This window comes from Acromyrmex echinatior, chromosome 4 (genome assembly GCF_024713525.1).
Source record: "Acromyrmex echinatior isolate Ae372 chromosome 4, ASM2471352v2, whole genome shotgun sequence".
NCBI lineage: Eukaryota > Metazoa > Arthropoda > Insecta > Hymenoptera > Formicidae > Acromyrmex > Acromyrmex echinatior.
This window is the reverse complement of record NC_141855.1, coordinates 461,681-946,278: the sequence shown is the minus strand read 5'-3', so window position 1 is coordinate 946,278 and position 484,598 is coordinate 461,681. Positions and strand designations below refer to the sequence as shown.

Here is a 484,598-nt window from a genome sequence, read left to right as displayed (position 1 = left end):
ATTACGATAAATTAAAAAATTACATAACACGAAACGAAATAATTTACTAAATTTAATTGTGTCACGAAGTCGCGTCCGCAAGAAAGAGGAAGGGAAAGAAAGAGAGAGCGAATGGCAGGTAAAAATACACTGCTGTGTGTGAGTTTTGTAAATGTCTAACGTTTAATTTCCGTTTCTTATCTCCGTGCTACGTACTCGCTTCGAAAGAGCTTTGATTAAAGCCGCAGCGGAAGGGGAATCAGCGGGATCACAAGGAGAGCAAAGAGGTCACCGTGGTGGCGGTCCTCGAGGAAAAAGGATCACGCAAAATGGCGCGCCGGGTTTACGAACCGTGTAATAGACGAGGACGGGGGCGGGTAACGGAAGTAGAGGTGGCGAAGACGGAAGTAGAGGAGGTGGTGGCGGTGAAAGTGGCGACGAAGGTGGAGCTCGACGTCGCGCTCCGTATGGATCCGCACGGGCGGATTTACAGAGAGGAAGGGAAAGAGTCTGCAGTCTGCTGGGCGCAGGCGGGATGCACTTTGAGGTGCAAGAGCGGAATGGGGTCGCATGGCAAGATGGTGGCTCGGTATACGAACTCTTACGCAGCAAAAAGAGTGCCTATGGAGTCCTCACTTACTTCGTACGAGATGGTTACATATTAAATAAATGGCAGTGTTGTAATCGAAGGAGAAAGTGGACGAAGGAGTTACATTGTATTATTTACAGACTCGACTGTAGAACTCAATCAATGATCACGATGGACGTTACAGCTATTAGAAGTTCATCAAATCTTATCTCGTCAAAATATAAAAAATTTTGCTATCAATCTTTCAACAATATTAGATTAAAATTAGATTAAATTAGATTTAAAAAATTTCGTATAATAGAATGATATAATCTTCCAGCTGCTGTGACAAATTTTTTTTCAGAGTAACAATTCTTTTATTATCATGGGAGCCCTTTACTTTTAATTTATTGCACGAACAACAGCGATTGCATGTTTCGCAAGTTGAATCACGCGTGAATAATCTCTACAACATTATTTGTTACATACTAATAATCCTGCCAGATACATTGCGTTTTTATCGCTGTTCCAAAATATGATCTTAACGTTCTCCAACCTCATTCCAATTCTTTTTCCAATTTCAGTATTATTTCAAAATTAATCTAATCACATTCGTTTAATTTACTATTTCAATTTAACGACTACATTTTCTATTTAATTTTTACCAGCCATTCCCAGCTTATACCTCCATATAGCTATAAGCACGTTCTAAAGAAGGTAGACTGCAGAAACCCGGCTGGCTGGAGCGGATTCACCATCCCTGGTAAGAGGCAGTCGATGAAGGAAAATGTCAGGGCCGTTCCCCGAGGTGGAGGTGGACCATGGTGGTGGGAATGAAAAAAAAGACAGAGAGAGAGAGAGAGAGAGAGAGAGAGAGAGAGAGAGAGAGGAGCAGGAGGTTGTGGAAAAGGTCCGGGAAACCCAGCTGGGCGACATACCTCCCGCGAAAGGTGGGCTCGTAGGTGGAGGCGGTGAAAGCTCCGCCTCTATCTCCATCGTGCTTTCCATCGCGTTCGCGACGCATTTTCCTACTTACGCGCGAGTTCACGCACGAGAAGCTCGCCCCGAGCTCGTCTGTCCGTAGTCAATCCCGCGGAACACCGCGAAAGACGCCTCTCTCTCCCTCCCCTTTCCTGTCTCTCTTCCTCACTCTTTCCGAATCATTGAACTCTATAACATCGTGCTGCATAGAAAATGGAAACGCTCGGCATTACCGTCGAACTGTCGGTGATACTTTGTTGCGGACGGAAGAGGGTAATATCATAGATATAGACCTATGGGAGAATGCGAGGATAAACGTAGGCGATCTTAATAACAACGGCTAAGAGACGCATGCATGATGCAGACATAGCTCCAAAAGATGTTTAGAAGATTGCACGTGGAATGGTGAAAGATCGAGATTTTAGATTTTTCAACGATATCCGTTATAGAGAATTATGTTCCTTGATACGCCTATGAATTTATAAATTTATTTGTATCTTTATATATATATTGTAATTGTAGCGAGTTTTTCATTTTTTTAAAAGATGCAAAAGTCGAGGTCAATATCAAGCAGAAATAAAATCTACAGGTTTATTTTAAGTCTTAATCTTAATCTTTTCTTAAATGATACTTTGATAGTCTTCTACCATCGCACCCCTCAATAATTAACATTTTATAGAGACTAATTCTTGAATGAAGAATTTAAGAGACAATAGAGAATTTCAAATCTTGTCGTTTTATTTTAAAGTTAAGTCTTTGAAATGATTCATATTCGCATAGCAGAATTTTGTCGACTGACAAACAAATCTCACACGACATTATTTGCCTGTAACGCTTTTTAATTTTAAAGGTATATAATATTTACACATTTTATTATAATTTTAAAAGTCTATCTCTTGATATAATCGCAATTTGATAGCAAAAATTCACAGTTACACAATTGGATTTTTTACGATAATTGGGCAATAATTGTACATTTGCTCGATGTGTCATCAGACTTTGAATGCAGCCAACTGATGCTACAAATATTTCGACGCATTTAATTGATCAGAAAAAAGAATTTTACTAATTAACCAATTAAAAGAATGCTTCAAAGCATCAAGTAAACCATAATTTTTACATTTTAAAAGCTTCGAATCATTGAAATGCTTCGAGTCTTTGAAATTAATGGCAAAAATTGGTTATAAAAATTGTAACTAACATTTACAAAAATAATCATCAATATGAAAAATTGATTTCTTAATATTTCAAAATATTTGAACGAGATTAACAGAAACAATTTAATCCTCGATAATGGACTCAGTTTTTTGCAATTTATGATCTGAAAAGTGGATGGCGCAATTTAAACCGATCGTCGAATTGTGATCACAATTGTAACGTAGACTAGTAGTTAGTAGTATAGTCTCAATAAGAGACTAGAGTTCTTCAAGTAAAAAATTGGACAACTTCTAATTAGTTTGTGGCGGACTGTAAATTTCAACGTTTACACAACTTCTGATTAGTCCACCACATTTTCACGATTTAAGATAGAACGAGATGCGTGGATATCTTAACCGAGGAACATATAGTACACTCTTGCATAACGCATAGGACATGAAAAGAACTCCGATCAGAGTTCTTTATTTCGTGGAAAGAAAAGAAATGAAGAATTTTAATTAGTTCATTTTCTTACGTTTTACGCACATGTGTTGTGCAAAAGTATGTGCTCCCAGTTTTATGCATAATCTATCTCCCATCCTATCTTAAGCAGATCCTGAAAAATATGATAGAGCAAACGTATGGTGTCCAATCTGTTTATACTTGAAGATCTCTAACGTGGTGAAAAACACACCAGCGAGAAACTCGAAGGCCACACGACCACACGTGGCAGCCGCTCGCGAGCATCTGGGACGATCCGCGATTTCGTCGGCCCCGGAGGAGGCTGTACGCCGTCGCGGCGGGGCGTGTTTCTCGCTCGACGAACCCCGCGAGCGGAAGGGATGACGGGTGCTCGCACACGGCGCAAGTCGGCCACACGTTCCCGACGCCTGCGAACTCGATTCGCATCGCGTGTTGCCGCCCCCTTTCACCAAAGGGGGGACAGGCCGCGTCTGAGAGGTCCTTCCGTTCCCACTCGGGTCCCTTGTCCTGCGACACCTTCGCGGGCGTCGCCGCGAAGGCTGAGTGAGAGAGATCCAGGTGCGCAATCCTCACAACGTCTTCCACGCGTCGTTCTTCCTCGTCGCTCTCATACCTTTCATCCCCTCCGATCCCCCTAACGTCTCTCTCCCTTCCAATCGCTCTGCTTTTTTTGAGCCGCTCTCTATCTCTCTCCCGAGAGAGTAAGAACACGCGCACACAAATTGAGAGCCAGAAATGTGCAGCGGACCGAATATTTTCACACACGAGTCGCGAAGGTTTGCCAAATTCGATTTCTGCTTGTGTAAGATTAATTGGAGGCGATAAAAGATAGATTGTGAGACGACAGCTGCCTGAGTTAACAGATATAGATGAGTAACAGATATATTATACATGAATAAAAAAATATACTAATTAATATTATATAGTTAATAATAAAAGAAGAGAGAGATCTAATGTTGAAGATTAAATTGTTTATGTTTTAATTTGTTTTCAATCTTTTCAAATCTTGAAAAATCAATATCTTTCATATTGATTATTTTTATAAATGATATTTATAATTTTTATAATAAAATTTTGCTATTAGTTTCAAAACTACGACAATAATTTAAAGAAAATTTTATGCCAGAATTATATAGGAAAGAAAAAAATGTGCATATTTAAAATTAAATGTTTTTATAAATGAAAGAATATGCAGATGTATTTAATGAACAATTATTAATGTATTATGACAAATTTTGAATCTTTATATATGTATATTCATGTAAAATATATGTTTAATAATAAAATGAATAGAAATAAATAAATATTGCAAAAAGATATAAATTATATCTAAATTATATCAAATTATATCTAAATTGCTAAATATTAGAAAAACTGTTTTTGCTCCACACTTACAGATAAATGAAAAAATTTCATGATTTGTATAATAATTTGTTAAATATGATTACGTCAAAATTTCGCATTTACTTCGAAAAGTATAATTGCATTATTTAATATCGTTTCTTATGCAACGATAATAGCAGTTTAATTATATTTTGATCAAGATTTGAGCAAACTTTATTAAGATTACACGACAGACTCGAGGGAACTTTTCAAAGATAGATAAGAAAGTGTATACAATTACTTACCGATACAAACAGCAGGTAAATGATAAATTAATGTTGTTACGAATACGACATAGCATTATTCAGCTACAGGTGTGACGCAAAACGAGACAACTAGTTATCTACGGTGCGTTTCCTGTTGTATGCAAATGCATTCAATAAAAATTGCCGTGAAACCTTCAGCAATTAATTTTCAAAATAATCGCTGACTATTGCATATCCGCTGTCATAGTACAAATGGAAAGGGCGCTTCTTTTATTTATTTTTTTGTAAACGTGCGATATAAATCACTCGCTGAAAACGTGACGATTAAATTGGCAATTATTCTTATCTGGTTACATTCATTTCATCTTGTTATCTTGACACGCAATCAATTCAATAAGTAACGAAGACAAAAGACAGAAAGTGCAAAGTAGCTTAAATGCGTGAGAAAGACTTGGAGTAATGCAATATTAATGAGAGGAACTGTACAATATAATAAAGAGCAGTCTGCTGATTTTATAAAACAATCCTTATAAAAAATTGAACTTGAAATTATATAAAATGTATTGTTTGTAGAATAAATATGTACCAAATATAAAATTAAAAAATTTTGACAACAATAACTTAAATAATAAATATTATCATACTTCTTCCAATTAATTTGTTATTAAAATTATTTTTTATTTGTATTAATTTTTAAAAATAATATTAAACTGAACTGACGTATATCACAAAGTTGAATTAATGTAATTAGCATTACGCTTTTTAATTTTTTTATATTAACTACTTCGCAATTAATGTAGTGAAACAGGATTGTCTTTTTTGAAATAAACTTTAAAAATTAATTTGTGTTACAAATTTTTGCTTCCTCTAAAATGTACTTTTTTTTTATCTATACTCCTCGAGCTATAATATATGATACCCTTTTTCTCAATGCTTTACTTATTAGAAAAATATTACATATCGCACACTTGTTATTTCGTAGAGAGAGTTGCAAAAGGATACGATGGTATAAACAAAAAGTCCATATAATAAATATATTATTTATTTAACTTCTATATTATTATAATAATAATCAGTTGCAGTATATTTAATCTATACTTACAAAGAAACGGTCCAAACTGTCCTTCATTGATTTTTATTTTGAAGAATTGCAGAACAGCAAAAAATAAGACATGTATCTTTTTATCTGTAGATGCTTTCTTATACATTTACAAGATTAAGATAATCAAACCCTATATATTTTAATTTTAATCAAATATCGATTAAAATTGTATAATATATGAAAAAAAAATCTTTTAGGAGAAAAATGTTACGATATTTTACGCTTTCGCAATTATGTATTTGTTGAAAAAAAAAATTTTTTGAGTATATTCCCTCTTCTCTCCCATTATTATAAATTAAGGTTGACTCGTGAACGGTTTTAACTTTTAAACACACACACACACACACACACACACACACACACACACACACACACACACACACACATACATGCAAAAAGAACATATAAAAATATATGTGTCTTATTTTTAGCTGTTATATAATAAAACTCATTAAAATCGATGAGAGATCGTTCCATTGTTTCCTCAATAATGAATAATATATAACATAATCAAGATTTGACTTGGGTGCGACATGAAGCGTCTTTGCATATGTCTTTGTATATGGTACTGCATGTGTGTGATTCTGTCGAATAATATATCTCTGTATGTATTATATCGAATCAAAGGCACAATTGGTGTTTTTGAACAAACAGTAATTGACCTACATGTTCCTCCGTCATTTTAACTTCTAATTGCGATTCTACTCTGTTTCGAATTCAGCAAAAATCGTCAATTCTAAGATGTCAAAATTATCCCCAAGACTTTGAAAGAATGAACGAATGAATTATGTTGGCGAGAAGTCATATCGCAATTTTATCATCAGAGCGTCATAATTGTCTTGTGTGTACGATTGGTATTCTAGAAATCGAGATAACGTGCGTCGTTTCAACGTAGGCCGGATCGTTTTAGATGTATCTTTTAACAATAGTTAATGTTAAATTACAAATTTACGTTCGAGAATCTAAATTGGCACTTAATTCGTTTCTGTACTCGGCGAAGATGAATATGAACTCGAAGACCCATGCAATTTACAACGAAATGACGCATGACTCTATTTTATTGACCGTCGTTGCGGTTGCAGATGCGTTATGTCTGGATGCTGGTTCGGCTTAAACCTCGACCTTATAAGGTGAACCGGGGATGTGATCGTCGCCCCACTTGACGATCACGATGTACTCGCCTCGCTCGCGCACCAGATAACTCACGTTGTAATTGTTCCGACCTGTGTGCTTTACGAAGACTTCCTCACATGGTCCTTTGGGCCCGTACACGCCCACGTAGAGAATATTATTACCTGCAATTACGACACTGATTAGCAATTTCAAGTAATTACTCGAAAAGTTAATTAATTCTCATGCTAGTTGTACATTGCTTAAAATATCATCTGGATTTACTCATTAAAATATATAAACGATACACTCTCTAAAACTTTTAGACTAAATGTCATTCTAAAGAGTGAAATCTTACTTTTGAAGATTGAAAACTGAACCACTCTTTTCCAAGACTAGCTCAATTTTCATTCTTTAAAATATAAGATTTCACTCTAAAGAATTTAGAGTGAAATGTAATCAATAAGTTAACGAAGCTTAATTGTGAGAAATATATTTTTATATATTTTTATGAATCGATAACAAACAAGATTACATACCAGCGTCTCCCGCATGCACAGTGAATTGATTTTGTTTTCCTAAGTAAGCTTTCTTGAGGCCCATGCCTTTACTCGTCACCTTGCCCGCATCAGACTTAAACAATGGCAATATCGGTCCAGTTTGCTTGCTTTTCGATATCTTTTGCACGGTCTCTACAACGATCGAGCTTGTCTCTTGCGCGCCTCTCTCCGCCAAATCCGCGCCTGGAAGAGACAGTATTTATTTTTTCCAATGCCGCTCTTTCTATTAAGTTTTGTTGCATAATTTATAAATTATTCTAACATTTTAAAAATACAATAATTTATAAATTGTGTCCATAGGCTTGGAATGTTAGAATAAGTTATAAATTATGCATACGTTATTGCAAGTACATAAGAATACGCACCTGTGCAAGGAACCTTGTATGGTGAACCGACGATGTGATAGCCGTTGTACTTGATGCTGATATAATAATCGCCTGGTACCAAAGGCGTGTACCTGACCTTGTAACCCTCCTCGACTTCGGTACAGTCCATAGCGACCTTGCTGGGTCCATCCACAGTAACTCCCAGCGCTCCGCTGCCCGCATTGCAGGTGTCGATGATGAAATCGGTTTTCTGACCGGTCTTGATCTCCTTTAGACCGTTGCCATAGGCGTGCAACGCCGCTGGATCAGCGTCCACTTTACCAACTTTGACACGATAGGGACTACCCGATATATGCACTCCGTTGAACTTGAGGTGGATTTGATGGATGCCGTTCTCCGTCGGCATGAATCTTACCGAGTATGTGTCCGCATCAATACTCTGGATGAAGCAGTCGTCCTGGGTGCCGCTTGGTGATACAAGCTGGAAGGATAACGAATAATTAATGCGACTCAGAAGATCAACTTTTAACCCTTAACTATAGTTATAAAAATTACACCTAAGTTCTAAACTTTATTTAAAGTAATCTAAAGCGTTCTGTTTAAAGTACAAAATACGAGTAAATATCCGTCTTATAGTCACTAATGGAAAAAGGTTTAAGTTTTTCAAAAATTTATCTTCATATGAAATTTATTAAAATATATTAAAGTTTGTTTTTGAGAATCTTTAGTAAACTTTCTTACGAATAACGTACGAAAAAAATTAAATGATTAGCGAAGTCACAATGGCACAATTCTAGTATTGAATTGTGCGTTGTTTATAAATACAAAATCTTTTCTCGATATTTCATATTATAAATACAAAATCTTTTCTCATTTATTGCATACTTCAAAGCATTTAATTTCTTTCTATATAATCTAAAAATTTTATGATACTTCGTGTCCAAAGATTAAGTATTAGGTGTTGGAATTAATTCGTAGCGTTTTACAAGTGATGGGAAGTACTTTCATTAATGTATTTTTTAATGCTCATGTGAAATAAATAACATTCTTTCATTAAAAACGCTACGAATTAATTCCAACACCTAATATATTATATGACATCATATGACTCAGTGTTTTTCTAGTGAATCGTTGAGTCGCAAAAAGCCGAGTTGAAGAAAATGAAACACGACTTTCAAGCGAGCGACCACCAAGAGGTACTCTTACGAGGATGACGGAAACACTATCACTTTGTGTCGAAATCCTCCATGTGACTCATTCAGCTATGTGCATATGGCGACCAGTAAAAATACGTTCGCGATCCCACCTACGCGGTCTGATGTAGTGACGACTATTTCACAAGCGCACGAGTTATTTACGGCGTTTCTCCTCTCTTTCGCAAGGATGTGTATCGCGGTGAGTTAAACTCGCGAATGTCACAGCCCCTCGAAGGACTGTCCTCGTTACCAGCGAGGAAAGGGATTTTACCTTCCCGTCCAGTTCACCCTTGGCGCCGTTCTTGCGCACCAGGAAGGTGCATGGCTTGTCGGGCTGCACTCCACTTTCGGGAAACTGCGCGACCTCGAGTTTGTGTGCGTCGCCCATCGCTGGTGAAATGTAAACCTTGTGCGGCGAGTCAGGGATGTGCTGATCGTTGAACTTGATTCCCACCCTATATTCGCCTGAAAAGAAGCAATGCACATTTTAATAAATTAGTAGATTAATATAAAATTGCTAGTATGAGACTTTTTAAACAGTAAGCACATAGTCCCCAACGTTTTTCAAGAAAGTATAACGCATAATTCTGATTTATATTTTTTGTTTGTTTATTTAATGCTCAATTAATATAAATTTTAATCTTAATTAACTTTTCATTTTTTTTTCTAGTTCTAAGAATTAAAAAATGATGAAGAGCAAGTTGAACCGAGATTAAAGTTAATCTTCATCACTGGTAGAAACGGGCATTATTTAAATAAAAATTAACTTTTAAAGGAATAATAGTTTTTGTTTTGGAATATTTTATATAATATAATATAGTAAAGAAAAAATAATTAAAATATATAGAGACTGTTACTTATAGTAGACTGTTACTTCAATAATTATTAATACGTGGAAATTGAGGATATCTACAAAGTAGTCATGTTCATTATTTCCAAATAAAACGCGGTGGCTAAATAAATCACGGAACGTTCAAAGCGAACTGTGTTTTATATCCATCAAATCAGGAAAAGTTCAGGGAAATATCCGCCCAAGAATCGAACTAACCATCGCCTTGCTGAGACTCCTGCGACTCGTTTCCGGTCAGGACGATCTGCGTGGTGGCTGTGAAGGTAGCCATCGACCCCGGACTACGTCACGGATTTCGAAAATGAAAGTCCAACGTGAAGGAAACACGTGGAGGTTCTTGGCGGGTGAAACAAACGAAGAGGAAATCAGGAGTAGTTGGAAGGATTCGATCGAGAAGGGAGAATGGAAAGCGCAAGAGAAAAAAGAAAAGGAACGAAGAGGAAGTAAAAGAGTGGAAAAGAAAAAAAAAGAGACGAACGATCGCAGCTGTAACCGAAGGTTGGTCGCGTACCACTACTTTTCCTCAGGTCGATCGTGATCTCGATTCGTCGGCGAGCTTTCTCCCCCCTCGTTCCCCACACCCCCGTGTTTCTGTTTTGCTCGCGCCCCCGTACCCCCGTCGGTCTCCCCACCGCGTCAAAATCTGCTCCCACGGGGTCCAAATATAACCATCGCGTGTTAATCCGCGTCCAGCCACGTAGTGGCCAACTGCGGGGCCAAAATATGGATTCACCTTAACAAATATAGACGGTGATATTTCGGGAATCGAGAAAGAGAGAGAAGGGGAGAGGGTGGGAGGGGAAGGGAGGGAGAGGGAGAGAGAGAGAGAGAGAGAGAGATGGACAATCAACAGAACAGAAGAGAGGGGTAGAGAGACATTATGGACGATGATGGATCAACGAGCAGTCGAGTCAGATTCATTAACACTTTGGATGACCAACGTTGATCTACGTTCGTAGTTATGGTGCACATGTAAACCCGACCGCGTGTGAATACATGGTATTTCAATATTAACAGAAAATTTACAATAATAACTATACTTAGATGAATTAAAATTTGTTAAAAATTTGTAAAAATCAGTGACTACAATGCAGATATTTAAGACTAAAGACGGAAGCTACATTGTCTACTTTATCAAATCATTTATGGCCTTGGTATAAAATAAATACTTTGACAAAATGTTTTATATATCAAATTATTTAAAAATATTTAAAAAATATTATTAATTGTTTAAGATTAAAAATACTATGCAATCATGAAACAATCGTAGAATAATTGTCAGAAAAAAGATAGCTAAAAAAAGATATCGAATCCCAAAAAAGTTTGGAAATCGGTAGCATTATATTTTTTTTAGTTATAGAATTTTCGTAAGTAGAGTAATATTTCGTTTTATATTTTAGGAAATCTTTAAGTATAATTTAATTACCGCGTGATTAAATTTACATGATTAAATCCAACACCAGTCATGAGTGGTTTAGTTCGTGTGGATATCGTCGGCGATCCATAAAATTCGTGTGGATAATTTTGGAACGCTCGTGAGTCATTCGGCTGACAGTACGCAATCGATTAGGTGCGACGAATAATCTATCAAAGTGCAAAGTATACATAAATGTCGTTTAAAAGAATTTATTTAATGAATAAATTTATAAATACTTAGTAATCGATATTACCATCTTTTCAAGGCGCAAATTGTCTTCTAGACTCATACTATTAGTTAGGAATAGATTGGCAAAAGTCCATCTTTATCACTATATTGTAACATTTTATGAATACTTCAAATGATGGATTGGTAATTCGTAAATGTTACAGTTACGAATTAAGTTGAAAACGTATAACTCGCGCGTGCAACGACTTTAAACACAAATATTGCTTCACTTTTCATAGAATTTTGCAATGACCATTAGCGGATCTACGGAGGAGAGGCACAAGGACCATGGCCTTCTTTAGATCCAGAAGTATTTTTTAATTTAAGAAACTTCTAAATATAGAAATCATAGATCCTATTATATTATTCTTTTTTTGTATTAATGTAATTCTAAATGAAATGTTTTATTAATTATACATTTAAATAATATTTTTTTCAATGTAATAATTTGAGGCATTGAATGGCCTGCTCGGTGCGAATGACTCGCGATCTGTAAATTTGGGTTCAATCCCACATGCGCGATTTTTCACCGCGATTTTTAAGGAGCCGAAAATGGCCCCACTTGATGATTAAGACACCTTTGATCACCAATGCCGTTCGAATTCAGTGTTAAACTGCATCCCATATATCAAATATAGCTCCCATATTGAACTTTTTATATTTGACCTTAAAAAATTTTCGCTTGCAGCGAATCAATGATCACTTCCTCGACAAATTTCTGAATCCGCCAATGACGATGACCACCGCGTATAAACAAAAGGATAACACACTCATAACTTACCGGGTTCACTAACGACGTAGCTAACATAACAACTGCCGTCCTTGCGATCCTTGAAATCTATTTGTGCCTTGCTAGGCCCCTCGACGGAGACGGCAAGAGTACCCGCGCCCGCTTCCCTGGTCCAGATGTTGAATTCGCATGGCTCGCCTTGCTCTCCCCTTTCTAGACCGGGTCCACCCGCGTGAACTCTGTGCGCACCACCGTCCCTAAGCGGACCTACAGTGAACTGGAAAGGCGAGCCAGGGATGTGCATGGACTTGTAACGCACGGATACCGTGTGCACGCCCAACTCCTTAGGCACGAATGCTACCGCGTAGATGCCATCCTCGGCCTCCTTGATTTCGGCATCTTCAGTGACACCGCCAGGTGACGTGACAGTGGCGGCGAGATCAAAGGACGTGATACCAGGCATCTTGAAGGTCAATTTACATTGATTGCCGACCTCGGTAATTGGCACAGCCTCTCGCTGTCTTTGAATCTTCTCTCTCTGTCGGTTGCTACCCTCTCCGCTAACTTTGACGGTGAATGGCGAGCCCTCGACGTGGTGGTCCGCAAACTTCAAATTCATGATGTAATAACCGGGCTCGGTGGGCTTGTAAGAGATGTTAAGAGTGCCGTCCTCGTTGTCCTTGCATTGGATCTCGGCTTTGCTCGGGCCTTCCATCGAAAGGGAGAGACCACCAAAACCAGCATTCCTCGTATCAATTGAAAATTTGTTCTCCACATGGGTCTTACCCTCCTTCAGACCGGGACCGGAAACTTTAACTTTCTTTGCGTCACCGACCTCGCGATCTTTCACGTCGATCTTGAAGGGGGAATTCGGTATGTGCTTGCCCATTCTCTTCACGCTCACGGTATGCTCGCCTGCTTCACGCGGCGTAAACGACACACACATGTTACCGCTTCCCGGCATCTTCTTTAGGAAACACGGCTCCTCCAGACCACTGGGTGCCGTGATGGACGCATTTAGAGATTTGATATCAGCGTCAGACACCTTACCCGGCAGCTGCACTTCGCTAGAAGAACCTACAGAGATCTGATTCCTCTTACGGCCCTCGCCTAAAAACGACAAATTTTTAATTGTTTTAATTTGTTTTAATTATAAAATCATTATAAAAAAATGAAAATCAAAATTTTAGAAACAAAGAGTTATAGGGATACATAATATATTAACATATAATATATTATTAGGTGTTGGAATTAATTCGTAGCGTTTTACAAGTGATGGGAAGTACTTTCATTAATGTATTTTTTAATGCTCATGTGAAATAAATAACATTCTTTCATTAAAAAACGCTACGAATTAATTCCAACACCTAATAACAAAAAAATTTAAAATATTATTAGAATAGTAATAATAAATTCTTATTTAATAGTCCTTCAGTTTTATAAGAAATAAAAATTAGAACCCTTGTGTGTACGAGACGAGATTCAAGACCGAGATCACTTGTAACATTCGAGACCGAGATCTATAATAGCATAACGAGATCGAGATTGTTTAAAATTCTCGTCGAGATCTCATCAATTTTTACAAATGTTTAAAGCTATCTCATCATTTCGTTTTATTCACATTGACTTTATTTACAAAAATAAATTCATTTATGATATCACGATTTAATATGGTCACTATCATGGTGACTATCTCAGAATCATTGATATAAATTATTAAAATCTTATTCTTCAAATTATTTTAGGAGTAAGATAGAAATACCAGTTATGTAATATACAATACTTTTGTGTAAAAAAAATTTTAATAAATACATTCATTTATACTCACAAATAAAACTATTTCTTTTGCATTTGTTAAACTATTTTTTGCTAATCGCGTTGAGATCTCGTCAAGATGCTTGTTCCAAGATTTTTCGAGCTCGAAATTGCAGAAATCTCGTCTCATCTCATCTCGTGCCAATCTCTAATCCACTTACCCGTGATTTTGGCGACAAAAGGACTGCCTCTGATATGCTTATCGCCAAACTTAACAGTAATTTTGTATTCTCCGGGTGCGGTAGGTAGATAAGATACCGATACCGTGCCATCCTTGTTGTCGTGACAGCTTATTTCGGCTTTACTAGGCCCTTCGACAGCTAACGAAAGACCACCTGCACCGGCACCTTTCGTCGAGATGGTGAAGTTTCCAGGTTCACCGCAAACGCCGTAAACCAAACCTGGTCCATACGCTGTTACATATCCACTCGCCAAAGAATCGACATGGAATTTGTAGGGAGAACCTAGCAATAAAATCATATATTAATATAAAACACATAGACGGACATTTGTTTTATATAAATAATTTTTTATATAAATTATTTATTATCTCTCTGCTTTTACTTTCTTTTTTAACAAAACTATATAAATTACCTGAAAAATGTTATATTTATATAATTACTCGTGAAATTATAATTTTGATCTAAATATCGATTTAATGAGATATTACAATAAATAATATATAAAAAATGTTTTTTTATTTGAGAGAAGGTAATTATCTACATTATGTTTAATGATGGTCGCGCGTGAAGTGAATTAATTTGTCAGACGGGGAGATTTATTATTAGCGTAAATTGGCGCTCGTGAGATCCATTACACGGAGAATGAAATTTCATATAGCTTCTGTGTTTCAGGATCGTATGGATCGCACACGCATCGTACATTAGCGCGTTATTCTTGGAATGCTCTGTGAACCTCCTGTGATCGATCGCACTTCATGATTGCGTAATCGCCGTTAATTTGCGAAATGAATGGATTAACTTACCCTGGACGTGTTCACCGTTAAATTTCACATAAATCTCATGAAGGCCCTCTTCCCTCGGCTCGTACTTGATAGATACCGTACCATCATGATTGTCCTCGATAACTGGCTTGTCCACGTTTCCGCTAGGCATCTTCACTTCAGCTGAAAACGAGTAAAGTGGCGTTCATCAGGCACATCTCAAGGACATCCGCGCGACATAGTTTCCTCGAGCGCGCCACGATTGGTTGGCACTGATGTACAAAATTGCTTTCGCACCCAAATAAGATTTCATATCAAAAATAACTACTTAATGTTTGTGTTTGTCATCTCTCGGTTTCATATTCAAAGATATACAGTAATTCGCACATAAATAATATTCCTCGAAAATAGAAAGATATATTTATTATCCTAACAGGTTTTAATAATTAAGTTAAACTTTGGTAATCGCATTTTAAAATGTATAGAAACGATTATTAATTTGAGTATATATCTTAAAAATTTGCAAAATTTTTGAAAAAAAAGAAAAGAAGGAAATGATAAGCCGATATTTTTTTCGATCAAAGATGCATATCAGAAAAAGTTGTGTTACACACGAAACTCACACATACTGTGATTATTAAGTATTTAATTTTTAAGTATTCACAAATTTGTGGTGGATAATGTAAAATAATTTTTCGGTTTACTGATAATACAATACGATTCCGAAATACGATGAATTACAAGTCATTTTAGATATTATGTGCTGAATTAGTCGAAGACAAATTGAGAGAGCTTTTGAAGACAAAACCTTTTTTCGTGTCGACGTAGAAAATGCTCTGGAAGATGAGCGGGGCGAAATCAAGCCCAGGTCCCGGAACTTCCTTCTTTTCTTGAACGCTCTTAGCGTAGCAGATCGGTCCGCGCGCAGGGCAGTTGAATTCGCTGAAGAATACGCTCTTCAACCAAGCTTTATAGAAGGTCGATACCTCCTGCCACGTGGCTGGTATTTCCGGTTCTCTATCTCCCCAAAACATATCTCCAACGAGTACACTTCAGAATCACGAGAATTTCCGTTGAAGCACTTGATGAACTATCGTTATTCTGATCGTGCGATTGCACGATCTTTTTATTCTAAATCGTCGCAAAAATTAATCGCGTTTTTTTTTAAACGAGAGAAAAATTATGTTGAGAAAATTTATCTATATTGTCAGAAGAGTAACAACGTATTTTATTTCTATGATTATATATATATATATATATATATATATAACGAGATACTGCAAACAATTTTCTTTTATATTTAATTTTCTCTGCGTAAAATAAAGATAGGATCTGTCTACAAGTCTAAAATAAAAAAAAATAATAAAACCATTTTTATTAAAATAAATTCCGATAAAAAATTGATTTGTATACTGCAATCCAAGTGCACAATCAGTGTCTTCATATATGTGTGTAATTTTTTCTGTATAAAAATAACACTATGTATATTATATCTTTATAAGTGTAAATCCATTTTTGTGTATGTGCACAATATGTTATTTTTATACGGAAAATTAAATCACACACACATATGAAGGCATTTATCATACACTTGGATTTGTAGTAGATATGCAAATCAATTTCGCTTAGAATAGCTTATTTTAATTAAAAATCAATTTTATCTTTTTTTATTTTGTAGACAGACTTTATTTTATTTTACACAGAAAAAATCAAATGTAAAAAAAATCTTACAGCACTTCCAAATATCGGTTGAGATGATTAAGTGAAAGGATCCAGTTACGAGCGCGCCGTCATGTGCGATAAACACCTCTTGGATGAGATCCCCTGAATAGACCGGCGTTGATAAATCTTCTCCGGTACCGAAACGACTGCACTAAAAAAAAAAATCAAGAATTCCCGAGGGGTTCCGCGGGGTAACCGACTTAAGGAGACCGACCGACTGACCGACCCACCGACCGACTAACCAAACGGATGTCTTCCGGCGTTCTCCAGCGATCTCGTTCGCGAGGTCTCCAGCCTGATGGCGCCTATCAGTCGACTTCACGAGGGCGCATCTCCGGCACGACTGACGGTCGCACGAGCGACCAAAGTCGGTCGGCGGCGAGGACGATGAGAGCTGGCCTGGGTGATCTTTTTTTCCAGCGTTAGCTACCAGAGGCCAGTTTCGTATCGTCTACTACAATTGCCAGTCTACCTTGTCCATCAAACATCATCGTCTTTCCCTCTTTCCCTCTCTCCCTGTTCAATCCTGATTTCTCTCTCTCTCTCTCTCTCTCTCTCCTCTTCTCTCCCTCTCTTTCATTTCGTCTTTCTTTACAAGCGACCTGTCTCTCTCTATTGGCTGTGCCACATGAGGATCACACGTACGCAGGAATATGACCAACGCATATATCTGTACACGCATACACGATCAGGGTGAACCTATGGAGGTTTACGCACGCGCTAATCCGAGGATTCCGCGGCTGGTGGGAGGAAGCGGATGGTCGACGTCGCGGCGCCTGCACCTGGTGCGCGAAAATTTATGACACAGGTATATCGGTGTATGAAAGTATATTTTATATACGTACATTACACGCGTTCGTTGTGTGCATGTACGTGTGCGCGCACGCGTGTGTATGTGTAGTAACCGCGGTTCGTCGAGTTGAGGATGGATCGGTTGCATAGCTGGTTACGTGACGGGATCAACGCTGGACGGGTCCGCTCGATCGGAGTAAATTGGGAACACGACGACGCGACCATCATTAGGCGTGCATGCGATGACGTTATTGCCAGGCGCTCGGGATATTGCTTTTGATTGCTAAAGAAGAGGGCTCGAGGTCGTCTTTGGAACGTGATACTTCTCGTGACGAGGTCCAATTAAACAAATTATTATTATAAATTGAAAAGAAACATTGTTATTCTTATTCTTACAATTAGAAATACTATCTCTGTTTTCTTCACATCAAAAATTTTTTGTGGAAACTTGATAAGTACATCTTCCAATGCTATATAAGAATGAGAAAGTTCTTTTATTTAAAAAATTAATATGTATATAGTTACACTTTGTATTTCCCTCTAATTTTTTTGTTTAATTTTAATCTTTCGTAGCCACACTGGATCTTTTTTTGCTCAAATGAAATTTTACTATGAAATTTCTTGACACAAGTTTTAATTTTTCTTAAATAAAAGTTTTAACATTTAAATAACTATTTGGCAACATAGTTGAAAAGTAATTCTGATTTTTTTCTAGATTTTCTGAAAACTTAGGAAACAATAGGTAAAAAAATTTGAGCTGATCGAAAAAGATCCAGGCTACAAAGTAAATAAAAATATGTGTACTTAAGGGTTAATTTATTGTATATTTAAAGAATTACGTTTGAGATACGTAGAAAAGAATAAATATACATTACACATTAATAATATAATAAATGATATAGTGATTTGGTTTCGAATTTAAGCGAACTCGGAACATAAAAGTCGCAGAGAAATATTTTTTTGAAATATTTTTTAAATATCTTGCATCTCCGATTCTTTTCCATTTCTTCCTTTTCATTCCTTCTTTACAGGAGGTTACGTAAATTATCACGTGGAAGGAATCCCGGAATTCTCAAGATAGACAAGACAGAAATTTTGACGCGTAATATCCTGTCTACGCTTCCGTGATTATCGTTTCATTTACCAAAAGGAAGTCGTCAAGCAAGCGAACCGATTCGCACGAATCTCTCATTTAACACGCCCCACAGCCGTTATGATGAAGAGGAACGGGTGTCGGCTGGACCTGAGTAATTACGGACAAGCGTGATGCGCTTACTCGCACCGTGCAATATTATTCGTGTATGTATTGGTGCGCGTCAAAAGTTCTCGAAGGTATTAGCCAGAAAATCAACGACCTGATTCAAAGTGATCTTTCATCCTAATCCAACTTCCGTCCCTAGTTTCTGTATTCCTAGACGTGATATAAACATCATGAAATAAAACTATTATTATTTTGCGAATTGAAGACAGAAACACATTTACGTACAAGATTGCAGCGGGATTCCAGCAACAAGATAATGATCTCTTGGCAAGATGTAAACCACCGTCCGGAATCAAATCGCGCGGGTTCGTCGACCGGAAAATCGCTCCAGTTGATCTTCGCATACCGAGAGAAATCCGGACTAGGGGATGAAGAAGCAAATTAGTGGACGTGGAAGGGATCGATCTTTTTCTGGACCTGCCATCGTCCTCGGTCGCTCGGAATCTCGAGGCTCGGCTTTGGACCAGCCACGAGTACGTGCATCCGGAGCCACTTAATCACCCAATATTAATATCGCGGACAGTGCGTCGCGCTTATCCGACATACATACCATCCTTCCACGCGCCGGGCTGTCCAGCCATATTTTTGGCAAGGTGGTGGATAAAGCGCGAATACGAATCCGTCGTGTCTGTCATTTGAATACGCGTTGGTCAATCGTGAAGCATTACATATAATTGAATCACATTACTCGTCATCGTTGATCTATTTATTAAGCTCCACGTCCATGAAGAGAGGACTGTTTCACTTATAACGTTGCTCAGTAACAGGGGCTTACCGTTGATCTCTCAATTCCCTTGACGCTCAGCTTATTTAGCCAAGAAACATTTATTTCATTAAATACTATTAGCTTTTAGGAAAAATGAGAGCTGATTGTCAAAAAGCTTATGACTTACTCAGTATATAACAGGGCATTCTCTTTTTTTATTACAGATTGCTAATATAATATTATAAATTGTTGTGTAAAATGATTTATGTCAAAAGCATTGTATATATTATGACTTTTAAGCAAATTAAATTGATAAGTAAATTTTTTCTTTTAATTCATTAGTGATTAAATTTGAAGTCTAATTAATAATTAATTAATCTTATTGTTTCATTTATTTAGCAGCAATAATTATCTTATTATCTATTATGGTAAAGTTTCTTAATTCAATTTCAAAATATTATATGAAACTGCATCGTTGATCATTAATCAATTAAACATTCATCAAGTCATCAAATACATGTGGATACGAGTAGTCAAATGCGGCATCAGTGCGCACGCGTGATTAATGATGATATTTTTCGTCATGTTAAGTAAACATTTAAGAATGACATATGTATTCATTGTTGCAGAAAAGAAAGAGGAAGTTGTATTCAAACAAAAATTTAAGAGCACATAAAACGTGCCAAATCCGTCTTACGTGAAACGGAAGAATCCGTATCGTAAAATCTCAGCAGAGCAGCACACATTGCGCAGTAAAATCCAAGATTTATTTCCGCGTAGCAAATAGATTCCAGTCGACGTGCGCTCGACTATTGCTAGTTAAACTAATAATAGAAAATAGACTAAATAAACTAACTGCTGCGAAAATATTATGTCGATATTCTTTACAGTTCGATCAATATTCGAGACTATTTCTAAAAGATAATGAATAACAAATTTGTTTTACTATATGCAGTCATACATTTAAAAAGGTATATTTAAAATAAGTGATAATTTCAAAAGCGCATTTTTAAAAGATTAATAACAATTTTTTTAAAATATCCATTTTTGAAAGATTAATAAAAACATTTGTTATAATAAGATCCTTATTGTATAATTATTAATTAAAAATTAAAAACAGAAAAGTTAATCCAAAAAAAAAAACGCGATCTATGCCAGTAAATAAGAGAATACTGCGTCATTCGAAGTGCGAGGAAGTAGTATGAGCTAATAATAAGTCAGACAATCCTACAAATTCTGTCCGCCATCGATAGCAGTTAACGAGATTTAATTAATTAAAAGTTTTATTATTATTATCTCTTAGTAGTGTTTTTAATAGTATTGTTGGTAATGGTTATAAATATTATAGTATTCATAATCTTCATGTGCAGTAGTATGAGACAACATTAAGTCATGCTCACAGCTATGCTCACTTGCTATGCATTGAAATTAAAATTATAAAATCTCTGCTTTTTCATAAATAAAAAGCACTTTGTATCTTCCTATAGAAAAGCATTAAATTATTGATAAATGCTGTCGTAATTTTTATATTTTATTTATAATTTGCATTTTTATATTTAATATTTTAATTTTTAATTTTTATATGTGTCCAACCAATCGAAGGATGCACTCATAACTTATATCATTATGTAGCAATAACTACGAAAAAGACTGAGTAAATTTTGAAAAAAATAGTAAAGCAAGGTTAGAATGGATGAAAATTAAAAAAATTTTTTCTAGAAATATGGAATATATCACTTACAAGTAACTGTGCCTCCGCTCGGGAGAGGTAGTGGGATGGAGTTCAATCGGATAACGTTGAAATTCTTTTTTGATAGCTCCTGCTGGCTGCTACGTTTTGTAGTGACAGTAGAGCTTTCCTGTAGGGTTGTGCTACGCTGCTCGACAACGTGTTGATTTTGTTTCTGCCGTGTTTTACGAGCTCGTTGAGTTTTGTGCGTGCTATGTTCCCGATACTCCTCGGATGCCTGGAATGTCGTTGAAATTGAAAAACTAGTTAACGACATTGATATCTACAATATCTTTTCGCCAATCGTAGTCACTTTAGACTACAAATAATTATAAATTTTTGATGGAACAATTTACTATAGAATAATTTACATTAAATGTTATTTAAGTACGTGAATGAACTGCATTTCAAGTAAAGTACATTAGATAGAATTTTTTTTTTTTATAAAAATGCAGACTCAAAATTATTAATAAAAAAGTGAGTGGATTACGACGTGAAGATGTGTTTCTGGCGACAATGGATCGCGATATCGCACGATCGATATTTTGGTGCTGGAGAAATGCCAAGTATTAGAAGCTTTTGTTTTTTTTACAGAGTGCTAATAAAATTCTTGCGAAATCTTTGTAGGAAAAAGGAGTGCAGGAATTTTCGAAATCGGAGGAGATGGTGTATGTTACATCTCATTACGATAGAATCTACGTATTTCGATGCTGGTCACAAGCCAAAGTGCGATGCGTGTAAAGAATTTATTATGTAACCACATTCTAATTATTGCAAAATTCGTATCATCACAGGAAGCCCTCATCTATAATGAATTCGCATTAAAGCAATCGCGATTCCGTTGCAGTTAGTTCTCTGCTGTAAATCACAAGTTACATTTAAGTTCAGTGGATTATGTTGTTGCAATAACATTTAAATGGATTTAATTATAAAATAAAGCAATGTTTAAATACATCAATATAGCTTTAATGAATAGAAAACAGTTCTGGAAATTATATATTTTCTCATGGCCTGCAAACGTATGCTGTCAAAAAACAATATTATATTAGGTAATGAGTTTAAAACTGTATCAATTATTTAATTTATCAAATTAGAAAAGAGAAAATTTGAGAGAAAAAATTATTCTTGAAGGTACGTAATAATAATGTAACATTGTTTATAATATCAAAACTGTTTAATATCTCGTATATTATATATATTAATTGTAAATTTTATTATATATTACTTTACAAATTTTATTCTTTTCAGTTATAAATATGTATGCAAGAACCTGTTCAAAACAATCGAATTCCGTAAACTGCCGCTGTCAATTAAGAGGTACGAAATATTATATATACGAAGCCTGTTGATCATTGAGACGCAATATTGCAGCTGAAACCAAAATTAGCTTTCGGGGAGATACTGAACGTGATACATAAATAGTCGCTTTCATGGTGCAAAATGCGACACGATGATATAAAAATAATATTATTATAAAATATTCTTTCCCTAATTCTTACAAGAGAAAGTACAAATAATGAAATAGAAGAAATAGAGAAATTGAATAATCTATTTTTGAAATTTGTTTAAAAATATAATTTATACATGATTCTATATAAATTATATATATATATATATATATATATAAAAATAGGAGATTACAATTTCATATAATAAGATAGTATTATAATAAAGATTCTAGTATTCTAGTATATATCAAAAACTATTTAATCATCTTGGATTAGATATTATATACCGACATATAACGTTCCGCTATTTCCCTCTTTTGATTTTTTTTAAATTCTACAAAAGTAGATATGTTAAAGCATTTTTTAAATTTATTCAATATTGTAAATTAACGATAAGCAACCCTTTTTTAAAAGATTATTTTCAAAGAGCATTTTTTTCAGAAATAAGTAAAATATTTTTACGGGCCACATAACGTTTATTATATTTGCATAAAATAAAAAATGATTTTGTATTTTCGGCTATGAGTCGGTGGGCCACAAGAAATTCTACACAAGTAAGCCATATGCGATCCGCGGGCCGCAGGTTGCGCATCACTGCTGTATATTACTATTATTAATCTGGATAAATTGCAAAAAAATTAAAGTAATTTATAAAAAATGAGACGTTATTATTCGGTTAACTATTTCGCTCAAATCAATGTCATTTCTTATTCAATTGATAGTTTGTCGCGATAACTCGTATCACTCACTCAGTCCGCAAACGATTGCGATCGACACAAAACCAGCGCCATACTCTAAGCCTTCCGGAGGACCGCGGGCTTTTCCTCTCCCTTTATAAGGAATTGCTTGATTGATTGGTTGCGAATTCGCGTACCTAACTACTAACTATCAGACATCGGCTTCACCGATTTACGAGGAAACGCCCAGCTGCGTCGGTGGCCGACACGAAACTCGCGCCTCTCTGCTATCCAAGTAGTAATTCCGGGCACAATGCTGAATTTCATGTACTATAATAGATGCCCAGCCCCCACTCGTACACATTACAAAAGAATTAAAGAGTACAAAGCACAATGTGGGTGCCATTGCGCTGTCTATAAATCTATAAATCAATTCGTGGATCATTGAAGACATTATTATAGGAAATTGATTTTTCAATAATCTATATGATATATTTCTAGATTTCTCCAAAATGAAAAATTTACGACTGAATGCCAAATAGAGTAATAAATAGTATAATTGAATCATACAATTCCATATAATCGAAATATATAGCAAATAAAATGTCAACTTTAAATATACTTAATTAAATGTTTACTATTAAATAATAATATATAAAATCATCAAAATTGATAACACAGTCTGCAATATTTTACATACATCATAATAAGTTGCGAAATATCAGATCCGTTATCGTAATATGTATCCAGAACAACAGTAAATTTGGATAAATCCCAAATATAATGTCATGTTTTTGTTTACAACTAGTTCAGCTATATTAAACTGACATAAAAGTCAGAGATTCATGGTTTTCTTAATGCCCTATAAAGCGTCTGCAATTTGCAACTTTCGCTTGGATGTGCATTTTTTAAATCGTGACATATTATATATAAGAGAGAGAAGGAGTTTTTTATTACTGTATTTTTTGACAAAATAAAATTAATTATACAAAAAGATATGAAAAATAAAGCACCGATTTTCATTTGTAAATAATTAAAAAAAATGCTAAAATTTTTACGAGACAATTATTTCAGAACTCGGCTTATACCGATCCTGCAAAACGAGAAATAATAGCAAACGTCGGCGCCAGCCGTCAACAGGAATGTGTCGCACAAAGTCACCGTTGTAAATCGTGGCACGGGGTTTAATTTAACTCACGGTATTAATTCACTCCCCCGTCTCCCTTGGCCACCCACTCTGTTTCTGCTTATAAATTTGGGGAAGCTTGACTCGCACTCGAAATAGTCTAGGAGCTCTCAGTGGAGGATAGACGGCATCGAGATACGTATTGGATTTCAAAATGGATCGTAGTTTTAATATGGAGAAGATGGTTAATGTTCCAAGAATATAGACATCTTACCAGATGTCATCTTATTAGACAATAGATCGATCGTTAAACACACAGTTGTATATTTCTGAATATTATTTATGCGCGACAGTCACGAAGAGTTATGACGCGTGACGCGACCCGTCACTTTACTGTGCAATTCAAATTTCTCTTGATGTAAAATAATAATTTTGTCTTAAATGCGTTGTCTTAAACTATTTCCATCAATCGTGAATTGTAAAGTAAAAAATTTATTTTACGTTTTCCTAATTTTATTTATCAAAATATTTTTTGTTTCCAGATGCGTCAAAGATAGTAAAAGATGCGAAAAAATAAATAAATGATTTAGAAAACGTAAACTTATTATTGAAACTGTATATCAAATAATAAAATGTAATGATTAGTAAAATTTTTAAGAAATAATTTGTGATTTCTCAAACTTGTTCTATTGACTGTTGGAAATAGAATGTGGTTGACTATATATATATATCTACAACAAAGATGTAAAATTGAAAGTAGCACTTTAATCCACACGAACTAAGAAATGGAAATCACGTATATCTTGAAACAATTGACACTTCTCAAGCATTGAAGTTTAGTGAGTTAATTGGGCAGGTGTCACAAAACGACACAGCGGTCGCATGAATATGCAAGCATTTATATCACCGACATAGATCGTGTTCCAACTCATCGCGTTTCTCTTCGCGTCAAGATAATTAGATTTCAAAGCAAAGCAAACCAACGACAAGTCAAATTTGATAAAGATGAAGATGGAAAGTATAAATTTTCTAAAATATAAGAGAAAGTAGGAAAAAAAATAAATTTTTCAACAATCTTTACTTAGAAAGAAAGATATCTGATGTCATATATTTTATATATATATAAGATTTTTCCTACTGATAATCAGTAAAAAAAGTCATCCGATTTGAATAAACGGGCGAATAATGTTCGACCGATATATATCTCTTTGTATTAATACATGATAAAATATGTAATAAGTGAAAAGATTTAAAAAATAATATTTAATTACGTTTATTTATTATAAAATATAAGTAGAAAAAAATGAATTGGTCAAAAAATGTGAAATACGATTCTGATCGTACATGTAACACAGATCTTCAAGAAACGTTCTGAAAGATATCCTGAAATCATTCCAACGTCTTGAGAACGTTCACACGAAGATCTCTGGGATAAAGTGTGCTCGTTGTATGGGATTATTATTTAACTCATTTTAAATTACGAAATGTTCATATTTCGAAAGGAAAAGTTTTCGATGTTTACAGAATTAGATTAGATAGTTTTTGGTTAAACATCATGTGGATTAATAAAAGTTCTTCGTGACTCTCCACTTTTAGCAGGTTAATGGCGTTCCAGCATTTGCGATCGGAGGCACTCTGGACCACTTGATGACGGCAGCACTCACACGCGTGCGCACAGATGCACATGCATACACATACACACAGTTGATCTGTAAGATGGGAAGGGATGTGCAAAGATAGAGAAGATATAGCGAGAGATAAAGATGTATGCATGTGTGTGTTACTTGGAACGGAATTCGTGTTACAGCGCGACGTGTGATGATGGGCGGTCCATGTGATGATGGGCGAGGATTTGTAAGATAACGAGCCGGCGGATGCGGTCCCGATGAGTCTTCGCAGTGGACTGTTTCACTGGAGACTACGCGACAATATCCTGCAGTACGTGTTGCCTCTATAGTTAGATACACCTCGCGCCCCACTCACCCGGGGCTCGTCGACGAGAGCACCGGGCATCCGGATCGACATCGGGAAGACGATTACGAGGAAGCTTCACGTACTATTACCCTTTGTCTTACGACTTTTCAGAGGAAACCGATTCACAAAAGAAAATATTTAAAAACGAACGCTACAAGACGCATCCGTCGTTCCGTTCTTAGATCTCGTGTTAAAAACTGTTAATTGATTATAAAAATATTAGTATATTTTTGAACATTAAATTTAAAAATTGATTTCCGTATTCATCATACATTGTTTCATAGAAAGAATTTTGGAAACACTAAATAATATTAAAATGTGATAATTTTATTAGCGTTTTACAGTCTAACTCCTTGTAATTATTTTGTATTTTACTGAATGGACCTGGCATATTTGCGAAATACTTTACATTATAAATATACATGGAAGAAATTCAAAAATTTCTTTAATATGGTACATACAATTTAAAATAGCAATTAATTTAATTTAAAAAGTAACAAAAATATATAAAAATTATAAATCTTTTTAAAAACTTTCAAACAATTTTCAAGAAAGTTTCAAAAAATTATTTTAGTTATAGAAATTTTAATTTTTAATTAATTTTTTATTATTAATCATAAAATGTACATTGCTGAATAAAGAATTTCACGTAAACTTAAAAAAAAATTAGTTTTTTATATTAATTTTGTACAAACAAATGTAAAAGGATAATGATTTCGTGAAATAGATTATAAAATATTGTAATTGCTCACTGTGAAGGTATAGAATCCATCAGGCACCGGTTGACCGCCAAATTTAATGCTAAGGGTGTAGTCTCCCGCATCAGCAACAGTATAGTAAATGTTGACTGTGCCATCGCCGTTGTCTTCTATGTCAATGTCAACGACTTCGCTAAAATCACAAACCGAGACGTATTATTCACAGATTGAAATATAGAACGGAGATCCATTCAAGAAATATTCGTGTATGCCGCATATTTTCACGCCACTGCAACTTCATTCAGCAATAAGTAATGTAAATACTAAATGTTTTCACGCGATTCCATTCTCAATTGTCTAGATTTTTTAATCTAAAGTCAGAAATTTAAGAAAAGCCCTTTTCTTTAAAAACTCTTTTTCATCATGAAAATTAAATTTAAATTCTACATTCATGTATCTATAGCAATGAAAAATGTGGATTAATGACGGTGTAATATAATGATGGAATAAGATAAAAAAATTTTAAAGTTCTACTGAGAAATGTTTTTGTGACATCTAGATCGCGTAATTCATCTGAATATTTTTCCTCTTCATAAAAAAAATTTTATTTTTCATAAAAACCAACATTCGTAGAATGTACAAAATAAAATCGGATAATAAATTACATTTATATGATATTTTTACGTACTGCTTTAAATTGTAAATTATTATTAAGTGTTATGACACAGTCGTATAAAATATAATTGTAAAATTGTGTTTATTATAGAAAATACAGACACAGATAATATGACATCTTGTCATTTTGTACATTTGGGATAAAGAATTTGGCCCGTTTTAAAGTGTCTTTTCGACAGAAGACACTGCCAACTCGAACAACACGGAATCACAGATGAATTATGAGGTAACAGCTGTATACACCACTGTCAGCATTCAGAATGCATTTATAGTCGAATTGATTAGAATTGTGACAATCTCTTGGAGGGCACGCGCCTGATTACGCATAAAAGCACGCGATATGTAGGATAGAAAATGCACATGTTCTTTAGAAAATATCCCGAAATATTCACGAAGGACATAATCATGAAGATGCATTATAACGTCCATCTCTACATTGTAATAAGCAAACTCTCTTGATATTACAAAAAATTTAAAAAGTAATCTTAAGTAGTAATATAATTTTTTTTCTGATATATAGGATTTATCACTTAATTGTGTGTCATAGTAATGTAATCAAAATCATATCTTAAACTTTGTTAATTTCTTAGATATTTTTTCTGATATTTATATAAATTCATATAAATGTGATACAAAGAGTGTAATATATTTGAGTAATAGCTTGCAATTCTTTTCAATATGTTAAAAAAATTTTTTTTTTAACAGCTATGTGTCAAATAACACTGTGAAATTAAATTTAATTCAAATCCAACTCAAGTGTCACCATAAAACAAATGGATGAACAAATGTCTGAAACAAAGTAGTTTTACTACGAAATTTGCCAATGTGATTAAAGAGAGCATGTAAAGTGATCTACAGTCTGGCATCAGTTGTGACAATTAGAAAAGTATGTGCAACGTTATATAATTTATTAATCTGGCGCTAATCTAATTACAAATGCATGATATAACTACAGTGAAAAAAAATTCAAAAATTAAATCAATCTTAATACATATTTCTTTAAATAGTTACATATTAAATAAATATTTATTTACAGTTAAATAAACATTTACTCAATAAAACAAATGATAATTGAATCAAATTAATGATTTTGTATTAATAAATATATATTTAGTAAATATATTTACTTATTCAAACAAATATTTATTAAAATATAATATTTTTAGTATAATTTCGAAAGACGCGGATGTCGCATAAAAATAATTTTCTCATTTCTGTTAGCAATGGAGCATCGTTGCTGAAAAATATATATCTATATATATTGTTGTGAAATCAATCCTGTTTCCTAAATAATCATTCCTCTTGACTCGTCTGCTGTCGACATCAAGTTTTATTAAAAGTATATTTCGCTTTCAAATTAAATCAAACAGACATTTAATTTCAATGTTAAGATATGGTAGTCGGTAATGTCGGCATAGTCGCTGTGCAACTGGCCGAAGATTCACGACGATCCACTTATTATCACCTCGTACATGACGTTCATGGCAACGTGCCACGATCCTGAATCCTACCGGATTTGTTACACGATTTACGATCGATTAGTCATGCCGTTCATACTCCAGATCTAATCCCAATATACAATTGTAAGTCAGCAAAATGTAACATGTCTTTATTGTTTATGTTTCTTATTTGTTTTTTTAATTTGTTTAGTTGATCTATTCGTTAATTTATATTTATAGCAATCCTTATCATTTAATTGCAAACAATACATGTATCAAGAATATGCATAAGCATTATTTATTCAGAAAAATAATTTATTATGATAATTAAAATTTATAAAATATAAATTAAATAATTATAAAAGAAATATAAAATGTAATAATATAATTTTGTGTATAAGAAACATATATTAGGTGTTGGAATTAATTCGTAGCGTTTTACAAGTGATGGGAAGTACTTTCATTAATGTATTTTTTAATGCTCATGTGAAATAAATAACATTCTTTCATTAAAAAACGCTACGAATTAATTCCAACACCTAATAATATAATATTACAGAAGAATGAAATAATAATTTATTATAATTAATTCTTCAATATTTATACATTGAGAAATCGAGAAAGATGTAACAGTAAGAGATCTTTCTCAAGTTCGTCTATAAATTCAAAATAAGTAAGTCGCGACGGCGCGACGTATTTAAATTTAAAATAAGATGGAATTTTTATCTGGAAGCTTGGTGAAGATCGAAAGATATAAATGCGAAGAAAATGTAAAAATATAATCCGCCTTCGTATATTCCAAGATTATTCGTAGTTAGGTATAAAAGTTATAACGTGCAAAGAATATTATTATTGAGAAATACAATAAAAAGATTTTGCGAGGAATTTAATAAATAGAAAGCATGGAAGGAGAATTTGTCTATCAGTTAGTATTTCTTATAGAAATAAATGAATAAAAGTATAATTACATAATAAAAAAAATATTAAAGTTGCATAGACGAAATAAAGTTAAGTTAAAAATAAAATATTTCTGATTAATTAACACATATAATACTCATAATTTCTTTCTTATATATTTTTTCCAGTGTTTAATATTTTTCTTAAAAGCGATATTTCTTAAACATATTCTAATTATAAACGACAAAAAAATTAAAAAATATTTGTGATTTATATATACATGATGACAAATTAAATCTCAGATTTTAAAAGAAGAACGAATATGAGAACATTTTGGTAACTGCGAGAATAAATTTTAAAGGTTCCCGCAATGTCTCTCCTCTCTGATTCATCTTCTCCGAAATAGTCAAATTTAAATCGGAACGAATCAAGCAGATGCTTACCTTCCAGTAGTGGAGCGGATGCGGCAGGTCACTGCACCGCGGCCTGCATTTTCAGTGTCCACGGTAATGCAGTATTCCTCGCCCTGAGCCAAAGTGTGCTGAATGCCCTCTTTGATTTTACAATTGTTCGCTGAACCGATAGATGTGCTCTGCACGGTCACTGGGCTGTTCGGCACTTCTTTACCGCCGTATTTCACGTTGACCTTATAGCGACCGCAGTCGTCTGGCAGATAGGTTGCCTTATACTTTCCGTCGCCTAGATCTTGCACTACTACCTTACGCGGCACTTGATCTGGTCCCTGAAAGAAGAATTCAGGAAGACATTAATTGCGAAAATATGGATAAGAACGATTGTTCATACAACTTCTTTAATTATTCGCGAGTCACTTAGTACGTAGATCAATATAAATCTTTCTTATAAGAGTAATCAAATTAAGTTGTAATTTTTAGAACTACCTATATTGCTCGTTACGATCGTTATAACCACGATACTGATTATATTTGCGTTCAAATTGAATATAATAATAAATACGATTGACTGCTATGATGGTTGGTAAAAACGAAAGTTTTGATTGTACATACATATATGTAGTATAAGAATAATTTGGACAATTTATCAAGGTACGAAAATATAACAAGTCAACTTATTAGCGATATTAAAAACTTTCTACACAGTACATTTAAACCAGACAAAGCAACTAAACTGTTTGCCGAGCAGTTGAATCTATAAAAAAGACCCAATTATGTTCAATCGCTCGATAAGCAGATTAGATATTTTAGTTCTTGAACATCTAATATCTTATATATCTTAATTTATATGTTTTTTCATCACACATTTTATTACAATTTGAAAGGAATAGCTTAGTCTTATATAATCTCTATATTTTTTTCTTATTTTGTACATATATTAATGCAAATTAATGAACATCTAATTTTTGTGTTAGATTAATGTAATTACATAACTTTAAATATTAATAATTATAAAGCTCAAATATGTCCAGATATAAAGATTAAATCAATTTTAATTGTCAATTTAATACATACAATATATTTTCATAAGTGTACAATAATATAAATATTTTATAAAATAAATTTGTCAAATATTTTTGTTGTATCACCGATATTGTACGCGAATAAAAAAATATATAAAATTATTATATTATGAAGACTTTGTTATAATTAAAAATAATTGAAAATTTCTGTAAAAGTAATTGAATTCTAAAAGGATGATTATTACTTCATTTAAAATATTATTCAACGTCCATTTAATAACAAATTCAAGATGTCGGATAACTGCTTTCTTATAATAGTTTCACCAGCCATGATCTATTGTAGGCTTCCAAAATTATTAAAAAAAATTCATTTAGAAAAAGTTTTATAATCTGTAATTTAATTGTGTTTTATTCTTGATAGTTTTGATATGAAGCAATATTTGCGAGAATCTTTTATATATTTATCTGAAAAAATGAATTATTTTTAATAATATTAATAAGTTTAACGCTATTTAAAAAAAACATATAAATTTTTGTTTCGTTATTCGAAATCAAATATATAAATATAGAATATTAAACACTCGATACAAAGTAGGAACAGAAAGAAATAAATTGGCAATGAGTGTCAAGCGCGATAATTGATACAAAACACTTTGCGAGACCCTATACACTTACCACAACTTGCACTTCAAGATCGCCGTAACCAGCATTAGAAGTGTCCACGATGAAATCAATCGGGAAGGAGGCAGTGCAAAAGGGCGCCACCCCGGGACCCGACAAAGTTACCTTGTTTGGCTCTACGAAGGGCAGAACTTTCACATCGAACGGACTGCCGTTGATATTGTCGTCATCGAAAGTAACATCAAGTCGCACGTTACTTCCAGCAGGCGGTGGCTGATATGTCACCTCGTACAGGCCGTCACCTTTGCTCTTGATCTGAGGCTCCTGTCCCAAGCTAGGCGACATACGTACTTTCACCGGTGCCTGTTTGTCGCATTTTGATGCGTCTACCGTGAACTTGGCGGGCACACCCTCGCGTACCATGTGCAGACCGGGTCCGTAAGCAATCACGTTCTTTTTCGGCGATATAACTTTGATCTTAAATGGCGAACCGGGTATGCTCTGTTCGGCAAATTTAATGTCGATTTCGTAGTCACCAGGTTCCCTGGCAACGTATTCGACATCGCAGGAACCATCCCATTTTTCCCTGGCTTCCGCTCTGACCTCTCCGTCACCCGTAATCGACACACCCAAACCACCATTACCAGCCCCTGAAAGAAAATCGCATACATGCTATTTCTTCCCACCTTCGCTACATAAAAATATTTTTCCTCTTCTATATAATAATTACTATGTTCTAAAAAATAAATTACTATGTTCTAAATTATACATAAATTGTAGGTAGTATAAAATTACAGCATTTTGAGAATTTGATCGAATTATTGGCTTACCTTTAGTCTCCACCGTAAAATAGTTTGTTTTATCTGTGATGCCTTGCTCCAAACCAGGACCATATGCACGGCACTTGCTGGGATCGGAGGCACGTTGTACGTTGACGGAGAATGGTGAACCCGGGATGGGCACGTTGTCGTAGAGGATGTCGATGGTGTAGCAACCCTCCTCGAAAGGCGTGTAACTGACGCAGTAGGTGCCATCACCCTGGGGGATGATGAGCTTCTCGGTTTTACCGCCACTGGGATTATTTATGATACAGGACACCTTACCGTCATCAGTCTTCGACTTGGTGATGTCTCTCGTGTCTATCGTGAATGACGTTTGCTTGTTCACGAATAATCCTGCAAAACGCGATAACACGACATGATTAAGTGAAAACGCTCGAATGCTTTTTTTTTTTTTTTTTTTAATAAAATCTGCATCTAATATATCACAAAATATCTAATATACACATACATATATGAAATAGTAATATTTTTTTAAATTAAACTTTGTCATTCTAAAAAATTATATATCTTAAATTATATATTTATTTCATGCGTTAAAAATTCGAGATTGATACTTGATGATGTAGTGAAGTGTTTTTATAACAAACAGAAAGATTAAAGTATTTAAAAATTTAGCTAGATATAAATCTGAAAATAACTTTGTTGGATATCGAAATAATGGTATAGGGTGCTTAAGAATGATGAGCAATGCTGCAAAAAATTTTGACATTCCAGCAATAAACTTGAATGTTTTACATAATTATTTTGATGATCCAATATATTAGGTGTTGGAATTAATTCGTAGCGTTTTACAAGAGATGGGAAGTACTTTCATTAATGTATTTTTTAATGCTCATGTGAAATAAATAACATTCTTTCATTAAAAAACGCTACGAATTAATTCCAACACCTAATATATAAAATTATTTTTAGACCTGTATCTGATTAAATTTTTAGATACTTCAGAAAAACTGTTCTTTTAATATAGAAACTGTAGATTTCTTCAAAATCAAATTTTATAATAGCGAAGATATTTGTAATCTTGTATTTTAAATTTAGCATAATTTCTTAACAGATTGAAATTTGACATAAAATAGTAATATAAAATTGTACATATCTTTAATAAATTTTAATATTAAATTTATCAAATATACTTTTATATTACTAATACCTCGTAATAAATTTATAATAGATGTATAATTTTTAAATATATTTCTACAATATTATGTTCCTGACTATTTTTCTGATTAAACATCTACTTGTTTTAAACAATATGTAGTACCTAATTTAATAAATTATTTATTAAAATGACAATGCATAAGCGCATATTGCAAAACGTAGTTGCAGTCTCTAAATGATTAACACAGACACAAATCACAATAATATATAAGATTATTATTTGTGGCATATTGGATTTTAAACTAAAAATGAGGCCATGCTCGTAGAAAGAAATAAACTTAAATTATTGTTTCGTACATACTTTTTACAAACATGCCCTCTAATATTCTTCAAGCTCATTCAAGTGTTTTACAACAAGTGTGTATGTTAATAAATGATTACGATCGGAAAATCCAAAGCAGAGAATGTCATGATAACCAACGATAAAAGTGCAATCATGACACACATGCATCACAACATCAACGCGTCTCAGAATAATTATCGGGATTTTCTAATCTTTTTCTATCGATAAAAATATTTTCCTCGTCGTAGTCTCAACGAGTTTTTCTCAAGATCAAATCACAACATTCGTGCAACTTGAAAAATTCATTTCATACATGCACGAATATCTAATGTGTGCATGTTCCTTGAAAGTCAATACGAAATCCCGACGATCGAGAAACAATCCTTTAAAGCCATTCCTACAAAATCCCGAGACGCGTTTCAAAACTCATCACGCAAATTAGAGACGAGCAGGTCACAGCACTCTCTCAATTTCCAATCGCAAAACGATCTCCGTGCTGACGTCCTTAACGGTACCGTGTGGCTGGATGCCGTTCCCGCTGACTCTGATTTTGGATAGGTCCGCATCCGGTACGACAATGGCCTGGAAAGGCGAACCCGGCACATGTTGTTCGTTGAAGGTGATGTTGATACCGTAGTCACCGGTCTCGGTGGGCAGATAAGCGACGGAGCAGGTACCATCGCCGTTGTCCCTGCAATTTATCGCGGCTTCGCAAGGACCCTCGACGGTCACGCCGAGACCACCTTGGCCAGCTCCACGAGTGTCAATCACGAACTCGGCCGGTTTGTTCACCACACCGTGGGAGAGACCAGGTCCCGAAGCGCGCACCTTGCCCGGATCGGAGCCATGAACGCAGGTCAGCCGGTACGGCTGATTCGAGATTGGCTCGCCGCCGAAGCTGATTCCCAGCAGATACTCGCCTAGCTCGGTAGGGGTAAAGTTAACCAGGTAGCCCTCGTGAGTCGGCACCACGTGCGCCTTGACCCGATTGCCGGACGGAGTCGTGATCGCCACCTGGAAGTCCGCCGCCCTGCCCGCCTCCTGCGTTATCACGCGGAATTGCTGCAGGCTGTTCACCGGGGCCGCTGCGAGGACGTTTGCGGGTTCTCGTGGTGAGCCGCGATGCATTTTTCGCTTGTGCTTGCGCGACGGGACGACTGCCCGTGAGCAACGAACGGACGTCGCGCCGACTTGCTGGTGAAATTATCGTTGATTCTCATCGAAGAGATGATTGAAGAAAAATTGAAATATGCTCTCTAAAACTTGTTGAGTGATTCACTCTTCAAAGTGTATTCTACTTCAAAAAATTTAGAGGATGAACTAAACGTGCAAGCATGATCGAAAGATTTGAACGATTAATTGTAACATGTAGTTTACGATCAACATTCACCAGCAAGTGACAGCCGGACATTCGTTGCGCAAAGCCTACCATAACGTTAGATTTCAAATACTGGATATGCATCAAGTTGTGAGAGAAAGCCACTTGTTACATACATAAGCCCACAATGCGCGTGTAAATTAGGCAGAGTGTATTCCAAATAAAAGAATCTCTCGCGATTATGAAACTGATAACGTGTCTTAGTTAAAAGTGCATTCAGTTATAATAAATATATTATCCAGCGTGCAGAAATAATTATTTGTTCTTTATATTATTTGTTCTTTACATTATTTATTCTTTATTATTATATCAATCTGATTATGTTGCAAATCCGAAAAATAATCGACACTCATGTCATAAAATTTATTTAAAAACATATGTATTATTCCAACATCCGACTTTGACTGTAAGTGGCACTTTTCTCTCTCTCTCTCTCTCTCTCTCTCTCTCTCTCTCTCTCTCTCTCTCTCTCTCTCTTACTTCGTTGATTTATTTACTTTCTAAAACTTTTAGAATGAACTGTCATTCTAGAAAGTAAAATCTCATCCTTAAAGATTGAAAATTGAGCCATTCTTTTTCATGACTGGATCAATTCATTCTTTAGAGTAAAATTCCACTCCAGAGAATTTAGAGAGCATATGGTAGCTTTGTGATTCTAACTAATTATTAATTATTTATTATTATAGAAATGTATATTGATTTTTCTTGGACGCATTGCTATTCGCTTTGAATTTTATCGTGACAATGTTAGGAGCTGCCTTCCTTCCAGGTAAAGTCACATCGAAGGAGCAACGCGTGGAGCATCGAAGTGCAATATTTTTAGACAAAACGCGAAATTGTGTGCGTGTCAACTGTGGGGAATTCGCGAGCGCCGTTATAAATAAAACATCGGTTCGCGCTGGTTCGCACTCCAGTAAAACATCTATCCGAGGGGAGACCTTGGTAAAGTATATTTCGAAAATCTAGGCTAGATAACGCCCCGGGAAATGTTCCCAAAAAGAATATTAGCTATATGCCATGAGACGAGAATTATCTTCTCAATGACCGCTGGAAGGAGTGCGATTTTGGCACGATTCATTTTCGAACTAATGCTGATACACCTACCTAAGTGCAAGATCTTATTTTAATCATAAAATTTTAATTGCACTCTTATTATTCCTTCTCTAACCGCGCTTAACAAATTACTAAATTAAACTATATAATAAACATAAAATTTTTACTATGAGAGAATTATTTCACTCAAACCAGATATATACAACGTAATATATAATGATAAATAACGATAAATATCTTTGATTATTTCTTGTTAATAGTCAATTTAATCTCCAAATTCCTTAGGGTGAATTCTCACTCCAAAAGAGTGAAAATTCTACCATTCTCGAAAAAGAAGTTGAATTTTCTTCTTTGGAGGGAGATTTCATTCTTTTGGAATGACATTCACTTCAAAGAATTTAGATAGTACACTATGCATGTACTCGTATTACGTTATTAATTAAGTTAATTTATAAATCCAATATATTGTAGTAATTAAAAAAATAAAACAATATTATATTTTACTTAATATGTATTATAAAAATCAGAATAATAATAATAAAAGGCTATAAAACACGCTATCAAGTTTATTATCATTTTAAACGATGCGATATTACGTTTAAGAGTATTCAACTATTGTCCCAATTTCGTGGGACAAAATGTTGCATATAATATCTTGGTTTGAGCATATATATGTGATTAGTAACACATCTAATTAAATCTGATTTTAAATAAACCGATAGCGTATAGTAATCGAAATATTAGGCAACACTTAAAAAATTTTCAGTAATTGTACTCACTTGGTGCCAGACCATCCACTTTAATCTTGGACACGTCCACATGAGGCTGAACGTTGATCTTAATGGGGCATTGAGGTACCTTCAATCCGCCATAGTTGAGATTCACCGTATAGTTTCCTGGCTGTGGGGGCATGTAGTCTACGACGTACGTGCCATCCTCATTATCCGTTAACGAAATTGGAAGTTCTCGGCCTTCAGGATTCAGCATTTTAACGTCCAATTTACCGGGGCCAGCCTCGCGACAGTCGACGTTGAAATGTGTGGGAACATTAGATTTCACACCTTTCTCAATACCAGGACCAAAGGCAGAGACCATAGCAGGATTCAAGGGCGAAGCTATCTTAACTCTGTATGGAGATTTCTTCGTGGCCACTCCGCCATAATTCACCTAAAGAAAAAAATATCTTTAAAAACAATGTTATGCAGTAGAGATACTTATTTTTTCTAGTATCTATACCTATAAATAGATACAATTCTTGTATACCGGTACCTATATTTACGCATAATTTAATTACTTTTTAGATAATACTTTTTCTTGTACTAAATGCATGTTCAACGCGCGGATATGTTAAACTTACTTGCATAGAATATTTACGTATATACATATAAAATGCATATATAATAAATATTTTGTACGGATACATGAAATCATAAATGCCTATTTATTCTGAAGTTTTATATTAATAAATAAAAATACTTATATCTAAGTATTTTTGAGATACTTCTTGAGATACCACATTTGAGATACTAGATAAAATATTTATACTTAGGCATTTTATTTTTCTAATACCTGTATCTTAGTATATTTCTTTCAAAGTATCTATATTTATATCTTATATGTAGTAATTTGCTAAATACAAAGCACCTTGCATAACACTGTTTAAGAAATCAAATTACACTGAAATTTCATAAGTCACGCTTTTATTGAGTATTTTAGCACAATATTTTTTGAGATTTCTACGGATATTTTTTTTAAGTTACAAGGCGAAAACTTCGTAAGCTCGTAGTTGATCTTAACAACAAATAATATTTTGTGTATATATTTTAAAAACTGAGATTTTATTCTGCTTAAAAAATTTACCTTGACTACTTTAGTCTTTTCTGGTTATTCAAAAACAGCATGTTTCAAGGACACATTACAAACAATAAGCAAAAGTTCGATTCAAGATTTTAGAAATCAATATTCTAAAATTGTACCATCACAACATGCGGTGAGCTAGATGTAGGTGTGTAATACGCTTGAACAGTGCCGTTCCGGTTGTCGCCTAATCTAAGAGGAACTTCTTTTCCAAGAGCATCTTGAATGGCAACTTCCAGAGCCGCCTGACCGGCTTCTCTCGCATCAATCGTAAAATTCGTCGGTTCGTCTTTGGCAACACCTTCTGGCTGAATTCCTGGCCCATAAACTTCAACCTATATACAAAGCATATATATTCGATATCTTCCTTGTCCAAGTCAATAAAAGCAATTTTCGTTTATTTAGTTAGTACTAAAATTATTGCATGTGAAAACCTGTAAAATCTTATGTTTTTTATTATATATATATAATATTATATACAATATTAGATATATATATATATATATATATATATATACACATTAAAATTTATAAAAACGGTTTATATAAAACAAAGTTATATACAAAGAAATGTTAATAGTGAAATGAAGACTCGAATTTACCTTCTCTGGATCAAAATCAGTCTTCGGCGAAATAGTCGCGATATAAGGCGATTTAGGGATGTCCTCGTTATCGCAGAGGATATGGACCGCGTATTGGCCCGGCGCGGTGGGCAGGTAAGAAACATCGGCGGTTCCATCGCCATTATCGTTGCATTCTATCTTCGCTTTAGATGGGCCTTCGATGGAGAAACCAAGGGCGCCAGTCTCACCGTTTGTGTTTACTGTAAATTTCGCTGGATGACCGACGACGCCGGTGTGCAGACCAGGTCCAAAAGCCTTGATGTTGGACTCCTTATAAGGACCTACATTGACCTCAAAGGGCGACTTGGGAATTTCTTTACCGCCATATGTGATCATTACTACGTGACGGCCTTCCTTAACCGGTGTATAGTGGCATTTGTAAGTCGTAGCGTCGGTTTTGGATATTCTAAAGTAATTCAATGTCGTTGATTAAATCGATAAATTTAAAGCAAAACATCTCGCATAAGATATTCTAACATATTTACTCTATTTTATATTTTTTTTGTTTTACAAATTTGAATAAATAAAATTTTTATAATTTCATTTACAATTCTTACAATTCTTGACAATTGAGTTTTATCTCATTAACGTTTTAACGAAATATAGCGTTTTCCATTCATTTATGATTTTTTTCATTAACATATAAAAAAATTATATAAAAATAATAAAATATAAAAACAAGAAATGTGACATAAATAAAATTTTAAAAGTAACAAAGTGTTTTTACAAACTAAAATAATAAGAACTTACTGCACTGGTTGACTGACGCCTCCTGGGCCGATTACGCGAATGTCCGGTACACCCTCACCAGCATCCTTAGTGAGGACAACGAAGTCGGCGATGTCCTGGACGCGGACGCCAGTAGGCAACAATCCTCGTCCGTACGCTCTGCATTTCTTCGCATCGGAAACCGGTGCAATGTTTACACCAATGGGACTTCTAGGTATGGGTTTGCCGGCGAAGAATATGTTGACAGAATGTAGACCCGTCACTGGCGATACGTACTCGCATCTCCAGACGTCTGGCGAGGTCTGACGCAGCTTTACCGATGTAGTCTTGCTACCCTGTAATAAAATCACATATAAAAATATTTTAATAAAATAGTAAGATTCATTGTAATGATATAATTTAATTATGTATAATAAGAATAATAAAACAAGCTCTACAGAATATAAATCTGGCGTTCTAAAGACGTTTAACTGGTAGAATGTTCACAGGACGTTTCGATGTTAAGAGACATCATTTTTTTACCTGAGGATCTAAGATGATGACTTCAGGCACACCGCGACCGGCGTCCTTTGTAAAGATATCGAAGAAAGTTGGTCTATTCACGACGACTCCTTCCGGTTGCAGACCCGGCCCGCTTGCCGTGACTTTGCTCGGATCACCAGCGTGTCCTTCGACATTAACGGTGTATGGACTCTTCGGGATCTCTCTGCCAGCGAAGAGTACCTTCACTTTGTGCGGACCTTCCATTTTTGGAGTATATGACACGGAGTATGTCAGGTTCCTGTCTTTATTGAATCTGATATCGACCTTGAAAACGAAATTGAGTCGGCATCATTAAAATGTAATGCGAGGAATAAAAAGGAGGCGTACGTTCAACTTGTATAGTATATCGTGAAGTTGAAGATTATCTAAATGTATGAATTATACTTGTAATATAATTTACATTCAGATAATGCGTAATCGTCAAAGTCACACGGCACATAAATAGTCATTACATCATACGTATCCACATCCTGTGATGTAATTATCATGATTGCGATAACATTTTTCGACTTCCGACAATATGCTTAATAGATTCTGTTGGGACTATGTATATCTATTTGTATTAATATGTATTAATATTAAAAAAAAAAAATTTCGCAAGTCTGATCCATTTCTAATAAAATAAAAAATTGTCTTAACAACAATTTCTTGTCATCTTCGATCTTCGTCTTGATAATCAAATAAATTAAAAAAATATTATTAATATTTCTAACTGAAATAAATCAAACTAGTAATTTTTCAAAATATACTACAAATATAATTTTTATAATCCTTTTATAATCTCACAATAAGCTTAATTACTTCTTGGTAAACATGAATAGTACATTATATGAATATTATAATTTCCAATTTACTAATATAATTATAATATGTAATAGATGTTAGATAAATGTTGTACGTAACAGTTAAATAATAAATTATATATCGATAATATATTATTGTCAATTGATATTTACTAACAATGAGTTATAAAAAAAATTCTCGTTTCGGACTCATGAAAGGATTGTAAAAAAAATTATTCTCAATCTTTGGAAATATTTAGAATGTAAAAAGTTATTCTAAATCTTTCTTTGAAAACAATTTACATAATTCAGACCAATCTTTTAAGATATCAAAATATTTTATATATTTGAATACATGATTAAACGCTATTTTAGGGCCTTACCGGTAATTTATTCCCTTTGGGATCATCGACGATAACATCAACGTTACCCTTGCCAGCGGAGAAGGTTTCCACGGTGAAATTGGCAGGAGCACCAACGATTGAACCAGTTGGTTCTATACCGGGACCATAAGCGCGTACTCTGCACAAGAAAACATCGTGAGAAAAGTCACTTTGCGAGCTGCCAGTCAGTGGCCGCGAACATTGTTACATCAATACGTTAAATAAATCCATTTGCCAGACGGTTACAAGCGTTGCTTTGTGCTATGATGTTGCGCGATTTGCGTCGTTCTTTTTCAAAACAAATTTGCAAGCGCGCGACATTTTGCAGACTTGCGGACACTCATTATCCGGTTAGTTCAATTCGTGAAACTTTCACGTATACACATATGTACAGAGAGATTAATTAATAGTATTAATTAATAGTATTGCTCTCTAAATTCTTTAAAATGAAATCTCACTCTAAAGAGTGACAATTGAGTCAGTCTTGAAAAAGAATTTAAGAGTGGGAGTTCACTCTATGGAATGATAATTCATTATAAAAATTTTAGATAGTAAGTTTTTTGAAAAAAGAAATCTATCTAATTTGCAAAACTCGATAAGCTATAAAATTATTGTCAATATCGTATTAATCAAACTCTCGTTCGTTTTCTCTTCATGAGGTTTCCAAATCATGTATTTTTTTGCTAATCGCGCACTACGCAGTTTAATTACTCTATCAAGCGTTTACGTACATATATGAACAAAGGAAAAATTAGGAGTGTTGGGTTAAGAGGTAGATCTCATCAAGGCGGTGGACATTAATTGCGCAAAAACCGTTATACGTCACAATACATGATCATTGCGCGACTTACCGCGGCGGTGGGATGCTGCGACCGAGAAATGAAATAAATTGATTAATTAATCACAATCACTGTAACAGAGATCTACGCGCGCACTTCATCTCTTTTATATTTCTACTAAATGCCATACCATCAAAATGTAAAAAAAAAAAACATTATTTTTACGAAAAAATTTTTGTAAAAAAAAAAGAACATTTGTAATCGTATCAGATCATCCTTGAACGATCAAAATTATAATAAACAGCACAGATTGTAACATTTTTTGTGAACAATGTAATTTTAGGAAACGAAAAAAATCATATAAGGTATTTAAAATAAAGGAAATTGTTTACAATAAATAAATAAAAAAGTAAATACATAATATAAAACCATGATAACACTTTAAAAAATATAAAGTTTTTATCCCTACCTGTTTGGGTTCGTGCGGGCGCGCAGAGGTGCACCTGGTTTTAATTTTGCGCTGGGATATTGTGATAGGTATGTCATCATCGACATCTCGTCGATGTTTGGATTTACCATCTCTTCGGGTTTAATGAGCTGCAACGAATGACATAATTTATGGAACGCTTCTCAGCCGTAAGATTAAAAATTCATTTATCAATATTGATATCTTCTAATTTTTATGCTATTATATTAACTCTTAATTAGCTCTTTTCGCAGATAATCTTCAATTAAAATATAATCAAATTAAATTTACTTTAATAATATCTTAAGAAATTAGTATATAATTGAGGGGATGAGCGGAATAAAGATCTAATTAGAAAACCTTGATATTAATACAAATTAAAATAACTTGTTACTTTTTATTATACACTTTATTAAATCATACAATATCAAATGAATTTATGTAATATCTTAAGAAGTTACATGTTACTTTTCTATTATAAAAAAGCTAATTGCCGGAAAAAGACCCTAAGTAGAATCGTGCTTTTATCCCGCCCATCCCCTCAATTAATAAAGTCTAGTGTAATATTAATTAATCAAGCCTAGCCTTCTTTATTCCGTCATTCTTTATTTTCGTTTTTCTTTTCGTTATTCTTTTAATTCGTTTAAAATCGAATGAATTGTAATATATATAATAATATTGCGGCAAACCTGAGGAATATTGAGCCAGTCATCAGCGAGGCCCATCGCTTCGGACGCGTTCTGGACCGCATCTTTTGGGTTCCAATCCCGCCAATCCGGGCAAAGGCCAGGTGCAACCGCGTCAACAAGCGCACCCACCGCGCGACCGTCGTTCCAATCGGAGGTAAAGTTCGAGATCGGCAGATCCGGCACTTTCGATTGGATCCAATGCATCAGCCTTTGCTTCGGGGTAGCGCCCTTGTCCTCGCCGTCGTCGCCTTCCCACATGGGCATAGAGATCGAATAATGCAGGATCAGGGTCCATATTAAACCGAGGATCAACTTTAATTTACAGTCTACAATGTCCGAAGAATCTGCGAAATAAAAGAGAGAAAAAAGATAAATGTTCTGCGTAAGCAAGCTCCATATAAAGTTCTTTTACAAAAAAATTCAATTTAATATTAGCCAATTCAATATTGAAAATTATTTAAAAGCACTAAAGAACAATGTTTTTAATACAAAAGAAGTAATTAATCATTCTCTTCCAATATTAAATTTCTGTAAGAATAAATTATTATTATTCTGTTGTTGGATAGGTAATGCTGAAACATTGGCCGTAATTCAAATGTATTATGTTTATGAATTCTTCTTCTTAATTTTTAGCAGTATCGATTAACAAAAGATTGTTATTAGCGAAAGATTAAATTTTACTATCATATTTAATGTAAAGATTTCTTCTTATTTTATATTGATACTGCGAAACAAATTCACAAGTTTAGAGACAAGAAATCTTATTTTAAAATTGCTATCACATTCCTAAATACGCATGGTATGAGTCATACTTAATTCAAAAATATAATTGTCAGCTCGAAATTTATTATTCATGAGTGAGTAATTTCCTTTCTTTCGCGAAGAGATTTCACTGACTGTGAGTTTTCCCTTTGTTGCGTAAAGTCTTATTATTCATCCGCAGATCGATCACCGCTCAATTATCCAATATGAGTAAGATCGAGTGGGCGTTATTAAAGAAATATTTTGCCAATGCATTTATGGAATCAAGATGTCGCGTTCTTTCACAATGCGTGTCTGGAAACAATGCTAATGAAAAAGCATTGCGTGTTTACGCAACGAAAGTGCTAACAGATCTTCATCGAGCAATGATTCACATGTTGAGCGATTGCCAACCGATCATGAATACCTGCAGGATCTGAATGTTATATGGAATAGTATTACTTATAGTTAAACTTTTGACAAAACTTCGTCTATCAGAAAAATAAAATTTAAAACAGAACATATGTATGTTATTAGAACATGTATTATTAAACATGTACGATATTATTAAAATGCGGAAATGTGCGTGAAAGTAATGAATTAAAGTGAATAATTTAATTTCTTCGGTATAAAAAACGCTCTTACTAATTATTTTAAGAGAGAACTAATACTTGGTTTCAGTTGAAATAATCAACTTGTAAATAAATCAGCAGCAATATTCAACTACGCCCAAGAGAAACATGACAAATGTCTGTCTTTCTTCTACAGCAAGATCATTTTGCCAAAGCAAGAAATTTTAGACGGTTACTTGTCTATATGATTAGTACTATAACGTTATAAATTGTAAAAAAAAACAAAATGTTGAACCTTCGTCTATCAATCATCTTAAATTGAAGATTCATTTGCGTTCTTACTTCAAACAGAACACTTTAAAACTTGAATGTTTTCATAGCTGTAGTTAACGATTAATAAAATATATAAACAGTGCAATCTAATAATGAAGATTTGTCTGTGACAAAATTCTGTAAAATTAATCAGCAATTTTAAATTAATTTAAAGACAGCCAATAATATTTTTTATTACACAATTTTTTATTACAATTTTTTTATGTAATACGTTGGTAATTCAAACATGCGATATGCATGCGTGTCATTTCACGAGTATAAACAGCTGCAACGCGTCACCCTTTTGACATGTTTTGCGTTTGTGAGAGTAAAAGCAACTCTCGCGATTGTCGTAGATCTCTTAAGAATAATGCTGAAGATGCACTCGGTTGCAAATTTAGTCGAATCCGAGCGGTCGCGGCTATTTTTGTCATCCTCCGGCATTCGACATTGTCCCCTCGATGAAGTTCGTGTTGTTCACGCGTCGAGGAATCGCCATCGGTGACGATTCATCTGGACTATTTTCAGCAATTACCGAGAGCTAACCAAGTGATGTCAGCAAAAACGTAGTTATCGCGATCGTGACACGCAAACCGGCTAAGCGCCAGCTAATTCACCCCGTGACGCCAAACCTCCGAGCTTATCGTTCGGCCTTCCACCCACTTCACAGCTTTCTATCTTACAAACAATGAACCAAGTAGAGACTAGTATCCTTATCGTAATCAAAAAATAATCTTCTAAAATGTCTAAAAATAAAAGAGATATTATTTTTTATATTATATATACATTATCTTATATTATATAAATAATACCTAATAAAAAAATAATAATATTCAGGTATAATTCTCAAAATATAATAATGGTGCACGACTTTCAAAACTTGATTGCTGACATTTTGATAATGTTAGGTCTATTCTATTTCTACAATGCACAATGAAAGAACAATGCGTGCTTTCGTATCTTACAACCTTACCTGGTGATGTGAATAATGTGCATGAAAAAAAAAAGAGTAAAATGCAAAATGCTTTTGTTTGAATACACGAAATGGATACCCATTGTCGAAGTCTCTCCTTCGAGTCGCACTTTACTCGACCGCAATGCAAAAGTGCATTCATATGCTTACAGCTCGTCTGCAGTTACAGAGAAAATTTTCAGTACACATATAGTACAAAATTTTACTGTGAAAAAAATGAGCGAATTATTCGATAATTTCAATGATATATTATTATTTTATTTAAACGAACAATTAATTTTATATAAATTGAATTTTTTCTTTATTTAAGAAATTATTTAATATAACTTAAAAATTGGATTTTAAATAACTGCGAATGCAACTCTTATATCAATTATAACTAATTAGTTGAGTCTTTATTATACAGAACGTAAAGTTTTGAAAATTTTGTAATAAAATGCCAATAAAACTAGTATTGAGAATTACTTCTCCTATACATTTTCCATTCATTCTTTTTCAGCTTGCAATAATTTACTTGTCATCGCATCTTAATGAACAATAAAGTCGAAGAAGCATTCCTGTCGGTACTAGGTAATGGACGTGTTTGCTTCTAATGCTGTAGATGCTATATGTCTTCATAAGGAATGATTGTTGCAGTGAGATAAAATCTTTCGTACCAATTATTTTTAAACGTAATGCAAGAAACGTAGAAAAGAAGCAGAGTTCTTTGCATTATTTCACATCAATATGTTATCAGTTTATTATAAAATTGTTCAAAATTTATCACAAAATTTTTTGATTTTTTTGATTTTTTGATTTTTTTTTAACAGTATCTTAATGTCTTAACTAATGATAACTAACTTGATAGTCGTTAATATTTTATTGTTAGCAATTGTAAAAAGGTCAAAAAACAAGAATATTTGGATAAAGCCACAAAAATTTATCACAAACAGAAATTTTGTTTAATCTCATTAAAATTTTTGTTGAGTTTTTTATTGATTTAATCAAAATATTTTAATCAATGCATTATGTAATTAATAGCACAATGTATCTTTATATTTAGCTGCAAAAAGTCATATTACAGAAAAATTATATCGCTATTTATTATCTTCTAATGTTTCACAATTCATATAAATCAGTAAAAAATATTTTAGGTTTTACAATTCATAGGAATCGTAAAAAAAATAATTCAAAAATCAAACAAATATATGGGCAGTTACCAAATTTAACAGTTTAAATTTTATCGTTCGCAGAACGGTAGTAAAAATTTATTTCTTCGTCGTATTAACGAAACGACCATTCGAGCACTTGCACATGAATAGCGAGTTTCACAGTTGATTCGGTGACGTAATAAATAGACAGTCTAGTTCCCATCATAGATATATGATAAAATCTTCTAACAGAAACCGAAAGTAGAATTAATTATAAGTTCCAAGAACTCGAAAATCATTCTTAAAAAAAAAAAGAAAGGATCAGAATTCACGGATCCAGAAACGGACCATCTTTATTACTCTTTCATCTGGTCTCGACAGTAGTCGGAGTGATCTATTCTCGGATCGAGAATCTTTGTTGTGTAAAACGAGACTCCCAAACGGATTCTTCGAGAACGCCGTTTCCGGCGGTGTTTGAATTCAAGAAGAGAAACGAGCAAAATAGAACCGAATTAGGATAAAACGTATAAACTTTGCCATTTCCAAATTTTCACAAGAATAGTACTGAAGATATATAAACAAAAGCGAAAAATTGAATTGCAGCAGGTACATGTTTCAGATGAAAACTGCAATGACCAATTTAATTTGTCTAATATCTGTCGTATGTACACTCAATTATCTTGACTTGGAACAATTAAAACTTAAAAGTGATTTAATAATTAAAGAAGTTTTTGCGTTTGATGAAATATAAGACAAGTCTATAATATAAATGTAATACAAAAATTAATTATATCAACAATGTCTAAAAGAAGTTCATTGACTTTATCGTAACGTTGAAGTTTAATTTTAAATTTATGTTACAAGTAAACGTATAATCTTATCCTATGGATATTTTCTATCAAATTAAGACACATATAAAATAGAAAAATAAATATGTAATATAATTACAAGGTAAAATAAACACTTATTCGGATAAAATTTCACCTAAATTGATTGAAAGAAATTTATATTTTTTAATGAAGAAAAATCAAGAATAATTGTCAAACGAACGTATCCTTAAGACTCCTGATGAGTAGTCAGCATGCGATTCAAGATCAGTCGGCGGCCTGGCGAAATGTGGCGAAATCGGTCACATACACAAGCACGAGCCCATGTACATGTGCTTTCGGCGCACCAAAAGCGAGCACACGTGCATAAGCTCGTGCTTGTGTATGTATTACAGTGCCACAATAAATAGCTGAACTTATAGGCGTGAAAAAGTGATGTTTTGACGACGAAATTTGTGCTGCATGCCATTCGTTATTATTTGCTTAATTATGAAAATGTGACGTATTTCGTACTTATGAAAGTCCTAAAAATGGGCAGAAACTATAATTATCCTGGAATTTTATACGTAAAAGCGTATATTTCATTCATTTCAACAGCTGTTCAAACCGTGTGTTTCTGCCCGAAATAAAAGCTCACTTTACCTGCCCTTTTACGACCATTTACTAACTATTAAGGGAGAAAAAGACAATTTCTGCTCATTTTTACAGGTATTTTAAAACAATCTCTTCATTTAGATTTATCCAAATTGTCTTTATTTACAAATGGCATGCAGCATAAATTAACGTGTCATTCCTCGCTTCTGACGTCACGATTCCAATAGCTGCCGCGACTCAGGAGCCTTAAAATAAAAGTTATAAGATGCTGATTGGATATATATTATATACATCAAATGAGCATCTCATAACTTTTATTTTAAAAATAACATATAAAATTAACAATGATTATATATAATGGCATTATAACGAATTATATTAATAATGTTTTTATATTATTATTTTAATCACTTTATACAATGTTACGAATAAATTCTATTGAGGAAGGAATTAACGCGAGAACCTCCTTAACAAGTAAATAAAGACTCATGTGTCATCGATTTCCTTTTATTTTAAAGGTAACATGCAATATTATAAATAGTTCGATTACAAGACATTGAGTCATTTGTTAATTTAAAAAACTCAGTTGAATATCACATATTTATGTCCATGACGTTTTCAACGGATATGTCTTCCATGACGAGTTTAGACGATGACGTCATTGATCCTCAAGAGATTACCTCACTGAACAGAGAGAATGCTGATCTCCGCTAAAGAGATTTATTCTTTTTGATCATCAAGATATGCGATTGACATTCGTCAATCATATATGGCAGTATATTATTCCATATTTATATCAACGAAATTGCATTTTAAATGTAAGTTTAAAATTTTTCGACCAGATATAATTACAATATTTCCAGTCACTTTTGAATTATTTTTTATTATTATAACTTTTTATATTAACTAACAGTTTTATGACTATTTTTTTATGACATGAACTAAATAAATTATGTAATTAATATAAATTTATATTTATTCACACATTATATTAAGTAGTTATAAGCAATAATGAAACATTTTCGTTTAGTTTACAGTTAAAATATTTGCAATTTTGTTATATAGCTATTGAACAACTATATCTAAAATACTTTCTAATATTTTTAGAGCGAATTTCTTTCTAAAGAGTAAAATCTCTTAGAGATTAAAAATTGAGCCACTCTTTTTTCAGACTGAAATTTTCTGCAATCTTTAGAGTAAGATTTACTCCAAAGAATTTATATAGAGAGTAAATATTGAGTCTGAATTTGTGAAACAACTATGTATATAATAATAACTATGTATATAATAATATGTATGTAATAATAAAATTTTTAGTGTCTATAAAGTACTAAAAATGAAGGAGACAGATGAAGGAAACTGATACATAATTTAAAGCTCAGTGTTTACTCTCTTGCGAGATATTTCTCATAAGCACGTGAAAATATAGTGAGCAAACATATTTCGACAATCGTCGGAAATCCGAATTAATATACCTATACGAAGTTAGTTCCCACTTTTAGAATTAACGTATTCTGAGAATCGTGCTGAAATTATGCTAGGTTTGTTGAATTGACAAAAAAATTATTAGTTTTCCATTTTTTAATGTATTTTTCATATTACGATATTAATATTCGAGCATAATGCAGCACAAACCTAGCACAATTCACACAGCATAATTCTCAAAATACTTTAATCCTAAAATGGAAGGGCTAACTTCGTGTAGGCAGTTAATGCGGGGCTATACTCTCGCGCGATTGCGTATAAAAAATAGTCGTTTAATGTCAAGGTTGCATGTGAGAGTGAAAGTAATCGCTCCCAATACACAATTATGCGCGGAAATACTATAATTACATAAGCAGCATTGTCTTCATATTTATAATTTTTCTATCAAGTTATATCTGACTAGGAAAAAAATTTTCGACAAGAAATAATTAACGCTTTTAAAAACATTTTTAACTACTTATATCGAAATTTATAAATAACTAAATTTTAAATTTTCCTTTTTTACGATTTATTAAATAAATCTTGTATTGTGTTATAAATTATTCATGTAACACGTTTTTTTATAGCCACATAATTTTTCAAAATGTCTTCCGTATAGAAACATCTAATAAATACTTTATAAAACTCATCGAAATATTAATACCTTCATGAACTTCCTCACATTAATGTTCCAGAGAGGTAGCTTGTGAGAAAACAGAATGAAAAAAATGCCGAGAATCATTTCCGCTCAATGACAGAGATGCATATTTGATCAGCGAGAAAAAGAGACTGAGGATGAGAATTGATCACGTAATAAACATAAAGAAAGAGATCTGAGGTACCAAGGCGAGCTTGACCTTCACCCGACTACGTGGTCCCGCCTACTTTTCTTCTTTTGCTCCTCGATGGGCCCCACGAGACACGTCCCGAGCCTGTTTCACGGTGCCCCTCGCATATAATAGCACGAGCTTGGCTTCCGTTGATATTCGATAACCGGCCGGCTTTAATGCCGCAGTTCTGCGATTAGGTCTTGACCGAGATAGCGACGGTTGAAAATCAGACATACTAGTCTTCTGACTAATAATACAAACTTTTTGCAAAGGTCTTAAGTACTGTGAGCAAGAAAACTGTCACCATGCATGCTTGACGTTCAGGTTCCATAAGTAAGATGAGAATTCTGAATTGAAGAAATAGATGAAATAATGGACTATTTAAACGCTGATCAAGTCCATCTTTCTGCTTATCTATTGGAAGTTTTCATCGTAAATATATATATATATATATATATATATATATATATATATATATATGATGGTGAGAATTAAAAATCTCTAAACTTCAAGTTTTATTTTTAAACATTTTATCTTATCTTTTTATTTTAACATTTTATCAAAATTAATTTTTAACATTGTATTTTATCTTTTTATAGAAACTTAGTAAGTTTCTATATAATAAACTTAGTAAGAAACTTTTTTCTTTATATTTTAAAAACAATAGCATTTGTAAAAGATAGATAGATTTTAATTTAACAATAATATATGTAATAAATAATTTCAATAATTTAAAACAAATATATAAAAAGAACATTCATTTGGTAAATAAATGTTATTCTGTGAAATAGTTTGTATTTTCAAGACTTGTATGTGTATATTGAGAAGTGTATGTTCGTATGAAATTAACAATTTAATAAATTACGAATAAAAACGAAACAGTTTTTACACATTTTTAGAGATATAAATATAATGCCATACATCGCAAATTCATAAATGATATCTATCCTTTTACTTTCTACCTATAGATCTATCAAGGTCAATAAGTTGGAGTAACGAATAAATAATGATTTTTCAAATCTGTAGAAAAAGATTGTTTTTGAAAATCTTTATCACGAAACATGTATATGCATTTATACATTATATTCATCAGCACGTTTTACTCTTGCGATATACTAATTGCATATTAGACAACATAGTGACATCACCGATGATATATTCAATTGCGTCACTAACCAGTCGAATATCTTGTTCAAGGATGCGACAAACTACAATAATATCGTCGAGTAAGTCAATCGAATCGTTAATCTTCCAATACAAATATATAAGACCTCAAAATTATACGATGTTGACATTTTGCAAATGAGCAATTGCTTATTTCACAATGTTTGATGCTTTACTTCAAACTAAAAATGAAGGTTCTTTCACAATTAAAATGTCAGTCGATACTATTGGCTTTCTAAATTCTTCTCTTAAGCCTTATGTCCATGATCATGTGTAGCCAATCAACTTACAGTTTGTACAGAAAACCGGCAAGTTGATTGGCTACACATTCTCGATCCGAGAACTCGAACAAAGCTTATCGAGTGATTACAGATGTACACGTGATCGGACCCTGATACTGCAAACTCAATAAACCATTTGAATTTCATCGAAAATTTTGAAACCTAGTTTTCTCTCTCATATATTTTTGACATTCAATTTTAGATATTTTTTATTTCAATTTTACAAATTAAAATTTAAATAAAATTTATTAAAATAGAATCCATTGTCTTATATACATTTCTAAAACTTACAAAACTTGTAAATAATTAGACTTTAAAGAATATCAACGTTGTAATGTTTCTTGTTTAGAAAAAAAATTTGTTCTATATCCTTTAAAAGGAATGAATAAATATTGATATGACATGAGAAGATGCTTTATATTATATTATCTGCATTGATTTATTTAATTTGCGTTTTTTATTATAACGAAACTTTTAATCAGATTTAGACGAACAGAATTTAACGACCGATGATGTAACAGTTAGTTTGTTCAAAAAGTACGTGAACAGCATTATCCCATCACTACTCTCTGGTTTTCCGGGGTAGCCTGAGCGAGCGTCATCGATCCACAACCCTCTCGCTATATGCTCTACGATTGCTTTTATTTTGCTCGATGCAACCCACGTTCTAAAATGTTGATCCCGAATTCGAAAGTAAGAATGCAGAAATATTCTACATATTATTCAACTGCGCACGTTTCATTTAATTCATTTAGAAATATTTTACTACGAGATTTCACTACATATCAAAATTGTTTGTTCTCTGATTGTCATAGTATTAATAGAAATTCAAATCTGTCTTTAAAGCAACGAAATTAAATAATTATTTAATATACATAAAAGAATTAAAGTAACTGCGTCAACGTTTCTCGACTTTGTAATCGCGATCGAACGTTCAAATCTTGATTAAATCTTAACTGATATCACATTGCAAGCATTCTTTTTACGCGTTAACAGATCTATATCAATCTCCATGTGTAAGTAAAACCCACGATTAATTATTTGATGACACATGTTCTCAAATTTTGCCGACGAATCACTGTTTATAGCTTTCAACTACATTTTTTATCAAATATGTGCTAAACAAGCACATATTTGAAATTGATATTACAGATTTCGCGCTTAGCAATTGTGTTAATTTTAACTAAATTTAAAACTAAAATTGCATTCTATATTTATAATATAATTATAATAAACTTTGTAATAATCGAAAGATCGCAACTAAAAAACTTAAATCGTTTCACGAAAATAAATTAACTAAAGATTACTAAAGCTTTAAAATTTTTTTCAAGATTATGTATGGTTATGCACCGCGTGTAATTTTTCTTCCAGAGTCAATATTTCAATTTTAAATGCAATTTTTTTTCACTTCACATACGTAAGTACACATACAGTTTTCTACTCATTAAATTTATTTCTTTATATACAATTTTCCACAAATAATGAATAATTACATTTACTTTTACATTTAACCGTCATGATTTCTAATTATTTTTATAACATCATTTGTATTGTATCTACTAATTTAAATAATGTTTCTCATTAAACGAAAAGCGTGAAATATTATTGAATTAAAATCCAGGAGGAGATATCCAATTATTAATAAATTCGTCACTACTATAATATTAAAACATTATTTATACATAATTTAAATAAAAATTTAAAATAATATTTCTTATATAAGGTGACTGGACATATACCTATGTCAGGACATTAAATGTTGTTTTCTATCACAATATATTATAATTTAATTATACTTAAAAATTATTTTAAAAAGCATTTGAGATTAATAATCATATAAATATTAACAAAGTTAAATGTCCGGACATAGGTTTATGCCCGATTACTGGGAAGTTTACCTTATGTATGTAAGGAAAAGAAAGTATTTTTCCTACTGTTTCTTTCACACTGTTTACATCTACAACGTATTGCTTGTGTATGTAAATAAACTCAAAATAAAATCGCAGCGTTTAAATTTTAACTTTATTACAAGTATAATTTTACGTATTAATTCGATCAATTTTTATTGATAATTATTCCCATACAATTCCCTTGAATTCTTTAAAAAACTATAAATTCCTGACGTGCAAAAATCTACGGATCGATAAGTCCAATCTACGCAGAATCCGTGAAACGACGCAGACTCTGTTCACGTCACTCGCGGTAATCGTAACTACCACGTGGTGGTGTAACGTACCGAGAGACTCGTAATGTAAAAACCTGAACATTACAATTAAAAAGTCGGAAAATCGACTAAAAACTGGAAACTACTTGTTAAAATAAGTTTTTGGAATTTACTCATTAGAATAAATTTTTGTCAAATATTATATAAATAGATACATTATTCCCTAAACGTCTGTTTAAGGAATAATATATCTATTGTTTCTGTGTATTTTATGTATTAACATCGAAATTGAATATGGCATAATCATAGCAAATAAATATTTTAATAAATAATGATTGTTTTAATGATTATTAAAATTATTTTATCTGAAAAAAAATGGAAAATAACGTGACAATTATTATTATTTAAAATTACCGCCTTTCTGATCTTTAATAAAAAGAACAAAACTACATACGGCACTGCAATCACAATTTAATCATTTGTAGATATTTTTTAGAATAATTAAGAAAATAAAACGTTGTCATTTCTTAAATTGATTATTTGTCTCACTAATAAGTATACTGCATCGGCATTTTATTGCACTATTCACGATCAATCAATTGGATTCTTCCTACGAAGACAGGACGAATCTATTCTGCGACGTGTAGGATCCACCATGCACATGGGACTACTCACCGATATTAACAAGCCTGATGCCTTCGTCCTCCAAAAACTTAAGAGCGACGGACACGTTCTCCAGCTTCTGAGAACGAAAGGTGGGCCGCTGGTTGTGTTTCGGCAGCCGCTTTTGCGAGAGCACCTCAATGAGACTCACCAACTGGAGACCGTCAGACAGATCGCATTCCAGGTCGCCGATGTGCTTGTTCGCTACCTTCAATCGCTCGTTCGCCCATCTCGTGAAGGTGTTCTGTTGAATTCGCTTCCACTGCGCGTCCTCGGCCAGCTCGCGCTCGAACATCTCGTCCTCCTCCTCCTCGCCGGCGGAGTTCTCGCACTTAACTGACTTATCATTCTCATTCATTTTATCGGCTGGTCCGCTGCTACGCTCTCACGGATAAGGGTGGTGGGGTGTGCGCCCCTGTGTTAGTGCCTAAGGATCACAAGTGTTGGTAGTTACGAGTGCTATCGGTGACGTAGACAAAATGTAGCTGTGTTGGTGACTCGAGAAGTAGCGATGGGCACAAACTAGAAATCAAGACTTTGAACGTGTATTGGAAAGACTTGTGAATACATGTACAATGTACACACTGAAAAAAGAAGTATTTAATTTTTAAATAAAAGATTTTATTCTTGTTTTCATTTTTTAAACACTTAAAGACATTTTAGTTTTAAACTTTTTCAATAAACAAAACACTATATGTTCGAATTGAAAATTTTTTAATTCGAATACATAGTGTTTTATTTATTAAAAAAATTTAATACTCAACATTTAAGTGTTTAAAAAATAAAGATAAGAATGAAACATTTTAATATCTTAAAATTAGACACTTTTTTGAATGTATGTGTTAATTAATATTGTTTCAATCTATATGAAACAATACTGTGTTTCAATCTATATGATTTTTAATACACGAGTACACGAATACGCGAGTATACGCGTGCATCGAAATTTACGTCGTAAATGTTTTTAAATACGCAAATATCTTGTACACTAATAATTACATAAATAAAATTGTACATTAATAATTACACGAAATAAAATATGAATACATTACATGTGCACTCGTACATTTCAATATACGTGTAATCGTATATTGAAATATATGGATATACGTGCCTTTTAAACCTTCTTTGAGAATGTATTTCTTAGAAATGAAATATCTTATATCATATGGAAATTGATTTTCCGGAGCGGCATCTATACAGTGAAATTTTAGAGCGATTTAAACTTTAAGCTTACTACATACTGAACGCGATGAGCGACGAGCAACGAGCGTTATCCAATGAAAGCTCTGCTTTTTGTCACATAACAATGCAAAGCGGAGCTCTGATTGGATATCGCTCGTCGCTCATCGTCCAATGTGTAAGCATAAGCCTAATAAGTAAGAAATTGAGAATAAGTGAGAAATTGACCACAGTCAAATGCCATGTGAGAAGAATACTCGACTGTAATTGATCAATTTTTTACTCTCACTTTTTTCACAAAATTTATTCCGCTTATTGTAGACCAGACCTAAAGCTTAAAATTTAAGTTTTACACTTTAAAATTCCATTAGACGCTGCTTGAGATTATTCATTGTTATTTTGATATCAAAATCTTTGATTATGATAAATAAAATCAGTTTACAACCTAGCTTATTTGTTGATATACCAACTGATATTCGGATACACATTCAAATTTAATTTAAATTGAATTTTTATTTTGATTCTGTAATGAATATTCAAATAAAATTTTATAACTCATTAGTTTTTGATTTAATTTCATCATTGTTAATTAAATTAATTCAAAAACATGTTGATTCACTATTTTTGAAAAATAAAAATTAGCGAAAATATAAATAAAATTTATAACAGATGATATCTGCTAGTTAAGTACAACAATAGAAGTCTATTTAATTGTTACAGAACATTATTATACATCAGAGAAACATTGTTTTAATCGTTTACCGAACATTTTAGAGAAAACTTAATGATATTTCAAGTTATATTACAGGTGATCGATTTTATTAAACTATGAATAGCAGTCTTAATTGAGTTCTTCAATTCTTTTTTAGATAAATAGTCCACAAAAGTTTAAATATATTTCCATTTACTTCAAATTTATGTAAAAATAAAATATATATAAATATATTTTTATTATCCCTCATTTATTAATGGATTTTTATTATCTGTTATTTATTGATTTTTCCATTTATCTATTTGAAAATTGGTAACAGACATCGAAGTTGTTCGAAAGAATATTGTGACCATCACTAGCACGAGCACGCATACGTGCGCAGAAGAAGAGGTGGACGTTGGTGAACTTACCTGCACGGCCGTGTGCCGGCAAATCAAACGCAGTTCTCTTCCTTAGTATGGGTGCGTGCGTGCGCGCGCGTGTGTGAGATGCTGACAAGAGATCAGCTGGAGCAACTCCGTTTCTGCTGATGAATCGTCGGGTATACGTTCGCCAGCGGAGATCAACGCTTCAAATTACTCAGGATGCGTTGTCGAGAAGCTTTTCTTGATAGCGTCGTCTCCTTGAAGGGCCTTTTCAGTCGCTCGTCCTGATTCACAGCGACGATTCACCTGCATAATAAAATATCGCGATTAAAAAAGATTGTCGACGTTCAAAAGACGTTTGATCGAATATGATGTAACACGCTTCGGCGTAAAATAAAATCGAAATCGATAAAACCTCGCAATCGAGAATCGTGACTTATTCATAAAAAAGGAAAATAAAATTTGGAATTATTTTCAAGCTGGAGAAAACTGTTTAAAGAATAGATTATAGAGATATATAAATTTAAATGGAGGGGAGGGGGGGGGGGGAGGGAGTAGAAAACGATATATTATTTTTTTTTATTAATAAAATGTTTTTGTTTCCTTGGATGCAGTTAATTGACTCAATCCAATGAAGGTGAACGGAATCGATCAGTTTCACTTGAGTGAAGATTCATGCACGTGTTCGACCAAACTGTCCAGCCTCAACACGATTTACGCGTTTGGCCTATCCATAAATAAAGTACCTAATTATAAATAGCAACACATTCCGAGGAAATGGCCGGTGTATCTTTTTTTATTTACGCATGCTCTTCTATATTTATTATTAGTATATTTAAATGTATTTCTTACTGGAAAGCATTCAGATTTAGATCTCAATGAATAAGAGAAGAGAAAATTATTTCAGATTATTAAGACATCCATTTAAGAGAAGTAAATCTGCTTTAAAGTTATATCATCGTCTTCTACGATCCATCGGTCGGATTTTCCGCGCATAATAGAAAATTAATCGGACGCATGTTAAATTACAAATCTCGGCGCACGGCGAGATGCCAAGTTATTTTTAGTACACGCACGTATACGTGACTTTTTTCCAAGGTCTGATATTACATCCAAAAGATGAGCCTCATAAGCGCAAACGTTGTTGTCTGCGAACAATGACTGGATAACATGATTAAAGTTATCTTTTTACATAGAGACGGATTAGTTTACATCGCATCAAAATACATTTGCGTATATAACTTAATAATAAATTCGGTAATATATAGCGTAATACGTTTCGCACTTTAATATCACGACGTTGTAATGTAATAAACAATTTCCTGGACGAAATAAACATTTTTGTGAATAAGAATCGTGTTTTTATATAATTATCTAAAGTTCTCCGATGTTTTTTGTTCTTAAAATATCATTATATTATAAAATAAATAATATAATATCTATCATATTATTAATGTGGAATTCACAATGTTCACGCATATAATATATTAATACTATAAATATATTGCTACCTAAAATTATCTGTGAAAGTTATTACGAGATGATGTGATGATGCTAAAATACGATTTTTTTTTATCACGACACTCCAAAGTCAAGAAGGAAATTCGAGATATGCTTCACTTGAACATAAATTGCTCAAGTTGTCATCGAATTAAGAGATTTTTATATTTATTCTTTCACATTAAGTACGATTCCCATTAATTCTTATAGTAAATTATACAAATAATATGCAAATAAATGAAAATTGATCTTACATATCTCTAATAAAAATAAATAAAATTAATTTATATTAATATATAGTTATATAAAATTGTTGTAATATTAATTTTTCAACATATGAATTAATTTATTATTTAAAGAAATTATTTCAATAATAATTAAAATGATTACATTGCTTTAACGTATTATTTGTAATAAATTCCGTTTTTTTTTATTATTATATTTACAAACTTTTCTAAAATTTACTTTGCACAATCAGCAAAATATCAGTTACTGAAACATAAAACAAGCGTGTATAAATTCGTGAACAGAAAATTTACACAGAATAGAAGTACTATTTTTTCAACGAATTCGCAATAATTCGCGAATTTGTGAGATAATCGGAAAACAATCACATCACACACCAACAGCAGAAAGTATTCTTTATTTCGTACGAGATCGACTAACTCTCTATCAGTGCTCCACGAAAAACTGCCGACGAGGAATCACGCAGGTTTCCCTTATTTCATTTAAAACTCTCTCCGCGCTGATTCCCTCTAAAGGCATGTACCAGTGAATTGCGAAATGCGACGAATAAATTGTGAGCGAGTCGCGAATGAATCGTAATGAGATAATTATACGTAAACCTTCTTTAAAGGTAGACAATTAAAGGTAGACAATTAAAGGTACTGCAAAAACAATAAAGTATTAGAATTTAATTATCGACTTTCGCGATAAAAAAAAACACTCTTTTACATCTAACACTTATTTTGTCTAGAACAATTGAGAAATGAAAAGTAATCACTTATGTATGTTGTACTTATAATCAATGCACGTGCACTATACCTAATTTAAATCAATGTTTAGCCGGTGAGTTTTGAAAAAAAATACTTCGTGCCTAGCGAGGTGCTATTGCTATTAACAATGACGTCAAGTTAAACTTGATAAAAATTGATTTATGTGACTGCCCACCTCTCTTCAAATCGCAACACAATAATACCTATAAAATATAATAATGTAATGACAAATTTTGTAATAAAGAATTGAATTCTTTCTGATAAAAGTTTACTATGCGTTTTAATTATATATATAGACAATTATATAGAAAGAAATCTCATCAAGTTTAAGAAACGCATTACGTTTTACGAAGAGATAACGAGCTCTCTTTCTGTTGCAAAAATTTATCGAACATTTTATTTTACCAAGAGATTTATTTCGATGAAAACTCGCGATAAATAACAATCTCACAAATATTCACTCAAACAGAGCAAATTAATATATAATATTTAAAAACATTCTGTCTTAAAAATATGATGGATTTGCTTCGATATCTTGAAACGAGAATAGCTGACGATCGTTTTCAGATTAATCTAACTCCTTTTTTATATATACTGTAAAATCTCAGAAATAAACGCGCGAATTTATCGATAAAAATAAAGTATAAGTGTAAATTGTCCTGTCTTGTCCCGTCTTTCACTTTCGCAGTTGATCAATCGTTCAAAAATTAATCGTAATCGGAGGAACAATGAAGATCGAATGCCGGCGCGAATCTTACATGTACACAAGGCGATCTTTTTGGATCAGATCGATCGACGCGGCGCTCTCGATCGGCACGGCGCGGTTCGCAGACGATTACTGATGTTCACGCCGTCCGCGAACCGGGAGTCGAATACACGTCGAAAGAAGTTAGGCCGGCTACACACGATCAAGTAAACTTGCACAAGTGGCTTGCGCAAACATACTTGACAAGTTTACTTGAATTCCAGTGAACACAAAGTTACATGTCACGTACCTGTCAGTTGTAATTTTCCACCCAACAATATAACTGTAATATAACACGTGTGTTATATCTCGTTGAGTGGGAAATTACAATTAACAGGTACGTTACATGTGACTTGTGTTCACCGGGATGTGTGAAGCCGGCCTTACTCGGATCCGTAAAGTTATCCGAGAATAGTACGTGCTCCCTCGTTGCCCCCTTGGCCGAGGGGTAGGGGGTCGGTCTATATATATACGCACACGCATATATCCGGGGGAAGGCCTCCCCTCCCCTCCTCCCCTCCCCCCCGCGTCCCGACGCCGCCGACGCCCACTCTCCCTCTTGGAAAACACAGACGCGTGCGAGAAGGATCGGGTTTAAATTCGTATACGAGGGAAACAAAACGAAACGAGTTGGTTACCCGCTTACTGACACTGAAGGGAAAACTTAAGACGATCATTGTTACGCGCCACGCACCATGCGTGATATGAAGTTCTTTCGTCACTCGAAAGAACCTCTCCTCTATAATGCGATAGTGGTTTTAGCGGTTACCTCGGAGTTCCTTTCTGAAGAAACAAGAGATGCTTCAGCACGAAACTAAACGCGAACTATCACGACAAATTATTCATCTATATTATTTTAATTAATTCATTCAGAAACTTTTGCCACTTGTCAATCCTGAACCGAAAAATTTTTACGAAAAACTACATAGATTGAGACAGATTTTAGAAATTCTTTTTCATAGATATTTGTAATGGGGCGTAGAGTGGCGTTGTTTATTTGATTTGAAAAACCAAGAAATCCTTCGCCTTCAAATAACGTTACTCTACTTCTCGTCCTACTTCGAACATCTAAGTTCCCCTTTCGAAAAACTAAGAATTTCTAAGACAAACAACCCTCACTTTGCGTCCTACTATACGAATATCTACGAAAAATTAAGAATTTTTAAAATCTGTCTCAATCTATATAGTTTTAAAACAATAATAAACTCGAACTTTCAAAATTTTAACAAAAACGGATATATGGATATATTTTAAATAAACGAACAAATGAGCCTTATAATTTTTTTGTACTTTTTCATAAAAATTTTTTTCCACCAGGAAAACAATGCAATATCTTGAAAAACATTCGAATGATTGAAGAAAATTTAAATATCTGCTGGATAAATGTTATTTGAGATAAAAAACATGTGAAAATTGATACTAACCGAGAATATTTATCCTCTTTTTAGACGCCGACATGTTTAGGAAACGAGAAACGACGAGAAATAACTATTTAGAATAGAAATAAAAGCTTATTAAAAAAAAATTAAAATATTTCTTTGTACTCCAAGATGGTCACAAATTCCTCATTCAAAAATTCTATGATTTTTTTAATCTGATTTCCAGACAAAATTACAGAATGTTCCCTAATGCTTTCAATGATACTTTGAAATATAAATACATTTTGAATATTTTTACGTATTTTGTAACAAATTTGTTATCAAGAAAAATTTATTGATTAAAGATGATAAGTTTTCAGTTTAACAATTAACAACACTTAAATAGCGAATCAAGTAACTGACGTTGATGAATCTAGCCCTCTAACTTCTTCATAGCCAAGAATTTTAATTTTTCAGAAAATTTTGCAAAATTTTCTAACTTTTCCCTGATTTCTCTGATGTTGCTAACAGAGAGTATTTATCCAGTGTCTTCTTTTAAGACACCGAAATGTTTAGAAAACGAAAAGTGACGGAAAATGATTAATCAAAGTAGAAAAAGATTTATTTTTAAAGCAATCTCCTTCACACTCCCTTACCGATCTCCCTAACTTTTTTCTGATTTACATTTTATGTTTTACGATTCCACATGTCTAGCTATAAAAAGTACGACCTACTAACGAGCGCCGAAAGGTAGAAGAAGTCGATCAGGGCCTTATGCTAAAAATCACTGCCCATATATGGACCGCTCTCTCAGGCGAGCGTCGCGTGTTCAAAGCAAGTTATTGCTTCTGTCCACCGAAAGAGTTTCTACTTATAAAGACGTGGAGACCATACTTGGACGAAAAGTCGATTACGCAAGGCTCTTACTCTTCCTTTCGCGATAGCCACGCGCGATTGGCGGGCCTTGAATACGGAATACAATCTTCGATAATGTTCGACACACGAAGATTATTCGCTCCGTCGAAGAATTCGGAGATTTAATCAGCTGTTTGTATTTCTTGATAATGACAATTAGCACTGTGAGTAAAAATAAATTCACAACCTTGTCTACGGACTTTTTGAGTATCATCTTCGATCTAACGATATTTGATAACGATATTTGATAAACATGAAAAAATATTATGTAAATCGAGCATTCAAAGTAGAAAAAAAACGTATTAAAATCTACAATAAAGAAATATGCGAAACATAATAATATACTTCGAATAAATATAAATAGGAACATAAATGTAAACTTTCTTCTATAGTTAAAATGAAAATTGTTACAAATGTGCAGCAGACTTAAAACATAAATAGTAAAAATAAAAGAGAATAATAAAAAATCTCTCTCAGAATTTTACTAAAAAGATTTAAAAATATATTTATTTCTTTTTTCAGTACAAACTAATTCAAATAAAAGTATCCTAATAAAAGTTAATCTATTTATAATTACAAAACTAAAAAGGAATATAAATGTATATATCAGATGTATATATAAATGTGTGTGTATATATATATATATATATATATATATATATATATATATATATATATACACACACACATATAGGAGCAATTCAATAATGCCGCCAGATTTAATTACATGAAATAATGCAATTATTTGTTCATTACTTAACAGTGGCACGCAAAAACAAATCATATAATTGCATAAATTAACGCATGAATTATAATTAAATAACAATAAGCAAATAAGAATATCCTGCATAATTCATTGTTCGAATTAACTGTGAAATAAACTGTAAAGAGACAAATCAAGACCGAATCAAAACTTATACCTGCATTCAAGATTACTTCCGAATCTATATACCTACATTTGAAAATTAAATATCTCGGTTAGCAATTTAAATTACACAATAATGCAATGTAATAATACACATTCCGATCTCGTTTTAACAGGATTGAAATATTTCAAAATTCTAGTAATTATTTTACTTTATACCTTAGAGAATAGCAAATAGCTATGTATAATCTTCAAAATATTAATTCAATATTATATAATAAAAACGCAATCAGAATGTATGACACTGCAGATAATGAATCGAAAACGAAGTTCAACAACAATATGTAACAGTACGTAGCATTTTAACGTAAATATATGCAATACGTAAAAATCAAATACTATTAGGTGTTGGAATTAATTCGTAGCGTTTTTAATGAAAGAATGTTATTTATTTCACATGAGCATTAAAAAATACATTAATGAAAGTACTTCCCATCACTTGTAAAACGCTACGAATTAATTCCAACACCTAATATATAAAACAATCGGCGTAACATTCACATATGCTATTGTAAAAAAGTCATATAAACAATTCCTTATGCCAAGTTATTCATGTAAAGTTATTGTTTCTTTACATTAAAATCATAAGTTCCAGTCTTAAAAAAATATAAGTCGACAGTATATCGTCATACTGATATGATTATGGTTTTACAGAGATTACCGCTTTTTTTGCCGCCTCATCCAAGTTGCTCGCTGTAAGAATGGGGAATCCAGATTCAGATAAAACTTTTTTGGCTTCTGTCACATTAGTACCTGAAAAATAAATTACCAAAAAATACTTCAAATTTATTTATAAATTGGATTACAACAAACCAAATAAAAATAAATATATATAATAAAATTATAGAACTTATAAATAAAAATAATAAAAGAATTAAGCTAATAAAAAAGGAGATAAAATACTTACCTTCTAGCCTTACAACAAACGGTATTTTAAGTCCTAAATTTTGCGCTGCTGCGATAATTCCTTTCGCTATCGTTACACAATTTACAATACCTCCAAAAACATTAACGAGAATTACTTTGACTTTTGGATCTGACAAAAAAAAAAGAAATCAATTTACATTTTGTTTGTATTTAAATAATCTATGCATTATGTACCTTCACTGAGGATTCTAAATGCCTGAAAAACTTGATCCTCTTTCACATTACCGCCAATGTCTAAGAAATTAGCTGGTGATCCTCCATTCAATTTAATAATATCCATTGTAGCCATGGCTAGACCAGCTCCATTTACTACAAGTGCAAATATAAAAACATTCTTGTTTATACATAAACTGCTTATATATTAATTCTTACAGTGTGTACATAATAATACATTGTATAACAACCATATAACATTATTTTTTAATTCTCTATTTACTTATTTGTTTGAGTAATCAAAAGTAATTGTAAAAATCTGTATAAAAATGCTACTTTAATTACAAAACCTAATCAAATTCTGAGAAGTGCGGTAGATGAGTGCATTATCAAACTGTGGTACTTTTTGACACAAAATGTGAACAAAATGTAACGCTGCGTGGCAGTCAAAGATTAATGTATCAAAAATATTAATTGACAACGTACATTAATTAAGTATTTACCTAAACATCCTATATTACCATCCATGCCAATATAATTTAAATTAAATCGCGACGCGTCCACTTCTCTGGGATCTTTCTCACTGATGTCTTCTAGGGCAAATAGATCTTGTTGTCTAAATTGGGCATTATCGTCGAATGCGATTTTTGCATCAACTGCTACTACTTGCTTGTCTGTCGTTTCCACTAATGGATTTATTTCAACTTGCAGAGCATCGATATCCACAAATAATTTCCAGAGATTTTTCAATTCATATATGGCTTTTTTTAAAATATCCGTATCAGAAAATCCCAGAAAAACGCACACATCCTTTGCTATTTCGTCATCAATCCCATGATAAATGTCTAATGTAACGGTTTTGATTTGTTCAGGATATTTTTCTGCAACTGCCTCAATATCCATGCCACCTGCTGGAGATGCTATCAGCACAGGACCATTATGCTGACGATCCATGAGAATACAAACATAAGTCTCGCGCGCAATATCCACCGACTCAGCTATCATAATTTTCTGCACCAATATGCCATCTTTTGAAGTCTGTTTAGTGATGAGTCGATGACCTAACATATTCTTCACATAATTTGCAACAGCATTACGGCTATTAAAAGGGAAAGAAAAAGACTAAAATAAATCATAAAATAAAATACTATTAATGATCATAAAAAAAAGATATATAAATTACATATCATCTTTAATAAAAGAAATAGAAGAGAATAAAAATATTATCTCTTATTAATTATTTTAAATATATTTTCTAAAATCAAATAAATATTTTATTATTTGAAGAATTATAATAAATAAATTTAAAAATTTATCTATCAATAAATAAAATACTCCATCTAAGAAGTATTTTTTAAAAAATAATTAAATTATCAATACTTACTCTTTGGTAAGATGTACACCTCCCTTAAATCCATTATCGAACCAGCCTTTACCACGACCACCAGCCAAGACTTGAGCCTTGATAACAAACTCATCGGTGTCTGCAAGAAATAGAAAGCTGCAAAGTACACATAGTTATATCGGTATGTATTATGTCTTTTACGTAAATTATCAAGTTACAGATGACTCCTAACAGATAGTATTATTTTGTATGATTTAGAAAAAAAAGAAAAAGCGTAATATTGTACATTACGAGCTCTAATTCAAATGTACGTAAAGAAATGATGAGAAACATTCTGAGACACTCACGTAGCTTCTCCAAGGCGGAATTCATCTGAGTTAGGTCCTCGACTATAGTAAAATTTTGCACCGATATGCCAGAATCTCGCAGGAGTTCCTTGCTCTGGTACTCCAGTAAATTCAGGTTCCTCGCGTTCGACACGGAAATGATCCTCGTACTATTCCTGAACAGTTGCGCCGAGCGCATTGAGCGGCTGAACACTCGTAACATGGTTAACCTCCAATAACGAACGAGAAAAAAAAATTGATAATCTTGTTCTTACGAATCACAACCGAGGCGCCGACGATTTAGATAATTAATCTCTTCTTTGGAGTTGCAGTTCAACGTCACAATTAATATTGTTACCTCCTAATGTTTTGACGAGATAATAACCGGCTTTTATCAGCTGAACTTGTCTATCGCGCGTGACCACGCGTTCTAAAATCGATATCTCGAATGCAAAAAAAAAGAAAAAAGAGAAGCACACCACGTGATCTACGGCGGGCAATATGAATGGTACGAGACATCCTTTCCCTCCACGACACCAATATAAGGTATAACTTATCGTTACTAGATACAGGATACGGTCAAAGCGATGTTACAAATGCTCTGAAGCGTTTTTTGGTCAATTCATAAAATTCTTTCTTCTAATTGATCAATTTAAACGCTTCAAAGCATTTATAGTGAGACCGCAGCACTAAAATGTAGAATACATAAAAAAAGACAATATAATTGAAAATACAAATAATTACAAATAATTGAAAATATATAGGCATGTTATAAAATTGTTACAAAAAGTAAAGAACAAGTTACAATTGTAAAAAATGTATATTATATACGTGTGTGTATATATATATATATATATATATATATCTGCGATACAATACATGTACATAATAATGTATAAAACAAGAAAATACTAGATTGGAGAAATTGATATTACTACTGATGTCTATTACTTCTAATTGCTTCTAATTAAGCAACCGATATAGGTAACCAACAATTAGAGCAATTCTATCATTCTCTTATTCTTCATTATTTGCATTGCGTATGAACTAAATACTATTTACGTCAACGTGATGCTACAAATACTTTAAAGCGTTTTTTGATCGGTCAATTAATAAAATTCTTTCTTGTAATTAGTCAATCAAATGTTTCAAAGCATTTGTAGTAAGAGTTTGACTGTATACTTAAATATAATATAAATTAATAAACACATTTATGAATTTCGTTGTATACTAATATAAAAAGAAACATATCAAAACATATACGTTCTTTAAATTATTGTAGATAATACAATAATTAATGATATATAATATTTTATATCTTATAGAAGAACACTTGGTGAACACTATTGGTTTATATAAAAAAAAACTTTTCTTATATATCTTTGAATTATTCTAATACCATCACATTTTTTTATAAATTTTTTAATCAATAAATTATATATATATATATATAAAGAGAATGATATAAAATATACAAGGTTGGCAACGTTACTTCATAAAAATAACTTATTATCATTCTTTTTCCTAAAAAATAATTCATTATTGTTACTGATTTACAAAAGTAACTCGTTATCGTTATTGTCACTCAAAATGTAACGAATATTACTTTTTCATTACTTTTTTTCTTGACACTAATAGAATATTTCTAAAGCATTTTTCAATGGCAGAATTCAGTGCACATTAAACCCTTTGTACACTATTCTAATCTGAATGTAAAAATGGGATATCTCAATTGATAAAATGCTCGAAGTATATTTTATCAAATAGCATAATAAAATGTAGTGGGGATTTCGCGATTTAACTCGCTTTTATATTTTTATTAAACATATATCTTTACGTCGACTTGTGTACAACGGCTTTAAAGTGCATTATTGAGTGCACACTAGTTATGCCAATAAAAAATGCTATTATATGTATTTGGCGGTAAATATTCTGAAGAGAAGTCAGAATTCTATCTTTTAGTAGAGAAATAAAGCTCAAAAACTGATATATATATATATATATATATTTGTTTTTGAGCTTTTATCTAAAAGATAGAATTCTGATTTCTCTTCAGAATATTTACCGCCAAATACATATAATAGCATATATATATATATATATATATACATATATATATATTAGGTGTTGGAATTAATTCGTAGCGTTTTACAAGTGATGGGAAGTACTTTCATTAATGTATTTTTTAATGCTCATGTGAAATAAATAACATTCTTTCATTAAAAACGCTACGAATTAATTCCAACACCTAATATATAAAATATATTATATTATATATATATATTATATTATATTTTATATATATATATATATATATATATATATATATATACGATATAGTTAAAAAAACTTTTTCGTGACTAAAAATAAAGTAACGATGAAAGTAGTTAGTGAAATCGTTACCATTACTCCAAAAATGTTACATTACTCATTCGTTACCGAAAAAAAAACTTGTAACGACCTTACAAATAACATATTGCCAACTCTGAAAATATATATAAAGAGAATGATATAAAATGTAAAATATTAATAATATTAAATATATATAAACGCAATTAAAAAAATTGTATTATAGATATAATATTCAATTCAGTATTAATTAAAATTTTAATAATACAGTATTAGAATAATTCAATGATTAACAAATTCGCAGTATTGTCAAAATTAGCCAAGTGTTCAATCTTTATTTCTGTATATATTATATGGACGGAAAATTACGTTGCTTTCTACACTAGCACGTTACATCATTCTTATTTGTTATCAATTGTTATTAATTCTTAATCATTAGTAAATTGTGTATTAATATATATAGTATGATATTCATTAACATTAAATATATTTTTTACGAATTAATCCTTTTACGTCTTTCTGTCAAAAATTCATAATTATTTATCTCGCATTAGATCAAATGGCATCTATATATTCTGGACATGCATATTTTTGTTATCTTAGATAGATTATGTTTACAAAGCATAATAGCGTAGCATAAACATTTATTATTAATGTGCTGTTGTTTTTGTTACTAACAAGTAGAATGTCTTATAGTACAATTTGTACATTATAAAGTGAACATGTTCACCTATTTTTTATTGCTGATTTAATAATCTGAGTAGAAATTTAAATCTCAAATTTTGTATCTCTGAATTATTTTTAGATATTATTCAACGTATGTGTGATATATTCGAAATTACTTCACTTATTTCGAAAATATACCATGGAATGAGGTAGAATATTATTTTAAAATTATGAAATAAAGACTTGAAAAATTTTGAATAACGGGCATTTAACATTTGAAGTTTAGCATCTATAAAGTTTATAAGAATGACAATAAAAAGTATATATATGAATATATAAAAATATATTAGGTATAGTAAAAAGAAATCCATTATTTTTGCAATAGATGGCTTTCTCGTCTACGCGTGATACAGATTACTAAAGCCATCTAGTGGACAAATAATGGATTTCTTTTTACTACACCTAATATATAAATTTTGCATATGTATTTGCTACTTCGTGTATATATATATATATATATATACATAATTATATGTATGTGTATATATACATAATTATTGGATGTACAAATAATTTCCCATTGTTTTCTAATAGATATTACTAGTACTGCGTGCATGTAATTTTGTAAGATGATAACATACCAATTTCCTTGTTTTTGAACCATTCCCATCGCATGTAGACGTTGGGAAATACATTGTTGAATAACATTTAATGCTATTGCTAAATCTGTTTCTGTTTGGCACGGATCTTCATCCAGTAATATTTCCAATTCTGCATCTTCAAATTTTTTTTAGAACCTTCATCTTTCACGTCAAAATCATTACTTTTAAATTTTCTAAACCACTCTCTGCAAGTATTTTCAGCCAGACTATGTTCACTATAAGCTTTTACAAGCAAACAATAACTTTCAGCAGCAATTTTCTTTAAAATAAAATAATGCAGCAAAACTTTCCGCAAATGTCGTTTTGTTGGCACAAAATTTGACATTTTCAATAAATTGCAATAAAAAAATTTGTTGTTGAGTGCACTGCACTCTAATGTAATATACTAAATCTTAAACTTTACTTAGGTACCTAATACTTAGATATGTTACCATCTTAAATTACATGCATGCAGTACTGATAACAACTATTAGAAAACGATAAGAACTTATTTGTACACCCAATATATTAATTGCATGATAAAAAAAATACATGCGTTTGTGAGTTTTAAAGTTAAATATATATGCCGAAAAACATATATTATAGACACAGGATATGTTCCTTTCATCATATAGAATAAAAATTATGCTGAACTCACTGTGTATTATTTTTCGCAATATTTGAGTCAAATGCAGATCGGTTTCAGTCTCATAGTACCATAATTCTTCTTAAAAAATAAGTTACGGAAGTACTTGAGAGCCTATCGTTGTTAAAACGATAAGAACAAAAACGATTACATCATTAAATTACTAACGACATAGCAATATTAATTTTTAGCCCGTCAAAAATTAATCTAGCAGATCATAATATCAACTTCATTGGGTAAAAAGATCTAATTGTTAAATCTCATATAACATTTGTTTTCATTAAATACTTTAGCTTTTAAGAGAATTGTAGAAATTATGATTATTAATCATTATAGCCTTCAGTTATTAATGATGTTATATTATATGTAATCGTAGATTCGTAAAAGCAACAAGAAAATTATCCCCAGAGTGATGTCTAAGATATTACTTCCAGCGCTGCTCCTAAAAGCTTCAGTGTCACCCATTTGGAATGAATGGGTAGGACTCGACATTCGACCGTCACCACCGTTACTGAATCCGAGCACTCTTAGACGGTATCTCTTGCCTGGACTTAGATTATTGACATAAGCCTCTAGTTTAGAACCACCTGGTACTATCGTGTCATTAGCTGTGCTCATGTCTTGATCGTATTCCCATACACGTATTTTGTATCCAATCAATGGTTCTTCCTCCAGACTCGGTGTCACATAACGCCAGACGACCCTTATCGTTGATGGGTTTACACCATATATATTCACTGAGGACGGTGGTTTCTGCGGTGGTTTGCGATAAGTTCGCTCTAGGAATCGCTCACTCTCCGGACCTTCTCCGGCAGAATTATAGGCCATTACCTTTAAGAAATTTGATCCTCATTTAAATCTTCCTTACAATTTATAAGTTTGTCAATATATTTTAAATGTCTTTCTATTTATGTATTCTTTAAATAATTAATATAACATATAATAAATATTTCAAACTATTAACACTTTGTAGTTAAATTTGTTTAATATGTTATATTGTACGTGTTTTAAATTTATTAAGTATATTCTTAGTAGTTCATATAGAAATGCAAGAACTTTGTATCTTTTTCAGCTTTACCTTTACGTAATAATATGTATCTGGCTGCAATCCAACAACAAGAGACCAAGGACGAGTAGTGCGTGATAAGTAATAAGTAGCATCCTCTTCGGAAATAGTCTTCTGCCAATACTTGATTCTGTGACCGATCAGCTTGCCTCGCACTCGCTCGCGGGTCTGCTCAATAGGCTGCCAAGTAACGTTCAAGCTAGTGCTGTTGTAACTCATGGAGTACACTAATTGCGGCGCAGCTTGCGGCATGTCTTCCGCGCTGTAGACTGTCTCGATATTAGATACAGGTCCTTCGCCCATTGCATTGATCGCTTGTACTTTCACTTCGTATTCTGTGTAGTAATACTGCTGTGGAATCGGCACGACACTGCTACCGATATTACCGTATTCCTGCAGGGATAACGACTGAAATTCCTTTTCATATCCTTTGCGACGCCAGAATATCTTGTAATAGACTCCAGGACCGTTCTGATCGGACGGATTGAGAGGATCCCACGTGATCGTGAGATCACCAATTTTTCCTCCGCCACCACTAATATTCGACGGTGCTTTTGCAGGTTTATCGGACGGAGTGCTGTATCGAGGTGAGGGTAACGACGGCGGGCCGTAACCAAATTCATTAAAGGCAAGCACACGGAATTCATAAGTGGAGTAAGGATTCAGAACGTTCTCGAGATTCGCCTCTTTTCGGCCATTGTATCTATCCGCTTCAAAAGCTGTAATATCTAAAAGCAGTCATATACGTGTTCATGTTAGACTAAAAGAGAAAACAGATATAATGAAAAAGCGTTGGAATATTTAATTTAATGTTGGAAGCATCAATTAATAAATACTCATTATTGAAATCGTTTCTGTAAGAAATCATAATTATGAAATATACCGAACTTACTTTCTACGAGAGAAAACCATGTTTGATTCCAATCTGTTCGCGCACTGATTGTATACATAGTTATTGGTTTGCCATTCATGGCACCGTCGCTCCACCGTAATGTGGCTGAAGTTTTAAAGATATTCATAACTTGTACTCCACCAGGTGGTCCCGGTGGTCCCTGTACGATCAGATTAAGCTTGCTCGATATTGCGCCAACGGCGCTTTTCAAGATACATTCGTATTCACCAGCTTCAGTGAATGTAGCATTTATAATATTTAAATATTCGCCATCGATATTTAATCGCGGATTATTCTGCAAATCCTTATCACGTATACGCATACCATTATGCGTCCAGATATACGCTATATCTAACATTTCGTCAATATGACCCAAACAGTGTAATGTCAGATTATTATTATAATATAGAATTATCTGTGATGGCAATCTTTGGACAAATTGTGGTCCACCTGCATGTATAAACAATTTTATATAACAATGTGGTACAAAAGAAGGGCAAAGAGCCAGTATAATAATTTTATATAATTACATATATAAATTAAATTTATATATAAATTAATTGCTATATAGAAAACTAAAATTTTTACGATATAACGCAAATTTCAATATAAACAATATAAACAATAAATATCAAATTTACTTTTTGGTTACTGATATACAATTTAATACAATCTGTTAATATCTTTTTGCGTAAATATGTATCTTCTTATAAATTCAAGATTTCTTTGAGTATCAAATGATTGACTTACGTAGCACGATCAGTCGTCCACGGGTTTCATCATTGCCATACTGATTCGTTGCTGTGCACACGTATGTCCCTTCGTCGTCTCGTGATACCGGACTGATAATAAGATTTCCAGTTTCTAGAATTCTTCGCCTACCGCCCGATCCGATTATATTCCCATCTTTCTTCCAAATAAATTTCGGCCTAGGTGCGGCTTCGGGATTGCACATAATAGTAACGTTACCTCCTTCCGCCGCATATGTCTCAGATTCCATAGGCCGTTTCTTGAAGGAAGGTTTCAATGCTGAAACAGATATTAAAAAAAAGAGATATTATAGATAGAGATATTATATAGTGTCATATATTTACATTTAATAATACAAAGAATCTAATGATTCATTATTTTTCATTCACACTGCACAGTTGAATATTGAAAGAGAATATACAAGTACTCACACAAGACTCTAAGTTGAGCCGATGAATACGTTGTTCTCAGTTGATTCCTCGCGCAGCATTGATACATGCCCTGATCCTTTTCAGAATCCACATGATGTATATTTAGTACATTATCTTGTATAGTATAACGATCTCTCTCTTCAAGTGATAAAGAGTCCAAGAGTTTTCCGTTTTTAAACCAACTATAAGTGACATCCGGTATGCCGAATGCTTCACAGGTCCAAGTTAAATCCGCATGATCATCCATGTGCTTATCAACCAACGGGATGGTGAAATTAGGCGTCGCCTGTATGGTCAACTGCACAGAATTTTCGATGGATAGTCTGTCGTTATACACTCGGCAAACATATTCGCCTTGATCCTCTACGTGTACACGAGGTAATATCAATACCCGATTGAAATTTGCTGTATATGCTCCACGCGGCAAAATAGAACCTCTTTTTGTCCAATTGTATGATGGAACAGGACTAGGGAAATAAATTATTTATTATATTCACAAAATCCATACATAGAGAGGTGAAAACTGTAGTGATGTAAGTAACTTAATTGCAATTTCAAAAAATAAAAGATTTTTTCAATATATTTGCTTTAGTAGACTGCACCAATGATCTTAAATTGATAAGTTAAAAAAAATTCATTATCGCTTTCATCTCTTCATAGAGAAAAAACATTCGCATATATATGTAAAAGAAATATAAGACAAAGTATTGATAATAACTTACTATCCAAACGCAATGCATTCCAATCTAACAGTTTCTCCAGCTATTGGTGCTTCTGGAAACGCTTTTGGAAAATTATTAGGAAATTTCAACTGTTGGAAAGAAGCTGAAAAATTTAGAAAATTATTACTATGTCATTTTCTTTTTGTTAGATGCGTAAAATAAAATCCAAAATAATTACAGTGCATGTCCACTTTTAATGGAAAGAATGGACCATTACGTCCGATATCGAATGCAATATTCTGAACGTAGCAAGAATAATTTCCTCGATCAATTGTTTCCAAAGCAGAAAAGTAAAGCGCTCCATCATGTGAGACAAATACGCGTTTATCCTCCTCGACGAAATTGGGAAAATATTCACGCACCCAATAATATGATACATCTGGGAAATGCTGTGGTGGATCGCAGTACATTACTTTACCCCAATGATTATCTCCACGCTCTTCGGAACGTTTTAAATTAAACTCATTGATGAATCCGAATGACAGTTCAGCGCTTTCAGAAATAATTGTGCCAAATTTGTTAGTTGCCTTACAATGATACAAGCCAGAATCTATTTTCTATAAACAATGAATAATGAAATTATTGGTGTTCATTAATTTATATATTAACTTAATATATTAATTGATATATCTCAATATAAGTTTAAAAATAATATATGATATTTAAAAAAGAAACTAAAAGATCTCTTACCGAATTCGGATCATAGATGATAAGTGTTCCACCGCTCACAGTAAATTTTCTGTCTACAAGAGGATCTATTTTTATTGCAACAAGTAGATCATTTACATATGTCTCCCTGAACCATTCGTAAGTAGGTGTAGGATAACCACCTGCCAAACAGCTTAAAGAGACATCATTTCTTACATTTCTCTTTGACTGATCGAATACTTTGTTTATAGGCTGTTTTATAAAATATGGTCCCCTTGGTATTTGAAGTGGGTTGTCAATGTTGATTCCATACTGATAAGTACGATCCTCTTCCACCAAGTTGTGAAGAGTAGCAATAGGTGCTTCACAGATATACAACAATTCTTCTCTACCAGTAACCTTTTCTAGTCCCCAACGCTGGAGACTATTGGAATAGGAATACGCTAAATAATCTCTTCCTAATATATTGTCCTCAGGTAGAAAAGCATTATCCATGTTTATCAATGTCGTACTGTCTGCCTCGTTTATCCATAGGCCATTTTGGAGTTTGATTCCGGTATACCATCTGCGATGTTGTGGATCTTGCCACAATAATTGATAGAGCACGAACCCATGCTCCTCCATTGTATTAATGGTAAGCAGATCACTTTGGAATGCTTGACAATTTCTACGTGCATCTTCTCGTGGTCTCAACGGGCTTTTGACAAAACGATAACACGATTCTTGGAATTGTATCCAATGTTGGGGACACTTGTACTCTTCTCCATATAGGATATTTTGTGCAAACGCGGGAAGTGAGAGGATTAGCGAAAACACCGCAGTAATTAATAAACGAGACATCATTACGGACATTTTGTAATTATACAACAGACATTTTATAATTTCCAGATTCAAGATTCGAGTATTTTATTAATTTCTCGATTGAGAATGTCACAACATTGATACGTGACTTCGAGAAATTCAACAGAACTGACAAAGCGAAGCTCTTGAAGACACTCCCTGACGATGACACTTTGTTAATTCATGGTATTCTTGTTCGCATGTTTCAGCGGACGATAATTCGATCAAGGTATTCGCTGCAAATGTGGATATCGGATTCACTTAAATGTACTAGATCTTATGTAACGAATAAAGCTTTCGAAGAAAGATAAAATTAAAAAAATACGTTAAATAAAATCACAAGTTTTGAGTCAGCAACCTGCGACGCTACATCGCTAGCTAGACACTCCCTGTGACGAGTAACGAACAGTTACGGAATTCAACGAATATTGACGAATGTTTAATTTCCGTAATTGCATCTTACTTTACTTGTACTTTTTGCACACGAAGTGAAATAGGCATATACGTGAATTCTTTTCTCTTTCTTTTCTTTTTTTTTTCTTCAAATAAGTAAAGAAATGCCAAATATTATTGAGGTTAGATCTTGGTGTCTTAAAACATCTTAAAATATGCTCATATCAGAGTACCTAGAAATTAAGATTAAAATTGAATTGGAAGTTGGTCACCAATTAAAGTAAAGTTCATTAAACTTGAAATTATTAAATTAGTTTTCTTACTGACTAATCATTAATTTTTAATCATTATTTAATAATAGATCCCAATAATAGGTCTACTTTTTTCAGTTAAATTTTTTTGCAGTGTTAATTTTCTCTCTTTTTCTTTCCACGTTTGGAAAGAAAAGAAAAGACGAACTCTATGTAAGATAAATGGTACAAGAAATTCAGTTAAAAAGAACAGACCTTGTGAATTTTTTAATATATTTTCCAGTTTTTCAAACTTCTGTTCTTCTTTCTTATCTTTTTATTCTCTTTCCTCTTTATTTAATTTTCTTTATACATATGTATAAAGGCTCAATCGGCTGTCGTAACATGTTTGTGAATCCTGTGTTTTAAATTAGTATTAGTACAGTCGCCACTCTATATAGCGTGTCCATGATGGTGACTCGCAAAACCTCTTGAATACTCATCTTAGTAACCTCAAACTTCGAACTAGAGAATTGAAGAAGGAATCGTGTGTTTGTTTCATATATTTGTGTATAAAATAAGTGAATAAAATGCCGGAAAGCACCAAAACAGAAGCAAAACCAGTTAAAGAAGTGAAGAATGGCAAAGAAGACGATAAAAATGAACTGGTAAGAAATTAACCTGCATTGGATACTGTTGCGTTGTCATCGAACAGCGACATTTTAATATCGTTGATTAAATCTACATTTGCAATTTTTGCATCACTATATAAATAAAATTATTAATTCAACGTTTTTCCTATAATTTACATTAAATTGAAGTAGGCTATCTTTGCCTTGTAATAACTTGTTATTAGATAGTTCCTTGTAATTTCTTTTGTTTTTTTCTCTAATAGTGATCTTATTATTATGAATGTATGTATTTTTTTAAATATTAGGCAGTATATTTTGACATACAATCTAATATATTTAGAAGAGAAAGTTAGATATATATAAAACAAATAAAAATTGTATATAAAATATAAAATAAAAACTTGATTTTGTCCTTTAGTCAGAAGAAGATAAGCTTCTACAGGAAGAATTAACTTTACTTGTGGAGCGCATGCAAGATGCTAACACCAAACTGCACTATCCTGCCTTAGAATCCTTGCGTTCACATATTCGTGCATCAACAACATCAATGACAAGTGTTCCGAAGCCATTGAAATTTATGCGACCTCACTATGATACTATGAAAAATATACATGAAAAAATGACCAATGTAAAAAATAAGGAATTATGTTCAGACGTTATTTCCGTTTTGGCAATGACAATGGGCGAGGGCCGGGAGTGTTTAAAATATAGACTAATGGGTTCTGCACTGGCAATCGGTGAATGGGGACATGAATACGTTAGACATTTGTCAGGAGAACTAGCAGGAGAATGGGACGAGGTAACAGGTGACAACGTTGAAGCAACGAACAAGAAACTTATCGCTCTGGTGCACGAGATTGTACCCTACAACATGGCACATAATGCAGAAACAGAAGCATGTGACCTTCTAATGGAGATTGAGAGGTTGGACTTGCTGGAACAGTATGTTGATGAAAGTGCTTATCAGCGAGTATGTCTTTATCTTACGAGTTGCGTATCATATGTAGCTGATCCAGAGAACAGCACCCTTCTTCATGTCGCCTGCAAGTTATATCGTAAATTTGGTCAATATCCACAAGCAATTAGGCTGGCAATGCAACTGAATGATTTGCCACTTATTGAATCGATTTTCACAAACTGTCGAGATCTGTAAGTATAAAATTTACTTTTTCTGATCTTTTTGTTTAGATATTTTTTAATCCTGCGAACTGCTTCTTTTTTGAAACAAGCGAAATTTACTTTTCAATTTTACCCTGGTTTTTGTTCAAATTTCAATTTTTATTAAATAAAGGTTTTCACATTTGAGTTAAAAACTATTTGATAATGTAATAGAGATATTGAAAAGTAACCCTGAATTTTTTTGAATGTCTAGAACAGTAAAAAAATTTCAATGTCTAGACAAAAAAAGTCTAAATTACCATTGAGGTTAATAACTTAGTTTTTCTTATTATTATTATTATAATGATAATGATTGATATTTTCCAAGCACAAGGCTCAACTCTTTATGTTTGATTTTTTAGTTCTGTGCAAAAGCAACTGGCCTTTATGCTAGGTCGTCAGCAAATCTTCCTGGAACTACATGAAGCTACGATAGAAGACGATGACCTCTTTGAGATAATGTCTAACTCGCACTTGAACAATCACTTCCTGAATTTGGCACGAGAATTGGATATAATGGAGCCAAAGACACCTGAGGATGTCTATAAATCTCACTTGGAGAATTCGCGACCACCATTTGGTGGCGGTCAAGTTGATTCAGCACGGCAAAATCTTGCAGCAAGTTTCGTCAACGGTTTTGTAAACGCTGCGTTTGGCCACGATAAACTGCTGATTGAGGATGGTAACAAATGGCTATACAAAAACAAGGAGCATGGCATGCTGAGTGCGACTGCGTCCCTAGGTCTGATCTTACTATGGGACGTTGATGGTGGCTTGACGCCGATCGATAAATATTTATATTCATCGGAAGACTATATCAAATCTGGCGCTCTATTGGCTTGCGGAATTGTCAATTGCGGCGTCAGGAATGAATGTGATCCTGCCTTGGCTCTGCTTTCCGACTATGTGTTGCATAGTAGCAATACTATGCGCATTGGCGCCATTGTCGGTCTCGGTATTGCGTACGCCGGTTCAAACAGAGAAGGCGTGTTAGGTTTGCTGACACCGGTTCTCAGTGACACTAAGTCAAGCTGGGAAGTCTTGGGTATGACTGGTTTAGCATTAGGAATGGTTGCTGCCGGTTCTTGTAACGCTTATGTCACTACAGCGATTATGCACACGTTAATGGATAAGTCGGAATCTGATCTCAAAGATACATACGCGCGATTTTTGGCACTTGGTTTGGGATTGTGCTTCCTAGGTAAACAGGAAGCGGCAGAAGCTATCATAGCAGCTTTAGAGATAGTTCATGAGCCATTCAGGTCGATGTCGACAACACTGGTGGAGGTATGTGCATATGCTGGTACAGGAAATGTCCTCAAGATCCAACACTTGTTGCACATCTGCTCAGAGCACTATGAATCGAGTAACGAGAAGGAAGAAAAAAGCGAGCGTAAAGACAAAGATAAGAAAGAGGAAAAGAAGGAGGAGAAAGAGAAAGATCTCAGTTCCAGACAGGCTATCGCCGTTCTTGGCATTGCCCTGATCGCTATGGGAGAGGAGATTGGTGCCGAGATGGCTTACAGAACTTTTGGCCACTTGCTGCGTTATTGTGAACCCGTGATTCGTCGCTCGGTACCACTCGCCCTAGGTCTTATCTCTGTATCGAATCCAAAACTAAACATCTTGGATACGCTATCAAAGTTCTCGCACGATAGTGATCCCGAGGTAGCACACAACGCAATATTCGCCATGGGACTGGTCGGTGCTGGCACGAATAATGCGCGATTAGCCGCCATGCTGAGACAGCTGGCTCAATTCCACGCGAAGGATCCCAACAATCTCTTCATGGTGCGCATCGCACAAGGCTTGACGCATCTGGGTAAGGGCACGCTCACTCTGTCGCCTTATCATAGTGACAGACAGCTGCTCAGCCCTGTTGCTCTAGCCGGTCTTCTGTCGACGCTGATCGGTTTCTTGGATGTAAAAAACAGTGAGTATATATATTCTTGATGCAATAGATGCAAAGATATGTTCTTCGATAACTGTATTTCATTACTAGCAAGCAGATAAGCTATTCTTGTTACGATTTACGAAGATGTAACGAATTTGACAATCAATTTCCAGAGATCTTACAACAAAGAAGAATCTTCACTATTTTCTTATCTCTCTACAGTTGATCAATCAGTAATTCTTCAAATTCTCATAGATTTTCATATTAAAAATAATATCAGATATATTACAATATAAATAATATCAATTCTTCTCTTATAACTTACAACAAATTAATAAATAAAATTCAGGTTAATACATTAAACGAGCTATAGTTAGGTGTATTAAATAATATTTATTAATCACAAATTATAATTTTCTGACGATAAGTTTCAACAGTACATTTCAACTATATTTAGTCCTCATCAGCCGCAGAAATACATAAATATCCAAATATCTAATTATATTAACATATTATGAGGATCATCTCACATTCGAGTTACAATAGATAATATAACAGATTGCTAAGAATCATCTCAGCTTTGTGTTACAAAGGACGCAACTATATCATATGTAGTCAAATTTAATAAAAATAAACGATGTAATGAAGAGTCATGATTCCGAACCAATTCATCGGTTAAGAAACTGTGTATTCCACAATACATCTCTGATAAGTTGAAATTCTTATTCTCTGTTCTCTGTTCCTTTTATTGTGTGGAGCCGTTAAGTATTGCATAATCTTTATTCTTTATTCTTTGATAATTATTTAATTTTCTTAATTGGCATAAATTTAAAGCGTTTGTTATTTATGTTTCGCGTTGTGCTTTTGTTCTAATGAAATTTTTATACACGTACATAAAGTTATAACTTATTATCGGTTTACCATATATTTTTAAGTGTTAAAGATAATTTTAAGTTACATGTTAATGTCTTTATAGTTTCAATTTTGACGATATTCTATTTAGTTTATCTACCAATATTATTAAGGCCGTATATACAATCTTTTATATGATTTGACATCAAGCTACATTATTAATATGACTAGAATTCATTCATTTATTCATACCGATTGCCGTTTCTCGCTATTAACCGATGAATTAGTTCGGAATCATGACTCTTCACTATATCGTTTATTTTTATTAAGTTTGATTACGATATAGTTGCGATATCTTTGTAACACAAAGATGAGATGATTCTTAGCAATCTGTTATATTATCTATTGTAACTCGAATGTGACACGGTCCTCATATGTTAATATAATTAGATATTTGGGTATTTATGTATTTCTGCGGCTAATGAGGATTAAGTATAATCAAAACGTACCGTTGAAACTTGTCATCGGAAAATTATAATTTGTGATTAATAAATATTATTAATTAGTACTGCTAACTATAGCTCGTTTAATGTATTGACCTGGGTTTCACTATTTATTAATATCAGATATAACTTGTCATTATTAATGTTATAATATATAATATATATACTTTCAGTTATTCTCGGACGTTCACATTACCTCTTGTATACGCTGGCTGCTGCAATGCAACCCAGAATGCTAGTAACATTCGATGAGGACCTGAATCCATTAGCTGTACCAGTAAGAGTTGGGCTTGCCGTTGATGTTGTCGGTCAAGCGGGCAAACCGAAGACCATCACAGGCTTTCAAACGCACACCACTCCAGTGTTGTTGGCATATGGTGAGAGAGCGGAACTTGCAACCGAGGAATATGTACCACTGACACCAATTATGGAAGGCTTTGTAATCTTAAGAAAGAATCCAGACTTTATACCTTAGTCATCATAATAATTTTGTCGATCATCAATGTACCTCGTACTGAATTACTTATAAGACAGAATAATATAATAAAAGTATCTCATTTCATTTTACGTATACGAACAACGTAATATTCTCCACAAACTTCCCTTTTTGTAAAATCAAGACACGTTCCGCAATATTTTCGTTATGTTGTGCAAAAAGGGATACAAGGCAATGATATATTTTCTATTTAATAGTAAAATGCACAGATTTTAATAATAAAAAATACTGATATAATATATAAATTCTCGTTCGGCACGAATTTTGTACGCATTATACATACATCGTAAAAAAGATCAATATAAAACAACAGTATTTTATACTGCATCCTTAGTAATAACAACATCGGTAGATGTTCTTTTTTTATAAGTATCAGTCAGGATGGTATACGCAAATCTCATGTAAATCCTCGCCATTGTCGGCATAATTTAAGCCTGCACAACTTGCTGAATACAACGTTATCCGCGGGCAAATTTTCTTTAAAATAGAAGCGTTTGTATATGTCGACGATACATGTAGTAATAAGTGTGTTAGAGTATTAATTTGACCGAGTTGTCGAATTTGCTGTCCGAGAGCAGCCAGTTATGCAGACTTGATATAAATTACATCCTAATATTTTCTATATTTTGCTGCTATCTTTTTAACTGAAAAATGTAAAAATGGAATTACGATCATGTTAGTTTGTTAAAATGTACGCGCAAAATACGCATAAACAAAAGTGTATTGTATTATGTCAATAAAATACGTTAATCGTATAACTTTAAATAATATTTTTATAAAAAAAACTTGCACTGTAACTATTATAATAATGTAACTTTTATTCTTATCGCGATTGTATAATTTACTTTTAATATCTCTATATAAAAATACAATGAATATTTAAGACATTTAAACATTACGTTTATGTTTTGTATTGGCATCATAAAGTTCAACTATACATAAAAAGAACAGGCCTATTAATATGGACAACTGGAATTTATACTCTCTTATTGACATATTATTCCACATTTCTCTTACTTTTGTTATTTCAATATTTTCATTGAGATTTTTTTTGAATTAATAAAATTAAGATGTACTACTACAAGAAAAATGCTTAAATATACCCGCATAGAAATAAAGAAAAGAGATACAAAAGTAATAATAAAAATAGCATTATAGATTCTCTATGTACAGCATTTTAAAATTTTGTACAATTTGTAAAGTTTTGGCGTTGTCATTTATGTAAATCATGATAATAAGTACGCTGTATATATCTATCAAAAAAAAAAAAAGAAATAGGATGACGTTTCTAAGAGTAAGTCATGAAGCTTAGAGAACCTCTCTAATAAGAGTTTGGACACGAGCAGCAGTTTTGTATGCAGAGTAATACTTTTAACAAAATTGAGAGGGAAGAACATTTACTATTTCTTTCTCCTACTATCATTTGCTTATTTCTCTCTCTCTCTCTCTCTCTTTCTCTCTCTCTCTCTCTCACTCTCCGGAATTGTTAAAACCAACAGTGACTTTCTCATGTCCAGATTCTTATTAGATCTCTAAGAGGAATTAACGTACAACCGCCGACAGTCTTATACACTATAAAAAATTCGAAAAAAAAAAAAAATTTCATTGTCTTTGTATCTCTTAGATTATTAATCATCAATAAACTCTTCACTCATCTGACTCAATAATTGAAACGTGATAATGGCATGGTATTTCAAACATTAAGCTAAAATTCAATGTCTAAACAGGAAGTTGCCATTACTAGCATAAATATTTCATATTATCATTAATTTTCTATACTTAATAATAACAACTTTAAATCTCTTAATTTATATACAAGATGTAATATATGTCAATTGCTTTAAAGTACTGAATTCTTTTCAAGTGAATCTCGTCTCTCATGTTATATCCTATGTAGTTAAGAATATATAATACCTATTCGAATATACTAGTGTCTTACTCTGTCACAAAGATACTTGGCAAGTTGTAATCTTACATTTAAAAACATGTCTAAAATAATATACTTTAATATTTTACATTTCTAGATTGCTCCATTTATATAATTCTATTGTTTTATCTACTTATAATGTACTTAAGTTATTCGCTCAATATATATTAGGTGTAGTAGTATCTCGTCTACGCGTGATACAGATTACTAAAGCCATCTATTGGAAAAATAATGGATTTCTTTTTACTACACCTAATATATAGCAATCATTTGAATTATTTTCATATATAAAACTTGCACAATCGCTTTTAGTACTTCTTAAGAAGGCTAATACTTTATCAAATATTTTGTTAGCACTTATGTGGAAGGCCTTAGTATTGAGTACAGTTTATAAGTTACGTTTTTTTTTTCAAGCATAATAAAAGAAATATGCTTTTTGTCGTTTGATAATAAAAATATGAACAGTCTCGTAGTAAAATAATACAATATCTTCCGCATCAAAGATCGCAAATAAAATAAATCACTATTATTAAATGATATTCATCACTTAATTCTTATGTCCTGAGATTATATCTGCAAAGAACAAACAATTGATTATTTCTTAAAACAATGGCTATGTTGAAGCTGGACGAAGTTGCTAGCTTGAGTCGATGCAATTGATTGAATCTATAAGAACTAATCATATTCAATTGCTGGACAAGTAGGCTAGCTGTTTTGTTTGTTTAAACACGCTTAATGTTTCGAGGAAATAACGTCTTATTTTTTTAAATAAATGGCAGTAAATTCAGTTTCATCAGTCAACAGTAATTTGTTTCCATATCTCGATGGACAGTCACAGGTGCTAAAACATGATGTGGCGATCCTAAATATGTCGTAGGAGAAGGCACTCCGATACCGGATTGTTTAATCAAATCCGATTTGACATCATTTTCAACGGCTAATAGGGGTTCGGAAGCGAAAGTCTGTTGTTCAGAATCATCGTGAGGTGTCATTGTGCTATATCCATGATCACTGTCCCCACCGGGTGGTCTTCTGTAATTAGTAGAAACTCTGTACGGTGATATACGCGCTACATTGTCTCTCACGAGACAATCTAAATTATTTTTAATCTGATCTAATTCTGCTGGTTCCGGATCGCCATCAATATGCGTCATACGTAATGTATCAGGTGAGGTTTGAATATGTAAACATTGATGTTCCAAACCCAAATACATTGATCGGAGTCTGTAGCAAAACACAATGAAACCTAGAATCGAAAACAGTGCAAGAATTCCACCAGCTACCGGCCCAATTGATGGCCACTCTCGTATCGCGATCTCGTCAGTTGATTGCGAATCTGGAATAATTTTATTATCTAATGATTAATGCAAATAAACAAAATAAAAAAAAAAGACAAACTTACTATAAGTGCTATCGCCGTAAGGTATTAAAGAACCGAAGATTCCTTTAAAACATACGGACATATCAGAGCAAAACGGTTCTTGCAAAGGAGTCTCTCCATCGTTGTCAACATGACACCATTGACAATCCGCTACACCTAAACAGTCTCTCTCCGTCGTATATGATTTGCAATTGATAACTGGGCACGATTTCAAATTCATCGGCTCTATCCACAGAGTCTGTAAACTAGATCCTTGTTCATACATAGGTGGACAAGAATCTAAATTATCAATACTTTGTTGCATACAGCTAGAAGAATATAAAGAACATTCGCAAGGACATTCACAACCAGTTTGTTCCATACTTTTACAATTCAGGCACGAATGATCCATCTGTAATATTTAATAAACAGATACAATATATTATTTAAGAAATTAAAAAATGTTTTAGAATAAAAATTGTGAGATTGTACTTACCGTACTGCACGGACAAAAAGCTCTAAGCAAATTACACTGAGTAGTCATGTTCACAACACCAAGGAATATATTGGTTCCTGGTACAGCAGCTACCTGATATCTAACACAGTGTTCGCCATGTGCCATATTAGTGAGCACCTCGTCAAGCGACGTATTAAATTGATAGTATCTCTGCACAGTACCGTCTAAGTAGCTGGCGCATGATTTTTTTTTCACGAACATTCCATGATTCAATATGTCATTAGCCACTAAAAGTTCCTTATGTGTTAAATGTTGTTGTTCGATCTTGCCTGTTGCTTCTAACAGCTTCGGATGTGATACCAAATAGCCTTTATCATCCATCAAGAAACACTTTACAGTTGCATCATGACAGAATGGAAACATTTCCAATAACAATCTCATAATGTAACCCATTGTAACATCCATAGACAGAACAGCAATTACATAATCTGTACTTTCATTAATCCTCACAGAATATTTGACAGTTTGGCTCAGAGTGACTACATAGCCTGATCCACCTGCATCTAAGTAAGGTGGAGTTAAGATCATCTTATCAAGTTGTTCCAGTACCTTCCCATACCACATTCGCCTTTTGGGGTCAAAACCAGAATCCAATACCATCCCTGGAAATATTTCTAATACACCACTAACCGTACTAACAACATATCTAAAATCACAAAATAAAATAAAGGTATCAGCTTATTAGTTATTGATAATTATGTGTAAAATTATAATTACTTGTAATTACCTTCTTATAATAAACTTATTTAATGGACTCTCGACGTGCTGTTTTTTAAAATGTTCTAAAACTGGTGCTAGCGTCGCTACATCTGATTTTACAGATGGATGTAAACCGGGATTAGCCAAAAGACCCGTTACATCTTTTAGATATGCCATATAGCTTTGTACATTTACGGTTGAATCTGTTTCTAGTAATTTCAGTTGTTCCATTGGGGATTGAAAGCACCATGGTGATAAATAAATTACACCCGTTGCTAAAAAAAAAAAGAAAGAAAAAAAGATGAGTTTTTATAAAATTTACAAGTCTTACAAATAGTATAACTGGAGTAAAAGATTTGATTTCCTTACACAAAGTTACAATCTTGTTTCTATAAATGCAAAATATATCTTTATCAACGACAGTTTGAAGCATAAGATCGAGACGATGATGTAATATATTTGCTGGCAGTGGAGGCGCATTTCTCGCGACAGGTAAAATTCCCTCCTCAGTTGTCGATACCAAGCATATTATCAAATCATTATAATTTAAGTGTTTCCATCTATACCGCTTCTATATTATACATTAAAAAAATATATTCTGTATTTTAATTTTTTCGTATCTTATTCTCAAATATATTTACAGATGTATTATCTTACCTGTTCGCCTAATTTTGTCTTTACATTTATGATTCCTTTAAACTCATTTATCATCTTCAATACAGTTCGACTATCTATATTTTCAATATCTTGCAAATGCACTTTAAGCGGTTGCTCAATCATTGTCTCGAATCTAGGAAAATTTTTATGCATCCAAACCACTCCTTTGCTATCAAAGAATATAGCATATATGTTTAAACCAACGTTGAAATATGTTATGTCATCGAGGAAATCACGCAATTTTATATCCAAAGATAGTAACGCAGTCTTTCTAACTTGCCCAATAGATATCGTCATTGTCTTGCTATATGGCTCAATATATGGGTCTGATACATAAAAATCTTTTTTAACATGATTAGGACATTGCAAACAAGAAAATAGCTTTCCTATCTCATATCCAAGAACATTTTGCATTGGAAAAATAACGATACTGTCGTTTAATTTCTTAATAACAGTGGATGCTTGCTGATCTGAAAATACATTATGATATAAAAACATTTTTTGTATAATTAAAGTAAAGTAATAAAACTAGCTTACCTGTGACAATAATAGTTTTGAGATAAGCTTTAAACTGTTCCGAAATTATTTCAAAAATTCTTTGTGCATTTGATGTATTTTGTAATTTATTAGTTAAATGCAAAATAAGCACTTCACCCCTTAGATTTTGTGTTAATTTTATAAAATCAATCTTCATCACTTCATTTGAATCTGAAAGAAAATTAAAAGAATAAAATTAGCATACATTTTATAAACAACATGTATATTTCATTAATAGAAACGATAACAACAATAAAACAAAATAGACTGAAAGTAACTAGATAGAAACAAATCATATATTTCAAATAAAAAATCTAAAAATAAGAAAAAATAATATAATTACTCTTTGTCTATTTACCTATTCTAGTTAAACTATCGATATAACGAATTAATTGAAACTTATTAATATCTGTTGCCTTTAACAAGCTATCTTTACAAAGCAGAGGAGTAGTATGAGCAAGGCCCACAATGGTAACATTATCTGTTTCAGAAAGCATATCTATAATAGTTTTGGCTGTCAATTGAACCAAAGTTAGCTCAGATTCAGACATGAATGTGCCATGTTCCAAAAGTAAAATGACATTTTTTTCATGGCAGTACTGGGATAATAAAAGAGGTCCGACATTATAAGCCAATATAGGTGGTCCGCACATTGTATCTGGCTCTTTCATTGGCAGTATATGTATACTTTTCCACTCTTGACTTCTTAACTGCCTTGTAAGTTCTGTAATCAAACTTAATAGTATATCACATTATCTTGATAAGGAATAAAACTATATATTCAATAAAAAATACCTTTTATGATATCCGTACATATATTTGAAACTCTGTTCATCTCCATTATATCGTAATCGACTAATTGACTAGAATAAATATTAGGCAGTGGACTGCGTGCCAGTACGCGGTGTATAACTTCGTAGACTTGATTGAAGGCATCGATGTACACCGCTAATTTATTATTAAATTTGTCAACTAAGGCACTTAATTTTGTATCCAAATTGCTGGAAACATTCGTGAATTCTATTTTATTGATCATCTCTTGAAACGAGGAAGCGCCGAGTTCTTCGTCGACGACGGATCGCAGCATCTTCGACAGACGCATCACGACATCTCGCAAGCACGTGCCGTTTAGGGATTCCGCTGGCACCTGTTTACGCATCGACTTGCCGAATTGACACCTGGCGATATCGTCATTAGAGGCTACGCAAAGATTTATGAATATCAACACCAAACCCAAGTACAAAATCTTGTTTGCCATTCCAACGAAGCTTCGGCGGCAAGCGTCCCTCATCATAATCATAACCTTACGAATTACAACAACAGCTCATGCCGGCGATAAATCAACATTTCAAGTAGCGTCGTCGTGGATCGTGGACGTCGTGACTCGTGTATCGCGCGATTCTGGAAGCTTTCTGGATGCCTTTACGCATGATCATGCATGATGCGCACTTGACGCTTTAGCGTCGTTTTGTTTCAGCACTTCGTACAATATGGCGTCTAAAAAAAAATATTTTCATCATAATTAGTGATGTTCTTGACGAGTACATGACTTATCAACATCACAATTGAAAGCGAAGACGTTTTAAATAAAAATTTACAAATATTATTAATAACGGCAAATAATGATTAATAAAATATATGAAGAAGTTATAGCAAAAACAAAAAAAAATTTAAAAATTGTATAATTCATTCCTGATTTCTCGAAAAATGAATTTAAGGAATATTTTAGACAAGACAAAGAAAATACATGTACAGAAACAATAATTATTAATTTCAATCAAAGACGAAGATACAATAGCTTTTTCTGATAATCGCATCTAGATATCCGTACATCATGACCTTTTATTTCTGGACAAGTTCAATTTTTTAAATTAAAACTGCGTTAAAAAATTTTTTTTATCGAAACATTTTATATATTTTAAATATATATTTTTTTAATCTATATTAAATTAATATATACTCTATTTTTTAAATATTAATTCTTTTATATTATTAGTTTAATTTTAAGTGCTGCCGGCAGACGGCGAAAAAAAACATCACGCCGAAGTCCGAATGTCGGAGCGGTCGGAGCAGCGGCGACGCGATTTCTCATCTTCGGTTTTCGTAATCGTGGGATGTTTCGGCCCGTGCTAGGCGAGCTCAACAAACACCCAATGTGGCGTTTGAGTTTGGCAGGTTATGGATTGAGGTTTCGGGGTGTGGCATCGTTATTCGGCGGGTCCCTGGGACGTTGCGAAACAACGGCAGTAGCGGCGCGATTGGGCGCGATGTCGTGTTGTTGAGATACGCTCGAGGTGCGCGACGATCGCAAAGTGTCCGTGCACGCGAGATTTCTTCCGCTCGTGTATATCTTTTTTTTTTTCTCTTAACGCGGATGCTCGAGATCTCGGTACGTTACTACTGCAACTCCACGGTTTGACGTTTGTTGACGTTTTCGTGCGTTAACAGAGCGCAAGAGAGATCGTAACGAGGAACTAATCGCAAAAGCTATGTCCGGAATATCCTCACGTCGATCCCCGCGTTAATGCGCTCTTCTAACGTTTTTGACGCAGGATAAAACGAGTTGCTGAACCGCAACGACGAGGCAGGCCGTAGTCCATGAAATCACGTGTAACAAACACGACGTGGGATGTTGAGCGCAACCACCCCCACTCAGCCCCACGAATACACCGAGATGTCTCGGTTAGCCGACTACTTTGTCGTGGTCGGCTACGATCACGAGAAAGAAAGTAAGTCATTGTCGAGATGCACTTGACATTCGTCATTAGGTTCTACATTCAACATTTTTCTGTTCTTCAATATTTTCTAAAGTCTGATTTTGTTATATTTTTTCCATCAAAATTAATGATAATATCTAGACAGAGAATAGATCGAAGAAAGATTGATCACTTAAGAAAAGTTAAATAAAGTATTGAAAATAACAGATTTAGACTGCTTTCCTTTTAGGAGATATATGATTTTTTAGCAGGAGATACAAGGTGATACAGTGATCATTTCATCTTTGTTTAACGTTAATAAACAAGTAGTGTTATACTAGTATCATCCTTATCTCTTGCTGGAAAGCATCCACAAGTGCTTTCTATTAATCAAAACTTAGATAATTTTTATTTGTGATGTCATAACTTCAATTGAATACACATTCCTTTTGATTCTGACAAGTAAGGTTCAACTGAGATTTTATCTATAATCTGACCATGAGACCATGTGTTTTATTGAGTCTTAACTAATATTAAAAATGAGATTATAAATCTGTATTGTTATACAGTAACCTTGTCACCAAAGCAAATAATAATAATTATCTTTATCTATTATTATAATATATAAATTTAAAATCAGTATTGTGTGAAAATGTAAAACAACTATATAAATATGGTTCTATTCTTTGATATTTTTCAGAAAACAAATGATACAGTAATACAATAAGACATTTCATTTTTGTTTAACATTAACAAACAATAAGGATGTAATGATTCGATGTATTATACTGTGTCAACTATATCTCTTGCTGAAAAGCATTTCATAACATCCCATATAAGACAAAATAACACTTATATTGACTGTATCTCCTAAAAGGAAAGTAGCCATAGTTTAACTCTCTATATATACAGCAAATTCTTGGCTGATCTGTAATTATTGTTGCATTAGCTAGCATCAACAAATATATAATCCATGCATTTGTTTATATGCATGTGTTGTCATTATAGGAGGTGGTGTAAGTAGTGGAGTTATATTACAACGATTTCCAGAGAAAGATTGGCCAGATACACCTTTCATTGAAGGAATAGAATGGGTAAAACTATTTCTTTTTGAAGATTCGTTACATTATCATGTTATTTACTCATGTACTGTCTTATAGTTTTGTCAACCACAAGGATGGGCTTTATCAACGGAAAGGCAAGAGCCACGCTTTTTTGTTTCAATATTGACAGATATAGATGCAAATCGACATTATTGCGCTTGCATGTGCTTCAACGAAACCGTATCGATCGTGCCAAGTAAACCTGTGGACGAGGAAGAAGATCCCGTAGATGGAGATAGTCGCCCCTTGGTCAGGGCAATACCCGCCATTGCACATCATAGCATTATGTACGCACCTAAATGTCTGGTGCTGGTTTCCAGACTCGATTACATAGAAACATTTAGAGTATGTAAATATATTATACATTTTATAGTAGTTTTAGAGTATATTTGTACATTTTATGTAAGATCTGTTTCCTATAGCTGAACTAGTATACATTTTTAAAAACTTAAAGTAAAATAGGTATATGTTTAATATTTGGCGAAAACGAGAAAGTTTTAGTGCAGGAATAAAAAACAGACCCATAATTAATACCTCATCAGCTGTGCTTTTCATCACTTTAATAATGATTTCTTATTCTTGTAGAACTGTCTTGGCATTATATACACGGTGTACGTAGAAAATCTTGGTATACCATTAGAGACGTTAGTTGGAAACATATTAGGATGTATCCAAGTACCTCCTGCTGGTGGGCCACAGGTACGATTCAGCATTGGAGCAGGGGATCGGCAGGCGCTTCAACCACCAATTAGTCCTTCTCTTCCTATAACTCATACTAGTGTAAATTTATTATTTCAGCAATTAGGTAAGAATGTAACAAAGCACGCAATTTGCAATAATTAACTGTCGATATATATATATATATATATATATATATATATATATAATGTAATTATTTGATACATAATGTTATTTCTAGGTATTCGCAATGTGTTAGTATTATTTTGTGCAGTTATGACAGAGCATAAGATACTTTTCCATTCTGCCAGTTATTCTCGACTGACTGAAGGGTGTCGTGCCCTAACAGCGTTGATGTATCCGTTCAGATATTCACATGTTTACATTCCTCTTTTGCCAGCGGCTTTAGTTGAAATACTCAGCACTCCAACACCATTTATTATGGGTGTACACAGTTCGTTAAAACACGAAGTTGCTGAACTTGTAAGATTAATTTTTATGTATAATTTCGAAAAATCATTTTAATTCAAACGCTTATTATTACGATCTTTATGTTTACAGATGGATGTAATAGTCGCCGATCTGGACGGAGGTTCATTGACAGTTCCGGATGGTGTTTCGCTTGCTTTACTACCAGAACCATTGCTCTCGCAGACGCAAGATGCATTATCCCTAGTGTTGCAGCCAGAATTGGCATGCGCGGATTACGCATTTCCTCCACTTGCTACCAGGGCTCCACATTCTCCTATGCTCGATAAAGAACTCAGGGCAGTATTTATGAGAACCTTTGCTCAATTGTTGCAAGGATACCGTAGCTGTCTGACGTTGATACGAATACACCCGAAACCTGTTATCACTTTTCACAAAGCCGCGTTTCTAGGAGAGAGAGGTTTAACCGACTGCGACTTCACTACGAGAGTTCTGGATTGTATGTTTTTTACATCTTTTATCGCAGAAAGAGGTCCACCGTGGAGACCTTGCGATGTGTGGGATGAATTATACAGTAATTTGAGTGATCAGCTGAAGCAGGAAACGCAGGATCATCGAGTCATCTTGACACATATCCAAGAACTAGCTCAACAGTTATACTTGAACGAAAATCCGAATCCTCAACCGTACGTACAGAAAATCTTGAAGCCACCCGAAGGAGCGTTTGCGAGGATTCATCAGCCTCTCTTGCCACGTATCAATCCGGAGCAGGTTCAAGCGATCATCGATGAAGGTCTTGCGAAGAATAATCTTAAAGTCAGATTGTCATCCTTACGGCCGATTCAACCTCGCATCGTGCCTATAGGTCCACACATTTCATTTGTTCATGACACTAGACACCTAGTTAGCAATTCAGCTCGTAGATTAGAAGTATTACGCAATTGTATCAATTGTATATTCGAAAATAAGATTTCGGATGCTCGCAAAACGTTTCCAGCCGTCTTGCGAGCTTTAAAAAGTAAAGCTGCTCGATTGGCACTCTGCATGGAGTTGTCACAGCATGTGGTTGGAAATAAGGCTATGTTGGAGCATCAGCAATTCGATCTAGTAGTACGTCTGATGAATTGCGCGCTGCAAGACGATTCATCGATGGATGAGCACGGAGTTGCCGCTGCACTATTGCCGCTCGCCACCGCGTTTTGCAGGAAGTTATGCACCGGCGTAATTCAATTCGCATACACCTGCATCCAGGAGCATCCGGTATGGCAGAATCAACAGTTTTGGGAAGACGCTTTTTATTTAGACGTGCAGAAAGACATCAAACGTTTGTATCTGCCAGGTGATAATTCACCGCCTAGACTCATGAACGACGGTATTCTAAGTCCTATCAGTCCACGAGATGGTAAAGAGTTTCCATACCGCGACCGATATTCCATCTATCAAGCTCAGGAACCCTCGGCGTTAGAGATAGCTGCGGATCAGATGCGTATCTGGCAGTCCATCGATCTCGAGAAGCAGAAAGAACTCGTGAATAGTGAAGAGAGTACTATGTACAGCCAGGCTATTCATTATGCCAACAGAATGGTCTATTTACTAGTGCCGTTAGACATTGGTTCAAAAACGCATCGTCAGGATCATATTTACGACGAGGAACGCGCCAGTAATAGTATCACGAATAGCGTGGCGAGTGACAGCGGCGACGCCGAATCAGGATTCGAAGAGACTGATCCAGGTGAAACCGGCAGTGCCGTCATTCGGATGGTTTCGCGATTCGTCGATCGCGTGTGTACCGAGGGCGGCGTTAGTGCCGAGCACGTGCGTTGTCTACATCAAATGGTTCCAGGTGTTGTTCACATGCACATCGAGACGCTCGAGGCAGTCCACAGGGAAAGTAAGAGACTGCCACCGATACAAAAACCGAAGATCCTGACACCAAACATGTTGCCTGGTGAGGAAGTGATAATGGATGGCTTGCGGGTTTACCTGCTGCCGGACGGTAGGGAGGAGAGTTCCTCAGGATTACCCAAGATACCGCCTCTCTTGCCAGCCGAAGGTGCAATCTTCCTTACGAATTATAGAATAGTGTTCAAGGGTATACCTTGTGATCCGTTTGCCTGCGAACAATTAGTCGTCCGTGCTTTTCCTGTGACGTCTTTGACTAAAGAGAAGCGTGTCGCTGTGCAACATCTGGCGCACTTGGATCAATGTCTTCAAGAAGGCCTGCAATTACGTTCTTGTACGTTCCAGTTGATAAAATTGGCCTTTGACGAGGAGGTTACACCGGAGAATATCGACACTCTGAGGAAATTAGTTCACAAAGCTAGATATCCGCCACACATCTTCCATCATTTCGCGTTTAATGGTCAAGTCTTGGTTACACAAACAGCGCATCACAAGGGCAAGGAAAAAAATGCTACTCTAAAGGGGTTTGCGAAAAAAACGCTATTGAAAACTGCGCGAAAGGCAGGTTTTAAACCGAAACAATCGTCCAAGCGGCAAAAGTATGTTCTGCCGAATATGAATCTTATCAACAGCAACAACAAGTACATGACGTCGCCTGGACGAATGAGTTTACCGATGACCGACAGCAATGAGCTCAGTCACGATGACGATCTCAGTGTAGACGATTTCGAGATACCTGGCGTGGTGACACAACCACCGACTGACGCCAAGACCCTCGAACGTTTGTCTGAGCGTAGCTACGTCAGAGACTGGTACCGACTGGGTCTCTATTCAAACGGGCCACATAACAATCGTCGTAATGAACCCTTCCGATTGACTTCGGTGAATTGCGCCTACATGATTTGTCGAAGCTATCCTGCACTTCTGATTGTGCCAACTTCCGTGTCAGACGAAAGCATTCGGCGATTCTGCAGACTTCATCGTCACAGTAGAATGCCAGTCGTCACCTGGAGACATCCACGAACAAAAGCATTGCTAATTAGAGGCGCGGGTTATCATGGAAAAGGCGTAATGGGCATGCTGAAAGCCCATCCGACCTCCGGCAGTAATCTAAAGACTACATCCTCAGAGACCACTTCCTCTCTGGAACAGGAGAAATATATGATGGCCCTTGTTGCTGTGACACCGCTTTCCGTATTGCGGCAAGGTTCCGCTTGGGGAATGTCCGACAGCTCTCTAAGTATAGATTCTTTATTACTAGCAGCAGAAGATCGTAATGCCACGCCTGAACAATCGCGCCGCAATCCATTCAACAAGCCCCTAGGCACTCTCAGTTCGTCGGGCGGCAAAGGTCCCAAGAATTTCGGTCGATGGGGTTCTCTGAAGGACAAACGACACAATTCCCAAGCTTCCTTAACTTCAGTTCATCACCAGCGCGGAACTGTCAGACATTCAGCGGATTCTGACAGCGGTACGGAATGTGTCCATACATTTCAACGCGCCGCTCTCTACATTCTAGGTGAAAAGGCGCATATGAAAGGTGTGAAAGCAGAATCTACCCCCAAGACGGATTTCATTCCGGTAGAATATTATGATGTGAGGCATACGAAAGCTGCATTTAAGAAGCTGATGCGAGCGTGCGTGCCTAGTTCGCCTAATGTAGAACCAGATCAGAGTTTCTACAGACTCATCGAGAGTTCGGAGTGGTTGCAGCAATTGCAGAGCCTGATGCAACTAGCGGGAGCAGTCATAGACCTCATGGATATGCAGGGCTCGTCAGTAGCTGTTTGTCTGGAAGATGGTTGGGACACAACAACCACCGTTTGCTCCATAGCGCAGGTGTGTCTCGATCCACATTATCGAACAATCGACGGCTTTAGGACCTTAATCGAAAAGGAGTGGCTCGGATTCGGGCATAGATTCGGCCACAGGAGCAATCTTGCTGCGAATTCGCAAACGACAAACTTCACGCCTACGTTTCTACAGTTCCTGGATATAGTGCATCAGATACAGAAACAATTTCCTCTGGCCTTTGAATTCAACGAATACTATTTAAAGTTCTTAGCTTATCATTCGGTGTCCTGCCGCTTTCGTACATTTCTGTTGGATTGCGAATTTGACAGAGTAGAGTGCGGTATTACCGCCATCGAAGATAAAAGAGGTTCCTTAACGAGTCATCACAAGGGCGTGGACACCGGTAGCGATGACGACACGATTTATCCTGGCGGTAGACTAGCGGGAACAAACAAACAAACACTTGGCTGCAATCTCGGGCAGAGTATATTCGATTACATAGAGAAGCAACATGCGAGATGTCCGTTATTTTATAATTTTATGTACACACCGAACACGGAGAATCCTATTCTGCGACCAGTGTCCCATCTACCGAGTCTAGACATCTGGCAGTTTTACTTGGAAGAAGAACTGGCACATGGTCCGGCATACGATCTGGAAGTGCTGCAACAGGACTCCCAGCAGGAGGAAGAGGCCGAAGCTGCGGATGGCGTGGTTAAGAGCAATCGTAAAGTGGTCACTCAGGGGTAATTATTACTTCAAATGCCACATTTAACGCTCTCAAAGAAATTATCAAGTTATAAATCACAATCTTTTTCGTAGATACGACGGAGTCAGCACAATGGTGCCCGATCAGTTTTCGCATCTTTTAGAAGAAATTCACAAGTTGGAAACCGAATTGGGACATTTACCGCAAAAATGGAAAGTACTCTGGGATAAACTCGAATTACCCAACACCGATTCTCTTGCTGTAAGTCGCAACGGAATATTCGTACAAGAAATTCTTTATTCTTGCCAAGATAGTTTTGCGAGTATCATCGCAAGAAAATAAAATATATATGATTATATATACTATTGTATAATCTTTATTAGACTTTGTTGAAGCATTACGAATTAAATCATATGAGGATTCATTTATCAATTATCAATAAATCCTGTTAAATAATTGTTAAAAAGCAGATTGATAATGCATTTTACTATTAGATATTATTTTATATTACCTTTGCAATGAGAAAAAAGAATATATGAAATATTTATTGAATTTATAGTGATGTATTAATGATACCTCGAGACTTTGTGTTACAGTTTGAATATATTCGATATAACTTGTAAAGCCCCCATTCGTGATGATTTTCTTTGTTTCTAGCGGCACGCGTCATTCAGCACCGCACTTGTACGGTACCACGGTCGATTGATTCATAAACGTTCTACTTTAGAACTATTATTACGCGGCAAACTTGCCGGCGGAAGCACTACCGGAAACGAAGGCTCTGTGTATGCACATCCACATAGGTATCGTTAATGTCGATTTGCACAATTTGCTCAAATTGGTTAAACATATCGTTAATGTGAACGTTTGCCAAAGGTTCGAACGATTAGATTCTGCTACACCGACTCATTGCGATGCGTGTTCCGGCGTATTATGGGGTCCAGTGAAGGCTGGATTAAGATGCATCGATTGCGGTCACGTGTGTCATGACAAATGCGCGGATGCTGTGCCAAAGAATTGCACAAAATATAAGGCTGTGACGGATAATCTCCAAACTCACACACTTACGAGAAGCGGTGGCGATAACGGAAGTGTAAACTCTAGTATGAGCTGATTTCATTAATTTGAACGGATTAATTAAGCGTTTCTCACATATATCTTCATAGCAGCAACTTTATAATTTTCAAACTTTCGCTATTTTATATAATATAAGCTTTTCCTTGCAGGTGTAACAACTATACAAACTTCTTCCCAGCAATATTACGAACAATTTTCGAGTAATGTGGCGGAAAATAGAACGCACGAGGGCTATCTTTATAAACGGGGAGCTCTATTAAAGGGCTGGAAACAAAGATGGTTCGTACTAGATTCTATAAAGCATCAACTGAGATATTACGACGCAGTGGAAGACTCGCACTGTAAAGGATATATAGGTATGTAATTAAACTAAAAAATAAATAAATAAATAAAATACTACAAGAGAAAAGTTTGAAAGTAGGCAAGGTATGTGTTACAAAATCACATATTATTGGTATACAGATTTGGCTGAGGTGGTGTCTGTCACTCCAGCTGCGCCGATGCCCGGACCACCAAAGAAAACGGATGATAAATCCTTCTTTGATGTGAGCATATATTTTACTTTAATAGAAAAACATACACGATTTAAATACAATGTTTTATAAAAAATTGTATTAACTTTTCAACATTAATAATTTCAAGTAAATTGAGTTTAATTAAGACACAAATTTCCATGATCTTTAACTTTTTTCAATTTTGTAAATTAATTCATTTTTGTATGATACTATTGAAATATAATTTTTTTGTCATATATTACAAACATGATAGAATCATTTTCTTTACAGCTTCGTACAAACAGACGAACATACAACTTCTGTGCTGCTGATGCAACGACGGCGCAGGAATGGATCGAAAAAGTTCAAGCGTGTTTACAATAATGTGACACAGCGCTTGATTATAGTACTAATTTCAAATTCTGGATGTGACTGACATAGACAAGAAAACACAGATTTTAATTTTGTTACATAATCTTGTATAGTCTAATTGTATGCGTCATAGACTGCAGTAATCTTGCTTTAAGTATTTAAAATGCAAACTCGTTGGACTGAAAAATAGTATCATAAATTAAATGTGATACATTCATATCCTCAATATAGGATTAGTATGTGAATATACTGTACATTTTTATGATTATGTCGTTATATTAAATTTGTTTATTCATTCAGCTGGAAGATAAAAGATCGTTACATTATACGTCGCGCCTAAATTTTTTTTTATTTTGTTTAATATTTTCTAATATTAAATTATAATGGATTATGCAGAAACGAATATATCTCATATATAATAAATTGTGTATGTCCACTGAAATATATACAGCTTGTCTCAAGATAGTTTCTGTAAGTTCTTTAAACAAATTGAGATTAATTTTTCCTTAATAAAACGCTAATTATAAATTACTAAAAATAAACGATTATTAACCGCAAACCATATTTATTTTTTGACACAAATAAACATATACTAATCTTTAAATAAATCTTTTCACAGCAGAATTTAATTTTTGTTGCATTATCAAGATTACTAATATTTAAAATGTGAGAGCAGCAAAATAATACAGTTTAATTTTTACTAAAACTAATATTTTTTAAATTAAAAGATTTTTTTTCTCCTTTTTACAAAACAGATGAAAATTTGATTAACTTGGGACATTCTGTATGTGTATGTATACATACATAAACATACTTACACATATACATGTATATATGTGTATGTATAATTGTATCAAATGCTATTGTAATTAATATTATTACTTGATAGTTGCGATTTATCTTATTTGTTAAAAGTGTTAAGTTCAAAGCTTATATGAAAAAAAAACAAAATTTCTCTAAATATGTTAAAAATATTTGATTAATATTCCTGCCATGCTAACAGTAAAATTAAATTAAGAATACATTTGGAGTATTTTTTATTATAGCTTGAAAGTACTTTGTACTTGGGAAACAAAAGCGATACTATTTATATTTATATACATTTATCAATATATAATACCTTCGAGATTTAATATTATTTCATATAATATACGTATTATTCGCTAAAATCCTCTTCATCACTGAAATAATTATTCTTTTTATAACGTTTTTTTGGTACAGTCTCTTTTCTATCGTATCCATCTGTTTTTCTGCGTTCCATTTCTGTCCGTCTTTGCTGAAATATAAAATAAAAAATTTGAGTAAGAGTTAGAATTTTTAACGTATAAAAAGAAGAGCATAAAAAACCACCACACAAGTTATAATTTGTGCCATATAGTTTATACCATATTTAAGCAAAGTATCTGAAAAATTCAAAAAACTTTCACATATTCATGGCTTTAATATAGCTTATAAACCTATGAATAAAATGAATACATTTAAATAAAAACTGGAAAAGATCCTTTGCTTAAGGATGACCATCGTGGAGTAGTCTACAAAATTAATTGTTTAAATTGTGTCTTCTTATGTTGGCCAAACAAAAAAGAAATTAAAAACTCGTATAAAAGAACGTAAGGCTGACATAAGAAAATCCATTTCCGAGATGTCAGTGGTTTCACGTCACCAGTTGAATGAGATGCATGAATTGGATTGGGATAACCTAAGAATTTTAGACATAGAACAATCATTAATGAAAAGAAGAATTTCTGAAATGATATACATAAAAGGTCAAATAAGTGGTATCAATAAGCAAAGTGACACTGAAGGTTTGCCTGATGTTTATCTGTCTCTTCTTAAGAAAGATCTCTCTCACACTTAATAAATAATTCTAGAACTTTTTAAACTTTTGACTCATATATATAAATAGTGGTAAAATATATGATATGACAAATAATAACACACAATGTCACGACGAATTTCCATCTGTGCAAAAGATGTACTTGAGATTCATCATTATATTTTTTTGCTGTAAAACAGGTAATGATTCTATTCTTATTACACATTTCGATTAGAAAATATTAATGATACGCAAATTTGTTAAATTAGAATCTGGAAATTCTTTCCGTGATATGATAATTGGCGGTGTAACATTATTGTACGAGACATCTTCACATATGATCTTCACATATATTCACGGTTGAATTTAATGTCAGCTATATGTAACTCTGCGTTTTAAGAATATTGTGAATTTACTGAGGATGGCCAGATTGTGGCCGAAGCGTCTAATGTTTTAATTAATGTAATGATAATTAAATATCACAAACTATAACTTGTGCGGTGGTTTTTTATGCTCTTCTTTTTATACGTTTTGAATTATAACCACGTTCGTTTTTATGATGTATTATAATTTTTAATCTACAAAAATTTAATTTGTTCATTCTTCTCTTTTCAAATTTTAATTAAAAATTTAATTAAAAAATCATGATTATACCTCAAGTGCAATAACGGCACTTAGCGTTTCTGGTTCTTCTTCTGTAATATCATTAACATCGTCGAAATCATGTTTTTTTGTTGCTTCATCACTACCACTGTCACTATCAAAATAATTTTTATTACAAATTTTTTGGTATCCTAATTTTCTCTTTCGCATCCTAATTTTCTTTCTTGGTTCTACCCTAGGACCAAGTGTGTTGTTGTTGCAGCGATATGACAAATGTCCTTCCTGTCCACATTCATAGCACCGCGATTTGTCAGGATAATCCCTACGACGTAGGAATTCAGTGCTGCGACCATTGTCAATTGCTATTGAACTTTTTACAGTGCGACCATATACCTAACAATCAAAAAAAAAGGAAGAGGACGTTAATAATACATAAAAAATATGTATTAATTTTATTAAAAATTATGGTCTCATCATGTCTTCTCTTTCTGAAATTAAGAAAAGGCACAGATGAATGAACTTCAATTCCTCACTAGAACAATTCTATGTAAATTAAATGTTTCACATTGAAATTTTTTAACTTTCTATTTTAGGTTTATTTAAATAGAAAATAGAAAAATTATTTAATTTATTATAAAGTTGATTATATAATACATTTCTTTACAATGAGTTATGAAAATAGATTACCACAGAAAAAATGCATGAGCGATCAAATTATGAACTATGCAAAGTGATATGATAGTTTAAACATCATCGATGTGAAGTCAACCGATCAGAAAAATAAATTAATTAAAATTTATCTACCTTTGTGTTATTGAGACGTTTCGCACAAGATACGGCTTCGTCTATCCTAAGAAATTGGACAAAGGCAACGCCGCGACTACGACGCGTTACTTTATCTTTCATTATCGTTACTCTGTGAATAAACGACGTAATATTAATATGGTATATGTGTAGATTTGACGCGATAAATTTAAATAAAAATAATTATATCTTACTTAACAATTTTGCCGTAACTTTCCAGCAGCTGATGTATATCATTGTTGGTGAATGAATACGGCAGATTTGACACATAAACTGTCGATTTGCTCGGGGCGATACGACCATTCATATTTTCGCAAATTTATTTTACTTTATAAAGATTATGACAAAGCCACCACATTTGATTACGAATTTATTGACTCTTTTACGAATATTAAACTTTCAAATATTTCTTCGAGAAGTATTCCACGGATGTCTATATTAAAAAATAACTAGAAGCTTCGAATTCAGGTTAGGATGAGATAAAAGGTCTGCTTTTACAGCCTGAATTAGCGTTCCGACGACTGCGTTGCAAACTTACAATGGAACGCAACCGCAGCTCTTAGTATACACCGTATACATGTACTTAAAGCGAAATAAGTATATTTGAAATTTTACGAAAAAAATTTTAGTTCAGCAATAAAAAATAAACATTTCGTTTCACGTATGATACACATAATACATAACTTATGTTTGTAAACGATGCATCATGCGTATATATTATGCACGAAACAAAATGTACTAAAAAATGTTGCGAACGTGGAAAAAAAACGTCTATTTCGTACTTGCGATATGAATATTTAAGTATAATATATATTGCATTTATTTATTTATACTTTTCCATATAATTGTGCACAATCCAAAACACAAAACATTATGTGCTTATAATCTAAGAATTTTATTTTCATTATAGCTTTCGCCTCTTAATTGTAAAAATTACTATTTATTATCGATTGCAGTATAAAAGATTACAGGCGGTATTTGGAAGGAACATTCGTTCTCAAGATTTCTTTTAAACGTGATATATATTTTCATTCTGCAGAATAGTATTTAAAAAAACTACGTGATTGGTCACCAATATATATCTTTAACATATCTAATGCGCGTATTCTCATGAAATAAATTTATAAATTAAGACCATTTCGATCAACTCCGATTAACTTAATTAATTATTGTATTAGTACGAAAAAAATTATTAAATTAATTAATGGAACTATATCTTTTTAAGCCTATTCTATATGTGCTTTTTGTTTACTGTTTCTTATTTTTTATCTTTTGTTTTTTTCTCCTTTGTAACTGTTTCATCAATAATTGTATTTTTTGCTATTTCTTATTTCTTTCGAAGTTCGTTAACTTTTATCTCGAGCGATATAAAACAAAAAACTGGATAAGGAACAAAAAAACAAGATGTAAAAGATAACAAAAGGCAAGAAACAGGAATCAAAAAGCACATTGTAGAACAGGCTTTAATATACCGAAAAAACATTAAGAATGCTAAACTGTATATTAGAGATATGATTTTGTCAATCGAGTTAATTGTCGATTAAAATTAATCGCGGACTTGATCGAAATGGCTCCTAATTTAGATTATATTAATAAGCTACATATACATATATGAACATATTTATATTTGAAAAAAAATCGCAAGTTTAAAGGTTACAGATTCTTATCTCAGGCTCTTAGAAGTGCTATCGCTGTATAATAATCTCATAATCGAGATCTTACACTTTTTCGCGTTTTAAAATATATATATTTCAATATATATTAAAACAAAATAATCTAATCTGTGTCGATGCAACGATAGAATTCATGTATTACAAGCTCATACAATAATCTTCAATAATACCACTCCTGCCGGTAATTTTAAATGTAATTTGATTAATTTTGTGGGCTTACTGCTAAATATATGTGTGGTAAAATCGGTATGGCTGTATTGCGCCTATTGTATAACTGTTCATTATCAACAAACATTACATAGATAAATGATGCCTTTCAGCAAGAGATACTCTGTAAGCAGTTTCAGTTTTATTTAACGACAAACGACAAGGATATAATCATCATTCACTGTTACATTGTCATCCGTGTCTCTGCTGAAAAGCATCTAAAGTAAAATATAAAATGAAAATCTCCATTAAAGCGTCGCTTTAAAATTAAACAATTATGATTAAAGTTAATAACATATTACACAAGCAAATAAAAAAATTCAATATTACAGTATTCATGATTCTGTTAATCCCGCGCTGTCTTCATCCCATTCATTAGTAAAACTTTGTATTTTCTTATGTTGTTTATCAGTAGTTTCTTCCATATCTTCCTCGCCCTCGACATGTTCCTCCTCAATGATCATAACAGATTCTTGTTGCTCATCCATACTATTGCTCTGTTCGCTGCATTGTTCCTCATCGTACTCTACTATCTCTGTCTGTTCCTCAACATATTGTATTACTTCTTCCACTTGATTATCAGCACAATCCTCTAACATGTGTTGAGGCATCTCTTCTTCTTCCTGTACCTCCTCTTCCTCCATAACTACCTCTTCGACTTCCTCGACAACCTCCTCTACTATTTCTTCTGTCTCCTGTGTAACTTCGGCGGCCTGATAACTCTCGTAGGATCGAGAATCAGCCTCATCAGCACCATGAATGTACACAATCATACCATCATCTGTGCCTTGCATTACTATCTGCTCATTATCGGCAATATCCAACTGTTGCGGTTGCTGATGATGATTGTTTTCATCATGCTGATAGTTTTCGTCATTATTAACTAACATAATCATGTGCTGGCCATCTATTTCATGCGTACTGTAACTGATGTTATGTTCCATATCATCCAACACATCTGGTACAATGTACTGATTACCATTAGTTTTTACAATCTCTATGGTTTCTTCTTCTTCCTGCGTTTCCGCAGCAGTCTCCGTCTCCGTATCTCCGACACCAAGAGAAGCGGCTATACCACTGGCGACGTGGCTGAGAGCTTCCGCTTCAGATGATGGTTCTAATGGAGGTGCGGATGGAGGAGACTCGATGGCGTCCCTCTGTAATTCTTTATGCGCGCAATCCAGATGTACTTGCAAATTTGTCAAACGCACAAACACTTTGACACAGTATGGACAACGATGACCCTTCTCTTTACCATCTGTTATGCCTCCATGTCCACTGTTCAATTCGTGAGTAGTAAGTTCAGTAATATTCTTGAATGACTGATTGCATTGACTGCATTGAATATCCTCTGAAGGTAAAGCGTGATGTCGGGTCGCAGCAGGCCGATGATTATGATTTATCTGATGGCGCACCAGCAGAGTCTCTGACAAGGCAATGTATGAACAGGCATGACATTTCGGAAAACTCATGCTCTTCGGCGGTGGCACGTTGTGCTTGGTATAAAGATGATACATCAGAATGTTGCGCTTTGTTGCCTTATAACCGCAATGCTCGCAAACCCTCGGATCAAATTTCTCCTCGTGCACATCCTGCATGTGTCTTCTGTACATATAATAATTCGTATATTCCTCATCCAAATCGCATTTGTTACATTTCCAGGGACCTGTCTCGGCATCGATACTGCCGTTACACTTGGAATCATTATTTTCATCATTATTGGTGGCCAAGAGATGATCGGATTTTAAAACCACGTAAGATATTTTTGTTTTGCACGCAGTATTACTTTCAGAGGATTTTGTTTCTTTCTGCATGATTTTCAAGCGAATATTTTTATTGTTCTTTACTAAATGGGGATATTTTTTTAATACTTCTCTGATAATCTTTGCGTGATTATTGATAGAATCATCGGTATTCGGATGATTCGATTTAGGCTTTTCTACATTTTCCTTTTCTTCCAAATCAAAACGTACTCGTTTAGATGAGCCTTCTTCAGATTTCTCATAATTCTTCGATATATTCCAATCATCATCTGAATTTGTGTCTCTTAAGTTCTTTTCGCTTCCTTGATTATCTTCGTCCTCATCTTCAGTTGAATCGTTTTTACTATCTCTGTCAGGCGAACCTTTAAGAGAGTTGTCTTTTTTATATGCATCGCAAGCTTGAACAATAGGTTTTGTATTATATGTAATATCATCGAATGAAGAAAATACTCCCAAAGCAATATCATCTGCTTCTGGAAGATCAAATCTGGATGGGCCAGGAGTCGCCTCTTTATGTGTTGAAGATGTACTGTGGAATGTTCGTACTTCATAATTCGCTGGTGTAGGTGGAGATTCATCCAGTTTTCTTTTCCATATGGGAAGCCTTTAAAAATAAAGATTATTGATACATTTTATTATCACAAAATTAAGTATGTTTGCAACATTACTTATGGAATACATACTTTCTACCTGGCAATGTTTGCCCAGATATGTTTGATGCCGAACTGGTGGAGCTGGTAATTGTTTTTGCAATTGGAGTTGAAGGTTTTGTGACGGCTATAACTGGACGCGAAGATGTTTTTGCCACATCATCTTGCATTTTGCTTGTGTTAAATTGAGCGTCGAGCAACTTTGTTAGGACTGTCATATTCATCTTTTGCGCTGTACGATACAAAGCATGTTGCTCTGATGTCCAATATTCCAATTGTCCAGTATACATAAAACTATATATGAATATGTAATTAATTAATTCAATAAATGAAAAAAATGTTGTGGTGAATATTAAAACATAAATAAGGATATCTATGTGTGAAAGTAATTAATTTGTAGGCAATGGATTTGGAGTTTGAACTTGACTCTTGTTTCATGTATACCTCGATTTTATGAGAAATTGATTGGAATATTAAAGATTGTAAGTGAAAGGGGACGAAGTGAATTGTGATCTAGGAATTTTAATTTCAGAAATCGATATTTAATATATCAAAGCAATAAATATTAAAACATACCTTATAATAGATTTAACACACTCATAAGGCATATCTGAAGGCATAATAATTACACCATTAAAATTTTCATCTTGTTCTTTCTGCTGTTCTTCAAGTTGCATAAAATAGTCTGTACATGTTGTTACTACAAGTCGATGGGCCTGAAGAAATTTGTATTAATAATACTATTGATAATATTTTAAAAAATATATGTTCCAAATTATTTTTTTATATCATTATTTTATATCAATAAAAATATAAACGTTATTTATACCTGTACAGTAATATTACTTGTAGGAAATTTAATTTTAAGATCAAGAAATTGTTCCTCCAAGTAAAGAGTCTGAAGTCGTTGAAGAAAAAATGATCCCCAATTATCCACCTTTACTTGTTTTAAGCCTCGTGCAGGCAGTGGCTTCTCTTGAATTACTCCTGGCTCCATTTTTTAAAGTATATTTGATAAAAGTATAAATACCTAATTGAAAAATAATATAAATTATATTACAAGAAGTTAAATGTATTTAAAATGCTCAATGAACCATTCTACTTTCTTTTCCAGAAGATAAAACATCACTAAATTAAAAAAAATAGATTTTAATAAAAAATATTTAATTTTAAAGATTAATCAAAATTATTCGATCTTTAATGTACACACTGTTACTCATATAAATATAATCTCTAAAATAAAGTTTTGTTTATTACTCTTTTTATTTTATAATTTTTTTTTATATATTAGGTGTTGGAATTAATTCGTAGCGTTTTTTAATGAAAGAATGATATTTATTTCACATGAGCATTAAAAAATACATTAATGAAAGTACTTCCCATCACTTGTAAAACGCTACGAATTAATTCCAACACCTAATATATTTTATATAACCTTATATAAATACACAACGTATCGCTCATTTACCATACAGCAATACAATTTAAAAAAAAACAGAGTTTCAGAAAATAAGTTTAATATTTTAAATCATAAAAATTTTATAATTTTAATTTTGAAATTTTTATGTCACGATTAATCGTAGAGAAATAAAAGCGTGTACTTATAAAATGTTTTTCTATTTTTTCTTAATATTCTCATTCCTTTTTTTTGCAATTAACTAAAATAATGACAATCTTTGAATTCTGTTATTGTTGTACCAAATGAATGATATGTATTTCCTATAAAATACATATTAAAAGTAACATTATTGAGTTAAGATATCAAGATAAAACAAAGTTACATTATACAGGTACCTATGAAACTGTAATTATATAACTAAAAATAATCCTAATCTACTATTGTGTAAACAATATTACATAGCAATAAAAAAAAAAAATAAAATGATCTTAGGTACTTTCATAAATAAGAACTGTTACTAAAATTTTCATAAAGCATTTTCTATCTGCTATTAATTTCTCCAATTCCCGGAATGTCTATTTTTTTATTCAAACATAATGTTATAATCTATCAATCTCACATAAATCACGAAAAAGTCTTAAGCTTCATTAATGCAATGTGTTCGGCGAGACCAATCCTTTCCCCGAAAGTAGCAAGAGCCACATACATACGACTCGTAACGTATTTCACACTCGAAACAGTGCTTCGCACATCGCGCTTCTTATCGAAGGAATCGTAGAAAGTAAACTATGTATCTTGAGCGTGTCTTTTACCTTCGAAAAATGCAAATTCGAGTCACTTCTCATGAGCGGGAAGATGAGAGCAGGCGGACAAGTTAATGAGAGTGTGCTAGAAACGGAAGAAATTATAAATTTCGGGGACAACGGCGATGACATTATACGCGAGCCACATCTTCTAGTGGCCCAAAGTGACCAGGAGCGACAGATGCTGGCTGCGTACGCGTCCTCCGATCGCGACGAGGATACCTCGGCCAACCCGGTCCGCGTATCCGTGCGCGTCGAAAACGCTATTGCACTTATAATTCACATACCCTATTCTGCAGGATCTCAATATTTTCCATTCAGCACCATCTCTTACGAATCGTCTCAGTATGCAATCAACCGCAAGCATCCCACTATGTATCGTGACACACAGATGGAGCTATTCGCATTCGATCGGGAAAAGTCACTAGATTTCTAAAATATTGTACTGTACCGCAATTGATTTCAGACATGTCGCGTTAAAGTGGCTGAAGTGCATATAGTATACGATTTCAAACATTGTGATTGGTAATTTATCTTTTAAACTGTACTTACTTGTACTCTCTTCGTGCACTTTCACATATATTAAATTTCTACACAAATAAATCTGTATTAAACTAAATAATACATAAATTAAGCATTTTATATATATTTTTGATCATAAATAAATGAATTAAAAAACATTTATTTACGTACATGACAGCTTTTATCTATTTTTCAAAATAAGTACATAAATACAAATGCATAAATTTGAAATGGCCGCATTTCGTGTCAAAATGGATGATGCGAGTTTGCGGTACTTTAGAAATCTAGTGAGTTTATCGATCAGGGGATAGCTCAGTGATGGAAAAACCGCTTCGAGACAACGGATGCGCGATTATATTGTATATGTACGTCGAGTCGTCGACGTCACATCCAGTATAGCGTTCAGCGTTTTTCCATGTCCACTCATCTCATAATCTCATAATTTTATTCATATATATCTTAATAAATTTATAATAATTATTATTATACATAATACTTGAATTAAAAGAAAAAGTACTAAAGAAAAGATCAAATTCAAAATTTATTTGCGTTGCATTTTTGCACTCAGATTCTTCGCTTTTTTCTCATTGAGTGTAGTTGGTACAACAAACTGCATTTGATTGCTATATTTCGTTAGATCTATAAATATAGACCAAACAGGTACAAAAAGTTCATTGAACACTCAATGGATGATTATTGTAATACCGAATACCTATTATATCGAGTAAAATTTTCCTTGAAGAGAATGTAGGAATGTAACTTAAATAATATATAAAGGTAAAAGACGTTTAAAAACCTTCAAAAGTGAAAAAATATCTTTATGTTATTATTACTCCCTTTCACTTTTACTGTTGAGCCATTTTTCGGTAAATAAAATTCAAAATAATATCTGTTTTTACATTTCAGTTGAAAAAAAGAATGAAAATTTCTAGATCGTTTTTTGTTGCACTTTTTATCTCGATTTGTTTACCATTCGCCGTTTCTTTCTCAATAAGAATAGACATCTTTGTAATTGTTTAAAAGTATTACGTATTAAATTTTAGGGGTCCGCACAATAAAAGAAACAAGGAACAGAGAAGAATTCAACCTATCAGAAACTGTGTATTCCATAATGATGATTTCTGATAGGTTGAAATTCTTATTTTCTGTTCTCCATTTCCTATTCTTTTTATTGTGCGGAGCTCCTTAAACTGAAATCAGACTACGCATTGAAGAATGAGATTGAAGATTGAAAGATTAAAGTTTGACCAATCAGAACAAAAAAAGCCAAAATTTCTTTGTCTTCATTGGTGAAATTTCAATCTTTAATCTTTAATCTCAATCTTCAATGCATAATCTGATTCCGATCTTATGGCTCCTGCACACAGAACGCAGCAACCTTCGCCGCGTGACGAAGTTGGCGCGATAGCCAATCAACGTCTCGCTTGCTCGGAAGTAATAGATATATAATTTCCACCGTTCGACAAAAGTTGAACTTAATCCAACTTTTGCCACGCGGCAAAGTAATATTACATTATTTCTAGAAGTTTTGCATGGTGAGACTTAAAGGAGTTGATTATGTATCTCGAAATGAGATGAAAATTACAAAAATGAGCAAAATTTATTAGGAAATTCACAATTCAATTAGTCAACACTTAAGAGCGTTTATCGCGACAACCAATTAGAAGCATAAATAATATCATTAATGCTTCTAAGGCTTATTCTAGGATAGAGTCGTAAGAGGTAAGCTGTAAGAAATTAATCAATCATAATCGATCGTTCTTCTCACTTAACTGTGACTGGCCAATTTCTTACGGCTTACGACCTTATTGTAGAACAAGCATAATTGATTGTCGCGATAAATGTTTCAACTAGCAACAGATGTTTGCAACGCATTGTAAAATGCCCTTTAGTGAATTTGCTCATTTTTATAATTTTCATCTCATTTTAAAATACTCAATCGACTCTTAGAACAAAGAATTATTGGTTAGCGACAATTTCTGCTGCGCAATAAGTGTTGCAGCGTTCTGTGTGCAGAAGCCATTCAACTTTTGTCGCGTGGTATAAGGTCGGGTTCACACCTTGACGGAAAAGTGGAAAACGGAAAAGCGTAAGCCAATCGGAACTCGCAGTAGTAGTAGGGGATACATTTCGCTTGTCTGCTTGTTTTTCCGCGAGTTCTGATTAGCTTCCGCTTTTCCACTTTCTGTTTTTCCGTCAAGGTATGAACTCGGCTTAAGTTATATATCTATTACTTACCGAACAAGCAATACGTTGATTGGCTATACGTTGATCACGCCAACTTCTGCCGCGCGGCAAGTATTATCGCGTTGTGTGCGGGAGCCATTATATAGTGTCGCTTGTTGAGAAACTCCCATGAAAAATATATACAATAGAAACAGGGAATAATAACTAATTTTTTCATCTCTCTTGGGCTATGTTCCAAAACTTCCTCTCCGAGAAAGATTTTACTCTATATAGTATACGTTACATGTACTATATTTTTCCAGTAAAGTTTTCCTCAGAGAGGAAATTTTGAAACGTAGCTTCGTCGCGATAACCTTATCCATGGCCTAGTTTCCACCGAGGATGTAATCCGGATCAGAATGTAAGAACCAACCAACTACAATCGAGTATTCCCCTATTGTTCGACTGTAACAGTAGTTGGTCGAATTAAACCCTCGGTGGAAACTAGGGTCGGTATTCATAATCAGATCTTATATTCAAGTCTTAAATACGATCTTAAGAAGTCACAAACCAATCAGAAGGCTGCATTAGCGTCTTAAGACATTACTTAAGACGGTTTTGAAATCTCGACTATCAATACCGATCCTAGAATAAACGAGATATCTGGATTACCTCTAGAGGAAAGAAAAAAATTGGCCAGAGATTTCAATCTATCAGAAACCGGTTACATCGGAATATATAGTTTTTGATAGGTTGAAATCTTAATATTTAGTCCTATTCCTAATATTTCCCTCGTTGTACGCAGAGCCTTACATTTGTTACAGGACTGCTATTCGGTTAATTCGGTAGTCGGTACTCAGTAATTTGCGATAGTCAATTAGTTGGTAGTATTGATTGTCGATCTGCTCGGTATTGGCAGGTGTTGGCAGATAATATGTTGTAATCAGCATAATAAAGCAGATTATAGATGAACAAATGTTTTTGAAGCTCTTGGCACACATTGAATGATATTCTAGTTCAAACATCGTCGCTGAGAAGAAAACGAACAAGATGAATGCAACAGTAGACGGTAAAAGAGTACAGGATCTTCCACCGAAAGGAGGCTATGGTCCCATACAAACGGAAAGAATAAAATTACGCAGCATTATCGGCGGTAAAGATATTTCTGTAACTAATTTTATTAGTTGATTGAAAATTTTATTGGCTAGTTAATACAAAGATTGCCTTATTGGCAGGTTATGTAATATGTAATGAAATGTATAATGTAATGAAATTTTATAGCTAGAAGCACAATTGCGTTTTTCCTAGCCACTACGTTCGGCGGAATGTATGCCTACTATCTAACTTTCAAACAGATTAGACGTCAAGAGATTGAGATGAGAAGTGCACGTTTGGCTTTATTTGCAGCATTGGTGGCAGAACGAGATAGAGCGTAAGGATGTATATTTTTCATTTAAAATATAGTATTCGCTATATTTATATAAGCTAGTGCAATTGGAGCCTTAATTAATTGTGAATTCGATCATTTGCCAGATTAGTACATATTAAAAGCTACTAAAATTAGCAACATGAAATGTAAAGATATGTCAATCTATTAAACGATTAATTACTTAATAATGATATTATCATGTTATTTAATTGAATATATATATATATATATATATAAAATTTCATTGTCAAAGTTAAGTAAATGTTACTGCATTTAGATATTTTATGTAAGACAACCTTTAATGTAATACTAATCCAGTATACTTGAATGATCATTCACCACAATTATGAATTTGATTACTGAATTAGTATGTATTTGAAAAGCTGCTTTATTTAAAATATCTAAATGTATATCATAATGTAATAGAGTCAGTTATAATCATTTTCCTTTTTTTTCATGCAGTGTCTTGAAACAAATGAGACGTAATCGCGACATCGAAACAGAATTGATGAAAAATGTTGAAGGATGGGAAGTGGGAACATACTATGGAGAACCGATATTCTTTTTGGATGATCCAAACCAGTATAGAGATCCAATTCTCCTTGAACATTTTGCGCATTCTGATCCAAAAACGTATTGCGAACGAGTTGAGCGTCATTTGTGGCTGTAAAATATTGTTAGTTGGGCATTCAGATTCTGATCAATTGTGGATCTGATAATGTGACAAAATTGGAAAGTAGTGTGTTAATAATAAGTGTAATTATTGCGAGTCATAATTATGAATAATATTTTGAAATAGGTTACAATAAAGTCGTAATGTTTCTGTTTGACAGTATTCTTTCCCTCATTTTCACATTTTATTATGATAGACTTCACTTATTAAAAACAAAATAATATGTTTAATGATAATAATCTGGTATTTGAATCTATTTTTTTTTAAATATATAATAAACGCCAAATAGAACATTTTACTATATAAAATAACAAACGCCTACTTCACATATTTTTATTTTTAAAAGCAAGTTTTTTATTTATAAGAATATGTTTGTCTTTATCAAAAAAATATAAAGTTTAAGTTTCTGTTGAGCTTTCTGAAAATTGATTAAATCATTACTTGTTATTATTTGGTGAAGTTCATACTTCATTAACTTTATAGTAGAATATATTTTTTATTCTTGTCAAGATACCGTTTTACTATTAATAAATATATTTTATTATATAGATAAATTTATATATTATAATTATTTCACAATTTGTGTTTTATTTTATTTACTTCATTTTATGACTAGAATTTTTTTTTATATATAAAATAATAAATAATTAATTTCAATTAATAACTTATTTAAATAATTTCTAATATAAATTTATAATTTTATTACTTTACTTATATTTACATTATGTTTTAATTTAATATTGAATAACTGATTACATTTTAACTTTCATCGTTAATTAAATCTCTTACATAATTAGACACTTAATATATAAATCTAAAAGACGTAAAACAGTCTTCCAATTTATGACTCGATGGAAACGTAACCTAATAAACAACACGGCAAGGCGCGATAATAAAATAAACACTCCAATTCACGCTAAATCAATTGAGGGGCATTCGAATTCCTTTCTCTTTCTCTTTCTCTTTCTCTCTCTCTCTCTCTCTCTTTCTTTCGCGACCGAGTATCTTTCCGGCCAATAGACTAGCGGCGATCGGCTCGCGCTCACGGCAATCGCCAATCGGCGGCAGTTTGTCGTCCACGTGGAATAGTAGCCCACGTATAGAAGCGTGATGCCACGTGCGCGCGACAATCGTTTACGATCTTTTCTCCATGAGTGGGAAAATGCGATTTTCAAAAATGCAGCCACACGATCTTACACGCTTGGCCGGACACGCCGCGACGGCGTTGCACGCGCGCTGTCGACCGTTGTCGGAGTTCTGCGTTGGAGTATCATGTCACGTCACCGGTACGGCTGGCGAAACAAGTGTCTGTATACAAGATGGCGGCGCCCGGAGTTGAGACCATCGCGAGGCTCGCGAGGAAGCAGCAGCGTGTGTCGATGATGTCGCAACGACGAGGAGAGTGAAGTGAACGGGTGGCCGGTGCTACGTGCGCGGTAACTACGACAACGACGACCCGACTCGATCCGACCGACCGGTGCGGTGCGGCGCGGCGCGGCGCAGCGCGGCGCGGCACGGCGGAGTACGGTACGGTACGGTGCGGTGCGGAGCGGTGCAGTGCAGGGCAGTGCGTGTTGCCTAGCCTATCCCGGGTAGAGCGGTATCGCAGCGAGCCGAGCATCACGGCGGTGACAACGGCAACGGCTAAGCGGCAGTGGCAGCGACAGCGATAGCGATAGCGACTGCGGCGGCAGCGGCAGCGACGACGGTTACGGTGACGGAAGCGTCTCGAAAGATGCGGTCCGAGCAATGGAAGAAACGGCAGGGATTCGACGCGTAGCCTTGGCCAACGGTGGTTGGTAGGCAGGCAGGCAGGTAGTCGAGTTTGGGACGTAGGCGCGTCAGGCAGGTAAACGAAGAAGTCTGAGGCGTGGGATCTCAGTGGGAGAGGAAGTGCGACGAAGAATCGACTACGGTCAGTTTCATCCCAGGCAGCGTCACGACTTGACGACCGTGCGGAGCTACGTCCTCTACGTCGTTTATCGTCATTCCATTCCTGTACCGCGTACGTCCGGCTGGGAGATAGCAAGTGCGAAGCGACTACGTTGTCTAGCCTGTGCGTCGCTCCCTGTAGTCTCGCCATTGACGCCGACGGCGACGCTGTTACGGAGCAAGCGAGATAGGAAGTAAAAGAGAGAGATAGATAGATAGAGAAAGAGAGTGTGAGAGTGAGAAAGAGGCAAGCGAGGGACGCGGAGCTTTCTCAAGAGACTTGGCGACATAACGATGGCGACGATATCAACGATCACGACGACAACGTCGATGTCGACGTCAACGACGAGGATTGAGACAGCGATGGCGACAGAGCCGAGAAGGAATTATAACGAACTATGTCGCTTATGCGCTTCTTACGACGCCGTTAGGATGCACATATTTGGCCAGGAAGGCAAGAATCGTCAACTCGTCGACAAGATTGAAACGTGCTTGCCGTTCAAGGTAAGTCCTTCTCTTTGTTCGCGTTCTTCGCAACATTCTGAGATATCCTGTTTCTTGTGGGACTCGCAACAAATCATCTATTTCCTTCTCTCTCTCTCTCTCTCTCTTTCCTCCGTCTTATTTTGTCTTCCGCAGCGTCCCTTATTCTCTCTCTCTCCCCCCCCCTCTCTCTCTTTCTGTCTCAATTTCGTTTACTTTTCTGAGTGACCTCCCTTGGTACTTTGTGGCCCTGCACGATTCGTCCTCGATCTCATTCTCCCGATAAGAGACGGAGAGGCAAAAGGAGTGCGAGAGCGATAGAGAGAGGGAGAGGGAGAGAGAGAGGAGATTCACGGACGACTCGTTCGGTGTCGACGGGGCGTTACTGGGTGAAGGTTTTCTTCCCGCCGCCGCGTCGTCACCGTCGGCCATCTCGCTCGCTCATCCGCTTATTCACCGAGAGCGTCCTCGATGACGAATTCCACCCGGTTGGCCGTCGCTTATCGAGGACGTCACGACGACGAGGTCGGCCTGACGCAAGGAGGCATGCTTCGTCGCGCGACGCACTGGCGACATTTTGTTTGCCGCTACGGCACGCATTACGTGCTCCTCCACGGGATCTAACCGCCGCCGCGCCGTTATCGTCGTCGTCGAGTCGCCGAGTTGCCTCGTCGACGCGTAACTGCGGACCGCATTCCAGTTTATTTTCAATTTCCTGCTACAATTGAATATTCTATTGTCACGTGTATCATCCCCTCGCAGCACCGGTTTATCGTTCAGGCTCGTTGTTAATCTCGTCTTCGTGTACAACGGGATTTATCGGATCCCACGCGTCGTAGTTTCGTTGATTGTCTACACGAGCACGCGGCGTTTGAACTGGAAGATGGAAAAATTACATCGCACGATACGCGTGATCTTTCCTAAGATCTCATCGCATCTCTATTATTAGATTGTCTTTCTTTAGCAAAAAAAGTAACTTTACAAATGTTGTAAAATTCTTCAATATGATTGATTTATAGAATTAAAATACTTAGAGATGCGGAAATTTAAGGGAAAGATCAATCATGTCGAAAGATATTACAACTGTTGCAAAGCTACTCTTTCCCCGTTAAGCGTCTATTCTTTGATAAAAAGAGAGAATATGATGTAAAAGCATCAATTTAGATCTTATGAAACTTCTAACGAATCGGTCATTTTCATTACATATTAACTTTCTATAGCCCGGTGTGACTTCGAAGTCACATACTGATATATCTTGTTGACTATTTAATTTTTAGAAACAAAACTTTTTACATAAATTATATAATTGTTTTATAGTCACGAAAAAATTCGGGCTATAGAGGGTTAAAAGCTGCTATACATGAAATCAGCAGAGTTAAATTAAAAGCACATTTTAAACGATTAAATGCCCAATAATGACCGTCATATTATTTAAGAGTTTAGTTCCCTATCAAAGTTGATTATATTATGCTTACTGTATATTCAGGTACTTTATGTTAAAGCAGCTTTTAATGTGCACTAATTCAGTGTAATGACCGAATTTACTATTTAAAAACATACCTTGAGAATTGCTTGGTCGATAAGTAATCGCGTTCCAATTTATTTCGAATTTCCTCCTATACTTGGACTGTCACTTGCATCACTCTCTTCCATTTATCAATGTTATTTGTTATTATATTTCGTCTTCGTGCATGATGAAATTTTTACCGGATCGTGTGCACAATCGAAATCCACGTGTTACGAATTTTAGTTATACACACGAGCACGTGGTACTTAAACCGAAAGATGGAAGAAATACTGTATGAAACACGCGATCTTTTTTAAGTTGTATCTCTAGTCTTTGTGGAACAAAAAAGATAAATATGATGTAAAAGCATCAATTTATGTGTCCCGCAAAACTTAAATATATCTGAAATATATGTCAAGAGTTATATAACATAAAAAATAACATAAAAGCGTTTTTTGATAATTGAGATAATGATGTACAAAGTATAATGAAATTTTATATTCATGAAGCTAATTAGAAGATTAAAGCACGCTGTTTTATGATAGAAATATTTTTGAGTTAGATGTTTACTGTAATGACAATCAGGATATTGTAAAAATTAGCAATACGTGTGAATAATAATTAACAATAAAATGTTTAAAATTTTAATAAAACTTTTTTCATATTCGTTTTTTGTTTTATCATTCGCATTGTTATTTATCTTCTATTACAGTTTTCAATGTAATATGTCTGAAAAAAAAACAAGTTTTTAATGTTTTAAGAATAAATTTATTCAAAGAATATTCCTGGAATCATATTATGAAACTGTTTGGGTTCTGATTGATTTTTCCTAGAAAACATAACAGAAATCTAGGAAATAATTGAGTAATTCGATCGGAATTCATATCGAATAATTTCATATATGCCATAGAAAGATATTTCAATAGACGTGAAATATACCATCTATTAATTATAGTCATATTTTTGAGATAAATTCATTTTTACATATATATTTTATGTATTAACATCTAACTTTGACCGAAAATGGCGCTTTTCGTATTTAGATGATGTACTCACATAACAATCTCGTATTGTTTATATATTATTGTTTTATATATTATTATTATTTTACATATATATAAATTATTGCCAAAATCTTCAATAATTAATTTAATCATCTCTTTAATATTATTATTATCATAAGTCATAACGTTTCCAATGGGATATCTGTTAACAAAAGACAAATTAAGAATTAGATTTACATCAAGACATTAAGTCACTACACTAATGTAAAATTTGAACGCATTTTTGACGAAAATGTCGAAATTGCTGTTTCAGATAATGGAAGATGATTATTTGCCAAAAGTCCTGTGTTATCGATGTATGTACAACTTGGAGAATTTCTATGACTTTAGGACTGCGTGTGTTAACGCAGCTGTTTTGTTGGAAAGAAATAGGCCGAAGGAAGGCGTAAGTATCCGAATCTGCAAATGTTAGAACATTTGCTCCTTGAAAATTTAAACTTTATTATAAAAATAGGATATAAATAAATTAAAACGTAGTTAAGCAATATATTACTAATAATTCTTGAAATTATTAGTAATATTAAAAATTATTGGAAATAATATTCTAAAATTTTCTCTAATTTGAAAATTATATCAAATATATGACATTTTATATATATAAAAAAAAATCATTTCATAGTATATTGCATAATCTAACAGTTATTTCTTGTATGTCTTAACATACAGAAAAGAATTTTAATTATTACAAAAATATAATATTATAGTTTGCAGATTTGTAATTTTATAAAAAATTTGTTGCACAGGTGAGCGATGAAGATGCAAATGACACTGCGCAATCCTGCGAGATGCGCGCGGCATTTCTTAAGAAAGAAAATATGCCAGTACTTATTCCAGAAGCACCCGTAGTCAATCCCAATGCAGCATTGGGTACGCCACCGAGATTAAATTCGGATGGTGAAGCAGATCCCGAGATCGAAGAGATTCTTGACACAAGTGAAGGTACGGATGAAGGTATGATCGCACATTTTGAATTTGATTCTTATTTTGCTTGGTAAAGAAACAATTTATCGCTAACATGTGTTATTTTAATATGAAGCCACAGTGATCGACGATTCGGAAGATCGACGATCGGAATATGAGATGGCATACGAAATGGACATGGAGACGAATCCTAGCGACTTCTTGGAAATGACTCCGATGGTAACCGAAGAAAATGAAGAGGAATGTAGTACAAACAACACGAATGTCGCGACTGCTCAAGATACGGTTTTTCCACATACGTCACAACAACATGAGGTCTACGTCTGTTCTCTATGCAACAAAGCGTTCAGTTCCAAGGGTCACTTGTCCCTGCACGCGAGGATTCACGTGGGTGAGGGTGATGTGATTGGCGAAAGAGTAATTACCGACGACCATACTTCGTACCAACGACCGTATCAATGTGATCTTTGTCATAAATCGTATTCTACTGCGAAGCATCGCTGGGGACACGTTTCTACAACGCATCGGTAAGTGAGCTTCAATAACACATTACTATTTTCCATATAAATTGTCTACTGTGTACGATGTATAACGATGTCATTGTTACAGTTTTTTTTAGTAAAAACTTTCAATTAAGACAAGTCGGATGGATAAAAATTTATCTATAGTAGTTGAAATAATATCGTCAGAATTGATTAAAAAATTTAATTACATTATTTTATTAAAAACGATTCCTTAAGAGAGAAACTCAAGTAATTTAAAAAATTATGTAGTTCTAATAATTATGTAGTTCTAATAATTCGATTCATAATTATTGTAGCTCATTATCTTGTCAACATTTGAGAAGACATTAAAGATATCTTTAATTAATATTAAATATTTGTCTTCTTACCTCAGAGGACATCCTGCAGTAACGTGTGCGTACTGTTCTCGTATATACTCGACGCGATATAATCTCGATGAACATATAAAATCACGACATGCTGGGCTACCACCACCTCCAGAATTATCGGTTCCTCTAACGCGTACGGAAACACGTTACCAGTGCCAAACATGTCCGATGGTGTTTACGGATCTAGCAGATTTCAATGCGCATCGTCAGATATGCATCCAGGAACAACGTACAGATTTATTAGGTCAAACCGAAGCGCAGAATAATAAAATTTTCGCCGATACATCCGACATCTCAAGTATAGATTTGGATGACGAGAATAAAGACTTTAAGAATGCCGAGGCTAAATTGGCGAAAAATCCACAGTTAACCATATTGAAACAGGCGCTGACTAAAGGAGATAATTTAAAACGGAATTTCGATGATGATGGTTCGACGTCTAGCGGCAAGCCGAAAAAAATAGTTAAGTCAGGTAAAATTTAATTATTAATTATTTAATTTAATGATTATTAAAGCAACAATAAAATTGAAAGAATGTCACATGGAATTAATAAAAACCACCTAATTTTGAATGTGTTATTATTTAGAAGAAGGCGAGGCAAATCCTCAGAAGAGATGGTATTGTGAAGCTTGTCCACAAAGTTTTACATCAGTGGAGAGTTTAAAAGAACACGAGATTAGACACGATGCCGAAAAGCCATATATTTGCATACTATGCAACAAAGATTTTGTTTTGAAATCTTCATTAAATAGGCATATTACAATGTTACATGGTGTTGATCCTGCTCCTATCATCCACAGTGATAAGTGTCTAAAGGCAACAGTAATGTCTCAGAATTGGAACGATCGAGTGGACGTCAGCGTTTATGAGCAAAGTGAAATAAAAGACCCACCAGAGCTCTCGTCATCACCTGAGGTAAAGATAAATTTTTGATTTTATACTTTTTATTATGTCATAAAGACATTGTTACAATATATTATGTTATGTTAAATAGATAAATTTAGAGAATGATGACAAGGATTATAAAAACCATGAGAATGTAGAAATTGAAACAGTATTTGTGTGTGAGACTTGTAAGCGAGATTTTAACGATCGAGCATCATTATGGCTGCACATACGAGCAATGCACAAGGAATATGCAGCATTTACCTGTGGAGTGTGTTTAAAGATGTGCTTTAATAATACACAACTTCAAAATCATGTCTTCATGTATCATGGAAGGTCTAAGCTTTTAATCTCGGAACAAAGAAGGTATAATTACATTCTATCTCGTCTATTTTCTTTTTACATTAGTTCATGTGATGAAATCGCATGTATGCATTATATAAATCAGTATCATATAATAAATCAGTGCTTATAAATATGCGATTATGGATGCAGGTATAGTTGCACGATATGCGGTAGACAGCATGACTCGAGAAAAAAGCTAATCACTCATGTCTCGATACATAATGTCGATCCTGCCTATGATCCTGGAAGTTTTGTACAATTGAACAGTAATTATTACAACGAAAACTTGAATGGTAACGAAGGCAATGAACAAGTATTAGATTTTGACGGAGAAGATGGCGAGAAAGTTGATTGTTACATTTGTTATAAATCTTTTCCGACTGAGGATCATCTTATACGACATCAGAGAAATGCTCATAAGGTAATATTTTGAAACGCATGTTAATTTTTTAATAAGAGTTACAGTTATTTTTAGTAAACACAATAATATAAATAGTATAAATTTTTTAAATGATATACATTTTATTTTCTTTTGTTACAGTCTGACCAGATTTCGTTAGGAGATGCTGCGAGTGGAAATACTCTAAGTGTCAATGGCAATGGTAATAGAGCGCAGTATCATTTGTTTTTTGTTTGCGAGGTATGTGGTAGTTCACATTCGAGCAAATGGGAACGTTGGTTGCATATCAACAACACACATAATAATGAACCTTCTATTAAAGTAAGTTTGAGAAACAAAAGAAAATTTATTCTTATTGCGTTGTTTTATATATTATTCTAATTTCATCTGTATCATTGTTCTAGTGTGAATTGGAAAATTGCGGAAAAATATTTGCGACGAAATCGTTACGTAATGAACATCTTCAACATCATGCGATACAAGGACCCTCGCCAAACACCTGCGAGATATGTGGAAAATTATGGCCTACTCGCGTTGATTATTGGAAACACGTGATGGGCGTACACGCAGATACAGTGCCTCTAATTTGTGGCGTTTGTTTGAAAGTATTCTCCGACGTTATGCAATTGAGCGCACACGTTAAGGCGAAACATTGGCCACTAACCAGTGGTGATTTTTGTTGTGATATTTGCGGTAGACCATATTCCAATAAATCGAAAATGTCTCGGCATAGAAAGATCCATGGCTTGGAGGCGGCTATGGACGCTGCATGCGATAATAGCAGTTTTAATGAAACGACCAATGAATCGGTGAAACCTGATCACAGTAATGGCGCTTCAGAAATAGAATTAAATTGCGAGCAATGTCCTGAACTTAGTTTCACGACATTGGACAGTTTGTGTAATCATCGACGGATAACACATAATCTTTTCCCGTGCGATTTGTGTAACAAATGTTATGGCAGAACGTCACATTTATGGAAACATGTAAATAGGGTGCACAAAGGACACACAGACGTGACCTGTCCTTATTGCGCAAAGACAAGCGCATCAAGGGATCATCTAGCAGCACATATTGCAAAGATTCATAGGTTCATGCCCACAGTGGGTAAGGACAATCAAAACTGCGTCACTTCCAAGTCCTTGAGTGCAGACGATGGTGTCTTGCATTATTGTGAAAAATGTAACAAAGGATTCCATAAACGCTACTTGCTCCGTCGTCATATGAAAGGTTGTCAAAACTATCGTAAAGATCCTGGGGCATTGTTGACTCGTTGCCGGGCCTGCGAGAGGATATTTAAAGATCGCGCGAGTCTGCAGAAACATATTGAAAATCATCATACTACATATACTTGCCATTTGTGTAATGAGACGATCACTTCCAAGCTAGGTATCATGACACATAATCGTATCAATCATATGGATCATCCGGATCTGACGTGCGACCATCCGAGCTGTAAAAAACTTTTCCGCACCAAAGAAGATTTGGAATCTCATCGAAAAGATCACAAATATCATAGCAATCTGGATGTTTGTGATTTTTGCGGTGACACCGTGGAAAATAAACTGAAACTGAAGATGCATGTATTATCATTGCATCGAAACGAGATCGGCGTATCCTGTGGGGTCTGTCTCATTCCAATGAAGGATCCCAAAGATTTGAAGAAACATGTCGAAGCGGTGCATAGCAGCGTTCTCTCTAAACCAAACACGTGTCAGGTATGTGGCAAGCAATATGCATCCAAATGGAAGGCTTTCGATCACACGAAGAAGTGTCATGGCAAAGTTTTTCTTACATGCAAACAGTGTTTAGCCGTTTTTACAGACGAGAATGATATACGCGATCACTATGAACATGTGCATAACGTTCCAAAGGACCAATTAGCTATTTTCGAATATAGAATGGATATTGGTGCAAAGAGGGAGGGTTACGAGACTCCTGATATCATTGTGAAGGAGGAACCTGATGATTTAGAGTTTGACGAAGAAATGTGTGACGAAAGTTCGAATGATTCTCGCAAACGTAGAAGATCGCCAAATGATACGTATGATTGCGAGATGTGTCCCGAGATCTTCCTCAATTCAGACACTCTCGCTAAGCATTATCAGAACGTCCATAATACAGACCCCGTCCGTATGTTCAAGAAATTCAGGAAGGATAATAGCGATGGCAAGCGCAAGATGAGAAATAGAAACAATTTTGAATGCAAGAATTGCAAAAAGCAATTCTCTACTAAGACTCTGTTCTGGAATCACATCAATGTATGTACACGACGAAACTCGATAGGTAGATTTGATATGCCGAATAATGTTCCGACATCAATTCTGGAGTCTCATCTAAAAAACAATAATCAGATTCAACGAGAAGAACCGGTACCGCTTACAAACGAGTCCAACTTGAACATTCCCGACTTCAATCTATTCGAAGACATCAATTTGCAATTGTCAGCTCAGAAACCTGTGCCGAATCTTATGCCATTGTCGCAGATGAAAGCGACGGGTAACGGCAAATGCTCGAGAAAAGACTCACGCAAGGTGTATGATGAATCAACCAATACCGAGTGTACGTGCGAAGTTTGCGGTAAACAATGGCCCGCCAAGAAACATTTGTGGCAACATCTAATTCGTTTCCATCGCGCTGAAGCTGCTGTTACATGTGGTGTATGTTTGAAATTGTGTAAATCTTATCAAGACTTGGCCGATCACCTGAAGGCTGAACATGCTCCCGTTTTGTCACCGGAGGGCAATAATTTCACATGTAAGACGTGCGGTAGATATCACAACGCGAGAAGCAAATTGCTGTTGCACATGAGCATCCATATCGGAAACTTCCGGTGTCAAAAGTGCCAGCAAGGTTTTGCAAGTGAGGAGAAACTCACCGAGCATGCAACGAGCTGCAATGGCAAATCGGAGTTTGAGGATAATACAGTGGCAGATGAAGATAATGCAAAGAATGACAACGACGAGAAGGGCAGTTTAATCGCCGATGAGACATCAGTCATTGAGGAAGCAGAGGAAGCGGAGGAAGCAGATTTTGAATCAGAAGGTGAAGGAAGTAGGGATATTCATGATAGAGATAATTCGGAAAATAGTGAAGAAGACAATTCGGAAAATAGTGATGATTCAGATAGCGATAGTAATAGTAGTTCGAGCGAAGACGAAAACGAAAATGAAGGAGAGGAAGAGGAGGAGGAAGAGGAAGAAAATGAAAACGAAAATGAATCTGATACGAGAACTACTAGTAGAGCGAGCGGTGATAGTGTATCATGTAATTCCGACAGTGACGATGAATCAGATATGGATGAAACGCAAGTGGACGCAACGGAAAAGAAAGCTATACAATTGAACGATATTAATAGATTCAGGATATGTGGTGACGGTATTCAAGAGAATATGCCAGTGGAGACAAATATTGAAGATCAGAAAACTGATCTTACATCCATAGCAACAGTTGCAGAACAGACTACATCGAATAATTTAAATGATCTTTTGATTTCTAATGTACCTGGAAACATGGGCACTGACAAATTTGAAGCATTTCGTGTCGAAAAACTACAACAAGCTACGACGAGCGATGTAGACTCTGATAACGAAGACGATGATGATAACGAGGAAGATGATGAGGAAAATAATGAAAATGAAGAAGAAGAAGAAGATGGTGAAGAAGGTGATCAGGATGAAGGTGAAGATGAGGATGAAGGTGAGGCTGAGAGTGAGGCTGAAAGTGAGAATGAGAATGAGAATGAGAATGAGAATGAGAATGAGAATGAGGATGAGAATGAGAATGAGAATGAGAATGAGAATGAGAATGAGAATGAGAATGAGAATGAGAATGAGAATGAGAACGAGGATGAGGGTGAAGCTGCAGCCGAGGAAGAGGAAGAAGAAGAGGAAGAAGAGGAGGATGATGAAGATGACGATGATGGACCGCCTGTGTTAAGTCCAATAATGCCTTTGTTACCAGAAAATGAATCTGAGGAGTACAGCGGTACGACAGATCGCACGAGGCACAAGCTTAGTCCAATGGTTTCGTTGAGTATAGCTAAAGATCTAGAGGAGTGCGAAATAACCGAAATACCAAATGACACGGACAATATGTCAAACACAGTCAATTTCTTCGCGGCTAATAATAATGATTTATCCGTAACATGGGACGAGAATTTGGATGGTAACGTAATCAACAATGACGATTGCAACTCTGACGCTGGAAACAGGGAGAAAAATGAGGAATTTGATAAGGAATACGTAAAAATAGAAGTAAACGAAGGTGACTTTGAGGAAGATTCCGTGGATGAGAACGTAGTGGATAATAGAGAAGATGATGGAGATAATCAAGTGCATGAGGTGCATAATCTGGACGGAACAGTGTTAATGGTGACTAATGACGCGGAAGGTAATCAAATTTTGATAGAACAAAACGTGTTAGATATTGATAACGAGGACTCTAATATCGAAGCGGCCCAGTATATTTATCCAGAGAACACTTACGAGATCGAGGAAGAGGATTATCCAACGCGAAACGAAACCGACGTCATGCAGACGGACGAGATGCAAGGTAGTATGTCCTACGTTCAGGATACTTCGGAAAACGAAGATAGTATGCAGAATGATATCGAGGAAAACAGTGATGTGCAAAAACAGTAGGACATGAGTGCCAAAACGGAGGAAGGATCTAGGATAATAAATCTGTAATAAAGTGTAAGATAATTAATATGAAATTAAGATCCTTATAAAAAGAAATTACATACATATGTACCTTGAAAAACGAATATTGTATAGTAGAATAAGCTTATAGCTTATAGCTTTGGAGGATTTTTAATAGACTGCGTAAAAAAGGGGGGAGGGAGAAAGAGGGAGGAGAGGGGGAAAGAGAAAGAGTAAATTACGACAATTTCCAATGGAAAACGTTTTGTTTTCATTGATCTGCCAGGGGCTTTGCATTCATTCACTGGTGCGATGTTGCAAGCTTCCGATTAATCGTTTCGAAGAATAATACGATTTTGAATTATTAAGCATTGTATTATATATATATATATATATATATATATATATATATATATATATATATCACACATACATACATATACATAAGACGTTATTTAGATTATTATAAAAGCTATAATTTACAGTATCTTTTTTTAGTTTCCGATATTTAATAGATATCAATGGTTCGTTACGAAGTACCATTTATTTATATCGGTATAACACTTTTTTGACAATAATATGTTCCGACTATTCACGTGAAATGCCATCCATTAGACAATAGGCCACGAATTTATGAACTTAATGATCATGAAAATCCTGTCATTGATGTTAGGAGGATCAAAATCTACAAATCACATTACAATCATTTCTTTTCTCAAACTGCACAATATATATATTTTTTAAATAACGATTTTAATCATTTAAAAGATGCATACAGAAAGTAAGAGATTTTGTTAAAAAAAAAGCCTAAAATAAACATTAAAAGATGTTGAATAAAACGCGTTATTTCCAAAATTGTACGCGATATTTTCACGCAAATATCTAATTTCTCTAATTAAAATTTTCCAAATCTACTTTTTGTGTTTTTCTGTGCAAATTGATTCTATTAGCAAATGATGACAGAACTATACTAAAATTGAATTAGATGCATAAAAAAAAGTCGGATATATTATAACAAAGAAATACTATATACGTTTATGTTAAGATTTAGCATCCTATCTTTCAGGATTCTTTTTCTTAGTATAATGAAGAAGAAGTATATTGCACACTCGCTATATTTTTTATGGAAGTGAAAAAAGAAATAAAGGAATTAATGTGAATAATAGCTTTAAATGATCAATCTGTACAGTTACGTAATGTGAGCGTGTTTGTACATGAACGAATGCATGAGTGTATGTCAAACGATACAGATGTGACTGAAGACTTATATATTAAAGAAAAAAAGCGTACCTCGTACAAATATTTACAATTAGTTGAGATTAATGCGATGATAATTGCTTTGTATTATATTATAATTTAACCATCTTGCAGATTTTCTCAATTATTCAGTCGAATGTTTTCAATTAAGAATTGAACATCAATGAAAGAGAGAATCGTTTAGATTGAGATTTTTTTTAATCTCGCAATTTTTATAGGCGCGTACTGACAAAAAATTAGAAAAAAGTTGAAGTTTTTAGAGATAGCGTTATCAATTTCTAACATGTCAGCGATCTCTGTTTTTCCTTATTATTTATTATATTCATTCCAAAGTAATTTCTAAGATACATTAGGCTCTTTACGAAGGAAAACCACTGATTTGCCATCCGTATTATGCGATTGTATGTGAACGATCTACTTGATATTGCAGAGGAGGAGAAGGAGAAGTAAAAATTGGAGTGTTGACGCTCATTTAGAAAAATATTTAAATATCGTAAATGAAAATTCATACTATCTTTAAATATTATAATTTTAAAGAAGTGTATATTATACATACATGCCTATATACATATATAATGTATATAATGTATATGTATATGTATATGTACGTATTACATATATGTATATTCATTTCATAAAATTCATAATATTTATAGATATACGTATATCGTTCCAGTATTTCCATATCCCGTTTAAAATCCCTTTTTTTTATATAACAGTTGCTAATATTTACGGGTTAGTGCCACTAAATGCGACTATTATTGCTGCATTTTAAGTTTATAGAATGATTATATGAATAAAGTACACTCATAATTTATATGCTATGAATGTGTGTTACTTACATATTCAGCTGGACTGTACAATGAGTTTGTCTTATACAAGCGTGCATGAAAATTGTTTTCTCTAGAAGAACTTCTAATCGTGACGAAAAAAATTAATGAGACGGAAATGGAGTCAACATCAATGTGAATATCATGTCCGAAGCTTTTCTTTGCTCTGCACGAATGGAGCGTGAATCATATGTATTGTGTAATACAGACATGCGAAGGGGATATTACATGTATAATTTATCACAAATTATCATTCTCTATATTTGTTCACAATTCACAGATTACAATAATTATTCTCCATGTGTTTTTGCAAAATGAATTTGTTATTTTATCCTTTCCAAACATATTTCCTTTCCCGTAAAAGCATACGCAATTAGTGACTATGTACATAGAAAATTACATATATACATCGCATAATTTCTAATGCTGTTTTACCTATGAATGATAAAATTTAATATCGATTTTTTTTAAAGCGAAACAATGGATACAAATTACGTAAATATATGTAATATACAAACTTAAAAATTATTAAAGCAAGTCAGTTTTCTAAAATGTAAATGAACGATGAAATGTCGTTGTATCAGTTAACAATAAATAAGTTAAGATTGCCCATTTTCTCTGGAAAAATATTTCATTTATTTTAATGTACGTTGTAACAAGAAATTACGTCTAATTTCTTGCCTCTGATGTTATAATTCAATAGAGCTGCAGCAAACTAGTCCAGAGCCTTAAGGCCGGAAATGTGTGCCTAACTCGGTCATCTTAAATGCGATATCAAAAGCGAGGAAATTGCGAGGAAATATACATGTTAGATCTTAGAGCTTATATCTATATAAAAAAACAATAAAACTACTTTAATTTTACAAAGCAAGTTTATTGCTGAAGGACGTTGGTAATTTTTTCAATTGTGTGACATATTAAATACTCAATAAAATAGATTTCTATCTATAAAGCACTCAATTATATTTATTATTTGATATTCTAATTTTATCTTTACTATTATATTTTCCTCATGAAGAATGGTGATGTTCGAGAAAGTAATCATATATCAGGCTAGTTAGTTTATTTATTTATATCCTTCCGCGCAAAATATATTAAATTTGTTAAGTATTTTTCTTGAGATTCGTTCCACTTGCGAAGATGTGAATTTTTTGTAAGCATTAAGATATACACGCTGTATATATAATATTCACATTTTACTTTTTATAAGATTGTTTATAATCGACACATTACATAGAATTTTATGTGTGTGTGTGTATATATATATATATATATATATATATATACACAATACACGTAACAAAACGATTGATAGTATGATCATATATGAAAAAAATTAATACTTTAGCTATTGTCACTTCTACTAAAGGAAAAGTTTAAAATTCCGTGAAATAAAATATGTTAAACGTATTTCTGAATTTTGTTTAAAATATATTATTTAAATTTGGAGATTTTTAGGTGATTGATTCTTGATGATTCTTGAAAACAATCGAAATTCTTGAAATTCTTCCACAATTGCTTTGGTAAGATTCTCTTTCAAACTTGTGTGAAACACTTCTTAAAATCATAAAACTTATTCGCAAAAATTTACTTTACTTGTGATTTTTTACAGTTATGCGATCTTCTCCACATAATACAGTTAAGACTAGTCTGTATAATACCGTATCGACATTTTATTCTAGTTACAGAATTTCCTGTTTTTACGGTTGCGTCGTGAACAATGAATATCAATATACAGTCGTTCCATACTTTTATATAACATCACGTAGATATTAAAATATGTACAAACAGATTGTGTTACTCACATTTAATATTTAACGATTAGTAAGAAACTAAAGCTAATAAATCACTTTTAAATAATGCACGAACAAATAACAAATTCCTCGCTAATATAAAAACGACAATCGTATAATCATTGATATGACTTTTCCTCCTCATCAAATGAATATTGTAAACATAGACATTTATATTTATTTTCAAGAAACCAGATTCTCGTTATGTAATTAGTTTTTTTTAGCTGAACTTTTTGTATGGTTCATTTTCTCTTTTTCTCTCCAATGTGGAGAAAAAAAAAAGAAAAAAAATTAACCGTGCAAGAATTTTAGCTAAAAAGAAGAAATAAATCTAATAAAAACTATCTGTTAAAATCGCTCCATTCGTACCTACCTTTGATAAGTATATAAATTTGTCCTTTTAAAAAATACGTTTTCAAATTTTTAGAACTTTTCGATCCTTAGCAAATTTCTTGGGACCTCTATATTTCAGGAGTATTATAAAATATCTTTGATCTTTTTTTTCCAAGCTTCGTTTAATATTGAGCAGTGGAGCGGAGCAGCGATACGGTCGTGTCTTTTTCATTTAAAAAAAATAAAAAAATTCATGCGAATATTCTATGCGAATTCAAATTACTCTGTTACATTTTTTTCTGTAATGTTAAATAGAATCGTACGTATAATGACAGAGAAAATTTTCCAAATGGTTATATTACACGTAGAAAATAAAATCTGTATGTGACTAAGATAAATATACTAATTCGTGGACAGTTAATGAACATGACCAAATTATCGAACGAAACAAAAAATTTTAAATATTAAAAATATAATATATATAATATAATATAATATTATATTATATTTAATGATATGTACAACTCTAAATAAATTCGTTGTTTATAAAAATTTTAATAGAATCAATTTATTTAGCGTCGAACATATTATCAAAAGAGTAATATATAAAATTTTTGTTATTTCGTCCAATAATTATGTTATGTCCACTGAGACTAACAATAGGTAAGTGATACATTTACCTTGTATAAATTTTCTGATTTCGTTTATTGTTATCGTTATCTCTCTGTATAGTTTGTCGTTTTCAACAAATGACATATTTGTGAATCACGAATCGATAAGTTTCGCCAACTCCGGTTTATCGATTATCTTGCGAAGAGGCCAGTTTTGGGATGAAAGAGAGGGAGAGGGAGAGAAAAAGAGAAAGAAAAAGAGAAAGAGAAGAGGGAGAGGGAGAGAGAGAGAGGGAGGAAGAGAGAAAGTGATTTTCTACGTGGTCCCGCAGTACGATCATTCCCGGTGTTGATCATTCCGGTCGATTCGATCATCAACACTGCGTCTGATCGCACTCGTCGTGGGAGAAATCGTCGCCGTCGCCACCGCGTTTGATAAACACCCGTGTGTGGTTATTGTTGCCGTGATTGCCCTGCCGGCTCGCGGCGATCACCTGCACAGTCTGCTGCGGCTGCTGCAGTTGCTGGTCTTCGCTCGCCAATCGCTTATTGCAGTCGTCGTCCCTCGGCACCGCTGCTGCCGGCTGATAGTCACACCTTCTCCTCTCCCGCCATCGGACCTGCGGTCGAGCGGATAAACTGAAACAGTCAACGTTCCATAATGGACTCGACTCGGGCACGCTGCTGTCACTGGCACGATACGGACGGATCATATATTATATATATATATGTATGTTTCTTTTTCCCTTTTTTTTCCCTTCCTATTTCATTCTCTCTCTTTCTTCCCCTTTCGATGATATATGATTAGTGGCCTGTTGCGGCGTCACCTCATTAAAACGGCACTCCACATCACGTGAGTTAGTATGCGTATGGGTTAGTACGCGGGTGGATTAGTGGCAGGAGAGGGACCGATCATGTGTGTTAGTCCGCATCGCACCATTGACGAGTCGTGCATACGGGAATTTCCAATCGGGGAAATATTATTTTCTCTCTCGAGCGTCAAGCGCAGATTAAAATTGCATTAAAATGACATTAAAATTGCAAGAGCGTTCTCCATTACTTTCCCCCATTTATATTAGGTAACGTCAAATAGTTACGTTCTAAGATTTTCTGCATTACTATCATGGCATCTTCAAATAATCTACGAAGTTTACTCGCGACTGAAAAATCGGATGGATTGAGAGAAATTGATAGAAATTCGTTTTCCTTATATTTGCTTATAAATTCCAAAATCCGTCACGGATAGCTTTGAAGCAACTTAATCTTTTTCTATTTAAAATTCAGTTATTTAAATTTTAAATTTAGTTATTTAAATTTTTTATAAGAAAATTTTGTAATATATATTGTATAATAATGAATTTTTTTCTTCTATTCTATATTGGAATAATATGATAATTCTGTCACTTTAGAATCCTCTTAAACATCAAAAGAAATTATGACTGAGTAGCTACGTATATATTATTGTCAACGAATTGAATGAAGAAATTAATGTAATCACTTTCGCAAAGTACCTAATAGAAAGTATGCTGATAATAATAGGAAGGAACAAAAAGATTCCAAAGGCTCTGGAATTAATCCATAATTTCGTAGATAAGAAATTCAATTCCACGAAACGGGTTTTCTGTCACTCTCTCTTAATCCACCTGGTTCTTTCCTCGAGTTCCTCTTATTTCTCAAAGGGTATCGTGGCAAAGGAAGCGGGAAGCATAGGCGTCATTTCAAATCGCAAAAACTCCATACTCTCTGTTCGTCAATACTGCATACCGAGACTGTTGTGGCCGTGCAGGAATTGGCTCGTTTTCGTAAAAGGGCGCTGCCATCCCACTTTCTCTTGAATTGCGCTATTACCTGTACCGCACATAATGAAAATATCATTACATAGCACAAAAGTTACTTTGGAGGTTGAAACGGCCGTTTCCGTAGTCATAGGAACTTACCTCGCCGTTGCAAAAGCAAAAAAGCACAGCCACACAGAGACCCTGGAAAAGAGAAATTACATTTTATCTCGGTACATCGAGCTCGAAACGTTTCCGAAGAAAATTCCTGTCAACTTTATTACGATTTCTTTCGCATGAGATACGAGGTTTTCCGATTAACTTGCAAAAATCGTGTCACCAATGAGCTATAAAATTTTATTATCATCCTTTATTACATGCTACGTTATTATTATTATGTGAAAGGTTGTAATGTTTACATAGTTAGCAAGTTTGTATTAAATTTGACATATATCCTAAAATTTGTGTATTATTTAAAAGTCCATCACAATTTTGATATTAATTTAACTCGAGATGGATATGTCAGAAAGTTATATAAACACAAATATTATATAAAAAATTAACACGCAAAAGTAACATTTTGACAATTTGGGAAAAAAATTTGGGAGGCACGTATCTTTAATAAAATTAATATTCGTAATATATATAAATATTAAATTAACAAATATATTTTATTCATTTATTAATTAAAAATTTATGTTTTATTAATTATTTTTATATTATTTTTATATTATAACTTATTCAAGAAACTAAAAATAACAATAATACTAAGAAATGTTGAATATTAAGAAAATGTTGAATTTAATACAAAATATTTCTGTAACACAAAAAATTATATTATATTATATTAACTCTCAAATATGTGGAAAATTTAACACAAAAATTTCAACAAGGATCAATTTTAATTCAAATATTTTTTATTATGCACACAGATAAGATTAATTCCATCTTACTTTCTTCTTAACGGCAAGAATAATTTTTTCATAATTTAATAAATAAACATTAAATTGGGGAATGCTGTATTTAAACTAAATGTTTGTGAAACGCATAAATTTATAAAATTGTATTATAAAAATTTATATGCATCAATAATTTACATTTGAAAATTTTTTTATATTTTATTTTTCAAATCATTCCTACATATAGATAACGAATAAATATAATAAAAGAATTGTGAAATTAATCAATAAACCACTTTTTGCAATGTTTCTCGTTACATACGACGTTGTTAAGATGCGCATATATGCGTTCTAACAATCGTATTTTTCAGATATAAAATGATTACACTCGAAGGCTTTCAAATATCAAGATAACTGATTCACTCGACAGAATCGTTCAATTAAATAGCAATTCCATCGATTTTATACGATATAAAGCGATTATATAACAATGCAGTCATGTTGACAGTCGTGTGTGAAAGCGCAATTTCGCACAAAATTTGATTGCTCGATACTCATACTGCTTTGGATGAGAATCTAGAAGGATGTCTCTTTATGTTTCTATTTGCATCGGATCGAGGAAATAAATACAAATATTGATTTAGAAAATCAAAGTATTGGTTAAAAGTATTCGGTAATTGAATTTAAATTGCGATAGTATTTGAATATTCCGTATACAGCGTCTACCTGTATTTTTTCCATTGTACAAAAGTCTATATATTTCTGACTGAACGAAATCTGATAGTTAAAAAAAGTTGACTGCGTCATGTTTCACAAATATATATATACACATTTGTCTCTAACTATAACTTGCTATTTGATTTTCAAACTAGAAATTTTCAAGAAAGATTAAAACCCTTTTTTATCATGGAAAACACTGTATTCGTCAAATTTGATTATATTTTTAATTCTATATGTATTTTCGATATTCTAAATTAACGAGAGATAAAATTCACTTTGTTAATTTATTTATATGCGAGATAGAATTTTATATGTTATGTGAAGAATTTCTATAATATAATAAAAATTAATTTGACATTGACGAATGCGTTGAAACGTAGGAAAGAGTAGGCTGTGATAAAATGCATATTAAATTCATAAAGCTTTCCGATGCACGATAAGCTTTACAATCTGATTCGATGTCTGTTTGAAACATGTGTCACAATGCGCAATACATAATTTCCAGACGCATTCATTATATTATACGATGTATATATAATTTACTTGTTCATTTTGTTCTTAATTTTAAAGCAATATGCAAAAATACAGAAGTACCAACCTGGAAAGAAGCGGTGATTGCTGAAAGGACCTCGTAAAAATTTTCCCAAGGATGATTTTTTGGCGGCCGAAATGGAATTACTAAATAGTGAAGACCCAAGAGGGGCACTAAAAGTAACGTGGCCCTGGCAACAAGACATCAGATTGAATCATACAATATATTACGAATATTATGAATAATTATCGTCATTAGTTTGTATTCGAAAGAATAATTATTGTCATTTTAATCTCAGTGTTAGTTATTAGTATTTTACTTAAATTACTAAATTATATTACTTTTGTTAATGAAAAAAAAACTGTAATGTTGTTAATACTATTGGATCGTTAAATGAAAGTTGACAAGTTTATAAAAAGTAATGCAAATAATTTATCGTGATTAAAAAATTGTACCGTACATGCTCGTAAATTTCTGTAGAAAGGAATACGTTCGTTACGCTCTTTGTTTCGTTCTTTTTTCTGCGCCGTCATGTCAATGTACAATTTGACATGAAAGGTAGCATACAGAAAGTGAAAAATTCAACTACCTGAAAGCTTGCAGCATAGATCGTGAAGGGCGCGTTCCAATGGCGGGACCAGCACGTAACTTCATGAGAAGAACTCGTACGATATTAAATAGGAAAAGTAGATTCAACAAAGTGGAAACGCATACGGGATAAATCAGCGCGTTCATATAATTGCCCTCATTGATCCAGCACCTAATCGTAACAATAATTTAATTCGTTACAATTTGTTATTTATTTGCCATTTATAATTGATGCAATTAATTATATTATTAATCTTTAATTTATTTACCAGCTGATACGCGCTTTTGTTTACTGATTTATCTGCTTCTTTTAATTACAAAGTTGTATATAAAAAGTTGAATATAAAAAATCTGATAAAATGATACTTTGAATTCTAATGAAGTATATTGTAATAAATTGTGTACTTTTCTTTCTATAACAATGGACGCGCGTTCTATCATCAAGAGAATTATAGTATTAGAAATACTTATTAGCTTATTACACAATACATTCAACGTACGTATAATTTTTGCTTTCACTGAGGCTTTGTGCGGTCACGTCGTGTTTTGAAAGTTGTCTTCGACAGAATTTGAAATATTATGCATGTCATTCGTCAGATACAAATGTATATTTGATACTTTTATTAATAAGGAAACAGGGAGTGAGAAAGAGAGCGTTTGTGTGTTAAAGATCGATCGTATCTCAATTCTTGTGTATCTAAGTATATCCACATTCGTGTATAGAAGACGCTTAATATAAATCCTTATTCTAACAAACCTGATAGAGGAAGATGATGAAAAATGTGTCAAGGGGATAACTTCATGACGAGCTTTCTGTAATAAATACAGAAGGCTGAGAGGAAAGTACATATAACAGATTGGAGGATCGCTGCTAGATATTGCCTTAACGCCGGCCGATTATAAAACATTTACCTTACAAGATAGGGAGAGTATACTGCAGAAATATATCGACGAAAATAGATGGATAAACCAAAGAATAGCGGATGCTGACGCGAATCTTGTGTAAAACAATCACGAGAAGATTTTAAGACTGAAATTTAAGAATATAATCTTACATTCGCGACAACAATATGTCACTTATATACATGGAACGACAAATATATAAGTTAATAACAAATGGCCCTATTTTTATCAAAATTTGAATTATTTATCTGGATAAGGAACTTCTTAAATAATTAATTACAATTGATTTCAACAATTGTCGATTATTAAATTCAATGCCAATTATGCAAATTATTTCTTACTTAACATAATAAGTTGAAAGAAAATATGATTATCGTGACATGCGAACGTTTCATAAAATTTTCATAATAATGATTGATTCGATAACGTTTACTTTCAATATGAAAGTTGTTTTCATCAATTTGATACTTTATAACGTGGCGTGGGTATAGCTCGTTATCGAGCCGTTTATTTCATCAATGTTCCGATATGTTTCAATCTGCGTCGCTCGTAAAGCTATTTGTACACATATATACACGGAGAATGTTTCCGGCATCTGGTGCAAAGATTGAGTATCCTCATGTTATTTCATTATTAAAGCGTATGCTGCACATAATAATCTTCGAATGAAGTAATTTTAATATTTCTACGTAATAATATAATAATTTACATTAATAATTTTAATTAACCGATAACAGCTATCATATCGACAACGAGCATTATGAAAAGTCATTTAATACATAAATACAGAAATGTAGAATCAAGAGACATAAAATCGAAATAGACACAATGTTATTCAAATTCATCAGACACTTCAATTTCTGAGATCTAAGTAAAAAATAAAATTATAATACAAAAAAGTGTAAAACGAGAAAGTACATTTAAGATTTATATACATAAGACCATTAATTTTGGTAAATAATTATGATTGAAAAATAATGTCTACGTTGCGTCAATTATTTAACATAGTTATGTACTTAAAATTTTAGCGTAGGGTGTCGTATTCAATCATTGCACTCCGTGAAAGTTTTAAAGTCGAGCACATGTAGAGTAACTCCGGTATATATGTCGCACCTATCAAAAACTTAATTTATTAAGTATTATTTACTATATTTAAACAAACTATATCAGTAAAAACTTTGACTACTCTCTACTATTAGTGAAACAAAATTAGAAATCTGAAATATTTATATTTCGCGTATTAAAAAATGAACTTTTTTAAACCCTTGCATTTTTGCCTTATATCCCATAGGGGTGATATATACTACTCATAGGGGGAGAAAGGGTATGTACGACTCATGAAAAATTTACAAATAATGCATATAAATAAAACATAAAATGACACAATAACTTATAAAATGCGTTTATGAAGTTTTATTAAGGAATAAAAATAATATAATAAATACGTATATGAAGTAATAAATAATAATTACAATTTTCCCACATGTATTACAAGTGTAATACATATTACATATTTCATGTAATGCGTTTATTGCATTTAGTGCACTGAATTCAATCTGCGCACTTTGTATGCTTTGGGTATAAATCCTGTCTGCTAAAAATGCTGATATATTCCAAACAGGTGGGACATATAAGACAACAAACTAAACAAAAAATACAAGAGCAAAAAACTTGTATTTTGTTATACAACATGCTTTACTATTCCTCTACACTCATATATCACGAAATAACCATTTGCACATTCTACAGTAATCATTTTATGTAGATCATAATTTATGATGGCGCTACTTAATACAGTGACACAAATCGATTCTACTTACAATAATTTCATTAATATTAACAGTAAGAAACTGAAATCATAACACAGTACTAATACTAACATAAAGGCATGTAACAGACTATTTGCAGGAAAATTATCCCCATTCCTTCTATTTTTTCTGACTTCAACGGCATAATTCCAGCGCGGCGTATTTGCCGGAGTTATAGAGCATAATAGATATCTTATATTGAGCTATAGCGCAGTAAATTATGACATTTGATGATCGAAATTGCAATATGACATGTTTATTAAATTTTACACTTTTATTAATTTCAAAACGTTTGCAAGCTTTTATATTTCAGATTTTACATGTAAATTTCGTGTTGCAAAACCCCCCGCGGCAAAGTAAAGTACCTACGTGCGTTAGGAAGTTGCGCTATGAACCAAATAAAAAAAATCGATGTAACGCGTGCTATGTAACAGGATGAATTGTTCTTCAAAAAAAGGTAAACCAACAATGGTTTTTTTTTTGTGACCAAGACCTCGCTTTTAGTAAAGTAACAATGGTGCTCAAAAGCGCTGATTCATTCTCAGGGATTTTCTCGGGTATATGTATATAATGTAAAAAAACTTAACGCTATATTTTATTAGCCTTTCAATTTCTGATCGCATTAAACTTTGAAAACTTAAGAAGTTACGGAAGTAATATTAGATTAATTAAAGATTATTTAATCGTATTAAAAAAAATCTCGACGCCAAAAAAATAATGCTATGGTAAACCTTTTAAAAGACATCTTTCTGAAATTTTCTAAAAAATATAGAAAGAAATAAGGATATAAAATAACCATCATATGATTACGATCTTGATGGATATGAATTTTTTGTCTCATTTCATATCATATTTTCTTATACTTTTATAGTAATCTCCTCCATATATAAATTCATATTTTAGAAGATCAAGATATTTATACATAAGAGATATTAGATCACTACATAAAAGTCTTTTTTTCGAGGAAAAAAGGTTTCTGTAGTAAATTATATAAGATGATTCTCTTCTCACGGCTATAAAAAGGGATTTCGCTTAAAAAGATTAAATATATAATTTAGAAGGGTGATTTTAAAGGGAAAAAGGGGGGTTTCACATGTACTATTTTCTTATGTAATTTATGGTTTAAACATGAAATACGAAATGTAATACGAAATGTAATTTGCCTAACTTGTACAAATTATTTTTTTGGACTTTTCCTTTTAGGATTTTCCTGTTTAATAAAAAACTCTTGTCAAAATAAAATATAAAATAAAATATTAAAATTTATCATTATATTATTCTAATATATTTGTTTGTTAAACTGCTAAAACATTTTGCCAATTTCACCCAATATCGTTTCGAATGTAGGAGGAAATGACTACTTTGTTTATATAAACACATTTATTTCTCAGCAAGTTATATCGACAGTTTTCGTTCAGCTGTCGTATATAATGGAACGGTAATGTAATTGTCGCACCGTGGTTTCGATCTTCTACCATGGCACATTTAGCTACCGCAGCTTCATGGTGATGGACATACCTAATTTTACCATCACGTACGCAGCTGACCGCATGCTGTTCTTGCTGAGAAATTAGTGTAGACCCTAGTACCCTTTCCGTGGTCGATAGGTACCACAGGTCAATAGTCTCCTTCAACGAATATCAAACACTTCAATTAGTAGACACATTCATTCCCCGTAGTTTATCGGAAACGCAGAAAGCGAAATTGTGCTAAATTGAGGAAATGCTAATTTCCTCAATTTAGCACACAATTGTATTTTTACATGCTACGTTCTTATCAATTGAAAAAAACGTTCGGAGTACGGATGACACGCAAAATAAAACTCGTGGCCTAAATATGTAAAAAAAAAAAACAAATTAGTTTTACTTGCGGGGAAGCAAAATTCAGGAGAACAGAGCTATATTCATATTTTGAATATAGGAACAAAACCAAAATATATCAAAAATAATATACATATATTTTCTATGTGTATGTATTTTATTTCTTCAAATGTTTTCTATGTTATACGACATGCAAAATTATGAATAGAATTCTGTTTCGAATTTGATCGCGAATTATAAAACGTCTAAAGTGGGTTTAACGTATGGAATTTAAAATGGAACTGTAAAAATTACGGTTTAACAAAGAGAATTATAAAATTCGAAATTCATCGTAACATATTTAACATTTCTTTCTTCATGTACTATATCTAATATATTATATACATTTAATATTGGTCGTATATGAGAGATTCTTTTACAAATTCAACATCAAATCAAACTTCTAATATGGAGTAACATTTTTAATTTATTACAAAATTTTTTTATGCATTTTCTATATAAAATAAGCCGACACGTATTTTGGCAATTTTTTTTTATCAATATTTTTGAAAATACTGAACATTAAAGTTTTAAAAACTCACCCATTATGTGCACTTTTTAAAATAACTCCGCGATAACTTCACTTCTATTCGTCCTACGGAGTCCAAATTGGAAAAATTATCTATATGTATTTATTATTACTATAATTGTTGTTAAATTATGATTATTATAAATTAAGATATTTAAAATTTTACTGCTCAAGGCCATCAAAATAAAAATTAAAAAAAATATATATCATATTTCTCGTTAAATTTTCTATAAAAATCATATTTTTTAAAATGATCATTTGATATTATCTGCGTGGAAGAAAATTTCTGCGGCGCGGCGGTGAGCGGCTTTTCACTGTATTCTAATACCAGTAAGCAAAAGTAAAATATTTTTCATTGGATAAAATGTACAAATGTAAATATTATGAAACAATAAATATAAAGTGTAATACATAATAAAATAATGACATGGTTAATAAATAATTTTACATTATTCATTGATTTTGAATTTAGTTATTCACCTCTTTAAAGTAACATTAACACACATTTCTTTCCTTATTTTCGATTCATTAATCTGTGCTGTCTTATGACCGCATTTGTCTTCTTTATTTTAAATTATTCACATTGTTATCATTGTTATTAATGTTATTATTACATATTATCATCGAAATATCATCAATCATATTAATAATAATTTTATTATAATCATTATTTTACCGAACTATGATAAATAAAAGTTGATTATATTATATATTATCTTTTTTAAATTTCTTTTAGTCTCTCACACACTTATTGAGGATGCAATATGACGGCAACGAAGCTGACTCAGCCAACGTCTGGAAATTTTCTTCTACGCATATAATATCAAATGATTCTAAAAAAATATGACTTTTAGAGAAAATTTAATGAAGAATATGATGGTATTTAAAAAAAATTTTATTTATGGTGGCCTTGAGCAATAAAATGACTTTAAATACTTTAACTGTTTATAATAATCATAATTTAACAACAATTATAGTAATAATGAATAAATAGAAATAATTCTTTTATCTTTAAAATGAATCCAATTTGAACTCCGTAAGGTGAATAGAAGTGACGTTATCGCAATTTTAAAAAGTGCATATAATCGGTGCAAATAAAAAGCAAGTAAAATGCAAGTAAAAAGTGCAAATTTTTAAAACTTTAACCTTCTGTATTTTCGAAAATATTGACCAAAAAAATATTTCCAAAATACGTGTCGGCTTATTTTATATAGGAATATTAAAAATAATTTAAAACAAATAAAAAAATGTGATTCCATATTTTTTACGAAATCCGTTTGATTTATAATTGATTATTAAAGAATGTCTCATATACATTAAGATTTGATTATTGGAATCGGTATGCAATGCTTATGTTGTTTTAGTATTTCTTCAGGATATTTGTGAAAAATATTTACTATCCATAAAACGTGAAACTTAGATCAAACCAAGAAAATACGTTAATCAATTATCAGACAACATGTATTATTCATTTCTTCCCTGATGACACAATGTTTGATTAAATCTCAAAAGATACACTACAAATAAATCTTTTAATTTCAATTTTATGAATTAATAAATACGATATATTGCATTAATCATTTCCATTTTAATGTTATAAAAAGTAGGAAAAAGTAAATGCGATACTTTATTTTTTCTGGCTATTATATACGATAGAAGTTTTTTAATCTACTTTGAGATCGAATCTTTTATTCGATTTGGATTTCTCTTTATCCATTTTGTGAACAAAAGCTTCTCTTAACTACTAGCAAAGTAATTTATTTTACAAGTGCAATTGATCATTGACAAATTGTTACTTACTGCTCAGTGTCTGCAGGATCGTCACTGGATGCACGTAAAGCTGTATATAAGGTGACGATTACAGCTGGCACTGGCCATCCGAGTCCCATCAGCCAATTCACTAATTTGTGCTCGCTAGTGAATGCACTCACTAGCAACGTATGCAGGTAGAAGCCTTCGCAGAGCATCCAAGCGTAGTTTGTTAATAGAAAGTAATGAAGGACTACGTGCAGAACGCGACAAGGTATCTGTAAGCACGATAGTTCATGAACGCCTCTTCAAAGTCAGTCAAGTTGTATTCGCTTAATAATAGTCAGAGTAATTACCATTTAAGGTTTAAATATAATCCGACAATATTTTCTGATGATGCTAATAATCCTTATTTTTTAATAAATCTATATAATCAAATAAATTGTTATCATTTTTAATTATTTTTTAATCCCACCAACATATTTACCATCAAAAAATATTTTCCACATTTAATTTTATATCACAATTAGCTTAATAAATTCTATTCTGTATATTCAACTAATTTTTTAAAACATTTTTAATATATTTTTCACTAACATAAACAATTTTTAAAATTTTTATAAATTATGACGGTTTCATTTGTCCAACTTATAAACATATTTCTTCTTCTTTTTAATAAGAAGCTTGAATCCCCTTGAAAAAGAAAAATACTATGTTAAGTTTTAAAGTTTTAATGATGGCACAAATATCATTTCCACTGTTTTAATAAGCATCTTTACAATTACAAATAAAACATAGATCCTTATTTTCATATCTTTAAATATCTTTTTTTTTTCATGGACTTTTATTAAATTTTTATTCTTAATACATACGCCATTATTAAGTAGTAGATCCGTATTCGCTACTATGAACCTGTACCAGATCAGCCACAAAGCATTGTTGAACGCGAACGACGTGAATAGATTCATGTGCAGTGTAATCCGTGCGCATCTGAGAGATCTGTGTGTAAAGAAAGTTCTCTTTTCAATTGCATTTCTTTAAAGTCTTTCCAATAAATCCTAATTTTATGTTAAAAATAAAGAAAGATTTAGAAGTTCACCGAACAATTGTACGTGAATGACATTTGTCTAGATTGGACCGCTATTTAAGTTAATTTGATATTTCAAATAGAATGAATAGAGAGTCTACCTTCAATAATAAGATTTATAAGATATAAAACGTCTTTTATTCAAATTTAATAATTCTATAATATATATATAATAAATGTATAAAATAACATTTTAATATCTCTATAAAAAAAATCTAAATTAAAGCTTTTAATATTGTCAAATAATACGTACTTCTTTTTGAGTTTTATCTTTTAAGATTCTTAAAAAGTCTTTTTCCGGGGAAAAATCCGCGACTTTTATATTATTAAATTAAAAAGTTATACCTTTTCTCACAAGCGATCTAATTTAGATGTTTTTCAAACGCGAGATACCTGCAAAAGTAATTCTCAAAGTTTTTGAATTAATGTACTCTGGAACGCATACAAATTTTAATATCCTGTTGAAGTAATACAGATAATAACAACAGCAATAAATTTATAACTTACCGAAAATACGTGAGAATTCCTAAGGAAAGCAAGAGAGCTACCAAGGATATCGCGTATCCCACCTCGTAGATTCCATTTATACTTTGCTGCCACTATAATCAAATTATCAAAAATTTAAACTTCATCTTGCATTTCTAGACTGTTCCATTTTTAAAGTGGTGCCTTAATTTTTATTAATTCGTATTAGCGGATGATACAAGTTATAATCCTATTATATCGTAGAAAATTTCGCAATTTTAGATTAAGGGTCGAGTACGGTGTAGTCGAGAACGAGTAACGTGAATCTGACCCCAATCGTTTCTTTGATTAATTATCATGTCGTCGTTGCAATCTCCGTTGCTCATGTACCATAAAAAAGACTAACTACCACCTAAATTTGTTATATAACATTAATTCTTTTTTAGAAAGCATATGTCATAAGTTTGGTAGATAATATATCTTACAATTCATGTACAAAATGCTTACGAAAATTTGATTAAAATCGTAAAAATGTATATTTTTAGATTAATACATTAAAAAAAGTTACAAAATTTTAATAAATACTTGTTTAAATAATACTAATTAAATATTTATCAAATACAAACGTATATTTATATTTACAAATATATTAATTTTATTTAAATATCATTTCTTTAGTAAGTATTTACATTTACAAGTAAACATTTAGTTAGTACTATTCAAACAAATATTTATGAAAATTTAGTAAATTTTTTTCAGTGTATCTAAGCTTTTTACTAAGTACTATGTCAAATACTTTTCAGCGCGTATCAAACGAAAAAAGATTAAATAAATAAATTTTTTTTTAAGTAATGATTACGGAATAAAGAGATAGTGCAATTACATAAAACTTGAAAAAAATATTTTAAAAATTAATGATTCATTATTTATATTTTTTTTTTTTTCTTTTTAACATATTTCGGAGCGAAAATTTTTGGAATCTACAGGCGCAAAAATCTACATTTGTTACCCAGGCCTGTCATAACAACTTTTCACTGTCGTAAATGCATTCTCGTAACAATATTTATACTTGAAACTAGCTTTCAGAATCCTATAGATTTCGTGTATGCCAGAAAGTCGAGAAGCCTCGGAGCTTAGACCAAAATTATAAAAAAACTATACAAGTCTCTCACGCAAATCCGTTTGCCCATTTTTTCGTTCGAAATATGCGACGAGCAGCGCAGCTCGCCTAGCATAGGCGTTTTAAAATTCATCCGCTTACGAAATCCTCTGTGTCCCTCGAGCCCCCTCGCAACCAACATACTTCCTTTACACCGTCGCATGCAAATCTTGCCACATCTGCAAAGCAAAGTCCGCTAGTAATAGGGCTTCGTAACGTTGTCCTATGTATGACAAATGTCTGCCTAGCACGAAGTGTTTATGAGGCTCGCTGTCCGAAAACCTGCCTCATGACCTGTATCAAGGACGACGAAGGCTTGGAAAATTAATCGAGCTTGTCTCGACTACGGAAGGAAAATTTAGACTTTGACCGAGCACCTGAATGTGTAATTCAGCTTGTTAAATATATAAAGTAACCAGAGAACCTCTGTGGTTCGCGATCAAAAAGATCTATTCTTGTATCTATTAGAAATGAATGATGATAGAGAGAGTCAGGGAAGACATTAACCCGTTGTTCCTAACGGGGCTTGGAAGAGCAGCGTTATTCTTAACCGTCACCGTATGAACGTTACATTACATATTAACGCTACGGTTGCACGAAAGCCTACAAGTCTGCGCTTTCACAGCCTCAGCGCTACTCATGGATAAGGTGCTGCAGCTTAAATTGCATGCAAATGTAAATTAATATTTAACTCTGAGTGCATCTCTTTGCAGTACCGGCGATTATTTACAAGCGAATGCTCTCAAAACAATTAAGAAGAAATTAATAAAATAATAAAAATTACATATAGATATATGTAGCAAATAAATACTTTATAAAACTGTAATAATTTGTTTTAACAAATTACATACATAAGTTTTATGAAATATTAATTTGCTTCGGCAAAATTGTTCGAGAAAGTAATCTAATTTTTCGCAAATGCAGTGTTTATTACCATATATTATCAAAATAAGATTACATATAAAACAGCGAGAATATTTTTATTTTAGATGAGATGAAAATAACATTTCAATTTTAAGTTTCCTATTTGAGAAGTCAAGTTTAATCCATAAAGAGAGTTACAGTACATCAAAAGGAATTGCAATGCAGGAATTGAAAGCAAAATACAGCGAGTTCGCATCTTTAATTAATCCATACCTTTAATCGAACAGATGAATATAATTATGAAAATTAGTCCAAACCTTTAAACGGATTTCACGCCGTGCCACGATAATCACCACTAAATAATTCATGAAGTTAGAGTATGCATTCTGGATTCTCTAGGTTCTATCTTAAGATTACACGGCACTTGATACGATAATAGGTGGATACGAGCCTGGATCTCTCTTCTTCGGGCCGGTCCAATCGGATTAACACCGGGTTCCGGAAATTATACCACTGTTGCATGCGGGGACACGATAAATTTTATCAACGCGACCAAAATGATAATTGTATCCCGCCGCTTCACTTGGTTTATTATGTATCGATAACAGGGATTACACTATCTCCCGCACTACATTGCAGCTTATTGTCATTTGCATCCGCGATCCCGTTAATATTAGGAGATAGACGAATCCTCGATTTCGTACGTGTCGTATTGTCGAATTGAAATGGAGCTAACGCTGTTTACCGATCGTATTGGATTTGGTTCGAAGTTCGCGATGCAAACGCAATGAATTCTCTCAAAATGTAACAATATTATGTATTATAATATCATCAATTCGACAACGAGAGCTGCAAATCTATAAAATAATAAATCGAAATGATATAAATGTATTTACATTTCATATTGCGTATTGTCAATTATTATAATGTATTATAATTACAGATGTCTTTTACTTGTGTTTTGATATTATAAAATATTTCTGATATTATATACATATATTTCTTGCTTATGTATAAATGACACCAAAATTTTATACTTAACTATAATTGAAATCTACCAAAATTGCAGGTTTATATTTTATTGTTGCGAATATGATAAATTTGTATTTTTAATAAAGTAGAATAATAAAATTAATTATATTATTGGCGTATGCATGGAGGGGAGGTTTCAAACAAAATTCTCCGAAATTTTTTCCTATTTAATTATAAAAAACGCAACTTTATTTTTGACTCTGAATAAATTTTTTGTTGTCATAAAATATTTCTTTCTCCCCATTACGACTATGTAAATAATTTCTGGAGCCTCCGTTAGTTAGACTTTTGACAGAATGTATAAAGAAATTTTTTGCACGGTTTTTGAGCTAAAAAACTGATATATATGCGCTAAGATATTAATAAAAGAATCTCATTTCACCTCTTTTCAAGTAAAATATCATGATTTAAAAACTTATTACTCTTATTCAAAATCAGGAACGAGAAGGAGATATTTCAAGCTCTGAAATATTAAAAAAAAAAAATTTATTAACGCGCTATTTATATAATAACAAAATTAATAATAACCCTTTCAGGAAAAATTCTAAATATATAATATAATATATACTATAAATTATGTATAGGTATTATGTTAATTTCATGTATACAAAATGGAACATATTTGATTTTCTCTAAACGCAAACGCATCAGTTGCGTGAATGATGTCTATACAACACGAATAATAAGCATTGATCGTTGTTCGTCCATTGAAAGATTTTTTCTATTTCCAAAAGATTGATGATTTACAGAATTTTTTTTTAAGGAATAATAAATAATGATCCTTGCGGAGATTTATGTTTCGTGTTTTAACTGTATGTTATCAGAAACTGACCATTTTTAAGGTCAAACGTCACTATTCAATAACTTAAAACTTCATCAATTTTTCAATGAAATTTAAAATATTTTCCAAATATACTTTCTGAAAATATAAAAAAAAAAAGAAAATCGATATCTTCTAAAATATAGAGAGAGAAACTCTTTAATTATTATTATTTATTTCAAGTTCTCCGAATAAATAATGGTTCTATAATGTACTGTGCGAAGAGTCAAAGGAGTTCTCTGAACTAAATGTAATGAAAATACTTTTAATTTTCTCTTATACTTGCCTGTCATTAGTTAATTTCTGTAATTATCTCTGTAATAATTTCGAACTGGAAGTTTAAGAAAAAGTTTCGGACTACTTGTTTTCCATGCGCAGAATATAAAAGGAAGTTCAGAATTTTCAAGAATTAAATTTCAGAGCTACGAATAGATAGCGAAATCTTGTTTATCATTTAAACACAAGTTATTGCAAACGGCGTTTACTTAACAAGGCAACAGATTCTAGTACGATACAGTGCAATGTCATGCAATACGTAACAGTTTGTTGTAAATTTTATATAATCAAACAGCTCCTTTATTTTTAGTTCTCTCTTGTCTTTACTAGAAGTGCGACAAACATCTATCATATAAATATTAACTGCTACGTAAATTGCAAACTATAATAAAAACGTAATCTCTATCCAAGAAATAATCAATGTCACGCAAATATCACGTGACATAGCAAATTGCACATAGCACATTTTATAGCACTGTATAACTAAGTTGTGCAACTACTATTCATTTTCAGTTTCTTCTTGATAAAAGTACGTGTAATAAACGCCTGTCACATAAATTATTGTGGAACTTTATGTGAATTCTTTCGCAGAACCTATTTTTTCTTTTGGAACATAAAAGTCGCATATTGCTAAACGGTATAAAGAACGTAAGTAAATACATTCTTTGTTACACTGTATTTTCAATTACAGCGTGTTCTATGCAATTTCATAAACAATGCTTTTAATAAATGCTGCAAATAATTCCCTTTTAAAATGATTGTCAAATAAAAGCGAACGGATTGATACTAACAATGAGAATTTCAATCAATTTACATGCTTTCGGAGAACGAAATTACGAGTATACAATTACGTCCAATGCATTTTAAGTGTATTTATTTGCATAAGCCATTTTCTAGTTTCACGATAATATTTATCTTAAAGTCCAGATGTTGCAGATGTTAGAAACGCGAATCAATGATGATGCGTAAACGTTCATCGCGTATAGGGATGAATACAAAAGCTTTTGTCGCACCGTTGCAACACTACGAGCGCAAAGAATCGGTTTCATTTAAACATGTAACGCCACATACGCGAGGAGAATTCAGTTCACGTCAGACACGTGTGAATTAAAAACTCTGTAATAGACCGCCATTTCTGCGAGAGGCAAATATATCACTATGTAATTTGCAAAACATAAAAAAAAAAGGGAAAAAGGGAGAGAAAAGAGAGAGAAAGGGTGCGCACAAAGAGTAACTCGGTTACAACGGTGTATCATTAGCAGAGTCTAATGAATCCGTTTGCAATTTCGTGTTTCACAGAATAGCCGTCGAGACTAGAAGGATTAAGTAAACAAGAAGATTACTCAAATAGAAATTATTCAGGCAGATTACATAGCTGGACAAGAATGAGGTAGCTGCAAAAGTAGCTGGTACATGCAAAAATATATCCTCCTGAGCTTTCCGCTAAGCTATCTGGCCTCGTTCTCTGAACCCGAAAAATAAGTGCGCGTCTTATCACTGTTCATGAAATACTGCAGAGTATCTTCCACTATTGTGTTTCCTACAACAATTCTCTTACATTGTACGAATGAATATAACCGTGCGAATTGGTGTAATGAATAATCGCTTCTAAATTATATCTATAATTATACAAAGGAGATATCTATAAGTGTGAAATTAATTTTCATCTGACTATATACTAGAATAGAAAATTGAAGAATAAAAATCATTAAACTATTTTTCACTTTTTTCAAACTTTTCACAGCCATCGTTCCACAAAAATTATTACTCAAATTTGTTTTCGTTCTCATCTTACGATAACAAAAGGTGCTGTAAGAACTCAATTTAAAAACGAGTTTCGTGGCATTATGTTCGCAATTTTAGCAGCGTCGCGGCAAAAAAGACGCAGGTACCGACATTGACACGTCAATGCGTGTTAGAAGTGTGAAATACCTTCACGATGGATATTCGTGATGGATACACCGAGAGAGAAAGCGGCTTCGACGCTTCAAGCGCGGTTATGACGGGCCACATCTAAAGGATGATTACGTTATATGTATCGGTACCAAAATGAAGCTGGTCCTAATGAATAGAGCGCGGCTCATCAAGTACGTGAGAAGGGTTGACACGGATGGTGTTACATTAAAGCGACTTCTCGCAAATGGGAAACGGGAAACGCTTCATATTATCGTACTGTCTCGTATGCGTCAAAGGCAGAAGGCGTTGCCTTCCAACATTAATCTAATAAAAAAAAACGGTGTCAAAAAAATCTCTCTGAAGAGCGTAACCAGAGTGACACGCAGGTCGCGATTATAAAATTTATCTATCTCGACGGATAAATCGCTTTACCATTTAAAGGATTTCGGTACATCGGAAATACTTCGGCAGATAATGGACGTTAAAAGGATAACGTTTAAAAGGATTTACGTATTGATAGAAGTTGGAAAATTCAGAACAATTTCATTGCTTGTTTCATTTCTATGCTTCGCGTTCTCTTTTTACTGAAATTTCCGGTGCGCGCATCATAAATCTCGTTTCACCGAGTCATGACAGTTGCAGAGACGAGAAATCAATTCTTCAAAAATAAATCGCGAGAAACTTTTTTTTTTACTTCTCTCTCTCTCTCTCTCTCTCTCTCTCTTTCTTTCACTCTCGCCGTAATGTCATTATTCGAAATAACCAAAATATCAGTTGATACTCAAACGAATAATGTAACAGGCGCCATATCGCCCGTTGCAAGGTAGATTGCGAGGTCGCGTGATCGCTGAAATTGTTCCTCTGTGCAACATTGCGATGCAAAATAAGTAATACCCTCTCTGTCGGATGCAGCGTGCGTGTCTTTCAAATATTTCAACAAACGCGTCCTGTTCGTTCAAACGATATTAGCTCTTGGAGAATATACTGGCTGATCGTGAACCTTCAGGCAAAATAACGCGAAATCAAATCCGTGTCGGAACGGCGATGTCTCGCAACGAGACTGAGAGAATGTAACTGGGACTCGCGTGTGAGAACTTGTATGTTATTTCCCAAAGGGATAAGCCCCTCCTTCTCCCGTCAAATGATTTTAACCATCAAATTTTTCAAATATCTTCGAAGATCGCGATTTGCGATTTCTTTTACGCGATTGCTGTAATGTTCTCAAATGTTGCATCTCTTTGATGAGACAAGAGACAACTTTAATAACCAGTTTAATTTATATACGAACGGAGGTAAATACATTAAGAAATAGCTCACGCTCAGATCCTGTAGATTCACACAAGTTGTGTAGTTGCTCCATATTTGATTTGATTCAGGATGACGGAACCACGTGCCATTCAGCTCGCAGTATTTATGTGCCATCACTGCAACAGAAATTGTTGAAATATTAAATAAGATGCATAATGTTGCGATATTGAGAAATGAACATCGGAATTTATCGATTTTTAATTACCGAACTTTAACGGCACGTCTGCTAATAAGATTAATGGAATTTTATTGCACGGTTAGTCATTTTACTACGTCATTTTTCATATTAAGATTAATTAAAATTCCATAAATTTCTTTTTAGAACAGAGAATATTAACATAAATAATTAACAGTACGCTCTATAGTATTATAATGAAGTATACATGTTGTGATCTTATTGTTTCATATATACAGACAGATAAAAAGATAAATTCAAAACATGCACTGAGAAAAAATTACCATAATTTAATTATGACTTATAATCATTTTTTGAGACAATATAATTATATTATATATTTACAGTTTTTTAACAATGCAAATATAAATGCAATAATAAATAAGTCAATTGTGCTATTAATAATAGTCACACACACACTGCTTGAAAATCTTTAGGTTTTTCTTAACATATGTTGTTATTACAAAATAAATATAAATAAATAAATAATATAAATGAAAATAGATATATTCGCTATAATTGCGATTTTATTTATTGATGAATAAAAATGTTAATTTTATTCATTATTCTTGATATTTTACTATATTAGTATTTAAAATTATTATAATTTATACTAAAATGTTTTTCATGTTTAAGGATTATACATATAAGATTATTATTATTAGCATTTTAGCAGTAATAATAACAAAAAAGAACTCCTATAATAAAATAGAACTCCTAACCTTAATTATTTTATCGTACGATTATAATACACAAAAAAACCAAACGCTTTTTTATCAGTGCCTTAATAAAGAGAGAATTCATATGTGTTATATAATTGACGTAGCGCATTGTTGTTTAAAAGAAAGGTGAAGAGAGACGAAAGAAGAAACTATATATCTATATACATCTCTTGACGCTAACTGTGTAATCATCCACAAAGTTATGTTCGCTTCTTGTCAAAGCTCGTTCAAACTTCCCGGCGAAACAACAAGCTAATTTAAAATTTCTCGATGCAGAGTAGTTTGTAAAAATTGCGCCAACGGCGTCGCATCAAGAATCAAGAGTCGACAGTCCACCCATTAAGCGGATAGAGAGACGGGATTATTCCTCTCTGCGAATCCACGGTTTAATAGTTCGCAAATAAAACAAAATGCAAATTGAACTTCAGTTCACTTCTACGAAACGCCGCCTAGTTAAACTTATCTTTGGGAAAAATGTACTTTAATTCGCGTAAAGCCTTCTGGCATTTTAATGCTCTCTTCGCGCTCTTTTCCGACTTAATTAGCTAATAAGGTACTAGTAAATATCCGGAGTGTATGCAAGAAACGAACTAATCTGTGTAATTACATTTCTACTTATCCGAAGCACGCGATCTCTGATCTTTAGTTTCCACAAATAGAATGACGCGATTCTCAAATGGGCATATGTAATACAATTTGTAAAGATGTGCATAAAGATAGAAAAAATAGATAGAGATATCGAACTCATATTTTTTTGAATATTTAAACTAAAATACATTATTACATTTTCTAACATCTTATTTGATCAATTATTTGGTTATTCTAATTTTTATTGTTATTATTGTTGTGCAATTTAATGAGTGTTATTTTAAATTTATGTATCCATACATACTTTTTGTGCGCTTTAATTGTAAATATTAGAATTAAAAATGTATTCTCTTCAGCATATATGTGTGTGTATATATATATATATAAGAGGAATACTTTCCAAGAAGAGATACAGATAACAAAAATGTAACAGTAAATCATTACATCCTTATTGTTGTTTATCCATCAAACAAAAATAAAACTGTGATAACTGTGAAACTGTGTCACATTGTGTATCTCTTGTTTGAAAGCTCTACTAGTTTCTATAATATGATCTATCTATAATATGATCTTACCATTCATACCTTTATCGCAACTCTATTTAAATGTTTAATTAAATTAAAACACTGTACCCTATCTTTCTATCTATCTTTGTGAATATTGTAATACATTTCAGATTACGAGGAATAATATATTCCTCGGAAGGAAATAATGCTTATCAATGAGTTACTTTAGAAATACTATGTATACGTACGTAAAAGAGAAATTACACCAACAAATGATTGTGTCGGTAGGGCAGCGATTAAACTCCGGTCGTTGTAAAGAATTGCGGGGAAAAGTACATTATGAAGATGCGACCGCGAGAAATGGCATGGTCGCACGCAAGAGAGTCTGAGCGATGCAAGTGTTTTCTCGAGTATTACACCGTAATTCGTTGCAAATGGCGTAAAAGCGGAATAGCGTTTCTCGTACATACAAATGCATCGCGATGCAACGTGGGTGAATAATGAGGTGAGCAACTTGCTTGCGACAACAACGGAATATTAGAATACACGAATCGATGCAATTCCGCCGAGTATATCCAAACTCCAAAGCTCTTGTTCTGGTAACAACGCATATCGCCTTCGAGGGAAATCAATTTGCCCTCGAATATATCCAAATTACGTGACCACGCGTAGTGGAAGCAATTTGAACTAGTAAAGCTATTCTGGTTGTTGAAATTATTTTCATTCCGCAGCTTCGTTTAAGCTTGCGATAGCGTTGCGATTCTTCTTACTTTTTCTTCCTCTGTTCCGACATTCTGAAAACTATCAAAAATATCGCCACAGTGTTTCAACAAATCTAATTTGCAGAAAAAAAATCTGCGCAATCCGGTTTTATTTAAAAAAATTTAGATAATTATAGCTAGTAATGATTGAACGGTTATAGCACCTTTTAAATATTCTTTGAAATAGTAGTAATATTTATAATTGTATTTGAGTAATTCGACACGTATTAGACATTTCCCATTTCCTGGAAACAATTTATGTTCCATTTCTCAGTAATTGATCATTAGCAATGAAATTCACGTACGTTGAAATGAATTATTAAATTCATTCATCCCATTTCATTTATTTCCTTATTGGATTACAGTACTAGAAACACGATTTCATTTCAGTTAGATTGTTTGTCATTTTCACAGAAGTTACTGATAATGTCAATGCAATTTTACATAGGTATACAATTGTTTTTTATTATTTCGTTAAATTGCGGATTGATGATATTTCAAAATTGACCCAAATCAATAATCGAGTGGTGTGATAAAAATAGATAGGTAGAATATTTTGAAATTGTGATGATAAAACCGATATTATTATTTATCAGCAATATATGCATTGTTTTTATATGCTACTTACATTATTGTTGAACTTGAAATACTTCTTGTCAGCGACACGTAAAAAATATATATCTTATTTTTAAATATAGATCTATTCTAACTATTACCAGGAAAACATATTAAATTGAATAATTTAAATTCAATTAAACAAAAAAAACTATTATATGCAATGTTTATTCGAAGAGAGAGAGAGAGAGAGAGAGAGAGAGAGAGAGAGAGAGAAGAAAAAAGAGATACCGAAAGAAGAAATTACGCGCACAGCGATTATTTGCCGGCTTATGTGGTCGCTCATTATTTCGTGATGAGGGTATCGATCGACGGAAGACTCGCCTACAAACCCGCCGGATATTCGCAGAGTGAAAGGTATCGATGTCTGCCCTTATTCGCGCCCATCACCTTTTTCTTGCATCTTCCTTTCCGACGGGCGCCGTCATTACATCACATTTATCTTCCCCCAAGTTCTCCAAGCTTTAAAAAGATATATATGTGTGTGTGTGTGTGTGTGTGTGTGTGTGTGTGTGTGTGTGTGTGTGTGTGTGTACATATATATACACATAAAGAATATATATATCTTAGATGTGTAGGTACATACAATCAACGCGTACACCCACATACTCGGTAGCCTTTAACATAGCTTTCTGGCGCAATGAGATTTATACGTGAAATTAGAATAGCAAAGCGCTCGTTAAAAAAGGAACCCGACGTTTAATTCCCGAATAAAAGCGGAATGCGAGGCTTGTCCAACGCACCGCACCTGCGACCTGCGATCGCATAAACAAAAAAAGGGAAAGAAAAAAAAAGAAAGAAAAGAAATGAAAATCCAACGCAATTCTATATGAATACAATGCAAACGACGATCCGAGAGCACATTTTACGATAATAAGAAGATAACGAAACGCCATTAGCGGCTGTTGTTTTCTGAAATGCGATCTCGTTGGGAGATAACATTTTCGCTAGGGACTGTCTATGCACGGGTATATGCTATTTTGCGCCTCGAAATCAGCATACCTAGTTCTACCTTTGACCCATTAATCATTCCGGACGGTGCGGTCATTTTAATTAACAAGATTAACAATTAACGGAAGGGAGTATGTACATTAACGACAAATATGAGGATATGACTCTCCTTTCGGGAAAATATGATTTAATTCCGTAGGATTAATAAATGAAATGACATACGTTACAAATTCAATTTCACAATATTTCATTAAGTGTATTTCATAGATATTTTAAGATTCTCAAAAATTTCTAAAATATACTCTCTAAAAAGATATCCTTCAAAGTCGGGTTTTACTGTAAAAGTATCAAAATGATATATAATTTATAAAATAACTCCATTTGAAAAATATTATTTCTAGATTTTTTTCTCTAGTGTTTGATGCCTGACATTATTTTTAAAAAAATCATTGCCATCTATAAATAAAATTAATAAAATTTCTGTTTGCATAACATAAAAAAGGAGAAGAAAATAAAAAGATAATACATATAGAAGATATACATATATATTGTATATATACAAGGTGTCCCGAAAGTTTTTGTCAATCGCTCTTGTGTAGGTAAAGTGGAGTTGTGTAGATAGAATTACTAAAAATTGTCAAATATTGGTCTTGAATAATTTTTTAATTAATATCTTGTTAACTATTGCGAAAATTGCAAAATAGTAGAGGATTTTTCGATTCAGTTTAGTTCACTCTATCTATACAAAAGCGATTGACAAAAACTTTCGAGACACTTATCGAGACACTATATATCACAATCAATAAAATATTAATCAATATAAAAAAACATAAAAATAAGCGAAATTCAAGTGTGAAATTGTATATGATATTGTGTCAAGATATTAAAAATGTAAATAATTTTAAATTTGTGTAAATTGCTTTGTATATTTGTTATGAAGCATCAGTATTATTGATAATATGTGCAGATATTTGATTTATTTATTATAATATTATAACATTAATTATATTTAAATATGTAATGTAAATGCATATATAAATAATATAAATGCTTTGTAGTTTCAATGTACATACCGAGAAAATGTAATAATAATAAGATCAAGATAATTGCAAAAATCGCAAAATCTTTTGCGATACAATTCGTCATGTTAATACATAATACAATAAAAAAAACTTGCACGTGTTAAATATATACGCAAACCGATATATGATGTTGTCTCAATATATTTTTATTTTTCTCTTGAGAAATTAGTTATAAGCGCATTTATGACTTTCTGCTTTCCTCAGTGACAAGTTATCAGAAACTGAAGGTGATAAATGTTAGTAGATTCCCTACAGCTCCAAACTAATATTACGAGCTCCCTAAGGGTATGAAGATGACAAACCAAACGCAATTAAGTGCGTGTCCGTCATAAAATCCTTCCTGTTCATCAATCCTGTTGTAACATAATCTGTTATAAAGCGTCTATTATTAAATCACTAAAGATTTTGATTTCTCTTGTATTAAACTATATTAATTTTTTAATTTCATGCTAGAAATATTTTAAGATTTCAAGTAGATAGTTTTGTTTTTTATTCATTTATGAAGTATTTTATTTTGTTTATAGATTATGTAGAGAAGAATTAACAATATAAATATTCATTATACTGTAGTATTTTAGAATATTAGAGAATATTATTTATATTATGTATACTTCATCATAGTATATATATATATATATATATATATATATATATATATAGTATATTTATCAAGATCTTAAATAATTAAGTGTAATAAAAATAAAAATAAAATATGCTTTAAATATATGCATTAAATATATTAGAAATACACGTATAAGAATTAAAAGAATTTTTTTACAAGTACTGAAAGATGGTCGTGTATAAAAAAAATATAATAAAAATGTTAAGAAATTCCTTCTCTCTCTCTTATTTTGATAACTTATTGAATTATATCTCTCCCAATATTCTTGTTTCATTTATGTTCTATCTTATATTTTTACTTCAAAATTCTACTTCATTCTTCGTTTTCTTCTTCTTTCTTACTTTTTTCAATAAATCTCTCTTCATGGATTCAGTTAAGTTAACGCAACTAAACTCCTCTCTAGTTTCGTTGCATCAGCTGGTGATGTACTTCGCAAGTTTTGACGGAAACAAGTTTCTAGGAAACGCCGAAGGGAAAAGTTTGATATCGAAATATTTTTCCCCCAAAAAGAAGCGATCCCGGTTCGCGGGTCATGCAATCAGACAACCGTTTGTGCACAGAGAAAGAATAATTGTACACATTGTGCACGAAATGACTGATCCGGAGAAAGATAAAAAGGATTTGTCTAGGGGTAGCCAATTCGCGAGATTTGCGCTATGCAATCATATAGATATATTTAACAATTCGAGAGATGATGTAAGCCGCGGATCGACTTCAAATATCTTGGATTCTAAATACTTGGAGCTGAATCGAACAACTTCGCGAAACTTTATTAATATCTTCATAGTGCTCGCGTGAAAGTTCCAGTACCTGTTTCGCCGATATTGATACATCGCGCTACGTTGACGCTGCTGGCTATAAAGGATCGATAACGCTCTCGAAATAATCTTACGCGCGAGCGTATATCTATTCATCGCGTTCGTTCGAAGACAGCGAGTGCTAGCTTAGCTGTCTAAATTCAACGCTAATAAATCAGGAACCAAGGAAGAAGTTAATTAGTATTCGCGTTATAGTTCTCATGTCTGGAAAAGACGACACAGTGTACCTCAGACACTGTTAAATATATTCGCCGAGAATTTTATTTTATTTCACAAAAACACATAATTTTGTAAGACACTTCTAAGATATTTAAAAAAAGAATGGATATTAGCTAAATACTGTCCTCCGATCTATTTTCATGTGCGCAGCATTCAGACCGAATTTATATTTGCTTTCGAGTGATTATGGATTTTCGCTTTTTATTGAGAATTAAGTCGGATTTAGAACCGCGTCCGTTTTGGCGAATAACATTTTAACGCAGAGATCGATATTTGCTTCGATGTTGTCGGATTTTCACAACGTTTACCTACCCATATAGAAACCGTCGCAAAGTTTATATGGTTGCACTCGACATTATCCATCCATTGCAAAATTCCGAAATAAAAAATCTGTACATGGTTTGTGCATTGCGCCTTAATTAAATCCTGACATAAATATCTCAATACAACGGTCAATCAGATATCATGTGCTTTTCTCAATACATTCACAAAAATAATAACAAAATGTTATAACATTAAAACGGAATGGTTATCTTTATAGTATGATGCGTTTGTCAAACACATTAATGTACGTAAATATGCACTTTTCAACGGTCACGTTGCACGTTGTTCGTTTTTATTTCTTTTTTTCCTTAACACGCGGAAAGTTTTAACGGAGAGATACATATATTATTTGTAGTTGATTTATTTATATTTCGTTTACTTTTATTTAGTTTTCGCAAAATACTATAAATATTCCTTTCGCAAACACCACGTAGAATGACCTATTTTCTCGTCAATATTAGCCTTTTCACGATGAGACCAAACCTGTACATGGCGCGGCGAAATGTCACTCTAAAAGCACTATCCTTCTCCATGTGTACAGCTGAAATGCAATTCCACAAAGTATTGTAAATCGACTAAGAAACTGCGATATATTTGTAGTGTGACGATATGTTCTTGTCAGTTGATTCATATTCACACAAATTTACGATAAATTTTCAACAATCATGATGATTTTTGACAAGCTACTTGTATTGATCTTTCTTCTTTTTTTAATAAAAGTTAAATATTGCGACAATGAAAACATGCTAATGTTTAGATACAAAAACACAGAATTCATACAAAAATTCGAGCTTTTTATGCAATCAGATTTTTCGTCTTTGATACCCTAAAAACTTTTTGGCTCAACGTATATAACGTGATCCATTAAGTATCAAAGTAGAGAGAAGCGGGCTATATCTAAGATGTTCCATTTTACCAGACAATTTCTTCTTTCCCAGCACGTAAAGAGAAGAAAGAGATTGAATGAAAGATTACGAGTTCGTACCCATATCAATTTTACTCTTTTGCTACACACACACACACACACACACACACAACTAAAAAAAGATATAATATACAAAAGCTTATACTTTATTAATATATTCGATTTTTTTGAAATAGCGAAAAAATTATTTATACAACATTGTATATACAAATTCACATTAAATTATTTAAGCATTAAAGATTCAACTTTGACCGTTATGCATGTTTATTTTCAATTGGTTGTGTATAAAAATTTTTCTAATCCTTTATATCAACTTATAACTTTTTTATAACTTTTGAAAAGATATATACGTACACAAAAGGCAAAAAAATTAAAACAAAATATAGAAATGAGTCATAATATGTATATTTTTAAATTTCATGAGCGTTTCTGAATAAAAAAGAACAATTGTTCCTAAACTAATTAGAATAAGTTGCAAATAATAAATGCAGAAAAATTTGTTCACAAATCATTTTATCAATATGTTTCTTGAAATTTGTTTCACTAGTATAATTTTCTTTTGCATTTCTGTTTGATTAATCTTAACATAAATATTTTTGAAATAATGCGCTCGTCATGTTCACGCGTTTGTAAAAATGCTTTAAACATATTTTGTAAATAAAGAAAAAATATCCATCTAACTTTTTTTAAAATTAGTGATATATGACAATTGATTTACATCATTGATAAATAATCATTAAATAAGAAGCAATGCTTATACTGGTCGAAACTGAATCTTGAGTGTTTTAAATAATTTTATGTAAATTTATTATATATATCCCTTTTTTTAACACATAAAATTTAAAGCACTCAAGATCGTCGATTGGTATATAGACAATAGCTTTTTACTCAATGTGTATTCACATTATACAGTCCTAATAAATTATTTATTAATATTAATAATAATTATTAATAAATCAATAATATCAATCATTGATAATCATATCAATGTATATTCACATATGAATATTATTAAACATTAAGATCCGCTTTAAGCGAAAATGGCTTTCTTCTCCCTTATTAATATAAATCGTATATTGTAATAATAAATGCAATTAAAAAATTTGTTCATAAATAATTTTATCGAGTTTTTAGAATTTTTTCCGTTGTAATCATCGTATAAACTTTGTATTTTTACTACTCTGTGCGTGCGTGTGTGTGTGTGTGTGCGTGCGCGCGCGTGTGTGTGTATGTTGACCTTAAAAAATAGTTTTTATCACTTATTAGCTTATCCTTAATACTTTACCAATCGCATTCTGACCAAGTGCTGAACACAATTTTTGTAACTACATTGCTCTTGTAAATTTTATATTTTTTATAATTTCTTTAATACCATTTTTTTAAACAAATTAAAAATTATAGTGTAATGCAAAACAGATAGATCTATTCAGAATAAAATCTATTCAGATTTTAATAATGAATCGTGAAATTGCAGGTAGATCTATCTAAATGCTTGACAAACCTTTATAAAAATTTATTACAGTACTGGAAGGTAGTGAATAAATGCTTATTTTCATTAAAAGCTGTTTTTCATTTTTAATACTCAAAATAAGTAATTTTCACTATTAAATAAGTCAGAAATAAATTGAATTTTGTAAAGTAAATATTAAGTAAGTTCTAATAGTATATGTATTTAAGATCTACTTATTTTATTTGCTGTTTACACGTTTTGAATGTTTACTGTTATTTTTATTCTTATCAATTTCTTTTTATTACTGATATGTAAGTTTCATTTTATTAATTTTATAATGTCAAAAGAATTCACGTTAAAGAATATATTAATTTTTTTTCGAAAAAGATTAGATAAATTTTGTGAATATACACTGAAAAAAAATGCCTAAAAATATATATTTGTGAGAAATATATTTATTTATTTCACTCAAATAAATATTTATTCAAATAAAATAAAATAAAATTTTATTTCTAGTAAGTAAGCTATCTATTTTATTTTCTTGCAATTAATGAGATATATTGTATTTAGCAAAAATAAGATATATTTCACATTAGGAATATATATTTTGTCATCACAAATTTCATAAATAATTACTTACAAAATTTGTATTTTAATAGTTTTGTTTTTCAATATTGAGGTTAAAATGATAAGCACATATCGTAACGTAATGTTTAAACTTATTGACATAATTAGTTTTTCACTGAAAGAAAAATGAAGTATTGCGAAGCAAATTAACATTTTGCAAAATAACATTTCATATCATTAACATTTGCTTCGCAATACTTTGATATTTCAATGTATTAAAAAGCCAATTATTTTTAATACTGCTTTTTAATACATTGAAATCAACATTATAATATGCTTATCATTTTAATCTCAATATTTAAATATAAAACTATTAAAATTTCAAGACTCGACAAGATTTGCAGTTCTCAGTCGATTTTCGACTTGCTATTCCTTCTGCTATTCCTCTTAAAAATAAAACTGGCTTTTTAATACATTGAAATATCGAAGTATTGCGAAACAAATGTAAACAGTAATATTTTAATAGATTAGTAAATTTTATATATAATATAACATGATTCACTAAAGATAACAGAAATTACTCGCAAATTATTCATTGTACAGCAAATATTAATAAATAAACAAAAGTTACATAATATAAAAGTAAATATAATACAATAATTTCTTCTTTTACGTTTTTTACATTTTCAAGGTTACCTTTTAAATAAAACGCTTAATACTTTTTTATAAAAATTGCCTCAAATGTTGAATAAAAAGGTATTAAGTTATATATACATACAAAATTAATACTTAGATATTTACAATAGAAGCTCTATGTCAAATGTTACTCATTTATGTCAAAAGCACTTTGATTTATAATGCAAGACATTCTGTAAGCATAAATTGAAAAATTCAATACATGTTCTTATAATACGATCTTATGTTATGATATTATTAGTGGCTTATGATAAATTTTATGTTCTCTTGTCCCAATAAAATAATCTGACAGTATAAAAAATTTCAATCTGTCGAACGAGATAACGATGACATATTACTGACATATTCAATCCATCAATTAAGAAATTTTGAAACAAAATATGATTAAGTTTTCCTACAATTAAAAATCAATAAAAAAATACGGGCAAGAAGAACAAATACTCTGCGCTAATATTTCAAAATAAAGATCTTTTTATCTTAGATTAAAAATTTATTATGACACAAGCAATTTTGATCATATATTATTTCAATAATAAGACATACATTTTGATAAATTATTTAATTATCTTCAACGAGGAAAAAGATCGCAGTACATACTTCTATTATAAAACTTGTATTATCTTACTTGTATTATCAGTAAACAAAAAAAGAGTCAAACAGCAAATTGTTCGTAGCGAAATCTATATTTAAAATCTTTGTTAACAATTAAAATTCATAAACGTTTCGATCTTCTTCAGTGTGTTATAATTGTACAATATTAAACAATGTTTAGATTCAGAATCTTCATTTTATAAAAGAACAATTTCCAAGATGATACACATAAAAAAAAACAAAAATTAGGATTAAACAAACAAACTTAAAACTAATCTCACTTAAAACAATCATCCCACTCCATTAAAATTCTCCTCATCTTTTCTGCCAACCTAATATAAGTATAAAAGAATAAGAAACGGGACACAGATAATCATATAAGTTCGATTAAATAAGAAACTAATTAAAAAGATTCTTTAAGTAAAAATCTGAAAAATAAGTTCGCATATTGGAAATATCTGTAATTTTCATTGCATACTAGCACAGGTATGTAATAAAAGTTATATACTGTATGACTGTTTAAAATAATTACTAAATAATTACTTTTTATATAATAATGTAATTTTCGAAATCAAAATTAGAACCAGAAAATTTTGTGATTACACAAGGAGCAACAATGAAATGAGAGTAGACCTACATAATTAAGAATAATAAAATAATCACCTATTTACAATACAAATTAACATGTTGTTTCATACATATAACACATAGTATTTTAACTCAATATCTATTATGACGAAATCTATTATGACTACGTTATTAACGTTAAATTTAACTTCTCTTAATCTTTAATTTACCTGACATTATTTTTAATATTGTACAATTATAACATACTGAAGAAGGTCGAATATCGGCCGAAACGTTTATAAATTTTAATTGTTAACAAAGATTTTAAATGATTTCGCTATGAACAACTTGCGTTTGGCTGTATGTTCCTTTTTCGGTTATTGTTTATACGAATTAATTAAGCCATTATTTACTTTTATAGTTTGTATTATAGTCTCCAAGATAAACAATATCATCTCTTATAGAAGAGAAATATCCTATATCAAAAAAAGTTGGATAGTCTGAAACAAATTGAGTTCACAGTGTCGTAAGATAGAAATGTACATCGTCGTATCATAAGATATAAAACATTCAAAAAGGAAATGTTAGCACATTTAATTCACCTGCGAAAATAGTAATAGATGTGTACGTTGATACATAGGTTTACACATCCATTACTGTTTCCGTAGATAAATTAATTGTCTAACGTTATTTATCCCTTTTGAATGTTTTATGTCTTATGACATAATGAGTGGATATATTTAAGACACTCAATTTGTTTAAAACCATCTAGCTTTTTAACTGATATGAAATATTTCTTTTCTATGGAAGATGACGTTGTGTAACTTGGGAATTGTAACTGATAATACATTTTAATGGAAATATATTGCAACCTTTTTAATTTCCTCGTTAAAGATAATTAAAAAATTAATCAAAACGTACGTCTTGTTATTATAATAAATCAAATAATGGTCAAAATTGTTTGCTTCGTAATAAATTTTTAATAACAAACAATTCAAACAAAGATAACTTTAAGTAACTATTTAAAATTATACGCGCTCTCGAAAATGTGAAAATAAAACGTGAAAAAGGTGAAGAAATAAATGGACTAATGAGAGTGAAGTGCTGTGAGTGTTGTGCAATTTTTGTATGTGTAAATCTTCGATTTATTAGGACGTTTCGATTTATATGTTGAATCATCTTCAACTAATAATTAGGCTGGGCACATTTCAAATACTTGTAGTTATAATACAAATTGTACAATTGTTCAAATACAATTTCAATGTATTTTGTATTTAAAAAGATGCTACTGGCTGCATTCGGAAACGTTAGTGTTATAGCAGAAAACGAGATATAATTGCGTAGATGTCGTGACGTAGGGTAAGGCAGAGAAAAACGTTAATGCCGCAGTGATCGGAAAAGTGTCAGATACGCAAAAAAAAAAATTTGGAAGTATATTACACTAAAAAGTAATTTGTATTTATAATAAAAAGTTTGAAAATATTTTGTATTTTGTATTAAAAAAAACATTTTGTAATTGAAATACTCAAAAAAAGTATTTTGTATTTAAAACAAAAAGTTTTGAACTATTTTGTATTTTGTATTTTAAAAAAGTATTTTATATTTAAAATAAAAATTTTGAAAGTATTTTGTATTTTGTATTTCAAATACTTTGATGATGTATTTTGCCCAGCCGTGGCAATAATAAAATATATAAATAAAATTACATAAATTGAGTTGAATCCTTGGCGAGAGAACTCTACGTCATCTTGAAAATTTTTAACCTTTAAGACAAATAGATCTCTTTTAAATAATATAGAAATATTAGCGCATGGTTTATAGCGCCTATTCTCTCTTGCCCGGAATAGGAAATTACTCTTATAGTACTTTTTTGGTATAGCGAAGCATAATAACATGTTGTTACATAATTATCATAATGGTACATTAATTATTATTGTATATCAATCAATTGCTTTTATTAGCAAGCTAATTTAATAAGTAATTATGAAACAAGAAAACAATGATATAAATTTCAAGATGAAATATTACTCAAACAGAACAAATCGCGATAACGTCAAAATGACATTAAAATGAATTGGAAATGATTGAAAAATGACTTTTAGTGATCATTTTAGAGTCATTTTGATATCATAATGACTTGTTGTTCTGCTTGGGTAAAGTGGCAAGAGGAAAAAGTGAGGAAAAATTCTCTTCAACAAGTTATACTTAAAGTTTTACATTTTTAAAGAAAAAGACAGCAGTAATAAAGAGATAGCAGAGCATTCTATATCTCTTGATTCAGTTATGCTATACTTATGTTATACTGCCAGAAGTTAGGAGATGACTGTTTTAAATGTTTTCGTAAAATCAAAAGTTAAACGCAGTAAGGATTCAGAATCTTCATTGTAAATCAGATTCGTATTCTTTCCTAGTAAGTATTAAAATTAACATTGATATTCGAGAATAGAAATGTACGAATCAAGATTTTTTTTATTCCAAATTGAATCAAATCGTTGCCCTGTTATATTCAATCATTTTGTCAAATCATTGAATCATAATTTTGAATTAAGGACAATTTTTGTCAGTTGAATTTTAATCTATAGATAGTAAAAAGATTTTTATACGAGAAAAATAATATTAATTTTCTCTGTTAAACGCAGCCATTGTTTAGCTATAAAGAACAGGCTTAACACGGCTGCATTGTACTTATTAATGGGAAATTTGATTATATATTTATATACATATATACATATATATATATATATATATATTGTATGTATTTAAATACATTTTGTATTTTAAATTTGTAAATACTAAATACATTTAAATTATGTAAAAATTTTTTTGATTAAAGTTAAAATCGCACCATTGTTGACTCAATCTAAAAATATTTCGAATACATGTTCAGTTCTGCATATGCAGGGCAAATACTAAAAAAATTTTATTGAAATACAAAATACAAAATACTCAAAAAATTTAAATATTGTACAAAATACAAAATGCTCTCAATAAAATAAAAATGTATTTAAATACGTATTTCAAATACATATTGTATTTCAAATATTGCCCACTCCTGGCTGAGACATAACGTTAGAAGTTGTTATTCATCAAATGTAAACAAGGATAAATGATGCATTACGCACGTCACGCATGAAATGGAACGCGTGATGTGTGTAATGCATCACGTGTTTATCCTTGTTTACATTTGATGAATAACAACTTTTAACGTTATGTCTCAGTCAGGAGTGGGCAGAATTTGAAATACAATATGTATTTGAAATACAATATATATTTGAAATACGTATAATATTTAAATACATTTTTATTTTATTGAGAGCATTTTGTATTTTGTATTTAAATACAAATTTTTTGAGTATTTTATATTTTATATTTTGTATTTCAAATTTTTTTAGTATTTTGCCCACCCCTGCATATGCAGAACAAATATATTCAAAATATTTTTATTTAAAATACAATTTTTGCAATACAAGTATATTTTATATTTTGTATTCCAGCGAAGCACATGAAAGTATTATGTATTTTGTATTTGAAATCGAAAAATTGTAAGTTTTTTATATTTTGTAATTCAAATAATAACATTAATTGTCTTAGTGTTTGCTTAGTATTTGATAGGTTTGTATACAAAATACAAAATATTTTTATATGCATGAAACACAAAATATAAAATATTTGCATGTAGTCCGTTGAAATGCATAATATAATTGTGTTACAAATACTGTTTTTCAAATAAAAGTATTTCAAATATATGTTCTGTATATATGTATACATCACATATATAAATATATCTAATTCTTATTAAAATCTCTTAAATTCCAAATTTTCGAATAGTTTGTATTCAAACCATAGCGATTCAAATTTGAATAGTTGGTACATCTCTATTTGGGAATAACATTAATATTATTTAATGATCTCAAAATAAATATGTATCCGGGAAGAAACAAGTTTGTCCCCTCTATGCCAATAAACCATCAAATTATAATAGTTAAATGCGAACGAGGCTGTCTTTTTCTGCAGTATTATCGTGACTATTGATCACGTGATCGATATTGCAGTTAGAAAAAGAAAGACTTATCTGCAAGCAAATTGCACCTCATATAACTAAGAGTGAGCAGTAGCATTCATTTCAGTGCGTATTTGAATTCAATAACGTTATTGAAGAAAGTGTTAAATTGTTTGAAATATATATATTCAAGAAGATTGGAAGAAAAATACGTGAAAAGAAAGAAATAAAGAGATCAAAAAAAGAATCTTAAAAATTAAAAGAACAATGTTCTTTTCAATAAAAGTGCTTCTTTTATTGCAATTAGCATCTTAGTAAGTATTAACCCAATCTTTTTCATTCAGCGTTCGATTTCTATAAAAAAATATAAGATTGTATATTTAAAAAATTCATGATAACTTTCAATAAAAAATGTAAATAAAAATTTTTGTAATGCACCTTAAGATGAACAAAAAACCATGGAGGTTTATATATCAAAATAAAGTATGGAAAAATTGTATTTCACATCAGTCAATATTTTTACAAATCATCAGTAATGTTTCTACATCTTTCTAATGAGTATTTTCTCTTTTGACAAGAGTCTTGCAACGAAGAAAAAATAGAAGGAAATTGCTAGTCGTCGAGAGAGATTTATATGTTTATTTATAATAATTGCAAACATTAATATTAATTAATTTTAGAAAATTAATATTAATAAAATTTTATTTTATAAATCGATATTGAATTGAATAGATATTTATACTTTTAATAAAATAAAGACTGTAGTCATTTTTAAATAATTACTAATATCATTTAATCCTTTGTCAGATGTTTCTAGTGCTTATATTTATATTAATTCAGCTGAGAATCTACTATTCTAAAGTCATTCTTTAGCATTTATCTGATAATAAGCAATATAAACAAAATTCTTTATTTTTTTCTTGAATAAATAATGACGTATTTTATATAAAACATTCAATTCTTAAAAATTTTAAATATAAAACTTACGCACTTCACTATCAGATGATATAGACTTTTATTAATATTGTCATTGATGAATGCTGTCATTTCTGCTCTAACATTCAATACATACTATTGTATAGTCCATCATACTGCAATGTGCAACACGTATATATATATATATATATATATATATATATATATATATATATATATATATATATATAGATAGTCATGTATTATACTACTACACGTTAAATAGTGCCAAAAGCCACTATCTAAGCTACGTGAACAAAAACAGCATTAAAATCTGTTATCATGGTTTATTATATTATGGCCGTGCAGGATAGCAAATAAATTTTGTACGTGCTTCTTTTTAAGATTCAGCTGTCATAGCGATTTGCAATAATTAATATTATTTTTATTTCATCCAATATTGATCTTCTTTTTCTCAATATTATGTATTATTTGATAAATATTTTGCTATTAGTTCAAATATTTTAAAATATCTTTTATTTTTACATAATTTATTATTAATCTTCGTTATTACTTAAGGAGCTATTTTGACCAGCTAGAAAAATGGAGACTGCTTGAGTTTGGATCGTGAGAAAAATCGCTTCAAATCACTTCTGATTCGGCATTTTATTATATATCTTTGACTTGTTGTGTTGCACTTTTTTCTGAATTTTTTAAAAATTGATGTAAATATGTTTAAATTTTTGCCACACTTTTCAGCACTATAAATGTTATTATATATTGGAAACTATACAAATTTTACTAACAAAATCATGAATCCATCAAAAACTACTGTTTCCCTAAATGTATGTTTCACATTGCAAGTCAATTTGTCAATTGTAGCCTGAAAAATCATCGTCTTCGAAAATATGGTTTCAATAAATATGCAAGAAGTTATCAAACTGTAAACATGTTTATAGTTTGGTTATTTCATATCATGTAGGTTTTTGCATTTTATCGTTAATCAAGCTATGTTATAAAATGCATCTTTCTTTTTTATATGTAACTCTCAAGGTAAAAACTTGGAATAAAGCAGAAAAATATTCAAATATCCACTTTCAGAATCTTTTGCACATTAATTATAAAACTTCATTTATTTAAATAAAAAGAATTTTGAAAATTGTAAAGTAAGATAATCCCCTAACGCGCATAACAATACATGACTACATATTACACATTACAGTATAAAGATTATATAATATTACATGAAAAAAAAATGATGTTCTATTAACAACATTAGTCAACAACAATCTAATTGAAAATAACATTCTCTATTCAATGTTAATTAAATAAAAAATTTTATCAAAACAAGAGCACAGCGTATTTATTTTAATATTAATATTAATACTATCATTAAATTAACAAGATTATTATTTTATTAGATAGTTATCAATTAATGTTTATAAAATCATTTTTTCTGTATTTATTGAATGCTATAAGATAAGTAGAAATGAAAGCAGTTATCAACGATAATATCAGCACAAATCCATGATATGTATTTGTGTTAATATTACCATTGATAATTCAAATACTATCAACTTTACAGGAAAAACAGCAAGAGGCAAAAATTGTTTATTTTCTTTTCATAAAATTTTGAGAATTTTTTTAATATCGTATTTTCTCATGTTGGTAAAAATAATTGCTAATAAGAAAATGCAGTACTAAAAAGTTGATAAAAAATTCTGAAAAAATTCTTAGAGCTTTATGAGAAAAAAATAAACAATTTTTGTCTCTTGCTATTTTTCTGTAAAGTTGATAGTATTGGAATAAAAAATTATTGGAGATATTCGATAATTTTTAGTAATTAATATCTTGTTAATTATTGCAAAAATTGCAAAATGGCAGAGGATTTTTCGACTCAGTTTAGTCCATTCTGCCGCTATGCGAGAGTTTTATCGTTAATTATCAGATACCCTATTAAAATTGAATATTTTATACTTTATAGTAAACATCACTATATAAAAAATTCATTTTTTTGTAAATAAGATGGTTTCAATGTAATGTTTCTGCTTTATTCCAAGTTTTTACCTTGAGAGTTATATATAAAAAAGAAAGATGCATTTTATAACATAGCTTGATTAACGATAAAATGTAAAAAACTATATGATATGAAATAACCAAGCTATAAACATGTTTACAGTTTGATAACTTCTTGCATATTCATTGAAACCATCTTATTTACAAAAAACATTACATGTAATATTCGTTTTTTTGTACAGAGAAATAACTAAAATAAACGCGCAAATAAGTGTCTAGAAGGCTAAATAGTTAAATACTTTTGTTATTACTTTAAGTATTCTCTTTGTGATAAATTATCTTCAAAATTTTGTAAGAATTCTTATATTTTGCTATGAAAAGTAGGCTCGTAGATAAAATTGTCTTTTAATAAAATGGTCTTTTAATATACTATTAGCTATAAAAAGATGTTTCTTCTTCTTTAAATTAATTATTCCAAATTTCTATTTTCTTAGCTTATTCGCCCGATTAAAAATGTCTATCATTTTTTTTATCATCGTCATATTTATTATGTAAAAAATATTTGGTAAAACTTTTGGAAAGATTACACTTCAATAATCTTTAATTTTCACATATAATTATAGCCTATAGAATAGTGATTCACGCATATTTGTAGTCACATTGCAAATCCTTCTGACTTCTGAGCTATATCATTTCAAAGTTTTTGAAATTAAAACAAAACTTTCTAACTTAAAAATAACATGTCAAGTATAATAAATTGAATTAAAGAAAAGCTTTTACAAATTGATAAAAAGATCTTTTGCCATAAATATCTTCGTTAAAAATGATCAAAATTTAAATTTAAGAAAAGATTTTAAAGCTTGAAATCTCTACTTTCAAATGATTACTATATTCTTTTTAATTTATATGAGTTTTGTAATTTTTACATAACATATATATAATAGAAAACTACAAACTGAAAAAAAATGAAAAATTTTCTTTTCAGTTTGTAGATCTGTAGTGTACCCAAAAAAAATTTGAGCAAATTTTCAATTATCTATCATGAAAATTTGAATTAAATTTCTCTACAAAATCATTTTTTTTTTAATGTTCTTACGATTTTTTGATTCTTTTACTCGCGGATTAAATAAAACATTCTGACTTTATTGCTCATAACTCTATTAAAAATCATCATATCGCAATTAAAATTCAGATTCTTAAAGCTGAAACGTTGCTCTATCAAGTGATGTAATTGCCAATTTTTTTTAAATAGAATATATGGGTTGCTAAAAGTCTTTTTACTAACTTGTAAAGGAACTTTCCTTTTCTTAACTCATTATACGTAAATAGACTACTATGAAGGACAAGATCACTGCAAAATTATCGCACTGTAAGTCCAAGGAATAATGTAAGATGCACCTCGCTTCGCATTGCAAAGTACATACATGTGCAGGAGAGAGGTTTCATTTCTACCTCAAAAAATATAACCTAAATCAAATCTAATTTTAATTTTAAAACAAAAATATGTTTGAGTTAAATTATATTTTTTGGGGATGCATAGAGGCAGGAATGCAATATTTTGTAACGCAAAGGGAGGCCCACCTCATATTATCCTCTGATTACAGTGCAAAATAAGAATAATTTTTGAAGAACAATGCACTGCATCCTCACCTCTAAAAAATATAAATAATACCAAAAATGTAATTTAACCTATAAACTTATTTCTAACTTGAAATTAAAATTAAATTGCAATTTTTTTTTAGGAGGAAGTGAAGGGAAAAAGTTGATATTCTCTCACGTCCACAAATGTCAAGGTTAAAATGATTAAAATTGATAAGCGAACTATATTTATCTAGATTACACTTAAGATATGTTACTTTTAAATTTAAAGTAGGTTAAAGTCAACAAAATATTTATTTCATATTACACTTAAAATATTTTTTATAATAAGAAGAGAAGGTGATAATATTATGGGAAGTGTATATATTGTGGTCTCCCTTATACCTCTACCTAATATCTCCACTATTATATAGCAAATCCTAATGATCGCTTACGCTATGCAATTATTTGTTCAGCAGCTCGCCATTACATCATGACGCTAATATAACAATACTCAATAGCCAGCATTTATTATAACACATTTTTACTTTCAAGTATGTTGAAATGTTTCTGAGGTACATTTTAACATTTAATTATCTACTTTCTCATTTTTCTTAAACTTGAGTGTATTATCATCATCATATATATATATATATATATATATATATATATATATATATATATATATATATATACATTCATATGCATTTTAAAACGTTTTATTTTTTTGTTAATTTTGTAATTAACTGTTTTTTAAACAAAATGAATATTTAGTAGGCCATTTTATTATAAGGCCATTTTATGGAAAGCCACATCATCATTCATTTTTTCTTCGAATCATCATGCGATGTCGCCACATTTTTTTAAATAGTATTTTAAATAATAAATATTTCATAACTTTGAGTTCAGAATCAATTTAACAACATTTTAACGAATGTAATTGTCAAGTGTTAAATTTAAATATTGATTATTAACAAAGTTATTGTGTAAAATATAACTGGGGTGCCATAATATCACCTTCTCCTCTAATATAAAAAATGTTTATAATAATAGAAAGTAGAAACTAAAAAATTAGAAGAGTCTTCAACCTCATTTAAAAAGTATGTGATTCAGGATTCTATGAACTATAATTATATGTAAACAGTTAAAGTAATCGATAAGAAATTTTTGTAATATTTTTATTGCAGCAATACTTTACAGCATTTTACAAATTTCACGAAATAAAATACGTCCATAAATTTTAATAAAAGAATATCAATTTTAGTATAGATTTATATTTTTGTACGAATTAGTAACGATTTACTATGGTTTTTTTCGAATAAGTAACGATTTACAATTCAAAATAATTAAAATAAAACAAATTTAATTATCATATATCACATAAAAAAATTTCCATTCATATATTTATTATATAAAAAGTATAACATATTAATGATATCACGTGTTTCCCTCATATATTTTATAAAACTTTATATAATAATATTCTTGAACAAAAGCTATATCAGATTCGATTCAAAATTCATTATTTTACAACTTTTTTAATAAATAATTTCATTTAAATTAAGTAAATTCCATTATTAAGCTAACTTATTTCATTATGTTAATATTATATATAACAATAATATATTGTTGTGTGTGTTTTGTGATTAGCGTTTTAATTTTATATAATAAAAATATTAGGTGTTGGAATTAATTCGTAGCGTTTTTTAATGAAAGAATGTTATTTATTTCACATGAGCATTAAAAAATACATTAATGAAAGTACTTCCCATCACTTTCTACTACTTTTGACCATCTTTCGGGCAGTGAATGAATACCGCGTCGGAAGAACTGTTCATCTTTAGATGAAATCCAGGAATCGAACCATTTTGTACAATCTTCGTAAGATGTGAACTTCTGCTCGCACAAGCTATGAGCTAATGATCGAAACAAGTGGTAGTCGCTAGGTGCAATATCAGGAGAATACGGCGGGTGCGGTAGCACTTCCCATTTAAGTGTTTCCAGGTATGTTTTTACCGGTTTTGCAACGTGTGGGCGAGCATTGTCGTGCAGCAAGATGACTTTATCGTGTCTTTCGAAGTATTCCGACCGTTTTTGCTTCAATGCACGGCTCAAGCGCATCAGTTGCCGTCGGTAGAGATCTCCAGTAACGGTTTCATGCGGTTTTAGCAGTTCGTAGTATATGACACCCTTCTGATCCCACCAAATACAGAGCAGGAGCTTTGAGCCATGGATATTGGGCTTTGCCACTGATGTTGATGGTTCGCCGGGCTTAACCCATGACTTTCTGCGCTTTGGATTGTCATAATGGATCCACTTTTCGTCACCGGTAACAATCCGATGCAAAAAACCTTTTCTTTTCTGCCGTTGAAGCAGCAGTTCGCACGTGAGAAAACGTCTCTCAATATCCCTTGGTTTCAATTCATATGGGACCCAATGTCCTTCCTTCTGGATCATGCCCAAACTTTTAAGACGTTTTCCTATTGTTGAGAAGTCAACTTCCAATGACGTAGATAATTCTTTAAGTGTTTGACATGAGTTTTCATTGAGCAGTGCCTGCAAATCGTTATCTTCAAATTTTTTCGGCTGACCAGGTCGCTCCTTGTCATCCAAGTCGAAATCACCAGCTTTAAAACGTGCAAACCACTTCCTACACGTTTGCTCAGCCAGAGCATGTTCACTATACACATCCACTAAAATACGATGAGCTTCAGCTGCACTTTTGTTCATATTAAAGTAATGAAGCAAAACTCCCCGCAAAAACACTTTATCTGGCACAAATTTTGACATATTCAATGAATTATACAGTATTGTTATTTATGATTTCAAGAAAGGTTATGTACGGCAAATGACGTCCTATGATAGATGTTTACAATGTATACAGAACTATAGGTAACAACGAAATAGTGTACTGCTTGTGCCATCTCTTGTAAAACGCTACGAATTAATTCCAACACCTAATATTAATTCTAGAAATTGTTAATATTATAATATCTTCTTTTTTTTCTGACTAAAGACAAAAAATATAGACTGAAGACAAATAAAAAAGTTACATAATAAAATTACAAGTTGCAAGAATAGTAAAATAAAGATATACTATTCACATTTTATTTTTATCGATAAATGTATTTAGCGCATGTAATTTGTATTACATATACTACAGAAAGTTAAATAATACACGCATTTATTTATAAAAGTAAGATCGCACTGTCAAAAATAAATTTGGAATATGCAGAAAATCAATATTAAACTTAATTAATATTAATTTTTAATATTAATATTAATATTTTGTACAAAAATATTATTTTGAATATTTTTGCATGCTTAGAAAATTTTTAAGTTAAAAATGACATATTTTTTACAATATGAATATGGACTTTAATCGAATCTTAATTAATTTGTTTTGTTTTATACATTTACATATTAGGAAGGATATATAAAGACTTTATTCTTGAAAGTCCGAGTAGTTTCATTTGAAGAATGTTAAAATAATTTCTCAGTCTCTAGTAAGAAAAATCAATCAAATAAAAAAACAATATCACAAACTACTCGAGGTAAATTAGAGATAAATTACATCTTTTCAAAATTTGTTTTTTATAATTTCGTGGATAGATTTGGGTTGAATATAATGTGCATTGAATAGTACGATAGTCCTTCATATCAATAGTAAGACGTGCAACAAACAAAGCTGCTGTGATCGACGATCCCTTGAATACGCGCACACGCAATCCACGACACAAAGCCGATTAATTATATTTTGCTGAATTAACATACACGGTACGAAGATTGCATCGCTACCGCATCGAGGATGAAGCCCACATGTTCCGTCCAATACCTCCGTTTAATTCAGGGAACATGACTCGATTATCATCGTTTTCGTCGCAGATCGATCACGAATTAAAAGCAATCGCGAAGCAATAAGATATAATAAGATAAAATAGAATAGAAACATTCGTGATATTTCATTTTTTCAATACACGACATTCATAGTTGAATTTTTTTTTAAATGAAACTGCATACATATATGATACATCAACTTGAAAAATCTAAAATCAGGGATAAAACTCGTAGTGTCGCGACTAGTTCAAAGATAGTAATTGAAATAGTTGTTGTAAATAATACAATGATATAAAAATAGAAATATAATGATATATAAAAATAGACAATTAAAATATCAATATTTGGACTTCTCAAATTCAAAACAATAAATTAATAAATATAAAGACTATGTGAATCGACGCGGTTAACAGTGCGCAAATTAAATTAAAATTTTATATTTTATTACAAAAAAACCTTGATCACACATAAATAAATTTCAAAACGTATATTTCGGTTCAATTTTGAATCATCATCAGCGTGAACTTCTTGTAACGATATTAAGAAACTAAATTACACTGGCCAACAAAATTAATGCAACACCTGGTTCACTCTGCAAAGATAGGCAAATTTCAAGATAGAATAACTTCGTAAAAAATCGTCGTATCGAGATGTTTAAAAAAGCATTTTATAACTTGAAATCTCTACTTTTCAGATCGCTACTTTAAAAAACGATCTCATGGAGATTTTATGAAGTTACATAAACATAAATGAAGATATGTTAGATCTCAAAATTTTTTACGAAACTTGCGGAGTTCCACAGAATGCACTAAAAATTGTACACAAATGCGATTTACATCATTCGAAAGAGCGAATCTTTATTTTAATTTGCTTTTTTACAAAGCAAAAGGGTCAATTTTGCTTCAACGTTGAATAATTCGATGAAAAAAAATCGTACGGAGTTTTGTGTACAATTTTTAGTCCACTCTGTAGAACTCCGCAAATTTCGTAAAAAAATTTTGAGATCTGATATATCTTCATATTTGTGTAACTTCATAAAATCTCCATAAAACCTACTACTTTTTTAAAGTAGCGATCTGAAAAGTAGAGGTTTCAAGCTGTAAAATGCTTTTTTATACATCTCGATACGACGATTTTTGACGAAGTTATTCTATCTTGAAGTTTGCATGCAGCTACTAAACAGAATTAGAGTCATTTAAAATCAGTTACTCAAATTAGACTCACTTAAATTATCCACTCTCTCCTTGCAATATGACTCTGGTTCAATCCTTCTTCCAGAAGAGCAATAATTTGTGCACACTGAATTTCATTCAACCGAGGCATTGTTACGACTCTGTTTTTTTGAACGGTAACTTCAGTTAATTTAAACTAAAGTAAGTTTAAACTGAAGTAAGCAGTACCGCAAGTACTGTTTGAACGACACTTGTGATACAGTGCTTACTTCAGTTTAAACTTACTTTAATTTAAATTAACTGAAGTTACCATTCAAAAAAACAGAGTCGTAACAATGCCTCGGTCAAATGAAATTCAATATGCACAAATTATTGCTCTTCTGGAAAAAGGATTAAGCCAGAATCATATTAAGAGAGTGGGTGTTAGTCCTCCATCGGTTAAGTTTACGCTCGTTATCAATAGATAGGAAGATTTTGTCAAACAAGTGGACAAGGTCGAAGACGAATAACATCAGCTCGTGAAGATCGCAACATCGTCAATGTGACAACGAAATCTAACAATGATTGCACGACAAATTGTAAGCGAAATTCTTCCACACCAATGCGTTCAAACGATCAAAAGGCGTTTACACGAAAGAGACTTGAGATCGCGGGTTCGTGCTCGAGCGCCAATGTTATCTATGACTCATCAACATGCCCATTTAGAATATGCTCGCATTTGTCAAAATTGGACTGCGAGACAGTGGAACAACGTATTCATTGATAAATCACGGTTTTGTCTCTTTAGTTCTGATGCAAAAATTCGTGTTTGGCGTCGTCATAGGCATAGTTAAAACAAAATTGTATCCGAGCGTTTAATGATGGTTCCATTATGGTATGGGGTGGAATATCAATACATAGACGCACAAACCTCGTCACCTTATCACCTCCTGGAATGACAGCTATACGCTATGTTGAGGAAATTTTGCGTCTTCACGTTATTCGGATGTGTCGTCAAATGGGACGCAATTTCATTCTAATGCAGGACAATGCTCGACCACATTAGCCTACCACATTTACCTATCGTTAGGATAATCCTTAACTTTCTCGAAGAAAACAATATCGAAGTGCTACTACCGATGAGAATGGATTTAAATCCTATCGAACATGTATGGGACATGATGGGAAGAAGGATACAATTTGGAAAGATCGCCAACGAATCTCCAAAAACTAGAAGCAGCATTGCATCGAATGGTGGGAAATATCTCAAGCCACAATTAGATCTTGCATCAATGTGCGTGAGCGTTTGCAAGAAGTCATTCGAAGACGAGGCGGAAATACTAGATTTTGAAGTATAAATGTCACCCACACACTTTTCCCAAAATACACACACACACACACACACACACACACACACGAGGCGTAAGTCCGATTGTGTAACCTTCCCGTGGTACACCTCGGGTAATGCTAATACTGGCAAAATTTTTAGAAATTTTCAGAGAAAGACTACATAATACACTCACTTTAAATCACTCAATAAAAACAATTGTAGCATAATGATAAAAAATCATTTTAAAGAAAAAATGTTAAACTTTACTTAATTAAATTATGGTTTTAAAATGTTTTTTCGTACATCACTTTGCGACCATTCTTCGCGTAGATGTGAAATTTGAATTTGGTTCTTTTTGATTTTAAGTGACTCAAATTTTGTTTAGTATCTGCATGCAAACTTCAAGATAGAATAACTTCGTCAAAAATCGTCGTATCGAGATGTTTAAAAAAACATTTTACAGCTTAAAACTTCTGCTTTTCAAATCGCTACTTTAAAAAAAAGGGCAGTAAGTTATATCTATAATAAATCTAAACTGAACTTTACAATTAAAATTCACTACAATAAATCAAAAAGGAATACAAATACAAAAAATTTTTTTATTAGAATCTGGAAATCCCGTATTTATCATACAGCGACTTAGAAAAAGATCCACTTAATAAGAAATTTATATCGTGCAAAAGTTCTTTTCAAAATCCAATAAGCTTAATTGTAATATTATGTCACCGTCACATCTGGAATAGCGAATTTATATAAACGTTCAAACACAAATTTTTTATTATGTAATATCTTTTATAATCCAATCCAATTTGAGCATCAATTTGCTATAGGTACTACATATATTTAAAAAACTTTTAGAAGTGGCTTGATACAAATATAAATAATAAAGAGCATACAATCACAGCGCAAGATATATTTAACGAAAGTCGTATATTTAAATTTTTCAAGGTAGCAAATCTTGACCATCATCAGTACAATATAAATATTATAAAACAGTCCTATTCAATTTGAGCTCCGAAGCCAAAACGCAAAGCCATCGACGCAAAAAAGTTTAATATGAATAAGATTTCATGGATTATTAGAAAGTGTTGATAAGGGTTGCTCAGACGCGTATCAATAATTTATAGTCTCCAAAATCTTATCCTATTGGGTCATCTAAAAAGTATTCGCGGTTTTTTGTCACTAGATGTGTTGACCATCAACACCATCTAGTGACAAAAACCGCGGATACTTTTTAGATGACCCAATATATTGACTTTTTTACGTTAGTGGCTTTGCTTTTTGGTTCCGGAGCTCAAATTGAATAGGCCTGTTTTATAATATTTATATTGTACTGATGATGGTCAAGACTTGCTATCTTGAAAAATTTAAATATACGACTTTCGTTAAATATATCTTGCGCTGTGATTGTATGCTCTTTATTATTTATATTTGTATCAAGCAACCTCTAAAAGTTTTTTAAATATATGTAGTACCTATAACAAAAAACTAACATAAAAACTACCAAACCGATATGGCAATATGCATTTTACAAACAAATATAGTTGTAAATATTAAAAACAAATAAATTTTTTTAATGTTATTTTCGTTCTTATTCTTTCAGCGTATACATGATGAGTGAAACAAGAGTACAAGTGGCTGAAGGAAAATTGAAGGGCGTCGTTGTAGATGGTTGTAATAACGTTAGATACCTTGCTTTTCGCGGAATACCATATGCCAAACCTCCGGTCGGCGAACTTAGATTTAAGGTAATTATAGTACTTTGTTGTTATATCGCATAATATAATTAATTTTAACAACAATAAAAAGATAAATTTTAACCGATTTTACTAAGAATTAAAAAGAAATGAAAAGAAAAAGAATCTCAATTTTCTTCAAATGTTCACGAATTAATTAGATATGGTAGAATAAATTTTACAAAATTAAAAAAATATATATTTTAAAACTATTTCTTTCAAAAGTAAATATCGTGTTAAATATAATTTATATATTTATATATTTAGGATCCAGTACCAGTGGAACCATGGGATGGTGAAAGAGATGCCTCGAAATACGGAAACATAGCTGTTCAAATACACTCTATAACACAGGAAATTGTGGGCGATGAAGATTGCCTCTATTTAAATGTGTACACTAGAAAAATCAAATCCCCGGAAAAACGCACTGTAATGGTATGGATACACGGTGGTGGCTATTTTTTAGGTTCCGGTAATCCAAACTGGTATGGTCCCGATCATTTCATGCAGGAAGACGTAATATTGGTTACCATGAATTTTAGATTAAGCTCTTTAGGTACGTTATTGATTATTTTGATGTATATTTTTTATATATCATTTGTGTTTTTTCCGTATTTCTTCAGAGGATGTAAATATACATACATTTAGATTTAGATTTTTTTATTTTAAATAATCCATTGATATATAATTATATTATTAGTTTATGATCAAATACTAATACAGAAAGTAAAAATAGTTAACAAATAAATAAATGTATTTATTATCAAGAATTAAGAAGTAAGAATGAATATTACTTTTTATTTATTACTATTTTATTTATTACTATTTTATTATTAGTATATGCATATTTCTAAAATTGAAATGCTTCTAAAAACAAAAGATTATATTCATAGAAAATAGATAATTATTAATAATGGATGATTTGTTGCGTATTCACATTAAAAAATACTGTACATAATTATTTAATTATAAAATTTATTAACTCTAAAACAAATACTTTTCTATTGTTTATTTTATGACTTACTTTTAGCTTGAATATATCAACCTTATAAGAAAAAGAATTAATATGCTTTCAGGTTTTCTGACCCTTAACGACAATGTGATAACAGGTAACCAAGCTCTGAAGGATGTGACCTTGGCATTAAAATGGATTAAAAAAAATATAATAACTTTCGGTGGAGATCCAGAAAATATCACTATCTTTGGCGAAAGTGCTGGTGCATCCACAGTACATGCTCTAGCTCTATCTCCGCTAACTAAAGGTATTTTCTTTAGCCCAGATCTACAATAGATTTTTAAGCCTTAAGCCATAAGAAATGGATAAATCAATTATTCTCCTCATATTCGACTGTAGTTGGTCAATTTCTTACAATTTAAGATTTAAAACATCTATTGTAGATCCGGACTTAAAGAAAGCATTTAAATACTTGACGCAAACAAAAACATCAAAGAATCAATAATTCAAAAAAATCGATAAATTCTGAGATTATTATACAATAGAAAGAAAGGAAAGCAAGATTTTTTACTGTAACGAATCTATGAACTAATTCTATTACGATTATGCCTTGTAGGTTTATTCCACAAAATAATCGCACAAAGCGGTGTCATCTTAAATCCTTGGGCCTTTAATGAAGTAATGGACACAGGTTTTAAACTTGCTAAAAAACTCGGAAAGGAAACATCAGATCCGAAAGTCGCATATGAGTTTTTAAAAACAGTTGATGCAAAAACACTTATTAAAAATTCACTATGGGCAATTTCTACTGAATCAGTAAATCTCAATATTTTATTATAATATAGATTATGCCAGATTTTGTCCGTATGGATATGTATATATGTAGTCGCATCAAAATGCGATTACATACATATACATCCGGACGAGATAAGAGCATAATTGAAGTCGAACTTCATAAGTTCGTTCAACTATTCAATTATATATATTTTATATTCGTATTTTGTTAAGAAAGATGTAATTTTAGTATCTTTTTATGCACTTGGTATATATTTTTTCTTCTTTTAAAAGAGTTTTTTTTACGAATTTTTTTAACATATGAATAATATATTTTTCATTTATAACATTATCAGGAGAGATTGAGTTTTACTCTACCCTTCACGATCACTCTGGACACCAAGTCATCGAATCCAGTTTTTCCTGAACATCCACAGGAATATATAAGACGCGGAATTCAAATGCCCTTCCTTTTAGGATTTAATCGTAATGAAGGAATCTTTCTTATTTCTAGCAATTTTTTCGGAGGTAATAAAGAAGTATTACATTTTATCGTACGCATACTGTCACTAAATATATTCTTAAATATTTTGCTTTTATCTCTTTTACATGACTTTTTTCTACAATGTAGCTTGTTAAAAATAATACAATTTTGACATTTAACAAACCATCAACATTTATAAAAAGATTTCCATAATATTTTGACGTTTTTATAATATTAAAAATAAATTTGTTTACTGCAATTTTTAAATACACGTATAAGAATTATAATTATTAAATAATTCAGTACATCCTTAAACAAATATATTGTTTTAACATAATTTAAATAATTACATTGTTCTAAAATAGCTTTATCATAGGTTATGTACGTTCATCAACATTTAAATTTAAAATAATTTCAAATAAAATATACGAATATGCATATTATTAATTTTCATTTAATAATAATATATATATTTTGTACATATCTTAATTGGCACATTTTTATTAAAATAAAAATTTTATATTAATATAAAAATATATTATTTTTGAGATAGATATTTTTCATGAACTTATGAAGTCAATTATTTCTTATAAAAAATACTCATGAAATATTATTCGTTTGATAAGCAAAACTCCTAAACGTGATCAATATAATCATATCTTTAAAATATCATATTTTTAAAATTGTTTTAGATGTGAGCGATAAAGATTTGAAGAAAGTAAATGATGATTTTAAAAAGGCAATATTACCAAATGTATTATCTGAGTTACCTAAAATAGGAATTACTGTCGAAGAATTACGACACCACTATTTTGGAAACGAAGAAATAACAGAAAAAACTTTAACGAATTATTCAGATTTCTTAGGAGATGAATTTTTCGTACGCGGCATAAGAGATGTAGTTGAATCGCAAAGATGTTCTGGTCATTTCAAATCGACGTATTTCTATCACTTCGATTATGAGAGCAAAACTTCCCCTTTTAGAACGATATTAAACATCGGACTTCCAGGTATATTGCTAGTACTATTACCACATAATATATCTTACGTCAAAAAGCACAAATACATTTTACCAACTAACGCTATTACTTCTGAAATTGTGGGCCTAATTATTATATTCAATTGTATTATTATAATAATTGTGCATAAAAATAATGATAAAAATATCTTATGTAATAAAAAAATTAATGTTAAAAAAAATTAACATATAAAAATATTTAGAAAACTGAAAAATTTAGAGGAAATGTAAATTTGAAAATGATGAATCTGCATTTTCAAGAATAATTTACAAGAATAATTTAAAATATAATAATATTTTGCAGGAGTGAGTCATACAGAGGAATTAGGTTATCTATTTTGTCCAAAAGCTGTAAAATCAAATTCTAACTGTACGTGTCACAAACCTGGTTCAAATGATTACAAAATAGTAAATTACTTAGTGCAAATGTGGACGAATTTTGCTAAAACAGGGTACAGAAAAAAGAATTTTTTTCCTTATTTTACACACGTATATCAATTCTAACTGCAAACATATATTAATTTCTACATATATTAATTCAAACTGATTTTTAGAAATCCAACGCCTACTAAAAATTTATGGTTACCACTAACTAGTCCGCAAAAAAAAAACAAAGACTACAATGGTTTAAATATTGATTTAAATCTACAAATGAAAACCTTCCGTTACGGAAAGGAACGCTGGGATTGGGAAAGTATTCAAAAAATGTTCTAATGTTGTCTGATGTAATGTCATCTGTTAAAACTGAATTTTCTTTTAGCATTTCTTGTTCTTTGTTGAAAAATATGTATTTACAATAAATATTTCTTAACAGACTTTCAAAGATATTTTTTTTCATTCCAAAACTATTTTTCCATAAAGATGGTACATAATAAAATTATGAAAAAATTATTATATTCATATTTTAATATTTATCTCAGTATTATAAAGTGCATATACTAAACTTATTTCTTTTATAAATATATTTGTTTAAATAAATTAATATATTTGTTTAAATTATATATAAAATATAATATAATATAATTAATAGTAAAGACGTCCCAGTTAATCAAGCATCAATGCATACTTAAAAATATATTTACAAGTAAATCATTAGAAATTAATTAAAAATTTAGTACGCAAGTTTTTTATCATACTTATTATATAAGTTATTATACGATACAGAGTATGTGTATGTGTCTTATTCTTTAATGGGAACAGCAGTATATCTTATAAATTTAACATCATATAAAAATGTTTTAGATAAATTTGTATTATTTGAAGAGAGACAAATAATGGTAAAATCAATTTTCAAAAACATTGATTTTTTAGATTATATAAGGATCATTTGTATCATTTTTTTTTAGAATTATATAATTTTTTATATATGATTCTTTTAGTAATTCTATAAAAGTATTAAAGTAAAGTTATCAAAAAATCAAGTTACAAGATATTTTATTCTTTATTCTGGCATATTTTGACATGAAATATAAAATCTCATAAACTATACATTTTTTTACCTTAATCATTTTAGGTATAATAATTAAGAATAATAGGATAAATCAATTATTGGTGTAAAAAAATACATAGTTGCTTTGAAAAAAGGCATATATACATGGAGAAAATTTTCTATTAAATTTTAATACAATTTTAAATTATACTTTACTATGTCTTGCATTTTCAATGGACAACATGATTTCAACGTAACTTTTACTATGGTAATTTTTATCACATAAATAAAATAATTTTTGTTAAAATCCAGTGCTTAAACCATATTCTAACATGAAAACAGTTAATTTTTACTATGGTACGCAAACAAAATTTGCTAGGTATTTTTCACTTATCTTTACAATACTAACTTTTATTTAACAAGTTTGGATTTTGTAATAAAAAATTTTTACTATGAAAAAGTGTAAAAATTACGTTGCATTATTGTTTTTAAAAAAATAGCATTTAAATTTATAATTGTCGTGAATTCACAGCTTCTACAACATTATAGTAATTTCAAATATAAAATTTTCTCCGTGTAATAGTTGCATATTGCATAACTTTTTTAAAAAAGCAATTATGTATATGTTTTTTTTACATCAATTGATTTATCTCATTAGTCTGTGCATAAAAGTATTAATCATCCGTCGGTAACGTGGAATTTTAACTCTAATTCCATCAGCTATACAAATTTTCAAGCAACAAAGCAAAAAAATGTTGTTAAGTCCTAAAAATGTCCTTTACGTGAATGTAAAGGAAGCGAGCTTATTATTAAAATGCAAATGTTTTAATTATAGAAAATATGATATTGACAATTTAAAATAGATAACAATTTGATGTAAATTGAATTAAATTAGATAAAAATACTGATATGACTCGATAAAAATGATAGGATCGAAACGTCTAGTTTTAATTTTAATTGTTTTTATTTCGCAGATATGTTTAGCGTAAATAAGGGTAAATAAAAGTGTAAATAAAATGATATCATTATTACTCATTATCATTATTATTATATTAAAGCCTATCGTTTGTTTCACGTAACAAAGTAAATTTTTTTAGTGTTTCTGAATATACGTACAAAAATTTGAAAAAATTGATATATTTAAAAGCTTTAACAACAAATTTGTATCGTAGATGTTGGATTTTGTGTGTGTGTGTGTGTGTGTGTATTTTAATTATTTTACAGTTTAAAATCCATCTACCAGAATTTACAATCAAAATATCAATGATAGTCCTTTAAAAATCTCTCTGACCGGAGAATTAAGGTATAGTTGCCAAAAAATAAATATTTTACAACATATTTTGTACATCATGTTAAAATGTATCAGAATAAAGTATAAAGTTTCTCATAAAAACTATTAATTTTTCGATAACTCTACTTTAATATTATACTTTTATATATAGAATAATTAGAAATATATTTATATAAAAATATCATATAATTACATTTTTTTTTAAATGGTTATAATCTTCGTAGCGATAATCTTTATGTGATCCTAAAAAATCAATTTTTTCAAAAATTTTGATTTTAAATTTTATCCTCTTTCAGACCACATAATTTTTGTTTAAAAATTTTGTTTTTTTATACGACAACGTCAAATTTAAGAGATATATAATGCTATTTCCGTTAAAATGGAACATCCTGTATATATAATTATCATTTCATTATTAATTTTATACTTTATAATTCATAATTTTTTAACATGAGAAATACCATTTATCATGCAACTTTTTACTGCATTAAGAGAGAGTCTGGCGATAACAATATCATAAAAACAACGAATCAACAACTCTTATTCATTTAATCCCCACTCTCTCCTCGATGAGAACTGGTCATTACACAATATTCCGACGTTCAGTTCTCCGACGAGTATATATGCAGTTGCATAATCTCGACATACGTAGTCGTACAATGTAGACCAGCAGGTTCGTTAACAGAGTAACACGTTGCTATTTTTCCACGATATCATGGATAATAATCGAGTGAATGTACATATATATGAGGGAAGATTAATCGGTATCGTTGAGGAAGCTGTCCATGGTGGTCATTATGTCGCATTCCGAGGAATACCGTACGCGAAACCGCCGGTTGACGAACTAAGATTCAAGGTGAATAACATTCCGTTACTACAACCATCTTGAGTCTTAAGCCTCGTCTACAATAGTCGCACAGATTGTGTCGCATGTCGCGAGTAGTAACATCGCAGGAAAATTTGTCGCATGCCGCAAGAGTGTTGCTAATGCCTGTTCTACAATAGGATCGTAAGTTATAAGCCATAAGAAATTAATCAATCATGGTTAATTATTTTTGTCATATTCAACTGTGATTGGCCAATTTCTTACGAATTATGACTTGCGACTCTGTTGCAGAACAGACTTAAATAAGCGTCTACAATAGTCATAACGATTGTTTGCACGCAATTTGGCAACAAATTCTAAACGTCAACTTGCTGTGCTGTGAGCTCATGCGACACGCCTGTCGCAATCACAAGAAGTTGAAGTTGGTTCAATTCCGTATAACAAGAGCTCTTGCGATTACGACAATCATGCGACTATATGCGACATTAAAGAGGCTTTAATTGACAGAAAATTCACTTCTACTTATCTGTCTTATTTTTAATTTGCACGAAAAGAAACAATGTGTCAATTGAGAAAATTATAATTGAAATTATAATGTTAATGATGTAAAAAAAATAGTTATCAAAAATAGTTTTCTTTCACTATTGGATCTCAGATCATTATTTGACTATTTTTATTTTATTTAATTAAATTAGCAGATTATATGAGTTATTTATAGCACTTTGGATTTTTCGTACACAACATTCAGAGTATGATTTATGGATAAATATAAATATAAAATTAAGTATAAAATTTAAGTGCACTGCAAAAAGTCAAAAATTAATATTAATATAATCAGCATTGATTTTTTTCATAATTATTATTAGATAATTCACTTATAATCAGTAATATGTAAATTAAAAAACATTTTAAAGAATAAAAAGAAATATACCTATATCTACTCGAAAATAAAAAGAAATCTTCAAATTTTTCTCACGCTTTATTGTCTTTATTACTAAATGATTTTTTATGATTGCAAACAATTTTTATTGACACATTAATAATTAGTAATTTGCAAAAATTAAGAAAAATTAAAATTTTGTTTAAAAAAGAATTAATGCGAATCGACTCTTCACATATTAATATTTAATTATGACAAATTTTTAGTATGATTTGAATAGGTACAACGATTTATTCCTGATATAAATTAATCTTTCTGTTATAACATTCATATAATTAAAACATATAAAAACGTAAATAGTAGAATTGAAGCAATAAATAAATCAATTTATTAACCAGGATTTTGTTTAGGAAGAGGAGCCAAATTAAAGTTAAAACTTTTAAATCTGAAGGAAAGAGGAAGAAGTCGAATATGAACTATTGGACTTGTTATGTTCTATATTGTTATTATCTTTTTTTTAAATTTAAATTTATAAAAATAGTCTTGGATTCTCAGAAAACTTTTCTATAAAAACTTTTCTTTTTCCTCCAATTCTTTCTTCTTTTCTAAAATTAATTTCTTATAAATACTCATCAAGCATAGTCCGTAAATATGTAATTGTTTTGAATTATTTTTGTTTTTCATTTAAAGATTTAGGGGCAACATAGCTTCCTTCTCTTGACTACATCCATGGATCGATCAGTCACAGTCGAGTGTTCTTTTCAGGTTGACCTATTTTTGAGAATGCTCAATTGTAACTGGTTTTACTGTTATTTATTGCATAATATTCTACTGCTTAGATTTTTCGATGTGCTAAGATCTAAGGACACACACAATATATAAGAAAAAATTATATGAGTGTCGCTTGAAATTTTTCGAATAAATAATTCGAATTCAAGGAACGCGAAGATTTTATTACCGATTTTATTGTATAAGTTGTTATGAACAAAGAAAAAAATTACATAATTTACATAATTCAAGGACTTTAGTTACACATTTATGAACTTTACACTCTTTTTATTAATCATCAACTTCTTGAGTTTACTTTAGTGTATATATAGCACTACTATGTATACACTACAAATAGTATAAATAAATAGTATAAATATAAAAAGAGTAATATATTCCTAATAAAAAACCTCCGAAAAAATAACGCTCACTAATCATATAGTGTTATTCCTAATAAAAAACTGAGACGAAAAGTCCTCTACCATTTTGAAATTTTCCCCATATTTTTTTTAGTTATCCAATGAGCAAAATTGCAACGTATAAGACAGTTTTAAGATATCTTTAAAAGTTTTTTAAGAAAAGTCTTCAAAATATTTCATAAAGAACACAGAAAAATATCTTAAAATTGTCTTAAACATCGATTTTATTCGGCAATTTTTAGAAATTAATATCTCGTTAACTATTGCGAAAATTGCAAAATAGCAGAGGATTTTTCGACTTGGTTTTTTATTAGGAATATCACTGTCTGATTAATGGGCGTTATTTCAGTTATACTCTGTATATCAGATTAAGATTCTTATAAATAAAAGCTATATATTTATCTATACAGGATCCGTTACCACCAGAAAGATGGTTCGGCGACAGAGATGCCTCAAAATACGGAAATATCGCTGTTCAAGTTGATTTATTAACACGTGAAATAGTAGGTGATGAAGATTGTCTTTACTTGAATGTATATACTATAGATATCGTGAAGAAACGTCCAGTTATGGTGTGGATATATGGTGGCGGTTTTGCCTGGGGTTCTGGTAATGCAGACTGGTATGGTCCCGATTACATTGTTCGAAAGGACGTGGTAATCGTTACGCTAAATTACAGATTAGGAGTTCTTGGTACGTTGTATATTAGCTGGATACGAAATTATGCAAGACATATTTCTCAGTATCTCTGCTGTTTTTTTAAAATAATATTTTATGTATGTATCATACATATGCATTATTGTAATGTACGATATATACTATGCGTGCAAATGCTACTTCGTATTGTGTCGAAATTATCTTTACATTATTTAAAGCAAAAAATGTTAAAGAAAATATTACCATTAATGAATTTTACTTATATGAGATAATATAATATATAGACCATCTCTCTCTCTCTATTTATAATATATAAATCTACTTCTGATCTTAGTCATTCGAATTTGCAAATGAAAGATGCATTAATAATTTCAGGTTTTCTAAACCTCTACGACAAAGTAGTAACGGGTAATCAAGGTCTGAAAGATGTGGTTATGGCGTTAAAATGGATCCAAAAAAATATATCACAATTTGGTGGAGACCCGAATAATGTCACTATCTTTGGCGAAAGTGCTGGTGGAGCTATCGTGCATTATCTAAATCTATCTCCGTTAGGCAAAGGTATAATAATCTACAGACCTATTAATGTGTAATAATATATCCTCAAATTTTATCAAATATTTATTATTAAATTTCCTATTAAATATTCAAAAAGTCATTGATCATTTTAAACTAGATTTTTCTTCAACAAAAATCCAAGTTATGCGCTCTAATAATTGTAAAATTAAAGATGCTGCTTGTCCTAATCTCTTTTCCTTCTTTGTTCCTCAATAAAAAAATATAAATAATAAATTCATCGTTAAAAAATCCATCTTAAGCAAAATATACATTAGAAGAATTTCTGTGTGAAACATTGAAATTTTCATTTAAATATTAATGATAAAAACTTATGCATAATGTCAAAATTTGAAAAAGTTGTAGGGGAAGTAACTAATAATTTCTTTCGAAACATTTTCTCGAAAATAAAATTGATTCCAAAGTGACTAAAAAAACAATAATTGAAATAATGCTTAAATCTATAAAATAACCTGTATATTATTAAACTGAAGAAATAACAAGAAAGATATAATGATAATTAATTAATATAACTAAATTCAATTGCAATTTCCAGGTTTATTTCACAAAGCGATCTCGCAAAGCGGCGTCGCCTCGAATCCTTGGTGCTTGACTGAATGGACAAACAAAGCGATGAGCAGAGGTTTTCAACTTGCGGAGAAACTTGGAAAAGTTACATCAGATCCAAAAATCGCTTATGAGTTTCTTAAGACAATCGATGCAAAAAAACTCACAGAAGTTGGACAGAAGTTTCTTGCCACACGAGTAGTAAGTATCTCAATATTTGTTAATAATTTTGCAATATAAGCATGATTATACAACAAATTGCAAACAAATTACGAAATATTTTCATGTTGGTTTAGTACGTTTTTGCAGGACCGTCTACAACATGTTTTAATGTTTACACCTACTTTAGATTATGAATCACCGAATCCATTCTTTCCGGAACATCCAAATACGTTAATACAACGTGGAGTTAAAGTGCCTTGGCTTTTAGGAAATAATAGTTGTGAAGGGTCTTTTTTCATATGCAATACACTTTTCGGACGTAAGTGCATATGCTTGTGCGTTCATTCATTAAATATCTGTAGCCACTGTAGTGTATGAATTCTTATACGATGTGACCTATAAAGAACAACACAAATTTAATTGTGTGTGTACTTGCGCACGTACACGCGCGTATATATATATATATATATATATATATATATATATATATGTATACACACATACATCAGTATATTGCGTCTATGTATACCAATATTAAGCAAACATTTTCTGGATAAAACCATAGACATATTTATGTCTATTTCTGTTATCAATGTAATGTTATACACACGCTGTGTTTTTTTTAACAGGCCATTGTATGAAAAATAATATACTATAATATTTATATGCTAATAGATATTCAAAATAAATTATTTTTTAACAAATAATGTTCCTTAAATATTATCCACATGCCATCTAGCATTTGTAGTCGTTAGTAACAATAAAGTTTTTAAAATTGTTTTAGAAATAAGCAAAAAAGCTCTTAAAGAAGTCGATTCTGATTTCACGAAAACCATAATGCCTAGAGCTTTATCTGCAATGTCAAAAATACCGATCACAGTTGAAGAGTTACGATTTTTATATTTTGGAAATAAAGCAGTATCAGAAGAAACTTTAATGAATTACGCTGACTTTCTTAGCGATGTCGTATTTAATCGTGGTATCATGGAAGCAGTTGATATTCAAATGAGTTCTGACAGTTACACGCCAACATATCTGTATAAATTTTCATATGAAAGTGAAACTTACTTCAGAAAGGAAATTACGCTGCCAGGTAACGTCACTACTTAAAACCATATAAAAATTTTTAATCCTTTATTAAGGAATACGAGTGCACTTACATTATGTTAGACATTGTTAAAAAAACAAATCTAAATTTTTATAGATCATTATAAGAGATCAAATATGTATCAATATACATTTAAAAATATTTCACTTTAAAAAATTAAAGATTATATATACATATATGTGTGTACATAACACACACATACATACACATATATATATATATATATATATATAATTATATATATTTTAAAGATTATTGTTTTATATATTATAATAATTATTGTTTTATATATATATATATATATTATTTTGTAGTACTATTTACAAATATTAAATATTACTTCAAAATAGAAATCTATATTTTTAAAATTAATGTATTATATAACAATATATTTTTTGTAGGAGCGACTCATGCCGAAGATTTATTTTTTTTATTTTATCCTCATATAATGAAAGAGTTCAATTTGTCATCACCTATATCTAATTCGGATGATAAAATAATAGATTGCATAACCCAAATGTGGACAAATTTTGCTAAAACAGGGTGCGAAGAATTAATTTTTTAAATTAAAAATTAATTTTTTCGTTTAAAAAGTTTTATAATTGTGTATTAATAACTAATTTTTAATTTTCAACTAATAGAGATCCAACGCCTATTATTACGAATTTGACTCCCACTAAATGGACTCCACTGAAGCGTGGAGATATGTGCGATTATTTAAATATTGATCTTGTTCCTCGTATGGAAAGCATTCGTAAAGGAGAACGACGCAGTGATTGGAAGAATATGAAACACAAACTATGAAATTCTGTGTCTGTATATATATAGAATATTATTTATATTAAAATTATATTTCCAAAAGAGGGTACAAATTTTCGAGAGTTTCCCGACTACTCAGGGATCGTTTTATTTGTATGTTTTCTTATATATTTTTCTTCGTAGAAACCAAAAATAATTATTATAATAACGCCAGACTTAAGGAAAAATTGGTTCATTGAAATAAAATGAATAAAATCCTTATTCGCATCGTTATGAAATCACTGTCAGTTATGCTTCAATGATTTAGAAATTAATTGGATCAAATATGAGTAATATTTCATCATAAAACGTTAATTAAATTCTCATTGTACCATAATTATATTTCTTATTATACCGTATTTGTCATCTCGATTTCTCCAAGTGTCGCGTGTCTACCGTAAGCTGTATCCGTTAAGGATCGAATAGACAAGTGACTTTGGGGTGCGAAAAAAAACAAGCGATATATTCATGCTTGTGTGTGAATAGGTTGACATTTGTTTATTGCAGCACAAAGTCGTCTGTCCCAGCCCATAGTCATTTGGCAGCTTTTGAGTGTCTCGTTTTTAATTGCTTTTTATCTTATTTTGCGGAAAGATTATTAATTTGTTTGTAACAAATATCCTAATGAGAAATATAATCTAATTAACATTTTGTGATGCAGTATTATTCCAGTATTTGATCCAATTTGGAATTAATTTCTAAATCAAAGACATAACTGACAGTGATTTTATAACGATGCGAATAAGGATTTTATTCATTTTATTTCAATGTACCTTTTTTCTTTCCTCCTTTTTTTCAATACCAATTTTTCCTTAAGTTTGGCATTGTTATAATGATTATTTTCGGTTTCTACGAAGAAAAATACATAAGAAAGCATGCAAATAAAACATCCCCGAGTGGTCGAGAAAATTTGTATCCGCCTTTTCACGTTTAACAAAATGTTATTTTATCGCACACATTTTGTAAAAATATATCCTTTAAATTGGAATCATATCTACGTAAAAAATTTTTTTATAAAAAAGAACAATTAAAATTAATATAACAACTCCTATTTCTTTTTTTATCTTTAATTTATTAATTATCATTAATTTTTATCTTTAATTTATTAAATATTGAGGATTCTATACAATTTCTAATCATTTTTTAAATTAACATTGTTATATTTAATATTATTATAAAATTTATAATGTATGTGAAAATATTATTATTCTTTTCTGTGAAATTTGAACTCCAACAAACAAATCAACATAAACAAATAAATAATACAATAAAAAGGCTCCAAATTTAACAATAAAAACTTAAGGAAATTTGCCAATGGGAGCTTGTACCAAGTGTTCAGTGTGATAATAATGATTTATGTATTCACAAAAATATAATATAATTACAGACGTTTCGACATCAATATTATTTCTCTTCAAAGTGCAAAAAATGAATAAAGTCACTATAATAAAAATAAAAAACGAGGTTTTAACAAAGAACGTTGACTTAATATCAAATTTTCCATAAAAATGAAAATAAAAGAAACAATCTCCAGTGACCTTGATCTTAACAAATGTTATTCAGGGCATAATCCTGAACAATATTCAAGAGGTTTTAGCCGGTTGAACACCTTACGTAATGCTAATGTCGGCGGTACTGTAACTTTCAAGCCTTATAAATCGCAAAGTACTTAATAAAAATAAACTTAATTATAGTGTTTTGGAAAGCTCTCGAGATAAGCTACAAGAATTTGAAATGAAAAAGAGGGAGTTCCATTTAAAAAATTCATGTTGATCTTGACCTGATCTTGACAACGCTATTCTAGGTCAAATAATTACTATTGTTGAATGCGTCTTTTTAAGCCTTACAAGAGGCCTTTGTAAGAAACATTTTTTTCCTAAAATGCATCGTTTATGAGATATTTGAGTGTATTTAGACTTTTGGCCCTGTATATTAAAAAACAGAAACGTTTTAAATATATAGAGCGACATGAATCTACTGAGTTTATTATATCATGACATTTATTTGTGGACGAGTGCTACTTCCATACTTATTAATTTTATTTCTGATAAACAAATGAGATTGCTATTGACCTTTCATCAGTAAGTTGAAACTGAACATATTCAGATCGTTCTCTTATTATATTGCACAGAACTTCGTTAATCTGTTTCTCAAGTAAGTAGTAGCTAGTGCACAATTATTAATTTGATATTAAGTTAACGTTCTTTGTTAAAATCTCATTTTTTATTTTTATTATAGTGACTTTCTTAATAATCCGAGTATCCAATGAGATACGACAAACGAAGATTACAGTCTTGACAAAAATTACAGCTTAACGATATATTTTTTGATAATATATATCAAATGAATTCAATGTTTCTGGAGGATTATATATTTTTTGCACTTTGAAAAGGACATAATATTGATGTCGAAACGTCTATAATTATATTATATTTTTGTGAATACATGAATCATTATTTTCACGTATTCAATGTGATAATAATGATTTTTATGCATTCACAAAAATATAATATAATTACAGACGTTCCGACATCAATTGAACATCTAGTACAGGCTCTCATTGGTAAATTTCCTTAAGTTTTTAAACAAATAAAATTTGAACGAATAGAATAAATCAACATAAACAAGTAAAATGTCTTTGCGAGTTTCCTCATGAAAGAAGAGAGAGAGAGAAAGAGAGCGCATGGAAATAATTTATATTATAAACCTCTCAGATTAAATAATGATAAAACTTATTCCTCGAGTACATACGTTTCATCCCGGAGTTTCTTTAAGTGTTTCTTTAACAATTAGAACCAGAATTACAAAGAATCTATGATTATTTAGACATAATAATTTCATAAGAAGATAAAAAAGAGAAGAGTTGAATTTATATTATCGGATTTAAAAAATATATATAGTGAGTACAAAAAGTATTCGTACAGAGAAAATATTTTTTAAAACAACTTTATTTTAAAAAATTAAATATTATCCAATGAGAAATGAATCATCGAATTGATGTCGAATCGATATCAATACAATGATTTCAACACCAATTCGACGTCGATTCGATGTTTAATTGATGATTTTTTACTGGGTAATTAACAATTTATTCATAAAGTATAAAATAGACTGTTTCTTAAAATTATATATAAGATGTATATTAATTATAGAAAATATATCATCTGAAAAATAAGCGAAAATTAAAAATTCCATTGTTTGGATGCTCAAAAAGTATTCATACAGTCGAGAAATTTAGCTTATAATATCAGAAATATATGTGAAGCTCATTTGTATATGTTAGAATAAAATGTATTCATTGTATAAAATTACTAATTAATGTTTATTTTCTACAAATAAGACTTTTTTTATAAAAAATTTTCTTGTACGAATATTTTTTGATCTCACTGTAAATATGGCCTTCGAAACAACAGATCATTATCTCTTCTCATTTTCAATGCAATTAATGTAAGTCCAAAATTAATAATTTTGGACTTACATTAAAATCAAACGTGTTATATCAATTTCGCGCGTGTTATCTCTCTCCATTTTTTATAATTTTATCCAATTAATAATTGCTATATAATTTTAAATTATATAACAATTATCAATCTGATAAAATTGTAAATGTAAAAATATAGATAAAGATAACACTTGCGACATTTACATTTACAATGTTATCAGATTGATAATTGTTATATAATTTAAAATTATATAGCAATTATTAATTGGATAAAATTATAAAAAATGGAGAGAGATAACACGCACGAAATTGATATAACACGTTGACTTTCGATAAGGTATCATAATGCAGATATTACCTCTTCTCATGTCATATGATGCATTAGATAGATGCATTAGATTCAGTGAAGAAGATTCGTATTAAGATCGAAACGTGTATGTATTCGAAATAAATTTCATTACTACTTAATTTGAGAGGTTTAATTTAAATTATTTCTATACGCTCTTTCAAAGCGGAGACTCGCAAAGGTATTTTACTTATTTATATATTAAAAAACTGTGACGAAAAATCTCAATTTTTTTGAAAAAACATTTCATTTTAATTTATAAAAAATAATACCGTGTATTTATTTTTCGCTCATTCTAAAATATACATATATTTTCAAAATATGCTATTCTTCTTTTTCAAAATCTGTCACATTAAAAAATGATTTCAACTTTATTATAAACTTTTTATTATATAATGTTATGCAGATATCAATTCTGTATCAATAAAAAGAATTCATCTTTTCTTTAATTATATTTGTATAATTTCATCGGTTGATTTATATTTATAGTGTATCGAGGAGCACTTCCTCATATTTCTTGCAAATCACGAATAGATATAACAAGATTTAATAAGTTGTCCTAGTTATTCATTGAGAAATGTAACAAGAGAGATAAAGTCCAAGTTTGTTTTTCGCATGTTAAATGTATAAGATATGACATAATCATAAACGAAAAATAAAATTTTATTGCATCAATTCAATTTTAATCTGACTTATAAAAAAATAATTTATATCTTTCTTAAAATACACATACATATGTATGTAACATAAACTGATAAACTTTTCTCTCGTCAACCATATCTATAGCTTTTTATACTAATCCGTCAGATTTTATACTAATCTGTCCAGTTTTCAAGACTCCTCTAGAGTTAATTTTGTCTAACAGTAAGAGACTTTTATCCAGTTATCCTAAATACTATCTAACAAAATAATAAAAAACTAGCCAATTTCTAACGAGTGATCAATTTTTCTCAGATATCTTTCTACTTAAATAGCGTATCCATTATGGATAACAGAATCGAAATACACGTGCAGAAAGGAAAGTTAATTGGCATCATAGAAAAAAGTGTTTATGATGATTATTACATAGCCTTTCGAGGAATACCATATGCGAAACCACCGATTGGAGAACTTAGATTCAAAGTAAGTAAATACAATTCATGATAACAAATACATTTTTATAAAAGTTAACTCTTTGAAAAATTACGATTAATCAATCATAAAGCTATTTATTATTTATATTTCATAATTATTATATAATCAGCTTTTCGTTTATTAATATACATTATCAAAAAATCCAGAAACACTAAAATATCTCGAAAACGATCGATTATAGCAAAGAATATGTAAGAAGCAAAGTTGTAAGGCTAAATAAAATGTCGTTAACAGAGTTTGTAATCGTATATGAAAGTCAAATTGAATTTTTTTATGAAATCTCCCATTTTTATTGCACATTCTTGAAGATTATTTTGAGAGCTTTCTAAAACACTATAATAAAGCTTATATGAAAAAGAAATAGTAAAATGGACATCGTCAAATTTATGCGGAACTTAGAGCACTCGTTAGCTTTAAACGTTAGTAGTTCATTTAAGAATTACTTAAATACAATTTTGCAAAAGTTGTTTCTTAACACAGAGAATCACATCGTACGTATATGCGATTTTTAGGATCCGGTACCAGCAGAACCATGGTCCGGTAAAAGAGACGCTTCGAAATTTGGAAACAAATCCGTTCAAATAAATGAGATTACACATAAAATTGAGGGCAGTGAAGATTGCCTTTATTTAAACGTGTACACTACGAATATCACACCTTCGAAGAAACGTGCGGTAATGGTGTGGATACATGGTGGTGCTTTTTGTCAAGGTTCTGGTGATGCAGTTATGTACGGTCCCGATTACATAGTGCAGAAAGATGTAGTTTTGGTTACCTTGAATTATAGATTAGGCATTCTAGGTACGTCATTCGTTTCAATATGTATCATTGTTCACGTATCATTTATGTTTAATATTTTAATATAGTAATTGTTCAGATGTCTTCTGTTTGAAATAAGTCACTTAGACGTAGTCCAAATATGTTAATTAAAATATGTTAATATAAAATATGTTAATATAAAAAATTTATAATTCACATCTAGCTATTCATAGTATGTCATTACAAAAATCTATGTGTGTGTTTGTTACTTATTTTTACAAATAAGATTATTTAAATTTTGCTGATTAGTATTATATTATAGAAACAAATTTTAACATGATTTGCTTTAAACATAAAGTAATCATCTATTTTTAATTAAGATAAATTAACTTTAGAAAAATTCATTAATAACTTCAGGTTTCCTGAATCTCTACGATAAAGTGGCGACAGGTAATCAAGGTCTGAAGGATGTGATCATGGCGTTACGATGGGTGCAGGAAAATATATCTGAGTTCGGAGGAAATCCAGATAATGTCACTATTTTCGGCGAAAGCGCTGGCGGAGCCATCGTACATTATTTAACTCTGTCTCCGTTAGCTAAAGGTACAACGTATTTTGTCGATGAAGATTTATCGATATATTTAATAATTTAGAAACCCAAACTCCGTTCCATCATGAATTTATTCATAAGTCAACTGCGATGTTTTATCTCAAAATTCAACACTAATACATTTGTAAATAAAAAATAAAAAGCTCCGCGAATATATTAAACAGATAATACATTTATACTTTTCTCTCTCTTTCAATTAGTTTCTAATAAAACATACTCCTCAAAAATTTTTTTATAAGTTCTGAATGTTTAATTTAAATTATAAATTCTATAAATACCAATGAAATGTAAAAATTTATAAAACAACTAACTTTCCTACAAACTACATATATATAAAATAATGTGTTAATAATTACTATGGCCAAGGCACTTCTTCCATTGTGAAATTAGTCGACGGATGACTCTGTTTATAAAATTCTTTGGGCTAGAATTGAATCCACTCACAAACAGCTTCCTGCTATGCTGCGTCCGACGAAAATTTCCTGCCTTTCAGATTCTTCATCAGTATTTTGATTCTGTTACTTCTGACATCAATTCGATATCGTTATGTTGTCGTTATCATTGTCGTTGTATATCTTTTTGATTACGTATAATATCAATGTAACGATAATATAAGAATATCGACACTGTCGTTAAAAGTTACAACAGACCTGCTATATAGGTTTCCAAAGATGTGGAAATCGCGACACAGTTCCGATAAGAAATACTGGAACATCCGGCCTACAATCTGGACATGTCGCCATGCGACATATCTTTGGAGACCTGGACTAGAATCTGAAAAGCAGAAAATTTCTGAACGCAACAGTGCAAGAGACTGTTTGTGGGTAGGTACGATCTTAGTCCAAGAAGTTTTATGAACAGAGCATCCGTCGTCTGGTTTTACAATGGAAAAAATGCCTTATCAGTTATGGCGATTATTAACATATTAATTGATTTCATATCTGAATTTTTCATCTATTACGTTTTATTTGATTGCCCTAACATATGTATATGAGAGAGAGAGAGAGAGAGAGATATTTAATAATTATTTTAATATTATTATTTAATAATATAAGATCGATCACAAAATCATTATGGAATCAGTGATTACAAGAACTTAAACACTAATTTATACATTACAAAGAAAAGAAAATAAGAATGTTATGTAATAAATTGTATGAAACTAATTTGTTATTATTGTTTATTAGATCTATTTCATAAAGCGATATCGCAAAGTGGTGCCGCAACATGTCCTTGGGGTATAATTGAACGACAATCTCCTTCGATAAACAAAGGTTTTCGACTCGCGAAAATACTCGGAAAAATTACTGCAGATCCAAAAGTCGCTTATGAATTTCTCAAAACAATTGATGCTGAAAAGCTGATAGAAACTGAACAAAAGTCTCTCTTGACAGAAACTGTAATTATCTGAATATATTGTATTTATATAAGATTGTAATTATATAAGTTCTATAAATATGTTCTATAAATATAGTGTGTGCAGGCTATAAATTGTGCGAATAAAATATTATTTCAATAACATCTTCTTCGCAGGAGATTCTACAATATAGTTTACTGTGTTCACCGAGTTTGGATCACGAATCATCGAATCCAGTTTTTCCGGAAGATTCAAAAACGTTTAAGAGCCGCGGTGTTAAGGTACCATTCCTTTTGGGTTTTACCAGTTGCGAAGGATCTTTTATTTCATGTAGTAACTGGAAAGGACGTGAGTTTTATTTTTGATTTCGTTAAGTACATTTTTAATGCTTCGAATTTTTTTATAGAATAGCATATCTATCGTATGTCGCATTCTTTTTAATGGATATACCTCATTGTATAAAAAAGTTGAAATAATGTTTTAACAAAAGATTTTCTCTCTGTTTGGCAAACTCTGTTTGAAGAAATTAATCATTTTTTAATTTAAAAAGGAAAGCTGTGAAAACATCTATTATTTATCATATGATCTATAGTGAACAGAACTAAAATGTTTTTAAAATTTCAGATATAAGCAAAGAAAAGCTTAGGAAAATAGATTCTGATTTCAAAAATGCTATATTTCCTGAAACTTTATCTACGTTACCAATTACAGTCGAGGAATTACGATCTTTATATTTTGGTGACAAAGCAATTTCAGAAGAAACTTTAACAAATTATGTTGATTTTCTTGGCGATGAGTTCTTCTATCGTGGTATAATGGAAACAGTGGATATTCAGACAAAGCTGAATAAAAATGATAAGAAAGCGACGTATCTGTATAAATTTTCATACGATAGCGACTCTTCTTTTATAAAAAAAATATTCAAAATTCAATTCCCAGGTATTATTAATTAATTTAAGACTATCTAAAAATCTATCTTTATAAAAAATATCCATTTATATTGTAATTACAATAAAAATTGATTTTAAATGTTTCTAAATTTTTATGCGATTAAAACAACACAATATGTTTTATAGACAATTTAATTTAAACAATAAATCGTCTTTTAAAATATTTACAAAATTATGTAATTTAAAGATTTAATTAAAAGTGAATGAAAATAATTGACAGGTGCGACACATGCTGAGGATCTGCCCTACTTTTTTTATTTTAATATGTTAAAAGATTTCGACATGTCATCACCTGCAATTGATTCAGAAGACTACAAGATGATAAAATGCTTAACACAAATGTGGACGGATTTTGCTAAAACAGGGTATGAGAAATTTAATTTAATTTCTTTTAAATATATTCTTCTAAACATATGATATTTTTATTTCGTTAATTTCGTACTTATAATTAATTCTCAATTAAATGATTTAGAAATCCAACGCCTGTTACAAATATGTGGTTACCCGTGAGCGATTCACAAGATGGAAAATACAATTATCTAAATATTGATACAATCTTGCAAATGAAAGTTTTCCATAAAGGAGAAGAAAGATGGGATTGGGAAGAGAAAAAAAATAAGTTACAGTGTTAAAACTTTATCTATATTAATTTGGATTTCTCTGTATCTTTTAGGTTTGTAATAACTATACTTGTCACTTTTTAAATATATTTTTTAATGATGGGCATACTATTGTTATTCTCTTTAAGTTCAGGATTGGTTTTGGTTAATAGGAATAGAAAATTACATAATAATTTAGTCCCCAAACTATGACTTATTGGGAACAGAATGTTTTTTGCAAATTAAAATTAAGAAGTGTTAGTTACATTTAGTACTACTTGTCATTGAATTTCAAGTAATTTTAGTTAAACTCTGACTGAGAATTATTCGCGCACGCGTAAAATTAACTATGAAATTGTAATGCAGATAAAATTAAAATGAATAATAAAATATTACATTTATAATATTACTGTATTAAATTTGAATGTTTTACGTGTGTTTCATGTGGTATCACATTCAGTACATTTTCTACATCTCGTATTAAATTTTTCATGTGTTTTCATATGCTATCACTACTAATACATTTATTTTTTACATTCTAGATGGATTGCAGGTTATCCAGTTATTTTTATATTTTGTGATATATGCATATGAGCAACTTTTTAAATTTAAAAATAATTTCGACTAATTGTTACGCAGAATTATCTTTTTCTCTCAATTAAATTTTAAGAAATTCATGTTGTAATAACGCTTTTTACGTATTATCTTTAAAGATATCAGAAGTGGGTTATCGCCGTATTTAATATCTATTAGCAATGACATTAGCAATGGATAAAAACACGACGCCATGAATGGCCCACAAACTTTCTGGTATTCATGTTATAATTTTTCTTGGAATAACTCATTTTTATTCACTCTTACAGTTAATAATTTCTTTAAAGAAAAATGGAACTCTTAGGCTCTGGGTTGTTCCACCTTTTCGATAAACTTCAGCTCACTGTTTTACTTTCTTACTCTCTTATGCTCTTAATGTTTTATACTCTTTTATTTATCCAGTAGGTAAATTATCACATAGGTCGATATTCATAGTCAATTCTTATATTTAAGATCGTCTTAAGTACAGTCTTAAGATGTCACGAACCAATCAGAGAGCCGTGTTAGCATCTTAAGACATTATTTAAGACGATCTTAAAATAAGAACAGACTATGAATATCGACCATAGTTTCCAAAGATGGAATAATCTAAATTTGATAAAAATATTGGTTTTCTTTTTTATCTTATTGTCGTATGGTCAAAATCTCGCTGCAAATATTTTAAAGCATTTGGTTGACCAATTAGAACAAAGAATTTTACGAACTGATCAATCAAAAAATGCTTTAAAGCATTTGCATCGCGTTGACCGTATCTCATGTTATATTAGGTGTTGGAATTAATTCGTAGCGTTTTTAATGAAAGAATGTTATTTATTTCACATGAGCATTAAAAAATACATTAATGAAAGTACTTCCCATCACTTGTAAAACGCTACGAATTAATTCCAACACCTAATATAATATAATCATAGATAATGAACAAAAAATAAAAAAAATTCTGTGCATATCACAAGGCAATTAACTTCTAAAGTCATAACAATATATATCATTTTAACACGTGTCGAATATATCAACGTAAAACACGCAGGCATCTCTTATATGAAGCTCTTGATCTCTGGTCTTGAAGCTATCGCTCTTGACCTCAGGTTGTACTATCTTCGGAATTCAATCACACAATCAGATATGATCTTTGTTTAGATTTGCTTGCGAGTAAAGGTGTAATCTCGATAACATAAGATAAAAAACGAAAATTCGAATATGTTATTTAGATGTATAAAAAGTATTCGTACTAGGGACATATTTCCCCCAAAAAAACCTTATTTTTCGAAAGTAAACATTAATTAGCAATTTATTAACAAAGAGTAAAACAGATCTGAAATTATTTTATTTCTGAAAAATTATTTTACCTAAAAAGAAATATTGTAATAAAAAAATTAATTATTTTAAAAATAAGTGAAAATAAAAGATTTTATTAGTCAGACGCACAAGAAATATATTATATATATTCAAGAAATTTAGATTCTAAGTAGGGTTCTAATTTTATTTCGTTTTTCGAAGATACGTGTAACCATGAAACGTTTATTCGTTTATATTCAGAAAAACATTTACTTGTAAGTAAACGTTTACATGTATAATTAGCATCCGTTTATTAGAAACGTTGTTCCGAATATATGTGTTTTAAGTCAAGACCTGGTACTATATACAGGGTGGGCCATCTATTGGTACGTTTTTAAAAATGCGATCAAATGAGCATACATTGATATTTTTTATTAATTTTTTTTTTGTTGTGAAGCTAAAAGTATCCGCGTCAAGAATGAAAAACGATTTCGTTCATGTGGCTCCCTCTACTGGCCTTACAGTATGCCATTCGGTCACCCCAATTATTAATGACATTTTGGACTACCTCGGCGCCAATTTCACTCAAAACAGTCGTAATATAATGTCATCCACTAACATCCCTTTCTCACGAACTTTCCTCACCAATTTGCGTATAGCTCCTTCGGTGGGTGCTCTATCACGATCCATATTTCTTTTCAAAATTCGTACAGTTTCGGCGACACAGCACTGACTTTGAAAATAAGTTTTTAAAATTTCAAAACGCTCTTCAAGAGAAAACATGTTGTTTCGTGCCGCGGACGATATGACTAATAAACTGTCAAAATTTCGGGTCTGTAGCTCGTTCGGTGTTGCCATACGACGAAATTCAAAAACGTACCAATAGATGGCCCACCCTGTATATTTAAACGAAAATATATATAGAACATTTACACATATATTTAGCACTTCTATAAAAACCATCTTGAGGAATATTTTAATGTTTTTTTTTATTAAAAAAATCGATTTTATTTTTCTTTTTGCATTTTCTTATAATTTAACATTTTAAAATACACTTTAAAATCGACGTAAAGATTTACTCGTAGAAATAGCATATTAGTTTATTAGAAAACGTTTGTCCGAATATACTGTTTTAATGTGATTTTATGTACATATTTTTTCCGATTTTACTGTACTCAAATGTCTTTTTTACATCCAAAAAAAATTTTTGATTTTTACAATCCCTCACACTAAGATGACGCCATAATAAAAGGATAAACGTTTATTATAAAAACGTGAAAATGTTTGAAGACATTTTTCATAGATAAATAGGCTAAATATACATGTAAATATATTTTCATTTAAATGTAGCAAGCTCTACTTAAAACGCATATATTAGTAAAACGTTTCTAATAAATGGATAATAACGTTTCTAATAAATGCTAATTACATGTGTAAACGTACGTTTCGTTTAAATAATAATATACGTATAATAGCAAGCCCTAGTTCTAAGACCATTAGCACATTATTTTTTTGTATTTACTGTACATATATAGAAAAATACATTTCATTTCATTCATTCGTTTGTTTTTCAAGCATCATGATGTCTTCTTCTATGACGATACGACCAAAACCTTTTGTTAGTAACAAAAGCACCACGATGGACTGCAAAATACCTGTCGACTTGTCGATGTCTTATTTGCGAGCGATTCAAAAGATACCGGGAGATACTGCTGGTGAGAAGTTTAGTTGGATAGGAAGACTGGCTTTGCATCAAGCCAGCGAAGATATTGAACAATTTCCGCCAGAATTGCTATCTCTACTTCACGTGGAAACCGCCGTCAAGAAAAAGAGGCATAAGGACAACGTCAGCGCTGAAATGTGACGACTTGACAATAATAAACCGGGCTTTTAAGGCCACTTGGTTTTTCAATGGCAGCTACAAGGAGATCGTTAACGTCGCATACTTCTACGAACATCTCTTTCCTTACGTTTCCATAAAGATGAGAACGCGTAGTTCGCGAGTGTCGTGAAGACACTCGGATATAGATTGAAGGATTTTGCAGCAAATGTTCATAACAGTGGAGTATATTTATAACATTCAAACCGCTTATTCATTGTTCCTGGCTTGTGATACGACTTTTCTGCTTATGACATCGTAAAAAAAGAACTCGTGCTGCTTGCACATTTTATTAAACAGATATTCCACAAAAATCTGAATTTGGCAGTGCGTTTTCTCAAATTATTGAAATTTCAGCATTATATTAGGTGTTGGAATTAATTCGTAGCGTTTTACAAGTGATGGGAAGTACTTTCATTAATGTATTTTTTAATGCTCATGTGAAATAAATAACATTCTTTCATTAAAAACGCTACGAATTAATTCCAATACCTAATATGACTGAACGCACTCCATTGCGATTGGCATCAATAAATATCAGTTTTTATTACCCAAATTAATAAAGAAGTGACCGGAAGATTTTGTAGAGTTATATGAGGCTCATAAATTGGATATTATAGAATTTATTTTGAGCAACACACGTGCTGAAATATTCTTGAAAAAGGCTAAGCAACACTTCATAAAAAAGCCGCGTATATACATCCACATATTATCACTTGAATAGATCAACGAGCATTTAATAGAAAAAATATTTCCGGATTTATTACCCGAAGAAGAACTTTCCTTCAACAGATAACGCGCTCAAATACTAGTACATTATCCACATAATAAAAAATATGAATTACTCCGTGAATTGTACGAGTCCGAATATGATAAACATCTTCTCTTTACAACGAAAAATATAACGGAAAGCTTGTTAAAATTGTTACCTATTGAGGAGCGGATCAAACGAGCTAGAATTATATTCCAGGAAGCGAGTTCGTATTCTTACAAGACAAATTGGATTTGTTATTTACTTGTTAACGAAGCGATCATATCTCAAGGTACAAATAAATAAAACTGAAAATGAAGAGAAAAGATTTCAGTTAATTGAAAAAATGATGAAAGTTTGTACGAATAATAAGGATGATGATGCGTTATCCGATACCTTAATATACTTCTTGAAGAGACATAAGAACGAAAAGTGTATTTCAAAGTCTGTTCAATTTTCTTAACACATATTATCCATGTGATTTAAATGAAAAGTAGCTCTCCCTTATAATAGAAATTATCCAATTGTTTTATGTAAAAAATGAATTTGTACCGGAAAATATGTTTTAAATACAATATGCCAATAAAAGAATTGTTCGACATGTGTATAGAAAAAGATCATCTAAACTACTGCGAAAACTTCTACATAGATGACTTGGAGCCACAAGATGAAAGACAAAGCTTGTAATATTTTTAAATTCAAAAAAAGAATTTTAAAGATTTCAATGAAAAAAAAGCATATTTTTCAAAATTATCAAGGCGATAGTCATATTCAATAATACATGTAAATGCAATAAGAATAAAATCAATGTAGAAAAACTAACAATTAGAGATTATCCTTGGACGCCATTTTCAAAATATTACGTTTTGAAGAACGCTATAAAAAATGTTCTCAAGAATGTCGGAATTATTATTTGAATGGTCTTAAAAAAACGTTCTAAAAAATGTTTTAAAAAATGTTCTTTATATAAGAAGTCTCATTTTTTATATAATAATTATATGCACCATCTACTGATGTCGCATGAACCAGAATTATATCGCAGTTGGTTTCCATCTCGGTTTCCATCAGAAAAAAATATCACATTTGTAAGCTTGAAAACACGCTTTAAAATCAGATCCACAAAATATACAGAAGAATTGGGAAAAGTATTTAAAAGTCAGCATGAAAAATTACTATTGCAAACAGGTACATCACTTCATTAGGAGTGTGCGTTGGTTCAAAGACCTACTCATTAAATTTGCCAAATATTGTATGAGTTATATACACGACAAATGCGAAGATAAAATATCGTCTAGCATTACTAGCCATTTTACTTCACGATGAAGTAGTGACAAAGTTAATCGATTCTTTCACATCCACGGAAATGAAGGATATTAGTCATCCAAACGCTAAGGATAATTACAAGAAAAATTACAATGAAAAATTTACTATTGAGCATGAAACTTTCCAATCCGCCAATTCATCTTGACCTCCTAATTAGATTGTACATAGGAGATTACTTGACGATAGCTTTGATAATACTAATGAACATAAGTAGACGAATTCCTATGTCCAAAGTAATATCATGAATGAAAAACTTGACAGATATGCGCATGAGTGTGAAAAAGCATAGGATTAGGCTAATATTCTTAACATCTGTCGTGCAACAACTTGATCTCTATCAAAAAATGTTGTCTATCAAGAACCATTATTCAATATCACAAGTTTTGTTCAAAGCAATCCAACAATTGTTCTTTTCAATTCCAAAACCCAAAACTTGGTCCCTATATTATCAAACTATGTCATCGGTGAATCCCACTGACTCTTGAAAAAAAACACAAATACATTACTTGTCCTAGATATAATATTAGAAATGGTAAATGATGTATTTGAACATAATGCGTTACACATATAGAACCGTTAATCATTATATAAAAAAATCACTGCAAGTTTATATTCATTCCCAATGAATACATTAAAAAATATTTTGATCTGTGATGAAAATGGACAAGTTTTATAAAATGGAACCAAATAAGATAAAAAATTAATATTATTCGGTTGTTGACAATTCTTTCTGAAACAAATATTTTCAATGTTTTATCCGAATTGATCAAAAGCATAATTCGAAGATATTTATTTCATTGTGATTTTGATGTGTGTGAAACAGCGATGTCTTTTATAGTATCGTATCTTTGCAGAGTAAAGATGAATACATAATGTATTTTAAAATACTCACCGATGTCTTTCGTAAAACAAACACAGCGACCACTTATTGTACTTATAATGACAAGTATGAACCTCTTAAAAAATATGACTGTCGATTCAACGAAACCATGCGTTCATTCATAGATATTTTCGTTCATGTTGCAAGTATATTCAATCTGATACATCTATTAATCCACAAGTCATCGATAGTTTGCAAATTTTATTTTCATCTTGTCACCTGAACAAGATGCGACGTCTTATTTGCAATTAGTATATATGAAAAAATTTCAAGAAATTTGCAACGAATCTTTAAGGATGAAAACTTTTGGCTTGAAAATTGGTCAGCATTTCCCCAAATTAATCAATATTTTCTTGCTACTATTAATCTCGTTAATGGTCAAAATTCTCGAGCACTTTGTTTTCAATATATCTGATGAATATGCAAGTTGTATTATTAGCGTCTTGTTGAAATTGGTAATAGCAGATTCCTACTTTATGGCTGTGAAAATGTTACCAAACATATGACAAGATACTGTCAACTCATTGAAAAATTTCAAAAAATGCAGGAGCCTGCTATCAAGACTGTTTTATACCAACATTTTTTTTATTAATTTTTTCAACATTGATTAAACAAATCAAAGAAATTAAAGATCATAGCAAATGAGTTTATATATGTATTTCCAGGAATATTATCAATGTTTTGTTATTATTTATTGTTTAATTGATCATTGAATCGTAAGTATAGTTTTATATATTGTACGTTAAACTGTTAATGCGCAAGTCTTTTTTAATGAAATAATCGCCGAATTCTTATAAATATTTTATACTTTTTATTTTTTATTTTTACTTTTTATTTAGAGGGATAAAAGTTTTTCAATAAACGTTTAAAATATTTCTCGAAGAAAAATAAATGCATATTAAAATTTAAGAGGTAGATATTGTACAAGGTGCGTCCCAAAATTTTCCAAACTTTTTCAATAGGGATAGATCGGGTGGCGCCATCCGTGTGTTCGATTGCGCGTTTGAAAGGTACATCCCTAGCTGACTTCCAGTAAAAATTTCATGACATTTGGTTCAGTGGAAACGAAGTTATGGCGTCTCAAGTGTCAGTATGTTGTATACATCGGTACGAGAATGAACTTCGAACAAAGAGCCAATATTAAGTTTTGTTTTAAACTTGGTAAAACATTTACCGAAACCCATAATTTGATGAAACAAGTTTATGGTGATAATTGTGTAGCCCGTGCCAGTATTTATGAGTGGTATACGCGATTCAAGAACGGTCGTGAGGACATAAATGACGACGCACATACAGGTCGCCCAAAATCGACAATTAACGAAAATTCCATCGAAGTTTTTATGATTCCAAGGGTATTGTGCACAAAGAATTCGTTCCAGCAGGCCAAACAGTTAATGCTGTATTCTATGTAAGCGTTTTGAAGCGTTTGGTGCACCGCATTCGTCGTATTCGGCCAGAATATCGCGAAGGAGGAAGTTGGCGCTTGTTACACGATAATGCGCCATCTCACCGTTCGACACTTGTCACTGATTTTTTGACTAAAAATCACATTTTAACAATCAACCATTCCCCATATTCGCCTGATATGGCACCTTGTGACTTCTACCTATTCGGCAAAATGCATTTGTCCATGAAAGGAAAGCGGTATGTGGATGTAGAAGACATCCAAAGGGCTTGTACCACTATTCTGAAGGACGTGCCTTTGAACGACATAAAACACTCATTTGAAATGCTTTTAGATCGTGCCAAACGTTGTATTGAGTCCGACGGGGACTACTTTGAATAAACAATTTGAATTTGAAAAAAAAAGTAAACCGTTGTTGTTTTATTTCAAAAGTTGGGAAAATTTTGGGACGCACCTTGTATAATAAAGATTGGCATGTTTATAAATTTTTTTGTAGCGATTATATATATAAGTAAAAGCGCAATGTGAGTTATATAATAAAGATTTTTTTTAAGCAGTTTAAATACATATGGCATTGCATAGCATGTGTCCATTTATTTCAAATCTTATATATGATTATATTTTCTATTATTAGTACATTTTTTAAGCAAACAAGCAAATAATCGATACATTCTTCGAAATATACGATAACTTTTTTCACACAAATTCTCTAGTATCTTTCCTGTAATACTTTTTCCACGCGGTTTAAAGATTTCAAAAGAAATAAAGAAAAAGTAATAGAAGTTTTTTTTACTGTACAATAGGTGATTTTCGAAACTTTTAAACTAATTTCTATAATAAATCAGATGATATTTGTGTTCCTATACTAACATCGATAAAAATAATACACTATTAAATCAGAAGATTAAATATATCAATTGATTCATCAATTGATTTTCTTCGATCAATTGATGTATCAACGAACATGAGGGCAGAAAATTTTATTGTAAATTCTTTCACAAATTATAAACTGTACTGATTTTACGAAACAAAATGAAGAGAATTGATATTAAAGTAAACTGAATTGATATTTCATATTAAGTAAACTAAAATAAATATTTTATCTTTATTAAGATAAAATTATCAAATTATTATGAAACCATATAAAATATGTGTATGCAAGTCATTAATTATTATCGTTAATATAATAAAGAGGAGACGAGGAAAAAAATGAGATAAGAGAGATTTAAAATATTGGGATATGTGATTTTGAATGTTCTTGGAAGAATATGAAAAATAATTGCGGCGTACTAGAGTTACATAAACAAGACTCATTTTACTGACGCAAGTAGTTCGCAAGTTCCAATTACAAAATAGCACTAGTCACTATACCAATAATAATGACTAGTTATTCATCAAAAGAAAAAAAAACGATAGCTTAGATGATTAATTATCGCATTTCTACAGCTACTAACGTACTTACGCGATGCATCAAAGCCGGTGATAAAGTTAGGACATGGTATATAAGCTGTTGATCCTGCTGGAGTGTTCGGCCAACAGGACCATCCATCGAAAGTGAGTCGACAATATGGTTCTGAAATAAAAATTTAAACAGGAGATTGTAACAGGATGATAGACAGATGATCTCATAAAACGCGTAATTTGTTAGCCAGCCATTTAACAGTATGAGATTAAATCGTAATATATAAGAAATTGTGAAGCAATATAATGACATCGTAAAAAAAATATCATAAATAGCACCGCGTAAATTGACTACGGCAAATTGGATAAATTTTCTCACGCAATACGACGGTCATAAAAAAGTAAGCAATTCGCAAAATATTACTCATCACTGAAGAACTATAAGCATATATGTCGACAAAAGGCACATTTCCTACATATATGAGATTCACGGCATACTCATAAAATCTTCTCGTTTAGGAAGATAGAATAAATTCAAAGCTAATCCACAATTTTACAAATTGTTACAAGTGCACATAAAATTTGACAATTTACATTTTAAAAATATATATCGTATATTATAAAATAAAACACATTCTATTACATAATATTATAATTGAAACGGAATATCAAAACATGGAAATATCGTGTTTTAATACATATTCTTGTTCGTTTTCTTTATGTCATTTTCATATCCGTGCGTTTATATATATATAAACAATTCGTAAATGAAGAAGAGCATAGAAACTTATATATATATGTATAAAAGGGGAACTTTAAACTATATTAATGCGAAATCACGTTTAAGGGATTCTATCGTGGTTATAAGCTCCAGAAAGTTCGCATTTGCTCACAAGATCTAAGTTTCGAAGAAACGTTGATAGTGTGTATTTTATCCAAGATCTCTTGCGATTCCGTCAACTTTTATTGAAAATAAATCACTTTCTTCCTTCCCTTGTGACTATAGTCTGAGAAAATGGCACATCCGCGATGTTACAAAAAGAATGACTGAAAAAGCCGTATGAAATATTTTCCACAGTTCTACAAACGTAGATAATCGCGCATTCTGTTTTCCGGTTATCTCGAATGTTTGATTTACTATACTAACTATAAATATTTAATTTGTTATAAAAATAATAAGGCTCAATAAATCAAAATAAGTAAAAAGGAAAAAGGGCTACGAGCCTAAAACATAAAATGACAAACTGTATAAATAGTTAAAAAAATAAAATAAAACCATGTCATGAAATTAAAAACGTAAATTATAATTTGACAATCAGAAAGTGATTTTATTTTCTTTATTTTCTCTACAATTGAACGCAGATTAAAGTTTCACAAATATAAAAACAAAGATACTACGCACTATTCACGTAATAAAGACAAATATTTTACGATTTCTTATGTTAAATCTATTTCTGAAAGTTTCCTTCCCATCTCTACTATGTTTCATACATGTTTTGTAAATTTCTATTCCCTTTTCTATTCCCACGACTACTTTCTATTCCTACTAACACTTTAAAAAGCTTCATAAAGAGAGGAAAAGCTTGATTTCCTATCCAATCAGAATGTTGTCTACAAGATCTCATGTGATGATTGTGAGGCGAGTTATGTTGGTCAGACAAAAAGAAAATTGAGCACGGAACTACACGAACATATCTCTGACATCAAAAAGAATACAGGTTCTCCTACTGTCATAACTGATCATCGAATCAATTTTGATCATAATTTCAAATGGAATGATGTGAGAATTTTGGACTGCGAATCTTCTTATAATAAGAGATTGGTGTCTGAAATGATTCATATTAAAAGACAGAAACAAGGCCTTAATAGGCAAAATGATACCGAATCTTTACCTGATACTTACTCACAGATCATTCAATCTCTTTCTCCTTCTTAACTGCTTTCCCTTTCCTATCCTTCTCTTCTCTCACTACTTTCTCTCCCTTCCACTTTATTCTTTCCTTCTTATTTTCCCCTTCCTTTTTAGTTTTCTATTTCAACTTTCTTGTCTTTATATGTCATACTTTATCTCTTAGCTTCCTAGAGAGATGATCAATTTCGATTCCCATCGCATTGCCTAATCGATAATACATCATTTTGACACACATAGGATATTTATTATAAATTTATTTGTTCTAAATTCATTATACATATACAATGAATGTCGGCATTTTACTCTTTTTCTATCATCATTATTATTTCTTATGTGCTTGTCTTATAATATCAAAGATAATTTTTGCCTCTTTCTTTTAATTTTGACTTATTATTTGCGACTTGTTTTGTACCTTTCTTTTTATTGTTTGCGACTCGATTTGTACTTTTCTTATTATTTTTATTTATTTCCGTCGTTAATTTATTATTATAATTTATACTTGCTAACAGAAACATGTTCGTCCTTATACACACAAACGGTTTGGAGGAACACATTTGTGTCAACTATAATCGTTTGTTTGATTTCCTTTCAATTTGAAGCGAGTTTTACAGTTAATTTTGCGTCCGAATGCGAATTTTATTTAATTTCTTATGTTTTATTTATGTTACAACTCTATTATTAATTTATTTGTCACATTAATTTATTTGTCACATTGAAAATGATCCAACAAGGATCGAAACGTTTGTTTTGTTCACCTTCTGATTGTCAAATTATAATTTATGTTTTTAATTTCATGACATGGTTTTATTTTATTTTTTAACTATTTATACAGTTTGTCATTTTATGTTTTAGGCTCGTAGCTCTTTTTCCTTTTTACTTATTTAATTTGTATCTTCTGGTAAAATCTATCAAAAATTCCAATTAATATAATAAAATATTTTTTCAGTGTACGTATCATCAAATTCATAGAAATTGTCTCGATGTCTTGAAATACAATAAATATAAGTTTTTTAATCTGTTCTATATAGTAAAATAAAAACATAAAATTTATTTTTTAGTTGATTACAAGCAAAAAATTTTATTTTAATTTTAAGATTAAATTATTTTATTAAAAAATATATTAAATAATACTAAAAGATAAGAAAAATTTATGACTAATTATTTGCCTCTTATTAAATTTTTGTGTTAGAATCAGAATTCATTCTGAAATTAAACATTTTACTGCTCACGAAAAACGTTATTATAATTTTTTAAAATAAAATATATATATATAATATAATTGCAAATAAAAGAATACTTTAAAAACTATTTTTATATAAAAAATAAAAAAAATTATGAAAAATCCAGTCCAGCTAATTCTAAATTCGTTTCGCATTATCTACTCTCTAAATCTGAATCAGTGAATAATCACTGATATCAGTGCCAACTGATAATCAGTGAATTAAATATGAGATTCCTGACCCAGCTAATCTTTATTATATGATCTAACTAATCTTGTTTTAGTGCTTAAATTCAATGAATACGGTATTGGAAGATTGAAAGTAACGTGCAAATGTCAATATTTTAGTTATATAATGCTCATTCTTCCTTTTTAGTTGAACTTCATTGATTATTAGTGCTAAATGTGCCACTGGGTAATTAATGACTATCCACTGATTCAGATTTAGAGAGTATGTATTATCGTTCTAAGCATGGTATATGTATATGTCGATCATGTTCATCTGTAAGTGAAAATTTATAGTAAGTGGACATCGTATTCTGAGATACATATATATTAGATTTTAGAATATGATATCCATTTTGTTTCTTATATTTTTATATATAATTTTTGTCTATATATATTTATGCGCAGTTGCTGCTTTAAGTTCATTTTGCATCATATCTATACGTACATAAAAAAATTTGCATGAAAAACAGTAATTAAATTTTGAGCATTTTATAAAAATATTACAAAAAAATAAAAATGTTAAGTTCAAACATTTTACGGACTAAACGTTAGTACGTAAATTTCAAAAGTTATTACAAAAAAAATGTCAATATTAAAATAGCATAAAACTTATCATGTTTAATCTGTTGCATTTTGTTCAATTATATATGATCGTAAAGCATTTTAATCTAATGTAAATCTATCTTCTAATAGCATAAAAAATTAGTATGCGATGACAATTAACTGATAATGATAGCATAAATAAAAATACAGTAATTTAACCGGAAATAACACTCTTATGCGCGTGCAAATATTATTATGATGTTTGATATTATATGTATATATGTGTAATGATATAAATATGCAACGAAATTAATCAAAAAGCTTTTGACAAAATATAGATTATAATGATTTAATTATGTATAATAATTTGAATTAATGTTACATTTTAATTAATTAATATTACAATTTAATTAATTAACAATTTAATTAACTAAAATAATTGTAGCATTTTCTACATTTATTAGATTTTTATTCCTCTAATTATTTTTAAATTACTTTAATTTATAATGAATTTTAAATTAATCTAATCTTTTTAATTCTCAATATTAAAAAATATTAAATTAAAATATAAATAATACGTAATATGTACGAGTGTGTATATATGCGCATATATATATATATATATATATATATATATATATATATATATATATATATACGGACAAAAATGATAATAAAAGAAAAATAAAGTAGTAACTAAGATATATATATACACACATATTTTGTGTGTGTGTGTGTGTATGTGTGTGTGTGTGTGGCACACGCACGCACGCACACAAACACACACACACAAAAGAAATGTAATTCTTTCTTTCGAATAACAATGTTCAAATGATCATAACTCTGTGAAAAAAACTCGCGCATGCGTTCATCTTGGCTCATCTTTAATTGAATCGATTTTTCAGAAATAGTTGAACGAATAGTTTCAAACAAGCCTTCACTCAACCCCATTTAAAATTTTCAGGACTCTTTCTTCCCCTCCCCCCCTCAAGATAATGTTAAGGTAGATGTTTTTGAAGTTTAATGATAGATTTTACAATTCCGTTATATCCCTGTAAATTTCAATCCTATATCTCGAATTATTCAGATAGATTTATTCAGATAGCCCAGGACTTTTGGCGAACACCGCACATCCAAAGTTTTCACATAGATAGACTTTGACACGCTTAGTTTGTAATGATTGAAACGTCAATTACCACCACTACCACTCATGTTATCTATCTTTCCTTCAGTCTGTAGCAAGAGTCCGGTTAGTATTCGTAATCAACTGGCTGCCAACGAACTTGTGAAAGATCTTCTCTACAAGACTTCGAACAATAAGTGATATCATGGAGCATCAAATCATCTCTTTCGTCAATTGATATAATTTGATACAAAATTGTTGTGATATCAAAGAGTGAGTAGGGTTACATCAGAAACTTGACGCAAGTCAAGCTCAAATGTATAATTTATCCTTGTTTTGACATCTAATGAACGATAAAAATAGAATGACGCAGCACTCGGATAAAATTTTAAATACAACCTAATAACAATAATACAGTCTCTCTTCATTTCTGCATGTTCATTTCTTAATTGTATAAAGATATATTTCATGTTAAAATAAATAATAATGATATGAGATAATAATGGAAATTACAATATTAATAATATTTATACACATGAAAATTTTAACTAACACATTATTAATGTTCAATTAGATAGCAAAACATCCCCATTATAATCCGAATTAATCTTATCTTTATCGTTCTCACAAAAATGTCATCTTTATCTTCATTTCAGTTAACTGATATTCTTTCAGGTGAAGTGTAATCAGTTGGTATAACGATAGCACAGTTATAATGATAGCAATTGAATCACTGCGCACATCAAAGATTACGTAAAACGACAGATACTCGAATATAACGTATATTGACACAGAACCGGTTGAGTTCACGTAGATCAAAATGAAGATGTCGCTATCAGTTTTCTTTGTAATTTTGGCTTTTGACCAAATTGCTACCAGTTACCGAATTCTTGGTTTGTTCCCGTTAAATGGTAAGAGTCATTGGAACATGCAAGAAGTACTGATGAAAGAATTAGCGAGACGCGGTCATCAAGTAGATGTGGTCTCGCATTTCCCATTGAAGAAACCAGTACCTAATTACAAGGATATCAGTATAAAGGGCACTCTGCCAGAAGTTACGAATAATATGACCGCGACACAAGCACTAAGCTTCTCCACTCCATCTATGGCCACTTTGATTCAGCTAGTCGGAACCACATCTTGCAATCTGTTCAGTTATCCAAAGATACAAGAGCTGATCAAAAACCCGCCACAAGATCCTCCTTATGATCTCGTCATTCTAGAGGTATGTCTGATATTTTTGACTTATTTTCAGAAAACTATCAAAAGATTATCCTTTACAATTTTATAATTGTTTAAATATTCATATTTTGTAATTAATTGTTAAGTTAAATTTCTCTTTAAGTAAAATTCCCTTATTATTAAATGCGAAATAAGACTTTAGTAATTATTATTCTGTATCACTGAAACTTAATTCGCAAAAAAAGCTTTAGTCTCAATATTTTTAATAATAATATAACGATAAAAAGGAATAAATAAGAGTCATTCTTTAAAATGTAAAGTATAAAAAATTCTTAATAAGAACTAAATACATACATAATAGAAACAGAGATATCATATAGTATAATATCTTTGTTTCTATCATGTTTCTGTATGTATTTAATTCCCATTAAGAATTTTTTTTACTTTACATTTTAAAGAATCGACTCTTATTTGCCCATTTTTATCGTTACATTGTTATTGAAATTTAAGAGTCCTTGATTGTTTTATAATATATTATTCAATATTTTTATAATAAAAACTGTTAGTACAGCGACACATCTTTGCTGAAGAAAAAAATCTCCATTTAAAAAATCTAAGTCATCTATGATTATATAAATATATATATATATATAAAGTCTGGTAAAAACAATAGAATATTATGTATACTTCAGAAAAAATAATAAGGTGGTAAGATAAATTTGGGTAAGATGGTCATCTTACCTAAGTTCATCCTACAAAAGAATTAGCATAAGTAATCAACGCAAATGAGAAAATGGATATAACTTTATTTGTATTTTTAAAATCATTATCGTGATAAAAGATAATATTGGCAAAAATCGTTTTCGTAAAACTTTTATCGCAAAATTACATAAAACGAACAGTAATTAGAAAATTGTACAAAAGAAGACTTGAATTGTATAAAAGAAGACTTTTAATATATAATATGTGAAGATAATTAATAAAGTTAAATATAAAACGCGGTTAAAAAGTAAACATTACTTCATTAAACGAAAATTATTACCGCTTTTAACGAGATGTTAATTAACTGACTCATGCTTACAACCTCGCAAGTCGTTAATTATTCATTAATTATTAAATATTTATTACACACGACAGACAATGCTGTATCTGATTTTATTAAAGTGATTTACTACCAGAAAACAACTTTTGACACGGAAAATGTCGTCCTATTATCTCAATATAATGATAATGATAATTTCCCATCATAAAGCTAATTTGAATGCTCTCTTACAATATTTAAATATCGAAATATAAAAGTATCATATAAATTGTCGATTTTGTAAAGTAACTCGAACCGTTAAGATTATTACTTATGACTATGCATTTTTCATGAAAATTTTTCCGCTGCTACAATTCTTCAGCGCTTGTACGTCAAGTTTTCCGCACTAATTAATTCCTATAAGTTTTTAAGTTATACGATACATCTGCATAACATTCGATTATATATAATCTTACATTAAATTTTAGATATTATGACGGGAGAACGGAAGACATTAAAATATGATCCATATTACAAATATTCGTACATAAATTCGGAGTCATATTATATATAAAATAACAAATAACATATCACAAAAAGACTGCATAATTTATTAAAATGAATTAATTAAATTGAATTCCATTTTGGTTTAATGAATCAAATTAGAAATTTTAATTAATTAATTTGCATTTTCATTCGATTTAACTTTATTATATCTATATTTATTCACTAATTAATATAATAAATTAAGTTAACGAAAATGACATAGCTCTTTTAAGAAGCCTATTTTAATTATGTCTTCTTGCGCTTTCTGAGTTTAAAATGGAACAGTTATATATTCATGTTTTGTAGAGGGAGAATGAGGAACGAAACAAAGCAGAAAGAGCAACTATAACGAACAGATGTAATGACACGTGAAATTGCCACACTCAATATAATAAACCGGGAAGCGTTTGAATCTCGATATGAGTTGTATGATACTTGTTGCGTTATTCAATTCGCCTCATTCAATGAATATCACAGTGTTTAGAGAGTTCTAACGAGCTTTTACCTGTTTTCGAATGATTGAATGCGAAATAGTGGCTAAATGAATCAGGAATAGGAACTACGTGTTAACTATGTATTCGTAACACGAAGATAATACTTTCCAATTGTGAAAGATGTAACATGATCAACGTTAATGTGTAATTAAACAATCAGTTAGTAAACCTGTGTCAGATGTGTGTTAAAAAACACTACTTTTGTAAAAAAATTCATGAAAAATGCATTATAAGCCGAGTTCTAACGATTCAAATTGGCTCGCAAAATCAGCAATTCTGATGCATTACTCTGACATAATAGTACGTGTTTGTTTTTGTCACTTAGTTTGATCGTCATATCTATTTTTTCTCATCGTCATGTGTAGCCGCGTGACATAATGGTAATTCGTTTCTGCTATTTATGAGTAATATCTCGAGGCGACATCGCGTCAAGGTCTCTTCGTAACTTAACTGCATTGCTAAACGACCAGTGCGCTATCCAAGCGCTATCGCGTATCTTTACCCGGTCAAACAAGTGTTTGTACGTTTGAACTATATGCACTCAATATCACACGAATGATTACAAGATGTAATTTATCGAGCACGAATAATTAATTAATAATAATCAATTGACAATATACGCAGCTGTTCGCAGCGCCGTGCTACATGGCTTTCGGCCGTCATCTCAAAGTACCCATGGTCGCCACGGTAGCCAGCGTTTTTCATGATTGGCTCTCTGAGATGTCCGCCAACCCGATGAATCCTTCTTATATCCCGCATATGTTCTCGGGATACAGTCAACACATGAATTTCAAGGAACGTTTAACAAATTTCCTAGTGATACATTATCTCTCTTGGCAATTTCATTATTATACAAATGCAGAGCAATTGAAATTGATAAATGAGCACTTCGGCATGAACTTGCAACATATCACGGATTTATACAACGATGTATCTTTATACCTGGTCAATTCTCATAATTCGTTAAATGGAATCAGACCGATGACCACTAACGTGATCGAGGTCGGTGGTCTGCATCTCAGCGACGAGGGTGATCCGCTATCACCGGTATGTTTCAACATAAATCACTTTTTTCCTTATTATTCACAAAGCGTTCTTTCTGGATATAATGAAACCTGACTAGAATCAAAATCGTTTTTTTATTGCTAAATATATAGTTTTATTTTCTCCTTTCGTTCAAGATTAAATAAAAAATAAGAAAAAATAACTATAGTTAAATAAAATGATTATTTTGTGCAGAAAGTATAAAATTTATTGTTCAAATAAACAGAATGTGATATTAATAAAAAAAATAAAAAAATAATATTTTATATATAAAAGTAAAATATATAAAATATATTTTTATTAAATTTTATTAAACTTATTTATTCGTGCAATATGCGTAATGAAAATAAACTTGTTCAGATTCGTCATTAAATTTTTATTAAATATATAAAAATATTCGATATTTCATTAATAATTATATATGTGATTATGTGTATAACAATTATGATAAATATAGAAATATGAATACTTTTTCGTTGCATATTTAATAATTTTATTCAATACTTTTTTATTTAAATTTTTTTTTTCACATATAAAAAATAAGAGCATAAAAAACCACAGCACAAGTTATAGTTTGTGATATTTAATTATTATTACATTCATTAAAACATTAAACGTTTCGGCCACAATCTGGCCATCTTCAGTAATTCAATAATATTCTTAAAACGCAGAGTTACATCTAGTTGACATTAAATTCAACAGTCGAGAGTTGTAATTAAATAAACATGTTCTTTTGTATGTGAAGATGCTTCATGCAGTAATGTTACACGGTCAATTGTCATATCAAGAAAAGTGTAGAACAAGAATTTCCTGATTCTAAATAAAATTGTATATATTAAAATCTTCTAGTCAGAATATAAAGAAAAAGAATCATTACCTGTTTTACAGCAAAAAAACCAAACGATGAATCTCGAATATTTCTTTTACACAGTTAGAATTTTGTCGTGACATTATGTGTTGTTATTTGTCCTATCATATATTTTACCACTATTTATATATCTGAGTTAAAATTTTTAGAAAGTTCTAGAATTGTTTATTAACAGAAAGAGACATCCTTTTTTAGAAGAGGAAAATAAACCTTTAACTCATATCACGAAAGGCTTAAATTTACTGTGGACTTTTTCGATGATAACGGCATACATTTCCTAGATGTTAAATTAATGAGACAGGAAGGAAATATCATCTTCGATATTTATAAAAAACCTACCAATTCTGGGAGATATCTGAATTATTTTTCGAATCATCCGTTAGAACATAAAAGGGGAGTTATTATTGGGCAATTTGATAGAATTCTATTCTTATCCCATCCTATATTTCATGAAAAAAACATCTCTGAATTAATTCACACGTTTCTAAATAATGGTTATCCTTTAAAGTTTATATTTTCTACAATAAATAATAGAATTAAAACGTTGGAAAACAGAACTAATTTAGATAAAAATCTTAAAGAAATTAATAATGAATGTGACTCTAATGTTACTTCTAAAAAATTTTTCACGTTACCATATTTGGGCAAAGTTTCGGAAAAATTTAAAAAACTTTCACATATGTACGGTTTTAATATAGCTTATAAACCAATGAATAAATTGAATACATTTATTAAGACAGGAAAGGATGCTTTGCCTAAGGATGACCAATGCGGAGTAGTTTATAAAATTAATTGCTTAAACTGTGAATCTTCTTATGTTGGCCAAATCAAAAGGAAATTAAAAACTCGGATTAAAGAACATAAGGCTGATATAAGAAAACCTTCTTCCGAAATTTCTGTGGTCTCACGTCACCGTATGAATGAGATGCATGAATTAGATTGGGATAATATAAGAATTTTAGATAGAGAACAATCTTTAGCGAAAAGAAGAATTTCGGAAATGATACATATAAAAAGACAAACAAGTGGTATCAATAAGCAAAGTGACACGGAAGGTTTGCCTGAGGTTTATTTTCCTCTTCTAAAAAAGGATGTCTCTTTCTGTTAATAAACAATTCTAGAACTTTCTAAAAATTTTAACTCAGATATATAAATAGTGGTAAAATATATGATAGGACAAATAACAACACATAATGTCACGACAAAATTCTAACTGTGTAAAAGAAATATTCGAGATTCATCGTTTGGTTTTTTTGCTGTAAAACAGGTAATGATTCTTTTTCTTTATATTCTGACTAGAAGATTTTAATATATACAATTTTATTTAGAATCAGGAAATTCTTGTTCTACACTTTTCTTGATATGACAATTGACCGTGTAACATTACTGCATGAAGCATCTTCACATACAAAAGAACATGTTTATTTAATTACAACTCTCGACTGTTGAATTTAATGTCAACTAGATGTAACTCTGCGTTTTAAGAATATTATTGAATTACTGAAGATAGCCAGATTGTGGCCGAAACGTTTAATGTTTTAATGAATGTAATAATAATTAAATATCACAAACTATAACTTGTGCTGTGGTTTTTTATGCTCTTATTTTTTATATGTGTTAATATTAGAACCACGTTAGTTTCAAAACATTTTTTTTTTTCAACTACACCTCATATTTTCTTGCAAGAAATATTTTTTAAATATGCTTGTTTCAAAATTTCTTGCATTTAAAAACATGTCTCGTATATGCAGGAAGAATTATTAACATCATAAATTATATGCTCTAAAGAAATATACGTATATAGGAAGTGCAAAAATGGTTGGACGAAAGCAAGGATGGCTGCATCTACTTTTCATTCGGTTCTATGGTGAGGATTGAAACTTTTTCTAAGGAACTGTTGCAACAAATTTATGCATCTTTCGAGAAAATCGCACCGGTTCGTGTATTGATGAAAATCGTGAAAAAGGAAGAGCTATTACCAGGCTTACCGAAAAATGTCATGACACAATCATGGTTCCCGCAGATCGCCGTTCTCAGTACGTAATTATCAACTGGTCACACATCAGAGCATAAAATAACTTTCGTTTCGTCATATAATTATTTTTACAATTATTTTCAATATAAAAAGTTCATTCAAGGATTTGCATATTACAGCAATAAAATATTTATACATAAATTGAGTATCTCCAAAAATCGCTCTCCGTATTTTCTCATGATAGAAATTTTTCTAATTGGGTTGACTTTATAATATATTTGAAAAGTCGAGAAGAATGCATTTGTAAAATAAATAATTTTGAAATTTAATTAATTATATTAAACGGAAAATATTTTGTACAATTGGAAAAAAATGTACTACTTTCATTATATTCGGAAAAAAAATTTTGAACTAGTTCTAAAAATTGTTCAAGATAAAAATCACTAATTATAAAAATCACTAATAAATCCTAACAAGTTCCTAAAACTTGAAATAAATAAAAATCAAATAATTGGTTTTCTAGGAAGATATTCTACATCATCTTTTAAATCATTGTTATATCTATCACGGTGCAATTTTCAATCATTTTCAATCATATTTTCGCAATAAAGAAAAAATAGCATCACTATGAATTTCAGAGCATAAAAATACACGAGCTTTTATTACACATGGCGGGCTCCATTCGACTCAAGAAACAATCTATTGCGGAGTTCCTATGATTGGAATTCCTCTGTTTGGTGATCAGCGTGTCAACATTAAAAATTATGTCAATAAGAAGGTGGCTATTTCGTTGAATTCAATAAATAATGTTACTGAGGAGAACTTAACTTTGGCAATAAATAACATTCTGAAGGATTCCTCTTATCGGTAAGTGCTCAAAGACTATTAACATCGGAAAGCTTAAACATTGTACAGTTGTCTGTTAATTGTAATGTGTTCAACTGGGTTTAATGGAATCATAACATTGATCGCGAGAGAGATTGCAAATACAGGACGTACCTGTGCTGAATTCACAAGATATTACATTTAGTGATCGTGCAATAATAACGTTATAATTGTATCTTTTATACATATACTTACACACTAAACATAATCAATAGGAAATAGGAAATAAAGACCAATAAGGACCTGAATCTGTAATGCTTAAATAATTCAATGTGAATTTGTATATACTATATATGCACATGCATATATATACTATATTTGTAGTCATTTACTGTGCACCGAGTTAATTTTTCCGAACTTAAAAACGCAGGCTAAACTATTGAAATAATATCAACAATTAAATTTTTGATGCTTAATAGGCATCTGTTAAAAAGATTTTAATATGCTAGAAATCTGTATATATAAATAAATTTATTTATTGCGAAAATATTACCTCGAATCCGGATCTCTAGCATTCCGTGCGAGCGTCCTAAGCTTTTAGATCATTGAGGCTTTAATAATATTTTCGGAATAATCAGTATATGTATGGAAATAATTAGTTATATACGTTTTTTATTAAAGTTTTTTGCCTTTTTTATTTATTTTTGTATGTCTATTATATTTATAACTTCATTTATTACTTTCAGAAATAAAATTTTGTTTAAATAAAAATGTGATTTTACTATTGTTAGTGTTAATATGATAACATTGTGCAACAATCACAAGTTAAATGAACTTCAGAAGTCAAAATTCACTGCTTTAAATCTTATTAGCCATTTATTGATCCATAACCGGTTGCACCGTTCCATATCGCGGAATAAACAGAGCGTGTGCTCTCTATTGTAACCAAATCTTGCTTTACTCTCCAATGCATATCGTGAGTCAATTCTAATCAATTGGTATGTGCTTTAAATTCCACGTCCATTTTACCTGCACGAATCCATGAAATACGATTTATGCATAAAGGTTAAATAATAAGAGCAAACGCTTTAACCAGAACAGGATGGATGAAAAAAAAATAAGAAAAATGTAAAATCTATGTAAAAAATGTGCACTGTTACAGTTAAAAACAATTAAAATTTCACGATTCAGCGTCGAATGAAAACATGACGTGATTAAAAATATTGCTCATTACGAACTTTTGAGTTTTGTTATAATTAATTTCATCTGTAAATATCAACCCCGTTATATTGATCGTCAATAAATGCTTCTCTTCATTTCAGTGAAAATATCCAAAAACTGTCAAAACTGTTCCTCGATCGACCGATGAAGCCCTTGGATACAGCTATATTTTGGGTGGAATATGTAACGAAATTCAGAAACGTGCTTCAATCACCAGGAATTAAACTCAATTGGTGGCAACGGAATCTAGTAGACATTTACGTCTTTATATTCACCGTAATTAGTATAGTGTTTTATATCGCGCTATTTATTCTCCGAAAATTAATGAAACTCTTGTTTGGATCGCGGACTTGTGCAAAGAAGGACAATGCAGCAATGAAATTGAAGAAGAATAAGTGAACATGCGCGTCATACAAAATATTTTTCTCTATTTTGATAAATTCAACACCTTAGAGATCATTATCTCCTCGATATGTACAAAAAAATATTTCAAAACGATTATTAAAAACAATGTTCTTATTTCATGTTATACATAGTGTTTTAATAAAATATTTAGTTATATTTAGTAAATATATTGTATATATTTAAATTACAATTTGTATGTATATTTGTGGGCTTCAACACATGCACCAATATTCAAGCGTATAATGCCACAATTTCATTGTTACCATTTGTCAATGGACTTGTGTTAATAATAAACGAAACGTCTAATCTAGAAAAATCCGATATATTAATGTGCAATCACTATTAACCGATTAAGTACCGAGATAAAGCAAATAGACCTGATAAAGTACGCGACATGTCGCATTGCAAACAATAAAGAAGCATTGCATGTGTTTTCTGCACAATTTTACTCGCCATTTTTACTATTCGATATAGTCAATTTCACTTATTTTCAAACATGAAATACTTTACCCATCGGCGGCAGCGTCGTATTCGCGGCTTTCAGCTTCATGCATTCTTGCTCACGTTCCAACAGAATTCGACGAAGTTCCTCGTCGAGTAGCGTGCTACCCACCGTTGTGTTTCCCGGCATCTGTTCGGCAAACAACGCGTGGAATATTAATGAATTGCAGTCGCAAAAGTAAGATAAGTTATAAACGTCCGGTACACGTTACGGCATAATTTGACTCTGTAACGTACGGCTATTTAATATGCGTCACAATCTACAACTACGATAGAAACATGAATGTAGCTTTCGTTAATATTTTACGTTAAAACCTTTCCTAGAAAGAAAGTACTAAGAACATTATTATATCAAGATACTTTAATTTTATATATCATAATAAAAAAAAAATGAATTTGAACTTTGATAATAGATATTATCTCAAAACACCTCAATATAATATATTAGTTTCTAAAAATAGTTCCTTAAGCTTAAGATCGATTTTATACATCAAAAGCATTGGAATCTTCAGGAACATAAAATATGACAGAACTTTGCACAAAAAATATCTCTATATTGAAATTATAAAATTGACATTCCGCGCTTTATTGTCCCGAGCTACTTCTATATTTTCACTACATTCCAAATATTTTCTGCATTCGCGTTCGACTGTATTAGCTCCCGATATTTATCTCAACATCGACAATTTGTCGATTATTCGCTTCGAAAGTCATCGCTTCAATTTTATTGCGCAAAGCATGACTACAGTGAAACTTTGCAGAATGGATATAAATCGTCGCCGTTAGAGATTTCAACGCATTATTGAGGAAATCGTTTCATTGGACTACAATATGACCCGTAATAACTTTATTGCATAGAAATGAACGTTGTTGCATCCGGTCGAGGTGTCGCGACATGAAATAATGAAGCGGAACGTTTTATGACAAAGCCGCTTTACCGTGAACGCTAAGCGAAGAAGCTCTCGATTCTCTGCACAGTCTCGGGATATTCGCAAAATTTTGTCATACCAATGATCATTATACATTGTAGTTTAGATATTAATTATTCCTGAATATGCGTCAAAAGAAATCGTTTGTGACACAAACATTAATTTATGATAGAAAGTATATTTTTTAAATACGATTTTCTGTGAAACATACTTTTTATATATTGATATTAAAAAATTGAGATTATGTAAAATGCTCAAATTATAGTTACTTTAATTAACTTATATTAAAAAAAAATACTTATATAAAAAAATACAACGTCTGTGTGTGTGTGTGTGTGTGTGTGTGTGTGTGATATAAATTTTATGTATAATTCTTCTTTTATGTATAATCTATAAACTTTTGATTTTCATCTCATTTTCACAAGAATAAAATTCATATTGTACACGTAATTACTAGTATTGTTATAGCTTGAGGTGCACTCAACATAAAAACGAATTATTGGCACGCTTCAGGACGTCGTAAATAAGCGTGCAGTGCCCAGCTGACAGACGTTATCGGCTTTGCAATGCGTACATTTATTATCTAGTCAACAAAACTCCATTTATTCATTAATTAGTTAGTTGTACGGTAATGCCATGTATACCTGAATATCATATACGGATTACATTGCGAGCAGATCTCGATGAACAAAAACTCTTACTTATTTCCAACGAATAATTTATTTTATCAGAGTATAATCATTGACATATACAATTTCATACATTCTTCAATTTATATACATTCTTTATAAAATAAGATAAAAATAAAACATTTACATTGTTTAGATTATATATATGTATTATAATATAATTTTAATCTCATTAAATATTGTTCGCAAATAATGCATTATCTAAAATAAATTTATATTAGTAGAGAAACATTTAGTATTGCACGATTAAAATTATTTTAATGAAAAAATATAATGAAAAATTCAGTTCGCTATAAAAATATCAAATATTTTCTATGAAAACAGAACGTTAAATCTCTGCCGGGAACATGTATTTTTAATGTAATTTTTCTTCTATCACTGCGTTTGTGATTATAAACTGTCCGTAAACCATTTCCAAACCGCGTTCAATAAATACGAACGGCAAATATCGATAATTATTCGGGAAAAATCGACGATTCCCATATCTCATAAATGTGACATGGTTCTCCTAAATCAAACAGAGCGGTAAATAGCGAACCGTCAATTAACATTCAATTAAACACATTCATGTGCCAGAAGATTCGTATGCATTTACATTTCACTGAAATTTCACGCCACGCCAAAAAAGCACGTGTATATACCTAGATCACTGGTATTTTTATGGTAGTAATTCCATACCACCTGAATGAAACAAGATATTCATGCGATATAAAAACCCGGCTCACTTTAAAATTGATGCAAAGTAAAATAAGATATAAGTGCGCGTTAATGGTTTTAATGTAAGTGACTGAAAAACATTTGAATACAAAAGTATTTTCACACAGCAATTAAAAGCGTTTTATTGAATGTTTTCGACCAATTTATAAAGCATTATTGTTAACGAACTGAGTTCTAAAAGAGATCGAGCATGCACAATCCTCGTGTGCCATCACATTTTACATATCATATCTTTTGTTACAATAGAAAATTAAATTACAATAGAAAACATACATCATTGTCTGCATTTTTGGTAATTGAAATGCGTACGATGGGGGGAAGAGAATAGTAATTGAAAAACCAAAGTAAAACGAAAATAAAATTGAATGAGATCAAAACCGAAAGTAACAAGATTTCGATGTTCAATTATGGAACAGGCTTTTCTATTTTAACACTGGTACAGTCGTCTCGCTAACTCAATGCCGAGGCAATCACGTTTTTTTTTTTTAAAAAAAAACCTTAACCCATATTTCTTCACCACACACATGTCGCGTTAAATATAGTTGATCCATTCTGAGTTTTATTTGAATGAATATCAAATAACCGTGTCTAACAAGTGACTTTTGTCAGTCATTCGTATTTCTAATCGTATATTTAACACAAAATATTTTTGTTTAATTTTTATCTCCCGATAATATCGATATCAACATTACAAGCTAATCATCAATTTCAAAAAGTCGCGAGCTTCAAACTTAAATAATTAACACTAATTGGTAAAAAAATAAGTCTTTGTTTTGCTGTGCTTCGAAATAAATAGCGAGTATAAATTGCAAGGAATAAATTGCTCTTAAGAAGTCAGTAGTATAAGAGTTTTTATATGTGCAGTAAATAAGAATTATCGTTAGTTGCAGCATGTGGAGGAATGTGTGCTCTAAGAGATCACGCTCTTATCTTACGTCAACGCGCTATCTAGTTTATAGGTAATTCACAATATAATGCTATGTGCACGCTAACTAGCAAGCACTACTGCTAAAAATTGACCGTTGCTTTTAGCAGTGATGCTCGTAATAATAAAGACATATATGTATATGTATGCATATAGGACACGCCCGTAAAGTTGCCATCAAGCCGCAGTAATGTAGCTTTCATAAAATAGCTGCGTTTCTTTTAAATTTCACGCTAGAAAGCGCATAAATACTGCTGCATAAGCTCAGAAGAAATGAACAAATGATAAATTACAAAAATGGCATATTAATCAAGTAAACATAAAATCATATAATACAAAGGCAGTTTCTTCTGTGCATGAATGATATATAATATTAAATTTTAGATTTGCCATTTATGTAGGATAACGAAAACATACTACAATAAACGAGATAAATTTTCTATTAAGTGCTTTCGTAAAATCTCTTGTTTTAATGAGCAAAGTATACTATTGCTCCATCTACTGGTACATGTATAACCGTGATTTATCGTTTTCCGCTTGCGTTATTCAGTTTATAAATGAATAAAATTCCAATTTAAAGTCCGTCGGTATATGCTTTAAGCTAAACTCTTTTTATATAAATGAATAATAGACAGTATTGCACGATAAATTAATTAAAGTTCGGATTCAGATAGCATTGTAATTTAAAAATATTTAGAATAAATAATCAATCCAAACAGTTTTACTAAATTAATAATTTACTAAACTTCAATTTTTTAATAATCCGAGATGTTTTTCTATCATGAAAAATTTCAAATTGGTTAATCTCGAGATACATTTCAATCAAATTATTTCAGGAACAATTTTTGTTGGCAAACAAAAATGAAAAATATCTATTATTTTAAGCATGATAAGTAAGTAATTTTTATTAATATTATATAAAATTATACCAAAATATTTAAAAATAAATTTCATTTTCTAAATGTTAAAAATTGTTACTTAAAGTAGCATTGCTTTGATTGTCCAAGAAATAAAGATACGGAAATAAATTCTATTTTTCTAATTCAGATGCACATCAAATTTCATTTATTTTTATAAGCTAGATCCAGCTTCGTGAAATTGTCCATAAGTCTCATAATTTAGAAAAAAAAAATAAGAACGGATAAACGGTTGTTTTTATAATAAATGATCTAATGGATGTTTCCAACGCGGCAAAGTTCGTGCAATATTAAAGTGCAATTACTAATATTATAGTGTAGTGGCGATTCAAGGTCGTACTATTTTTTGCGAGCAATCCTTCAGTATAATACTTGCGTCATTATATAATTTGCATAACAAATGACAATTCGTGGTATAAATAAATATTTATGTAATAGAGTAGTAACACTTTCGTGAAAAAGAGATAATGTTAATGTACCGACAAGTTTAATGCAACCGAGCTCGACTTCCGTTGTCGTTCAAGGAAATGTCAGATCTATCTTCACATCCTCGTTCTTGTCGATCGTTTTCAAGATCTCACATTGTTGAGTTGCTGATTGATGACTACCTTCGATTCGAGGGTTCGCGAGAGGATTCCCTACTGAATGATAGAAGGAGGAGGAAAGGGGAATATCGGTTAATCGACCACGTCTGAAAGCCGATTTGATACGATGGAGTACATTGACATAATGGATTATTTCTAGCTTCATTATATTGACAAATGACGATGAAATATTAAAAAGAATCCGAAAAGAATTAGAACGAGTTCAACAGTATAATTTCTTAAAAACCAAAGAGATTTTTCAATCAATTTAGAATTTTCTTCTTTCAATTGTATTATGTTTAGCGATAATTCTAGAAATATTAACTTCAAAAAAGTATATTCACGTGCTAACCTGAGAGATTTTTCAGCCGATTTAGAATTTTCTTTCCTAGATTATATTAAATTTATCAACAATTTAATTCTAGAAATATCGAACTCAGAAAAGTATATCCACATGCATTTCATGATTATTACGTATTTTATTGTAAGATCGCATCAATAGATATAAAGATTTGAAAAATTTGTAAAAAAATATCTATCCTTACATATAGTTATTCTTCATATTCTTTAAATCATTCTATTTTAGAACATTTTATTCTGAATTTATATAATGTAGGTTATATAAACATTTTAGAAATTTAAAGTGAAATAACGGAAGATCATGAGTGACATCAAAGTTTCAGTGCTTTATTTACGATAGAACCGCGAGAACAAAGAAATGCTTTAAATAAACTGTTTAAAATGCTGAAACATAAAACTTGTCTTGTATATAAAAAGGTGTTGACTCTTAAGTGTATTAACTAAAATTTTCATTATCCTTTCATACATTATAAACTTTAAAATTTTTTAATTATTCTCCAAGTATTCTATATAAATATATCTCTTATATAAAGTTACTCTTATATAAAGTTAGAATAGAACGATAATTATTTTTCTTACACATAAAAAATTTGGAGGCTCGTTAAAACTTCTAGCAAACGTATATATTTGGATACGTTATTTTGTATAAATTTCAGCCATGCAATCACGATAGTAGAAAATCGTATTAAATTTTCCATAACAAGCTTTCATGTTCATTTTGAGAAAAATGCAGAAGGACTTTAGAAATACGATGAAAGTTGTTTGCATAAAATAAATGCACATCATTTCTGTCTTGCTTGATAAAATCTGATAATTTGTACATTTTCATGCAGGCAAAGAATAAAATAATTTAAGTATGCATCTTAAAATCAGAGTTTCAAAATTTTGAATTTAAATTTTACAAAGAGAATAAAGACTTACCTCAGTTTGCGTCTCCATGATTGATGTTTTTGACAAGTTACAAGAATGAAATTGTCAATGTCCGAACCACACTAGATCTGAAACAGAAACAAATACCGATGATAAATTTGAAGTCTTGACACACAAAGAAAACATATATACATATATTTTATAGATTATTTTTAAAACATTTTATCTTTTAAAAAATCTCCATACTCAGTATATTTTTAATATTTTAAAAAGTCATTTCTTATAACAATATTTTTTATTTCAATTTAAATATAGGATATACAATAAAAATGACTTTATGCTAAACGAAAGACCTAATGACGTCAGGCTGAAGTGATAAATGTAGCGCGATATATACGATCTGTAGAAAAAAGCGACCGCGTTACGTAATCGTCATGTATGTGTGTGTGTTTGTGATTTCATATATTTATTTTAAGAAAAATGCAAATTGACTTTGAGTCGAATATTTCTTTTCGAATTCGATATGCGGGACGAAAATGATTTCTGTCCTAATTTCTACCTCAGTTACCATCGAATCGATATTTTCGCGTCCAATTTTACACCTCCACAACTATTCACGTTTGTCCCAGTCCCTATATATCTACGTCAGAACAAATCGATTCAATTTCCATTCTATTGAGATCAGCAGGTGGTAGAGAGCTTTTCTGCAGAAAGAAACTAATCGTAAGTCTTCGATGAAACCATTTTACGCGATCTACTGCGAAGGTCAGAACGCGATTGATAGCTCTCGTCATCGTTGATTGGTAAGAGACTGATCGCTTTTCGCAACCCTGGCAACGAGCCAATTATTTGGAGCTTATTGAAGTCGTGGATGGCACGACATAAATTTTAATCGATAAAAAGCAAGGTTCTTTCAGAACCTAACAAAATGCTGAAAGAAAATTGTCAATGCGAAATATGATGTGCCATCTTTGTGAAATGAATCAACCATTATGAAAACAATCAAACGGCATCATGTTATATAACATATAATAACAATAACATAATATTAATAAAAATAAATATAAAACGCATAAAAAGTAATAAAAAAAAATCTATTCATTAAATTTATTCTGCAAGCTTTCAAACGTTTAAGAAATCGTCACAATGATTGTAAAAGAAATTCAAGTATATTATTTGTATTTTTGTAAAGAAGAAATTTTAAACATTTTGCAGTATCTAAAATACAGTGAATTTTTCGGAGTATATCTATCGTGTCGTACACGTTGTTATTACATATTCTATTCGTGTTTCCAAGCGTTCAGTAGTTTTGATTTCGTCGTGTACCAAAGCACGAGAAACTGTGGCTTTTCGCACGTTATCTGGAGTCCGGCCAACTCCTACGCATTAACGATCCACGACTTTCGACATGAATCTATCTCTAACTGACATCCTGTATCCGTACAACTACGCGTATCCGAATAAGATCATGCAAGAACCGACTAATAGACCGTAGCGCTCGTGGAGTTTGCTCAACGATGATGCAATCATCGTGAAGCCCTGAAATTCCCTTTATCTGATCATTATTAAATTACCAGTCATTGAACTTTTAATTAATTGCGGACAACAAAATAGCAAAACGTGGCACAATCCTGCGCAATACCTTTGATTGTTGAAGCGTTAAAAATTTAAATTATTCTGCCACATATTAATCATTATATTATAGAGGGAAGTTTAGGAATATAAATCCATTATGTTTTCGACATATTAAATTAAGTGACTTTGTATTCACTGCGCTTACGCTTTGAATTGTTATACATGTACGTTTCAAAAATATAAATCTGAATTACATGACTGTCATAAACACACATACACACACACACACACACACACACACACAAAAGTTTTCGTGTTATTTCGAAAAACATTGCTGTCTCGACTGTCTATCTTGTCTGATATTTCTAGCTTTTCTCCTGCAAGTTACGTCTCTTTGCGCAAAATTGCAGGTTGGAATCAAGTCAGCGGATACGCGGACCAAAAAAAATCTCTTTCAAAATAGAGAATTCCATAAGGAATTCTCAGGAAGTATTCTCGATTCTTTCCATTTGATAACCTAGTTTGCGAATCTTATGGTCGAAACGCCACGCATTTGGCTGCATATATCTGTGAAAATAGAATTTACGACGATGGCAGTTAGCCAACAAATCATTCCAGCCTAAGCGCGTGGTCCACCAGTATCGATCTCCCTTGCTCGGCTAAGTCCATGGACATGTAAACACACAAATTAAATTAGACGTGCCGTTAAATTGCTTGAAAGCTTGCGAACGGAGTCGGAAGGATCGCAAGACGAGCTATTTTTGTAATCGCCACGGTCGACATCGTTAATGCAGTTTGCCATTCATGGAGCATTTGGATACGAGTCGAATATATGGCGCTCGATTATCCCTATTAAATCTAGAACACACACCTTCCGGAAAATTTTGAAAACACACACCATGAATCTGGAAGACTTACTATAACTTTAATAGGCTGTAACTTTGGCTCAGATTAATATTTTTTAAATTCTCTTTTTTTTTATTTTGAAGATTTGGGGATTTAGGGATATAGGCTGTCAAAAAGTTTTATATTATTAAGTTATAAAATAAAACTGTCTGTTTTCTTTTTTTCGTGTACGGAGCAAGCGAAATTTCGATTGGGGAGATCCATTTTATATGTTCTAGAGTTAATCACAGTGTCACTGATAGTCACACCATTTTGCCAGGCTACCATCGTAACATGAACGCTACATGTTATCGTTTGCTAAAAGTATCAAGAAGTTTATTTACAAAGTGGCAACGGATTTCTAGAGGCAACGGATATGCTTTTCAACAAAGTGCAACAAAGTAAAAAAAAGAACGATCATTTACGTGCACTGATAGTAGCGAAGTTATTTGATCCTCAGAAAAGTTGGAAGGTTTTAGCGAATTGAGCTTCAAGAGCATCAATGGATAATGCATTATTCTGCCCATATTGGATTATCCAACCAAAGGTTTAGTTTAAACTGATCAATCTTGATTTAAATTTAATCCAATTCCTATAGTTGAATTGCCGTAATATTTATTTATTAAGAAAACTAGCTACAAATTGTCGGATCCTTGCAATCAAAGCAATCGTCAAGGAAGATCAGTCAAATTGGAGCGTCGCGACGACAACATTCGATGTGTATCTCTATTCAGAACACTCTATAACAATACACTGCGAAAGCTGATGTAGTTCGAACGTACATGGCTAACCGCGCTGCAACGAGATCCCTTGAATGACAATTACTAACGGAAGCCCTTCGGCACTTTGCCGTAAGAGTTATTCACTAACTCCCATTCTGCAATTCACACTACCAATGTTTCGAGGAAAGACGTCTCTCGTTTGTTGTACGAATATTCATCGAGGAAACAGCGATGCCATTAATACATCTCGCTAACATAAATACCTTATATCACGAACATTCAAATAGACACGATATGGTACATGATTGTTGCTTCAAAAGCTATGTTGATGGCTACGCCAAAATATTAATTTTAGCTTTTCTACGTCAGAAATTGTGCAAATTACACAAGCAGATTGCTTGTGTTAGAGAAATTGTTCACATTACGTAACACATACTTGCGGTAATTAAAATATTTCATCTAAAATATAAATTCCAGAGAGAAACAGTGTCTTTGTGTTTCTTATTTGTATAACAGAAACAGTCATTACAATAATGATTATCGTATTAATGTTTACAATAATAAAAAAATTTTGTCCTAAAAGATGCAATAGTGCATTCTTTACATACTAAATATTCCCGTTTGAATATTTCAAAATAGTAATAAGTAAAATAAAGAAAGCATATCCGTTTTTAAAATATACAGCACAAGAGCAAGTTCCTAATAGATGTGATATTACACATGTGGTTGTTGTTTCAAAAATAACATCGTTGATGGCTACATAGAAATTTTAATTTTTGCATTCCTACGTCAGAAGTTGTGCAAAATGTATGAGCAGATTGTTTAAGTTAGAGAAATTGTTCATTTTACGTAGCACACATTCATGGTAATTGAAATATTTCAGTCAAAATAAAATACCAAAGAGAAATAAAATATCTTTGTGTTTTTTTTTCACATGCCAGATTAAAAACAATCATTGCAATAATGACTATCGTATTATTGTAATGCTTACAATAATAAAAAATTTTGTCGCAAAATATACAATGCAATGGCGCTTTTTTTGTGTACAAAATATGTTTGTATATTTTAAAATATTAAAATTCGTGTAAAAAATAAAGGAAATATTCCACTTTTTAAAGCAGGAGAAAGAAACCGAGCTAATTCTACTTTGATAAATTCATAATAATAATTAAGTAATGACATATAATGCACTGTTCAATAAAAAAAGATTTTTTCGAATACTGGAACAAGATTAGTCATTTCTTATAATTTTTTAGATACTGAATACGAATCAAGTCGCAATTTTTAAAAATTATTAGGAATTTAGATCGGCAATTTAATTTATAGAAAAAGAGAAAAGGCTATTTTTATATATTTTGTCATATTATTAGGTGTTGGAATTAATTCGTAGCGTTTTTTAATGAAAGAATGTTATTTATTTCACATGAGCATTAAAAAATACATTAATGAAAGTACTTCCCATCACTTGTAAAACGCTACGAATTAATTCCAACACCTAATATAACTACGATATGTGACTAGGAAAGTTCTATTTCAATCAAAATTTATCAGAACTTTCAACCTTCAAAAGGATTTTTTTAGTATCTGCTATAGTTAATAAAATATTCATAGTTAAATATGGGATCTATTACGGAAGAGCTGTGAATTCAATCATTGATGATTTAACAAATAGCTTTCAACTATATTTATTTAATAACATTACAATCCGAAGCGCCACTACGGTCTAAGTATTAAGATGTTGAACTAATATATATATTTTATTCAAACGAATGAATTAATTTCAGAAATAATAATTACGTGTCGATATGGTTGTCGACATTAACGCAATTAATCTGAAATGTAATAATCCCCCCAAAATTCCCCAAATTAATCTTAAAAAACTGTAATAAACTTATTGCGAAAAAATATTGCCTCGGCCGGGAGTCGAACCCGGATCTCTTGCATTCCGTGCGAGCGTCCTGAGCCTTTAGACTACCGAGACCTTAGCAATAATTTTTCGCAATAACCGATATGTATCGAGAGTAACGCATTATTTCAGCGTTAATGTCGACAACCATATCGACACGTAATTATTATTTCTGAAATTAATTCATTCGTTTGAATAAAATATATATATTAGTTCAACATCTTAATACTTAGACCGTAGTGGCGCTTCGGATTGTAATGTTATTTAATATAAACGGTCTTGTTTCCTATCTTATTGGTTATATTTATTTAAAATCTCTTTTCTGCCGTTTAATATAAATCCAACGTCAAAATTGACAAATTCAAAATTATAGACTCAATATAACGAATGTCAAAACTTGAGAACCATCCAAATTGTTGCAAAATGTATAGATGTCATAATTTTGTTCAATTTGACATCAGCGGCCTAAAAATCTTTACGTTCAATTAAACATAATTGAAAGCTATTTGATAAATTGTCAATGATCTAATTAACCTTTCCACAATAAACTCCATATTAACCATAAATATTTTATTAATCATCAAGCCGATACTAAAAAATTTTTTGAGGATTGAAAGTCCTAACAATATAATACTTAATTGCAATAAAACTTCTCCAACATGTTCTTTTTTGTAAAATGAATTGCAAATTTCTCCAAATTCTGATGGAACAATTTGAAAATCAGATTCGTATTCAGCGTCTAAGAAACTACAGGGAATGAGTCACGTTCTGGTGTCTTTTTGTTGAATAGATAATAATAATTACGATAATAATAAAAAAAATAATAATAGATAAAATTATAAAATACGATATAATATAATGATAATCCGATTGATCAATAAAGATTAAAACGTGACACTGTTTAAAATAAGTATAACTGATGGGAAACGATAAATGTATTTCTCGCTCTTGCGCGATACATTTCGCGCCGTAAAGAAAATTTCACTAGAGCTGTTCGACTGGATTGATACGATTCGCGTGCAAATACATATTCAGAATACAAACGTATCATGTCTATGCACCGTTATATACAAGTATCATACGGCAATCGTATCAGAACTCAATTTGTGTGGTATGCTGTCTCCTACATATTTACTCTGACTCCATTTGGGTTAAATTCTAGACACATATCAGGGAATACACAAAAGCCATGCTGTGAGAAACATACTATTTGCTATAAACTGTAATAATATTGATCATAATACAAATGTATGGTATAATTCATATTATACGTAATATTAATTGTTGCCATATAAGTGTTGTCGTTTTCACGAAAAAGAAAAATGTGTTGAATTACGGATTAAAAGTAATTACAACAGTGATTCGACGACGCGGTCATTCAATTAATGTACTCTTCGATATATTTCATTGCATATACTGTCAAAATCATTTAACGTGATTTAAAAAAGCATTCATGCAATTCGATATCAATATGAAATTGCAGTAAATATTTTATGTAATGTATTAAATTGTCGAATTCGTTTCACGCAAATATTTAACAAGAGATAAATAGTCTTCGAAAATCTATTTCAAAAATCTTAGAAAATATATTTTTGAATAATTATTTCATTTACATGTAAATGTATTCTTATAAAAAAAAAAAACATTTTAATATATCGCAAAGAGCATATTGCGAAACTAAATATGAAAAGCAAAACTGCTAAATCTAACCAGGAATAAGTAAATATGCAAATATTATGTGTACAAGTCAAATATGCAAAAATATGTACTTATAAGTGAAGTATGAAAAACTATCATTCAATATACAGAGTTAAAAAACGTATACTTAAAACGCATTTGTATTTATTCATTACCTTTGTCACACACGAAAACGAAATACAAATAAATATTCATCAGTATATTCAATCCGTACTACATTGCAGCAGGGAGAAATACGATAGAAGATTGTTTTTTTATTCTATTTAAAAAAACGGTCTAAAAAAGAAACATAAAGCTTTCGAATAATTCATGGGAATAAAGTCAAAAATACTGTCGCGTACCAAGTTAATTATCTAGAAAAAAGAAATGAAACACGTGGAAATCATAGTTTTACCTTTCTCTATATATTGTATCAGAATTATGCGCGATAACTTATTTTCGATTGTCACTTCGATATTGTTCGACGTACGCAACTATCACGAGCTACCGAACAATATTAGGTTTTTCGCTTTTACGACTCGACAGGCTACAGGGTATAATGTTCATTTATATAGGTATACACGTGAGCGAACGTACGTTCGCGAAGAGCGAAGACCGAAGAGGAGGCCGAGAAGGAAGGTCACTCGATAATGCTCTCGACGACGTGGCCATTAACCGTGCAGAGCAGAAGAGGGATGAGAGACGAGGAACGAGGTATAGAGAAGCATGTATTCCCTTACGCTCGCTCGCTCCGCTCGGATGCACGCCCTGTAAGGCATCAGACGTCCTACATCTATCACATCATCGGTCGAAGGTCCTTCCGATACACGCGATAGGCCCATCGATATAAATGGATTTGAGCTAGTCGCGCGCACGACATTACGAGGAAAAAGTAGACTAGACGAGACGAGACGAGACGAGACGAGACGGCGACGACGGCGATGGCGATGACGGTGAAAATCTTCAGAAAATTTGATCTCGCTTTTTGCTTTTGTTCATTCTGTTTTTGTTCATTGTCGAGAGATAAATGACAGTTTCTCTGTCTTTCTCTATACGTCTCTTTTTCTTTCTCTCTCTCCCGCGAACATAAACTGTACGCGCGCACATGTAAGCATATGTCACAGCGCGCGTAAAGCGTCGATCGTAAAATATGAGCGACCATATTTTACCTATCTTGCGAAGGCATTACGAACGCAATTGCGCGGAACTATTCTAACACCTCTGGAATATTTTATATGCAAGTATATAATGCAGATACTTTTGGTCAAAAGTCATCGTTTAAAACATCGATCAATGTTCGCGGAAGCGAATGAAAGTATATCGACAAATATTTGGACACTATTTGCGTATAATATGAAATATAGCAATAAATTTATTGATTGTTAAAAATACATTTTTGCTAAATCAAAAAGTCATGGTTAAATCGTGCTTTTTTTTTATTAATATATGTAAATATATCCACGCGACGTATTATAAGAAACATTAAAAATAGCAAGAGTTAAAATAAGAAAGTGCTCGCATCTATTTTAGAACTTTTTCACAAATTGTTGAATCATGAAAAACAATATAAAGTCAGATTTCTGTTATTTCATTATATCATCAAAACAAATTATCAATTATAAAAATATCACTTTAAGCAATGTAATGTTATCTAATACGTTTAGAATTTCGATATTATCTAATTAGATTTGCTTGTTTAATTTACCGCGTGATGCGTTTTATTCAATTACCGGCAATAAATTGATTTCCCGTTAACTATTCATTGAATATTCATCGCAACAAGAAATACATCGTAGAAATATCAAAAAAATTGCTCGTCAATTATTCATGCCAAATAATACATACAATATTACAATTGAATTGAAGATGGATGCAATCCATCTTAACGCTGACATGTTTGTTACTGGTAAGATGAATTGTCACCTTACATCCCATTCAAACATAATATTATTCGTCTCCGAGTTTGTCGAATTAAAAATTATCCCGTATTAAGGCAACTGACACAAAAATGCATACCTATTATTATTGCCGTTCTGATAAAACCAAATTAAGAATGCGCGACGTTCTGTTAACGCTCCTGATAACTCATTCTCCCTATACCTTCTCTCTTTCTCTGTCTCTCTTTGTCTCTGTCCTGGTCTCTCTGAGCGATAGTTCATCGTTAGACAAATTTATCGAGTTAAGACGCGACATATAGTGCTCGAGCACCTAACTGCATCGTAAATTAGACGAAAATGCCGCTTTCGCGCACTCTCTCTCTCTCTCTCTCTCTCTCTCTCTCTCTCTCTCCCTCCCCCTCCCCCTCCCACTTCCTTCCTCTTTCCCTTTCTGCACAATGAACGTTCCTTCGCAAAACTGATAAATACGTGCATATGTATGACAGCTATATAGCTAATTGTAAGTTCAAACTGAGTTATTCACTTGGGAATCGTGCTTGTAACAAAGTTTCTTGAAATAGTATAAATCGACTTCTTTTAGTTCTAGGTACTTTCCAAATAGACTTTTTGCATTTCAAATAAGGTAAGTGTATATTCAAACTATAGGTGGCCAAAGGAAAGAAAAGAAAAACTAAGAAAGATGTAAAAAGTGTGAAAAGCTAAAATGCATAGCATAGAGAAAACAAAGCGTCTGTTTAATATCCACCATGTTGTTTGCATGCTTGAATATTTAAATTCTTAATACACTTTTTAATACAATTAGTACGAAGCCAAGTTATCTAATTTATATGCGTGAATCTTATTAGAATGCTACTTCTTTCTTTAAAGCGGACATATATATATATATATATATATAGCTAAGAAATGCAATTAATTGGAACAGGAAACTTGCGAACAAGAATTCATTTTACGAAATTGAATTTGTAATTGACATGAAGAATTAGATTGAAATTGTCTGAATTTTCTATCCTTTCCCGCTCTCGACACTATCTACTATCATCACAAAGAATTAGACAAATAATCACTTCAATTTTTTGTTATGCAAAATGCACAAGAATTAAATGTCCAATTTTATTATTAAATATCCAATTTGTAATAAATGTAATTTTATTCTAATTTATTTTAATTATTATTAAAAAGATAAATCAAACAATTCCGTTATATAAAAGAACTGAAATAAATAAAAAACAATTGGAGAAAAATAAAAAAAATTCAAAACTTTCAAGCTAATTTTTTGAAAATTAAGAAGTTCATCTTTTCCTTTATAAATCTAACAATTTATTAATTAATTAAATTAGTAAAATAAAGTTTTACTAATTTCTTCTAATTCAACTGAGAGAATGTCTTGATGATGTATAATGAGCATCTCACTCGTGATACATAATCGCTTTACACGTTCATCTATTAAATCTACATCTCCATCAAACGGCTACAACATTTTGAAACCATCTCTCATTCATATTTAACTAGAAGGATAAACGCGATCTTCATATTACTCAGAACTTTGAATTGCATGACCAGGTAAGCGTTAAATGCACTGCTAATCAGAGACAAGGCGACCTATATTCGTATTCCGCATTTAACGCTAAATGCGGCCATCACTGATGCTGAATTTTCTTTGTCCTATATAAAGATCATATCTGCCACCGCGTTATTACGACAGATCGAAAAGTAGATAGCCATATTTAGCGCTAAATATACGGTACGAATATAAACTAAAGTGTTAAATCATGATTTATGATGCGAGCTTATTCTATATTAGCACGCTAAATATATGCAAGCATTAGATTTGGCTGGCTGAATTATATAAAAATTGATAACGTAGAGTAAAATAAGTATACAAAAGCCATCACATACGCGAAAATATATCGTATTTTCTGCAGTGATATTAAATTTGGAAAAATCACTCGCGAACAACATTTTGATTGACGACATTTTAATGAAGATCCATTTAATCTTTGGCTTTCTGTATGAATTCAGTGATTATACAATTTTAATTTTATTTTAACGTTAAAGTGCAATCTTCATATTATTTGGACGTTTTATATTTCGGAAATTCCGAAATATATGATTGCGTAAAAGCTTACATATGACATGAAATATAATATAAATTCAAATATGTTAAACGTATTCCGAATCTTAGCGAGAATTATTGCTTTGCTACGATTATTCACGTCAGGATTATCAGAGTTATGATAACAAATCTGGCTATTATGATTTTAGAAATTAATGTCTTCTAAAACAGTATCGTCGTAAAAAAAGAACTAATAACGACTCATTACACATTAAAGTTACAGCAGAGGTAAATCGTTATTTCTGAGAACTGAAAAACTGATCAGTTAATCCTTAATGATCTTGACATTTCGAATTTTTGATTATTATTAAGCTCTCTCGGTTTCTTTGTTATATAATATTATCGAAGAGACACTTTAAATTACATTATTTTAAATTGAGAAAATTTAATTTAAATTCTCAGCACATCCACATGATAATTATCGAAAGCTGGAAGGGTACATTTACGAGCTAATTTGACATGCATTTCTACAGATGTATCGCGAACGTGCAGCTATTTAATTCTGAAGAGAGAATTTATCAAAGCTCTCGGCATGCACATTGAAGGTTCGACGGATCCCATTTGTAAGTTTCGCAAACATATTTCAAGTGTTCAGCTATCTGGTTTCGAATCGAACGAATTATTTATAAGACTCCTAGAGCGTGCAGGAGTCAAGCTCTAGATAGTCTTGCATTAATGTTACAGACACATCTCAAGAGTCTGACTGTTTGGCTTCGAATTTAAATCGGAATTAACATATGGGACCTCGCAGACCCTGATAAATTCGGTCGAGGGCTCGATTCGACATGAATCTCGAATCCTACGCGAATGACGACTCTCTCGCGCGTATCTCCGAGTTGCTGCCGCCCGTATTCGCACGGTAATTGCACACTGGCTACCATTTGAATAATTTCATCCACGCGGCAAGGACACGTACTCACCAGGGACGTACGTGGCTAAACAATCCTACGCGATCTACGCCTAGTTGCCGAATGAATGCTCGCTTCTGCGGTCACCGATGACCATGTCCGCTGATATCCGCCGCGCCAGGCCATTCTCTGTGGGGCATGTCTGTTCTTGCCATCGAATGCACAAGGATATAAATGCGATCGGATCGGCAAAGTCCTCAAACGTTGCGCTGAATAACGTTCGATCGTGATTACCGCGGACGTGGCGTTGTTTCCCGGTTCGATCGAACCCGCGATTTGCTGTACTTTGAATATTAGCGCATACAGCCGTTCACCTGTGATAATCCGGTTGTACTAGCTAAGAGGAATATGTACTCAAACTCGGCGAGGCACCCCGCGGGACTTTAATTATTACCCGGAAATACTCGAGGTGGTCTTCCTTGACTTCCTAACCTTTAATCGTTCGATTAATTCATTCGCTTAGCTCGGGAGATGCAAATTTAATTTCTCGACTTTCTCTTCAAATCTTCGAAGGAGAGAGAAGGTTGTAATGTCTCCTTTATAGATGGGAATACTTACTCGTTTGTGAGATTCGTTAGCGTAAGCTTAAATCTTAAACGTTAATCCACGGTGTTTATGCGATCTTTACTAAGAACAGTGAGAACTTGGCGCGCTTCGTAGCAAACGATAATACCAACTTCGCAAATTCGGTAGCATCAGAAATAAAAAAAAAGCACTGCTCAATATTCAAAGCGAATATTAATCTCTATTCGCTTATTCGAAATTCCCTAAAACTTTTGCACTTAAAATTATATACATATTATACTCAGCGAGCGTTGAAAAGAAAAGAAACGAAGATGTTGAGTGTAAAAATTACAAGAATAGACCTTGTCGCGTTACGTAAACGATGACACAAATAGAAGATAAAACTCGTTTAAGATGAATTAATACAATTATTTCGCGCCGAGATTTCGAAGCCTCTTAGGTCAGTTCTTATGTCCAAGATCATCTTAAGCTGTCATAAATCAATCATAGAATTATCATTATAAATCAATAACATTGTCATTTTAAAACATTAAGATGGTCTTGAAATAAGAACAAAGATTATGAATACCGGCCTTAGAAATTTTTTACAACGTCCAAGTTATGGTGTCGCAAAAATCACTATTGTTCGCAAGGACGTTATCTTTCTAAAAAAAAAAGTATCATCTCGACGAATGATTAAAGGACTTTCCGTCCCAATGGAGCGGCCAAGAGGAAAAGGGCAAGATCGTATGTAGTAGAATAACGTACCTTGAGTTTTTCCGCTCGGGCGAACTTCTCGTTGTCCCGCGTTTCACGATGCGCGATACAAGCGTAATTGTCGCGGACACGTAATGATCCGTCCTTTGCTCCGTTCCTTTTTTTTCCAGATCGACGCCGACAATCGGTCCGTATATTTACGAAGTGCGTTTTGACGATATCGTGCGCGTTTACGCGTTAAAACGACGTACCTGTCCTCGCGCTCGCGCGCGCGCGCGCGCGCAAACACTCCGCCCTCGCGGTATACTCACGGCCACGTTCGTGCGAGTCTCGCCGGTCTCGCGGTGACTCGCGGCAAAGTTCAGATCGTTCAGACGGCGCGTACTCGCCCGTCCGTCCTTCGTCGTTCCGCGCTACTCTTCATTATTACGTACAGAAATAAAGAACGGCTTTAACTCTTACCGGTGATTAACAGCCGACGATTGACAGACGTTGCAACCGAATGGTAAATATACTCACAGTTCGCGTGGCACGCGGACGCGCAGCTGCTACTAAACTCCTTCTCGAGCGGGCGCGAACCAAACGTGACTCGAAGTGCGCGCGCCGCCACCGCCGAGAAACTGGCGGCAACAAATATAGTCCCCGTCGACGCGACGGCGTCGTCAACGACGACGACGACGACGCCCTCGTTGATTAAAACAACCCTAAAAGGGTTGGCCTACAAACTTCTCTCGATCAACTCTGCAGAAGATTAATAGGGGGTTGTAGCAATGTTTATGATGAAGAAACACGGAAATTATACTCAGTTGGAAAATTTGTATTAAATTTAAAACAAATTTAATATAAAGTTCACGTGTCCCGATAGACCACTTAAATTTTTTTATTAATTTAACACAAGATGAATAAGTTGGAAAGTAATAGATATTACAAAATCAATAGAAAATATTGACGCAATTTGTCAGCAAACTATGGAAGTATGGCTTTTCAGTAAAATTAATATTTATGATAAACATTAAATTAACATGTATATTTTATTCATTCATCTTAGAATTTATATTTGGAACATATTATTCTTATGTTATTTATTCTCACAATTGTGTTATTTTGATACTAAGAAATTGAATATCAATTTAATAAATATTTAAACAACGTGATTACATTTTAATAAATCAATCAGAATATATTAAAAACTCAAAACACGAAATTTTAATACTTGAGTGGATTATTTTTAACATAAATAAAATTTTTTTTACTGTATATTTTTATTATTCTTTAGTTTCGTAAAAGATAGCACAAGAATAACACAAAGCGCTGATATATCTTCTTAAACACACTCTGGAAGTCATTTTTCAATCAATAACGATTTATTTTGATTTAATGACTTGTTATTCTGTAGAACATAAAATCATAATAGATTAAAATACTAAGTAAAGATCATTTTAGGAAGAATCATAATAATGTCGATACACTTTTGACGATAATTTTGTGATAAATTCTTGACATAATAATAATATTTAACTGATTTTTCAATTAAAATAAGATGCAAGTATTTTAATAGATGACTCATTATTTTTCATTTAAGCAAATCTTTATTATTAATAAAAGAAAGGTTCTACAGAAGAATTGTCTCCATATTGGATTACATAGGAACTAATATTCGAATATCGGGATCGTTGGATCGCAAATGGTAACGCAATTACGCATACACTTCATGTCAGTCACTTCGAATGTCTTCGGGCAATAATTAAAGTTCCATGAAGTGCCTCCGCTCGAATACTCCTCCGCAAGTTTAGCTGGTTTATAGAATCATCGGTGTTGCACGGTTGCATGGATTAATATTCAAAGTGCGGCAAATTGGCTCTTCTCGTTTCACAAGAAAATGGTGGAAGAGATTCACTCGGGTGAACTCAGCAACATCACGTGATGCTTTGTTACCTATTTAACGGCTTCTTTTTTTATGCTATAAATCTCATCGAATATAAAAGTTGAATTTTTTTCGAGATTATACATCACCGGAACTCATCCATTATTTTATCATCAGAACTATTTTCCTCGATGATACTGTCATTTTCAGAGCACTCGTGCTTTACAATAGCACAAGAGAAAAGAAAACAAACAGAATGTATCTGAAAGAACTGTGATAGAATAGTTAAAAGAAAGATACATTAAAGCTTTGTTTTTTCTAGCTACGTTTTCTCTGATTTTTTATACTCGGGCCATTAAAGCCGACGATATCCCAAGGCGTTTTTCAAATACATACACACGCACGCACGCACGCACGCACACTTACACCCTCCTAAATCGTTCCAAATCAATTTATGGTAACGTGAAACAATCGCTACGACATTGTCGACGATTCTTGTTGTGACTCAAGACGAAAATGTTTATAACAATTGTTGTCCTTGTGGAGCAAATTTATGTCATGAAAAATTGCAGAGCTAAAAATTTTACGTAAATAAGCGTAGGTTAAAGAAATACACAAATTTTCATCTGACTTAAATTTTGTACAAGAAAGATGACTATCGTTGAATTTAGTCAACTATCGTCGAATTTAATAATTTTATGTATACGCACACATACGCACACCGTTGAATTTAATAATTTAAATAAATAACAATTTCATGATCTTGTTAAAAATTCATTCAGTCAATCTGTTTTTTTTTGCATATCATATCGCTTGAACGAGTTTCTGAGTTAAAATAAAAATGAGTCCGAAAATTAATTGTACTTCGCCCAGCTAAAAATATACTCCATATGCCGGTCGCATCTGATCATACATCGCACTGGATGTATCAAAAAAGTAATAAAAACATATAATAATTCAATGATAATCTTTATTACATCAAAGAGAGAGAGAGAGAGAGAGAGAGAGAGAGAGAGAGAGAGAGAGCAAGGAGAAAATTTTTTTTTCTTTCTTCTCAAAATATTCGAAACCATATTTCTGATCCACAGACATGTGTTCAAAGATTCGATTGAGGTGCACGTGAACAAACATTCAGTCTGGTAAGAAACATTAATCAGCTAATTAAACAAATTGTAGAAATCAACTTTGTTATACATTTGGATAAAATTTTCTTTTAATCGGCCTATTTACACGATCAAGTGTACGATCGATTGCAAATGTGATCGCAACATGCACATGTATGCTTACTGACGATAATTTAGGTAACTTCCACAAGGTTTATAATTTAGAATATAACCAACTGTCGACATTTCTATTGGGTCAGAATTCGTTGATTTTAATCGTGCAATACATGCTTTTGCAACGAGAGGTCTCCGATATAGCCTTCGATATAAATTCGAAAAAAATTATCCGTTCAATTACTTGTGTGCGATTTATTTTTTACATTTTAAGAAATAATTATTTTAACATCTCTTTTACGTTTCGATGTTCCTAATTTACACTTCGATCTCCATTTTCATTATTTTAAAGAGAGGAAAACGCAATATTTCCATTTCACATTCGTACAGATAAAGATGAGATGTTCGTGCAAGGGTGCGTGCGGAATAACGTTGAATTTCAGTCGCTGTTTGAGAAATATGCGTAGGATATATTGTCTGACAAATTCGCTGCATACAGGTCAAGGAGTGCCGCGCTTTTTTTGTTAACTGCACCATAAAGCACGCAATCTTGTCATCTTGACATCGTCACAAATGAGCCAAGGCTTTCGTCGTGCAGTCGCTAATTAATCATCATTTTGTCTCTGTAAAAACTGATTCAATACAGTTCATTGTTGCAGCGAAAATAAATAATGATTTCATTGATTTTCTATCTTTTTTCAATTTCATCTGAAAAATAAAATAAATCAATTAAACTTCCACAAAACTATAAAAATTGTAACGGCAGTTCGTATTCATATTTTAGTACACTCTAATTTACGTTTTAGTTTTTTTAATTTAATCTAAAAGTTGTCATGTAAAATTCTAGTAAGATACGACTCATATTACTATAATCTTAAATATTTATTATTATACACGAAAAAAAATTTTGGGTTTAATTATTAAAAAAATCTTTGCTAGATCTAATAAAATTATTTTCAGATCTGTATCATATAATAACTAAATTTTTATATACTTCAGCAAAAACCTATTTTTTCCTTGTATATTCAGCAATAATGAAATGCAAATTGGAGGATATCAAAAGATAAAATGCAGTTTTGGATTTCACACGTCTGGATAACAGGTATTTAAAGTGTTGCGATACATAAGTCTGTTGTAGATTTTTATCAAACACTATGACGTTTTCATACCGATGTCTTATCAGCGGACGAACCAGCATCAACGGAAAGATTTATCATAGGTATAAAAGATCTTAGCTGCAGTCTAAAAATATTCTCGTGGAAGTGTGTGTGTGTGTGTGTGTGTGTGTGTGTGTGTGTGTGTGTGTGTGTGTGTGTGTGTGTGTGTGTGTGTGTGTGTGTAGCTTTAAATCTCTGAAACTCAAAATCGTATATTTATGTTCTATCATATTAATATTAAGAATTGAATGACTATTGCAATCGTTTAAACATTCACAGTTTCTATTGAATGTTTTTTTATTTTTTTTTAATCTCAGTTGACAAATAATTTTATTATTAAATATAAGTATAACGACATATAGGATTGTTTCTTTTATTTTTATTTTTAGTGTAAAAAAATACACTTTCATTTTTATATTAAAAAATGAAAATAAGGGGAACAATTTCTAAAGACCTTAATCATGATATATGATGTCAAGATCATGACCCTAAACAACGTTTAAAATGTTTTAAGCATCAATCAAACACCTAGATAATGCTAATTCCGGCGGTACTGTAACTTTCAAATCTTACAACTAAAAAAGTACTTAATGAAAAAATATTTTGTTATGATTTTTTGAAAAACTCTTGAGATAAACTATAAAAATATGTAACAAAAATGAGTTTCCATTTTTAAAAAATCAATGTGACGTTGACCTGATCTTAATGACGTTACTCAAAGTCAAACTAATAAGATTAGTAGTAAATCTTTTTAAATCCTAAAACTATTGTCTAAATATATTTTGAACTGGACCTTATCATGCGAAGATAAAAAGAATATACGAGTGAGGAGTATCTGAGACATCCTGTACAAGAAACAGATGATTTTAACATACATCATCTTAATTTTGTTATATCATTCTGAAAATGTCATGTGATGAAAGCTTTTATCGGAAGATATCTTGATGGAAATATGTTATGTTATATATATATATGCAACAGAATCGGTTGATAAATAAGTAAATATAATGCATCGTCGACATGTATACAACGAGTATATAAAGATGAACCGATTGTCTCGATACTTTCAATTACCCGAAAGTATCGTTTACGGAAAGAACGGTTGTCTGATACGGCGAATAAAAGAATATCTTAAAAATGGAAACCATCAATATCACCAAGAATAATAATATTAACAAATTGTTCTCTTTTGAAGAAGTGAAGGAGATAACAAAACGCGCACTGAGTAATGACACCAATCTAATAGAATACGCTATTCGACCGTACTCCAATGGCAGGCTCGGATATCTCAGCTCTCATTATCGGCTCGATATAATAGCTATGAGAAAAAAGGAAACCATTACTCTTTCATTCTTTATCAAGGCCGTACCTTATGACCTACCCGATTCAGCCGACTACATTATAAAAAAAGGTGTCTTCAAGCAAGAAACAACGTTTTATAGTGTCATAATGCCATTACTTCTTGAAGGATATTGCGGAGAACCATGGGCGGCGATGTGCTACAAAGTAAAGAGCGATTCGATAGTTTTTGAGGAATTAAGTGGTAAGGGCTACTCGATACGGGACAAGTTATTCGATAAGTCACTAATATGTGCGGGTTTAAGCGCTCTCGCGCGAATGCATGCCGCTTCTTTGCTGGCAGAAACTCGTCTTGGCACATCTCTCAACCGGTTGTATCCTGACGCCTTCGTGGAGAGAGGCTATGCTCGAGAAGGAATGACATGGGAGTGGATGCAATCAGGCATCGATGTAGCCGCAGTTGTAGCCGAACGTTTGGGATATGATCCCGATCTGATACGTTCGGTCTGCGAAGAGATATATCATAGTATAAAGCCATCACGCACAAAGACGAACGTGGTTAGTCATGGGGATCTTTGGGCTAACAATCTTCTTTTCAACAACGACGTGCCTCCTAAATGCTTGCTGGTAGACTTCCAATTATTGAGATATTCTCCCTTGGCGCACGATGTAGCACAATTATTGTATCTGTGCACAGACCGGAGCTTCCGAGAAACTTGGGAGAGCACGATGTTGCGTCATTATTATGACACGTTGCAAGAGACTCTGAACATGCATGAAATCCGTGTGCAAATACCTTCATGGTCAGAACTAATTGAAGGTATGGAGGAACAACGTCTAGGCGCCGTTATTGCCACGGTACTCTTCTTTCCTACGGTTTTAATGAACGATAATCTTGCCGCGCAATTAATGAACAATCCGGAATCTTACGTCAAGTTCTATTTTCGAGACAAGAAAGAGTTTGTCCTCTTAAACATGAAGGAAGATCCGATTTATAATAAAAGGATCAATGAAGCTGTCATCGAACTCGCCGAACTTGCCTCACGATTAGACCAATTACCGAAACCATCTTAATTAAATTAGGTATATACTTTATATAATTGATTCGCACGTATCTAAATCTTTTATTAACGTTTCATCACTATACTTTGTATGTCTTTTATATATTTTATTTTACAAGAGATGTATTGTTCAATCGATAATTTTATTATCTTACCATCATAGTTCACAATAATTTTGATACGAATCAAAGAATGTTAGCTTGATCGGGAAATATAGCAGATAGGAAAGACCAGTCGTGACTGGTAAGTTGTGCATTTGTATCTTCATCCATATCTTCTTTCTCATTCGTTGACGTGACCACAGGTTTCGGCGGTAATACTTCGATATCACTTACATCTGAAGCATTGTCCTGACCATCGTCATCGCTATCTCTGAAAATTATAAAAGAATAAATATATACAATGTTTATTCACGTAAAGCAAAGTAACAAAGTCTGACAACTTTAACAAATGTAACATGCACAAGTTTGTTCTGTACCTAGAATTTTCGGCATTTCTGGAATTCTGATTTTTTAACGGTTGTTGTCCTGCCAGCGACAAAATAAATGACGTGCACAGCAGTCTCATCGGTGGCAAAGTATGAGCTGGAACGCTAAGTAACTGAAAAACAAGAACGATGATAAATGTTAAGCGATTGTAAGCGAATATACTGTGGAACCATCGATCAAAAAAAAAAAAAGAAAAAAGAAAAAAAAACATAAATATTAATGGAATGCTTCAGTCACGAGATAGGTTCAAAAGTATATTTGCCACGTATGCGGCACTTGTGACAATCGGTCTGTCAGATGACTGGTTAATTAGTTTTAAAGCTGACACACAGCACACCTCCAAGTGAAATTTGTGCAATTCCTGCAATCTTCTACTTCAGATCTAGGTTGATTCGTCTGTTGCAACCCACACAAATATTCTCCGTAACGTGTACACTTTAGTGACAAATGCGCATATATATGTAATATAGTCGAAAAGTTAAAATACACTTAATTTTGTTAATAAATATCTGCTGCTTGAATAACAAATTTATATTGTTATATTATTAAGTACAATGGTTTTCTTTTTAAATAAATGACTACTTTAAATAATACATTAATTCGCAAAATTATGCAGATTTAGTACTCCTTTAAAAATATTTCAAGGAAAAATCTTTCATTTCATCCCTCACAAGTAGCAATAATTACTGATAATACGATGTATTTAGCTTATATTTGTATTTGGCAATTCTCATTTCAGGATGACGCGATTGTCGGTCAATTTCAAAGAATCATGACTAAATGACGATTAATTTTAAAAAATCATGACGACAATATTCGCAAAGCTGTTCATACGAAAAATGACCGAGATGGTCAGAATATAGCTTATTATCAAGGCAATTACATACGCGTAAAGTCATGTTTATGACATGTGACGCGGTTACTCATAAAGTACTTGCGCATAACAATATGTGAAACGTAAAAAAAGAAGATATTCTGGTCTTATTTTTAAGCGCAAAACCGCTATTTTTAGCGTAGAAAAACATGTCTAACCTTTCCATTTAGTGCGAATGTTTTAGACTATAATTAGTGGATGTCTTACGGTCCAAATTGCAAAAATGATATTAAAAGACTAACATTATTAATTGAAAAATTACACTTAAAGTAGGTATTCTAGATGATCAAATCTTAGGATTCTATAAATTTTGTACTCGACTTAGACTGAAACATATTTGGCCATTTTAATTTAGATAAATATCTAAAATATCTAAAATAAATATATAGAACAATCTCTCGATAATAAAATAACAATGTGGCAAATGAAAGTAACGGCACAGTAATTAGAGCGCCAATTATTAATATATTTAAACTATAAATTTGTTATATTGTATTTAATTTGTATTTGTAATATTGTAATTTTTTTATAATAAACAAAATATCTCGAGAACAATGTATTTTTGAAACAAATATTTCATATATAAGGTCGTAGAATTTAAAGAGAGCCATCAGATGAGTTACTTACATTTTGGATTTAAGGCTCACTTTGAATCCAATAAGGCCCAAATTTTTTTTTTCTAGGAACGCTTATATTTTATTGCAGATTCGTATTCTATGGAACAAAAATAAAGAAATTTGTTCTTGATAATTTTTCACTAAATTTCCTTTAATAGTCGTAAAATAACACTCAAAGTTCTTATTTTGAAATACATACCGGCCAACAAAGACAGGATTAGCGACAATTAGGCCAATAAAGGCAATTTATTTCAATATATAAAAAAAATTGTCTGCTGTTCTTGCCTTCGTTGAGCAATATGTATTTCAAGATAAGAACTTTGAGCACTACTTTGTGCCTATTAAAGGAGATGTAGTGAAAAGTTACAAGAAACAAAAATTCCTTATTTTTTTCTAAATACGAATCTATAATAGATGTTTCTATCGAAACAAAATCACCTTAGACTTTATTATGCCCAAAGTAAGTCTTGAATCCAAAATCTAAGTAGTTTATTTAATAGTCCTTTTCAAATAACTTTTATTTGAAATATTTTTTTTTTTAATGCATTTTCGAAATATTTTGTATCTAAATTAAAACCAAATGTTTCGGTCCAAGTATAAAATCCATAGGATTTTAAGATTTGATCATCTAGAATACATCTATTGCAAACGTGAACTTTCAACTGATAACGTTAATTTTTTCGTATTACTTTTGTAATTTAAGACGTTCCCTTGTTAAAAGTAAATAAATATTGAAGTCATCAATAGATATTAAGAATATAAATAAACTAAAGAAATAAAATAAGAAATTCGTAAATTAAATATAAAATGCTAATAAATTTAAAAAAATTAAAAATATAATGTAATTGTAAAATATCATTACAAAACGTTGGTAGTGGTGTGTCAATGAGACAGATTGATTTAAACTTTGCCCTCTGTACCGGTGTGGCATTTTATTAGTAGGTATCAATCGCAACAATCGAGACGGTCAGCGAAGAAGATAAGACTGTTTTCCTGCTGGCCTGGTTTTACATTTGCAAGCAATCTCAGACAATTCTGCAATAGCGTTTGCTATTTTCGCATCGCGCCAAGGTGTCCTATTGTAATCGATGTGGTGAAATACTTTAAAAATTAAGCGAAATACTTCACCATATTTTTACATATTCGGATAATCGTAAAGCGAATAATTTTTTGTGACGTTTATTTTGCTCGGATTTTGTTCGGATGAAGTCATTTCGACTGTTCCAATATCATGTTACAATATATGTTTCATTCTTTTCAATAATACATTTTTGATGTGATATAATTTGTATTGAGATCGTGCCATATCACTAGATTTATAAACTAGATAAAATTTGAAACTGACTTGACTAAATGATCAAGAAGATGTTCAGATGTCTACCTTTGAACATAAAAAATCATCAAACAATAGATTATTTAATTCAAATGCTATGAAATATTATAAACTTTTTCTCATTTTGACTAATTTTGTCACAAAATATTTCTCCAATGTTCCGAGTAAAATGTTTTAATTAAGATAAAACATCTTGTTACAACGCACATCGTAACAAGTTTGATCACGCAGGTCAATTTTCAAGGACATGCACTTCAAATCTCAAAATGATAATTAAAATCCTGGATGTTTTTAATAAGAATGAACAGCGACAGACGAAGCTACTTTTAACGCGTACATTTTTTATAGCAGTAGAATACGTTACGTCTCGCGCATAACTACTTTCAATAAATTTCTCGATGAGATATTTCTCGAATTTATTTTCGACACGTCAGATTAATTATTCGATACGAATGCGATGCATGTTACATTTGCCCTTATCTGCTTTTTCCAATACAACGCTACCTCACACTGTTCAATTTGCCAGGCCAACTTTCCGCCCACACGAAGAAAAGACGACTTTGTGATAACGCCGTCAAAATAAACTAAAATATATATATACACGTAAGAATATGAATAGGTGCCGAAGCAATAGAGCTCGCAATACAACGATTGTGACGTGAAGCACAGGATTTCCAAGCGAAGTTTTCCTGTTGTTCAGTCGTCCTAAAGGGACAACTAGAACGCCGTGAGAGGGTGGGAGTCTCTATATTAAATCATGGCGAGACTTCTGCTGAAAGCCAGTCGTTCGCGGAGCGTTGGAACACATGAAGGGTCCATCCTGTGTCCTCTGATTGTTATAAGGACTATTAAATATTTTTTCGGCTACTATCTTCTTCGCGTTGGATTGTGTTGGTTCATCGACTTCACGCATTGATAAAAAATTGTAATGGGTAAAACCACTTGACGTAGCTCTGTGGAACATTTTGATGCAGATAAATTTCGATTAATTTGAATTTTTCGCTGAAGGAAGAAATTGTTCGGGAAGAACTTGAAGAGGGATCCGATTGTAATCATTAATCGAGAAAACGGAATAGACTGGAGAGAATTGAGAAAAGAATCCCAAAAAAATCCAGAGTCGAGATCTTCTTAAGCATTCCTATTTCACCGAAACAAAAGCCGGTTTCAAGAATGAAGCTAACTGCGTTAAAATTGATGTCGTGCCTGTTTACAACACTACTACTCGCAGTGATCGCCTTCGGATATCCCGCCAGCAACAGCGAAGCAGTAAGTATCTTTGTATGCGATATCTCGTCAGAGTCGATACTAATATTAAGAATGATACAGTTGAAAATTATACGATTTACCAATTTTAAATCATGGAATTTTGCTGATGTACAAGACATAAATGACGCACAAGCAGAACGTTCCCTTTTCTCGCTGAGCGTCAATTATAAGAAATGCATCTCATATTTTTCTCCATTGTAAGCACGTGGGATGTCGAAAGTACAAGTGGACGTTGGTCATTGAACGGTCCTCGTTAAACTAATCTTTATTTGTCTGAGAATGCAATGATGTGTCCAACCATATTGAGTCGTAGGTGGTACATGATCTTGTAAACAGGAAGACTTTTCGCCAAGATGTCATTAACTTAAACCTTCTCATTGTCAGTCAACTTCGACCTGATTTCGATTAATGTGGTCGGTCATTATGTTAGATAATTTTTTTCCTTCTATTCGCACTTTTATTAATTTCTAACGCACTGGTAATTTTTCAGTCTTTTGTTCACAGTAATCCTAATAATTCTGTTTAAGCTATATAATTTGCAGGCGATCGAGAACATGAGGCAGATTCCACAATGGCATTGTCTCCGCTATAGAAAGTTTGATTTTGTCCGTCGCTGTCGGAATTATCGCTCAGGAAGAAGACACTGACAAATGGACATTCAATATGATCCACGATTGGCAATACATTATGGCAAATTTCGTCGTCCAATCGTGCAGAACATTCCGTTTCAATTCATTAAATTAAATAAATTTAAGTTTATTTAAATAAAATTTAAACATATTAAATTAAATTATATAGAATCCATAAAAGCATTTATGCTGGAAAAAGAATTTAGAATGTTTTTATATCGAAGAAATCTGCATTAAGTGCGACTGATAATCATGATAAGAGAAATATCATATTTTATAATTTTATTTTCATTGATAAATTCTTTATCTGCAGATACAAGGTGTTTGGAAAATAATGATAAATTTTTTGCATAGGAGTAGAATGGACTAAACTGAAAAGAAAGGTCCTCTACCATTTTGCAATTTTCGCAAAATATTGTTGAGTTAACAAAATATTAATTGCTAAAAATTGCCAAAAATCTTCAGTCATTTTTTACTCAAATACAATACTATCAACTTTACAGATAAATTGCAAGAAATAAAAATTGTTTATTTTCTTTTCATAGAATTTTAACTCTAAGAATTTTTTTAGAATTTTTTCAAAATTTTTTAATACTGTATTTTCTCATGTTGTTAAAAATGCAGTACTAAAAGATTGATAAAAAATTCTGAAAAAATTTGTAAAGTTCTATGAAAAGAAAATAAACAATTTTCGTCTCTTGCAGTTTTTCTGTAAAGATGATAAAAAAAATTATTGAAGACCAATTTTCGGCAACTTTTAGCAATTAATATCTTGTTAATTATTGCGAAAATTGAGAGCGAGTGTAGCAGAGTAAACAGCGCACTGATCTGCTAGCTGTGCTAGAGATCCCAGGTTCGATTCTCGGTAAAACCAAAATATTTTCATACACTCTCGGAAGGAAGCGGCAACCCACCGAGATTATCCTTGCCAAGAACATTTCTCTAAACAAAAACTTTGTCGTTCGAAATCGATATTACTGTAAATCCCGTATGAACTACGACCGGTGTGCATGACCAGCATGCGTACCACAGGCATATGAGAGAAGTCATCACGCTCAGACACGAGCAGCAGGACTAAAGAGATTGCAAAAATTGCAAATGGTAGAGGACTTTTCTTCTCAGTTTAGTCCATTCTACCCCTATAAAAGATTTATTATTATAATATTTTCCAAACACCCATATATATATATGTATGAAATTTTCAAAAGACTTCTGTTTTCATGCCTATTGATTTTAAATTTTACATGAGATATGCAAAAAAAATATTAAAATGAATTTTTATATTATCTTTTATAGAATATGTATAAATAATTCATTTGTTATGTCTTATTTTCCTTGTTTATATTTACTACTTTAGCTTAGTAAACTCTTATTTATTTTGTAAATTGTCTCAGTTTGTTTACTTAATAAATTTGATCTCAAATATAATAAAATTTTTTTATATTTTCCAAATAAATTTTTTTATTGGCATACTAATTGTAAAAATATTTGCTGACAGAAGAAATTTATCAAAAATCCTAAAAGTCGCAAATATTTCAATTTTATCATGCCATAACATCATAAAATATAAATTACAATATACTATTTCAAATTGATTTTAATTATAATATATTTATTTCATAAAAATGTTTTCTAATTTCTAAGTTTTAGAAAATTTATATATAAAGAATGCGACTTGAAGGAATCTTTGCATAAAAATTTTCGAAACGCAAAATTTTACTTACTTCTTGTATCATTCCTTTTGCTGGTATGCCAAGATGTTCATGAACTTGCGCGACAGTTGGCTCTTTGCTCGAAGACGTTTGAGTCGCGATAAAGTTGGAGAAGGCGGTCAATGGCATAGTTCCTTTGTCTGAAATAATCTCTAAAGAAACATTCGCTTCAGATTCTGGCTCCAATGTGAGCAATTCCTAAACAGAGAGTACAATAATAGATAATAAAATATAAATATATTTACATATTAAATTAATTCAAACATTATACAATTAGATATAAATTTATTTAATCTAAAAATGTACCTGATTTGAATCCAAAAAGAATAATTGTGATTTTCGTTGCCATTGGCCAAAAGAAGGATTACGTTTTTCCTGTAGATGAGGTACGAAAGTAGCCGCTAATATAGAACTGGTACTTTCAATAAGGCACGTTTTCTTATAAATGAGTGTTGCACTTTGTGGTGTAAACACATATACTAAAAACAAATGAATTATTTTCTTTCTATTAAAACATAATAAAATAAGATAAAAAATATAAGAAAATATACATAATGAGATGTGATTATAAGATTGTTGTATGACAAAAAAATAACATATATATATATATATATATATATATATATATATATATATAACTATATTAAATATATATAATAAAAAGGCATTTATATATTGTATAGCATACATGAATTGTCAGATGTAAATGCTGCCATGTATGTAGATTTTAAGTCGCATGTAAGACTCACGACGTTCAAGGGTACACTCCATGTTATAGCAAGAGTTAAAATATTCCAAACTGTTATGTGCTGCTGAGACACAACCACAACAAGATGACAGGCCTCGTGTTTGCCGAATTCTATTCGTCTATTGTAAACATTTTACAATTATGCCTTTATAAATGATCGTTTTCCATGTTTAGCTAAGAATGTACTTATTAAAATAGTTATATATTTTATTTTTCTTATAACTTACGATATTGGTTCATTATACTGAGAATGTGTAAGACTTGATTTTAATTCGCAAGCTTCGGGCAGCCATAAAGTTAAGGTAGAATTAAAACCAACAGCTAATAATGAACCATCAACTGAAAAACCCGCATCTGTAGCAGCTAAATTGCGATAGTCTCCAACTCCGTAACAATACCAGTGTTTTGTCTCTTTATCTATAATAAATATAATTATAACAAATAATGATATACATACATTTCGCTAAATTTTAATGAAGCTATTTTATTATACAAAATAAATAATTAGATATATGTACTTTCTACAATGGACGATTTTCTCAAATTCCATAATTTAAATTTATTATCTCTCCCAGTGGTAATAGCTAACCAATCTCCATCGTCAAATGTCGTATCTGGTTGAAAATGTAATGCATTTATTCCATTTTCATGAGGTAATTCAATGGATGTATTTAATATAAATCTAGAATGTTGATAAGTTATATATATATATTGGTATTGCAGTGTTCTAACAAATATAAAGTTTATATATATTTACATTTGCTTTTTCAAATCGTAGAACCAGAATTTTAATCTAACTTCTATAGATGAAATTTTATCATTTCGTTCTTCAACTGTTGCCATCCATGTACCATCATGATTTAGAGCTATTTTTGTAACTTCTGTATTTACAATAATTACATCACGTTCTTGAGTCAAAAAATTTTGAGCAGTTATATTAATCTGAAAAATTTGTGAAAGATTTATCAGTTTTTTATTTAAACTTATTTATTTAAATTTTCTTTTTACATTGCTTTGCTTTTAATATGTAATAATCTACTTACATTGTACAACAGATTCTTTGTATGAATGTTATAAAATTGTACATGTCCAGTACGACTATTTAGAACAAGACTACCTGTTCTTGGGTCAACGATAAGCCCCGCAGGAAATAGATCTTTGGACGAAGCAACACCCCACGTAAAGTTTTGTATCACTGATGTTAATTTTCTTTGAGGATTTACAATAACAATACCTTATAGTGAAAACATAATTAGTCGTCATAAACTCGTTATATTAATTCGAATTTTCATGATAAAAAATTTTACCATTATCTAAAGTCGATACAGCAACATATAAATTATCTGGTGCAATAGTAAGATGTTTAATAGGCGCCGGTAATCGTGGAAGGAATGAATTATGTTGGGGATTTGCTAAAGTCCATTTTACTAATACACATTCACCACCACCTGTATACATATGGCCACCTGTAAAACAAAAAAATGTGTTATATCGTACCATTAAATTACTGCTTTATGAAAAATATTTTGCGAATATAAATTTTCAACACCTATTACCTGACTTGCTAAACACTATTTCTGTAACCGGTAATGTATGCCAGTGAAAAATAGCTGTATATGGTCTAGTCTGGAATAAATTTCTCCATACTAATACACGACCTGTAGAATCTCCGGTAGCAACACATTCTTCTTCTGGATGTCCCGCTATGCAAGTAGGTACTCTACCAGTTTTACCAGTCTTGTGCCTACATCAAAATTAAGTATTTAAAATATATAATATTCTATCACACAAATATAAATAATTACACATAATCCCAAAATATTTTACATTGTATCAACTAAATTTCTAGCTGGATTTAATATATGTAAATCTGTATCATGTACAAGTGCTATTAAATTCTCTCCATAATTCCCAATTATATCAGTATAATACTCTTGTGACTTGGTCCTAAAAAAAATAGATGATAAATTATCAAAAATTATGCAACTATCAAACAAAACTTAATAGAAAAAAAATAAAAAATATTTACCAGATATATATTGATTTTATAAATGTTCCAGTTTCTATATCAAATAAAAGTACATATATTTTATTTCCACAATCAGAGAGATGAGTTATTAACGTTTGACATATTTCGTTTCCCTGAGCTGTTCTGTGTTTTACAATGTGAAAGGTTTTAATTTTTGCTTTGTCATTTGCTAGAAATTTTAATTGCTGTAAAAATATAAACACAGTATCATTTAATATCTACAAAGTTATAATAACAACAAAGAAATTAATTAAGAAATCAAAGAGTTAAAAGTTAAAAATCCAAATATATGAGTATATTAAAAATTAATAACAAGTACACATATATTATATAATTTGAATATATATTAAAGATTATAAATAAAAGAAACATTAGCAAACAAAATAACGTTATCTAAGCTCTTACTAATTTCTTAGTAATTATTCCACTTTGGCAATTCCAGAAATACAATTCGCCGTTTTCAGTACAACCAATAATAACGCTGACGTTATCTGGATGCGGTATTACTCCGGCAATTCTGTAATCCAAGGGTTCAAACTCTCGTACAAAGTCTCCCGTTTGCGTACTGTATACCCTTATGACATTCTTCCACACTATGTACAGAGTTCTGAAAAGCAAAATATCCATTGCACATTGATAGCTACATATAATGTCTGACTAAAACCTCAAGAAAATGAAATAAAACTTGAAATAGAAACTAAAATTAAACTTACTCTCCATCGCTAGAAAACAGTGGGCGTTGATCAATTATACTTCCACCACCTTTCCTCTTCACGACCATATTTCCATCGCCTTTCATCTTTACAGTCATATTTCCACCGACTTTCTATATAATTTGGGATTATGTGTAATTATATATATATATTAGGTGTTGGAATTAATTCGTAGCGTTTTTTAATGAAAGAATGTTATTTATTTCACATGAGCATTAAAAAATACATTAATGAAAGTACTTCCCATCACTTGTAAAACGCTACGAATTAATTCCAACACCTAATATATATATATATATATATATATATATATATATATATACAAATGTCAAAATGCAATTTAAATTGTTCATAAACTCTAATTTTATGGATATAAGCGTTAACCTTGCTAAGCTAAACAATTCACCGCAAGTTACATTTGTATTCATGAGATTAAAGTTTTGTTTTTTTTTTCAAACAATTTCAATTGTATTTTGACACTCGTATACACATAAAATGTTTAAAATTACATAAATATATTTACTTAAAAATTATATAAATAAAATTTCTAGTTTAAACATTTTAACCTCCATATATGCAGGTACATATATATCTACACAGCCAACATGCTCCACATGGTTTGGTAGGTGCAGGTAGGTGCACAATACTTCACTTTTTTTTTTAAAGGATGTGATCTATTAACGTTGCAAATGCTTCGTTAACTAGTTAATAGAAAGAATTTTACAAATTGATTGAAAGAATTTGCTTCAAAGCACTTGTAACATGAATTACGTGGAATATTACATCCCAACTGTCCAGACTGGGAATAGAATGGCTGGACAAAATCAGACTTTACTAATTAAAGTTTCCTTTTTCCGTTCTATTCTAAATTATTATACAAAATTATCGTTATATATATTTTTATTATTTAAAGTACTGAGAAATATAAATATTTTATTTTTTAATAATAAAAATATAGCCCAAATATTCCGAAAACCGGAATATAATTCTCAATCAACTCCAATTAACTTAATCGGTAAATTAAGTGTCAACCGTGATTGGTCAATTCTGCTGAACAGTAAATGCGATTGGTCAGTTCCAATGTAACAATCGGTCGATTAAGTCAATCGGAGTTCGTAAAAATGGTCGCGAAACTGTCCGAACGAACGAATCACTCTCTGCCGAAACTCATCGGAAAAAAAAGCGTCGCCATTGCAAAGCGATGGTAGTGTCCTCTCGCGATCATTATAATTTACTTTTGTGCCGTTTAGCCTCATCCTCATCGGATGGCTGCATCTGCCCACTTATGTATTCGAGTGTTTGTAAAGATTTTCAATATTGCACGTCGCGGATCCGTTGATATTTGCGAAGTGATATCGCGCGTACGTTCCAGTTAATTACGGTTCAACGATTCAATTTCCCGTAATGCGACACGTGTCGCTTTTCAGCTCGCGTCTTTAACAACCAAGTTCGAGCAGCGGTTGTTCCGTACCCTGTTGTCGAGGAGCAACGTTGCAACGATAATGTCATTATTCAACAAGCCGAAGCGGAACATACGCCGACGTCCTTTCGACGATGAAGATGAGGATAATGAGAACAGAATGGAGGTGGAGGACGCGCAGCCGGTCAAAGTTAAAACGAAGAAGGATAAACCAAAGCAGACGCGCCTCAGCTTTGGAGAGGAGCTGGAACAAGGTGTTTATACACACATCTTTGCATATGTAATATGTGTGTGTAATTAGTGTGTATATGAGTAACCTGTTTTATATTTGCCTGATTTCAAATATCAGGTGCTTTCTAGCAACATTAGGTCTGTTTATTTATTCCTGCATTAGATTGCATTTATTCTCTTTCTCGCTTTTGCCAAATATCAAACATACCTATTTTACTTTAAGTTCCAAAAGTGTATACTAGTTCAGCTATAGAAAATAGACTTAGTGTAATACAAGGTTTGTTTGCGTCGCAGATCCCAGTTTGCTCCAGTATGTCCTATCATAGCTCCTACTTACTTCAATATACTCATTGGAATCAATAGGAGTATGTAATGTGAACAAATCTACAATGAACGAACCTACAGTGAATCATTTTACCTTTGCTTAACATTGGCAAATAACAAAAGGCCTGTTATTCTTTTAACTTTAGGACTGAACTTCTTACATGGTTCATCTTCTTTTTCTTTTCACATTAGAGAGAAAAAGGCAAAAGATAATGCAGAAAATTTAGTTCTAGGATATGGAAAAAAAACAGACCTAAAGATGTAATGATTTATTGTGTTACACTATGTTCATCTGTTCGTTGCTGGAAAGCATCCACAATTTGAATGATAATGTGGTGCTACTTGCTCATAGAATGAGCCTTACAGGGATAATCAATAGTAGGACAATCTCTTTAATATCAATATAATTTTATTTTAGACAAATATTTACACTAACAGATGCTGTTTCTTCCAAATCTATTACCAAGTATTGAAAAATATACTGCATATTTAGATTTAAATTAAACTTTGAAATAAATTACAGGGGACGACGGAGAAGTTTTTATAGTCAAGAAATCGTCGAGGAGCAAAAAGCTGATGAAACAGCTAGATCACGAAAGGAGAAAAAAGAAAGGTGAAGAGAAAATGCAAGTGGACACTGAGCAAGCGAATAAATCCATTAAGCAGGAAAAAGATTTAGAAATAAAGACAGATGATCTAGTAGTAAGCTATCTCTATGATGTTTTATTATTATTAGCATTTCTTCCATTTAAGTAATTTATCAGTTAACATAGAAGATTTTTTATGTCTCTCCCTAATATGTTGACTAATGTTTCAAGATTTGGAACAACTGTGGGAGTACAGCCCAAGGAGACATTATTTAAATGTCGTTTCTTATATGATAATAATTTACGTGTATACTTTATATGTATCAAGTAATTTTTTAATAAAAGTTAGAGTTAATTATTTTAATAAAAATGTTCTTTTAATTGTTAAATTTAGTCACATAAATTTATATATTTGATTGGAATATTACTTTGTCTAATGATTTTTATTTTATCAGTTATGTGTGCCAAAAAATGAATAATGCTTAAATTATAAATATACAAAGATTGTGTTCTAACTTAACTTATTTAAAATTTTAATAGTTTATTATTTCTCTTTAGTGTATACATACTCAAATCAATTTGAAAGCTTTACAACTTAATGATTCTTAATGATGATTCTTAATGAATATATTTGTATCTTTGTTATTTTATTGGGTTAATAGAAATATGTTCGGATATTTTAATTTCGAAATATTGTATTTCAAAATTTATGAATATTCTATTCGTAAAAATTTTGAATTTTTTTGTTTAAAACTGTGTATCTTTACTAAACAAAATATAATCTTTATTGCTAGGTTAAAATAAAAAACACAGGACCTCTGATTTTAAACGGACGAGCTGCATTGGCAGCAGGAAAAGATGACTATACATCGGGTGAGGAGGAAGATGAACCTTGCAGTCACAAATTTAGGAAAAATACAGATAAAGCTGAAACTGTAAAAATACTTCTTGAGAGTACGTAATTCAGATGATGCATATAAGTTATGATGTTGTTAAATCATTACTAGAATTCATATAATTAATAAAATTGCTATGTATATATTTAATAATTCATATCTTTGACAAAACAAATGAAAAATGAAGTATTAGGTTTTGTTATTATATCTAAGCAGCATTACAAAATATATATTATAAATATATATTATAAAACTAATATTTAAAAATTAATATATTTTTTAATTGTTTTATAATCTCTTGATATCAACCAGGTGGATGTATACCTGATGCAGCTATGATTCATGCAGCGAGAAAACGCAGACAGAAAGCAAGAGAATTAGGAACCGATTACATTCCTATTGAAGAGCAGAGGTAGCACAATTCGTTCTTAAGATTATATAATGGACGACTTGTGAATTTTCTGTTATATTATAATAATTAATATATTAATATAATTATTGTAATGATATTACAATAAATTTATTTTTATAGCGATGACAAGGGCAAGTCAAGACTAATACGAGAGGAAGACCATGATCGAAGTGACGATGATGATTCTCAAGATCGACTAGACATGACTGTCAACACTGAAGCACGTGATAAAGAAAAAAGGAGAGAAGCATTTCTTGCTTCTCAAGTTCCATTAAAATGTGAGTTTTTATATATAATAATTAACTTTAAGTATAGCGTATATCTAGTTAAAAAATTTTAAGATATTTAATAATAAAAAGTAACACAATTTTGAATACATTTTTTAATTTAGTTTCAGATAATGAAAGTGAGCACGAAAACGAAGAAGAAGAATGGGAAGCTCAACAAATACGAAAAGGTGTAACCGGTGCTCAGGTAAAGTTTATTAATATACCATGAGATTTAGGATTAAAAAATATATACATAAAGCAATGTGTTAAATACCTGAAATATTTTTACATGCAGATTGCAGCAGCACAGCAAGATTCTATGTTGCAACAACAATATACAATGGGCATGAATGTTAATCAAATAATTGGGTCTGGTGTACCTTTAGAAATGGTATTAATGCCTGCACCACCACCGCCACCATCTATTCAACCACCAGATCCAACAAAAATCGTACCTGTTACTCCGCAAGAAGTTGTAAACAGGATGCGCACAAGGTTCCATATTTCTCCAAACATGTTTCGGGCTTTTTATACAATAAAAAAATTAAGCTAATTAATGCTAATTAATTAAATATAATAATTATAATTTAAAGGTTGGACAATTTGAAAGAGGTGCATAGACGGCATCAGCAAGATCAGGAGCGTTTAGAAGGAGAATTACAACAAACCATAAAAGAATTGGACGAAAGTGAAGTTCGTACGCCGCATTATGCACAACGCTTCAGATATTACCAAGAGTTGCGTGGGTATGTCACTGACTTGGTAGAGTGTCTTGATGAGAAGGTGGGTTGATACGCTGTCACGTTTGATTTATGTGCACTGGGTTTTATCGTACAGTATGTGGCTGAATAAAAATTCTTCAGTCCCAGTAAAGTACCAACGATTTTAATAAATCTTGTTTTAATAAATTTTGATATCTGAGGTTTATGTTTCTGATTATAAATTATATATATTGAAAACAATTGAATCATTTAATATAATGATCAAATTATCATACTTTTATTATAATATTTCATCTTATGAATGTAAAATACATACAGTGAAAGAAAAGAAATTATATGATTTAAAATTATATTTGGTATGATGTCAAATAGTAACGAAAGTCCAGAAACTTTAAATTGCAAAAGATTCAAGATACATTACTTAAAAAACTGAAACAATATTTGTTTCTCTTTTATCCAGAGCTTTTGATAAATAAAATAAAAGGGAGATAAAATCTTTTAAAGTAATAACTTACTGATTCGACTATTCGTAAAATAAAAAGAATGCATATATATCGCACATATACATGTTTCCATTGCCGGGGGTCATTATCTTCTCTGTATTATATGCTATTTTGATATACATTTTATAAAGATAAATATCATACAAGTGATTAATAAATTAATTTGACTGTGGTAAGTAAATTGATGTCTAATCTAGTCTTTATTTTTAATGTGTGAACATTTGTCACGTTGAAGAATTTTTTATGTAATTCATGAAACTATCGATTATCAAACAAATTAATGATTTTTAAGCATTATTATTATCATAAAGCCATTCAGTTTAGACATCATCAGTTTTATTACAATAGAATATGATTCATTGAATCACATTAAATGTATAATTCTTTTGTTAGCTTCCCCTGGTCATCGACTTGGAGCAACGCTGGTTAGATCTATATGGTGAACGTTCAGTCGAATTGATGGAACGAAGACGACAAGACACGAGAGATCAGGCGGAAGAAATAACTACTACAGCAAGTCAGTACATTTCCATTTTAGTGTAGAGAATATAATTGATAGAACTTAGTATATTGAGGACGCTTGATGATCTTATATATATATTCCAGAGATTTTACTGAAAGATTTCGCAACACAAATTCTATAATTTTTTTTTGTTTTGCAGGAGGTCAAGCCATGAGAAGAGGACCAGAAGTAGAAATACACGTACGACGAGCTACAGAGAGAGAAGGTAGAAGAGCCCGTCGTAGAAGAGCAAGAGAATTAGCATCAAATATTCCAAAGCACATTGATGGCATGTCTAGTGACGACGAAGTTACTGAGCAACAAAATCTTGTATTTAAGCAAGCGAAAGGTAATAATCAACTTTATATTTCGATTTCATAAAAGTTCATATTTACATTTTTAATATATAATTTTTATGATAACATTTTTATTTTATTACAGATGAAATCGATAATAATTGTAAAGATATATTTTCTGATGTTATGGAAGAATATTGTACAGTACGTGGTATCCTTTCAAAATTCGAGTCATGGAGAGAAACAGACATGGATGCCTACACAGAAGCTTATGTATCGTTGTGTTTACCTAAAATTATTTCGCCTATTATCAGATTACAACTACTTACTTGGAATCCGATTATGGTATTTTGTTCACTTTTTCCATCAATAAAAGGAATCTTAATCATACTTGTAATTAATATCTGATTATTTTTACAGGAAAGCGCTGATCTAGAAAGAACAAAGTGGTATAATACATTACTTCTGTACGCTTTAGATAGTAAAGAGACAGAAGAATCATTGAAACGAGATCCAGATGTTAGATTAATACCATCCACAATTGAAAAAATTGTGATACCAAAATTGACATGTAAGAGTGATATAAGGATTATCTTTATAATGCTATTTGTAAAACTACAAGTAGAAATGAAATAATTCTATTTTATGTTAATAATTTTTAGCTATTATTGAAAAGATATGGGATCCAATGTCAACGTCTCAGACGTTACGTCTCGTTGGAACTATAAATCGATTGATAAAGGAATATCCTAATTTAAATGATAGCAGTAAACAGTTAGAAACTTTATTCAACGCTATTTTAGATAAAATTAAAGCTGCGATTGAAAATGATGTTTTCATACCTATTTTCCCAAAACAGTCAGTATATTCAGTATATAATTAAATTGATATCTCGTATAATTACGTTATTCATTGCTTCTAACATAAATTAACATTTCAGAGTTTGGGATACAAAACATCAATTCTTCCAAAGACAATTTGCGATGGCTGTTAAATTATTGCGCAATTTATTAAGTTGGCAAGGTATTCTTGGGGATATACAGTTAAAAAATTTGGCACTTGGTTCGCTTTTGAATCGTTATCTGCTCGCTGGATTACGCGTTTCTTGTCCAACTGACGCTTTATTCAAGGCAAACATGGTATATCATATTTAACATTAAAATATAATCAGGAAACATGGTAGTGTCTTGGCGCTAAGACAAGCGCAGTAATAAATACTACATCATAAAGGATATTTTTAGTGCTTTAATTTTATTCAGTTACAACAAATAAAATGTTTATCAATGTTTGTTAGATTATGAGTACGCTACCAAGAGCATGGCTGCAAGGAGAAACTATTGAACACCTCAAAATGTTTGCCACACTTATTCAACAACTTAGCGAACAATTGGATCAGGCAAACCCTGCACATAAGTAAGTATAAATAATGTTTGTCGCAATCAACAAAATGTTTTATTATTTTGTAAATTGAGCAAGACATATAAACTCTTTTTAAAATGAAATTTGTGTGTTATAGTGAAGCCTGGGAATACGCCAAGTCCATTTTGAAAATAATTAAACCCTTATAATATGTTGATTATTATATGTATGTGTCAGTAATATTTTGTCCAATTTTTTGCTTTTAGTATCTATATGCTTGTTGATAGATTTTATACATATAACGTATAATAGGATTCTGTACATGATGCATTACAGTAAATTGTCAAATGTATAATATATGAAGATACAATTTTGTATAGTAATAAACTAAATAAGACAACTCATGACATGATATACTTCCCGATTGTACATAATAGATAAGCCAAAAATAAATCTGTAAATAGTACACTCGTAAATATTCGAGCCTTGCCTTTAAAAATAATAGTTACGATAATTGAAAAAATATCCAATTCCTATATCAATAAAATATGACATTCTCTAAGATATGTAATTTGACAAATTTATAATAAAAAAGTGATATATGTATTTCGAATTAATAAACACATGCTTTTCGAGTTGTTTCTGAAACTAATACAAATAATAAAGCATTTATATATCAAGCGTAAAATAATTAGAAATTCTTTCACCTTTTGTTCACGATAATTAACAAAATAATCGTCAAAGAGAAATGAAAAAGAAATATATTAGGTGTTGGAATTAATTCGTAGCGTTTTACAAGTGATGGGAAGTACTTTCATTAATGTATTTTTTAATGCTCATGTGAAATAAATAACATTCTTTCATTAAAAAACGCTACGAATTAATTCCAACACCTAATATAAACATTAAACATCTTTTATATATTTTTTTCAATAAAAATAATTTTATGTTTAAAACTTTATTTTTAAACTTTTGTGACTCGAAGTCGTTCATACTTAAATTGTTAATTTTTTATTATGCAGAATAGAAATATATTGACAGTTTTTTCTGCACATACTTCTATAGGAAATTATGCGTAAATTAAGAGATATGTATATATATTTTATATGCTTGTGTATTGTGAGAAAAAGGGTCAACGATAATATAATACACGTACGATCTATATGATTGAAGATAATGCGTCGAGAGCATAATTCTTGTATATGTATACGCACCAATAACCCTGTATGTATTTGTAAGTCACAGTGATAAGAACTGGTAAGGGTCATTCCTTGACTTGCGTGAACTCAGTTTGCTTTCGCCAAGCTACGATCACACATCATGAAGTTCATAGGTATATACATACATATATTAAAATATTAAAAAAATATAAAGACGATTACATTGTTTTAAGTGAAATATTTACAATTTTAATAATTATTACTGATAATAAGAAAAGTTTACTTTCTCGCTTGTTTCTAATATATTCTTGCAAAAGTTTCCAATAATTGTGAAAAACATAAAGAAATTAAAGAAGACTGGAAAATGATAAGTCAGATAATATAAGGAAAGTCTTTCTTTTTTAGATTCCAGTTTGATATCTGTGCTAGCACAAGGGATAGGAAGAACATTATTCATATTCTTATTTTTAAGTACCGAGATTGTCGCGCAAAGTTTATTCAGGTCTGGGAAAGAATATATATATTCTTACAACACTATATCGAGCACTGGTGTATTAGTGCCTTCCAACGCAGCTTCTTCGTGGAATCTCCATGGAAAACTTGTAATTCATGCGGAAGATGACTTTGTCACAATACAGGTATTTTTAAAATAGCTGCAATTTTTTCTCTTCTTTGTTTTATTTCCTTTTTACCCATCATAAAAAACACGTACATGATTTTTTTTTAATATTAGATATAATTATAATCTGATGTAATATCTCTCAACTTTTTATATATTAGTTGCAATCATTGAAGACGAATATGCATAATGGAAATGTAAAGAAAGTGATAGAAGATATTGATATCTACGATGATGCTGTAGAACTTTTGAAACCTTTCCGTTTATCGTACAACAAAGGTCTTATCGAGAACTTCAGCACTGAAACTGAGCCTGTATGGACGACGAATATAAAACGAAGCATAGCTGGAATTTTACAACTTGATCTTTTTAACTTGGAAAAAGAAATCGCATTTCATTCTAGTGAAGTAAATAGCAAATATTTATAGATATACGCGAGTGAATAGATATATATATATATATATATATATATATATATATATATTTATTCCATATGTAGCCATATGTACAATATGGCTGGATAATATATTAATATACATTCTAGAAGAATGGAAGACATTAATATATAGAACATTATAATTCACAGACAAACCATTATGGAAAATGTGATATTGATTACATTGTAAGTCCGGAAGACGATAGTCGTTTGATAAGAAAATCGTTCGATCCGCGGATGTGTATTGGACATCCTAGTCGTTACTGGTCGAATGTTCCTAAAGTACAATGCACTGATGATGATCAAGTATGACGCCACTGATAACACTACAACATTTTTAAACTTTTTTTGTAGATTACGAATTCATAACTGAAAATATTTCAATATGTTTGACTTTGGAAAAAAGAATTGGAAAAAGTAAAAAATGTTTTTTACTATTTTTGAAACTGTTTAAAAAAATAGGACGTCATATAAATTCATCATAGAAATTCGGATATTAATTCGAATGAAAGCTCGAATTTGAAGTTACAATTGTAAAATAGAGATAAATAAATATAACATGACAAATTTTTTTTTATAGTACAGATTTTTTGGAGAAGCGCGCACCAACTACAGCATGTCATTTGCTATATTGTCTCTTTATTAAATATTTAGAAAACGCCAAAATTCGATATGATTATGATTATAATTGATTATAATTGATTATATTTTTGATTATAATTTATATTCTAATATTATATAATTTGATTAATTTATTGCTGTCAAATAATTAAGGCATTCATCATTATATATTGTTGGACCATTTTCAATTACGGATTCGTAATACACAAAAAATACCTATCAAAATCATTTGTCACATATAAAACGAATCCTTTTTGTACTGTGTAATCTTCATATTTATTTAATACAGTTAATCGAAATATGGATATCTATGAGAATATTTATATATTATGTTATATATTTCTTAGAATCCCATCTTGAAAAGTAGCGAGAGAGTGTATCAATTAAAAACCGATGGATTCGTTCACAATATTATCTCCGTAAATGCATCTGGAGGTATCTATGTGCAACCTTTTCAAAGCATGGGAGAGGCGCATTATCATTTCGTTCGGTATATTTTACAAACATAAATATACTCGTATTATTTTATTACTATTCTAAATGAATTAGATGTAAAAATTGCTTTATCCTACACAGACAAACTATTGAGTTAGCTTCAGTGAAGGATATAACGAATAAGATAATTACAAATAATTTACGAACTACAGTCCTTCAACACGAGCTACCAGAAATAGATCTTACACAGGGTAGAGGTACACCGGATAAAAATTTCGTTTTTAAATCTGTGAGTTTTATTTTCATCTTCTCTTTGTCTGTTTTGTTATTCCAGTTAAATCCTCATCAAATTGTTGTAGATAAGTCATTTATTAGATCGTTTAAGCCACAGGCTCGAAAATCCTGGTTTAGATACCGAAATTCATAATTTGCACAATACAACGATATCTGTGCTTCTCTATTATCTTGGTATGTTAGATCGGGTTGACTTAGGAAAGGCCTACACTCGCATTTCAGGAACTAGTTATAAAGAAGAAACGATACGGTATTTATATTTTAATTATCCCTTGTTACATTACTATCCCTATTTTTAAGATAAATTATATTTCTGTGCTTCTTATCATAACAGAAACATGTTTCTCGAGGCGCTGCCGCAAGTCGGAAGCAGAGAGTCTGCACTTTTTATATTAGATCTTGTTCAAGGCAACGAAGTATCCGATATGTCTGCGATTCAATTACTTATGCGGTTACCGTTTCACATAAAAAAACCCGACGTTCAACTGCTGGTCAGTCTCCAACCACTTCTTGCGCTGCCGAACAAAATCTGCGCGGAAGTGCAAAATACTGCAATTCTTACTTATGGAACATTAATATACAAAACTTGTCTAATGCATTGTCCGTATGAGATGTTAGATGATTACGTACGCTTGTACCTCGATAAATTTACTGGTATATGTAACAATTTGTATCTGTTTTGTGTTGCAATTTATATTATTCGGATAAGATTGTTTGATTCATGTTATAGAAACTACTTTGTACGAGCAGAAGATGATTTGGTTGGAAGGTTTGGCGAATATACAGCTGGGTAAAGTCGTCGAGTTTTTAGAGCCTATAGCTACCGGCAATAATGCTGAATCGCGACATTTTCGAGTACTTGCGGCTTGGGCTTCTATTCCCACAGCACCGTTGAGACCCGATGTTGTAAGTGATTTTTCATATAGATTTACACAGTATACAATTTGAACATGCTGGACATCACATTTCATATTGAATTACATATATAATAATTTTCTTTTAGATTTATCCTGTATATTGGCCGATCTTGCTCAATAGAACCGAACATTTGGAGATGAGGGTCGCTGCACTAACTTTGCTTATTGTTTCCAGTCCTACACCAAACAGATTGATTTCTCTGTATTGGTATATGCAAAACGAGCCCAATCAACACTTGTATAATTATTTTTATACGATGCTAAAATCTATGGAACGCACCACGTATCCCTGTTACAGACGCATGTAAATACGTGTATAAATTTATCAGAGCGAAAGAACAGTAGCAATATTAATCGAATATTAATTTTCATATCGTTGCGTATTCGTAACGAATACGTATATTTCTAACGCACTGTCTTGATTTAATATAATTTATGTTGCTTGAATGCATTGGTACTGTTCTTTCATTTATTACCAAATTTTTTATTAGTTTAACATAATTTATTTAATTAATTTATAAATGTTTATTTATTTAATATATATATATATATATATTTTTTTTTTAATTCTTAATTGTTGCCACCGGATATTTACAGAAGCAAAATCGCGGCTCAATTCAGCCGAGTACTTCGGGTACCGAATAATGAATATATGATTACTGGTAATTACTTGATTGATTATCAAGATTCTTTAAGAAGATTTGGCGCTATGCTGCATGGCATTATCATAGCCAATCCTTCTACAAATATTCCTGAAGTAATATACGTAACTTTAAATAATTATGCTAGTGGTACGCACCTTAATCATGTATCTGTAAGTATATGCATATAGTTTCCAAAGCAAAAATATTTGCATTACTTTTAAATGTTAATTGATCTAATTTAAATTCTTTTTTTAACATTAGTTATATATCAAAGCGGAGGGTATTTTCCACTCATTAACAACTTCCTTTGACAACCCAACAAACATAAAAGATATTCTGAAAGAATTCAAACTGGATGAACGTATGAAAGGCCCTATGCATTTAGAAATAATTACACGTATTCAAGAAAAGACAGTATTGTGCATTCACTGGAATGAAACAAATATAGTTGAGGGGTTGAAGTGTAAGTTTGTAATTTATAATCGCGACTCTGTAACAATACACAACATTACACCATTTGTTTATTTAATTTTCTAGACTTGTCCTCTTTATCGGATAACATATATCAAACGTATTATAACATGGAGTTTCACGTTAATCAACAACGTATAAATGTGCCATTGGCGATAGAATCCGTGCAAGTAACCGATTTCGGTACCAATGTTAGACTCGCGATGACGGGAACTTCTCTGTTTTCAATGAGAGGAAATTTTACACGTGATTTTCCTGGACGGAACAACCATATTATTTTGCGGTAAGATTATATTTCACGTATTTATATGTATAATTTACCTCGCATAATTACATGTATTTACTTGCGCTCGTTTTCGTAAAATTTATCTAGTCTTTAAACGCTTCACGATGAAAATAACACATCGATGTATGACATACCCAATCTAATTCAATTGTTAACTTTCATAAAAATGAAGATATTGTAAAAAAATTTTTTTCCAATCAAAATGCTAGACATTAAGGAACATATCAAGCCGATATATGTATTTTTAGTAATAAAAAAAATTGTAATGGAAAAAGCATTGAAAAAGAGCAAAATCGACCATGTCAAAAAAGTGTTTAAACGAAATGTGTTTAATAGAAATAATTGATATTATAGTTTATACATATATTATAAATTTCTTTATGTATATGAAATATTTTTAGCACATCTGTTCACGGTATTGAAACAATAGAAAATTACAATCCGCTAGTTGATTTATGGCATAGCGCTGAAAGAGTTCAGTCGCTACATGGATATCTTCCTATTAACGTTACACTTGGATTGGACGAACGACCATTCATTTCGTACGATACCCTAGAAGGTATCAGTCTTAATTAGTTAACTGGCTAAAACAATTAATGCGATCAACTTGACGTATTTATTATCCAAGAAATAGATTCCATAAATTATATTTTTCCTTATAAGTAAAACTTCGTATTTAGAAAAAATATTTAAAATTTTATATCTCAGTCAATCTTAATATTCTGCATTCTCGTGTTGCAGAACATCTTAAAACAGGAATTACAGTACATGCTAGAACGCTCACGAATATTAGAGGTGCTAATGTTCGATCAAAGTTGAATCGAATTTGTCGTTCGTGCTCCGTATCACATACAGTTGTAAAATCACCGTCCTCTGATCTACAGGTAATTATTATTTCGGTATTTCTTTTGCTATTAAATTTATATTAATTTGTATCAATGAGTATAAATCACTTTGCTCTCTTTTTTCTTCTTCTATATAGACGGTGAATATTCTTAATGTTGGGCTTCCTGAATTAGGTGGTCGATTACAAGTAAAAATATTCGATTGCGAAAGCATGATATCGTATGAAACATTAATTAATGACATTTGGTCCTTTCATCGAAGCAATTATCAGTAATGTATTATTTATTCATCCATATTTATTTGTATACAGTATTTCGTAATATAACCAGAAAAGTAATGATTCTATATGAAAAAAATAAAATTATAGAATAAAAATATAGAATTTTTTAATATAAAACTTTACTTCTGAGAAAAACTCAATTTTAAAAATTCATCTGGGGATGCGTACATTTGATTGCGTTTACACGTAAATTTTGTTATAGATTATTTTTATTCAGATTTGTCACCATGATTTTCATATCTTACTATCTCTTTTAATATCTCATTTTTATTATTCCATCGAAACACATAAATCTTTCTCTCGATTTTTCTGAAAATTATAGAACATGGCCAAGTATGAAATTCGCCTTAATCGGATTGCATTTCTTGGATTACTTCACTTTTGTACCGCCAAAAGGTAGTTGCGGATTAGCTGCTTATATTGAAGCACTCAAATTCGGACCGTCACAGGTATGATACAGATATTTGTATAGAATCACACATAAAAATCAAAGAAGGAACTTTGTTCCTATGTCCACGGATGCAAAAAGAGAGAGACTGCCGTCAAATACATTCCATATGCTTGTATTGTATATTACAATATTTATTATATTCATTATATCGAATGATTGTTATTAGACGAAATTGGAATACATAAAAAGTGAAAATCGTCATATTTTATCTTTGACGCACCACGATCTGCAGTCCTCACAAGTTCTTCATCAATGGAATCTAGCTGGATTGTACGAAGCCACAAGTTGGTTATCAGATGTGATTAAATTTAAAGCAACTAAGATTGTGCCTAATGAACGTGTACTTAAGGTAAACAGAAAAATTCTAAATGAAATTTGCAATAACGTTGAATGTAACCGAAATTGATTTAGTTTTGCGTAGAGGCTGAAAGACACATGCCATGGCAATGGGAAATTTTGAGTAACGAACCGAGTGAGTCCTATCGCATTAAATTAAATTTCATTTGGGGATTGTCCGATACTGTGAAAGGAAAATGTAGCGGATCATCTCTATCGATTAATTTAATTGGTGAAATTAGTAGCAAGCAGCTCGAAGAAAGTAAAAGGGCAAGCTGGCCTTACGGCGAATGCAAAAACGAGTCTGAGGGGAAAAGAATTGTTCCTTACACGAATTCTTGTTACGAAGTATCGAAAGAAATGTCAACCTTCCGAAAATACAAAATCTTAGCACAACATGAAAACGTAAGTTTTAAAAACCTTGTAAAACTTTATATGCAAATATGTAATATAATAATCAAATTTATAATGATAACGACAGTTACCAGAGAGTTTGTCCAAACTAGTTTGGAAATTGTATGCTTTATATGATCTTATCGGTGGTAATAGTAGTATTGCAAGAAAATCCGATCAGCTTGCGATAACTGCGATTTTTCCGAAAGATTCAAATGTTGGTGAATTGCAACTTAACGGGGATAAAGTTGCGATTGAATACAATTCGCACTTCATTGATCTCTTCTTGACACGAATGAGAATTCATAAGTATATGGAAATACCTTTATTCAGAATGTTTTCTAGTACGTAATATCATGCTGATTATTTTAAATTGTCCACGTATTGATGAAAATGCCACGATATTTTGCGATTCTAAAAGTTATTTAATGTAATATTATAATCTAGGCGCATGTATTATAACGTTAGATTCTATAAAATCGGCGTATAATACGGTTTATAGCTTCGCTAAAAATAGCGAAGTGATATTACTCGGACAATGTTATGATGAAAATCCTAGATTTGTATTAACGGCAGCCAACGGTGTGTATGGGATTAACGTCAATTTAACTGATGAATCGGGAACTACACGAATTATGGCCGACAAGGATAGAGGAATCCTATATAACGCCACATCATCCATACAATTGCAATCTGACTACGCGTTTCATAAATTAGGAACTAAGAAGTAAGTAGAGAAAATAACATTTAATATTAAATAATCTCAAAGCAAATCCACAATATGCAAGGTCTATTTTTTTGAAAATAGATAATTTTATATTCGAAACGGATCTATTATATTATTGATTTATTATATATATGTACATATATATCACTCTTGCTATTTAAGAACAAAAAATAATAATATCAATTGTGTGCAGGATTAAAATGGGCGACAAAGCAATCGATATTTTGCTACCTAATATTTTTCTATATATGCGTTGGACACAGCAACAAATTCTAATCTTTTTCTCCAACCATGTGCTAGAATTTAGTTGTGGAATATGCACACTCGATCATCCCAACATCGATCGATTATACGAAAAACTCTAATTTACTCTGTAAAAGATGTACATATGTAATGCAACACATTAATGATCGCAAAATAATAGTTTTATATTCATTTTTTATACATTTTTTAATACATATCTTATAAATAGTACAGTACAAAAAAAGGTATCTATATAATTAATTATCTTTATCTAATATAATTATCTTTATAACTAGAGCTCGAATTTTCGGCCATCGAATCAATCAGTCAATTAAGGCTCCTGAGTAGTCACCACAGTAATATTAAATCGTGAATAGACTATGCATGCGCGTGAAATAGTCTATTTTTATTTACACATGCCTTTTATCACTTTTTACGATTATTTACTGACTTTCAGGATTTTAAACGTAGTTTTCGTCCATTTTCATAAAAGTTTTAAAGCGATCTCATCATTTTGTTTTATCCAAATTGTTTTTATTTACAAATGACACGTAATAAAAATTAATGTGTCATTTCTCGTTTCTAACGTCACTATTCAATCAATTCCTAGCAACTCACTGGCTCGTGTAAAGTAGCCACGGCAGTGTCGCTACGCGTACCTTAGCACCGAGACATTATCAGTGTCTCCAGATATGACTATGATGACTACTCAGGAACTTTAATGTTCGAAATTTCCTCATTATACATCATATCAGTTATTCAATTGTTAATAAATTGGCTGCTAATGAGCAAGTGCCGGATAATGTAAGCGAAACATCTGAACAATTCGTACACACATACGTACACACAAATCATTCCATTATAATCATTCTGTTTTTTTTTCCATCATAAAATACACTTTCGCAAATAATAAGCAACTCTAACACATTAATTTAAATGACATAATGTTAAAGCTCTAAATAATAACTGATTACTAGCCTTAAGTATTGTTTACTATTTATTAAAAAATAACGCTAAGAATTTTATATAACGATTTCTAGATAAATAATCTAAACTCTTCCTCATTAACCAGTCTTAATCATCGAAAAACTTATACTATGAAATTATATATACGAACACACACATTATATACAAATTATACAAACATTGTTAATAATTCATAAACATCCGGCATGTAAATTGTGCCTTTTCTTGTAACACAGATTTTTTGTTATAATGTATTTCAAATTTCTATTTAATAAATGACAAGTAATATACAAACATCTTTTTAAATCATATATAATATTTATTTAATAATGTTTTTGTTTCGTATTATAATACATTTTTTTTAGTCTGTCTCGTATAAAATCGCGATATGCAAAGAAGTAAATTATATATATATATGAAAAGATATTTATTCAGAGATACTTATTTAGATAAAAAAATCATTTCATCATCCGCAAAATAGTTCATTGTCGCTCTTTTTGTTCACAAGACCATTTATTCATTTTTAAGGCACATATCTAAATGCTGATTCATAAGATTTTCCGATATTATTTGCATACATACTGGACAGGGATATTTATTTTCCGTGGAATTATTTTCTACAGCAAGCATATCATCGTTATCGTCCTCCTTATCATCTATTATTATGTCGCCATTAAAGACGCTTCCAATGCATTCTTCAAGATGTTCATTTAATGATATTTCAGGTGCGATCTGTGTGTTACAAACTAAACATTTACGTTTCATTATGTCGTTATTACAAGTGCTAGTACTTGGTTGTGGCTCCTCAATCAATACAGAATTATCCAAATCAGAATTAGAGGAATTGCTTATAGTAATTAAGCTATCATCGAATGATGCACGAGAAGTGGAGGGAGTGGCAATTTTACGAGCTGTATCTGCTTCTAATAGACATTCATCAAGATGCTGGTTAATATCCGTGGCCGGCAATCTTTTATTACAAACGGGACAAATGACGCATTCAACTGTATCATTCGAATTATCGAATTTTAAGCGCTTATTAGAAATTGTATTTGTGTCAACATTTTGCTCTGTCACCGATGTAGAAAATGTTCGAATAGGTAACATTAACTCTTCATTATTATTATTATTATTAATATTATTGTTAATCTCATCAATCAATGATGTATTATCGTTTATTAGGCATGAATCTATATGTCTATATATATTTTCTAAAGTCATAGGTATGTTACATATAGGACAAGGTACGGAATTATTTCTTGGTTGACTTAGATTTAAAATCGAATGATTAGCAGCTGCTTGTCCCACAGCCGATATCGAGATTGAATCTCTCTTACTTGATTCACGTTGGGGACTTTTATCGTCATTTAGTTTGAATTTGGTTAGAAGACTACTATAACTGCCTTCTAGAACATCGGAGCAAGAAAACTTGGGAGACTTAGAAACATTCTTTGCATTATCTTTCTTTGCGTTTTCACTCGGGCCACTAGTATACCAATGTTGTACCTTATTACTGCTGCCAAACTTCTTCATTCCCAGTGACAAATCTTCATATTTCACATTCACAACGCGATATGAATTTGTACGACCATTATTTTTACTAGTACTAGGCTTAACATTGTCCGTTTGAGTAAATATTTTAGAGTTATTATTACTAAGGGCTTTTGAAGTTGTAGATATAGCTGTGTATAATAAAGCTTCCGGCTTTGCCGGAATACTCTTTGGAAACCAATTAGTTATTCTTGTACTCTTTGACTTATCATTTTGCTTGGACTTATCATTTTGCTTTGACTTATCATTTTCCTTTGAACGCGATTTAAAATTCTCTGGCTCTTTGATCTTTACAAATTGACCATTACAATTTTGTTGATGTTCACGCCACCAAAAGTCTGTTGAACCGGGCGGACGATTCATGCTTCGTCGAACTGTTCCAAAGAATGGTGGTTTGTATTGGCAAGATCCGTTACATTGCCACCAATGCTGTTTGTACAGCTTTACTTCATCATGAAAGTTGTGATAAATCTATACTCAATTAACATGATAAAATCTTGTTATTACAGAATAAAAAAATTTAAAAATTTAAAAATACAAAATTATTGTTACAAATGCACAAATAAAATTGTTTTTAAGAATTTAATTTCAAAATCTATTTGAAAAAAATCAAGTCCAATCTATATTCGGATATTTAATCTTTGTTAATAAATCCAGATTAAGCTTAAAGATTCTCTAATATCCAAATGAGTTCATGTTACATAACATTTGTATTAATATGATTAGACTTTATGATAAAATATAAATTTGTCTTTTTGAAACACGAAAACATTTAAATAATTAATTAAACTTATTGAAATCTGCTTTCTGTTATAATAAACAATTTTAAGGATTACCTGTGACAATGTAAATTTTTGGAGTAGTTATATATCACTGTTCGACAATATATTCTTAAATATTAAAATAAAAAGGTTATTAGCTCACCGTTATATTGGTTCCCGCTTCTTTATTTATCCTGTGCATGTGTTTGCAGAAATTCGGTCCATGACCATCTCGGTCCTGATCATTATTTGTTAAAAATAAATATGCGTGGATCATCTCGTGCTGCAATTTAACACACACAAATATTACACACACACACACACACACACACACACACACACACACACACACACACACACAAAATATCTTTATACAATCATATTTCTATATTTATTTATCAAAAAATTTGGGGTGACTCTATGTCAAAATACTCATAATTGGCAAGTGAGGCGTCGGATGGCTCAGCACTCGATCTGCAAACTAGCAATCTGTGGACCGAATTCGATTCCAATCGCGCCTCACATATGCTAGATTTTTTCTGCGTTTAAGTTACACTCCATGTAAGACTTAAATTAAGTGATGATTTGTTACTGACCAATTTGGCTCCATTTATAGGACTGAGAGCCAATTAAACAATGAGAAAAAAATAATTGGCAAATCCCCGATTCGATTCCGATGTTACTCCTCCTATATCTCATTTTACAAGATTTATTCTTCCTCCTGCTACTACTAATATCGAAAAACTTACCAATAAGGTTTCTACTAGATCCTTCCTTGGTCTGAGTTTAAGTAGTGGTGCACTGAGTGATATCACACATTCCTTATTACGCGAATGAAAGCGACATACTCCAGCACAACTACAAACAATTGCACATTAGTTTTCTATTCTTGCATGAGAATTGTATTAGAACTGAACTAGTGCAATCCAAAACTGATGTACAAAATATTTTTGTATGTAGGCTTACTATCATTTATATATTTTTTATTGTTTTATTACTCGTAAATTCTTTGTACTATTTGTACAAGATTTGTTTTCTATGGTTAAACCAGGTTTGTTCTTTTTGGCTGATTTTTGCACCAGTTCATCTTTTTTCCTCTTCTTTTTTCCTGGAGAGAAAAAGAAGATGAACTGGTGCAAAAGTTCAGCCAAAAAAAAACAGACCATTAATGCAACCAGTGAACTCGTGCCTCAAGCTCTGTTGCATTGGAATAGCGTCGTTGGTACAATTTTGGAAACACAAAACGCTTTAGTGTACACTTTTTCAACTAATACAATCAGTGCAAAAACAAAAAACAAACCTTAGGCCTGTTCTTTATGGCTGAACTTTTGCACTATTCATCTTTCTTCCTTTTCTCTCTAAGAGGAAAAAAAGAGGAAGAAAGATAAACTAGTGTAGAAGTTCAGCCAAAAGAATAGGCCTCTTATATAAAGGCTTCACATTGGCATTTGCAATTATTTGTTTTTTGGGTTGATTGTGTATCATGAAACAAGCTAAAAATTACAAAAGTGAACAAATTGATTATTGATTAATAATAAAAATATTTTGATGAATTTGCTTATTTTTGTAATTTTCATTGCATTTCAAAATATACAAACGATCCCCTTGTTTAATATTTCGTAAATAAATGATTTTATAAGCTTTGAGAGTGAAACACATTCTAAATAACAATATTTTATATCAGCAAGAACATAATATAACACAGTGAATTATTTCATCTTTGTTTCATATTGGTAAACAAGGATATAATGTCCATTGTTACACTATGCCCTTTCTAGAAAATGCCTCAAATTATGAGAAATATTTACCTTGTCATTCTGTTGCTCCATTTGACTTCGACAGAAGATAAAACATTCCAGAAAAATCTTACATTAAATTGCATAAACATTGTGTGAATATTAGGAGTAGGATCAATCAACTCCAATGCTTGATCGACTAATGATCGTATATAAGCATGTTTCTAAAAATAAACAATTTTCTTTTACAATGCAATAAAGATATCAAATCGAAAGTAAATTTATTTTTTATACAATGATCAAAAAGTTCTCAATTAAAGAAAATAAATACGCTATTCAAGCTAACTGCATTTTCTGTCACGCCTAAACAATTCAACTTTTCATGCGTGTCGTATGCCATATGAAAATCCCGTGCTTCTTGCGATGCCATCTTCAAACGTCTTTTTTACAGCCTCCGTTCCTGTACTAGCAAGGAAAACCCAGATGCTTCTTGAAAATATGAAAGACGAAATGTAACGTTATTTATCTTTCTGCGAAGTGCCTTGTATAAAAATAAAGAGAAAAATATTTCTTCGTATTCCACAGAGCATTTCACGGATTCGTGCGATGCAATCTATATCCATTTAAGTCTGAAATAAGTTGAGGCGTCTCGGACAATCTTGAACGATGAATGGCGATTTATGGCGATTCGAAACAGTCGAGCAATCAAAAAGAATCAGATAGAATCACAAAACAAGAAGAGACGAAATAAACGGTTCTTAACACTTGACGCGAAGGAACGAAGGGACGCGAAGGAAAAACATCAGACTCGATTAAACTACAACCTGCAATCCTATCAAATTCTACTGGATACTGGATCCTGCACGTTCTGAGTTCTGACACGTTATACGTTACCAGTAATGGAAGATGGCAAAACACAAAATTAATTAGCGCATGCGCTTGAGTATACGCAGGATATTTCATGGAATATAGAGAATAAGGAGACCGAACTTACACGGACGAGGCCGTCAAAAAGAATGGTCAAAAATGGTCATCAAAATTAGTTTGATCGAGATGTCGCTTTCGTTCCATCTAAGAGTCGATTGTGTATCTTCAAATGAGGTGAAAATTACAACAGTGAGCAAATTCAAGAGTATTCATAATTTAATTGGTCAATACCTAGTAATTTTTGCTCACTTTTGTAATTTTCACCTCCTTTCAAAATCCACAATCGGGCTTTAAGAGCTCCACAATAAGTCCAGATCTACAATAGATGTTTTAAATCTTAAACCGTAAGAAATTGACCAATTATAGTCGAATGCGAGGAAAGTAATTGATTGTGATTCGTTCATTCCTTATGACTTAACAAGGCTTAAAAATCTATTATACTGTAGATCCGGGCTAAAAGGAATAGAGAACAGGGAATAAGAATTTTAACTTATCAGAACTAATCTTAATTTAGGACAAAATTTGAAACGCGTTAAAAAACGGAACAAGTATTAAAAACTTGTTGAATGCCTAATAGCTCTTTTATTTGTTTATATATTTTAGGATCTAACGGAATATGCCAATCAAATGAAAGAGCCACTCAGCAGATTTTTCTCTGCTACTAGCGTGTATAAACTTTAGTATAAATTTTCCACTGAGTAGAAAAGTATACATATGACTGATATAATAAAATATCATAAGGACAGTCACATGTGCAGTCAGTAGCCAATCGGTATATACCATCGATACACAAGTGAGATATCCAGAAAATGTTGAATCATATATGCAGGCTAATGAGAGACAACATCGATACATTGGTAAAAAATTTACGTTGAAATAATTTCTTTTTCTTGCCGAGCTGATGTATTTTCGATAGAAAATCTCGATTGTTTGATAGGCGGTGTTATAATTTGTATGAGTGCATGCTTTTTTTTACGAAAAATATAAAAATGTTATTTATTTTATCAGCATGGAATCACGTTTACTAAGAATTATTTAGTCCTCGATCTGTATAGCTGAATACAAATTCGAAATGACATCAAACGATTGGAAACTAAATCGTGTTCTGGGTAGCGGAGGCTTTGGAATTGTCGAGCTTTGGATACATGTTCAAAGTGGCAAAAAGATTGGTAACATTTCAGTATAATTACAAGTATAAATATAAAAAAAAATGTATATATATCTTACTTTGAAGAATTCTCCGAAAGAAATCATACATATAAACAAACTTATAACATTGTAAATATATAATAAATATGTATTATTGCATATAATTATAATTTCAGCAATCAAAAGATGTAAATGTAATTATTCACAATTGATGCCAACACAACGAAAAAGATGGGCCCATGAAGTTTTTATAATGAAACGCTTGAAACATCCAAACATTGTGAGAACAGGATGTATCCCATTCAAGCTTCCAAATATAGAAGAAAACGAACCGATTCTCTGTATGGAATATTGTAGAAAAGGAGATTTGAGAAAAGTTGTATTTTGTTTAAAATCTGATCTATACAAAGTCTATTGATGATGTGAAATAATTATGTTCTCTTATAGATTTTAAATCGGCCAGAAAATTGTTGTGGAATTAGTGAAACAGAAGCAATCAAAGTAATGAATGAAATTTCATCGGCTGTAGAATATTTACATTCATATAATATAACTCATCGAGATTTAAAACCAGAGAATATAGTTTTACAGGATGAACAGAATGTGGCAAGATATATAATGAGAAAATATTATTTACGTTGAATTATCAGCTTATGTTGCATTGATTAAATTAAACTTTTACATTTATATATTACAGATTTCATATAAATTGATAGATGTCGGATATGCCAAAGAACTTGGAGAAGCAAGTACATCTGCCTCTTTAGTTGGCACTTTAAACTATGTTGCCCCAGAACTTCTATGGAAAGAGAAATATAGTTGCTCTGTCGATTATTGGAGTTTAGGAATATTGTTTTATGAACTTGTGACTGGAACAAGACCATTTTTACCAACAATGCAACATACTATGGAATGGTAAAAAGTAAAAAATATAATGATGAAATAAAAAATTGATGCAAATGTCAAACTCTAAATTTAATTAAATTCTGCAGGATGAAATACATAAAAAATAAGAGTTATGACGATATTCATGCTTATGAGTTAGAAGGGAAAGTCATTTTTGGAAAAGACATTCAAAATCCAACTCATTTATCAAAGTAAGAATGTATTATATATTTTTTCTATACTTTCTTCTGTAGAAAAAATAATTTTTTTATGTATAACTTTTGTTTGATAATTTTTTATATTATATATTTACCAGTGTGTGTAATATTTTTTCCTGTATCAGCTGTCTTCGAAACAAAATGGTCCAATGGTTTCAACTAGTTTTACAATGGGATCCACATAAAAGAGGAAAAATGGTTGACAAATTTGGTACATCTCATTTAGCAGTATTTACAATGTTACAAAACGCATTATTAAACAAAGTATGTATAAAAGCTAAGCATATTTTACTCTTATTTCTTTGTTTTTATTATTTAATTTGTGTTTTTCATGCATAGATACTGTACGTTTTCTGTCTGCCATTTTATAAAATTAATACATACGAAATTGATAGTAATACTACTCTTAGAGATCTCCAGTTGTTAATAAAAAGAGATACTAATATTGAAGTTGAACATCAAGTGCTAACTGATTACAAAGGTGCAATACTAATTGAAAGTACCATGTCACTTGCATCACAAATTAATGTATGTATATTCAATTTATAAGATACTACAAAATAAATTACTATTTTTTAATTTATTACAATTTTGCTGTAGGATCACGTTTTGTTTCTCTTCAGAAATGGGTGTTATTTAATAGAAGATATACCTACATTAAATATTCCTACAGCAGTGGAGAAAATGATGACACAATCAAAGAATGAATTAAACTATGAAATACTGAAAAATTATTATCACCATACGATATATTTTACAAAAGCAGAAGTGTATTTATTTCAATTGTACATTTTTGCACTGAGTATAAATATGTAAGTTTCATACATAATATTAATGCTACAACATTATAAAATTATCTATTAAGTACGATAATATTTTGCATATTTTAGGGATTTATTACATCAAAAGATCGATAAATTTAATTCAAGTATGGAGAAGACATTGGAAAATACAAAGATTCTTACAGATCAAGTACATACGATTCGTATGAAACATATGAATATGACGGACGAAGATATAGCTGATAAAAGAAAGATACAAATTTATTTTAACAAAGTTGATAAATTAGTTATTGCAGCCGATCAAATAAAAATGAAGTTTATGTCTTTGAAGGAAGATAATAATAAATTGAGAGATCAAGCTCAAGCTACCGATTATATAGGAAATTTATCAGTACTGTAAGTGTATAATGTATTATAAATTGTAAAATGTGCTACATTTTAATATTTTTTTTGTTTTACTATTTCTATAGATATGACAAAATGTGTGATGTATATTTGAAATTTAAGGAAGAAAGTCCACATAAAACAGCAAAGCCATTGGACATGTCGAAATTAGTGTTTGAATTCATGACTGCCCGTGAAGTACAACTTTGTAATGAAAACATAATTGATATTACAAGGTATTTAAAGATTTATTTATCATGAACGATACGTCTCATATATCTTCAATATATATTTTCTACAGGCAGATAGATAAGTTGCAAAATGAACTATCAAAATTAGAAAAAGTATTTATTTCTGTTACTGCTATGACGGAATTATATTGGGAAGAATATCAAAGAATGACACAGTCGGATACTAACAGTGTTCCTCAACAATCTAACAACTATCAATCTGTAAATATCTTGACCACTGAATTAAGCAGCATTATTCAATCAGAAGATAATGTGATATACAATAATTTGATCATGCGTTACATGTAAGTCTTTTTTTTTATTACGATGTTCAATTTTAACATAGATTTATTTTGTGTTTTATCTTTTTAGGCTAGATGATTTGATAGCTCAAATGCAGAAAAAATACCTTGAAGTGCTTAAATTGGATTAAAGATATCGCTTGTATCTGTACTAATTTTTGCGATATATCATCGAACTAATAATTTAGCATACTAAGCATTTTTTAATTCTTATATTTAATTTTTGAATCCAGTTTGCCTTAATGCGGAACATAATATCGTACACCCCACTTAATATTGGCATTTTCATCAGTTTTAACGAACGTGTAGACAGGTTTGTTGAACAGTTGCTCCAATTTTATTGCTTGATATCTATCATTCTGACCTGTTTAGAAACATCTGTTAAAGTATATTTTTATAACTAATAGTCTATTTTTTAACTTTTATAAATAAAAGGATTCTGACTTTACAAATATGTTACGCACGTGCAATACATCCATTACATATACACATATATTGGATGTATAAAAACTAATTTTTTAGAATAAGCGTGCAATACATTTTATAAAACTAAAAAGAAATAGAAAAATTATTTTAATTTTAAATATTAAAAATTAATAATTCCCTAATATATATATATGGCTGTGAAAAAATACATTTGAATTTTATGTACTTAAGCTAAATATAAATATTTTCATTTAGTTTGTTATGCAATGTGAGTTTATGCATATATATATATATATATATATATATATATATATATATATATATATATATATATATTAGGTGTTGGAATTAATTCGTAGCGTTTTACAAGTGATGGGAAGTACTTTCATTAATGTATTTTTTAATGCTCATGTGAAATAAATAACATTCTTTCATTAAAAAACGCTACGAATTAATTCCAACACCTAATATATATATGAAAGGTAATGTTATGGTAATAGGGATCACCCTCCATTGGTTTTGATCTTAATATATGTTGTTCACTTACTTACAAAGTTCACTACATCACGGACGAACGAGGTCTATAATAATGCTATTCTACATGGGTTCAACTTTCCACGCGAGGTCCACTCCACTTCCCGCCAGCTTACTAGACATACATCTTTTTAAGCGGGGGGGGGGGGGGAGGGGAGGTAATGTAGATCTTGCTTCGCGTGGAAAGTGCCCTTAAGTAGAGGGTGAAGAGGGGTGGATCTCGCTTCGAATGAAAAGTCATTATAAAATTACTTTAAAGCAGAGAATTTTTGTTTTATATAGAACTTTTTTTTTTAAATTTTTAACGAGCACCGAGCAAAACCTATTGGATCACTCAGAATCATGAACTTGACAACTTTTCATTGAAAGATCAAGGTTATCAAAGGGTGATCTCTATTTTTAAACTAGTCTATCATAATTAATTAAAAAATTATTAATTAATTTTATATATGAATAAAATTATTTTATTATTAATTCCGTTATTTAATTTATATTTATTTCTTAAACAATAACTTACCTCGTTCAAATGCAACAACCATCATATTTAAGAAAAAGTAGAGTATAAAATAGAATTTAATTATCTGAAATACAATCGTGATGTCTAAATGTCTTCTGTAGAAATTGATCTATTACATAAAAAATATAAAATGTACTCACTTGTATTGCACGAAATATTACGCTCATTGTTAACGTATATCAGATCTATCTAGTTAACGATACTCTTTTAGACTGTCTTTGCAGTAGATTAGTGAATGCTTTAAATTTGTCGCGTCTATAATAAAAAGTGCAACGGTTGAGTGATCTTTTTATATGATCTATATATGTGTGTGTAACTTAAATATCTTTTCTACTTTCGCTTAACCCAGATTTGATGATATCTATTTTGTATATCGCTATAATCATGAAGAACACGTTCATACAATGAGTTTAAGAAAATATCCTAATATGAATAGATATATTTTTTTGTACTGATATATTTTATTAGAAAACTGTATACAGATCTCAATTCAGGATTGAACATATCCAAATTGAGGATTGAACAACGATGTTAAAATAAATATTATGTTCTTTATTCGCTATTACTTTCTCCACACTGACAAATCTCACCAGACTATTTTTCTAGATTGTCCACATACATCAACGATTATGCAATTCCACGTATAAAAGTCCATTGTACATTAATTTGAGAAGTAAAAAAAGAGGAAAATGCGGACTTTTAGAATATCTATTCCGATCACATGTGAGAAACAGATATTATTCATTGTCACTAATGTCCTCGTCAGTTGTGAATTCGGAATGTTCATCAGCTGCATCCACATCTTCCGCAGTTTCTTCATCCGAGATGTCCCATTGCGGATGCTCGGTCGGTATCTCTGGTGCCTCCTTCACATCCAACTATAAAACATCGTCGCATCGTTACAAATATAAATAATTAAAAAATGAGTCTTTTTTTAGATAGCTTCTTAAATAACTCACTTTGATATCTTGAGCTTGATCGAAGCCCAGATATGAATCGCTACGTAAACACACTGTAAATGTATAAAGGCCTGGCCAGCGTGGTGCTGTGAATCTTAATTGAATCTCCTCAAACTGTGCTAAGGACGTGATGTGTATAGGGGTTGTTAATAGCGTTTGACTTTTGCGATCACAGATATAGACCCACCAATACTCTTGCTTAACATCAGGAAAGAGCGGACAGTGCACTTCATGTGATAAATTACTCCTTCCCTCTAGTACTCTCTCTCGTTTAGAGATCCTCTGTTGGAATCTATTTGAAAGAGAAGAAAATGTTAAGTTCGATTGTGGAAGAGTTATGTAAGTAATGATTTAATATAGAACGTAAAAAAAGTAAGTATAAATATTTCTCTTACTTTTCCCATTCGGTATCATCGTCATCGAGAGATGCATCCTTTTTATCGTGACTATCCTCGTCATCACTTCGATCGCTCTCGGCTTCACTGTCACTAACATCCGACAATTTCTCCTTGGAAGACTCTTTCTCCGTCTTATCGTCTTTCTTTCTCGCATTAGGAGTATTGCTGTGCTGAGTATTGTTAGCCACAGTCTGAGACTGTGCCTGTGTATTTTTAGCGGGAGCTATCTTCTTGTTCGTACCCTTTTTATGTGACTTCTTTTGGCCTTTCTTTTGCTTAAGCCATGCCGGCTTCGTAGCTTTCGTCGATTGATTTTGTTCCTCTGAGGCTTCTTCAACCGCTTCACCGCCAGCTTTGTTATCCTCGATCATCGTTTGCTCATTGACAGAATCATCTCCAAACAGATGCTTCATATCTTTTCGCGTAAGGGATACTGTTACGGTTACAATAGCACCAGCAGTGTAGACGGTAGGATTCTCATCATCGATTACTAAAATAATGCATACAATAAATTATAAAAGATACAATATCGCATAAATTATTCTAAATTAATGTAAATGTTTTGCAGAAATAAAAGAAAATAACTGATATAAATAATGAATTACCTTCAGATCGTACTTTGAAGTCAATGTACGGCATATTTCCAAGAACTTTTATAACATCTTCATATTGACTGTCTGACAAATTTCTAAGTATCAGTCTTCGTTCTTCTCCTTTTAATTGTGCGAATTGTTGAAGACTTTTGATTTTACGCTAGGAGAAAATCACAAATTTGTTATTAAGAGATTTTTATCGATAATAATACAAGCATTATCGATAGATAGAATTTGTTATAGTGTTACTAATACCTTCTTCGCGTGGAAGTATTTTAAATTATCCTCCGTTATGTGTGGTAATTGAAGGAGAGGGTTTTTAAACTCCCAGAATCCTTGAACGACCATTGGACACAGTTTCATACAATTTTCTATAGTTGTTATAGTTGGTACCCGCGGTACTATAAAAAAAGTCATCAATGATTGTTTCCATGTACATGTCTCAAAGTTGCATTGAAAAAAATCGAATATTTACCTCTTCTGGCATAAGCTAAAAGTATAACTTGATGGACACAGGCAACCATTTCTTGAATCAAATATGGGCATTTCTTTACAATATACTGTCTATCTTTATCCAGTGTCTCTGGATTAAGTGGTATACGAGATAAATGCGCGTGCAATAATGCTCTAGCTTTAATTGAATACAAATGGCATAATGGTACTTCTTTATTTTTTTCTCCCAAGTTAGGTAGTTGTTTGATAAGCTGAAATATATAATATAATATGTACATAGTAAAATTGTTCTTTAAAAAAAAAATCAAGAAATTAAATATAATTTACCGAAGGAACTTCTTCGCTGTCAGAGTGTCTCTCGACTATTTCTGCGTTACGCTTCTTGAAGAATTCAAAGGAAGCAGCAAGTATCATGATGACTCTTTTTAATGACATAGACGGCGTTTTCACGAAGAAGGAGTAATATATTTCGGTTGTTGTCAAGAGAACCTAGAGATAAATATGGACATATATAACAACTGATAATAACACATAATAAAAATTTGGCATAAAAATGCCAATTACTTGATCACCAGTGTAGCGAATACTCTTGTACCACCACATTCCTACAACCGTTGGTAAAGCAACCATGAACACTAATGCGTATAGTCCTAAGACCCATACTGAATTCTCTTTTTCAACGATCCAAGAAGGCAAAGCTATACCAAAGCTCATCGCCCCTGGACCATCTGGATTTCCATATTTTTCCCAGTTTTTTCGTGCTTCATCATCCGTTAAAGCTTGGTAAGCTATTTTTGTTAATAGAAAAACAACTCAATTTATATCGAGACTAAAGGTATTAGTGATAGCAACTTAATCCTAGGATAATTTTCAATTAACATCAAATATTTAATTTTTAACTGTTATAGGATTAATTTCGAATGCGGATACTCTAACGATCTTTATCAACCTTTTCTATGCTGTATTATTATCATATGCAATAATCGTGTTAAATTTATGAAATACATTTAATAATATATGCAATATACATTCAATATTTACATCATATATTTTGTATCTATGCAAAGATTCTCTCGCATTTCTTACCTTTAGTTAATTTCATAAAAGCTTTCTCATTTCCTGTTTCTTTATCGGGATGAAGAATTAAGGAGAGCTTGCGGTAAGCTTTCTTAATCTCACTTTGAGAAGAACCCTACAATCGGAATTTTTGGCATCCATTTTTGTTACATAACAAAATTAATGGTATATATAAAAATTCTATCTTATACTTACAGGTGGTATACTTAAAATCTCATACGGGTCAAAGTTGGCCATTTCGTAATCAAATTGGGACACCTTATAGGCTAAGAGCAACAGGATAATCCATCCCACAATAATTAGAAATTTCCTACAACAGCATAATATTAATCGCATATGAAAACACCAATCATTAACTTTGTGACAATTTTCACAATTGTGTAAATGCATAATTTATATTTTACATATACAATACAAAATATTTAATTTTTACTTACGTAAAGAAAGCCTTGGTCTCCTTCCAAGGTTTATTTGCATGAAGAATAACTTTCTTCTTTTTGCACCCATCACATTGACATTCTTTGGCTAACTGATCAGGATCTGAACAAATTTAAATTAATATATTATTTTTTAAATCTTTGTTTCTTTTAACTTATTGACAAAGTATAGAAAATATTCGAAGATATTTTCACGATGTTTATAATTGAATATCATTATATCAATTCTCGAATAACAGTGTTGATCATAAAAATCATATATATTCTTTATCTGTTCAAATAATACGTTATATAAGATTTTCATATGCAATTTGACACGAAACATGGGATATTAAACGTATGTATTAAATTTTTGTAGCACAAAAAAGTCAAAACCATAATGTAGATATTATATCTACATATCGTTCATTTGCTACAACGTTATGATTCAAAAATTATCATTTTGGGTTGTTTGCAAAAAAAGAGAATAGAAATAAAGAAATATAAGAAATACTTAAAATAAAAAAAAATTTAAATAAAAAAATATTTCTCTTTCTCTACAATTAATTATTATATTAATTATCAAAACTGCATTACAATATTTTAATCATTCAAAATATTGAAACTCATTTTCTGGAAAATAAATTTCAATATTTTGAATCATTAATTAAAATATTCTAATATTTTTTCGAGTTATGTTGTAACAAATGACGGATATGACTCCAAATTACTTAATTTTTTAAGTACACAAATTACAGAATTAAACAGCTAGATAATTCATTGAAATATTCTTATCCTCGTAGATTGTGTAACAAATGTAATGTTGCGTCTCAATAAAAGAATTGAATAAAGAACCAAGGTGGAGCAAGGTAACGAAAATTGAGATTGCAAACAGCATTCATCCATTGATATACATATATAGTGTACGTCGTTACATCTGTACGCGCTTGTAAATTACTTGCTCTGGAAAATGGAGTTCGCCTTGATCTTTCTATTTGTCTGTCTCTTTTTATCTAACCTTGCTTCGGGCAACGTGGCCAGAGGTAGTAAGTCCCGGGTACCAGCAATAAAGCCAAGAACGAGAGCAGAAAGTAAAAGAATGTCCCTCCGCTCTCGTCATACTGGAACTTCTGTCCGCTCATCGCTCATTAAGTACTGCGGCGTTGTTTTAAGTAGACCGTTTAAGTACATTCATTCGTAACATTATCCAGGCTCGCGCGGGCTGCGGACACACGGACGTGCCGTACGACATGCAAATCAACAGTTAGCGGGACTGCCCTGTCAAGACTGCCAACTCAGCACCACTCAGCACCGCACGCGCCTTAGCCTCAACGGTCTCCAACCTCCAACTCTCCACACACTATCGACTCTGACGTACACGCGACGACTGTTCGCGCTTTTGCGATTCCTATATTTCCTATACTGTGGACTGTGGCGTCGTCACGGTCGTGCCGTCGTAGCGTGCGAAATAAACGGAGTTGCGGTTGCGAACTGGCGACGTCAACTGGCGATGGCAGGAGACTAGAGACTGTCACTGTAGGATTGGCGTTGCCGACGGCGACCTGCGTCAATGACGTCGCCGTCATCGGCGTCGTCGACCCCATCAGTCCGAGTCGATGCGAAAAATTAAATTACGAGTACGATGATTCCCATTCGCATCCTCGTGTTTGACGGGAGCTGTCGGGAGGAGAATAATTAAAGGGAGACGATTTGTGATCCACTGTGACCTCTGCGAACTATCCGATAAGAAATAAATGAGATATTCGATGAGACTCGATTTGTTCGATTTAATTGCACTTGTATCCTCTTTCGTATCGTACTTCGTTTCGTCCGCAGGGAACGTGACGAGATGTAGTTAAAACGAATGACTGTACTGTATCTTTCTTGCGTTTCTCATATTCGCATGAAATGGTACACTACAGGATGTGATGGGAAGAAAATGAATGAAACTTTTTTACAAGTTCGCATGAGTTTACGAGTCTCCATATGTACTTAAATATATGTCATCGTGACGATCGTTTTGCATTCCTCGGGTGTTCAAGACAGATAACGTATATAAGTTAAATAATACATACGACATCTGTTTGGATTTTGTAATAAGAAAGGTGTGATGAACAAAAGATGAGCAAGTTGTAGCTACATGAAAAATTTCGTACGCCGTCGCTATAGATAACGGGTTTTTAAATACAGTTTTTAACGCCGTAAGCAACCAGGTCAATTACATGAAAATTATTGTATATAAGTCAGCAAATTTACTAAGTGTTGACCAATGAAATTATAAAGATTTTAGGCCATTATTCATAATTGATTTTTATATTCAAGACTATCCTTAAGATGTCACGACCCAGTAATTAAGAATGGATTAAAATAGATTGAAATTGTTATGTATTTTAAGTCCATTGAATAAAAAAAAAACTTTTTTTTTTATTTATTTGGATTCAATTGTATTAAAAAACTGCATTTCCTATTAATTTCAAGATACACAATTATAATCCCGATCAGCGAAAGGTGTGAAAAGGGTATTAATTGTGTATTTTGAAATGAGATGAAAATTATAAAAATGAAGTAAATTAAGTTACTAGGTATGTTGAGTAATGAAATTATAAACAAATCCGCTTATTACAGTAAATTCGCTTATTTTTGTAATTTTCATCTTGCTTTAAAATATACAATTAACCCCAAGAAAGAGTTTGAAGTAGGAAATGAACATGTATCCATAAAATTCGCCTAATCTAGAACGACAAAGGGGGACGGCAGGGAAGATAAGGAAGGACAGAAATGTCCTAAACAAGCAATAAATTCCCATCCGGTTGTTTCATGAAGACTTGCTCATTCGTAAACACAATTAAATTATGAGACAGCCACAGCAAGATACCGCACATATCACTTGATAATTATAATATCGATTAACGATGAATTAATCGTAGTCGCAATAACTCTCTTCTCCATTTTTTATAATATCGTAAATGACTATTTCAACCAATGTAGATTAACTTTAATCTTGATTTAACTGACTTTTTTTATTTCTCTTTAGTTCTAAGAATTAGAAAAGTATGAAGAAAGTAAATTCAATCGGGGTTAATCTATATTGATAGAAATGGACCGAGGTTAATCTATATAGTCGTGAGAGTGACTGCGAGAAACTAAACTCCGATAACTCACTAATCGATAATTAACTTGTCAAGTGATATCCACATGAGATATCTTGACGTTAACGTTAACGTTTAGATCTTAATTTCTTTGTGTATGATTTTATATTCAATACAAAAAGAAGAATTCTATATTATACAATTTGAATAATCTGTTGTTTTGTATTTTTTTACAACAAATGAGGACGGAAAAATAATACAGTATACAACTTATATAATATAATACAGTACTTATATAATACTTATATAATACAGTATACAACTTATGCATTTTTTCCGTCTAAAAATCTAATAGTGTTATTATTTTGATTCAAATCAAATTCTTGTTAATTGTTTAAATGATAATTGTTTGAACAAATTGTATGTGATAATTTTGATTTCAGAATTCATAATGAGCGACCTCATAAAAACTATTACATGCAGATGATTATTAAATTAATTACATAAGCAGCCCTCAAAGGATTACATTTATCTAATTTAAGTTTTCTTCATTTCAATGTTATATTCTCCAATTCTAGAATTGGAAAGATAAGTACCCACACAGCATAAAATATTGAGAAATGTGTTTTAAGAAAAATATTTTTTTTAATATCACAAGTATTATTTTAAAAAGTTTTAGTAATATTTTAAAATGTTTTAGAGATTTGGAAACATTTTGTGGTAATATTTTCAAATACATTTTAAAAACGTGTTAGAAGCATTTTAAAAAATTACTTTTTTATCATTTAGAAAATGTTTTCTAAAATATTATCAATATATTTTTAAAATATTAAAATAATTTCAAAAATTTTAATCAAATTTTTTTATCAAATTGCTTGATTTCTTACGGAATGCATTCCATTTCCATGTGCTCCAAAATTTACTGTCAGTATTAAAAATTTGTAATTTACATTATTTCAGTCATATATTGGATCAAACGTCATAAGCGAAAAATGACACGTTGATTTTTCTTGCATTTGTAAATAAAGAGAATTTGGATTAAACCAAATGACAAGGTGACTTAAAACACTTGTAAAAATGTGCGAAGACTCTCTTTATCTCCCCTGATCAGTAAAGAATCGAAAAAGGATCGTGAAGTGGAAAGGCTACGTATGCGCATTGAATAAAAATTAATAAACACACGTTATATGCCTTTTACGAGTATTTACTGACTGTCCTCGACAATTTTTACAAGTGTTCTAAAGCGATCTCATCATTTCAATTTATCCAAATTGTCTTTATTTACAAATGGCATACAAGAAAAATCAATATGTCGCTTATGACACATTTCTCGTTTATAAATTACGATTCAATATGGCTGGAGTGAGTACTCAGAAGTCTTAAGTACTTAATTTGTTTTATATTTTTGAAATAAAATTGTTTCTTAATTTTAAAGACAGATTTTATATTTTGTTAATAAAAAAAGTTTATTTTCTATATTAATAGGAGTTTTACATGTATGTATTATGTATATAATAAATAAAAATAAGTGCAATTTTGTATTTTTTATTTTAGAATACTATTCTAATAATAAAACTAAATAAGTAACATTTCTAAAAGATTTCACAAATATTATTGAATATATTTGAATGAAATTTTTTAAAAATATTTTTAAAAATATATTTTTAACATGATCTAGCGGACGTAGAAATATTTTTAAAATATTTTTTGAAATTATTTTAAAATATCTTAATCTTTCTAAAAAATATTTTTTTAATATTTTGAAAATATTTTGCGCTGTATGGGTAATTGAACTTCGGTTAAGAGTTAAGAATTAATTACTTCAATATAGATTTTAATTTCGCTTTAACTTATTCTGTATCCTTTTCTAATTCTTAGAACTAGAAAAAGATAAAAAGTAAATTAAACTTAAGATTGAAGTTAAATCTATATTAGTAGAAATAGACATCCTCTCGCACGCGAGATCATTATCTTGCGATACATCATCTCGCTATCTTTTCTACCTTAATTGTATTTAGAGATGTAAGTACTTCCGTAAGTTCCAAAGATCAAGAAAACTTGATCTTCGGAATCGGATTTCAGACTTTTGTGATCAACGTAAAAACAATTACGTATGTTCAAACCCAGTAAACAAAAATGGATTGAAATGGATTGGATTCCATATAAAAAATTTTTATACGTGTAAAAGTTTAAATAAATTAAAGTAATAATTACATGAATTTTAATAGTTAATATTTTAAAACTTTTATACATAAAATACATGCTAGCTGTATAATGAAGGAAACATATTAATATGTGATTAATTGCCCAGCAAACGAGGATTCAATTGAATTCAATTAAATTCAATAGAAAAAGCTAATATTATTTTTAGATTGAAAGGCATAGAGATATGCTCCATACAATTCCTATAAATGAATAAAAATGCATTCAGGATTAAAAAGCATTCATTTTAATATTCGTGAATCAATATTTCTGAAAATCTGAATCCATTTTAATCCATTTCAATCCATTCTCATTTACTGGGAAGAGAAAAAAAAAGTTGAAAACTCATCAATTTTGTAATGAAGCAATTATTCGTTTTTATTGCGTTCATTATATTTTTTCACATAACATCTCTTCCTCTTTCCTGGAGGTTTAAGAGTAAACAATTTATAAATAAATTGTCGGAAGCAAAAGTCATAAAAAGAATTTAAACGCGCTCTGGGAAGAACAATTGACCCACCCATTGTGAATACTATTCAATTCAAAATTTTGAATAGGAAATGCAGTTTTTCAATCCAATTACATCCAATTGAATCTAATTAAATCCAATTAAATCCAAAAAAAAAAGTATTCGCTATTTAAAATACGCATTCGAATAAAAAAAAATTTCAATCCATTTTAATCGATTCTCGTTTGCTGGAGATGGAACAATGCCTTTTTTATCGTGAAAAATGAATCATATGTCTGTTAGAATCGCGTCACTCGAAAGCATCGTATTATCATCGATCTCTGCGTGAAGGCAAAACAGGCAACGGCGGTACGACCTCTTTTGTATCGAACGTTCATGAAATCACGGATCATTTTTTCTTTCGCGCGGCTATTTAACGACTTCGCGACGTGACAGCCGCGCTCATTGCGTCGCGCGCGCACGAATCGAACGAGTCGTGACGAGTGACGAGTCGTCGTCTGTCCGCTGTCGCGTCGCCGTGGACCGTGGATTGTCGTGGAATCGCGTGTCGTGTCGCCACCGGTGATCAGCGGATATCAATCTGTGTACTGCTGTGTACTAATCCACCACACTACGATCGACAGCCCCGTTGACGCTGTGCACGGATACTGCCGACGCATGATTCTCTTGGACGAGAATAACAGTCGCGGCGCGGTGACACGCACGTCGAACGCGCGAAAATGTCCCGATAAAATAGCCACGACGATCCCAGGATTCCCAGGGCACGCCGCGATCCTTCCTCAGGTGACTAATCGTGAAAACATTTTAATCATTTTCCTACGGATGGAGAAACGTTGGAGTGTCTAGTTTTTACCTCTAGGTTATCTGACACCATCTGACACAAGGTCTAGTTCTAATTATATCGATTCCTTGTTCTTTTGTATAACTTACTCACTATTTTCTTTATCCTTCTTTTCTTGAGGAACTTCTAAATATTTAAGAATGTCAACTAATGTTTTTCTTCAATGTTCGCGCGAAAATTAAGTCTGCATCCTCGTGATTCTCGATCGGATCATCTGTTCGGCTTTGCGACATGGCGTTTCTTTTTATTTGCTTGACGACTCATTATTCTTGATGTTATCGAGAAATCGCGCTACGATGTCGATGCGATTTGTGATTAGAAAAGTAATCGTTACAAGGTCTGTGTTACAAAATCACCCACTTGCTGGATAAATCACTTCCCATTTCTAATGGTACAGGTGTCGACTCATTTGTTATGCAGGATAGATGCGAATCGGTACAACCATGTCCTTAAGAAACGTCATCGAGTGGACATCCTCCGACGTGAAAGCATGGCTCATAGAAAATGGTCACGAGGAATACGCGGATTTATTTTACTTTCATGAAATCGACGGGAAGGTACTTTTGACGCTGAAAGAGGAAGACTTGAAATCTAGTATTTTAAATATAAAGAAGATTGGTGCTATAAAAAAATTGTATCTAGCCATAAAGCAACTGCAGAGGGACAATGTCGCCGTTCTATTCGATCTGGGATATGTGGATCTGTTTCCTTCGACAAATTTTTATACTCATCATCAGAATAAGCACGAGGTAAAGGCATGATTCTCTTAAAGGGAAATGTCTAATGTTCATTTTAATTTAAGAAAGTAATGTTGCTATGTTTAATATAATTTTACTTTAGATGCCCAGTACTGGTACGAATAACGAAACGTCTATTGAGAATGAATTCTATTCAGCCTCGGTATCAGAGGATGGACACGCTTCTCATTTGCCGCCCGAAATCTGGAAGACACTCATCAGTTTGGGATATTTATTTATCGTCACATGGATTACTGCCTTTGTAATGGTTATCGTTCATGACAGAGTGCCTGATATGAAGAAGTATCCTCCATTGCCAGACATATTTTTAGATAATGTACCTCATATTCCTTGGGCGTTTGATATGTGTGAAGTTACCGGTACTCTACTTTTCGCGATATGGCTTGTTGTGCTTATATTTCACAAGTATAGGTAAGAAATGTGATCCATTTAAATAAATATTGCAAATAATGTGATTTGTCAGTGCGAATAATCTATTAAATATGGCACAGATTTATTTTGTTACGGAGGTTTTTTGCACTGTCGGGTACAGTCTTCCTGCTGAGATGCGTCACAATGCTCATTACTTCGTTGTCAGTGCCAGGAGCACATCTACAATGCCAACCACGGAAAGTCCCAGATGATGATTGGTCGAAGTGAGATACATATATTATAAAATTACGTATCACATTCTCTTTCTCTAAATACAAATAGTGCATATTTATATCTCATTTTAGTTCCGCTTATGTAGAACTGTACAATAAAATAGCAATGGCTTATGTTATTTGGCGAGGTGCTGGCATGTCCATTCAAGGTGTCAGAACTTGCGGGGATTACATGTTTAGCGGACATACAGTAGCGTTAACAATGCTTAACTTTTTCATTACAGAGTGTAAGTAATTAGTATACATTATTTCATAATCGACGATTTTAATATTTATGAAATGCTCTTTTTTTTTATTGCAGATACTCCAAGACATTTATATTTTCTGCATACTTTTACATGGATGCTTAACATGTTTGGTATTTTTTTCATCTTGGCGGCGCATGAACATTATTCCATCGACGTTTTCGTCGCATTTTATATAACTTCGCGATTATTTCTTTACTATCACACATTAGCGAATAATCAAGCATTGATGCAGCGTGATTCGATCAGAACCAGAATCTGGTTTCCGTTATTTAGCTTTTTTGAGGCGTCTGTTGATGGTATTGTTCCTAATGAGTATGAATCGCCGTCCTTGATAGTTTGCAATTTAGCAGGCACGGGAAAGAACATCTGGCATTGTGTACGATCTCGGATTTCTCTCCGAAAAATGCAGCGCAGCATAAACGGCAATTTAAGTAGCACAAAAAAGGAATACTAATGTCAACTGGTATATATTTTAATTGTTATATTTGATTGCTATAATTAATATGTTTAAGATAAATATGCCACATAGGGAACACTTCATTAATTTTTTTAATTCCAGTCACACAATATACAAAAATATACATACGTAAAAAAAAAAGACAAAATAATATTTCTTTAGAATGGATCTTTATGTCTAAGAATACATAAAATGTATAAGTTTCGAAAAAATGAAAGTGATCTTATATTGTATATTTATCTTTACAGAGCGTTGACTGTTTATTTGACAAATTTGTTTATATGTTGGAATAATATTGAAAAAAAGCTTAATATTAATTCTAAATATATTTATTTTTGTGATAGAGGATTGTTGATACCGGAAGAGATTGAAGTAATTTATGATACGATTAATTAATATTACGTAATAGTTAACTTTTACTATCACAAATAATGTAATTTATTAAGAAATTTCCAAAGACAAAACGTAGCATATAAAGTACTTTACTAATTCAACATGTATTTTCCAAGCATGTTGTATCGTCTAAGACTTTTTTATTTTTTTAAGTGTATGTATATGTATATATACATTATATATATCATATATACATATATATATATACACACACACAATATATACGTGTGCATGTGTGTGTGCGCGTGCGTGTGTGTGTGTATATATATGTGCCCACATAATTTGCTCATAAGTACTTTTGTTTTTTTTTTGTGATACAAGAAGAAAGTTAAGTTAAAGGCTATATTGTGACGGCCTGCAGGGATGTTAGATTTTATCAGGAATGTTGAATGATTTTTTACCTTTCATAATGATATTTTAGAATTTCTAGATTAGACATCTTTGAAAACGCTTATTTGTTTGCTAACAATGAAACGCAATGTTTTAAGAGTAAATGTTATATGTTATATATTATTATGCATTCCTGGTATCTGATAAAATTAATAATTTAAGTCTCCTGTTTACTTATTGTAATCGTATTAAAATCGTGTGATCTTTTTGCATTGTACATATAAATAAATAAAATGTTGCATATATTGTTACATATATTCGACATAGCTACACATTGATAAGATATACTGACTCTTTTCGATTTAGATAGAAATAAATAGGAATAAATATCTTGATTATTGTAAAATACGTTTTTGCTGGAAATGTAAAACATATAGATACATACGTATGCAAAAAGAGGGATGATTTTTTACTATCGAAGAAAATTTATGATTTTAATACAGTTGCAGTAAGAAAGCAGGAGTCATATTTACAGATGTGGTATTATCAAACAGAGGCTGAAAATACTGCTGTTATCGTAACTTTTAATGTAAATTCGTGCGTAAAATATCTGTATGATATGATTGTATGAATAGCTTCTATATGTCACATAGAAGCTATTGCCAATAGTATAATAGCTTTTTAATATTACATCCATATCTATTTTTTACTTATGTGATAAATAACTTAATCTTGTTGGCGTTAACGAGTACCGATTATTGATAACTCGATGGTGCCTGAGATTGTTGATGTTTATTACTTTATATACTTCCAAAAACTATGCAATGTGGTAAACTTTTTCTCTTATGCTAATATCGACCAATATACCGACCAGTTTATAAGACAGTCGGATTTACAGACAATTGAGAAAAATAGCACGAGAATAAAAGACGTCAATATTTCAATAAGACTTTTATTGTATTTTTATTAATTATAATTAATGTACACTTGCAGGTATCATTTCCCTTTATCTTTCCCAAACAAAATTTTCAAAAAAAAATGCATTACATTCGTGTTCTTTTTAACTCACGCGCGTACGTAAAAAATTATTAAAATTTCCAAAACTGTCGTTTCAAGTAAATTGATGACAATTAGATTTGAGAAAATTTAAAGTAAAAAATAGGCAAATCATAAGGTTGTGACGAAGTAAGAAATGGCCATTTCGTTAATTGTAAATCAATTAGCGCTCACAAATAAAGTACAGATTGCAGAGAATGAAGTGGAATGAAGTGCAGTTACGTGCAATTCGACGGTACATCGTGATATGATGTGTGTGTAAATGATATGTAAACAGTTAAATACGCTCTACATATAAAAAATTGTGACATTCTCTTTTTTTTTCATGAGTTGGGAAACGTGTTCAAATTAGGGGAGAATCAATATTAATTTCTAATAATTGAATTTAATGTAGTTTCACTAGTCAACAGATTATGATAGGTTAATCCGAACGAAGTTAGGTTATTGCCTTCAAATCAAGATTGAAAAATATTCGTTCTAATTATCAAGCTAATAATTATGGCTGTATCTGTTTTTATCCGTTGTTCACATTTTCGACGTTTAATTGGCGTAACCAACAATGCTGTTGCCTTATTTCCGGATTCCGCGTGGTATTCGGTATGTTTGCAATTCCTTTGTAATGAAGCCATCGTGCTATTGCAATTTTCCTCATTTCGATTATGTATAAATTATTTAATTGTTATGTTAAATATTTTACGATTGTAGAATTGTATTAAATCACAATCTTATGCAACATCTATCAGTGAAATCAAAGATACAATTAAAACTAATACCAAAAAATCTGAGAAAAAAATAAGCAAAGCTATGATGATGTATTTACAACGTGCAAAAGAACATGGTAATAACTGATTTTTTGAGTGTATATATATATATATATATATATATATATATATTAATTTTATAAAATATTGCTAATGTTTTATATTAACTTTAAGACCAATCGTATATAAATAATATATTTTTCTATACATAAGTTATTATTTAAATTTTTTAGATGAATTCATGAAGAAAGAGATCTTAGAATATGAGATAGGGAAAAGACATCTCGCTAATATGATGGGCGAAGATCCGGAATCTTTTACCCAAGCAGATATAAATGTATGTAATTATATAAAAAAAAATCATGCTAATTTGATAAATATCTGAGTTAATATCTAAAGTCTCATGAGTGTTACTTTTAGAGATCAATCCAATATCTGTTTCCATCGGGACTATTTGATCCTAAAGCTCGGCCAATAATGGAACATCCAGAAAAGATTTTTCCAAGCAGGAAAGCAGCAGAATTTGATGAAACTGGAAAACCCTTCCATTCTATGTTTTATACCTCAAAGCCAAATTATTATGAAACACTATATGTAAGTTTTTATAATAGCTATTATAGATATATGAAAGAAAGTAACTAATATCTGAAAATTATTTTTATTTACAGAATATTGTCGATAATATCAAGTCTCTAAATAATATTGAAGATTCATTGATAAAGCAAGGAACATTGCCTATGGACAAAATGTATGTTGAATATGTAATTTATATAAAATGTGTATATGTATACAGCTTGATATATAATTTAAAAAATATCCTGCATTATATCAAATATAAATATTTTTTTAAATACATATTTTTAGTGATCTAGTAGGTTCCTCGTGGTTGTCAAAGAATGATATTGAAAAACTATTTCTTGAAAGGATTAACGATTTTGAGGTAAATAATATTAATATTATTAGCTACAGAAAACTTAAATAATATTTTTAAAAATTGTAACACATGATTTAACTCATAAATGTATAATAATTTTTTCAGTACAATTATCTTATTACATCATTAGAACGACTATGTGATCATCCACTGTCAAGACGTGCAACAGATTTCATTTTAAAATATCGTAGACTAAAATATCATACCTCTTTTAAGAAGTTAGCAGTATTACCTGTAAGTATCTATATAATGAGAATAAAGTTTCATTTAATGTAAAGGTTTATTATTACATGTTAAGTTGGAACATGACAGCACAGGAAGGCCATATGTTACAGTCAAAAGTAAGTAAACACAATTTTAACATTCACAGAAGATTAGCAAGTATATATATCATAAAACTCATTATTGTTAACGGTTTTAGATTGTATGAGGAAGTCTTCAAGAGGTGAAGTAACAATTTGGGGTAATGGCTCTGGTAAGATTGTCATTAATGGACACAACATCTCGTACTTTGAAGATTTTCAGCATCGCCAACAGGTGAGTTATTTCTTGCTTAAATCCTTGTAAGAAAAGTCGGTACTAAATTTTCATTAAATAATATACCAAATTTTTATGTAAATCTTCAGAAATTGTAATACGTAACATAATTCAGTTAGAGATAATTTCTACTATTTATGTTAAAATAAGATACATAGTTTATGCACTCTAGTTTACTCTGTTTTTTTTTTAATGATATTTTACTTTTCCAATAACAATTTTTACTTAATTTTGACTCAAGCCATGCAATATTTTTTTAGTTTTTAAGTTTAGTATTGATTAATAGAATTTCAATGTTTTCTTCGCTGCATATTCAGATATCTGAACAATTATAGGCGTAATAATGTGCTTATTCAAGAAACCTAAAGTCCGAGGTCCACGATGCTAGAAATCGCTCCGAGATTTCGGACAGAGAAAAAATTAACAAATCACATTTGAACAATTTGATTACATGACTATTGCGATTGGTCAATTCTTTCTTCATCCGAGGTCTCGCACCAATTTCTAGTATCGTGAACACAAGACTTAAGAATAGAATATTTATGATACCATTAAATGTTACAATAAGTTTGCAATAAGAACTCTTAAAAATATCTTATAATTGTTTTATGTATCAATTTTTGACATTCTGCTCATTGGATAACTAAAAAAAATTATAAAAATTGCAAAATGATGAAGGACTTTTCGACTTGGTTTGCTCTGTCTACAAGCGGTATGTCAAATAATTCGCGATACCCTATATAATGTTTCATTTTTCATGGAATTTTTGAAAACATGTTCCAATACATATATAATACTATTACATCACATTTTACACAAATGGTTCTAGTTTTTTTTATCAATGCCTTTGGAACTACGCATATGACATCATCTAACAACACTTCATGTAGCCATCGCGCCTCGACAACGTCTCTAGGGTTTGTGTTATTTGTGTTATTCTATTCTTGTTTCGCATCTAATAAACGATGAAGATAGAATGACATAAATAATGCTAATAGCGTTTTCCTAAACGCATTTTCTGTGTGCGAGGAAGGAGATGAAGCGAGAGAGGGAGAGAGGGGGAGATAAACATTCCATAGGTACATTGTCACATCATGATTTTTAGAAAAATGGCATTAAACCAAAAACAACAAATTCTCAAAATCATTATTTTTCTCAAAATTGTGACATGATAGCCGAATTTTGATAACGGATTTTTGCTCAGCAAATAAAAATACGTCGGAAATTATTCACACTTGTAAATAATTTTTTTAATAATACGTAAATAATTTTTTAAATCTTATGATATTGTATTTATTATAACATTAATTTATTTATTATAACAAAGTTTAGACAATTTCTTTTAAAACTAGCCGTGATTAGTTTAAACTGAATAGCTTAATAATTATCAAAGATACGATTTTTTAAAGATTCTGGGTCATATATGACCCACTAGACTTGGAAAGAATCAAAAAAGAATATTCGTCTCGAATCAGAAGAATCATATATTTGGAGGATGAATACAGCACTGAAGAAGAAATATATTGTTATTTAATATCTTTTTATGATACATATTGTGAAGAATGTGAAGCATGAAAAACATGCGGTGTCCTTCATGGAAGACGACCTTTCCGTGCGCATTTCTGGTAGCCGGTCTCATCCGATATATGTACTAAATCTCATTCGTTGGTATAACCGGTACGATGGAGTTAGCTGCACACTCTCTCGCTCTCAGTGTTAACCGGTCTGGCGAACGAGGTAATGCAATTGACGATTATCAACGTTCTCTACCGCGCTTCATCTCATGTCGCAAATGCGTAATGTACTTCTTCACTTTAAAACCTCTGCTATAATGCCGATCACATACTTAATACGTAATAAGAATTATTAAACTAAGTTCGAGATTTATTACAAAAGCATTAACAGTTTATTGACTACTAACAGACAGTGACTGTTGATTTGATTAATATAAATCTGACACAAAGGACATCTCTCTCATGACGTTATGTTTACTTATGTATAATTGAAATTTCTATTTATTTTCACGTTTAATATCTATTTACGCTTTTTTCATTTTACTTTTATTTAGTTTCACATTTATTTTTTATTTGTGATACAAATTTTTTTAATTTATCTTTAATAATTTTATAGATTTATATTTCTATATTTTCATTTAAATGATTTCTATTTTTTGGTCTAAATATAATAGCGGAAATATTTAAATTTCTTATAATTGTTTAGTATTTAGTCAAGTCGACAAAATCTATTTTTATTAATAAATTCATATAAGGGCTAAATAAGCCAAGCATATTATTGATGCAAAAGAATATATTGTCACAAATCACAAAAATCTTCCAAATGTTTCGGTTCTCAATGGAGCCATCTTCATTGAATCACTTATATTACATATGTTTTTATCTTCTTTTGTCTATGATTTATAGACAGATTAACATAAAAACTTGTCACCAATTACTTCATGCTAGAACGCATTCTATTTTTATTGTTAACTGCGTAAACGAACAAAATGTTATTGCAGAAATTTATTGCTTTTCGTAAGATCCATAAGTTTTTTTTGTAATGTGTTTATCAATATTGCAATCTATATATGATCTGTACGATATCTCTTTGTTTCTCATAAGTGGGACATAATTACCGCCAATTCAATCAGATAATAGACTACCCTCCATGATTATTTAAGCAATTTTCCAATTGCAAGAGTCATGCGATATGCTTTGTGTTGGATTTCAATGTTACAACGTTTCAATGTTAAAGCGTTTATGAAGTATACCGCCTTTGAGTCGTAATTTTTACATTGAAATAGAAAAAAAAATGAAATATACATTCAAAAATTCATATTTCTTTCTATGTATTAATCCTTTAAAACATTAAGAAATCATTAATAAATATTTCAATTATTTGATTTTCTATATAAAATATACGAGTTTTAGAATATACAGAAGAATAATATTCTTTGGAACGCAATTTGGCTCATATAGTGTTTTTTTATTTAGTATTCGGAATGTAGAATCACGTAGAAAAGAAATTATGTTTTGAGGGAATCATTCAAAGTTATGGTGTGGAATCGTTATTTTTCGGCGAAAATAAAAAAATCTGCAAATCCTCATATAAGCCAATAAATTGAGTGAACACCAATTTTGGTCTTTTTCCGTTCTTTTTATCGTGATCTTAAGAGAAAAATTTTATTTTTTATTGAATATAAAGTTATTTTCTATATAAATTTTATATCAAATAATGGATAAGTAAAACAGATGTTTTATTAAAGTCATCATTTTCATCTTCATTTTTATCTTGATTTTTATCAAAATTATCAACTAAACCATTTAAAAGAACTTCATCATAAATTTGTTTATGTCATATTCTCCAAAGACTTCTATCAAAGTTCTTACTTACTCCATCGCGCTTGTGGAGTGAGTAAGAACTATGATATTTATATTCAATAAAACTGTATATTCAATAAAAAATAACATTTTTCTCTAAAGATCACGATAAGAACATAAAAAGATCAAAATTGGTGTCTTCAATTTATTTATATTTAATATATTTTATTTATATGAGAATTTACAGATTTTCCGATTTTTATTGACAAATATTCGATTCACCATAACTTTGATTCCCTCGGCACATAATTCTTTTTCTACGTGATTCTACATTTCAAATACTAAATAAAGAACACTACATGAGTTAAATTGGAGACGGCCCTAAAGAATAGTGTTACTCTTGAGATTAATTTAATCATCTGTTTTATTTTATTTTAGATTCATAACTTTAAAAGACCATACGTACAAAATATTATGTACTTCACTTATTTCGACAGAAAGACTATTTGACACTACAAATATTTATATAGTTCTGGCATTATATTTTAAACGTTCTATCTTTCTTTTCTTATAATAAATTTGGGTAATTATTAAAAAAATATTTGTTACATATTTTTACATGTTCGATTAAATATTAAAATTTTTGAATAGTGTTAAATAGATAATATCATATTTATAGGTAATTGAACTTAATACGGCAACAGGTGGAGATAGTTGATAGTTTCAGCAAATTTATATCGTTCTCGTCAGAAAAAGATGGAGGAAACTGAAGAAAGAGTACCAAAAACTGTTCCAAATATGTTGACACGCACGAATACGGCTTCCTTGTTTCTAACTCGGCTAAAGGCTAAACGCTCATCGTCTAAGCAAGATGAGCTTGAAAGTGGTCGAGTTCAATATGAACCGTCATTACCTGATGACTCGATAAGTCCTTCCATGGAAGATTACTTCATCATCAGTGAACATACCACTTCCGATGAAATCGACCGTACTTCACTACGCATCAATGAAGATCTTATTAAAAATATTCTTACAGAACACAAAAGGCATATGGGTTATAAATCACAAATCTTGGAGAATCTAGAATCAGGCAAAATGGATGAAATAAACATAAATACGATCTTTGCAGACATCAAGTCTAATGAAATCGATATTTTATTGCTACAAGCGAGTTTTTTAGGTCGTATGAATCTCATTCATCATTTGTGCAAATGTGGAGCTAATATTAATTACACCGAACCTAATCATGGTCTTACCCCCTTGCATTTATGTGCCTTTCGGAATTGTCTGGATGGAGTCAAATATTTGATAGAACAAGGCGCGAGCATTGATACCAAATCGAAGCACACGGCATTTCATTATGCCGCTTTTGGAGATGCCTTCGACGTAGCTCAGTATTTCATGCAACGAGATATCAGTCAGCTATCTCCGTATGAAGCTGAAGAAACTGTATTGCATGTGGCTTCACGGACTGACGCCTTGCGCGTACTTTCTTTACTGGCACCGAACAATAAAGAATTGAATCGTTTGGATCAGGACGGATACGCTGCTATTCATCATGCAGCCAATGGCGGAGACAAAGTTTGTTTGGATATACTTCTGAAAGCCGGTTGTCAAGTGGATTTACTTACCAGAAAGAACGACACTGCTTTGCACTTGGCTGCGGAAGTTGGTTGCGTGAGTAACTTGACTCTTTTGGTCAAGGCAAACGCTAATCTTCAGCTGAAGAATCATCGAGGATACACGGCCTTGCATTTAGCCGCTCGTTCGCATTCTCTGGAATGCGTGGAGATTTTATTGAAAGGTCGCGCGGATCCTAATGTGGAAGATAACGAGGGTCGAACATCTTTGCATCTGGCTCTAGGTAAGTCTCTGATGACCGACGACATTACTGAGCTGCTGCTGAAATGGCGGGCGAATGTAAATAAGGCAGACATGTACGGTTATACGCCTCTACACATCGCTGCATCGAACGAGCTATCACGATGCGTGAATCTATTGATAAAACACGAAGCAGACCTCAGTGCCAGGACCATCGGTGGTAACAGTGCCCTATCCATCGTTCTGCGTAAGACCCCGACATCCCTGGACGTGTTCGAACGTAGACTGGACAAGTCTCTAACTTTGAGCCGACAGGGATTCATCGCAGGCAAGCTCGAGTTACAACTGGACTTCCGTCCGTTGCTTCAACATCGGCGGAACCGTTCGTCCGAGACCGGTTATCTGAATACCTTTGTGAAGGAAGGCTACAAGGAAATTCTGGAACATCCTTTGTGCCAGTCTTTCCTTCATCTCAAGTGGCATAAGATCCGAAAGTATTACATCGCCCGATTGCTTTTCTATCTGATATATGTGTTGATCCTTACAAGCTGGGTAATAGCCGCCCTCGCTCATAATTGTTACAATGAATCAAAAGGTTATTACATGCACAATAAACCGTTGTGCTCGAGCGCAACTGGGATTTATGGATTTTTTTATAGACATCCTACACTACTCGAGATTCACTGGTACGCGCTGATGATGCTCACCATACTCGAGGCTTGTCGCAAGTTCGCCGTTATTTCCAGTTACCGATCTGTTAGACAATTTTTCACGCAGGTGGAGAATCTAGTCGACTGGTGCGTGATATTGAGTGTGTTTGCCACCTCTTTCGTGTATACGGGAAAAACATATGTCTGGCAAAGACACTTAGGCGCCTTCGCCGTACTTTGTGGTTGGAGCAATCTGATGCTGATGATTGGACAGCTTCCTGTGTTCGGTGCTTACGTCGCCATGTTTACTAGTGTGCAGGCACAAGTGTTTAAGTTACTTTTGGCCTACGCCTGTCTGCTAGTGGGCTTTACGGCGAGCTTCTGTGTGATCTTTCCATATTCCAATTCATTCAGCAGTCCGCACATAGGTCTTATTAAGGTCCTCGCAATGATGACCGGCGATTTAGGCTTTGATTCTTACTTAATCTCATCTGATAAGAGTGGCATCTACGAGAATAATGAAGGAGCTTCCTGGATTTTGCTACAAATTTCGGCCCAACTCTTTTTCGTGTTATTCCTTCTATTTGTCACGATCGTGCTGATGAATTTATTGATTGGTATAGCCGTGCACGATATCAAGGGTCTTCAAAAAACGGCGGGTCTTGCAAAACTCGTTCGCCAAACAAAATTGATCCACGACGTTGAGATTGCAATTTTCCTAGGATTTATGCCGTCGAAACGCTTCATCAAATGCATGCGATGGACCACGCTACTCCTGCCATCACCTTTACGAGCCGTTTTGACTGTTCGTCCACTAAGTCCCAGAGAGAAGAGATTACCACGTGATGTTCTTTCGGCTGCTTACAAAATAGCCAAGGAAAGAGATAGACAGAATAATTACATCGCGTCACGCAGAAAAATTTATAGCGCAAAAGCGGGTTTCAAAGGCGACATGACCATGTATCGTCGTCGTGATTTCAACGAGGATACGCTGCAACACAATTGTGACAAATTTAAAGACGAAATCGCGGAAGTCAAGGAGATTTGCGAGAAAAATCATACTCTCCTTCAGGAACTCATAAAAGCTCATAAATTAAATAAATAAAATTGTCAGTAAAACGAGCAAATATCCTTGAGTTGTAAAGGATATTTCATAAATTCACAAAGATTCATGTTCCATTTGAAATTTAATCATGGAGTAACGATAAGAGATTCTAAAACTTGAGATTCATGGAACGTGGTATTATGATACACGAATAATTAATTATCGCGTGGTATTATGATACGTGAATAATTAATTATCGCGAATCCTTGTTGTTGTTTCTATATCTTGTGTTTTATATATTTTCCAACAAACATTAAATCTTGTTTATATAGCTTTTCTGTGATACAAATACAATTGTGTCCAAAAATCAGTTATATTTAATTCCGTCCATTTTCATATATAAATTTTATATAAAAAGCATCAAAATAGCTTGCATAATTTTATGCATATAATAAATGTTAAACAAAATATTTTATTTTAACACAGTAATTGTATGAAATATTTTCTTAGGAGAAACACTTTATTTACTTTAAAATATATGCATATATGTATTTTTTCAAGTTTAAACATTTAGTATGTATCTAAAGTAACATCGATTTCGTGACGCGAATGTAAATATACGTATATTGATGAGACCTTACAGAAAATAGGACAGTTCGTTTATATTTTTTCTAAACATTCGTTTTTATTTTTAGAAATTTTTCTAAGATATTTTGACTTGTCAAAAAAATGTCCTTCTTTCTAAAGAGTCAACATATAAAATTTATATATAATTATATTCAAATTGATGCAATTTGATTTGACATCATGTCTGGTGTTGTTTTTAATATATTTTGATTATTTTGTTAATTTTCTTTACTCTTAAATAGGATCTTCTTTTTTAAATAGGATCTTAAGAAAAAGAATTTTATAAGCATTTTTTTTTGTTTTTTAACTATTATTATTTGAATTGTAAGTGTAGCACTGTTGCGAAGTTTTTACTAAAATGAATTGTTAAATGCATAAATAAATATTTTTATATCAAGATTAAATAGAGAAGTTTTAAAGTTGTGCTGGTCAAGTTTCACTTTGAAACTTTAAATAAAGTAAAAAAATACATATATTACATTAATGATATGCGTAGACAGTCTGCAAAACCGGTTCCCGTCTATTGAAAGTCTATTTAACTGTCAGAGACCTAGTAATGAGATAAAACGTTGAGTTATAGATCTACCTCTTGGAAGAGAATTTATTGGGCTAAAATTTTAGAGACTCTATAATTGGAACTATGTACTTTGTGTCTTACATACAAAATAATTAGCTGAGAAATATATAAAAAATAATTATTTAAAAAATGCATTACATATTCCATCACATTATGGAATCGATTTCTTGTAATTCAAATAAAATCACTGCGATGTAAAACTGTTTCATGTCGAATTCGACTGTTTGAAAGTTACTTTTCCCTTTTTTTATTAAAGTGAATACTAGTATGAAATATTCATTTCATACGTAATGTTTCATTTATGTATTTCATGTATCAACAATGTATAGGTAGCTAACAACTCGAAAATCTCTCTTGGTAGAGATCTTGTAAATGTATTTAAAATAAATACAAAATTAAAATTACATAAACGAATTGTGATATCATATTCGCAATCACGTGATGGTGAAAAGTTTGTCTAGATATTTGCAATTTAAATTCGGGAAGCTATGAAAAAAGGGATATAAAATATTCTATAATAGAAAATCTATACTAGATAAAGAAAGAGATAACGCGAAATTAAATAGGAAGGACTAACGAATAACAATTAATTAATTTATTCACTACTATTTCTATTATATTTTTGAGACGCTAAATAAAAAAATGAGTTTATAATTTAAAATTATGTTTATTATAAAAATTAACATAATTAAAAATAATTTTATATTATTCCTATAAACACACATTAACTGTTTATAATTTAAATAATTTTCTTTGTCTCTCTGCGACCTTTACTTTGGAAAAATTATATTTTTTTAATAAGAATAATTTAATTAGAACACTTTACTTTGATAAAAATGTTTTTTCTCTTTTCTTATTTTTTTTTATTTGACCTTCGTCCATTGATTTTCAATAAGAAAAAAACAATTTATCATTTGATTAAAAGTATAAATATCTGTTTAACGATATAATATTTTTTTAACGATAACATATGTAAATAACAATGTCCTAAAAAACTCAAGTGATCTTTCAATAATACTTTTCAGCCTGATCTAGATTAATCAAGAAAAGAAAAACAGCTCGTATACGTGTGACTATACGTAAAGTAGATCTCAAATTTGCCCCGCATTTTTTTATTATGTATTTTTTGTTTATGTATAGCGTCTTGCCCCTCTGCTCGTAAATTCCTCTTCCCACACGAATGGCAGAGGCGTATGCAGAGTACGTCATGCAGTACGTGTAGTGCGATCGTACAAACTAGTTAAGCTCGCTGTAATGCTCGCTGAATTGTCAATTGTACACTGGTCAATGATAGGCATCTTGAATCGGTATAATTTTTACGATTAGAAAATGCGACCGAAATCCTTCTCGGACTGCTTTCGCATTCTAGAGTCGAAAACTCGAGGTTTCTTCAGCCAATCTCTAGGTTTTTATAAATACGTGCTTCAAAAAGTAGAAGCATTAAACAAAAAGAAGTGACGGTACGTCATATGAAGCCGGTAGCAAGAGGAAATGTGCAGTGACAGTGAAAAATGTTAACTTATCATACTATTTATATTATTTGAAGTTCTTATACAGCGACAGACCCACTTTGATAACGTAATAACTTGCGTTCGTCAAGGTGATAGAAAAATTAATATTGAGTCTTCAGAATTGTGCTTGAAGAACAAAAGAAAAACTAGTACACAAAGAACAACAATACTACTAACGGCGCAAATTGAAAAAGAGATAAGATTGCTAATGTATATGTGATAATCACTTGTAAGTGCATAGTATGCACTGCATACTTTTTGTAATACAATATTTTTCTAATACGGGAGAAATTTAACGAATGTAATATCCGACGGGAAGAGCCTTAGAAAAGAACAACCTTTACTTATCTCTACTCTCTGCATCTGCATCTATCAAATGTATTCCGTTTAAGAAAATATTAATCATAAGTTGTTAGGATGAATGCAAGTCATTAAATTAATGATTAAATCAGAGCAACTCGGGTATAAGGCACTCAATTGCGCTCGGGATACAACGTGGCACAACGATAATCTCTTAAGGTCTAAATGAAATGATTTGTAGGCGGGACGTGATAACCGAAAAAGAGAGAACAAGAGAGAAAAAGACAGGATTGAAGAGACGATGACGCGGTTGAAGTAATTAGGATGCTTCGCGAAACATCACATAATGGTATACGAATACTTAGTGCTTAATTACGAAATGGGATTTACATTGGAAAATTAAACATTGTACAACATAACATACCTATTAGCCAAAGAAAAATAGAAAAAAGTGACAAGATCAGGAGATACGCTAGTCTCAGGTGTAAGTTTATCGTCTATATGTACATATTTATCATTGGGTTATTATAATCGGTCTGTAATACGAGTTTTCGTGCGCAAGAATGTAAAAAATCTAAGATAACAGAAAAAAATAGCAATGATAAAATCGTTTAAATCGAAAATGCTTGAATTTTTCACTAAAAGAAATAAAAGAAACTGAATAGTAAATTTATTTCCAGTTATAAATAAATAGTGAAGTAAATAATTCAAACGAGTATGTATGAGAACGATCGAGATTCGTTAGGAGAAAGTGCCAAAGTAAAAAATCTCGAGACGAACAATCTGGAAACACCAACTATTTTGAATGATGAGGAACATTTTTATTCCAAAAGCTTCAACAAAAGTTGTCACAAAAGCGATCCTCTGTCCGTAAGATTAACTCCCACTTATAGATCATTGAGATATGCATATGCAGAGGATTATCCGCAAAAAATTGTGATCGATGATGCAACCATATTCGATAACGATCAAATCGAGATCGACGCAGGTGTACCACCACCAGTCGATGACTCTCTCTTCTTTGACAATCTGGAAATTCTGGAATGTCACAAGAATCATTACGTGAATGGTGCCAAATTGAGATCGGCTATATGGTCTATCGTCGACACGATGGAGACGAGATTATTACAGTACATGGAAAAGAGTCGCACGCTTCCGAACGCGTGCAAAAGCGAGAATCTACGAAACGTTGCTTACATCTGGGCGTCCTATCGTGGTCTGCTTCATCTTCTGCCGGAATTGGAGAATGCCGGAGCACGTTACGACTACGTCGAACCGCGGACCGGTGTGAACGCTATCCTCGCGGCTTCGTTGGGTGACAAAGTCGCCTGCGTGGAGTATCTGATCGCGAAGGGTGCCAACGTGAATTACGAGAGCCCCATCATTCATTACACACCTCTTCATTTCGCAGCGCTCGGTAATAGCTGGCACGCCGCAGCTACATTACTGGATCATGGCGCCAAGCTCAATTATGTCTGTCAGGAAGTGGTCGAGCCAATTCTACATAGTGCCATCCGCGCGAAGGCGGTGGAGACAGTGAAGCTGCTGCTCGAGCGTGGTGCCAGTGTTGTCGAAAAGAATCATTTGGGCCAGACACCGTTGCACGTGGCCTGTTTCGTACAATCGATACCATGCGTCGAGCTACTTTCAGCCAGCGCGCCCAACGTGAACGCTGTGGATAGGGAGCACAGAACACCCCTGCATTTCGCCGTGATGAGCACAGACTCATCCGCCGAGTTAGTACAGTTGTTGCTGAAATGCGGCGCTTTGATAAATGCGGCCGATCGGACAGGTTTCACGCCTCTTCACATTGCCGCACTGAACGAACAATCTCAATGTGTGGATGCGCTCATCTGGGCGGGTGCTGACATCAGCGCGACCACGTGCACTGGATTATCCGCTCTGAATATTATATTGAAGAAAATTCCTGAGTCTCTGCACGTGTTCCGACAGCGGTTGGACGCTTCCATTAGACTGACCCGACCGGTATCACATAATCGTGAGTTTGAAATGAGACTGCACTTCGACATTCTCTTCCCCAGCGGTAATCAGTGCGAAACCAGCTTCATAAATACTTTTGTACAAGAGCGTCGAAAGGATTTGTTGTCGCATCCTCTAGTTATGGCCTTCCTACACCTCAAATGGGAGAAAATTCGCAAACTCTATTTGCTGAGAATATTTTTGTATTCTATGACAGTGATATGCTTGACTACTTACGTACTGACTGCGTTAGCGTATAAATGTTATAATCAAAACGAAACCAATAGCTCCAAGATATGCGGCAGTAGACGACCGTCTGACTTTTTCTTCCGAAAATCAATCATCGAGATTGAATGGTACCTTGCGCTGGTTCTGACATGCATCACCATACCAAGAAAAATATATGGCTTCATGGTTTACAAATCAGCATTACAGTATTTTTCCAGCATTGACAACGTGTTGGACGGTGTAGTAATTGTGAGTGTATTCGTTACATCCTTCGTGTATACTGGGCGTACTTACGACTGGCAGAATTACGTCGGCGCGTTTGCCGTTCTTTGCGCCTGGACCAATCTAATGCTGATGGTGGGTCAATTACCGGCCTTCGGTACCTATGTTGCTATGTTTACGCACATCCAGTTCGAGTTCGCCAAACTTTTGTTAGCATATTCGGGCCTGCTGATTGGTTTCACTATCAGCTTCTGTGTGATATTCGCCAGCGAACCCGCGTTCGGCAATCCTTTCACTGGGTTGATCAAAGTCTTGGCTATGATGGTCGGTGAATTGGACTTCGAAGGATTCATTAACCAGATGGATGATAAACCGATGGGCGGCTCTTTTGTCATTTATCATCCTATTTTATCAGTGTGTTCGCAGATTCTCTTCACGCTCTTTATAGTATTCGTTACTGTGATTCTGATGAACTTGCTGGTTGGTATCGCCGTACATGATATACAAGGTCTGAGGAATCATGCAGGGCTTACGAAGCTAGTAAGGCAAACGAAAATGATCCTCTTTACGGAAATGGTATTGCACAACACTGCAATCCCATATGCCTTCCGGAAATGGATGTCGGATCACAAGATTGATGTTGAAAACAGGAAACGGGTTCTTGTGGTAAAACCGCTTAATCCCCTCGAGAAACGATTGCCTAAGGATATAATGAAAGCCGCTTATGAGATAGCACAGAAGAATATTCCTTCGTTTATGAATGATGATATCAATTTGAGCGATCGTGCTGTTTGGTTGAAACAACGACACAATGGATTCTCCGACGGAGCTCTAGAAATGACATTTGAGAAACTGATTGCTATGATGAAAGTGAATGAAGATGCTATAAAATTGTTGAGAATACAGTTGCTAGAAATGAACAAGATGTTGGAAAACGTCGCAACAAAATTGACGAAAGAAGAACATACTACTTCATTATAATTTTAATAATTTAATATTGGTACGATCCGATATTTCAAGCAATTCGCATTATGTGATTCGTGTGTGTGTGTGTGTGTGTGTGTGTGTGTGTGTGTGTGTGTGTGTGTGTGTGTGTGTGTGTGTATTCATTTATTTATTCTCTTTCACTGTAAATATTTTTACAAGTAAAAGGCAATTATTACGCAATTATAACTTTTGATTTTTATTGATAAAAAAATTATCATAACTTTCAATTTTATCTTCTCAAAAAAGTATCAAATTCTCAAAGAAATCTCGGAATATCTAATATCTAAGTTGGCTTTTCCTTACCTCTTAATAATTGTTTATCATATTAATATGTCATCTTATAAAGGAACTTACCTCTCATAGTTTCATTTCTTGCACATTTTATCTGTTACAGATTATATTTCCATTACTTCTTACAAATATGACTGATAAAGTAGATATCGAAGCCACAGTTAATGGTGGAGGGCCTACTGGTCAGTCGGGTGTTGTACGTTGGGGTATTTCATGGGGCTTACGTAGCTTTGTTGACAACTCAACAATCGACAGAATGCGAATTGGTAAGAAATAATCAATTTGGCAAAATATATTAATATAATATATATGTTTATATATGTCGCAATAAAACTGTATTAATTAAATATATGATAGATAATTAAAAAGTTACTGTTCTTTTCAAACAGCTGGACTTCTAACAAGGGATTGGAGGAGACGTGAAAGAAAGAAGCCTGGTCAAGAAGGTGCTAGAAGAAAGTTCGCTTGGAACAAACGTTAACTCTTATTATCATACAATTTTCACATTGTACGCATTAAAATTATATGAAACGGCGCCATAGAAAAATATTTCGTTATATACAATAAAATTTATTCAAGAAAATAAAGCTAGTTATTTGATATTGAATAAGAAAATAGAGAGAGATGCATAATTTTCCTACTCAAGGTCTTACCAAGAAAGCAGAATAATGTGCTGCGATTTCACATCTTTTTTAAGAGTACACATACATTTGTCTTCACATTTCTTCCAAGGGTATTAGACCAAGTAATTTCATACCTTGTGCAAGAACATTTCTAGCAACATGAAAAAGCAGCAGTCTTTGACTAGCAACATCAGGCAATTCATCCTTTACTCTTAATGAATTAAAAGCTTTATTAATTGCATTACTAAAAAAGAAAGAGAACTTGTATACATATTTCTGAACAGAGTTCAGAAGTTAGATAATTGTGAAGCTAGTTAGATAATTGTGAAAAATATTTGAGAATTTGTTTTTTGGAATTTGTATCTCATACCTTAGATTGAAAAGATATACCGTTAATATACAGGGTTCTAATTCTTCATATGATTTCAGCACTACTTCTTCAAACTTAGTAATTAATATGACCAATTCATCAACAACTTCTTCTTGTAATAGACTTGGCTCACATGTTGAAGTTAGGATAGCGCCGCAATTGCGCTCCAAGCTTCCTAATCGACAATGTGTATATTGTAATTTCACACCTGTGTCTCCTTTCAACTGACAAAAAAGATAAGAATAAAAATTAATCAATACAGATATAAAATCGCATATAAAATAATTTTTTTATGATAATATATAGATCATTTACATCAAATGCTGCATTCCAATCAAACGTATAATCTCGTTCTCGTTTTCTTTTTAAATCATTAACTATCATTGCGGAAATGCCTAATATATCCGAGCTGTTATCAGATGAATCTAGACGAACTTTAGTAGCTGAAAAAGTTTTTCTATTATAAAACTAATTCTATATAAACTTAGATATTACATAATTAATATTAAAATTAACATACTATGTGAGTCAATTTGTTTCTGCTTTATGATATCTCTGGCAGTATCTAAGATATCTTCTAAAAATATGACATTTCCTTTTCTCGTACGCATACCGTGCAATCGGCCAAATTTTATATGTTTCAATCTTTCAGTCCACGGCATTTGCATTTGTTTTAATATTTCTAACAAATTTGAGAAATGACTTACTTGTGTATTATCCACTACATAGTACATACAATCAAAATCATTCTTTTCAAATCTATCAATAGCTGCAGCGATATCTCTAGCTATGTACAAAGTAGAGCCATCACTCTTGATTATAGGAACGCTTTTCTTATTGCTCAGATTCACAACTTTTCTATTTTGCTCGTCCCTTATTAGTAATTGCATCTTTTCCATCAATGTAACTATTTTCTCGATATTTTTGGCATTGTACATAGATTCCCAATGATATTCATCAAATGTGATACCAATTCTGCTGTAAACCCTTTTTAATTCCTCAACGGTATGCTGTTTAAATATGCTCCACTGTTCATGTGCAACTCCTCTACTCTCTATACCACTTTCCAAATCATTAAATATTTTTCTTGCACGATCCGATACAGAAGAATCAATTTCAGCTAATTTGTTGGCACTAACATATGCTGTGTACAAGGCTTTTATAGGATTTCTTTTCATATCATCCTCATTAGTACCTGTTATATCGATTCCTAATTGAACTAAGCCATATTGTGTACCCCAGTCACCCAAATAATTTATTTTTTTCACTTTATTGTTTATAAAACTATTGATGTTAGCAACATAATTTCCTATTATTGTAGATCTCAAGTGTCCTACATGAAAAGGTTTTGCAATATTAGGTGAACTAAATTCTACTATTATATTTTTTTTATTATTCACAAAGGTTGGAGCCGATACTGTTGAACAGTTGTGTTCTAAAAGTTCTTTAACACATCTATTTCTGGAAATATTAAAAGAGATAGCATTATTTTTTATATCAATGTTGTCGAAAATACTATTTGGCTCATTATTTATGATATTTTGTGCTTCTTTCTGTATATTATATTGTCTAGTTCTCAATGGAAGTAGGAAAGAATAGATTCCTCCTGTTTTACATGTTTTCAAATGCAAATAAGATGCAACATTGGATATATTTATATTGTTACCGTTTGGTAAAGATTCTGTAATCTAAAAATAAAAATATAATTAGATAAATAATAATAAAAAATAAATTCCAAATCATTGAACATTTTATTACTTTGAAAAAAAATACCTTTTTTAAAATTGCAGTTTTCATATTATTACTCATGTTTAATCATTCAAAGGTAATGTGAATAATTATCTGATTATTCATAAAAGTTATGAAGGAATGATTTTTTTTTTATAGTAAGATAACACAAGCCAATAATATCAATTAACATTGTTAATCCAACGTTTCATACAAGCAATGTGAAATAATAAAATAAAAAATTTTCTGATTACAATTATAGGTTAGAATTGATATGCTCCAAAATAATATTACTGTTAGATGTCGCTAATGTGGTCTGAACTGAAATATAACTAGAATTTTGTGGAAAGGTTGGCAATCTTTAAAATACAGTGTGCATACACACAAATTACACAACACAGATAAAAATAAGAATATCAATAAAATTACTCAAAATATATTTAATATTTAATAAATAATTATTACAAATGATCACATATGTTATATTCCCCTTTAAAATAAAAATTTCCATTTACTTAACTTCATTTAATTAATAAAATTCAATCGCGCACGATTGATAAAAATTATTATTATTAATTAATAAATACGGAAGGGTAATATAAACTAATAAAATTGTTATCAAAGGCATTAAAAAAATACGTATTCATTACCTAATAATAAGTTTCAATTTTCTAAAATTATATTAACAATTTTATGTATTTTCTAGAATACTACAATACAATCCTTGCAGCGAATAAATTTATTAGGCGAGGATATAGTTCCTAGCAATAATTATCTTAAATAAAAAAAATTATTATTTGTATCACTTGAAATATCACTTATTTCTTATATATATTTTATCTTTAAAAGATAAGAAAATTAATTTATTAATATAATATCAATTACATTCCCATGTATGTACTGTTATTAAATATATTCAACCTAAGTATTAACATGTAATTATTAAAACTATTGTTTGTTCATATTTAAATAAATACATACATATATATGTGTATATATTTTATATGTGATATATTTTATATATACATGTAAAATGATAATATATTCATATTATTAATCATTACAACAATATCATGACTTATTTCAAGCTATAATTAAATTAACTTTAAATTAATATAAACAACAAACGTTTCGGCTTACAAAGCCTTCTTTAGTGTTAAAACGCAGAAATATAATCTTAAATTAACAAACTGAAAATAACGAATACAATGAAAATTTAAAAAACCATCTGTGGTAAAGTGTGAATATATAAGAATCTCAATGCAACTTCTTCGTCTTCTAATATTTCTGCTATTTCTTACGCGGCGACACCACGTACGGCATATGGGAAATAAACAGAACAGAGTGCGACGTGGTGGCGAGAGCGCGTGTTTAATCACGTCGTCGTCAAACAAGAAGATCAAGGAGGAAGATTCAGGTTCGAGCGAGGGGGACGCCCGCGATTACGACGTCAAGATACAGAAGGCCAGTGACGAGATCCTCGAGGTCGAGAAGAAGTATAACAAGCTACGCAAGCCCTACTTCCAAAAGCGTAACATCAAGAGACTACCCAACTTCTGGATCACCGCTTTTGTAAACAACAAAGAAATAGCAGAAATATTAAAAAAAGACGAGGAAGATGCATTGAGATTCTTAAACAAATCAGAAGTTGAAGAAATCGAAGATATCAAATCTGGCTATAGGATTAATTTTTACTTTGATGAGAATCCATATTTCGAAAACGATGTTTTAATTAAGAAATTTTATCTAGGATCTTCTGTATCTCAAAATACATCTATTCGTTGGAAAGAGGATGCTGAATTCTTTATATATTGACACTTTATCACAGATGGTTTTTTTAAATTTTCATTTCGTTATTTATTCAGTTTGTTAATTTAAGATAATATTTCTGCGTTTTAACACTGAAGAAAGCTTTGTAAGCCGAAATATTTGTTGATTATATTAATTTAAAGTTAATTAATATAATATAATTAATTTAATTATAGCTCGAAATAGCCATGACATTGTTGTAATTCTTTAAGAAAATATACGAGCATTTTTACTCTAATTATTAATCATCTTAATATATTATGAGAATGAGTGTTTATTATATATATAATTTTCACGCTGTAGAAACGTTATAGCTACAAATCTGAATTCTATGTTATGTTAATAATTCGTACAAAGACATGTTAAAGTACTAATCCAAGGAATGAATTACTCTAATACACTGTTATATATAATATAAAAAAATAATACAAAAAATACCGTGTATGTGCAGACATGTAATACACTCGTTTCGTATACGATCTCAAACTTCGTGATCGATTAAATATGCGTCCTTTCTGAAAGAGTAACGCGGTGGATTGTGGCAAGGTAGTAGCCAAAATATTGGATGGCTCTTTCCACATACTTGAGACAACAGCGTAAACGTTCGTGGTGTATTCTTGTGATAGCGTTGCTGTATACCTTGGACGCGCTCCACGGCAGTTTCATCGCCTAGGATCGCTTGGAATTGATCAATTAGAATTGCTATGACAAACATACCAAATAACCCCGATTCCAAAACTAATGTTACACAATGTAAACTGCAATAAGTATTCAACGTTAGTATTTCAGTTATCATAAATTTCTTCATGAGAATGTAAGTACATACATGCGATTTTGTTTGACTGCAATATCGTTATTGCACTGTGGGCAGTCATAAATCCAAGACGTAATGACTAAAATAATAGCGTAGATAGCTAATGCACCAACGTAGACTAGAAACTGTATGAAGTACTTTTGATTCCTCTCACCAACGCAGTTATTGATCCTTAAATAAGAATAGTTAAGACTTTAATAAATGAACATGGAACATTAATCATTTAAATACAATAAAATTAATTAAAAAAATAAATTAAAATTATTATATTGATTTTTTAATATATTGCTATTATTTTCCGTACAGCTCATATAGTTACCATGGACAATGATGATCCATTTTTCTGATACAACGTTTACAAATTCTACAGTGATGTGCTCTAGGTGGTCTATATGTTTCACATCTAGTACACACTGTCCAATCATCCTTCTCATCACTTTCATGATCGTCACTTCCTCCGGAGACATGAATATCGGAAAAGTCCATTCTACTTTGTGGTAAGGGTACTATACCTGGATCACTGCAGACAGCTTTCAAATGTGCCATCAGAAGAAGAAGTACAACAGTATTAAATGCTATTATATGGAACGGACACCATAAGCTGAGAACAAGAAGATAATATTGCTGAATATGTTTTTCAAGAAGAAAGTAATAAATTAGAAAGACTGTAATAAAAAAATAAATGTGAGATGTCACGTAAAATGTGAAAAATTCGATATTAATAACTTAATGTTAATAACTTAATATCGATAATTTTTGTTAACAAACGTGTGTTATACCAACCTGTCTTGCATAGTGTGTAACACGATCCATCGTACCACAACATAGTCAGCGTAGAATACCGCCACATAGGTGACGATAATGCATACAATGCCACAGGGATCTCGGACGAACATTTTTTGTTTTCGCAAACGGCACACAGCGATTAATATCGCAGTTCTTCATCACTGTGTGCACAAGTGTCATGTCATCTGCTTTTGGGATGACCACATTATTAATCGTTGTTCAGGATTGATACAGTCAGCAGGTACCGTCGTGATGCCAATCGACGAGTTAATGCATAATCTGTGCAGAACCGTCGTGTTGACTTGACTTGACAAGCTTGGCGTTTAGAGAGAAAGTTTTGACGGAAGTGTGGTGGGATGTTTGGATCTTGACCGCTTTATTGGCGAGGTCTCCGATTGTTCTAGGAAAAGAAATTCTTCCTTTTTTAATCCTCCTTGGATTTCCAATCTACCGAGAAATGAAATTAATTGGAAAGTGGAGTAGAGGCCGATCTGTTAAACGGCACTACTGATTTCACTGGCAAGCGGTGGCGACAGCAGAAACGTAGTTCTGATACGGGCTTTAATCTCTAATGTGTAATCTGATACGAGCTTTAGCGCAAAGTCATACGAAAGTAAAAAAAAGGGTAAAGGGGCAAATTTGGTCGCTCAAATTACATTGAATTAATATATATTAAAAAAGTTACTTTGTAAAATAAATGCAGTCATATAATACAATCAACTTATTGTACATATATGTATATACATAACAATATTATGATTTAAAATATTTATATACTTTTACATTTAACTTTTCCAATTTCATATCAAGCGACTATTAGTATACACTAATCTAGAGCAGGGATAGAATTTGCTATAATTTGGATACTTTCCAGTAAAAGACACAGATGACACAGATTGATTTCTATTTAGGAGACACTAAACATTCCATCCTTCTTGACATTCAATGAATAACAAAGAGAGAACGACATTTGTGTCTTCTACTGGAAAATGCCATTTATAAATTTGTTATCATTGTAAAAATATAACTCTTGAATGACCGATTCAATCCTCTCGACTATATAGGTCGAAAAAATCGGATGAATCCAATTTGTGCTATGAAACGGATTTGGTTTATGTTGTTTTTTTCTGTACCTATAGCACATTCCTGAAGTCCTGGAAGTTTTCCTAGTCGATAACCAATCGTACGACGTTACATCTGCGTGTTCGTATTTTCATTGGAAAGTATTCTACGTGCATATTCGCAATTTCCAATCATATGGTAAGTATGACCACGTGGTAATTTGTGAACGCGACATTGGTATCCCGTAGTGACGCAAGCCCTTAGCCCCGCAAGCCTATCACATCCTTCAGGATCGTAGTGGTGACTTTCGGTCGTCCGACGGTCCTCCGTCTCATTTCACTTTGCGTTACCGGTAAGGAGAGTTGTGTGTCTCGCGGTAATGGGGCGATAATTTCGCTCCACGTTAATTTAATTAGATCTCGTGGCCCGAAGTGCGCCGCTCGCTCCTCGTAACCGACGTTGTACTGTTTCAGGCAAATCATCGTTAAACTGGCTACGTAATAGGCATTTATTACTTGGCCGGATTTCTTTATTACGGTAGAGTAAGTAGCAACTTGAAGAATCTGCTGTCCGTGTTGTGTGCGGAGAGGAGAGCGTGCGTGTCTTCTTTTCTTACCTTACCATCTTTCCCGGTGCCACTTGGGCCGTTCCTCGTTTCTTGGCATCATTTTTCATTCCGTCCCGTCATTTCCCTTCATCTCGCATTTTCTCTTTCGGCCCTTCTTCTCGCCACAACGTGCAGATGTTGGCCCCCAACGCGAGAGGTTAGCGATCTCGTGACGTGTCAAGTTAACGCTCCATTCCATATGGTGGTCTCAAATCTCAGCCATTGGTCATTGACGTGCACTTGGCGTGCATCTGTTTGTCTGATTCTCGGCCACGATGCTCCTCCGGGTTGCAAAATTCTGTCTTTCGGCTTTGGAAAAGATATCATCCCTTTAGCTACGCACGCCTCGCGCGGCACGAGTTGATATCTATCGTTTCCGCAAAATCCGGGTCGCCTTGAAAGAATTTATGCCGAATGCGAGAAAAAAAATATACTGTTGCGAAATTCTATCGCGATTCAATCGACCTTTGTGAAAATGCCCGGATACGTCCCCTCGCGATTATTCGGGTTATCCAGGAAAAAATTTATCATCGGTATTAACTATCGACGTCCCAGCAGATAATTTATCTTTTTCGTCGCAAAGTTAATTTAAAGTATCGCCATGTAATAAGTAGTATAATATAATCTGGAATTTAAGTAAAATGAAATTTTTATGTAAATGCGTGCACATTTGTATGTGCAAATGTATGTGTTGTCAAGATGCTCCCTGTATTTTTTTTTATTTACTTTGCAATAAAAAAATGTATGTATGTATGGATATATGAAACACGCGTGTATTAAAATATATATATATATATATATAAATTTTGCTATTTTTGTTAGTTCATTAATTTTTATATTATTATTGATATTATATGAATTATTTGTATTAATAATTAAAAATAATAATTACATTTATTTATATTTTATATGTATATGTATGTTATCATATATTTATAAAAAGATTGTCAGAAAGGTAGAATATTTCTGATTTATATTATAGTGCTACTGTAAGGACTTGGCACGAAACAGGACATCCGAAAAATGCAGCAGCAATCAGTAATGGAAGAGGGAACGGCCTATGAGCCACCTACTTACGACGAGACATTCCCTGTCCTCCCCGAATCATCTAGCTCCAATTCTGGACCGTTAAACATATTTTCCATAAGTAACAACTTACAACTTGGTCGTATTACTATTACACAGGTAAAAATTTATAAGAATTTATTTCTTACACGACTTGTTAAATATATAGATTTTTTTTTAATGAAGGACTTGCTGCAGGGGTGGATTAACTACTTTTAAAAAAAAATTGAGCAATCTAAAATTAAAGTGATAGAAAAAATGCCAATATTATGTGTTTACCTTATGAGATTAACTCACAACATAGTCAAATGTGATGTTAATATTTTTTCTATCATTTTAACTTTAGAATTTATTTATTTTGTTTTTACTAATGTATTGCAACAATTTGTTATAATTAAAGATATGCACATGAATTTGTAATTTAAAAAAATTAAAATTACATTTTACTGTACTGTTGAAAAAGTATTTATTCTTTTACATATTTTTTCTATTTTCATGTAGATGTTCCGCGTACCAGGGGAAGAACGCAAGTTTGATCATAGTGATAAATTTGGCGAACGTGAATCTATTCGTACATGTAAAACTATTATGAAAGAGACAAGCACTATTATCGAAATTGCATCATCTAAAGATCAATCTCTAACGTTTCTTATAACTGGAAAGCAAAATCAGGTTTTAGAAGCTAAACGGCGTATTTTGACAACGTTTCAAACTCAGGTAATTCTCAATTAAGAGATATACGTGCATAACTTATTATTTTACAAATATATACTTTGTATGTATTATTAAATAGAATGATTTCGATATTTTAACTTACTATTTTTTATTACAATCTTGCAATCTTCCTTAAATATACATAAATTATTCTATATTTTCATCAATTTTTTATAGGCAAGTAAGCAGATTAGTATTCCTAAGGATCATCATCGTTGGATTCTTGGAAAGCAAGGGCAGAGGCTAAAAGATCTAGAGCAGAAAACTGCTACAAAAATTAATGTACCTGGTGTCCAAGATCAATCAGATATAATAACAATTACAGGAACAAAGGAAGGCATTGAAAAGGCTGAACATGAAATTAGAGTTATTTCTGATGAACAGGTAATTTTTTAAATAATAAATTACTATACACAGATATGATTATTCTATCTATAATTGCACTTGTTGCAAGATAGCATATACAATAAATTTTGTCATAAATATTGCAGTCTAGGAAGGCTTTTGAAAGGATAACTGTGCCAAAAATATATCATCCATTTATATACGGTGCACATAATGAAAATCTCAATGCTATGATGGCAGAAACTGGTGCTCGCATCAATATTCCTCCTGCATCAGTACAGCAGGATGAAATAACTATCGCTGGTGAGAAGGAAGGAGTCTTGGCTGCAAAACAAAAGATCGATAGTATTTACAAAGATATGGTAAGTTAATAAAACTATTTTATATAATTTTATTAGCACATAAGTAATATATATATATATATTAGGTGTTGGAATTAATTCGTAGCGTTTTACAAGAGATGGCACAAGCAGTACACTATTTCGTTGTTACCTATAGTTCTGTATACATTGTAAACATCTATCATAGGACGTCATTTGCCGTACATAACCTTTCTTGAAATCATAAATAACAATACTGTATAATTCATTGAATATGTCAAAATTTGTGCCAGATAAAGTGTTTTTGCGGGGAGTTTTGCTTCATTACTTTAATATGAACAAAAGTGCAGCTGAAGCTCATCGTATTTTAGTGGATATGTATAGTGAACATGCTCTGGCTGAGCAAACGTGTAGGAAGTGGTTTGCACGTTTTAAAGCTGGTGATTTCGACTTGGATGACAAGGAGCGACCTGGTCAGCCGAAAAAATTTGAAGATAACGATTTGCAGGCACTGCTCAATGAAAACTCATGTCAAACACTTAAAGAATTATCTACGTCATTGGAAGTTGACTTCTCAACAATAGGAAAACGTCTTAAAAGTTTGGGCATGATCCAGAAGGAAGGACATTGGGTCCCATATGAATTGAAACCAAGGGATATTGAGAGACGTTTTCTCACGTGCGAACTGCTGCTTCAACGGCAGAAAAGAAAAGGTTTTTTGCATCGGATTGTTACCGGTGACGAAAAGTGGATCCATTATGACAATCCAAAGCGCAGAAAGTCATGGCGCCCGGCGAACCATCAACATCAGTGGCAAAGCCCAATATCCATGGCTCAAAGCTCCTGCTCTGTATTTGGTGGGATCAGAAGGGTGTCATATACTACGAACTGCTAAAACCGCATGAAACCGTTACTGGAGATCTCTACCGACGGCAACTGATGCGCTTGAGCCGTGCATTGAAGCAAAAACGGTCGGAATACTTCGAAAGACACGATAAAGTCATCTTGCTGCACGACAATGCTCGCCCACACGTTGCAAAACCGGTAAAAACATACCTGGAAACACTTAAATGGGAAGTGCTACCGCACCCGCCGTATTCTCCTGATATTGCACCTAGCGACTACCACTTGTTTCGATCATTAGCTCATAGCTTGTGCGAGCAGAAGTTCACATCTTACGAAGATTGTACAAAATGGTTCGATTCCTGGATTTCATCTAAAGATGAACAGTTCTTCCGACGCGGTATTCATTCACTGCCCGAAAGATGGTCAAAAGTAGTAGAAAGTGATGGGAAGTACTTTCATTAATGTATTTTTTAATGCTCATGTGAAATAAATAACATTCTTTCATTTAAAAAACGCTACGAATTAATTCCAACACCTAATATATATATATATATATATATATATATATATATATATATATATATGTGTAAATTTTTAATTCAGGCAAAAAGATGTACTACAGTATCTGTAGAAGTTCCCAAATCTCAGCATAAATATGTAATTGGACCTCGTGGTAGCACTATAGCGGAAATATTACAAACAACTGGAGTGAGCGTAGAAATGCCTGCACCTGACTCGGCAACTGGTACCATAACTCTTAGAGGACCCCAAGAGAAGCTCGGCCAGGGTAAGCAATTTAAAAAATTATTAATTAGTTTTTAAATATTATATCTTTAGATAACATATTAATTATTGCACATTTATTTATATTCTCATTTATATAGCGCTTAACAAGGTATATGAAAAGGCAAATAGTGTTCGCACTGCTGTGGTGGAAGCTCCGGTATGGATACATAAATACATCATTGGACGCAAAGGTGTAAACATCAAAAAAATTACTCAAGAAATGCCAAAAGTAAACGTAGAATTTACTGGAAAAGAAGATAAAATCAAGATAGAAGGCCCACCTGAAGAAGTAGAAAAAGCACAAAACGAGTTGCAGCTTATGGCCAACGATCTTATATCAAAGCTTACTTTCACAGAATTAAATGTTGACCCAAGATTCTACAAACATATCATTGGGAAAAATGGATGTAATGGTAAGTATTTAATATCGTTGCAATTTTTAATAATATCTTGTAATGCAAAGAAGAATGTCTGAGTTTGTATTAAATTTATTCTGCTTTTATTAAAGTGAATCGTGTTAAGGAAGGAACAGGTGTAGTGATTAGTATTTCTGAAAATGATGGCAGTAACGTTATCCGTATTGAAGGTAATCATGCTGGGGTATCAAAAGCTCAAACGGTATATATTTTTAATTAGTATCAAATATCGTTATTAAAAATATGTGAAAAAAATATTAATGTTTTTATTTTATAAAAAATAGGAACTTGTAGAAATGGTTAAAAAACTAGAAAATGAGAAAGAAAAGGATGTGATTATAGATCACAGATATTATCGTAACATAATTGGAAATAAAGGAGATAATATCAAAGAAATTAGAGATAAATTTAATCAAGTACAAATTGTTATACCTGGACCAGGTAAATAATTTATATACATAATTTTATACTGTATTAGTTTATAATATCACAATAAAGCATTTATATCGTTCTAACATTGTTTACAATTTTTATCAGCTGATCAATTTTTTTCAGGCGAAAAAGGAGACATAGTGAAAATTAGAGGACCTAAAGAAGACGTAGATAAGTGCCATAAACATCTAATGAAGTTGGTAAAAGAACTTAACGAAAGCAATCATGTATTGGAAGTACCTATTTTTAAACAGTTTCATAAGTTTGTTATTGGAAAAGGCGGTGTTAACATCCGTAAGGTTTGTATCAGGTTTATTTTTTTTTTTATTTTATTTTTTTTTACTAATTGCATTTATTATGACTTTAATCTTATTTATTATGAATTATGTGATACAGATTAGGGAAGAAACGCAAACAAAAATTGATTTGCCTGCAGAAGGTGAGAAGAGTGATGTTATAACTATCACTGGAAAAAAGGAAAATGTGGAAAAAGCGAAAGAAATGATACAAAAGATTCAAAATGAATTGGTAATTTGTTAATGTTCTATATATAATAAGTGTAAATAATTAAGAGATTTCTGTGAATACATAAATATTTATCGCACTAGGCTAATATCGTTACCGAAGAGATCACTATACCACCAAAGTTTTACAATTCTCTTATTGGTACCGGAGGTAAATTGATACATTCTATTATGGAAGATTGCGGAGGTGTTACGATCAAATTCCCTACGGCAGAAAGTAGAAGTGATAAGGTAAAAGAGAAAAAAAATTTTTGATCAAATTGTAATTGTTACGGATAAATGTATACCCTTGTATGTACACATAGGTTTGCATCAGAGGTCCAAAAGACGATGTGGAGAAAGCAAAAGCGCAGCTTTTAGAACTAAGCAATGAAAAGCAATTATCTAGTTTCTCGGCTGAAGTACGTGCCAAAGTTCAACATCATAAATTCCTTATTGGAAAGAATGGTGCCAACATCAAAAAGGTAGAGTGCACGAATTCAGTATAGTGTATTTCCAGATTTGATTTGGGAAGTAAATTTTTACATAAATTCTTTTTTGTTTATAGATAAGAGAATCCACAGGTGCACGAATTATGTTCCCGACAGAGGAAGATCAAGATAAGGAAGTGATTACAATTATGGGAAAGAAAGAAGCAGTTGAGAAGGCTAAAGCCGATTTAGAAGCTACGATTAAAGAGATTGTATGAGAATCGTTATTTTCGAATAATTCATGTAAATATAGATTATATCTCTGAAATCTTTTTTAACATATTTACAGGACAATATTATCGAGGGCGAAATTCGTATCGATCCTAAGCATCACAGACATTTTGTAGCACGAAGAGGCGGTGTACTGCATCGAATTGCTGACGAATGCGGTGGTGTGCAGATTTCATTCCCTCGGGCAGGCGTCGATAGTGATCGCGTTAGTTTAAAAGGCTCGCATGAGTGCATAGAAGCGGCAAAACAACGAATGCGAGAAATCGTTCAGGAACTAGTAAGTTTGTAGAACGAACACCGAATGTATCATCAAGCATGTATGTTTACTATTGTTTTTTTTTTTCAATTAGGAATCTATGGTAACGGTGGAATGCGTAATACCGCAAAGACATCATCGTACAGTAATGGGTGCAAAGGGTCGCAAAGTGCAAAACATAACATCTGAATATGATGTGCAAATTAAATTCCCCGATCGCGACATATACGGTTAGTATACTGTTTTCATCATCTCTTATGCAAATATATTCATCACAAATTGTTAATTTTATTGAATCAGTAAAAACTTTTATTTTGCATTATTCTAGATGAGCAAAAAGTGGAACAAGTTAACGGTGAAAATGGAGAAGGTGTGGAAACTATTCCAGCTTGCGATATAATTCGTATTACCGGTCAACCTGAAAACGTTGCTGCTGCTAAGCAAGCTTTACTCGATCTCGTCCCTATCACGATTCAAGTTAATATTCTTGTACTAATGTGCCCTCAATTATAGAACTAGTCTTAAGCAAGATTTTTTTCCCTTTGCATTTAGGTTGATGTTCCATTTGATTTCCATCGTTCGATAATTGGCCAGAAAGGTAAAGATGTGCGTGAATTAATGAATACATATGACGTACACATCATGCTTTCTCCAGCGGAGGAAAAGTTGGATTACATCAAAGTAACTTTGTTATACATTGATTATTGGAGTAATAATATAAATATTTATCTCATATACTTATCTTTTATCTATTTCTTAGATTTCTGGAACACCATCCTGCGTTCAAAGTGCCAAGGAAGCTATCCTTGAAAAATGCGAGGCTTTGAAAGCCGAACGAGAAGATCGAGCATTAAAATCGTTTGAATTAAAAGTAAGTTCATTATTAATTCATGGTTGATTTTCCAATAAATTAAAATTTAGAATATTTTGAAAAAAAGACGTCGAATATTTTTTAAAGAAAAATAAATAATATAAATAATAACACATCAAATGTTATCTCGTTATTACATAATTCACATTTATTCAATTAGCTTGAAGTTGATCCGGAATATCATCCAAAAATTATTGGGCGAAAAGGAGCGGTGATCAGTAAAATTCGTAGTGATCACGATGTTCAAATTATCTTTCCGCGCAAGGGTGATTCCGAAGAACATATTATTACAATAATGGGATATGAGAAGAATGCATTCAGTGCACGAGATGATATCATGAAGATTGTCAATGAATTGGTAAATCAGTTTTTATATAAATATTTCTATAAAAATATCCACCCCTATAGAAATAAAGTATTATAATTTATATATATATATATATATATATATATATATATACTTCTTTGTGTCCTCCAAAATATTTTATACTAAGGATTTTATTTAATACAATTTATTACTTTCTCTTATTCTCTTATACTTGTTAGAATGGTTTAACAAAAGAGGAAGTGCAGATACACGCTGCAGTTCATTCGCGTTTAATCGGTGCAAAAGGTAGAAATATCCGTAAAATAATGGAGGAATTTAAAGTTGACATAAAGTTTCCGAGAAAAACCGATGCTGACCCCAATATCGTAACTATCGTGGGAGCGGAAGACAAAGTAGCCGAAGCGAGGGAACGTTTACTGAATCTAGAGGAGGAATACGTAAGTAACATTTGCTTAAAGCTATTTATAATGTAAGAATTTTAAAACTATAATTGACAAAAAAATACAATGGCAGATGCAAGATGTGATAGAAAACGAATATCGTGAAAGTTTGCGTTCGCCTCAACGTGATGACGGTAACAACATCGGTGGCAGTGAGAATGATACTGGCTTCATCGTGAAAGGCGGACCATGGGAACAGCAACAACAGCCTCAAAGCGCACCGAATACAGCTAGTGTAGAAGAATTCCCGCAATTCGCTGGTTACTCTCATGTACCCGTTGTAACTCCAGACGGCCCTTGGGGAATTAAGCGTTAAACTATAAATCTGAAAAAATCACACTAAAAACCAATTGATGAAATCTAATAAGCTAACGAGATGTAAGGTAACTTTCCTCTGACAAACGGTATGTAAAATACATATGAGCATACACATAACACATACACACATGAAACACATCTTACACTTGCATATGCACTTGTGTTGGGTGGTTCCCTGTTCCATTACTGACGTTGTTGCTGCATACGACCTGGCCATTCTATTGGACTCTGACACTGGTTTACTACACACAACATTTGACGACGATGTTTATATTTACAATTCATAATACCGATGTCCTATGTATCTGTAACTGTAATGCATGTTGTCTTGAGTTTGTCGCCATGTCACTCGATCCAGTCGGACGTACACATGTACGTCAATTTAATCTCGTGGCTTTCATTTTTAATGATATGCTTTCCAGGTACAGATATGTTGTACTTAAGACTGTGGCTTCGTGGGAAATAATCGGATCAGCGTTCTGCGGAAGAAGACTAAATCCTCAAAAATTCCGAAGTAGAATTATTCTATAGTATTTTCTACTTAAGAAATGCAAATTGTCCGTGAATACGATTTGTATTCTACGATTAAATTTTTGTGTATGTTAGTTTCTTCCCGCAGAAACTGGCCGATTTATTCGTGTATTATATTATTTTCACAGATAATCTTTGTACTGCGTATAGACACTAACAGTCATACGTTGATCTTAGCATAATAATTTGTTAATTTATTTATATCTTTTTTGTACATATATCACATTTTCTCGTTATTTTGTGCCACTTAAGTGAAGTGGTTTCTAAACTACATCACGATTGTTGAAATTTATATTATAAAATTTTCATGAATCAAAAAAAAAAGAGGAAACGTAGGGGCTTTCTAGGGAAAAGTTTGTTCCTTAGAGGGGTTACGCAATTTTTAATTACATTAATTATTATCAACTCGACTTACGTCTCCATGATTTTAATACAAATGAGAGATCTGTCGATGCATTGAATGCATACTTATTAATAATGATGTCCAAATAACAAGATTTGTAATCGGAGATTGAAACCAGTATAATCTTCAGTAAATGAAATTTTTGATGCTGTATAGAAACAGGAAAATGTGTTTTATGCCATTTCTTCACATTTGCATTGTTCTCAATAAATAGAAATCATTTTCTTGTACTTGTAACATCAAAATGAATTATTATACTATTTTTAATCATTATAAGAAATCAATGTTGTATGTTCAAGAAACACGATATTTAGAAGGCCTTGATCCCGCGTCGCTTATTCATTAAGACTACGTTCCGTTGCATGCATAATGCGCATGATGTATCATTTATCCTTTAACACTTGCGAACAAAGATAAAATGATATCTCAAGCGCATTAATGTGTACAACGAAACGCAGCCTAAGATATACGTGAAATCGGCACTCTGTAGAGAATGGTCAAATTAAATCTGTTGAATGATGTTATGAATAGTGAACGATACACGAATTCCTTTCGATAGCCGGCTTTATTTATTCGTTCTACTTTAATATTTTGTACACCGTTTGATGTGCAAGTCTTTGCATTCTACTATTTATGAGGCCAACTAGCTAAGAAAAGGATATTCAGTTCAAGTGCCTTGTCTATTTTCTTCGAGACAGCTCATTTCAATTGTTGGAGGAATGTGAATAATAGATTATACATATAAATAAAAAGTACAATGTATATGTATATATATATATATGTATATATATATATATATATATATATATATATATATATATACATATATATTGTATTTATCTGGGATATCTGAAAATCACTGGATGATAAATACTCTTAAAGATTCCTCTCACGAATTCTCAATGTAATAGTTTTGAATTAAAAGTCTTTTACAAGCTATTTTGTATTTTTCGAATCTCATTTGCGGAAAAACACATTTTTAATGGATGGTCATTTTGAAACTATCGATGCTTCGATATTTGCAATAAAATATTAAAATATTAAATAGATATATTTTATCTGTCCTTAAAGTATCATCTAGTGATTTTAGGACAGCCTGTATATATACACATCACATGTACACACATATATAGATATTGATAATAATTATTCTATACAATATGTAATATGTAATAGAAGAAAGAGAAAGAGGTAATAGGTACCAATGTCGGTACATTGATACACTACTATTATGTGAATGAAATAATAGGATTATCATGTATACAGAAATTCACTTATATTTTTTAGATTTACAGTAATTTTTATAAATCTACTTGGTACGGCGACCTACGTGTCATCTCCAATGCATGGTAAATGTAAGGAAAAGCCAGAATTAGTAAATTTTAATATGCTTAGTTTTGGCTAAGAATTTCATAGATGCTGTGCATGAATATAATTTTCTAATGAGTTATAATAAAATATATTGTAATTATATAAAACAATATTCTCTGTACACATAAGTAAATAATGTTATAACACATGGATTATATTGTAACAATATACTACATTCATTGATCTATTTATCCATTTCCTATGGCATACATTCTTTTCTGTCCTTTCAAAATCTCAGTTCTAAGTAAAATAGCTCACAAAATCACAAATATATATGTATAAAATAAAATAATTCCTATTTTATTTTATTATAAACATTATGAAATATATAAAATTAGTCAAGTGCTGATAAATAATTTATCAATATAGAATAAGTACATAAAAATTCATATATTAGAACATTATGTTTCATAAACAAAAGTTGTATTTTCAATACTACGTAGTTGTTTCACGAATCCATCATTAGGTCTGATACAACTTCTTTCTCTTTTCACTATATTGTAAGCTTCGTCATATGATAATTTCATAATAATCATTAAATAAGCGATAACAATACTGGCAGAACGAGAAACTCCAGCGTTACAATGCACAAGAATATTTTCTTTACGATTCGTATATATAACATTGACACATTTTTTTATCGATGGCAATATATTCGATTCCGGTAAGTCTAACAAGTCACAGGTATGATACTGAATATCATCATATTTTTCGGAAAGGTTGACACCTATACTCAAAATATGTCGTATTTCATACTTTTTTAATATATCATTGCAAACAGCTGGATCTTGAGAACTGAGATATAATCCTGGTATTATACTGGCTACATGCAAATCAGGTTTTTCATCTATAACGAATGGCAGACTTTTTTCTAATTTCTTCACTTGACCATGTTCGATTTCATATTTGTTGCCAAGCTGATCCGTTATCACTGTTTTACATGATTTTAACGACGATTTTTTTTTCGCGATAAGATCTCGTAAATCCATCATGCAAAAATTAGTAAGTATTTATTATATAGATGTTGGTATTAGATATCAGGATGTCAAATACATTCGTTAAAAAAGATTATGAATTAATATCATTATCTACTAAATGATACAATAGATTATATTCTATTTTATATATTAAATAATATTTTTCAACTCTTACAATTAATAATCTTGTAACATATATTTTTTGTTTTCTATTCTTTCAACTGCAGTCCTTGTTTCTTCCCACTGTAGTTCCTCCAATTGCGATGTCTCCTCTTGCTCTTCCTCTGATAATATGGTACAACGTCTTAATTCATCTAGATCATATTCTACATTCAATAGATGTAAGCCATTCGGTGGTACAGGTGTAATACGGGGATTCCAGTTATGATGGGAAGGAACTTGTAACATTACAGTGATATCTTTCTCTGTTATTTTTCCCATTCCTAATGCAATTAGGGCACCAATCATTCGTCTGATCTGAACAGAATGTAGTACTTATAATTTTCTTACATACAAAAATGTATTTATTTGCGAATAAAGTATTACCTGATTATACAAGAAAGATCTTGCCTTGCATATGAAATGAAAGTATATAAAATTTTTAGACAGTGGATCAAAAGGCATTAAAGGTTGCGCCTCTTCCAAAGTAAAAGCTTGTAAAGCACGTACATATTGGATTTTGCGATTTGTTGTTGCTTTCGCGCTAAACGTAGTAAAATCTTTTGTTCCCATAAACAATTGTATACCACGTCTTGCTCTATCTATGTCAAAGTTGTATGATCTGAAAGATATGTCATAACGAAGGGTTAATTCATTTTATCTTGAAAGATAAAAATGACAAAAATGAATGAATTTATTAGAATATTTATATTTTATTGATGAATATATCTAGTAAATTGTTATTTTTTAAATTTTTCCGTTTCAAAAAAATCAATCCCCAGGACAAAGGATATTAATTTTACTTCAGATAATTACCTAAAATGATAAGTATGTATTGTTTCTGGTAAAGATATCCTTTGTTCTCCACATATTTTAGGTATCATAAATCTGTACAAATATGTTCGAGATTTACATGCAATTCTTACATGAAAATCTTGTGTGACAGGTATACATTCCAGTAACCTATGAAAAGGATTATTTTAATAAATAATGTTAACATTTAAAGCTCGATTGCACCAACATTACTTTGATTTTAAGCAAAACTTAAAACTTTCTCTTTCTTTTCTTAAAATCGACAGAGAGGGAAAGTCTCGCTTAAAGTTAAAATAACATTGGGACAATCAGGCCTAAAATGATTCTTTAAGAATTACCTAATGGTATGACCACATTTGGAAAAATAACGATTTACATATTTCTTTACATCTGAAGAATTATATACTGTATTATATTTGTTTTCGAGCTCTACATGAGCAGTATTGCCTAAAGCATGAACTCCAGCATCTGTTCTACAAAAATATACACTTCATATCATAAAAGATCAATGATAAAATAATTTAATCTTTCCAACAAACATATAGGAAGCAAGAAAATATGCAAATTAAAATTTACACACACACACACACACACACACACATATGCATACATAATCATCAGTTATATAAAATCAAATGTAAAATATTTTTGACAATAGATAAAATATTATAAGATCTTAAGTATATTAATTAACGATTACAGAATACAAAAGCAATATGAAACATAATAAACAGTTTACCTGCTAGAGAGACATAATGATGGAACAATTAGGCTTTTTGGTGTGACGGTTCGCAGAGCAGTTTCTAAAGCACCCTGGATAGAATCTGTGTCCCGTATAAAACTGTCAGGACTTTGCTTTTGTAAACCCCTTTACAAAATGTTGAATCACATGGTAAAAAGAAATAAAAGATATACAAATTTCATACGCAAAACAAGATATACTCGTGAATGTCGTGCCTAAATGGTACATTTATAAAATAGAATAAAATATTTTGTTACTTCTACTTTGCTGAGAAGAGACTTGTTTTACAAATATAAATTTAACCACATCAAATGAATATAACTTTAGTTATCGCTAAATCACATTCAAAGTAATAAATCTCACAGTTAAACGCCGCTCGCATTCGCACACGCTCATGCTATCCAAGCAATAAGTTCGTGTATACGTTAAAAAATAAATATTGTGTAAAGCTGATTCTACAATAAGTCAGTAGTCGGTAGTCTTAAGTCATGGTGGAGTCGGCTAACAGCCAACTTGTACGACTAAAATCGATTTTTTTTAAATTGACCAAATTGATTGATCGACTTTATTCCTTCCCATTAATCGAGCTAAACGATTCACTATATAATTAACAACTGGTAGATGCAAAAAAATCATAATCACCTATTTAAGTTAAAACTGGTTAAGACTTAAGATTTTCGACTATTGACTTATTGTATTAGAATTAGCATTATACCTGTACTGAGTACCAATGTACGAAAACCTAAGAAAATATCGTACCATAATTTTATTTTCTTACACATGAAAACAAGAGTTGAAAGAAACCTGAGAGAAATTATTCCAAAAAATCATCCCGGCATTTTTCACGTGGCCTTCAATGGCCTCGAAAGCTACCGTACACTAGCGACACCAACATCAATTTTATAAATTAATGTGAACTACGTTCGACGTGAACACTCACGTTTCGACACTGTTAATAAAATCGTAGTGTCGATAAATAGATTTGGTGCTAATTGTAGGAAATTAATCAATCGATAATTTCTCTATATTGAATTGTATTTGGGGCTATTTTCACCAAGCTGAATCCGATTAACTTAGCAGGCCTAGTAACTTTGCAGGATTTCAACTGAAGCTGTCGGAGAAAAAAATGTGAACTGAAGAGTTCACATATTTCACTAATTATAATTAACTATAATTTTACATTAAACACAAAAAAAATAGATTATTAACAAACAGTTATCAGAGAGAAATCTTGTTACATAAGTTAATATTATAAATCTATATTTATAACTTCTCTCTGCATTTTTTCTCTGACATCAGCTTTAGTTGGAATCCTGCAAAGTTACTAGGCCTGTTAAGTTAATCGGAGTTTGATGAAAGTGGTCCTTAATTATGATCGACTAATTTTTTACAACTTAAGGTGCTTTTTCATACTGATGCTCGACGTTCATTTCTACATCAAATAAGCCATAGTGATGAAAATTAACGCTTGACATTCGTTAATTATTATCACGTCATCTGTTTTGAAAATGAGCGTCGAGTGTCAGTCATGAAAAGGTACCTTTATTCACTGCGAGTACTGAAAATCTATAATATATGTGACATGAACTATAGATTTTCTTTTTTTTTCAGTACTCGCAGTGTACAATGAAAAGCAGCACAAATTTTTTGTCACAATTTTATTATTCGTAGACAATTTTCCAATAATTACAATAAAATTGATAAACTGGAGATTTTTGAATTTTCTGATGAACAATTGACAGTTGTAAAGATTTTTTTCTAGATAGATTTGGAATTTTTTTCTATCAGCGTATTGGCAGCACTGAGTACCGGTTCTCGATTTCTCTAACCTTCTCTCGTGCGCGGCAAATCGTCAAAACGATCATCGTCGGTCGTGTCGTTGGTTGTCATTATGTTTATTGTTTAACGCAGCGATCCATTTCCAGAGTGCTATCAGTACCGTTCATATCGTTGACAATGAATGCGACCGCATGATAACAACTAATCCATTTTCCTCGGTGTCGTGAAGCTTTTGCTGCACTTTTTCATAAACAAGATATTTGTTCGAAATGAAATAGATCTTTATTTATTCAGCTCCTCGCGCTTCGAAGGGAAAAGAAGGAACAAGAAGGAACGACGAGTGAACGCATCTGAGAAACATTCGAGGAATTCATAGATATATCGAAACATATCTACGCTTCGACGGGAGGAAACGGAAAGCGATAAAATTGTGGAATGGTCGGACGAAGGGAAGGGGAAATGTAGGAGGTGCAATTAATAATAAGAGGCGGACGGATTGTTGTTCTTGCGGGGTACAGACAGTACAGTCATTCTTAGCGACTCCAGCTGGTTACTCGCGACTACCTGCGAGCCGCGAGGTACGAGCGTGCAAATGTCAGACGATTCGTGACGGCGGGAGGAGTGGAAATGTGACCGGGCGCAGCCTTTCGGTGGAGTTTGAATTCCCTCAGCGAATCGCGTCCGACCGCGCGAATCGTGCACGATGGAGAATCAGCAAGTACGTGGAGAATCCTTGTGAAAGAACCTAAGTTGTCGAGTTTGATCAATCCAGTCTCGCTATGACTCATTCTGTTATTACGATTCGTGTAAGATGTTTCTTTGTTCTTACACGCCCGCTTTATCTCCTCTTGTTCTTTCTCTTTGTAGGTGAGAGCGCTATACGACTTCACGGGCGAGTCAGGAACGGCGGAGCTGTCAATCACTGCCGGTGAACTTTTGACTGTCATACGAGACAACGTGGGAGATGGCTGGTGTGAGGGATTTAATCAAAGTGGTCAATCGGGACTATTCCCAGCTGCATATGTTCAAGTGGTACAAGTTGAACAAGCTGCATCCTCCAGTACGTAAAATTATTTTATTTATAATAAAATTATCAAAATTACTTTTATTTAAAAGAATATATATACGTGTTCATTGATATCTATGTATTATCTGTTTTTGTGTGTTAAACGGTATGATTATCTGAAAAAGATAAGCGATCACCTTTGGAAAAGTACGTAATGTCATTTATATCTATAATTGGATTGCTGTATTTATAGGTGCTTTTCAGCAAGAAACAGTGCAACATAATGATTATTTTATCTTCGTTTAACATTGATAAATAACAAAGATATAATGATTCTCTGTAGGTGTTTTCTTAGAATACAGTGTGATATTGTATTGTTATTTGTTAACATTAAACAAAATTAAAATGATACACTGTATTATAATGTGTCCTTGCTGGAAAGCACTGTATTATGTCAGAGGATAGATACATTCAAAATCCATAGACAACAATTGAATTAGAACAGAATGATTTTCTCACACTTTTATGAGAACTAATGAATATTCATTACGAGAATAAAAATATTTTTGCTTTACTCTCGTCTTTTGTTACTGAATATTTCATCGTGTTACACTGACTTTTGATAAACGGACTGCTCTCAGATGTACAGTAATTCCTCCTGTAATTCGAATTGAGAGAGTCTCGGGTCTGCTCTCCAGTTCTTTTGTATTTTTTCTTTATTTCCACGTGTCCTTGCTAACAAGGCGCCTTCCGTCAGCCTTTCTCGTACTCATTTGAGGTAACATCACACCGTTTAATCGTTTAATTTTATCATCTTCTGAGTTTATTTTATTATTATGTTGTGTAAGCACGATGCTTATGACAACTGTATATGTATATATTATATGTATGTGTAGATCCTATGACATCATCCCAACAAAGTTCAGGAGATTATTGGGATGATGACTGGGATGATGATTCCGAAGTCGGACAAACGCAGGCTTACGTTCCTCCTTCGCAACAACAGCAGCAACAGCCACAGATATCAGTGTCACAACAGAATAACGCCAATGATTATGGAGATCCAATGCATACTATACATTCTGTGATACCAGAGAGACCTATATCCACTGTACCAAAGAAAAACAATAAGTTTTCTACATTAATCAAATCGGGAGAAGATAGTTTTCTGCTGGGCGTCAAAGTGGTAACTGTGCCTGACAGCGAAAAAATCTTTATAGAAGAAGGAGATGGTAATCGATGCACATGGTTACCGACTGGGGAATCCTACAGTTGCGTTGTTACATCACCCAAAAAGGAATCCAAACTGAAAGGTCTCAAAAGTTTCATCGTCTACCAGTTAACTCCTACGGTAATAGGAAATCATCTTTTTTATCTATTAGGTGTTGGAATTAATTCGTAGCGTTTTTAATGAAAGAATGTTATTTATTTCACATGAGCATTAAAAAATACATTAATGAAAGTACTTCCCATCACTTGTAAAACGCTACGAATTAATTCCAACACCTAATATTATTTAAATATCTGTTCCTAATATTAATATTTATATTATAGTTCAATAATATACAAGTCTCAAGGAGGTACAAACATTTCGATTGGTTGCACGAACGCTTAGAAGAGAAGTATTGCTTTATTCCAATCCCGCCTCTGCCTGATAAGCAGATATCAGGACGCTACGAGGACGCGTTTATCGAGCATCGACGTACGCAATTACAGGAGTTTGTCGATTATGTCTGTCGACACCCCGTGTTGTCGCGTAGTCGTGTTTGGCAACATTTTATCACTTGCACGGACGAGAAGCGATGGAAGGCAGGAAAACGACAGGCAGAGAAGGATGAGCTACTAGGAGTGAATTACTTCAATGCTATTCAGAGTCCAGACACACCGCTGGACATCATAAAGATGGAGCTCCAAACAGATGCCTTTAATAAATTTATCAATGGTTTGGATCCAGTGGTGAAAAACTTTATGGCTATGGCGGTCGATCAAGCGAAGAAACATCAAGTATTGTACAAGAGAGAGTTTCAAAAAATTAGTCAATCGTTCACATCACTTAGCCATGCTCTGGAGGCGGATGACAATGGTCGCGGTAAACTGACACGTGCATTGAAGGCGACCGGCGACGCTTACAACGATATCGGCAAGCTGTACGAGGAACAACCAAAGTTTGATTGGGAACCATTATCTGACAAGTTTCATATTTATCGCGGTATTATTAGCAATTTTCCTGACGTCACCAGCATCCATAAGGTATTTCACAGAGTGCATTAATTAGCGTGTTACATTTGACACAACAGATTAAGTTTTCATACATCGTGTCTTGTTCTTTCACAGAGTGCTATGCAAAAACGAAGGGATTGCGAGCGACTGGTCAGCGAGCATAAAATGGAACCACAGCAATTACGTGATCTTTCCCATCGAACTGATGTGATAGCTCGTGCTCTGATCGCCGAGGAGATTCATTTCCAGACGGAACGGGAAGTGCATGTAAATAAAGCCGTAAGGACGCATCTAACGGAACAAATCGCCTTCTATCAAAAGATAGTCAATAAATTGCGGGAGGCATTAAATACATTCGACGAATGATACTCATAATTTCCACGAATCTGCCTAAATAACATAATCCTGCCGCTTTAAGGCCGACATCAGTGTTAGTAAGAAAATATCCCAATTATAATGAGAAAATGCGTACAATTTCAGTGAAATATGTACATATATATGTACATATATATTAGGCCATATTATTTGAATCAGAACAGTCGGAACAGTCAGAATTGAACAGTTAAACTGGACAATAATTGATATCAAAACAGCTGTGCATAGTATTTATGAAGTGAGAAATCGTGTTAAAATTCGGTATATGACTAAAATTGATAAATTACACGATTGATACATTTTAAACAATTGTAATATATTTTATGTTGCTTTTGTAATATTCAGAATTCACTGCACTTGGATATTTGTGAAATTGGTCTTTCAAAATTTCAATTATATTCGAATAAAAATTTCCAATATTGTAATAAATAAGCAAATGATCCAAGCAAGACTAGCACTAATAATTATAATTATTTCTCTCAAATTAATTAAATATTGTACAAGTTCAAACGTTTCGATCTTGATATTTTTCTATTTTTTCGAATATTTTCTTATGATGTTGTACAGACTTGAATTTTTGTACAGTCTATAACTCGACTTTATTATAAAATCACAAAATATCATGTGTATTGCAACTTGAATTATTATTATGATTGTAATAATACTTTGTAATTAAGAAATGTTCACATATCCGAGCTGTGGAACATTAAAAGTTGATAATCTGATTGTGTATTTTAGTTGATTCATGTTTCGTCCATTGACATGAAGCAATTGAGAAATAGCAGCACACAAAGTTGCTCGTAATATTTTGTACTAGACACACTGTTTTGTACACACTTATGTTATTATTTTTAAATAAAATAATTAAAATAAAAAAAAACAATTATATAACACACACATATATATATATATATATATATATATGTATGTATGTATGTATGTATGTATATATACAGAATGTCCAGTAAAGATTGTAACAACGTTAAAAGGATAAATTCCTGAGATCATTTTGAGATATATAATAATACCAAAATGTCGAGTTATGTAATTATACTAATTATATAACTTATATAATTAACTAATATATATAATAGTATATATATATAAACTAATAGTTATATAATAGGTTTTTGAATTATAAGAGAGAACATTTAAGTTAGCGAATCATATCGCTTAATGTTCGCGCGTTTTGCATTGTACAACACCTGAACATGCGAACTTTAAACGATATGTTTCGCCAATTTTCAATGTATAATTTAAAAGCTATTATTTCGATTTTTTAATATTAGAATTTTTGTCTCAAAATGATCTCGAGAATCTATTTTCTTAAACATTGTTACGGTCTTTATCGAACACTCCGTATACAATAATGCTTGAAATATTTTAATCGTAATATAAAATCAGAATTATTTAATGAGCAGCTAAATATATATGACGCATTGTGAAAGTCTGCTTTGTAAGATTTTAATGTTTACCATACTTAACGTTCATTATTTTCCTCTGCAAGATGCAAAAATTATTCATTCTGTTGTGGTGAAGATTAAATTGTTTATCACATATAAATGAGAAATGAAAGATGAATTATCTGTGTGTAATGTTTCTGTAGGATATTCTAAAAGCAGCTATTTTACATGTACATTTAACAAAACGTATTATTATTTGTACGTTTTTGTGACACAAACTTCTACATTTTTTAAAATAAGAAATATGCATATAGAGAAAAATAACAAAATATAAGACACGCTACATTCTTGTTATCGCATTTAAATAAAATGTACAAATAATAGAGCTTATATGTGTAAACATAAGTACCACATACCAATTTTTATAAACGATCTATAACAGTTTATAACGATTATCAGCGAGAAAGTTATCATTCCTTCTTTCGGAAAGGAGTTCTAATAAATGGCTATATTGAGTCAAGAATTAAATATCATTTATTATTTTATCACATTCTCGATTATCTACCATATAAACAATGTTCGTACCGTTTCCTATCATTGCCGCGCCTTTTTAAATTGAATTTCATTAACAAAATATTTCTTGGTGTATTAGCAAGAACTTATCACTTCTAACTGTGATTAACACGATATATTATCTGTACAAATGTAAGTCAACAGAAATTTAAAAATTTCAATCGTCATCGAAAGAAAGAAAAATTGTGCTTGCCAATAGCGTAGTATACATGCGTGAAAGACTAAAGTCGTATAAAGAGGAAATAACAGATCCACTTGTAGCTATCCCAATTCATTGGTGATATAACAGTCTTTCTAAAGTACTTCACGTGTATATTGCATGCGACATTCTTTTCCTTTTCTAATTATATAAGCAGTTCGTACAAAAAATAGCGTCCTGCTTTGTGCAATCACATGATCACAATTAAATAAGATCACATAAACAAAAGTAAATTGCACATTTAATGCGCTGTTCGCTGTAGTACTTAATTCTCTATCTCTCAAAATATGTATATCAATCGTTAATCTTTCATAAGGCCAATCATTCTTCTTATTGAAAAGAATAGCTTTTCACTTTCATCGGAAAAAGTCAGCAACGGAAAATAACATTTCTCAAAAGAGCAGCGTTTCAGGTAATATTTAAAGTAGAATTTATCTCTCCTCTCTATGTACTCTCCCATTTTCTCAACACGCTCTCTCAGACATAGGCCTCAATGTGTAAACAGAACATATGCTATATTACAGAGTCAAAGCTTTCAAGTCGCAGAGCCCGACAGAACAGTGAGACGCGTAACATCGCCGCCGAATCAAGTGTACAACGAAGAGATAATAAGCTGTCGCCATCCAACATCACCGAAAGGACATCGTAAACATTGGCACATTTTAAATTATTTTATCTTTCTGATTACGGCGCCAAGTGCGCGACGGCAACGGCGCGCAAATCGTCTCGATTATCATATTTACCTATTACAGTATATAGAGAGTTTCTTCTGTACTTTGTAACTTCTTTGCGATAATAAGATGGCAAAATTCGTCCCCGGGAGACGATCACCGAATGAATTCCCTTGTATGTTTGTTTTCTAGCGTAACGATCGCAAGCCTTGTGTACAATGAGAAAAATACAGTAGGAAGATATTAGTGTTGGGCATTAACGCACCGCGTTAATGTTACAAATACGGTACGACTCTCGCTTTCTAGATAATGTTTGAAATATTTCGATAATAATGATGTACGCATAGATGCCAAAGGATCTGCGGCTAAGGAGAACCTTCGACATCGTCCTGCACATCACGCTATATATTTCTATCGTTCTCGTTCTCGCTCTCGCTCTATGCACACAGCAGTCAGATTGGCCTTTACATACTTTTAATTTTTTTTAGATAAGATTTTACTAACAATTCGTTCTCGTCACTACTTAGAATCAGCTTATCTTTACATCACATTTACAGTATTCCTGCCGATATGTGTTTGTTCACGTGGCACGGTACTTTGAATACAAGCTAAAGTTCCGGTTTTGAGATCCCATTTTTTTCATATTTTTTTTTCTATTTTTCTTTAGAATTTTCATCAGAGCCATCACAACGCATTTATTAGCGATAAAACGAATGTTTTCTAGCGAATCTCTCTTATTAGATGACATGATGTTGATTACACGCGAAGCACTTTAGCACTGAAATTGAATTGAACGCAGGGGTGTTTATTCGAACGATTATTACTGCACGATTAAAATAATATTCTATTTACTGAACTACTGTACTGATAAAAGAAGTACGTATAACGCATCCATGACAATTTTTAATCCTTCGCACACACTAACGTGCAGATCGCTGTACGTAAATCTTTTATAAGTACGTCCACTTGAGCACTTGAAATATTTAAGAGCCTTAATCAAAAAAACTTATCTTGCGCAATGCAACGGATATTCGAACACGTCTTGTGATAAGCACCTACTAAAGTTTCTACTAATGGCACGTATGGTAATGTACCATCATCATGTCATCCAAGGCACTTCAGAAGTCGAGTTACACAATGAAAGACACCAATAATATAGTTCGGTGAGTCAGTGTACCGAGGTACTTGGAGAAGCGTATAATTAACGATAATTAGCGGTAATCATAAACGTCATTCACTTATGCGCTTTATCGCATATCAGGTAAAGTTACTCTACGGCCGTGCTCTAGTGTCCGTCGTTATTGAGTTTAGGGCTGCGATCGAGAACATGAGACTTGACACAAAGTAATAAAAAGTACGAGGTCTAATCACAAACTTTTTTAATTGGTGTTCCGATTATTATTCCTTCCGCTATAAAAAAAAAAGGCTACGTTCCAAAATCGAAACGCTAGAATCTTCCAAATAGATAAGATTCACTACAGGGAGATGTTCTCCAACGCATCCCCAAAGTGATCGCATCGATCACACATTCTTCTCTCTATAATTCTTTATAGTACCCCTTTACATCGAGAAGTGCCCGCTGTACGGACGGATACCTAACATGATAATGCCAAGAGATTATTATATAGCTTAATTCGAAGAGAAAGAGAGAATACACTATAATAACGGAGATGCTCGCTCGATAAAGTGCAATTAGCGTTCTTTTTTTTGTTTTTCTCTTTTACATCTTTCGATGCTCGAATCTTTTAACAAGAGCCACATGTTTCAAGTGTTCTAAATCTTCCAACTAACTATAAAATGCAGAAATCGCTAATCGGTTTCTGAATTTACTCGTGGATATGTTTCGCAAAGGATAGTTCAGCTTTGCGATTAAACAGTGGTAAACATTGTTCAGCTGCGTGCCTCAGCATATACATACTTGTGTCCCAATTTACTAAATTTAATTATGATATTCATTCCAGCAATCAATCATATTTCCACGAAGGGACACGCAACCAAAATATATTTTGATTAAGGCGCGGTTTTTACGTGCTTTATGAATTTACTTTAATAACGACGTAACAGCACGAAATTCTCATTTGAACTCGAATTATAACACTGTATATTTATATTTCGTGTGAAAATAATTAAGATTCTCGATTCTAACAGTCTTGATACGAATTCGATAACATTATTAGTCTACAAATTTACACTTTGGAATCATTGTCTGAACGAATGTAACCATTTCCTATAATTTTCTAGATGCTCAACACAAATATATTTTTCACATTTGATCACCACGTCATAATTAAAAAAAAAATGATGCAAAAATAATGATATTAAGGGTTTTTATGATGTTATAACAGCAAATATTTTTTTTCTAAATTTTATTAATGTCACATTAAAGTATTTTACTTTTAGCTTTAAAATGCATTTTATTTCGTTTCGATATGATTTTTCATTTTCGGGATATAATAATTTGAAAATATTGTATTTTTAATCAATTTCATACATTTTTTTTATTTAGTATAATCCGATTATATTATATAATCAGAAAAAGCACTTATTTTCCACATAATCAATTATTTTCTGCTAGTATTCAAATGGAATAAAGTACCTTTTTCATGTATTACTTGACAAAAGATCTATTTTCAAATTGTTATATCTCGAAAGCGAAAAATCACATCGAAATAAAATACATTTTTCTTAAAGTTAAAAGTTGGTATTTTCACATGGCATAAAATTTAGAAAAAAAATTTACTATTGGCTACAAAATCATGAAAGCACTCAAGATTATCATTTTTTATCTTTTTGATATCATTTTTCTTAAAACTATAATGTGATATACCAGATAGATTTGGAAAACGAATTCGTATTTAGCTAGCAAGAATACATTATAAAACAGATAAAATTGTTTTAACAATATTTTATTGCAGACTAGTTATCATCGCAAAGAGAGCACTTTTTACTGTATTTTATCTGCTGACATAACGTGAAAATAATAAAGACATGATAAACAAGTCAGAGGGTCATTAAGTAACATTTTTCTTTATCTCTCATCGATTCATATATTAATGAGATAAATACTCGCGTTGTATATAAATCGGTACTATGAATGAATTGCACTTTCGAGCCGATTTCCTTCTTATGTCTTAGCAAAAATAAAAACGATACAAGCGTAAAAATAATTAGCTCGATTTTCCATTGTCTGTCTAGCATGCCTTTACAGTATACTTTATAAACGTGGCACTTTCAATGTTTAAAAAATAATATATTACTATACTTTTATAAGTGATATTTTTTTGTTAATAATAAAATAATTGTAAAAAGTATATGTGAACTAAGTCAATAATATACAAGTATCAAAATGTCATAATATACGATTAAATCAAGGCAAATAACAGAGATAACTAATACCTTTATGCTTATACGAAAATAATTAAGATCACGATATGATAGTAACATTACAGAATTGTTCCTCATGTCATCTTAAAATCAGGCACGCAAGATAGTCTATGTAAGTTTAGATGTGTATTTGTGCATTATGTACACCTTACGTTCTGTAGAAATAGAAGTAGTAGTGCAATATATATATATATATATATATATATATATATATATATATATATATATATTAATGTTAGCAGAAAAATGTACATATACGTTTTTAAGTTTCAAGCTAGCTTAGCGGATCCTGTTCAGAGCTTCATATTAATATAGTAATATCACTACGTATATGTTAAAAGAGAGGAGTATACATACAGGATACGTATTACATAAAATAGTACATTGTACAAGTGTCTGTGTAAGCATTTATATAAGCGGGGCTATGTCTCAGTTATCACAAAAAAATACAGAAACATGCGTTAATGAAAGAAGATAAAAAAGAGATAGAGAGGAAGAGAGAGAGAGACAAAGAAACAGATCAGGCTACGTCTCTGTGCACTAAGCGACCTCTCGACATCGTCTGCGTTTTGGTATTAAGTTTTTGCATATCATCGACTGGTGTAAGTAGATAGGAAACATTCTCTATCGTACCGAAGTGTATGTTACGGTGTGCGAGGATCGAATTACATAGGAACCGTAGTATGGAATCATATTCGTCCCAGATCTAATGATACAGGTCTCTAGGTTGCACAGAATTGTATCAAACAGCCGTGCTACTTATTATACCGAATTTTATAAAATATAAAAACTTGTCGTTGTACTGTTCGCGTAATGCATATATTTATATGTATATATACTTCTATATAATATATATAGAACAGATTCGATCTAACAAAGTGTGCAGGCATGATCGCAACACACAATCTTCAAGTCTTATCTCTAGAGATGTAACCGCCTCTTATTCTGTCAGATCGATGCGAAACGTATTCAGCGAAATGCTACGAACTATTGCTTATGCGTGTAACACAGGAAACGTCTTAAATCATAAGGATAAAGCCTGCGAACGTAATTGCCGTACTGCTATAGAAGAGGGTACAAATCGTATTGTATCGCATGGACCAGCCAAAGCAAATTGTAGTTTACGCCTTTCGATAATAATTGTGTTTTTGCATGTACATGTATATGTGTATATGTATATGCGTCACTGGCGCGAAGCAAATTGGCTCTAATCTATCCCCATCGCTCCCGTAGCTTGAAAGGACAGCTACGTCGCGTAGTACGTTGCCTTTCGCGTATTCTTATTGCACGCGTGATTCTAACGGTGCCTAAGGCTCAGCTCTTCTTATGTTTCCGTTGCTTCCTAAGTTGCGACACAAGTTGTCTTAAAAGAGAGCGGACAGAGCGGACAGTGCGTGTGTTGCTCCACAGTTTAAAGCGTTTGTTGCACATGTATAGCGGAGGCGAGTAGTTGGCGGGAGTGACTGGAATGAAGTGAGAAGTGAGATTCGTAAACATCAGGCTTGACATGATGAGCAACGATTCGCGTTTGCTTCAATTGCTGAGATTGCTCGAGGGCGGTGGCGACGGCTCCGTATGCTGGTTGTAGCTAACCTGCGATTGCTCTCGATATTGCATGGGGTTACCGCTGGAGGGGCCGATCGAGCCTGTACTCTCCTGTTGTTGTTGTTGCTGGCCACTGTTTAGCGCCAACCGTTGCATCTGACGTATAACTGTAGCTGCATGGTACGCTTGCTGCAATCATGACACAAGAAGAACATTTCTATAGCGCTTGGTGGGTAAAAATACATAGATAATTAATAGCATGCTAATTAACCGACAATACTAACCTTCCATCTTGATTTGGCAAAGTTCTTTTTAAGTTGTTCGGATACAGTACCATGAATATTTTTATTGCTAGCGGCGTTGCCGGAAATCCTGAAAATATTATATTGTTCATGTTATGAATGTTTAATTAGTAAAGTGTATGTTTGTATTTAAATTATTATAAAAAAAATAAAAGTATTTCGATATAATGTATGATAACAAGTGTATCATATAGGATGTCATTTATTAATTGTTAATGAGTCTATCATCCTGTTACGTTTGTCATTTTGCTAAATTATTTTAAATCATTGGATTATAGAAGCAAGTAATTATTCATTAATAAATATGATAATTGAATTACTGAATTTTTCAAATATAAATGAATAGCAAATGCTTAAAAATGTATCTATCACTACTTACTTAATCCATATATATATTTCAATTTCATTTCATGAACAAATAAATTCTTGTAATATTTGTGCAACTTTAAGATATAGATATATTAAAATTTACATTTAAAGCTTTCTTTGCATATTCTTGCTGTTTGCAAAATAACTCGGTTATTGCAGAATTTTATTATTTCTACATTAATATGCAAATATGCAAAATAAATTCTTTCAGTAATTTTCATTCTGAAATGATTTTAAAGATTCTTACCAAGGATGCGCAAGAGCCTGTTTGCAAGTGTAACGTTCTTCAACATTGACGCACATCAGCTTTCCAATGAAATCCTTTGCAGAAGCACTGATATCATCCCAATATGGCGAATCAAATTCAAATTCACCTACAATAATCTAATTAGTTTTTTGGAATATGTAAGTTTATTATATCAATCAGATATTTATTCCAGAAACATATTTATATAAATATTTACGCGGAAGATAGTATTTTAAATCAAACAAATATTTCAGTATCTAAAAATTACTTACTATTATATACTGTATACTTTTATTTTTAGATACTCATAATTTCAAATGTTAATATTATATAACTCTTTACTTATTAATATACAAAAATATCTGTCGTACAGAATATCTAAGATCTACCTTAAAGATGCAATTTCAAATTGATTTAATATTTTACAAATCCAATTAGTTTAAGTTTCTCTTCTAAGATTATTGATCATAAAAGTAGCGATTAAACCGATCAGATCTTATCGCGAACTGTCGCTTAAAAATTCATTTCGTTACCTCTCAGAATTTGTGCGAACAGATTAGCGTCATTCTCGTCGTAAAAAGGAGGATATCCACACAGAAGAATATACGAAATAACTCCTATACTCCATACATCCACTGCTTTGCCATATGGTTTCTGCGCTAGAACCTCGGGTGCTGCGGATCATCGAAATAATGCACGTTTGATCATCGATGTTTGAAATCTGTCTCTATTTTTTTTTCTCTCTTCTCCTCCTTCTCTCAATAACTCACCGACATATCCTGGCGTACCGCAAGCAGTCGCCATAATCCCAGAATCTTCCATCTTCGATAGGCCGAAATCGCTGATCATTATTTTGCTGTCCTCGTCTGGACTATAATATAAGAGATTCTCCGGTTTTAGATCTCTGTGAACAACACCTTGTTCGTGCATATAGTCTACTGCCTCGAGCACTTGTCTTATTAAACCAGATGCATCCTTTTCTGTGTATGAGCCCTTTTCGACAATCCTATCGAATAGTTCACCACCAGTAACCCTAATATGATTTGGAACATTCACTTTTTCAATATCTCGAATGCCTTCGGTATTATTATATCAAAGAATAATAGAAAATTTCGCATTACTCACAACTCCATAACTAAGTAGACTTTGTGCTTGTCCTCGAACGTCTCCAGCAATTGAACGATATTGGGGTGAGTTAGCCTGGAATAATATCATGTTTTCTTTTTCTAATTTAAAGCCATTATGTATTACGTATACAACAAGAATTGATTCGATGATTTTTAATATGTCATATATTAAAATAATCTGCACTCTTTATGATAATTGAGTAAAAGTCAATTTTATTGAACTTTGTATTGTGCTGTTATACGTTTCTCTGTAAAAGAACGCAAAATAAAAATAAGATAAAAGTTAATCAGAGAAGAGACTTTTTAGAGATAAGAACAACTTACTTTCCATTATAAATATTTATAATATAAATTATAGCAACATTATATATATCTGTATCTTGAAAAGGACCAATATGCAGAAGTTATAATTTAATAATAAGAATCTCTCTCTCAATCGTCTAGTAAATTGAACACTTAAATTGGAAAACAGTTCAACGCTCTTTTTACTATTGTTAAATATTAAAATATTGAATATAAATTCTTCTTTTTTCCGAGGTACAGATACAAGTATTCACTATATTAACTATTATTAAAAAATATACTCATTCCAAATAACTTATTTATACATAAATATATTCGCTATTATAATTATAATATTTACATATATAATTAACAATCTTGAACTCGCAAAATAATAAAATCGTAATAAACTTGTACATGATAAATAACATTAAGTAGCAATGCAAAGCAGCTTAATGTTAACTGCATAATATATTAATAAAACATGCTTCAATATTTGCAAAAATTATATCTTGGCACACAGATTGTTAATTAAATACAGACAATCACATCCACGTAAAGATAACTATTTACAAAGTATTATTCAGTAGCAACAAAGCAATATCTATTAAATATGTACAAGGATCTGAAAAATATAAGGGATTGTTCATTAGCTATTGTTATTGTGTTATATAAATAAAAATGTCAATGTAACAATTTAATTTATACAAATATGAGAGTAAATATACAAATATGAGAAGAAAGAAGTTTCTTTCTAAATTACAATTATTTCGTAATGAGTCTATATAACGACAATCTTTGCTCAACTTTAATTTATCCTACATTGTTTTCTCATGAAGCTCGAATATTTCATTATCTCTTGTACATATTTTATGTTATATTACCTTGAGAAAATGTGTTCATTATTAAATACGTTCGCTAGCTCGTTAAGATACAAACTTCTGTATGCAACATAATTGATCAAATCCTTCGCATATCAAATCACTAAGAACACTAGAACAGCATCATCGAATGAGTCAGCACGTGGATATGTGCAAGTTTTTTTTATAGATGGAATATATATATGAGCATGAAGTATTTATGTTATTATATAAGATAGTTTTTCTCCATAAAACATGACGCGTTTATTCTGATTTACGTGTAGTGATCTACTTATGATAGCTATAGAACTTACAATAAAGATAATCTGATAAGTAAACAAGTAGTATTAAAAATGCAGCAATGTATAACGTCCTTTACAAAATTGCTTACAATTAAATTTAGTAGTACAATCGTAATATTATCTACTTGTAATTTTATATCAACCAATAAAAAAGAAAGATTCTTCCGATTCAGCAATCTTTACGTATAAAATAGAAAACAAAAATAACACGTTTTCAAATAAATAAAAGAATTAAATATTTCAACTTGCCATTCCTTTGATAAACAATTAAATAAATGTGTATATATTTTTTTAATTTGTTTTACAAATTATTAATTATTATATAGTAAACAAAAAATTTGTATGTCAATATTTTATTTTTCTAAGTAATAAAAACTGATCAATATTTACAAAATATATATATATCTATATGATTGTTCGTAGTAATCAGGATATTTGATTTATTCTTTTACAATATTCGTTACGTTATTTCTTTGAAAGAAAACGCGTTTTAATATATAAAATAACACAGTTTTGGATTGAAATTTAAAAAGTTGAAATTTAAAATTGTAATATAATCTTATTTATTCTTTTAATATGTTAATATATTATAATACAAATCTTTTTCTACATATTTTCTATTTTCGTATAATTTTTTATACTGCGAATATATAAATAAAATTGTATAAAATGTACAACCAAAATTTAAAAGCATAATTGAAATAAATTATAACTTTTCCGCATGCCTGCGATATGATAAACGTTGCGCATATAAATTACGCTGTCGTGTCATCATAACATAAATAATATATCTTTGTTATCGATGTCATTGTAAACGCACTCTTCATTCTGAATGAAATTTTTATCTGATACTATATAATAGTTAAGTCTCTCTAAACTCTTATCGTACAAATCAGATTTCACTCTGTGATTATAGCAATATGTAATTATCTAACGGCTGTCGTCAAATTTATTTACTGCCAATTTATATTGTGTTTTTACTTGAAAAGTCATTCATTTTTACGACGTGATTATAAGCTTACATAGAATTTGCATGTGCAGTAGGATAAACAAAGTATTTACACAAAGTATTTATCCCTTTCTTTCTAGATAATTTTGTACAGAAGAAAAATGCTACAAAGTGCTTTATTTTATACATTAGCACGAGCATTCTGACAAAGCTCTTTGCAGTAAAATTTATCTCTTCCGCGTAAAATTACCCCAAGAAACATGGGACGTGTAAATTCTCCCTTTATCTATTCACTGTAGATTCTCGCTTAGCGAAAGGTGGCAAGTACAAGGATACCAAAACTGTGTTTAACGCTACGTCGTGATGAACGTGCACAAGTCGTGCACATTGTGTCTTTATATATAGATAACAATACATAATCTGAAATGTAAAAATGTATGGCATATCGTCGAGTGATACAGAATATACTGCGAGCGGTATAGGTAGCTGGTGCCCATACTCTGGGGCCCGCACTTACCATCTCTTTTCGCCACTACTATCCGACTTGAGTGATCCGCCACCACTCTGTGGTGTCGCACTTTCACTGAACCTACGAAGTATAATAAAAATACCATACACAATTACATAATATTACATCGGGAGCAGCTGATCGCTTACGAGGTTTTTCTGACTTTATATTCTTTACCATTGACGAACTCCATTCTCCCTGCGTGATGTATAGAAGATGGATTTGTGTAATATAAATTGATGTATATAGTTATACAAACACGGTGCAGCAGAGTTAGTGTCGCGTTGTCGCGAAAGGCAAGTGGTAGCGGTATGAAAATAGATGTATCTTTACCTTCGACACACCTATTATCAATGTGTGCGATCGATATTATTGAATTTCCATGTATGCATGCAATATTTTTTCGCGAAATTTAAAATATAAACTTTGATACACTTATTTATAAAACATGTAAATTGAATTTTTTATGTAAGTTTCACATCCATTATATTTAAGAGAAAACTTTGTCGTTATAAATGTATGCATGTTTTGTGGTTTCTCGATGTTGGTGCGTTTAACATGATGTATAGAACAAGTTTTCAGTTATAAAACTCCGAGTATGTGTATGATGGACATGTATGATATACATATGTATGATGTAGCACCTTGTATCCCTACAGTATTGATCAATAAATGATAACATAACGATACAATAGGATTCTTAAGCATTGATTTTTCTTTGCAATTACTGTTAATTCTTTTAGCACGTCTCGATTTAGCTGATATGTAAGTCGCAATAAAATAAAATAGAGCGACAGAAAGAGTTCGATGCTAATAAACATCGGAAAGTATCACTTTAACACGTATCCAAAGTGTTAAAAAAAAGACATTGTAAATACATATATCCATAAGGATAAAGAATTGTAACAGAAGACTTCTGAGTCTGCATTATGTCTGGTATATGTTTAACAGCATCGAGATTTTATATATATATATGTATATATATATACATATATATATATATAACTTATGTACGAGACACACTATTTGCATACAACATCAAAGAATAATAGAAGGACAGACGACAGCCATCAGAGCTCACTCCCAAATACCATGTCACAGCGCTCCTCGAAAACAAAAAACTTTCCGAGAGCATGTTACGTGTAAGTTGAATTATAACACCATGATAACATCGTATAAGTGAGAAAGCAAAATGATTGGGTAGCTTATAGATTAAAGCTATTATACTTTTCCCATATGATTAATGATAACAGAACAGATATCGAACAATTTATGATTCTCAAAATAATTTTCCAAGAAAGCAAAAGTCAATAATACCTTTTAGCTTTACACTTGCGATGCCATGATATGTGAATCTATCTGATATATTCAAAGCTACAAGGGTAGGAGGGAATGATACTCAAAGAATAGTATGATTCTTATGAGGTAAAGAATGTTTGTTAGAGAAAAGCATGCGTATAAGTATATTGAAGTCGATTCCAGCGATAATAGAACTGGTACTTAAATTACTCAATTGTCATGTTTTCCAAATATCTAAATATCAAGGAGCAGCTATATACCACAAACAAGGAGTTTACAGTACTGGTAAACAAAAAATTTTTCTACTAAAAATACATATGGCCCAGCTCTCAGAATCGCTTTGCGCCTTACCTTCGCAGAACTTTGATTTCATTCTCTAACGAATCTTCCTTGCCCTTTAGCGCCTTTTTGTCGATGATCTTTACGGCAAACATTTGACCCGGCTTCTCTTTGCTTTCCGCCAGTCTCACTTCAGAAAATGCTCCCCTAAACAGAGGAAAATACAATATTTTAGCACAATAGGTCCAAAGTAAATTTGTTTACAATTAGAGACCCTATATGTGTATTATATTTTTGAGGTAGTATTTATCATTTATGGCATTAAATTGCAGTTTTCTTTAAACATATACAAAAGTATAGTTATAGTCAGTTATAAATTGGTCTTTACATACATATGCACCAAATAATAAATTCTGACATAAATGCCATGAAATACATGTCTAAGCGTTACTGCAGATGTATTTTGAAAAGTATACGGAATATACCAAAAAAGTATTATCTAAAAAAATAAAAAAAACATTCTGCTAAAATTTTATATTACATATTTTCATGTTTTTTTTTCAATAAACGAATTTCAGAAACATGAATTGAATAAATAAAATATGATTTTAATTTTAACACTATTCGTGAGCATCTTAATAAAAATTATCTACTTTGCAAATAAATATACAAGTTAAACCTTTCTCTTTAGAAAACAAGCTCCTACAAAAATATTGTTACAATTAAATAAACAGAACAAGATTCAATAATTTTTAACCTTTCTTTATTTTTATATTTTTACAATTAAAAAAAATATTCGATTATATTAATTTCAATTTAAGTAAATCAATATACTTATCTGAAAATTTACGAAAATTATAATAGCGTTATGTGTATATGACATGAAAACATGACTAGACGTTCGATGTTCTCAATCCAATATTAAATGTTCGTTATATTGCAATGTATTGCCAAACTGTTATATAAATGGCATGATAATTGACAAATAGTATTGATAGATTTCATTATAGAAATATATGTATATCAACGATTCTTTAAAACATTTTTTGATAAAATACAGATATAAAAAACGTTCAACGTATACAAAGCAAGGAAGAAAACTTGATAGTATTCAGCGCACTTGTCCAAGTTGATCTCAATCTCAGTCAACAATCATTAAGTATTTAGTTGAAAAGCACTGCAACAGAGTGAAATTATAATTTTACTCTTTTAGCTACAAGAGAAAAATAAAGAAACACATAAAAAAATGTGTATAATAATGATGAGGTAAGAGAAATATAAATTTTTGTTGTGAGAGCTTTTAAGAGCTCGTAAATCCGATGCGCGCGATGTAACACTAAGATAGAAATTCCAGCTGATGACACGTTTAAGAAAGCAATTTCAAAGTGCCGTTATGGACGCATATACATTAGATTTTAATGCGATTTAATGCATACTAAGCGTTATTCGAAAACATCTTTCATAAGCGATATCGCAAAAGGAAGAAAAATACGCAAAAATCGTTGGTCACAGGAAAAAGCAATTCGTGATTTGCAAAAGAAAGTTGTGACGTATTAGTGGGTTCATTGATACGAAAAAAAAAGAGAAGAGATTAAATCGCGAACACTTCCATTTAGTACGCGCCTCGAAACTGGAAAACGCGTGTCGAAGGTCAAGGCATACGTCTATTGTAGAATGTCCAAAAGTCATCGGATATCTTTTCAACTGTCGGTTCTTTAGTCAATTTAAGATCAATTTCTCCTTGACAAAAACATTGGAAATGAATCAATTTTCAGTATTAGTTTCCTGATTTTTTTTACAAAATCGTCAGCAATAGAGCGTTAGGTGAAAATTCTAATAAAAATAAAAGTCACTCAAGATCATATACATAGAAAAATACATACTGTACGCAAATGATAATTTCAAGTATTTCAAAAGTTCACATATATATATAATCTATTATGAGTTCAACAAGTTCACAAAAACATCGACTTTATTCAAAATATATTGTGAAAATCCTAGTTTACTCTATTTCAATCAAGATTATTATTAAATTAAAACAAAATCGATTTGCTTATTATATAAAATCGCTTCTTCAATCAATTTTATAAAAAAAAAATAAATTCTTGTTTTGAGTACATATTAATGAGTTTTTCTAAAATTTGTAATAAGTATATTTTAAGATAATTATCAAAGAAAATATTCTTTATCAAATAAATTTAAAAGAAAAAAAAATAAATTGAGTAATCACTTTTCTTAGTAATAGAATAATATTTTTCTATGTGTAGCTATAAAATAAGATTTTCTCATCAATCCTCTTTTTTTCGTAAAGCTCGACTTCACGAGAAATTCTTCATCTTGAATCATTAATTCTATTTAAGAAAAAGCTATTGAAACCTGACATTTTCATTTAGAAATCAATTTCCGAATCGCGATCGAGGAAGCTGCGGTTAAAGGAACACGCGACAACCTACAGGGACATCCCGTATTCATATATGTCACACGAATTTCGTCGGATTTAGGACGGGCGAGAGATCATCCTGGGAATCCTGAGATATCACATGAAATGCATGCTCATATCATGTTTCTGCCAAAAAGAAATGCATGCGCGCGGGAAAGAATAATATCGCACGTGAATTTCGAACGACGTTCTCATTTTTATTACTGAACAGGTTTGCCTATGGTCGTACATTTGCAAATTAAAATCGGTCTATCTCTCCCCTTGAATTAGGTAGTTATTCATGCTCTTCGACATGAAAAGTTTTTGTGTGTTACTTTTTAAATTTCCTAATTTGGACTGACTCTCTCAAAAATAAAAATTCATTCTTGAAAAAAGTAAGATTTCACTTTTCTTTTTATAACGCTGTATTCTCTAAATTCTTTGGAATGAATCTCAATCGAAGGTCGGTTCATATATCGTTCTTATTTTAAGATCATCTCAAATAATGTCTTAAGATGCAAGTCTTAAGACATTATTTAAGACTTATCTCAAGACTTAAGATCGTTTTAAATATAAGAATTATGAATACCGGCCTTCGAATGAGATACATTCCAAAGAATTTAGAATACAGTGTTATAAAAAAAAAAGTGAATATCAACATTCTTCCGTTCCCCTTTGGCCGCAGTTACATAACTGTTCTCATAAGCAATCTGTTACACAGAGGAATCGGGATGTCACGCATACGCGACGCGTGGCAGGCCACGAAAGTGTTAAAGCTAACGCTTAATCGATCTTGCAAAAGATATAACGCGCAGATATACATGTCGCCTTCCCTTACCGTGCAATCCGCTATGTTATCATCCAAACAAATGCAGAAACGTAATAAAGTAGAAATAACATTATATAACTTGGATTTTCATCGACGAAAGAGAATTCATCATAAATGTGTACAATATACGCATACATGAGAGCAGATAGGAGTTTTATCTTTATCGGAAATGTAAGCGCGTAAGAAAATATCAGGGACTTTACATTTGTTTGTCGTAATGTTTCGCATATCTCACGGACGTGGAATGACGTGTTTTCCAGAGTAAAATGCGAGATTGAGATCTGGATATGTCATGAGCTCTTTAATAAACGTAAATGGCGATTAAGCCAGAAATTGGATATCCATTGGAGTCACTATATCAAATTAATCTGGGAAAGGAAGGTGTTTTTATCCGTGACGTTTAATCCGCTAAATTCCTAAGCCCCGCAATCTCGTGAAACATCGCGGTGCGATAATCACTCCGACGATTAAATTCCCGTTAAAGAGGGGCTGTTGAGCCGTTTTACTACAAAGAAGAAACATGTGTTAGAAACGTGTTTTCCCTCGGCTCCGCGTCAAGTGCCTCAACGGGTGAGGGGGTGGATGGAAATGGGGGGCGCGTACGTCTGTACTCTGTACGTCAGACGGGACAGGCAAGGGATCGGGGACGACGACTTACGTTCCCAGCAGGTCCTTTAGGATGTACTTGTCCTCGACGGAGGGCGATCGGTCGTCCTTCCCATCCTTCTTGATCTTTTTATTCGTGTCCTTCTTCCCAAAAAGCGGCATCTTGATCTCGTTTCCCTGGATCTCGCGTGTATATAGGTATAGGTATGTACAACACAACGTATAATTCTGTAGGCGCGCAATCGTATGTATATATATATATATATATATATATGTATATGTATATATATCTGTCACAAACGTCACACACTGTGTATTGGAGAGGAAATATCTTACTTATGTTGGGTCCCGCGGTACCTCACATTCGTGGCTCGCCGCTAATTAATGCCTCAAGATATCTGAAGGAGCGTGTACGACCGATCGGCGATCGGGACGACCGGATGATCGCGACTCGTCGTCGTCCTCCGGCGCACTGGAAGGAATTACCGCCGAAGCCGAAGCCGAAGCCGCCGTCGTCGTCGTCCGTCGTCGCCGCCACCGCCGCCGCCGCCGCCACCGCCGCGTCGCCCGCGTCAGACGCACCGCCAAATCGTCATTCTCCGGACGACCGGAGAGGGCAATCGTGAACTCACGACCTTTCGGATCGCGGCGCGGCGCGGCGGATCACCCGTGATAGCAGCCTGGCCGAAGTCACCAGCAGATTTCTCGTAAGAGTCCGCAGGATCGCCAATCCCAAGTGGTTCACCCTCGCCGATCGCTCTCGTTTGCCCGGGAAGCCCGTTAACCTCTGGTTAACCCGTCCGTCGATTACTCAACTACTTTACTACTATCGCCGTACGTCGTAGCTTCTCTTGCTATCGTTAAGCGTTCTACACCACCAGCGTTCTGCATCATCACGGACTCATACACGCGTCTTCGTATCGGGCTCAGGGTCGCGGCCTCGTCCCACCTCGCCTCGCCTCGCCTCGCTTCGCCTCGCCTCGCCTCGCCTCGTTTCACCTCGCGACTCGCGTCAGTCAACAGCAGCAGCAGCAGCCGCGGCGTACATAATTTCTATTCGTCGCGTCGTCGCCGTTGCGCCTAGTCGCTCTGTCGCTTCTCGCGATACGCCTTCATGACGCACGAGCTAATCGTAGGTCATAATGTCAGCGGCACACTCGCGGTGCGCCGCTGCGATGACACTGTACGCATCCGATGAAATTCGCAGGCAGGGGATGACAGATGACAGGAAACAGATTAGGTGAGGGTGATGGCAGGTGACCAGGTGACAGCGGATGACAGCGCTGAGCGCGCCCTAAGTTGACGCGACGTCGGCTGATCTAACGTCACGCGCGTCATCGCCAGTGTCGCCAACTGTCGCCAACTGGCGTCCCGCGCCGTACGCGCTTTCTATCTGCGCATGAGCAGTGGAAAAAAAAACTGTTCATGGACTCGTCGCATATTTTTTTGCTTGATTTTAATTAGTCTAATGTAATCAATAATTTGATTGAAGTGTTAGAACGATTAAACTAAATGAACTGAGGTCTTACTGATTTTAGCTAAGAATAAAAAGAAGGAAAATCAAGAACGAAAATCCTAGTAGTTCTAATTTCCTCATTGTTGAATTAATTATCAAAAATAAAATAAGATATTAAAAAATGTGTAACATGTATATGTATATTATGCTTTATTTGTTATAAAAAATAATTAGATTATCACTACGAATACACAACAAGAGAGAGGGAGGGAGAGGGAGAGAGAGAGAGAGAGAGAGAGAGAGAGAGAGAGAGAGAGACTACAAATGTGAATAAATTTATGAATACACTCCTATGTGTATGCAACTTCATGGTGTACATCGCTGCGCATGCGTAGAAAAGTCCCGCTTTGTGATTGCTATTTGTTTTCATTTGTTTGAGTCATGAGTTACTGCGTCAATTATAATTTTATTTAATTTTTCGAATGAATTGAATCAAAAAATGTCTTACTCTGAACAACACAAGACTGTTTTGCAAGCTGTTATACATGAAGGTGCTTTACATGAGGATCGTGGAAAAGAATTAGTTATAAGGTTATTTGGTACGATAAGTTGATAAAGTAATCTATTTTTTTTGTGTATGGTGAGAATATACGATAAGAAAATCAAATATCGGATTATCGACAAATTTCAGATCATAATAATACGGCACAAATATTAAGTGAAATAAATGCAAAATTACAACCATTATGCACGACCATAAAATGTATAAATTGCGAAGTTACTGGAGAGTTGTATTGGATTTTTATGAGCACGGTGCAAGATAAAACTGCTAGGTAACACTTACTTAAGTATTATTAATCAATGTATTACTTTTACATGAATTTTGCAGTTATGTTTATTTTTCAGCTTTGTTTCTCATTTTTCACAAGCAGAATTAGCTCTCTTGCGAAATGTATATTCAGAAATTATTACTTCTAACAATGGTTGTGTATCAAGTACATTTTGCCTTAATTTATGTTCATCATTAAATGCAAAACTGACTAAAACTGATGCCGAACTATTTCTACTTGAAATGGTCGATAAACAATGGTTATGCTGCAAGGTACTAAATTTTTATAATATTATATAATTCTGATAGTATGTCTCTTAAAGGAAAATATTATGAAGACATGTATCTTGCAGGATGGTAAATATTACATGGGAGTAAGAAGCATAGCAGAATTATTGCAATATTTTAAAGATACCTATGAAGGAAATCTTCAAATTTGTACTTTATGCAAACAGGAACTTTTTTATGTAATATTTTTTGTGAATATTGAATGCGTATCGTATTTTACAATGATGATAGGTTTTATCATTTTGCAGGGTGATAAATGTAACAAATGTGATGCTATTACACATGTTCATTGCCTCAAGAATTATGCAAGAAATCATAGTAGTTTGGGATGTCCTAATTGTCTTTTTTCTACTTCAAGACAGGATCTTTCTAGTAACTTTTCATCTTATTTTTAATTTTATTTTTTTCTTTATTATGTTTAACAATTTAACTATCGGTATATTTATTATATCAATCTTCTTGTATACATATTTACCACATCATTTCTTAATATTCAAGTATTCAAGATTTTTCTGAAATATTACGAAAAATATTATAGATAGTTATAAAAATATTATAGGTAGGTTTAACACTAGTACCATGGATGTTGAAGATGCCTCACAGACGAGTATAGAAATACACGAGATAGCACAGTCTAGTCAAACCAGACAATTAAAACGAAAACATAAGAATGGGTTGATGTAAGATCTTTCGTTTAATCAATTATACGGGATTGTTTGGAAGAGATGAATGCCGCAAATTAAATATTACATTTATTTTTATTTATATAAAATTAAGTTACTATCTATATACAGTAAAATTACATTCAATATAATATTAATAAACAATATTTTATTATGCTCATTTACTATGACTTGCTTCGAATTTTTTTCTTAAATATTTGAGACCTGCCATAATGTTATCTTCGTTTATACTTCGTGATAATGATTCTTGTTTGTTTGTGTGAGTCACATCGTTGGAAGCTGAAGGTAAAATGTTATTTTCACCAGGAAGAGGGATATCCATAGTTGTTTGTTGTTCAGACATGTATATCTCAGAGTACCCATATATATTTCGTGAATAATTGCTAGATAGATGAGATAACGGATATGAAACTGTTGTTTGTCTCTGAGATAAGTTAGGTAAAGTCACGGTAGGGATTAATGTCGGTCCTATTGTATTTTCAAACAATTCAGAAGAGTTATCAGCTGCATTATATTCTGGTAAATCGGTTTTATTATTCTGACTATTGCTATCAATATTTTTCACAACTGAGATTGTTTCATTATCGACAGACTCATTACTACCTTCATGATTCTGTAAATTATTAGATTCTTCAATGGATTCCTGGGAATTACAAGTCTCTATGTTGTCCAGTTCTTTGTTTTCTTTAAGAGTTAAATGTTCATCGATACTCTGAGAACTGTTATAAAATCCGGTACTTTTAAAGTTATCATAAACTGGCCCAAATTCGCTAATTCTTTGCGCTCTACATTTATCCACCCATTCTTCTTGCGACATTATGTGCCAGTGATTCTTCTTGTTTAAAAGTTCTCCAAAAGCTTTTATCTTATCTTCGTCACTAGTCTTCTCTTCTTGGATAGATTCGTTGATACTTGTAGATGCATCATCAACTTTCTCCTTAGAGTTTTCTTTATCTTTCTCAACAGATTCAACTTTGCTAGTATTAATATCGTCATTTGAATTAGTTAACTTGTTTTCTTGGACTAATTCCTCTTCTGTAGGTTCTGCTGGTAAACCTGCTCTGATACGTTGTCTAATTCTCGCCGCCTTTAGTCTATTCTGTTCCAATCTTTCCTTCAATTCCTTAGTTTCTTTCATTTCCCTCTGCTTTCTCTCCGTTTCCTTTCTTAAGTTTGCCAGGTTTTCTTGCTGCTTTGTTCTCTCCTCTTCATCTTGCGAAAATGCATAATAACCAACACCATGTGTTCGTGCTTCGTCAAATAATATATCTTGATAATGTATGTCCACCTTGTCCACAAGCTTTCGTGTTTGCTCCTCCCATTTTCTTCTCATGATTTCTATCTCAGGTTCTTTCTCTTGAACAGGATATTGTTCTTTATCCTCTTCTTCTTTGTCTTCGCCAATATGCTTCTTCATTATTTCATGCTTTATCAATTCATCTTTCTTTTGCATGTGCGGCAAATCCTCCCGCAAACATTTCCTTGTGCGACCAAAACAATCCTGATACTCTACCCAATTTTCCTCTGACTCTATAGGGTATTCTTTATCAATCGTTTCATCCACAAATTCTTCATCAGGTTCATCTAATTTATTCTCAAAATCAACAAGAAATTTATCATTATTATTTTTGGATTTCTTCAATCTTTCGTATAATCTCGCTTTGGCCTCCAGCATTAATTTTGACTTTTTGTGAGCGATGATATCTTCCGAATCCATAGATTTCTTGGTATTTTTTTTCACATCATCTGCAATAATCTTCTTGTTTTTTTTCTTATTCAACAATGGTGGTATATTAATAGACTCAGTTTTCAACTTGACCTCGTTTACTTCAGCTTGCTTTCTTAACAGTTCTGCCTTTAAACCCACTAGGGATGAAAAGTTGACGTTTATCTTCTTTGTCATATTCATTGTTGGAGCTTATCAACTTGCAATATCATCTAAATAATTGTTATTGTTCTTTATAAAAAAAGTACCAGAAACTGTTCATAAAAAACTCTGTACATGTATCGATATAATCGACGTTTTTTTATCTGAAAAACAATATTATTTAATAAATAAATTTACTGATGACGATAGTATATTTGTATGTTTGACAAACAATACTTACGTAAATTATTAGCGTCAATTATTTGACAGAAAGCCTGAGGCAGATGCTCTATGTACGATTATACAAATCACAAAAATAAATTTCATAACATTTCACAAACAGAAAATTGGAACGTTTATAACAGGATTTTTATGATTCTTTGATGCTTTTTGGAGATGACAGATGATTACGAGATTAGGTTAGGTCACAGAATATATAAATTTATTAGAGAGTGAATAGGTCTGGTTTTTTACTCTGAACCGGTACAATAAGTTAAAGTGAAACAAACGTACAATATATTTGTTTCACTTTAAATTATTGCACTGTACTAGTTCAGAAAGTGCGGCAATAAAAAACAGATCTAATGGTTGCGTTCAGCAGAGAAAGCAGTTTTCCAACTATTGTAAAATTCTTGAATATGATTGGTTTATTCATTTAGATCCAATGAGGAACTAAGGGCAAGACCAATATTAAAGAATTTTACAACAATGCAAAGCTGCTTTCTCTGCTGAACGCAACCAATAATAATAGGCAGATATTTTCCAGAGAGACTCAAGGAAGAGTGGAACGGATAGCGTTCTCTTCTCTGATTGGTTCCGCCATTTTAAGAGTCGAACAATCGATCCTTAAGTAACGTGAACAGACTCACATATCTGGGTATAATTTCTGAACGAACTCCAGTATGGTAACCCTACGCGTGACAAAACGTGGAGAAGCCATTTTACTTCGGCGCGCGTCAAAACTTTTGAAAGTCACGTGACGCGTTTGAAAGTCATAATAGTCATATGTCGAAGACATTTATAAATCTTTCTTTCTTGCATCCATTAAGAAATCTCGCGACATTCTCGAATTTAGCTTTCTCAGTTTGAATTTCTAGAAAATCGTATATCGTATCGTTACAGAAAATCAGCGTCTGATTGTCAAGCTGAAAAATTCCCAGCCGAAATTAAAGTTGCTAGAAAAACGTGGCAGGAAGGGGCGGGGTGAAGCGAGGAAGTAAGGAAGGAACTCGGGAAGAATTAAGAGGCCCATCTCTTATAAAGAAATCTTATATCGAAATGTACTGACAATACTAAAAAAAAATCTATAACATTTAGAAGCGATACTGAAAATCTACATCATAAATAACACCAATTATTTAAGTTTTCGATATATACTTTTAGAATGCACCGTTGAGGTGCCGAAACAAAACGTCCAATAGAAGAATAGTAGGAAGAGGAGGAAGTCCTCGTGATCATTGCAACTCGACAGTTATTGGCGACGGTTATCAATTCGGAAGATCGATTCTCGATTGCTCGTGCAGCATCTAGAGCGCAGTTGCGCCGTTCGTTTTGCTTTGTGGTTCGTTGTCGACGTAGCGCGGTACCCTGGGAGAGAAGTAACATTTGTGATAGTGCTAAGCCGGCTGGATCAGTGATTTCCGCAAGAAGTAGAACGAGGAAAGTTCTTATCGCTTCTTATTGTTCCTTGTGGCCAATTCCATCTTAGCCATCATTCGATTATCCTTCGTAACTATTTTAGAACAACGACGGTGGTGGTGCACGCGGTCTCTCGTGGTCCAACGAGAGCGGCTACAACGACATCATCAAGAGCAAGCCGGCGAGTCAGTTGGAGCTAAATCTGCTAAATAGCACGGCGCAGGCAAGCGAAGCAGGCGGCGGCGGAAAGTGTGGCTGTCGCTGATGGCAGTGTGACTCCACCGAAGAAGAGGAAAATACAGTCTGTTCAATAAGAACGTGATGCTCATTATTCTACAAAGAGCGACCGTAACGATATCTTCCTGAACTCGTTTGAACCTTTATTTCGTGCTCTTTTGCGCAATATATATCCTACCAGCACATTGTGTAGTTTACGTCAGCGAATTTATTATTTTTACAATGAGTGCCAAATTCTTGAAGCGGTACGAGGCAGTGTTTTTAGTGAACCATGCGAAAGGACCGGGACTGACGTATAAAGCGGCTGCAAAATATATACGGAAATCGGAGGCATTCGTCAAGAAGTGGGTGCAGCGATATTTGGAGGTTGGGAATGTAGACAATCTGCCGGAGAGGGGATTATCCCGCGCAACAACAACGAAAGAGGATAAAGCAATCCTGCGTCTCTTTCAAGATAAACCAGGCATTTCGCTGCGCTATGCTCAAATAAAACTTCGTAAGAAAGGAATTGCCATCTCTCTAAATACGATTCGAAAACGCCTGTGTGAAAAAAATGTGTATTTTCGATCAACTTTGAAGAAGCCTTTATTATTGAACAGACACTTTCTTATTGAACAGACTGTAGCTATAAAATCAGCGACCGCGGATGAACCGAAGCAGACTAAGAATAGAGACCGGCAAGCAAAAGCGAGTAAGGAGGACAATGAGGTAGTTAGCGAGCCGGCGAGTTCGCCAAAGAAGTCACGCAGTAGACAGAGAAATGTTGCCGATACTACTACCGCCACGACTACCGCGAAAACCGGTACGAAAAGTAAATCTAAGGAACAAATCAACAAGGAACCTGAGGAAATGACGGTAGAGAGCAACAATGAGGAAGTGGTTGAGAAAAAAACTCGCAGCGGCAAGACCGCAGCAGTGGTGAAAAAGGCGGGAAAGAAGGCGACTGAAACAAAGTCAAAGACTAAGGTCCCAATTGTCAGGAAGCAAACTAAGACTAAGGATGTAGAAAATAGTCCTGTTCAGAGGCCTCGTCGCGCGAAAATAGTTGAAGAGAATGATGCGCCAGCACAGCCCATTGCAAAGGTATCTAGGAAACGTAAAAATGTGGAGGATACGAATGAAGCTATTGCAGAGATACAGACTATCAAGGAGAACGAAGAAGAGGTAGAGGAGAATGAAGCAAAAGCCAGTAAAAAACTTCGTGGAAGACAGAAGAAAATGGAAACTTCTAATGCACGTAAGTTCCTCTAAGTCCCTCTTGGAATTTCTTCTATTTTATCTTACATTTATCAGAATATTGTCGTTGCTATAATAAAAGTTGGCAAAGAGCAAAACTGGGAAAATTCTCATTTAAAAAAAATTACTAATAAATTTTTAATAAATTTCAATGTGAAGAAATCTGTAGCTTACAAGACATTACAGTCGTTCCATATAATTTAGATGTATTTGCAATAAATAAGAATGAGTAATAAACTAATTTATAAAATTTACTGATCTATATATTGAAGTTTTTATTAATATCCACTGAGCACCAAAGATTTCCATGACTAAATTTATAATTGTCCACTTTCTATATTATTTGCAGTATTTGTTTTATACAACAATTTTGTTGTTAATGTTACTTAAGCAATATTGTATACAACTTTTTGTTATTTTAGCTGTTGTGACCTCTAAAGGAAGATCCAGGAAGAATCCTGCAGAAGAAATTGTTAAATCACCACCAAAGAAAACAGAAAGAAAAAAACAAAATAGCAAGGAACAAAATGCAGCGATACAGAAAGATAATACAAAAACAAAAAATGTGAAAAATACAAAAAAAGGAAAGACACAAAAAGCGGCTTCTAAAAGAAAACTTAATGCTGTGATAGAAGAGGTCAATGATGATCAGGCAGAAGAATCGAATGAGGCAGAAGCGGTAACAACATCTGAAGTGGATGTCAAAGAAAATGGAGAAGCACATATGGCAGAACCTAAACAAAAGAAGAGAAATGTAGGGAAAGCAAGTATAGCAGTGAACGGAAAGCAAAACGGCAATGAAGCCAAAGGAAAACAGAAAAAAGCACAAGTAATTGCATCTGTTAATGAGGAAGAAGCAACACAAGATGTAACTGCAGAGAATGAAGCTATTAAAACAAATGTAATATCAGAAATTGATGAAAATGATACAATTGTTTCTTCGAGTAAAGATGATATTTTAGAGAACGAAAAAGAAAAAGATGTCAGTGATGTAAATTCGATAAAAGAAGAATCTACCTCAGAAATATCAAATAATGAAAGAGCAGCAAGTTTTGTATGCCTTTAAAAAATACAGTTAAAAATACTGTTAAAAAATTGGATGGTAAGTTAAAGGACGAAAGATATCAACAATATTTTATATTTGAACTAATAGAAACGCACATGAAGAACCGCGGTTATATGGGGATGGAAAGAGGAGAAGGGAAAAACAATCTGATATTTTAATGTATTTATCGAAATATTTGCAGAGTAAATAAGGAGTTGGTTCTTAAGTCCTTGATCCTTCACTGTAGTTATGACTTGACTTCAGTATCGGATCCTATCAATCGAATCCTACGAATTTTAATGTTCTAAAAAGGATATTTATTTTTTTTTTGTAAAGAAAGAAGCAAAAGAATATATGAATATATACACTATAACGAAAGTTTCACACCATCGTTTGTATTATTATATAAGAGCTTGTAATAGAGCGTGATGAAAATGTTACCGGAAAATGTTTCTAACAAAACATATTTTTTTAAAGATATCTTTTATCGAGATTGTATAATATTGAATTTTCAGCTGTGTATCAATAACATGTAGTGCCATAAGAAAGTTTGATAGGATTTATGCGAAATTTTTTATTCCTATCTGGGCAGCACTGCTAAAATATTTGTAAGAAATAACATATATTATATATAAAAAATATGTATATAATAATTATAATAATACTAATAATAATTAATATTAATATATTGATATTATTATAATATTGTTATGGAGCAGAAATTCAAATATCTTGGATAAAAATGCAGATAATAAACATTTTTTTTACTGTTGCCCACATAGGAGTTAAGTATGTTACATATTTTTCTAAAGAGATAACGGATAATAATTATGCACACACATATACATATTATATTTCCGTTCTCTAGTCTAGTAGTTTTATTTGAAACATTTATTTCTATTACTAATGATATGGTTAACCACAATCGCTTTTAAGAAAATTTTGAGTTTGCAGCTTCAAATTTTTATGAAATAAGGAAGCGCTTTTGATGTTAAACTGTATATTCTTTTTTTTATTACTATTAGACTATAATTAATACTTAAACTTAATTGTCATTGAATGTTGTGTGTTTAAGTTGGCAAAACAGGTTGCTTGCTGAGTAAATATTGCTGACATATAGCAATATATTGTTGGACACTTGAACAAAGTAATATAAATTATAATTTAGCAACAAATTATAAGCTAAAAAGTAATAGTACATTTCTGTTAACAGACTTATTCTGATATATTTTATACTTTGCTATTTGCTTTACTAGCTTGAACACACTCATTGTTAATTAATCAGAATGTTTGTATTTTTTAAAAGAAGATTGTACATAATTCCAGGTAAAATCTGATAATTCTGAAGATCGTTTGCATTTTGTACGATTAGATATTACAATCTTACAAGCGTTCTGTTTAATAATAACTATTATATGCATTAATTTGTAAGCTGTTAACTTGCAATGTACGTGTGTTTGTTTCTATATAATATTAATATCCCTTATATCATATTGCTGTCCTTCACTATAAACATTTTCTTTTCTCTTATGACAGAATAAATCAATTTTGTGTTTATTTTTTGTGATCTTTTTGATATATCTGTAGGTGTCTTCCACCAAGAAACACACATGACATGACAGTGCATTACATCCTTGTTGTTCGCCATGTTAAATAAGGATGAAATGATCATTGTGTTGTACCGAGTTGTTTATTGGAAGGCACCGCATGGTAGTCACTATTTTATAATAAATGGCGAAAGTACACATCTTTAATATTCTTCTTTTTATATTTTCCCGCATAATTCATAACTTCTTTTTGATAAATCGATCAAAAAGTAAATTGACCAAGTCCATAGGCGTGTTCTTTTTAGCTAAACTTGCACGGTTCATCTTTCTTCCTTTTTTCTCCACGTTGAAGAGAAAAAGAGAAAAGATGAACCATGCAAGAATTAATGCAATAAAAGAATGAAACAAACTTCTGAACTAAAAAGAACAGACCTCGTAAGTTGGCGAGTCGTGATCTTTGTGAGACCGCCTTAAGGATACGTCGCATGAAAATCGGTTATGTGCTTTTACGGATAGCCTGTAGAGACGTTGAAGCACGTTGAAGGTGTGCTAAGCGTGGTACCTGAAGATACGAGGAAACAAGAATAATTTGTGAGGATGGCAGCGATCAGTTTATTGAATCCGAAGGCCGAGTTCGCCCGGGCGGCGCAGGCTTTGGCAGTGAACATTTCCGCCGCGAAGGGCATTCAGGATGTGATGAGGACCAACTTGGGGCCCAAGGGAACCATGAAAATGTATGTAGCCACGATGTATGTTCACGCGATAATTTTGCCGCTTCATCGTAGTCACCGTTCACTCTGATTCTTCGCGTACGTCTCGAAAATATCTCGAAACTCTTTGACTCCGAATGCATTGCAATGATTTTCATTCGTCAGAAATTCGTAAAACGTTGCAGTATTCCGACATCGCATTATTCTCCTTATTAGGAAATGACTTACGAGTTGCCGGAGAAAAGAGGGATTGACGTTCCGTGGATGTTGCTCCTCGATAGTAGTTTTTTCTTATTTATCATATCTTTTATCTTATTATCTTATTTATCATATTTTCAGTGTAACTTTCACATTAAGAAAACACTAATCAAATGACATAATCTTAATTAAAAATCTAGTCGTAATATTTATAATAAGTAACATGCTAGTTTTTAATCATGATTTTCCAGGTTGGTTTCTGGAGCTGGAGATATAAAGATTACCAAGGATGGCAATGTGCTCCTTCATGAAATGCAAATTCAACACCCTACAGCATCCCTAATAGCAAGAGCGTCCACCGCTCAGGATGATATGACTGGCGATGGCACGACCAGTACTGTGCTGGTCATCGGTGAACTTTTGAAACAAGCTGATTTGTATATAGCAGAAGGGCTGCATCCTAGAATGCTCACAGATGGTTTTGACTTGGCTCGTGCTAAGGCATTAGAAATTTTAGACTCGATGAAAATTGCAATTGAGCCTAATAAGCAGAGCCTGTTAGATATTGTGAGGACTTCGCTTAGAACAAAGGTTCACCATACCGTGGCTGACAAGTTAACCGAGATCTGCGTGGATGCTGTGCTGGCAATTAAGCAGCAAGACAAAGAAATCGATTTGCATATGATCGAATTGATGGAAATGCAACATAGAACAGCAGATGATACCACTCTGATTCGTGGCATAGTCACTGATCATGGATCTAGACATCCAGATATGCCTAAAAGGGTAGAAAATGCATATATTCTGACCTGTAATGTAAGCCTGGAATATGAGAAAAGTGAGGTATATACAAATGCGAAATGACAAGAATTTAATTAATATAATATAGTTAATAATTAAAGACATAATTCTCTGGATTTTAATTTTACAGGTGAATAGTGGATTCTTTTATAAATCAGCAGAAGAACGCGAAAAGTTAGTAGCTGCTGAACGCGTTTTCATCGATAATCGCGTAAAAAAGATTATCGAATTGAAGAAGAAGTTGTGCGACGGAACAGATAAATCATTTGTTGTGATAAATCAAAAAGGAATTGATCCATCATCTCTTGATATGCTCGCAAAAGAGAATATTATGGCTTTACGCAGAGCTAAGCGTAGAAACATGGAACGCCTAGCACTCGCGTGTGGTGGCGTAGCTATGAATTCTGTAGATGATCTGAAAGAAGAGCATCTAGGATGGGCCGGTCTTGTATATGAACATGTTTTGGTAAATTTCTATACTTCTCATTAAAAATGAAAGTTATCACATAAAGTTAATTTTTTCTATAAATTTAATTAAAGAAAAGTTAAAGAAAACTTTTTCTATAAATTTAATTTATTTTTCAGGGAGAAACTAAATATACCTTTATAGAAGATTGCAAAAAACCAAATTCTGTAACTATTTTATTGAAGGTAATGCAAATGGTTTATTTGTGATGAAGCATGCGAATATTCTAATATACTAATGTACTGATATTCTAGGGTCCTAACAAATTTACATTGGAACAACTTAAAGATGCTGTGCGTGATGGACTTAGGGCAATAAAGAATGCTATTGATGATCGTGCAATTGTTCCTGGAGCTGGAGCCTTTGAGGTTGCGGTTAGCCAAGCTCTTCAACGGTACAAAGAGCAAGTGAAAGGAAAGCAACGTCTGGGAGTACAGGCCTATGCCGATGCTTTACTCGTCATTCCAAAAACTCTCGGTAAACATAATACTTATGAATCTCTATTTTTATTAACATTGTCATGATTAAGCTTTTATTTTTTTTATTTCACAGCCGTTAATAGTGGATTTGATCCGCAAGACACAATCGTTAAATTATTTGAAGAAAGTTCTACTTTAGGAGAACCAGTAGGATTGGATCTGTCTACAGGAGAAGCTTTAAAAGCCGCGGATGCTGGCATTTATGATAATTATAATGTAAAAAAACAAATCATCAATTCTTGGTAAGATATTAAAACACTTATGTGTATGCTCTGTTGAATATTATAACTTACATGGATAAAAATTTTTAATTTTCAGCACGATAATCGCCAGTAATCTTCTTCTGGTTGACGAAATAATGAGAGCAGGATTATCTTCTCTAAAGGGTTAAATTACAATGTAATTCTTATGGAATTAAAAGTTTAAGCACCACTAATAATTTTTTTACGAAATAATTCAAATTATTATAATAGATTATCATCTATTTTGCATTACATCTGTTAACCAAATATGTTGCTTGATCTCTTGCTTTTGATTTAAATATTTAATAACACGATAATGAATTTTCACATTGAATAATAAAATAATGTTTTCGTAAAAAGTATTTCATTCACTTATAAAATTTCACAACGTCGTAAAATATGAACTGAAAAAGGTACAAAATATCTTTGAAAGTATGAAAAGAGAAATCGTAAATAATGAAAAAAATATATATATAAAAGCAAAGTTGAATCTTGACGCAAAAAGAGACGACTCACTAATTCTATATAGATTAAAAGATATTTGTCTTTCTGCTTTTTACTTTAAAAAATAGTAATTTTAATTTGTATGTCTGAAATTGATTATGATTACTATACTGGTCAATTTATAAAAATTAAAAATATTTATTTATGGTACATATATTTACAACGTTCTAAAAACTGTCATTATAATAATAGGACGTTTGTCAGTCTTGTATTTTCACAGAAAAAAAATCCTATTTTCTGTTATATATTAATATCGATAATTTGCTGAAAAGAATTCGTGTGGTTACTGGAGATTATAATATAATAATTAAATTCTAATGTTTAAATTATATCTGTATACCTCTCCGAAGTGCAATTTCATTGTAGAATAATACAATACACTTCGACAAAATTGTCCAACTTAGTTTCATAAAAATAAGGCATAATGAAATATTTACATGGTATGAAAAGAACATGATGTGACATAAATGGAGAAATATTTTTAATATTAATTGTCCTGTCATTCTGAATAAATATGTTGCAATTTTGAGTAAGATGTAAATTGGCTAACGCAATTGTGATTTTATGAAAGGTATTAAAAAAATAGTTTTTTTTTTAATTATTCAGCAATTTACGATCTAAATCTGTGATGTAATGATAAGTTTAACAATAATTCAAGAGCTCAGACAATCTTTTCATATATAAAAGTATCACATCAAACACATACTCGAGACGAGACATTTTAAAATATCCTATGATTACATTGTACTAGTTGTTCTGACCTCCTTTCCTGATGATAACTATGATCTCCATTTTCAATTATGTACAAATTGTATTTTATGAAATGAAAAAAATCACAAAAGCAAAAAAAACGCAAGTAATATGAGCATTAAACTATGATTTTTCGATACTTAAAACATACTGTATCCTTTCATTTTCTATCATCGCAAATGAATTTTATGTACAGAAATAAAACCTGGGGTTTTTGTTGCACTTACATACTAGTTTTTACAACAATCCACACTCAACTGTTCTTAATGCAAAAATTTTGAATCTCGATACGACATTAAAATTCTATCTACGATATCATACGAATAATTATTGTAACATTAATTCAAATTCGAAAGAATTGCAGTATATTTGGGATCTTTTCTAATGTCTTTCACTAATATTTTCGGCTTGATATTAATAAGCGTTGCAAGAGTAAGACAGTTAACCCGCATACTATGGCCCCCAACCACCATGTATGTATTCAACTCGGTCAGATTAACTGGACTGCTTGGTATTCCATAATGCGATACGAACTGTTTGTTCTGTATTTCTTCTTCCCCCTCATATCCCATGTTTGTGCTGTGCTTCTCCAATAGCGGCTTAAAAAAATTCGGCGGATACCTTGGATTCGTGGACTTGCGTGCGACAGCTTTGAATACACGTGGGCCTGGTCTCGCGCATGAGATAGCCGATTTGGTGGTTGATTTCCTCGCGACAGCCTGATGACTATTTCCTCTTGACGTCGAAGCATTCAAATTACAGTTCTGATCATTCTTATTCTTCATATCACCAGATTCGATCTGATTGACATGCTTTGTGATCAAATTCTCTACGACCGATTCGAAACTCGAGAGATTTTTCGAGTTCGTCGCGTACTTTTCAGTGTATGCGGGCAACCGTATTGATGTGCTAAAATATAGATTTTGCATGTATTTAATTAAGTGTAGTTTCTTGTAGAAGTAACAGTATATATCATATACATATACAAAAACGTTAAGTACTAAGATATAAACAACAAGCAAATCAGCTAATCATAGTAGAGAAGGTTATTTATTACAATAATAATATCACGAGTTAAATTGACTAGCAATTTAACAAATTTTGATACTTTTTCGCATCTTCAAACGATCTTAATTATGCTGAATGACATTAAAATCTATAAATAATTAATTTTTATTGCGAAAAATATTAGGTACTTTTTTAGAATAGTTACCTCACCTCTGATTTCGATGAAATTAGGCTCATTTGACGCATTTTTGCGTAAAATGAAAGAGTCGCAGAAAAAAGTCCGGGCGTGTCCTAAGAAGCGAGATATTGAGAGTTAAAGTTGACAACTATTGAGGTTAGGAAATTTGTCAAGTGGAGTGTATACTGTATAGACAGTAGTGCTTATTGATTCGGGGCGGCTACACCGCTTAGAACAAAAAAATAATATATCTTAGACAGTTCTAAACTTCTCACACCTGACTGCACCTCACTGTCATGAGTTAAAATTATTCCAAGCGGACACTGTCTATGAAGCAACTTCTAGACGGTTAGGTCCTAAGCGGGATATATTATTTATTATCCACTCCAAACTAATAAGCACTAATCTATACATCCTACTGTCTACATTCTACATGATTAATGATCGTGTTATATAGTAACACTTTAGTCAACTTTAACACTCAATATCTCATTTCGCAGAGCAGACTTTTTTCCTAGACTTTTTTCTGCCAAATTCTTTCATTTTACGCAAAAACGCGTCGAATGAGCTTAGTTTCATCGAAATTGGAGGTAACTATTCTGAAGAATTACCAATTACCTCGGTCAGGAGTCGAATCCGAATCTCTTACATTCCATAATCTGTGCGAGCGTCCTAATAAATCTTATGCTCGTATTCATAGGTCTTATATTTAAGGCTTCCTTGAACTCGTATCTACATAGATTTTTAAGCCTTAAAGAATGGACGAATCACAATCAATTATTCTCCTCGCATTCGACTGTAATTGGTCAATTTCTTATGGCTTATAGCTTAAAACATCCATTATAGATCCGGACTAAATTTATCTTCAGATACTTTACGAATTATTTCATTCGCTACTGAGCATCTAAACATAAATTTAAGGAAGCCTTAAGTACAAGGTCTGACTAGGTTTGTTCGCGTCGCATATTCCAACATGCTCCTGCCATAGTTCCCATTCACTCTAATGAGCACATTGGAGTGAGTAGGAGCTATAATGGAGTATGTTGGAGCATGTTGGAGCATGCAACGTGAACAAATCTTATGAATACAGGCATTAAACTACCGAGGCCTTCGCGGCATTTACAATGAGAATTTAAGATGTAAAACTTAAGCTTTAAGCCATAAAAAATTGACCAATCGAGTCGATTGTTCTCATATTCGATTGTGATTGATCAATTTCTTATAACTTAAGGCTAAAAAATTTTAGATCTTAAACTCTCATTGTAGACGCTGCTTTAGTAAGTAGTCATTTCGGCGCGCATTTCAAATGACAACATATGTAGTATTGTATATAAATTTACATAGGTCGGTATTCATAGTCGATTCTTATTTCAAGGCCGTCTTAAGTAATATCTTAAAACGCTAATGCAGCCTTTTGATTAGTTCGTGACTTCTTAAGACCGTATTTAAGACGATTTTGAATATAAGATCTAACTATGAATACCGGTTTCTGATTGCTTCGTGACTTCTTAAGATCGTATTTGAGATGGACTTAAATAAAAGATCTGATTATGAATACCGGCCATAGAATCATAAAAGCATTTAAGATCCAACAAGACCGTTCAAGGCTTTGATTTCTATAGTTGGTGTTATCATACACATATGTACGGTCCTATAATATTAATTATATTGGTTATTTATTACATTATCTATTGTGATTAATAAATTTACTTATTGCTTACGTTTTATTACTTTATGTTTTTTTTTTATGTATTTTTAGTTTGTCTATGAGCAAGTACTTACTCTGCCTGAGCTTGTTCCTTCTGTTGCTGCTGTTGCTGCTGCTCCTTCCATTTTTGTGGTAAATGCGAATGAAACATGTTATGATGCCTTATCCTATCATTGTTGGTTTCGCAAAGTTCTTGGCACCATTGACAAATCCATCCACGCTTTGGAATGATAACAGGCAACAGGTTCTCTGTCTGCTTTGCTTGGTTACGCTCAATGACATCCTTCTTCGTGGGATTTTTAGACAATCTCGATACAAGTATTTCTTTAAATTTAAATGGAAACTTTGCAGCAAAAGAAGTTTCCGAACCCTTTAAGTCCTTGTGCATGAGATTCCAGTGCTGTTTGATGGATGGCAGCGAGACGCTGCGAAGATTACAATAAACACAGCCATAGATTACAGCTGATGACGAATTGCTTTCTTCATTCTTTAATGTGTCAACATCTTGTTTTTGAGGCGTCGGTAGCTTAGTTTTTGTTTCATTAGAAGAAGAGTCTGTCGCTGACAATCGTTCCGTGTATTTTAGTGGTACCGAGGGATGATTTGATTCCCAATGCTCCACCATTTCTGCTTTGTACGAACAGCTATAAGTGCAATATAAACACTTGAGATTGTGTTGATGAGAGTGTGTTCTCATGTGACTTTTCAGGCCAGTGTAATTTACTGCTGTAAAGTTGCACACCTCACATTTCTCTAAACGATTACTAACAGAACTGATTGTGGTTGCGGAGACGGCGGTGGTGCTAACATTATTTTCTGTGTTCAATTTTCGTTTTTTTGTCTTCAGTGGAAGAAGACCATACTCCTTCTCCCAGAATTCGTTGCTTAGCTTTGTGTTTCCCCATGCATCCGGATTGTGTATAATATTTTCCGGATCGTGCGGATGTTTCGCGCGGATGTGCTGGCGCATCATTGTCTGCGAGTTGGTGCTACGGTCGCAGTAGGGACACAGAAAGCTGAGCCGTTTCAAATGTGAATATTGTACATGTAACTTGAATCCGCGTTGGCCAGCGAACGACGTCTGGCAATGCTTGCAGATAATTGGCTTGTCCAGATCATCATCGGTCTTCTCGCGAACTGCGCATAAAATCATGCATTTTATTTTATAGATCTTATAAATAAAACTGAGGTAATTCTAAATATAATCTATATACTTACGTTTATCGTTTTCGGATTTATCTTCGTTACTTTTAACCTCGTACACCTCATCCTCCTTCATATCGATTACAAGATCCTCATTGTCTCTGCTATCTCCGTCATCAGAATCTATGGTGCTTTTATTAGCATCTTCAAGAACATCTTTTTGCAGATTGGATATCGTAGATGCAAGATTCACGGACTTCTTATCGGCTGAGATCTTTATGGAACCAACATCTGAACTTGAAGAACTTGTATTAACGGGTATATTTTTATAGATAACATTCATGTGATTCCACGCCTTGATCATGTCCGTTTGCTTTTTCAATAAAGTCATCACCTGTAAATCATATATAACGTTTATTTATAATGTAAGAAAGCAAGATTTAATAAAATAAAATATTATATTTATATTTTATTTTATTATCATAAATTAATAATATTACTAAAAATTTTTATTTATTAAATATTAAAGAATATATTAAAATTTTAATAAATATATACCCAATCTTCAATAGCATTATCCGGCGAAAGTGGTTCATCTGTACCTTCTCCATTATGACGTTTCCCAATATGCAGCAATAATGCTTTACGATTTACCGATACGTATCCGCAAGTCTTGCAATGAAATCTAAACAGATATATTTACAAAAATCTCGTTTAGTAATAAAATTTACAAAAAGCAAAATTAATTTCTGAAAGTGCCTACGTTCCAGTAAAATAATAATTCAATAACTCAACAGTCTGTTAGCAAATTCGAATAAAATTGTAGCAGTTTGACATCTGACTGTAGCCATTACATGTATATTTGTATTCTGCTGATAAAAATTGTGTTAATATAACATAATAAGACATCCAGAATGCAATCTGAAGGTAAATTAACAACAGATTCTGCTCGATTTCAGACTACACTATAGATCTTTATGGCACGTTTGGCTGTCTAAATTTCAATATAATGTCACTTACCTAACATAGTTCAACTCCCTATAAAGATGATCTCTCATATCGTGCTTGTATTTCGATTTGAATTGATTACACAGCGTACAGACATACATATTGGCATCCGGTTTACCGTAAGGTCCAAATCTTCCCACATCGGAATCATTACCGTCGATCAATTCCATCGAATCTTTAGCCGATTTATTGCCAGTGACTTTGCTTTGTGCACTTTCTTTCATAACATGTCCTTCGCCTTCTGTCTCCCCGGATACTTTATCGCATGAAAGTGATCGTTTTGATTTCTCCTTAGACAGTTTATTATTTTCATCGAGAGATATCGATTTCCCGGACACTTTTATTTTAGCTGGTTTCGTCACGATTTCTGCGTCGCTCTTGCGTTTGCCTAAAGATAGCTTTGAAGTTACAGGGGACGTTTCATTCGTCGCGGGCGTTTCGGTTTCTTCTTCCAAGAGGATCCCGCGAATATGTCGAACTCGTGGCATGTTTCTACTCCAAAGTGGTGTCGTATCAAAGGGTTCGTCCTGCCCGCCTTGATCAACGGTTTCTGTATTCCGTTTATTGACACCTTTTATCCTCTGGTATATTGTGGTGTAATCGGCGTTAGAATCGTATGTATGCTTGCTGTTTATATGTTGCTCAAGAATTATTTTTCCACTCGTTTTAAATGGACACAGAGTGCACTTGTATTGAGAGTTCTCACCGTGAACTGTGTCAGCATGAGTGGCTACATCAGCTTTGTAAACAAATTTAAAATCACAAAGATTACATTTCCAATGATTGCCATCCGGATCGGGTACCTCCTCTTCGGTCTCTTCCGGGACTGGTTGTTGAACATTCTCCGTGTTCTCCATTTCCCTTATTACTTTCACGAAAGGTCTTTTCTCCGGATGCTTATCAGTAAGATGTCGTTCCACAACATGCCTGGATGTCATTTTAATACTATCAGAGAGCATAGAAAGTGCACTTGCGCCAACAAAAAAATCTTAAAACATCTGACAAGTAACATATTTTTCTTTTTTGTGTATTAATTTTTTTTTATCAGGGAAATAGCAATCTGTTTATCTTGATTACTGATACATTAATGATTAAATAGTAATCAAGTCTATTAATCATACTTGTCACATGTTTTAAAATTATATTAAGTGTATATGTATATATAAAATTAGAATTTTTGTAAAATAATAAAAAAATATATAAATGATACAATCAAATTATATATACAATTAAAATTATCATACAAATATATACAAACCTATGATAATGATGATGATTGCAATGGGAACATTTATAAAGTCTTGTATCATGCATTCTCAAATGAATGCCCATTTTGTCGATCGCTATATTTTGATTATCTTGACCCGACGACGGTGGAGGACAATGTGGACAATGGAAATATGGTTCTTCTGAATGTAGAGCTTTTAAGTGGTACTTTAACATTGCCTCGTTCACCGTTAAGTAATTGCATTCAGCTACGCCACATACATACCTGGCAGAAAAGATATATAATTGTTAGAACACATATTTCTCCAATATTTTATTTGTTGCAATTTTAATTAATATCACACACCTTTTGTGTTCCGGTACAAACTTTGGTATGCTATCGTCCGCCTCGTTTTCCTTAATAGATTCTTTTGATTTTGCGCCCATACGACCATTTTGGTGTGAGCTGCTCGCTAGATTCACCATCTTATCGAACATCTTCTCCTTCTTATCTAAACAAGGAACAGGATTGACCGGGCCACTCTCGGGTACAGTTTCGTCTTTCGCGTGTAATTGCAAATGCCGGATAATGTTTGTCCGAACTTTAGTTGTGTAAGGACATACGGCACACTGGACTTCCCGATTGTAAATCGCTTGACGTGGTAATTGCTCTATTTCGTCAGGACTAAACGATAATTTTTCGTTATCCAAACTCTTTTCATTTTCCTGTTCCGTTCCAGACTTGTTAGCACGTTTACGTTTCTTGTTTCTTCGGTCGGCAGCTTCATAAGGCTGTATAAATTAAATATTACAGGGATTACATAACAGTCTTTAAAAAAGAAGATATACATATTTTTATATTAAAAATAGACTTACAACTGCTTGCACGATAAAGAGGCCATCTTTCGCTGGATTTGTTGGATCGGCAGGCACTATCCTCGTGTGGAAAAACTTGTGTTTTGACTTCATATGAGCCGTAGCTTGATATGAAACCGAATATCTTAACTTACATAGACTGCATCCAAAACGTTTTAATCCGTGAGTTTTTATATGTTCTAGAAACAAGGAAATTTTGACGGCACGTTTTTTACAATGCGGACAAAATAAATTTTGTCTAGGGTCTCCTAAATTGCACGTCTTTACATGCGCTTTCAATAAGTCCATGTTTTGCGCTGTGAAACTGCATTCATGCAGATAACCGCATTTATATAATTCGTGTCCGATACGGCCAGTATCTTTAATGTCATCCAAAGTCAAAGGCTTGTCTGATTGAGCAGTCGCATTAGTAGTATGTACTGGCGCTTTTTTGGATGTGCATTTCGTTTCGGTAGTATCACTGGATGCAACCTGCGCCTTATTTTCAACCTCTGTCTCGGACATCATTTCTGCCTTTTTCGTTATCTCATCCTCAGCCTTACACTGCGCGGCTTTCTCTTCGCTTTCCAAAATCTCGATATCACTATCTTCAGTTTTATCCGCGGATTTAGAAAACATATTGCCGAAATTGGATGTAAAATTCTTTAAAAAATCTGCGTTATCGAGAAGATTGGTATTTACAAATTCGTCGCTGCAATTGAATTCATCTGAGATTTTTAACGAATCGACTGCGCCGGAATCATTCATAGGCATATCCAATTTCGGTTCTTGAAGAATCTGATTTATGGTGTAGTCGCTTAACTTTCCCGTCTCTGATTGGAACGGCTCATTTTTCAAAAGTTGTTTTTCAACACTATTATTTGTATTTTTGTTGCTATTAGTGAAAGACGTATCACCTATAGACTGTTTTGTCGAGATATTGGAAACATTGACTTCTGTGTTCTTTAGATCACTTACTGCCCCAATTAAGATATCCCCCTTCAAATTTTTTGGTTGATTAGATTGAGCTTCATTTAAAGTTATTTCAACATTTGATGTATTCTTTTTAGAATCGTCAGTGTTCAAATTAACACTTTCTTCATCTATATTATCATCGAAAGTTCGTAAAATGAGTTGATGTATAACTTCCACCTGGCGTGATGGCTGAAATTAAGCACAATTATATAATATATTAAACAAATTACTTATTAAAGTACTTATATTATTTCATAGTGTGCCAAAAGTAAAAAGTATTTTAAAAATTGTTCAAAATATTTAAATTGAACATTAAATATGCATTTAGAAACACATATATATTCTAATGACTTTTAATAATAAACAAGAACTGAATTCAAGATCAAAATAGTATGTTATATTTTAATTAAGATACAATTTGTTTTAATCAAATAATTAATTCTAATAACAATACCATTGGAGGAAGTGAACGTTCCAGAACCTGAGGCAATCGATCATAATGAAAGGTGCTTAAATGTTGATGTATTTCGTTTAGCGTATCGGAACCATAAAAACAATATAAGCATTGGTATTTGCAAAATCCGTGCAACTTGTAATGCTGTAAGTATAACAATAAAATGATATGTATAATTGTTTTCCTAATAGTATATACAGATAGATATAGAGTACATACAGATATAAGAAGTTCTATCTTGGTATGAGTAGTGTTGCACACATGACATTTGTACACAAGATGAGAAGATGAATGTTTTGTTTTTAAATGAGTTATAAATGCTTCAGGTATATAAAAGATTTTGTCACAATCTGAAAGTAATTAATACTAGAAATTATGCTATGAAAATAATTAACACTAGTAATTGTAAAATATCCAATACACCGATATATTATATTAGCACATTTACAACATATTACATTATTATTACATACCATCTTGTTTGCATATAAAAGGTAATACATAAGCGTTACGATTAACAAGTTCCTTTTTCTGTAACGTCTTCTGTTTCTTGTCCAATAAATAATAAAACACGGTATTGGGATGACACATAATCTTAATGAAAAAAAATTAGCAGATATTATTACTTCTTTTAATAACACAGATACACAGTAATTAAAAATCGTTACCTGATGTTGCCGTACATAGGACGGTACAAAGGATCGATAAAAGCAGTAACCACATTGATACCGGCAATGAAGGTGTTTAGTCGCCAAGTGAGTTTTCATCTCGTTCCAGTTATTTGTAGATATGTAACAATAGGCGCATTTGTCATAATTATCTGTGCTGTTTTGTTCGCTAGCTTCTTCGTAATGTTTAGTATAGTGTTTAGAATAATTCAGGAGAAAATCAGTTGTGAAGGAGCAATTATGGCTCATGCACTTGTAAAAATGAGCTAGCTTTGGCTCTGTCAGCATCCTCGCATATACTTCCATAGATTTCAACTTGATCGCGAAGGACGCAGGTGACGTATCCTTAGTGTTGTTCAATACAGGCATACGTATTACCTTGATTTTCCTTGCTCTATAATTCAAAGTTGATGGACTAGTTGATGAACTTGTCAATGGAGCAGTCACTGATTGCATCTTCGGAGCTACAAAAAATTCAATGTTAAATATTATATATGCTTTGAGTAAAAAAAAATTGATGTTAAATATATATGCTAGTGAATTTCACCAAGAGTATTGGCAAATTCTTGACAGGGCATACTTTGCAGATTCATATTGACTAGCGCTTGCGGTGAGATCTTTTTCAGTATTAAAGGTTGGTTGGACTTCTTTAAAACAGATTCTTTACTTTTCGTAGGAGATATCTCCACCGCTTTACTAGTGTCGTTTACCTAGAAGCAGTAAAAAAACATGATAATGAGATAATAGATGAAGTTAAATGTCAGTAACGAAAACACTATGTACACTAACTACATTTACATACAGTAACACTTTCATTAGGATCGGATTCTGCAAGGCTCCTCACATTTTCGATCTTCAAAAACGAACATTCTTCTTCTGTATCCATTTTTAATCCATCTATCGCGCTATCTGATTGAGTTCCATCTATGAATTTTATCCATTAATATATAAATAGATACATATCTCCGTTGAATACGTTCAGTAATCAGTGAATTAATTAGTAGTAAATTAATTGCCTTGCATTTAACGTATTCAATTACTCGAAACATTATGGCAGCTGTTCAGATTACCAACCTGTATTGAATCCTTGCGAATCTTCTTGATTATCCAAAAACTGCATCGGCATAGACAACATATCGCCGCTGAGTCGCCTGAATCTGAGAAAATTCTTGGGTGGACTGGCATTCTTGCTTGATGCCGGCATGTTCTTCTCCGAAGACTTGACATTTTGTTTTAGCAAATGTTTGACACTGGCGATCGGCACAACGTCTGGTGGTTTTGGAATCAACGGCTCAACAGGCTCAATCTTGATTTCTGTCTTAATATCGATCATTGGCTCGGGCGGTACCGGCTCCAATGGTTTGACGTTCTGAAGCTGAGCGGCTAGCCTCTGTATCGTCGTCAACATCGGATCTCGCGATGAAGATGCATTTATGCTCGAGGTTTCCTTCAGGATCATATTGACATCAGTCTGCTCGGAATCCGATTGCTCACTGCTGGAGTCCGATTCGAAAATTGGTGCCGAGCGCTCGTTGTCGCTATTTTCGCCGTCGCTCTCGTTGTCTTTGGATGGGTCCATGATCACAAGAGGATCCCGGATTTTTACATCCGCTTTGCCATCCACATCGTTTGTTGCCTTCGATTTTTCAGTAGCCAATTGTTCCTCCATAAAAGAAAGAGAGTCGCCTTGATTGCTCGACTGACTCGGGATGTCCTCCTTGATGATTAGTTCTTCCTCGGTTTTCAGAGGTTCTGCGGATGAATTCACAAAAGGCAATGAAGGATTTTCCTTTGTTTCCGGAATGTTCACTGACGCGTTACATTCAGGAACTGGACTAACAACTGCGTCCGTGCGCATTTTATCCTGCAGTTTGTCTATTATGGACAAACCCGGTTTAGAATAGTTCTTTAATAAAATACCGATATTATTGGCGATTTCTTGCATCGTTTTCTGTCGCTCTCGCTGTATTTCCATTTCCTTATTTTCCAAATCAGGTGGGCAAACAAATACACTTAGATTACCGGTGCTCACAGATCCCTCCGGTTCCCCTTGAGACAGTTTCGGAATTTCCTCAGTTTTTTCCTCCTTGACTTGGATATTCTCATTCGGTTTTTGTTCAGGTGGAATACATTCACTAGTATTATTATCGTTGCTCTCGGACTCCATTATTCTTGCAATATCCATTAGATCTTTACATTCCATAGCTTCAAATTCAAGAACTTGCGGCTTTGTTTCTACAGCGAAAGATTCCTCAGCGTTAACGGACGTCGACTCGTGCGATTGCTCATTGTTATTCGCAACATGTTTCGCTAATACAGTTATCGCCGACATATTAATCTTCAAGATCTCGGTATCCATCTGCTCTCGGTGCCAGAATTCAACGTGGGCCTCTATATTTTGTCGCTTTAGTTGTACATAATTACAACTGCAACACAAATAGCCATAGATGCCGCCTTCTCTCGGTACGACATCTTCGGATGCAGACTCGTTGAACGTTTTATTCTTACGACATATCTTGTAATAGTGCGTCTTCATGGACGCTTTGGCCACCGCCTGGTAAGAACAATTGTTGCAGTGGAATCTGTATTCACCCGTGTGTGTAGTACAGTGCTCGTAGAATGCCTCGAGTGCTACGTCCGCTGCGCCTTCCGTAACAAAACAGCAAAATCTGCAGCGAAATTTGCATGATTGACTCGTATCCATTGTGGTCACACTATGCTCGGCTTCCATAATCGCAGTCTTAGCGTCTGTCGACTTGAGACGCGAGATAAGCACTTCCATTCCGGGATGATTGATCTTGTAATGATAGACGATGTTTTTGCCCGTGAAGAAGCACAATAAGCATTTATATTTGTCCTGACCGACCCACGCATAATCTATCAGATGCTTGATATCTATTCTGCGATAGAGTTCCGTCATCAATTCATCGTAAACAATCTTTGGCGATTCCTTAAAAAACTTGTTTCCAGTAACAGCGTTTGCCGAGGTAAGATCAGCGCTACTTGAACTTACTTCCTCTTTTATGTCCATTTGTATCAATGATTTACTTTCTTCAATAGAAAGAAACGAGTCATTAAGTGTTTCTCTATGCGTATCCGAAGGCTCTGATAAAGTAGTAAAGTTGTTTGAGTCTTTAAAACCTACATCAAAAGTATCTATATTTACAAACGATTTAACCTTGTCTTCTACAGAATCTACTTTCGCATGGTCGACAACATGATTGTCGTCAAGAACCTTTTCAAGAGTTTTCTCTGTTACAGGATCTTTATCTTTTAAGAGCGATTGATCAGTTTCTACAGTATCCGCCGAAATATTCGATTCGATATTTATCTCAACATTTGTTTGACCAGTTTTGGAGGAAGCTGCCGAAGCAGTCTTCTTCTTTCTCTTCTTAGTTGTCAATCTGCCCATCTTCCAAAGATTTCCAGATTTCTTTTTCTTTTTCTTTATACAAGACCTTTTCACGTTCGGCTCGATAGCTATTGCATCATTCGCATCCTCCTCGAAATCCGCCTCGTTATCCTTGTCGACCGACGTATTCTTCTTCGCTGTCGGCACCAATCCTACCAGAATGTTACTCAACAATTCCTCTCTAGCAGTTGTTCTAGCTGCACCACTACTGTTCATTTTCTTCCGGGCAGTCGTGTTACTCGACATAGAAATGTCTGATATCACACTCTCCTCATCCGTGAATGATGACCCGTCTTCACTTTTGTCGTCGGTGAGCGCAGACGACTTCTTTGACTTAAAATTCCGTTTACCTGTGTTGTTGGTGTTTTTCCGTCGTTTCGAAATAATCATCGTATCTATCGAGTCCTGATCAGATTGTTTTTCCGGTCGAAGAGAGATGTCCACCGCCGCGGTTAATTCGGACACGTCTATGCCAAAACTCTCATCAGACGAGCTGTCGAACATTATCTTACATGAATCTATCTTCGTAAGATCCGCTTTCTCCACAACCACTCGTGGTTCCTTAATAATGTCTTTACGTAGAACGCGTTTAGATCTGCGAATTGCATCATTGCTTTCTTCACTGCGAGCTACTTCTTGATTAGAAGTGCTGTTGTCAGTGACGTTTAGCAACTTCTCTGTTCGCAAAGCCAATGGTTGATCCTCTTCACTGTCAGAATTTTGAATAGATTTCTTTGATTGTAAACTGCGAGTCATCCGTTTGGCGTCCTTGCTTTTAGCTTTTGATTTCGACTCTTCCATGTTACGAGACCTTAAACTCTTCCTCTTAGCGTTATTCGCTGTCGACTCATTCGTTTCAGTATTGGACTCAGTAATTTTCTTCTCAGCAATATTCGATGTTTCTTCTTTCTTAGAGTTTGATAATCGGCACATTCGATGACCTGTCGCCGTTACTACACCCTCGCTAATAAACATTTCTCTGATATCTTCTTGCAACATCTCTAGAGAATTTCTTCTCTTTGTTTTTATCTTTGGTTTATCAATTGACACTTCTTCAGATTGATTTGTAATATCGGAAATGACAGATTGTGTCGAATCCTTATCTTGATCAAAATGTTCTATATTACTTTCTATATCATCCTGATTCAGATATTCTCTACTACCTTCTGTACTATCCTTTGATTTCTCTAGAGTGCTTTGATCGATCTGATTATCTTTAGTTTGTTTCTTCTCTTTATCATTATCTTTTAATCTACTACTTTGTTTTTCGATTTCTGACTGAATATCAGTATTTTCATTTTCTAACCGATCATTCTTATCACTTTTCTTTTCTAATTGCTCATCCTTATTTTTATTATCTACTTTATTATTTACTTGACTGTACTCCTTGTCACGACTTTCTGATAAATCATCGTTTTTCTTCGCAGTAATATCTTCAATTAGTTTTTTGTTCAAATTATTACTGGATGCTGTTACTTCAAGATTTTCTTCCGAATTTTTAGGATCAGTGGAAATTGCAGAAACCAGCTCTCTCGCATCATTCGTATCAATGTTGGTACTTAAGATACTGAGCCTCTCGGCAAGACATTCATCATCCGAGCTATCCGACATTATTACTCGTCTCTTTTTCTTGACTTGAGTCTTTTTCGCTTCAATTGTTTCATCCTTGTCCGAATTACTTTCGGATTCGGACTCGATGATCTTCTTAATCTTTTTAAAGTTTTTCGCCTTTAGTACTTCCCCAAATTTCTGTAACAGTTTCGCGTGTTCGACTAGTTTCTTGCCCTCACCGGATTCAAATGATTCCTTGATTAAGGCTTCAATCCATTCCTTCGTCACCGTTTCCTTAGATTTCGATCCGTCCATTTCTGACTCCTTCGTTTTACCCTTTTTCGTAATATGATTGGATTTGGAATTGTTCGTCGCTGAGTCTGCTTCGCCAATTCTCGTCTCGTTTTTGTCAGACTTTTCGAGAGATGATGAAAGACTCTTTTCCTCCTTTGTAACATTATTTTGTTGGACTGAATTCTCCGTTGTACGATTACCATCGCTACTGCTGCTCACTTCGGCACTCTCAATATCTTTGTTCTTATTCTTGGAATACAATTTATTGCTTTTCTTTTGCTCTTTATTTTTATTGCTCTTTGCACGCGATAATTTAGACGAAACGCTTTCAACTTCCTTCGTCTCGTTAATAATACGATTTAACTGCGCTGGTTCTGATCGCTTGATTTTAGGAATTTTGAATTTTTGCAGACCAGAATTTTGACTGGCCTTTGTATCAATCACACCGTAAAGACTTTCTAATGGTGACTGCATTCTGTCTTTTGGAAGTTTATCCTTTTCCTTTTCAAGCAATTTCTGAGATTTTTGTTTCTCCTTTGTTACTGGCATTGTTTTTGTGCTTGCCGTTACTAGCCGTTTCCTAGGATCCCTTTCATTAAGAACAACACTGTCTTTGGTTTTGGTTGACGTGTTCACATGTTTATCTTTGGAAAGACGCGGATCCCTTGCGGAAACACCGGTCTCTTTGGCCTGATCTCTAGCACCTGTTGTGTTGTGTTCCGTGCGAACTCGTGGATCTCGACTCGGGAAACGATTTAGATTCTCTCGATCAGAGTGGCCATCCCATGACCAATCAGATCGGCGATCACGATTAAAACCAGGCCTCGATTCTATCCTATTTCTCTCATAGTATCTGCTATTTATATTACTCCTATCTCTATCACGCGCTGTCGTACCCCAAGGACAAGGTGTGTTGGGTCGGGGATGTGAAGTCCCTGTAGTACTTTCCACAACTTGAATTCCACAAGGAATCACATTTTCATAAGAAGGATTGGCGGAACTTTCCCATGTCGGTCTTATATGCGGATATTCCGTCGGTCCGCCGACGGGGAAGGCTGGATCGTAAGATCCTTGATTTATTTGAAAGCCTCTGTATTGTGACGAAAATCCAGGAGGCATCAAAGGAGATATATCTTCTCGAATATTTTCTGATCTTATCACGTGACTCATATCTGGTCGCACCGTGGGATTGATCAACGGTCTGGGACCAGCGGATAGAGTAGGCGGGAACTGATTTTGCCTAAATTGCGGTTCCATCGGACGTTGAAAGGGATGTTGAGTGGATTGCAGAGGTGAATTGGTCATTCCGCCATAAGAGGAAGATGTCCACTGATTGTTGCCGAATTGATCACTAGTAGTTGTGGGAGAGCTCCAATGTATCTGATTCGCGTGCATATTGTAATAGTCGTTACCTACAATCACAAATTCGTTCTCCGGTCTAGGCAGACTCGTATCTTTCCGTCCTTCCGGTGGTACGCTGGAACGTCTCTGATACAACGAAACATTTCTCTCATCTGATTTGCTTGCGGTGTTATGAATAACTGTTATCTGAGATGGGGTTTCTTCAGAAATAGTAATCAATTTATCTTTCGCGCTCTCATGAGAATGAATGTCACGTTGGCGAGGATGTCTTTCGTAGTTATCCGCATAACGTGGTTCTTGAAATTTAGAAAATAATGCTTGTGGTACCGATCGGTGAGAATCATTTGATTGACGAGGTGGTCCAATCGACGAAGTTATTTTCACAGGTGAAACTCCTGCTGTATTTTGCAAACTTTTTCTAGAGGTAGGTTTCTCTTTCTCCAATACTGAATTCTTTGATATTTGATCCGTATTCTTTTCTTTAACATTTTCATTGGTCTTATCGCCATCGCCTTCGTCATTCAATAATTCCGCTAGATCTTCCATAGACAATAGAGGCTCATGAGACAAAGGCGGCGGCGGCGAGAACAGAAGCGGTATCGATGGTGGTTTCGATGGTGGTGGTTTCAATGTGCTGTCATTCGATCTGGGCGATGTGGGCTTAGGTTTAGCAAACAATATTTCAGGGTCAGGAGAATTAAGTCTCACTTCAGGAACGTTCACGGGTGATTCTGATCTAGAGCAACTGGCCATTATGTCTAAAGTGAGCTTATTTTTCTCTAAAACTGAAGACAATCGTCTGGAACCACCAAGAGAAGGCACCGGGACAGTCGGTATATCTTGCGGATCTAACGTATAATTTCTGTTATCGCTGACTTTTTGCGGTAGATTATTACTGATTAACTTCGCAGCGGTCGTTACATCGTGACTGGTAGCAACTGGTAGCGAAGATTGCCGATTTCTTGAGTTTTGTCTTTCCGATTCTTCTAACATATCCCATTCGTTAAACGTAACTTCGTCCGGATTAGAATCTGGCGACGAGATGGTTATAGTTTTTGTATCCGAAAGCGTAATAACCGGTATTACTTTGGAACATTGTTGTTCTTGTGGTCTTCGATTTCTGTTCTTCAATTTCGTGTTACGCTCCATAGGAATTATTATAGGCAGAATTTGGCAATCAGGACTGGAAGATCTTATGGTATCTGGACTCTGTGGCGTTTCCTCAATTTCCTCTTTATCATTCTCCGCGTTTGTCGATATCACTTCATTGCACTGATTTGACTTCGTTTTCATCGATGAACTAAAAATCACAAACTCACTTCCTTATTTACCGATTTTAATATTTATTATATATTTAAGAATCATTGCTTGTCATGTGATGTTATTATTTTAGTTCTGTTCATGATTGTATTTCAAGACTATAAAAGATTTCGGAATCGCGGATTACAGAATTGCGTATGTATGTATGAATTTACACCAAGATATTTAAACACTAAGATCCCGCTTTGACTAAGTGTAGAATTTCTTTTATTTAATTAAATTTAAAAGTCATTATTTATGAATTAGTTGTAAAGAAGAATGATGATATTATATTATTTAACTTTAACATACGTATATTATAATTATTTGCACTTTCTTGCAATTTTTTAAAAATATTATTGAACATAATACTTACGTTGAAGGTTGCGACGTGACGTCATCGTTTTGCTTAAATGACAATTGTAAACCAGATCCATTTCCCTGAAACTCAAGTTGAATTAGAATAATTAAAATATCAAACATCAAACATGCACTACGAAAGCCTGAAAATACAGTACGAGAAAGCAACGAAAATAATATACAAGTAAAGAATTAAGGATTAAATGAGCGGTTACTATAATATAGAACTAAAAGAAAAAGAAAAACGTGTATATCATATAATTATGTGCTTTTTAAAATGCAATTGAAAAAAAACAAAATCTGCATCAAATTCTATCAAATAACAAGAACGCTTCTAAAATCGTATCGTTTGAAACAAATATGCAAAACACAATCCTGGATTCTTTATAATATCAACTACATAGACTGACAAGAATACCATAAAATCCCAAAGTAAACATTTAATTTATACTATAAAATAGAAGATAAACTGTACAAACATTATATCGAATTCATATTCTATTCACATTATTTCATCGTTCCATATCAGAAATGATATGTACAAAATACACTATTCAGAATAATTAAATAGTAATTTTCCTTAACACACAAACGCGCTTGCGGTTGTGCAAGACACATAATGTTATATTTATTATATAGAGGAAGGTCAATGATAACGACACATTCTAAAGATTAAGGGGAAGTTCTACTTTGAAGGGTAAAAAATCGATTTTTTTAAATATTTTTTTTGCATCTCTAAAGTGTGTAGAATATGACTGTAAAAGAATTTTACAATATTCAAGATGTTAAAGCAATTTATGACTTGTTGAATCGGATTTTACACCGGTCGAAAATTAAGCTCAACGATATTACGCGCAAAACAAGCAAGAATCAAAAGAAGAAGGGCTCAAATGCAACAAAATTTGTTCTTCGAACAGGAGGAGAAATTGACTTATAGGTCAGGAATCGCTGATTAAATGTAAGTTGCAAAATATTGAAGTTAACTAAAATCATTATCATAAAGTAAAACTTTATTTTTTTCTCGAATTCATGTTTTTCAAACTGGCGGAAAATATACAGCTTCAATCAATTATCCAATTGACTTGAAGTTTTTTCTCACGTAAATAAACAATTTTTATAGAGTCATGAACCTAAAAATGTCAAATTTTCCAAAATAACTATTTCTTTGAAAATGAAAAAAGTTCGTGAAAATTGACTATTAATTTCAAATGGCTGCCATTCTGGCATTCTAAATTTTCAAATTTTTTAAAGGAAATGAAGTTCATGGTTCCACAAATTTAATATATTTTCATAATAATTTCATTAATTTTTTTTATTTCAGATAAATTGTCGATAGCCAGAATTTCCCGCTACGTATGCGCGTTGCACGCTCTGATGCATCTCTATACTACAGCCGCCATTTTTTATTTTTAAAAAAAATTATTTGTACGCTGAAATATATAAAACATAATGCTAGAACATTATTTTGATATCTCCTTCCTTTCCTTATGAAAAAAATTAGTAAAAAATATATAAATTTTGAATTTCTAAAGTAGAACCTCCCCTTAAGTTAGCTTATGATCTATCTTACAGACAATGCTGATTTGTGCTGCATCTCGATTTTATATTTAAATTTATTATGTGTTATGAAAAATAAGAAAAAAATTAATTTAGGAAGGTACAAACATATAAAACGATGTAATGTTATAATATAGCTATTATTATTTAAACTACGCAATTTGTAAAAGAAAATCGTACGAATTTTATTTTTTGCATTTATGGAATTAATTTTTAGTATCAATTTTGTATAGAAACAGACCATAAATATATATATGAATTTTTACTTCTTTAATCATATAAACATATTAAGTTTTTATCAATATTAATAAAATACAATAGTTAGTTTCTAAGAAATGAGGAGGTATTTCTCTTCAGGAGATATACATCAGTATCGACGACTTTCGTCTAATATATTATTTTATATAAAATAATATAACAGAATATAATTTTTGATAAATATACTTCAACTTTTTTTGACAAAAATAGAATTGAATTCGTTCAAAAAAAAATGTTTAAGCAAATGACTTATTATAACTGTTTTGAGCAAAACATTCAGTAATGTACAGAAAATACATAGAAAATACGTAGAATATAACTAATAATATAGACAACAGCAAAAACAAAATATGTATAAACAGTGTCCTCTAATGTTTAATTTTTTAAAAATCCAAGACGTAAGTATATGTACATTTAGCAAAAAATTGTTTTAAAACTTTTTAGAAACTCTATAGTTTGACGACCTTATTCAAAACAGGAATCAATTTTCATGTATATCGAAATAATAGATTTGTCAATATATCTACCTTTTCTACTTTGTTGTACAATTTCTGTAAAACATCCTCGCATCGCTGCAGCGTCTCGATCTTCAACCTATTTCGTCAATAATATTCTAATTAATAATCGAATAGCTGAAGCAATTTTTTTTAATAAATCACTTTTTACTAATGAATTCGTACGCTCGGGTATATAATTTAATAAGAGAACCAACTGACTCCTTCGAATTTTAATAATCTTTGAATGTTAAAATGTAGAAATAAAAGAAACGTTTTTTTATATGTGCCGAGTCGGAGAGAGTAAAAATTTTCTTTGAAAAAAAAAATCGGTTTTTTTTTTAAGAGTAAATATCGTCGAAATTATTACAGATAGAAAAAATGTTTTAAATAAAAGTTGAATGGTTTCAAGAGTACTTTATAATTAAATAAATATTTTCAATTAAGAATCTTTATTTTAGACCACATATGTGAGAATATATGTTGAATTATTTAAAGCAATGAAGATCCAGTTTCGTAATAGGCATTTAAAGTTCTAATATTGAAATATTTAAAATTTTTTTTATAAAATAAGAGATACGTTTTTTCTTTATATGCATTGAATCGTATATTAAAAAGGTAAAAATCTCCCTTGAAAATTAGTTTTTTTCTTTCAGAGTAAATATCGAAACTATATAAGAGAAAGAAAAAAAAATGCTTTAAATAAAACTTGAATGGTTTCAAGAGAATATTATATAATTATAATTATAAAAAATTTATTCAAATAAAAAATTTGTTTAATTTTTTGAAGTTATCTTATTTAAATAAATGTTTTATGATCATTATAAAAGTATTTGTAAAATCAAACTTGTATTTAAAACATTTTTTCTATTTCGCATAGTTTCAATGGCATTCATTCTACGAGAACAGAAATCGATTTTTTTTAAGATTTTCATTTCCTTAACGTGCTATTTAGCACGTATAAAAAAACATCTCTTATTTTTATCGATATTTTAATATCCAAAGCATATTAAAATCGGAGGTCAGTTGATTCTGTGTTCCATTGTAAGTAATCTAATATGAATTTCCATTCAACATACTTTCGCCTGCTGTTTGATAGAATTCCGTGCAGACTCTCCATTTTCTGCAGTTGTATTTCTCTTGTTTGACTATCTTTGTCTTTAACTGAGTTCTGCAGTCTCTCGATCATCGCTTCCAAGAATGGAATGTACTTTTGCATCTCTGCAAACTTTTTGTCGTATTCGTCCATCTTGTTCCTTGCTTTCGGTATACCTGAATTCAGATAAAGAAATACGTCGCTCTTTTATAACAGTGTACAATTATAACAGTATACCGTTGTATTTTTGTATTTGTCTGTATATCTGTTAGACGGAATCAATTGAATGCTCGCTTTCCCGAAACTCTTCTTTTTATTTCTATTTATTTCCATTTATGATGTAAGAATATAAGATGTTTCATTGCGTATGATGATGGTGGGATAGAATTCGGAACAGCTAATCAAAATTTAGTCTCAAATACAGCGCGACTGCGCAACACAATAAGCGCATTCGACATTTACTGTCTGCCGAAAATCTATAGCGCACATTACATATACTGTATAGTTTCAGCAGTGAATATAAACGAACCTGTTATCATTGTGATAACATAATATAACTTAAATTTAATCTATCGTAGATTATAGATTGTTTTTTCTATTTGTGGCAACTCTCTTATTGGTCAACACTGCGCATCTCGGCAACGAAACACCTTGTATTCTTACATCATGTTTCTATTCACAAGAAATATCTATTTGGAATCGAATTTTAGTTCCAATATGTGTGCGATATATCTCCGTGCAAGAGCCAATGGGAAAAGTTAAGCCTTGTGTCCACGATGTTAGAAATCTGAGATCTTGGATGAAGAAAGAATTGATGAAATTGCGTCACATTGATCATGTGACCAAATTATTCAAATGTGATTTGTTAATTCTTTCTCTGTCCGAAATCTCGGACAGATTTCTAGCATCATGGACACAAAATAAAAAAGTTCCGAGATGGACAAGTAATGTCATATTAAAAGGCTACTTAAACAGAGTCGAGTGATATCGCTTATCTTGGAGAAATCGGGAAACGTGGCAGAAATCGTTATCAAAGACAATAAAATTAAAAATTGTTAGATAAAATATTCCGCGAATTAAACAACAAAAACTGTATTATTAAAAAAAATTGTATTTATTTTGTATCAGATTCTTTGTCGCACGTCGCTTGAAAATTCTCCTCTAAATTATGTGTTTAAGCAACAAAATATTTGATTAATTTCCGGGATATTTTGACGTCTTAGTTAACAATTTTTTTATTAATAAATGTAATAACATTAGTTTTATTGACTATTCATTATGATGTCTCTCATGTTACCAAGATAAACGATATATCACTCGACTCTGCTAAGTCCTTTAATACAACAAATAATTTGTATATCTCAGAACTCTTTTTCACTTTGGCCAAAAAAATAGTCCTAACATAACATCCATTTCTTAAAGGTCACTGAAAAACAAACACGACCATCTCATTTCAATATTCCACATGCACGCATCGGTTCTCGTAAATGTTCAAGATAAAAAAATTTTTTTCTATCGTCAAGCGGAATCTTACGCTTATAAATAATAATTTTTGTGAATTTTATACATTTCGTGAATGCACTTACGTCGAAATAATTGTTATTGTAACAGCGCGTGAAATTTGAACTATCGTCGCTTGCGCGCGCGCGCGCGGACAAGAGCGCGACATGGTTGAGTGATTTCGCTATTAATTATTTATCTTCATTCGTCGAATGTAAAGAGGTATATTCTTTCATTAACAAAAAGACATTTAAAACATTTTTATCGGCAATCTCATAATCTTTTGCGAAGGGTCCTGAATAATCTCGCTTTCAAAAGAGACTTTCGATAAATGCTTTGGATGCCGTTTGCTTTATTCCGATTCCTCGGTAAGCCAGCAGATATTTCAGATTGAGCACGTAAACAATGTTTCTTACTTTCCGTCGATTAATGTTATTACATTAATCCGTCTACTTATCATAGAACGGCGCAGCATAATGCTCATCAAACGTCGTTCATAAACGTTAGATGCGCCATAATTTGCTCATAATCATCATCGAAGCGTCAAAGAGCACAATTCATAACTCTGTTTTTCATTTTTAGAAAGGAGATTTGGATCTTTCGTTGAATCAATATACCGGTTAAATTGGACTGATAAATATTATATATCGTAGAAATGTATCACTGTTAATATCACTGTTAAGCTCACAACCCCCATTGTGACGAGACCATTGCAGCATCTTTCACGCTGCCGCGCGTTCGTTGGATGAATATAAATATAAATATATATATATATATATATATATATTGCGTGGCGATCAGGCCATACATTCAATTTCTCTCTTATTCTCTTTCTCTTCCCCACATTCCACTTCCGTAGGATAACGGAGCGAAAACCGCATGACAAACGCGCAAATATCACTCCTTGTCCAATGCGGGCGTCCGTTTCACTCAAATTTTTGTAAAGCTTCTCCGACGTTCACACAGAGTTGAAATGCCGGGAACGTCCTTCGGCAAGCGTTCAATCTTCGTCAAAGGGACTGAATGACGATGCCCCGCACTTCAACCGCGTACACCTTACTGACGATCGATTATTTTCCAACGATTCTGTACGCTTTGTCACCGCCGTTGTTCGCATTGCATACAGGGTGAATCATAACGCACTACATTGAATACTCTTATAAAATAAAAATGATTTTGGTCGAATTCAACTCTGTAACACTGCTTTATAAAAATATTCTCAATTTGTGAAACTGGCAACTCCTGGTTTTCATTAGAATAACTATCGTGTATTTATTGTGTGATTTAAACCAAATAATCGCAATTGATTTCGCGAACAGACACGAATCTGCAATTGGTTATTCAGTTATATTATTATAAATTCCAAAAAATCACATGATTTTGAAAAAAAAAAACGTTATCATGTGTACAACACTTCACATGTTTATTATACGGTACATGCGGAACACCATGTATATCAATATACGCAGTCGCATTAAACGTACGCACGTAAGTGATATCCCTAGTTTTCGCTGTAATAAACGTTTCGCTGTAAAAACTTTTCCACTAAAGCTATAGCTAATCATGGTGATGCTACAGGTGTAAGAGATGGATATTGATCCATCAACCCCTTTCACGCACAATACTGGAGCGTCTGTTTGTCACATAAAAGCAATATTTTCGGCGTTTTAAAAACAGCTTTCCCTTAGATAACCGCTATATTGTTAATTTATAAAATTAAAACCTTTATTTTGAGATATATTTGTAGATTTATGGTATTACATATAATTTTCTTAGATGTATTTATAGATTTAAAGTATTACCGTAAATCTAAAATGGTTTTAATTTTACAAATTAATTGTAGCCAATTAAAAATATATTTTTTATGGCGAATGATATGTTAGAATAAAATATAATCCGAAAAGGATTATCATTTAATTCGAATAATGCGTGAACAGCGTAAGGTTCAATTCGAAAAGAATTGATTTGCTAGCTTAAAAAGAAAAATTATAAGTATTTCTTGAAAGTGTGGCGTATCGTTAAATAAATCGCTGTTTAAGCAATAATAGAAAAAACATTATTGCTTTACTAAGTAACATTTATGCACGATATACCAAATGCATAATCATGAGGATAAATTATAAATTATAAAGTGAATACGCGCGCGACACACACACACACACACACACACACACACGCACACACACACACACACACATTGCGCGCGCGCATGTTTCTAAATATAGTCACTCAGATTGTTAAAAATTTGCTTAAAGTATACAATTACAATATTTTTTTTTGTTAAAATAAAATCTTTTGTAATAATATTTTAATACATGTCTGGATTTAAGTTTCGCAAAGTTTAAATTTTAAATTTTTATACAAAACGTTTAAATAGGCTTTTATATCACGCTTAGATACGTTTTTATATAAAACACTTAGGAAGACTTCTTGCATCATGAATGAATAAATAGCAATATTGCGGCAATATATATCTTCTTTACAAACGTGTATTCAAACACAGATATTGCGGCCACATTAATTTATGCCGACGGGATATTATGCATGAGTGGGCCGCATAATATATACCGGAAACATCAAAGTTAAATTTGCATTAAATGTGTGCGCCATTGCACAAAATGTTATTTAATTTTTTCAACGTATGTGTTGCTAAGAATGCTCTATTAATAACACATTTCAGAAAATATGAATTTTCATTTTTCTTTTCATCTTGAACAAATCTTCAATGTGAAATTTAATTTCACATACTGTGTGTCAAGATAATAAATTTTGAAACTAAAAAGTCATATAAAATGACGCCGCATTGCACTTCCATTATTTGTGAACCTCGTGTATCCACGATGTAGTTAGAAAAATAGAGTTTCCACTATTTTGCAATCTTCTGTGATAAACGCACGTACGTATAACTTTTCTTTAAAAAATTCACATCACAACACATAAATTTATTAATATAAGATAAACATATTATATCACATACTTAAAATAAGTACACATTAACTGAAAAGCCAAATTTAAAATTATCTTGTAATATCTAATATATTTCACAGAGTTTTATCATACTTCAGGAATTTTCCAAAAATTGTTCGATGCGTGCTGCACATGTAAAGGACTATTTACAGATCTGCAGGCCTATTCTGTAATTCTTAACGCAAGTTTCGTCATCCGTATATAACAGAATTTGCATTAAGAGTTACAAAATAGATTTTTTAGCTGAACTTCCTGTGCACAGTTTATCTTTCCTTTCTTTTTCTCCAACATAGAGAGAAAAAGAAAGAAATGAATTATACAAAAAATTTAACTGAACAGATATTATATTTCTAAGGTACTATGAGTATTCGAGCACCCGCCATTTTTAATCTTTTTCTCACTCTCTTGCTTCTCTTTCTTTGTTCTCTCTCCACTCCATTGCTGAACTGAGAAGATTGAAGAGACAAAAAATGAGAAAAGGACTAAAAATGGTGGAATACCTTTATTCTAGTGCCTTTCCAGGCGAAACGAACAGATAAGACGCCATATTTGATTTTGGCGAAAATCTGCAGTCGACAAAGATCGTAATAAAATTGTGATATTTCTATTCAGACTGAAAATATCAAAGCAAGATGCCAGTTGTCGAAAATCATTCATCGGAAACCAGAAATATTTAAAGTTGAGATAAGTAGATTTAGATTGTAGCCCAAGTTGCAGAGTTTTAATTTTGATAACCCCTAGAAACACTTTCTCAAAACAGTTGGAACGAAAATGTGATGTTCACTCCGTTGGAAGTAGAGCACGTAAAATCAATCCATATGAATCAACTATAGGTCACATTCATATATTCACTTTATTCAGATATTACTAATAGACGAATGAAATATTCACATACGTACCATAATATCATATCCTGAAGAGCCTATCAAAATTAATCGATGTCCACAATCAGTTGTAGGCACTTTATCCAAAACATTTTCTATCAAATTATCCTCGCTGCATATTACTATGCATCTCAATGTGCACAGTTTCGAAGAAATGGAGAGACAGAAGCCAAATGGAAGCCTTCTTTATGGTTTAACGCTACCAGTAGGTGGCGTAGGTTTCTATCATGGGGGCGCCACTTGATTAAAAAATTCAGGTTTTCTGAACAACCGAAAGTTTTCATGAATTTTTAATAAAAAAGGCAGTTGCCATTTTTATCGCGTGACTGTCCAAAAATTCAGATAGATACGTCATTAGATCGAAATTCGAGAATATTTTAAGTGAATCTTAACAAAGCATCACGATGCCTAAGATGGCATCAGTTATGACAAAGACTTTGGATCGTTCGCTGCGATCAAGATGGCAAAAAGACTAAAAAGCTATTATAAAGAATCTAAAAATTCGACAAGCTCAAAAATATTCTGAGGAATATAACAGCAAGATGCAAAATCAATTTTAATATTAATCTAAAATTTAATATCAAATATTAGGAGATTTATATTTAATTAACATATATATATATAACTAATATATCGTTACACACACAATTTCTATCAAATCATGCCATTGGAATAATTATTTAAAATAACGACCAAATTATATGTACAGAAAATTTGGAAATGTCCACAAATTCATTTTTTGCGTATTACGATACTCGTTTCCTTAACGCTACAGAAAATAATAAGTTTTTTGAAAATCTCAAAATTTTCTCGAATCTTCAAAAAACGCAATGTTACGCTCGTAAAAATAATTATAGTCGATAACACGTCACTCGTTACGTTACGTAAACCACGTCAATGGCAAATTAATAAAATTTGTATACATATAAATTGCGAAGAAAGCCTTTCTCTCTGTCCCTCGGTTTTTTCGTGTTGTACAAAATTCTTCGACGATGCACAATAAATCACAGTAGAGCACAAGCAAAAGACAATGTTGTCTCTCCTACAAGAATGTTACAGAGCTGAAAGCCTCTCGCGTTAGAACTACGAGCTACGAGTCAAAGTCACGTCGCATAATGGCGACTGCATTTGAGATTTGCTGCTAGGCAAACGAACAGTGGGATCAAAAATTATTTCGGAACGTACATTGTTATACGAAGCTCTCAATATTACAAATCATGCAACAAAAATGTGAATTAAATTAACGAAAATCTACTTCGTATGAAAAAACATTGATTGCATCTCCCATTGCAATCTCGATGAATAGCAACAAAATGGATTATAACAATTGGTATAATCGCCATTTAAATATCTGTCTAAATTATTAGCAATACAAATTGAAGAAAGAACCGTAGTAGTGTATAAACGAAGGACAATAGAAACGAACGCGATCCGTCAAATTTTACAATTACTGCCTCCGAGAAAATAAAAGAAAGAAAAATAAACAACTAAAAAATAAATAAATAAATAAATAAATAAAAATAAGAAGCGATTTTACTATTTGCGCACCTGATACATCACCCTTGAAAGCTGATAGCCGACAATGCGTCGATTATCTCCTGTTTCTCGGTACGATCCTGCGTCCGGAACGTTCCAGCCCTCTGTCTTTCTTTCTCTTTCTTTCTCTCCCTGTTCCCGCAACGAACGTATAACGAACGTTTCATCGACGCGGCTCCCTCCCCGCTGCCGTACCAACATACACAAAAGCAACACCACGCACAATATCAGCAGTTACGTCGGTACTGGGGTCTACTAGGCGAGACATTTCCTTCTTTCGTGGTTTCTTGCAGCGCTCTCTATAGTTGTTTGCAACGCCGATACGGAGAACTAGAGCACCGACGAAGACGAGCAACGAGTTTCGGCGTTAACTTGTGCCAACGCCCAGAGACATTCGTCGACCGTCGTTACTCGACTCCGTCGTGGCATCGGTCCGTTGGAACAGTCGTAACCGTCGCAACTGGCGGTGCTCGAAGCTCCAACATTATAGAAGGCGAAAGCGAGTCCAGCTGTTATCCAGCAGTAACAAACAGTCGCGGCCAGCAGAATTGTCCACTTTACAATTTGTGTATTTCTTTTGTGTACCGTGATTTACCCGAAAAAAGAAAGGACAATCCAAATCCGCTTCCTTTCAATATAGCGTTCTCGCTCTGTTTACCCACCTTACTGATCTATACAGATCTATTTTATTAAGCAGAGAGCCATACATCATATTTTGCGGATTTTTGCGTATTTTCGCAAAGAGGAATCGCCACTCGCAACTTTTCCTCGCGACGTTCTTGCCAGCACGAATAACACGTGCATCTACCGGCGTCTCCTTTGTCTCCTCGTTGATGAAAACGAGGTGATATCTCTTTCTTTCTATTTCAGGTATCTGAGATTTTCACGTACGAAAATTCCCCAGCAGATTTTACCCCTAGGGGGAAAATTGAATAAAGCTCTCAAGTATGCGACGCAAATTCCTATCGATTTGCATCACGACAGGTTAATGCGACGATTTCCTGCGCACATCTGGTCATCTGTCAAGGTTTCAATGACATTTCGCCTGGAACGTCTCGCTTTTCTCTAATTGGGCCGCTCGCTTCGGAAAATTGCTGTTGCTCATGTTTCATATGTTAACGAGAACCAAACATCACATACACAAACATACATACACATTCAGACGCTAATAAACGTATGATTATTTTTACAATCCGATAACGGAAAAAAAAAGTGGAAAATATATTATTCTTATATGCTCTTCCAGCTGGCCTGACGATCGATCTTAGCGATTCGAGCGCTAAACAATGACAAGCATCCTAAGCCATTTTATCGCGCAATAAAATATTGCGTCTATTTACCGTTACGTGAACTGTGCAGAAACGCGAGTCCCGGCAATTCACCAGGTGCTATTATTCAGATACCCCTCCTTCGGATAACCTCCTGTTTCGGGCTAGATGAATCGCTGATCTGGTCAGTCGTTCCTCAGCCAGCTCAGCCTTCCTCAGCCACATGAATCATGCGATCGACCACTCGCAACTCGTTTTACTACCTATCGGAGGACGAGCATCCGAGCTAGCTTAACAGCCACCACGTTGAAACAATTCAGAACAATTACTGCCTACGATTGTTCCACGTTGTCCGTCTGCAGCATGTTCCATCGATTCGGAACTCTCGGATTCGAGTACTCGAGTAAAGGAAATGAGTTAGTACGAGCAATGTAGCGACGTTATCGTCATCTCACTTGACTACGAGGCGAGACGCCGAGCGAAAAAAATTTAGGCTACAGCCTAATCGTAGTTCCGACCTTGCTGCGCGACGTTACTGCACATAATGTAGCGTTTCTCGAAGATTTGTGGATTACGTCACCAGGGCTATCCTGCCGGAACGATCACGATACCCGCGGCTTAATCGTTAATCCCGCGATCTATGTAGTTTATCGGTTTGAATTCCGCATCGTCGAAGGTTCTCCCTGCGTCTCTCACGATGATCGACGCAGATCCGACGTCACGATGGACACTTTCGATGAAAGAGGGGCGCCACGACGCCAAGGACCGGTAGCAGCAATATTGGCATGGAGCACTGCGATGTTATGGACGATTCATCATTATTATACATATACATATACCTTATATACACACACACACACACACACACACACACATATATATATATATTGTATATATGTGTATATGTATGTATACGCGCAACTCGCAAAAAAACTCGCACGAGGAAAATTGTCTGTCCGTCTGTCTGTCTCCTTCCTTTCTCAACTGCAGTCGGTCTTTCTTTTCGTTTGGACACGTGGCTATTATTTCCGAAATATCCTTTCTCTACCTTTTCTCTTTTCCGTCCCCTACTTTCTCCTTTTTTTTTTTGTGTGTATACCAATCGGGATGAACACGACAGCTAATCGCGCACAATCTAAACGATCTAATTCGCGACGAACGCGAAGGGCGAGCGATGCTTTGTGAAATGGCGCTGTGGCGAGTTTCTCTCATACTCGCATCTCGGCGGGAATTCTTCAATCGTCGCTTCGTTGTGCCGCGACATTCCCTGACTCACGTATGTCACGGAAAGACACGATTGATTTTCACTTACATGTGAATAACTCCCTTCCACGTTAGCTTGCCCTCGGCTTATTGTACGTTCCCCGGTAATAAAGCCACGTGACTCGTTATGATTCGATTTTATTTATATATTCGGGAAATCGTGCGAGCGTCAGACTAGGCCTATTCTTTTTGGCTTAATGACAACACTGTTTGTTTCTCATTCTTTTCTCTCCACGTTGGAGAAAGAAAAATGACGAATGTGTAAAAAGTTCAGGTAGTAAGAACAAGCCATAGGTCTCTCTTATTCACTTTACATTTCCGTATCTCTCGACATTTAGCAAATATGAAAAAAAAATTTTAAAAAAAGGCAGAAAGATTGAGAAAAGGGATTCTATAGGATCTCTCGGAATAAAGAAAGCACAGAATTCACGAGCGATCTAATCTAAGAGCCAATAATTAATAGTCACGAACGTCTCGGATGTTATAACTCGCAGTACAGACGCATGAACTAGTAGCTAAATGAATAGATCAGTAGATTTTTATACCATTTCGCATAATATAACATGGCTGTGGCGTCTGGGTTCTGGGTGACAAGGGAGAGTAGGAGAAATAGAGGTAATGATCCCTGATGCTCTCGAGGCGTTTATAAGTTAAGCAGTATTCTGGGCTCGAGATATCCGAGGCTCAATTAGGCTCAACGACCCGCAACTCAGCTCCACTAAAATATAACACATATAAGAAATCATATTTCTCGCTTTTCGCAAGCGAAACTCAAATACGAATTGCAAATTAGCTCTCGAATTCGGTCGCTTTAAAATTTCAAATCGAAATTTCACGTTCTAACGAATCGCTGAATTCGAAGTATTTTGCCAGAGAATTCATCGAGAGGTTCTTGTTCCGTCATTCGCACACGTCATTTCGCACTTTGATCGCGAGCGATCCAAAACACTTAAACATTTTCGAATCAGTCGGGACTCGGAGAAGGTAAGACGGAGTGAGAAATAAAAGATGCAGGAAAAATCAAGGAAAATAGTACTTCGGTTTCCGAGTGAGCCACACCTCCCCCAAAGAGATCCGCCATCTTTTATTTTTATATCGTCTGTAGCACCGTGTGCGCCCTCTAGCGCGGAAACGTAGATACTTGGGAGTATCCGGTTGCTTGCGTGATATAAGAATATAAAGCCCATTCTACAATTGCATAAGCTAGTTGTAAGTTGTTAGGCGCGTTCACACTTTGACGGAAAAGCGGAAAAGCAGTAACCAATCAGAACTCTAATTGATAGTCTACAATTTCGCCTTTTTGTACTACTTACTACCAGCGCGAGTTCTGATTGGCCATTGCTTTCCCGCTTTCTATTTTTGCCCTAAGTAATTGTAGTTGTAAGAATTAATCAATTACAGTCAAATATGAAGAAAATATTCGATTGCGATTAGTCAATTCTTACTAGGCTTTCTACAATAAGTCATTATCTAAGTTTTAAATCTTAAGCTATATGAAATTAACCAATCATAATCGATTTTTCTTACATTCGACTGTGATTAGTTAATGTCTTAAGCTCATTCTACAATTCGTAAACGTAATTGTAAATAATATTATAGTATATAATAATTGTAGTTGTAAGATTTAACCAATCATAGTCAAATATGAGGAAAATACTCGATTATGATTGGTTAATTCTTACAACTATAATCACTTATAACTACGTTTACACAATTGTAGAATAGGCTTAAGATTCCATTTCCAAGGATGCGCCAACTGTTTTGAACATGGCGGCTGTTCTTTGACCAATCAAAACCCCAAATTGTAAAATGAAATGGTAACTACCATGTGCATTCACTTCTGGGGCAAGCATTTGATTAATTACTTCTAATTTAGTGTGCCGCCATTAAGAGTTTATTTCCTAGTATTTGAGTATTCATATTATAGGCTGGTATTCATACATAATCGGTTCTTATTTCTAAGACCTTATATTTAAGACCGTTTTAAGTAATGTTTTAAGTTGCTAATGCGGCCCTTTGATTGGTTCACATCTTAAGACGGTCTTAAATATAAGACTATGAATACCGGTCATAGTCTTAAAAAATACTTTATGTAATATTGTTGTAATATTTAATATACATTTATTTCTATTCCTAATGTTTCTTCTATTATGCACAAAATCTAAAATTGGTTGGTGAATTGCGGCATGCACAATTGAATTACTTTAAAATTTTAAAAAAGCGTCTGACAAATATCAGATATTTTTAAAACATATGCTGATTAGAAGCTTTTAGTCTAAATCAGTCTAATTTGTGTTGCTTGAAATCTCAAAAAAAATTTTACGCTTAAAAAATGAGATAAATAATTTGGGTATTGAAGAGAAAGAAAGTAAAGATATTAAATGCAAAAAGTGCAAGCAACAGACTTATTAACTCATAAATAAATCAAGTAACTCACTCAATCTGTATCAAATATTAAATAAATGATTCAAATGATTGAATCATTTCGACAAGAAGAATGGCGTGACGAGGATAATAATTACAATTCCTTATATTTATTTGTGACATTTCTTTCTCGAGTTCACGTAATATAATATATTTAGTAACTTTATTTACAAGTCATCGACCCACAGTGCATAGACTAAATGTACTTTAGCGTTTGCTCGGGAATCGATTTATTTACAAAAACGTGTTTTCGAGTTACGGAACAATTTTTAAGTCCGCAAATGTAATCGGACAAGTGTCTCATTCACAAATATGTTCCATGAAAGTAGAAGTATAATCACTGCAATTGCGTCTTATAAAAAGATCGAATGAATGTCCCCTTGCGCATCTCATAATTTCACTGTTTCTGTTCTTTCACCAAATATTGGTAAACAGGCTTCGTCGTCATCCAAGAAACGCGAAGCTAAATATAAATACGATACGCTGCTGAAAACGTAGCAATACTTTGTCTCGAGAGAATAGAAATCGCTACCATCAAGCCGACAAACATTATATTCGATGAAGAAACGCGGGGTCCCATAAATCTCTATGTAACGCTAGAACGATCAATGTTTTCAAGTTTCTTTATCGTCCTCATATAATTTAAAAAAATAAAAATTTAACATCTTTAAAATAATAAAGTAAAATTGCAAATCAGACCAGATGTAGAACGATGAAAAGTTATAACGTAGTCATTTTGAATCATAATTATCATTCAAAATCGGTACGAGATGTCTCGGTCGTTCTAGTGTTAGAACATCTTCCAACATTAAGAATCTCATTAAAAATTATTTGCTGAACTTTGCCTGCTTCTATTACACATACGCTGCCTATCTAAAAGACACCACCTATAGAAGTTAGTTTCACAAATTTATTTAAATTACTGTCTGTAAAAAAAACTAAATTCAAGAAATACGAATCCAAACACTGAATAATACAAAACAATATCTCCATGTAATGCCTACATAACTGTAATTTCACATTCAAAGCTCAAGTGGCTTGCTCGCTTTAGCTAAACATAGATCCCTCGTGCACTAGCGGCGTGACTTTCAGATGGGCAGCGAATGTATTAAAAAACCAATTTTTACACATAATACACGCTTTTTATGTCTATATATTCAGTACCTTGCGCTTCTTTTTTCATGTATAGCAAAATAATGTTAGCATAGCAATCGAAAATTCTAATCTCTCTCCTTTTGAAGATACTTGTGCATTCAGATACCAGGTTGAATGACTTTTAAATTCTTTTTACCCTTCATTTTAATGTACTTTGTACACTTGTGGACGCTTAAGATAAACCTACGGTGATAAATCGGTCCAAGATACAGTCTGAAAGATCGTCTTATATATTCGTCGATACATTCGCCAGATGAGAAAATGCTCGATAAACGAAAATGCTACAAAAATGATTCTTATTTCTCTTTCTTTTTCTCTTCATCATAAGCATACAAGTATCATTTGTACCATATAATTCCCTCGATCTTACGAACGCGACGAGTACATTTAGCATAACGTTAGAGTCCCATGAGCAATTTTACATTTTTCGAAATTTCATGAATTTTAAAATTCGTGAATGTCTTTGCAAATAGCTAATGTACCATGTTCGTAATCGTCATCTATGTGTAAATTACTTTCGCAAGATATTTTCTCTCTCTCTCTCTCTCATTCTCATATTATATTATTATAACGTATATATATATAAAATATGTGTTTACATATCTCATATATATTTCATTATATTAAATATAATATAAATATTATATTTATATGTGTTTATATATATCTAGTTGATATATGTAGATAATTCACATATTAATATATCAGTTAAGAATATCTAGTCGATTGTTGAAGTAAATAAATGTTACAAATAGAACTTATATGTATGTGTGTTTTAAAGATGAGCTTGTATCTTTTATAAAATATTGTCATATTATAAAGAATATTTTTTACATATCGGATAACAAACGTACAAGAGACTATTTATCTCTTGCATTTATATAAATAAAATATTCAGACAGCCAGATCCAGTAGCGAAAATAAACGTGTGAATGCGGATTAATGTGCCACTGACGCAAATAATATTTACGCTATATCTAACATATAATATTATGAGCACACATAAAAATCAAAATTATAATGCTTATAGTCTACTATTAGGACGTTTTTCGTAATTACATGTATTACGCAAACCTGAGTTTAATTTTATTTGCAAGCACAAAATAATTATGAAAATTGACTTTATGTGTTTTTCTCCTGAGATTTGAAATTTACTTCGTGTTCCTGATGCAACTCCCCGTACAATTATATACGCAATCATATGCAATAAAGTAAATTATGAATGTAATCGATCTTTAAAAATTAGACTAGGTAACTCGTTTATGTAATGTCAAGCAATAAAAGATAGATATATATTTTTTGATATAAAATTCTAATGTTTGTTTGTTTTTTTATGCAAATATTTTTTTTACACACAAATTATTTTGTTTCTCAAGTAATTCTTTAAGATACGAAAAAAGTTTATAGTTCATTGTGTACTCAATGAACTACAAAAAAAAAAGGGAAAAAAATGCAATTATTCGCGCATGAGACTCTAATGTATAGTTAAACAGTAAACAATATTATCTCTTTTCGAAATGTAAGATGAGATAAACTTTTTACAGAAGTCATCGTTTTAAAGCTGGTCCGATATACATATATATCCTTTTTGTGTAATTACATAGAAATTATATGATCTTGAGATGAATAATTAAATCGAAAGCAACGATATTAATGTCGATCGAAATTCTCAAAATTATTTCGTTCAATTTGATCCTTTATTAACTGATGGAATGTTCTCATTTTCTTTAATTAATTCTACGAACGATTCTTCTATGTATCTTTCGAGCTTCTTTATTAAGAAACAGTTCGTTCTATATATCACTTTCGATCGTGACAATAACTTCGCACTCTCACGCGCTCTTCTACACACGAGAAATATATATTATATATTTATTTTTATAATATGTTTGACTTGTGATGTCACATACTCATTTTATTTCGTACGCTTTTCGTGTTAATAAGATCGCATTGTTTGCAGAAATACGAATAGAATATTAAATACGACACCACCACTCTGTGTAAGTAAATATAATCAGGTGCTAGAGCTTGCAATTCACAAGTTCGAGGAGTTTGCGTATTATTTGCCTAAGGGTTTTTGCAAGTCCCATTGTAAATAAGCAAGCGTGATGTATTCTATAAATAATACTACATTAAACGTATCGATTATCTAGTTCTTATTCCTGTTGGCAACGATACGTTTTTACGTTCGACACATATGTAGTATATAGACTATTTTTATGCCTGTGCTGACAATAATAAAAACATTTTGCTTTGTTCCGAATTTAAGGAACGTAACCGTGCAACAGTCAGTATTTATGAATTAGCAAAATATAATCACAGTATATTCTCATAATATCTATTAACTAACTGAGAAAATGAGAGATTAGAACAGATACGTTCTGAATAAAAAACATATTGAAATTAATTGCTCAAGTCGTCAGATAATTTTCACATTCTTGCTAGATGATAAGACATGTATAGAGTAAGAAACTTGCAGTTCTATCTTAGGCAAATAGATCTTATCATGTGACGTCATTTAGAAAGTACGCACATGAAGCTCTAACAGCTTGTCATATAATCAACAATAAGAATTTTCACATTTTTTCAGTCTTATAAACAATACGTCGTTTTTGTAGAAAGCTGTGTCCTCTTCTTCGTTCTAACGCTTCGTTCTATATCATATACTAATCTGTATATTTGTAGTTTCTAAATAACATTCCGCGAAACTTGGAAAAATGGCTTCACAAACGATATCAAGAATCTTATTCGATAAAAAAAAAGATCTTTTGAAAGAGAAATACCGTCCAACTGATTAATCGACTCTATTTTTAATCAAAAAACATGGCGTTATTTCGATAAATCTCTTGATACGAAGACTTGATAAAAAGATCTACATAGGCGAGCACCAATTTAACGACGTGTATCCAGCATCCGTATAGGAGATGTCACAGGTGCTTCGGACGTAAAGGAGAATGTAGAATACCGATTCTCCGACCAATAGTAGCGTTACCAATGTAATTTCGTGCTTGTAAAGCTGAAACGTAATTTGAGTCCGATGTCACTTTAGTTATGCACTATGGTTGATGCGTGTTGAAGTCTCTCAAGCTCTTCCAATGACAAGACATTCGTTTGTGCAAGCTCTGGAAGCTTGCCAGCCCGAGCTTGAGCGAGAAGCTCTGGGCTAAACCATCGCGCAAGTTGATTAGATGTTGGCGAAAGATCACCTCCGTTACTACCCACAAATCCGAGGCCTGGTGAAGGTTGACGGCCGACTGCCATATTCAACTGCGATCGCATCGTTTGTCCATCTGCACATATGATTCAATGTTGTAATAAAATATCGTTAAAAAAACAAGGGCAAATATTATCGTTGTAGATATATGCGGATTAATCACACAAGATACTAAAAACGAGAATAATTTGCCAATTTTATTTATATAATATAACGATAGCGTATAAAATTTTCTAGCGTAAAGCATTTCAATGTAGTTGACAATTGTTTACTTAGTTTAATCCAAAGGAGACTAAATGACATCATGATAGAATTAAGTGAAGGAGAGCTAAGAATAATTTATTTTTCCGATTTCTGAACACCGTTGCATACAATTTGATTTGGGAGGGAAGAAACACCTGAAAATTAATGTAAATAGGATAAGGAGAGAATTTTATAAATATTGATGTTGATAGGTAGAGAGACGTCGAGGATCGTTTGATTTGTTAGAAATTATTTCAAAACATTCGTAGTGTTAATACTTCATCGAATCATTACCTGTACGATTAGAATTGTAGTTTTGGCTCATGACAAGTTGCATAGGCGTATTTACAGCCCTTTGTGGCGGTTGTTGTTGCATGTTAACAGTTCCATGCGGTGGTGGTGGTTGCATATTAGTGAGATGCGTTGGGACTTGCTGTGTCTTCATCTGGGTATTCATAGGATTTGATCTCTGATTCATAATCGAGTTTTGCGCTATATTATATTGTGGAACATTATGATGCGGTAACGAAGTTGCCATTGTGTGTTTGGATCGTGCTGGGTTGCCGTAAACATTCGACACTGTTCTATGCTGTTGTTGGAATTCCGCACTTCCCGTATTATATTGGAACTGATTGCTACTAGTGTTGCTGTTATTACCTTTTACTATAGGTCGACCTGAAATTAAAATTAGAATATTAAAAGTAGTTGACAGCTACACCATATTGCTTATCTTAAAATAAATCTTTTATCTGAACGATATTCACGAAAATAAGACTTTTCTAATAAAAAAATTCTTTACAATTCTATATTTAATGATATTAACCTGGATGCTGTTTGAGAGATGGATTCGACCATGTCGATTGAACGGGTTGCGATCGCAATGCAGTATGTCGAGATAGAGCTCCCTGTGCAAGTAATTGAGCCGCAGCAGACTGCATTTGTTGCATCTGAGAAGCCTGAGTTTGTGTAGACAATTTGGGTGGCTCATTGCTGCTTCCTACATTCAGATACATAATAATTTTATAATGATAAACAATTATTTGACTTTGTCGAACATTTGATATAAGTACAAACGTTAATGCTTTCTTAATATGAATGCTTTCCTTAAAAAAAAAACAAAAAAAAAAAAAAACAAAAAAACAAAAAAAAACAAAAATAAAGCATCTAGCAGTATAAACAAATATTTTTTTCAAAATTAAATGCTTAAATTTATGTAATAAAATTTATATATGTACATATACATATACACCTTGTAAAGCAATTAAATATTTATCAAATTATTCATTGAAGTTCTGTATTCTACCATTTTCCTATTTTTTATCAATTATCTTATGATCGTCATTTTATATATAACAATTATATAAAATTACGTTGTGTGTAAATAAAATATCATATTGTGAAAATTATATTCTGAATATAATATTAATCGTAATTGTAATGCTTTCATAAGAATAATAATAAATGCAGCTGTTGTTAAATATTTATTTATATTACATTCATTTTCTGTAATAGCGCATGCAATTTTGGCAAACATAAGGATTAAGCACAAATATGGCAAAATTAGGAAAATGAAAATAGAAGTTCAATACATATATTGATAAAAAGATGCAACACAGGAGAAAGTGTGAGCGTGTGTAAAAAAAAGAAAAGTTAAAGCAGATGAGACAGGATCAATAAAGCTTTTTATTATAAAAGAAACTATTTCAACATTCTATTCAAAAATGTAATAAATCTATGTTAAGAAATGAAGAGTTTATTTTATAAAGTGCTTTTTTAATCACATATAAAATAAAAATTATATTTCAAAATATGTCACATTAAACCTTTCAAACCATGCCGCGGACATTAAACGAAGAAACAAAACAGCTGCTTTTCATTATAACGCAAAAATAATAAAAAGAAAAATATAGCTTCAAATGATTAAGAATTTGCTATTTTATGAAATATTATGTGCACTTTATCAAACTCCTCATTGACGTAACAGCACAATTAAACATTTTCACCGGTTGTGAGTAAAGTAACATTTTGCAAATCAACGTTCTTTATCTCGTCTGATGATGTAGATGCGGTCACTTTATTTTCGTCTACCAACGTTTCTAATTCAGATGATTTTTTTAATGCCTCATCAAGCGAGACACAATCATTATTGTTGGTATCGTTATCATCTACTACATCAGATTTTGTTGTTTTTGCATCGTCGTTTGCATTTTCATTAACATCATCAAGGAAAACATTTTCCTTCGTTGTGTTAATTTTCGAAATATCTTCTGTATCTTTTTTCTGCTGTAATGCGCACAAATATTTGGTCTTTAATGCCGATTCTTCCATATCGAAAGTGGTATTGTTACTTGTACGATTAACTATAGCAGAATGCAGGAAAATCATTTTAAGAGTCTCATTTTGCACCTGATTGACAGAATCAGAAAACTTAGAGAGATTAATAGAAGAAGCCGCGGTGAGTATGGGACAATTATTTTGAGACATGCGAGAATTAATATTTCCATTAATAATTGCAGGAGTGATAGAAGAGGTCGTTTCTACTTGGCAGAATTGATTCACACCGTCAGGTTCCTTATCAGCAGTCATTTTGCGTAAAACGGAGGTTGGAGTGAAAGCAAGCGGACTCGCTGTTTGCTTAGCTGGTGAATTAACGGGACTTGACGTGCGCTGCTGCTGAACTTGCTGTTGTTGCTGCTGCTGTTGCTGTTGCTGCTGTTGTTGTTGTTGATCCTGTCGCTTACGGAAATTCTCACGCTGTTCCTCCAACTTCTTCTTGATTAAAGCACTTTGCATTATAGACTGAGTATGCATAACAATTTCCCTTGGAGATGGTACTCTATGCGGTATCACTGTTACATAATAATTTACAATATTAATTTTCTTAAATTTTTTTTTCAACTTCAATGATATCGCCCAATATATAATTTAAATTAAAATTATTTATCCAATTATATTACATTATATAGCCTTTTTGTCATGTAATTTTAAACAGAAATATTTATGTATTTAAAAGATGAAAGATGATAATATAAAATAATATAAAATAATATAAAAAAATTAATAAAATATAAAGTTTAATGTATTTATTATATTACCTGGATGTTGTACTGTTAAAGTACTAGGATTAGTTGTTAAATTTGGTGATATTATCGGAGGTGGACAATAAGCTGCATTCCACACAGTACAAAATCATTCAATTTAATAAAAATTAGAGCTCCTAAGTTTTTAATTAGCCTTTAGATAATAAAAAAGGATTTAGAAAGGATATTGACATGTAAAATATCTTACCGTTATTCATAGGAGATGGAATTCTCTGCTGTTGTTGCTGATACAGCATCTGTTGTAGAATATGTTCTTGAGGGATAGGAGCAGCAGGATGAGGATGTGGACTTATCGTACGAGGTGTGGTGCCACCATACATTTTTAAAATGTTCACCAGCACTTCTCGATGACGATGTTGCATTGCAGGATTCTATCAAAAATAAAATTCATATAATTAATAAATGTTGATTATACAGATTATCATAAATAACTGACCTGCAACTGTTGTATTAGATGTTGCCTAGTGATCTCCCCTTGTTGTAAACCTTGAATAATTGCTTGAGCTTCCGGTCGTTGCAAAAGCTCTTGGCTCGACGGGACATTATTTATCATCATTTGCATCTCCGCCGGCACTGGACTGACACCTAACATCCGTTGATTACCCATCATCATCGATAACATATCGGAATGTCGTTGTTGTTGCTTTTGTTGCTGTTGTTGTTGCTGCTGCTGTTGTTGCTGCTGCTGCTGTTGTTAATATTACATATTCATTTGTCAAAATTCATTACATTAATCACTAAACAAAGAATGATGTATGTCATACCTGTATTTGCAAGACTTTCATTAAATTCTCATGTTGCATCTGAACCTGATGGGGATGTTGAGTAGGGCCAAGGGGACCAACGTGATTAAATGTTGTAGTATGAATTGGTTCAGCGGGCGGCTGCTGATGTGGCATCGATGACTGTTGGGTTTTCAGTTGCGAATTAAGTAACTGAAAAACAAAGAATGAAAGAAATGCAAAATATATGCGTTAATTAACATAGCAAAAAATTAAATGTAACTTACTTGCATTAACGTTACAGGTTGTTTTTGAGTGATAGGTCCGTTAGCTGCAGGCACAGCTTGTCCTCCAGTCACTTGAGCAAGCTAAAAAAAAATTGTTTTAATGCATTTTGAATAAAGTAAAATTATCACGTATCGACTTACCAGTTTCTTAAAAGCAGAGAGATCTTCAGTCTTATTTACACGGGGTGCATCAGTCGAAGTCGCAGGTGGAGGAGCACCACCCCGCATACGTGCTTCCAATTCTTCCAAACTATGCACAACTTTACCACCAACTTCTAGAAAAAAATTTATACCTATTATGTATCACTATAATCTATTTACTCAATGACAATATTTATCCAAATGACATCTATCTTACCCAAATCTTTGAGAGAACAATTTTTCATCATAGGTATAGCCGTATTACTCGCGTCACCCTGTCCATTTTGATTCGGCTTATTACCGCGATGTAACATCTCGAGTAACTTGACGCCATTTGTTGCCGTATTAGCATTATTGGTCGTGTTGGCCGGAGAAATTGGTGCGAAATAGGTGTTCGATTCCGTCACCGATGGTATTTGAATATTTGGCTCAGTGATATCGTTCAATAAATTGTTCAGCAATTCATCTTGTATGGAAGCTCTACGACTATCCGCCTGCTGAACTGGACTTTCTCTTTTAAACCATTGGCTGAATCGCGAACCAGTACCACTATTCGACCCAACTCCATTCTAAATAAAAAGAAAAAAATCATTTAACATAAAGAAGTGAAATAATTTTAAATGTTTGAAGTACAAATATTATATAACTCACCGTCAATAATCCAGAAACGCCAGGGAACGTATCAGATTTCAGGAACTCATCCAGATTAAAATCTGGATGCGAGTCCTCTTGATTTTGATTTGCGCCAGAGTTCTCACCCGATTCAGAAGTCGGTTCGGTACTCTCATTGATGTCATTCTCTTTGTTCTGAGTAATAGATTGTTCAGTTTGTTCAGAAATTGGAGAATGTGGCGCCGGTACAGCGTTTATAGGCTGATCCATGACAGTTGGAGTGCTGCGTCCTTTAGGGCCTGCTGAATTCTCATTCGATTTGTCTTCTTTCTCTGTGGCATTCCTCTTGCCCCGTTTCTTTTGCGCGGCAGTTTGTTTCTTACTCTTGGTATTACTACTGCTCACTACTTTTTCCTCCGGAATATCTTCAAAGCCTCTGAGCTCAATTGTATCGTGTTGCGATGTAGGTCCCGAGCTGAACCATTCTGGTTCGTCCGAATCGCGATTGTCACTATAAGTTCGTCGACGATCATTGCTGTATCTCTTTTCGCGTCCGCGATCCTTATCACGTTCCATTTGATGATTATTCCGTTCATTTCGGTCTATTCCTCTATCGCCACGATCGCGCTCTCTCTCGCTACGATCTCCATAATCTCGGCCGAATGATCTCCGCTCAAACCTCTCATCTCGCTCACGCAGATTATCGCGATCACGTTCCCTTTCTCGCATATCACGATCTCTATCTCGTTCCTTCCCGTCACGATTATCTCTATTATCACGATCACGCAGAGAGCCACCAGCAGCCGTACCTGATCTAAAACCATAATCCGCACGTTCAGAATCGATCTTTTCGTTTTCCGCTCTAAAGTCCCATATATCCCGTGTTAAAATTCTGCCGCTACCGATTCGACGAACAGGTTCACGATGACTGACCTGTAAAATATTTCATAATTATGTTTATAAACAGAACACAAAGCGATATAAATGAAAATAGATAGAAACGCATGTCTCGGAAAAAAAGAAAATTGCGAAATGACTGCGTACTTCTGTTTTGCCAATCGGACTCTCCGGACGTCGGTTTGGTGGCTGATTCACGTTAACAAAACATCCCGAATTAAAACTTCTCCGTTGGGGGCTCAAAACAATGCCGTCTTGCTCTTTACGTATTCGGTCTCGTGGATCACCATTATTACGTCGCTTACTATGATTCTCAGTGATTTGATCACCACGTCCAGTTCTTTCTTCTTTCGGGGGTGTATCGCTACGCTTTCTATCCGAATGCCAACGTTCGGGATCCCAAACACCTCTTGAGCTGTAAAAGGAACAAATTGATGATTAACGAGACAAATATCGATATCTCGATAATTCGAAAGATCCCAAATCTTCATAACTTACTTGTTATAAGCGATATCTAGAAATGTAGGCCTACGTCTAGATAATCGCAAATTTTTTATCAGCATTAGATCTTCCTAAAAAAAAAAAAAAACAAAATATATAGAATATATATATACACACACACACAGGATGAATATAGAATAGTAGCAGTCTCTTAAGTCAACAGCACACGATGCTTGCTTTCTTGCTAAATTGCTTACGTTTTGGTAAATTATTAGAAATTCTGCATTCTGTGTGGTGTACTTCCAATAATTTACTAAAACACAAGCAATCAAGGAAAATAAGCATCGTGCCACAGATATTATACTTTTGCAGTTGCAGTCGACAATTCATCTTCCATGATAAAAATCTAGTTCAACCATTAACATTCACCTTGTATATCGCAAGGGGCAAAACTCGGCATATTATTTTGAGAAATTCTAACAATTTCAAAGCAATATTTACCCGAGAATATTGAAACTGTGGTCTAGAACGGCCTATTTCGACGATTGAAGCGTCGGTCACTTCACCAGCCACCGACATCGATATAATGGCTTCATCTCCTATAAAATAAAAAAATAATAATAATATAAAATAATTGTAATATGAGAAAAATGTGTTCAGACAGCTTCGTTGAGTGATCAAATCTCATCAAAATGTAACAGTAACAATCTACCAAGAATTCTTACTGCGCATTCTTATAAATGCGATCAAAAAGACTGGCGTAACGCGATCGTACTTACGGAAGGTCACTCGCTTCAGAAGATTGACGGATTTGTTTTTTCGAAACCAACGGCAGGATCTAGTTTGCATAACCAGGATATCCAAAAAAGGAGACCCAGTCGGGCCGACTAGCGGTCGTTTCCGCGGTCGGCGATACCAATTCGAGCCGATAAATCGTTCAACGGCAACGAATCTCATTGTAATATCGTTTGTCTTGCCTCAAATAAGCCGACTACGAGAAAGCCTTTATCTGTTCGGCCGTTCTGCCCTATCTAACCGTTCGTGATGTTTCCTCGCGCAACAACCGTTCTCAGCAATGTAAACAAACAGGTAAAGGGCAAACGAGGGTCAATAAATTCCCAGGATAAAGTTCCGTCACGAAATACGTTGCTCCGTAAGTCAGAAAATGATATTATTCCACACACAAACGATTTGTCTCTAAAATTTCTATTCCTTAAGAATCAATAAAAAAAAACTCCAGATCTATATCAGAAATCTCTTTTTCTTTCACTTTTTTTCTTGGCCTTGAAATCGGCGAAACGATTTTAAGTACACTCGTCTTATCCTTTGAAGCAAAGCAGTTTAGAAAAACAAATTCCTATATTTCTCGTGTTTCTTCGTAAAGAGAAAAAAATGTTAAATGTCCGACTTTTTCAATATACCAAACTTTAGAATATTTCTTATCAAAACAATTATATATTTGATGTTAGATATTAACAGTTTTCTATGTGTCCACTGCTTGTATAATACCCGCACAACTTGATACAGAAACAATATATGTAAACCGTCGTGTAAGCAGAGTACAGTGCAGACTGACTGATTCAAATCGTCTTCAGACAAGATACCTCTCTTACAAACCAATCAAAGCCTTCCTGAGAAGATCCCAGATAAGTAAGCATTTGATTGGCCATGGACGAAATCATTTAAATATAACTGATTCTTATCTAAGAAAATTTTCAGAAATTATGATTATCTTATAACAAAAAATACAATATAATCAGAATAATGCGTGCTATTAGATATTAGAACATGTAAAAAAATATTAGATACAAGTAATATTCTTTGTTCAATCTAGAAATTTATGTATATCTTTTATGTAGTAGGTACTTTGAAGAAAATGTGGAATTTTGTCAATTCAGTATAAATATTTGAAAGATTGTTTGCTGTGTATGGATGAATAGACTCGAAAGACTATGAGAAAGAGAACAGAAATGAAAAAGCCAATATTGATGCCACAAGTCCTAAACATGTTAATCATTAATAACGAAGGCAAAGAAAGACAATTCCCATTTATATATCTCAAAAATAAATTAAAAGATGACAAATGATAAAGAAAAAAAATAAAGGGATTAGTAAAAAGTGATAAAACAAGTTGAGATTTGTTAGTTCAGTTTTAACTTGCATACAGTAATCCATAGATTATTCTGTATTTACATGGGCTACTTTCCTTTTAGGAGAAACACAGTCGACATAAACGTTATTCTATCTTTCTTTGTTGTTCAATGAATAACAAAAATAAAAGAACATTTGTATTGACTGTTTCCTAAAAGGAATTAAGCAGGTCGAAAATAGATCGCTTTGTACATTAAAGTAAGTACTTTAATCTTCTGTAATATTTCAGCAAGCAAATATAGGAGCATCAAAATATGTGTTCCTTCAAATTCACGTTGATTTCTACCTTACAAGAATCAACAGTGAATCCAGTTTTATTGCGTTTCCGCGTTTGAATTTTTGTTCTTTTTCAGCATAAAGAATGTAACGTTTATGTAATAAAAGAGATTAGTTTTCTGTGGCTAAACTAGTGTATACTTTTAAATTAAAAGTGAAATAGATATATGTTTGATATCGAAAACGAGAAAGAGTTCTAGTGCAGTCTAGTACAGGAACAGAAAACAGACTAATTGATTGATTAATGAAAGAGAGAGAGAGAGAGAGAGAGAGAGAGAGAGAGAGAGAGAGAGAGAGACGTTCATTTCTATCAATATAGATTAACTTTAATTTTGGTTTAATTTATTATACTTTTTATCCTTTTCTAATTTTTAGAACAAGATAAAAAGTTAAACTAAGATTACAGTTAATCTAGTTTTCAAAACATTCTCTTCAAGCAAAAATCTTATTAGATATAAAGTCTGCTCATTTTAGCTGAATTTCTTGCACACAGTTCATCTTTTCTTTTTTCTCTCCAACAAGAAAAGAAAAAAGGGAAAGGTAAACTGTGCAAAAAGTTCAACTAAAAAGAACAAGTACACATTACGTGTATTATATATATATATATATATATATATATATATATATATATATATATATATTTCCTCGTAGAGGACGTTTTAGAATGTAGCTGTACATTGGTAAAACCGGCAAGAAAAAAAAAAGAATAAACTTATCATAAACGAGCGAACTCGCGAGGTTATCTGCCATATACCCTTAGATTTCCAGCACCATGTCCGAAACAAGGAACGAAAAAAGAAAATAAAATTGTCGATCAATCGACTCGTACCTTCTTCCTTCTTCGTGGCCACCTTCGCAGCTGCCGTTGTCGTCGTCGTAGTCGACGCCGTTGTCGCCGTTGTTGTCGTCGTCGTGGTGGTCGTCGCCGTCGGCGGTAGCGGTGGCTGCTGCTTGTCACTTGTCACAGACTCGACGGACATCGCGCCGTTGATCGCGTCGGCCTTTCGTCGATTGCCAGAGGGGTAGGATGGGGTGTCCTGCGCGGATACCGGCGTTTCCGTCCCTTGTGATTCGCTATCTTTTCCGAGATGCGATCTCTATCTATGTCTCTCGTACACCATACACCACACAGAACGGTGGCACGTAACACACCCGCACACACAGACACAGACACACGCAAAAATGTGCGCGCGGGCGCGCGTACGATATACACGCGCGCACACGCACACACACACTCTCTTTCTCTCTCGCGCGCGCGCGCACGGGACGCGCGCGATCGCTCTAGCTAAGCTCGCACGTCTACACGCGCATACTCACACGCACGCACACGTATACACGGGGGCGCGCGCTCGCGCACCTTTTTACACTTACTAGTTTACACCTCTAAATATATATATATATATATAATATATATTGCTTAGTACTGCTTAGTATCACAGACTGGTTTTCCCTTTCTACGTGTCGTGACTTGGCCAACGATCGACGAAGCTTCGATGGGACGATGTGTCCTTCTTCTTGCCGTTTCGACAGCGAGATGAACGATTAGTGGACAGGAGAAAGAGAAAGAGAGAAAGAGAGAGAAAGAGAGAAAAGGGGGAGGGGGAGAGAAGAGAAAAGAGAGAGCAAAGAGTGTGTTTATTGGGATAAAGGAGATTGTACGGGAGGGAGAGAGAGAGAGAGAGAGAGAAAGAGAGAGAGAGAGCACGAGTGAGAGTTTACACGCGAAGCTGCGCAAACGAATGGGCCCTGACGATTCTGCGAATGGCACGATCGCAGGATCTTTTCGTCGCGTGTCGCCCAACGGTCATCAACATGTCACAACACGGCCCGTATAAGTGCAGCAGCTCGCCGCCGATAACCGTCAGTCCATCGATCTCCGTATATCACACACAACAAAATAAACGGCTCGTGTACACACACGCGCGCGCACGCACTGGTTTCTCACTCGCGGTGCTATGCAAAAATAGAAAATGGCTGCGCGATCCCCACTTCTGCCGCCGCTGTTTCTTCCGAGCCCGACCGATCGCCTGGCTCTTCACTCTTCCTTGCCTCGCCTCGCCTCGCCTCGCCTTGCCTGCCTTCCTGCCTCCGCGATCCCATGCAATGTCTAGACGAACGTTTTTCACCGAGGGGGATCGGAAACAGGGAGATGGAATTTGCGGCACAAGTTCTAAAAACACGGTGGAAAGGGACGAACGATATGAGGAAAGCGCTGTCATCGATGAAGGTTCGACTGGGTTCGACGTGCGACGGGCCGGGCGGACCACTAGAATTCCTCGACGATTAAAGCCTGTTCACAATGGCTAAATTCAGCCGTCACTCGTCAGGAGCTCAACAGTTGAGTGAGCGCTCGCTGCTGTTGACGTATTTTTCTAGATTAAAAATACTTATTGGATGATCTAAAAGAATACATCAATAGTAGCGAACGCTCGCTCAACTATTGAATTCGTTGGGTGCATTCAGAACGACTATGAACTGAAATAAAAGTTCCATTTTACATTTGATGCGCGTGATGTGTAATTTTATCCTTGTTGCTCATCAAATATTAAAAAGGGATAAAATTATTTATGCGCATTATGTGTAAAACAGAACTTTATATCAGTAAAAAAACTTTCAACTGTTACAAAATAAATATTTTACTTAACGTAACCAATTATGAATCTAAAAACGGAAAAAAACAGATTGTTTAATGCTTTTCATACTTCGCTTTCAGCGAAATAAAATCCAACGTAATTCGAATAAATTCGTTATAAAATTCAAGCGATCCTGCATTTGTATCAAAATGCTAAAATGTGTTTTCATTGAGAGAGAAAACGTAGAGAAAATTTACAAATATATAATCATGAAATAGTCGCCTGTGATTGGTGCGCGCCTCCATGCGATTGATTATTGGCCAATTGAGAATCGCTACTTCTCTAAACCAATGATGTTTCAATGATTTCTCATAACAAAGAGCATAGCATTTAAAAGCCATATAACGCACGTGTTAATTTGCACGTTTTATATTTATGACAAAATGATAAATTACAGATTCTTCGTTATGATTGCGAGACATACTTGTCATAATGCGAAGCTTTTTACAAATGTTTCATCACAATTTTATTGTAAGTATATACTGAGTTTGGTTATGTCTGTTTAAAGGGATAAATTTGTTTCAAACGTTAAATTATAACGATTGTTAAGATGTTAAGATATTTATCATATTGCAGCCTCGGACCTCACGTTCGTTCCCAAATGTTATCCAGCATCAACAGAGGATGTGATGAGATTAAAAGAATTTGTCGATAGACATCATCATCTATGCGTGTTAACCGGAGCAGGAATATCCACGGAAAGTGGTATCCCCGATTATAGATCAGCCGAGGTCGGTCTTTATGCCCGAAGCAATCGCAAACCAATTCTTTACAAGGAATTTTGTGACAGCGAAGCAATCAGAAAACGATACTGGGCCAGAAATTATATCGGATGGCCAAGGTTTGTCTTTTTGTAATTCAAACACACATATAGATTCCATATATTATTTTAAAAAATTAATAGAGATGTATCAACATCTCTTATCAGCATATGTTTATAGGTTTTCCTCTCTTAAACCAAACATTACGCACGAGATACTGAAACATTTAGAATATATTGGAAAGGTGGGATGTATTGTTACACAGAATGTAGATAATTTACATTTAAAGGCAGGAAGTAAGAAGGTGATAGAGCTGCATGGAACAGCGTTCAGAGTAATGTGTCTGAATTGCGATCATAAAATAAGCAGACACGAACTTCAAAGAGTATTTCAGAAATTCAATCCTTCTATGATCGCAACTACTCAGATGATAAGACCTGATGGTGACGTAGAATTGTCACAGGTATATACAAGTCATATTTATATATATGCACATTTATACTTGCAATGTTTTAAATGCTATGTGTATTATTTTTAATAAAATATGTTTGACAGGCACAAGTGGAAGGTTTCAATGTTCCTGCTTGTGACAACTGTAGTGGCATTTTGAAACCAGATATTGTATTCTTTGGGGACAATGTATCACATGAGAAAGTACAAAACGTGAAAGATAATGTAGAGAATCTAGATGCTTTGCTAATTCTAGGAACAACTCTTAGTACATTCTCCGCATACAGAATTGTATTACAAGCGATTGATGCCAAGAAACCAATAGCAATAGTAAATATTGGCGAGACTAGAGCTGATAAGTGTATAAATTTAAAAGTAGAAGGAAGATGTGGAGATATTCTACCAAAGATTTGGCAGCTGAATATTTCAAAGGATTGTATAAGATGATAATAAAAATGAATAACTTTTAAATTATTAATTACATTAACTTAGCCAATTATTAAATATTATCAAAGATATTGTACAATGTATTATTAGGTGTTGGAATTAATTCGTAGCGTTTTACAAGTGATGGGAAGTACTTTCATTAATGTATTTTTTAATGCTCATGTGAAATAAATAACATTCTTTCATTAAAAACGCTACGAATTAATTCCAACACCTAATATAATATTTTATTGTTATAAATATTAATTGTTTAATATATGTATCATAACATTTTAATAGACAATATTCAATTTAAATATAAAAATAATTAAACAGATGAAAATTTCTTGGAAAATCGTATGTTCCTTTTATTTAATTCTGTAGTTATTTCTTTGAATATTTTATAAGTATTTGTAATACATTAATCTTATCAATGGGAAGACTTTGCCTCCTTTGCGTTTTGTAAACTTTGAGTGATATACAGTTTTGCTAAGCTTTGAGCACAGAATTGCGAAATATGTTCACTATATGTATTAATTTGTCCAGCAACAATCATTGGATTTAATCTTGGCGGAACTGGGAGGGGTCTCATCAACTTATTGATATCATCATCGGGTAACGGTGGTTCGTCCTTTGCAGCCCTGGCAGCGTTTTCTTGAGCTCTCTTGGCCAAGAGCCTATTCTTATCTTGTTGCTGTCGAACCACCAATTGTTGATATCTATTAAACTTCATCGCTTCCTGATTTAATTCATCCACTCGATCCATTAAGCATCTTAACTGGTTCTCTAACACTGTGGCTGTTCCAAGATCCAGATACTTCGTACCCTGTTCCTCAGGAATCATTTCATCCAATTCCGACATCATGATATTCGTAAGATTACTGTTCTTTATGACTACTGGGATTTCAACAAAGAGACTTTCATATCCAATCTTTAAAGTGCGCAGAGCTTCAGGAGTAAACTCATTTTCCTTGTACATCTGTATCGCTTGTGGAGTGAGTCGATACGCTTTAAGAGTCAGGAAACCTCTGGCAGATTTCGCTGTGTCATAAATAAGAACAACTGATTCCTCGATAGAAGTTTGATAATGGTACTGCGACTCCAACAGAGATAGATTCAAAAAATTGCCGACATCTGCACTTTGATACCAACCGACATGGAAGTGGTCAACGTTCACCCTATATATCATTAAAATAATATCTTAGTAATAATTTTTAAGATACAGCTAGGTTATTTCTGAACATCCATATTGACACGTACCATCTCAATCTCCGCATCATAGCGAGCTGATACTCTTCCTCATCCATGATCTCATCATTCTTGGGAAACGGGAAACAGTTGGTGATTTCCAAACGATTCTGCACAACCAAGCCGAGAAGAGCGCCCTGGGCAACCTCCATGTTGCCAGAGGATTCCTCGTGACAGTGTTTCACCATCTTCATCACCACCAGTCCGTCGCATTGCACATAGTCAATACGCGGTTCCACCTCGGGAATCCTTCTCGACGTCGTTCTCGAAACCATTTTTGATAAATTTCTCGTAGTTACAACAAAATTACATTCAACCACTCGGACAATCGACGTCGAAAGGTTAGCTGAAAAAGACAGCACGCCGATTGTGACGTCACTACACGCCCTTCTTCCACTTTCTCCTTCCTCTTCTTATGTAGCGTTTTCATTTGCTATCATTAACCAATCATAATGCGATATTAGTTCCGCGTTCAATAAGTGTCGGCCTTTAAATTGACAACAGTAGTTGGTGAAATTGGCCAATCATAGCTATTCCTCTGAAGAATGGAATGAGAGTGATTGGCCAGTTTCATAACGACTGATGTCGTTATACCTGAAAAAGGATATGCGGTACCATAAAAGACGCGCGAAAAGGACGCTGTGTTTACATTTGCACACGTCACAATTTTAAAATCACGCCTGACTGAAACGGTCTTTCCAGGTTGCATGATAACAAGTCAAAAGTATGGGAATTGCAGCGCTCATATCATGAAAGACTGACTAATACATAAGACTGCATAAGACTGTTACTTTCCGAAGGATAGACGAGATGCAGGTAAAAATTGAGAAATGGACGGAATTGATACAGTTGGGGAAATTGCAAGATGTATCGGAAGATATTCAGGTATGTACTCTTTCTCATTTAAAATATTAGTTTTACATTTGTGAATACAATTTTTCTGTTAATATCTTTCAGATGACTATTTGTGTTCAATCCAACGGTAAACTCAATGACGGTTTATTTAAATTACTACTACGTTTATGTTGCATGGCAGATAAATATAACAAATGTAATAAACAGAACTGTGAGACTGGAAAGAGTATTGCTGTATTAGCTAAATTACTTTGTTCGTTGCTGATCAAAGTACCTGATGACAACAACTTTGTCAAAGCTGTATTTAAAATTGTTCAGTGTTTAATTTCTTTTAACTTATATGAGGACGCGGCAGAGATCTGTTGTTACTTGAAACCAGGCAATTTGTATAATCCCCAAGATAACACCATGAATCTTGTGATAAAAGTATTATCCTTATGGCGTGTTTTAGTTAACAATGTATATATTACTCTTACAAATGAGTCATTAAACACAGAGAATTATAGTAAGCTGAAAAATGTCTTGAAATATGAAATGGAAATGATACAGATAGCATATAAAAATTATACGAAACATTTAATTATGGAGATAAGTATATACTTGGACAGAATAGCAGCAATTGATAAAGACACGAAATATTTTGATGACTTTTGTAAATATATATTGGAATACTTGTCAGGATTGCAGTTGTATTTAGACAAGGATGAAAAATATTTAATATATCGTTATATAGTTCATATCATGTGTCATGTAATATGTAAGACTATTAATACAACTCATATTGAATCTGCAGTAGCAACATTAGATGAATTATCTAGTTATTTCGAGACTCCTGTGGCAGAAGACGAGGAATGCTATCAATGTTTTCAGCAATTTCGAAGCTTGTGTATGAATCTTTTAGTGCCAATAAAAAATCTTGTCAAGGATAATGCCAAAAATGTACAAAATATTATTTATTGTAATTTGAATATTATGCAAAAATATGGATACGAAAGTCTTAAATGGAATGCACTCTGTATTGCAGAGATAGTTGAATCAATGTTTACGTACTGGGAAAAATGTGTGGAAACTGATAAACATGTGCTCAAGAACTTGCTTGATACTGGCATCTTGCTAGAACTAATGAATTTATTTGTACAAATACATGTAGATGAATTTTATGTCAAGCAAGTATCAATCAAATGCAAATGGTGCCAGAACAAATTGTGCACAGTTAAGAGGGATTTATACAATGCTATAGTGATGAAATGTAGATGTATCAGTTTATTATGTAAATTTCCTGTTAAAACTTTGCCAGCTGATGTGTGTGCTCTTAGCAGAAAAATCTTAGAACAGAACGTCGAATCGATTATTCGTGAAATGAAAGAAACTGAATGTAAGCGTTGGACGCAATCATGGAATACTTGTCGTAATTTAATTTATAATATAGGTGTACTGTCTGAACATGTGTATGAAGAAAGCGTACATCTGTTCTCCTTTTTATGTACTTCCATTTTTCAACTTGAATTAATTGAATCAAATTCTATATATTCTGAAAATTCTCGAAACTGTGAAAATATTCTTTCTTTTGCATTATACAGATTAAGTGTTATGTATTACAATAATAATATGTATAGGAAAGCTATGACAGTATGTGCATTGAATGCTTTGTTAACTTATAATCAATCGAATACAAAAGCTTTTCGTACATGGATAAATATTAAGAAAAATGCTTCTGAAGAAATTGCAAACTTAACTATGCTAGACTGCTTGACAAATGATAAAGACAAGATAAAGAATGAATTAGGATTTTCACTCGATATTTCCAAGTATGACTGTACTGAATTGTGTTTAAGCGAAGTAAAAAATTTGCTAGAGGAACAGATCATATTTACAAATGGTGTGGCAGCAGTTCTAGAAAAACTTAGAAAGCTACAGCCAAGTAATCAATATGCACACATGGTGCAATTATTAGGATATTATTTCTTAGGTTTCACACCACATGACAGTTCTATTCTGAAATATCATAAGGAAGCTATATGTGATTTGAAGCAAGATAAGTCAAATTCTGTGGCCGTTCTGTGCTTGGAAGCTAACTTAAGCCTTTTTATGTTTGTGGAGGAGTTGCATATAATGAATGAGCAAACTCGGATGGAAATGGAAAGTACAAAATTTGCTTTATGTGCTCCCAAGTTACGAGAACTAACCGAAACCAATTCTCCAAATGTAGTGCCTGCTTATACTATGATAAACGTTAAAAAAGATACCAATCTTATGTTGTGTCTACAAAAATGTGTACAAAAGTGGAAGCAATTATTTAAGTGCCATTTTGTAAGTTATTAAAAATTTATTGCATTCAACTATTATTAGAAGCTTTGCAGTTCAATAATTGTATGTCATTTTTTACAGAAAAAAATTGTCAAGAATTGGGAACCTGATCTTATACTTCGCATGCTGATAACAGCTGGTGAATATGCCCGATTATATCGGTATGAACATTGTGAAGCTGAAATATGGATTTTGGCATATAAGTTAGCATCAGAAATGAATGATTACACAACTATTTATAGTATGTTGAGCTATTTATAATAATTAAGAAAAAAATGTTTTACAAATGAGTTAATATTAATCTTATTACAGTCACAAGTCGTTGTATATCATTAAGACAAATCAATTACGATTGGATCACTACTGCTAAGGAACATATCATAAATCATAGAAATTCTAAGGACGAAAATGTAATTGGCTCCATTGCTATCTTTTGGATAAGTTTAGCAGACCTTTATTTTGAATGTGGAAAGGTAAGAGGAATTTAGCTGCTAAAGCTCATTTATCTTTCTTCAAATAAATAGCTTAAAATAAAAATATATATAATAATATATAATAATATATAATACGTATACAAAATGTTCTGTTATTTTTATTTTTAGTATGATGATGCTAAGCAATTACTTATCGAAGCTAGGAGTCTTTCAGGAATTTCATTTCTTGCTAATAGAACCGTGTATTTGTTAAGTTTAGATGTCATTATACGCAATAGCCATTTTTATATAGATAATATGCAGCATGAGAACTATGGTTCATATATTGTGGAAAGTTTATTGGCAGTAAGAACCTTAAATCAAGATCTGTTGTCGAAAAAATGTAATTATAATTAATGAAACTATTTACATTTTTATTCTATGTAATTCTAATATAAAGCTTCGTCAAATTGTATAAATATAAAATTATCCAATTACTCTATTTATAAATTGATCTTTTTCAGGGATAAATCGATCAACGTATCTTTTTAGTTACGATACACTTTTCACTATGGCAGTTAATTTGTCCGTAAGGATAAACAGTCTATTATCTTTTCGTAGTATTTGCCCGGATTTAGTACTACTTTTAAAGTCGGCACAGAGCTTAAATGCGATGTTACGCACTGCCGAACTATTAAAATCGCTATGTTACATCGATTTATCACGTTTACAACTGGAGGATTGCGAAGTGAAGTTACAAGGACTTGAACACATGTTGAACATCGAGACGTTTCAATTATCGATGGAGTCTAAACTCGTTGAAACACCATTCGTGCAACTTCCAGTGACTCCCACGAAGATTGTAGATCCTGTCAGAGATACGCCTCAGTATGGTGCTTCTCCAGTGCTCGGCAAGAAAGTATTTGATCCTCCAAAATTCACATCGCATATGAATTGCGATTGCTACAAGTGTAGCAACATTTCGTATCAGTACTTGGTATTTGCTACCACTTATATCAGAGCGCAGTTATATGCCTTGCAGAATCATACCATGGCAGCACTCGATCATTTTCACGGCGCTTTTCAATTAAGGCAAAGACTATTCAAAGAAGAAAAATCAGTTCTACCCAAAAACTGGCCTTGTGACGAAATTGATATAAAGCGATTCTCTTGGCAGACTCGTTATATAACTGATTATATACAGCTATTGATTGATTTCTGTTATTTTCTGAAAGCAAAAATAACGTCGAGACAAGAGGATGTATTCAATATTGCCAATTTGGCTATCAATATATGCTACAAATATAAATTACAGGGACATCCCATCTATATAACGGCTAAGGAATTAGTACTTGACAATGAATTCCAGCCGGTATTGGACTCTTCAGACTTAAGTATGTACTTTTTAACATATGAGCAATTCATGAGAAAATAGGACAAGAATTTACCTCGTTTTTTTTAACTGCTTGAAACTTTTGTTACGTGATATATATACCATTTTAAATAATGTATGAACTTATGTCCCTCTAAGAAATTTTTCATTATTAATAACTTCAAAGTAGAGCGGATGCTCAGGTTTGTAAAAACTTCCATATGAAAAAATTTAATGAATTTAATTTAATGAAAAAATTTCTTGTCCAATTTTCTCAAGAATTGTCCGTATAGTTTCCTTTGTTAGAACAAATTTCGGGTGAAATTTTTTCATTTTGATATTTATATGATAAAATTTTTGTTGCAGAGTTTACGGTTCCGCAGCCACACGAAATTGATATAAGTGATCATGCAAAAACCTCAATTGATCCAAGCGTTTGTGTTACGCCATGCGCTCCGAAACATCGTGCCAAGAAACCTGTTTCAGTTCGACGTAAAAAAAACGCAACAGCTTTAAAGATACCTAAAATTAATTTGATTTGGAGTGATGATGAAGACGATAATAGTATATCACCACCACCTGCCACGAATAGAAAATCCAAATCACGTACAAATTTAGTGAAAAGAAAAATTTTAAAAGAAGATTTAGAGGATGACTAGCTTTCAATCAGCAGACAATGTTTTGAAATTATTTTTTAAATATACATTTCTTATAAATTATATATTTTGTGCACTTTATTGTAGAAAACATATTTATTAAACATATTTTAACATATTAATTAAATATTTATATTATATTTGTTATTTATTCGTGATACGAAATTTAAAAAAATATTTATTTAACGTTTATTAGCGTTTATTTAACACTTATGTCACTTTAATCATTTATTTGTAATAATATTAAACATAATAATATTATTCAACATTTATTCATCATTAATTTAATATTTGTTTGTCAATAGTTATTCATTTGCAATAATAATTTTTAAATTTATTTATCGTTTATAAAATAATTTAATATTCATGTCAATTATATGGAAAAATCATTTGCTTCTTCCAAAGTTTTGTCAAAACGATAAAGACACTACACTATTGCGTGTATTCCATAGCACGATGGAATAATTATTTTTAATTATAATCATATTTTATAATTAAAGATGTATCTTATTGTCTCTTATACTTAACAGAAGATTATAGAGGTTTTCCATGTTTATAAATTATTCGAATGTATGATTAAATTGAGAATTTTAATTTTTTATTATTACTTAATAAATAGCTATTATTTTGTTGTAACTAAATATTTTATAACTAAATTCAATATGTCGACACTTTTATGTTTTCATTCTTGTATTTATTATTCTTAACATAAGTATCACACAAGTGTCTCGTATAATAACAATAAACTGTGGAGCAAAAAATAAACATGTAAATATATGTTTACATGCATGTTATACAATTCCGCGATTTTGCGCTAACAAAATAAAACAAACTTAATTACAATACTTGTTTCAACTAGAGCTTGGAATACCCGAGTACTCGCCCGCCTGCTCCGTTATCTGTGCACAATTGTCGCAATCGTTAACGATAGTCAATGAGTGCCATGCTTTCTTTCAGGATAGTCCTTGGTTGTCGTTAGTTAACGATAATGGCAATCGTCGAAACGTTTAGAGAATCCCGCTACTAAACCGGTTCCGCTAATTCAAGTATTCGCATACAATGCGAGTATCCGTGGAACCGTGTGTGCGATACGAATACTTGTTTCGATGCGAGAGTATCCGCTACATGTTAAATATCTGCGTGTAATTTTGTCAATTTTAAAAGTGTATTTTACAATAGTTTGTAATGATTCTCATTTCATTTGTAATTAAAATATTCCGGAACTAAACTATTTCGTTTTCGCATTATGGATATTAAACATATTTCCAAATTTGATTTGTCTCGCAGGGACTGTACATCCTTAATTCAAACTATTGTTGTTAAACAATTCTAAAACGTCTTTAAAAAAACAAAATTACACGCAGATATCTGTAGTATATAGCGGATATCCGCATTGAAATGAATACCCACATCGCCCACAATTCCGCGAATACCCGTATTGCGAACGATTCTGCGGATATTCGCGTAGTATCGAATTAGCAGGTATCCGATCCAGAATCCGTATGCACGGATAACGGATTTGTGGACGGGTACCCGAATTTTACATTACCCAGTTCTTTTTCCGAGCTCTAATTTTAACTGATTTAATGTATGAAAAACGCGATTATTATGCAATAAAAATAAGTAATAAGATTCACTTTAATTCTATGAGACACATTTGCTTTTTTCTGAGCAGTGTGTGGAAGAAAATGGATTTATAAGTTAAACAGTTACCCTGTTTTCTATTGTATAATTAACACATGAAATTAAAAAATTCAGAAAACCATCAGAATTAGGACAAACACAATTCATCACATAATATAATGTAAAAGTTAAAGTAATAATAGCACTAGTTTATAAAAAATATTTTTTTTAATTTGAATCAGAAAGTGTTTTTTAAACGTTTGGAAATACTGCCGCAAGCCAAACTGTACCAAGTTTTCAAGTTTTAAAAAAAATTAAGATTTATAATGTGCAAAAAATGATGTTTTTAAGGTATTACAATTTTTTTCTAGAAAAAAAATTGACGTTATTTTTTAATTCATATATTTTCGTATATTTTTGGTCCGATTTAAATTCTTCACAACATACGAAGCTTATAAGATATTAAAATAAAAAAAAAGGTATTTTAAAGGATGAATAATAAAGGATTCATAACTTCTAAGATAATAATTCCAAGATAATGCTAATCCTTTTTACAAAAAAATTTGAATATTGTAAAAGACATCTTTTATTTAATTATTTTGGAAAACTGAAATACTGATGAAATTTGGCTTGCAGCAAATTTTGTTTTGAGCATCCAAAAGTCTATAAGAAACACCTTGTCAGATTAAAAATAATTTTAGTTAAACTAGTGTAACGAAAAGAAAGAAAACAGATGTGTTTCACAGCAAAAGACTGTTTTTACAATTGTATGCCGATAAATGTTACTGTGTACATGAGTGGACTGTGTTACATGTGTGGACAGCTTTTATTCGTTTTTTTTCTTGTATATAAAAATAACAAAGTTACGTTAACCTGTAATCACAGTCTGTAAATGGCTATAATGACAATTCTGAAGCCGTGGAACATTCATCCCTTACGTGTTTAAGATGTGCTAAAACCCGCGCCTCTTCTTGCGTCTTAGCCAGTTCCATCAATGCTAAAGCACCCTGCCATTTCTTATTGTCTTCCTGTACCGGTAACTTATCTAGGCTTATATTGTCCTCCTGCTTAACACTAATTATTCTTGTCTCCGTTTTTACGGGATCCATTGTGAGGGACGGTTTTGAGACAATTTCTTTGCTGCTATTAGAACTACCAGCCAACATCAGAACTGTCGGTCTAGTTTCGTTTTCGCTGATACGAGAGTTTGCTAGTGTATCCTGTTTCGTTGTTTCTATACGAACAATTTGCTCTGTATAATCGAAAATCGAACATGCAGATTCAGAACTTTGACTTTGAATTTTTACAGCAGATTTGTTAATACTAGTTTCAAAAATATCCTGATTATTTGTCAAGTTATTTAGCTGATTATTTGACAAATTATTCAGCGGATCCCATTGTGGCTGATTCAGAGAATGCATAATCTCATATACATTTTCTTCCTCTGCTTTTGGAGGTTCGTTGTCGTTGTGATTAATTATGCAACACGTTTGAGAGGTGATATACGAAGGTTCCAATTGTGTATTTGGAATTTCATGTTTGCTGTCCAGATTCGATAAAGTTGTATTATTCTCGGGGACAGAATGGTCCAAGAACGCCGTATACCAGTGAAATTCCGATGATTCTGTGGGTCTGTCTAGAATTTGTTTCTCATCCATCTTGCGTATGGTCGTTACATTGTTAGATCTAACGTCCTCGTTTAGGTCTAGCTGTTGGTCTAAGCAAGCATACCGTAGCCATCGTTTCTTTGGTTGCAGTCTGTCCAAGGGTCTTCTTAGTGAGGTGATTGCTAACTTGGCGTTTGATCCTTCTTCATCCTCGGATGTTTGCAATATCGCGCAGCATGTTTCCGCTGGATCTTCATCTTGACTCTCCTCTTGACTATCTTGATTCTCTTCGCAGTGCAGTCGTTGATTTGAAGGGTTGTGATCAAGATTTTCCTGTTCTCCCGCTATATCCATCATAAGGCCTTTTCTGGATTTTATCCTCTTGTGATTTTCGGCAGTACTCTTCCATGTCTTCTTCTTTCGTTCATTTTTCCCAGTCGGTGTACGGTCTTCACGTTCCCTGGACATCTTGTAACGTTCCAACCATCGACTTACATCGTATGACAATTCCGTGTTTTCAGATACTGGCTTTAATACAAAATCATCTGATCTTGTAAGATTGGCATAAGGATGATCGGGACAATGTCTATTGGCATGAGTAAATCTCGTTTCACAACCTGGTACGGTGCATAAAAATGGCTTTTCTCCTGTATGCAATCGTTGATGAGTCTTCAGTTGTCCCGATTGGGTGAAAGCCTTCGAGCATCCAGGATAATCACATGGATATGGACGTTCTCCTGTAATTACAACATGAATATTTTTATTATGTATTTTATCTAATTAATTATTATACAAATAAATTCTGAAATATATGTGTGTATATACAAAACATCCCTCTAATATTTTGTAATTTATTTTAATACAAAAATGGAATCTGACTTATACATATGTATATAAACATTACATTTCAAGAATGTTAAATTTTAATTTTCTCTCTAAATAAATTAATATATACCAATATCAATTATTAATCTTTTCAAAATCTCAATACAATTTTAATGTATAGCTCAATCCTTAATACAATAATAAAATAATGCTTTCTATCAATGTAGATTAATTTTAATAATTTCGATTCAATTTATTCATCACCTTTTTTTCTAATTGTTACAATTAAAAAAAGATGAAGCGTCAATTAAAATTAAAATTAAATTACAAGGGAAGAAACAAGTATAAGAAATTTTACTATGCATCTGGTATTTAAATCTGCCAAACATTAGTTTTCTGAGTTCAATCAATCTTATTATGAAAGAAAGAATGCAGCAGTCAGAGAGATTCGTAATATTTTTCAAAATGCGTCTTTTTTTTTCTTATCTATACACAAAGAAAAAAACGCGCCACTTTGTGCCGTTAACGGACAATACGCGTGAACAAACAACATCCCAGAGGGTTCTCCCCTCTCCATCTCTTTCAGGACCGATTAAAATTCCACGCAATTCGAGAGTCGGGACGGCATCGCCGGTTACACGTGTCACCGCGTGCTGTAAATTTCGCGCGCAACTGGCGAACTACGACCACACGCGGAGTTGGGGACGCGTCGGTGCCGGGATTGCCGGGTGCGTCGCAGCGCGTCGTAGCGTTGCGCCGGCACGCAAGTCGAGCCATTTAAGTATTTAAAGCACGGCATGATGGCCGATTGGCGGGACTGGCGCGAGCAGTGAGACGCACGCGACACGCGGAACAGAGAACTATCCTTTGCGCGCGCGATCGTTTTCTCTCTCTCTCTCTTTCTCTCCCTCTCTTTCGTTTTCTGTTGGAGATCGCGAGGTTGAATAAAAGCTGAATAAAAGTCGCCGCGGATGATCGACGCGATCGGCGCAGGATAAAATCCCTTTACCCGTGTGAGTGCGCAGGTGCGCCTGCAGACTCTTCTCGCGCGGGAACACCCGGTTGCAGTAGGTACACTTGATGCTGCTTGGCGACGTACTGCCCTGCTTCATGAGATTCGTGAGTGCGTCGGCGCGCGGCCGACCGCGCCGGTGGCTTTCGGAGCCGTTGCCGGCGGTTGATCTACCGGCCGCGTTACCACCGCCCGCGTCTAGCCCCGCGACATGCTGCTCCCTGTACTCCGGCGAGGAGCACGAGCTGCCTGGGCTTAGATTCACATTGCGTGCCTCCTCACCCCAGTTCCATGGATATAAAGTCGTGTCGCACATCGAAGGACTGCGATCGAGCGACTCTGCGGAGGAGTCCGCTGAAGGCCGCTGCTCCCGCTTCGGCGTGTGGAGTTCCATCCTCGCCGCTCTGCCAACGCGCTGCCCAGCACTGCCTCGTCGGCTGGCGGCTCGCTCTCTTTACCTCTCTCTTTCAAAACAATTAAACCCGCTCTTTTCACACTTTACTTCTCTCACACGATCAGTTCACTTGTCACAATCATTGTCGTTACCATTACCAATCATCGTTCTATACACGCGACGCGATGCCCAACGATGGCTCTAGCGATGCCCAGCGATGCACTCACGGCTCGCGGTGGAACGCGGTAACCTACCGCTAACCGCTGACTGGCTTGACACGCGCGACCTCTCTGCCACTGTCGCCATACCGCCTCCACCCGCCTGTCCCGCCACCGCCGAACCGAGCGCGTAGTACGCGTGCCGCGTGCAACTAGTAAACCGCCAAAATACGCACACAACCACACACAAGTGTAGAGTACTCAGTTAGTACACCCTACGATTCTACACAACTCCGCAAGTTTCTCAAAATGGCTGCCCTATGCGCGCGCATCGCATCCGTCTAGGCGGATTTGTATGTAGCCACGTGAACGTAATCAACTGTAACGAACTTGGATGGTGAAAAATAAAATATTCATCGTAAGCATCTTTTATTCTGTAATTCTTAACGATATCTGATATCGTTATTTTAAATACGAAGCGCCACTATGTGCCACTGGTCTGAATGTGTTAAGATGTTGAACTATTGCATACATTCATATAAATGAATTAATTTTAGAAATGATAATTGCCGATATGGTTGTCGGACTTTCAACGCAATCAATCTGAAATGTTAATAATCCTCCCCAAATTTCTCAAATTTAATCTTAAAAAACTGTAATGACTTATTGCGAAAAATATTGCCTCGGCCGGGAATCGAATCCGGATCTCTTGCACTCTGTGCGAGATTTTGGGGGGATCATTTCTGAAATTAATATATACAATAATAGGCCAACAGCTTAACTTTCAGACTATAGTGGCGCTTCGTATTTAAAGTAATGTACAATATTTAACATAAACGGTCTTGTTTCCAATTTTATCGATATTGTTATATTGTCATTGAGCAATTTTTTACTATATCGTATCTAATATCTGAACGATAATAAAATGATAGCGTTTTCCAGTTTGGAGTAACTGGTGCACTCTGAGTGCAATTGAGTGGAAATCAATTCGTATTCTACGGTCGACTGTTGCCACAGGTGCAGATGCAGGTTGATGCAGGTTCAATCAGGTTCAATCGCTAGTTCCAAATACCTGACGTCTCGCGTTTCGGTTTCACGAACGAATGTACAAACACACGTAATAATCTCACAATTAAAATTGCACAAAATACAAATAAAGATATGTTGAAGAAAAATTAAAAGAGTCGATTCTGTATCTTGAAACAAAGTAAAAATTATAAAAGCGAGCGAATTTACTGAAATATTTATACCTTCATTGATCGACATTGGTAAATTTGCTCACTTTTCGTAATTTTCACCTTGTTCCAAGATATAGAAATCGATCTCAAGATTTCGATTGATTCGAGAAACGACTGAAGTCATCCGGATAAGTTTGTAAATCCGCCTATCCGCGCATGACGCCGTGAATTTCCGGTGAGCGGTGATTGGCCGGCGTCGATTGGACAAAATCGATCGGCTAATGCTGATTGGTCGCGTGACGTCACGCGCCGCCATACAAGAGCAACACAACACACTTGTTTCGATAACAGAGCGTTATCGCTGCATTTCGCAAATTTATTACAATCGTCTGAATCGTTTCTCGCATTTTCTCGTATTTTCGACGAGACGTGGCCGAGAAATGACGTTACACGATTTTCTCGAGATGAAACGACGACGCAGCGGTTTGCCGGTTGCCGCGGCGCGTCTCATGGAAATCGCGCGACTTTCCGGCCGAGATGACGAAATATGAACAATTGAGAGTCTTCTCGAGCACCACGATATCGTATATCGGCGATTCGAATCGCGCGTAAATTCACGTTGTATTTTTTCAGATCGATCGAGACGATGGACCGGACTGAGAGTGATAATAGTAAAGAAATACGGTAATTCTGGTGGGGGAGGTGGCGCGCTGATTGCAGAGCAATTCCGTAGTCTCTCGTCGGTGTTCCCTCGCCCTTCTCCTCCCTCGCCTTTGTCTGCATGGTGCCGCAGCGGGGTAGACCTCGTGGTGGATTCGAGCTCTCCGACTCGGCCATATTGGATAGTGAATGACTCCGTTACACAGGGGCTCAAGAGTAGCCGTGAAACCTTCGCAAGATCCTCGACGCCGTGAGGATACCGAGACAAGATGGAAAACGAGTACACAGTTACGGTCACGAACAAGTTCCTGCTGGCGCTCGATGAGAGCGAGGATCCTCTGGAGGTGCTAAAAGTGCGCGAGCAAGAGAAGGAAGCCAAGAAAAAGGAGAGGATCTCGGAGAAGGAGAACAAGACCAAGCAGCAGCAGCAGCAACATCAGCAACAGCAACAACAGCAGCAACAGCAGCAGCAGCAGCAACAGCAGCAGCAGCCGCAGGATGGTCAAAAGACCGCCAACAACAAGACGCAGAAGAGCCGCGTGATCAAGGACGCCCAGCAGCCACCGTCGAAGGCGCAGGAAACTAAAAAGGATCAAGGTTAGCCCTCCCCCCGGCACCTCGTCATCTCGTCTCGTTTCGTTTCGTCTCGTGTCGTGTGCGCGTTATGGCCGTCGGTCTCCCATGTGCTTGCCGATTTTACGCCGATCTTCCTCGCGATGATCCCCTCGTCACCCGCCTCCCCGATCGATCGACTCCACGGTGACTCGGAATTCCCTAGCTGCGAATGAAGTCAAAAGTGTCGTACCTTTCGCGAAAGCGATCGCGCGTCGGCTACCAAATTTTCTAAAAATGATTTGTTCGCCTTAAAAATAGGCCCGCGCGTGCCGAATTCCGCGACCGTCTTGTCCGTTTCATGTGTCCCTACGCGGGGATACCGGCACACCATTCAACGCTAAATTCGTGTGCGAGCATGTCGGATATGCGTCTTTTGTGGCTATATCTCCTTAGAGTTTATCTAGCTATCATGGGATCGTATGATCGTATATCGGGCTTCTATTGCTCTGTAAGTGATATCTCTGTATGTGATATCAAATTTATGAATAACATATGTAGATACGTATAACGTTCGTGATCATTGAACATATCTTACGTCCATTGTCTGCATGCTCGTGTGTTGACCGTTTTATTTTTAAAACACATTTTTTAAAAAAATGTAAAAGGATATGGAATACGCATTTTGGATTTTTTTTCCCTAACCAAAGTTTCTCGTGTAATTAGATTGCATGGCTCTTATTAATAAATTATATTTTGCCCCTTTTTTTTCAAGATACATAAATGTATTTCTTTTTTATGTATTTTAAATTAATTTAAGAAGTTGTTCAATTTTACCGGTCGACCGTCTTTATATTTATCTAATTGATTGTGTTATACCTGTTTCCATCAATTTTGATTCGACTTACTCTTTGTCTTTCTTCTAATTCTTAAAATTGGAAAAAAGATGAATAAAACCTGCAGCACCCGATGCTTGTTTTTCTGCTAGATTCCTAGCTGGATTAAAATCTTTCCGTCGTATTGACTGCGTCATTTTGTATCGTCAGTGTCAGCATCGTAGCTAATATAGTAGCAAAAATTTATTCTAGCTAGCAATCCAGCAAGGAAACAAGCATCATGTGCCACTTGCTTAAGTTAAAACTGAGATTAAAGTTAATCTAAATTGGTGGAAATGGAATTAAGAGGCATTTCAAACAAATGCCAATTAAAATTCTCTTGCTGGAAAGTAATATTTATTTATGCAAAATAATTATATTTGTATGCTTTATGTTAATGTTTTCAGCCGATAAGAAATCTGCTCAATCAAGAGCAAGTGGAGGTGACCGGAACGTCAAGTTCTCCGGGGAATCTCGGGAGGAGCGCAACAATAGGCGCAACCGAGAAGACGGAGAGAGGACACTCCGAGGACAAGGAGAGTTTAGACGGGGACCTCCTAGGTTAGTTTCAAGATAAGATATTAAGATAATCGATTATATTATAGAAATCGTATTATCAAATCATGTTTTAGCAATATATTTTGTATTAAAATATTCATCAAATTCAAATATTTCATTCATATATAAATAATAAAATATTTTTTAGCAATTAAAGTACGATGTTTGTTCGCATAATGTAACAGAATTGCAATTGGAACAAAGTTACTATATTTCATGTAAATATATTCAAGATAGATACAGTTCGTATTTTTAATTTTCTAGTCTTCGGTTTATTTTTGTTTCTATCACTGTAAATTCGTGTTGTTATCTGCTCAAAATATCTTTTATTAGCTTTATATAAAACACTGAGATCGAACTCTGATCTTTATATTGACAAGCAAGTACTTTATCACCATGTCATTTAATGTCTCGAGTTTGTCTTTTAAAAAAGGAGATATAGGGTGCTTTAATGACACAAGTCGATACAAACATTCTATCTCTCTTGGCGTTTCATGAATAATGAAGACAAGACAATACTTGTGTCAACTTGTGTCATCAAATGGAAAATACCTACAGTTTCAAAAACATACTCATGTGCGCGCAATGTATATGTTAGATACGTCAACATGATGCAAATAATTTAATGAATAATGAATTTTATATATTTATATTTTATATATATATATATACATATACACACACACGCGCGCGCGCGCGCGCGCGTGTGTGTGTGTGTGTGTGTGTGTGTGTGTGTGTGCAGTAAGAGCGAGATATAGAAACGCATATTCAGATTTATTAATATTCACAATTCTTCAAATTTTTGGACTTTAAATTTTTTTTCGCAATTGTAGCACTTGTAGCAATTACATATTCCGTTTCATTTCAGCGAAGGCCGCGAGACACGCGAGTTCCGAAACTCAAGCGAGACTCAACGTGGAGAATATGGCGAGCGCCGTGGCCGCGGCGGTATGCGGGGTATGGGTCGCGGACGTGGTGGCCCTCGTGGACGCGGTGGCTTTGATAATCGCGGCAAACGCGAGTTTGATCGTCAGTCCGGTTCTGATAAAACGTAAGTATCAAAATACGCATGCACACATACAAAGAGACATTACATTCGAATATCTCTATGTAAATAATGCTTGCCTCGATGTGCACACTGTATCAATGTTGTTGTTACGTTCGAATCTTTTTCAGAGCACCGACAATGCAGTCTATGTTCTCTTTCACTCTGCTTTGTATTTGTATTTTTACACTTAATTTCATTATTTCTTTCTAGTTGTGATACTTTACTTTTGTGTTACACGGGACGGTAAATACTTACAATAATTCGAATACTTTTTTTTTACATTTATTATAACTTATTACATAATCATATAAATAAGTAGGAATATAAATCGGTAGGAATGATAATTTCTCGACAGAAGCATTTGTAATGAGGCACGCATTAATTATATAACAGTATAATGCTATATAGCTTGATCAGTGTACCATAATTTAAAACCTATTTCACATTTGTCTATTAACAGTGGAATTAAACCAGTGGATAAAAAAGATGGTGCTGGCAGCCATAATTGGGGTACTCATAATGACGAAATAGAGTAAGTAATTCAAGGTAGTTCAAATTTCTTACAACAGCTTTTGAACAAAAAACAAAATATGATATATCTTGACCTTTATTTTTTCTTGTTTTTTTTTTTAGAGAGAGCCTGAATCAAGATAGTCAAGATTGGGCCAATGATAAGCCGGATACCGATCCTCAAGCACCGACCGAAGTTAAGAATGGAGAAACAACTACGGATGCGACTGTTGAGGAGAAACCGGTCGAGGAAGAGACGCGCGAGCTCACCCTTGACGAATGGAAAGCTCTGCGGAATAATAGAGCAAAGCCTCAATATAATTTGCGAAAGGCTGGCGAGGGTGAGGATCTGTCGCGTTGGAAGAAGATGTACGCTCTTGAGAGAAAGAAGGAGGGTAACGAAGAAGAGGAAGACGAGGAGGAGGAATATGACGCAGCCGCGGAATATCCTCAGCGCGTTGGCAGGCAAAAACGTGTCTTAGGCATTGAGATCCAGTTCAGTGATTCACGACGCGGTTCTGGCGGTCGCGGTCGAGGTGGTCGCGGTCGTGGCGATCGCATGAACGGACGTGGATTTGGAAATCGTAGTGCTCCCAGGGACGGTGATGGGACACGCGTGAGTATTTGTATTATATATATATATATACACATTTAAAGCTTTTAACATTTTTAAATTATGAAGCAATTTTTCGAAAAAAGAGAAAGAACGTAAAAATAATATATATACCTTTTGCTTGCAGTCGCAGAATGAACAGAGGTCACCGCGAAGTCGCCAGAACGCTCCGAAGGTAGATGACGAGAATGACTTTCCTTCCTTGGGATAGGTAGCTTCATCTGTTGATACTATACAACATCCCACCATTACCATCACCATCAGTACATTTACTACAGATAAAGCTACACTAACTAAAACAAAATATTACTATCGAGAATCTTGCGTTAGTGATAATAACATTATTAATGCATAATACAGTACACCGTTACAGAAATGAGATACGTAATATTGTCTAAAAATTCCTCTCGTGACCTGAACGTCACAATTACGTATTGGCATATAATCGTACACATGAAAAGTTGCATGATGTATGAAGGAAAAAAAACAAATAGATAACGATCCTTTTTTGTACTTGTGGGAAGCCATTTGTCTGTAACTAGTCCGAGACACACGCCAACGGACAAACGATTTGTGGAGAGTGGAGCATATAGTCTCTTGTTAATAATTTCAAATCCATAATGATGACAGGAAGAGTATACAGAAGATTAAGAGAGAGAGAGAGAGAGAGAAAAAAAAAGGGAGAGAGAGAGTTTAAGCGGACCAGCAAGCGTTGTGGAGTATATACTTCAAGTTACAGTTTCAATCTGCTTAAATCCGAATCGAAGACAATTGCCGAAAGGAGGGGAAATTTTTGCTGTACACAAAAGCGGAACGTGGGCTGCGGTATCGATCTCAATCTCGATGTCGCGTTAAAAGGCCTAAAGGAGGCTGGATGTAGCATCGATACGCGCGCGAACATGTATAATATCTCTTTTTAGGCGTAAATTTTAAAACGCACTTTCTGTTTTATAAGTTTTATACGATTTGTGGAAAAGAAGAATCCTTCCTTGTAACACACATATACCGGCGGGTTTGATTACTTGCCATGCGTAAGATGTAAGAAACTTTTAACAGGGAGGGTAGATTTCTATTTAAGAAGACGCATCCTAAATAAATCATCTACTTAGAACATGCTAAGTTTGACATATATACATATATATGCATATATATGTATGTATATGTATATGTATATGTATACATAGAGAGAGAGAGACTTCCCTTTTGAAGATGTAGTCGATCTTGTGCGAAGTTAACATTTAATATCTTGAACACACATTGACACAGTTTTAGGTAATATATATATATATAAACACATGGATATGTATACATATATGTATTCTATTATAAATCGAAAGAAGTGAGAAACGTGATACGCAGAGAGGGAAGACGGAACGAATGAGTACTCACATATTATTATGTTACACTTATGCGTTCTCATATTCTTAATTACAAACTAATATTAGTTATTTACTATATTTGTTATAAAATTTAAAAAATTATCGCAGCCAAAAGATTCACCTCATATCCATCATAGAGACGGAAAAAAAAAAGAAAAACAGAAAAACGTTATGAAGCTCTTTGCAGCTTAGATATATGTGTAAATAACATTTACAATAATAAATTGTAACGATGATCGGACACTTTGAGCTCGATTAACTTCATCAGTCAGATAAGATTATTCTAAGCAGGTTCTTTCTCTTGTTTGCACATCTGTACAGAAAAAAAAACGTAAGTACAAAAGTATACTATTTTAAATGTCGCGAAAAGGAAAAAAAAGGATCCGAATCTGAGAAAAAAACTAACTCTCATTGAGACGTGTTATGCTAATAAAGTTGTAAATGTAATAATTTTATTGTAATTTCTTCTCGTAATTAACAATAACTATCATTCCTTGCACGACTAATCAAAAGATAATCGATTTGATATAGCCTGTTTCGCAGTCGTTTCGTTTTTTTTAAATTGTCGCCACAGCCTCCGAATGCTATTTCAATCGTACGAAGTTAACTTAGTATTGCTCAGTTAGCTTCTTCGGTTTAAGTTGGCTGCTTAGCTAAGTGAGATACCTTAATTTTTTACTTTACAAATCGCGTATATATAAATACACATGTTTTATTAAATTTCATATAATATTTAGATCAATCACGGATATACGATTATATTTACTAAAATATCAGATGTATTGATGGAATTGAAGCGTGGATTTTTCGGCAGAACGTGAAGTGAGCTACAATCATCTTACTATGGGAGGGAAAGCACTTCGTTCAGCTTCATCGTTCTATATCTGCAGAATGATACGGTTCAGACGCGAATATCGCGATGAATACGTGCGCATATCGAGATACACAGATAAATACATGGTACTTCACTTACCCCCCCCCCCCCTTCCCCAGAAAAATCACAAATTTCCTTAATAAAGAATATTGGGACTTGACTAAAAACATTAATGATCGGTGAAAATTTATAAATAGTTCCTGTAGTACAAGAAATTTCATCCGAGCTTGAACTTTGGAAACGCAGGTGGAAACTCATCGAGTAATCTCCAACATTACGTTAACGAACTTTGTAACAAAAAATTATTTCGACATTTTTTAGGATTAAAAATAATTTCAAAGTCTTAAACTAATTGCGAGGAAGTATCATCGTTGACTCCATGGAAGTATCTGTAAACAAAAAGAAAAGTTCGAGACATTTTATTTATATATATATATATATATATATATATATATATACACAATGTACGCGCAGAATACGTGCACGCGTCGCGGAAGCGAGAGAGAAGACGAAAGAATGAAGGAAAGAAGAGGTAGGTAGATAGGTAGGTAAAGAGGCACTCGGAGAGCAAGTAGAATCCGACTCGTTGGATTCGCGATAAGAGCGAGGGAGAAGCCGCGAGAGAGGAACGAGGTGGAGGGAGAGAGTGAGACGGAAAAGCAGCGCATGCCGTACTGGCGTACACTGGAGTACTCCATAGCCACGGCCCCCGACTCGCGCCTCTAAACTTGTGCAGCGGCTCTGTGTCGGACGAATTTTAATGGCGGCTGATCCCGACTCGGCCGTTTGTAGTGTTGTGTTGTGAGGCGACACGAACGGCCGCTTGGCGCTTCGCGCGGCGCCGACTTATGGTAGCGAAACAGGACGCGAGCCATTCAGCCATCGCGGATCATCATCCGTCGGCGATACCTCGTCCCCGGGCGGTGCTGGTGCTGTGCCAGTGCGTGTGCGGCGACGGCAGTGGCAGTGGCAGCAACAGCGATAGTCAGTTCGTGGTGGCGACCAGTACCTATCTAAGCGAGCCGGGACGGGAGCCTCCTCCATCCGCGAGCGAGCATGCCGCACATTCGCGATGTGCCGTAGCGATCACGGCCACGCAATTGTTCGAGCACCATTCCCGCAGCGTGTATCCGCGACGTACGACTGCGAAGACGCGCAGCGAGCAAGGTAAATTCGCCTAGCCTAGTCGAGTCGAATAAGTCGCTTTGAGTCTGTCCGAGTTCCGAGTTCTGAGTCGACGGCAAGAGATACGTGGTGGCGGCCCTGGCGTCTCGCCCGATATCAGCTTGTGTGCTTGTGTGTCGCGTCTCGCGCGTAATCGGCCCTTTCCACCTTTCGGACCTCGATCTTGCTCGATCCTACTCGATGATCCTCATCTACGGCTCTTTGTGACTATTCCCGTCCTCGTTTTCCCGTCGTCGAATCGGGATTCTCTCGGCGTAACGACCGCGGGATCCCTAATTCGTCATCGCGGCCGTGTTTTGGTAGTCGATGTGATCGTGACGGGAATGGAAAGAAGAGATGGTGGAGAGGGAGGGGCGACGGAACGGGGTTGGTGGAGAGTATCCTTGCCTTTGTGCGAAGACAGTGGCCTTAGCTGTCAAGTGCAGCTACGTTGGTCACGCTAATGAAGGGCGGTACGTGCTAACCCGAAATGCGTGGAGCCATCTGCCTCTCGCCGTTATGCTTCTTCATTGTTAAAAAGGCTCGGCAGCCCTTTTTTTACGCTCCTCGGTGGTCGTCGATGAAGAAGCCTTTCGAACGGAAACGCGTTGCCAGCGTGTACGCATCGTGCGGCACTCGATTGGCATCTTATCGAGACGCTACTAATATTCACCGTAGCGTTTCATCGCGATTGATAGTTTTTTCTAACGCATCGCGTATAGATTTTAATAAAGTCGCTGCTGTTCGTTTTTTTAAGGTTATTTCGGGAATCTATGTCCAGTGTAGAGTTCCGCTCAGTGTATTACCGTTAGTTTTTATTTTCGAAATTTGAGGTTGGAGTATGTTTCCAGGTATAATAGTGCAGATTTAATGAAATTACCTTGCGCGCGTCGAGATTAGTTGTAAAATGAATAAAAATATACGAGTTATTATAATATGAAGATACCTAACACGCTCTGAATAGTTAATGTCTCGCGTGATACAGGGTGCTTTCTAGCAAGACACAGTGTAACGCAAGTGAATCATTGATCTTTGTTGTCAACGTTAAACAATAGGTCTGTTTGCGTCGCTCGTGCCTTTTGTATTCAGAATCTTCTCTTTCTCTCTTCAGTGCCTAACAATATCTCTGTTTTAAGTGCAAAAATTTTCTTAAACAATGCAAACAGACCTAAAGATGAACTAATAACTTGTGGATTTTTAGAATAAGTTATTACCTAAGCCTTAAGTCCAAAATGGTAAGAAATTGATCAGCCACAGTCAAATGTGAGAAAAATAATCAACCATTTTTTACGACTTAAAACTTAGTCTTAGCTATAGCTTAGCCTTAGATAATGGCTTATTATACTGTGTTTATACTGTGTTTCTTGCTAGAAAGCATCAAAAACTTATTCGTTCCCATTTGATATAATTTATTCATAATGTTTCAGAGGTACCAGACAATGATCGGCATGTCGGTGCCTGCATTCAAGTATAACTGGTAGTATTGTGTATAACACTGGCTCACTACCAGCAGCAGGGCACGTACCCTGACACTACACCTTTTACATTTCCTCTCCTAGACCTGCATACGCACTGACGCACACGCAACGCGTGTGCGCACGTGCTTTGTCAGCTGTCGCGTACACACCATGAGATTCCTGGGATTTACCCAGTCATTTCCCAAATCACCTACAGTGACGCATCTACAAGTGCCGCTGCCACCGCTCCTTCATCGATTATCCTTCTCATCCATGTCCATTGTCACATGGTTCCTAGTGATATTGGCGACTGCAGCAATAGATACTCCCGCTAGTACCGTACCACCGATACAGGACAACAAATCCCCTCATATAATAGCGCAGTTCCCCGCGGGAAATGGACAGCAATATGGACATTTTTCCTTGGACGCCAATGCAACTAGAGAGGGAGCTTTGAGATTTAATCATCTTGCTATAGATCCTTCCTCTGGAAGGCTCTATGGAGCCGCGATCAACAGACTTTTTCAACTCGATTCAAATCTCAGATTGGAGGAATATGTCTCAACAGGTCAGTTTTTTAATAATTTCAAACAAAGTATCTTTTAAGATATAATGTGAATACACAACAAATAAGAAATAAAGAAATAAATAGAAAAATCTAAATGGTCAAGCTAGATTTTTAATGCTTAAATAATTCAGTGTGAATTTACATACTACGTATTCAATCCTGAAAATTTGGTTGTTTAGTTATTTCTTTACATAATATATTAGATATTTATAAGATGAATAATCAATCTCTTCTTATTCTAGGACCGAGACTGGACAATCCTCAATGTCATGCAACAGGTTGCATGGCAAGAGACATACCTACTTCTTTAATGGATAATGTGAACAAACTCCTAATCGCCGATGTTAAGTCGCAGATGTTAATCGCCTGTGGCTCCCTTCTTCAAGGGGCTTGCGAAAAGTACCAAATGTCCAACATATCCATTAAGCCGGAGTTTATTCCTCATAGCGTGGCTGCCAACGATGAGAATTCGTCCACGTACGCTTTTATCGGGCCTGAAAAATACAATCCATGGGAACAGACGAACATACTCTATGTGGGAACGACGTTCACTAACAAAGGGGATTATCGTCACGACGTGCCCGCCATCTCCAGCAGAAATCTAGACAACCTGGAGTTCGCAGAGTACACGTTCAATAAACAATCGATCGTGTACATCGACGTCAAGTATCGGGATCACTTTCTGGTGAAATATGTGTACGGGTTCAACGCGAGCGACTACGCGTACTTTGTTCTGGTACAGAAGCAGTCGTATCTGCCGGAGCAAGAGGAACTGGGATACATCTCCAGGCTGGCGCGAAGTTGCATAAGCGATCCGAATTACGACAGTTACACCGAAGTGACTCTGCAGTGTACAGTCGATTTGGGGGACGGAAAGCAACATCATTACAATTTGGTGCAGGACGCAAAGGTAGCGGCAGCGGGCAGTGATCTGGCCATGCAACTTGGTATCTCTGTCGGCGATCCCGTATTCGTTTCTGTATTTTCGCCTAGCAGAGGCATCACGAACGAGCCTCTATCACGTTCGGCGGTTTGCATCTACAGTCTACAAGACATCGAGACCAAGTTCAATGAAAATATTCATATGTGCTTCAATGGCAGCATTAAGTATCGAAATATGGGTTACGTCAGCGGTCCTATACAAGACGGAAAGTGTCCTACTGCTGGTGTAAGTAAATCTATAGGAAAGATAAAATAAACGTTGGAAACGTATATTTTGTTATTTTCTACATTAATTGTATTACTTTATTTTGCAGACTACAGGAAATATTCTTAACTTCTGTGAGGTGGGATTGAAAATTTCGGGCGTATCACCAATCACGGGCCAAGCTATATTACATTTTCCTGACACGTTCATTAGTTCAGTAACCATTGCCAACACCGAGAGTCACACTGTCGCATTTTTCGGCACGAATGATGGTGTTCTCAAGAAGGTCTTACTGTCTGGAGTTGAAGCGTTTGTCTATGAAAGTGTTACGATTGATAAAGGACAAAAGTTATTGCCTGACACGCTGATTTCACCAGACGGCGAATATATCTATGTATTATCCAACTCGAAGATATCAAAGGTCAAAGTGGAGCATTGCAATGGTTATACCAATTGCAGCAGTTGTCTCGATGCGAAAGATCCTTACTGCGGCTGGTGCTCTTTAGAAAAGAGGTAAATTAATTATTGTACATAACACTTTGTATACATAAATTTTTAATTCCTTACTTTCTAAATATTTTGGAGCGGAATCTCACTTTAAAGAATGAAAATTGAACTAATCTTGAAAAAGAGTAATTCAATTTTTAATCTTTAAGAGTAAGTTTCCACTTTTCAGAGTAAGATTCTAAAAGTTTTAGAGAGTATAAACATAAATTTTTTTTATCTTATTATATAGTTATATAAAATGAAGTGAATATTTTTTGCTTACAGATGTACTGTGAGAGGAGATTGTCAAAAAGCAAGTCACAGTAGTCCACGATGGTTATCTCTGGGCACGGGTCAACAGTGCATCGATTTCGAACAGGTTCTACCCGACCGTATGCCCATTAATCAGATGACCACGGTGCAATTAACAATTAGAACTTTGCCGGAATTACCAACAGGCGCTAATTACAAGTGCGTTTTTGGTAACGCTGAGCCAATAGATGCGCTGATGACTGGTTTCGGACTGTCCTGTCCTACACCACCCGTCGTAGAGAGACCCAGCATTCCCGAGGGTGCCGATCATGTACTCGTACCGCTGTCTGTACGATCGAGTGAAACGAACAAAGATTTCGTTTCACGTAACTTTGCGTTTTTCGATTGTTCGAGACACACTGTGTGTACCGAGTGCGTAAAGTCGCAATGGGCGTGTAGCTGGTGCGTCTATGACAACAAATGCACCCACAATACTAGTTGTCAGGGCATTATATCGGGGGAAAACGTAAGTTTTATCTAATTTTTTAAATTTATTTTTCGTCTAGATACATATCCGTCTATCATAATTTATATTAGTAGAATTACATGCTCTGATACTATAATAAATATTTTTTTTGTCTTTTAGCAAAATCAAGCTAATCTTGCCGCGCACGGCGCGCAATACTGTCCGAGATTCATGGAACGCAAGGAGCCATTGATGCTGCCAAACAGTGTGCCTAAGGAGATAGTGCTCGAAGTGGAGAACCTGCCACATCCGCAAGTGGGCCACAGTGGATTCCAATGCATTGTCAGCATCGAAGGTGCCAATCTGAAGGTACAAGCTCGGGTGGATAGCAGTCGTTTCATCGTGTGTGACAAGACTGTATATTCTTATGAGGAGGTCAGCGGCGAATACGAAGCCGAAGTGACTGTTGTCTGGAACACGAATCATCACGTGGACAAGACCACGATAATTTTATACAAGTGCGAAGTGCTCGGCTCACATCGTGAACATGCGGACTGTTCTTTGTGCGTGACACGAGACGCTCGATTTGAGTGCACTTGGTGCGGGAATAGTTGCGTATATCGGCATTCGTGTCTACAATCACCGTTTACCGAATGTCCAAAACCTCGAATAGACATGATCAAGCCACTTAGTGGACCGATCGAGGGCGGTACGCTGGTGACGATCGAGGGTAGCAATCTTGGGCTGAAAGAGAGTGACGTAGAGGGTAAGATACACATTGGCAACACTCCGTGCACCCTGGTTGATTACGAGGTGTCGGTGCGTATTGTTTGCCGCACCGGTCGGCACGAGGCCACGGATGCAGCGTCCGTCGTGGTTGGAAACGACGCCGGATACACGGAGAGCGCGGTGCTGTTTAATTATAAGGACATACGTTTATCGGGTGTGTATCCGTCGGTCGGACCGCAGAGCGGTGGCACGCAATTGGCTATTACTGGTAAGTATCTTAACATCGGTAGTACGATATCAGCATATCTGGATGAGCTGCCATGCCACGTGAATGCGACCCAAGCGAGTAGCACAAGGCTAACTTGCGTGACCAGTAAGTCGGGTCGCGTTAGACGAATTCACAGGCTAACACTGAGCATCGATGGTGCTAATCGCACTTTGATGGATAATCCGTACAATTACACTCACGATCCGACCATCATGGAAATCAAACCTCTGAGGAGCTTTGCCTCGGGTGGTCGTATGATCACCGTACACGGCACAAACTTAGATACCATTCAGAAACCCGAAATGGAGGTTTACTTCGATAACGAGCAATTGCCGGTGAACAGAACCGTTTGCACCGTCCTGAATCCTACGCAAATGGAATGTCCAAGTCCGAGCGTCGCTAAAAGGTTCGTCTCGATCCGACGCAGTGAACGTTCGGCGACTACCAGTACTCTAGGTACTTCATCGCCGCATTCGTTGAGATTAAAGGAATCTCAGCTATCTCTTAAGATCGCTTTTATCATGGATAACGTAGAAAGCGTTAGGGACTTGGAGAAGCAAAGTCTCCGTAATCGACTACTTTACGTCGAGGATCCAACATTCTTTCCGTTTCCACGAAACGTCAAGCTGTACAAGGGGGACACGCTGGTGATCGAGGGCGAGAATCTCAATTATGCCAGCGATGAATCCGACGTAAATGTCACCGTGGGTATCATGCCTTGCAATGTAACATCGCTGGCTCTTACGCAATTGGTCTGCACACCGCCGGATCAACAGCCCGCTGACACAGACGAACTTGGTATTAAAACTGAAAGTGGATTACCCCTGGTAGTGGTACGAGTCGGTCGCAGTTTACGCTTTCCCATCGGTTATTTGCGTTATGAAGTCATCAAATCTTACCCAATACCGCCAGAAGCAATCGCCGGTATCGCCGCCGGCACCTTCGGCCTCATCTTTCTGTTCGTCCTGGTGCTGGTGATATACCGTCGTAAAAGTACGCAAGCAGAACGGGAATACAAGCGCATACAGATACAAATGGATACGCTTGAGAGTAATGTCCGCATGGAGTGCAAACAGGCATTTGCGGAACTGCAAACTGATATGACGGACTTGACCGCGGATCTCGAATCATCGGGTATACCCACTCTTGATCATAAAAACTATATTATGAAAGTGTTTTTCCCCGGGGTGATAGATCATCCCATATTGAACGACCCGCGTTCGCGTAGCAACATCTCGCGCACCAACTATGATGCAGCAATGATACAGTTCGAGCAGCTCGTCAACAATAAATACTTTGTATTGACATTCATAGAGACCTTGGAAGCTCAGAAGGATTTTAATATCAGAGACAAAGTGAATGTCGCTTCCTTACTCATGGTTGTCCTAATGGGTAAAATGGAATATGCCACGGATATACTGATGAATTTATTATTGAGACTAATCGATAAAGCAGTAAACACAAAGCATCCGCAACTTATGTTAAGAAGAACAGAATCTGTGGTGGAGAAAATGTTAACGAATTGGATGGCGCTTTGTATGTACAACTATCTAAAAGACTATGCCGGCTCATCCTTGTTCCTACTGTTCAAGGCGATTAAGCATCAGATAGAGAAAGGACCAGTGGATGTAATAACGCACGATGCGAGATATTCTCTCTCCGAAGAGAGACTCCTCCGTGAGCAGATCGAACACACGATCGTCACGTTGCACGTAGTGCAAGACGATCTCGACGAAAAGATACAGTGTAAGGTCCTAGACTGCGATACTATAAGCCAGGTAAAGTCAAAGATTCTCGACGCGCTATACAAGAATACTCCGTTTTCGTTGAGGCCGTCCGTACATGACGTTGATTTAGAGTGGCGGCATGGTCGTGGTGGTCACCTGACCCTTCAGGATGAGGATCTCACGACCAAATGTTGTGGCGAGTGGAAGAAGATAAACACGCTGGCACACTATGGCGTCAAGGAGTCAGCGGTGATGTCGTTGATTCCCCGACAGAACGATGGCTTCTCGGTGGCGTGTAAACCGCCCTGCCACAATTGCAAGCCTTCGCATTATCACCCGCAGCAGCAGCCATCAATTCATCCGCACCATCAGCCGTCACATCATCATCTACATCGACACTCAAATCACTGTTCGTCCACGCATCTTCCATCCACGCCCAATCACGGGCTGATCACTCCTGTAATGTACAATCATCCCGTGAGCGGCCTGTACTTCGACTCCCAACACTCGCCGCCCATTATAACGGCGAATGGTGACGTCGAGAGCGCCCATGGCGGCAATCAGCGATTGTATCATCTGGTGAGGCCTATCGAAGATGTACATTATCCGCCCGGCTTAGGCTTTACTGGAAGCAGCAAACACCACCATCCCGAGCGAACGCACAAGGCGATTCCGGAAATATTCCTGACGCGATTGCTATCGACGAAGGGCACTGTACAAAAGTTTGTCGACGATTTTTTAAACACTATACTGACCGCTAACGAGGCATTGCCTAGCGCGGTTAAGTGGTTGTTCGATCTTCTCGATGAGGCTGCCAAGCAGCATGGCATCGTCGATCCGGAAGTGGCGCACGCGTGGAAGTCAAACAGCCTGCCGCTTCGGTTCTGGGTTAACTTTATCAAGAATCCAGATTTTATGTTTGACATCAATAAGTCTACGACAGTGGACTCGAGTCTCTCCGTGATCGCGCAGACGTTCATGGACTCGTGCTCGATGACGGAACACAGACTGGGCAAGGACTCGCCGTCTAACAAGCTGCTCTTCGCCAAGGACATACCGCATTATCGCGAGAAAGTGGGTCGATTCTATACAGATGTGCAAAGACTGCCGCAGATCACTGATCAGGAGATGTCTAGTGCCATGCAGCAACTGAGCGCATCTCACGCCAACGAGTTCGATGTGATCGCGGCGCTGAAAGAACTCTACATCTATGTCAGCAAGTATTATGAACAAGTGAGTAATTTGCTCAATTGGAAACGGTCGCCTCATCATTTTCTCATTTTGGATATGAAATGAAATGTAACAATGTTTATAAAATAAAAATGTTCTTTTCAGATCCTAGAGGCCTTGGAGACAGATGCGGGCTGTCGCAAACTACACCTAGCTCATAGACTAGAAAACGTAGCGTACACGCTCGAGGGAGAAGAGACCAGTGCCTGCTGACATACCCTCCTCACTTCCATCCCAGGACCCGTCAACCTCTCCAGAAATTCTGACTAGTGCCTCCACTTCATGCATCAGCTACACCTCGTTACATATGTACAAATATTACACATTGAAACACACCGTGTGAATAACAATGCCGTAAAAAAGATACACGCGATTTCGTTAGGGCTAGTCAGGCGATAGGTCACGGGATAGACAGTCCTCGTGGTAGTATTTTACCGTCTTTACATGTTGGCCATACCGAAATACGCTTGTAAACATGTATGGATATTGGTAGGCAATGTACGCGTCTCTGATCCTTAAATCACGACGCTGGACAGACGCCTATTAAATCTTCTTAGAAAATGAGTAAAATATTTATATATGAATCTCGTCGAATTCGTACGAACTTCAATTCCTAAGATATTTTTTCGCGGGTGATTATTGTTATCGTAGTGTAAGCGAGAGATTTCGTTGTCTTATATAATACTAAGTTATTTTAAACTTTCTACTCTATTTTACAACGTTGCGTTTATAACGTCGTAGCATTTTCTCTGTCGAGACTCCTTTGAGGATCCGAGACGTGGATCGGTGCAAATACTTATTAGGGAAAAAAAATTTAAAGTGTAAATTTTATGGCCGATCTGATATCTATACGTGTGTACGTAAGTACGGAATACATAACATAAAGTAAAAGTAACATGTCTAATGGTAAGTGAGAGAAAGCCATAGTGTCCACCAGACTGTCTGTACGAGAGCGACGTACGGCAGCGCGTAGTCTGTGATCCGAACACGAGTGGCTATGCCTATTATCTTCATTATGATATATATATAATTATTAATATGTTATATATATACATAAAAAATATATATAAAGCAAAGAATCATGCGCAACACACCTCCACGGATTGTAGTGAGCTAGTTAGAGAGGGACTATATGTATTATAAGTTGAGGGTTACGTACCCTTATAATTCAGAGACAGAGTAACAGATAATATTAAATTAAGGCGATTAAAGTAACGTTAACAAAAATTTAAGAGTTAAAAGTTATAAGAGCAGCTCAGTCTACTCTAGGCCTATCTACGTATATCGTCTAACGTCGAACGAAGAAATCGTTTTTCTTTTATTTTTATCTTTTGTTTTGCTTCTGAGTCTCTCTATATCCGCTATACGTGGTAGTTTACGAAGTGCGAATAATTTTTTAGAAAGGCCATTTTGTGGAGCATCTAAAATTTTATCTTCCATTGTACGTATTATTATATTATTGTGTTATTATTATTATTATATTATCGACGGTTATTAATTATTATTTCTCTATTATCTATATATATAATGCTGCCTATTAATTATGATTATTAGATTATTAGATTATTAAGTGTAACAGATGCAAAACGAAACGGACCTTTTTACATTATATCGTGTTGCGAGACTATTATAGACTGTTTTGAAATCGTGCTGAAGAAAAAAAGTTTTGTATTCACTGATATACTCTGGCCGAGATTTACGTGCTATTGTCGCAATAGGTTTTAACAGACACTCGTCGTGGCACAACGACACACAGTATTCTTCAAAGGATCTGACTTACTTTTTAGTTAATATAAGACTGGTAATTTTTTTTAACTCGCATTTTTGTCTTTTTTTTTTTCTCTCTTAAAACATCTTTCAACGACCTTCGCGTTTTGTAGTACCGGTGGAAAATAAGATTATTGTATTCGGCACGCACTGCCAAGTTTTTTCGAGTTGTGCACTTTTACAACTGTCGATCCGTTCAAAGCCAATGTAGAAAACTCGTCGTTCAATCGAAGCGCAACGAAGATTGATCGGTGAGTCATCGGTGTAGGTCCAGGGAGGCTGGGGACGTGCTCATACTCTTGTACTTAATACGCCGCGCGTCGTAATTTCAATTATATTCCAGGTCCCCAGGCTCCCCGCGTTTGCGACCATTCGACAACCTGTATCTCTTTCTCTCTATTATACATGTGTATCGTATTTATTTATATTACGAGAAACAAAACTGGAGCTCGCGATCGCGGATGTACGTCAATCTGTGCTAACTGTAAGTTTTTTTTTTTTTTACACTTCGTCGTATATACTTCGTCTCTCTTTGTAATCGGATCGTATAAATACCGTATTCGCGTGTCTGTTTCTGATTTTACGCGGATATACGTCTCTTACGTATGTATGTGTGCCATCTGTTTCGACGCGGTGAGAGATTTGTTTGCCTCAGCTGCCCCTGAAAATAGGTATATGCGCGGTAATAGTTCTATTATCGGGTCCTGCCAGAAAGAGCGGTCGTCGCGATCGATTTCACACGATGTCGTTAATTATTTACTTAGATCCCCCGACCTCGCACGAGGCGAGCGAATTTAGTACCGCTTGATTCAGTCTTCCTCCTCTCCCCCTCTCCCCCCCCCCCGGACGGGATTAACCAAGATTTCGTTGGGTTCGGTTTTCCCCGACATTGATTATCGTGCAAACGTAATTTCGTATACATTTTCTACGTATGTAACTTAACATTCGCAGAGGTGCCATCATTTCCGTCTGCAACACCCCCGAATTCAACACCCCCCCGTACAGTATACAATATTTATATGTATATCCCACCGCTCGCGAAACGCACGCGATTATATTTCCATTCGAGTTCGGTACACGCAGATTGGATGCGGACATTCACAATAGAGCTCTTTTCCGAATAACGAATTTCGAACCGGTATCGAAATCCGCGCGAGCAGGATAACGAAAGTACTCTTGTATGAACAATTGAAATTGTACCATGGGCGAGAGACGGTGCGACGGGTTTGCACTTCGCTCGTCCTGCGTTGAAAGTATCGTAAACTTTTCGGTTTCCATTTTACACTAACGATGTATAAGCCGTCATACTTATTTAATAAAAAGACACAAACATATATTTAAGAATTATATATATTATATATATATATGTATATGTGAATAAGAGAATTGAGTGTGGACTGAAGAGTGAACCAAGAAATAAGCTGGGAAAAATGTCTGGTTGGATTAATTAGAATTTTAATGGACGATCTGAATTTTCTGATTAAATCTACTGGAATTCTAATAGAGATTGACACAATTTTAGTGATATGTGTCTCTTCCTAATGTAGATTAACTTTAATCTCGAAAAATTTGCTCTTTTTCTAATTCTTAGAATTAAAAAAAGATAAAAGTAAATTAAATCAAAATTAAAATTAATTTGCATTGGTATTCTGTACAATTTTTAGAGTGAAATCTCTCTTGTATCAGTTTTTATTAATGTAGTTTAATTTTAATCTCGGTTTAACTAGCTCTTCATTTTTTTTAGTCCTAAGAATTAAAAAAGGATCAGGAATAAATTAAATCGAGATTAAAATTAATCTATATTAATGGAAATATTAAGGATTGAAAATTGAGCCTCTTTTTGACTGGCTCAATTTTCACTCTTTAGAGTGAAGTTCCACTTCAAAGAATTTAGAGAACAGAAACGGACAATAATCAGAATCTAGTTCGTCCATTTTCAACCAGACATTTTTGCAGTGAGAATATCGTAGCTGTGATCAGCTGCGATTGCGAACTTGTCACGGATGATCCGATTAACACAAGCACTGCCGTTAACGTTGTTCGGAGGAAATACAACGACAGAATTGCCGTCGCTATATACCGAGTCCTATACGTGACAAACGTCCTTCGTAAATTGTTAATAATGTATACACAGCCTTCTGATTTCGTTTATTGTCACTGCCATGTTTCGCATTTAAAAAGCGAGAGGCTCGAGTCGCCCCGCCAAATCGTTCACAGAGGCGAGATTTTCCCTCGTTGTCTTATCATAGAAAAAAACCGAAGGAGAGAAATCCCTCATAAAAATTTAATAATAGTACTGGCCAATTAATCACTTACTCGAGTATCGAAAGTATCGTTAAAGATACTTTCAATGTTCTCTAATTCTTTGGAGTGGAATCTCACTCTAAAGAATAAATTAAACTAGTCTTAGAGAAGAGTGGTCAATTTTCTTTAAAAGTGATGGACTTTCTACAATAAGTCGTTAGTAATAAATTAGAAGTCAGGGACAAGTTTTAAGCGAGAGAGTCAGTAATATATTATAAAGCAACAATAAATCAGTAATCAGTGAGAGATGGCCAAATTCCATTTTTTTATTATTTGAAACTTAGATGCATTGATTATCGCGCTATTATTTACCTTCACTTACCCGTAGTTGCAATTCATTGTTAAAATCTAGATTACGTTATGACTAATCACATAGTATATTGTTATTTGAAAACTACCATTATTCTGATTGAACTGAAATATTGTTACATAACGATCTATAATTATAATTTATTATGTAAATTTCCTAAAAAATTATAACTTATTCTAACTTGTCACTAATATGATATGAGTGGGGACTAATAGCTTATTGTAAAAAAAAAACCCAGATTTCAGTCTTCAGAGTGAGAGTTACTCTTAAAGTTTTAGAGAGTACTTAAATTAATTGGCTAATACTAGTAATCAATTTCTACAAGGGACCGTCAATGAAATTGCAATTGTGTGAATGTCCGATTGTGTCTCTCGCTATTCTAATGGCACGTTAAATATGTTCATAACAGTAGGCGCGTTTAACGTTTAAATATGCAGCGTTAATACGGGCGTTCCTCTTTGCGTCTTTTCGAATATATTGCGTTGTACAGATTGACGTACATGGAGACACGCTCGTGCGCATGATTCGTGTGTGTGTATGTGTGTGTGTGTACATGTATATACATATATGTACACATACACACATATACACAACAGACGCGTATATGTCTCGTCGCTATTATCGGGTGCCAGTTGGCCTCCCGACAGGCGCGGGACGTTTTTATTTCCGTAAAATTCAGTTGGAGAATACTCTCGTGCAACATATATAAAATATATGTCAAGCACAACGATAGAATCCATATAACGTCACCCTATTACTTTGCGAACGTACAGGTGCTTACAGCTCTGCCGCGCTGTTGGGATAAGAAAGAAAAAAAATGTCGACAGCATTTATCTATCCGTTTCTCGCATCAAGAGAATACCGCTTCTTAATTTCCACCTAGTGTGTTACGAGCGTTGTGGTAAAAATAAACGAGATAGTAAGCAAAGGGCAAATATATGTGTTTGTGTGTGTATATATGTATCGGAGGAGAGCGAACGGTGAAATATTGACGCCACCTCTATACGCGATGTCCGCTGAATATTTTATTAAAACGCCGGCTATAAAGGTGGAGGACCGTGTGAGCGTCTTAAAATAAATACCAAGAAAGCACGCGGCAGAGCTTCCCAGCGGGCCGTACGATCGGAAGTCGACTCCATCCATCTGAAAAGCTTGTCAATTCTGCATTCAACGTTTATAATTAATAACGTAACGGACTGAGAAGAGGCGATTCGTGGCGTCCGATGGGGGCGAAATTAGTGTGTCATGCTTCGTAGTATATATATAGATAAATCTGAACACATCGTGTGTCGAGTTAAGATTACTCTTTGTTAAGCTTCGACGAGAGAGAGAAAGAGAGAAAGAGAGAGGATGGAAGGGATGATCCTGATAATTTTTCCCTTTAAGGACATTTCTCTTTTATATTTCTCTGGGAAATCCCAAGTTGAAATAGCGCGTTATTTCAATTGGATCTTTTTTAAATCATTGCTGGGGTAATATATGGATTTTTTCCTAGCAAGAAACACAGTGTAATACAGTGATCATTTCAACTTCAACATTAGCAAACAAGAATGTAATAATTCACTGTATTACACTGGCTGTATTTAGCAGAGAAAGTAGCTTTTTAGCTGGTGTAACTCTTTAATATGATTGATTTATTCATTTAGATCCAGAGAATAATTAAGGGCAAGACCAATAGTTTAGCAGAATGTTTATTTTGCAACTGTTGGAAGTTTTCTTCGCTGAGATAGGACTACTCCTCTAGAGCTAAAAGTATAATCTAATCAACGCGGAGAAAAAAAACTTCCAAGCAAAAAAAGGGTGCTTTCCAACAAAATCATCTTTATTATTTGTCAATGTTAAACGAAGCCGAAATAATCAGTGTTACAGTTTACAATAGGTGATTTCCACTTGATGGGAGTTTTCTATTTAATGACAGAAGTCGGTTCAAACGTTTTTCTATGTTACTGTCTGAATGTCAAGAAAGATAGAATATTTGTGTCGACTTGTGTCATTAAACAGAAAATTCCCACTTTCTTGCTAAAAAACACCATAAACATTCTGTTGAACGCATCCAATTATATTGTAGAATTTCGTAGCAATTATGCCGTTTATCTGCTAAACTTAGCTTTCACTAAGTCACTTGATACTGCAAATGCACATTTGTAATGCCAAGTGGACTGCATCCTGTTTCTTGCTGGAAAGCACACAGTTAAGTAATAATTGACTGATATTGAACAATTGTGTCTTTGTTTTGTTCTAAATGCGTCCTAAACAAAATGTACATCTTTTTAGAAGCGGATTGTTCAAGATTGCAAAAAAGGGACGTTGACCGTTTTGTTACATTGACCAATCTTGATTGCCACTAAAAGATCTACGGAGAAGTGTCTACCCTCTGTTCATTGAGTTAAGCGCAACAATGCTCTTACGGTCGTATGCGCGGGAATGCGTGTATATTGTATTCATGTGTGCGTGTATGTATGTGCAATTTCAACCCCTCACGAGTAGTTCTTTTTCTCTCTTTCTCTCTCTTTCCCTCCATTGTATATAGTACTTCAACCCATCCTCCCCTCCCCTCATCTCGCGCACGAGTAGATTTTAAGTGACACTCGAGAGAACGAAATGATTCTTGCCAAATTCTCGATGGGACGTAGGGACAAATGACTAATTGCATTTAAAACGAAAATCGCAAGAAATATATTGGTATTATAAATGACTGGTATCTCGTTATCTCTTCGTTATTTTTGCCCACCCGCAGTCTCGGCTGTACAAACTTGCTATCAGCCTTACGATTAGGACACGTCTCACGGATTAGGAGCGTGTCCTGTAATTTGAGTCGTTACAACCATTTATCCAAATATCCGCAGAGGGACATGTAAAGAAGATGATCGATCTTCTGTAAGTCAAATGTGTATCTTGAAACGAGATGAATATTATAAATGTGAGCGAATTTACTAGGATTTATAATTTCATTGTCATCAACGTCTACTAAATTTGTTCACTTTTGTAATTTTTATCTCGTTTCAAGGTACACAGTCCTCTCTGGTCCTTCGTGGACTTTGAGATTCAAAATTTTCATCTGGAGAATCTTTGTAAAGAATTTATTGTAATTATACGGGCACATAAAACAGCGCCCGTATAAAATTATCACAGCTCGTTGATGCACTAAGATTTAAATATCATTACTATAAATATATGGATACGCAAAACGTGAACTTTTCGAAAATATTCTATCCAGTCCAAAAGTCGTCAAGTTGTCGTTACGCAAGTCGTTATATTAATTTGGAATTCTTGTATGTCGCAACTAAATCACCTCCGCATTCGCGGATACACGAATTACATGTATATCTTGTATACAGTAGAACCTACTTGGCGCGTGTGTTATAATAGTTTTCCACTGTGCATTTTTGACACTAACATCAATTTTGGCGTCGATATTGTATCGTTGCGCCAATAATAAATTAGCGTACGTGGTACGCGAGTTGATTTCAGTGACGAAAAAATTGTGTATATGCTCTATATATAAATATATATATATATACACATACACACATATATATATATGTATATATATATATATATAATAGTACAATTAACACGCAATCTTGAGATATATATGTGAAGTTTATATAATTTTATCGCTTTCCTTTTATAAATATCTCAATAAAAAGGTATTAAAAAAATGATCTATTGTATATTTACATTAAAACTATCAACACAGACTTGTATTACGAATGATGTTACGTGTGTAATAATTATTAGCGATAGTAATATTATGTCATTATTTTCTACATACTTAATATTTTTGTAATAATAATGCGAAAGCTTAAAGATAACAAATTTACATGGCACGTTTGTACATTTATTAATAAATTGTATAATATGGAATTGTATTTATATAGGCAGTAAGAAATTCAGACATACACAAAGGCCCAATTGTATTAATATCGATTGAATGTAATTCGAGATTAAACTTCAATATAAATACACATTAGTGTGATATCGTCTATTTAGGTTTTCTGTCTTTATCATAAGGGGGACGCGACTCTTACTTTCTCTGGTCTTATGAAAATATATTTATAAAAAATAACAATAAAACCTTCCTTGTTCGTTTTGAAACGTTTTCATGTAAATACATATGCGCTTGCTTAGCGCCGAGACACTACCATGTCTTCAGATCTTGTACATACGCTATGTATTAGAGAGAATATTTTCCCAATCAAAATTCTTAGTGTCGTATATATATAGGATGGTAAATCCAGATTTTACTTGTCAATTACTTTAACAATGGATTGTTTAGTATCTCATAAAAAATAATAATAAAAATTGTAGTCTTTTCGCCCAGATTAACAAAATTAATTACAAAATAATTATAAATTATTTCATATTATTTCTACAAATTACATTACTTATATACGATCTTATTGGTTTGCTATCTTTTTTTTTTACAAGTTAAACAGTTTATTCCACCCCTGATTTTATTTTATATAATAATCCTGATTTATCCTGAGAAGATTTGGCCGAGGATAATGCAGGGGAACTGGATGAAGAGCTCTTTGAACTCGTGGCAGTACTTGTACGTTTGTCCTGCTTAGCTTTCTTCATCATATCTTTCAGTCTTCTATCTGCGCTAATAATATGAATATTTGGTGTCATCTTAGCTCCACTACCTACGATTAACAGTGTTAGTTTAGTGACTAACTTCACACATCAATAAAAATGTACGCTGTACTTACTTGAGCTAGATTTTTTCTGCTCTTTAGATTTGCTTTCTGTTACAGTCTTTGGTGAACTCCTTTCTTTCGAGACCTAAAAATTATAATAATTATAATAACTATAAGAATTCGGTTTTCTCACTGTAGCCATATCGAATTATGATATTAGAAGCAAAAAGTCGTAATTTTTTTATACATAAAAATAAATTTTTATACATGAAATAAATCATTTTTGCCATATGTTTTACACATATTAATATTTGATTTAAAATAATTCTTTTATCTCACATTAATAAATGCACGATTTATTTACATATATCCCATGTTTCTAAAAACTGATCTTATAACAATTGATCAAGATTTACAGACTTATTTGCTAATATTTACAAACTGATGAGATCTTTGATAGATGCTTCACGTATCTATCAAAAAAATGTACGTAGTAACATATCAAAAATTAATTATTTTAACGTATAATGCAAAGAAAAAAATTTCTCATGTCTGTTGTGATAATTTAACATAATTACAGTCAGAAAAAAGGATATTTTTGCAGTAAAAATTCGCATTGACATCAAGGGAGTAAAAGATAATAGAATTATCTTGTTTCAAATTTAACATAAATTCATTAATAGTGACTAATTAATGATAACAATATATTTTTCATGGGTAAACGAAATGATATATAAAATATTCTCAAGAAATTGTAAATGTAGGTGAATACACACACCTGAGACTTTGAACAGTTAGAGCAGTACCACACTTGTTTCGGAACGTTATCTATCTGCGAGTCTAAGATATGTGGAACATGGCACTCTTGATGATACAAAGAATGACATTCTTGACATTCCACGAGCCTATTTCTCGCCCCGACATCCATTCCCTTGCAAATGACACACGTAAGATCATCCTCTAGAATTTCCAACGCTAGCGTATCGTCCGATTGCAGGATGTCTGGTGGAGTGTCACGCGCTGGCAAATTAACTGGGGAGCTGTTCTTACTTGATTTACTCGAATGCTTAGACGAGCTAGAACTCTTACTCTTCTTACTGCTACTACTACTGTGATCGCTCAATACTGGTTCTTCCATCATGTACTGAACAACAATTGATAAATTTAGAACCATTCTTGTTTCATGTTACGGGATAATCATACCTTTTTGTGCAGCACATTGGAGAGCATTTTGGATGGTCCATATTTCTGTTTAATCGCCTCATCTAATAGAGCTCGCAGCTGCTCTGCAGAATCCTTGTTGGTGGAATACAGGAGTCGCAATCCCTGCGTGAATTGAGGATCCAACTCCAACTGAGTCATCTCTTCAGAAACTCAGTTATTCGCTTTCAGCACAATATCAATTTATGTTGCTGCATAAAAATTAATTCAAGTTAACCTCGGTGACAGTCAGGTTATGCTTCGACAAGAATGAAAACTATGTACATATTAAACATAAATATTTCTTATCCATTTATTACTTATCAATTTGCGCGAATATGAATTACGTGAAACCCGTCTTTTTCCTCTCTGTGTAAAAAGTATCGTTCGAAAAAAGGTAAAGTTTACCTTCTTTTGTTTTCACCTTGCACGACCCTCGAGATTTATCTTGTCGAACGGACGGAAATGTACGGTATGCTTGTCTAATATGCGTTTAATTCATTCGCGTAGACTCCGAAGTGATGATCTCGCCAAAAACCTCTGCGATAAAGCCAAATACAATAATATTGACATTTTTTGTTATCCAATTGCCGTGCCGTTCCGTGCTATGAAAATCTCGTTGTAGGTTATCGCTTTTCGAACGACGAGCTTTTCATGAAGCTATAAAAACGAACCAAACAAATTATAAAAATATTTATATGTACTATACAAATCGACGATTTAATTAAACGAAACTTAAAGATATTTGCCTATCAGCCTATAATTGTCAAGTATTGTAACAACGCGCTTCTTTCGTCACATAATAAAACCGTAACTCGCGATTGAACTTCTGTGTGTTTGTTAAATCAAACACACAGAATGTCAGAATATATAATATCTTGAATTACTATATCGAATTTTTTTTAAACTTATACGTTTATGTACATCTCCAAGCATGAAAATAAAATTCGTTCGAAAAAAATTCGACCACGTTAAGATCGAAAGTTACAAATTCATCGACATTCAGGAAGAAATATAAACAAACGCGAATTCGAGATAGATTGATTTGGATCAATAACAAAAGAAACGTTATCAGCAAGTTTTTCTTGCGGGTGAGAATTTGAAAATGCCGCCGGAAGTACGGAACTAATTGCACGACACCTACGGATTCTTTCGCGGTCGACAGGAACTCGAGGAATGCAGAGTGCATCGCCACGCAAGCCCGACGCCCCCCTGCACGCATTCCAGATGATTTAAGAAGATTCCAGAGTAGATCTGGCAAAGCTTCGATTCGTGAATGCGAATTTGAGTGCGAGAAATAAAATCTGGGGGAGCAAAAGCGTCTCCTCTCTGTCTCTCTTTCTCTCTCTCCTCATCGTCTCGCGCAGCGTCGAATACGACGACGACGAGGATGAGGACGAGGATGAGGACGACGGAGTGGACGGAGTAGGAGGAAGGCGATCAAGCAGCGTTGGACAGCGTCGGTCGCCGCCGTCGCCGCCGCGATCGAAAGAGGCGACGAGAAGGCGAAAATATAACCAAAGAAAGACCAAAATAGTAACTCTCGCGCGGGCGACGGTGCGGCCAGAGCGTGGATCTCTCGTGCGAGTGACTGCGCAGGCGCGCAACAAGGACACGATACGCGCGTCCCGCTTCCGCCGCACGACGGCCGATCGTTCCGTCTCCGTCTGACGTACGGGCGGCGCGTTTCTTGCGACTCCGTCGAATTTTCGACGGGCAGTTGGCAGCCGTGCGTAAAAGAAATAAATAATCAAAGCGACCATGAAGTGACAAATAAAGTCGGGGATTGAGAGAACAATGCTCGCGCGTACGACGGCAAGGAGGACATCCCGAGTCGCGCAGGTAGCGTGCGTTCGCCCCGCTGTTTGATAGTTTATAACCCGGACCCGCCGCGTCCGTGAGTGGCCCCGCGGCGTGAACGCGCCGCGCACCGCCGCTGCTCCGCCACCGCCGCAGCCGCAGCCGCAGCAGCCGCGCGCGACACACACAGCAGCAGCAGCAACAGCAGCAGCAGCAGCAGCACTCACAGCACTCACAGCAGCAGCAGCAACAGCCGAAAAGGTGCGTGCCGTGCCGTGCAGACCGTGCTCGCGACTCGGTGACACTTGCGACAAACTTTCTCCCACGCGGACAAGTGTTACGGGACTATCGTCGCGCGCTCCGGCCCAGCTTCCAGCCGGTTCGCCCTAACGTAATCGGCCGTCCCGGCCAAACTTTTTCAGTTTTCACTTATCCAGGTGGCGAGGCTTCCCCGTAGTATCCTCTTTTATTCGCACAACGGACACATAATACATTCTCGCGCGATAAACTGCGATAAACTCGGATCCTGTCGTCTCTATGACGGATCTCATCGTGTTATCCTATGGGAAGTGACCACATGGCGATGCTTCGTGCCACGAACAGTTTCGTAGGTGCCGTCTGGTGAGTGTGCGTGATCTACGGTCGACCGGACAACGTGCATCTCGACGTTAACCTATCCTTTCTCTCCTCTTGCCTGCCCTTTCTCTCTTTATTTGCTCACGCGATAATCGAACATCGAGGACGCGAACCTAGTGCTAGTGGCCATGCGTCTTTTTCCGCTGTTCAACCACAACAGCAAGGTTTGACACGCTCGCTCGTTTGCGTATGCGGCAAGCTCCAGCCATGAAAACCGAAAAGAAGCCCAACGAGCCCAGCTGTTGTCCTCCTACCACCGTTGTCAAGGATGAGCCTGACGCCGACCCTGTTAAAATCAAGGAAGAAGGCACAGGTGGAACGGACGATGCGACTGGAGAGGATACTTCCGAGTGTCCAAGAGACCCTTGCTTGGATCCATCTAATGGTGAAGGTACAATGTCTGGGGAGAATCAGAATGCTAACGGGAATCAGCCCATCCTGAATTCGGTCAAGCAAGAGGGCGACCCTAACAATCCCACTGACAATTTACCTGGTAAGAATTAACTTTTAATTTATATCTATAGTTTTTCACTTCTTGTCCTTATTTATATGTACGTTAAGTGTACATTTATTTTTCTTCTCACACATGTCATATATTAGATTAATTAAATTATCCTTTTTGCTGTAGATTATAGTGGAAATGTTATTACAGCGGACAGCATTCAACCACTTGTTAGTAATGTCGTGGGAAAACAGATGGGAACTAGTACGAGCAGCGGGGAGACTCAATATATGCAACAGTCGAGTCAAGTTTTTGTATTTTCTACGGCATTAGCGAATAAAGCTGCAGAGACGGTATTAAGAGGCGAATATGATTCAATCATCGCTTATCATTGTGCACAACCAGGCACTAAAAAATATTTGGAGGTATTATGCGCAGCATTGAATTCTTTTAGTACTATAGATTTTCTATTACATACACGAGCAGCTTATTATACAAAATAAATTCTTAATTAAATTCTAAATATAGAAAAGATAGAAATTATAGAAATTATTATTCCATAATTCCTTGTTGAAATATTACAGATATATATTATTTTCATATTATTTTTTTATTTATTTATACAATTTATCTCTTAGTGTTTCATTTATATCATTTTTAATATTAAATATCTCACACAAAATGTTACTTTTCGCAATTTGTCTTTTCATATACATTATACACATATTACTTATTATTTATTTAATTGCCATTAATATATATTTATCATTTTTATTCTTTTAGAAACATCCAAATAAAGTAAATCAATTTCGACAAAATCCTGCTCAATGGTTAAATAATCTTGCTATGATGAAACAGAAAGGCCATCAGGGAAATGCGAATAATACTTTCCCGACTGAACAACCCCCGGATTTACCAGCACTAGATCCAAATGCTCCACAATTTTGGAACGAACAACCTAACTTGCGAAACATAAATGGTGGAAACTCTCTCGGTAATTCTGAACCATCATTGGATGATGGAAACATAGACGTGCCTTGTCTTGTGCCGAATTCACCTGGTAATTCAGGTAATTTTTCTACATATTTCATCTAAATCGATTGTTAATATTTTACGTATGCGAAATTTAATGTGTGCTATGTTTTAACACAGCCAATCCTCAACCCGCTAATAACGCTACCATGGGCCACAGTCCGAATTTATTAGGTGGCACAACGAGTCCAGGTCCAGGAGGTTTACAACCATCTCTCCAAGGTGTCAAAGTTCCAGATGAAAATTTGACGCCGAAACAAAGGCAGCACAGAGAAGTTCAACTGGCGACCTTACGGAAAATGCAAATGATATTATTTCCCGGTCACAAGGAGGATCAAGCTGGCAATGCTTTAACAGATGCGGCTCAAGGAACGACGTGTCCTCCCACGAATGTTCCTCCTGTAGGTGTTCCAAATCAATGTTCTCCATCTATGGATTGGCATAAATTGCAGCATCAATTTCTTGATGGAAAAAATAAGGTATGTGTAATAAATTTAATTGAATAAATTATTTTTCGTAACAAAATACATCTGTAGATGCATGTATACTCATTGTATTTCTATATTGTAGGCAACTGTAGGTAATCCTGGTGCAGTACCATTGCGCGGTACCAATATGGTCGGAGTACCGCGAAGTCAAGGCCCGCCACCACCGTATCATCAAACAACTCGATCCGCCAGTGTTCCAATTGCAATTCAAAGTCCGAATCCATCGTCACCCAACAATCCGACCAGCAACCTGTCGTTACCATCACCGCGCGCAAGTTCCGCTCTGAATTCACCTGCGGACTGCAACAGACAGTTCCAACTTGGTAATCAGAGGACCAGCCACCTGCCAGGACAAAGCCCGACAAGCCAGGACTCCCCAAACCCGACGGTTGCCACGGCAGCCACAGCAGCTGTTTCAACGACGCGATTGAATCACAGCAATCCAGGAACACCAGTGTCTCATTCCCATATTGCTGCTCTTAGTCCTAGTGGTACTACTGCTCAAAAGGATACTTCCCTCGATTTTCCTACCAATCAACAACCAAACGGTAAGTTTACTTGAAGACTTTCTTTTTGTAAAGATTTTTCATTGGTTTGATCAAAATGTAATCTGATGTAATGAAAATTTTGTATAATTTATAAATTAAATTTGTGTGTCTCTTTTCGATTTAGTGGACGGTATGTTTTGCCGAACACTACAATCTTTAGCTCAACAAAAGCAGCAACATGCTGGAAACGTTAATGCATCGGCCGTGAAAGAAGCAAATCTAATGCCAGTACCGAGTCCTCATCAACTTCAATACCTTAGCACGTTCGAAGGGCAGGAACTGACCATTCAGAAACAACCTAACACGAGTCTAAAAGATGGCAATTCATCTACGTAAGTACTCTCATTCTCTCATTTTAACTATAGAGTAATATCATTCGAAAAAAATCTCGGTTAATGTAGTCCTATATAAAACTTGCGCAAAACTATAAACTTTTTTTTCCGTTTTTTGATAATAGGAATACCGGCAGTTCTTCAGAGATGCCCAACAGAATCTTGCCAGGAAGTCTAGATAGTAACAGTCAATTTCCTACTAGATCAGAGGGCGCGAGTCCTGTACAAATGGATAGCATGAGCCGAGGCTTCACGGGTTCTCTGCATAGTCCTCACACACCGCACACACCGCACACGCCGGGTAGCGCCGCGCCACATACTCCAGCGGATCCTGGGAAACCGTGCAACAAATCCAGTGCAAGCGCACAAAGTAGTCCGACGCCGCACAACACCAGCATGCCCGACAGTATGGGTCCACCGCGAACAGTACCGGCATCGCCTACCATGAAACCCGATACATCTCCACCGTCCGTAAAAGATGTTCAGCAGCAGCAACAGCAAACGCAATCGCAACAGCAATCGCAGCAACAACAGCAGCAGCCTCCACAACAACAGCCTACGGTAGTAAATCCGAACAATTCTGGGAATACGACGGTAGTGCCATCGTTGAGTGGCGGTCCCGCCGGTGCTTCTTTCCCCTGTGGCAGGCCGTCCATAAACGTGAGTCAACCATCTGACAACGTGCCTCTCAATCCTAACAACATTGGCGGTCGACTTGGTTTGAACACCATGGGTACGAATTTTGATCCGATAACGTCCTTGGCGCAAATGAGCCAACAGCTCACGAATACAGCGGCTAGCAATTCGCTGGGCAACGAGCCCATGCATTCCGGTAACGCTGTTGGCATGATGCCGTTTGGCAATCCACATGCCGGCATGCACATGATGCAGATGGGTGGTGAAATGAATGGAAGCTGTCATATGGGTGCAGCCAGTGGTGAACCTGGCAATGAGGTCGGTGGCATGTGCATGGGTCTTGCGGGTCCTCCAACAAGTTATAGCCCTACTACTTCGCATACGGGCAGCCCCGGGGTTCCCAGCAAGATGGGGCATCCTGCTATAATGAGTGCTCATGGGATGATGGGAGGCCACTCTGGTGTCGGAGCAGCCGGCGCTGCTTATCCTGGCGGTGACCCAGGACACGCGCCACCGCCAAGATTAATAACCGGCCACGGAGTCGCAGGGCCCAGTCCTTACAACGGCGCAAATGTTCAAGTAAAGCCGAATGCACCCAATACCATACAATACTTGCCGGCCAGGCCAAACGTTGGTCATGCACCTCGGGGTCCACCCAGTTTGGATTTCCTTCCGCGATTTACCAATCCACTGTCCAATCTAGAGTCAAAAATGGGAGGGACGCCCTCTGTAAACCTTCAGTACTTCCCGAACGGTTGTATACCGAACAACATGGGGGGTCCGCATGGCGGTATGCCGTCCAATATGAATGCCGCCGGGATTCCTGGTATGGGTGCCTCACCCAGAATGGATGGACAGTCCATGAACACCTCCGGCACCATGCATCCGTCAATGAGACCGGTCGGCAACATGCGACCGCAACCCAACTTGATGCGGATGCAACATATGGTAGGTGGCGGCGTCTTCCCAGGCGGCTCTATGGATTCCGACAAAGTCTTCCCGCCCGATATGGTATCGCAAAATCTATCGAATCAACCGAATCCAGGCATGTACGGCGTATCCGGCAATAAGGCCAGTCCGATGGGATTGGGGCCACCGCCCGATGCTACTCAGCCTCTACCGCCGAGCATGGGCGGCGCAACCAGCAATTTCAAAACTGGTCCATTCGTCGGAAGCGGACCCAGCATGTCTGACCCAAATTATGCTCAACAGTTTCACAACTTCCAACAACAGCTTTATGCCACTGGTACTAGAGGCAGCGGGCCGCCGCATCCTAATTTGCATCCACCGCCGAACTCGCACTCGCATCAACAATTTTTCATGCCGAAGTGAACGCTGCCCGGTATTGATCCATATCGTAATGATAACGATGACGAGAACGAGAATGACGGGAACAAGGACGATTTTTATGGTGGCCTTTCATCCCTCTTTTTCTCTCTTTCTCAATATCTCTTTTGCTCTCTTTCTATCTATCCATCTATCTTTATCTCTTTCGTCTATCAGGGATGTTTCTATTAATCACGCAAGATATAGTTCTGGAAGTGTAAACTGTGCTAGCGATGTTACGAAGGACAGAAAGGAATATGAATATCGATGAGCATCGCTGAACATCTTCAAAGATAATCCTTACGACTGATGTGCGACGAAAATTTTAGTTGATTTTTTATTTGTGTATAACGTTTACGTATGTATTAAGCGAGATTTTTTATTTTTTTTTCTTTTTAATTTCTGGACCACGGCATATGTCGTGTTTCCAAATCTGTTGTCTCTTGGAAGTGTCGTTTCGAACCGAAATCTTCCGGAACTATTTGTAAATCGTAAATGTTAACGAAGACGGATGAATATTATCCTTCGCGTTCGTGTAAATACTGATGTACAATCTGGTTTTTTCTTTTTTTTGTAAGAGTCGTTACTTCAGATCGAGAATCATATTGCTAGATTAAGAAATACGTTATTACCGCTCGAGTGTAAAAAAATAAGAGAGGAAGAAAATAAGTGAAATCTCTCCTTTTTTTGCTCTTTGTTCATACTGGTTACTCGAGATAAAGTAATCATATACAAAAGTGCATGGTACGATGAGCAAGAGGATTTTGGTACGCCAGTGCCGTAATTCATCCTTCCTTTATCACTAAAATACTTAAACACAGTCAAACAAGCTCAAATTTATTATTGTACATATATACCATATACATATTATACATATTATATATATTATATATATATATATACCTGTTGCAACATAATCCTTCAATATCCCCAATACTCCTTCATCGATCCTCCCCCTCCCCCCCTACGACCAACTCTGTGCATAATCATGACTTCTTCCCCTCCCCTCCCCTACCCGTAGTTTACAATATAAGGAAAGAATTAATTGAACTAAGAACAATTATGTTGTTGATGAATGATTTTTATTATAAATGAAAAATAAAGATATTTACAAGAAGTCAGTACGATATTTGATCGTTTTGCGATTCAAGAACGGCCGTCGGAGTTCACGACAAGTCCATATCTGCAATGACGCGGGACACGACTAATTTAAAAAGCGCTACATTTTCAAAGTGAGCAGGCTGTTTCTCAACTTACTCAAATCTGTGATAGTCAAAGCAAGATAACGTATCCTTTCCTTTTGGTCTCTTCCAAAAGATGCAAAATACATATCTGTTTGGGGAATGATTCTTTAACTACACTTGACGATTGTTCACTTAATGCGAGCATTATACATAGATAAATGATGTAAAAAGAGAGAGAGACACAAGGGGACAAAAGAAGAAAAAGTTAGGTTTCTTCAGGCAATTTGAGCAATGTGAAGCAGTGACATGGCTACATCGATATAGTTACGTTTGTGATAAAAGTAATAGGAATTTTAGAACACTGCGACGACGGGGCTTGCGCAGAGCGTTGACACCATCTATTACAATAGGAGTAAGATCTTTTTCTACAACGTCATATTTAGCTTGTAAAACAAGCTTTGTATAATTTCTTCTATAGATTCATATTGAAATTATCAATCTCGTATCTCGCTAGCGAAACATACTACTTGCGCCGAAGTAGTTTTTCATAAACTCTGCAATCGTTAGAACAACGATATACCCGCGCAAATAGGAGACCTACATTTCGCTTCCTTAGGATCAACGAAGCTATGAGCTCAATTATAAATGTAAAGCTTATTGTTAGTCGATTTCCCTTTGTAATAAGTCACACATTATCGGCCACTTTATATCCAAAGGTGCATACTAAATTACTAAAACTTGCGTTGTGTATATTTCTTAGTTGCCGAGCACTGGTTGCGTTCTTTCATCTCCTGGTTCACCTGTAAAAATTCATATGTTGAATGAGAAGAACGCTTGCGCTTCTTTCTTTTGCTAAATCAACGCTAATCTTTCTACTCGATGTCTTTACGCGATATACTGAGATATAATCGCAATAAAAAGCAGGTTATACTTTAAGTCTTAAGGATCTGGAACTATACATTATTTTAGCAAAATTCATCACATTGTACGCTGTCTGCAACTCTGATCATCATAATCAATTTTATACCCGAAACCCAAGTCAAACCTGTCCTTCTGTACAGCCTTTCATTGGTTGGATGTGCCTGAATCGCGCCGATCATCTCCGTTTCTGTAAATAAGTTTCATGCCTTATAATAAACGTTTTTGATACAAATGTCGTTAATTTAATAATATAAGAAAGCATTGTTAATTATGTTGATTGAGAATAACGGATATATTTTGCATTACCGCTATTAATTTACCTTGACCGTTGTGCTTCTGAAGATATAGTACTTCCGTTTGTACTGAAAGATAAAAATTTGCAATAACATTTACAAAAATGGATAATAACGTAATTGTATGTATAGTTACCTTTTTTTTGCTGGTGCAAAATCATCCCATTCACTAAGATCGTATTTAGATAAATCACCATCTTCCTCCTCTTCCTCTTCCTCTTCCTCCTCCTCGTCGTCTTCCTCTTCCTCCTGTGATTTATAATATCAATTACATGTCCGCAATGTACTTTACAATCAATGCTATATTGAAGAGCGTGACTTTATCAAATTCTATCACACTTTTCAAGTCACGCCGCATTTAAAGCGCAGCATAAAAACTTTACGTTTTCTTCTTGCTTCTCTTCGTCCTCATCCCTTTCTTCCTTGTCTCTAGATTTACTACGCGGGCTGCTGTACTTGGAATCCTTCGAGTCGTCATCGGAATTCTTCTCTAATTTTCGCTTTTTTTTACGCCGTCCGAACTCGTCATACTCATCATCCTCATCTCGCCTCTCCTTGTATTCGACGACTCCTCGATCGTTATACCCACCTCCGTATCCTGTGCGTTCCTCTATCTCACCGAATTTCGGAGCGTTGCACATGTTACACTGTTGTCGACGAGCCCAGTTTACGTTACCGCATTTACTACATTGCCAGTCGTCCGCGCTGCAATTTTTTATACTTTGCATATATATTTATATATGTACATAATTTAACAGCTTGAAGAGATATTGCAGAAACACAATAAAATGTAAATGAATACTCTATACTTTTATTACATTGTTTTTTTAAATATATGTTTAATATCCAGAATGTTTATATTTATTCCAAATTCATCATACATGACCATTATTCAAATAATATCTTTTTGTATGTATACAAAAATATTAGCTTTATTTGAAATTATCATAGTCCTATTTTCCATAACAACAATTGTTATTTATATCTATTAACTGCATAATGTACTCATAATTTGCATACAAGTAATTGATTTCTATATATTGTTTATTACTAATAAAAAATAAACATTACCTAAATAGGCCTCTACTTTTTTCCGCGGCTGCTTTTCCAATTTCCTGGCCCAATTTTTTCTTTTTCGGGCATTCACCTCTATCTGTATCAGATCAAATTATATTAATATAAATAAAATAATGTCTAATATTTTATATAGTACATGCTCGGAATGCTACTTGTACTTTATGTATCTAATATGCAACTGGCATTCTATGTTTAATATAGACTATAGTCACTACACAACATTGCAAAACAGAGTAATATAAATATTTCAATTGTACACAGCTGCGTACCTTTCCCACAGCGATTGCAGGAGTTACGCCTGGCAAAATTTATATTGGCACATCTGAAAAGATGAGAGGGGAAAATCATTAATGGATCATTATTCACTTGTAACGTACGCGAATCTTGATTTAGAGAAATGGAAATATAGTTGCAGGGGAGAAGAGAGAGAGGCTTGATCGAGGGTGCGAATCAATCATCAATAGTCATTCGTATCAGTGACATTAACAATAAGTACGTTAACTACGTACTGGGAGTCAGGGCAGACCCAGTCGCCGTCGTTGACGCCACGCTGATTCTCGTCGTCGACCTTGCCGTCCATATCCGCTGTCGGAGTGATATCAGTGTCGCGCGTTTACCCCTCGGAAGCGGACTCCGAACCGAAGTCCGATTCCGCGTCGTGCTTCGCCGCGCGAACCTTGTGCCTAACCTTGCAACGGTTATACTGTTCGTAATAATGAGCGACGTATTGTTATTCCGTGGCACTATCCTCGTACTTTATAATAGTCACTGGCGGTCGCTGTCGCAGCTACTGCAACTGCATTCCGCAGTACAACACGAGTCTATTGAGCAGCGATGCTTACGACAAGTGGCATTAGCTGATATCAATGGAAGATCGTCAGCGTATGTGCGTACACGAGATATACGAAAACACGAGTGTCGACGAGTGCATGCGAATCAGACGAGCGCGCCGTGATGTCTGGCAGCTGGCTGTATTGGGCTGCATGAGCTCAAGAGCTGTATCTGGTGTCTCTGATGACTGGTCTGGCGCAGAGTACATCGCGCACGGGCGACACGGGACGGGACGTATCACGCATCACGCTCACGCATAGCGGTGTCGAGTGTCGACACCGGCGACACTTTATAACCCTATCGCGAGGATTCACCAGGATTCACGAAGAATCCCCTACGTCTATATATTTCTTCAACTCGTAAATCCCCTATTCTGTTCTGGATTCCACTGGATTCGTGAATTTTCTACACCTAGTCGTGCATGAAAATATTTATATTAGTTAAAAACATATGATTGTTATTTATGTAGATTCTAATATTTTACAAACATTATTACATGTATGTATGTACGTTATATTTATGTATATCATTTTATTTATACTAGATATACAGGGTGGGCCATCTATTGGTACGTTTTTAAAAATGCGATCAAATGAGCATACATTGATATTTTTTATTAATTTTTTTTTTGTTGTGAAGCTAAAAGTATCCGCGTCAAGAATGAAAAACGATTTCGTTCATGTGGCTCCCTCTATTGGCCTTACAGTATGCCATTCGGTCACCCCAATTATTAATGACATTTTGGACTATTGTTTTTCAAAGCTGGAATTGTCTCACACTTTGGGCCACAGCCTCAATATTCTCGGGTGTGCGCACTGTCCGAGCTCTGGGACCACTTCTGTCATCCACTAACATCCCTTTCTCACGAACTTTCCTCACCAATTTGCGTATAGCTCCTTCGGTGCTCCATATTTCTTTTCAAAATTCGTACAGTTTCGGCGACACAGCACTGACTTTGAAAATAAGTTTT

At 33.0% G+C, this 484,598-nt stretch overlaps 49 protein-coding genes and 5 long non-coding RNA genes across 127 annotated transcripts; 29 read left to right on the top strand and 25 right to left on the bottom strand.

The window, feature by feature from the left end:
* Nucleotides 1-5,763: 5,763 nt before the first annotated feature.
* On the bottom strand, nt 5,764-61,318 carry cher (filamin A protein cher). 7 transcript variants are annotated; one of them, XM_087405973.1, is made up of 25 exons: nt 61,007-61,318; nt 57,799-58,059; nt 55,507-55,921; nt 43,780-44,123; nt 43,094-43,221; nt 42,697-42,711; nt 41,846-41,984; nt 40,660-40,944; nt 40,159-40,472; nt 39,388-39,814; nt 38,905-39,120; nt 37,708-38,095; nt 35,013-35,582; nt 33,045-33,389; nt 32,269-32,864; nt 30,602-30,900; nt 27,202-27,340; nt 21,237-21,462; nt 15,057-15,197; nt 14,233-14,535; nt 12,308-13,366; nt 9,303-9,496; nt 7,875-8,316; nt 7,489-7,692; nt 5,764-7,134 (listed from the first exon to the last, which is right to left on the bottom strand). In XM_087405973.1, exons 3-25 carry the CDS (start codon nt 55,850-55,852, stop codon nt 6,950-6,952), a joined length of 7,305 nt encoding a protein of 2,434 aa, XP_087262099.1. In that variant the 5' UTR covers nt 55,853-55,921; nt 57,799-58,059; nt 61,007-61,318; the 3' UTR covers nt 5,764-6,949. The 7 variants fall into 7 exon arrangements, with proteins under 7 accessions (XP_087262099.1, XP_011056878.2, XP_087262100.1 ...); XM_011058576.2 differs by lacking the exon at nt 42,697-42,711; XM_087405974.1 differs by lacking the exon at nt 35,013-35,582 and having other exon boundaries at nt 61,007-61,256.
* LOC147909854 (uncharacterized) lies at nt 17,066-18,850 on the top strand. The gene is made up of 2 exons (XR_015545034.1): nt 17,066-17,544; nt 17,638-18,850. It is a non-coding gene; the product is annotated as an uncharacterized LOC147909854 (long non-coding RNA).
* LOC147909853 (uncharacterized) lies at nt 46,671-51,615 on the bottom strand. Its single transcript, XR_015545035.1, has 2 exons — nt 51,057-51,615; nt 46,671-49,638 (listed from the first exon to the last, which is right to left on the bottom strand). It is a non-coding gene; the product is annotated as an uncharacterized LOC147909853 (long non-coding RNA).
* A 2,427-nt stretch (nt 61,319-63,745) lies between the features above and the next one.
* On the bottom strand, nt 63,746-67,603 carry LOC105147513 (Succinyl-coenzyme A synthetase beta subunit, GDP-forming). Its single transcript, XM_011058580.2, has 6 exons — nt 66,964-67,603; nt 66,656-66,755; nt 65,775-66,370; nt 65,293-65,427; nt 65,099-65,227; nt 63,746-64,944 (listed from the first exon to the last, which is right to left on the bottom strand). The coding sequence occupies exons 1-6, from the start codon at nt 67,163-67,165 to the stop codon at nt 64,832-64,834; spliced, it is 1,275 nt and encodes a 424-aa protein (XP_011056882.1). The 5' UTR covers nt 67,166-67,603; the 3' UTR covers nt 63,746-64,831.
* Nucleotides 67,604-67,692: 89 nt separating this feature from the next.
* Nucleotides 67,693-76,990, bottom strand: LOC105147515 (contactin). The gene is made up of 8 exons (XM_011058582.2): nt 75,796-76,990; nt 75,284-75,662; nt 75,106-75,208; nt 74,384-74,850; nt 73,953-74,231; nt 73,203-73,652; nt 72,323-73,038; nt 67,693-72,075 (listed from the first exon to the last, which is right to left on the bottom strand). The coding sequence occupies exons 1-8, from the start codon at nt 76,603-76,605 to the stop codon at nt 71,605-71,607; spliced, it is 3,675 nt and encodes a 1,224-aa protein (XP_011056884.1). The 5' UTR covers nt 76,606-76,990; the 3' UTR covers nt 67,693-71,604.
* Nucleotides 76,991-77,689: 699 nt separating this feature from the next.
* On the top strand, nt 77,690-83,509 carry Rpn1 (regulatory particle non-ATPase 1). The gene is made up of 4 exons (XM_011058583.2): nt 77,690-77,884; nt 78,267-78,997; nt 79,369-80,939; nt 82,429-83,509. Exons 1-4 carry the CDS (start codon nt 77,807-77,809, stop codon nt 82,728-82,730), a joined length of 2,682 nt encoding a protein of 893 aa, XP_011056885.1. The 5' UTR covers nt 77,690-77,806; the 3' UTR covers nt 82,731-83,509.
* Nucleotides 83,510-83,629: 120 nt separating this feature from the next.
* On the bottom strand, nt 83,630-90,093 carry LOC105147517 (VWFA and cache domain-containing protein 1). Its single transcript, XM_011058585.2, has 9 exons — nt 89,244-90,093; nt 88,807-89,172; nt 88,449-88,619; nt 87,912-88,381; nt 87,624-87,825; nt 87,283-87,529; nt 86,535-87,201; nt 86,081-86,450; nt 83,630-86,014 (listed from the first exon to the last, which is right to left on the bottom strand). The coding sequence occupies exons 1-9, from the start codon at nt 89,746-89,748 to the stop codon at nt 85,476-85,478; spliced, it is 3,537 nt and encodes a 1,178-aa protein (XP_011056887.1). The 5' UTR covers nt 89,749-90,093; the 3' UTR covers nt 83,630-85,475.
* A 444-nt stretch (nt 90,094-90,537) lies between these two features.
* Sbf (SET domain binding factor) lies at nt 90,538-100,653 on the top strand. Of its 2 annotated transcripts, XM_087405110.1 has the most exons (13): nt 90,538-90,837; nt 91,001-91,177; nt 92,153-92,238; nt 92,305-92,592; nt 92,833-93,052; nt 93,167-93,408; nt 93,487-97,796; nt 97,873-98,020; nt 98,417-98,562; nt 98,636-98,862; nt 98,986-99,192; nt 99,299-99,381; nt 99,622-100,653. In XM_087405110.1, the coding sequence occupies exons 2-13, from the start codon at nt 91,078-91,080 to the stop codon at nt 99,712-99,714; spliced, it is 6,150 nt and encodes a 2,049-aa protein (XP_087261236.1). In that variant the 5' UTR covers nt 90,538-90,837; nt 91,001-91,077; the 3' UTR covers nt 99,715-100,653. The 2 variants fall into 2 exon arrangements, with proteins under 2 accessions (XP_087261236.1, XP_087261235.1); XM_087405109.1 differs by having other exon boundaries at nt 90,538-91,177.
* Nucleotides 100,654-100,722: 69 nt separating this feature from the next.
* On the bottom strand, nt 100,723-103,595 carry LOC105147519 (zinc finger CCHC-type and RNA-binding motif-containing protein 1). The gene is made up of 4 exons (XM_011058588.2): nt 103,120-103,595; nt 102,926-103,037; nt 102,173-102,514; nt 100,723-100,978 (listed from the first exon to the last, which is right to left on the bottom strand). The coding sequence occupies exons 1-4, from the start codon at nt 103,230-103,232 to the stop codon at nt 100,859-100,861; spliced, it is 687 nt and encodes a 228-aa protein (XP_011056890.1). The 5' UTR covers nt 103,233-103,595; the 3' UTR covers nt 100,723-100,858.
* A 333-nt stretch (nt 103,596-103,928) lies between these two features.
* On the bottom strand, nt 103,929-109,832 carry Cp190 (centrosome-associated zinc finger protein CP190). 2 transcript variants are annotated; one of them, XM_011058589.2, is made up of 6 exons: nt 109,708-109,832; nt 109,430-109,505; nt 108,048-108,248; nt 107,795-107,934; nt 107,252-107,512; nt 103,929-107,172 (listed from the first exon to the last, which is right to left on the bottom strand). In XM_011058589.2, the coding sequence occupies exons 3-6, from the start codon at nt 108,213-108,215 to the stop codon at nt 105,141-105,143; spliced, it is 2,601 nt and encodes an 866-aa protein (XP_011056891.1). In that variant the 5' UTR covers nt 108,216-108,248; nt 109,430-109,505; nt 109,708-109,832; the 3' UTR covers nt 103,929-105,140. The 2 variants fall into 2 exon arrangements, with proteins under 2 accessions (XP_011056891.1, XP_087261237.1); XM_087405111.1 differs by lacking the exon at nt 109,430-109,505 and having other exon boundaries at nt 109,708-109,824.
* A 3,085-nt stretch (nt 109,833-112,917) lies between these two features.
* On the top strand, nt 112,918-114,372 carry ND-B16.6 (NADH dehydrogenase (ubiquinone) B16.6 subunit). Its single transcript, XM_011058590.2, has 3 exons — nt 112,918-113,261; nt 113,390-113,540; nt 114,000-114,372. Exons 1-3 carry the CDS (start codon nt 113,159-113,161, stop codon nt 114,205-114,207), a joined length of 462 nt encoding a protein of 153 aa, XP_011056892.1. The 5' UTR covers nt 112,918-113,158; the 3' UTR covers nt 114,208-114,372.
* Nucleotides 114,373-115,288: 916 nt separating this feature from the next.
* LOC105147522 (uncharacterized) lies at nt 115,289-129,685 on the top strand. Of its 2 annotated transcripts, none has more exons than XM_011058593.2 (10): nt 115,289-116,646; nt 119,450-119,581; nt 119,940-120,135; nt 120,233-120,644; nt 121,015-121,481; nt 121,597-121,925; nt 122,005-122,261; nt 122,391-122,661; nt 122,782-122,961; nt 123,045-129,685. In XM_011058593.2, exons 1-10 carry the CDS (start codon nt 116,437-116,439, stop codon nt 127,281-127,283), a joined length of 6,693 nt encoding a protein of 2,230 aa, XP_011056895.2. In that variant the 5' UTR covers nt 115,289-116,436; the 3' UTR covers nt 127,284-129,685. The 2 variants fall into 2 exon arrangements, with proteins under 2 accessions (XP_011056895.2, XP_011056893.2); XM_011058591.2 differs by having other exon boundaries at nt 119,940-120,147.
* A 733-nt stretch (nt 129,686-130,418) lies between these two features.
* On the bottom strand, nt 130,419-246,985 carry Dh31-R (Diuretic hormone 31 Receptor). Of its 10 annotated transcripts, XR_015545001.1 has the most exons (14): nt 246,569-246,985; nt 233,664-233,740; nt 227,631-227,751; nt 212,576-212,686; nt 152,386-152,492; nt 145,064-145,155; nt 144,342-144,468; nt 143,521-143,747; nt 136,623-136,793; nt 136,100-136,223; nt 134,045-134,086; nt 133,872-133,955; nt 132,177-132,727; nt 130,419-131,795 (listed from the first exon to the last, which is right to left on the bottom strand). XR_015545001.1 is itself a non-coding variant. In XM_011058599.2 (13 exons), exons 2-13 carry the CDS (start codon nt 233,679-233,681, stop codon nt 132,482-132,484), a joined length of 1,470 nt encoding a protein of 489 aa, XP_011056901.1. In that variant the 5' UTR covers nt 233,682-233,740; nt 246,569-246,985; the 3' UTR covers nt 130,419-132,481. The 10 variants fall into 10 exon arrangements, 9 of the variants coding, with proteins under 9 accessions (XP_011056901.1, XP_011056902.1, XP_011056907.1 ...); XM_011058599.2 differs by having other exon boundaries at nt 130,419-132,727; XM_011058600.2 differs by lacking the exon at nt 246,569-246,985 and adding an exon at nt 245,855-245,948 and having other exon boundaries at nt 130,419-132,727.
* Nucleotides 149,650-185,165, top strand: LOC105147525 (juvenile hormone esterase). 2 transcript variants are annotated; one of them, XM_011058596.2, is made up of 9 exons: nt 149,650-149,820; nt 180,986-181,130; nt 181,386-181,674; nt 182,195-182,380; nt 182,690-182,889; nt 183,204-183,375; nt 184,024-184,341; nt 184,654-184,801; nt 184,904-185,165. In XM_011058596.2, the coding sequence occupies exons 2-9, from the start codon at nt 180,993-180,995 to the stop codon at nt 185,061-185,063; spliced, it is 1,611 nt and encodes a 536-aa protein (XP_011056898.1). In that variant the 5' UTR covers nt 149,650-149,820; nt 180,986-180,992; the 3' UTR covers nt 185,064-185,165. The 2 variants fall into 2 exon arrangements, with proteins under 2 accessions (XP_011056898.1, XP_011056899.2); XM_011058597.2 differs by lacking the exon at nt 149,650-149,820 and adding an exon at nt 168,700-168,869.
* On the top strand, nt 187,702-194,860 carry LOC105147603 (juvenile hormone esterase). The gene is made up of 8 exons (XM_087405910.1): nt 187,702-187,925; nt 190,373-190,655; nt 190,995-191,180; nt 191,731-191,942; nt 192,051-192,222; nt 192,688-192,996; nt 193,413-193,554; nt 193,653-194,860. The coding sequence occupies exons 1-8, from the start codon at nt 187,785-187,787 to the stop codon at nt 193,813-193,815; spliced, it is 1,608 nt and encodes a 535-aa protein (XP_087262036.1). The 5' UTR covers nt 187,702-187,784; the 3' UTR covers nt 193,816-194,860.
* Nucleotides 193,701-211,522, top strand: LOC147909852 (juvenile hormone esterase-like). 5 transcript variants are annotated; one of them, XM_087405906.1, is made up of 9 exons: nt 193,701-193,823; nt 198,552-198,719; nt 199,244-199,532; nt 199,908-200,093; nt 201,288-201,499; nt 201,634-201,805; nt 202,082-202,396; nt 202,628-202,772; nt 202,880-211,522. In XM_087405906.1, exons 1-9 carry the CDS (start codon nt 193,812-193,814, stop codon nt 203,037-203,039), a joined length of 1,659 nt encoding a protein of 552 aa, XP_087262032.1. In that variant the 5' UTR covers nt 193,701-193,811; the 3' UTR covers nt 203,040-211,522. The 5 variants fall into 5 exon arrangements, with proteins under 5 accessions (XP_087262032.1, XP_087262034.1, XP_087262033.1 ...); XM_087405908.1 differs by lacking the exon at nt 193,701-193,823 and adding an exon at nt 195,983-196,372; XM_087405907.1 differs by lacking the exon at nt 193,701-193,823 and adding an exon at nt 197,542-197,778.
* Nucleotides 217,670-227,436, top strand: LOC105147523 (UDP-glucosyltransferase 2). Its single transcript, XM_011058594.2, has 6 exons — nt 217,670-217,812; nt 218,215-218,764; nt 221,407-221,829; nt 224,499-224,730; nt 225,308-225,536; nt 226,817-227,436. Exons 2-6 carry the CDS (start codon nt 218,360-218,362, stop codon nt 227,112-227,114), a joined length of 1,587 nt encoding a protein of 528 aa, XP_011056896.1. The 5' UTR covers nt 217,670-217,812; nt 218,215-218,359; the 3' UTR covers nt 227,115-227,436.
* On the bottom strand, nt 222,009-222,852 carry LOC147909851 (uncharacterized). The gene is made up of 2 exons (XR_015545005.1): nt 222,704-222,852; nt 222,009-222,642 (listed from the first exon to the last, which is right to left on the bottom strand). It is a non-coding gene; the product is annotated as an uncharacterized LOC147909851 (long non-coding RNA).
* Nucleotides 246,986-248,083: 1,098 nt separating the features above from the next.
* On the bottom strand, nt 248,084-264,398 carry l(2)05287 (WD repeat-containing protein l(2)05287). Of its 3 annotated transcripts, XM_011058611.2 has the most exons (17): nt 264,091-264,398; nt 263,525-263,637; nt 263,217-263,418; nt 262,812-262,996; nt 262,610-262,729; nt 262,339-262,526; nt 262,090-262,248; nt 261,826-262,016; nt 261,540-261,724; nt 261,301-261,464; nt 261,010-261,199; nt 260,723-260,901; nt 260,341-260,513; nt 260,047-260,232; nt 253,594-253,715; nt 253,271-253,487; nt 248,084-250,306 (listed from the first exon to the last, which is right to left on the bottom strand). In XM_011058611.2, the coding sequence occupies exons 1-16, from the start codon at nt 264,094-264,096 to the stop codon at nt 253,301-253,303; spliced, it is 2,550 nt and encodes an 849-aa protein (XP_011056913.2). In that variant the 5' UTR covers nt 264,097-264,398; the 3' UTR covers nt 248,084-250,306; nt 253,271-253,300. The 3 variants fall into 3 exon arrangements, with proteins under 3 accessions (XP_011056913.2, XP_011056915.2, XP_087262029.1); XM_011058613.2 differs by lacking the exon at nt 248,084-250,306 and having other exon boundaries at nt 253,199-253,487; nt 264,048-264,394; XM_087405903.1 differs by lacking the exons at nt 248,084-250,306; nt 264,091-264,398 and adding an exon at nt 263,909-264,005 and having other exon boundaries at nt 253,199-253,487.
* Nucleotides 250,353-257,353, top strand: LOC105147530 (Uncharacterized kinase-like protein D1044.1). Its single transcript, XM_011058614.2, has 2 exons — nt 250,353-253,137; nt 254,343-257,353. Exon 1 carries the CDS (start codon nt 251,893-251,895, stop codon nt 253,126-253,128), a length of 1,236 nt encoding a protein of 411 aa, XP_011056916.1. The 5' UTR covers nt 250,353-251,892; the 3' UTR covers nt 253,129-253,137; nt 254,343-257,353.
* LOC105147528 (uncharacterized) lies at nt 257,216-259,778 on the top strand. The gene is made up of 3 exons (XM_087405927.1): nt 257,216-257,352; nt 257,436-257,693; nt 258,236-259,778. Exons 2-3 carry the CDS (start codon nt 257,598-257,600, stop codon nt 258,338-258,340), a joined length of 201 nt encoding a protein of 66 aa, XP_087262053.1. The 5' UTR covers nt 257,216-257,352; nt 257,436-257,597; the 3' UTR covers nt 258,341-259,778.
* A 191-nt stretch (nt 264,399-264,589) lies between the features above and the next one.
* Nucleotides 264,590-271,511, top strand: LOC105147531 (PAX3- and PAX7-binding protein 1). Its single transcript, XM_087405904.1, has 16 exons — nt 264,590-265,198; nt 266,023-266,201; nt 266,881-267,040; nt 267,295-267,394; nt 267,515-267,672; nt 267,786-267,868; nt 267,959-268,158; nt 268,257-268,446; nt 269,282-269,405; nt 269,551-269,739; nt 269,832-270,031; nt 270,107-270,257; nt 270,349-270,544; nt 270,627-270,825; nt 270,981-271,099; nt 271,203-271,511. The coding sequence occupies exons 1-16, from the start codon at nt 265,027-265,029 to the stop codon at nt 271,252-271,254; spliced, it is 2,472 nt and encodes an 823-aa protein (XP_087262030.1). The 5' UTR covers nt 264,590-265,026; the 3' UTR covers nt 271,255-271,511.
* A 456-nt stretch (nt 271,512-271,967) lies between these two features.
* On the top strand, nt 271,968-281,464 carry LOC105147533 (Vitellogenin-6). Its single transcript, XM_011058616.2, has 22 exons — nt 271,968-272,378; nt 272,611-272,843; nt 272,986-273,231; nt 273,411-273,566; nt 274,229-274,371; nt 274,458-274,605; nt 274,676-274,860; nt 274,945-275,264; nt 275,341-275,516; nt 275,614-275,831; nt 276,125-276,341; nt 276,433-276,634; nt 276,709-276,925; nt 277,330-277,487; nt 277,670-277,812; nt 277,911-278,044; nt 278,377-278,503; nt 278,672-278,854; nt 278,917-279,246; nt 279,323-279,578; nt 279,682-279,961; nt 280,155-281,464. Exons 1-22 carry the CDS (start codon nt 272,366-272,368, stop codon nt 280,324-280,326), a joined length of 4,257 nt encoding a protein of 1,418 aa, XP_011056918.1. The 5' UTR covers nt 271,968-272,365; the 3' UTR covers nt 280,327-281,464.
* On the bottom strand, nt 281,073-286,149 carry mh (DNA-dependent metalloprotease SPRTN). 2 transcript variants are annotated; one of them, XM_011058618.2, is made up of 6 exons: nt 286,043-286,149; nt 285,550-285,707; nt 285,291-285,442; nt 284,232-284,340; nt 283,646-283,765; nt 281,073-283,192 (listed from the first exon to the last, which is right to left on the bottom strand). In XM_011058618.2, the coding sequence occupies exons 2-6, from the start codon at nt 285,646-285,648 to the stop codon at nt 281,684-281,686; spliced, it is 1,989 nt and encodes a 662-aa protein (XP_011056920.1). In that variant the 5' UTR covers nt 285,649-285,707; nt 286,043-286,149; the 3' UTR covers nt 281,073-281,683. The 2 variants fall into 2 exon arrangements, with proteins under 2 accessions (XP_011056920.1, XP_011056921.1); XM_011058619.2 differs by having other exon boundaries at nt 285,550-285,704; nt 286,043-286,148.
* A 624-nt stretch (nt 286,150-286,773) lies between these two features.
* On the top strand, nt 286,774-290,663 carry IKKbeta (inhibitor of nuclear factor kappa B kinase subunit beta). Of its 3 annotated transcripts, none has more exons than XM_011058621.2 (13): nt 286,776-287,002; nt 287,201-287,314; nt 287,471-287,670; nt 287,742-287,900; nt 287,992-288,209; nt 288,287-288,391; nt 288,523-288,661; nt 288,737-288,925; nt 288,998-289,209; nt 289,288-289,575; nt 289,650-289,799; nt 289,865-290,098; nt 290,166-290,663. In XM_011058621.2, the coding sequence occupies exons 1-13, from the start codon at nt 286,969-286,971 to the stop codon at nt 290,224-290,226; spliced, it is 2,103 nt and encodes a 700-aa protein (XP_011056923.1). In that variant the 5' UTR covers nt 286,776-286,968; the 3' UTR covers nt 290,227-290,663. The 3 variants fall into 3 exon arrangements, 2 of the variants coding, with proteins under 2 accessions (XP_011056923.1, XP_011056924.1); XM_011058622.2 differs by having other exon boundaries at nt 286,777-287,002; nt 287,154-287,314; XR_015545000.1 differs by lacking the exon at nt 290,166-290,663 and having other exon boundaries at nt 286,774-287,002; nt 289,687-289,799; nt 289,865-289,907.
* Nucleotides 290,664-292,013: 1,350 nt separating this feature from the next.
* Nucleotides 292,014-296,913, bottom strand: Sec63 (translocation protein Sec63). The gene is made up of 12 exons (XM_011058624.2): nt 296,487-296,913; nt 295,490-295,592; nt 295,248-295,362; nt 295,062-295,167; nt 294,540-294,763; nt 294,303-294,464; nt 293,998-294,226; nt 293,778-293,923; nt 293,535-293,682; nt 292,927-293,419; nt 292,532-292,823; nt 292,014-292,450 (listed from the first exon to the last, which is right to left on the bottom strand). The coding sequence occupies exons 1-12, from the start codon at nt 296,608-296,610 to the stop codon at nt 292,310-292,312; spliced, it is 2,283 nt and encodes a 760-aa protein (XP_011056926.1). The 5' UTR covers nt 296,611-296,913; the 3' UTR covers nt 292,014-292,309.
* A 4,713-nt stretch (nt 296,914-301,626) lies between these two features.
* On the top strand, nt 301,627-305,848 carry SMSr (Sphingomyelin synthase related). Of its 3 annotated transcripts, none has more exons than XM_087405914.1 (6): nt 301,627-302,011; nt 302,495-302,818; nt 302,910-303,238; nt 303,319-303,462; nt 303,544-303,698; nt 303,773-305,848. In XM_087405914.1, the coding sequence occupies exons 1-6, from the start codon at nt 301,886-301,888 to the stop codon at nt 304,171-304,173; spliced, it is 1,479 nt and encodes a 492-aa protein (XP_087262040.1). In that variant the 5' UTR covers nt 301,627-301,885; the 3' UTR covers nt 304,174-305,848. The 3 variants fall into 3 exon arrangements, with proteins under 3 accessions (XP_087262040.1, XP_011056927.2, XP_011056928.2); XM_011058625.2 differs by having other exon boundaries at nt 301,871-302,011; nt 302,490-302,818; XM_011058626.2 differs by lacking the exon at nt 301,627-302,011 and adding an exon at nt 302,264-302,406 and having other exon boundaries at nt 302,490-302,818.
* A 297-nt stretch (nt 305,849-306,145) lies between these two features.
* On the top strand, nt 306,146-322,330 carry LOC105147617 (mitochondrial ribosomal protein S9). 3 transcript variants are annotated; one of them, XM_087405901.1, is made up of 11 exons: nt 306,152-306,552; nt 306,661-306,793; nt 306,950-307,053; nt 307,137-307,310; nt 307,385-307,464; nt 307,581-307,656; nt 307,756-307,884; nt 307,949-307,991; nt 308,072-308,187; nt 321,847-322,009; nt 322,133-322,330. In XM_087405901.1, the coding sequence occupies exons 1-11, from the start codon at nt 306,454-306,456 to the stop codon at nt 322,222-322,224; spliced, it is 1,209 nt and encodes a 402-aa protein (XP_087262027.1). In that variant the 5' UTR covers nt 306,152-306,453; the 3' UTR covers nt 322,225-322,330. The 3 variants fall into 3 exon arrangements, with proteins under 3 accessions (XP_087262028.1, XP_087262027.1, XP_087262026.1); XM_087405902.1 differs by lacking the exons at nt 321,847-322,009; nt 322,133-322,330 and adding an exon at nt 308,866-309,321 and having other exon boundaries at nt 306,146-306,552; XM_087405900.1 differs by lacking the exons at nt 306,152-306,552; nt 306,661-306,793; nt 306,950-307,053; ... (5 more) ...; nt 308,072-308,187; nt 322,133-322,330 and adding exons at nt 317,538-318,519; nt 318,716-321,465 and having other exon boundaries at nt 321,847-321,984.
* Nucleotides 309,995-317,279, top strand: LOC147909850 (uncharacterized). The gene is made up of 2 exons (XM_087405899.1): nt 309,995-312,087; nt 312,184-317,279. Exon 2 carries the CDS (start codon nt 312,261-312,263, stop codon nt 315,078-315,080), a length of 2,820 nt encoding a protein of 939 aa, XP_087262025.1. The 5' UTR covers nt 309,995-312,087; nt 312,184-312,260; the 3' UTR covers nt 315,081-317,279.
* ArgRS-m (arginyl-tRNA synthetase, mitochondrial) lies at nt 322,204-324,766 on the bottom strand. Its single transcript, XM_011058627.2, has 5 exons — nt 324,510-324,766; nt 323,257-324,424; nt 323,052-323,179; nt 322,737-322,960; nt 322,204-322,610 (listed from the first exon to the last, which is right to left on the bottom strand). The coding sequence occupies exons 1-5, from the start codon at nt 324,543-324,545 to the stop codon at nt 322,460-322,462; spliced, it is 1,707 nt and encodes a 568-aa protein (XP_011056929.1). The 5' UTR covers nt 324,546-324,766; the 3' UTR covers nt 322,204-322,459.
* Nucleotides 324,767-325,787: 1,021 nt separating this feature from the next.
* On the top strand, nt 325,788-326,279 carry LOC105147619 (protein SET). The gene has a single exon (XM_011058766.1). It carries the CDS (start codon nt 325,788-325,790, stop codon nt 326,277-326,279), a length of 492 nt encoding a protein of 163 aa, XP_011057068.1.
* Nucleotides 326,280-326,529: 250 nt separating this feature from the next.
* Nucleotides 326,530-328,954, bottom strand: Dnz1 (DNZDHHC/NEW1 zinc finger protein 11). The gene is made up of 4 exons (XM_011058628.2): nt 327,871-328,954; nt 327,407-327,688; nt 327,100-327,258; nt 326,530-327,031 (listed from the first exon to the last, which is right to left on the bottom strand). Exons 1-4 carry the CDS (start codon nt 327,981-327,983, stop codon nt 326,755-326,757), a joined length of 831 nt encoding a protein of 276 aa, XP_011056930.1. The 5' UTR covers nt 327,984-328,954; the 3' UTR covers nt 326,530-326,754.
* Nucleotides 328,955-329,164: 210 nt separating this feature from the next.
* Nucleotides 329,165-338,766, top strand: Dp1 (satellite-binding protein 1 Dp1). 3 transcript variants are annotated; one of them, XM_011058630.2, is made up of 23 exons: nt 329,165-329,287; nt 329,409-329,477; nt 330,525-330,727; nt 331,109-331,324; nt 331,499-331,705; nt 331,813-332,028; nt 333,436-333,619; nt 333,717-334,031; nt 334,127-334,236; nt 334,319-334,475; nt 334,590-334,765; nt 334,863-334,994; nt 335,075-335,221; nt 335,296-335,454; nt 335,538-335,672; nt 335,750-335,968; nt 336,042-336,177; nt 336,276-336,424; nt 336,500-336,628; nt 336,708-336,818; nt 336,979-337,176; nt 337,365-337,583; nt 337,660-338,766. In XM_011058630.2, exons 3-23 carry the CDS (start codon nt 330,566-330,568, stop codon nt 337,900-337,902), a joined length of 3,720 nt encoding a protein of 1,239 aa, XP_011056932.1. In that variant the 5' UTR covers nt 329,165-329,287; nt 329,409-329,477; nt 330,525-330,565; the 3' UTR covers nt 337,903-338,766. The 3 variants fall into 3 exon arrangements, with proteins under 3 accessions (XP_011056932.1, XP_011056933.1, XP_087262023.1); XM_011058631.2 differs by lacking the exon at nt 329,409-329,477 and having other exon boundaries at nt 329,178-329,287; XM_087405897.1 differs by lacking the exon at nt 329,165-329,287 and having other exon boundaries at nt 329,294-329,477.
* Nucleotides 338,767-340,097: 1,331 nt separating this feature from the next.
* Nucleotides 340,098-341,201, bottom strand: LOC105147540 (dual specificity protein phosphatase 19). Its single transcript, XM_011058629.2, has one exon. It carries the CDS (start codon nt 341,199-341,201, stop codon nt 340,611-340,613), a length of 591 nt encoding a protein of 196 aa, XP_011056931.1. The 3' UTR covers nt 340,098-340,610.
* A 92-nt stretch (nt 341,202-341,293) lies between these two features.
* Nucleotides 341,294-344,110, bottom strand: LOC105147621 (uncharacterized). Of its 5 annotated transcripts, none has more exons than XM_087405917.1 (6): nt 343,679-344,110; nt 342,898-343,026; nt 342,497-342,631; nt 342,162-342,308; nt 341,733-341,967; nt 341,294-341,663 (listed from the first exon to the last, which is right to left on the bottom strand). In XM_087405917.1, the coding sequence occupies exons 1-6, from the start codon at nt 343,729-343,731 to the stop codon at nt 341,364-341,366; spliced, it is 999 nt and encodes a 332-aa protein (XP_087262043.1). In that variant the 5' UTR covers nt 343,732-344,110; the 3' UTR covers nt 341,294-341,363. The 5 variants fall into 5 exon arrangements, with proteins under 5 accessions (XP_087262043.1, XP_087262045.1, XP_087262044.1 ...); XM_087405919.1 differs by having other exon boundaries at nt 343,660-344,107; XM_087405918.1 differs by having other exon boundaries at nt 343,616-344,106.
* A 573-nt stretch (nt 344,111-344,683) lies between these two features.
* SH3PX1 (sorting nexin 33-like protein SH3PX1) lies at nt 344,684-350,211 on the top strand. Its single transcript, XM_011058632.2, has 5 exons — nt 344,684-345,397; nt 345,547-345,739; nt 346,582-347,036; nt 347,240-347,935; nt 348,020-350,211. Exons 1-5 carry the CDS (start codon nt 345,383-345,385, stop codon nt 348,269-348,271), a joined length of 1,611 nt encoding a protein of 536 aa, XP_011056934.1. The 5' UTR covers nt 344,684-345,382; the 3' UTR covers nt 348,272-350,211.
* Nucleotides 350,195-367,471, bottom strand: CaMKI (Calcium/calmodulin-dependent protein kinase I). 2 transcript variants are annotated; one of them, XM_011058633.2, is made up of 10 exons: nt 366,770-367,471; nt 366,486-366,661; nt 362,652-362,786; nt 361,011-361,082; nt 358,099-358,173; nt 357,744-358,006; nt 357,507-357,647; nt 356,974-357,100; nt 356,340-356,427; nt 350,195-356,244 (listed from the first exon to the last, which is right to left on the bottom strand). In XM_011058633.2, the coding sequence occupies exons 2-10, from the start codon at nt 366,593-366,595 to the stop codon at nt 356,044-356,046; spliced, it is 1,212 nt and encodes a 403-aa protein (XP_011056935.1). In that variant the 5' UTR covers nt 366,596-366,661; nt 366,770-367,471; the 3' UTR covers nt 350,195-356,043. The 2 variants fall into 2 exon arrangements, with proteins under 2 accessions (XP_011056935.1, XP_087262042.1); XM_087405916.1 differs by lacking the exon at nt 361,011-361,082 and having other exon boundaries at nt 366,486-367,471.
* A 60-nt stretch (nt 367,472-367,531) lies between these two features.
* Nucleotides 367,532-369,853, top strand: Nse1 (SMC5-SMC6 complex component Non-SMC element 1). Of its 2 annotated transcripts, none has more exons than XM_011058636.2 (6): nt 367,532-367,673; nt 368,581-368,722; nt 368,796-368,991; nt 369,072-369,185; nt 369,255-369,378; nt 369,566-369,853. In XM_011058636.2, the coding sequence occupies exons 1-6, from the start codon at nt 367,655-367,657 to the stop codon at nt 369,688-369,690; spliced, it is 720 nt and encodes a 239-aa protein (XP_011056938.1). In that variant the 5' UTR covers nt 367,532-367,654; the 3' UTR covers nt 369,691-369,853. The 2 variants fall into 2 exon arrangements, with proteins under 2 accessions (XP_011056938.1, XP_011056937.1); XM_011058635.2 differs by lacking the exon at nt 367,532-367,673 and adding an exon at nt 367,846-368,488.
* LOC105147545 (uncharacterized) lies at nt 369,746-372,147 on the bottom strand. Its single transcript, XM_011058637.2, has 2 exons — nt 371,798-372,147; nt 369,746-371,720 (listed from the first exon to the last, which is right to left on the bottom strand). Exon 2 carries the CDS (start codon nt 371,596-371,598, stop codon nt 369,847-369,849), a length of 1,752 nt encoding a protein of 583 aa, XP_011056939.1. The 5' UTR covers nt 371,599-371,720; nt 371,798-372,147; the 3' UTR covers nt 369,746-369,846.
* Nucleotides 372,148-373,024: 877 nt separating this feature from the next.
* Nucleotides 373,025-377,466, top strand: LOC105147546 (uncharacterized). The gene is made up of 2 exons (XM_011058638.2): nt 373,025-374,668; nt 375,090-377,466. Exons 1-2 carry the CDS (start codon nt 373,654-373,656, stop codon nt 375,731-375,733), a joined length of 1,659 nt encoding a protein of 552 aa, XP_011056940.2. The 5' UTR covers nt 373,025-373,653; the 3' UTR covers nt 375,734-377,466.
* Nucleotides 377,467-377,731: 265 nt separating this feature from the next.
* CCT6 (chaperonin containing TCP1 subunit 6) lies at nt 377,732-380,514 on the top strand. The gene is made up of 7 exons (XM_011058645.2): nt 377,732-377,993; nt 378,419-379,010; nt 379,099-379,434; nt 379,554-379,619; nt 379,689-379,911; nt 379,987-380,155; nt 380,232-380,514. The coding sequence occupies exons 1-7, from the start codon at nt 377,857-377,859 to the stop codon at nt 380,302-380,304; spliced, it is 1,596 nt and encodes a 531-aa protein (XP_011056947.1). The 5' UTR covers nt 377,732-377,856; the 3' UTR covers nt 380,305-380,514.
* A 263-nt stretch (nt 380,515-380,777) lies between these two features.
* Nucleotides 380,778-412,812, bottom strand: LOC105147547 (uncharacterized). 15 transcript variants are annotated; one of them, XM_087405876.1, is made up of 20 exons: nt 409,195-410,190; nt 407,662-407,908; nt 402,279-402,471; nt 401,233-401,299; nt 398,907-398,977; nt 391,687-398,531; nt 391,415-391,536; nt 391,160-391,322; nt 390,613-391,076; nt 390,418-390,538; nt 390,164-390,294; nt 389,945-390,088; nt 388,537-389,679; nt 388,028-388,452; nt 387,713-387,946; nt 386,467-387,399; nt 386,005-386,131; nt 385,522-385,840; nt 384,378-385,440; nt 380,778-382,318 (listed from the first exon to the last, which is right to left on the bottom strand). In XM_087405876.1, the coding sequence occupies exons 3-20, from the start codon at nt 402,446-402,448 to the stop codon at nt 381,748-381,750; spliced, it is 13,113 nt and encodes a 4,370-aa protein (XP_087262002.1). In that variant the 5' UTR covers nt 402,449-402,471; nt 407,662-407,908; nt 409,195-410,190; the 3' UTR covers nt 380,778-381,747. The 15 variants fall into 15 exon arrangements, with proteins under 15 accessions (XP_087262002.1, XP_087262006.1, XP_087262007.1 ...); XM_087405880.1 differs by having other exon boundaries at nt 407,662-407,885; XM_087405881.1 differs by having other exon boundaries at nt 407,662-407,868.
* A 1,429-nt stretch (nt 412,813-414,241) lies between these two features.
* Nucleotides 414,242-429,602, bottom strand: LOC105147551 (uncharacterized). Of its 6 annotated transcripts, none has more exons than XM_011058647.2 (16): nt 428,207-429,602; nt 425,452-425,549; nt 425,008-425,081; nt 424,657-424,924; nt 423,652-424,545; nt 423,218-423,569; nt 423,001-423,134; nt 422,860-422,940; nt 422,615-422,785; nt 422,287-422,538; nt 422,038-422,221; nt 421,845-421,916; nt 421,311-421,598; nt 419,573-419,746; nt 419,044-419,424; nt 414,242-418,582 (listed from the first exon to the last, which is right to left on the bottom strand). In XM_011058647.2, the coding sequence occupies exons 1-16, from the start codon at nt 428,355-428,357 to the stop codon at nt 418,338-418,340; spliced, it is 3,819 nt and encodes a 1,272-aa protein (XP_011056949.2). In that variant the 5' UTR covers nt 428,358-429,602; the 3' UTR covers nt 414,242-418,337. The 6 variants fall into 6 exon arrangements, with proteins under 6 accessions (XP_011056949.2, XP_087262021.1, XP_087262020.1 ...); XM_087405895.1 differs by having other exon boundaries at nt 422,287-422,535; XM_087405894.1 differs by lacking the exon at nt 428,207-429,602 and adding an exon at nt 425,730-426,821 and having other exon boundaries at nt 422,287-422,535.
* On the top strand, nt 429,595-432,196 carry Sirt4 (NAD-dependent protein deacylase sirtuin-4). Its single transcript, XM_011058646.2, has 5 exons — nt 429,595-429,714; nt 430,408-430,481; nt 430,587-430,851; nt 430,952-431,234; nt 431,327-432,196. Exons 1-5 carry the CDS (start codon nt 429,677-429,679, stop codon nt 431,666-431,668), a joined length of 1,002 nt encoding a protein of 333 aa, XP_011056948.1. The 5' UTR covers nt 429,595-429,676; the 3' UTR covers nt 431,669-432,196.
* eIF3h (eukaryotic translation initiation factor 3 subunit h) lies at nt 431,991-433,302 on the bottom strand. Its single transcript, XM_011058649.2, has 2 exons — nt 432,908-433,302; nt 431,991-432,825 (listed from the first exon to the last, which is right to left on the bottom strand). The coding sequence occupies exons 1-2, from the start codon at nt 433,168-433,170 to the stop codon at nt 432,078-432,080; spliced, it is 1,011 nt and encodes a 336-aa protein (XP_011056951.1). The 5' UTR covers nt 433,171-433,302; the 3' UTR covers nt 431,991-432,077.
* A 135-nt stretch (nt 433,303-433,437) lies between these two features.
* Nucleotides 433,438-438,563, top strand: LOC105147553 (uncharacterized). The gene is made up of 7 exons (XM_011058650.2): nt 433,438-433,780; nt 433,853-436,060; nt 436,139-436,298; nt 436,370-436,530; nt 436,660-436,873; nt 436,995-437,864; nt 438,209-438,563. Exons 1-7 carry the CDS (start codon nt 433,706-433,708, stop codon nt 438,499-438,501), a joined length of 3,981 nt encoding a protein of 1,326 aa, XP_011056952.1. The 5' UTR covers nt 433,438-433,705; the 3' UTR covers nt 438,502-438,563.
* A 607-nt stretch (nt 438,564-439,170) lies between these two features.
* Nucleotides 439,171-444,243, bottom strand: LOC105147554 (Zinc finger protein 367). 3 transcript variants are annotated; one of them, XM_011058651.2, is made up of 2 exons: nt 443,563-444,243; nt 439,171-442,465 (listed from the first exon to the last, which is right to left on the bottom strand). In XM_011058651.2, the coding sequence occupies exons 1-2, from the start codon at nt 443,957-443,959 to the stop codon at nt 441,018-441,020; spliced, it is 1,845 nt and encodes a 614-aa protein (XP_011056953.1). In that variant the 5' UTR covers nt 443,960-444,243; the 3' UTR covers nt 439,171-441,017. The 3 variants fall into 3 exon arrangements, with proteins under 3 accessions (XP_011056953.1, XP_011056954.1, XP_087262031.1); XM_011058652.2 differs by having other exon boundaries at nt 443,848-444,242; XM_087405905.1 differs by lacking the exon at nt 443,563-444,243 and adding an exon at nt 442,912-443,136.
* A 76-nt stretch (nt 444,244-444,319) lies between these two features.
* Nucleotides 444,320-445,298, top strand: LOC147909849 (uncharacterized). The gene is made up of 2 exons (XR_015545007.1): nt 444,320-444,535; nt 445,060-445,298. It is a non-coding gene; the product is annotated as an uncharacterized LOC147909849 (long non-coding RNA).
* Nucleotides 445,299-446,058: 760 nt separating this feature from the next.
* On the top strand, nt 446,059-451,940 carry LOC105147555 (uncharacterized). Of its 2 annotated transcripts, XM_011058653.2 has the most exons (6): nt 446,061-446,552; nt 447,790-447,943; nt 448,809-448,991; nt 449,449-449,520; nt 449,622-450,114; nt 450,239-451,940. In XM_011058653.2, the coding sequence occupies exons 1-6, from the start codon at nt 446,225-446,227 to the stop codon at nt 450,320-450,322; spliced, it is 1,314 nt and encodes a 437-aa protein (XP_011056955.1). In that variant the 5' UTR covers nt 446,061-446,224; the 3' UTR covers nt 450,323-451,940. The 2 variants fall into 2 exon arrangements, with proteins under 2 accessions (XP_087262041.1, XP_011056955.1); XM_087405915.1 differs by lacking the exon at nt 449,449-449,520 and having other exon boundaries at nt 446,059-446,552.
* On the bottom strand, nt 451,912-453,513 carry LOC147909848 (uncharacterized). Its single transcript, XR_015545006.1, has 2 exons — nt 453,374-453,513; nt 451,912-452,753 (listed from the first exon to the last, which is right to left on the bottom strand). It is a non-coding gene; the product is annotated as an uncharacterized LOC147909848 (long non-coding RNA).
* PlexB (plexin B) lies at nt 453,391-468,934 on the top strand. 4 transcript variants are annotated; one of them, XR_015544999.1, is made up of 8 exons: nt 453,391-453,531; nt 454,956-455,553; nt 455,796-456,721; nt 456,810-457,213; nt 457,472-457,964; nt 458,085-461,861; nt 461,964-467,711; nt 467,886-468,934. XR_015544999.1 is itself a non-coding variant. In XM_011058656.2 (7 exons), exons 2-7 carry the CDS (start codon nt 455,157-455,159, stop codon nt 462,069-462,071), a joined length of 6,105 nt encoding a protein of 2,034 aa, XP_011056958.1. In that variant the 5' UTR covers nt 453,391-453,531; nt 454,956-455,156; the 3' UTR covers nt 462,072-468,934. The 4 variants fall into 4 exon arrangements, 3 of the variants coding, with proteins under 3 accessions (XP_011056958.1, XP_011056959.1, XP_087262017.1); XM_011058656.2 differs by having other exon boundaries at nt 461,964-468,934; XM_011058657.2 differs by lacking the exon at nt 453,391-453,531 and adding an exon at nt 453,913-454,001 and having other exon boundaries at nt 461,964-468,934.
* A 1,220-nt stretch (nt 468,935-470,154) lies between these two features.
* Nucleotides 470,155-473,529, bottom strand: LOC105147558 (integrator complex subunit 12). Of its 2 annotated transcripts, none has more exons than XM_011058659.2 (6): nt 473,227-473,529; nt 472,491-472,742; nt 472,086-472,294; nt 471,661-472,026; nt 470,955-471,027; nt 470,155-470,888 (listed from the first exon to the last, which is right to left on the bottom strand). In XM_011058659.2, the coding sequence occupies exons 3-6, from the start codon at nt 472,242-472,244 to the stop codon at nt 470,680-470,682; spliced, it is 807 nt and encodes a 268-aa protein (XP_011056961.1). In that variant the 5' UTR covers nt 472,245-472,294; nt 472,491-472,742; nt 473,227-473,529; the 3' UTR covers nt 470,155-470,679. The 2 variants fall into 2 exon arrangements, with proteins under 2 accessions (XP_011056961.1, XP_011056960.1); XM_011058658.2 differs by lacking the exon at nt 473,227-473,529 and adding an exon at nt 472,832-473,174.
* A 28-nt stretch (nt 473,530-473,557) lies between these two features.
* On the top strand, nt 473,558-481,659 carry lgs (BCL9 domain-containing protein legless). 2 transcript variants are annotated; one of them, XM_011058666.2, is made up of 7 exons: nt 473,558-475,011; nt 475,171-475,385; nt 475,744-476,029; nt 476,113-476,471; nt 476,563-477,028; nt 477,153-477,360; nt 477,486-481,659. In XM_011058666.2, exons 1-7 carry the CDS (start codon nt 474,708-474,710, stop codon nt 479,326-479,328), a joined length of 3,681 nt encoding a protein of 1,226 aa, XP_011056968.1. In that variant the 5' UTR covers nt 473,558-474,707; the 3' UTR covers nt 479,329-481,659. The 2 variants fall into 2 exon arrangements, with proteins under 2 accessions (XP_011056968.1, XP_011056967.1); XM_011058665.2 differs by having other exon boundaries at nt 475,147-475,385.
* Nucleotides 480,383-484,185, bottom strand: LOC105147559 (uncharacterized). Of its 7 annotated transcripts, none has more exons than XR_015545004.1 (8): nt 483,307-484,183; nt 483,067-483,119; nt 482,792-482,873; nt 482,104-482,425; nt 481,857-481,969; nt 481,734-481,789; nt 481,552-481,614; nt 480,383-481,306 (listed from the first exon to the last, which is right to left on the bottom strand). XR_015545004.1 is itself a non-coding variant. In XM_011058662.2 (8 exons), exons 1-7 carry the CDS (start codon nt 483,375-483,377, stop codon nt 481,572-481,574), a joined length of 726 nt encoding a protein of 241 aa, XP_011056964.1. In that variant the 5' UTR covers nt 483,378-484,182; the 3' UTR covers nt 480,383-481,306; nt 481,552-481,571. The 7 variants fall into 7 exon arrangements, 4 of the variants coding, with proteins under 4 accessions (XP_011056964.1, XP_087262052.1, XP_087262048.1 ...); XR_015545003.1 differs by having other exon boundaries at nt 480,383-480,505; nt 480,580-481,614; nt 481,748-481,789; nt 483,307-484,181; XR_015545002.1 differs by having other exon boundaries at nt 481,466-481,614; nt 481,748-481,789; nt 483,307-484,181.
* Between the last annotated feature and the right edge of the window lie 413 nt (nt 484,186-484,598).

What these genes read in the sequence shown, in the direction of transcription:
- LOC105147519 (XM_011058588.2), bottom strand. Translation starts at nt 103,232, where the DNA reads ATGAATGGTCGTATCGCCCCGAGCAAATCGACAGTTTATGTGTCAAAT. An exon ending in AACGTCTCAATAACACAAAG is followed by an intron (nt 102,515 to 102,925) that starts GTAGATAAATTT and finishes TTTGATTGTTAG; the next exon opens with GTATATGGTCGCACTGTAAA. An exon ending in GTGCCGTTATTGCACTTGAG is followed by an intron (nt 100,979 to 102,172) that starts GTATAATCATGA and finishes TTTATATTTCAG; the next exon opens with CAAAGACGGACAGAAATGGA.
- LOC105147547 (XM_087405884.1), bottom strand. Translation starts at nt 402,448, where the DNA reads ATGGACGAATACGACAAAAAGTTTGCAGAGATGCAAAAGTACATTCCA. An exon ending in ATCCTAATGAAAGTGTTACT is followed by an intron (nt 391,323 to 391,414) that starts GTATGTAAATGT and finishes TACTGCTTCTAG; the next exon opens with GTAAACGACACTAGTAAAGC. An exon ending in TAAATCCGAAAACGATAAAC is followed by an intron (nt 385,441 to 385,521) that starts GTAAGTATATAG and finishes TTTTATGCGCAG; the next exon opens with TTCGCGAGAAGACCGATGAT.
- LOC105147522 (XM_011058591.2), top strand. Translation starts at nt 116,437, where the DNA reads ATGGCGACGATATCAACGATCACGACGACAACGTCGATGTCGACGTCA. An exon ending in AAACGTGCTTGCCGTTCAAG is followed by an intron (nt 116,647 to 119,449) that starts GTAAGTCCTTCT and finishes TTGCTGTTTCAG; the next exon opens with ATAATGGAAGATGATTATTT. An exon ending in GAAATAGGCCGAAGGAAGGC is followed by an intron (nt 119,582 to 119,939) that starts GTAAGTATCCGA and finishes TTTGTTGCACAG; the next exon opens with GTGAGCGATGAAGATGCAAA.
- Dnz1 (XM_011058628.2), bottom strand. Translation starts at nt 327,983, where the DNA reads ATGTTCGTCCGAGATCCCTGTGGCATTGTATGCATTATCGTCACCTAT. An exon ending in TTACACACTATGCAAGACAG is followed by an intron (nt 327,689 to 327,870) that starts GTTGGTATAACA and finishes TCTTGTTCTCAG; the next exon opens with CTTATGGTGTCCGTTCCATA. An exon ending in ATGGATCATCATTGTCCATG is followed by an intron (nt 327,259 to 327,406) that starts GTAACTATATGA and finishes TTCTTATTTAAG; the next exon opens with GATCAATAACTGCGTTGGTG.
- LOC105147530 (XM_011058614.2), top strand. Translation starts at nt 251,893, where the DNA reads ATGGAAACCATCAATATCACCAAGAATAATAATATTAACAAATTGTTC.
- Sirt4 (XM_011058646.2), top strand. Translation starts at nt 429,677, where the DNA reads ATGGCTAAATTCAGCCGTCACTCGTCAGGAGCTCAACA. An exon ending in CACTCGTCAGGAGCTCAACA is followed by an intron (nt 429,715 to 430,407) that starts GTTGAGTGAGCG and finishes GATAAATTACAG; the next exon opens with ATTCTTCGTTATGATTGCGA. An exon ending in GTGACGTAGAATTGTCACAG is followed by an intron (nt 431,235 to 431,326) that starts GTATATACAAGT and finishes TATGTTTGACAG; the next exon opens with GCACAAGTGGAAGGTTTCAA.
- CCT6 (XM_011058645.2), top strand. Translation starts at nt 377,857, where the DNA reads ATGGCAGCGATCAGTTTATTGAATCCGAAGGCCGAGTTCGCCCGGGCG. An exon ending in TGGAATATGAGAAAAGTGAG is followed by an intron (nt 379,011 to 379,098) that starts GTATATACAAAT and finishes TTAATTTTACAG; the next exon opens with GTGAATAGTGGATTCTTTTA. An exon ending in CTGTAACTATTTTATTGAAG is followed by an intron (nt 379,620 to 379,688) that starts GTAATGCAAATG and finishes CTGATATTCTAG; the next exon opens with GGTCCTAACAAATTTACATT.
- LOC105147533 (XM_011058616.2), top strand. An exon ending in CACCGTTGAGACCCGATGTT is followed by an intron (nt 275,517 to 275,613) that starts GTAAGTGATTTT and finishes ATTTTCTTTTAG; the next exon opens with ATTTATCCTGTATATTGGCC. An exon ending in CGCACCTTAATCATGTATCT is followed by an intron (nt 276,342 to 276,432) that starts GTAAGTATATGC and finishes TTTTAACATTAG; the next exon opens with TTATATATCAAAGCGGAGGG.
- lgs (XM_011058665.2), top strand. Translation starts at nt 474,708, where the DNA reads ATGCGGCAAGCTCCAGCCATGAAAACCGAAAAGAAGCCCAACGAGCCC. An exon ending in TCCCACTGACAATTTACCTG is followed by an intron (nt 475,012 to 475,146) that starts GTAAGAATTAAC and finishes TTTTTGCTGTAG; the next exon opens with ATTATAGTGGAAATGTTATT. An exon ending in TTCTTGATGGAAAAAATAAG is followed by an intron (nt 476,472 to 476,562) that starts GTATGTGTAATA and finishes TCTATATTGTAG; the next exon opens with GCAACTGTAGGTAATCCTGG.
- IKKbeta (XM_011058621.2), top strand. Translation starts at nt 286,969, where the DNA reads ATGCAGGCTAATGAGAGACAACATCGATACATTG. An exon ending in CACTTGCATCACAAATTAAT is followed by an intron (nt 288,926 to 288,997) that starts GTATGTATATTC and finishes ATTTTGCTGTAG; the next exon opens with GATCACGTTTTGTTTCTCTT. An exon ending in AACATAATTGATATTACAAG is followed by an intron (nt 289,800 to 289,864) that starts GTATTTAAAGAT and finishes TATTTTCTACAG; the next exon opens with GCAGATAGATAAGTTGCAAA.
- SMSr (XM_087405914.1), top strand. Translation starts at nt 301,886, where the DNA reads ATGATTCTCTTGGACGAGAATAACAGTCGCGGCGCGGTGACACGCACG. An exon ending in CTTATATTTCACAAGTATAG is followed by an intron (nt 303,239 to 303,318) that starts GTAAGAAATGTG and finishes AATATGGCACAG; the next exon opens with ATTTATTTTGTTACGGAGGT. An exon ending in CCAGATGATGATTGGTCGAA is followed by an intron (nt 303,463 to 303,543) that starts GTGAGATACATA and finishes ATCTCATTTTAG; the next exon opens with TTCCGCTTATGTAGAACTGT.
- LOC147909850 (XM_087405899.1), top strand. Translation starts at nt 312,261, where the DNA reads ATGGAGGAAACTGAAGAAAGAGTACCAAAAACTGTTCCAAATATGTTG.
- LOC105147528 (XM_087405927.1), top strand. Translation starts at nt 257,598, where the DNA reads ATGAAGCTAACTGCGTTAAAATTGATGTCGTGCCTGTTTACAACACTA. An exon ending in CCGCCAGCAACAGCGAAGCA is followed by an intron (nt 257,694 to 258,235) that starts GTAAGTATCTTT and finishes TATAATTTGCAG; the next exon opens with GCGATCGAGAACATGAGGCA.
- Cp190 (XM_011058589.2), bottom strand. Translation starts at nt 108,215, where the DNA reads ATGGAGCCAGGAGTAATTCAAGAGAAGCCACTGCCTGCACGAGGCTTA. An exon ending in CAAGTAATATTACTGTACAG is followed by an intron (nt 107,935 to 108,047) that starts GTATAAATAACG and finishes AAATTTCTTCAG; the next exon opens with GCCCATCGACTTGTAGTAAC. An exon ending in TGTGTTAAATCTATTATAAG is followed by an intron (nt 107,513 to 107,794) that starts GTATGTTTTAAT and finishes ATTCATATATAG; the next exon opens with TTTTATGTATACTGGACAAT.
- LOC105147558 (XM_011058659.2), bottom strand. Translation starts at nt 472,244, where the DNA reads ATGACTCAGTTGGAGTTGGATCCTCAATTCACGCAGGGATTGCGACTC. An exon ending in CCAATGTGCTGCACAAAAAG is followed by an intron (nt 472,027 to 472,085) that starts GTATGATTATCC and finishes ATTGTTGTTCAG; the next exon opens with TACATGATGGAAGAACCAGT. An exon ending in GCAGAAAAAATCTAGCTCAA is followed by an intron (nt 470,889 to 470,954) that starts GTAAGTACAGCG and finishes TGTTAATCGTAG; the next exon opens with GTAGTGGAGCTAAGATGACA.
- LOC105147517 (XM_011058585.2), bottom strand. Translation starts at nt 89,748, where the DNA reads ATGATTATGATGAGGGACGCTTGCCGCCGAAGCTTCGTTGGAATGGCA. An exon ending in CGATAGTTTAACTAGAATAG is followed by an intron (nt 88,620 to 88,806) that starts GTAAATAGACAA and finishes ATTTTCTTTCAG; the next exon opens with ATTCAAATGAAGTGATGAAG. An exon ending in CAAAACTATTATTGTCACAG is followed by an intron (nt 88,382 to 88,448) that starts GTAAGCTAGTTT and finishes ATGTATTTTCAG; the next exon opens with ATCAGCAAGCATCCACTGTT.
- LOC105147553 (XM_011058650.2), top strand. Translation starts at nt 433,706, where the DNA reads ATGCAGGTAAAAATTGAGAAATGGACGGAATTGATACAGTTGGGGAAA. An exon ending in TTTATTTTGAATGTGGAAAG is followed by an intron (nt 436,531 to 436,659) that starts GTAAGAGGAATT and finishes TTTTATTTTTAG; the next exon opens with TATGATGATGCTAAGCAATT. An exon ending in AGATCTGTTGTCGAAAAAAT is followed by an intron (nt 436,874 to 436,994) that starts GTAATTATAATT and finishes GATCTTTTTCAG; the next exon opens with GGATAAATCGATCAACGTAT.
- LOC105147619 (XM_011058766.1), top strand. Translation starts at nt 325,788, where the DNA reads ATGGGAAATAAACAGAACAGAGTGCGACGTGGTGGCGAGAGCGCGTGT.
- LOC105147546 (XM_011058638.2), top strand. Translation starts at nt 373,654, where the DNA reads ATGAGTGCCAAATTCTTGAAGCGGTACGAGGCAGTGTTTTTAGTGAAC. An exon ending in AATGGAAACTTCTAATGCAC is followed by an intron (nt 374,669 to 375,089) that starts GTAAGTTCCTCT and finishes TTGTTATTTTAG; the next exon opens with CTGTTGTGACCTCTAAAGGA.
- LOC105147551 (XM_087405892.1), bottom strand. Translation starts at nt 425,907, where the DNA reads ATGAGATTCGTTGCCGTTGAACGATTTATCGGCTCGAATTGGTATCGC. An exon ending in TTGTTCTCTCAAAGATTTGG is followed by an intron (nt 423,135 to 423,217) that starts GTAAGATAGATG and finishes ATTTTTTTCTAG; the next exon opens with AAGTTGGTGGTAAAGTTGTG. An exon ending in ATCTCTCAAACAGCATCCAG is followed by an intron (nt 419,425 to 419,572) that starts GTTAATATCATT and finishes TTTTAATTTCAG; the next exon opens with GTCGACCTATAGTAAAAGGT.
- Sbf (XM_087405110.1), top strand. Translation starts at nt 91,078, where the DNA reads ATGTTGAGCGCAACCACCCCCACTCAGCCCCACGAATACACCGAGATG. An exon ending in ATTACATAGAAACATTTAGA is followed by an intron (nt 92,593 to 92,832) that starts GTATGTAAATAT and finishes TTATTCTTGTAG; the next exon opens with AACTGTCTTGGCATTATATA. An exon ending in ATGATAAATCCTTCTTTGAT is followed by an intron (nt 99,382 to 99,621) that starts GTGAGCATATAT and finishes TTTTCTTTACAG; the next exon opens with CTTCGTACAAACAGACGAAC.
- PlexB (XM_011058656.2), top strand. Translation starts at nt 455,157, where the DNA reads ATGAGATTCCTGGGATTTACCCAGTCATTTCCCAAATCACCTACAGTG. An exon ending in GAAAGTGTCCTACTGCTGGT is followed by an intron (nt 456,722 to 456,809) that starts GTAAGTAAATCT and finishes TTTATTTTGCAG; the next exon opens with ACTACAGGAAATATTCTTAA. An exon ending in TCAGCAAGTATTATGAACAA is followed by an intron (nt 461,862 to 461,963) that starts GTGAGTAATTTG and finishes TGTTCTTTTCAG; the next exon opens with ATCCTAGAGGCCTTGGAGAC.
- eIF3h (XM_011058649.2), bottom strand. Translation starts at nt 433,170, where the DNA reads ATGGTTTCGAGAACGACGTCGAGAAGGATTCCCGAGGTGGAACCGCGT. An exon ending in ATGATGCGGAGATTGAGATG is followed by an intron (nt 432,826 to 432,907) that starts GTACGTGTCAAT and finishes AATGATATATAG; the next exon opens with GGTGAACGTTGACCACTTCC.
- SH3PX1 (XM_011058632.2), top strand. An exon ending in TCTACCAGTTAACTCCTACG is followed by an intron (nt 347,037 to 347,239) that starts GTAATAGGAAAT and finishes TTTATATTATAG; the next exon opens with TTCAATAATATACAAGTCTC. An exon ending in ACGTCACCAGCATCCATAAG is followed by an intron (nt 347,936 to 348,019) that starts GTATTTCACAGA and finishes GTTCTTTCACAG; the next exon opens with AGTGCTATGCAAAAACGAAG.
- LOC105147513 (XM_011058580.2), bottom strand. Translation starts at nt 67,165, where the DNA reads ATGTTACGAGTGTTCAGCCGCTCAATGCGCTCGGCGCAACTGTTCAGG. An exon ending in TTCCGCCTTGGAGAAGCTAC is followed by an intron (nt 66,756 to 66,963) that starts GTGAGTGTCTCA and finishes TATTTCTTGCAG; the next exon opens with ACACCGATGAGTTTGTTATC. An exon ending in ATTTAGAATCCTCAGTGAAG is followed by an intron (nt 65,228 to 65,292) that starts GTACATAATGCA and finishes TTTTTTTGTCAG; the next exon opens with ATCCAAAAGTCAAAGTAATT.
- cher (XM_087405973.1), bottom strand. Translation starts at nt 55,852, where the DNA reads ATGAATGAGAATGATAAGTCAGTTAAGTGCGAGAACTCCGCCGGCGAG. An exon ending in ACTGGCTCAATATTCCTCAG is followed by an intron (nt 43,222 to 43,779) that starts GTTTGCCGCAAT and finishes CATTCGTTGCAG; the next exon opens with CTCATTAAACCCGAAGAGAT. An exon ending in TGTGCATGCGGGAGACGCTG is followed by an intron (nt 7,135 to 7,488) that starts GTATGTAATCTT and finishes TCGTAATTGCAG; the next exon opens with GTAATAATATTCTCTACGTG.
- LOC105147531 (XM_087405904.1), top strand. Translation starts at nt 265,027, where the DNA reads ATGTCATTATTCAACAAGCCGAAGCGGAACATACGCCGACGTCCTTTC. An exon ending in TGTATTTAAGCAAGCGAAAG is followed by an intron (nt 269,740 to 269,831) that starts GTAATAATCAAC and finishes ATTTTATTACAG; the next exon opens with ATGAAATCGATAATAATTGT. An exon ending in TTACTTGGAATCCGATTATG is followed by an intron (nt 270,032 to 270,106) that starts GTATTTTGTTCA and finishes TTATTTTTACAG; the next exon opens with GAAAGCGCTGATCTAGAAAG.
- Dh31-R (XM_011058599.2), bottom strand. An exon ending in GGAATTCTCACGTATTTTCG is followed by an intron (nt 144,469 to 145,063) that starts GTAAGTTATAAA and finishes CTTTACACACAG; the next exon opens with ATCTCTCAGATGCGCACGGA. An exon ending in ATCTACTACTTAATAATGGC is followed by an intron (nt 143,748 to 144,341) that starts GTATGTATTAAG and finishes TCGTGCTTACAG; the next exon opens with ATACCTTGTCGCGTTCTGCA.
- Rpn1 (XM_011058583.2), top strand. Translation starts at nt 77,807, where the DNA reads ATGCCGGAAAGCACCAAAACAGAAGCAAAACCAGTTAAAGAAGTGAAG. An exon ending in AAGACGATAAAAATGAACTG is followed by an intron (nt 77,885 to 78,266) that starts GTAAGAAATTAA and finishes TTTGTCCTTTAG; the next exon opens with TCAGAAGAAGATAAGCTTCT. An exon ending in TTTCTTGGATGTAAAAAACA is followed by an intron (nt 80,940 to 82,428) that starts GTGAGTATATAT and finishes ATATACTTTCAG; the next exon opens with TTATTCTCGGACGTTCACAT.
- LOC105147525 (XM_011058597.2), top strand. Translation starts at nt 168,823, where the DNA reads ATGTTCTTTTCAATAAAAGTGCTTCTTTTATTGCAATTAGCATCTTA. An exon ending in TTATTGCAATTAGCATCTTA is followed by an intron (nt 168,870 to 180,985) that starts GTAAGTATTAAC and finishes TTATTCTTTCAG; the next exon opens with CGTATACATGATGAGTGAAA. An exon ending in ACGAATTTTGCTAAAACAGG is followed by an intron (nt 184,802 to 184,903) that starts GTACAGAAAAAA and finishes ACTGATTTTTAG; the next exon opens with AAATCCAACGCCTACTAAAA.
- LOC105147554 (XM_011058651.2), bottom strand. Translation starts at nt 443,959, where the DNA reads ATGGAACTCCACACGCCGAAGCGGGAGCAGCGGCCTTCAGCGGACTCC. An exon ending in GCACCTGCGCACTCACACGG is followed by an intron (nt 442,466 to 443,562) that starts GTAAAGGGATTT and finishes TTGTAATTACAG; the next exon opens with GAGAACGTCCATATCCATGT.
- Dp1 (XM_011058630.2), top strand. Translation starts at nt 330,566, where the DNA reads ATGCAGCAGCAATCAGTAATGGAAGAGGGAACGGCCTATGAGCCACCT. An exon ending in ATAGTATTTACAAAGATATG is followed by an intron (nt 332,029 to 333,435) that starts GTAAGTTAATAA and finishes TTTTTAATTCAG; the next exon opens with GCAAAAAGATGTACTACAGT. An exon ending in CCAAGAGAAGCTCGGCCAGG is followed by an intron (nt 333,620 to 333,716) that starts GTAAGCAATTTA and finishes TCATTTATATAG; the next exon opens with CGCTTAACAAGGTATATGAA.
- LOC105147515 (XM_011058582.2), bottom strand. Translation starts at nt 76,605, where the DNA reads ATGTCCGTAATGATGTCTCGTTTATTAATTACTGCGGTGTTTTCGCTA. An exon ending in GGCTCAACTTAGAGTCTTGT is followed by an intron (nt 74,232 to 74,383) that starts GTGAGTACTTGT and finishes TATCTGTTTCAG; the next exon opens with CATTGAAACCTTCCTTCAAG. An exon ending in TGGACGACTGATCGTGCTAC is followed by an intron (nt 73,653 to 73,952) that starts GTAAGTCAATCA and finishes TTATACATGCAG; the next exon opens with GTGGACCACAATTTGTCCAA.
- LOC105147621 (XM_087405917.1), bottom strand. Translation starts at nt 343,731, where the DNA reads ATGATTTTTTGGAATAATTTCTCTCAGGTTTCTTTCAACTCTTGTTTT. An exon ending in TTCAACTCTTGTTTTCATGT is followed by an intron (nt 343,027 to 343,678) that starts GTAAGAAAATAA and finishes CATTTTGTAAAG; the next exon opens with GGGTTTACAAAAGCAAAGTC. An exon ending in AAATGTGGTCATACCATTAG is followed by an intron (nt 342,309 to 342,496) that starts GTAATTCTTAAA and finishes TCCTTTTCATAG; the next exon opens with GTTACTGGAATGTATACCTG.
- LOC105147523 (XM_011058594.2), top strand. Translation starts at nt 218,360, where the DNA reads ATGAAGATGTCGCTATCAGTTTTCTTTGTAATTTTGGCTTTTGACCAA. An exon ending in CCCGCAGATCGCCGTTCTCA is followed by an intron (nt 224,731 to 225,307) that starts GTACGTAATTAT and finishes TATGAATTTCAG; the next exon opens with AGCATAAAAATACACGAGCT. An exon ending in CTGAAGGATTCCTCTTATCG is followed by an intron (nt 225,537 to 226,816) that starts GTAAGTGCTCAA and finishes TCTTCATTTCAG; the next exon opens with TGAAAATATCCAAAAACTGT.
- ArgRS-m (XM_011058627.2), bottom strand. Translation starts at nt 324,545, where the DNA reads ATGAGTAATAATATGAAAACTGCAATTTTAAAAAAG. An exon ending in GAAACAAATTGACTCACATA is followed by an intron (nt 323,180 to 323,256) that starts GTATGTTAATTT and finishes AAACTTTTTCAG; the next exon opens with CTACTAAAGTTCGTCTAGAT. An exon ending in ATTGGAATGCAGCATTTGAT is followed by an intron (nt 322,961 to 323,051) that starts GTAAATGATCTA and finishes CTTTTTTGTCAG; the next exon opens with TTGAAAGGAGACACAGGTGT.
- LOC105147617 (XM_087405900.1), top strand. Translation starts at nt 318,753, where the DNA reads ATGTATGAGAACGATCGAGATTCGTTAGGAGAAAGTGCCAAAGTAAAA.
- LOC105147603 (XM_087405910.1), top strand. Translation starts at nt 187,785, where the DNA reads ATGGATAATAATCGAGTGAATGTACATATATATGAGGGAAGATTAATC. An exon ending in TTACAGATTAGGAGTTCTTG is followed by an intron (nt 190,656 to 190,994) that starts GTACGTTGTATA and finishes TAATAATTTCAG; the next exon opens with GTTTTCTAAACCTCTACGAC. An exon ending in AGTTTCTTGCCACACGAGTA is followed by an intron (nt 191,943 to 192,050) that starts GTAAGTATCTCA and finishes ACGTTTTTGCAG; the next exon opens with GACCGTCTACAACATGTTTT.
- ND-B16.6 (XM_011058590.2), top strand. Translation starts at nt 113,159, where the DNA reads ATGAATGCAACAGTAGACGGTAAAAGAGTACAGGATCTTCCACCGAAA. An exon ending in ATTACGCAGCATTATCGGCG is followed by an intron (nt 113,262 to 113,389) that starts GTAAAGATATTT and finishes GAAATTTTATAG; the next exon opens with CTAGAAGCACAATTGCGTTT. An exon ending in GTGGCAGAACGAGATAGAGC is followed by an intron (nt 113,541 to 113,999) that starts GTAAGGATGTAT and finishes TTTTTCATGCAG; the next exon opens with TGTCTTGAAACAAATGAGAC.
- mh (XM_011058618.2), bottom strand. Translation starts at nt 285,648, where the DNA reads ATGGCATCGCAAGAAGCACGGGATTTTCATATGGCATACGACACGCAT. An exon ending in ATCTAGTAGAAACCTTATTG is followed by an intron (nt 283,766 to 284,231) that starts GTAAGTTTTTCG and finishes GTTAAATTGCAG; the next exon opens with CACGAGATGATCCACGCATA. An exon ending in AAGCGGGAACCAATATAACG is followed by an intron (nt 283,193 to 283,645) that starts GTGAGCTAATAA and finishes AATTGAGTATAG; the next exon opens with ATTTATCACAACTTTCATGA.
- LOC147909852 (XM_087405906.1), top strand. An exon ending in TTGGAGAACTTAGATTCAAA is followed by an intron (nt 198,720 to 199,243) that starts GTAAGTAAATAC and finishes TGCGATTTTTAG; the next exon opens with GATCCGGTACCAGCAGAACC. An exon ending in ATGTAGTAACTGGAAAGGAC is followed by an intron (nt 201,806 to 202,081) that starts GTGAGTTTTATT and finishes TTAAAATTTCAG; the next exon opens with ATATAAGCAAAGAAAAGCTT.
- LOC105147555 (XM_011058653.2), top strand. Translation starts at nt 446,225, where the DNA reads ATGGAAAACGAGTACACAGTTACGGTCACGAACAAGTTCCTGCTGGCG. An exon ending in CAGTCCGGTTCTGATAAAAC is followed by an intron (nt 448,992 to 449,448) that starts GTAAGTATCAAA and finishes GTCTATTAACAG; the next exon opens with TGGAATTAAACCAGTGGATA. An exon ending in ACTCATAATGACGAAATAGA is followed by an intron (nt 449,521 to 449,621) that starts GTAAGTAATTCA and finishes TTTTTTTTTTAG; the next exon opens with AGAGAGCCTGAATCAAGATA.
- LOC105147540 (XM_011058629.2), bottom strand. Translation starts at nt 341,201, where the DNA reads ATGATGGATTTACGAGATCTTATCGCGAAAAAAAAATCGTCGTTAAAA.
- LOC105147545 (XM_011058637.2), bottom strand. Translation starts at nt 371,598, where the DNA reads ATGAATATGACAAAGAAGATAAACGTCAACTTTTCATCCCTAGTGGGT.
- LOC105147559 (XM_011058662.2), bottom strand. Translation starts at nt 483,377, where the DNA reads ATGGACGGCAAGGTCGACGACGAGAATCAGCGTGGCGTCAACGACGGC. An exon ending in TGGGTCTGCCCTGACTCCCA is followed by an intron (nt 483,120 to 483,306) that starts GTACGTAGTTAA and finishes TCATCTTTTCAG; the next exon opens with ATGTGCCAATATAAATTTTG. An exon ending in TTTGCACCAGCAAAAAAAAG is followed by an intron (nt 481,790 to 481,856) that starts GTAACTATACAT and finishes TTTATCTTTCAG; the next exon opens with TACAAACGGAAGTACTATAT.
- Sec63 (XM_011058624.2), bottom strand. Translation starts at nt 296,610, where the DNA reads ATGAGCGGACAGAAGTTCCAGTATGACGAGAGCGGAGGGACATTCTTT. An exon ending in GAGACCAAGGCTTTCTTTAC is followed by an intron (nt 295,363 to 295,489) that starts GTAAGTAAAAAT and finishes ATGCTGTTGTAG; the next exon opens with GAAATTTCTAATTATTGTGG. An exon ending in TTTTATGAAATTAACTAAAG is followed by an intron (nt 294,764 to 295,061) that starts GTAAGAAATGCG and finishes TAACAAAAATAG; the next exon opens with CTTACCAAGCTTTAACGGAT.
- CaMKI (XM_011058633.2), bottom strand. Translation starts at nt 366,595, where the DNA reads ATGCCGCTTTTTGGGAAGAAGGACACGAATAAAAAGATCAAGAAGGAT. An exon ending in GTCTACTTAGTTATGGAGTT is followed by an intron (nt 358,007 to 358,098) that starts GTGAGTAATGCG and finishes AAATCATATTAG; the next exon opens with GGTTACTGGTGGTGAACTAT. An exon ending in GTTCGCACAAATTCTGAGAG is followed by an intron (nt 357,101 to 357,506) that starts GTAACGAAATGA and finishes AGATTATTGTAG; the next exon opens with GTGAATTTGAATTTGATTCG.
- Nse1 (XM_011058635.2), top strand. Translation starts at nt 368,389, where the DNA reads ATGTCTTACTCTGAACAACACAAGACTGTTTTGCAAGCTGTTATACAT. An exon ending in GTGCAAGATAAAACTGCTAG is followed by an intron (nt 368,723 to 368,795) that starts GTAACACTTACT and finishes TTTATTTTTCAG; the next exon opens with CTTTGTTTCTCATTTTTCAC. An exon ending in TTCAAGACAGGATCTTTCTA is followed by an intron (nt 369,379 to 369,565) that starts GTAACTTTTCAT and finishes AAAATATTATAG; the next exon opens with GTAGGTTTAACACTAGTACC.